General features: G+C 36.7%; 2 protein-coding genes and 1 long non-coding RNA gene across 9 annotated transcripts; 1 reads left to right on the top strand and 2 right to left on the bottom strand.

Moving 5' to 3' along the window:
- The first annotated feature begins 59,771 nt into the window (after positions 1-59,771).
- Positions 59,772-133,582, top strand: dtnbp1b (dystrobrevin binding protein 1b). Of its 5 annotated transcripts, none has more exons than XM_005170037.5 (4): positions 59,772-60,006; positions 121,890-122,048; positions 130,075-130,209; positions 133,082-133,582. In XM_005170037.5, exons 1-4 carry the CDS (start codon positions 59,964-59,966, stop codon positions 133,384-133,386), a joined length of 642 nt encoding a protein of 213 aa, XP_005170094.1. In that variant the 5' UTR covers positions 59,772-59,963; the 3' UTR covers positions 133,387-133,582.
- A 2,731-nt stretch (positions 133,583-136,313) lies between these two features.
- On the bottom strand, positions 136,314-324,344 carry jarid2b (jumonji and AT-rich interaction domain containing 2b). Of its 2 annotated transcripts, none has more exons than XM_009294217.4 (18): positions 323,796-324,344; positions 222,537-222,672; positions 211,419-211,536; positions 183,590-183,759; positions 170,227-170,394; positions 165,074-165,270; positions 157,325-158,585; positions 155,497-156,011; positions 152,772-152,864; positions 152,382-152,500; positions 152,199-152,269; positions 151,957-152,071; positions 150,511-150,616; positions 150,096-150,278; positions 146,149-146,279; positions 145,853-146,036; positions 141,720-141,827; positions 136,314-138,756 (listed from the first exon to the last, which is right to left on the bottom strand). In XM_009294217.4, exons 1-18 carry the CDS (start codon positions 323,838-323,840, stop codon positions 138,565-138,567), a joined length of 3,912 nt encoding a protein of 1,303 aa, XP_009292492.1. In that variant the 5' UTR covers positions 323,841-324,344; the 3' UTR covers positions 136,314-138,564. The 2 variants fall into 2 exon arrangements, with proteins under 2 accessions (XP_009292492.1, NP_001189388.1); NM_001202459.1 differs by having other exon boundaries at positions 138,565-138,756; positions 157,277-158,585; positions 323,796-324,301.
- A 113,210-nt stretch (positions 324,345-437,554) lies between these two features.
- Positions 437,555-447,647, bottom strand: LOC141378970 (uncharacterized). Of its 2 annotated transcripts, XR_012394817.1 has the most exons (3): positions 447,164-447,647; positions 439,116-439,209; positions 437,555-438,245 (listed from the first exon to the last, which is right to left on the bottom strand). It is a non-coding gene; the product is annotated as an uncharacterized lncRNA (long non-coding RNA). The 2 variants fall into 2 exon arrangements; XR_012394816.1 differs by lacking the exon at positions 447,164-447,647 and having other exon boundaries at positions 439,116-440,418.
- Between the last annotated feature and the right edge of the window lie 55,730 nt (positions 447,648-503,377).

Raw genomic sequence — 503,377 nt, 5'->3', positions numbered from 1 at the left:
AAGGAGGAGCTGAGGTTTCTAAGAAGGAATGAATACCCTTAATTTATTCTAAAGTACTCATTTTAAATATGACTTATTATTTTTGCAACCTGTTAATGCATTTATGTGATTAATGTTACATTTTGCATGTTAGTACACGTATAAAAAATATTTAAAAAATACATACACAGTAACTTTAATTTAACCTTAGATAAACTTAAAAATCAGGGAGGAAAGTCACCATTGTTGTAATTTCACTAGGAAACATTGTGTTCAATCAAACACAGCGTACAGTGTGCATATTAATGGTCCCGTGTGCAACACATCAGTATGTGTTTTGGCTGCCAAATTTCTGACGACTCAGTAGCTGGTCAGAAAAAAAAGATGTCCTATATATATTAAATGCTAGGTATTTGAACCTTGAGATCCATACTTATGTCTTGAATGTCATGCAGTCCTACAGCTGGAGGTTTAATAACCCCCTAACTTCCTTACTGTGACAAATACACAAATCTCAAGGTGAGCATTTTGTGAAATGGTGTCCACTGACTGGCTTGGAAATACAATCAGTGGTTTATATTGACATCAAAAGAGATTAACACGGGCATGTAGCAAAAACATCTGCCCTCTTCTGATTACATAAGTGTGACCAATGAGATGGGTTCAAGTTTGACATGAGCCGTATGTTCAGAAACCAGATTTATTTTTAAGCCCATTACATAATAGTTTGTCCTAGGAATTAAACACACAAGGTGAAGGAGGATGTGACTTTCTAGTGGAATTTGCAGTTTAAAATGGATTAGAGCTCAATATGATTAGTATTGGATACAGATGACCAGTATCTACTGGACCAAATCAGATGCTTCTCTATATGTAGTAATCAATATAATTTTAAAACAAATAACCTTTAAATAATATAACTATAGTTTGCATTTATTGTTTAACCAGCGGCAACGGGGTGGTGCAGTGAGTAGCACGATTGCCTCACAGCAAGTAGGTCGCTGGGTCATTTGGCATTTCTGTCTGGAGTTTGCATGTTCTCCCCCTGTCCGCGTGGGATTCCTCTGGGTGCTACGGTTTCACCCACAAGTCCAAAGACATGTGGTATAGATGAATTGGGGATGCTAAAATTGACTGTAGTGAATGAGTGTGTGTGGATGTTTCCCAGGGATGGGTTGCAGCTGAAAGGGCATCTGCAGAGTAAAACATATGCTGGATAAGTTGGTGCTTCATTCTGCTGTGGCGACCCCAGATTAATAAAGGAACTAAGCCAAAAAGAAAATGAATGAATGAATGAATGTTTAACCAGCATACTGTATGTGCACAGTCAACTTGTTCTAACCCTGAATAAATTTTGATTTGTATTTAGATGAATTAGTTTGTGCATTTTTTGCTTCACAATCAGGAAAAAAAAACAGAGACAGAACAACTAATTGTTATAATCATCACTGATCTAGCTTTTGCAGATTGCTGGAAAACACTTCCTGTCATTCACCTGAACTACACCTGCCACTGAACTGAACTACATATCCCATAATATACTTTACTCACACAGCAGTCCCAGTTTACCCCTTGACTGAGCTCTCACAGTAAAGTTGGATTTATACTTTTGCCTGGAGCCGAATTGCTCTTATCTGCTAACTGCACGCAAATCTTGCAAAACAGACGAGGCTTTTATACTTGCCACGTACGCTGTTGTGATATTCCTTAAAACGACTGGGGGTGGTCAAAAGGAAATGATCGTAAAGTCAGAGATATAAACAGAGTTAAAAGTTTCTGCAACTACGCTATATCATTAATATCATTCAACATTTTTAAACGAGTAACATTTTCTGTTTTTGTTAATTATTTTAATGATTATAAAGATTTTTATGAACATTTAAGATTTTTTTTTTATCAAACTTTGATGCATCACTTGCTTTTGTTCATATCTCGGACAGTTCTACCTATGAAATTAAATTAAAATATTAATGACAACAGAGTTGCTCTACAAATATATATATATATATATATATATATATATATATATATATATATATATATATATATATATATATATATATATATATATATATATATATATATATATATATATTTTTTTTTTTTTTTTTTTTCATGGCAAGAATAAAAGCAAAAAAAAAAAAAAAAAACACACTTACTAAAAAATACATATAGTTTTTTAGATTTGGCCTGCAACCCAATTCACACGTTCTTGTCTGGCTAGTTTCTGTCCTCTACTAATGCTAAAAAAGGCAATGATGGTCCAACATTCCTGACCATTATCACCAATAAAGTCTAGAAAAACAGGGCATCAGTATATTACAAACTGGTACAGTAGGTTAAAATATTCTTTTCCCCTCTTAAGGAAATAATTTGTTCCTTAATTATAGTTTTGTAACTATTAAATTGTTCTAAATTCAAAATTGTAATATATACATCAGTGTAAAACCTATGACTGGTGGAAAAACATATTCTGTAATTGTGTACCTGGGTCTCCACTTTTGCCATGGCCTTTTTTGGCTTTAACAAACTTATCCCTCAAGTTTTTCCTAAACCTTTTAACAAAAACTTTCTCATGGCTGTTGCAATTTCTAACCAAGAATTATTGATCATCTGGTTATCTCTATGATCACAAATCATAATAATGTCTTTACAGTACCTGTTTCAGACAAAACCCCTTCAAAGTAATCCATATTTAACTCAAATCAAACATGGCGTCGCGCGCACTGTTCGCTTGAGTCTAAAAGACAGTCATGAGCTCCGCTGGCCGAAATCATGTTGCGCGCACCCAAAGCAAACCTCCGCAAACTCCGCGATGATGTCACATTCTCCGCGTGCACTCAAGCGAACTAGCAGATGAGTCGAGTATAAACCAGGCCTATGCTTAATGGAACATAATTTTTGTTTGAAAATGTAATCCATTCATGTTCCTTACCCCTAAACCCAACCATAACTGTAAATCATACCCAAAACCAGAGGGGAATAATAGTTGGATAACAATCATGTAAAAGTGCATAAAATCTATATACATGTAAATGTATGCCTTAATTCTGATTGGCTGTTTGGAATGTTGTTCCATGAACAACACAAATGTCAATACAGGAACATGTCCTACTTGATGAAATCAGGTTGGTGATTCAGGATTGATAATATGGAAAATATACACACCTCACACACTCATCTTTGCTGAGTCTTGTTTCCCTGTAGTGAGCATTACAAAGCATTTTTTCTGGACGGTCTAACAGTGTTTTGGGCCTTAGTTTTGTTTTACTGTTAATGTGTGTTTTGCCACCTGCCTAGATCTTTTTCCTGTCACGACAATTACGCTTTGGACTATCTGAATGTTACCGTCTGTTCCTGACAGAACCTGACCGGTATGACCACTGTTGCAGCGATTACTGTAGATGTGACGACAGAATAAATGTTTTTAAATGGGTGCAAAGACATGGGTATCATAACTGTGAAGATCACAAGAAGTTACTGCAGAATAGACTGTCTGTGACACTGGTCATGGACCGGGTTTAATCCTTGTTAAGTTTTTACCTTTCTGTGCCCTCTCTCAGCTGTTAGTTCTTGCAATCAGCACGAGCACTTATCACAAAAGTGTTCTGTGATAAGTGCCTGTTCAGCTTTACACTTATTGGTGTCCTTATATGTCCCTTGCCTTTTCATACCCTTTCTAGTTAGTTTATTGTTGCTATGTGTGTTATCTCAAGTCTACATTGCTCAAACTTGCTTTCATAATCCTGTCTTTTCCTGTCTCATTCCACATTTGCTTGTATATTTTGGCTGAATCTGTGAGAATTTTGCTTTCACCTGTCACTTGCCCAGACTGCCAACACCTGAAAGTCGGGAGTTCTTCGCATTAATTTGTTGGGCTGACAGAATCCTCCAGTTTTAATCTACCTCCGGACTGAGCGGGTAGTTTCATATACAGTATATATGCAATTAGATGTCAATGAAGTGCAATTAGAGTAAAAATATCTTTTCAAAATACTACTCAAAGTATGAGTAAAAAGTAGCCTTTAAAAAAGAACTCAAGTATAGTAGTATTATACGCTGTGTAAATCATTTCACCTTATATCCTGCAAATGAAAATGTAGTTTACAGTACATCAGTGCCATTTTGTTTTAGGCGTATTATGTGTAAGTTATATTATTAAACTAACCAGCTAATGTGCTCAGCAATTGGTGCCAAAAACTTAAGCTTATGCAGTACTGATAGAATACATGCAATTTGTGCATTTATTCGAAAACGTAACATTCTGTAGTGCATTTAGTTACTTCTTATGGCCATTTTGCAACTTTAGCCGCCAGATAGGCTACTTCATCATCTTCTCATCAGTGATAGTGGAGTCTCTTGTCAGTCTCTTGGTCATTGGACACTTTTAATGCCTCAACACTTTAAGCAATGTTTGCTGCATTCATTCAGCATTCATGTCTTGAGGTTGGTCTGTCTCTGGATTTTACTATGCACAATTTGAATGGATGGGAATCAAGGAACTAATTATTCTACTCAGCCAATTGCCAAACAATAAAATAAACATAGTAACTTCAGGTTGCAGGAAAATATCACAGTAAAAGCATTGATTCAGCACAAAGTACACATTTTGAAATTGCTTAACACAATTAAAATACTCAAAGAAAAAAATACTCAGAAATCACAATAATTTGTACTTTATGACTTCCAACTGCAGATTGGTGGATGAATAGATAGATAGAACATCAGAAGGACAGATAATACATTAAAATGAAAGACACACAGAACAAAAGATAACATAGAAGCATGCAGTGAATAGTCTGGGATGAATCTCTCTGGTTTATGTAATCATCTGCTCCTGCACTCAGCAGAAAAACTTAGCTGCACATTCAGGGGTTTGAGACTTTCATGTGCAGGTGTGTATTTGTGCAAAGATGAACAATACAGCTCAGTGAGACTGATGATCTGGCTTAATAAAATGCTGACTCCTGACCACTAATAATAGCATGAAAATCACACAAACTTTAGGCTGAGTGAGACATTTCAGTGAGAAGATGAATGCATTACCTGCTCTACCAGAGAGGAAGCCTTATATTATACGCTCGGTCAGACTGGCTGGCAGATGTCATTTTTAGAAGATAACAACTATTGCAAAAATGTACATTGACAGGACGAAACAGAGATCCCTCTCTCTTTATAGTAAAAATGTTAACCTAAAGGTTTCCAAAGCAAATATCTGGAGCATAAAAAGCTAATTGCATTTCCTGAGGATTTGTGTCTCTTGAGATTCATCATGCGTCATGCACTGTTTGCATATTCACAATGAACCGGGAGGCTGTTTGTTAAAATGTCCAATTAGATTCACAATTATTACACAGTTCCAAAACAGAAGACCACACTGATATGTTTCATTAGAGTGATAGCTCAGTCAAACTGAGTTTGGAGTCATTTGAAATGAGTTTATGTGCATTGCAGAGGTGATGGAGAATGTGGGTAGCTATAATATATCACACACAATTCTTCATCAGAAATAAGCATGCTTACCCAGCACATACTTATTTTGTAAGCATTGATTCATTCTGTAAACAATTGCCACCAAAACACAGTAATGATTTGGAGAATTATATTGATTGCATTACATGAAAGAATTTCACTAATTTACTACTGTTTAATCACAGTAAGGCAATTATATATAAAAAAAGATGTAAATGTAAATTGTAAAAAGAAAAAAAAAGAAAAGAAAAGAAAAACAAAGACTGATGACTGAGTAAAAAAAAAAAATATATATATATATATATATATATATATATATATATATATATATATATATATATATATATATATATATATATATATATAAATATATATATATATATATAGTTAAAGTCAGAGTTATTAGCCCCCCCTGAACTATTCACCCCATGTTTTTTTTCTTGTTTTCTGTTTACCAGAAAGCTGTTTTTTTTTCAACACGTTTCTAAACATAATAGTTTTAATAACTAATTTCTATTAACTAATTTATTTGATCTTTGTCACGATGAAAGTAAATAATATTTAAAAAAAATTCAAGACACTTCTGAACAGCTTAAAGTGACATTTAAAGGCTTAACTGGGTTAATTAGGTTAACTAGGCAGGTTAGGGTAGTTTGGCAAAATATTGTATAATGATGGTTTATTCTGTAGACTATCAGAAAAATAAAATGGCCTAAAGGGGCTACTTACTTTGTCCTTAAAATGGTATTTAAATTTTTAAATACTGTTTTTATTCTAGTCGAAATAAATCAAATAAGAAAAAATATTATCAGACATACTGTGAAAATTTCCTCGCTCTGTTTTAGGAAATATTAAAAAAAGAGAAAAAAATTTAAAAGGGGGCTAATAATTCTGACCTCAACTCAGGGATAAAGGGTCAAAAGATGAAACATTTGAAAAACATTTAAATGTGAAAAAGTAATAAGTAAATGAAGAACATTTAAGCTGTATATGGTAATTCTGATGGAGAATTTGCATATGTCCTGTGCACAAATAGCTGTTTTTGGCTCAGGTTTTTAACCTGAAATATTGTACAGTATAGGCCAACACAAACTGTCAGAATTGTAATGTACTCTCCCTCTAAATAGGACAAAAGCTTATTTGATAAAGTAGTTGGTTACCAGCTTCAATCAAGACACTGTCATGTATCTAAGTATAATCAAAATGCTAAACAGTTTTCAACAGCATTTTTGCCTCAGTGGCTCATCTTCTTTTATCTCATGCCACTATGTGCAACATTGTAAGTTTAGGAATTTAATTTGTACAAGTTTGTGTCAATTGTATTGGTCAAAGCTCAGGTCTTGCCCACAGTCTTTCAAGCTCTGAAGTCAATGTAAAAATTGTCAAAAATCGCTAGAACATATGAAATCTAGTGGAAATGATCAAACAACAAAGTTAACAACATTTTTTTTCTACCATATCAGTGACTTTTTTTATGCATTTGTACATTTTCATTAAGATATTATTTTAGGATTTTTAAAATGTTATTTTAGAAACCATATTTGCTATGTGGACTACTGGCTGCTCCCAACATTTCATAACATTTGGAATACAAAAATAATAATTGAAATAATTACCTTATTTGTTACACAGCCTCAAATCAAATCACGTTCCAAATAACTTCTCCAGCCTTTAAAATGTTTTTGCAGCGTTCTTTAAACATGTGCCTTTTTACAACTTTATCCTGAAGGTGTTTTAAATCAGGGTGTAATGTGAGATTTTCACAGTGCATGATGAATTTCTATAGGCACTGTACATCTTCCATTACTTAATAGAACTGAAACCAATTATTAAGGATTATAATATCATTATAAAACATAACATAATCAATCATGACCTTGACCCTGACAATAGCAGAGTTGAGGATGTTTAAATATCTTCTTGTAAGTCTTTGTCTCTGTTTTCCTGATTTTCTTGACTGCCCCCAAGAAGATCCAACCAAGGAGCATAAATAATCAGGGATGTGTCTTTGATTTCACATAACTTATTGATAGAACTAAAGTACTGTAACTGTTTCCATCCATTCACATTTTATGAGCTCTGTGCTATTTGATACTGATTACATCAACACATGCAGTGTTTCATCACATCTTCATCAACTTCAAGAGTCAAAACACTTATAGCATGCTGTTTATTATGAATTTAGGACAGATTCAATTACAGTCACTTCCAAAATAACTACTTTGAATTTGCAATGATCTTACCAGAATTTTCCACTTGTGCATACATAATCTACTGTAGATGTGACTGAATCGTGGAAAGTGAAGTAGACCTGTAGTCTTGCTCAGCAGTTACTATTATTCAGGGTTTGTTAAAGAGTAAACCAAAACCTAAGCCACAATTGATAAATCATAGTGAATTGTGAATTGTATTCTCACTTGGGTGTGAGAAACTAAAGAAAGACTGAAAAGTGATAGTAAAATACTATTTGGACAACTGAATGGTATTTTAATATAATGACATAGGGTGATACCTTTACAAAAATGTTACCCCAACTAAATATTCCATGCTCTGCTTTAAATGGAATTATTGGGCAGTAAAAGTGTTTAGGACAGAGATGTTCAATCCTACTTTTGCTTTGCTTAGTGCTTAACCTTACTGTCACACTGGCAGACAAGACAGAGATGGTCTTTTCACAGGTTTTATTCAAAACAAAGTCAGTAATTCAAAGGGTTGATATATATGCTGTCATGATCTTCATTATCAGCAGTATACTGTAAGTGTCAACAGTAGATGTTATCGATCTCATTTGAAGTTCGCTCATAGGAGTCACAGCGAGTGAGTATACACAGTTCATCTAGTAGATAGCTGACCTTCGGGTAAACACGTGTAAACATGTTACTTTATAAGTGTAAGCATTCCTCTAGATGGGTGAGAGCGATCAGTAAGCATGCAATGGTCATCCGTTGAGGAGTTTGTGAAGGAAAATGTTGATTGGGTGAGCAGGAACGAACCGGGGATGTGACACTCACAAATGTGACCCTGGTCTTAAGTTGCACAAGTATATTTGTAAGAATAGCTAGCAATACATTGTATGAGTCAAAATGTTCCATAAAGACATTGATTAAATTTCCTAACATAAAAATATAAAATCATAATTTAATATAAGTAATATGTATTCCTTAAGTTGTAGATTTTGTAATGTTTTTTTTTTTTTATTGAGATTTTCTCAATATTTAGATGTTGTTTGACTCTCAGGGCTCTGTTTTGACGATCTAGTTGCAAAAGACTAAAGTGCATTGCACAACAGCATTAAGGGTGTGTCCGAATTCACTTTTGCTGTTTTCAGGATGGAAAAATACAGTCTGTGCCTCGGCGCATGGTCTAACAGGGTTGTGCTCATTCTCCTAATGAGTTATGGGTGTGTTTTGAGCATAACATGCACTAAACCAGTCAAAGTCTCATGTCCCATTCCCTTTGTCGTGCCATGGAGCATTTGCTATTTACATGGCAGACTTTGTAAGTGGAAAAACTGTATGGAAAAATGGAATGCTTCACTAGCGAGAAAACAGTTAAACAGACCGTCTGCAGTACAAGAATAAAGAATGAGCCTCTTCCATTCGTTCTCTTTACTTTCTCTTTACTTTACTTTTACTCTTCTTTCTTTTGTGGATAAGGAAACAGTGTTGTACGCACTTCACTAAAGAGATCCATCAGCTTACATATTTATGTAGTTTAAGTATTTTAAGACTATTTCTAAATTGAGTTCTAATTTCCAGTAAACTTTATTTATATCCAAACAAATGTTTTATTCTTATGCCCCATATGGTGTTGCAAACGTCTACAAAACCAAACAGATGGATAAATCTAAACTTGTTTTTATGAAATCAAATGTAAATATGCATGTCGTAAGTAATTCTACTAATAATATTAACATTATACAAATGCAAATGTTCATGAATAATCTGAAAAAAAGGCATGGAGGTAGTGTTTTTTTTATATCTATGTTGTAAATAATCATTTTTTTAACATTTTAATCCTTTATTTTTTCATATGTACAGATATTTGTGTATTGCTGTACATCCTGTGTGTATTAAGCATTTAAACGTGCATAGGCACATAACGCGCTCTGTGCTGGACTTTAGATCAGCTTTTACTTGGACAAAGGTACAGGCTATTTCAGTCCTTCAGAATAGCAATGCATCAACAATGTGCCTTAACACACCTCCTTTATAGACCAGCACACCCATAAGTCCACAAAGTAGCCCAAATTGATACGCTATTTAAACAACGTGGCAAAAAGCGTGAACATTAGGGTTGGCCTAAAATGATTAACAAATTGCACCAAACACGTCTTGTGTCTTATTGCGCAATATGTACAAGAGGGCCCTCATTCTTCAAATTGCTGTATCTCAGGCAGGGACAGGTCGAGGGTCACAAATGATCTTCCACGTGAATGAGTAAGTCCTTATAGAATTGTTCCCCCAGTAGGGTTGCACCTTAGGTGGACCAAGTCTATCTTAGGAAGCTTTCACACCTGGTTTGATTGCCTGATTGCTCTCTGGATTGTGTTTTCGAACCCTGTTATGTTTGCATCATCAGAGGCAGGTGTTTACCACTGTTGCTATAGGCAACCACTCTGCAGAAATCAGTGCCTCGCTTTTATACGTTAGCTTTGGAAAATTCTGCTTAATTTCCATAGCGTGGACACAGAACATCACATTTCTAAAATAATGTAATGCAAAGTTTAAAAGAATGTGGGAGGCAGTTTTTGCAAGCAGTACTGAGCCATAATTGCTTTCTGCTTGCCGTTAGTCAGTCACACTTGTTAAGAAAGTGAGAGAGTAAACATAAAAGCACAGTTTGTGTAATTTAGTAGCTCAATAATAGCAACTTGCTTCTATGAATTATTTTGATTGTGTTTACATCAGAAAACAGTTCCACAGACCACCTTCAATATTAAGAATGTAAAGTAAGTTTTTTTGATGGGAGTGATAGTTAGGGGATCTCAATTTTGTAATAATTATGCTAATATTATTTCACCTTAATGCAATATTTAATCTAAAACAGTTTTAGCTAAGTGGTTTGTTAAAATGCAGCAATAATGAGTCCTAAATCCCAAATCATGTCATCATTTTAAACTTCTGGTTTTATTTATTTGTTTATTTGTTATTATTTTTGTTGCCTGAAATGAGGTCTATCTTTAAACCATTCAAATTCAAACCTTGAGGGATTTTTGTTTTTAAATAAAGCTGTTAGTAATGTTAGTGCATCTGCAGTCATATGACTGTGGTGCATTTATTTTAGTCTACATTTAGCTTTTCACTTCTGGCGATTGTATTTATGCTTCAAAGGAGTAGTATTCGTTCGTGATTATGTTGATAAATAAAACATGTAAGAATCATAAGCTGGGTCACAGAGCAGCGAATCAGTTTTGGGTTATTTAAGCCATTATTTAACAAGAGAAATGGGTCTATGTTTTAAAGGCCCCGACACCTAATGTTCAGCCGCTGGCCAATGTTGGACTGTCATTAAGCTTCAGTCAGACTGGCACTTGTTCAGGTTACAATTAAGCCTGTTGAATTGGCATCCACTGGCATCATCAGTGAGAGACAGAACTCAGATTAGCTGTCAGCAAAAGAAAAAGGAAAAGAGATTAAAGCGAGCAAATAATTCAAGATGGGCCCAACAGAAGGCTGTTGTAGTTTTATGTTATCTTACCTGAGCATTTCAATATGGAAAGACTATAAAAATGTGAGCCTTCTGTAACAAAAAAAAGTGACTGTTATTCATGGTAAGCAAATGGATAGTTCACCCAACACTGAAAATTCAGTCAGTTCTATAATTTACACATCATTCACTTGTCACAAACATGTTTCATTTTTGGTAACACTTTACAATAACAGTAGATGAATAATGATGTGTTAATAAACATCACTTTGTTATGACTGAATGATGAGGCATGTGCTAATCACATACTAACCTTAACTACAACATGAATCACATGAGTTCATGTGTGAATGTGCAAATCACATACTAACCTTAGCTACAACGTGAGTCGCGTGAGTTCATGTGTGAATGTACAAATCACATACTAACCTTACCAACAACATGAGTCACATGAGTTCATATGTGAATAACAGCTACCTTAAATACTTGTTAATAAATGACTGTTTGTTAATTGATGTATTGATTACCACATTAGTTTATGCTTCATTTAACCATCATTAACTCATGATATGCTAATCTATAATTGTGTCATGACTTTACTTGGAGGGGCACATCATTAACCCGATTTTTTAACTACCCATGAACTCCTTATGCACGTCTAGCGCGTTTACACTGAAAAACAATAGAAAAGTGTTCTGTCAACATCAACATAAACAGTTTAAACACAATAGTTCATGAGTAGATAAGGATGAGTTAATGGTGATGTGTCCCTCCAAGTAAAGTCATGACATAGTTAAACATTAGCAGCTCATGAGTTCATGTTGGTTACACTTAGCTTAAATTTAAATGTTGATTGATACATTTATTAGCAACATGTACTAACAAGTAATTGAGGTAGCCGTTTGTTACACAACTCATTCATTATTATTGTGTGCTTAACTCCTAAATAACTCATAATAATGTTTTGTTTACATAATACAATATTATTTATGTACTGTTATTGTAAATTGTTCCCCAGTTTTCTTTCTTTTGTTGAACACAAAAGAAGATATTTTGAAAAATGCTGAAAAACTGTAACCATTAAATTCCATAGTATTTGTTTTCCTATATAGAAGTCTACGGTTACATGTTTTCAAACATTTTTCAAAATAACATTTAACATTAATAATTCCTTAAGGATGAGTAAATACTGCTGAGTAAATTTTATTTAAACTTTAGCTTTAATGTTTGTATGCATAGTCAACAACACAGTTTGATATTTGTTTGGTGGATGGCCCTAATAGCACTACAGTTCCATTCAGTAGTTTTTGGTTTTCAATTTAATTTATACCATGGAACATGTTGAAGACTGATCACAATAGATCTGTGCACATTATAACAATAGATTTGTTCAAGAAAATCTTCAGAGTTAGCAATTGGTGTATTTCTCTGACATCTTCAGTGTTTGGACTCTCAGTAGTAATTATTAAACCCCACTCAACTGAGCTAAACTGAACTCAACTTCAGTTTACTACACTGTTTCAATTTACTATGATCTTCTATGTCAGTGGTTCCCAAAGTGGGGGTCGGGAACCCCCAAGGGGTCGCGGGGCAATGAAGGGGGGGTCGCCTGGTGATTTCCAAAAATCGATTTATTTTTATTAAACCATAAAAATTAACATATTTTATCCATAACTATACTGAAAATAAAAATAGTCGTTTATAGTTACTATATACTATATAGTTACTATAGTAGCTTATAGTTACTAGTTCTATTGGATTGCGACCCCTGGGGTAATTACATTATATTAAAGGCAGCAATAGCGTCAGATGCATTTTGATTTTATAACATCAGGTTATACTTTCTGGCACATTTAAAGCACTGACACAAATTTAATTGGTGTGTCTGCGTCATTGCATGCAAGGTTTCTGTATTTATAACCACCTTAGAGGATATTGGGGGTCGCGAGTCACTGGCATTGTTATTTTGGGGGTCGCGGGTTGAAAAGTTTGGGAACCCCTGTTCTATGTGAAGCTGCTTTGACACAATCTACATTGTAAAAGCGCTATGCAAATAAAGGTGAATTGAACTGAATTGAATCTGTCCCTCTGCCACTCTGTAAAAAAACTTATTTACAGTTTCTTTATTTTGTGATTCACGTTTTCTGTCTATTAACGGTTATGAATAGCATTATGGTACATTGATCTCTGCTTTGTCTTCTTTTGATTATGTAATATCAGCTCTGCATTTTCCCAAAATGCAAACAAATTAATAAATCGTGCCTCATTTTCTCACAGCCCAAAAAATGTACGAAAACGTTGCATTTTCTCACAACACAAAAAGAATGGAACACTACAGAAATGTTTTATGAAGACCCAAATACGTGACGGATGCCCCTGTGCCATGAATATTGCTTGTAGTAGGTGATCTTTGAAAGGTGAACTTTTTGTTTGCTTATTTTAATTTCCTGTGTCTTTAGTATTTACTAGCCTAAATAACCATAACCTAACGTTTTGGGTCTCCTTGAAACCTTTACATTGTGTTGTGAGATAATGCAGTGCATTTTTAAAAAATGTTTGCGTTGTGAGAAAATGCAGTGCATTTTATTATTTGTTTGTGTTATGTGAAAATGCTGCGTGTTTTTAAAAAAAATGTGTTTGTGTTGTGATGATTTGCAGCACAATTTTTTCTTAATTTGATGGCGTCTTTGCAACACTTTAAGCTCTTTCAGCTACTGTACATTTGTAATAAGGTATGTTGTATAAAAATAATATGTACATAAAGTATTAAGTCCATAAACTTACAGAAAAAGCATTGGCAGGTTTATTACCATTTTTGAACTGAAATTTACAATAGCAAACCCAAACATTAAATCACCTCAATCTATCAAAAACTGTCAATAAAAATCACTTTTAACTTTTAAATATCAAAACTTATAAAAAGGGATAAAGGGATATTTTACAGTGTACTGTGCACAGAATCTAATATCTGAGGAATACTGTCAAAAGTTATATAATTACAAGCACAAAAAACAGCATTGTATGCCTTTGTATATTTTTAAAGATGATGATTTCTATTAATACAGTAGCAACCCTTTATAGTACTGCAGACTATTAATTCCAAGCTTCTCTTTCAGTAAAAAAGTCATATTCTTATCAGCTTGAGTGCTGCTTCCAGTGCGTCTGTGAAAATGCCAGGCCAATGGCATGCAATGGCTCCGTATCTCTCTCAGTTGGGCATCATGCCCGCTGCTTCTGCCAGTGGTGCCTATACTCCAGTTTAAAGCACTCTTCGAAAATAGCCCTTTATCTGTATTTGGTGCTCTGTATTAGTGGCTCCGAAACATTGCTGTAATCCCTCTTTGTGTTTGTCTGTATGATTGTGCACTTCATGTGCATAAAGGACTATGTGTATTAGTCATTCAGACAAACATACAATTACGCATCCATATATGCCTATACATGCAGGCTCGTGTGGTTGGCTCTGTGCCAGCGCTGCTGCTGTTGCTTTGGTGGTCCCACAGGAAGAGCCTGGGCCGCTGGTGCCTACTGTCTCACTGCTCTAGCAGATGTCCTACAGACATGCAGATACGTGTGACGCACCTCTAGATAAGACTTATTTATAGCACACCAGCTGCAACAACTTGCTGTGAATTGGTGCTTCACTTTATACACTTTCCCTTGTTACAAAGACTTTGGTGTACTGTTAAAGAGGAAACATTGTTAAGAAAGTCATACTTCAAAAGAAAATATACTTAAATGAATATAAACTGTAAAACTGTCAATTTTTGCACATTAAAGTGAATTTTATTTCAGTTTAGTGAAGTACAGTACATATTTTAATATAACTGTTTTTGAAAATGTATAGTCTGTCAGTGGTGGAAAGTAACTTTACTATATTATACAATAACATAAATAACTTATATAATAACATAACAATAACATATTGTTATTCATGATTCAGCGAATTTAACCATATTAAAAATGAATAAAAATGGGAGATCTCGCAGCTTGAGTGGCCATAGTGAGATATATGCTATAGCTAATGTTCTATGTATAAAATGTATTTTAATCATTTTAATACATTACATGTACATGTACATTTTTTTACAAGGTTTTTACATTCTCTGGAAAGATATCCCACTAATTATTTAATGTACTGGCATTATGTAAGGTGCTGCTATCATGCACTAATACCTTAAGTCATTAGAATCATGTATGTGTTAGTTTTTTTGTGGTATCACCAAGATACTATTTTCAATATAATCATTGAGAACAAGATCAACAATTTTATTTGTGAGTGAGTCATTTATGTGTGTATCAACTTTGTGAACTGGATTAACACACCCACTGAAAAGACTGAAGCTCAAAACCCACAAATGACTTGGAGGACTGAAGAAAAATCATAAGGCTTCTTGCACTGTTCTTAACCCCAATTTTTCACTCTGGGAAAAGGAACTGTCACAAGAAAGTCACAGGATCAAACTTCATAACAGCCTAAAGTCGACGACCTAACACAACTAACAAATATACCAAAAACCAAAAATAAATCAGGGTTTAGAAATGCACATTACAAAAAGTCAGCATAAGAATATTTCAAATTAGCCTAAGGTAAATATAAACAGTGTTAAAGGTAAATCAGAGTTTAGATTGACTAAACTATATGTGAAACAAATTTTAATTCATCCATCCATCCATCCATCCATTCATCCATTCATCCATCCATCCATCCATCCATCCATCCATCCATCCATCCATCCATCCATCCATCCATCCATCTCTACCTCCATCTATCTAGATAAAGTCTAGATCAGATACACGGCTGGCCTGACGTGTGATATGCACATCAATACAGCAGGATTTTTTATGACACTGTATAACAGTAATTAATATTTTTACAGTTTTAACGGTTTAGGGTTGGGGTGGGGGTAGGCATCAACAAAATACAATTTACTGGGTAATTTAACTCGCCACGTTGGCGCAGTGGGTAGCATGAACGTCTCACAGCAAGAAGGTCGCTGGTTCAAGCCTTGGCTGGGTCAGTTGTCGTTTCTGTGTGGAGCATATTTTTCCTGTGTTCGCGTGGGTTTCCTCCGGCTGCTCCGGTTTCTCCCACAGTACAAAGACATGCGCTATAGGTGAATTGGGCAAGCTAAATTGTCCGTAGTGTATATGTGTGAATGAGTGTGTATGGGTGTTTCCCAGTGATGGGTTGCAGCTGAAAGGGTATCCGCTTCATAAAACATATGCTTGATAAGTTGGTGGTTTATTCCACTGTGGCGACCCCAAATAATTAAGGGACTAAGACGAAAAGAAAATTAATTTATGGATAATTTTATGGATAGCATAAATAATACTGTTTTAACCTTACTGTGACGTTTGGGTTTAGGGTTTTGGTAGACATTAATAAAAAACAAAAGATACAATAAAAAGCAACATCCATCCATCCATCCGTCCGTCCGTCTATCTATCCTCTCTCTTTCATACAGTATGTAGAGCAAGAACTTTTTCAGACATATCCTGTGTAACAATATAAATAACTGTAACAATATAAAAATACATTGTAAAACCCAAAAAGTTAAGGTAACACAAACCATTTAAGTCCAAAAACGTTATGAAATGAGTCCATTTAAGTAAACGAAGCAATTTAGGCACACTAAAACCCAATAAATGAAGAGAGCTCATACCAACCGAGTACTGTAAAACCCAATAAGTTAAGGCAAATCAAACTGTTTGTGGAAACCGATTGCTACAAACCATTTGAGTTTAACTAATCTATATGAGTACTGTGAACTTACTCCATTTAAGTTGAATTAATGAGATATTTAACTCATTACCTTCAAAACTGAATTCAAAACTCTTTTCAAATGAGTAAAATTCTCTAAATTCTGAGTTAACTACACTCATTTCATTTGATAAAGTTGACTGTTGGGTTTTACAGTGTTTGCATATGTACATTTGGAATAACTTCCCTGAATTCCCTAACTTGCCTAAATAACAGATCTTGCCTAATAATAAATCTTTGAATTGCAAGCTGAATACTATATTGTAAAATAAGTATAAATATTTTATGCAGTTCTATCAAGGCAAAGACAAATTCAATTGTTTATCAGAAACTTGTTCTTAAAATTGTTTAAAAATGTGTTGCAAAAATCTTATTTAATTTAAACAGCAAGCATAATTTCAGTCATTTTCTTTTGTTTTAAACAAAAAAGATTTTTTTTTTTAAGAAAATTGTTCTCATAAAGTCTCCATGTCATTTTCCCTTTTTTGACATTTATCCAAGCATCTTGGATGTGAAAAAAGTGGAGTGACTTGATTTTATCCAGTAAAACAAATAATTAGAAAATTCACTAGAAAGAGAGGTTAAGTAGTTTAGATAACACAATTAGAAGGGCAACTTTTTATTTTGACATGGCAGCATTCCTAAAAAACTTGATTTAATGAAAACTTTAAGAATAGCAATACATCTCCTTAATAATGATGCCCATTAGATGAGATTTGTATTCTCTAATCATTCTACTTTCTAGGTCAGTTCAGCAGTTCAACAGACATCCAACCAAGCTGAACAAAAGCTCATGCTCATCTGCCTGGCTGAGCAGCTCATATACTCTTACTCTTTACTTAAGATGAGATCAGACCATACAGTGGAAATAGTGGAGTCTATGTACTGCTACATGACATGTCTTATTTATCCCAGTTCAGATCCTGCTTTATTTATCAGATTTAAAACTGTCAGAGTTAGTGGAGAGTCAAGTGAAACTGATTCATGTGCCCTTAACATATGAGTGTGCATTAACTGTGAAATAATGCACATTATCTACAACCAGACAATAATATGCGTAAAGCTGCAGATTGGGTCATGCTCAGGGAATAGACCCTTGCCATGGTTGAAGCAGATGGTGTAATTCACGCTTTAATTAACACTCTAATCAGGACCCAGATTAAAAAGCTGTCACTAGAAAAATGGTATAATTAAATTAGCCCTCTCAGTGCATCCATACAGAATTTTATTAAGAAGATTAAATGTTATTTTAGCACAGTGGGAATTTGAAAAACTCTGAAAATAGCTGAAGCATTTGTTTCACTGAACACACAGTGAGAGAAAATATAGACCAGTGGTTCTCAAACTTTTTTCACCAAGTACCACCTCAGAAAAAATTCTCCCTCCAAGTACCACCATCATGACTGGTATTGAAATACATAGAAGGCCTAATTAAGTGGCTACAGCTCTGCATAGTTCACAAACATGGCAGATTAATTCTTATTAATATGAATATGTATTATTGTCAGCCACTTTAAACATAATAAATAGTTTAAAAAATAACACACTTACAGGTAAAAAAAGATACATAAAACATCAACATTTAAATTAAAATGTGATTTTAAAAGTTAATTGAAAATGGCACTGTTATTAAAAAGTTACAAGAAAACTGCTGTACTTAAATGTAAAGTATTATCATAAAGTAGCCTATTCATCAAAACCTGCAAATGTTTCTTGGACCTAAACAAACAAACAAACAAACAACAACAAACCTACAATATCCTATTGTATGCAGGGTCTGTGGGGTGTAAACTATTTCACTATCTTGGTTTGAGCAGATTTTGTTTGTCATTTATGCATTGTCCATGAGTGCTAAGATGAATATATCAGTTTAATCAAGACATATTTATGAGTTTGTCAAATGTTGACTGTTTTTCTGTCTTCAAGCTGATACCAGAATTATATTAAACGTTTCCAAGTCAGAAATTGTACATGCACATCATCTGAAGTTGTATCTACTGAAATGCTGCGATGGAGCTAATTTGAATATCAGAGATCATCGTGATATTTTGACTGGTGGAGGGAAGAACGATTGTTGCTGTGACTATTTAAGACAAGTTAAATGACAAGTTTACTACTTTGGTAAACAATTGTACTAAATACATATTAGTTGTATTTTAAAGAAGTATTGAAGTGTATTTAGTGATATTAAAAATATTTAGAATGCATTAGATGGTTTGAATAATTGATTATTGCTATTATTTTAATGATTATATTGTGTACTGTATTGCACACAGCATGCTTTTTTCTGCTCAGGTTTTCCACGTTAAAGCCAAAAACAAACATGCACAAATGAGAGAATGCATTGTGAAAACTGCTTAATGTTATTAAGTAGAATATCCATTGAAAAGAAGCTTCCTTTCTGTAAATTCATAAACAGTTATTAGATAAAACTGATGTGTGTATCCAGCATTAGTTCTTAAAATGACTGCTGGCTCATTTACCACTCCCTTTTCTTTTTCTGTTCTATTTTTTCCTCTTCCAGGTTAGACAGCATTTCTAAATAGTTTCATTTTGGTCGCTTCATCATTATTTAATTTCAGGTGTGGTTTCTAAAGCATTTCACATTGTACATTACCAAAATGCAATGTTGTGAAAACATGTTTACTGGGAGTGATTATGAAAATGGAAGTAACTGTCGATTTGGTAGAACTACACTTTTTGTAAACAATAGATATAAAAACTCATGTGACCCAATTGCAATTGTGAGAAACTTTTTGCAGTAATTGTACAGTGCAATTACCTTAAAAAAGCTTTTTAAAAATCTGGTTTAGAGAGTCCTATTGATGTTGTAACAAAATGTTATATAATTCGCAACTGTAGCTTGATTATCTAAGGCATCATTTATTGTACCATGCTGTAAATACGCCTTTTCATAAACAACTGGAGAAGAATCACATGAATATCAGTAGAACAGAGTCTCTTTAACATGGTTACTCACACTGCTAGCATATCTCCACCAGGTTTTTACAGCAAAATCCATCTATAAGGAAGTATGTAAGTAAAGTATTTAAAGTTAATAAATAACTAAAATAAATAAATATAACAGTATTTAAATTCAGCACATTTTACTTTAATTATTACTTTGATCAGTCTCATCATTTGATCCGTGTCACTTTAGTGTCTGCCATTGGGGCTCCTAATTCTGAGTATTTGCTGCCCTCATCAGGCCAACGGCTGCCAGTAATTTGGTTCGTTATTCAGTTTATGGTTAGTTCATCATAATTAAATTCTTGCATATTTTACAATAACGCAGAGCTCATGAAGAAAATATGCATTCAATATTAAGTTTCAGGCTACATCTGCTTTTATCAAGAAAAGATCTTAGTTAAGTAATTAAAGGGGCAGTTCACCCAAAAATTAAAGGTTGCTCGCCATTAACTGACACTCAGATGGCTGTAAACCATTATGAATTTTATTCTTCTTTCGAACTTAAAACAAGATAAATTTAATAATGTTGGAAAAACATTCACAAACATCCATAAAAGGAACAAAAATACAATTATCAATGGCAGCTGCTTTTCAATTGCATATCTTCCTATGTGGTTAAGTTTAAAACTCAAACAGGTTTGCAACAAGTAGAGGATAAGATAAATATGGCAGACTTTTCAGAAAAAAAAAAATCATGAAAGTCTGGGGTCTGGATGCAGACCTGGTGCAGTGCAATCTGTGCTGCATCCAATGCTTTTTAATGTGCTCACCTAACCCCACCCCTAACCCTACCGGTCACAGTGACATCACTTCCTCCATTGAGTGCATTGTGTCTGAGACTGCATCTCTGAGTGATCTCAGCTTGCATAAAGCATGCATCCAGACACTAATGGAGAGTCTTGATGAAATTCATTAAAATGACTCTATTTCATCATTTTACAGCATCTGAGAACACTGAAGATCCATTAATATATAAGAACCAACTAAAATGAGTGCAAAATTTGTCATAATTTGAAAAGGACTTTTTGCGAAGAGAGAGCCTCCTTGATGAGGTGTTTTCTTCATCAATGTGAAAGTTCAATCATCTTCACAGACGTTCATGTTGAATAAGTCAGTGTACAGTTGTATAAATCATGTCTTAAAAGTTCACCCAAAAATGTACTCATATTTACTCACCCATCCAAATCTTTATGAATTTCTTTATTTTGTTGAACACAAAAGAAGACATTCTGAAGAAAGCCTAAAACCTGTAACCATTAACTTCAATTGTAGGAAAAACAAATACTATCGAAGTCAGTGGTTATAGGTCTTCAACTTTCTTCAAAATGTATTATTTTGTGTTCAACAGAAAAAAGGAAAGTGAACCATGTTTGGAACAATTAAAGGAAATGTAAAATGACGATAGAAGTTTCAGTTTTGGGTGATTATGCCTCTGTGGGTTACAACGTATTTATTTATTTATTTTTTTAATTTACATTAAAAGTAGGTTAATGCTCTTTCAACCAAATGTAATATATAACCAATGAAAGCATTACATATAGTTACAAATTATACAATTTATTTCAGTGATTTTTTTTATTTTCACTTTATTAACATGTATATGAATTTTACTCTTTTATAACACTAGATGGCATAAAATATTAATGAATCATTTAGTTTAACCTGCCTAATATGGGACACTCTACCAGAAACGTACACCTCTCCCTGAAATTAAATATAGGTAACAGAAAGTATTTCATCCCAAAAATTTCTAAAATGGACTGATGGATGTTTCTGTGAGTTGTTCTGTAAAGCAATGTATGTCATTCATTTGGTTCTCTAATGTTTTTCTTTATTAAAAACACCTTACAAATTTACAAACCCTGTCATTGTCCTTGTTCTCAGCCCAAATTAACCTACAGCTTTAATAGTTTTGTTATGCTAAAAACTGTTATTGAGAAAAAAACTTCAGAAATAGCAAGTTTAAGTTGTTATCATTCACATCAACTGATTAAAAGCATAACATTATGAATAAAGCCCACAAATAAATTCTGTTTTACAATTGTCTTCATGTTTCTGTCAGCCCTGTCACATTTACATGTATTTAAACATAAAATGCGTACATTACACGTTTAAGGATATGACTTGGAAGTGACATCATTTGATGAAAGAGAAGCTGACAGTGATCAAGGACGTCTTCTATCATTGAATTGTATGACTTTGTGCTTGTTTTTGTATGATTTTTTTTAGGACGACAAGCTTAAGTCAGACTCTGTCACATTTGTGTGTGAAAATATATGTTTCTGGTAGAATGTCCCATATATTCTCGAGCTGATCTTCCCCAAGGGGTAGTTCACAAAAAAAAAACAAAAAAAAAAAAACATTAAAGTTAACTTACATTGTTTTTTTCCCTACAGTGATATAAATGGCTACTGGTTTGCAGCATTAGCAAACAATCTGTCCTTTACACAAACACCGCAATGGAAGCAGAATTTGTTTTAATAACTTTGTTTTTATTCTTGCCAAATTAAATGTATTAATTTTTTCTCCTGTCAAATGAAAAGAAAATGAATTAGACCCCTTCAAAATATCTTCTTTTGTGTTCAGCATAAGAACTTCTGTGCAAACTATTCCTTTTAATCTGCTTATAAACAACAATGTGCTAATTACTGCTTTACATGCTGTCCTTTCTTCTTTTCATCTGCTGACAGCAACATTCATTTTGTTCATCCAGTCAGCAGACACGATGATCTCTCATCCAAAAACACAGGACATTTCTGAGTCTGTTGGCCCTAACGACCAGTTCGACAAGGCAATCTAATAGACTACAAATGAGGACATGGTTTTTAAATTACATCACAGACAAAACAACATTTCCTAATCACATCTGAAAGATGCAAAAGAAAATGATAAAGGTATCAGTGGTGCTTTTATTTATTTATTTGCCTAGTAGGAAACTAATAGCAACAAGACAACAGAAAGGAATAATGTCTAGCAACCAGGCAGAAGACCCTATTAATGTTACAGCAACTGAAACTTTTCTAATTATTTGAAAACTAAAAAATAAAGAATAAATCAGATAATTAAGATGAACTAGTTTTAAATGCAAATGTTGCACACGTGTGTGTGTGTTTTTAAAGTAATGATTAGGTCCACATAGAATCAGCACACACAGAAATCTGCAGATTTCCGCAGATTTTTAGTCCATCATTCAGTCTATCTATTTACTTGTGTAATGTGTGTAAATTAATATAAATTCAGTTTTTTTTTAATTAATTTAAGTAATATTATTGACAAATATGAAAATGTTCATATGATTTATTTACAATAATTTGTAAAGTAATATTTTGTTTTTTATTAAATATATTACAGTATATGAGAGACTTGCTTTGTTTACCAAATAAATGCATCTTATTGGATTTGCATTGTAAACATTAAATAAAAGTTTAAAAGATGTTATTTATATTATGTATACATAACATTTTTAGTTAGGATACTCCCAAAATTATTCATTCATCCATTTTCTTTTCAGCTCAGTCCCTTTATTAATCTGGGGTTGCCACAGCAAAATTAACCGGCAGTTTATCCAGCATATGTTTCACGCAGCAGATGCCCTTCCAGCTGCAACCCATCACTGCAAAAAATATTTCCATATTCTGTTTGGCCCTCGGAATGACCGAAGATCCATTTTAGCTTCCCTTTTTTGGTTCACTCTTTTAATGAGCAGTTTTTCAAAGAACAATTTATGCTTTAAAATGACATGACAACACTAGGGATGTGACAAGATCTCGGGCTACAAGATCTCACGAGACTAAATCGCGACAAGATTACTCGTCGAGATGAAAAGTTGTCTCGTGAGTTGTGATGTTATGATGGAGCATAAGGGTAAATTTAGCACTTAAGATTGGAGGCAGGGTTGGATTTGAACCACAAATTAAGTGCTTTGCACACACCTGGTTGCCCCTCACTGGTTATTTATCAGTATTTGCATGTCCTTTATGACATAATTCATTAAAAATAAAAGTAAAATAACATTCATTAAAAGTTTATTTTAAAAAGCACCTAAATTGTTTTGCATTTTGTGATTTTTTTTCAGTTGAATAAAAATCTTTTTTCAATGCATACATTAGCAAATTTTTTGCAATATTCAAAATTATATATAAACAGTATTTTTTCTATTCATATATTAGCAAATTATTTGCAGTGTTTCCATGTCTTTTACAGCATATAAGTTAATAAAAAAGTACTGTACCTACTTAGTTTTTGAGTTTGTGTTTTTTTTCTTCAGTTTATCAGTTAAAGATTATGACAACAAATGTTTTTTGTTACTTTCAGGTTTCTAATCAGGCTTCAACAATTTTTTTAAGTCATACAAAGATTAACTTAATATTTTGATGACAATAAAATTAATAGTAATAGTAATAATAATATTAATAATAATAATAATAATAATAATAATAATGATGATTAATAATGGTTGAGAAAAGCTCTTTTGATCCAACAAAAAATTGAGGCTAATTAAATTGCTTTTATTTCAGTGAAAAAGCTATAACAGCAAGTTCAACTTGACTGATGTAAGTTGAGATGAAACTAAGCTATAATTAACTAACTAAATAATAATACTTTATTAAATTAATATTAATACATGCTGTCAGACAGTTTAGGTCAGAGATGCCCAAAGTAGGGCTTGCGGGCTAAAGCTGGCCCATTAATGTAACCTTTGATTTGGCCCACTTGAGAGGAGAGTGTGTATGATGGAGAGGGTTGGAGTGAACACCTTTAATACAGAGACCATCAATTCTATTTGATGCAACCTTTTTTGTTTGTTTAATTGCTAAGCTACAAAAAAGCAAGTGAAATTAAATGTTTTAATTGAATGTTTTAAATGAATGAGATTTTTTAAAATGTAAAAACTGTTTCTCGATGGATAGAAGACTGCAAAAGACATCTGCTAGTAAATCAAGGCAATAACTCGAAAAAAAATCAATTGTTTTGTTTTTACTGTAATAAGTTCATTATACAATGTAAAAAAATATATATTGCATTAGTAATATAAAGCACTATCCTCAATCAAGTTTGGTTTTTGGACCTTGATAAGAAAAAGTTTGGGCACCTCTGGTTTAGGTGATCATGCCACAAAGTCACATTTGTGTAATTTATAGTACCATAATAGAATAATGCTATTTATATTAATAGTAGTAAATCTTTAATTTGTTTCAGTTTACTGTGTGGTGTGTTGTTTCTAAGGTATGGGTGGTCGATTGTGGTCATATACAAAGTACAGACAGTCTTGTATAATAAAATTCAAACAGAATAATAAAATGCCTCTGAGAGCAGAGTTAACTGTTCAACACACAGATCTCTGATAAACCTGCTTACATCAGCATGTTTAGGTTACATTAGAGCATCCCTGCTGATGTGAGCTGACTAATGATGTATTTCATCTGCAGTGTGTGTGTGATTACAACAAAACACCTTGTGAAGATTAAGAGAATTAGCATGTTTTGTTTATGACTGTAAGTATAAATTATGCATTTTATATGAACATTGAACATCTTTCTATGAACAAAATGAGTTAATATTAGCAGTTGCTACTAATATTGGTTACTAATATTATGCATATAAAAAAATAAAGGCCATTTCACACCAAGCATGATAACTAAAGGGGAACCATAAAGATAGTGTTCTGAATGTAAATTACAAGCAGAGTTCAGACTGCAGACCACTAATAGAATAAAGATGTAGAAAAATAATATTATCAAGATCACTTTCAGAATGATTTCTTTCTCAGCTAATAAACAATAAAACTCATTAATCTAAAACCAAATTATGTACTTACTGTACAGTAAACCTATCTGTACATTACCTATCTTTTTTTCCCCTCCGGTGTCGCCACTAGCTTGCATGGTTTGTGATCAGTAAAGCTATGCATCGATGGATTTGCTGTTCAGTGTTCCCTCAATAGTGACTAATAAATCACACTGAACTGAGCTGAGCTGAACTTATACACTTACCTTCACTTTCAATTTACTATGATGTTTTATGTGAGGCTGCTTTGACACAGTGAACTGTGCAAGCTTTAAAGGTAAAGTTTGTTTTTATTTCACTCTAAAAACTGGGTTGCGTTAAATATGGGTCAAATATGGACAAACCCCTTTTTTATTTCAGTTTAAATTTGATTAATTTTAACCCAACTGTTGGATTTATCCAGTTTTGACACAGTGTTGTTGTTACTTTTCTTTTTCAGAGTATTGTGTCACCTCATAGAATGAAATCAACCTTGATTTTAATCTCTTAACACTATTCTTCTTCTTAAAACATTTACTATATAATAAGATTGACATTTAAGATGTAAATGTGTGGCAAAAACCATGCATGCTGAGAAAAAGTTTGCCATGTTGATTGAAACCTACAATTGAGAGTAAATTCCTCCATTTTGGAAAAGCTGCACAAAAGTTTAACCTTCATTTTAAATGTTTAACAAAAGCTACTGTGGGTGATTGGTGGATTTGAATTGACCAATCCCAGGGTTTCATTGGCAATAAATCCAGCATACTTAATTGTAAGTGTACAATAAAATTGATTAGTAGCAGTTGTTGATGTTTATTCTTCTTATTTTGGCAATCTGATCACGAGCAGGCATTGCTAAATACAGCAGGGTTGCCAAATTGGGCTAACTTTATCCACTTACTGTACAGCGAGTATTTGGTTTTTTTATTCTCAGAGGTAAAAGGTTTGACATGGTGCATATATTTATATAGTTGTGCTGAAACATATACATATAGAGAAGAAGACTGTGACTGTGGCTGTTTTCTTTTCCAAAAATAATTGTTGCTAAATAAGAACCAAAACAGTATCTACTGAAGAAAGTCTGTCAATTTACAATCTAATTAGGAATGTCTGTGTGTGGACACATCCAATACAGTTTAAACTGGATGGCTAGCTGTACAGTAGATCTTAAAGTCCCCATGGACAGCAAGCTGCGACAGTTATTTTTTCATGTTGTGACAGTTCCTATAGAGAAACAGAATATTAAATGACAAAATAGTGGGTGTGGCTTGTTTTTTTCTACTGCGAGCTGAACAGATGTAGTAAAGTAGGCGTTTCATTCAGAAAGATAGTTAAAAGAATTCAGGGAGAGAGTTATTACACTATGCTAGTTTTGATTGGCCATGAATAGTTGACTAGTTTTGATTGGACAGGGCTATACTGAAAAAATGATTCAATTGATTTAGTAATTTTTTTTAACGTAACTGGCTGCAAATAATTTATGTGCTGAATTTAATAATTAGCAGAGCTAATTGGCCATACAACAGGTTTTGATCAGCTTTTGAGTTTTGTTGTGAAAAACTGAACACCCTGGAAAACAGGTCTGAAACATTTTGAGCACTTCCACTTTTATGTCTACCAGTTGTAAGCGCATTTGATGGAATAACTTATGTGGTGTATGCATTTGAACAGCCACATGAAATGAATAAATAAGCTTTCTTTTGGTTTATGTACAGTAGATGTTATTATGGTGACAATATTACCTAAGATACAACTATTTGAAAATCTGGAAACTGAGGGTTGAAGAAAAAAGCAATGCACATTACTCGTCAAAACTGTAGTTTTGAAATGCAGTATTTAGAGCAGAACATTTAGAAAATATCTTTATTGAACATAATCTTTACTTAATATTCCAAACATTTTTGACAAAAGAAAAATCATTGTGACCCATACAATGTATTTCTCTTTATTTCCCAAAAATATATTTCTGGAACATAAGATAGATTTTGTGGGTCCATGGTGACATTTAAATAAGACCTCTAAGAAATCATTTAAACATCATCTAAACATTGTGTTCTACTGATCAATTAGGGTTGTCTAAGGGATTAGCTCCTTGTGATAACAGTTGTACTTTTTGTACAACAAAGCTTTTATGTTGTCTTTTTATCAGTCATTTTAAGTTTCACTAACTTTTCTGGCCTGCCAAATGACACTTATGCTACGAGCTATTGTTTTACAGTGTTTAATAACCAGAAGGTTCCATACGAATCATTGCAAGAATTCATGCAAAATTGTCACGTCATGAAATCCTTCTCTCGTGAGATTGGGTTGGGATTTCTGTGTTTTAGTTTATGAAGTGTGTGTGCAGAGGCAGAGCTAATCTGCCTTTAATCCTCTAATTGAGTCAGTACACCTAAGATTGACTATAAAACTCTCTCTCTCTCTCTCTCTCTCTTTATTCAGAGTGCAGCCATACATATCTGTCAGTCTCTGAAACAGTTGCTTTTGCGCATGAAATTTCTCATCTGTTTTCACCCCACAACTCCTCCGCTTTCTATCTGAAGAGTCTCATTCCACACTGACTATCTCTTATTCAGTTTAACTCTCACTTGACTCATCAGAACATTCCCTTCTTCTGTGTTTTGCCCAGATATCAGCATTTGTTACTGATCGTAAAGAAGCTATAGCTTTGTGTTTACACTGGGCATGAATGACTTGATTAAACACAATAAAACCTATTTTTAGGTAGCGCTGTCCAGCTTTTTGAGAACTTGGTAAAGGTTACTTCATTACCGGCCACTTCATTAGGTACACCTTACTAGTACCTGGTTGGACCCATTTTGCTTTCAGAACTGCCTTAATCCTTCGTGGCATAGATTCAACAAGTACTGGAAATGTTCCTTTGAGATTTTGGTCCGTATTTATATGATTGTCAATCAGTCGATGTGGATGCGAATCTCCGATTCCACCACATCTCAAAGGTGCTCTATTAGATTGACATCTAGTGACTGTGGAGGCCATTTGAGTACAGTGAACTCATTGTAATGTTTGAGAAACCAGTCTGAAATGATTCACGCTTTATGACATGGTGCGTAATCCTGCTCGAAGTAGCCATCAGAAGATGTGTACACTGTGGTCATAAAGGGATGCAGATGGTCAGCAACAATACTCAGGTAGGCTGTGGCATGACATGATGCTCAGTTGGTACTAAAACATCCCCCACTCCGATACACCACCACCACCAGCCTGAACCGTTGATACAAGGCATGATGGATCCATGCTTTCATGTTGTTGACGCCAAACTCTGACCCAATCCGAAGGTCGCAGCAGAAATCAAGACTCATCAGACCAGGCAATGTTTTTCCAATCTTCTATTGTCTAATTTTGGTGAACCTGTGCGAATGAGCTCATCCTTCTAAAGGTTCGACATGTTGTGCTTTCAGAGATGCTCTTATGCATACCTCGGTTGTAACAAGTGGTCATTTAAGTTACTGTTGCCTTTTTATCAGCTCGAACCAGTCTGGCCATTCTCCTCTGACCTCTGGCATCAACAAGGCATTTGTGCCCACAGAACTGCCACTCATGGGATATTTTTTTCTTTTTTGGACCATTCTATGTAAAGAGACAGTTGTGTGTGAAAATCCCACAAGATCAGCTGTGTCTGAAACACTCAGATCAGCCCATCTGGCACTAACAACCGCACCACATTCAAAATCACTTAAATCATCTTTCTTTCCCATTCTGATGCTTGGTTTGAACTGCAGCAGATCGTCTTGATTATGTCTAAATGCATTGAGTTGCAGCCATGTGATTGGCTGATTAGAAATTTGCGTTAACAAGCATTTGGACAGGTGTACCTAATAAAGTGGCCGCTAAGTGTACATAGAGTACATTTCCACATAAACCCTCAATGTTGTCCCAACACAAATCGATTACTTACCTTGTTTTACAAGTGAAGTTTCATAAACTAGTTTCGAGAGGAGCACGTGATAAGATTGAGCACTGCTGGCCACTCATCCGTAATCAGTAATAATCCAATCAGAGTGATCCTAGCTGAATATAAATGGATCACTTTCTCCTTAATGCTCTATCTTTGTTTTGGAAGAATCCCCCCTTCCACCCCATCTCCTCCTTTTTCTCCCCTTTCTAAAGGGGGACCTATCGAGACCTACCTGAACTCGGATCCCCTGATATGCTTGTTAACCGGGCAACCCTGGGCTCAAATATCTCAGAGCTCAGGGTTCTCTCCCAGGACAGCATGCCAAACCTGCTTTAAATGCCAAGCATATCTAAGTGGGAACTCTTAAAATGTAAGTGGATTCAACATAAAACAATTAAGTTGTCCCCCTCAAAAAAACCTAAGAATTGTGTTGACTGAGGTAGTTTTAGTAAAAATGTAAGTAGATTTTTGAGTATTGGTCAAGAAGCTGATCATTCTGTAATCATTAAACAAATCAAGTAATTTTCAAGTTTAAAAAAAATGCACAGTTAATAAATAAGGATGTCCTTCTACTGATATGACATTCTTTCTCAGGTAAAACACAAATAAAGATATTTACAATAATGATTATGCTGTTCTTTATTGTGTTCACAAAACAAATAAAACTAAATTCATCACTTTAACAGTTCTGTCACACTCCTTGATGTCATGAAGGTAAAACAAAAACCCTTAAATCACAATCATTATTCAATAATATTACATTTGAAGGCTGGTTTTGTGTGTTGGTTCAGGTGAGCCTTGTATGATGTGTGGGAGCCGTGGTTTGAACCCTGCTCCAGCAATGAAGTTAAAGGCTGAGATTTGATCATGGCTGGCCATCAAAGCCCAGGCCAAGCTGTGAGTGCTGTGTGCAGCTGTCTGGCTCAAGATGAAGGCTGTTTCTCTTGTGTACCTATGGATCCATATCGATTTCATCATTATCACTCACATCGCACTCTCGCTCTAAACTAATGCTTTTGCTAAAGATAACAGTATGAGAGTCACCGTTAGCAAGCCCACTGATCTAAGTACTAAAAAAACAACTAAATTTGACAATTTTGTACGAATGACATTATGTAAATTAGTACAAATTAGCCACTCATTTGCCAGGATACAAACTAAATAATAAATAACTAGCGAAAACAGAACAGTTTTGGGTAGTTTATTCAACTTTAGTACAACTATGCAACTACACAAGTATAAAAGGACCACAACAATTAATAAGTTGAAGTACTTTACCATAGTAAGCTATGGTTCAAAAACACTACTGTACTTAATAAATTACTACATTCTTTTTTTCATGTGGTTATTTGTACACAGACACATAATTCAAGTTCTCCAAACACATGTTGTTCACCTTAGAACGGTGAACACGTCACTTAAAAAAAATAAAAACAAACAATACTTCTTCAAGATGTCAAAACACTGCGTTGTCTCTGTTTGAAAATAAAAAAGCAATCACACAAAATAGGATAAAATTTTTAACAGGTGAAAATGGTTAAGAATGGATTTTATTTGAATTAAAGGTGCCAGAATTAAAGCCTGGATATACCTAGCTGAATACTAAGAGTTTAGGAAAATTGCAATTGGGAGAATTAGAAATCTATGAGCCTTAAACACCATTGTTTCCTTATTGTAATGTAATGTGGGACTCTTATTTTAAAAATAGAAGAGACAGGAAAAATAAAAAGCAGCAGTTTTGTGAAGCAGGCACCCATGCATGACCACAGTGTTTACACCTTGCAAGAATTGATTTGATTTACAGACTTAAAAAAATATATATATATTTCTATATATTAGTTCCTTAGTATATATATATATATATATATATATATATATATATATATATATATATATATATATATATATATATATATATATATATATATATATATATATATATATATATATATATATACATACACACACACACAGTGGGGAAACTGTTGAAAACATCACCATTTTTTCAGAAAACATTTATAGAGGTGCCATTAACTTTAAATTTTCTCCAGATGTTGGTAACAACCAAAGAAATACATATACAGTATGTCACAAAAGTGAGTACACCCCTCCTAATTCTGCAAATATTTATTTATAACCTTAATAGGACAACACAGCAGAAATGACTCTTTGACACAATGGAAAGTAGTCAGTGTAAAGTGTGTATAGCAGTGTAAATTTATTGTCCTCTCAAAATAACTACAAATACAGCCAATAATAGCTGAACCCCTGGCAACAAAAGTGAGTACACCCCTAAGGGAAAATATCAAAATTGAGCACAATTAGTCATTTTTCTTTCCCTGTGTCATGTAACTCATAAGTGTTACACTGTAAGTGCAACCCTAAGTAATAACAATGCACACATTCAATATTAATCCACACAGTGGAAACATTTTTTGAAAATGTTGACAATTATTTTGAAAATTGATACATGTAGGAACAGCCGATGGTGGCCATAGCAAAAACAAACGGTAGAGGATGGCGACTTCAGAAACGCATTTAAACCAGTAAAGGAAGAACCACACAGTGCGTTTTCAGCATGGTTTTGGATCAATATATTCAATATTTTGAAAATTTGAAGATTTAACTTGAGATATACAGTACAAGCACTGATCTATAATAGATACGTGATTACAAGCTGCACAGGGCAATTACAACTTACAACACACTATTAAACACATATATTGCATACTACACAAAACGAGGCAACAATTTTAATTACACTCACCAGCAAATCCCAAGTTGCAGCGTAGGTTATTGTATCAATCATCAGAAAAATGACAAGAGCAAACACAGCACTAAGTTGGCTATACTCAGGTATTGTTGTGAAATTGAACTTTAACCATTTATTCCTCGAAGCCGAATCTTCATCTGTCAGTAATTGTCATTTTGTGTCATGATGAGTCCCATGATTCCCCGTGTCTGAAAAGAAAGGCGTGCTCACGCTTTACCGAATCTGGCACTACATATTTGGTGATGTACTTTATCTACGTCAATGCGCCCAGGCAAAATATTTGAACCCAACACGACTCTTGAGTCGACTTTTTTGTTAGAGAATCATTATTTTTTTAACACTGTGCACTTTCAAATTTAAACCTCTGCTGGATGTTTTTATTTACTTAGAGCTGTTACACACTGCATGAAAGGTCATTTTCAAAAAACAATAATAGGGGTTCTTTATTGCAGGCTTTTACAGTTGTCTTGATGAGTTTTGCAAGTTTATCAAAATCATCTGCTGAAGTTTATATATACAGTAGATAAACATACATATTTATAAATGTGGTTGCAGGTGCACAATCAACACAAGTGTTTTCAGTGTTTTTCAATGGATTTGCTTTTGATAAGGATTTCAAAATGTTAGATGAACTATGTATATTTTATCAAGTTCTGAACAACAACTTCTATCATGGCTCAATCAATCAGAGTCAAAACACACTTACCACACATCAGGTTAGTTTTTCACAAAGCCAAGAACAAAGCCTGAACAGCATATGCTATGAATATTTTATCCCAGCCCTGGTATCTGTATACTGAGGAGCAATTAGAATGGTGCCACACTGCATGTTTGATCACTCTGATGCCTGCCATCAGCTTAATATGACAATCTTTGTGCAGAATGTAAATGAATCTGGATACTTGGCTTTGCTGTCCATATAATTTTAGCTCATTAGTGCTAGTTAAAAGCTCTGAAAGAGTTTGGAAGACTGGGTAACTAAGAAACAATGAAATCAAGATGTTCAGTAAGCTTGTCAGTAATTTATCCTCTCCCTCCTTAGTTTCAATACAAAAAAACCTAAAAATAGTAATGGCACAGTTGTTTCACTTGGTACATTTCTGAATGTAGTTCAAGGAGGCTTTAATAATAGTGTGTTAGATCTGTTTCATGCCACATGACTAATATTTTCACATTAAATCTGGGTCTTTTATATTTCCCTGTTCAACAGCTATATTGGCCTCTATTTGACCTGCTTCTCTAGAATTTTATTAATATGCTCATGTTGCTTCTGACAGACAAACACGGTCTGTTCCTGTGGAGCAATATTGGAAATTGCAAGCAGTCGCACACCAAGCCTTTGCAGTTTGAATTGAAGTAATGAAATGAATATAATAAAAGAGAAACTGACACAAACAAGGCTGATGTGCAACCGGTTTTACAAAACATTACTTTGAGCAAAACAAAAGCACATATTTGTAATGGTTAGTTGCTGGTAGCTGTAATGCTAACCATACCTTCACACCGAAAGCGGCGAGAGCATCAAAGTAGCTGGAAGTCATTAATTTTCAATGAGAGCCCGCTGCGATAAGCAGCGAGGAGCAGCGCGGCGCGTCTTTGCTGGCGTGGGCGTCGAGGTGAGTTAAAATCAAGTTAACTTTATGGTAATGAGCTATGACACGGTTCGGCGGCAAGCAATCAGAATGAAGACGTCCACCGCTTGATAGGAGTTCAGAGAACACAGACCTATGAACTTTGGTTCCGACCACAGTTGTTCCCAAGGGTTTGATGATTGCGGTCGTTCCAATTATTTACAATGTTTCTTACATGAACATGCATTAAATAAGTTACTGGCGAGTTACTGATGTGCATTAATGTTATATATATATTTAGCTTAAAAAAGAATCTCACGCGACGTGACAGTACAAAACAGTATAACTGCTTCAGGATATTTCAGACATATGGACACATATTGGATCAATAGAGCAAAGCCACACCACAGGCAACTTGATCTTTCATTGTTATATGAATTTGATAAGAAGTGTGCAACATTTTCACGCTAGAAACATGTTTTATGCAGGAATGTAACTGATATGCTGCAATGGCTCCTTTAAATACGAGATCAATGTAGCGAATTTTGACGCTCTCCCCGCCGGAGCTGAAGGCAGACAGCGTTGTCACCAGGGCGGCCAAAGCGACCTTGGATGCTCTCACCAATTTCGGTGTGAACGTACGGTAATAGAGTTGGCATGAAATGCTGCTTTTTGGTTGGTTGTAAAGCTGATTTTGTTTTGTACGTCATTTTGTTTTACTCTTTTATTGTGTTTTGTTTGGCCGCTTTTTTATTTTTTGGTTTTGGTTGTGGTTTTTGTTTTGAGTATTAGTTTTTTGTTTTACTTTTTGTTTTGCCTTGATAGACTGTTTTTAGTTGAGAAATGGACATTCAATTCATGGGCAACAGCTCTGGTGAACATTCCTGCAGTCAGCAGGCAAATTCTGATCTGTGGCATTGCGATGTGTGATAAAGTTTCACATTTTATTTAATAGCCTTTTATTGTGGCCAGCCTAAGGCACACTTGTGCAATAATCATGCTGTCTAATCAGCATCTTGATATGAAATGGATAGCTTATCTCAAGGAGTGCTTGCTAACATGTGTGAAAAATATTTGAGAGAAATTGGCCTTTTAGCATCTTTGACCGAATGTCATGAAAAATGTAAAACATCTGAAAAAGCATAACTTCATACATTACAAAGTAATTTATTAACTCATCTTAAACTAAAATATTGAAGCACTCTAGATGGGAAGTAATGACGCACAAATACTTTGTTACTGTACTTAAGTAGTTTTTTTCTGGTATCAGTACTTATTTTTCAGACAACTTTTTACTTTTACTTCTTACATTTTTACACAAATATCTGTACTTTATACTTCTTACATTTTTTAAACCATTTTTTAAACCACTGTCATTACTTTTATTTGCATGTGTTTTGTGGCACAATCTATATTATTTAGTGTCACTGCGCAATATGAACACATTTTTGATGCAATCAATCTATTTTTCCTCATTGCGCGTCTGCGTGCTGTACTGCAGAGCCTTATCAAGGCTATTGCGCACGGTACATGGGCTAGTTTATAAGGATTACTTTAAGAAAGGAAACGAATTTAACATGACTGATGCTGCCCTCCTTACACTTTTGAGACACCTTTTTCTCGTTTGGATCACAGGTAAACAAGAGAGACACATTCCAGTTCAAAAACATGCTGTTTAAATGCTTAGGCCATTTGTCCACTTCCAATCATAATGCACAGGTTTTTCTCTAGTCTTTCATTCTAATACCATACTATACATACAAATATACTGCTTTTTTGTAAAGATTTATACATTTAGAACTAAAACAATCAAATACTTGGCAACAAACATTTTACTTAAAAATTAGAAATGTAAGTTAGTTTATATCATTGTATTGATAGGATGTAAGGTCTAGTTTCCCACCTACCTCACTCACTATCCTTGAACTTAGTTCCTGATTTATACAGGGTTGCCACCGTAGAATGAACCACCAATTATTCCAGCATACACAGTGGATACCCTTCTAGCTACAACCCAGTACTGGGAAACACCCATAGACATGCACATTCACACACACCCACACACACACACACACACACACACACACACACACACACTTATACACTACTGCCAGTTTAGTTACCTATTATTCACCTATACTGCATGTCTTTCGGACTGTGGTTGAAAAAGGTATTTTCACTTTTTTACTTAAGTACATTTTTCAGGCCATACTTCTTTACTTTTACTAAAGTAGACAAGCGTAGTCAGTACTTTTACTTTTACCAGAGCTGTTTTAAACATGAGTATCTGTACTTCTACTTAAGTAAAGGATGTGTGTACTTTTGCCATCTATAGAACTTTTTCACCTTTCCGGGTTTCTCGGTAGACTTATGAAGGCTGCCAGAGGAGAGAATAATGTCAAATTTACTCTTAGCCCTATAGACGCTGCATTAGAAACACCTCACGTAAGCATATAAATGTTTATACCTTTTTTTTTATTATATATATTAAAATCTTTCAAGGATTTAAGATTATGAGGACCGTTAAATGCATCACAACAGTCTTGTAAAAAAGGGTCCATACTTGAAAAGCAGAAATCCATGTTCAATCAAGAAGGCTGTAGAATGAACAGATGGCATGCAAGAGATACTGTACCAACTTTTTCAGTGTGTGTGTGTATTTCTCATCTCATGACCAGAGCACCTGCTGAGGAGTGTTTGACACAAGTCTAAACCAACTCCATCACCCGCTGCTGTGGAAAACTCCATGTTTCCAGTATACTTATGCTCAACTACAGACATGGAACAGATGGGCTGCAACTCATCCTGCCTGTGGAAATGAACACACCTGCCAGTGTGACAGAACACCTGCCAGAACAAGTCAAAACAACACTCCCTACCCACCTCTACGTACATGACCGTCTTCAACCCCTCCGTCACCTCTTACACTTGTTCTTCTGATATCACTGACATCAACGCACTACTTGCAAATGCATGTTTTTCCTCTGGCGGTAACTGTAAAACAGTGTACAAACATGACTGAGAAGCCAAAGGGAGCTATGATTCAAAATTTGAAAGTTGCCCGGAGCATAATGTTGCCTAGCAACCACCTCCTACCTTCACAATCATGTAGCCAATAGCAGGATTTAAAAAAGTTGAAGTGTCTGTTGGGACACTCATCCACACACGCCTCAGCACCTTCAGCACATTTACCTCTGTTCACCTCTTCTGCTTCAAAACAGGTTGTGTAAAAGGGAGATGCTTTTTAAATTAAATATCACACACGTCTATATTCATGGAGCATTGCACAGTGATTGCAAGAGATCTCAGCAGGGGTTTTCATGTCCAAGGTCCCGAATATTTCATAAAGAGCATGCGTCATTGCACAAGTATTAAATAACAGAGTCCAGTGAAGTTTGGTATATTAATATAAAATGTATGAACAGAACATGCTTTACTACATAAATGCAATACTATGTACTGTGTGTGTTTTGAAAGCACAATTATTAGATTATTTTACAAATATTCACCAAGTGATGTTTAGCTGTATAGGATTGAAAATAATCATATGCATTTGTATGTATGACAAAACATGTCTTTTTCACCAAGAAGGTCCATACTGACTCCAAAGGCAATACAGATAAGATCAGGGCCTGGTGTGTGGACTTAAGGGGTTTTACGATGTGGTCACATGATAATTGGTCAGCTTGAATGTCTCAGGGCCTACTCACATTATGCTATCCGAACCGTGCCCAGGCCCGTTTCCCAGATCGTTTGAGAAGTTTAAATGCTCTGAATCAGGCTCAGTTTACTTTTGCTTTGGCGCGGTACGCTTATAGTGAGAGTGCAAAGCGCACCTGAGCCCGAAACTGAAGACGAGACGTGACTTTTAAGGGAATGTTTCAAATAGATTTATTAATCATTCTTTCTGTTCAATGAACGCAAACTGTCGTGGTTTATTAAAGACGCAAGCGGGCTTTGGCCCAGTTCAAGGCAACTGTACATACTGTGAGTACTGTGAGTACGCACTCAGTATTTGGGTTTGGTCACATTCTCAAGAAAGATACAAAATACTTGGGACACTTTGCTCTGTCTCTTTTCCTGCTCTGCTCCTCTCCTGCTGTGGAGGCTATTTTCTCTTACTCTACTGCTGCTATCAGGGTCTCTTTAGCTGCATTTCCACTATCGGGCAAGTGCGAGCCAGGGCTTTAATCGGGCCGGGCCAATAGCCCGGGAGGTTAAGAAATGAGGCCGAAATCATGTTGCGTTTCCACTGTCGGGCTAGTAGCTCACATCGCGTCACGCAAACACCGCCCAACAGAACGTCCCCGAATCACACGTCACACAACCCGCCCACTTCAGCGGGAATCAGAACAGGCAGATAAAGCACACCATAGAATCATCACGAAACCATTAAAATGAAGACAACCGAAACAAACAAATGACACGTTACTGTACAGCAGTACATGAAATGTCTATACGCACAGACCTGTGTATTTCCATTCATTACATTTGTTTACTCGCCGACCGACTGTTGGCATTGTGCATCGAGTGCTCTAACGGAGGGACCCAACACAGAGAGCGCACACATCCATAATATAAAGCCACAGAAATTCTCCTTTATAACTCAATATGGCATGTATTTTTTAACATCCTCGTTTTGATAGACGTTGTGTTAAGTGTTTCAGCACAAGAGCGAGTAGCCTAATAAAATATAGCCATATTTGCTGCGCTCAGCAGCTATTCACTAAAGCTCTTTATTTAAAGTTTAATTTATAAATTTGACCACGTCATATAAAAACGTAAACAGTAGTTTGAGGATATAAAACACATTTTGTGTTTGGACTTTCCCCCGATGCGTTTAAAGCAGTGAGCACTGTGCAGGACTGAGTAACACAAAAAAGGTAGGCTAGATTCTGCTTTCACTCACCCAAATAATGCTATGTTTGCGCGATTTTACTTCAGAAAAAATATTTCAAACCTTCTCCGGTGTTAATTGTTTTTAGAAAATATCGAAAATCTTTTTTTTCAGATAGGTCTTTGTAAAATGAATGTTAGGCTATATGCGGCTTTAAAACGGTTTGATTTATGTATTGTATATAGGCTACCTACATATAGCTAGCTTTTGTTTATTTTATATTGGTTTATTTATGTAATGTGATTTTATATGTATCCGATATTTGTAATTCTTTAAATTATATTTCAATATAGCTTAGGCTATTTTATCAAGATATGACACTATATTGTTTAAAGTCTACGAAAGTGGGCACGTAATTTGTTAAGCTTTATGTCTTTCTGTTGTATTTATATTGTGTATTATCTCCGAAATAAATAAAGAAAAAAGCCGCTCGCGGCATCAACAGAGCTGTGAAAGAGCGCTCTTGCTTGGTCTCACACACACATACAGGCATTTAAACGCGCACAATCAAACTTTTTAAACTTGACAAAAACACTCAAAAACCTTTACTGTCTGCTGTGTCTTTAATATGGTGTAAAGATTATTATGCGTTATTGAAACATCAAGAAGGACGCAGCAAAGAATGTTACTATAAATTAAAACTACTTTATTATTTTATGCAGCAGCCTTACATTTAAAAGGGAATCATAAGGGTGATCATACGCAAAAGACCCCAGACTATAAGGCTAGATGTTTTCTTTCCCTTATTTCTTTATTTGTTTGGCGCATGTACTCATGTGCGATCAGAAAACTGCCCGCCTCTCCTTTCACTCTGCCCTGAAGTCCCAGCTGGCCCTCCTTGGCCCAAGGTATTCGGCGGGCCGAAAAAGGCCGGCCGCTGGCCCCAAGAAAGCCCTGCTTTGGCCCGATTAGGCCCCGGAAGTGACAGTGGAAACGCCACTGGCCTTGGCTCGCCCTGGCTAGCTCGCTTTTGGCACGATAGTGGAAACGCGGCTTTTGAGGCCTACTTACTACTCTTTGTCTCTCTCTTTCTCTCCCCCGTTTATTTCACATTTAAGCTGGGTACAATTATTATCATATGTTTTTATCATTACATGTTTTATCATTTTATACAGTTAGTTTATATATAATTCAGTTGTAACCATAGAGAATTATTGTCATTAAATCATTTCATTATCAAGTATTTGGAAATTACTTTTGATTTAACATCAAGACTTAATTGCTCCATATTGCAATACAATACAATCACTTAATAGCAATGCTCTGCCACATTTTAAACTATTAATGCTTCCCTTATTTCTGTTTTTGGTATAAGATTGCAGAAAGATGGTTTGACTAGAAATTTAGTTTTTCACTGTTGCAATGGGATACTATGCAAACTGGGGTAGTTCCAAATGCAGCTTTATTATAAGAATGGTCAATCAGGCAAGGGTCAAATGACAGTATAAACAGTGTAGTAGGCAATCCAGAAGCAAATCCAATAAAACAGGCAAAAGGTTCGGGGCAGGCAGAAAAGGGTCAAAACACGATAAACAGTCCAAAAGTCAAAAACACAGGCAACAGGAAACAAGGAAACCGCTTACGTAAGGACAGCAACAGCTTAACAATACTCAGCAACATGTGTGTGGAACAGAGGGGTTTAAATAGTCCGAATAATCATGGTGTGAGTGGCTTCAGCTGTGAGAGTTTAATCAGTCTGGATCTTGAACCGGTTGTGTGTGTGTGGCCTGACTGGGTGTTGTAGTCCATAACATGGCAGATATGTAGTTCAAGGAGTGTGAATGTTTACCAGCGACCTCTGATGGTTAGCGATCGCTGAAAATCATGACATTCACCATCATTCTGATAACTTTTAGTCATCTGGCAGAACTACAGTTTGAACCGCTGTAGTTAAAAACCCATTCATACAACTGACGAATTAAATGACTTCTAATTCCCAATTTACTAAAAATATTTACAATTATTTAATGTTTTTCTTTTAGATTGGCGGGAATAAAAGCAGTTTTCTTTTTTTTTTTTTTTAATATTTTTTAAGGTAAATAATTTATATATTTTTTAAATGTCTCAATCATTGTCATCCAACGATTTGCCAGGTCAACCTTTCATGCTCAAAAATAAAATAAGCAAAACAAAGATGGATCCAAGTACAAGTGTCTTTAATAACCAGAGATCATAGAATGGTAAGTGCGAGTCCAAAACAGAGTTCATAAGAGACCAAACGCCGTAGTTAAAATGTAAACCAAAACAGTCCCAAAGACAGCCAAAACAGCACTCAAAATTTTATGAGTAGTGCCTCCATTCTTGTTGATTACTTCAAATACTCGTTATTGCAGGCTATGTGTTTCCAGGAGGCAGGTGGTAACGTTGCTCCATGTGGTTAAGATGGCTTCAAGAAGGTCACCCACGGTCTGGAACTAGCGTCTGTTTTTGTAAACTTCTTAAGCTCAATTTTACCATTAAAGGAAAAAGTATATATAAAATATATATATATATATATATATTGCTTGTGCAGCGCAACAATCCTGTCACATTGAAAAAGAGAAATCCTTTTTGCCTTTGGCAACCCAGAGATCATGACAGTGTGACTGGCCGAAAGAAAATGACAGCAAAGCTAGTTTTGCACAGAATTTAACTTTTTAAGGCTACGGTCCTAAACTTTTGATCAGCTGATGAACAAAAAACAATGGACAATAATGGTATCTGCATACTGGGATATTCAGAGAAACACATTACAATCCGGTCATATTTTCATGTTTCAAGCCACGAATATTTTGATTTAATATAAACAGAACAAAACAGAGATATGGTCACAAACTTTAAATTTTGGAAACTTGTGATCTATATACAGTGGCCATTTTTAGTCATTTAAAACCATCATGTTCCTGTCAGATCTCTAATTCATTGATGTTTCTGTTGATCTTGTGGATAATTCTCAGCGATGTAGTTATTTGTGACATGTCTGGTATGTTTTGAGCTCCCTTGCAAGTTACAAATGGGCAAGTTTGTGCTGTGGGAGAAGAAGTGGTCTTTGAAGACGTTTTTTGTTCTTTAAGCCCTTCACTCAAAAATTTAATCTGATGGTTATTTGGCTGCAGTCAGCATCAGTAAAGGCCCTTTAAAATGCTCTTTAAATAATAAAAAAATTACTGTCTTACAGCATCCAACCTCGGCAACAATAATGCACTGAGAAAGATTTTGCTTGTGCAGCTCAACAATCCTGCCACGTTCAAAAAGAGAAAGCCTTTTTGCCTTTGCCATCCAGAGATCATGACAGTTTGACTGACTGAAGGAAAATGACAGCAAAGTCAGTTTTGCACATAATTTAACTTTTTAAGGCTATAGGGTCCTAAACTTTTGATTTTCATTTAATTAATTTAATAGATTTTCATTTAATTGCCTAACCTCTGTTGATGATGATTAGCCAATCAGTCGACACCGACTTTCGGCCACTTTATGAATCGTGATCTGCTATGCTTTCCTATTTCTGACTGCTTCTTTCAGTTCTTCCATGTTCAAGTTCGTGTCAGTCTTGATTGTGTCCAGCCATCGTGTTCTCTGACGCCCTCTTCTTCTTGATCCACTGACTGCACCGAGCGTGAAAGCTGTTTCCATGGAGTTGGTTTGCATGATATGACCAAAGAACGAGAGCCGCTGCTTGGTGATTTTGCCCTCTAGCGATACATTTTGTTTGACACGCTCCAGGATCGTTTTGTTTGTGATCTTTGCTGCCCATGGTATGCGCATCATTTGCCTCCAGCACCATAATTCGAAAGCATCGATCTTCCTTCTGTCTTTCTTCTTGAGTGTCCAGCTCTCACATGCATACATGAAGATTGGGAAAACGATGGCATTGATTATTCTGATCTTTGTTACAATGCTGATGACCTTGCTTTTCCATACCTTCTCCATTCCTTGCATTGCACTGCGGCCAAGTGCGATTCTTTGTCTGATCTCCGGCCCTGACTCGCCATTGTGGTCGATCTTGGATCCAAGGAAGACGAAGTCTTGGACTGATTCGATTTCCTCATTGTCAATTGTAATGTGGACTGTACCATTGCATGCTGTTGTCATTACATTCGTTTTCTTGATGTTGAGGTACAGTCCCATGTGTTCACTTTCTTCTTTCACTTTTCGGACCAGATATTCGAGGTCCTTTTCAGGTTTTCGATGTTTCTCCCGCCGATCTTCACTCCGATTGGTGACTCGTCCAGATTGCATAGCCTATGTGTGTGTGTGTGTGTGTGTGTGTGTGTGTGTGTGTGTGTGTGTGTTGCACCCGTGTCTTTATTTGGCATTTCACAGTTTTTACAACCTGATTATCCACCAGTCCATAATGTGAATACTTTAAATGCTTTCCCTGATCGTAAAGTTTTGTTCAGGAGTGTATCTGGATGCAGCCTTTATGATGCAAGCTGAGATTGCAATGTCAGACACAATGCACTCAGTGAAGCTTGTGATGTCACTATTAGCGGGTAGGGTTAGGTGAGCCCATTTAAATGCATTGCATGCAGCTCAGATTGCATCTGCACCAGGTCTGCATTCAGACCAAGTGTGCCACATGCCTGCTTTTGAGTGAAGGTCTCGGCTGTAAGATCACCCCCTGGGGCTGGCTGCAGTACAAGTCATAAAGCACTCCTCCTCTGTGTTAATGAACGAGACATGAGCCCAAATAAAAAAAAAAAAAGAATTACACTTGCAATAAAATGTCCTGAAAGATGGTTCTGGTCAATTAAGGCGCAAGTTATCATGATATCTTGATATAGGTGCAGATCTTCATTTTTGTAAACAGTTTGTTTTTAGCAGTAATTTAATGCTGGGCGTGTCATCGTGATTGACAGCTGTGATTGACAGTTTCTCAAAGCAGACGTTGGAGCTTCAGGAGGAGACTGAAGTGTTATTATTCGATTTCTGTGTTATTTTACCATGATAAAATGAGTTGTTTAGCAGTAATCTATAGTTTCTGAAATACAGGATTTGGTGAAACACGGTTTATTTGGTAAGGTCAGGGCTTTATTCAGCTTTATTAGTTTGCTGATACATTCCTTACTGCGAAGTTTATTGCACAAGTTGACGAGGATTATTTTAGTGCAGTGTTGGGATGTGTAAATGTTCTGTTGATGTTTAGAAATCTCGCTGTATTTTTCTTTTAAACACATGATTTTTCCCGCATGGTAAATTGTTATCTAAGGTGTGTATATTTTGAGTTCTGTTGATTGCTGATTAAAAAATAAAAACTTTTCTAAAAATGTATGTGTTGTTTATATATACAGTAAGATAACAAATACCAAAAACTCTGTTATAAGAGACATTTTGTGCTCATATTAGTCTAACTCAGGCTAGAGTGTATGAAAAATTGTTTATTTCTGCAGTCCAACATGTATTGCTTTTATTAAATCATAACAGCTTATATCACACAGTTTTTAAACAGTATATTATTATGTGTTTTTAAATGTAAGAGCTTATATTTATGTTTAGAGCCTTTGTTATAGTGCGGATACCGGTGGTCAAGTGAGCAGTTTAGGGGACGTGGTTGATTTAATGCAAAAGGGTTTGGTTGAAAGCTTGATTTCACAGCTCCCCCTCTGGCTCCATCAGGCAGTCCTTCTGCGCATGACCAGGCTTCAATTTCAGCAGTCTTTTGCGACAGTTTGTGCCCATCACGGGGCGTTTTGCCTTCAAATCGTTCAATAAGAAATGGCGCTGTTGCGTCGTCCATATTTTTTACAGTCATTGATTCAGACCCCTCTCAAGGCAGCCAGACCAGGCTAAAAAGCTCAGGTTATCCAGAGGAATGCCATACACACACCTGACTAGACACAGAGTCAACATGAACTAACAATAATAAACTGACAACGAAGCAAAGAAATGCTGCTCAGATATACAGTAGGTGCGGAAATGAGCCACAGCTGAAGCAGCTAATCATAACAGCTGATCAGCGTTAAACCACACGATCACAACAACACAGACATGCAACAACAAACGCACGTGTAGGTAAGTAAAACGACATGACAACAACACAAACACAGAAAGTACACACAAAACCAAAATTGTGACACAACCTAACTTGCCTAGTTAACCTAATAACCTAGGTAAGCATTTAAAAATCACTTTATTCTGAATACAAGTATCTTTATGTACTGTCTTCATGATAAGAGTTATTAAAGGAGGTATCAACCTATTATGGAAAATCTGTTTGTTTAAACACAGTTGCATGGCAACAGTCTGTGAATAGAACCAGCTTCAAATGTTAATCATTTATTAATTAAAATGTTTATAACACCACTTTATAAAAACAGTCTGCGGAAACACTTTGATTGACATTCTCCCTTTGAACATGTCATCAGAGGGGAAATGTAACCCATTAGTAGGCCCACACAGAATCTGCACGTGCAGAATTCCGCAGATTTTCCACTGAATTCAACACATTAATTCTGTTTATTTACTTTGAGTAAATATGTGTAAATCTAAATTTATTCAGTTTTAAAATTAATTAATGTAATATTATTGGCTAATATGAAAATGTTAATCGGATTTAAGTACAATGCAGTTTGTAAAGTAATATTTTCTGTCTTTTAGTAGATATATTATATGAGACTTGCTTTGTTTACAAAATAAAGTGAATCCAATTGGATTTGCATTTTAAACATTAAATAAAAGTAAAAAAAAAGTATTATTGTTTATTTCCTATATTAAGGTTTTAGTTATGATACTCCCAAAATCATTCCACAGAAATCCGCAGAGTATTACCTAAATTTCCGCAGAAATAGCAAAAAAACATCCGCAGATTCCGTCTGGCCCTACCCATTAGTAACAATCTCATGAGCATATGATGATATTCTTGTTTTTTGAATCTGTCACTATGCTGACACATAGGTGTTTGTAGCTCTGCTCTCTTTTGAAAAGAGTGCAGGGAGCACAATCTCATTTGAATTTAAAGCGATAGTCACCAAAATGGCACCATTAAGATCAAAGCCTAAAACGGTCAGTTTCAAAGAGTTATAAAGCATTATTTGTGGGGTATTTTGAGCTGAAAATTACACACAGGGACATCAGAGACTTATTTTACATCTTGTAAAGTGTGATATAATATTAAAACACATAATAATTGGACATCCCCTTTAAATAGTTAGACATTAGTTACAGTTGAAGCCAGAATGATTTTTTTCTTTTTTAAATATTTCCCAAACGATGTTTAACAGAGCAAAGAAATTTTCACAGTTTGTCTGATAATATTTTTTTCTTCTGTAGACAGTCTTATTTCTTTTATTTAAACTATATTTTATTTTAGAATAAAAGCAGTTTATAATTTTTTAAATCCCATTTTAAGAACAAAATTATTAGCCCCTTTAGGCTAATTTGTTTTTCGCTAGTCTACAAAATAAACCATCATTATACAATCACTTGCCTAATTACCCTAACTATAATATTATTTACTGTTATCATGACAAAGATCAAATAAATCAGACATTAGAGATATTAAAACGATTATGTTTAGAATCAATCAAGGTGGTTGGGGCTGGCGGCTGACAGACACAGAGTGATTTACCAGGCTTAGATCAGTGGCAGGCAGCGTGGTTCAGAGTCCTATAGAAGGCGTGGATCGAGGGCAGGCAGCGTGGTTCAGAATTTGTGTAACAAGCAAGGATCGTGGGCAGGCAGAAAGCAACTCAGAGTCAGGAACAGTCCGGGGTTATGCACAAGAGATCAGGCAGGAAATAACGCTCAGAAATGCTGGCTGGGGCTAAACAAGACTTCGCAATGAACAGTGGTTTGAGTGTGGCTTAAATAGGTGGCGTGGGTCATTACCGTGATTCAGTTCAGGTGTTTGCACAATCAGTCTAAGTGGATGATGTAATGCTAGAAGTCCGGGGATGGCGACCTCTGCTGGCCAGCGAGGGGAATGACTGGGACTGAGTCGGTGACATTTGGTTTCAAGATTGGAAAGGTAAAGAGTGGGGTGGTCTGATTGGATGATTGTAGTTTGTTGTTGGTGAATAATATCATGTGTTAGATAGTTTGTCCTGCTCTTGCCAGCAAATAGATTACACAATGTCAATAATAAAGTTAGATAATCTTTTTTCATAAGTCTTTTTTAATAAATTTTGCATTATGCATTCCATAAGTATTGTTAATTTTGATTTATTGTTGACTTCTTAATATCACTAGCCAAACCACCTTACAATTAAAACTTAAATCTGTATGATTCAATTCATAAATTATCTGGCGCTCTAATACATTAACCATGGTCTACTGAAGGTCATTAGTGCTCTAACATGATATTCAAATTACCTCATAAACTCCGCATAAACCTCATTTTTGAGAGCTTCAGATTTTAATGCTAATCTCTCTGTGTGTGTGTGTGTGTGTGTGCGTGTGTGTGTGTGTGTGTGTGTGTGTGTGTGTGTGTGACCCTCACGATTAACACATTCTGACATCAAACATGCCCAGAGGTTTCTAGTGCTGAAACGGGATATAAATTAAACAGTCGAATGTCAAGTGCATGCAGCTTTTCTGTTTCTTAATCTCCCTTCTGAGGAAATGAAGGCAAGGTGGAGAGCGGGAGAGATTCGAAAGCTTTTAAAGCTCTTCCGTGTATTAAAATGCACCATTGTTAACATCGGACACTTTGATGTGCAATGAAAGAATTCAGGTCACAGTCAGTGTAAATGGATGAACTGCAGCAAATGCCTGCTCATAAGCACTTAGAGTACATTTTAGCACATACACAGGAGCTATCATGTCAATGGAATCTGTGAAGTATGCAACTTAGAGTCCACGTGGAATCAGAATTTGTTAGCGCATAGTGTTAATCTTTAGGTAAAAAGTTGAAAAAAATTTAAATTAGGTAATCTTCAATAAAATTTGGACTGTTGCTTCCACGTTTGGAGTATTCCTCCTTTTCTGTTGATGTCAGTTTGACGGCTTAAGCCATTAGCCTCTAACCATTAGTTTGTAATTGATTGTTTTCAGTCTTGTGAACTGTGCAGAGCCAAAAAACAAAACAAAAATCTGGTTATATTTCCATGTTTCAAGCTATGAATATTTCCAACACATATAAACAAAACAGGGGCGGCACGATGGTGCAGTGGGTAGCACAATTGCCTCACAGCAAGAAAGTCACTGGTTCGATCCCCGGCTGGGTCAGTTGGTATTCCTGTGTGGAGTTTGCGTGTTCTCACCATGTTCGCGTGGGTTACCTCCAAGTGCTCCTGTTTCCCATGGGGTATAAGTGAATTGGGTAAGTAAAAAAAAATATATAATAATTGTCCTTAGTTTATGTGTGTGAATGAGTGTGTTTGGATGTTTCCCAGTGATGGGTTGCAGCTGGAAGGGCATCCGCTGGGTAAAACATATGCTGGATAAGTTGGTGGTTCATTTTGCTGTGGCGACTGCTGATTAATAAAAAGACTTGATAAAGCCGAAAAGAAAATAAACGAATGAATAAACAAAACAGTGATATGGTCACAAACTTTAAAATGTGGACACTTGTGATCAACATACAGTGGCCATTTTCAGTCATTTAGGACCATCATATTTCTGTCAGAGATCCAATTCAGTGATGTTTACATTAATCTTGTGGATATTCCTCAGCGATTTATTCATTTACCCTGGGTGCCATCTTAATATTTCCTTTGTTGGTGGCAGTTGCTGATGCTAATTCACATATCTTTTGTCAAAATAAGTTTATTTTGAGTTGTGCTGGCAACGCAAGCAATTTTCAAATCATGGAGGACTGAAAGACAAGAGAACATGGTTTTAAGATAAAGATGAATAATAATACATCAAGTTTGAAGTTTCATAGTTTATCATAAGGTTTGTTTGGAGAATAATGTTTATTATTTACTGTGTAATTTACTGTCCAATAATGCTGTAATTACTAGTAAACGTGAAATAATTAGCAAACTGAAGGTGTAACATACGGGTTGGGACAACAGAGATGCAGATTCACATGCAGTTATGGATGGCTGAAGTGAAACTGACATTTTGACAGTGTAAACATCCCGAAGCGCAAGTGTTTCGAAACACTGCACCGAACCATGTTGACTAATTATTTTGAAACACCTGGTCAGGTGACAAAAGCGATTTAAAGCATCGATAAGATTAGAAGCGTTTCGAAACCAGGCAAATCTGCATTTGACTGACAGCGTCTGCTAAAATTTTTGTCTCATATAGCCTAGTGGATTGTTCATGTACATGTTTCTACTGTGCTTCAAATTAATTTTAGGTTCAAATCACAACTTTTACAAATACTCCGAAATCATGATTTTATGTATTTTAATCTTGTTACTGTTTTATGGTGTAGTCTAGATAGGATACAGCTGCGAATATGCCATCATTTTTGTAAAAATGTAAAACAATAATTAATATTTTTACAGTACTGTGATGGTTGAGTTTAGGTTTTGGGTAGACATTAATAAAATACAATTGGAAATTTAATAAATAATATATGCTGTCGCCTCACAACAAGAAGGTCGCTGGTTCGAACCTCGGCTCAGTTGGCATTCTGTGTGGAGTTTGCATGTTCTACCTGCCTTCGCGTGGGTTTCCTCTGGGTGCTCCGGTTTCCCCCACAGTCCAAAGACATGCGGTACAGGTGAATTGGGTAGGCTAAATTGTCCATAGTGTATGAGTGTGTGTGTGAATGTGTGTGTGGATGTTTCCCAGAGATGGGTTGTGCCTGGAAGGGTATACGCTGCGTAAAAACTTGCTGGATAAGTTGGTGGTTCATTCCGCTGTGGCGACCCCGGATTAATAAAGGGACTAAGCCGACAAGAAAATAAATGAATGAATGAATGAATAATATAAATAATTCTTGCTAACTTCTGGCCACAACCCTGTCTGATCTAGCAACAACCCTGTTTTATGACCAAAACAAGACATATTTATTCACAAAGTGTTTATTCAGGTGTCTGACCAATGTTGAAACGAAACGATACAAGAACAGAGCATTTCAAACTGATATGAAAGCATTTCAAAATAGCTGTATCAGCCTGGATTTGAACCCACTACCCCATGGAAGTCAGAAACCTTACCCGCTCCACTAAATCACTTGAAGGTTCAGTCCTACAAAGTGGGGTTTAATTTTGCTCAACTGTTCTTTGCTGTAGAGTAGGGTTTCGAAACGTTTCGAAGCTTCGACACATTTACTTCAACTGTTTCAGTGTTTCATGAAGCCTCGCTTTGCCCACCACTATGTGCAGTTTAATAAATCAAGAGTAGTCAGGCAGACAATGGTCGAACAGGTACAAACTGAAGCATGAGGGTAATCCAAAGAATGTGGTCAAAATAACAGACGAATGGTCAGGCAGGCAGTATAAAAGCATAAACAACACAACAAACAAGGGTCCAAAAAACACCAGAAGGCAAGACAACGAAAACGCTTCATAATGCTAACTGTGAACAAGACTCAGTAATGTTTGCGTGAAAGTGTGGTGTATATATAGTCCAGGTAATCAATGAAGGCGAGTTTCAGCTGTGTGTGTGTGTGTGTGTGAGTGTGTGTGTGTGTGTGTGTGTGTGTGTGTGTGTGTGTGTGTGTGTGTGTGTGTGTGTGTCAGTGTCTGGATGATTGTCAGATGTGGCAGGAGTGATTGGAGCAATAACTTCTGGGATTTGTAGTCCGGTTAGGTGGCAGAATTGTAGTTCTCCAGTGATCTACAACTGCTAGATCGCTGGTAATAATCACAAAGGGTTGGTTTAAATTTACACACAACTACATAATATTCTGTTTATATTTTATCTGTAATGCTATAGAAAAACAGATATTAGCTCAAGTTTATCAACTGACTTTAAGGAATTGATTCAGGCATATTGTGTAAAAGGAGGGGTTTTGTATAACATGACATTCTATATAATCAATACCCATCCTGAGGATGAACGCATTGGAACCAGCTGGAACCAAGACTATAATATAATATAATATAATATAATATAATATAATATAATATAATATAATATAATATAATATAATATAATATAATATAATATAATATAATATAATAATTCTTCAAATTAGTTTTAATATTTTCATAAAACAATTCTCTCAGAAACATAAAAAAGTAATGATTCAACATTAAATCAGCAGACATCTCAACGGTCAAATCCTTTCGGTTTAATGTTTTAGACAAAAAAGTATACTGAGGCTCATTACACACATTTGTCAATCCACGTTTAAAAGGGAAAGCAAAGGGAAAGCAAAGAGAGTCCAGTAATGCAGTTGTGCTGATCTCGCAGTTTGAGCTCACCACAGTTACTGGGCAGAATCACTGAGCTTATGACTGTGAAAAAGCACTGCGCCTCAACAATCGTATTTCAGTTTGGACCGGGGGCAATTTTTTTCACTTTGTGTTTTTTATATTTCACTCTGTTCAGTATGGTTTTCCTGGGTGTAAATCAAACATGATCTCCAGCTGCCCTGCAGGATCATAGCATTATTGATGGAGCTTTTAAAGGCTTGCAGGAAAGATGTTCTATTAGGGAACAGTAGTAGAGCTGTGCTTTATAGATCCACTATGAAAATTTGCTGCTAAGACAATGCAAAGTTAGATATAGATTGCATTTTTTTTCATGTTAGAGATTGTTTTAGCTGAAACTGTGGTCCTTGATGATTCATTACATTCATGTTGACCACAGACACTTTTAGACTCAAGCAAACACACTATCCAAAATGTGTGTAAGTTTCTTTCACTCTAATAGTGTCTTGAATAAAATTCCTGAAATTGAGAACTGCCTTAATCTTTTGTGGCAAAGAATCAACAAGGTACTGGAAATATTCCTCAGAGATTTTGGTCCATATTGACATGATAGTATCACATAGTTGCTGCAGATTTATCGGCTGCACATGCATGATGTAAATCTCCAGTTCCACCACATCCCAAAGGTGGTCTATTGGATTGAGATCTGGTGACTTTGGAGGCCATTTGAGTAAAGTGAACTCATTGTCATGTTCAAGAAACCAGTCTGAGATGATGAGGATGGACATAGTCAGCAACAATACTCGGGTAGGCTGTGGCGTTGACACAATGCTCAAATGGTACTAATGGGCTCAAAGTGTGCCCCCACACCATTACACCACCAGCCTGAATCATTGATACAAGGCCAAATTCTGACCCTAACATCGGATTGTCACAGCAGAAAACGAGACTCAAAACCCAGGCAACATTTTTCCAATCTTCTATTGTCCATTTTGAAGAGCCTGTGCGAATTGTAGCCTCAGCTACAATTTGCACTGCATTTAAAAGAAAATAAAAACATATCGAGTTTAATCTTATCATTTTCCTATACGGTCAATAAAATGTAGCTGTTTTTACATAAATCAAAGTTTTGGCTTTTAGTTTGTCATTCTGTTTGATCAGAACTTGTCAATACCTATCCTGAGGCTGAACCCATTTTAAGCAGCTGTATCTCCAGCTCTCTGGTCTCCAGAGATGATCTGCTGCTCTCAGAACAGACAACAAAAAACATCAACAAAACCCAGTTATTTTCCAAAAGAGAGGGATGTTTCTGCTGACACGGGTGATCAGAAACAGAAGTGCAGAGGAGATGTGGTCAGGAATCAAAAAACATTCTTAAGTGCTTGAGTGGGACATGGATTTTCTCAAAACAACACTTAAAGGGAAATATTTTGTCTGGGAAACAAGTTTGCATAATGTGCCATAGGATGATTTCTCCGCTCTCAATTGTTACAAAGAACAAATCAATTGGCATGCAATACTGGTTTCTAATATGCCCTCCCTTTATATTAGCACCATTGATCTATGAAATATGAGCAAAGAAGACTGGGGAAATGTAATTATTGTTTAATGTTTTGATCTTAACATAACATAGACAAAACAAGAAACACAAGAGTTTGGTTTTTGGAAGAGAATAGAGATTTAATCTTTCAAACTATTTGTTTTGATGTCAATGATTTTTGTTTTTGAAGACTGTCACCCCATGATCCAACTGCCCTCTGTGATTCTTTATCTGTGATTTTTGGAGATTTTGGTAATACTTTACAATACGATTCTTTTAATTAATGCTGAAATATATATTTACTCACATAATCAAACAACGAACTTACAGCATCACATTTACTCATCTTTGCTACACCCCGTCCTAACTAAGATACAAGGTATCTTTTTCATATTAAAATTATTTTTTTGTCCTAACCACCCGTTACAACTTTGTATGTTAGGATCAATTACTGTATATTTCTGTGATGTCCTAGCTGAAGCAAATACTGAGCTTTACTGAAAGTGTCAGAAGATAAATTACCTTAGATTTTGAAAAGAAATTAGCTAGCAAACTAACAAACAGTTTAAATATGAAACAACCCAACATGAACCACTGAATCACCCAGTAATGTTAAAAATGTTTAATAATTATTTTGCTGATGGGTCAAATTTTGATGCATTGCATATTGTTAGAACACGGAGCTAACGATAATATGTTACCGTATATTAACCTTATAATGAAGTCATTCATTTTTAGGCCCTGTTAACTAATGTCAATAAGCCCATGTTTATTTTGATAAAACCTTAATCTGTTTGCACCTGTTCTCTGTTTGTTTGTTTGTTTGTTTGTTACCATTGGCAACACCATCCAAAATTCCACACATCAGCATACTGTTTTAAGGTATTTGCTCTGGGCTAACCATGGCATGTTTCTGAGGTTTTTACCAGTGTCGGCAGGTGTCCTGGCAATTATTGAAAAAGTTTGGCAAAATTTGGATGAGAAACACAGGAGAAAACATTTTTTGAATTAAAAGTATATATATATACATATATATATATATATATATATATATATATATATATATATATATATATATATATATATATATATATAAATTAAAATAAATACATTGTATAATAATAGATAATAATGCAATTAAATCCAAATGGATTTATCCAATAGATAAAGATATAAACATTCTCTGCTATGTAGAATAAAAAAAATGAGTTAAATACTGAGGAATTATACTATTTAAAGTAAACTGAATTTAAATCAATTGTGTGAAATCTGACTTTTTATGCACGTGTTACAACTAACCCTCTGTCTGTTACAACTTGCCCTGCAGGCGGGTAAATAGTAAGATTTTTACTCCTGGCACTTTTTGCACTACTGCACTGAAACCATAGGTCCGGCGATCATACAATCAGTGCCAATTTGTAAATTTTGCTCTCCCCTATACCATGTACTATTGTTTCAGGCTTTTCATTTTTATTTTGACAAAAGCTTCAAGCTCAGTTATTTATCTGTCATGCTATACATAGATGACAGATACAAATTCCTGATAAAAGCCTTTATTTGCCATCATACTATTTACCACTATCTTGTGTATTCTGTCACAAAATACAGCAAAAAGTCCAACAAGATGGTAATTGTCATAGTGAGCTCTGTCACAAAAGCATGGGTCACAGGAATACTCAAAAACTCAGTATATTTATTTACAAAAACACTCATTGGCCAGGAGCAGGAATGCACGGAGAAATAGGATGACAACACCAGACAAAGAACTAAGAAAACTCATGGGTATGAATATACAAGACAGGATTGAACTGAATACATACAGGAGTGTGACAGGTGAAACAAATGAAACGAATGGCGGAAAAACTGAACAAAGGAATCACATGACAATAACAGAAACCACATGAACCACATGACAGGTAAACAACAGGATTGTGAAAGAAGTCTAATAAAGTGTGTATATTTAATTTGTGTTTAATTTGACTTGAAGATGGAAAAAAAAACATAGTTTACATGGTAGATTCTTAATCAGATTATTATTCATTACAGAATGTTTTTGTCCATGTAAATGTAATAAATGAAAGCAGAATGTTTGTATTTTACAATGTTATTTTTTTTAAGTATTTAGACATTATTTTTTTTAGTATTAAAGGAGAGCACTGTATTTTACCCTGAAAGCTTTGCTCCTCCTTTTGAAATGTGTGGTCAGCAGTAGTTGTAATGCTTTGGATGTGAGCGTTAGTGAAAGGCGATTGAGAATAACAGTTTGTGAGGTCAGTATTGATGTGCTGGTGATTGAGAGGCGTTACTTTAGCATAGAGAGCTGCATTCCTGCAGACGCGGCTCTTTTCCACAGCCGCAGGGATTATGAAGAGTAAAGAATGATTTTTGCTTACTGTAATCCTGAATGACCTCTTGGGTACTTTAAGATCTTATTATGAAGAATTTGTAAGAGTAAAGTCAACATGGAATCTTAATGTATGTATACTGTCTTGGTACTCATTAATTGTGCAATAATTATACATCCAAATCCGATAAACAAACAAATAAATCCTCAAATGCAACACACAGTTAGGCAAAATGTGTTGTTTTTTGTTTGTTTATAAATGACAAAATACTTGTATGTACATTTGATCTTTCTAATACAAATTATGTTTGATATATGCTATGTTTGATATGTAAAAAAAATGTAAATATTAAACTTTAAATAAATAAATAATCCACTTGTACTTTAATTTCATACATGTACAAAAAATTATAGGTTTAATACAATGTTTACTTTGAACTGTTTAAAGTTTGTTTTCTGTTTATTTAATTGCAGTCAGAATTATTAGCCTCCCTAAATTATTAGTAACCCTGTTTATTTTTTCTCCAATTTCTGTTTAACAGAGAGAAGATTATTTAAACACATTTCTAAACATAATAGTTTTAATAACTAATTTATCATAACTAATTTATTAACTTTATTTTATCTTTGCCATGATGACAGTAAATAATATTTTACTAGGTATTTTTCAAGACACTTCTGTACAGCTTAAAGTAACATTTAAAGGCTTAACTAGGACAATTAGGTTAACTAGGCTAGTTAGGGTAATTAGGCAAGTTATTGTATAATGATGGTTTGTTCTGTAGACTATTGGGAAAAAAATTAGCTTAAAGGGGCTAACAATTTTGTCCCTAAAATGGCTTTTAAAAATTAAAAACAGCTTTTATTGTTGTCGAATTAAAACAAACAAGACTTTCTCCAGAAGAAAAAATATTATCAGAAATACTGTGAAAATTTCCTTGCTCTGTTAAACATAATTTGGGAAATATTTAAAAAAATAAAAAAATAATAATTCAAATGGGGGCTAATTATTCTGACTAACTGTATGTGACCTTTCAATCCCCACTTTACGATTTTCAACAAATGTGTTATTATTATTGAAAAATATTTACTTAAAAAATAAGAGAAATCAAAATAATAAACAAATGAATAAATCATCTTTTAAATAATTAATGTAATACATCTACATTGAGTTACATATTCTATATGATGCTTACCAAAAATTTATTTTGAAAAACTAGATATGTATTTTAAAATGCTTAAGACAATCTTATAAGATGTGCAGTGTGTTTTAAATACTACTCATATTACTTTAAACTCCCTTTCAGTAGATTTTAAATTTTTTTAATTATTATATAAATATTTTTTATCTACAAAACAAAACATATGCTCAATAAAAATACATGAATGTATAAGATAATGCATAACATACACTGTATTGGATTCATTAAACTGTATTGTTGACTTATTGGATGTATCTCTTTGTTTCATAATAGAACATTAGTTCAATAGAACAATTAAATTCAGAAGGTTTAATACAATTCAATAATTGTTAATAATAAATATTTATTCTTCATTCACAATAAAGCTACTGTATTTGCTTCATGTGCAGAAATGTTGAGTAACATTAGGTTTGCGTTTAGCTGTGCAGGTTCAATCTTCAGTTTATTGAGCTCTCAGATGATTCACTACAGAATGGCTCTCAAACCAATTACATGCATCTGTTATGATGTCTAATTAGCTTCATGTTGACTGCCAGGGTGTATCATTCATGTCAGATAAAACATAATAGCTTTTCCATCCAGTCGTGGCAGCTGTCATTATTCAAACTGTCACGTGATAAATCCAGAAGTGTTTTGTGGTGCTTTGATAAATGAATTTGGCGATGAGAGTGATTTGCAGGTAACAGATGGTGTTTTAATAATAAGTTTTAATTTCAAGTAGGTTTAGAGCTTGAAACTTTATAAATTTTGAACCAAAAAAATACAAAAACACATAAAAAACACATACTTTATTAAACTCACTAATAAAAAAAACTTGTAATAAAAAAATACAATACTATCTTACATTTTACATGGATTGATGGATTGGTACCTAATTATTCACTGAAATAAGCTAGACTTCTGTTCTTTCTTGTGAAAGTTCTTGTCATGTCATTAACCGATCAATAATGTTATGTCCAGAATGTACAGTGCATCCGTATTCATAGCGCTTCATTTTTTCCACATTTTTTTTTATGTTACAGCCTTATTCCAAAATGGATTAAATAAATTGATTTCCTCAAAATTCCACACCCAATACCCCATAATGACAATGTGAATTTTTTTAATTGTTACAAATTAACTAAAAATAAACAAAATCTAAAAAAATCACATGTACATCAGGATTCACAGCCTTTACTCAATACTTTGTTGATACACCTTTGGCAGAAATTACAGCCTCAAGTATTTTTGAATATGATGCCACAAGCTTGGCACACCTGTCTTTGGGAGTTTTTGCCCATTCCTCTTTGCAGAACCTCTCAAGCTCTATCAGGTTGGATGGGAAGTGACTCTGTTCAGACATTTTCAGATCTCTCCAGAGATGGTTAATAGGATTTAGAGCTGGGCTCTAGCTGGCCCACTCAAGGACATTCTTGTTGTGAAGCCACTGAACTGATATTTTAGCGGTGTGCTTTGGGTCATTGTCCTGCTGGAAAATGAACCGTCGCCCCAGTCTGAGGTCAAGAGCACTCTGAAGCAGGTTTTCATTCAGGATGTCTCTGTACAATGCTGCATTCATTTTTTCCTCTATCCTGACCCCTCTATCATCCCCACAGCATGATTCTGCCACCACCATGCTTCACTGTAGGGATGTTATGCTGATAAGCGGTGCCTGGTTTTCTCTAAACCAGTGGTTCTCAAACTTTTTCACCAAGTAACACTTCAGAAAAAAAATGTCTCTACATGTACCACCATAATGACTGGCAGGGCTTTACATTAACACCCGCCAACCCGCCAAATGCGGGTAGATTTCAGCTTTGGCGGGTTAGACAGACACCTCCACTAGCCACTTTGGCTGGTTGAAAATGATTTTTAAATTGTAGTTTTCCTAAAAGCAGGGTTCGACAATATAAGGATTGCCCAATATGCGTGCAAATGTGATCTTAGAATCGAGAAGTAAAATAATTGTGATCACGTGAGCAGAAGAAAGCATATTAATACCAAATGAGAGGATGATGATCACTCGTGCTAACAGCTGATGTGATGCGCGTGGCTGCTTAAAACGTGTGCGCGTGACTGCTTAACGCGTGCACGCTCCCGAATCGTGAAGCAACCGTGTCTGGAACAGGTTCTGAAAACGCAACTGTCATCGGTTCTCTTTCAAATAAACTAGACAAATAGTGATGAACATGCACCCATAGTCCTGATGCTTTTAAGAGCTCAAAATGTGTCTTTTTGTAAGCAGCACCAGTTGCTTTCACTTTGAACAGATTATTAAATAGCCCCCTGAATTATTAGCCCCTCTGTTTATTTTTTCCCAGTTTTCTATTTAGAGAAGATTTTTTCAGCACATTTCTAAACATAATAGGTTTAATAACTCATAACATAAAGATGTTAAAGACTGGATGACCAACAATTTTCTTCTCTTAAACTCAGACAAAACAGAATTATTACTTATTGGGCCTAAATCCTGTACACAGCAGATCTCACAACTCAACCTGCAATTAGAGGGATACAAAGTTAGCTTTAGCTCTACTATAAAAGATCTGGGTGTCATATTAGACAGCAATTTAACTTTTGAAAATCATATATCCCATGTCACAAAAAATGCATTCTTTCATCTGAGAAATATCGCTATGTTATAAAGTATGCTATCCATCTCAGATGCAGAAAAGCTAGTCCATGCTTTTATGACTTCAAGGCTGGATTACTGTAATGCACTGTTTGCTGGCTGCAATGCATCCTCTATTAACAAACTTCAGCCAGTACAAAATGCAGCTGCCAGAGTTCTTAGCAGGTCTTAAAAATATGATCATATCATCCCAAATTTATCCTCCTTACACTGGCTGCTTGTTAAGTTTCGTATTGAATTTAAAATATTGCTTCTTACCTATAAAGCTTTGAATAATCTAGCTCCTGTTTATCTGACCAACCTTCCGTCTCACTACAATCCAACCTGCTCTTTAAGATCTCAAAACTCAGGGCTAGTAGTACCTAAAATAGCAAAGTCGAGTAAAGGAGGTCAAGCCTTCACATTTATGGCTCCTAAACTCTGGAATAGCCTTCCTGATAATGTATATATGACTTATTTGCATATCTTTGAAATCTAAACTTGTATTTTAAATGTATTAATTGGATTTACATATTTAAATTAGAAATTAGAGTTCATTGGCAGTTCATTCTGCTGTGGTGACCTCTGATAAACCGAAAAGAAAATGAATGAATGAAGGAGAGACAACCATTAGTGTGAACGTATTCACTGATGGAAAGGATGATTCGAAGTAACTGAATGTTATTAGTTTCTTTAGTTGTGATCTGTGAAAGACATACCCTGGAATGTGGCAACTGACCAATCAGAATCAATTATTCCAGACACTCATGTAATAAAATAAAATAAAATAATGGTGCCCACCCAAAATCCAAAATGCATGTAGACTTTTTTTCAATAACTTAAGTAATTCATGGGTTTTCTACAAATGTACTTGCTTTAGTACGGGACATAATTCACAGTATATTAAGCAGTAGAAGTCTCAATAGCCAGGGCTCGTTTTAAGAGTTATGATTTAGGTTAATGAGCAGGATTGTGAAGTCATGTTCATGTAATCATATTCCATTCTTTATTCTTCTGTTCTTCTTGGTTTCCATGCTCTATTAACGCAGTCTTTCTCTTTCTGAGCGGTTCCCCTTCTGAGATGCTGAGTGGTACATTCCTATCTACTACTCACTGCCGTTCTGCCTCTCGCTCCATCAGACAGCAGAGCGCTCGACACATACTGCACTGCTCCACAGCATCACTCGCAGAGTGCGTGTGTGTGTGCTTCTCTAACCCTTCACTGCTGCTTGTCTAGACGTTCAGGATGTGTGGCAGGTGGCCTGTGCTGTAAATCATCATTAACAATTCAACTGCAAGACTCCAGGTCAGACTCGGCATCGGCTCTGGGATGTCTTCTCCAGGATCCGCCAGTGGCAGCAAGAGGAATTCCTGTAAGTGGTTTGTCTCTTTCTTTCATTGGCGATGCTGGAAGTATCCTCTGACCCTCTGCAGTGCTTCAGTGACTCCACATGCGTTGTTTACAGATGTGCTTGCTGTTGATTTCGATTTCAGATAACAGTTGCTAACTGGACTTGTTTTGGTTCCAATTTGGAGGGCGGAAATCGTGGGTGGAGTGTCTAATTATTTCTGATGTTTATTAATCACTGAATGGCTTTGTAATAATATTGATAAAACAAACAGATAAAGATCTGTAGAGACATTTGGATCATCAATCTTTTTAATGTCCTTGTTTACTTTTTAAAAAATCATGTTTTTGTTAACTTGCATTTAAAAAAAACATATTAAAGCAGGATAAATAAGGAATTATTTAATCTATCTATCTATCTATCTATCTATCTATCTATCTATCTATCTATCTATCTATCTATCTATCTATAAATTAAAATATTTTAGTTTTCAAAATGTCATGTTTTATCACTTTTTTAAAGAAATTACGAAAAGCAGGATGAATCAGGATTATTTAGTTATTTTTTTCATGCTGAATGAAATTTAGTCATTTTAAATGTTTATAATGTAAATATCCTTGTTTAGTCTTTAAATTGTCATCTTTTATCGTGGTTTGTCTTTTTTAATTATAAAAAGCAGCATGAATCAGGAACAATTTACATGATGATTAAATTGTGTTTTTTAAACATTTATAATATCCCTTTTAATCGTTCAAAATGTCATGCTTTATCGCCTTTTTTTTTCAAAAAAAAAAAAACAACAACTCTTTAATATATCATGAATTAGGAAAAAATTACATAACTTTTGCATTCTGAAGCAAATCTTGCCATTTTAAATATTTATTCTAGCTAAAGGTTATGTTTATCACACTGAAAAATTAAATATTTCTGCAAAATTGTTGCAAACATTTTATATGGGTTAAACTTAAACAAACAAATTAAACTTAGTGCTGTTCATCTTAATTTGGTTGTTTAAATTCAGCCCAAATTATTGTTAACAGCCAATCAACATAATTTTATTTTTTTTTTTATTTAGTAAATTCAATTAATCATCTTTGCATCATTTATTCAGCGCATGCAAACATAAAAAATACTCTAAAGTTTGGAATAATTAAGATTTTATATTGATTTTGAAAAGTAAACCAAAAATCCAATTTTAAAATGTATTATTATAATCATTAACTGCATTTAATTCCACATTACAAATTTTGTGTGACTCGAATTGGTTCTTACCAGTCAATACATCAAAAACACTACCCTGCAGGCACAGGACGTCAACATGAAGTCATGTTGACGTTGTACCTCAACGTCGTAAGGATGTTGGATTTTGTTTTGGAAATGAAAATCGGGTTGACATCAGAACCCAATGTCAGGCCAACGTTAATGTCCAATGTCCAACCTTAAATCAACCTAAAATATAAATGTCTAATCATGTTACACATTGACGTTGTGTAGGCGTTACAACTATGACATCTATCAGACTTTGGATTTAGGGCACTTTTCAACACAAACTAAAATCATATCAATATCAATTAATATAATATTATAACATAATATCCATGTAATTTGACTTTGTTATTGGATGTCAAAATAACATTGTCCTTAGACGCTGGCTAGACAATGAATTTTCGTCACCTGACGTCATGACCTAAATCAAACCTAATATTAACTCCTTTTGATGTTGTGTGTCTGCTGGGTACATTCTGCAAAAACTGTTGTCATGAAACCTGAAAAGGTGTCATCTTGTTCAATTTGACCACAGGTTTTACTTAATAAATAACAAAACTTGTGATAAAGTAATATTGAATTTGACTGAGTGCTTTACTAAAAGGTTTTGCTCACTGCTTTGACGTCAACAATGACGTCAAAAATAAATTTGAAGAGCTTTTATTAGCTGATATGATTGTTTCTTCATTAGCATATAGCCTTGTGTATATTTTCATTAGTTTAGAAGCACTGTTGCTTCCCTCTAGCCAGAGCAGCTTTCTAGCTTTATCCAGTGCTATATTTCAGAAGAGTGACTTTAGTTAATATTTCATTGCGTGTGAAAATGTTGGTGCGATGGCGAGTGGAATAATAGCAGCATGTATGAGTCAGTGTGAAAGCTGTGTGAGGGAGAATCCTCAGGGGATGAACTTGAGCACTGACTATTGAGCGCAAAGACACTCTGATATTGCACACACACATACATAAACAAACCTTTCTTCTCTAGGTCCTTTTTCAGAATATTTGAGTTTATTTGGCTTTCAAGTTGATAAGCAATGCAGGAGAGCTCTTTAAGTCTGGTTGTTATGACAAGCCCACCCTTCCCCCTCGTCTGTCTCTCCTCCTCAAGATGAGATTTACAGTCAAGGCTCTCTCTCAGACCATGGAAACCTCATCCCAGAATATCTTTAATTAGTAAACCAACCTGCTCTCAGTGGCCCTCAACCCACTTTGGTTTCCAATCAGCATCAAAATTGATTGTTGTTTTGCCTACTTGTTTGGACACAAAGTGGTTTGGCTAAAGCCATTGAGATAATTTGTTTAGACAGACCTTAAAGGGACAGTTCACATAAAAATTGTCTCAAATTTTACCGTTAATCATTTCATGAATTTTAAATACTGTTACTGCACAAGTTTTTTTTTTTTTTTTTTTTTTTTTTAAATGTGACCTTTATTTAGAACGTATGACTTTAAAGGTTTCATTATGACTGTCACGATCACCAGCGATCTAACCTTCATAGATCACTGGAGAACATTCACATTTACACAGACTACAATCCTGTCTCAATATGGACTACAAGTCCTTCATGCAACACACATACACACCTGCTCCAAGTCTCCATTTATTACACTCACACAGCTGATGCAGCTCAAGTACTGATTATCTCTGTCACGATCACCATCGATCTAACCTTCATAGATTGCTGGAGAACATTCACATTTACATGGACTACAACTCTGTCTCAATATGAACTACAAGTCCTGACATGCAACACACACACACCTGCCCCAAGGGTCCATAGACTACACCCATGAACATTTCCTGCTTCTCATTAAACTATTTTACACCCGTAATCAGTACTTGAGCAGCATCAGTTGTGTGAGTGTAATCAATGGAGACTTGGAGCAGGTGTGAGTGTGTGTTGCATGACAGGACTTGTAGTTCATAATGAGACAGGATTTTAATCCGTGTAAATGTTCTCCAGCAATCTATAAAGGTTAGATTGCTATCATTTTTTGCTTCTTTTTTTATCTTTTCATTTTCTGCAAATATTGCAGAACATTATTGTTTCAAACATGTGTACATGTATTATGTTGTTTAAACAGCTTAATAATGATTACATTATCTGATATATGATGGCTGATGGGCACATGTTAGTATGCACTGCAGTGGATGCTTGATTTTTTTTTTTTTACTGTTATGTATCTTCAAAGTGCAGGGATACTCTGCTTGTGACCAAACAACTACATCTCAGATTCATCCCAACAGGCACAAAATGTCTGACCAAAATCCAACGTCAAACCAACATCTTAAACCAATGTCATATTGATCTCAAATTCATGTTCAATTCATGTTCGTTTATATAGCACTTTTTACAATATAGATTGTGTCAAAGCAGCTTCGCACGGTTCTAGTAAAGTCCAGATTTCAGAGTCAAAGTTTAGGTTAGTTTCACTGCTGAAAGTTCATATTCTGTAGATCAAATCCACTGAATCGCAGCTCCACAAGTCCCGATCCGAGCAAGCCAGGGGCGAGGAAAAAAACTTAAATTGACGAAGTGAAGGTAAATAAAAAACTTGAGAGAAATCAGGTTCAGTTAGGCACGACCATAGTGAGATTTATTCATCAGGTTTGTCAACCAAAATCCAATGTCTGTTAAATGTCATAGTGGTAACGTTCACACAATGTCAAGCGGTAACATCAATAGAAGTTAATATTTGGTTGATTTAGGTTGGACGTTGGACATTAGCCCCTTTCACACATACAGACCTTTCCGGAAAATTGCCGGCAATTTTCCGGAAAGGTTGTATGTGTGAACAGGTCCTTTTTGAAAATACCGGTAAATTCGTTCTGGCTATTTTCCGGAAAGAGAAGTTGTAACATTACCGGCAATTTGCCGGAATGCTGCGCTGTGTGAATGCAGAAGGAAGATTACCGTAATAAGCGCGTGCACGTCTAGAACGTGCTGACGTGAGACGTCTGCTTTAGCCAATCACAACATTCAGACGCGTTTACGTCCGCGCGGTTCATGAAAATAAAAGCCTTTGAATATTTTTCCAGACACATTTAGCTGCTAGAAGATAGTCAGGTCACGTTTATATGTTCTTCTTAATGCCAACTGTGTAAATAATCATCGATGAGATGCTTATGATAAGCCGTTGTTTGTTTACCTTCAAGCTTTGCGTGTGCCTGTGAAAACAGCCTGTGAGCGCCTGCACACGCACATATTATGAATCTCGACATGCGAAAGTGATCCTGCGAAAGTTGTTCACAATATTGATCATCCACAGAGTTTGTAATTTATAGTCAAATGTTTACAAATACAAGCGCCGCCGTTTAAAGCTCATTTGTGGTGAATGATGTCAGAATTTACCGGTATTTTGGAATGGATGTGTGAATGCTCTTTTCCGGAAAATTTCCGTAACGTCCTCGCCTGTGTGAACAGCGCTTTTTTCAATATACCGGTAAAGTCGTTCCGGAAATTTTCCGGATATTTACCGGTATCACTGTGTGAAAGGGGCTATTGACTTCGACCTGACGTTGGGTTCTGACTTCAACTTGATTTTCATTTCCAAACAAATTGCAACATCCCACGATGTTGGGGTACAACGTCAATCTGACGTCATGTTGACACCCTGTGCCTGCGTGGATCTGTCCAGATGCCATTATTCCAAAATAATCCAGGCTTGCCCATATCAGAGAGAAAAGGAGTTTTCTGCATCACCCTTGCATTGATCTCATCCTTATGTGCAAAGTGCACTGGACTGTGTTGAGATGTATAATGACATTGTCAGCAGCAGAATGTTCCCAGAGCCATCTAAAACCACTGTTTGACTTTCAGATATTTTTCTTGACCTATGATATTTTTCTTTTACAAGGACTTTTCCATTTTCTAACTTTACTTCTGCCAGTGGAGACAAAGACTTTGAACCTGTGATTAATTTTTGTATCCTTCTTATTCATTCTGACAAATGATCCTAGTATTAAGGTATTAGGGGGTTCTTTAGAGGTTTCAGATAAAGCTGCTTTCCTTAACAGATCAATGAGAAACATCAAACAATCAGCTGGGTAATTATAAAATATAAAAACATTAAACCTTAAATATTCATTTTCATGCTTGATTGCACCTGCATGTGCAATGTTAAGGTTCATTGAGTCAATAAAAAATAATTTTCTGTTCCAATCAATCAGCATTAAATGACTACTGGGATTCAGTATTCAAATGCCCAAAGTTTTGCACAGCTTATTCTTCACTTTCATTCTTTCCCATAGTTTTAAAAGATATATGCCTTTTACTTGACAGTACAGTATGATGACAGGAAGCAAAGTTGGAGAGAGAGAGTATGCCTTATTGGGAAAGGTCTGTGTTCTGGGACTCGAATTCAGGACGCTGAGAGGGGTCTGAATGCAGAACTGGTGCAGTTGCAATCTGAGCTGCATGCAATGCTTTTTAATGGGCTCACCTAACCCCACCACTAACCCTACCCGTCACAGTGATGTCACTAGCTCCATTAAGTGTATTGTGTATGACACTGCATCTCTAAGACATGCAACCTCAAGTTGCATCATACTGAAGACGCCTGCAGTTCTATTACACAATATGGCAGACAATATCATCACCGACTAAAACTATGAAATTCTGTGTAATAATGTCACATTATTTAATAAAAAAAATCCCTAAAAATGAACAGAACATCACTACAATATTTAGTATAGATAATGAACACATTACTATGCAGCCCCAGAGGGGTGCCTGAACTTTTGCATACATTTTGCATAAATAACACAATGATTTTAAATACTGTTTCTTAAGGAGACTTTGACAAATGCTTATGGAACTATTTTTGGATATACTCACAGCAGTTTTTGCTGACAACTAAAGCCAGTCAGTCATTGTGATGACAATGGTGCTGATTAAAGACTATTGAGCAGAATTCAGCAGAAAGAAGGCCTCTAATCTCAGTGTCTTCTCATTTGTCTCTTCACTGACACATTTGGCAATATGCATGCCAGGTTCACTTGCTTTCACATTAAATATTAATATTGTTTAAATTAGCATGCGATTGAAGTGATTAGCATCTTTGTATGGAGTTGATTTGGTAGCGTGCTGTATAGCCTTTGGCCTGTCTTTCTCTTTTTTCCTGGCAATGTTGTTTTCATACACTGCAATTATTTCATAGAGCTGACAGCTGGAGACATGAATTGGATTTGGAAGTGTGTGTGTGTGTGTGTGTGTGTGTGTGTGTGTGTGTGTGTGTGTGTGTGTGTGTGTATGTGTGTGTGTGTGTGTGTGTGTGTGTGTGTGTGTGTGTGTGTGCGCGTGTAAGTATGCAGTGTGTGTTTTTTCAGAGGTTGAGCAAGAGGCATTGAGTTTACAGACGTGTTTTCAACAGTAGCATGCAAATGAAGGTCAAAGAGTCAAAGCTTTCTACCACAAACATTTTATTTTTCATTCTTATTACAGTCTACTGTATAACTATGAGTGTAATCTGACTCAGACAGAGAACGAGCACTTCTATGATCCTTATATCTTCCTTGCTCAGTATCTCTCTGGCCTGCTATATGTAATTTTATGAGTCACAATTTGGACTGTGTTTTGTAAGACTTGATTGTCTCTAGATCACTAAGGTTGTAGATCTGACTCATTTTATTTATCGGTGGGTTGCCAAATCCTCTTTTTTGCAGTCATGGCATTATAACCGACATAGCGCGATGTTGTGAAAATACAAACAAACAAGTACTACTGAATTGCATTTAAAAAAAGGGGTCACATTTAAAAGCCAACATTGGCTCATTCAGAAAACTGTAACATTATAGATGTGGCAACGAAGGTAAAGATCAAATTACAGAGTCTTCATTATACAAGGAATGCTCAGGCAGGCAAGGGTCAATCACAGGAGCAAACAGTGTTATGTGGACAATCCAAAAGAAAACTCAAAAACAGGCAATAGGGTCGATCCAGGCGGCTAGCATCAGAAAACAATAAACAAAGCAAAGAATCAAACACGCCAGAGCAAGGCAAGGAAAAATGCTTCGTAATGGTTATAGGTAACAACAAGACTCAGCAATGTCTGTGTGTGTGTGTGTTTGTGTGCTTTATAAATAGTCCTTGTAATTAGTGCTTAAGCAGCTTCAGCTGTGTGAGTTTGTGAGTATGTGTGGTAAATGCTTGGAGTTGTAGTCCATGTAATGTCGGATTTGTAGTCCGTCAGCAATCTGCAGCCACTAAATCGCTGATAAGTATAACAAAAACGTAGCCTACATACATTCCTGGAGATTGCGAATTATGTAGCTAGAAGTTTTTATGGCGGCATTTCGTCTTTAAAACAAACTCTATGGGGCAGTATGACGTTGTTTCTCTTCACGCTAACAACTGACAACTTACCTCCATATGGACAGTTTTTCCGCTGTTACAAGTTTGTCCAGTGGCTCGCAGCATACGGCGGCGGATTTGAGACACAGAGAGGAGTTGACTGCAATGATGGGGTTTGAGTCTGATAATGAACGGTTTAAGAAAGCAGGTAAACAAAAGCCAAAAAATAAAACAAACAAGTAAATTAAAGAGTGTGAATGTGGTAAAATCTGAAAACATGGTAAATATCAGGCTTTTCTTTTTCTGCATTGCTTTTTTTTAAAAGACTGTCAGTTGGGTTTTAGGAAGTGGGTGGGTGCTGGCCAGTCTGTGCTTTTTTTTAAACTCTTGGTTGGGTTTAGGGAAGGGGGTGCGGGGGTGAATGTGGTGTTGATCAGTAAGTCAGTTGACAGGGACTATGGTGGATTTACGTGAGAAGCACAAATGATCTTGTGAGAGAAATTTGAGATCTCAAAAAGCACACAGCGGCCTCTGGTGGATTCGCAAAAACTAAAATTGCAAAAAAAAATTCCTTCTGGGACGTATTTGGCACTCTCCAAAAATGTATATAAGTTTACGTTTTCAGAAAGAGCCTGGGTTGTAAAAAAACTTACACAGGGGGTCAGTGGGAGAAAGGGATAGTTAAAATTATAGAGAAAAAAAATAGATAGAAAAAATAAAATTTGCAGGTTAAATACCTCAACCATACCAAGTTAGTTTATTGAACAATAAAAATTATTTTTAGCTAAAACTGAAAGCTGAAAGATGAAACTCAAAACTGAAGATGAGACAGGACTTTTAAGGCACTGTTTCATATGGCTTTATTTATCATTCTAACTGTTCATTGAACGCAAACTGTCGTAGATTATTAAAGATGCAAACCTCCTAATTCCTGCAGCGCGAGGACTTTATGATTGTTTATGATTGTCAAGAGTGGCTGATCTGTTCTGCGAAATATTTGACTACGTGTCACTGCATCCCAAAATGACTAAAACAATATATTTAGAAATCTCCACTGTGCTAAGCGAGAGCGGTTCTTAAAATGACCAGCGCATTGTCGATGACTTAAGCATGCTCAGGCCTGAATGTGATGTGAGTGCGGGCCATCGGGGGAGACGGGTGGGGGAACAAGTGTGCTTGGGCCCAGTTCAGGGCAATTGTACATATTGTGAGTACGCCCTAAGTGAATTGGGTAATCAAAATTGGTCATAGTGTATAAGTGTGTGTGTGAATGAGAGACTGTCTCTCTGGGGGTTACCCAGTGCTGGTTTGTGGCTGGAAAGGCATCCGAGGCGTAAAACATATGCTGGAATAGTTGGTGGTTCATTCCGCTGTGGTGACCGCTAATAAATAAGGGACTAAACCAAAGGAAAATTAATGAATGAATATTTAATTACTTTTATAAAGTAACCTGCACAACGCTGAAGAAGAAGAGAGTAAAAATTAACCTAAACAGTATCTGCACATCATCATATTACTTGTAAAGGGATTATTTTTGCTGTCAGCATGTATTCTACAGACCATAAATGTAATGTTTTACTTGTGTATATATATGCATATTTAAATGTCTGAAAGCTAAAATGATCATTATTTGTTAAAAAAAAAAACTGAAAATTGTGATTTATGTCAATCGCTGTGTGCATATTTCTATAGCTCAGTGGCAGTAATCATGGGAAAGCAGATTTGAATTTAGCATCTGGTCATATGACACACTGAACATTCTAATCAAACAGGTGTAATCGTATGTGTAAAAATATGTGTTAAAATCAATGTTTTATAAATCTCTATGGGACAAATCAATGGGATAAATACCTCACAAACAGGCTCATGAAAACAGTACAACAGCATTTCATTTGATCACATCCAAAGTTAAGATTGATTTACAATGAGCACAGTATACGCACTGTTAAGGATTTTTGTAAATGACACAGTATTAACTGTAAAATCAACTGTATTTTAATGTAGAACAGTTTTGCAGTAGGTTGCTGTTTTTTAAAGTTATTGTAAAAATCACAGTATATTTTACAGTAAAATTATACAATACTATTAATACATATAGAGCAAGATTATTAGTGCTGTAAATGTAAATAGAGTATTTCTTAACTGATTTACAGTAAGCGCTAATTGATTTACAGTAAGTTACTGGTGAACTGCTGCGAGTAAGTTACTGTAGATTCTACATGAAATTGTTAACAGCGCAGCACACCCTGTACACGATAATTAGTATTATGATACTATGCCAATTCATCTCGTGCCAGTTTGAACTTTGTCTATTGGTTGGTGCACCAAAAGTGTATAAAACTCCAGTTATAACAAAGTCACTGAAGGGGAGGGTGAACAGAGGAAGCCTTAATTGGCTCTCATGTTGCCCTTTGTTCTTGACATGAAGGGAGGCTAAATGTCTTCACAGCATCACAACAGAAGCAGTCGTGATGGGAATAACTGCGTTCAGTGTCATGCTGTATTACACAAGTACACTAAACAGTCTATAGAGGCTGGCACAACAGCGTGGCACCTGGTTAAACAGGTGCTCATATGGAAAAACAGGCTTGTGCTGCTGGAACTACTTAACCTCAGTGTGAGCAGTGAAGTGTGCTGACGGTGCCAGAGGTTGAAGGGGTGTGTAAACATTTGGGAATAATGGACAAGGGATGCTCAGAGCGAGTGCTGGAGGTAAAGGAGAGAAAAGAAAAGTTTTTTATGTAGGATCTGTGCTGCTGCTAATTGGTGGCGAATGTGACTGTGAGCGCAGAAGGAGGACTGGCTCTGAGGGAATTATTATATGTGTGTGGATGTTCAGATATAATAGCTGAACTGGGATTGACCCACATTCCTATGCAGCTTTATATATGGGGGTGAAATGCAACTGTAATGCTACCTGTGAATGAAGATAATGTGCAGATTTGCATGTTTGCCTTGGATAATTTTGAGTTTCTAAACCAGAAAAGTTGTCTTTTCAATTATTTGAAAGTCTTTTATATGAGTGCAAGGGCTGAGCAGTATATCGAAATTATCAAAATATCGCAATTGTGTATATCACAATTGTCACCGACTCGGTCCCAGTCATTCCCCTCGCTGGCCAGCAGAGGCCACCATCTCCGGACTTTTAAGCATTACATCATCCATTTACACTGATCCAGCACACCTGATCTTCATCCCGCTAATGACCCACGTACCCTTTATAAGCAGCTCTCACACACACAGTCTTTGCGAAGTCTTGTTTAGCCCCGGCCAGCATTACTGAGCGGTCTATCCTGCCTGATCTCCTGTGAACAACTTCTGCCCGTCTCTTGACTCTTCTCTGCCTTCTGCCTGCCCTCGACCAAAGCCTGTTGCTCGGACTCTGATACTCGCTGCCTGCCCTCGACCAAAGCCTGTTACACGGACTCTGATCCACGCTGCCTGCCTCTGACCCATGCCTGGTAAATCACTCTGTGTCTGTCAACCGCCAGCCCTAAACCTTCATTGTTGTGAGTGTTGTATGTTGAGTAAAGTGTGACTTAATAAATACTGCATAATGGATCCCTCCGTGTCAGTCTCCCCGTTACAACAATATACAGATCGCAATGGTTTGCCATAAACAAGCAATTTAAAACCAAAGTGTCTTTAAGTGCATGCCTATAGCACACCCTCTGGAATACTTTTCAGCACATCAGGCAATGTGCTAGTTATATTTTTCAATACAAATCTCTGAAAACAAGCAGATAGGACATGCCAATGCTTTCTTATGGCAGTTCGTAACTTTTTGATTTAGTGGCTTATTTCTAAATTTGTACAATCTGTACGTTTTGCTCATACTCAAATGACTATTGGGTTTAGGGGTGGGGTTTGGTGCCACATCTTCTTTTAAACTATACATTTTCATATGACTGCAATGCTTTACACAGGTTTGAAAAATCCTTGCGGTGGTAGCAGAATTGAAACACACCATTTACCCACGTCACATAGTTAACTATATGCGACAAAAAACAATTACATTTTTAACAATTTGATTTATTATGACCATAGACTGTAAAAGAGATAGACGTAGTATCCGTGATATCACCCATAGGTTTCTGATGAGGGCAAATGAAGCTGCCTGTGGGCGTGGCCAACCAGTGCCATTGGTTAACTGGGGGTAACCGAATAAGGGCAAAGAGGTGGAGTGTGAGTGGAGCTACAAACGCCTGCTAGCATTTTGCATAGCATTTTTACTTCATTACCTGCGACTCATTTGTGTTCTGACCAATTGTGCTTGGTTGTATACTATACCAATAAAGTGTTTAGTCTTTTAGAAACCAGTGGCGTAGCGCAAAATGCGGAGGCCCCCCTGCAGGGATCGCTGACGGGGCCCCCTGATAAAGTGGGGGATACGTCATACGTCAATTTGCATATCACTGACGTCATCACGTTCTACCATTTGTTTGTTTAACAGCCTATGGTTAATAAAGGGGTATTTATAATTGCACTACACTTTATATAAGCATGTTTATTTAACTAAATTTATTGCTGTTTGAATACAGTATATCATTATAGATGTGTAACGTTATCTCTGAATGTACAGTTATCTCTCATATGTAATAAACTCAGACAAGTTCAGAAACTGTCACTAAAATATCTGTGATTGTGAACAAGAAAAGAATAAACGGTCCAAATAAATTGTTAAAATAAAGAAGCAGATCGGTTTGACTGTACAAGGGAAATACCTTCACACTGCCTGTGCTAAATCATTTGTCGTCGGTACGCAGAGGAGTGATCTGCTCTCGGGCTGCAGGTGGGAAAGGCTGCTGTACGAGGACTGACTGGGCCGCCTGTCAGTGCTGTGAGGCGGGGGAGGGGCCGGCGGCATCACACGCAACTCGTTGAAAAGAGTAGGGACGGTACAATATGGACAAATGACAGTCTAAAAAATAATCTCCAATAACACACAAAAAAGTCGCTAGATTTGTCGCTAGGGGGGTCTGAAAAGTCGCTAAATCTAATGACAAAGTCGCTAAGTTGGCAACATTGGCGGCAAGCAATTAGAATGAAGTAGTCCACCGCTTGAGAGGTGTTCAGAGAACACAGACCTGTGAACTTTGGTTCCGACCACAGTAGTTCCCAACAGTTTGATTATTGCGGTTGCCGGATTTTCAATTATTGAAAGTCGCGATGACGCAGGGCCCCCTAATCACGCGGGGCCCCCCCGCGGTGCGTGCCCTGCGGGCCCGTCCACTACGCCACTGTTAAAAACACTGTTGTAACACACTGAGCCACTATACATTGTCCTTATGATGTTTTGTCACAGGAGGAAAATGCGATGAAATCCAGTCATAAAACTGTATGACAACGTTTTAGACGACTATTTTAAAGCCTACAGTTTCTGGAGTGTATTACAGATCTGATGAAAATTATGAATGATAAATTATCTGACATAAAACAAATACATTTTTACAGATGATAATTAAGTATATAATTTCACTCACCTGGGAAGTGCACACAGCATGTCATATTATCTGATAATTGTAGGAAATAACTTCAAAAGGCAATTGATTGTGTAAAGCTACGTAAAACAAAACAAAAATACGATGTGTATGCCGAGTTCAGCGGCTAATTAGAGTCAGCTAAGGTGAAGTGACGGCAACCAGTGAGACCTACCTTTCACTAAAGTGGCCTTAAATATGCAGACTTAATATAAATGAAACGGATGAGTTATAAAAAAAAATGTACCGCCTCATCGTTGTCATGAAGGGTAATTTTAGCTATATGAACCAAAATCTTTCTTTATACCAGGCTATAAACACCTTTTTTCTGCTTTAAAGTTGGCCATTTTAACAGTGGGGTCAATTGAAATCTGCTCTATTATGGAGCCAGGACTAGTGGCAGTTTCAGTTACTTTCGTATTAGCTTCAGAAGGGAGAGCGGGAGGTTTCCGCTTGATTATGAACCTGTTTTATAGTGTTTCTTTTCAATGCGTTTTAAGTAAAAAAATACTTGGAAAAAAAACTATTTCTTTTACTTTTATGGTATTCAGGAGCCATGAGCACCCACTGACAGGTAAAATCCGCTTCTCTCTCTCTTTCTTTCTCTTTCCCTTTTTTCAAGCAAACTTGAATGTCAAAGGATTTTAGATATGTATATAAAATAGCCTATGTAATATATTAACATCATAAAATTAATAAAATAATCAGCAAATATATTGCAGTCATTTCAGACCAGTTATTTCATTCTCTCCCAACATATAGTAAAGTTTTTCTGAATCATATAGATTAAAAAAATCTATTACTTATCTCTCTGTCTCGCGGCTGTATGCTGTATCACCTGTGAAGCAAGCGGAAAGTAGTCTTTAATAAAAGAGTGACGCAAAAACGCATAAAAGTTTTAGAAAGCGAAAGCAAAAGTTGAATCCCGGACATTTTAGGAGATTAAGAAACCCAGGTCGAATTAATTTTTTAAGTCCCAAAAAGGCACTCTGTGGGTCAGCAGAGCTCATGAGCCTGTCTGTGGGAGTGTTGACAGTTCTCGCGCACACAGAACAAAATGGGTAAGCGAGAGAAGATTTTACACAACTTAATCAATTGCAGATGTTTGGCATATTGGGCAAACACACACACACACACACACACACACACACACACACAAAAATAAGTGTTACTAACTATACTTGAGTGGCCGTTAATATACCTGGGTGGCCTGTCCAAGTAAAGTCTATGTGTTGAAAGCACTGGAATTAACTCATGAATTTGTACAAATTAGCCACTAAACTGACAGAACATAAAATAGTTCTGTTTCCTCATCAGATCAGGCTAGATATGCTGCTTTTTATTTATCTGTAATGATTTAAGCATCAATGTCAAAAAAAACAATTAAGCAATCAAGCCATGATTAAGCAACTCCACACTGTTTTTGTTTTCCGGGTGGTTTTTAAGGTTTTCTGGTTATACAACTTACCAGTGGAGCAAAGTGGTGGTGATATTATTTACGTTTGTTTGTTTAATTGTTAAATTGTCTGATGTGCTTTATGATACAGTAAAAAACACTATTCAATTTCTGAAGTTGTAAAGTTGTAATGAGGCTTTTCTCCCCTAAAATGATATTCAACATATGTTGGTTAACATTTTTAAATATGTTATTTTATATATATTCACTTACTTACTATCCTTCTACTTAGTCCTTAATTTATTAGGGGTTGCCACAGTTGAATGAACTGCTAATTACTAATTACTGGCATATGTTTTATGTATAGGTTCTGTTTATAATTTTTATGGACAGATTTTCAAAACACAGCCTTGGGTCGGAGAGGCTCCGATTCTGAGACCACAGGATTTCATCTCTGTTATTTGCAGATGATGTTTTTCTAATGACTTCATCGGACATGGACCTTCAGCATGCACTGGGATTTGCTGCTAAGTGTGATGCAACTGGGATGAGAATCAGCACCTCCAAGTCCTAGGCCATGGTGCTTCACCGAAAAAAGGTGGCTTGCCATTTCCAGTTTGGAGAAGTTTCTAGTATGTTGGGGTTTTGTTCAAGAGTGAGGTAAGGATGGAACGTGAGATTGACAGGTGGATTGGTGCAGTTGCAGCAGTAATGTGGCCGATGTACCGGTCCATTGTGGTAAAAAAAGGAGCTGAGGCGAATGGCAAAGCTCTTGATTTACTGGTCAATCTACGTTCCTACTCTCACCTATGGTCATGAGCTTTGGGGTCATAACTGAAAAGACAAGATCTCGGATACAAGCAGCCAAAATGAGCTTCCTTCAACAGGGTGGCAGGGCACACCCTTAAAGATGTGAGGTGAGGAGCTCTGTTACCCTTGAGGAGCTCGGAGTAGAGACGATATTTCCCCACATCGAGAGAAGCCAGCTGAGGTAGCTTGGGCATCTGTTTTAGATGCTTCCTGGACGACTACCTAGGGAGGTGTTTCAGGCATGTCCCACCAGGAGGATGTCTCAGGAAAGACCCAGGACATGCTGAAGGGACAATAGCCCCTTTCACACAGTGATACCGGTAAATATCTGGAAAATTTCCGGAATGACTTTACCGGTATATTCAAAAAAGCGCTGTTCACACAGGCGAGGACATTACGGAAATTTTCTGGAAAAGAGCATTCACACATCCATTCCAAAATACCGGTAAATTCTGACATCATTAACCACAAATGAGCTTTAAACGGCTGTGCTTGTATTTGTAAACATTTGAATAAATTACAAACTCTGTGGATGATCACTATTGTGAACAACTTTCGCAGGATCACTTTCGCATGTCGAGATGTTCATAATATGTGTGTGTGCTGGCGCTCACAGGCTGTTTCACAGGCACACGCAAAGCTTGAAGGTAAAACAAACAATGGCTTATCATAAGCATCTCATCGATGATTATTTACACAGGTGGCATTAAGAAGAACATATAACGTGATCTGACTAACTTCTAGCAGGTAAATGTGTCTGGAACAATATTCAAAGGCTTTTATTCTCACAAAACCGCGCGGACGTAAATGCGTCTGACTGTTGTGATTGGCTAAAGCAGACGTCTCACGTCAGCACGTTCTAGACGTGCACGCGCTTATTACGGCAATCTTCCTTCTGCATTCACACAGCGCAGCATTCCGGCAAATTGCCGGTAATGTAACAACTTCTCTTTCCGGAAAATAGCCAGAACGAATTTACCGTTTTTTTCAAAAAGGACCTGTTCACACATACAACCTTTCCGGAAAATTGCTGGCAATTTTCCGGAAAGGTCTGTATGTGTGAAAGGGGCTTATGTCTCTTTGCTGGCCTGAGCACCCCTTGTGATCCCCCTGGAGGAGCTGGAGGAAGTGTCTGGGGAAAGAGAGGTCTGGGGTTCTCTCCTGAGACTGCTGCCCACGTCACTCGGCCCCGGATAAGTGGAAAAATTAGCCACATTTGCATAGCTAATATAGCATATATTGCATTTTTGGCAGCATCTCACAGCCCTAATAAGTGTCAAATAAACTGTTTAAAAAAGTGGATTATTATTATTATTATTATTACTATAATAACTTATACATTTATTAAGAATATACCACATAAATTCCAATACATGTGTATATACCAGAAATATGGCAGCATATTTCTAAAAACCTACTGTAAAGTCAGTGTTGATACGAATGCAAGAGTAAAATGGATTAAAGTAATTACCATATACTATACAAATGCATTTTTGAAAAGCCATGATTTCATAGGGTCCATGATTGTAATTTGCAAAATGAAATGGAAATGAAACATGGCAGATAATTAACTAGCTTGCCTGTTATTTCAGGCTGTAAATCTGTTTTTCAGTGCTGCTATCAAACAGGTCCAGACGTGATTAACTTGCCTGTCGGTACATTGCAAATAAACACATAAATAATCAGTTATTTTAAATGACAATCTGAACTGTTTTGTCTTCTCAGACTTTTGATGAACAATTCAGGGAATGCTGAGAAATAACTTTTTTATCAGTCAGGTAAGAATCTAAGGGATATATATGGTGTATAGCAAGTCAAGTTTTCCCCAGAATCATGATTAGATTCAAGTTCCCAATGCAGGCAGATGAGAAGAGAATAAGCCAGAGCTCTGGGACCTCAGACTCTCATAGAGGTTTAAAGAAAAGACATCCTGAGATGAACACAAATCCATCTGATCTATCCCAAGGACATTATCCTGCCAGAAACTTTAGTAAAGTTGTTCCTTAAATATTTCTAGATTTTTGTTATTTTGGAGTTGTCCTTTAACGGTTAACATTCTTTCAATGTCTAAAAAATACTTTCATTGTCTCAAAATATTGTAAAATTTTTGTTTGCAGGCCTCAACTACAAATACAAAGTTTAATGGCTCGTTTCCACTGACTGGTACAGTACGGTACGGTTAGGGTCGGTATGGGTCACCTTTATCAGGCTTGCGTTTCCACTACCAAAGGTACCCTTTTGGTGGGCGAGGTGTATGACAGAAATTTTCAATCGACATCATTTTCGCTCGAGAAAATGTCTACGGTAAAGCTGTACGGGTCGCTTACATATCATATGAGAAGCACTTCTCACAAAACAGATGCTTTATACACATAAATACTTCAGTATAAATGTTTATTATTAACTTTTCTATCAACATGAGTTGATTATCACTGCAGATCAATGACAACACGAAATAGCCTACTGTAACATCTGCAATTGTGTAAAATAAATAAATAAATGCAACATATATGAACGCAAACAGACCATTAAAGTCTCCGATATGTTACCAACTACAGAAAAACTACACACAGCGTACATTTAGTCCTTATTTAGGTTCAAAAAACAACACAAAATATAGCCCACAGTCAGAGCAAACGTCTCATCTGTGTCTTTAATCTTCAGCAGCACATGTAGCCTCTGTTAGAGAGTAATTCCATCATTCTGAGTTAATAATAGTCCAAAAGGTGATGAAAATAGCAGTTTGTTCACGTTTGCTGAAAAAAGAATGTGCTCCTTTTTTCCGGCTTCTCCTTTTTTTTCACGCTTCACTTTCATGTTTATCAGTATCTGACAGGATCGGGTTTCAAAAGCATGTCAATAATGAAGCACACATTATTATCATCAGCTCAAGAAGTTTGTTATTTCAGATATAGACGCGTGGCGAGCACAAGCAAGAAAGCAAAACCTCAAGCGCTTCAGACTGGCTCGTAAAAAACTAAGGTGCACAGTGTAAATCTGCTCTTCTTTTTGGCTTTGTGGCTGTTCATCAAGACGACGACAAGGTATGTTTGAGCCCGGGTCGACTATGGCACGATATTATATTTATATATAGTGACGCTGTAAAAGATCTCTTGGCTGTGTATTTTGATCATGGTGGATCCTTAGTTTTCATTCTGTCTTGTTGCTTAAGCAAATGACATTTCTCTGTAAACCAATAACGGTCAGCTGCCCGTCTAGCTCCACGTTTTGGTACCGTTTCTCGTGTTTGGTATACTTTCGAAAGGTTGCCGAAAAAGCAGTATGGTACGGTTCGGTTTGGTATGCCGGAACCAAACCATAAGGTACCGTACCACTCAGTGAAAACGTGCCATAAGAGGCTGCAATGAAGCAGCCATGAAGCTCATATATTTATATTATGCAAATTAGTTATGAACTTACAGCGCTTTTAAAATGTACAGTGGTGACATAAAATACTTAGTTACTGTCTACCACTGAACAAAAACCTGTTCCTTGGTTAACAGAATCACAGAAAACAATTTTGTGTAGCTATCTAATAGACATCTAAATGTAGTCAGTTTGGCTAAAACAAGGCTAAACTTGGCCTGTCAGTGAAAATCTAATAGACAACTAAGAATAGCCCAAAACTAGACTAGTAGTCTAGTCCATAAAGACTTTAAATGTGTAGTCGTTTGTTTCTGTTTGTTTGATGACTAGTCTAGTTTTGGCCTATTTCTAGACGTTTAGTAGATGCCCAAATTTAGCCTTGTTTTAGCCAAGACAACTATGTTAAGACTACTATTAGAAAATTATTAGACATCTTTTAAAAACAAAATAAAATCTTGCTGGGATGTTATATTATTATATATGGTTAAAAACAATTACTGTACAATTCTGTTAAATGTATGTGAGGTTTAGTCGATTTATTGTTTAATTGATGGTTTTCTGAGAATTATTTACCTTGGAATGTCATGATTGACCAACCAGAATGAAGTATTACAGAGTGTCATGTATTCATGTTATATTTTCATAAGCTTAATCTTTCTCAGCTGAGATGAATGCTAAGATATTATTATTATTTTGTTGTCTGTTTAAATTGTCTTCAGTCCCGAGTGTGAAAGTGTAAATCCCACACAAAGAGAGAGGCAGACAGGGAAAACAGGCTGCCTTTTAGGCAAATGAGATGAGGTGTTTGAGCTCATGTGAGAGCAGGATTAATGTCCCTTTTGCAGGTTAATTACATTTTTGCATCTTGACAGTTTCAGATGAACATCATTTATTATTCTTTCCTTCTGTACTTCAAAGAGACGAGAGTGAAATATGCAACAACACTTTACACTTACAAAAAATACAATTCCAGTTAATTTTTAATATACACTGTAAAGTTCAAGAATATATTAAGAACACTAAAATCTGTGCACTACTAGTATTTTTAATTGAAGTATATTTAACTGTAAGGCCTTATGATTTAAGTAATGTTTGAAATGAGGATGTAACTGCTTGCTAAATTAATATTTAATGGTCTATGACAGGGATATGCAGAGCAGTTGTGATACTATGCCTGAACGGCACATTTCTGATTACATATACTGCCAGTTTACATTTTGTTTGGGAAGTTTTGAATACTTCTCACCCCCCAAACTTTGCATCATGATGAATTTCATTATCTCTGATATTACCCATTATATAACAGCACAAGTAGTTGCAATCATTTAAAGTTAACATGTATTGTAATATTTACACATTTCCTGTTGCAGTGCATCAAAAACCAATCATTTGTCATGCAAAATTCTTTCTAAAACTATAGCATTGAATAGCATTTAGTCTGGCTCACTTTGTCTGGTAAAAAAAAAAAAAAAGAGTTCTTTTACAGTTGCAGTAGTCTATAAAATGTCACATCCTCACTATCAGTGAAGCATGCAGCTCGGCACTATTATGTGCTGTAAAAGTGAATGAGGTAGAAGTTCCTCTACCGTACGAGTGTGTGAGCTGTGATAGCACCTTAGCCCATTCAACACACATCATACAGCACACAAAAGACTTTGACAGCCAGAGGGAACATCTAGTGTATTGTAAAGAGACACAATAAAAGGAAACATCAATAAAGGGGGATGGTAAGATTGCTGAGACCTGCTTTTCACAGTCACCCAGTGAGCTACAATGTCCCTTCGGCTTAAAAAAAATCACCAAACTACTTAAAGGGCCATGAAACCCCCTCGTTTCAGCAGGGTGTTTTCACACCTCTTCTTTGGAAAAAGTCAGAAAAGTGGGCGTGTCCAGCTCTGTTTAGGGGGGAGTGTCGGAGGAACTAAAGTGGGAGGGTGTGGGAGTGTCGATTTGGGCACGCGCGAGTTTCAGAGTCAAAATACACACACACACACACATACATACATACAGGAGAATGTGATGGTGTTTAACCTACATAGACATCTGTAGTCGAATTATTAGCCAAATTATTAAATGGTGGACTTTAACTGCAGTTTGGCTCTTTCATTCAGGGAATTCATTCATGCCCCTCGCGACACACGAGATATTTGATTCGAGGAGCTGCTCTTAGCGTGTATTTTTCATGCAATGTTTTATACCGCACGGCGAATGAGAGAAAAAAACCCTCCGCATTTCCCAGAAACTTAGATGCACACGACAGGTAGTGTCAGAAAGCCGCGTGTGTTATTCCGGTTACTAAATGCGGTAAAAACCCTACACGAGGTTAAAGTTTGGTTGTGGTGCTAACGTGTTTACACTCTGTGCAATAGTTTGTTAGATACGAACAAACTGAATAAACAAAGAGCACTGGTCGCTCACTTACCAAATCTGTAGAGACAGGACAATCACCAGCAACTAGAGCCGCGTCTTTATGAAGAGAATACTACAAACGATTCCAGATCCCAGCGTTTGCAGATGAGAACAGCTCTCAGGTAAACAATAATCCTCCTTAGACACGTAAGTTATTGTTGTCGCGCGTCGCGTACACTGTAATCCACACGTGAGTCTGAGCTCTCACAGAGAGAAAATGAAAACGAAACTTAACTGCAGCAAACTATAAAAGCAACACTTCACGCTTGTTTTGCCAACACAACGTGGCGTCTCTGTCCTGAAAACACGGTGATAGTAATGAATATTAATGAAGTTGCACAATAGAGCGCGCTGATTGGTTTGACCCAAGTCTTACTCATGCATTAATGCAACACACTGTAAGACGTAATAAGACACACTCTGGCACAGACGTCCAGTCTGCACGCTGGAATACACACTATTATGTCATGACCGTGACGCAGCTTCAAAAATTCGTTTCAAACAGGAAGTACGAATTTGCTTGAAATAACGCAAAAACAACCAATTTACACTTTTTAGTGAAATATAGGTGTCCTAATAGTGTTTTTAGCAGTGTGGGACACATATACGACTGTCAACAGCTCAAAAAATGTGTTTTGGTGTTTCGTGACCCTTTAACTGTATCAGTGTCTTTTAATAATTTAAGTATGGCTAAGCAGTGTTCTAAGTCCTATCTGTATGAATGAAGGGACAATAGGCTCCAAAACATAGACCATATGCACATAACATTATTTTTGAAACATATTTGTAGAAATTTTAATTTAAACTTGAGATGACCGTTTTATTGATACTTTCCTTGGTGAATGTAACACAATACACTTTGATAGGTGTTTTACATTTTGGCAAATTAATGGTTGATTTGTTTGAATTAACCTAAACAATGCACATGAATTAATTACTATTTAACATATTAATAAATTACTACTTGAAATAGTGTATACTGCAACATAGGCTCAATTCTGAAAATGTAGCCCTTTATACATTTCTGGAGATCGCAAATTATGTAGCCAGAAGTACGTATGGCTGCATTTTATCTTTTAAACGAATGCTACAGAGCCAGTATGACGCCATTTACTAGCTGACGGTTAACCTCCTTATGGACGGCTTTCCTGTCATGTACGCTGACGTTGAGGTTCGAGTCTGGTAAAGGACGTGTCCAGAAAGCGGGCAAGACAAAAACCAAGGAGGTACAGATTTTTAGCAGTTTTTGTTTTCGCCAATCCACGAAAGGCCACTGTGTGCGCCTTTTCGCATCTCAAATGGCTTTTCTTTTTCTGGATTGCTTTTTAAAACTGTCGGTTGGGTTTAGGAAAGTGGGTGGGCAGGTCAATCTGTACTTTTGTAAACACTATTGGTTGGGTTAGGGAAGGAGGAGGGTGGGTCAGTCGATCGGTCAATCAGTCAGTCAGTCATTTATTCAGTCAGTCAGTTGACAGCAGCCTCTGGTGGTTTTGCACAAGAACAGCAAGCGCGAATGGCACTCGCAAAATAATTTTGAGATTAAAAAAAGCATACACAACAGCTTTTGGTGAATTCGCAAAAAAACAAAAACTGAAAAAAATTTACCTCTTGGGGCTTATTTGGTGCTCTCTAAAAATGTATATACAGTTGAAGTCAGAATTATTAGCCCCCCTTTGAATATTTTTTTTTCTTTTTAAAATATTTCCCAAATGATGTTTAACAAAGCAAAAAAAAATTCACAGTATTTCTGAATTTTTTTTTCTTCTGGAGAAAGTCTTATTTGTTTTAATTTGGGTAGAATAAAAGCAGTTTTAAAAAACAAAAACAAAAAAAAAAACATTTTATGGTCAATATTGTTACCCCCTTTAGGCTATATATTTTTAGATAGTCTACAGAACAAACTATTATTATACAATAACTTGCCTAATTACCCTAACCTGCCAAGTTAACCTAATGAACCTAGTTAAGCCTTTAAATGTCACTAAGCCAGATAGAAGTGTCTTGAAAAATGGATTGTAAAATATTATTTACTGTCATCATGGCAAAAATAAAATAAATCAGTTATTAGTAATGAGTTATTAAAACTATTATGTTTAAAAATGTGTTCTTCTCTCCGTTAAATAGACAATGGGGAAAAAAATAAACGGGTGGGGGGGTGGGATAATTCAGGGGGCTAATAATTGTGCCTTCAACTGTAGCGGTAGATTATTAGAATGAGCCTGGGCTGGTATTCCTATGAGACATAAAGACAGTCACTTAGTTTCCAAATGAATGAATATTTTTGAGCAAATTAATTGAATGATTCAATTACTTAAAAATAAAAATAGTGAGTTGCCACGTTGCTGAATGAAAAAAAATTAAAACATTAATGACTCTTTTCACTCTCTTTTTCATTAAACGAATCAATATTTTTTTATATAAAAAAGCATTTTCCTACTTCAATACAGTGTCATTTAGTCAATCAGTCAGTTAGTTGACACCTCTGGTGGATTAGCATGAGAACAGCAGTCATAAACAGCACTCACAAGAGAAATTTGAAATCTGAAAAAGCGTACACAGCGCCCGCTAATAAAAACTGCCAAAAAAAAAAAAAAAAAAAAAACAACTCCTAGGATAATTTCGTGATCTCTAGAAATGTATTTAGTGGTAGGTTTTCAGATTGAGCCTGGGTTGGTATTTTGCCTCATTCAATGACTTTCAATATCTCTCAGAGAGACTTGTTTTGTTTTTGAATGACTCAGAGTTTTTGAGGAAATCATTTAGGATCTTATTTGCAAGGTTTTGTTTGATTCCTGAATGGAACTAAATTTTAGTCAACCATCTAGTGAAAATTTTAGAAAATCATAAAATCACAAATTTAATTCCTAATATTTTGGAAAAATAAACCCTAATACAAAATTGACTTGAAAATTGAAATGTAAACTCAATAAAATGCATGTTCAAACTACTTATTTAAAATGAGCAGAATCAATACAATTCTTGAGTTTTTTCAGGACAACTTAATTGTTTTATGTTCAATCCCTTAAAATTGTTAAAAAAAAAAAAAAAAACATTATGTTAACTTAATTGATGAGTTGAGATGAGATGAAGCGATTGTGTGGAACCCAGCATTTTTTTCAGTGTATCAACCATAAATGCAATTTCATTTTCCTTCTAAACAGAATCAATACTTTTGAGCAAATAATTTGAGCAATTCAGTTTCTCATAAACAAAGCCACCTGATTTGTTCCTGAATTATTTTCTGTTTTAAGCTGATCTGTTGAACAATTCAGTAACTTACTGTTAAAATGCTCCTGAAAGAGTTCTTATTTAACGTGTTGCACCTACTAAAGTAAAGATGGTAAAAGTTATCAGATTTAAAGTATCATGTGCAATTAAATTTTGTATCCAGTTTGTGACCCTTTTAGTTTGTCTGGAGCCCTGTTACATCTTTAACTTATAATTTCAGTGATGGCCCTTGGTCTTTAAGGAATCAGTAACAGCATACTGCAGAGTTATTTGCATTTTAATGCTGCACTATTTACTCTCTTCCTGTCGTTGATCTGAAAGGATTATGGGTTCAGCTCATAATTGGAGGCCACTCAAAATGGTTTGTGCCACAGTGGATCTTTTCATGTTGTGGCCCCTCCAGATGCAGCAAAACCCCTGTCAGCTCAGTAGCAAATCCAAACTGACACAGAGTCGCCAACATCTCCCCGAGCCTGTCGTTCTCAAAGACACGCTTGTATTTTCATTTCTGACATGCTCTCCTCTCAGCCATTCCACAAACACTATGGCTAATGGAAGCAGACTGGAGCACCACTGCAAGAGGATACAAAGAAGCCATTTTAGTGGATTAAATCAATGCTCATTATGTTTGTACTTTTTACTCCAACAAAGTCTAGCAAAAGAAATCTAGCAATTTAGTCATTTATATAAAATTTTCATCCTTATTCAAAGCCAAAGAACTATGTAGAGGTTTCTGTTCCAAGAAAACCCAGGGGACATTTACGTGCAATTTTCGGGAATGGGTTACAAAGGTTTTGAAAATGATACCATTGTTGTCTGTGTCAACTACACAAACATGATTTTGTGAAAACAGTGATGTGACACTCTATGTTAGAGAAGGACATTGTATGTTGATTCAATAAAGTTGCATGGACAACTGCATTCAAGCGTAAAGCAGTTTTGGTAACACTTTATTTAAAAGTGTTCCCATTACACATGTTTTAATAGGCATTACAATTAATTAAGCATTATTAAAATAAAGCAGCATTGTTTCAACACTTAAAATAATAAGAAATGTTTCTTGTGCAGAAAATCAGCACATTAGAATGAATGAGTTCACACTTAGCTGATGATTGATAATAAAGTTTGTTTGGCATGCTGTCCCGGAGGAGACCTGAGCTCAGAATATTCTCGAGCCTGGGGCTCTCTCCAGAAGAGAGTGAGAGAGCGGGAGGAAAGCTTTAGCTCAGGTAGGTCTCGAAAACTCCCTTGCTTGTGAACGTGTTAGGAATAGCTGAGATATATCTGGCTAAGGCCCCGTTTACACTGATATGTTTTAGTTTTAAAACGCATACATTTTGCTATGGTTACGCCATATGTCCACACTACTCCAGAGTTTTCGAGAGCCGAAAACGAAGCGTTTTGAATCTGAAAACGAAGGCGTGGCCGCAGATGTTCGCCTATCTGATTGGAGCTCTTTCCTCAATATTAAGTAGCCTACACACAGTTCAGTCTGGAAGTTCAGACTTTGCAAGTTTGATATGGAAGGACACAGGGCCCGAGGACACATCGGGTAAATCTTCAAAGGGAACAGTGTATAACTTAATTCACATAACTTCTATATAACTATAACTTCATTCACATCACCCTGGCTACAGTATGTTGTTCCACTTTCTTAACAATGAAATGAAAACATGATATAAGGAACTGCCTATTTTCATTTTGATATAAGCAACTTAACAGACACCAAAAATGTTGAGGTATCGTGTAACATATTTATAGGACCGTCATCTTCATGGATATTTATAAGAAAACAGAGCCTATAACAGAACTGCCCCCTTTCATTTTCATTGAAAATACCCTGTCTCTTTCAATAAATATCAGTTTTAATAATCAATAATGGTCATTATGAAAGTTTAACTTACAATACATTTATACGTTATAGTTAATAAAGGCAAGCAATCAGTCAAATGGTCAGAAAATGTGTCCGCTGTTATATTAATTAATATTTATCTTTGCGCTCAGCCAAAACATGTTACCTGAGAACAAGTAATAGATACAAAAGACCAAAGTCGGGGAATATGTCATTAGATACAGCCAAGATGAATTAAATATCATGTTTTACAAATATAGTGAGATTGCATCTAGTGGTAGATCCTTGATAAACTGTTTAACAAGCACAGCTCTCATATGGGTAGATGTGCTCAAAGCATGCTGCATGCCAGAGTGTGTGTGTGTGTGTGTGTGTGGTCACAGGATGTGTGTTTTCAGTGGTGTAATGTAGACACAGAGTTGTTCAGAAAACATCCATATAACTAATTTTAAAACTAAAACGTGTTAGTGTAAACTGGGCCTAAGTGTTTGTCTTATGTTGTGTTCACAGCAAACGCGAAACGTGCGGATAGATTGTGTTATCCGCGCGGATATAGATGCGTGAACATTTTAAGTTTACTCGCTTTATTCGCGCATCAAATTCAATGAGCAATAGACGCTGATTCGCATGATGGGCAGCCCTTCTTGTCTGCCTAGTCACTCTAGCTTCATTGCTAAATAGCTAACATTGATTTTTTTGAGAGAATAGCTGTGTTTATGTGCCTTATGAAGGCTGAAAAACAGCGTCAATTCGTTTGGAGCCCTGTCTGAGTCCACTGGATTCTTTCTTAGGTGCACCCAGCTCTGTGAGCTCATGACCTCCTCCAGAAATTTCACCTAGATGATGGAAGCTTTCAGCTGTGCTTCTGACTGAGCCAAGCCCAGTTTGATGAACTGTTGTCGGTGTCAGCAGGAGTATTTTCCCTCGGGACACCAACAACAGGTGCTACGTCATAATCACACCTCCATAAAAGCAAGCTTCTGATTGGTTAATACGGCACAAATGTCGGCTGAAGTTCAGACTTTGAAACTCGAGCGATTCGAAAAAAAAGCACAACACGCACCTTAAGTGCAACTGGCCCTGTGAGAGGTCGACCAGTGGCGTTCTTGCTTTAAGGCATAAGTGCTAACCACTGGGCCACCATGCTGCCCTATCAGGAGAAAAGGAGGAGGGGTGGAAGAGGGGATTCTTCAAGACTAAGATAACGGAAGTGGGAAAACTCTGGTTATTTTTAATGAGTCAGTATTTATTTGATTGGCACAATATGCAGAGCTGATGCGGGATTAAATTAGATCGTCTCAAAATTAGTTTATAAAATAAACCGCAGTGAATGAATGAACGAATAAACAAATTAATAAAAAATTATTTTCATTAATTATAATGTTCCTTTTGAAGAATTGCATGAGAAATAAGTGACAGAAATTAGAAATTTTGAATAAAAATCCCTTGATTTGCAAAAAAAAGTTTTACGCTCGCTTGAGATGGATTTAGACTTCAATGGAAAAGTGGTAAATGAAAATGATATTTAAAGATAGACATGCATTTGCCAAATAAACTCTGACATAGCAAACATTTACACCCGTGTGTAATTTTTAATGGTAATAATAGTAGTAATAATTTTTATAATCAGCCTGATCCTGTAGGCTTGCCTGTTTTACTGTTACCAGTACTACAATGTAAAAATTATGTTTGCTTTTTGTTCAAACTACTTATTTAAAATGAGCTGAAACAATACAATTCTTGTTTTTTAGGGGACCAACTTAATTGCTTTATGTTCAATCTCCTTGAATTTGTAAAAACCATTAAGTTAACTTCATTATTTCATGTTATCTTAACACAAATCGATTATGTTGAACCCAGCATTTTTACAGTGTACAGTCAGAAGCTTTAAAGACTTAATAAAAAAGGACCTAATTCGCATTTGCACAAAAAAGACTCACTTTAAGTTAGGATGGAAAAACAGCTTTAGGACACAAACTGTAAAAACTGTAAAAATGTAGTACAGGAACAGTATCATGGTATCATGTTATAAAGTGACTGCAAGAGGCAGTATCTTGTAACAACAATGACAACTGTGTGAACAGGATAATTGTAGCCCCGAACAATATAAATCGAATGCAACAAATTCACTGTTATAAGTACTGAAAACAATATTTCAATAATGTTTTTATTTAACTGTTTTGTGAAAATATGAAAACCTATTATTGTTATACTTTTTCTTTTTTTAATAAAGGCATTCTTGGCAAGCAGATACTTCTTTTAAAATGCTGCCATTTAGTCGGCCTTCAATCATCTAAGACACATCTAATTATCTGCTCTTATAGCAGCATGTATTTGCTGATGTCACACAACGACACACTCCACTGTGTGTGAACGGGGTCACGTCTTAAGGCATGGATGAACAGGTCAGAGGTTATATTGGACATGCTGAACCTCAGCTAAGATCACAGGAGAAGCACATGTAGCACTATAAGGATATATTGGGACATTTGTAAGCCAACAAGACTGGAAGACTTCAGAGGGTGAAGGAATCCACTCCTTCTTTCTTAGTATTGCATCATAGGTTTGACTTTCATTCAGCCTGACGTTCAGTTCTTCCGCTCGTGTGCACAAATGCATTGCCTTTTCTATGGCCTCATTAATAGGGCAGCTAGAAAAAAAAATAGGTTAAAATGGCCAGCACTGGACTTTAATTAACATTTTACATTACAATGGTCATTCTCATTGCTTTTCCCATGGTTCCTGTTTAAATGGCAGTTGTTTTAACTGAGTGAGCAGTTGGATACCTGCAGGCTGTTTTGTGTGTTATTTGTTAGTGAGCATGTTATGTTACAGCACTCTATAGATATAATGTATAGTGGCATTTTCAGTGAGCAGAAGGCCTGTGTATTCTCAACAGCCTTAGGATTTAAAGCCTTTTTATTCACACGCTTATGTTTATTCGAAAACTCTGCATATTATATACAGTTGAATTATTAGCCCCCCTTTGAATTTTCCTTTTTTAATATTTCCCAAATGCTGTTTAACTGAGCAAGGACATTTTCACAGTATGTCTGATAATACTTTTTTTTTCTGGAGAAAGTCTTATTTTGTTATTTTGGCTAGACTAAAAGCAGTTTAAATTTTTTATGAACAATTTTAAGGTCAAAATTATTAGCCCCTTTAATCTAACTTTTTTTTTTTTTTTTGACTGTCTACAGAACAAACCATCTTTATACAATAACTTGCCTAATTACCCTAACCTGTCTAGGTAACCTAATTAACATAGTTAAGCCTTTAAATGGCACTTTAAGCTGTATAGAAGTGTCTTGAAAAATATCTAAAATATTATTTATTCAAATATTATTTAATTTCATCATGGCAAAGATAAAACAAATCAGTTATTAGAAATGAGTTATTAAAAATATTATCTTTAGAAATGTGTAAAAAAAAATCTTCTCTCCATTAAACAAACAGAAATTGAGGGGAAAAAAACAGGGGGCTAATAATTAAGACATCAACTGTATATATATTTAAATAGCTTAAAGGTGTTTAAAAAATTAAAAACTGCTTTTATTCTAGCCGAAATAAAACAAATAAGACTTTCTCCATATTGTCAGACATACTGAGAAAATTTTCTTGCTCTGTTAAACATCATTTGGAAAATATTTAAGAAAGAAGAAAAAATCATATATTCAAACAAAAAGCTAAATTATGCCACATTCGTGGTACATATTCCTTTTTGCTGTAAAATCTTCATGCTAATTTTTTTTTCAGGATTTGGAAGAACAACACCTATTCTTTTCATAGGACGATTTTGATAAACTTTTGTTATTCACTTCAAATTGATTACTATATACAGTTTTTATAATGTTTCTACTCTTAAAGCTTTTAGCTGGATGGATTTAAAGGTATTGGCAATGGAATTCAAGTAAGTGCTTAGTGCTTCTTTACAAAGTGACATGTGTCAGTCATTTTCACACATCAGCATGAAAGGGCATCACTTTGTCATCTTTCAAAAGACGCAAAAGAAGAACATTTCCATTTTTAGTTCACGTCATGTAAACATACTTTTAGCTGTCATTTTGTTCTTGCGCTTGTTTTTCTTTTCAGCTTAGTTTTACTTGTGTCTCGTTCAGCTATTTGTTTGTTGCCTGTATAAATAGGCCTGTTTCTCATCCTGTTTGTACATGGATTTGCATATTTTATACTACTCTTCTTTGAGATCCTGTACATTTGATTTCTAGAATTTTTTTTCTTTGTGCATGTTTATCAAAAGAATGTGGCAGAAATACAAACTGATATCAGATGAAATCACATGAGTTCAGTTGTTTTTTTAAAGATCTCATTGATTTGCACTACAAACTACCATTTTTTTTATCTTTCTTTCTTGATGGATAAAAATTGACAACTGCACCAAACGGCAAATTTATGCTCAGTATTATAATTTCATAAATAATGGTACAAGTCCGGTCACTGAAGAACTATCTTTTAAAACAGTACACTTTTATTATCTCTAAGGTCTATATCTATACATAAAAGGTGCAAATTAGTACATAATAAGTACAAAGGTGTACATTAAAGTTTCCGATCTGGGCCTTTTAAAAGCATGCAGTAACATGTTCAGTTAAAAAAAAAAAAATGAAAAATGTCATATCTCAGACTTAAATGGTTAAACATCTTTTTGTTGTTGCAAATCTGTAATACTTCCACATTATAATCCACAAAACACTTGTATTTTTTGTGCTTTGTGTTTTTAAAAGAAGTGTTTCCCTTCATAAAGTAGCAGCTATGCTGTTTTCTGGTTGAAAGCACTCTGATAAGCTCAGACCCGAAGAGAAGTGACAGAAAGAGGATGCCTGATCAATTTAAGGGAACTCTCTATGTTTAGAGCCTTCTTATCTAATCATCTTCTTGTCAGGCTGCCTAGTCCTTTCAGACAGGCTATCATTGCACCGTCAGATTACTTCAGACTCTTTCATATCATATTTCAGAGTTGGAGCAGTATTTATAGCTTTATCAATACTGAGACACATTGCAGAATGTGGGCAGTTGTAACTGATACCCACTATGAGACATTCGCCTGCTTTAGCCAGCGTGCTAACAGAATACCACAAACCAGATAGTAGTGTTTAGTATTTTAACTTTAAAGAAAAAAAATCTGATCTAATTTGGTGCATGCATTGCATATAGCATTCTTCATTCATTCATTCATTCATTTATTCATTCATTCATTTTCTTTTTGTCTTAATCCCTAATATTAATTAATTTATTAATCTGGGATCACCACAGCGGAATGAACTGCCAACTTATCCAGCATGTGTTTTATGCAGCGGATGCCCTTCCAGCTGCAACCTATCACTGGAAAACATCCATACACACTCATTCACACACATACATATACAACGGACAATTTAGATCTATAGCGCATGTCTTTAGACTTGTGGGGGAAACCCATGTGAACACAGGGACAACATGCAAACTCCACACAGAAATGCCAACTGACTCAGTTGAGACTTGAACCAGCTTCTTGCTGTGAGGCAACATCGCAACCCACTGCGTCACCGCGCCAACCCGTAAATACCATATAATAATGATGTTAAATTTAAGCATATTAAGTGACAAAGATTACATATTGGCTGATAAGTAAAATTTTTCCAACATTTGTTCTTTATTTTCCTGAACATTGTACAGCCTAGGGGTTTTAACTTAAATGAAAAGTTTACTATAGAATGCCCACGGCACAAAGACATCATCTTCAGCCCTTTGTTCCACTCTTAATTTGCATCAGCTCATTTGCTTATGGTGACCTTGGCATGCTGGGATTGGTGCAACTTTCTCTAACAATCACCCTGGGAAATGTGTGGGCTGGCACGAGGATGGCACATATTTAACATGACACCATTTTACCTTTATCAAAGGGCACAACACATCTACAAGACCATTCAGTCATCTCTGATTAACATAAGATGAACAAATCTGGAGGGGTCAGAAAACATGACCCTGAGGAACACACTTACATAAATGCATGAATCTATTTTTGTCCCAGTGTCTTCCACCTCCCTTATTCTTTACTCCATGCCTGTAGCCAAAGGCTTTTCGTGTGAACAGTGGCCTTTATTCAGGAGCTTAAGGGTCACCGCACAAGAAAAACGGATTTTGCTCGCCTTGAAAAGATGAAGAAACACATCTAGATGTGACATCTACATCATATAATATTTACCAACAGAGTTTTATGAGGCATTTGTTTGATTAAAAATACAATGAAACATGAATATAGCATTTCAGTTTAAGTAATTACCTTTCAAATTAGAACTTATACTAATATGACGATTTGGTGCCTAATTATTAATTGTCATGTGATTGGACGCTGACAACAGAAGTACTGATCCAAATGCAGGTTTATTCAAGAAAGTGGTCATACGAACAATGATCAGAAAAGGAGCAAATGGGTACATGCAGGGAATTCCAGAGCTTAGTGATAAACAGGCGGATGGTCAAAAGGCGGGCAGCAAACAAAATAAATAATAAAACAAAGCAAGGATCTAACTTGACAAGGCAAGGCAAGAAAATCGTAATGTCACAGATAATAGATAACAAGACTCCACCCAGATGTGTGTGTGTGCTGTATTTAAAGTCCATGTAATTAGTTCATCTTCATGTTATCAGGAAACCCACACGAACATGGGGAGAATATGTAAACTCCACACAGAAATGCCAACTGACCCAGCCGACGCTCGAACCAGCAAACTTTTTGCTGTGAGGCGATAGTGCTATTCACTGCGCCACTGCGTCGTCAGTATTCATTAAAATAGAAATAAAATAACATTAATTACAAGTTGATTTAAAAACATAAGCAGATGTGCATTTTTTTTTTAAATAAAAGACTATTTTACATTCATATATTTCATTGAGGATTTCTTAAAAATAGTGTAAAATCTCGTCTCTTCTCATGAACCAAATCTTGTTTCTCGTCTTGCCCTGTGAAATAAGCGTTTTGTCACACCCCTACTATTTTACTATAATTTTGATCATATAACCTGTAAGCAAAGCAAATATGAACTAATTAGCAATGTGAAGCGTTTGTAAAGTATAAAATGCATTACTCTAAAGATAAGAATGTATATTTTATGGCCCAGTAATTGGCTTGAAGGTTTTACTTTAATCTATATAAAGAAAATGAATAGGATTTTCACTTCTGTTACAGTGTACCACAGAGAATTGCCTCTAATGAACAAATTCATAAAAGCAAAGAAGGAATATTAATAAAACTACCATTTCACCACTTTTTTCACAGGACTTTTGTAATGAAATTATCAACACTAGTAGAATAAATTCAGAGACAGAAGCCAAGCATATTAAAGAAATAACTCACATTGCTAATGAAAGTCTTCAATGTTTTTGAAAAACTAATATAATTTGGTTTATTATCGTATTTGTTCACTTATTCTAAGCATTATAATGAACTTTTTAACACTGCCATGAAACATTTTACTCTTCTGCAAGCCTAATAAATTGTAATATGGTAAACTGTTATGTGAGATCTCGTGCAGGAAGAAAACATAAAAATTCTTGATTGCTGTTATACATCATTGACTTAATGTCTTAAAAGAATCCACCCCCATCATTCAGTTTGGTCTGATTTCTGATTTCACCTCTGATTTCTGCCATGAGGATGTGGGAGGAGGATTATGAGCTCTGCTGGCTGTCACTAATGCACATGATTGACTGACAGCTTAATGTCATTAACGGAATATTACACTTCTGATGCCATTGGATTTTCGCTTAGCTGCTCACATTTGAAGGGTGTGAATGTGACTCACACTACACATCTGATAAATGCATTTTAAGGAAACCCCTTTCATTAGCTATATGAGCACGAGAATGTGTTATATTCATTTTATTGCTAAACAGTACATTATAAAGTCTGTACTGGGGTTTTATCACCACTGTTATGGTTGTGTTTTATTATTGAGAGGAAATATTTTCATTTTCTAAATCTAAATGCCACTTTTAGGAGCATGAATGGCATCTGGATGTTTGTTATTAGTGTATTGCAGCAAATGTATTTCAAATTATTGTATTTATTAAGAATAGAAAAAAAATACTTTGACATGAATATATCAGGCACTGAATTAAGATTCAGTTTCATTTCATGACAATGAGAGAGCAAGATACTGACTTCAATTCACTTATTTTCTACTGGTGTCTCTAATAGTAACAGTTTCTGAATTAACACTAGTAATGAAATTCATCTAAATAGATAAATTGTTTGTTAATGCTTTGTTTTTTTTGGTGACAATTTAGACACTATATAGGCCCTATCATACACCTGGTGCAATAAGGCGCAAGATGTGTATGGCGCGATTTGTTGCTATTTTCAAACCAGTGCAACCCTAATTTTCATGTTTTGCGCCGTGTTGTTTAAATAGCAAATCCATTTGTGCTACTTAGTGGACTTATAGGTGTTCTAGTCTAAAAGGGTGATGTGTTAGGCACATTGTTGGCATGGTGCTATTTTGTGGAACTGAAATAGATTGTGCCAGTGACCAACCAAAAGCTAGTCTAAAGTCCAGCACAGAGTGCATTAGTTATGCGCCTATGCAGGTCCAAACGCTTGCACATGGCTTAATACACGCAGGATATACTGCAACACACAAATCATTTTACATATAAAAAAATAAAGAATTAAAATGTTACAAAAAATATTATTTTCTACATCAATATAAATGGGGGGTTGATTATTCTTAACAATTTGCAGTAATTTATAATTAGTAGTAATAGTATTTGTTATGTGCATAATAATTTATAAAAACAAGTTTAGATTTGTCCACCTGTCGGGTTTTGGAGACGTATGCTTCACTATATGGGGCTTACGAATTAAGGCCCGTGCACACCGAGACGTTTTTTGCTCATGTTTTCCGTAAACGTTTAACGCCTCATGACTATATAAAGGGCGTCAATGTGATCGTGCACACCAACGCGCAAAATGGCAGGCGCAAAAGCATCATTAAAAAAAAACAAAAAACAGCCCATACTCGTTTTTTTTATTTGATGTGCCGCTTTAAAACCTTCTCCGCGAATCAGGTTGGCACTTTTGTTCACGTGCATGGAGCTGCTGAAGCTACAGTAAACAGCATTTGGAGGCGCTCAAGCACAAAACTGTCAATGCGAGTGCACATTGAAGAAGATGTCTAGAAGGGATATGAACGTGGAGCAGCTTATTGCTCAGTGAACAATAATCATTTCTTCACCGCTAGAGCTGGAGCTGCTACTTGAACCATCTATGCTTGTTCGAGTCACCAGTAACTTTAACAACAAAAGTGTAAACTTCCTCTCTTCCTCTTCTTCAGTGTTACAAGCGGGTGTTGAAAGCCTAAAGTTGTGTAGCGCCATCTAACAGCAAGGAGTGATTTTGCATACTCTTCTGCTTGATGCCAGTGAATATTGGGTTTGAATGTGGAAAAAACATCTCGTAAAACACTGATGATAAACGCAAACGAAAAGCATCCCGGTGTGTAGGAGCCTTAAGACGTGTTTAGATATAACTCAGTTTTTTTTACCACACTTCGTTATTATTGATCATTTAATAATTTGCTGGAAATTAGAGCTAAATCAAATCAAAATCAAATCCGCCATGCAAATAGCAAATGTGCCATGGCGCAATGCAACTGACTCTTATAGGGAATGGTAGATGAGATTCTGACTGGTTTAATGCACATTTTACTCAAAACATAACCCATAACTCATAATAAACATAATTAAGAGAATAAGCACAAACCTGTTATTTTTCCGTCCTTAAAATAGCAAAAGTAGATTCGGACATGCCCTTAATGCTTTTGCGTCATGCGCTTTAGACTTTGCGCCTAGACCATTAAAACAGAACCATCAGTTTCATTTCAATGCAATGAGAAAAAGCAAGTTACTGCCTGCAGTTCACATACTGGCCACCGGTGCCACAAATAGCAATGGTTTCTGAATTAATTAAAGTAAATGAAACAGGTAAATTGTTTGTTAATGTTTTTTTTGGTGACAATTTAACAAACACTATGTAATATGCTAGATGTGATAACTGTTGATGTGATAACTGAGCTACAGGCCATCTGCAATGGATGCAAAAGATCTCATTACAAATCATTTGTAATTTGTGTTGATGCATCATAAATAAACCAGGGCATCTCTTTAATGTTTGCTGCTTGCACTATACCGCATACAGTCTAGACGGAATGATAATATAATCGGTTTTACTGTTATTAGGTGCATCACCACATTACCTGTTAGTTGTCATCAATTGTTGCCATATTATAGTTAATTATTGTTAATCTAACATTTTTAAAAGTGTTACAGTAATCTTCCCAAAAACTACTATACATTAAGCAAAAAACAAAACAAACAAAAATACAAACAAACAAAAAAGGAGCTCTAAAGAATAAGATACATATCCAAAAACATATGCTGAATCTAAAATGCCCTCTATAGTTTCAATCACTAATATAGTGCACTTTAAGAAGTGAATGAAATGAGTGAATGAATTCGAGCACTGGAAGGAATTCCGTGTTGTTTGTTTTTTTCTCCTTGATGAATCACAGGATTCGATTCTCAACTTCTTAGTCAGATCCTGTTATAGTAATTTAACACTTCGCAAGCTGTCCATTAGTAATGAAACAAATATTTTTGATTTCTGTTATGTATACTGACTTCAATTAAATAAGATTTATTTATACCAATAGGATTGCATTTTAGATGCCATATTGTGCGTAATTGTAAATTAGGCATTCAAACAGTACATGCAGGATATTCTACAGCTGTTAAGTGTACGTGGGCTGTAGACTCATGCATTGTGGGATTGATTCAGTGCACTTCATAAAGTCCATTATGAATTCGGACACCAATAGAAATGGCTGTTTCAGTTATTGATATTTTTTAAAGGCACAGTATATAACTTTCCCAACATGTTGTGTAAAACGGAGAACATGCAAACTCGACACAGAAATGCCAACGGACCCAGCTAGGACTCAAACCAGTGACCTTCTTGCTGTGAGGCCTTTATTAGTTAGTGTTCAATAAATATTAAAAATGATTAATGCAATGTGATGCCAAGGAGTTTTTAATCTGCACTGAATTATTTACCCAGATTAAATGGAACAAACATCCAACAGTATACCACAGTAATATTAATGGACATATTCTGGGCCTTGTGCTCAACCATGGCTTTGCCATTTCTGAGCCTACATTCTACCTTTGGACAAACATGTTTCTCCTGTTTTCACCTAAAGATTTTTACAACTCTGTTTACTCTCCAAAATAAAACCTTTTTTTCCTGAAAAGTCATGTGAGAGAATTAGCCACGCTTAATAACTTCATGCTTGGTTTACTGTAATTTTCTACCTTATGGCATCTCTAAATCCCAGGTAGCTCGATCTTTTCAGGATCGAGTGCCTACACATTTTGGTGACTAAATATCTATCAAATATCCTGCATCCCTATAACCCACCAAGAAGTTTAAGGTCTTGTAATCTTAATTTATTCATTCAAAAAGGTGGCAACACCAAAAATGCTCCAAAATGCGAATTTATTAAATTAAAAAGGCTGACACAAAGCATGTAACATTTCGAGAACATGGCTCTTCATTACAGACTATCTCCAATATTAATGGAGTGGCTTCATAACAAATCAGTGAATGTCCTTGAGTGGCCCAGCCATAGCCCAGATCTAAATCCTTTTGAACATCTGTGGATAGATATGTAAATGTCTGTACACCGTCGCTTCCCGTCCAACCTGATAGAGCTTGAGAGGTACTGCAAAGAGGAATGGGCAAAAATTCCCAAAGACAGGTGTGCCAAGCTTGTGACATCATATTCAAAAAGACTTGAGGCTGTAATTGCTGCCAAAGTAGCATCAACAAAGTATTGAGTGAATACTTACGTACATGTGATTTTTCAGATTTTTGTTTTTTTTATAAATCTTTGTTCACATTGTCATTATGAGGTATTGTGTGTAGAATTTTGAGGAAATAAAGGAATTTAATCCATTTTGGAATAAGGCTGTAACATAAGAAAAATTTGAAAAAAGTGTAGCGCTATGAATACTTTCCGGATGCACTGTATTTGTCCTACTGTATTTGTTGTCATTTGCATTTTATCTACAGCACTTTGGCCTGCCCTAGCTATTTAAAGTGCTCTATACATTTAATTAAATAATAATGAAATTATTATTATTATTATTATTATTATTTATTTATTTATTTATTTATTTATTTTTATTATTATTATAATAAAACCCACCAAACAACTATCTAAAACTGTATTAAAATTTGAAGAAAAAAAAGTAATGTCAAAAGAATCTTGATATTATTCGAATTTTTATTATTTTACTAGTGGACCAAGTCAACTCATCATAAAAACAGACTTTGCAAGTGTCAAGAACTGACCCATATTCACCAGTACTGCTTTATCACAATCCCACGCACTCTCTGAGATCACAGAATCCTTTCCAAGACATTAAACACCCACTGCATGTTACTCTAGAGCTAAAGAGAAGAGAAACTAGCCGAAGTCAGTGATGTACAAGTGAGAGTCCAGTGATTTTGTGTGGCAGAGATGCAGCGTTGTTCTAGTGAGCTCATGTGGATATGATGAAGTGGGCTAGTGCAGGGGCAGCTTGTGGCGGATGTGTTTTGTTGTTTGCTCGTTGCTTGGTTACCTGTTGAACATCATGCAGTGTCATTGCCTGTGCTTCACTCTCCCACTCAAACTCACAGAATACTCGTCAACAGCCTTGAAAGCAGTCAAATGGAAAAAAAGAGATTTGTTTTGCATCTTGTGTTAAATAATATACAACATTTACTTATTATCAGTCTTTCTTACATTTAGTTTTTTTTTTTTTTTTGGTCCTTAAACTGTCCAAATATTGATGTGCTGCCAAAAGCTATAAAGGTTAATGAACCAAATCAGGTGAGGGCCTTAGAGTAATGTAAGTTTATTATTATCACTTGTACCAATATCTAAATTGAACTAATATTCTTTTTGGGCTTTGTTAAGAAGATATAGTTTATTGTTTGCAAAATATAATTTGTAAATGTTTAAAAAGGGATATTTTTTCATCCAGCCAACATTCAGAATGACTAATAATAATAGTGTAAAAAAATTATATGATCATTTAGTCCTGACAGCATATCTTTTAGATCATTGTAACTGAAACTAATTTACTCATATTCTAATAAAGTTTTATAAGTTATGCAAGCTGTTTTAAGTAAGTTTAACCTAATATAAGTTCAATGGACTCATAAAGTTATGTTAAGGCAACTAGGATTTTTTTTTACAGTGTAATAGTAATTTCTTACATTTATAAAGCGCTTTTCAGGGCAGTCGAAGTGTTTTTTTTTTTCCCTACACATTTTTGAGGGGAATCTCCTTATCCACCACCAGTGTGCAGCATCCACCTGGATGATGCAATGGCAGCCATATTGTGCCGGACTGTGTACCAAACACCAGGGGCCTCATGTACAAAGACTTGCATTGAATTGATACTAAAACATTGCGTATGCACAAAACTATAAATGTGCTAAAAACACTGCATACGAAGAATACCACGCATATTTTCTTTGTACATCCAAATTAACATGAAACTGAGCGCAGGTGCATGAGCGCAAAACCCCTCCCTTCCTACTCCCCCTAATGAATATGGTAATGACTCTACTTTGGCAAAACCAAACAAAAAGCAATGGCAAAAGCAAGCAAAAAGAGAAACTTTACAGAATGTGAATTGGAGGTGTTCCTATCGGAGGTAGACCGGAGAAAAACTGTTATTTGCAAGTTTGTCCTCTGGAATTAATAACAAAAGAAAAAAAAAATGGGAGAATTTAGCTGATGCGGTTAACGCAATTGGGTCTGAACATCACACTGTGAGTGAATTTAAAAAAGAAATGGTCTGATGTAAAGGTGTAAAATTTTGTAGTGTCTATTTAGACTAAGTGCAAATACCACACCTTGTTGGAATAAAGTTGAGTGATTCTCGCCCAACGTTTGATTGACAGAGACAACATAACTGAAGAGAGCATATATATATATATATATATATATATATATATATATATATATATATATATATATATATATATATATATATATATATATATATATACAGTTGAAGTCAAAATTATTAGCCCCCCTGTATTATTAGTGCCCCTGTTTATTTTTTCCCCCAATTTCTGTTTAAAGGAGGGAAGATTGTTTCAGCACATTTCTAAGCATAATAGTTTTAATAACTCATTTCTAATAACTGATTTATTTTATCTTTGTCATAATGACAGTAAATAATATTTTACTTGATATTTTTCAAGACACTTCTATACAGCTTTAAGTGACATTTAAAGGCCTAACTAGGTTATTTAGGTTACCTAGGCAGGTTAGGGTAATTAGGCAAGTTATTGTATAACAATGGTTTGTTCTGTACAATATCGAAAAAAGTTAGCTTAAAGAGGCTAATAATTTTGTCCCAAAATGGCCTTAAAAAATTTTTAAACTGCTTTTATTCTTGCCGAAATAAAACAAATAAGACTTTCTCCAGAAGAAAAAATATTATCAGACATACTGTGAAAATTTCCTTGCTCTGTTAAACATTATTTTGGAAATATTTAAAAAAGGAAAAAAAAAATCAAAAGGGGGCTAATAATTCTGACTTCAACTGTATATATATATATATATATATATATATATATATATATATATATATATATATATATATATATATATATATGTATATATATATATATATATATATATATATATATATATATATATATATATATATATATATATATATATATATATATATATATATGTATATGCTAGACATGCAGATGATCCGGTCCCAAACTGCTCCCATTGCATGGCTCAAAGATACTGTGTAGTGTGCAATTTAACACAATTGCCTCTAGGAGTTGCCAATTGAAATAAAACAAACACACACTAGGAATTCACATACGACCAACGCACATTCTCAAATTCATTTCATTCATTCATTTCTTGTCGGCTCAGTCCCTTTATTAATCCGGGGTCGCCACAGCAGAATGAACCGCCAACTTATCCAGCAAGTTTTTTATGCAGCGGATGCCCTTCCAGCCGCAACCCATCTCTGGGAAACATCCACACACATACACAAAACCCACACGAAGGCAGGGAGAACGTGCAAACTCCACACAGAAACGCCAACTGAGCCGAGGTTCGACTCAGCGACCCAGCGACCTTCTTGCTATGAGGCAACAGCACTACCTACTGCGCCACTGCCTCGCCCAAATTCATTTCATCGTTTGTTAATCTGTGTGTGTGAGTGTGAAATCTGGCATACGCAAAGTTTTTGTGCATACACAGCGTTGATTCATGAGGTCCCAGCCAGAGGCGCAACAAGGGGGTATGCAGTATATGCGGCGCATAGGGGCGCCACACATGGGGGGGCGCCGTTGTGCCAAAACTATTTTTAAAATATTTTAAACTATTTTTAATATTAAAAGTTTCAAATAATAAAAATAAATAAATATGTTTTGTTAAAAAAACATTATTTTGGATTTTAAACGAATATAATATTGTTATTGTTCAATTCAAAATCATTTAACACAATAACATGCAGTCCCACAGTCGAAAGTGTTCATGTAGATGTAACTGTTTAGATTTGTTTTTATTTTTCTCAAAATAAACTGTCAAATCATACATAATGTCAAAAGTTATAAGATTAATCTGAAAATTTGTCTTCATTTATTATTAATTAATTAATATAAAATAAGAGGGATCACACAAAATTTGAACCCGCATACCCCTCAGTAAATGTGTAGTTGCGCCCCTGGTCCCAGCTGATTGGGGAGGGTCAGAGCAATGAAGCCAATTATGATATGGATGGTTAGGAGGCCATGAAGGACAGAGACCAGTGGGCAAATTTAGTCAGGATGCCAGGGTTAAACCCCTACTCTTTTTTTGAAGGACTTCCTGGGATTTTTGATAACCACAGAAGGTCAGGACCTTGGTTTAATGTCTCATCTGAAAGACTTAATATATACCAATATACTGGGGCATTAGGACCCATGCAGACCAGTGGTTGAGCACGCTCTGTTAGTATTACTTACACCACTTCCAGCAGCAACCTAGCTTTCCCATGTGGTCTCCCATCCAGGTACTGACCAGGCACAGCCCTGCATAGTTTCAGTTGGCAATCATGTTAAAGTTGCAGAGAGCTAGCTGCTAGATGAGGCAAATCTTGACTGAGGTAATGAACACAAATCCAGCCAACTAAAAAATAAGATCTAAATTTATATTTTGAAGGGGGACATTTTATTTGCTACTAAACAATAATTTGTTGAAGCTGCCTTGTGTTTTTTAAGCATGCTTTGATTTGCTGTTAGTTTTGTTGTTACATTTTGCTGTAACATTCACTGTTACTGTTTTGTTGATTGTGTTCACCTGCTCCTTGTTTGGATCATCAACTATGCTGTAAACAATATGCCTAAAAAATTGTTACCTCTTTTTTCTTTACTCAATTTAAAAAGTATATTAAATGAAATAGTAATTAAATAAAAATTAAATGCACAATCAGTTCACATTACTGAATGTTTCTAAGCACTCTTAAATTTAACATTTGCATATATAATTGTCAGTTCATTTGACTGAACACTTTAAATATATTTTAATAAAGTGGTAATTAAAAATGTCAGAAGTAAGTAAAATCATACTTGGGTCAAAAATATTTTTAATTTAAATAAAAATATGTAATTTTAGGTAACACTTTACAATAAGGTTCATTAGTTAATACATTTACTAACATGAACTAATCATGAACAACACTTGTACAGAACTTATTAATCATAATTGAACATTTACTAATGCATTATTAACATTTAAGGCCACGCTTGTTAACATTAGTTTATGCACCCTGACTTAACATGAACTAACAATGAACAACTGTATTTTCATTAACTAACGTTTATTAACATGAATAAATACTGTAGTATATGTATTGTTCAATATTTGTTCATGTTAGTAAATGCATTACTTAACATTAACTAATGAACCTTAATGTAAAGTGTGACCTCATTTTAATATAAATCGACTATGTGCCTGAAAACAACATTTAGTTAATTTTACTTTAAAGTATATTAGCTATGTATTAAGTACTTATTTTAAAACAAGCTAAATCACAACATGTTTGTATATGTGACATTTCAGCTTTTAACTCTTCTCATGCACTTATATGCCTCACCGCATTGTTTGCTTTTAGTTTTGTGTAATCCACATTACGATGAGTATATTTTTGAACACAAAATGTTTCTTTAATTGTTATGCTCATATCACTTTGTATGTGAAAGAAGTACTTACAGTAGGAGGTCTTCTTATGAGAAGTGTAACAGCCATTAATTCTGAGGGCAGGAAAGCTGTCATCCTAAATGTAAGCAAAGGATTTGTTTTGTTCTGCCTATTCCAGATACCCACTGGCTTTTGGGCGGGCACCATGGGTCCATTACACATTAAGACATAACAGGGGTACAGCTCGTATCTGTCAGAGAGAAATGTGAAGTAATAATACGAGGCAGGCCTTTGATCCTGGGCGGAGGCGCGTACAGCTGTTCAGCATGGATAATACATTCTCGCAGAATGGCACATTAAATAACACTGATCGAAGCTTGAGGCTGTTTTAGTTTTTACACCCAGCTGGGGTAGGGTGTGAAGGGGATTTGACAGAGAGTTAGTTAAGATGTCATAAAACGGCTCTAGGTGCAGTTTTTTATTGACTGGTGATGTGGAAAGTAGACTAAATATTTAGTGTTAGATTAGTATTAGACTATATAGCATGACAGGAAGACAGACAGACGGATAGACAGACTAGAACCATTTTTATCAAAACCAATTTTGTTTTCAATTAATAGACTGCATGTTGGGTCTTTAATTCAAAAACTTCACATAAATTGTTACTGCTTTAATTACTGTTGAAACGGAAACTGTGATAATCAAATAGGAAAATGAAAATTGAATATTGAAAAAGCTTTGTTCACATATAGAGGCAGTGCAAAATCTGGGAGTATATTTTGGCACCAAATTGGAACTTAAGATATCATGTTAAGAAGTTCAGTCATGTTTTTGTTGGTTGAGAAGTGCTAAGTTTAACAGATATAAGAGATAAGCTTATTCATGCTTTTATTACACTCTATCTTGGTTATTGCAATGCCATGTTTTCTGTCTTCAGTCAACTTTCATACAAACATATGTTTTTTAAAAAGTGCTTTAAAATCTTAATAACATTTTAATACATAAAATGGACCCAAACAACATATTTTAGCATCTATACATTGGTTGCCAATTCACTATAACATGTGACCGGGTTTATCATTAGCGTACAAATCATTATATAATTTGCAGCTGTATTGAACTCATTAAGATTTGGATGGATGGATGGATGGATGGATGCATGGATTGACTGGCAAGACTGGCAAGACTGGATGGATGGATGGATGGATGGATGTACTGGCAAGACTGGCAAGACTGGATGGATGGATGGATAGATATATGGATGCATGGATTGACTAGCAAGACTGGATGGATTAACTGGCAAGACTGGATGGATTAACTGGCAAGACTGGATGGATGGATGGATGGATGGATGGATGGATGGATGGATGGATGGATGGACTGACAAGACTGGATGGATGAATGGATGAATGGACTGACAAGACTGGATAGATGGATGGATGGATGGATGGATGGATGGATGGACTGGATGAATGGACTGGATGGATGGATAGATGAACTGACAAGACTAGATTGATGGATGGATGGACTGGCAAGACTGGATAGATGGATGGATGGATGGATGGATGGATGGCTGGATGAATGGATGGATGGATAGATATATGGATGCATGGATTGACTGGCAAGACTGGATGGATTAACTGGCAAGACTGGATGGATGGATGGATGGATGGACTGACAAGACTGGATAGATAAATGGATGCATGGATGAATGGATGGACTGGATGGATGGATGGATGGATGGATGGATGGATGGATGAACTGACAAGACCGGATGGATGGATGTATGGATTGATGGATGGGCTGACTGAACTGAATGGATGGATGGACTGGATGGATGAACTGGCAAGACGGATGGATGGATGGATGGATGGATGATGTATGAACTGACAAGACTAGATGGATGGATGGATGGATGGGTGGGCTAACAAGACTGGATGGATTGATGTATGGATTGATGGATGGGCTGACTAAACTGAATGGATGGATGGACTGGATAGATGAACTGGCAAGACTGGATGGATGAATGGATGGATGATGTATGAACTGACAAGACTAGATGGATGGATGGATGGATGGATGGATGGATGGATGGATGGGCTAACAAGACTGGATGAATGGATGGACTGGCAAGACTGGATGGATGGATGGATGGATGGATGAATGGATGAACAACCAGAAATATCAACCCCTTCTATAAATGATGAAAAATTAAGACCATTTTTGTTTTAATTTAAGATTCTCCCTTTTAGATCAATAATTAGAAAACATAAAATAATAAACCTAAAGTTGCCATAAATGTTAACAAAAAAGAACAGTGTTTCCTCTAGGATTTTTTCTAGCTGTGGCGGCAGGCCTTTTTTTACACAGATCTACCAAATACCTGTGGCGTTATTTCAATGACAAATGTCTTGAGCGCAGTATTAGAAGTCAAGATCGCATTTATGTAACAACCTAATGTATGAGCATGTGAATGTGCTTGCGCGCCGATTTCCTCGGCTTATGCACAAAACTTCTTGCACGCCACCTCAAATATAAGCCGCTTCAAGAGCGCGCAGATCTGCTTGTGCACTCTCAAACAAACGCTGCTGAGTGCAATTTAGTGAGTTTATACAACGAGTATGTGTCCAGCATTTATTAGATTTGCTAGGAGTGTTTATGAATGTCTCTAATAGAGCTACAGGGTAGCATTAATGCATCCTGAAGTGAAACAGCTATACGTCGTGTTTGCTGGCCTCACACATCACGAACCTGTCACCCTGTCAGTCACCTTAAAGGGTTAAAGAAATGACGCACTTGTTATAATACACTTACCTTTTAATACCTTTTAGTGCGATTATAACCCACTATTAAAAAAAAATAAAATGTTTTGAATGAGAAGCTGTAATGTAGCGGGATGAATTTTGGAGTGGCACCCCGCCATGGAAGAATGAACGTAGTGGAAACCATGTCTAATAAAAGTTGCATTGGGTTAAATATAAATTACATTTTGCCTAATATATTCCCTAACATAACTTCGAATATCATGTCAAGAAATCTGTGACTGTTTTTAAGTCACTTTAAAAAGTATTTGCATAGACTTGTTTATATTACTGTGTGAAGTTTTACTCCATTTAAAATTTTAGATTTCATGTTATGAAGGTTTTTGATCTATTTACACTGCTTATGTTTAATTTTCTTTTTACAATTACCAGATGTTGTATTATTTACAGAAGCTTTAAACGTGCTATATAAATAAGATCTACTATTGGACAGAAACAGCTTAAGCCAGCATGATTTTTTTTTTTTTTTAAGTTTGGTACCAAATCAAAAACGTATTGGTGTAATGATTTTTTAGAGAAAATGAACCTCTTTAAGTCCACCAAGCAGAATCAATGATCTACATGGCATAATCTAAGTTGACAGTGATGTTCCTTGTGTCCCTTTGTGGGTGGTCAAGCTTCTTTTCTCCAAACAGAAACAGTTTTTTTTTTTTAAGTGAATTAATATGACCTATTTTTCACAGCACTGGATAAAGAGTGGTCCAGACAGGAGCAGAGTGTGACTCAGTCTGCTATGAGCTTCACACTCCTACGATTCTACACTGAAGGTTTTGTCATGCAGGAATGCTAAGACACATCAGCAGATTCATCAGGTTAAATGAACAATGGCAAGAAGAGAAAATGCAGCCTGTGGACTTCCTTCTTTTTGTTTGTACGTGCACATATGTGTGTGTAATACAACATAATGTTTTATGTTTAGGCCTCTCGTTAGTGAAGATTTCCCTGCACTGAGAGGGAAAAATGAGACCTTTAAGAATTATTCTCCAAATGAAATATGGTTCATTGATGTGTGAAAGAATCCAGTCACAATATGTCCATGAACTGGACACACGTAGACAGGAAATCAGTGGCTCTCCTGGGAGCACTTCAATTAAACTCGCTCAGCATAGCCTTCTTTTATTACACATCTTCTATCTCTGTCTGCAAGCATTACGAATGACAAGAGTAAAACTAGCACTGAAGGACTTGAGCACCTTTATATTCCCCATATGGACTCCAGAAATCACAATGCAAATGTTCTGCCATTTTGTGTGTTAAGCATCTGTGATTTGTTATTAACTTTTTTTTTCCCCCCCAAATAACATTGCAGCAACTAAATAATTGTTGTGTTTGGTGATTTTAACTAAACCACCATCTACAAAGGGGTCCTGATTTGTTTATGTCTGCATGGTTGCTTTTGGAGGGCTGTTTTTATTCACTCTTGTAGTGTTGCCAAGTGCACTTATTACAGGCGATGCTTATTATGAGTCTTTGGGCTTAAATGGTCCAGCTTATGGAGTTAATTAGGCAGGTGCAGGTTGCAGTATTTTGGTCAGTGGCTTACTTCCAAAAAATGTCTTTAGGTTTGTTGGAGGCCTTTTATTTTTTCAAGCAAGATTTGGCAACATGGCGAAGCAGTGGCGCAGTAGGTAGTGCTGTCGCCTCACAGCAAGACGGTCGCTGATTCCATCCTCGGCTCCGTTGGCGTTTCTGTGTGGAGTTTTGCATGTTCTCCCTGCTCCGGTTTCCCCCCAAGGTCCAAAGACATGCGGTACAGGTGAATTGGGTAAGCTAAATTGTCCGTAGTGTATGTGTGTGTGTGTGTGTGTGGAAATTTCCCAGAGATGGGTTGCGGCTGGAAGGGCATCCACTGCGTAAAAATGTGCTGGATAAGTTGGCGGTTCATTCCGCTGAGGCGACCCCAGATTAATAAAGGGACTAAGCCAACAAGAAAATGAATGAATGAGTGATTGATTTGGCAACACTTATGAGTCAAGATGTACCACAATTACCTTTCAGGAACTAATCTGATTGCTGAACTCGCAGAAATGTGTGTACAGGAGAGGAATAAATACTATAAGAATTATTGAACTGCTGTGTATTCATGGACAATACAGCCTGAAATAAATTTCAGAAAATTTGCCAGAAATAAAATATATACAATTACAGGATTTCTGCAGGGTTTCCTATACCAAGCTCAATGTTAAGGATTTTGGCTTAACAATTTTTTCTTGCCCTGTAAACAATGAAGTTATTTCTTAGCCACATATCTTAAATATATCAAAGCAAACCAACTCTAGTTGTATACATTCACATTTTACTTAAAGGGCACCTAGGTTACCCCATTTTTCAGATTTAATATGAGTCTTATGTGTCTCCAGAATATGTCTATAAAATTTCAGCTCAAAACACCCAACAGATTATTTAATATACTTATTCTAGATAAATAAATTCTATTTTATACATTTTTGCACCAGGAGGCGGTTTTGTTGTACTGCGCCTTTAAGGCTAGTCCTCCCCGCCCACCATTTCTACATGCCTTTCAGCGTGCCTTAATCTCCTTTCTCTGCTGCGTCTGACAACAGACAGACATGAAGGAAGCAGATCTCACAGAGCGTTCATGAGAAATACTACAGTAAGAACTTTACCAATGAGTATTTGATGCATTTTTTGTGTTAAGTTGCAACGATGAGTCATACACAATGTCGTTACAAAGTTTGCACGCGCACACGCAGATACACACATATACAGCGCAGACACAGACACACACACGCACGCACGCTCGCACGCTCGCACGCACGCACGCACACACACAGACAGACAAACACACAGACAGACAGACAGACAGACACACACCAACACACAATGCGCGCATTTAGCTTTGCACTCTTTTTGCATGCAAATGTGACAGGATACAGGTTAATATCCACTGCTGTATGAATATTTGTTATGTCTATGTACAAAAAACCTGATTTAACGTCCACAAAGCGGGATTGAAGCGTCTTCTTTTATAATTGTTTTGACACACGGCTATGCTGATGAAGTAAAGCTGAAGTAAATCGCGGTAATTCATTACACACGTGCACTGTTTTTTTAAACAGAACAGACCTTTTATTCCCGGTTGCTTTCTAGGTTCTATCTGCATTCTGAATGATTTTGAGATATTGAGCTTCAAAATTTTTGCAATCCATAGACCAAACAGTATGTGTGTAACAGTTCTCTTACCTACACTAACATGACAGAGACCCTAAGGGTTCTCTAAATGCAAATTATCAAAGTTCTCTTACACTTGCAAATTGGAGTAAAAAAAAAAAAAAACGGTAAATGTAGATAGAACCTTCTCATTCTGAAAAGTCATTTTCCGCTTGGATTTATAAGGTTCTATCTGCCAGATAATTCATTGAAGCATTACTTTTCAAGAACAATCAAAAAATATATAAGTTGGGAATGTAACAATATGTTGATGCTTGAGAAAGTAACATTTTTGCTTTCTATAGCATTTATTTCATGTTTTAGGATGAATAATTTCTTTAGGATGAATAATTTTTTTCAAACTAAGCATGCAAGGCTGAGCTAAATATTTTTTTTCCAGTGCAGCTGTTAATTTGATCCTATTAATTTGTTAATATTTATAAAATTTTATGCTTTGTATGAATTACTGAATTATATTTATTGAATTATATGCCCTATAAATTAAATTAAGTATTTGTCGTTCAAGGCTTAATATTAAATTTTGAGACTTTAAAAGAAACAAGCCGAAAAAAGGGACTAAGCCTAAAAGAAAATGAATAAATGAATGAATCTCAAAATCAAGAAATGCTTCTAAAGCATCACATTTACACAAATCTCAATTCTGTGTGGTGTGGCATTATTTAGCCAACTCTGATTTTGTGTGATTTTGTCTTTCTGGTGTTTTCCACTGTCGATGGAGCAGTCCAGCGAAATGACAAAGAAAGCTGATCCTTATTGGTCCTCGTGTGTGCATTAAAAAATGCTGATTGGCTCACAGAAAGAAAATATATAGAGCCAAGTTAGAGTTCAACTTTGTAGATAAAACCTTTTTTGTTTTTTAAATAAAAAGTCTTAAAATGTAAACAACTTATAAAAAAATCTTACATAATGTAAATAAGTTGTCATTTTATAAGAATATGTCGATAACTCAGTTTTGACGAAAATATCAGGAAGAACCTTATAATTCTAAGGTGACGACGTGACAACCAGGACATGTTAATATGCAGCTATCAATCAATTGGGTGGGCGAGGGGACTGCACTCCTACGTCAAGCGTGAAAACTGATCTGAAAACCGTTTCAATTGGTCCACCGTTTTTAGGTTGTTAAATTGAAAAAAAAAAAAAACACCCTTCAACGTAACATTTCTTTTAACAATTGTTGAAATTAATCATAAACCTATTTAAAATCCTTTAAGATTTCATAATCCGCCTACAACAGTAAAGTTAAGAACGTTTTTTTTTTATTTTAAGACTTTTAATACCCACAAGAAACCTAAAACAGGCCACAGAATTTAAATCACAGCAGTTAGATGCACCATGAGACTATTTGTTGCACATAACTGTAAGTTTCTTTTTTCTTTTGAAATATTGATATCATGAGCATTTAATAAAATAAATAAAGAATTAGGGAATTGCACATAAAGCTAATATACTTAATAGGATCTTTTTTTCTTCTTTTCTATACACATTTTACCGTTATCCCATTCAAAAATGTGTAAATGAATTTCATTTAAGAAACTTACAGTTCATGTCAGAATTATTAGCCCTCCTTTAAGTTTTTTTCACAAAAAAATTATTTCCCAAATGACGTTTAACAAAACTAAGAAATGTTCACAGTATGTCTGCAATTTTTTTTGTTTACTGAAAAAAAGTCGTATTTGTTTAATTTTGGCTAAAATAAAAGCAGTTTTAATTTTTTTTAATCAAATTTAAAGTCAAAATTATTAGCACCTTTTAGCTATTATTATTGTATGTATAAATATTTTAATGCTTCTTTTATTTTACACACTGTTAATGAATTTTGTAAATTATACAGCTTTTAACTGTAATATGAATAGAATTTTACTGTAGGACAGTTATGGAGTATGATACTGTGTTTTAAAGTTGCATTGTGAAAATGACTATATTTTACAGTAAAGATTACATACAGTTCTTTAAGTACATGTACAGCAAGACAAATGGTGCTGTAAAGGTCAATGCAAACTGTTGCTAGTAGGCAAAGTCACTCTAAGGCAATTCATTTCACTCAGCCATCTTTGAAATGCCTCTCGGACAGTATTTGGGCATTCTGTTTGAATGGGGAAACTTTAAAGTCTCCACAATTGCTTTCCAAGCCAACACAATCTCATGACAATTTACAACTTTTTGATTTAGTGGCTAATTCGTATGAATTCGTACGATCTCATTCGTACAATTTAGTATGATTTGCTTATCTCCCAATGACAACTGGGTTCGGGGTGGGGTTGTGCCACGGCTCCCTTTTTAAAATCAAACATTTTTGTAAGACTGAATTCCACTTAGCCACTAAACTGACAAAACGTAAAATAGTTACGTTTCCTCATGAGACCGGGCTGGCCAAGCTCATGATTAAATTTCATATTAAGACTCACCAATAAAATTAAACAACAACTGTATCTTTAGATTCATTTCTAAATGTTTGAATCACACAAAATCTGCAGAAACTCACGTCTGATCCGAACCGAAAAAACTGATCAGACATAGTGAATGGCCTTTGCGATCTCTCTCATAAACAGCCACAATTTCTCTTTCACTTTACCTTAACAGCATCGATTCTATCCACTTCACACTTAAAACCTCTCACATAACACACAAAATGGCTCGCCACCTCTCTGTGAGATGTTACAGAGCCCTAAATGAGGCTAAATTAGATGAAGCACGGCAGCGTAAGAGGCGCAGGTGTCGCCACACAAAGACTGAGACGTGAACTATAGGGCTGGTGTGAATGAGTCTTTACAACAGCCCATATGGCAAGCCAAGCACTTCGTCTTCCACTCAATAGTACTCACTCCTCTCGCGGCACACGTCTCTGTTGTTTCTAAATCCCTCCAATCTGTCATTGCAATTACACACAAATGAAGCCATTACGCGAACACAAACCAAGATAGATGGAGTGTGTGTAGGGGTATTCTGCGGCAATCATTCATGCGCTCCTTGCGGAATGACGCATTCAATAAATGCATCCAATTAATCGGTATTAAATCACACAGTCAGATGACTGCCATCAGAATGCTGACTATTATCCATCTTTTATTGTCTATTTATCTTTCTATGGAGTCTCATTATGGTCTTCAGGTCAGCACCTGTCTACTTGTTCCTGCGTCTCAACTATTGGACTTCCACCAAAAAAATGTTTTTTTCATTTTTTTTTTTTTTGTCTATGAAGGAAGCAAAATGTAAATAGTGTGTCTAATAGTATCCTACAAAAAAAAAAAAAAAAAAAAAAAAAAAAAAAAATATATATATATATATATATATATATATATATATATATATATATATATATATATATATATATATATATATATATATATAATGTTGGCAGAAAACTACTTATTTAAAATGAGCTGAAACAACACAATTCATGAGCTTTTTTTTAGGGACAACCTAATCGTTTTATGTTCAATGCAGTTAAATTTCTAAAAAAAATTATGAGGTAAACTAATTATTTCATGTTGTGTGATAAATAATAATATTATTATCATATGATATACAGCCGTATCGCACTGCTACGAGTGTGATATTGTGTTTATATAACAGTTGGACGGCACAATCATTCATTCATTCATTTTTTTTATTTTTTTTTGGCTTAGTCCCTTTATCAATCTGGGATCGCCACAGCAGAATGAATCGGCAACTTACCCAGCATATGTTTTAAGCAGCAACTTAACTTGGTCTTTCCATCTGCACCCCATTTCTGGGAAACATCCATACACACTCAATCACACTCATACACTACGGACAATTTAGCCTACCCAATTCACCTGTACCACATGTCTTTGAACTGTGGGGTTTGCTGTTGAGTTTGCGATAAGAAAAAAAAAAAAAAAAAACTAAACACATGAATATTTCTTATTTCTTTCTGCCAACACAACACACATTCTTGAAATGTGAGTCTCATCCTTTACTGAATACACTACAATTCTATGGTATAAATACAGCACTACAACATACAAAAGAGAGAGATCGATTTAGAAAATATACAACTTACCAGTTTAATAATGAATTGATCAGCTGTAGTTAGAAATGACAGTTTTAATCTTCTAAGGGTTTATTTTGCTGTCCTGTCGCCATCTTATAGATGAACATCAACCATCTTTGGTCTACCCAGTATGGCAGGCTAAAGGCCGCCGACCCGCTGTCTCACAGAAATTATAAATATTTTAAAAAAGGCATTACCCTTATAAATGAACTGCTTAGTTGCAATCTAAACATCTATATTCTTCACTAAAAAGCCTCAAAAGCACATTATGTTGTCTGCTTGTTGCTGTTTGTGGGTGGAGTAATACACAAAGGTGAAGGGTGAAGAGGCTGGTTGAGTGCTGTTACTGGCAGAATATCACACGGCTATAAGCCAATCAGTTTCAAGAACCAGATAGAACTGTTGTAGATATGCAGTTGAAGTCAGTCAATTATTACCCCACCCCCCCCCCCCCCCCCTAATTATTAACCTTTTTTATTTGTTTTCCAATTTCTGTTTAATTGAGAAAAGATTTTTTAACACATTTCTAAACATAATAGTTTTAATAACTCATTTCTAATAACTGATGTATTTTAGTCTATGATGACATAAAATAATATTCAACTAGATATTTTTCAAGACACTTATATACAGCTTAAAGTGACATTTAAAGGCTCAACTGGGTTTATTAGGTTAACTAGGCAGGTTAGGGTAAATAGGCAAGTTATTGTATAACGATGGTTTGTTCTGTAGATTATCAAAAACATATATAGCTTAATGGGGCTAATCATTTTGACCTTAAAATGTTTTTTTTTTTTAAAACAGCTTTTATACTAGCCAAAATAAAACAAATAAGACTATTATCAAAAAATTAACAAAATTGACTATTAACAAAAAAAAAAAAAACTATTATCAGACATACTGTGAAAATTTCCTTGCTCAGTTAAACACAATTTGCGAAATTTATAAAAAAGAAAAAAAAAATCAAAGGGGGGCTAATAATTCTGATTTTAACTGTATCTACTGTATGCTGTATATATTATTGTATTTACAACTCAGTCAGTGGTGTGAAGTAATAAATTAAAAAGTAAGTCATTTTTAAAATGTGTACTTTTACTTTCCCTCGAGTACGTTTTTAGTACTGTATCGGTACTTTTACTCCACTATTTTTCTTCAAGCCGTAGGCACTACTTTTTTATTTTTATTATCTAAGGTGGATGACTTATAGAGAAGTAGATTTTTGCCATCAAATTAAATCACACATAGAAAATCACATTATACAGAACAACCTCATGACTGTTTAGACTGCATGTCACTGATGAGAAAATGGCAGATGTCGACTGTATGAAGACTGAAATCACCAAATGATCTTAAACAACACTACAGAATGTTACATTTTCACACGTGCATGCACAAATTGATCAACTTTTCACAGCGCAATAATCACTGCTCTTAAGTACTTAAAAGGGCTACTTTTTACTAACATGAGTAATATTTACCCCAGATATTTTTACTCTACTTGCACTACATTTTTGGTTAAGAATTGGTACTTTTTTCAGTACCACTGCTCACAATTAACAAATGATACATCATACTTTAGAATTAATCTGTAATCAATACTGTAATCTACTTTAGTTTTTTATCACAGTAAACTGTAGTGTATTGTAGTATACAGTGATATTCCTTATAGTTGTAAAAAAAATCTTTTTTAACCACAGTTAACTATAGAATTACCACAGCATTCATTTAAGTAGTATGGATCAAAAACATTATAGTATTTGCTTCAAATTATTATAGCCTTTGTGGCAAGCCCTGTACACTAAAACATCATGGTATTAAATAAATCGTAAATATACAGCACATGATAATAAAAGGAACTCTGACACAAGCATGTGTCTAACTTTATTTTATAGCCCTTCTAAAAAAGAAGGATGTGCACCTATATTGGATGTGCACCTGTATTGTTCTTCAAATAATAAAAGCATGTAGAGATAAAAAAAAAAAAAAACTACACATGGAGATTATATTTATTGAAATGAATGAGCACTTTGTAAAGCATCCTTTGTAAAAAATCTAATTAAAGAAGATATCCTACATCGTCTGAATCATTTAAACAAGGCAAGATGGATCTATGCTTTTAGGTTATGTCAAACTCTGGCATTACCATTTTAGTGATGCCACAGAGACTTGAAATATACCGTAAATGATATGAGGAAATTAACAATGTAATAATAATTGACTTAATGAACAGTTTCAGTTTCAATTTATCTTGAAAAATGACAGATTAAAGTATGACTCAATCACAGTATTGTAAAAAGCAAACTAGTTCTTGTTCACTTGAACTGCAGAAACTGCAGAATATGTTGCTTTATCTTCGACAGAAAAAAAAGTAATGAGTTTGAACCAATATGACGGTGAGTAAATCATATAAGCATTTTAATTTGGGGACGAACCATCTGTTTAAAGGGGACTTAATATGCAAAAATCACTTTTATAAGGGGTTTAAATACAATTGTGTGTTAACAGTCTGTGTATAGAACCAGCTTCTGATGGTAAAAAAAGTATTAATTTTATTTTTTTTTTATTATCCCACTTGATAAAAAAAATCTGCAAAAACTCTTTGAGATTCTCCCTTTGAGCATTTAATTAGAGGGGCAAAGCTCTGCCCATTAGTGACAATCTCTCCCTCAATAGGCTAGTTGCACAATATGGCTTAGGTGAGCTTTGGTGACGCATGTGTGTGCATGTTGACTTCCGGTTGTATAGAACTATAAAAGAAGAAGTGAAGATTTTGCATTTCAGTTACCAAAAATGAGCATGTTTAAAAATGAAAAAAAAAAAAAAAAAGTAGTTTATTAGCGACAAGAGAGAACATTCTCACTACATTGCTGCATACCCCAGTGCACAGTTCGGGATCAGTGTTTACTCATGTTCTGTTGCGATCATTGCAGCCCTACAAAAACTACTAATGTGCAGTGTACATACAGTAAGAAAAACAATTTGTTTTTTGACACCTGGTGCATGGACTGAAAAAACTTAAAGGAGTTGTTCCCTGTCTTTTTGTGTGGAACAACAATACTCTTCCCACACTTTTGTGTTTTGGATCATCGGGCAAGATGCTCCGTCCTAGAGACATTTCCATCTGACTATGAGATAAACAAACCACAAGTGGCATTTGATCATGCAAATACATAATACTTGCTGTCTTTTGAAAAGAGGGCTGGGATCATTTGAATTTAAAGCAACAGTCATCAATATGGCACAATTTGGATCAAAGCCAAAAAGTGGCAATTTCAAAGAGTTATAAAACGTTATTTATGTAATATTTTGAGCTAAAACTTCACAAACACACTCTAGGGACATCAGAGTATTATTTTAGATCTTGTAAAAAAATGGCATAACAGGTCCCTTTTAAGTAAAGGCTTTCTGCTATCTGACTTCCAGTATAAGTGGGCCAGAAAAAATTATTATTATTATTATTATTATTATTATTATTATTATTATTTTTATTATTATTATTATTATTATTATTATTATTATTATTATTATCATTATTGTTATTTTATTATTTTTTTGTCAGGTTGAGTTTCTAGTTCTGCCAGATTCTACTCAGCACTAGTGCAGGATTAAAGGCTAGCTCATGACAAGAAGCATATATATTAAAATAACTATAAACATTATGTTCCAAAAACTGCTGAAGAGCTCGATTATAATGATAATGACAGTGGGAAATTACATCATTGGGATCACTTTCAGAGCAGTTATGCTTTTTACAAAACATAACTGCACTGTGTGGTTACAATAAACAGAGTGTTATTGTCTGCTGAAGTGGATAATATACAGCTTATGTTATCATTATAGTTATTAAAGTTCTTGCTCAGCATTGGCATTAGGACAATAAATTGAGGAAGATGTCTCTGTCCGATATTAAAACTTTTTATTGTACTATGTGCTACAATTACCAATTACAGCCAATGCATGGCTTGACTTTATATGCTCCCAAGAAACATTCGCGCTCCTCTCATCTGTGAACTGAGGCAGAAATAATATTATCATCTTATGCTTTAAATTTTATTTTATTTTATTTTATTTTATTTTATTTTATTTTATTTTATTTTATTTTATTTTATTTTATTTTATTTTAGAGCTAGACCAACTATTCATGACCAGCTGGTCTGCTTATTAGGGGGCTTCAGCAAATCTGGGATCTGAAAACACATGAAACTATAAAAAAATACAACAAAACAGTGCTTAGAATGAGATTAAAAACTAATCATGATATTTCATATTTTTAAATCATCCCCTCAACAAAAGTTTGGTCTTGGTAAATGTGAATATATGAGGTACTGCAGCCTCATTTTAAGTGTAAATCATGCACCTTGAAAAGGACAGCAGTTTAGAATATTAACATGGCATTTAATAATGCATTTTACAAGTTATGCTAAATTCATAACATATTTTAATAGGTAGAAGCTGTGAGTACTAAATTATTAACTTTAAGTTAGCATTTAGTTAAAACACTATTTAAAAAGGAAATTATAGCGCTAGGGGGGCTTTAAATATTGCAGCCACTTGAGAGTAAGAAATGCTCTAGTTTTAGAGCTCTCTGCTTGTCAACTCAAAATGATCCAGTCATCTTTTACAGTATGTTCAGAAGGAGGTTTGATCTCAGGTCAGAGCATCTGTACAGCAGCAGAAGTCATGCTCCTCTCAGGAGAAATAACAGTATGATGAAGAAAAACGCTACGGTTATTAAAGTAACCCTTCGATCCCCAAGGAGGGGAATGGAAATGTTATGTGGAAACTTCCACTATGGGGTATTTCGTCAGAAACCATTCATCTGAAAGAGTATAAAATCGGGCCAATGAAATCCCAATGAATTGGCGGCGTCAGTGTGCACAGCTGGCGTCAATGACAATCAGTCATGCTTTAAAGACACGGCTAGTGCAATGCTTGACATTCTTTTCAGCTGAAGAGACTTTCACGCTCAACAGCTAAGGGACAATCTTTGTGGTGATGGTACATAGCATTTCTGTTCCCCTTCGGATGGGGAACTCCAATGCTATGTGGAAACTTCCACTATGGGGAAATCTATGGAAAATGCCACAACAAAAGAACCTTACCCCATCCATGGTGAAGGGTGTACCATGCAGTAGACCAACCGCACCTACAATGCCGCGAGTTGCAGTCTTTCAATGTGTCCCCTTACTTACCTTACTTACCTGTTCAGGTTAAGCTATATTTTTCAGGGAGTCAAAAGTTACCCAGTAAAATAGGGTTTTTAATACGACAGTACATTGGGAAAGCATTTAGTCCCAATAGGGAGGACGCTGCGGAGCTCACCTGCTATCCAAAAGAGGGGAGACCCGGTGACAGCCTGAGGACTAGCCCTGAAAGGGGGGAGTACACATAAGACGATGGTTAGCGGGGAGGGAAGACACGAGGCTGCCTTAAAAAAGGAGGGACTAAACTGTGGTTGAGTGAGCTTATAGGATCGCCAACAAGGGATCACACAGCAGGCACCTATACCCAGAGCGCGGGCTGACCAGTGGGCATGCCAACAACGTAACAGGCCAACGTCTGACTCCTCCGCTGAGTCAGATGCTGGGGGCCTCAGAGAAACTCTGCAGGGTTTGCCAACAGGGAACTGAACTGACAAAACTGAAAAAAGCGCACGCATCTCCGTGTTAGGGAGAATGGCACAGAAAGTGTTTCAACACCCTAACCGAATTGTTTCCTCAATCACCAAGGGTTACTTAATTCCCTTGAGGAAACCGGCTCCACTCGCAGATTGTAAAACCTTGCAAATGTATTAGGTGTTGCCCATCCCACAGCTCTGCAAATGTCTGTCAGAGAGGCGCCGTTAAAGGTCTGAGTGTGTTCCACATAGGTTCGCAAAGCGCGAACAGGACACAATAATGAAAGGGCTGGGTCTGCCTCCTCCGCGGGCAGTGCTTGCAGGCTCACTGCCTGATGCTTAAACAACGTGGTAGGAACCTTGGGCACATAGCCGGGCTGGGGTCTCGGGACAACGTGAGAGCAGGCCTGAATTCTAGGCATGAGTCACTGACCGAAAATGCCTCCAGGTCCCCAACCCTCTTCATCTTTGGATGATGAGCTTCTGCATAAGGCTTCTGTGAAGGCAGCGGTTCAAAACGTGCAGATCTAGGATTGGCCGTAGCCCACCGCTCTTTTTGGGCACGATGAAGTCTCCTCTCGCAAGACAAGGGCAGACACAGGACTGACCCTGGTGAAATACATGCCCGTGAACTTGGGAGGCCGTTTCGCGAACTGTATCGCATAGCCGAGTCTGATCATACGGATGGGCATTGCGATGGGCTGGCCCGCGCTAACCAGGCAGGCAGAGCCCTCGCATCCATTTATTACTGGATTTGTGGTTGATTTTTGCAGAATGCAAAACCAAAAGGGAAAAGTCTATAACAATTATCACGCTAAAAGAAAAAAATTACACAAAATGAAACAAAATAAGAGCTTTAATTTTTCAAAACTCCCACTAAATTAAGCACACTATGTAAATCACTTTAAATTCAAATATTTCAATTTTGCATCGCAGTTAAAGATCAATTTTTCTTTTTGTAAAACATGTTAATTACTTCAGTTTTCTATTTAGCATTTTTTATTTATCCCTAGCAATGCTGTTCTTCAAAAACATCATAATCATGCTCTGATTCCTATGTAAATTACAAGGTTACTAGTGAGTTTTAAAGAGCAGTTCGGACAAATCATATAAATTCACTTACCATTTGTTCACTTACCATTTGAGACAATGGAACAACTTGGGGGAACATTATGTAGGAATTTCTCAGTCATCACATCATTCCACCTTGTGTATGGCACAGTCATAATGACCAGATTTCTGAAAAGAAAATAGTACATTTCATAGTTCAGTGGTCAAATAAATACAGATACAGTTGAAGTCAGAATTATTTGCCCCCCGGAATGATTCACCCCCTGTCAAATTTTTTGTTTTTTCAACACATTTCTAAACTTAATAGTTTTAATAACTCATTTCTAATAACTGAATTATTTTATTTTTGCCATGATGAAAGTAAATAATATTCTACTAGATCTTTTTCAAGACACTTCTATACAGCTTAAAGTGACATTTAAAGGCTTAACTAGTTTAATTAGGTTATAGGCATGTCAGGCAAATTAGGCAAGTTTTTGTATAATGATGGTTTGTTCTGTAGACTAAGGGGCTAATATTTTTTTCCTTAAAATGTTTTTTTTTTTTTTTTTTTTATAAAAACTGCTTTTATTCTAGCCGAAATAAAACAAATAAGAGTTTCTCCATAATGAAACTTTGTCTGAAACTTTGAAACTTTATTTAAATTTTTAATTATTTAATTTTCATTTGAGTGAAAACACAAGTTTTCCCAATCTGTGTATTATAAAAAGTTATTCCCTATTTGTGCCTTTGGAATTGAGTAAATAATTATTCATAACCAGACTTGTTATTATCATTATGCATTTTTAGGCTTGTTTGAGCACAAATTATCTTTCTACAAATATAAGAGTGCAGCTGTTTAGCTTATCATTTATTTATTATTTTATTTATTTATTTAATTTTACTTTTATCCGCACATATAGAGAATTTGTGTATTGTGACAGCAGAGATTCAGGGTTGTTTGAAATTGCATGCAAACACCTATGTGCTACATACAAAAAGTGTTCCTTTAGTTAACAGTAGATAGTGTGTGATTACCTTGAAACTGATGACTGTGTTTTAGTGATAACTGATAGCAACAGCTTTTTGCTCTTGTGAAGGTTCATGGCTTTCATGAACTTCTTTATGGCTTCACTGGTGCATGCAACCACTTATTCAATGTAGCATGCTGTGCCACCTTCTGGTGAAAAAAATCCAGTCTCATTCACTACCATTCATTTTTAAACGCTAAAAACAATTTATTACGCTGCTTGATGTTGCAAACTGATATTTTCTTATTATATTATTCTGCTTTGTCTGTATTGTCATGAACAAACTTGTTTGTAGAGCAGTAGTCTGATCGTTTTTTGTCGTTTATTATTCCTAGTCATTTCTCCAATCAAAAGTTCTAAAACAATCGCAAAAACGAGCATGCTTCTGCATTGAAGAATAAGGTCAATATGGCTATAACATTTTATAACCAGCTGGATATGATGGACAAGCTGTTTACAATGGATAGGAGGTTGTTTTGGAAAATGGGTAGTAAAGAGTGTATAGCCCATAGTAAATACTATGGAAGTCATTAGCATTAACTGTTTGGTTACCTTTTTTTTATTTCTTCTGTGTAAAACGGTGAGTAAATGATGACAAGTTATAGTAATATGGCAGTATATTCTTCAGACCTACTTTTAGCAAAATGTGAGTTAGTCAGGAAAAGAATTACCTTTGAATAAGCTGAATCAGCTCAAGCTGAGTAAAGAGTAGAACATTACTGCTGGACAGTCCATATTTTAAAAAAAAATGTAGATCTTCATTAAAGGGTTTCTTATCTTCTCTTCTTTCTTGTCCTTTCAATACAGCGGAGCTGGAACTGGAGCATGCTCAGAGAGTACCAGAGACAGAGCCTGTCCAGCCACAGGTAAAGCTAAAGGACAGGCAAAAGTTTTTTGAGGAGGCTTTTCAGCAGGACATGGAGCACTACCTGTCCACTGGATACCTACAGATTGCAGAGAGGAGAGGTAAGATATGCCTTCAGTTCAAGTCTGAATCATATATACCAAATGTTTAAACAAAAATGTTCTTCATTAGCAAACGTTTCATGTACAGTTTGTTGTACACTCAGAAACAAACATACATGAGCTGCCACTGGGGTGGTACCTTTTCAAAAGGTACACATTTTTTATTTAAAGGGTCCATTATGGTACCTCCAAAGTATATATTAGTACATACAAATTTCAAGAGGAACACTTTTGTACATTTTAGGTACTAATATGTACCTTTGAGGTACCAAAATGGACCCTTTAAGTACAAATGTGTACCTTTTGAAAAGGTACCACTCCAGTGACAGCCATATTTCTGAGTGTATGTATGTGTATGATCTTACAATTTTCAGACATTTCCTACACTTCAAAAATAAAAGTACTAGAGCTGTCAGTAAGGTAGAACATTTTCGAAAACTACACATTTGTAATAAATTGATTTCTATTTGTATTTCAAATGTATAAATTAAAACCCAAAAATCTCAAGCAGTACACTGTTATACTATTTAGGTACTAATTTATATCTCTGAGGTATAAATATGCACTCTTTAGGTATACATGTGTAGCTTTTGAAAATGTTTTACCTAAGTGACAACTCTTGTACCTTTATTTCAGAGAAGTAAAGGAAATGCCTCCTTGGATAGTCCGGTACAAAAAGACAAATACAGGTCCCCAGCACACAACATATTGGATTGGGGAGGCTATTCACAGCCCTGAAGCAAATAAAATAAGTGTTGCTTCCATCTTCCACTCTGTATCTTAATCTAAAATGACTCAGAAGTCACAATGATTATGGGAATATTTTAAAGAGCACCTGAAGTATGTTTAAGGGTAATGCTGATCTAGATAAATTACACCGAATCCGCAAATTGAATGGTAGTGATGTGGGGACTAGCAAAAATCATAAGGTTCAGTTCAACATGTGCACAGATCATACAACAAGTTTAAACATTTACCTTGAAACAATCTACAGTACAGTGAGTTGAACACACACAGTTAAAAAGGCAGGGATAAGATCATACATATAATGAGCCAGCAGGTCATTAAACCAGTGTGCTGGTTCAGAGAACTGTTCATAATGAAGGTGGCACTAAGATCAGCCTGCGAGGGATTAAGAAGACGGGTTTAGGATCAGCCACCAGGTCTTAAAGAAGATGGCATTAGAACCAGCCAGCAGCTCATAAAGAAAGTGATGCTAGTCAGCAAGTGTTTAAGAAGATGTGGTTTGGATTAATCTGTGGGTCATCAAGAAGATGGGGTTAGGACCAGCTATTTGTGAATAAAGAAAGTGGAACCTTAAAACAACTTAACCTGATCTTAACTAGGTTGGATTTGTTTGATTTATCAAGCCAAAATATACTTTGCAAGCTGGAATTTACTCAATTCATTGTATGCAACAGGCTTCAGGTCAGCAGTTTATGAAACGATCATTATTCATAAAGCAGGAGTAACTAGGATCAGATCCTGGGATATGGAAGTTTGACATACATCTGATTAAAACGTTTTCTAAAATGAGAAAAAATATAGATTTGCAATTTGATTGTTGGAATGGGCATTGCTAACAAAAATAGACAAAATAATCAATGCATTTAAATGCATGTCTGTACTCAGTTAAAGAGAATTACTCTCTAGAATGTTTTCAGATGCCCTATAGTGCATTTAGAAAGTATTCATAGTGATTTACTTTTTCCACATTTTTAAATTTCCTCATGTTACAGCCTTATTCTAAAATGGGTCAAATTTATTTATTTCCTCAAAATTCTACACACAATACCCCATAATGACAATTTGAATAATATTTTTTTGAAGCTGTTGCAAATTTATTAAAAATAAAAAAATCTGAAAAATCACGTCCATGAGTATTCACAGCCTTTGCTCAATACTTTGTTGATGCACCTTTACAGCCTCAAGCCTTTTTGAATATGATGTCTTTGTGAATTCTTGCCAATTCCTCTTTGCAGTACCTCTCTAGCTCTATCAGGTTGGATGGGAAGGAACGGTGTACAGCCATTTTCAGATGTCTCCAGAGATGTTCAACAGAATTTAGGTCTTGGCTTTGCTTTGGCCACTCAAAGATTTTCCCCGAGCTGTTGTGAAGCCACTCCATTGATGTTTCGGTGGTGTGCTTGGGGTCATTGACCGCCTGGAAGATGAACTGTCGCCCCAGTCTGAGTTCAAGAACACTCTGAAGCAGGTTTTCATTTAGGATGTCGCTTTACATTGCTACATTCATCTTTCCCTTTATCCTGACTAGTTGCTGCTACTGAAAAATATCCCCATAGCATGATGCTGCCACCACCATGCTTCACTGTAGGGATGGTATTAGCCGGGTGATAATAAGCTCTGACATTTCCTCCAACGAGTTCAATTTAAGTCTCAACAGACCAGAGAATTTTGTTTCTTATAGTCTGAGAGTCCTTCAGATGCCTTTTGGCAAATTCCAGGTGGGCTGCTATATGCCCTTTAGTTAGGAGTGGCTTCCATCTGGCCACTCTTTCCTACAGGCCTGACTGGATGATTGTTGCACAGATGTCCTTCTGTAAGGTTCTCCTCTCTCCACAGAGGAACGCTGTAGCTCAGACAGAGTGACTATCAGGTTATTTATCACCTCCCTAACTAAGGCCCTTCTCCCCCGATCACTCAGCTTAGATGGCCGGCCAGCTCTAGGAAGAGTCCTGGTGGTTCCAAACATCTTCTACTTATGGATGATGGAGGCCACTGTGCTCACTGGAACTTTCAAAGTAGCAGATTTTTTTCTGCAACCTACCCCAGCCTTGTGCCTCGAGACAATTCTGTCTTGGAGGTCTACAGACAATTCCTTTGTCTTCATGCTTGGTTTGTGCTTTGACATGCACTGTCAACCCTGGGACCCTATATAAACCAGTGTATGCCTTTTGCGGATAAAACTTAGGACGCGGGTGGTGAGGGAGGTGTCAAAGACGGCGCCCTCTCTATTCTGCCGGTCAAAGCGCGAATATAACTGCTGAGGACGCAGATGGTGAGGGAGGTGTCGTGGACGCCGCCCTCTCAATTCTGCCGCCCTAGGTGGCCGCCTAGGTTGCCTCTATGGACGCGCTGGCCCTGTTCATGGCAAAGGCTATGAATACTTATGTACATGTGATTTTTCAGTTTTTTTTTTTTTTATATATAAATTTGCAACAATTTAAAAAAATAATTTCTCACATTGGCATTATGTTGTATTGTGTGTAGAATTTTGAGGAAATAAATTAATTAATCCAATTTGGAATAAGGCGGTAATATAAAAAAAAATGTGGAAAAGTTGAAGCGCTATGGATACTTTTCTAGATGAACTGTATATGATGATGATGAGAATGAGGAGCTTTACAAGCACTACTACTGTAAATATACATTAAGGTTGTCTCAATAATGGAATTCGATACCAATCTGTACTGAAATTTTAAAAGTGTCCATTTCCTGCAAACATTTGGGCGCTGTGAAGCAGTCTTAAAGAGTGCTATTTAGCAATCGTGTTCACATGTTCAGCAAAAATGACGATTGACCGAACACACCGCTGTTTACTTAGTGTAACCACAAATACAGGGACGCTGGAGCGTTTCAAAGTCACGTTGATCAGCTGGTTTGTCTATAAGTTGACATGAGTAATCCGCTGATGAATGATGACTTTAAATCACGTCAGTGTCCCTGTATCTGTGGTTACACGCAGTAATCAGTGGTGAGTTTGGTCAACTGATGATCTTCACGGCTACTCACAGTAAATTCTGTTGAGCACGTCAACACAATGGCAAATCAGCAGTGTTAAAGAACGTGCTCCACAGCACCCAAATATTCACAGGAAATGGACACTTTTAAAATTTCAGTATTGATTGGTATCGAACTCCAGTATCATGACAACCCTAATATACACATAAAAATAAGAAAAGTAAATAAATAAATTAGTTAGGATCAGAGAGCAAATCATAAAAAAGGAAAGAATCAACCAGCAGTTCTTAAAGAAGAAGGTGCTAGAGTCAGTCAGCAAGTGATCAAAAAGAGGAGGCTAGGATCAGCCTCAGGCCCGGCGCTACGGGGGGGCAAAGGGGGGCATTGCCCCCTCAGAAAGAGTTTGTGCCCCCCCAGTTTTTATAAAGGACTCAAACTGAAAATTCTTTCTGTCATTAATTATTAACACTCCCGTCGTTCCAACCTTAAGAACACACATTTAAATATTTTAAAATATATGACATAGCAATTGAATTATGAAAATAGTGATATTAAAGCTAGTCCTATAGTTCAGAGATCCGGTCCCCGCGTCAGGTCAGGTGCGGCCGTAAATAGCCTTTAAAATGCGCACACAGCGATGGAGGCGCACTCAACTCACAACGGAGAAAAGTGGGTGACATGATAGGAGCAGCTTAATTCATTACATGCTTTGGTTAACTAATTATTTAAACACAACTTTCTTGAGCTCTAAAAGGAAAAAACACATAAGAAATTTGCTGTTAAATTAATTTTAGCAGAGACGCAACTGCCAGTCATTTATTAGTTCGGGAAGATGTAGCCTAATAAAAATGTTTTAATAAAAACAAATAGTTTGCTGCACAGTCCCACAGTAGGCTACACTATAAATAATATTTTAATTTTATTTATTAATATTATTATTAATATTATTACAATTAAACTAAAATTGACAAAACGCAGAACCCTTTGAATGTTTGCTTTCATTTTGCTAAAAAGCGCACTTTTACAGTTGTGTAGAGAAACATCCCATTATGCAGCAGCAGTCAAGGTATAACACATAATAAATGCCTTTTGCGTTTATTAAGTCAAGTTTGCAGTGTTATAAATGGAATATAGTGCTTAAGTGGATTTATCGCGGATCAACCGAGAAACCTCTCACGCGCTGCAGGTAAGCAGAATGATAATCTTTTAAAAATATGTCATTTAGGCTATACTGCTTTTTGCTCATGCAAAATTAAACAAAATATATTGTAGATCTATTTTAAGAGCTAAAATACAACATATCGAGTTTGTTTTGACTTGTAGCTCATGGCCCTAAAATGAAAATAACCTGAAAACAAAGCTATTAAAAAAAGGCTTAATTAATTAAATAATTAATAAATAAAATTACGGGTAGGCTTAGTAACCTAATGGTTTATGATGGTTTACAATATCACGAAAAAAACACATTTATGATAGCCTAAGATAAATCTTTGTTTTTACATTTAAAATCATGAAAAAAAGTTATATAGCATATTGAGTGTTATCCGTGCCAAAATTTAACCATTTTTCACGGTAATAACAAGTGAATTTTGGTATCTTTTTAGGTATTTTTCTGGCTACACTAATGCCTTAAAATGAAACTAAGTAATTGTTTTAAATGACATTAAATTGTAACATTTAGCTTTTCCCTAACAATGATGTTGGTTGGATAATACGTGAAGCGGGATGAATCGGTTAAGCTGATTTTACTTATTTACCGGTTAAATGAATAGTCTGATCGTGGGTCATGCTTGCATGCGTGGGCATAATTTGACGTCTTTACCTAAAACTTTAAACATTCATATGCCTGTTATTTAAAATAAAACGGAAATAAGGAGAATAACATATGATTTAAAACACTCGTTTGGCACTGAAGCCATCCTCCGTCTGCATTAATAAGCGGTATGCATTACTATCGTTAATAAAATTCGTAATAGCGAAACTGCATATTGTTATTACTATTAAAACGTAGCCTATAGTACTGCCTTAGTTCAGTAACTTAGGCAGTAATGCAAAGTAATAATAAATGTGAATAAATAGCCTAAATGAAAGAAACAAGAGAACAAAATGAGTCACCAGGGGCCTCATGTACGAAGACTTGCGTGGAAATCTTACTAAAACATTGCGTACGCACAAAGCTGTAAATGTGCGTACGCAGAAAAAAATTCAAATGTATGAAACACTGCGTACGCCGAATCTCACGCATATTCTTTTGTACATCTGAATGAACGTGAAACTGAGCGCAACATGCACGAGCACAAAACCCCTCCCTGCCTCCTCCCCCGTATGAATATGCTAATGACTATGCTAATGGCAAAACCCAACGAAAAAGCAACGGCAAAAGCAAGCAAAAAGAGAAACTTTGAACAGAATGTGAATTGGAGGTGCTGCTTTCGGAGGTAGACCGGAGAAAAGCGGTGTTATTTGCAAGTTTGTTCTCCGGAATTAACAACAAAAGAAAAAAATAGAGTGGGAGAGTTTAGCTGATACGGTTAACACAGTTGGGTCTGAACATCGCACTGAGTGCATTTAAAACAGAAATAGTGTGGTTTATAACTGAAAAATGTTGCAGTACCCTTAGCAGTCTCAGTGGCGCACCTCATAAGAAGCATGTGATCATGTACTGACATGTTCGAGCATTAACTAGGCTCGAATCCAGCGTCTAATGAATTCTTTCTTTTTTTCCCCGCTACATATCAGATTTTGCCCACTATTTATCAAGAGAAAGACAAGTAGGAATCATCAATAAGTTTGTGCATCATATTTTATTTGCACATTTATTGAATGGAAATGTTTCTGATTCACGCATGCAAATTCATCTTCAGATAGTGTCTTTATAGCAATGTTCGTTTAGTAGATCGCTCAGATTACATTGGGAAAACAGGCGACCGCTGCAAATTGTGCTTTAATGTTTAGCTGGTCAACTGTATGGTATGGAAATCTTAGATACCTACTAGATGAACCCTTGCCATTGCAAGGATCAGACACTTTGTAGAGAAGAATTTAACACAACTGCCTCTAGGAGTCGCCAATGGAAATAAAACAGACACGCACAAAAAATGTGCGTACGCCTGCCAAAAAGCTGCCGTGAACCTGCGCACATTCCCACGTTCAGTTCATTGTTAGTAAATCCAAACGTGAGCGATTCTGAGCGTAAAACCTTGCGTACGCAATGTTTTTGTGCGTACGCAGCGTTGATACATGAGGCCCCAGGTCTAGTGCCCCCCTATGGATTTAAAGTGCCCCCTCAGTTTTGACTTCCTGGCGCCGGGCCTGATCAGCCTGTCGGTCCTCAAGAAGATGGGTTAGGATCCGCTTGTGGGTCATCAAAAACAACCAATAAGTCATTAAGAAGATGGTGTAAGACAACTCATGGATGTTATAAGCAAAGTGATGCAACAATCAGCCAACGGTTCATAACCAAGGTGGTGACGTAAGATCCGCCAGTAGATAATTAAGACGACTAGGATGAGCCAACCCTTCATAAAGACAGGTTTAGAATCAGCCAGCAGGGCATAAAGAAGGCAATGCTATGATCAGCCATCATTAAGAAGATGGGGTTAGGATCCGAAAGCAGATCATTAAAAAGAAAGGGTTAGAATTAGCCAGTGGTTCATAAAGAAGAATGTACTATTGTGGGATCAGCCAGCGGGTGATTAAAAAGACAGCGTTTGGCTCAGTCAGTGGTTCATTAAAGGTCAGGACTATGAGCAACATTCTTAGGCTTTATTTTACAGGATCACGACAAGGAAAATTTTGTAGTAAGGATTGAATTGTGTTGGAAGTGTGTGTAGTTGCTTTCAAAGTGCAGCACACAGATTCTGTGTATACTAGCTGTGTTTGTGTCTCAGTACTGTAAAAGAGGAGCTAACACGTCTCTCTCTTTGCTGTCCACCTCCCTGTGCTGCTGCGCTCTTACACAACCTTGAGGTACGCAGTTCACCGCCCTGCTTACTGATGCCACGCTTACACACGCACATGTGACGGGCATGCCTCACGCTGCAGTCTGTGTTTGTGAAGCATGCGCTAATGACATCCCAGCGTCAACATGACTGCAAGGTGACGATTCCAGGACATAGCTCGCTGCATCAAATGAAATCTGACACTGACTAAATTTTCTTGTCTATTTGGCAAAAGATGGCTCAAGAAGGTTTTCTTTGTCCACAGAGATGGGAACTACATGCGTTAACGTTCATCCTGGACTCAAATCCTTGATACAGCTCAGTGAGTGAAGTGTTAGATTGCAGAAAGTAATGCTGTTGCTCTTGCTTCACAGAGACAATAGGAAGCATGTCCTCAATGGAGGTGAATGTGGACATGCTGGAGCAAATGGACCTGATGGATATGTCTGACCATGAGGCATTGGATGTCTTTCTCAATTCTGGAGGCGAAGACAACAGCGTGGCCTCGCCAATGCTTGGTATACATTCATATAGTGACATTTACCAATCATCAAGCAATGCATTTACCTTCTCTGCAGGTGTTTCTTCTCTAATGTGTGTGTCATTTTCAAGTATAGCTCAGTTGATTTCAGCAGATTTAAAACACTCTGCACTAATGACGCTTCCTGGCGTGGTGTCCCTCCTTAAAGAACTCTTTAGCTTTACTAATGCTGAGATACCTTTAAATTAGTGCTGACATTTACCGCCATAGTCAGCAAAAGAACGCTGATGATGTCTGGGCTGTTTGATTGCATCCAGAGAAGAACAAACAGCTTTTACAATTATCGCTAATTACATTGAGCTGCATCAAAAGCCAAGCTCACTGGATTAAACAGGCAACATCAGGACATTGGAACTGTCCATATGCAAGGTTTTCATGTCTGCAGTTTGCACAAGCAGATGCCCATTAAAGGGACAGTTCACTCCAAAATGAAAATATACTTCCCGTTTACTTACTCTGAACTCACACTGAAAACATAAAAGAAAATATTCTGAAGAATGCTGGGAAAAAAAACACCATTGACATTTACTGTAGAATTAATTAATTCATTCATTCATTCATTCATTCGTTCGTTCATTTTCTTTTTGGCATGATCCCTTTATTAATCTGGGGTCGTCACAGAAGAATAAACTTATCCAGCATGTGTTTTTTTTCGCAGCAGATGCCCTTCTAGCTTTAGCTTTAGCTTAACCAATTCACCAATAGCACATGTCTTTGGACTGTAGGGGAAACCGGAGCACCCGGAGGAAACCCACTCAAACACAGGGAAAACATGCAAACTCCACACAGAACAAAGTCATCCATTGTTTGACGTCATCCATTCATGACACCTTCAGTAAATCACGTTCTAAAATGATACCATAAAGCAAACATAAATAATCTGTAGCGTAATTTTTTTCTTAACATATAGTACCCTAATAATAAATGAAATTAAAAAAAAAAACAGTTTTGACATGTTCCCGTGGTGGTTTGAAGTTGTCTTTTAGCGTACATTAGTATTAACTATAGAGAACTGATAAACTGTAATAAGTACTGTTGTATACTTTGGTTTTACTACAGTAAATTGTGAGGTATTGTACTTTAATATATGCTAGAGTTGCAGAAACCTACAGTATAGTGCCATTTGTTTATATTACCGATGTGTTATCAAAGCAACTGTAGTATCACCAACACATTAATTCAAGAACTTTACTATGGTTCAAAAACTATATAAAACTATGTTACCATTGTATAATTTTTTTTCTGGAATTCATTTGTTAGCTATAAATGCTATATTATGTATAGTATAAAACACTTTACTGAAGTATGTACAGTGGCCGAGAGAGCTTAACGTGCTGCTATTTAAAAAAAAAAACACATGCAATTACAAAAAAACGACAGAAAATTGAGAAAGATCTTCATCTGCTCACATCTTTAAAGTCTCAAAACAAATACACATAAAAGAATGTGTTGCATTTACCCACAACACAAACAATTTACGAAAATGCGATGCATTTTCTCACAACACAAAAAGAACGGAACACAAGAAAAATGTCAAGGGGGACCCAAGCGGCATGCCTCTGTGTCGTAAGTATTGCTCAGTGAAGTAGCATGTGATCTTTGTAAGGTGCTTTTTTTTGTTTGTTTATATTAATATCCTGATTTCTGTGGCTTTAGTTTTTATTAGCTTAAATAACCGTAACCTTAGTAGCCGGGTCCGTCACATTTTTGGGTCTCCTTGAAACATTTCCATTTTGTTGTGAGAAAATGCAGTGCGTTTTCATGACATGTTTGCGTTGTGTGAAAATCAGGAGCATTTTTTAAAAATGTGTTTGCGTTGTGAGAATTTACAGCATGAGTGCTGTCAAACTGACAATGATCTTTTCTCAATTTGCTGGCATTTTTTGTAATTGCATATATTTTCTTAAATTGCAGCACGTTAAGCTCTCTCAGCCACTGTAAGTCCTATTAATTACTACAGTACAATACTATAGCAACCGGAAGCATCACAAAATGACTTTGTCCTCGAAAAATTAGCAAAGCAAGCATAAATGTCAAAATTCCTTTACAAATCAATGGTAGCAACTGGGTAACATGGTGGCAGAGTGGGTAGCAGAATCGCCTAACAACAAGAAGTCTGCAAATCCCGGCTGGGTCAGTTTGCATTTCTGTGTGGAAGTTGCATGTTCTCCCTGTGTTTGTGTGGGTTTCCTCTGGGGGCTCCGGTTGTCCCCACAGTTCAAAGACATGTGATACAGGTGAATTGATTAAACTCAATTGGCTGTAGTGAAGGTGAAGGGTGAGTGAGTGTTTTCCGCTCTGTTTCTGCTGGGTAAAACACATGCTAAATAAGTTGGTGATTCATTCCACTGTGGTAACCCCTGATGAATAAGGGAATCAATAAGTACTTTACTATACTTTTTTTTTTTTACTACAGAAGAAAACCACAGTATTGGGTTATTTGTTTATATTACTGTTGTGTTAACAAAGCAACTGTAGTAAAACCACCAGATTAATTCAAGCACTTTACTATTTACGTAGTTCATAAACACTATAGTACAGTTTACTATGGTAGTTTTTTTTTTATCTGGGATTCATTATCAAATAGTTGTAAAAGCACTATAAATGTCTACAGTACAGTACTATTGTAACCAGATGTGTCCCAAAACGACTCTACCCTCCAAAAAATTTGCAAAGCAATCATAAATGTCAAAACTCCTTTACAAATCAATGAGGGTAGATGACTTGGTTTTCAGAACAGATCTCCTGTCTCTCAAAATCCTCAATGATATCTGATCAGTATAACTTTTCAAATAAAATTTGTATTGCTAATCCCGCTACTTTATTTTGTCTGAATGATTGTATCTCAGGTCCAGACGTAGAGTCGTTTACCTCAGAGATCACTCTTCAGGTGCCCACACAGGCCGATCTGCGGCACAAGCTTGCGTCTCTGTCCTCCACTTGCACAGACTCAGCCAGCCAGGATACAGAGGCAGGGGAAGAGGAGGATGACGATGATGATGATAATGATGAAGATGATGACAGGGTACAAGCAGCCAGCATTCTCCCTCCGCTTGTCCAGCCAGATCAGGAAGAGGTGGATGAGGAGGGCACGTTACCCGAAAGAGTACAAAACCAGCCAAACAATAACTGTGAGAGCAGTCGATCGTCCTGAAAACACAGAGAATGAGTGACAGACTGTAAAAGAAAGTGTGCTATGCATTAGCGTCCAAAGGAAGAGCGTGTACTTGTTTTATGAAACCCTTTTGGTTTTTGTAAACATATTCGTTGTTGTGTGTTGTGTAGTGTAAGCCCGATCCTGTGCCTGCCCTCCAAAATCAATAAATATCTTTTATTCTGTTGGACAGTCACTGCTTATAGCATAAAGCCGGTCTATTGTGTTGCCACTGATGAAAGTTGCGTAAGGGATAAAGCACATCCAGGAGGTTTTTATATAGAATAAAGCCCAACTAGCTTATTGCCAGCTGTATAAGACTAGAGGGCTTTATTCTGTGAGAACTGCATGAATGTACTTTATCCGATTATTATATGAATACTTGTCCGTAAAATTGTATTCAATATTTAATAAAATGCAAAGACAGAAACAAAAATGGCTGAACGAAGCATACTCTAACTTGCATATTATTCAGTCACAAGATGGCGCCAGTCAAAAACAGTGGCGGGACAGACAAGCAAATAGAAGTGAACGTATTCACTGATGACCAAACAAGCAGATGATTTATGGTATTATTACACAGCTTTCTGGAAAGCTTGATTCTGATTGGTCAGTCAAAACATTTTAAGCTGTGTTTAATTTGAGCCGAATCTTGCCGGATCCTGTTTCGAGAAATGTCATATATTCGTGTTTTGTGTTCCGGCATTTATTTGAACTAATACGGCATTAACTTTTTTGTGGTGAATACCTGCACATGTGTGTGTGTGTGTATGTGTATGTGTGTGTGTGTGTGTGTGTGTGTGTGTGTGTGTGAGAGAGAGAGAGAGAGAGAGAGAGAGAGAGAGAGAGAGAGAGAGAGAGAGAGAGAGAGAGAGAGAGAGAGAGAGAGAGAGAGAGAGAGAGAAAATGTGAATAAGTCTGAGTGAAAACAGCGAGCAAAGCTGTGTGGATGGTGTGCGTACACACACATAAAGATAGGCACTTTCGACCAGTCAGCTTTCTTACATTTACAATCACTGTCATTGATAGGTGATTATTGTTTCGCGCACAGTGAGCAGCTAAAATAAATAAGGGTAGAGTGCCCTACATAAATAATATTTGTATTTTCAATATGTCAGAGGCAGTCAAGCATATAATATTTTTTTTTAAACCATGAGTAAATCTGATCTCGAGAAAATGAAACTATGCCCCTGGATGTAATAATAATAATAATAATAATAATAATAATAATAATAATAATAATAATGATAATAATAATAATAATAGTAATAATAATACTAATAATAATAATAACGATGACAGCCATATTGTGCCAGACCTCACACCAGCGGATTGGTGGAGAGGAGACAGAGTGAAGCCAATTATGATATGGGGATGGTTAGGAGGCCATAATAGATAGGGGCCAGTGGGCAGATTTAAATTTCCATTCTTATTTTTACTTAAGATATATTACTTAAAATAAATATTTACTCACTATTTTCTCACCTTCAAGTGATTCCAAACCATTGAGTTTTTTCTCTGGTGGACACAAAATAAAATATTTTTTAAAAATCTGAACACCTGTAACCATTGACTTTCATTGTAAAAAAATAGTAGAAAAAACAAATTTTATGAAAGTCAATGGTTACAGATTTTCAGCTTTCTTCAAAATATCAACTACATTTTATGTTCGACAAAAGAAAAAAAGTGGTTTAAAAACAGTTCGAGGAGGAACAGATGGGTAAATTATTACATAATTTTCAGTTTTAGGTGTAGTATGCCTTTAAGGACATAGCATTAATAATATTAATTAATTATTAATTTACTTAAAAAGTTATGTTACTATTAGCATTAAAGGTGCAGTATGCAAGTTTGACACCCAGTGGTTGAACTAGGTTTTGCACTCTTGGATCAAAACAAATGCAAGCACAGGTTGCCAGATTGAGGATATAGAGCAAGTGATTTAAACTTTAGAGTTTTTGTCCTAACCAACACCTCCAACTGATATTAAAAACAGCTTCTATTTCTCACAGGTGAACAACAGAAAACTATGACAATGATCACCTCAGGTAAACCTCAAGCGCTTTATTTAGTGTTAAATGCTAACAATGTGAGCTTAAATGCCATTTTACATGACATTTATTATCATATCTGAAAGCAGAAGCAGATAGTTTACCTCAGATCTTAAAAAATAAAATAAAACACTTGAAATTTTACTTTAGAACTAAACACACATGGGTGATTCAGCATGTACATTTAATAATGTTAAAAGGGGTTATTATATATTAAATAGATTATAAACCTTAACATTTCGTTAGTGAGTGCATGTTCTGTGCTTCTGAATGGCTGTATTTAAACTTCTGTCGTGTTTCATCTGGTCAAGAAGTGTGTTGTTAGGACAAGCGTTTACAATGTAACCTGCTATCTACTGCTAATTAATAACCTCATATGAAACTGAATCGGTCTCATTTCGTAGTCTGTTACAGTCCACCGAAGGTTGAATTTTGGTCACGGACGCATGCTTTTAGAGCCTTTCTGAACGAATGAATAGAATACGGTTTTCCACTAAGGCACCGCGGTATGCTGAAATATAATGGGCTAAACTGCCAATGAGCAGGTTAAAATTACCAAAACAAAGGCCGCATTCCGGCACAGAAAACACATTTTCAAAGCAGAATATCTAACTTCAATAGTGTTTTTTCAGACAAATATGTTCACTTGGCAGGTTTCTTAAATATTTGCTGGTATTTTTTATATATTATAAATATTATATATATTATACAAAAACTTACATACAATTACATACAACACCTTTAATATTTTTAACAAAAGTTATACAATGAATGTTATGAAGCATTTCATGTTCTGTAGTTCAGAAAAAAACGACCTTAAACACATTGTATTCTAAAACAGTGAGGTTAGTAAAAAAGAAACAGACTGACAGTGAATTATCCGTGAGATTTTTATTAAACTTTAAAGTATAAATTGAAAAGGTAAAAAACAAAGAAAAAAAATCAAACTGACATAATAACCAACATGAAATCTTTCATGAGACAAAAAGCTGAGACACAGTGCTAATAAATTAACTTGCCTGACCATGAACAAATATCTCCTTTTATAGAAAAAGGAACAAAAACAGCAAAAAAAATAAAATTAAAAAAATCTCAATAAAATACATAGTAAGGCCATTAAAAACTTGACAACTGCTGTTCTTTGATGAAAACAACTGACTTGGTTTTTATTAAATACTCCTAAAAGTTCAGTCTTCAGATAAGGACAACAACCAACAAACTGGATTATAGTTCCTTTTTTCCTTGACAGTCACAACTGGCAAGCTCAGTGCAACATGAGTAGCTACTACAATGTTGAATTTTCAGTAATGAAAATGTAAAAACCTCATTTTTTTTGTGAAATATTTTCCCTTTTCTTTAAAAAAGTAAACCTAAAAAACAAAACTAGGGGGAAATCGCAACTCTGTATCTTCGTCCTCGATGTAAGCAGCACTTAAAAATTATACACATTACCAGAGCAACCCTGTACTTAAAGTCCACCAGCTGAAGAAACTGAAATGTAAGGCTTATTCTTCATCTGACATCATCCGTCTATGTAGCTATCTATCCTTTTCTTCCGTCACTCCGACAAAGGCTCAAGTATTAAAGACATTTACAGGATTATGTACACAAAGTTTCTTAAGATTTTTTTTTTTCAATCAATGATACTTCTGCAAAAATGAAGACAAAACAAAAAACAAATAATAATAACAATAATAATAATAAAAAAAAAACAACAACAACAAACTTGGACTTGTATTTCACATTTTACACCCCCCGAATAGTGGCTCTAAATTGAGAAAACATCAGAAGAAAAAAAGAAAATTAAAAAAAGGCAAAAACAATAATTACAATAATATAACATAATAATTATCTTTACAGATGAATCAGTAAATCTGGAAGAATGGAATGTTTACACGATTGCACATTTAGAAGCGGAAAAAGAAACTTCCGTCCTGTGGGATAAGAAGGCTAGCAGACAGCACTTCTTTGTATTACCTTTTTGTATTGTTATATTGTGTACAAAAAAAGGAGAAAAAATAAAATAAAACAAAAAAACAGCACCAACATTAATAAAAGATCTATCTCCCAGCTAAACATCAGGCACAGTTATCATTCAAAAGTATCAGTGTGAGAGGAAAACCTCTCATTATCGGGATGGGACCCGCTTATTCATTCCCTAAAAAACACCCACTTCCTCCATGATCCTCTGCCAGGGAATAAAGCACTCCCTGGAGGTAAGTGTGAACTTAAAATCTGCCAAATCACACACAGCATTTCCTCTTAAAAAAATAAAAATAAAAAAAACTAACAAAAATAAACAAGAGATATTACAACAAGCTAAATTTCAAGTGTTTATCATCTTTAGAGCTGCGTCTTCCGCAAAGGAGCTGCATGGGGACTAATCTGATTCAAATAAAAACAGAGGTAATGGCAAGAAACAAAATGAAACTGAAAACAGCAAGAAAAACACTTTGAAAAAAAAAATAATAACACAAATACAGAGGAGAAAAAAGAAAACAAAAAATAACAACATAAAAAAAAAAAAAAACGAGAATCAAACAAATATAAAATCAAAAAAGCCTAAATAAAACATGGAACAAAATCCACGCACACATACTCAAAAAACAAAACAAAGAAAGATAAAATAAACAAAATAAACAACAACAAGAAAAAAAGAAAACCAAACACACCATCCTAGAAAACAAAGCAAGCAAAAATAAACAAGCAAAAACAAAATAATAAAAATGAAATAAAATAAATAATCCTTGGGCAGCTCCATCTAGCAACAACATTCAACTGAAAGGGGGGGCTAGGGGAAAAAAAAAAAAAAAAAAACAGGGAAAAAAGCACCCATTTGTCCCACAGTTCACAGTTCAGGTGGAGCTTGTGTGTTTGTGTGCAGTCGATGGGGCTGAAGAGGAGGACGAACATGGTGACATCATACTCACACCTGTCAGTGAAACACCTGGGACAGTGTCTCTTAATGCTATCAAACATCTGGTGAATTCAAAACTAGTGCGCTAGTGCAAAAAAAGGCAGCCTGCTTTCAACACAGATATATCTGCCCTGCTAGGTGGGTGATAAAAGACAAACGATATGAAGAAAGGAAAATGATCGGTTGATTTGGGCAACAGGGCGGCGTTTATCATGAGACGGCAGCAGCGGCACTTTTGGATGGGTGGGTTGGCAGAGGGATGAGAGTAATCTTCATGGATTCCCTCTTGCGAGGGCCGCGTTTGGCCGGTGGTTTAATGGGACTGGAGCCATTACAAACTTCTGACCCGCTTCTCACCAGTGCTTTACCACACACCTGATTCACCAAACTGTTGATCTGTTCCTGCAGGGACATACAGAGATGGGGAAGAAACGTTTAAAACTTTTGGCTGGTTGTATACAGTGGTAAAAACAGTACTAAAAAATCATACTTGACTTCATACTCGACTCAAAAACCATTACTTGCAGAAAATATAATTAAACTAAGTGAAATTTCTGCCATGAAACTCTATGCATGTGCAGGCTGATAGGTTCACCTAATCTGCCCCTGCATCATTAACTACATGTCACAGGAGATTGGTTGCTGTCACCTCGGCAGCCAATGAGCTTGCTCCTCATTAGTTCAAATGCTCCACATTTTACGCTGTTAAGCTGAGACCCTCCTCCACCACAGTTCCACCTGTGTTTAGATCTGCTACAGGGGTTGCATATACAGTTAAAGTCAGAATCATTAGCCCCCCTGAATTATTAGCTCCCTGTTTATTTTTTTCCACAATTTCTGTTTCACGGAGAGAATATTGTTTCAACACATTTCTAAACATAATATTTTTAATAACTCATTTCTAATAACTGATTTATTTTATCTTTGCCATGATGACAGTAAATAATATCTGACTAGATATTTTTCAAGACACTTCTATACAGCTTAAAGTGACAGTTAAAGGCTTAACTAAGTTAACTAGGCAGGTTGGAGTAATTAGGCAAGTAATTGTATAACGATGGTTTGTTCTGTAGACAGTAGAAAAAAATAACTTTAAAGAGGCTAATAATATTGACCTTAAAATAGTTCATAAAAAAATGAAAAACTTCTTTTATTCTAGCCGAAATAAAACAAATAAGACTTTGTCCAGAAGAAAAAATATTGTACCAAATATTTTGCAAAAAATTCTTTACTCTGTTAAACATCATTTGGGAAATATTTAAAAAAAGAAAGAAAAAAAAAGAAGAAAAACTCAAAGTGGGGCTAATAATTCTAACTTTAACTGTATATTATGTTTGCAGCAGCAGTGTTATATTCTCAGATGGTATGTCTGTGTATACACTGGCATTAGCAGATCTCTGTACTTGCTCTGCCATAATAATCAAAGCAGCAACATAGCAGATCTATACCGCCAAGACCAAATGCATCAACCTTGCCATACACATATTCATTACCATACTAAATCCCAAGAGTGTTCATGACAGAAAGTATATAATGTATGCAAGTAATATTGTTTTGTTCGTTTTCTGTTGCTAATGTACCTAGTGTCTAGAAATAAAGTACTAAATACTATATTTCTAAAAAGTAGCCCCTCTTAAAGTATTCAAGAGTAGTGAGAATTCTGAAAGTATTTAAGAGCAGAGGGAATTGTGCACCTCTTAAAAAATAGAACTACACGTTGTGACAACCAAACTCTGTGATTTGTCGGCAAGGTAGTGTTGATAAGTGTGGGTAGGCCCGAGAGTCACAGGAGAGGAACTAGCCCATTGACGTGAGTGTTTAACAGGTGTCGAGTCCCGTGGAGAAGCTCCAGATGCATACTTTTGTTTTGTGCTTACATTATGATTAAAGTTGTTAAACAGCCAGTAGTTCCCACCTCTGAATGAGCAAGTTTGAGCTATTTTCACAGTAAATTAACATTAAAGGTATTTACGGTGTAAACAAAACAATTAAAAAGAAATAAGACACAGAGGAACACAGAAACCCCTTTGCCAGCTAGCATTTCAGAAGTGTTTTTGCAGAGCAACACAAACAGAATGCAGAAGCGTAAATCTATTGCTATGTGCAAGGCATGCACCAACGTGTGATCACTTAGCACAGAAGTATAATTCAGCCTTAAGAGTTGTCAAGTGTAACGCGTAAATTAAAAATTCTAAGTGTAAATTAAATAATTTTCCACTGGTTTTTCCATGTATTAATACATTTAAAATGTGAGATTATTGTAATTGATTGAATTAATATATGCACCTATAATAAATTGAGAGAAAGCAGGTTGGTGGGTTTAAATATGCAAATAATTTCATGAATTGTGAGCTATATTTGCATCTCCAGCACAAAACATTATATGAAGTCAGTTTCAGAAATGTAAATATATACAGTGCTCAGCATAAAGGAGTACACTCCTCAAGATCTCTCTTTAAAATTAATATTTTATAGGATGCTTTACAATAAGATATGTGTGTATATGCATTAGAATAGACGGTACCAGACTTCACTACAGTCTAAAAATTAGTACACCCAAATATGACTTCTTTTTATGAACAGAAAAAAATCTAGAGTTTAAATAAAAAAATTTCATTTAAATAAAAATATTACATTTTGTTGAAATTTTGAAGCCTGTAATTTTTGTTTTGCAATACCTTGATTGAATTATAATGTATTTCCTTTCTATTCCTAAAGACATTACATTATTACACTCTTATTTTAATGGATATAATGGTTTAATAAAACCATTTTGCTAAAATGTACCGTAAATTATTGAATATATTCAATGAGAAATTGATAAAATTATTAATTTTCAAAAGGCAGTGAACTAATTTATGCTGAACACTATGTGCACTGTTTTATTTTATTTGTATTAATTTTATAACAACACTGTAAACAGAGAGAAATATATAATTTATTTTGTGGAATGACATTTAATGTAATATAGACTAAAATGTAAGTTTAGTGTATGCAAATTAACCTGCCTGTAATTGCCTCACCTTCTATAAATTAAATATACAAATATGGAGAACAATACTATATATTTAGAGATGAAAAAAAAAAATAAAAATAAAAATTGCATTTGAGAGCTAACCAGAATCAATTAAAAAAAAATCAATAGAAAATACTATTCAGAATCCACTGAAGCTCATTTGCATTTGGAGATATGTGTTTGCATTCAATTAATGGCAATGTTTTCCAAATAATCATCACCAGCATTTGCCAGAGCACAATAATTCAGCAAGCGACAGCAACAGCTCATTTAGGAGGATTGCTAATTGCTGAATATTTCCCTTAAACAAATACATCTCAACAGCTCCCCCTGCAGGCCTATTTCTCACCTCATCATAGCGGTACATCATCTTGAGTCCGCGGCAGTTTTTGTGTTTCTCCACATAGTGCAGCGCACACTCCAGACAGAACACCACATTCTCGTTCTCCTGCACCACCTGCAGCATTGACAAGATTCATCAGCTCAGTTATATAGTTCACATTTAAAATTCTCAGCAGGTCTTCTGTTAGTGATGAATCAAAGTGAATAATTAGCATGTTCAATATTAAAACATTTCAATAATTTTTTTTACAAATATAATACACATTGTCAAACCTACTTTAAGATCCAGAGTTCAGAAAAAGGACGTATATATACACAAAATAAAAAAAAAAGAAATAATAGAAATTATTAAATAAAGTTTCATGGGGATGATTACACCACTTTTATTTAAAAATATATATGAGACATTCTACTAAATCGTACATTAACTGTCCTTGAAATAAAAATGTAAATACAGTGACTAAATGCAAAAAAATAATAATAATAAATAAATAAATAAAAAATTCAGAAATAGACTAATAGTTTACTTCTGCGAGTTGTTCTGTAAAAGAAATATGTCATTCATTTCACTTTATTAAAAACAATTTACAAACTTACACACCCTGTCATTGTCCTTGTCCTCAGCCAAATTGACCCTACACCTTTAATGATTTTGATATGCTAAAAATATGATATGTTTCATTCAGTCCTGTCACATTTGCATTAAATATAACATAAAATGCGTGCAATAAAGGTTTAAGGTTATAACTCGGAGGAAGTGACGGAATAGAAGCTGACAGTAATCAAGGATGCGTTCAATAATTGAATTGTATGATTTTATGCTTGTTTTTGTATGATCTTTTAAGGAGAACAAGCCTAACGGTCAGGCCTGGTCACATTAATTAGAAGTGAAAATGTACATTTCTATGTTTTCAGAATGTCCCATATGATCTATTCATAAAAATATTTAGGACTTTAATTATTTTAAGCAAATTTTCTAGGACCAGAGAGGGGTGGTGATCGGAACAGAAAAGGTCTACATGTCAGGAATTGAGCTTGGGATGCCTGCAGTTTAGTTGTGCTATATATAGAGACGCACTGACCATTAGGTTGTTAATGCCAACAACATTTTATTTATTATTTTTTAAATATTTATCTTATATTTTTACACAATTTTAAAACTAATTTGGATCTTACATTGGTCACCTAAAGTGTCTCTTTCTTCTGGCTGAGGTTTCAGGCATTGTACAAAGCATTCTTGTATTATTTATGTATTTATTTATTATTTATTTATTTATTGCCACATCAGCAAGTTATGGCTATTTTGTGGTAAAATGGATATACATAAAATATTACATGATAAAAACAAATTCATATTACAATAAAAAATACTTAGACAAATATATAAAATATAAATAGATAAAATTCACACAAAAATATATTAAAAGTTAAATATGATTTTTCAGTTCAATTTTTGATAAATAATTTAAGATTCTTCCTGGTGGTACCTTTTTAAAGGGTCCATCAAAGTACTCTCCTTAAAAAAAAAAAAGTTGTCTAATGGTATTAAAACTTCCACATTCCAACAACATCTGTTTTATGGTAAGAGCAGCCTGACAGTAATTACATTTAGGTGGTGCTTCGCTATTCAGTAAATATAAATGTGTCAACCTAGAATGTCCAATTCGACATCTAGTATAGACAGTTTGATCATGACAGGTCTCAAAATTATAATTTGCTAAATGTCTTTCATTTATTTTCAGGTTAATTTCATGTAATTTATTATTTATGGAGTTGTCCCATTCCCTTTGCCATGTTTTGTTTATGTACAAATTGACTGTACATTTTTGTATTAAAATTAATATAGTATAGGCTGTAAAGTATGCTTGAAATTAAATATGTGCATCCTAAATCATAATGCTTAAAAACAAAAAAACAACTACAAAGTGCAAAGGTGATATAACATATATAGGTGATATAGTGGGCATATTCCTGGAGTCCCAATGCTGCACATTTTCGATGTCTTCTTTGTCTGGAACAAACATTTCAGTTCTACAGTTCTATTAATAAACTGTATCAGGTGTGCAAATTATGCCAAGCATCCCAAGGAATGCATATGGTATTTATATACCAGCAAAAATTCTCCTGTTCTGCTTGCCCCAACCCAAGTAGGATGATTCGCAACCAGCAATTCCATCAAGACATCAAATCAAGGGCACATATCAGCTGCAAAGTGCATGCTTGCTGGCACCCCTCTGAAAGTTAAAATGACTGGGGCACACTACAGTCATTCAAACATGGCAGCCATCATAAGTCTGCAAGACCACAAGTGTGCATGAAGTGTGCCATCTGAGATTTGGCCACCGTCCTGCAGAGTTCAGCTCCAACCCTGATCAAGTACACACTAACCAGGTCATCGAAATCTTCAGGGTTACTTGAAAATAGCATGTTGGAGCACGGTTGTAACTCAAGTCCGTAGGAAGTAAGCTCTCCACCGTGGTGATCTGAGCTCTGCAATCAATGGCATAGATTTGCTCTTGACATTGAAGGGGACCAAATCCAACACCCACTTAAAAAGTCACTGCTAAAGTCACATGTTACATGTTTCTACTGAAATCTACTAATTCAGACTGTTGGAAAGGGGTCGGGATATGCCAAAATAATTGTTTTAACTCGATTATTGTTTTTTATAATCGTCGAAGGCCATAATCCAATTTAAAACTGAATAAGGCCTATTTATTATTAACTCATTCAGCAGCGAACTCATTCAGTTTTGCTGCCATCCTCATTCACTTTTGACGACCATGTGTCAACATTGTATCGAATCCTCATAGAGAACTTGCACATTTGGTGCTGCTAACATCCAAATTTAGCTACAGCCTCTCACATAATGTTTGAGAAAAGTATGACTGGGAGAATGTTATTTAACGATCTGCTTTTATTTAAATTTAATTTTAATGATATTTAAATAGCTCCTATTAAAAGTTTTTGAAAATGACCTTCCATGTAGTGTGTAACAGCTCTAAGTTAAGTGAAATATCCAGCTAATGCTTAAATATGAAAGTGTACAGTGTTTAAAACTATTGATTCATTTATAAAAGAGTCAACTCATAGTGCTTCAAATTAATAGTCTTGATAGTGAGTCATTAGCCGTTTCGGCGTAACATGGATATGAAATTTAAGCCCCGCCTAATTGTTGCGTGTGCAAACTCAGGAAAATTGAAACCTGCGGCCCCTCCCACAAACAGTAGCAAAGAAAAAAAAGGAAGACAAGCACTGTAGCAGACGCTGTTTGAATTAAGTCATGAAGACACTGTGGGATATTCTGCTGGATATTATTGGAAGTGTGAGGGAAAATTTGTGTTATTTTCTCTACACAAAGATGAAACTGTGATTGAGTGGTTGAGGTTTATTTTTGAAAAAATACCTCAGCATTATAGCCCAGCCTTGTGCAGTTTGAGTGCTTTGCGGACTATTCTGCTGCCCAAGGTGGCTGCCTAGGTCGCCTTTATGGATGCGCCGGCCCTGATAACTCTGTTGAGAACCGGGTACTGTGAACTATGGTGTTAGTAACTACTATGAAGCTATGAAATTATGGGAGTTTTCCGGGATAAATGACAAAATGGGTGGGTGGCTAGAGATGGGTCTGAAATACAGGAGACTCTTGGGAAAAACAGGACTGTTGGCAGGTATGCTTACACATACACTATGCACTGTGGCTATTTCAATATTGTTGATAAGACGTGCTGGGCATTTCACTCTGTCTCGTGCTGAACGCTGTCGACCAATCGCAACAGGTTGTCATCTGTCCAATCAGCGCAGATTAGCTTCGCGCTAAGGGGGGATTTGAGAACAAATGAATCGCTGAACAACTCGAATGGGAGTCACTGGGATAATCAGGTAAAAATAATTGCATATTATAAGACCTTTTGCATGCAAATCAGCCTGTTGTTGGATACCTTAAAAACAAAATATGACCCTTTTAAATGTATAATAGGGGCTCTTTAAAATGTTTTTTTTTTTTTTTTTTTGAGGGGATTACATTTTTGGTTGAGACAATTCAGTAATATGTGGATATTGCTAAGGACATGACACCTCCGTCCATGCTAATTCAATACCCTTGTATGCAATGCAGGATAATATAACCTGATATAATCTCACCATAGATAAGTAGCAGAGGTGCTGGCACATTTGGCAGCGCCTCTCTGATGACTCCAGTGCCAGCCACTTGCGCGGCTTCTTCCTGGTGTCAGCAGGTGATTGGTTGTGGTCATGAGTGCAGTAGCGTGCGGAGGAGAGCAGCCCTGCTTCATACAGCTCCTGCCTTTGCTTCATCTCTATGTTCCTGTTGGACATCAACACACACTCTCTTGACAATTGCTTTACAGAGGGCTGTAATGGTTAAGAAAGTTTATTGCAGTAATGATTTGACTGGTGGGCAGGCTGGCAATGCTCACCTGAGATCTTTGAGAAGAGAAGAGATTGTACTGAGCACAAGTCTGTTTTCTCGTTTGGCCTCAGCTGTGGCGATCTGATACAGCAGCTTCTCCATAGAGAAGGGTTTTGCTATGCGCCTGCATTTCAGGTCCTGTGAAAAAACAGCAAACGCACATAAACATCTATAGCCTAGAAATGTCCATGTGCAGCACACGTTTTAAAGCTTAATCCTTTTCTGTACTGACAGTTCAGCTATTTAGAGGAGAGGTAACCACATTTTACAACCAAATTATTTAAGGCCTGCTGGTATTATATGCATCTATAGCAGTGGTTCTCAAACTGTGGTACGCGTACCACTAGTGGTACGCGGGCTTCCTCCTAGTGGTACGCGGAGGAATCGCCAAATAATGAAATAAACAATTAACACTTTTAATCCTTTGATGCGTACTATAACATCGATGTGATCAGCATTGGCTGTTTAGTGAAGCGTACGATCACAGCTCTTTGCTTAGAGTGTTTATTTTAGTGCATTGTGTCATAAGCTGTTATAAATCAGTTTCCGAAGTTCAAGAATTGATTCTGAAGCGTGATTTGACTGACATGAAAAGTAGCCAATCACAGTCGACCTTGTCTAGTTTTGCGTGAAACGTAAGGGCGGGACAAAGGCTTTCTGTGTTGCAGAGACAGAAAAAACAACTTAAAAACAAATGTTTTGTTAATTTAGTTGCTTCTCGGATGTTTTCACTATAGAAATGTCTAGCAGAGTAATTAAACCGCGGACATATTTCCTGCCTATTTTATGATCTTCATACACGTTTCGCTCTCCGACAGCGAGTCGACTCGCCTCTGACCTGTCACTCCTCTATACAGTCTGAATGGCGGTGCGGGAATGGAGGTATTGCGCAATAACTCATTTCTGCAAATGCGGCGAGTGCTTTATTTTATCACGAGAGCGCATTAATGTACGCAAATCGCTAAAACAGTTATGCGAGCTCTTAAATAGGCTTTTTTCAAATGAACTGCAAGTGCTCTCATGATCGCCTGCGTGCTCAGATTGAATACAATCGCGATCTTTCCACTAATAAAGTAGACATTTATCTTTGCTCCTTGACTAAATTTAATCAAAAGTATTCAAATTTATCAAGTATTTAGAAATAGATTGATGCATAATCGATGACAATGCTAATGGTCTTCTTGTTTGGCTGTGTTGTGAAGTGAAACTTACTTTTAGCAAAGGTGGATTTTTTATTTCTTTACGACAAAATAATTATGCTGGAAATGTTTCTGGATGAAGTATTTGTGTGATTTATACATTTAGCTGTATTCTGATCTGTCTTAAAGCATTAAAGGTCAAAGCAATCCGTTGTTACTTATTGTTTATTTATCATAAATAACAATAAGGCTCTTAAAGCACTGCTTTGATAAATGTAGTGTTGTCATATTTTAAATACCTCAAGTAAAATTAAGTCATTTGTTTTATTTTTTTTTAACTGACAGTGTACTTGTATTTTTTAAAGTTTGTATTTTAGATTAAGCTCAAGTGTAAAATAAAATCTCCATGTGATGTACAGCTATTTAAGAAAATAAATTTGCCATGTTGTAAAGAAGAATAGTGTAAAATATGCAAATAAAAGGCTAAATTTAAATCTTTTTACCATATACTTTAATTAAACCTTTCAAAGCTTGCAAATATTGTTTAAAAATGGGCAAAAACTGTCTGGATGGCCTTAAAGATTATGTGGTAGTTTTACCAGTGCTATTGAAAAAGATTAATTGTCATGAAAGGAAAAATCGGTCACACTTCCTTTGTTAGTGCAAGTTCCTATACATGTAGCTTTGGGATTTAAGCAATTAAACCATTCAATCAAGTTTACACTTAAAAAAGTGATTTCATAATGAAAATCAGATTTTTTAAACTAGTACTTATTAAAAGAGTACTTTGTACTTTTACCTAATATTAGTATTATTTACTAAAATTTGTGTTATTTTAGCAGTGTAATAGTATTTTTACTTGAGTACAAAAAAGATTTTACAAGCATTTAGTGCAGGTTTATTATATTATTAATATATGGTTAATAAATATTATTATTATTATTATTATTATTATTATTATTATTATTATTATTATTAATTTTATTTTATTATTATTATTATTAATGGTTTTTATTTGTGTCTATTCCTATATAATGTTTTATGGGTTGCTGAGAATACATTTCAGGTCTTCAATACATAGCATGTCAGTCTTGAAAAAATAGGTGCTGGAATTGATTTTCATTAGGCTGTCCCTGTATGAACCCTGTCATATGTACATTTAACATTTATTTCAAGATTTGTCTGAAAGTGTATGAATATGACATTTAGCCTATATTTATAAGGTCCAAGCAACATTTCCAACTTTTGATGAATAGGCTACTATGAAAACTTTAGATTTAAGTACTGCAGTTTTCTTTTTACTTTTTAAGAACAGTGCCATTTTTTAATGAACTTTTAAAAGCCCATTTTAACTAAAACGTTTTTTTTTTTTTACCTGCAAGCACAGTTAATGTTCAGACTATTTAAAATGTTTAAAGTGACTGACAATAATACATATTCTAAATAATAGAAATTAATCTGCATTGTTTTTAACAATGTGCACACCTGTAGCTGCTTAATTAGGCCTACGACGCTATTTTTTAATACTGGTTAAAAAATAGCATCGTAAGGTGGTACTTGGAGAGACAACTTTTTTCTAAGGTGGTACTTGGTGAAAAAAGTTTGAGAACCACTGATCTATAGAATTAAAAGTGGCCAATGCTAGGACTGATGTAAACATGATTTAACTTGTTTAGTTTTTGACCATTTCTATACAGTAGGTATATTGATTGCATTGCTTTCATAGTAAAGTATCATTAGTGTTTAGGTGTACTTAGTTACCAAGTAACTAGCTTCTTAAATTACTTTTTATCTGGAAAAAGTAAGGGATTACTTTAGGTAATTTAATTAAAGTCACTTAAAATATTCTTGTCTTAAATACTTAATGCAAAGTTGAAGAGTTCTGTATAAATTAATTCAGAGAAGCAGCATAATTGTATTTTTGTTTGTTAGACAAATACATATATTTGCAGAATATCCCAACTATAGTTATATTTGTCAGAGGATTACACACACACCTAAGAAACAATAAATTAGGTAAGAAATTAATGTCAATATATGAAGAGTTAGGATGCAAAAGCCTCAAAGTACCATCTGAAATGTTCTTTTCAAATAAGCATTTTTCTCATCGTCTTATGTTCAGTTATTTCAGTTTAAAGGCAATGAAAAGAATCCATTCATCACCATAAATGAGAAATGATCAAACCTGCACATAAGAGCTTTAGAATAAACATTCAGATGGCAGAGAGGCTTTTGCATCTGAATTCTTTATAGGGTAGGTAGGAAACATGTTTTGTTTAATATGGTGCAACTGCCTTGAAATGTTTTGTGTTTTGACACAGGAGTTTAACTAGAAGTATAAATCTTTTTTTTTTAAAGCTAAAAGTCCCTGTTAAAAGTTTTATTCCATTCTGCATTCTTATATGATAGTTATTTTGATATTACTAGCTTAAGTATTTCAATGATTTATTGAGTGTTTAAGTTATTTTTAGACAAAGTATTTAATAAAGTAACTTTAATGATGCCATTGAAAATTAAATACTTTTTAAGGTAACTTACTCAACACTGAATATCAAGTGGTCAAATGCAGGCAATTAGCCACAAAAGACCAACTTGTCTTAGAAAGCCCACCACAACATTGTACCCAAACAAAACTGTATACAAACAGACATTGTTTACTTGCACTCGCTCATTTATAAGATACTTAAATGTTTTTTTTTTTCATTCAGTAGTACTCATGTTGCACTAAGCATTCCCATAAAAGTGAAGCTGAAAGTAACAAAATGAGAGGGTGTCAACAGTCCTGCAGAAGTATGAAAAAATGTGAAAGTCTCACCTTAGCAGCCTCGTAGCCCAGGTTCATCCACTGTGGTGTGGCAAAGTGCACAGTTTCAGACACACTGTAGCCACAGCACACCCTGGACACAAATGCACCGGGGAAGACCACCACAAACTGCCCACTCTGCTGAACTGTACGATGGACCTTTATTCCCTCACGACAAAGCACCTCTGGAGAAATCTGGTAATAAACAAATGCGGAGACGCATTAAAAATCAGAATGAATGAAAGTTGTAACAGCCTTTTCCCTATTTAGACTTAATGGCTTCTCAAACAACAACAAAGATGGCTGTGGTTTGCTATAGGGTGATGTCAAGTGCACATTGACAAAAAAGCAAAAATATATTATTATTATTATTTTATATTATTATTATTATTATTAATAGTATTAAGTATAATTTGCAATATCTCACCATAACATTCTTCTCCAGCATTTCCAGTCCCGGCGTTCCATTGGCCTGTAGCAGTGTGTGCACCACTTTATCAAGCTTTGTCTTTTCCTCAGCAGGAATAGAATACCTATAATAGGATGGGCAAAACTTCCTGTTATTGTCATTGTCTGCATGACATAACACAACAGCACTGTCTCTAGCGTCTCCTAAACCAGATTTGTTGCCATGGAAACAGAACTTGGCTTTATGATGATGAGTCATGCACATAAAAAAAAGAATCACAGCTGATCCTCTCGTGAGTGGAATGAAGACTGTACTTCACTGTATGAATTACAGAGCACAGAGCCCTCTAGAGGAAGAACATTTTAATACATATAACTTTGTAAAACGAGCCTTTTTCACAAATACAACATTGTCATTGTTATCCAAATCTTTGCAAGTAATTAAAATAAATTGTAAAACTAAATGGCTAAATATCAAGTACTAAATAACCAAATTTTAATTATTAAACCTAATATAAAATTAAAGGAATGCTATATAAATATTAAAACTATATATATATATATATATATATATATATATATATATATATATATATATATATATATATATATATATATATATATATATATATATATATATATATATATATATATATATATATAATTGTTGGCACTGCTGGCAATAAACACAGAGTGCCAGCAGATCAATAAACGCACTACAGTTTAACAAATATTGCAGCTGTTGGACGACATAAAGTACTTTTGAGGTTTTTTAGGCGAGAATATAGTTGTTTAGACTGCAACTACACAGTTTATTTATAAGGATATTGCCAATTTTAAATATTTATAAATTATAGCGCGTCAAAATTCATTAGCCTGTCATTGAGCAGAGCAAAGACGGTTGACATTGTCCATCCACTAGATGGCGAGAGACTGCATAATAAACCCTTAGAGGAGAAAAGATTGGCATATTTTCAAACTCCAGCTGATCAAAATATTATAAAACTGGTGAGTGACATCCTAAGTCGATCTATCTCTTTTTTATGTTGCAGTGCTGTTTAAATATCATAGTAATTGTAGTGTATGGAGTGTGAGATGGGATTCATAGATCAGGAATATATGTATTGTATGTTGGCCACTCTTTGTATAACCCTGAATACATTTTGGTAGGCCATTTGTTTGATGGCATTTCATGCAGTTCAGCCCTATAATCTTAAAATGTTAGCAAAATCACCAGTTTTGTCATTACTTTAGATATTACGGTAGGGAATCAATCCAATACTAGCTCTAAAATAACGTTGGTGAAGTAGCAACAGTTTCTGCTGTTCTGACGTCAGCTGCAGATGTGACAAATGTGTAGATGTGACAAATGCAGATTCGCACGCCATTGCCGATATACAGCCATATCGCACTGCTACTCGTGTGATATTGCTCATAGCCACAATATCAGAAAACGAAAACTTACCAAATGCAATCAGCACCAGTGTGTAAGTAATCAATGTATGGAAGGCGGTTTTGGTCTTGTGACCAGCATGAGGTAGAAAAGACCATGCCGATGTTCAGCCAGGGAATAGTCACCCCTGTGAAAGAGAAGAAGACAGAAGAGACAGAAAGAGGAGTGAAGACCTATTCAATAATCCAAATAAAAAAATTCCATGATGCAGAGAGAAGTTTATGTCCTGCTTCAGTCGACGGTAGAGAACTCACCCGGCACAGCACCAAGATGGCGCAGAATGGATCCAGAGTTATTGGGAAGGACGGTGAGGTTCCATCCATGCCTAAGGTGAAAGAGAGAAACAGACAGAAGAAGAGATATAATAACATCATTTTTATAAAACAGCAATGCATATTTCCACAATGCCTTTAATCTCAAATGAAAGCAGCTCTTACTTGGAGAATGGCTCCGACTTGCCCACAGGGAAGCCGCTTCCATGTGTGTTTGTGTCCACTTTCCCATAATGCACTGCTACATGGCAGTCCCTCTGCTCCACTATCCGCCAGTAATCTTGCTATATAAAGAAAAGCAGGACAGATGGAGATGAAGAGAAGTGGCAGGAAGGAGGAAATATAACAAAAAACAAGCACACAACTGTATTTGGATGTAGAAAACATGCACTACTAAAAGAAGATTTGTCAAAGAACAGTTATAATTATATATATAACACCGAAGCACTTGATTTTTAATGTGGATTCTGGTCACAAGCAGAACTGACATTATATAGCAATAATAACAAACAGACATTTACATTTGATAAATGGTTAAAATACAGAAAGCATTACCTCAACTTCAGCAGCCCCAGGCTCTTTGTTGAAGTACATCATCATTGTATTTCTTGCTATTCTGTAAAAGGTGGTCAAAGATACCGATCTCCCCTGGGAAGCATAACAAATAAATCAGTAAGACAAATGGCAAAATAATACACAAGCAAGTATCTCTGTCTGTGTATTCTGATAACAGCCACAGATACTTCTCAAAAAGAATGTTTACATTTTTATAACATCTCAATTTACTTAAAATACTGAGCCTTACTGTAACATAAATGTAATCATATGCACCGATATGGATATTTTGGCTGATACCAATATTGGCCTGATAAATACAAATATTGATATTAACTGAAATCCAACTTATTTCAAAACTGTAACTGCAGAAACAAAAGCACAAGAAAATGTCTTCCCTCTAGCATAAACTCTTGTGAAGAATGTATCGGCTGTGTTGGACAGGCCATGTGAAAGGAAACAATGAAAATTCAAAACCCTATTGGCCAGCAGATTACATCTGATGTGGATCAATCATCAGAAATAACGCATAATTTGTTAAACTCTGTACCAAAATGGCGGCTTTATTGATGCATTCCTTCCAATAGACAACAATGTGTAGGCAAAATCTAATGTAAATGAGGTCTGGCAGGAGCACTTTTATTCTAGCTTAGCATAGATCATTGAATCAGATTAGACCATTAGCATCCCACTCATAGCCTATCACAATCACTACATTGGTTATTTTAATGGAAGTTTTATTCAGGCAATGAATATGCCATATTTTCAGGCACTGGCATACTGACCTAGAAAATAGCAGTCACAAAAAAAGCACAGTCAGTACATGATGCATGTATAGAAGAGTCAAGTTCTAAACAGGAAAATTATCAAAACTCTGGTCATTTATATCAAGGTGCTAAAGGTCTAATTCGCTTCAATGATCTATGCTTAGCTAAGCTAAAAATACTCCCGCGGATCCAAAAATTGTCAGAATGAATTCAAAATTTGTGAAACTCAACTGTTTATCTTTAGGCGTGATGCAAAATGAACCTATTCAAAAATAAAAATGCGGAGTGTTCCTTTAACTCATTAGACAATTCACCTTTTCCAAGTTTCAAGATACAGATTGTGAATTTACCCAATTACTGTAAAATTCACAGAATTTTGACTTGCTTCAATTTTCTTAGGTGCTACACAAAATCTTCAACCACATGAAAGCAACTATAACTCTAAACAAGACAACTGCCAGATACTGCACTGGGAAAGAACAGAAGTGTAGTATGTGTGTGAAGCTCAGCTGTGACCTATATTCAGACATTATTCTGTGAAGAGGCCCACTCTTACCGTACCACCCTGCAGAAAGTGTTACCTCGGACAACAACACACAGGCAGACAGACAGGGTGCTATAAGAGTCAGCAGGGTATTTTTATAGGGCTGGTGAGGCAGACGGAGTCACCTTACATAGACTATATCTACAAGCCCGGACTCACATACACAAGGAACTGAGGGCCTGGGAACAAGGCCTCTCACACAACAGCCATTCTCACAGATAACCACCAACCCACTCACAGTTCTCTTTTTCCTCTACCATCGGTCCTCTCAAACACAAGAACCACACAAACTCTGGCCCATATTTGAGTGAGCTGCCTCAATTTTCACATTGGTTAGCTACTTCTGAATGGTTCGTTCACACCAGACGCATATGAATTGTCAAGTGCGAGTGATTTACATTTACATTACATTTACATTTAGTCATTTAGCAGACGCTTTTATCCAAAGCGACTTACAAATGAGGACAAGGAAGCAATTTACACAACTATAAGAGAAACAATGAATAAGATAATGCAAATAGACATCCTGCGGCATGATTTGTGTGGAATGAAGTGGCACGATTGAGTGTTTTGCACGTTTGATGCTTGAATCATGTGACTCGCTCGAGTTGGAAAATTTGAACTTCAGCAGAGATTCGTGTTAACCAATCAGGAGCTTGCTCTAGTATGGACGTGATTTTGACGTAGTGCCTGTGGTTGCAAATCCTCTTGTCGACATCAGGCAACCACTCATCAAACTGGGCTTGGCTCAGTCTGAAGCACTGCTGAAAGCTTCCATCGTCCAGGTACTGTTTCTGGCGGAGTTGACGAACTCAAAGAGCTGGATGCACTTCTGAAATGATCTAGTGGACTTAGTCATGGTGCCAAACAAATCTACGCTGCTTATCAGCCTTCCTAAAGCACATAAAGCACAGCTACTCTCGCAATAAAATCCATGTTGGCCATTTAGCAATGAAGCTCGTATCATAGGGCAGACATAGAGCCCACCCATGATGCAAATGCCCGTCTATTGTAAAGTGAATTTGAGACGCAAATAAAACGAGTAAACTCAAAATGCTATTTACGTGCTAATATCGCAATTTATTTGGGGGAACCTAGACAGCATTAAAACCCAAAACACATCACATTTTAAGCCTTCATACTTTATTCCACAGTGGTGTGGCTTTGCGTTCAGACAAACCTAGTCATCAGTTGATTCTGGCACAACCCATGGAACCTCAGGGGTGAACCCTCTATAAACACTTCACTATCTGAAGAAACAGCACATCTGCCAGATTGAATGACTTGAATAAAATGAATGAATCAAGTCTGGCAAATTATATTTCTATTTCAGAAAGGAACACAATATGTTAGCTAGCTGAAGAGCATTACGCTGCCATAACAAAAATAGTAGATCATTTATCACCTCTCTTACCTTGTATATACATTTGTGCTGGTCACTGAGAACACCTTCATCTTCCATCTCCTCCTCTGTCTCTTCACACTCCACTTTTTCCCCTTTCTTTTCCTGAGCAAACAGTCTGCGGCGGCCAGCCTGCCGCTGTATGTCTGGCTCTTTGTGGTGATTGCGGAAGCCATTGCGATGGCTGAGGCCATTGAGCCCATTCTTGGGTTCATAACGAGGAAGAGCCAGAGAATGATGGCCGTTATCAGAGTGACCCTCCAGGGGTCCCCGCTTGCGTTCCAGAGCCTCCTTTTCCGCTCGAACCTCCTGCTCCAAACGCTGGAGCTCCTCAGGTGAAAGCAGGTCATAAGAGAGCAGAAACTGGAGGTAGGCCTCCTGGAGCTTGGCCAGACGATCCTGTGCTGATTTGGGAATGCGAAGCAGATCGGCCAGCCGGCTCCATTTTTTCAGGTCCATCACCTGCTGCATTCCACCCAAGTCACAGACCAGCTCAGAAAAACGAGCCAAATCTACTTCACAGCCACCTGAAGGGGTGAGATGGAAGAAGGGATTGTTAAACTTGTGAAAACAGTTTGATAGGAAAGGTGTAATAAAAGACAATATATCATTTCCAAACAACTCCAATGAAATCACTGCAACTACGACAGACTGCACCATCTGCCACCAAATGGGTATTGACAGCTCCAAAAATTAAAATTCATTACATTTCACAGCTCATTAATTCTCTGAATATGTTAGAGTAATCTGGGGTTGCATCTTTATTTGTCTTTTGAAGCAATGAAACATAACACCTGCAGAAAGTGAGTTTAAAGACTGAGGGCAAGTCAGTGCCAGCAAAGTTCAATGACCAATAGTTTAAAACTCTCATAGGAATTGATACAGAATACGGTGGCATTCTGACTCACTCAATAAAAATTTATTTCAACTGTAATTTATGACCGGTTCTTCAAATAGCACACAAAATTCTGAGGCTTGGGGCTGCTCGTTTAAACTTGTATCATGCTGGAAAATATTTGACAAAAAGTAATGGGCAATTGGTTTGACATATGGTTTTCCTTGCCTCAGGCAGACAATAGACTTGATAACATATGTTAAGACTGGACTATGAGAATGTTTGTTGGTCAGTTTCCATACTAATTGTTTTCTCCCCAGTTTATGGACTTGAAATGCTGAAAAACATTTACATAAATACAAGCCCGGGGCAACCTAGCTATAGTTGTATCTCGTTCTTTCAATTGTAACTGAAGTTCTTGTTATGCAGGTCACTAAGGCCCAGGGATGAGCAAAGCTACTCCTGGATAGCTAATGCCCTATAGATTGTACTTTTTTAATTATTTGAAGCCTACACCTTCCTCAGATGTATTGTAAAAAAATATTCTGATAAGATTTTCAGACATGTTTGACAAGGGTACAATACTACAAAGCAGTGCTGCTAGTATATTTGGTCATCTTTACTCTAGACCCTCAAACTTATCCTTGTAGTATCAGTGCTCTATAGTGTCTAATGCAGGGGTACCCAAACTCTGTTCTGGATGGCCGGTGTCCTGCAAAGTTTACTTCCAACCCCAATCAGACACACCTGGGCTAGCTAATCAAGCTCTTACAAGGCTTTCTGGAAACATCCTTGCAGGTATGTTGAGGCAAGTAGGAGCTAAAATCTGCAGGACACTGGCCCTTCAGGTCCGAGTTTAGACACCCCTGGTCTAATGCTTTAGGTGCTAGAAAATTATACATAGGAGAGGCTGCCTTAAATTCTGCAGTGCAGTGGTGTTCCATGTCCTGATTTGACCTATACAAACAAAAGCAGATCTAAATGCAGAGGATTTAAAGGACTTGCCTATAACAGGTGGCTGATCCATTGAGATGCCCTGAGATTTGAGGTGCTTCTTAATGCAGGCAAGTTTTTGAACATTGGGCCCCCAACGCCTGCCCAGCTTGTGTATGCGCTGAACCTGTGTCACAAAACGCATCTCATCATTGAGTTTGCACTCTGGCCTCCAGTCAGTAGGAGGCAGCACTCTGCACAGTCCACATGACTCGACCTGTTCCCGAAATGAGTCTAGGTACACCAAAGGGTCCTGGAACTCCCTGGAGCTGGGCTTAAAAATGGGCACATCCCCCAAGGCTGCATACCTTGCCCTGCTTCTCTCCCTTTCCCTCTCACGCTCCCTGTCTCTGTCCAGCCGAGGTGGAGGTGTGTGTGTGGGCTCTGCTGGTTTGAAGGACTTGCTGGCTGAGGTAGTGGATGTGGTCCGGTTGAGGGTAGGATTAGTTTGGGCCCTCTGCTGTGCTTTTCTGATGAACATCAGTTTGCCAGCAGAGGCACGTTTGGGTCGCTGTCGTGCTGGCTCAGGGATTGCAGGGTTCTGGGGCATGGACGGGGAAGCTGGAGCAGCAGGGGGAGATGGAGGAGGAGCAGGACCCGTTTTCTGAATAGGGGAGGCAGCCATTTCAGTGATACTATGTGCAATAGTGACTATGTTAGGGGACTTGAACTGATTCAGGGCTTTCTTGCTGCGAGTTTCAAGTGGGCTAGGCTGCACTTTAGCTTTCTTAACCTCAGTGGTTTGCTGCTTAGTTTTAGTCTCTTCACTCTCAGTTACAGCTCCAAGCAATGTCATGGCATCACTTCTGCGTTTAGAGTTCCGCAGTCCTTGCCGCACTGGTCGGTCAACAACCTCTTCTTCCCTGGCACTATGGCGTCCATTTAGCCTGCCGTTAAGCCGGCTCCCATTAGTCATCTTATGCACCCCATTCGACAATAGCACCTGTTTGCGGGTTTTTGCATTGATACTTTGGGCTTTTCCTGAGTGAGAGAGCTGGGGCCGGCCATGGCCATTGCTGGTTGCATGATGAGAATTATGGTGATGGTTGTTGCTGTAAGCACGAAGGCCTGCAGAAGCTCCGTGCTTGCTGTGGTTGAGTTTGGCTTTCTTAACCAGTTCTCGTTTTGCTTTGGTGTAGGTGACGTGGCCCTTGGACACGGTGGCTGTGTACTTCACAGTTTTGGACGGCAGACGAAAGTCTTTCTGCTTTTTGCCACTGGCTTTATGCGTGCCAACTGATGATGCCCTTGTGAGTCCATTTACTTTCGAGACCTAAAGTGAACAGAGAAAAACGATTGTTATCATAATGCTACATAAAGTAAATCAATGGAATCTGTGAGAATTTTCAAATCCTGACTGAAAAGAATAAGTTCCTAACCTTTATTTGCATACCAAGACAGTCACAGTTCATGTCTCCACTCACACAATAATACAGACCACAACAGAGCTCCAAAAACCCCAAACCAGAGAGAACAGCAGGGAAGAAATAGGGAGGGGAAGTGTACTAGATTGATGAAGAAAAAGAACGATGTTTTTTATTCAGTGCCAACAGCTGCGAAAAATCCTTAGAAGTGTAGTTTAATCATAAAATCCTATTTAAGCATCAATTCATCGGCTGCTTTATTCAGTACAGAAAACTAAAGTTCTTCAAATTTGGCTTTAATGCCTCAAATAAAAGAAGCCGTGCTTTCAGCTGATCTGAGGCCCCCAATATACTTCACAGCAGAGCAGATGCAGCTTGGGTTACGCCCGGCCTCTCATTGTTTAACAGCCGCCATGGGAATTCGACTATGCCAGTCTACAAACATAGTCAGCCTCGACTTCTCTCTTCACATTGTTTTGTTTGGCTCTGTTCTTCTGGCAAGGCAGAAAGGATTTGATTTCCTATGTGTGTTTTCTTATAGAGCCAAGAAAAGATGATGCAGCCGGAGGGTTTTAGTGGGCTAAAACTCTAGGTGAAATAAACACTATGTGCTTCCTGACATCAGAGATATCTCACTGGATAGGAAGGAACAGTCCTGAAATTTGGCTTTAATTCGTCAACAAACCTTCAAAGGCATAGTTCACCAAAAAAAAAAAAAAAAAGGAATATTTATTCACTATTTACTCTCCCTTGAGTGGTTCCAAACGTTTGTGTTACTTTCTTCTGTTGAAAACAAAAGACAACGGCTGCACCCGTAATCACATACTTACATACTATATAGTATGCTAAAAACAGTTTATGAGTAGAGCAGTATGTCCGAATTCATAGATTTAAAAAAAAAAAAAAAAACAGTATGCGAGAAATACTTGGATGACTTACTACTTCTGGCCAATTCTGAAGAGTGCATCTGATGCACGCTGTACTATCCCATTATTCCCCATGAGAGAATTCATGAATGTGAGTCAAAGGAGGCAATTCACACAGGTAGGTCATGTAATTATGACAAAATGGTGGATACAGTATGTCCGAGTTCCTTTTCACATTCATACGACATAGAACAAACTTTTCTAAAGACCAAGTAGTACATTTAAATCAAATGCAGTACCTACTGAGTGGTAGACGGTTTCGGATGCAACCAATATTTTGAATAAAGCTGTAATCATTGACATTCATAGTAAAAAAACACTATGGAAGTCCATAGTTAAGGGTTTCAAGCCTTCTTCAAAATAATGTCTTTGGTCTTCGACAGAAGAAAGAATTTCTAACAGGTTTGCTACAAGTGAAGGGGCTGTAAATAATGACTCAATTTGAATTTTTGGGTGAACTGTCTATTTAATTTATAATGATGCAGTCGGATATGAAAACCATTCTTGCATATTCGTGGTAAATATATTATTGGGCAAGTACCAATTTGAGACTCTGGTTTTAAATCTAGCAAAAAGGCTTGTTCTTTCTGCATTACACTGGCAAGATTTTTAGGTTTGTGTTTTCTTGTTATTTTTTTACACTATTCCTTGTCTCACAGTGTGAATTTTCCACCTGATAGCAAAGAAGCCATTTAATTGTTCCATTTGACTACTTGATGTGGCCCATTTTGATAACTTCACACTTTTGAATAGGCCATTAGATGTGGAGCCACACCCTCCCTCATTTTCCTCTCTTTAAAGTCACTGAACACCCTTAACGAGAGTCTCTGTTGTGGGAACGGTGTCCAGACTGTGCTGATCTCGGAGCCAGAGGTTTGCTGTCGGACAGGCGAGGAGATTGCTGAGTGTCTTTGAAGTAAGACATCGGCTGTATTGTATTCCAATCAGGTGCAGCCGCACAACAAAGAGAGGCTATTAAAAGATAAGGGGGACTGAAATGTGACCTCCTTCATCAATCGTTTCCTCTTGTCGGCAGCAGGAAAAAAAGAACTGCAGGAGGGAGAGGGGGAGAATATAAAAGAAAGCGACAGACTCCAGCCCCAGAGGCAGGCATGATGGATGCTCTCTGCAGGTAGAGTAAGCAAATGTAGCATGATGTCAGCTGCGGCCATGTCTATGAAGCACCCCCGTCATCATACCCGCCCTCTTTTGAAATAACACGTCAGTGGTCTATGGCACGCCTTATCCCATCTGCAGGGCTCTGAGAGTGCAGAATGTGATGGTAATGATAATCCCACTCAGCATAACGCTGGATGCTGAGCAGAGCTTGTCCCGCGTCTGGCTTTGTGTGTATTGAGCATCATGACCACTAGAGGGCTCACTGAGCCCAGAACTCTGCCTGAGGGGGCAAATGAGCCCTGCCACATGCTGCCAGCTATTATTTAGACTGTCTGAAAAGGTGGAAGAGAGAAAGTGAGGAAGAAACCACGCAAGCAAGAGAATACAGGTCAATGGACTGTCCCCAGTGGGCAACCCCCTGAAGGGGAAACGAAGAGCAGGCTGGAGGAAACAGGGAAGAAAACAAGGAAAGAGAATGGAAGGAAGGATGGAATAGTTAAAGGTTGGCTGGCTAGAGATGTGCAATTAAACCCGTTTAACAGCCAGGAACAATAACAGGAGAACCCACACAGACAAGAGGCCAGGCCAGCTTTTTGAAGTAGATCTTGGACTCATGTGAGCATGAGGGAGGACAGATGACATCATGTGTTGCTATAGGCCAGATGCAGCACAGCACAAGATTTAACTGAGAACATCTGCAGCGCTGTAGCCCACACCACACACATACACACTACATTTTAATCTATCCGTTCAGACTATGAAGTTTCAGAAGTGTCCTTTGGTTGAACATGTTTAGGAGGAATTTCTAAACTTTTTATCTATCCATAGTATTAAAACAGAATATACCCACATGTCCAAAGCTGTGTATTCTAAATATTTGTCCTATTACAAGCACTTTCACTAGTTCAGAAAAGACACTGTTAACTTTGTTTGTTACATGGAAAACTTATAATAGCTCGTTTGTGGAAAAAATTGGACAATGGTTGCGGGAATTGTTTTATTGTTTGGCTTTAGAAAAATTAACTTATTTGGTCAAGAGAAAACCTGAAAAGTTTTCCAAAATTTGGAATCCCTTTGAAGGTTTCCTGAAGTAAGCTGATGCAAATCTTATCTCTGTATACCTTGTATTACCAGCTATTAATTTACCATTGTAGTTATATGATGTACCTTTATATTGTATGTGTATTTACATGCATTTATTTATATGTATAAGTGTATATACGTGTGTGTATATGTATAGATTATTTTTATTATAATTTAGGTGATCTGCTTGAGGTAGATCAATTTATTTTTAGGCTTTTGATGAAGTAGCATTCAACTTAAGAGCCCTTTAGACCATGCACTGTGTTTCTCCGTGTTTTGCTGGTAATGTCTTTAAATACATTTTTTTAGGACTATTTAATTATTCATTTATTATTTGTGTGCAATAATTATAATTTACATAAAAAATTTAATTAAAAAAATTAATTAACATAAAATGAGATCGTAAAATCCAATCAACAACGAAAATGCAAATGAAAACTGTAAATGAAAACATAAATGGAAAAAAAAATTTTGTGCATTGTAAAAACGGCTAAAATCAATAAAGAAAGCTAAAAAAATTTTATTAAATTCAAAATTTAAATAAACTATTTTTGATTGGGGAAAAAAAAATCAGTTTGGATGGTCTCTACAGATTAGGCACATATGTTATATACATGTAGCAATAGTTCAACCAAAACTAAAATTCTGTCATTATTTACAAAATTGTTTCAAACCATTTTATTTAATTTTTTTATGTTTCTTCTACACAAAATTAGCTTAAAAGATAGCTGAAAACCTGCAACCATTGACTTATAAAGTGTTAAAAAAAAGGTTTGGAACCAATTGAGTTTGAGTAAATAGTGACTAAATCTTCATTTTTTTGGTAAACCATCCATTTAATTCAACTTCATTACCATTTTACACTTTATAGTAACATATTTCTATGAAAAAAAAAACACATCTAAAATTTCTGCTGTCTTTGGAGACAAACTCCAAACACCACAGCCAAATATCTAGCAGTTAAAAGAACAGGAAATCTTCAAAGAAAAAGAAAAAGACAAAAAAAAAAAAAAAAATCAAAAAGACTCCTTAATGTAACTGCCATGGATAAAATGAAATAAATAAATACAGCTGTAACTCACTCTAACAATTAACACACAAATCAGTTTAATAAAAATGCTGCTGAACCTGTTCTGCACCTGCTGTTAGCAGCAAGAGAACACTCTAGTTCACAGATCAAGTAAAGCCAAACACTCTAAAGCCAAAATAAATACATAAAGTCCACAATAAAAATAATAAATCCCTTCTCCCACTGCCTTTTTATCTCTCAAAATTATTCCATCGATATACTTTATATATTCCCACTGATGGAGGAAGATACTGTACACCTATAGTGTGTTACTAAATGCGATCAATTTCCAGAGTTGCTCGATACAAAAAATAGAAAGCAGCATGATAAACATTCAAAGCATGTGTAATCGGTTATGCTCATGTCATGGCTCTTTAACACATGAAAATTGGCTTTAAAAAGAGAGACAATAAAAAGAAAAAGAGCGAGAGAGGGAGAGGTCAACAGCTGTCTTGTAGATTGTCATAGTTTTGCAGACTATGCCACATTTATCATCCCTGTTTATTGTTTTAAGTATAAAAGACGAGTGGTAAAGTGTTTATGTGCGTGTGTCAGTATAATAACAGGCTTTATCCGACTCAAGGGTTTAACATGGCATCAGTCATTAAACCACCACTTTTAGGTACTACTGCTACAACATGAGTGCTAAAATACATTGGACCTATACTTCTCATACACATAAGAAAGGTCATTTTGATTACATGGACAAAACACTAAGGCAGCGCAAAAAAAAAAAAAAAAAAATCCTGTTTATATGCAACAATGTTGCGTTTTTTTTTTTTTTTTTGGAAAAGACAGGAAGACCAATATCTGTATTTGAATTAATAATTGTAATTGTTGAACGAACTAGAAATGAAGACGTTATATAAAAAATGCAGAAAGTCCTGGTTTTAGTGCCACAAGTTGACAGTAAGAGATTTACACTTAGGAATTCAAGTACCGTAATTGGTTCTGTGTCCCAGTCAAAAGCATCGGAATAGCCCTTTAGATTTAGTAAGCAACAATTTAACATTATTAAGCATATCCTGGTTTTACAAACAATGATATGATGCAGGGCCCTTTGTCATTGTTGCGTTCTATTTTACATTCAAGTAACTGTAATTTACAACATTCTGAATGTACAAGAAACAGAATGTGAGTATCTTTATGGTAAAGTCAGTTTTTATTATTAGCTTAGAGGTAAAAATTATTTATTTTTAAATACATTTTTTAATTAATATGTAATTAACAAACTGATCTCATGAGGAAACGTAACTATTTCACGTGTTGGCAAAAAAGTGGCTAATTCATACAAAACATAGCCCTTTAGAGGCGTAACCTAATAATGCTAATAAAAACATTACAAATTGTTGTGAGATTGTGTCGTTAGAAGTCCACAAGAAGACAGTCCAGAATTAGAAGTAGAAGAAAAAACATATGTTCACAATTTGCACAACAGATTAGGGAAATAATATTTGGTAACACTTTATTTTGATGGTCCAGTTGAGTATTGGTAGACTGTCTGCTTAATATCTGTTGATACTGCTGCTAAACAGACATTTAACTGACTATAAGAAACTTTGCAAGTACATGTCAATTTATACCAACCCTAACACCAACCTGAGAGTTTACTTATAATCTAATGATAGTTAGTTGGCATGTAGATGCAATGCAACTTAAATTCAACAAACGGACCATCAAAATAAAGTGTGACCTAATATTACAATGTTAATATAATTTGATGAATATCTGGTTATGTTAGACTACATGACTTTTGTGGCACTTAATTGTCTAATTTCCACGGAGATATACAGTTTAGTATAATACACTATAGCAGAATTTGGCATGGTTCACCCTGACCAGGCTTGCATTTCCACTGCCAACAGTACCTTCACTTGGCAGGCTTGGTGATTGCCAGCACAAATATTTATTCATATATTGCATATATTTTTCATTGTTTCAAATGCAAAAGCTTAGCTAGTGAATCATTTTAATGCACGACAAAACATACACAGAAAGAAAAAAACACTTTCAAAAAAAAGGGGTACATTACACTTCACTATTTTGGTGCTCTCGGCAGTGGAAATGTGGATAAATGCATACTGAACTGTATGTTAGTATACTGAACCAAACCATTCGCCTCAACTTTTACTGACTAGCAGCTCCAGCATATTTGCTGACCTGCAAAACCAGTCATTGTATTCTACTCATGGATATGCACCTGCTTTCGGAGCTCCTCTGCAGCTCTCCTGTAGTTGTGGCCATTGGTGTTGTGGCTCTTGGCTGTGGCTGCCGTGTGTTTGTGGGAGATCTCAGACTCATCACACCTCTCGCTGCGATCTCTCCCCACAGACGACTCTCTGGCTTTGGATCTGGGAGTGAGCTCTTTGTCCTTGTGTACCTTATGGCCATTCAACACTGCAGTAAAATAAAAATAAAAAAATAAAAATAAAAACAGGGTTAATAAAATACACAAACAATCATTATTAATAAACATTTTTTGTGTCAGCATTATGTTTATTGGGATGCTATTTCATGCAATACTCTGAACTGTATAAGATGATTTACAAACTAATTTGACTTTTGTCAGAACATTTTTTTGTCCATGATAAATATTAACCAACATAACAGATGAAATGAATTACCCTAGCTTCCCCTTTTGTTTTAATATACATTTAAAATAGTACACAATATACACTAGTATCCTATTTTGAATACATGTACTGTTTTAGACACTGACAGATACCCAGTCAAGATGCCCTGTGACAGAAACAAAACCACTACATACAGGAAGTCCTCTGACAGACATGTGATTGGCAGAACGTGGTAAAAGAAAAAAGAAACATTTCAAAAATAAATTCCACCGCAAGACAAAACATGCACAGTAAAAAACAGACATCAGCACTTCTGTATGCATATAGAAAAAGTCCTGAGCAAGTGAAATAAAGTGCAAACTAAACTTTCTACAAGCATCATAAAATTGCATAAACAGACCCCCCCCCCAAACAAAATAGCACAAAACAAAACAGATATAAAAATATAAGCAAAATCAGAGAAAACTAAACTTTTGTTCTAAAACACAAGACAAAAAGCTAAACTAAAAAAATAATAAATAAAAACAAGGATAGAAAAAACAAATAAAACAAATCAAATAAAAACAGCATAAACACAACCGATATATAAAAAATAAAAGCACACCAATCAAAGAGAAAACAAACTTTTTTGTAAAGAAAAACACAAAAAAGCAAAACTAAATTTAATACTAAAAAACACAAAAAGAAAAAAGAAAACCAAACACACAAATTGTTAAACAACACAAAAAAGCTAAACTAAATTAAACAAAAATACAAAAAGAAAGTGAAATAAAAAAGAAAACCAAACAAAACAATTGAAATCAAAACAGCACAAAACAAAACCGACATAAAAACAAAAGCACACCAATCAAAGAGAAAACAAACATTTTTTTTTGTAAAAGAGAGAACAAAAAAAAGATAAACTAAATTAAAAACAAAAATACAAAAAGAAAACAAAATAAAAAAACAAACAAACAAACAAAACAAATTGATTCAAAACAGCATAAAACAAAACTGATGTAAAAAATAAAAGCACAGCAATCAAAGAAGAGAAAACAAATGTTTTTTTGGTAAAACATAAGGCAAAAAAAGCTAAACTAAATTAAAAACAAAAATACAAAAATAAAAAAAATTAAAAAAAGATAATCAAACAAAACTAATGAAATCAAAACAAAAGCAAAATAAATCTCTGAGTTTGTTTAGTAACATCTCTGAGTTGCCATTAGTATATGTGCACTTACTCTACAGACAACGCTGTTAGAAACCTTTTCAGTGCTTTTGGACAGCTTGGTTATCAGGCCCTCTGGACGGTTCTAATTAGCACATATTCAAACTGCTCTCTGTATTTATGACTGCTCACTTTAATTTTACAGTGTTTAAATATCAACAGGCAGCAGAGCGTGTCAGCGACAGGGAAACGGACGGGCTTTTGCGCTGTAAGGCTTGTGCTTGAATCTGCTACCGACAGCTGAACTCAATAAAAGGTGTTTAATTTAGAAATGTAAACACGCCTCTGGGTTACAGAGGTTCAGCGAATGAAAGCAGAGCACTGTGGTTTCTCGCTCTGAGAGACACAGAGAGAGGGAAAGATTGGAGCTTTGCCTGCGCCCCATATTAAAGTGTCACATCTGACACCGGCCGGTCAGACAACAGGCTGCGTCCAGACACCAGATAGACAGAATGGAGAGAGAGAGAGAGAGAGAGAGAGAGAGAGAGAGAGAGAGAGAGAGAGAAAGGTGGGACAAAGACTTTTTTTGATCACGGGACAGTGTGCATTTCACCAGCATAACCAGCTTATGGTGCTCTACATGTATAAAAGCTCAATACTGTAAAGATCAAGCTGCAAATTCCTGAATGGAAGCCAATCTGAAGAAATCAAGAAATCCATTTAAGGTCACTTAACACTGGCTGAGAAATAAAAGTGAGGTAATTCATCCATGTCGAGAGAACAGGAACAGACAAGAGAGTTTTTGATTGGCAAAACTGGTTTTTGATCAGTGTGTTGGAATTTAGATAAACTGTTTGGAAGTACTAAACTAAGAAAAGGAAATTTACAACATCATCATTTGCTTTTCTACAATTAGTTATAGAAATTTGGAAAATTTGGAATGGCATACTCCTTTATCTAATGTTAGCATTCGACAGACACACATATATATCATTTCAGTGTATAAAATGGTGCATTTGCAGACTTTATAGCCTTGTTTGCAGAATGCTACTGAATTTATTTAACGCTCACTGTGTGCTGTTATAAAAGTAAGCACTAATTTGTCTTTATTTAAAAATTAAAAGATAACTAATGGAAAAACAAACAAACAAACAAACAAACAAACAAACAAACAAGGCTTCTAGTGTATTCATTTGCACTTTTAACAATTGCTTTATATGTTAAAAAAAAGACAATGAATGAAATAAATATTTAGAGCATGTCAGTATGTTGACTGTCAAAAAACATTTTGAGCAATGACTTTTTCATTTGATAACAAAACAAATAAAACAAAAAATAAGCCATGAAACATTTGAATCAATAGCATTTTCATGTAAAACAAACAAGCAAATGAAACAAATGGAATGGAATGTAACGGAACAAGATGAAACGATTGAAACAAAACAAATGAAACAATCAAAATGAACGAAATGGAACGAACGAAACAAAATGAACAAAACTAAAACTAACTAAAAACAGAAATAAAGAATTTCTGAAGTTAGGTTAAAATAGCAAATGTCTGTTTGTTATTTATATTGCCAAAAAACAGTACAGGCCCTACAGTACAGAGCTTGGACACCCTTGCTCTAGGATATCTATATTGCCTAAAAACAAACAATAAAAAAGAACTAAAAATCAAACATAAATCTAAAATTTTTATGTGTTCTGTATGTGTTTATATTTAAATCCCAGCTTGATCATCAAATTTCCCGTAAAGACACTTTATGGGTCTCTTGTCTTTTAATTATCTGCTGAGAGATTATTTTTGTTTGTGAATAAGATGTTTTATTAACACACATGCTTTCACAATACCTTGCTGTCCCTCTTTAAACTCACTCAGAGTAGGTGTTTCAGACTGTCTCGCCTTCATTTGTAGAGGTGTGTGTGAGTGTGTGTAGCGTACAGAGACTCGGCACAGCTGCAACTGAATGCATAAACACCTTGTTACCGCCTTTCCTACTAAAGTGATAATTGGAGTGGAAAGATGGAAGCGTCACGTCCCAATCCAACACAGGATTCCCATCTCCCCCCCACCCCCCCCACCCCCCCACCCCTCTCTCTCTCTTTCACTCTCATACATTTACACTAAAAAGAATTATGTTTTTCAAAGTCTTGTGCTCATCAAAGATGCTTTTGTTTGATCAAAACTGTAATATTGTGAAATTACAAAATAACACATACAATATTTTTTCCTTGAAAAACGTTTAAAAAAGAACAGAGGTTACATGAAATAGATTTACAATAACCATTCAAAACTCTATTGATCAGTTTAATGCTAAATGAAAGCATTATTTCTTTAAACCTGAAAAGTAGTGTATATTAGCCTGTTGAATTACTCCATAATTTATAGATCTGCATTATTATTTATGGCAGTTTGAATAATGAACTTGAAGTTTAAACTTCAAATATGAATTCAATGTTGTTTTTAGGGAGCTGTTAGCACATTATTTTATAGTTTAATTTAATTAAATCACAGTTAATTATGGAAGCGTCACGTCTCGATCAAATACAAGATTTCCATCTCTTCTCTCTCTCTTGTACATTTAAACTAATAAGATTGATGTTTTTTAAAGTCTTGTACTTATCAAAGCTGCATTGGTTTGATCAAAACTCAAATATTGTGAAATGACAAATATTAAATAGAAACAATAACACGTAATTCTTTTTCTTGAAAAAGAAGTAAAAAAAAAAAAACAGATGTTCAAAACTGTTGATCCGTGTATGCTAAATGAAAGGCATTATTTATTAAATCCTGAGAGTTAGTGTATATTAACTTGTTGAATTATTGCATAATTCATTAATCTTCTTTATTTGTGGCAGTTTGAGCAATGAACTAGAAACATGAATTCAATGTTGTTTTTAGAGAGCTGTTCATTATTTTATGGTTCATTATTTCATGGTTTATTGAATCAAATCACAGTTTATTATGCAAGTACAGCTCTAAACAACGGCAAAGTAATAAAAAATTACTTAAAAGTTAATGTTTTAAGTAAATGTTTTATATTAATTTTATAATTTTAGATATTTCAGATATGTACAGTAGTCAACATTTAAAGTGGATCAAAACCTTTAATCAACATTGTTCTAGAATGATTAAAAACCAGTTGCTTACAGTTTTAAAAAATGTTTTTGAATGTTGATTACTGTGTATTATCATTTTGAGCATATATTTGCAGAAAATGACAATAGGTCTACATAAAATGTTGCAGGTTTTCAAAATATGTCAAATATCTACTTTTTTCAATATTATTTAGGGTCTAAAACCATGTTAAATCTTGTAATTGACATTTTGAATACACATTATTAGTAGCACCAACCAAAACTGTACTCAAAATGCATACCGATTAATGGCAAATCCAGAAAACCAATACTAATTTTGAAGTTCTCTATTAATTTTAATAGTTTTTTTTTTTTTTTTTAGAGATTTAGCCTAGGTACTTTATCTCTCAAATTAAATAATTAATGCAACTATTAGATACTCTTCATTACAACACAGCATGCGTTTACACAGAAATTCACCATGTAAACATAAAAACCATTTCGCAGTATGTTGAACAGTTTGTATTTGCATTGTGCTCCAGTTGTTTTTATTACCGAGTCCGTTGATCTTGCCATGTGGTTTGCCCTTCTTAGGTGTAGACTGGCACGATGTAGATGCCACGCTGGGTGCTTTCTCTTCTTCAATCTCATCTTCGTCTTCCAGATCCTCCTCATCCTGAGAGCAGCCGAAGTAGGCCATGTTACTGGGTAATGCCGGTGAGCCTGTGAGATGAGAGAAAGCGTTAAAGGAAGCCATGCACAGGCCCGACACATTTCCTGAGAAGTGGTCGAAGAGAATGGGATAAACAGGCACAAGTCTGTAATCTCAGTTTCTATTGCAACTGTAATCCTCTGAAAATCAGCGGCTGCTCTGGATGAGATTAGAGAGTGTGGCAGCCGGAGGATCGAGTGTTACAGTACACTCTTCTGTTTCAAAAACACCAGATGATAACCAGCGCTGCACTGCATTATAACAGCAACATATGAAGAGTTTTGTAATAAAGTCACTATTCCTGGATCAGGCAGAGCTCGAAAGCTGAAAGGTCTTAACACACATGGTGGAAAAACAAAAACAATAAACAACAAATGACATTGGATAAATGACTTTTACAGAATGAAAGCTTGACTAATTATTTCCACTAAACCATTTGACCAATAGCTATTAGATAATTTATCTAACAAATGAAAAACAAATAAACAAATAAATTAATAATACTTAAAATGCTTAAATTGCATAACATACAATAACAAATAAATAAAATAAAATAAAATAAAATAAAATAAAATAAAATAAAATAAAATAAATAAAATAAACAAAAAACAAAACAAACAACAAAACGAAATGTAATGTAACCCTTTGGCAAATGTTTAATTTGTGTAATAAATAAATAAATAAAAACAAGGACTGACATGAAACCTATGATTAATGATTGTTTTCATTTTTCAAATAAAAAAAATAAGTACAATAATAATAATCATAACAATGATAATATTACTAAAAAAAAAAAACAAGCATGAACAAATCTAAGCAAATAAAACTGATGAAAAACTGAAACAAAATAATAAAGAAACTAAACCTCTTCCTCAAATATTTTTTTCATGTCTCATAAAATAAAATTAAATAAATGAACTAAAATATAAAACTTATCCTTTAAGGTTAAAGCCACAAACCATCCTTTTATTTTCTATATAAATTATGTTTTGGTATTCTAAAAATTATCTATTTATTTATTTAGGGCTATTTGTTATTATTATAATCATTATAATTATTATCATCATCATCATCATCTACAACAACAACAACAACAACAACAACAACAACAACAACAATATTAATAATAATAATAATAATAATAATAATAATAATAAACAACAATAATAATAATAATAACAGTAATCATTATTATTATTATCGTGCCACAGTCTTCCTTAGACACACAGTCTTTCACAGAGAATGCCCAGCAATGGCTAAACCTGCATTGGCAACCTCAATATTTCACATACAAACAGTCCCAGTGATGCATGTCAAATGGCTGTTGCCCATTAGCACTAAAGATGCCCCCTCCAGCCCTATGAACACTAAAACCTCCACTACCGCACGTCTGCACTACACCGGCCAACAATTATCATTATTATCTAGCGCTGTTCTCCACCAGATTCATGAATGAAACATGAGCGTGTTGCCGCGGCCTGTGAATGTGCTCTCATTAGCTCTCTATTAAAGTGAAGCTGCTGCTGGTTTGACTGCGATGCTGATGTCACTACATACATGCAGCATTCGACATGGCAGATTAATGCTTATGGTCTGTGAGACAACATTTATAATAGCACGTGAAGCAGCTTGACTGTTCAAGGAATAAAGTAAATTAATAATATTAATAAAAAATGTTTTAATATGGAAACACTGTCTTAGAATCTTACATTTTAGTTGAAGCAAGATATAGTTATTTTTTTTTTTATAATAATGATTAGCTAACAAAGATGATATTATTATTTAAAAAAAACAAGTACATAAATAAAGCATAAGTTAAAAAAATATATAAATACATTTTAGTATAGTACTACACAGTAATGTCAAAAACAAAATTAATCATTAAAATTGACAACTCAACTTAAATATACTACCAATATTATTTTAATATTACAAAACTATTTAATTATAAAAATAAAAGCTAAAAATATATAGATAAATTAAATCAAATTTTATTCGTATAAAACCAAAAATATTAAAAGCTTAAAGTTGTTTCAAACTTTACAATTTGGCGCCTTATTTAATATTCAAATAAAACAAATACACACATAAAGGACTACATTCAGTAGGACTGAATTACACCACAGGATTTTCAATCAAAATATGTGTGACGTAACTTCTATATACAAGGACTTCAAACAGGACTTCAGTTTACCTTTGAACAAACCCATAAGATGGTTACTTAAACATACATAAATGACAAGATCAGCTTTCTGCCTTGACAGATTTCAGAGATCGAAAAGTGTAAACAAACATAACGTCAGCTCAACTAATTAAGAAATGGGAGCCATTATCATTATCTCATTCTCCCAAGCTGGAGGGGGCAAAGGTTAAAAAGCCAATTGCTTGGAGACTTGAGGGTCATCCATGGTCATAAATGGAGGAGGGAAAACACTGGCATGGGAAGAAAAAAAAAAAACATTTGTCATTTGTTTTGTTTCTTTTTTTTGTTTTGTTTTTGTTTGTTTATCATTTTCTGATAAACTGGTGCCAAAAATCAGAAATCAAAAATTGCTGTGGTAGGAGAGGCTGAGAGGCCTTTTTATATATATTAAGTAAAGTTTCACAAACTAATTTCGAGAGGAGCATGTGATATGATTGAGCTTCTCATATGTAGCCAGTATTAATCCAGTCAGAGTGACCAAAGCTTACTATAAAGGGATCGTTTTCTCCCTACAGCTCTATCTTCAATTTGGAAGAATCCCCCCTTCCACCCCATCTCCTCCTTTTCTAGGGGGGGCTCTCGAGTCCTACCTGATCTCGGATCCCTTATATGCTTATTGACTGGGCGGAAGCCTTGGGCTCAAGTATCTCTGAGCTCAGGATTCTCTCCCAGACAGCATGCCAAACCTGCTATTAACGCTAAGCATATCTAAGTGGGAACTCTTGAAATTACTTGTGCCTCAAAAAAGGAAAACGAAATGCAATGAATGTGTGGTTTGGAGGTGGGAAACCGCTTTGGGAGCAAAGCTGCTTGAGATAATACCAAACCACTTCGATGATAAACTTTGGATAAGGGGTTTTTGAATAACCAAAACAACATTTCAGATATTTTACAATATGTTTGGTCTGCTGACTTGTCCATTAATGCTGTCCCATCTGCTAAATCCCTTTTTTGATGCGCATGCTGGAATGTATTTGATAAACACGTTTTCTTCATAGTTTATGTGCATTTTTTTCCATATAAAAAGATGATCTTAGTTAGTTGTATTTATGCATATGCTCAAAATTTGTGCACATCTTGGCAATTCCATTAAGCATTTATTGTGCTATTCCAAAATGTGCATAGAAATAGGTGGAAAGAAACAGCTACTGTTTTCCCTTTTGTAGTGTTTGAATTCTCATTCGTTTACTACTTTTTACCCACAATCAACTATGACTGAGTGTACATCAGATGTACATTTGTTAAAGCATCATTTCCCCAAATCCAACACAATTTATTGAAAGAGTAAAGGATTACACAATATGGTTGACGTGAACAAATGTAAAATCTTAATTCAAGATAGAATTCCATCAGGAGTCAGCAAAAATGTTTCTTGACGGTTTCTTCTGTGGTCCCCCTTTCCTGATATGGTTTACTCATCTGCATGACACTTTACAGGGATCAGTGCATGAGTGAACAAGTGAGCAGTTTCGGACACTGCTCTTGGCTCGGTTTTATTGCGTGCCCTAGGGAATTCTGGGTAGGGAGTAGCCCAACTATAGCTCCCAGTCACTGGCGTCAGGGGTGCGCAAGCCGGTTTGTTGATCGCAATCACGCGCCTTCTGTCACGCCTCAGCCTCTTTCTCTGGAGCCAAATCTAAATCCGTCATCTCCCAGAGAGAAAGAAAATAAAAAACAGACCTTCCCAATCCCCCAATTATGTACGCTCTCAAATTCACAGGCTGGCATAAATCATAATTAAAGATGAAGGCATCCGTTACAATTGTCATTTTTAATTCAAGCGCAGGCGTAATTACAACTGAAGTGTTCTACTTCGGATGCTTCTCTTTTGTTCTGTTTAAAAGCAAAAGAGGTAAAAACTGAAGCTCAAGGGGAACCAATCAAATATGTCACAGTAGTTGTCCTTGTTCTGATTGGACTGCTGGTTGCCGTGCGGACTGTTTCCATCATACATGTGGTTAAAAAGATTGTGGTGGCATCCCAAAAAGACAGTTCAGCCACAAATGAGAATTCTGTCAGCATATACTCTCCGTTAGGCATTACAAATAAAAGCAAAAAGACGTACTTCAGTACACAAAACGTAAGCTCAAGAACCATCTGTCTCAACAAACACCCTTGTGAAAACTGCTTAATTTTTTTTAAAGCACTTTACAACCACAGAGGAGCAGACCAAAGTGCTGAACAGTAAAATGAAAATTAAAACACCAACAACATATAACACAGTATACAACTCAAGTAGTAAAAAAACTGCACGCGTAATGTATCAGGTGACAAAGGCCAAAGAGAAAAGGTAGGTTTTGAGATGTGATTTGAACAGAGACAGTGAAGGGGCCTTTCTGATGTAAGGAGGTAGGGCAATCTATAACTTGGGGGCAGCCACCACAAATGCACGGTCACCTCTAAGCTCTCGTCTGTTTTTTGTAACTCTAAGAAGCAGCTGATCTGCTGATCTAAGAGCACACGGCGGTACACGGTAGAGCCATTAAAGAATTTAAAGACAAACAAAAGAATTGTAAAATGAATTCTATATTGTACAGGTAACTAGTGAAGTGTGGGTAAAATCGGGGTGACAGATCAAACTTACAACAACCTGTTAAAAGACGTGCTGCAGCAACTTGCACCAGCTGAAGACAGGGCACAGAAGACCCACTTTTGCCTATAAAGTGAGTTACAGTAATCCAGGCGGGTAGTAACAAGGGCATGGATTACGGTTTCAGATTGTTGTCAAAAACTGTGCACTTTAGATCCTAACCCTTGTGTATAGTTCAAATTTACTACCATTTTGTTCAGGATGAAAACATCCACTAAATTAAACTGCTGTAAAAATGCATCAGATCCATATTTTTAAAAAAATTGCAGAAATGTGTTAATCAACCTCAGTGAATCAAAACTACTAATTGATTTTAAAAATTGCAGGATTTTAACTTTTTAATTGCCAAGTTGCACAAATGATGTCACTGGTTTAATGGGAAAAAAAAAACACAAAGTGATGCATTAAAAAAAAAAAAAAGTAATTGTTGACTGGATTTTTTTTTAACCTCTTAATCACAGTCTTGGACATGTGAACGATTAGTATCAGCATTGGCTGAGATGCATTGTTAGATTTTCAGTTTTTCTCCATGATTTACTGTTGGTGGCTGTTTTTGCCCCATTGACTTCCATTTTAACCACATTTGATGCATAAATACAGTCTTTGTTTTTATTTACATCATGTAGTTCTATGAGCTGAGATGCATATTTTGATTTTCTCAGACACATCAAGGTAAGTGCGTAAAGGTCAATCTCACACACTAATAGACACACTTTAATTGCTGTTATACTCTATATAAAATCCATAAACTACGCTATTTTTAGTACAGAACTATCTAAATGGTTAATGGTGCCAACTGATGATCAACAGCAAAATTTACTAATTTGACCTTTTCCCAACAAGGGAAAACCACAAACAATCAAGAATGCATGATTATAGGTGTAATGGTTTTGTAATCAAACAAATGTGGTTATAATGAAAGTCACCAGGGCAAAAACAGCCACCCGTAGTAAATTAGGGAGAAAAAATTTCAATCAATTTTAAAACAATGCATCAAAGGTAGTATTGTTTCACATGTCCAAGACTTTGATAAAAGGCAAAAAAAAAATAAAAAATAAAAAAACAAAACAATAATTACTTATTATAATATAAATACGTCATTTTGTACATGTTATTTCACCAAATCAGTGACATCATTTATGAATTTGGCAATTAAAGAGTTAAACACCTGTAATCGTCTAAACTATTTAGTAGTTTTGATCAGAACTGAGGTTGATTAACAAATTTCAATAATCAAATTAAAAATATCAATCTGAGGCATTTTTACAGCAGTTAAATTTCATCTCTAACATAACAAAAGGGTAATCAATTTTCCCAGAGTGTATCATTGAGGTTTATTTATTTATGTATTAATTTATTTTTAATTCAAAGCATCTTCTTAAAATATGTGTCAAAATAAGATTTGTTACCAAATCATCATTCTGCTAGCTGAAACAAAAAAACGTTGTGGCCAAATAAAGATACATAATCACCCCAGACTGAATGAAAACATTCCCAACAGCACACAAGGGTTAAAAGTATACATGTTTAAAAGCTGTACTTGAGATATCCTTTTAAAAAAAGCATATGAACATAACTTGTGATTTGTGATTTTGAGCTTAAAGAGGATGTTTTTACTTTTATTTTAATGAAATGCACTTATTTTTATGTGCTGACAAACCAAAACACATGACAATTTCCATATATTTAAACCTGTAGTAATTATATTACATCTAAAGATAATTTTTTTTTTAAATCAAAACTAACTGCAGCAACATTATAGTTACAAATATTTAAACAACAGAAATAACATTCAATTGCATTTTAGTTTTCTATAATGTCCCTGAAATTACATTTAGCAATATCAGTTAGGCATATTTTAAAGACAACATACCACAGCAAAAACTGTGGAATATAAAAAGACATACCCAAGTGGATAAAAAGCATTGTATGTAATATTAGCTTACAAACAAAACAGAAGTTATTTAATTCCAATTGTCTTGCAATTAAGGGGCTAAAATCATCATATTAAGTCCACACTTGTAGAGTATATTCTTTCTCTATATATTATTTCTATAATAAGTACTCTTTTCACATGAATGTAATAACCATGAGCTATTTCAAGCTCTAAAAAAGTCATAAAGTATCATTTAAAGTACCATAAATCTATGCCACGTGGTTTGAGTGCTAATCCAAAGTCCAACTAAAGCTTTATGCACATATTTAAAGCTTAAACTTCTTATACTATATCTTAAAGGTCTCTTTTAGAGTCTTCTCTGTGTGGGTCATGCAAGTTAAGCATCTCAACTGCAAAGTTTGTCAGGACTCCTGTCAGGTTAACAGGTTTTCAAGCAGGTCAAGGTGGATGTCAGTTGACTGGAGGAGGGGGCATTAATAGGTTAGCGTCCTCCATGACAGCCACTATATTCCCTTTGTGACAGCATATGGCAGTATAAATCGCACTAGAGAGCAATGAGTGAGGGGGGCACATTAAAAAAAATAGTCTCCTAGCTGTGGCGGCAGAAATAATGCACAGGGATTACGGATTATATCTCCTCTAATTTACATTCCTGAATGTCTGCAAATCCATTAACCCAGTTTGCCCTATGCTTGAGGAGTCACCGGGAGAATTTAATCAGCCTGCTGCCCCACCACCAAGCCGCACACGTCAGCGCACTTAATTGAATTGAAATCAGCTATCTTTGTTCTTTCGTAGCGCAGCGGCAGTGCAACAGCTTCATGCCGACACACGTGGCCGCGGTTTGAATGTGGCTGCTGCGGGCTGAGACATGTAAAGTATAATAATTTGGGACAGTCATTGATATCCAGTAGATACTGGAACTGAAGTAAGCACTCATGCAAACATTTAAAAGCACATAAAGATACAGTTACAGCTGAATCTGATGTAGCACAGGCAATAGAGGATGCTATTCATTTGCAGGGATCTCCTTTACCTATTTGAGTTCACAGGAGTCTGGCTGTAGTGTGAGGCTGACTTTAAACATTCATTAACCCTGACATACACACTGTATGTCAGGGTTTATGAATGTTTAAAGCCAGACTCACACTACAGCTAGCTTCTCTCAACAACCAGAAAAATAAATTGCTTAGGACTTTGTTTGGCCCAGATACGAGGTTGACGAATGATCTTGACAACATGACTTGTCATAAATCTGTAATAAACATGATTGTAATAATGCCATTTTATTTGTGTCATGAATATTATAAAAATGTAGTTAATATGTTTCTTGACCTTAAATATAGTGATATAAATGTACTTTTTTATTGATTTGTCATTAAATGGCATAAAATATTAAGTAAGCTAAATAAAATGATTTAATAATAATTTATTATTTTGAGTAATGACACTTTTACTGAGAACTTTAAATGATAAAATCAATTGATCTGTTAAAAAAGTGATTAGAAAAATAATGACACAATTGCAATAGTCTCATGACATTTATGTTTATGATAGATTTATGAGAAGGGATGTTGTCCTGGTCATGTTGTCATGTGTCTAAGATATTTCGTGTTGTCACAACTTTAGATATAATATGACGTCTGATATGATATCTAAAACAATATCATCTTTACATTTAAAATGACAAAACTAATCTAATGACAATTATTAATAAGATAAAATATCCTTCATATTCATCTTTTGTGTCATGATTATAAAGATCTCAGGACAGTCTTTTAAAAACTCCTTCAAGTAAAGTGTATCCATTCTGAGCTTCTCTGTGGCACTTTTGATTTGTAGGCCCCACCTACAATCTTAATTATTAACAAGCTGACCAATCATAGATCATATTTTTTTTGAGAGGTGCATGTCAGGATCCACATCAGGGTAAGTTTATGTTTATGAATCTACAACATGCACTCAATGCAGAAGTATAAACTGCCCTTTAGAGCACCCAACATATCGCAAACACACTAGAGACACTGCAATCATCAAATGATAAGATTATGACTATAATTACGTCAGTACTTTCAGTGCAACCAACGTACATATTCATATAAATATATCTAAAAAGGTGTCAAATGAAATTACTATTTTAACACAAAACCTGACTAAAATCATTAAAATTAACGGCATGAAACAAATGATTCCCACTGAATCCAATTTCCAAACTCCTCAAAACATGCCTTTTAAGACATCTACAATGACAAACAATTAACAGACAATCTAAAGGCCACAGAAAATATCACATTTAATCTGATGAGGTTCTTTATAACTCCTAAACCGTCTGCATTGTGTACAGGTATTGAAAGTTTGCGCTCTTGTTGGAGACAATGTGGAAACTCAATAGATAACCATTTTCACATTTTTCGGGCTTGGCAAAAAATACAGCCCTTCTGGTATGAAGTAGAAATAAAAAAAGCTAACTGGAGAAGAATTGGACTACTCATTTATTACATTATACCTTGGGGAAAATACCAGAAACAATTTCAACTATTGACAAATACCTAACTCAAATACTTTTGGTAAGTAGCAGAAAAGCCATAACTCAAAAATGGTTTTAGGTTGATCCTCCAACAGGGGCTTAATGGATAAGAATTGTAAAAGAAATACTGTATGAAGAGACTGACTTTTAAGCTAAAACTTGATTAAAAAAAAGTGCAACAAGTATTGGCAAAAATGAACTATGTCATTATAAACAAGATGTGATAATGTGCTTCAAATGTATCGGGACTTGATAACAACTGCTTTTTTCTTTGTTATTTTCTTTTCGTCCTCTTCTGTTTTTTTTCTAAATACAATTTGAAAAAAAGTAAATAAAAAACGAAAAAAAAAAAAATATCAGGTTAATTTTCATCTGGACGGATGTGTGGATTACTTTAAATTTTTGTATTTTGTAGCACCCATGTATACATGCACGCGCACACACTCTTTCCCCTTAAAAGCGATGTTCTGCAGGGATTTAAATGCTTGTCAGGATTTAAATTGTGAAAACAGAAACAGCTTACGTCAGAGTTTAATTTCAGCATTGTTTCTGCAGCACATTACTTCACATTGCATCAGAACTTGTATACTGTATAACGTAATTCAATGCTTAAAAAAAAAAAAAAAAAAATCTTTCTAAAAACAAAAAGACTCCAAATAATTCTGTTGACACTCCAAAAGCCAGAACTTTGGAGATTATGTCTGCTCAGGACAGAACAATGAAAAAAAAATCTTTTAAGAAGACTTCCAGAGAAATTACTCTACTCAGCAGTCCGGTTAAATACTTACTCTATGTCAGATAAGCACAGCGTTTCACTGGCAGTCAGCCGTAACTGAGCTATTGTAGGACTGCCCATTTGACCCTGGCTATATTTAACCCAGAATCCATTGATCTGTATTTACCCATCCTATCTACCTCCAGCCCTCCGAAAGATCAACACTGTCTGCTCATAACTGCCTCTCTTCTGGTGGATGTAACAGACATGCCAAAGTAAAGAGCCCTCTGGAAGATATTGAATGTCAGGGACTCTTTGAACGATAAAACGACACACTGAGTGATGACAACTTTACACTTCTCATAACACTAGTGTACTGTAAAGCCATTTGGACACAGTTATGCACCATATACATAAACAAAGACAGAGACTAACTCAGCAGGGAAGTATCATCTATAAATAATACTGGTGTATGGTTATTGAGGTGTGGGTCAGTGTCTGTGTGAAAAAAAAAAAAAACGTCTAGGAGAGTCACTGAGAGTTTAGGCTGATACATAACACCCTCAACGAGTGGCTTTGGCCTCTTTATGACCCCACACGCCAAGCCAAGTCAAGTTACGGCCAAGTCTGAGAAGACCTGAGATGACCAGACTAATTAAATAGGGCATAGCATATCTGATAGAACTATCTAATGTTTTATACTAGACAATCAAGGGGTGAAGTGATTGAAAGAGTTCTTTTATTGGAAGTTTGTAACCATAAATCTTGGCTAATGAATGTCTTGTTTTGTTTAGAAAGCATGTTACAGGATATTTCTGGGTTGCTTTTCTGAAATGCCATTCAGGAATGAAAGTTTATACTGAAATAAGGCAGTCTAAGGCAGTCTCCCACAAGGTTTAAGTATTATGTTGTAAAAAATCTAGCCAAAGAATAAACCCAAAGTCCAGAAAGTCCTAATTCTTAAGGTTTTGTATGGTGCAAACGGAACATTCTGCTTCAACATTTTTCCAAACCTTTTACACATCTCAGGATATGCATGAAACAGGAGAATTTTCTTTTTTTAAGCACCAAGTTGAACTACACTCAACTCTTGTGATCCTAGTAAATGAATTTAAAGAGTCAAATAAAGATCCATGTGAAATATTAAAGGACTCACATAAAGTCTACAGACAGAGCACTGAAATAGATTGTTTTCTACTGACATTTGGGTAAATCCAGGCTTGACAGACCTTTAAAAACCATCACATACTATAAGCTGAAAACATTAAATCATTTATGAATGAATTTAAATGAAAATAACTTAAATCTGTCGAATCTACAAGGCTGTAGACTAACCCCGAACTTTCAGATTTGCCTGTTCTGTGGTTAAATATTTAAGCTTTGCTCTGTAGAATAACTATGTACCAACCTTGAAAGCTGGCGGTACCCATAATCCCCTGTGAAAGGTATGGTCTGCTTTACAGAGTAGTGGGTGTATTTGTAAAAGTGTGTGTCCATGACACGTGAGGCTGATAACACGTCTATTATTCAACATGAAAAGGTTGGTGTGATATCGCCTAACTTTCTGAGTCAATGTTTGTGCAGCAAGTGCACTAGAGTTCAGGTGCCATGAAGGCCACCTGTCATGATATCAGACACCAGTGCTGTGGTTCATATAACAGCGATAAAAAAATAACACTTTTCTTAAGCAAACTATAGTGTAATGTGTAAAAGAAATGGTTGAGAAATGTTTAAGTTTTCAAATTCTCTCCAAAAAGTAATGTTCCCCAAGAAACTTTGAGTTTGCTCATTAAACTCCTGTAAAGCATTTGAGATGCAAATAATATGAGCTGGAAGGAAATGTTTATGGCATTGCTAGGTGATTGCTAAGCAGTTGCTAAATGGCAATGCTTATGTACATGTTTCATCAAATGCTAAAACTTAATAGGCATTTCTAGCATACGTTATTGCACTACATAGCCTGTTTTATTGCTGTAGAGACGATTGAGAGCTTAGTGATGATACATTAAAGCTTATTTCCAATATGAGTGATATAAATCAACCCCGGTGTCTCTATGAAAGTCAAAAACTGGACTTAAGCATTAAGTAAAATGGCTTGCCAGATCTTATTGTAAATATAATGCTTAAGTGTGAAAGGGATGCATGCAAAAATGGCTTTCCATATCAGTAAAATAATGGAGTTTAAGTGATGGAGTTTATGGCCTGCCATATTTTGAGAAAAATAATGCTTAAAAGTTAATGCTTGTATAACTTTTTCATATGCCCGGATTATTAAAAAAATATAATTTATAATTTTTTCATAAAAAAATGATGAGTCTTATCGGCATGAGGAGTTATAGCAACAATTTTCAATGCAGAAGGCACATTTTAACCAAATTTGGGCCTTGTAGCATAAACGGCCCAAAAGGAAATTGGTTTCAAGGACAGATTAGTATAACAGCCAACATAACTATATGAGTAAATAACTGTTTTGGGTAACAATAGAGTAATTCGTGGGAAATGTATTACTTTTAAATGTAATGTAAATGTAATGTAATGTGTATTTACACGTGCAAAAGTTGCTCATGTCATCAAAATGTCCATTTGGATGCTCTTAAGGAGTTTATAAAATGCTCAATGCTATGAAAGTGCACAACAATACATTCAAACTCAAATTCATTTCATAAGTGCTGAGTGGTCTGAATCTGTGAAACTTTTAAGCCACACTTGATGTTCAGAGAAATTTAAAGAAGTCTAACTCTGGCAAAACCACAATAATTAACTGTGAACAGCAAATTGTTTAAAGAACATAATTGCTCTGTTCTTTCCATGAAACACAGGGAAGCCAAAACAAAACACAGCGTGCCATTTAGTTTATCGAAACAGCCTCAACTATAACTCCTAATACTTTCCAAAAGAGCCGTGTCATAAACTTGGAAAATTCAGCAACTCGTTTTTCATCCAAGCAGTTGCAATTTATTGCTATACTAAGGAGCAATGACACATTTATAAGACATTAAACAGAATCCAGTGTGTTATGCCATGTTAAGTCCCCAACTTGAACCAAAATGGTGCATTGCTGTTTGCCATAACAGTAAGAATACTGTGGTGCTGTTCAATAGAGACTAAAATCATCCAGAAATGTATTTCAATGAACAAAAAAATAAAAAAATAAAAATTAAACCAAATTTAAATTAAAACTAATAAAAAATAAAATAAAAATTTAATAACAATATTATTTGTTCTATAACACAACTCTGAATGTTTAGCAAGGTAATGAAAAACGAAGCAATACCTCGTAGGCATATGAAGGTGAGGAAGTCTTCTGTCTTGGGTTTGCGTCTGGAGAGGAATGTGATGTGTGTGAGCGGTGTGGGCAGAGAGGGGTCAGCCATCTTCACTGGTGTGTTGCTGGGAGAGTTGGGTTGAGACTGAGCAAACTTCCTCTGTGCATGCAGTCTGGGCCTGAACAGAAAAAAAAGAGAAAACAATAGATTTTAAATACACTTGCCCTCTATATTATATAACAAATACTTAATGTATACATTGCTTAAATGCATTGTATTAATCCTTTTGGGACTCAAGTAATACCCGGAGCAACAAATTTCTCTTAGTGCATTTGTTCTCATGATGCTAAAACTACACTGCCTGTTGCCATGACTAATTTTGTCTATCTGGATCCAATTCAAACACGTTTTTGGTCTGATTAGCAGACAAGAGCAGCTATTTATAATAATCATTTAAATGTTGATCACTGAATTGAGCACTAAAACGATACAGTCTACAAAAACTGTTTTTTTTTTTTTTGTTTTTTATTAACACGTTTAATCTTCTACTGATAACATGTAAAAATGCAATCTTAAACAGATAGTTCACCCAAACATCTTTTTTACATGCACTCTCATAATGCAGTTATAGTGGAATGTTGGCAATATTCAGACTAAACTTTACCTCATGGAAGCACAATACTTCATACAGTTCTTGATCAACCTATTACAACAAAGTTCATTTTCATAGTATTCATAATCGCATTAAACTGTGTGACATGGGCCAGTCTTAATTGCAATAAGCAGGTTTGCAGTTTTAGCAAAGTGCATTTAACCAGGCAGAGTGCAAAGCAGTTGATGAGATATCCATCATGGTATTAAATAACCATCCATAGAAATGTGTTTGTATTTAATGAAACTAAAATAAAACAGAGACCATTAAATGCTGGTGTAAAAAATCTTAAAGTAAGGTAAACATAACTACACTTTTTAGCAAATAATCAAAATAATGAAAGTTGCATGTAAACTGGAGGATGTGTCCTTGCCATGTAAAACAAATTCATGATAAATCATTTTATCTGCAAAAAAAAGTGTCAGCATGTATGGGCAGGGCTTACATTAACCAGCACAGAGTTGCCTACATCTGAGAGCATTTTAGTTAAGCAGTTTAACTTCTTTCATGTATGTTGGACTGCATTTTCTGTTGATAAACTGGCTGCGATATCCAGTTTGCAATCCTAACTGAGATTTTTTGCATGTTTTTGATCAACAACCAATTCTGTCATTAACACAATGTATGTAATCTTTGGATACACGGGTCAGAATCCTCATTTGAAAATTGTAAATGGATTGTTTTCATTTTTATAGATGCACAAAAAAATAAATAAAAAAAACTGCATGCCTTAATAAATCAAAGCAAGCACAGGCTAAATGTTCTCTCTGCCTTCTGTAGTCTACACTTCTTCTTCATGCAGCTCACTGAAGTGCTGCCATTTTGATAATTAAATGAATTCGAATGTTCTGTGGTTTGTGCTGCTGTAGGAGCATGTTAAAGGGATGTTTAAATATAAAATATGTATATTAGGCTACATTTAAGACTTAGCCTAGGCTATTTCTGTAGCTCAATGTTTAGTGTGATCTCTGAGTGAATGACGCGTGTGCTTCAGTGTAGTGCAGAATAGCACAGTAATTAAACACAGGAACACTATTTGTGGTGGTAATAGTTCATATTGTGACTTTCTTCCTTCTTATCAACAATTGAATTCAGATCCGCCACATCAGCAGCACCACCGATTGCTATGTCTCAGTGTTAATATGAAGAGTGCACAGTTGCATTGCACTTGCATATATTGCATTTTCAAACAGGTCCATGATACTTCAAATACTTAAAATTTGGTGACATATTGTTTTCTTTTTTTTCTTTTACCGAGTTGGTAACAACCCAGCAGACACAATTTATCATAAGACATTAATATTAGGTTAGATTTAGGTCACCAGCATCTAAGGACAATGTTATTTTGACGTCAAATAATGACGTCAAATGACATTGATATTTGGTTGATTTTAGGTTGTGTTGGAAAGTAATCCAAATCCAACGTCGAGCCAATATCTTAAACCAACGTCACATTGACGTCAAATACTTACATATTTTTGTCAGGTATGGCAACCAAAATCCAACATTATATTGGCAATATCCAAACAATGTCAAGCTGTAACATCATTAGACATTGATATTTGGTTGTTTTTAGGTTGCGTTGGAAAGTAACGAAAATGTAACGTCTGTCTGACATTGAACATTGATGTCAATCTGACGTTGAAATGCAACGTCCCACGATGATGGGGTACAATGTCAAACTAATGTCATTTTGACATCCGGTGCCTGCTGGAAAAGTTCTGGGTCTTGTGACAAGATGAAATCCTATTGTGATCAAGTTACTCTTACTTTGATTACTGGAGCACATGTAAACACAGTGACTGAATTTACGCCCATACATATGTCATTATGCAACAGTAAGCTTGCACTTGGATTAAAGATATGCTAAACTGTTGTCCTTCCCACTTTAGCACTTCCATTGTTTAGCCTCTAATTACCAAAGACTTTGCAATGTAATTAAGTTCTCCATTACGCATTGTGAAGACTTCAACACTATGGATAAATCAAGCCACTAATTTCTAGGCCTCTCACTCAATGCAGTTTCTCTATTTGAAGATGTCTAACTGATTCTACAACTCAGTTTAGCTCTCCCAAGGAAACTGCGAGAAATACTAAAAAACTGTGGAAAGTCATACGTCTCAATTTCTCCTCCTCCACGTGCTGCCAGTGGAAGCATGCGTGTACGCACTTTCCGTTTCAGCTGCATTTCATCATTTTACCCACACGCACTCCCTTTGGTCCACGCCTGATGTTTTCTGCCAAATATGTTCTCCCCACACAGAATTAAAGAAAATCAGGGGGATGGGTAAAAGACAAACACCATTCACTCCTGTACAAATTAATCTCATTCAATCAGAGGGCCGTGCCTGAGATGGCTTGCCAAACCCCAGCAGCTTTGACGGAGCTGCAACGGCATTGCTAATCAATTCTCACCAGTGCTGTGTTCAGCAGACAGATTGTTTCTCTCTTTTTTTTCATTTTTCAGTCTTTTATGAATTTGACTGATGGCATGAGTGCCTATGTTATGCCACTAAAAAATAAAAATAAAAAGGAACTGCCAAAAATGCTACTACTCCTGCCGATTCTGTTTATTTTGCTCCCACTAAAAACATACATTCTGAAAGAAAGTTGTACTTAAACAGTTTGTGCTTTAAAAAGGAAAAACAAGGGATCAGCAGGTAACAATAGTCTATTATAATCATTCAGGGTGGCAGTACACTTAAATAAGAACTTCATATACACTGTAAACAAAAGCAGTTTCTTACTATTTTGAATGTGAATTATGCTGGTAACTTTTTCATTCCAGATGGCTCTTGTTATTACAAATATACGCGCATGAGAAAAACTCAGGAAGGCTAACATTAACTAAACCAACCTTCTGTCTGTGCCATGTTAAATTTTTTGCAAGCTTTGTACTGACTTGCTAAAAAGAACAGCAAATATGAATACAATCTGTCATTGACATTGCTGTTGGATGCCGATTCAAAACCCTTAATCTCCAAGAAAAAATGTATTAATAAAAAAATCTATTTAGGGCCTGACTAAATCAATCATCAATGGCTGACACCCTGGTTTGCTGTGTTATAGTCTATTGCTTAAAGGTTTTTGCACGCTAAATCTGACACTTTTCCCCATAATTTTTGCACGTTAAAAAATATACTTGAACTCAGGTTGTATGAATCGTATTGACATACTGCCTCCGAAAATTTCTTCCACCATTAAAAATTCAAACGGGGTTTAATCTGCTATTCTATTCGAAAAAAAAGTGCATGGTCTGCTTTTAGTCCATTGCTTCGACATGTCAACGCAGCCGATATCTATTATCATGTCTATAGGTACTGCCAGTCTCTGTTCAGGATTTGTTTACCAACGTGAATGTGTGAAGTATCACAAGAAATATTTTAAAATTCCACTGATTTCATTTTAATGGATTTATACACTTTGTACTCAGTGTGAAAGGCTTGTTTATGTGACAAATCTTTCACATATGAATACAAAAAAAAAAAAAAAAGGATATAAAAAAATTTCAGACTTCAGTGGGCAAAGACCTTAAGTCCTAATTCAACAGATCTGAACCAGCTAAGAGAAGGTGGAGATAAACTCTTTATGAGTGGTTTATCAAGTGGCCCACTAAGAGCAGGATTAAATGCTCCTGGTCAAAAATAATTGAACTATTATAGCACATAATGAGATTTTATTTCAAAATGAATATATTGGAATGCAAAAAAAATTAATGAGTGAAATACCCAATGAAAAATGAGTGAAATACCCAACCAGACCTGACTATAAACAAACAAAAAATATTGTGGACTCCAGTGGACACGTGTTATATTGCATAAAGTCACAGTTAACCTACTAATCAGCATCTCCCATTGAAATAGCTCCACACCCAAACATTGACATTAATTAATGACATAACACAGGCAAAAAGTTCATCGGACCATTGGAGATTGCTACTCTAGATGACAACTGAGTGAGATTTCAGCCAAAAAACACAATCATAAAAAAACCCTAGCCTTTAAATGTTGCTGCTAGATATTCAACGGAGCACTTAAAGCTGGCCAACTGCGCCATTACTTATTGATTGCTAAAGTGTTTCAAGCAGGGGTTTAACCTCATTTAGATTGGTCCAGGGGAGGAGTTATAATTCACAGGAGAAATAAAGAAAACAATCTCTTTTTCTGACCAAGGTTTTCATAAGAAGCCTAAACATTTTTTGGAATTGAGAACTGCTACTTTAGAAGTATTAGCTTAGCTCTAGAGAAGCTCTGATGCAGCTGTGCAGGGAAAAAAAGGATCCATTAAAACAACGAAGGATGTCGTCACGGTTCATCGAGTCAGTCTAGACTGCTCTGAATCTCAAAGATGGTCTGCTTTTATTGGACAATTTATCCTATCTGTTCCTCATTACAGGGTATAATGGCTAACTGTTTGGCATGCAAGTATCCGGTGACAGAGATGGAAATGCATGCTGGGATAGCTGTCTAGATGTACTGTAGCGTAATCCCTACACACTACACAGAGAGCACTTTTACAACTTAATGCATGTCTGTCACCACATCTGTACAGTCTACATACAGACTCATATGATTTAAGCTCAAACAGACTAGGGAGACATACAATACAGTTGTCAAACCGGAATGGGAAAAGTCCTGGGAAAACACTTTGGAATTGCAGCTTTCCTACAATGTTGTCTAAGATGGAATACTGTAAACCGTTGATTAAAAAAAAAAAAAAAAAAAAGTTTATCATCAAATTAAAAGGAACAGATCAGATGATGTGTAGGAGGTTACCTTAGCTACCTCGTTTGACAGTATGCACAGCACATAAACAAGTTTTAGAGAGTCCCAGTGTTTTGAAGCTCTGCATATTTTCCCATGACTATTTGCAGAGGTTGCGGCTGTCCCCAATTATAGCGTGTCTGAACAAATTAACGGCTCCTTCCAAATAAAGCTAGGCTCTAAATGTTTCAACATCAAAACTCTCCTGTCAACCAGGAAAGTATGATATATATATATATATATATATATATATATATATATATATATATATATATATATATATATATATATATATATATATATATATATGATATATATTGAATGTTCTGAGAGAGGGAGTCTGTAAATTGCAACATGACTGATGGAGGGTGGAGATGGGATCCAACCACATCCTCCAGACAGGATGGGTAAAGAGGGGCCATCAGATTGACTGCTCTGGGCCATTCCGGTTCCGCTATTCTTATCCTTCCTCAATGAGTAAGAGACACTGCAACACAATAGCCCCATGGAGCTTCCCAGCCTGTGCACTCCTTAATGGGACAGATATGGGTTCTCTTACAATGCCAGTCTTTTAACAAGAGGCTCATGCATAATTTACAGCTGATAAAAACCACAACGAGCTAAGGTCACTCCAGGAACCAGGGCTCTGATCCTATTACCATTGAGCTCGTGGAGGCCAAAAACCCATGATGAAGAGCAGCGACTGAGGTCAAGTTTAAAGGGTACAGGATTCATTTATGTAAATCTCTCTAAGGTTGCAGAATGGTATGAATAGGGATGATTAGAAGACATCCCAGAGTGTATCTACATCCAAAGGGACAAGTTCCAATACCTGGCTACAAATTCTGCCTCAGTAATAAAAATATCTACCATAAATTTTATTCAGTTGTAACATGTTTTACTTCATCAAGAGTTTTCAAGACCCCCTGCACCAATATCTATACAGTTTAAGATTTATACATTGTAAATCTGTTTATAGGTTTTAAGGTAGTCCACGTCTAAATTACTCTACTTAAGCCTTAAATTGCTACCTTCAACTGAATAGTCTACTTTTTTTAGGTCTTGCCTCAAAATCAACTTATCCACATTCAAATTTGACTCACATTATTATTATTATACTGGTTAAAACTTCGACCTACAGTTCCAATCTATATACCTTCAAATGTTCCTTAAGTTTCAGTTCCAGTCTTTAGTTTTTAATGTCTAAACTTCCAAACTGATTTACAAGTTCGTTCAGACAAACCTGCATGATAACCAGCCTCAAGTTTTTAATATATTTGCATTCAAAAGACAAAGTCATAATTTCTTCCTATAATTTTTTGTTTTTACTTCTGTTTCCAGATTATCTCTCCTTTTTATCTGTGTGAGAAGATGTGCCTTGTATAGAGTAGCAACAATGAGGTTAGAATAAACTAGGCCTTATAAAGATCAGCGCAGCGGGCCAAGTTGTGGAGAAAACCAGACAGAAGTGGAGTGGTTAAGGTGGAGAAGGAACAGTCAAGTAAAACAACCAAAAGGGGAATAAAGCAAGGACCTGCTGGGAGGTGCAAAAAGAGGGATTATTGCAGGATGTCCCGATTCATCCACCTCTAATCCCTATGCCTCACCCTTCAAAGAACGGTTAGCTCTGGTGTTATATGTGAAGTCTTCTATGTCATTAATTAGCTTTCAGAACATCAGCAAGAGCAAGTAGTTGGGTTAGCCCTATCAGAAAGCAAAAAGAAACAGTAACTGGATCCTTGGGATTTATTGGCTGTTAGCAAGGGGAGGGGGTGACAAAATACTTTAGCAATATTTAAGGGCATACTCACACTATATTGTTTCCTTGAACCGTGCTAAAGCGTGACTGCATGTTTTAGCTGTTTCGGATGCAGTGACATGCAGTCATCATTCCACACATATTAGGAGGTCTGCTGAAGGTGCAGCTAACGTGCAGCAAAGGTTTTGTGTCTTTAATAAACTATGACAGTTTGTGCTCAATGAAAAGAAAGAATGATTAATAAATCCATATGAAACAGTCCCTTAAAAAGGATGTCGCGTCTTCAGTTTTCTGCTTAGGCATGCTTTGCACTACAAGCCGCACCAAAGCCCAACCAAACCGGTCTCTGGCACACCTCTTCCAACCGGGCCAGAGCTGGCCAACTGAGCACTCTTACTTGTCAAATGAATCAGGAAACGTGCCTGGGCATGGTTCGGATAGCACAGTGTGAATGCACCCTAAATCGCTTTGCTTTACAAGCAACAGCTGTTATGACTGAAATGAACAAGATTTATAATATTCATAAATAGCCCTGATTTATTTTCAATGCTCCTTAATCAAACATAAGCACACACATACATATGACATTAATTTTAAATTTTTGCTTTATATCCAATAACATAAACCATGTTTGAGCTTAATCAGCTGCATGTAGAGAAGTTGACTTTTAACGTATCTGCCTCTAATCCCAATCTTTAACACTAAACAGTTGAAGCTGTCACACCTGTATACACACTAAAGAACCTATTAAACACAAGCCTCATTCTAAGTGGACAAGTGCCCAGATCCCTGCTGGTTTGATCTCTAGTAACATGATCTCCCTCCGCAGTTATGAGAATGCAACGTAACGATAAAGTAAGACAGGTATAGCAAGTCCTCTGGAACTCTGCTGAATGCTTGAACACTCTAGTTTGTGGGGTCACTTTTGGAGGTTGACATTCCTCTGAAAGAGTACCAAACTGTGTCGGACAGGAGGAGGAGTTGGAGGGCTTCCACAAACAAAAGCACATTGGTGGCGCCAGGGGTAAAAGGGACGACCCCTCCGGTGTCAGCACCTCCCCCCACACCCCAGATCCCGGAGCATCAAAGCATTCCACAGCGGCTGGAGTCACTCCTAATCTCAGCAGCAGGCTCTGGCTCTCTCCGGATCAGATGAGTGGAGTAGGGGAGAAGCTCACAGAGAGGGAGAAAGAGATGAATGATTGCAGGAGAGAGATGGATGGAGCCATGAAGTGAGGGCAGGCACTGACAGACCCCAGGGGCAGAGATGTTTGAGTTTTAGGAAGGGAGCGAGGGGAGGAGGGGTGTATATAAACCCTTTGTGTGCAACACTGATTCATTTGGTCTTTTTTCCGTCGTGTACATGTATTAACATGGAGGCAACGTTGAGATAACAGGATCGGTATCCTACCCTTATGAATCCAACAAAGTAATATATGAAAAAATGCTGGAATACATAGTAAATAAAGGCATCTTTTGATGCGTTGGTATGAATACAACTTAAACTTGTCTGAACGGGTATATAAAGTATTTTATTCCACTGCACGGGGGTATGTTTCAGCACGGCTCGATTCATTCACCTTGGTTTTGCTTGACTCGATTTGCATTTCTACTTTAGATTACTATTGCTTAAAGTGGATAAAATAGTCTCTAATCTGGCTGGATCCACTCCTTGGATAACAATGATAACAATCTACTGACCACAATGATGCCATTTCAGGTGTATATATGTCACGTTTTGGTAATGGTAAGGCTCACTTAAACCTCACCTTAAAAAAGCACCAGGTACTAGGTACAGAATGTAGAGGAAAAGCCCCCCAAAATGGGCCACACCAAAACACACAATGCCATTCAGTGGAACAGTGTCTTATATGGCAAAAATGTAACTTGGACCTTGACTTAAAGACTAGGGGTGTTTTCACACTTGCCTTATTTAGATCGGCTAAATCACACTACAGTTTGTTTTCCCTCTTTGTGCGGTTAGTTTGGGAATGTAGCAAGTGCATTAAAGTGTGCACCAAAAGCAGACCAAAAATAATAATAAAATGTACCGAGACCTCCTTAAAGTGGTGGTCTTTGTATAGAAGGGGTGTCCAAACTCAGTCCTGGAGGGCCGGTGTCCTGCAGACTTTAGCTCCAACACACCTGCAAGGATGTTTCTAGGCTGCCTAGTAAGAGCTTGATTAGCTAGGCCAGCTGTGTTTGATTGGGGTTGGAACTAAACTTTGCAGGACACCGGCCCTCCAGGAACGAGTCTGCACATCTGTGCTGTACCGTTTCAAACAAACCCTGCAGCGGTTCGTTTGTGATAAGAACATGATACAAAGTAGAAAAGACCCAAACACAAAAAGTACTGTGCCTTTTTGAACTAATCCAGCTGCTATACATTATGGGATGTGGAAAAAAATATTTGTTGACAGCGCTTCACCAACAATTTTAAACAGAGAGGGAGAGAGGGGGAAAACATTAAATGATTCGTTGTTGGTAATATTTCCAAAAGATGACCAGTTTAGCTAAATTAATTCACACCTCCTCCTAAAGTGACTTGCAATGAGCCTTTGCCGTTTGCAATGCATTAAAACATTGTTTTCCAGCCCCAGCTGCACTTCATTCTCAAAATGTGCAGTTCATCTAAAGTGATGTATACAAACTATATACAGTAGTATACTATGACCAGGGATACAATCAGCCAGCGCAGTTGTCCATCCATGGTCAAAGTGACATTTTGTGTCTGCTGGTTTGTTTACTTGCGAGAGTTCCATTGGCATTTTCCCACACGGTAATTCTGACCAATTGAGCTAACAAATACGTTTAATAACATCTGGCTGATGAGTGATGTGGATTTTGTCACATGACTGCATTTTGGTTCTTTTCAACAGGTTCGGACCAAAGCAACCAGTGTGGTGTCAATTAACAGCAGGAAAATGCTACATCATATCATTTGTTAGCCTTGCTAAGGACAAAATGAACCAAACCACAGATGTGAAAGCACCCTTACTTAACTGACAAATCCTATAATCTTTTGATATACTCATAGCGGCCAATGACAATATGACATAACTCCAGAAGAGACACTCATGGTCCTCAACATACAGCATTTGTTGGAGTAAAATGCAGTTTATCTGATTTGTATTTTTAGAACTAAACAAATCCTGCAGATTGACTGTGAGCTTTGAGATTGTTTACTTTAAATCTACTCATTCAGATCTGTTCAGTACACATCTCATCATAGTTAAATCAGTCTTCCGTCTATGCTATTGGCTTTACTATAAGTGCTTGGATAGACAAACACAAACACCTGTCAATCAAAAAAATTCAACAGCATACAAAGCATAAATACATTCGAGAACTGGTGGAAGGAGCACTGAATTTCAATGACTTTGCTTTATTATCTGATGGGATAAGACTGAGACTATTCAAACACTGCTGACCAACATAACACAATCGGCTGACTCATGTTTAACTACTATTCAAATATGCCCATAAATAGATCTTATTCTGAAACCTCTGTGTATTGTGAGGAGAGACAGATATTAATTTAGATTAACCTGTATATTTCTTGTGAATCTCAAAGACAAGGAAGCAATTTACTTGCATTTTAACATTCTATTTGAACATAAAAGTCAATAACATGGCCTAATGAAGAAAATTAACTGCATTTTTTCTTCTTTATTTGAAGTTCCTTCCCAAGGCATGCAGACCCTCATAATAGGGCTATGATTAATAGTGGTCATTTTTTGAAATCACATTATTTTCCTAATAATTTATCACATCAAATAAACATTTAATGGTAACATAACAGCTGTAACTTAAACTATTCATACAACTATGTTCCCAGACCGAGAAAGGTGAAAAGTACTGCAAGACAAATAGGTATGGGCCCACTTTCTGTAAAGTCAAACATCTTTCATTCTCTTGCTGGCTTGCTGTTTCTCGTACACATGCTATTTCTCACTCTCTCTCTTTTTCCTGCGCTCCATTACAGCTAAACAGCTCCAGATGGGCCACATGGTCCTGATAAAGTCTCCCAGCAGCCTCTGCCAGTGTGGAGCAGCTGGCTCTGAGAGCGTCGTGAGGAGCCAGAGGCACATGTGCCGAGCAGCCCACAGCGGCCAGGAGAGCGCACAGGGATCCCTGATTCTGGGTCATTCATGAGCCTGCTCCAATAAACTGTGCTGAAATGATAATCGCTACAAAACGATGACAAAGCAGAAGCACAGAAAGCAGGTTGGGGTGGAGGGTAAATAAAATAAACAGGGTAGATATTTGTAAAGTTTTTTTTATTTTTGTCTAATTACAAAACTGAGGTTGGAAGTAAAGTTGTAAAATAATGTGTCAAAATATTGTTTATTTGATTAAATAAAAATGTGCAAAGTAATGATTTGAGTCGCAAAACATCAAACACTGGCAAACAACACAGTGATACTTATGTAATGTAATGTGTTAGGATATTTTTTATAAAAATGCACTGACATATACAAATTATATATTAACCTGTCCCATTAAATGATCCAACTGTAAGAACTGATTTACAAAAATGAATAAACATTGAAGAATTTTTTCTTCAATTTGATTTTTGAAGAATGATATCTTCAATGTGATGACGACAATTCTTTTCAGCAGCCTTTACAATAAATGCATCGCTGCTTTGGAACATAATAAATGTATTTTACAACTATTTTGTTAATTTAGGTGATATTCAACAAAAGAATTAGGTCATTTATTTGATTTATTATTTAGCTATTGATTTCTATAGTATTTTAGCATCCATATCATTACATAGCAAGCATTAAAAATTTTTTTTATTGTGTTCCAAGAGAACAAGGTCTACATTTGATGGCGAGCAATTGATTTCGAGTAAATGATAATTAAATATTTTTTGAGATGAATAATACCTTTGATTTTACCTTTGAGTCCAACTTTATTTAGGTGGGAGTCTCGAGTGGCGAAAGAGGGAAGGGTTTGTATAAAAAGGAGAGTTTTAGTATGTGGACTACAGCTGATTTCCACACTGGCAACACAAACACAGATGCAGGGCAGGGCAGGTAGACAGCGATTCGGAGAGGAGCATTTACAGTGGATCTAAGAGCTGTGTGGAAGTGGAGGCTTTTCAGTCCATAGTATTGTAGTGATATTATTGTAAACTTGGTAACCAAATTAATTTCGACTAAGGTATGTCTTTAAAAACTGAAAGAGTTCTGCTGACGATACCAACAAACTTTGCCATTTGAATAAACAAACAAAGAACATTGATCACACACTAACCAAATCCATAGAGACAGGATAATCAACACGAAGTGGAACTGCGTCTATTTTAAAAGAAGACGAGTAGCAAATCCAGATTTCACTAATTCCAGATTTGTAAAGCTCTCGGGTAAAAAATGTTCCTTTCAAACGTATTTTTGTGACATGTTAGCAGACCACTGTAATCCACAAATGTGGGTCCACATGCGAGTTGTGCTCTCATCATGGGGAAATGGAAACAAAACCTTTGTTGCGGCACATTTATAACCCATATCCCAAAACAATTCTTCTTCAACTTGTTGGAATTATGGTTGGCAGCAAAACGGGGCGTCTCTCTGAATACTGTAACAGGTGAAAGGAGTCTTTAAAGCTATATCATACATAATAATGAAGTTGCATCTCGTTCACAGTAGAGCGCTCTGATTGGTTCGAACCAATTCTTTCTCATGAATACTCAGTGATGTCACTTTGTGCCAAACAGTACAGACAGTCAATCTCCACGCTAGAATTTACACAATGTATTATAGCCGTGACATTGTGAATTTGCTTTACGTGGACGTAAATATGTCCCATGTTTTTGCAACGTGGGACATATATATGACTGTCAACATCTCAAATAAATGCTTTTTGGTGTTTCATGACCCTTTAAATGACGATTTGAGGCTCAAACATGTTTTATAAACAAATATTATTTACTTATTTTTTTAAAAACGGCTGTGCTACTTGCAATTTGAAACAACAACTTTGCTAAAATAAAAGATCAAAAGAACATTTTATATAAAATTCTTAAAATCGGTATAAATGTCTTTATTTTTTTTACTATAATTTCTATTTCTTTTAACGCATCCTTGCCAAATATTTTTTTTTTGCTTAAAAAAAAATAGAGTTATGGAATATAAATATTAATTTCAGAATAGAGAAAGCTGAAACAGCCTGTATTAGTACAGAAACATCTTTTCTGACCCTGACCTGGAAAATAAATGGATTTGATTCCGGTGTTTCTCCCCGAACATGACATTTGGACCTGCAAATACACTCTAACTAATTTCCTATATTGCTTTCCTGCCTACCTGAATCAAGTTCTCTGGTCAGAAGCCTGAAAGATGCTTTGGTATTGGATTGACCTTTAATGTTGAACCCTGCTTCTCTGCCTCCATATATCAGCTCATTATTCAGGTGAGTCCAAAGACGTGAGGTCACAAAGGTCATGAAGAAAAACACACAAATCTGACCCCTCAAATGTCACCATTTATCACATGAAATACAGCTATGGAATTAGCATGCACTTTAAAAGAAAAAAGTATAGATTTCATTTCTTTTTTTTTTCGCAACACAAAGGCCTTAGCAGCTAAACACATGAGAGATTCAATTATTAAGGTAGATATGTTTAAGCCATCATGTTTTTGCTTAAGTGCACTGCATCACCGCTAAGCATCAAACCACTAAAAGCCTGATATCAGCTTTTTTCTCAGCACCACAATCATTTTACATTATCCTCGATCGAAGTACGCCCGGCTAACAGAAAGACACTTAAAGCAGCTGAAGGCTTTGCTAACTTCGCATGAACACACTTTACACAGGTCACAAGCATGAATAAAATAAAATAAAATAAAATAAAATAAAATAAAATAAAATAAAAAGAGAAAAAAAGAATAATAATGTAAAAAAGAATAAAATACAATAGAACAAAAAATATTACAAATTAAAATAAAAAATGATAGATTACAATAACATAAACATAACATAAATTACATAACATAAATTAAAATAAAATAGAAGAGAAGAGAATACAATGAAATAGAATCAAATAAGAATAGAAGAAATTAGAATAAAATAGAATACAATAAATAAAACAGAATTGAATAGAAGACAATACAATAAAATGGAATAAACTAAAATAAGAATAGAATAAATTAGAATAAAATAGAATAGAATAAAACAAAACAAAACAAAATAAAATAGGATAAAACAGAATAAAATAGAATAAAATAAATAATGTAATTACATTTTTAAAATAAATTAAATGTACAATTAAATAAAATGTATTTAATTTAAATTTATTTTTATTATTTTTCAAAATATATAATTTATGACTGTCTGTTGCATTTTGAAATTGCTAAGGATGTTAATTGCCTTTTTCCTTATGATGAATTCCTACAATTCATAATTCAATGGATAACACAAAAATTAAACTATTTACTCACTCTTATGTGGTTTCATATCTTTATGAGATTCTTTTTTTGTTGAACAAAACAGAAGTTATTTTAAAAAAGCTGAAAACCTTTAAAGATTGTAAGAAAAAAACATAAATTGAAGTAAATGGTTACAGGTTTTAATCTTTCCCCAAAATATCATCTTTTGTGATCAACAGGAGAAAAACATCTCAAAAAGTGAAGGATGAGTAAATGGCAGACTTTTCTGTGTTTGCAAGTGCTGCTGAAGGGGAGACTGATGACTCAGTGGAAAAAAAAAAAACTATTTTGAGAAAATGGCCTTTAGAAACATGTATTGCAATTGAAATCTACAGGCATAAATTGCTAAAATGTGACAAAAGAAGCACTTAAGAGTTTCATTTTATTTACATTAGAGTGAAAAAACACTTATGAAAAGCCAAAAGACCTGAAATCTCAAAATGGACAGGTGCATAAAAAATAATGATGAAAGTGATTTTTTCCAACTGAAAGCTATTTATTATGTAATGCAAAACGTGAGCTGCTACAAGGAGAGAGAGAGAGAGAGAGAGAGAGAGAGAGAGAGAGAGAGAGAGAGAGAGAGAGAGTCGGAGAGAGAGGGAGAGATAAAGGAAGAAAAAAGCAGACAGAGACACCAGTACACCTATAAAATCCCTGTCTAAATCCCAAGTCCCCACTTAAGATGTCTGTCACTCTTTATACAGGGCTGCAACTTAACCCAGCCAGTGTGGTTTTAACAATAGAGCAGACGTGCTGCGCTCAGACAGGTGGTCTAGACTGGCATGGAGCCAGACGCTGAGGGCCAACGCCACCCTCCCTCTGTTTTAACACATCCGTCTGCTGCTCATGCGTGATGTCACACTGATGCACACTGACGCTGGGCATCTTCAGCCACAGCACTTCAACATAAAACATGAAGAGACTGAGCACAATGTCATTAGGAGCTTTTCAAGCATAAAACGAGATGGAAAGATTTCTGCTGGATCACCTCTGATGTTTATTAGGAAAGTCTGGTGTAGGTGTTTTGGAAAAGGAAAGACTAATGCTGCAGTAACAATGTATGGTCGGTATCAAAACATTCTGAAATACTGAGATTAAAATTATGTTTAATTTTAAATTTGGGTTTCTGGATCACTCACAATGGTTTTCTGCATTTAATGTTAACTTCTGTCTTAAAATACTCCTGATATATTTAGCTGATCTGCAGGATGGCACTGAAAAGCAGTATTCCCTGTAGGAGAGACCGTTTGCCTAGAGGTAAAATGTAAAAAATATTAGCAAATTACTTTTCTGAAGAGTCAATTTAAAATAGGAACAGTGCACTGAGAATGTTTGAAATTGCTAATACAGACATTTTTTTTTAAACTTGCAGATTAGGAAATCTTTATATATATTGAAGTGACGTGAAAAAAGACCAAAGTCTTTCTAAAATGTCTTTTTAAATGGGTAGTAATTTAATATTAGTCATTTTAAGAAAGTACAATGCTCTTATTTAAACAAATAAACAAACTAGCAAACTGACTAACGAACAAACAAACAAACAAACAAACTAACGAACGAACTAACGAACAAACAAATCAAGGAGTTTTAAAAAGTATTTGAATTTCTAATGAGAATCAGTAAAAGTAAAAGTAAAAGTAAAAAGTTTAAACGTGCACTCATTTAAAATGAGTTTGTTTAGGAAAGTATAATGGTCTAATTTAAACATAAATGAGCAAACAAATGAATGGGTTTTAAAAATAATTTGAATCTGTATTGAGAATCAGTAGAATAACACTATCTCTGAACTGTCACTTTTAGTCAGGTTCAAAAGACCAAATATTTTTGTCTTCAACACTGTCATGCATTTTTGACAATTTTGGAAAATAAACTATTCCTGATCAATCATACTTTACTATGCATAATGGAAAGCATGATTTCCTCAAGAAGGTCCAACACGTGACTGGGAACTTTATTACAAACAAAAATTGGTTCCTGAAGGACTTTTAGTCTTGTTGAAAAGAAAAAAAGTGAACTTTCCACTGCTTATTTCAAACCAGCAGCACCAAAATATCCCACATCATGGGATTTTATTATTATTATTTTTTTTTTATTTCACTGTCTATTGTCTTTCATAAACTACAGCAGAGATGCCCAAACTAGGGGCTGTGGGCCAGAGTTGGCCCACAGTAATCGTTGATTTAGCCTGCCATCCCACCTTAGGAGAGGTTTAGAATGATGAAACGGTTGGGGGGAAAACCCTTTAACAGAAGTCATCATTACTGATTTAATGTAAACTTTTTGCTAATTTGTTTTGTTTGTTGAGCTACAAAAAGGCCTACTGAAATGAAATGATTCAACTAAATTCTGTGCATGAATCAGATTTTTTGAAAGAAATACTCGACTTAAATACTTAAAACATTAATACATTTGAATTTTACCATGTCAGCTTTTATGTAATAGTTTGGTATATTTACCTACTGTCCACCACCCTCAATCACAATTAGTTTCTGGCCCTTTATATATAAAAAAGTTTGGGCATCCCTATGAATTACAGCAACATCCTCAAACATAAGTGAGACAGAATTGGTCTGATAATACGTATAACGAACCAGGCAGTGAAATGAAACCTGACCAAAGTTTAACCAGTGAGTTGATGGTGATATGGAATAGTTCAGCCAAAACTGAATATTCAGTCATCCTTTTCAGTCTCATTTTATTAAACACCAGCTACACTTTCTTCTTATTTGGCAGATAATTTTAACTAAAGAAACTTCACACACACACAATCCCTTTCTTTTCATTTTGGCACCTAATTCAAACAAAATAAAATTACACAAACAATCAAAATTAAGTTCCAAGCTATAACCAATATCACAAGAACATTCGTGACAAATGTACAGAGTCAATTTTTTCTGCCAATGTAACATACCCTATACAATAGACAAATAAAACGGATATCCTGTTCATGCTTTTGAGTTTCTCAAACAAAGCTTTTATCTTTTTACAAGCACAATATCATGTCTTAATGAAACTAGGTAGACTAGTCCTTCTAGGTTCATCGTAACATCCTAGCGCCATATGAACATCACGGTGAACTATAAAACCTGTTCAACATGAACAGTGGAAACTGAATAAAACCTGTCGGACCAAAAAAAAAAAAAAAAAAAAAAACTGCTTCAAAAACATCCTTTGCTGTCATTATGCATCATATGCTCAATGAAGACTGAGCTTGTGATCTGTGATATGTTGCTAGACCACTGTGTGGATTTTTTGACATTCTGGATTATCCTGGTGTATCATTTATTTTTTCTATGAAATGTAGAGGACACACACTTAGGCAATGTTGACTTTTTTAAATTATTGATTACTGACTGAAATTAATGAATTAATCCCAAAGTTTGATATAGCTGGTAAATGGATTTGAACTTCAGCTTAAATTGATTGTTATTTATTAGTCTCACAGTTTTGTTTTTTACATTTAGTCAATTTCTTTCTTAAATAACTTAAACTGTTATTATTATTTATTTTATATTTTTAATGATGCTTCATACGCTACTTACAGTACATTAGAAGTACATGCTTACAAATAAATGGTCAACAGTGCTTAACTATAAAATGTATAATATTGATTGCATTTGTGTTTAATTAGTTTATTCGACAATAGCTATGTTTCCATTTAAAGACGCAAATTTTATTTATGCGCAAAACTGGAACAACCGCATAAAAGACGTGTGAATAAAGCAGCGTTTCCATATTCTAATCAGTCAAAATGAACAAAATAGTCACTTCCTGATAACTGGCACCAAATATCAAAAGTAAAAATGGAATTTGCTGCGGTAGGAGAAGATCCGTGAATCTTTTCTTTATTTAATAAATGACTTGCGCCTTAGAAAACAGCATGCTGAAATGCAATGAACATGGTGGTGTTTAAAGGAGTGAGACGCAGAGCAAAGACGCTCTTGACAGTTCTGGAGGTAGTTAATGTAATAACACTAATACTGAAAAGGTTAAGACGTTTTACAAGGATCAAAACAACATTTCAGATGATTTCCAGTGTGATCAACCTGCTGGTTTGTCCATTCACATTTTTACCATTACATGATCTCTCATAGCAAAATCACATGACTTTTTTTAAATGCACATACTGGAATTTATTTAGTAAACAAATAGTGTTTCCATCATAGTTCATGCGAATATTTTCTTATTGAATAAAAAGTTTATCCTACACAGATATTCTCTTGCGCACTTTAAAAATGCATCTTGGCGTTTACATCAACCAATTTTTTGTCCATATTCAAAATATCAAGTCAAGACAAACTTAATTTTTTAATACATTAAAATAATATGAATGTCATGCTTTACAGACAGCTAAAATATACAAATAATGAAAAGAACCGTATTTTATCCAATACATTAAATAAATAGAAGTATTTGAAAAGATCAATTGAAAAAAATATATGATTTCGAGAGGTTATGTTATAGAGCATACTGAGAAAGACCATTTTCCCTTTGTCAGAAATTACATAATACAAAATAAATAAATAATAAATAAATAAATAAATAAAACCTTTTTTAAAAATATTGACGTGAAGTGAAAAAAGACCAAAGTCTTTCTGAGATGTTTTGGCTTGACAGGTTTTTGATCACTGCTGTTGTAAAAAGTTTAAACATGCAGTCATTCAATATTAGTCAGTTCAAGAAAGTATGATGCTCTTTTTTTTTTAACATGAACGAACAAGCAAATGAGCTGACAAACGAATGAGTGAACGAACGAAGGAGCGAGCAAGCTAACTAACTAATTAACTAACTAACTAACTAACTAAAATGTTTGAACACAATATCTCTTAGTAACAAGCAAAAATATTCGTTTAGTTGTTGTCCCTCAAGAAGCTTGACAGCCCCCATTTATTTTCAGTGTGTGGAAAATGGAATTTTTTTGCTTTTGTTATTTACATTTTTGTATGAACCATCCCTTTAAGAGCCACATTTATAACTCAAAGCGATTGCCAAAACAAACTCAAAACTCAACTAATGGAGCATGGCTTCCATTCAACGCTGCTCTCAACAAGAATGAGCGCACAAAAGCTTACACCGAAAAGCATGCATGCCAAAGTGAACTCACCCCACTTAAACCATTGAGCATTATCAGTTAACATTAAATTGACATGCCCTAACAAACTTGGGCACAGCAGTTGAGATTATAGCCCACTGCTCCCACTTATCCAGCACCAGCCAATCAGCAGCCTTGATTGTGTGCTGTGCAAATACCTCAAACCCGAGTCCTCAAACACAGGACATTCCTGCCCTGTGAATCAGCTGAGTTTGGAGCCAAGCAGCCTACCTGAGAGTCTTCTTCTCACGCTATACCTCTCAATTCGTCGCTCTGAAAACATGAGTCACGCTCCAATCATGTTTAATCGGCCCGCTCATCGCAGACATCGATCTGCAGTGCCATGAGACTGGGTTGTGTAGTAAGATGCACGACCGGAGGATTTAGAGCAAAATCAATATTCTTATTATTGAGCCATATGTACTGAAGGCATGATCGGCCCACATTTGCATGAATGGGTGCATTTTAAAGTGGATTAGAAGAGGAGACAAAGTAGCTTTAAATGTGTATTTTTCTACTAGATATCAAATTTGCCATTTTTGGCTTCTCAAACGATGCAAGAGTCTGTATTGCAAGACATGGCGGCTAAAAGACTAGTGCTTAACAATTGTAAATCACCTTTACCCCCCTCATTGCAGAACTGGATTTCCGACATGATATCTGATATTCAGATGGAGAGACTCAGATCAGCTCCATAAGAAATTTTTTGGCTAATCAATTTCTTAATTTAGTTGACAAATGTATATTTGGGTTTGAGGTTTATGTTATTTACCTTTTTGATTTTTGATTGTATGTTTTGTGACTATGATGCATTTTGTTTTCTCTTTCTTTTTGTTTTCCTTTATGTTGTCTTTTGTATGTCTAAATATAGACATGTAAATATTTGTGTGTGTGTGTGTGTGTGTGTGTGTGTGTGTGTGTGTGTGCGTGTGTGTGTGTGTGTGTGTTTGTGTGTGTGTGTGTGTGTGTGTGTGTGTGTGTGTGTGTGGGTGTGTGTGTGTGTGTGTGTGTGTGTGTGTGTGTGTGTGTGTGTGTGTGTGTGTGTGTGTGTGTGTGTGTGTGTGTGTGTGTGTGTTTGACTGGTAGTGTATATGCAAAAAAAAAAAATAATAAAAAAAGTAGTTACTTTCTACTTTCATCTATGTATACACTTTTTTATTATGGCAAAGCTACATTTTAAAATCCAGTATTCAGTGTCTCATGATACTTTCGAAATCAGTTTAACATAATTGCTTTTCATGAAACTTTTTTTTAAAATCAGTGTTTAAAATAATCACATTTTTTTTTTTAAACCACTGGGTTTTTTTTTCAGGATTATTGAATGCATATACATGCATGAAGTCTATTTTACCTGTTTATTTTTATTTTATTTATTTATTTATTTATTTATTTTTATCAAGTGAATGCTTGCTTGTTATTGTAACTATTAATTTCCCTAAAAGAAAATGTATATAAATCAAAGACATTCCATTTTGGTATCTGACTTAAATTGAAATTTAATTTATATATATATATATATATATATATATATATATATATATATATATATATATATATATATATATATATATATATATATATATATATATATATATATATATATAAAGAAAAAAAGTAAAAATGTCACTACAATGTTACAAATAACTTATGAAAAACCTAAATGTTAAAATACAGGTGAAATAGCACACTATTATATATATATTATGAAAAAAAGAGAGAGAGAGAGAGAGAGAGAGAGAGAGAGAGAGAGAGAGAGAGAGAGAGAGAGAGAGTAATAATTAATTCATTCATTCATTTTCTTGTTGGCTTAGTCCCTTTATTAACCCGGGGTCGCCACAGCGGAATGAACCGCCAACTTATCCAGCAAGTCTTTATGCAGCGGATGCCCTTCCAGCTGCAACCCATCTCTGGGAAACATCCACACACACACATACACATACACACATCCACATACACTACGGACAATTTAGCCTACCCAATTCACCTGTACCGCATGTCTTTGGACTGTGGGGAAACCGGAGCACCTGGAGGAAACCCACGCGAAGGCATGGAGAACATGCAAACTCCACACAGAAACACCAACTGAGCCGAGGTTCGAACCAGCGACCCAGTGACCTTCTTGCTGTGAGGCGACAGCACTACTTACTGCGCCACTGCCTCGCTCATGTTGTAATAATTAAGTATCTTTAATTTTATCGTATTTAATATATTAAAAAGTTATTGCTAACAAAACAGGTCCATCTAGTGGTATAAAGAAGGGGTTCCCAAACTTTTCAGCTTGCGGCCCCAAAAATACAAAGCCAGTGACTCGTGATCCCCAAATTCCTTGGAGGGGATTATAAATATACAAACGCTGTGCACACAACAGTAGGGCTATATAAATATGAGCATATTGACAACACAAAAAAAAGAGCAACAGTCTAACAATCATATCATATTTTTGTCATTTATCAATTTGTTTCATTCAATTTTAACCTCATCTAAAGAGACTGGTAGACACGATGTTTACAACACAGGTCAATTCTTGGTTTGATTTTGGAGATCGCCACACAGAGTTCATTCTCAACGTTGTGGCCTGTATTTTTTCCATAAAGGTGTTAGGAAGTATAACCTGGTGCTATAATATAATTATAATATAATATTTATTTGCTGCAGCTGACGCTATTGCTAAAACTCACCAATACTAATATGAAAAAAAAATAAAATAAAAAGCTGATGGCGAAAAGTTTGCAAGATGTTACTAATACAATTTATTTGACTTGTGGGACTTTATTTATTGCTAATAAACTTTTCAAACACTTGACCAGGGTCGCCACAAGTTGCCTGTAGTTTAATGTCTATACAGTTGAACCGTTGAACATTGACACGAATAGTGCAAAAGGGCTTCCAGGAAGACACTAGTATGTTATTCTCAACACGCCCCAGGGTAAAGAAATGGTGTAAAGGCAGCATTGGCCCAACACAAAAGAGTAATTTGGCAGCGACTGCTCAGCCACTAGAAAAACAATTGGAACGATCCTCTCTTTAAGAAGGGTTCTCAAACAAGTAAACACAAATACACACAAAAAAAGACTGGCCTCTTCAGCGCCTGCCACATTTGGTGCCCCCTTGTCTCCTCTAACTGGGGTTTTGTGTCTATTCAGTGCATCTAGGCGACTGTGATTTTTAAACGAGCGATGGGAAGTCGCCGCTTTGACACTTGGTAGAATTTGGAGGCCTCTCTATTTCCCAATCCTGGGAATGCAAACAGCAGTCATCTCTCAAACAGCTCCTCCTGTAACCTGGCCAGCCCCTGCACCTGTGTCGCTGTTTGGCTCTTCTCCCTTGCGCTCACTCTCTCACTTTCTTTCTTTTTTTTTTGTTGGCCAGGTGTGAGAGACGTTGACACCGCCTCAATCCGACTCGTTGTCATCTTATGTGGGCAGCAGATGCCTAATACGTTGACCAGCATGTCTACAGACACACACTCACTCACTCGTTTACTAACTTTCATTGGTGTCTAAAACCTGTATGCTAGAATTGGAATTTTATTTTTGGAAAATAATCAAGACTTAAGTGAGATTTGTTCTTTTTGCAGGTAAAATTAATAGAGACTGATAGGTGTTAGTGCCTTCTGTGCACTTTTTTGAAGCTAAAAAAATCAGATTAACAGATATTTGAACAGTCGGAAAGAAGGAAAAAGCAAGGAAGTCAGAAAGAAAAAGAAAGAAAAGAAGGAAAGATGGAAGGAAGGAACAATGAACATGGAGTGATGGTTGCTTTTATTTCTACTATGTCCTTTCTGAAGCTAGAAAATTAAAATGAATGGATATTTGGAGAATCTGAAGGAAAAAAGGGAAGCAGAAGAAAGAAAGAAGAAAGAAAGCAGGAAAGAAGGAAGGAAAGAAAGAAGGTAGGATAGAAGGAAGGAAGGAAATATGATTGAAGGAAGGAAGGAAGGAAGGAAGGAAGGAAGGAAGGAAGGAAGGAAGGAACAATGAATATGGAGTGATGGATGCTTTAATTTCTTTTATGTCCTTTTTGAAGCTAGAAAATTTAGTTAAATGGATATTTGGACAATTTAAAGAAAATAATGGGGAAAGAAAGAAAGAAATTCCCAGAGATGGGTTGTGGCTGGAAGGGCATCCGCTGCATAAAAACTTGCTGGATAAGTTGGCGGTTCATTCCGCTGTGGCGACCCCAGATTAAAAAGGGAATAAGCCGACAAGAAAATGAAAGAAAGAAAGAAAGAAAGAAAGAAAGAAAGAAAGAAAGAAAAGAAAGGAAGGAAGGAAGGAAGGAAGGGAAAAAAATCAAATGAAAGAAGGAAAAATATTGAAGGAATTAAATAAGGCTGAAGGAAGGAAGGAAGGAAGGAAGGAAGGAAGGAAGGAAGGAAGGAAGGAAGGGAAAAAATCATGAAAGGAAGGAAGAAATGAAGGAAAAGATGGAAGGACGGAAGGAAGGGAAAAAATTGAAGGAAGAAAGGATAGAAGAAAAGAAGGAAGGAAAGAAAGAAGGGAATAAGGAAGGAAAAAGATCAAGGAAGGAAGAAAGGTAGGAAAGAATGAAAGAAGGGAAGAAGGAAGGAAAAGGTCAAGGAAGGAAGGAATGAAGGAAGGAAGGAAGGAAAAGGTCAAGGAAGGAAGGAATGAAGGAAGGAAGGAAGGAAGGAAGGAAGGAAGGAAGGAAGGAAGGAAGGAAGGAAGGAAGGAAGGAAGGAAAAAGATAGAAGGAGAGAAGGAAGATTGAAGGAAGGAAAAAAATATATAAGGAACGAAGAAAGGAAAGAGAAACTGAATCAAGAGAGGATATATAAGGAAGTACTTAGTAGGGAAAATGTGTAATGAAGTAAGAAATCCATTATGAAAGCAAGAAAGAATGGAAGGAGAATAAAAAGTAAAAGAATAAAAAAAACAAGCAAGTAGGGAAGAAAGGAAGCATTAATGTTAGTTTGTATGAACTAAGGAAGTTGGCAAGCAGGAAAGCAAGGAATTAAAGAAAGCCAGTAGGAAAACAAGCAAGTACAGATGGATCGTTGACGACGGGAAATTCCATAAAACTATAGAAGCTATTCATGTAACTTCTTGAGAGCACATGGTGACAGTATTGACTTCCAGTTTGTGAGCTATAGTTATTCTTTTAAACCAAAGAATGATGGATATGGATCTAACACTAACTTATAACTCAAATAAATATCAAGTCTTCAGTCTGCTCCTCAAACAGGTATGCTATTACTCCTTCATGTCCTATTTGAAGCTTAAAAGTTTACGTTAATTTAAATTACATTTAAGATCCATATTTCAAATCTTCTTTCTAATATACTTTTGAAGAAAAAAAAATAAGGTTAGGAATTACACTAGGATGTAAAAGAAGATACATTTTATGGTTGGATGAACTATCCCTTTAAGACTTAACCATTGATGCTACATCTGTCGCTCTCTACTTCTTTGTGATTACTAAAATCTCCTAGCTTGTTTTTCACCAACCATTCTCTCCACCCTTCCACTTAAAGCTGATTTAATGATGAGGTCTACAGGACAGTATTCTGATTAATGCTTATAACGGGGTATTAAGTGACAGGTAAACCAGTGGCAGGTGCTGCACACACGCTCTCGCTCTCTCATAGGTGCTTGTGGTTTGATAGACAGAAGGGCTCTGTGAGATTTTTTTTTTTTTTTCCAAAATGGGCTGAAATGGACATCTGCTGGTGTTTGGCCGTTGTGGTGTGGAAATACTGTGTTGTGTGGCATTCGGTGGGCGCTGGGCAGAGTCGTCTTTGAAGCAGCGTCTGCGCTTAGAGCGGTTTTGTTCCCTCGAAGCCGCTGGTGGGATTAATTCAGACTCTCCAGAGGAAGAAAAGCCTCTTCAGTGGGCCTACGCAACTGTTTGTAAGGGGGTTTATGGCACGCCATGAAAGTTGTGCCATTAAACAGTGGGCTTGATGAATAGGTCGTCCATAATGCTAATGCCACCCATCTATGCGAATGCGCGAGGGAGGATTGAATGTGGCCATACACTTAGATCAAAGTCAAATCCTGTTTGAAAGAACATGGGCGACTTAAAATTGAGTAACACGGCTAAAAGTTATAATGCCAAGGAGAAAATTAAAGACGGGAATTTTAATGAGGTAAACAATTAGACAGCTGGCCCCAATGTTAAAGGGTTTTTATTTAATTCACACCAATAAATGAAATATATTTGGATCAAAGATGATAATATGGTCGGCTTAAAGCTTAAATTGATAAAGGGTGATTTAATATTGAAGTATACTGGCTGCAATATAAGTGTCTAAACTTCTCAAAACAATCTAGAAAATCTCTACTTCTAAATAGAAATGAAACAGTTTGTCATTTACTGTAATAACCACATAAAAATTAAACCTACTTCTGATTTATATGAGAGTTTTGAATGGGTAACATACTAAGATGTGTGATATTTTCAAAAACATTAAACTTTTTGTTTGCATATTGATAAAAATATATGCTTTGAAGAATATAAGCAAAGTATAAAGGCTTAAAATATCAACTAAATTAACATTTGAGACCATAATGAGATCCTTAAATCATATTAAAAGTTATTAATGAGTCATCAAATAAACCTTGTTCTAAATATGCATGATTATTATTATTATGTTTGCTATATAAACGATAAGCTTATAAACTATACATTTATGAATATAATAAATAAAGTCACATGCCTTACTCAGGTGTAGTTCAACAGAGTGTAAAAATCTTGATGGTTTTGTGGGTTTTGTGTATCAAATCTGATCTTTATTTTGTATTTTCTATAGGATTCAAGTTAGGTGATAGGTTTGGGCCATTCCACAGCTTGATTTTCTTTCTCTAAAAGCATTTAGGAGTTTCCTTGACTGTGTTTTGCATCATTTTCTTGCTTAAACGTCCACTCTGATTTCAGCTTCATCATCCTGGTAATGTAGATGTTGGACTGAAGCAGCTGATATTCATTTACAATGAAGAAGGGCAGAAGGTTGCTGAGAGATTTCAGCTGCTGTCTGGGCTTTCACGGCCTTTTTATACTTCCCTTTCTTCATGTGTCAACACTTTTTCCCTGTGTCATTTCATTTTAATACACATTATTTAATTTGTAAACTAGTAAGATTTTTCTTTGCATATATAAAAATTTCAAGTCAACAGCACTGAGAAAAAAATGATGATGTATTGAATACTTATTTCCCCCACTGTGCATGTATGTATATTACTATATAACTGTATTATGTTTTTTATTTCTCGCACCATATGGTCTACTTATTATTTCAAAGCTTTCATTCCTATTCATTTAAAATCCAGTGAAGAGACTAACCAGTACATTGTTCTCAGTTTCTCATTTTATGTTCCACTAAAGTCATCCGATTTGAAATGACGATCTAAGAAATGGCAGAAATTTCATTTTGCCCTTTTCCTTTGAGTCCTCCACTTCCAATAAATATCGCCCAAATGACAAAACAAGCTGCTTTGCTGGAATCCAAACCCAACCAGGTCATTTGATGAAAAAATATGAATCTGCAGAGAGTCCCGAAAGTGCATTATAAGCTCAGCATGGCCGACAAAATTAGCAGCTTATGATTTTTATGTTTTTCTCACTATTTTCCAGGCAGCGTCAGCCTCAAAAGCAGAGTTTAAAAAAAAGCTTGTCTATTATTTTTTTCCTCCAAGCTGCTTGCATCCTCTCTCTCTCTCTCTTTCTCTAGAGCTTTACCAAATCGCAGATTACAACATACTGAGAAATTACACGCTGAATAGTTAATTACTGACTGTACTTGGACATATTAACTCTACAGCTTTTTACTTCATAATTAAAAATGTTTAAGCATGTCTTAAAGTGACTAATTAAAAACGACCATGACAGCAATTCATTTCAAAGAATTATCACTTGTTATAAGGTCCTTCGACTCCTTTTAATAAAGCCGTTTCTGACTGTCATTTTCTGCTAAACATAGCCAAAAATATAAACAAATAAGGAAGAAAAAAACTGAATGCTTGACATCCTCTGCAAAATACTGCTTCGAATAAAATCTTTTCCTACTCCAGTCTTCGAGTGGACTCAAAAAGTGGCGTCTCAGCTCAAGTTTCCCACCAGGGACCAAAACAACGCTTTAACATTGACCTCAGAGCGAACGAGAGCATGTCACTCACCTCTTTTTAGCCGGACCATCCACAGAGTACTCGCCTCCTCCATCTTTCCTCTGAGAGCGAGATCCGTCCTCTTTATGTCCTCCCTTAGAACCATTCAGCTGTCCATTTGACAAGGAAGCTGTGATGAAAAACAGAAACAGAAAAAATGAGAAAGAGTAACAACCTCCATATGCAGCATGTCATGTATTCAACAATAAAATGAAATATTAATCACTACTCTTTAGGATTACTTTTACAATGTGAATTGAAATGGAGCACTAGCGCACTAAAAAAAAAAAAGTTTATTTCAGCATCTGAAAAGAAAGAGATGGCGATTGAAACATGACAATATGGACAAAAACAGATTTACTGACAGCTTCCTCCAGCACAAACCTTCATTTATGGTTACACGTGTACAGTCAGAATTTGCGCAGAGAAAATAATTCACAATCATTTTTCTGGCTGACCCCATTCACTGAGGCATTTTTTTGCCACTTGTTTTAATTAATTACTACGCAATTTTACAAAACTGCTGATGGAAGTGGAAAGTTCTACAAGTGACCTAATGACAATCAATTAGCAAATTAAAGGGGTCATGCTATGCCAAGCTCAGATCGTCCTATAATGTGAGAATTTTCAGCTCAAACAGTCCCTTGATCATTGATTGTCATATTGTAAATGCCCCTTTTTGGGTGTGAGCCAGTTACAATTAAAGCCTGGTCAGTTGAACGTTTTGATATACAGCTTTGTAAATGCACAGTTACAGATGTCAAAGCATGAGTATTGATATTGGTTATGCTTGAGAATGTAGTCATGGAAGAAATTGCATGTGTATCAGTATATTAGATCCGTGATACTGAGTCACTTACAGATTAAAACAATACTAATCCAAGTCAACCAGGGCTTACACCTTTGGGTGGGAATTACTTTTATTGAGTTTACTGTACTATGTAGGAAGAAAATTATGGATTACATTTGAGGTATTTGAGAGAGTTGCAACACAAGCACTGACTTGAATTGTTAAGTTTTTTAAGAAGTCTGCAATTTGTAAAGTACAGCATAAAAAACACAATTAAAATATATTATTTTTATTTAACTATATGAAATAAAAAACTGTCCTTTAACATTTAATTTATTACTGTGATTTCAAAGCTGAATTTAATCATTTCCTTCAGAAATCTTTCTAAAATTCAGAATTGCTCCTCAAAAACCTGTAAAAATTACAGGGAGTAATACAGAGACATGAAATTAAAGTGAGAAACTGTGTCCGAGCAATCACATTTAACAAAAGATCATTATTGTGGATTCAAAATACTTTATCCAAAATCCTTAAAATGTATCTTTAATTAAATTAAATAAATAATGTAAATGATAAATTAATCGAAAGGATGCAATGTGTAACATTTCTTGAAATGTCTGAAAATATAACACTCTCATTAAAGACATAAGTGTTACAAATAAGGGAGTTAAAAGGGAAATGATAATAATTATAAGTACTTGGCATTAATTACATACAGAATTATTAGCCCCCCTTTGAGTTTTATTTTTCTATATTTCCCAAATTATGTTTAACAGGGCAAGAAATTTTCACAGTATGTCTGATAATACTTGTTCTTCTGGATAAATTCTTATTTGTTTTATTTTGGCTAGAATAAAATAAGTTATTAATTTTTACACACCATTTTAAGGACAAAATTATTAGCCTCTTTAAGCAATTTTTATAGTCTACAGTACAAAACATCATTGTACAATAACTTGTCTAATTACACCCACCTTGCATGGTTAACCTAATTAACCTAGTTAAGCCTTTAAATGTCACTTTAAGCTGTATAAAAGTGTCTTGAAAAAAAATTGAATATTATTTCCTGTCATCATGGCAAAGATAAAATAAATCAGACATTAGAAATTTGTTATTAAAACTATTATGTTTAGAAATGTGTTGAATAAATCGTATAAAATCGAATAAATTCGTTAAATAGAAACTTGGGGGGGGGGATTGGGGGGGGGGGGGGGTAAACAAAGGGGCGAATAAAAAAAAAACTGCACTCATTAACACTAGAGCGTCCAGGATTGTAGAGTTAAATCTCTATTTACACGACTCAGCTCATTTAATTTCAGTGTTTAGGAACATTCATTAAGTGAATACCCAGAATCATTCCCAGATCTGGACCTCAAATCTGAAAGAAAGACAAATAAAAAGCTGGAGAAGAGGAAAAACTACAATAAAGCTGCTCTCCAACACATACATGAAAAGCTATAAAAGTGCTTTTCTCTTACATCCAGACCAGCGTGGCTGGACTTCAAAGCATCCAATGCAAGTCTTAAGAGGTCTAATCTCATGGGACAAACATTGTGTTTGAGTAAATTGGGATGGTTTGAATCCAAATAGAAAAGCAGGAGGGAAAAAAAAAACATTGGTGTCCCATATTCAAAACGACTCCTTAAGTGCAAGAGCAAACAAGCTTGCGAGCCACTGCCTTCATCACGACACGGGAAGCCAAAACCCGAGAGAGCCGGCCAAGCCAAGCCGACGTGGGTGGAGAGGGATCAGATGTAAACAGCTTAACGCGGGCTGCTCGCTTTCCGCGCCGTGTTTTACATATGTTGGTCTCACTTGAGTGGCTGTGTGAAAGACAGTCGGAGTCTAGTGGAGCCAAACCTCTTCTCTTTCTCTCTCTCCCTGTCTTTCTCTCTCTCTCTCTAGGCTGCGAGAGTGTGTGACGGTTTATCAACCGTCTGTCCTTCAGGGCCTCTAATCATATTTATGCGTGTTTAACTAAGCCCAACGCCTCGCTACATTCACCTCCTGGTTTCCACTGAGAGTGTGTTTTGACGTGCGACCAGTTAATAACAGAAAAATAGCATATAGGAGTGTGTGCTCATATAATTAAAAACTAATTTCATCACAAAAAGCAGACAGACTGAATTAAAATACTGAGGGCCACATCAGTTGATTTTTGCTGGGAATCTGACACATTGTGCTTGTTTAAGAGGCATTTAGGATAGCTGTGTGCAGAATTATTTTTTATAATTTTAGTAATATTTCAATATTACCACAAACTCAAATAGGGCTTTTGCTTCTTGTTTAAACTTCTTATATAAAATGAGCTAAAACAACAACACAATTCTTACTTTTGTAGGAGGGACGACTTAATACTTTTAGGTTCAATCCACTTAAATTTGTAAAAACTATGAAGTCAACTTAATCAATTTGTGTTAAGTGCACAGTAAAAAATACAGAGTCCACACAATTCATTCATGTAGTCGCCACAAAAATTGATGAAATTAATTTAACAAATTTAAATGGATTGAATGTAAAACAATTAAGTTGTCCCAAAAATAAAGGATTGTGTTTCTGACCATTTTAAATAAGTAGTTTGAAAAGTAGCAAAATCTTTTTTTGAGTGCACTTAATTAAATAAAGTGATTGAGATTTAATATATTCATACAGCATTTATTAGAATCATACATTTATTTATTTTCATAGAAAAATTTCCTTTCATCATAAAATAGCTTTAATTATAAAACAAGCATTTTAATAGCTTAATGAAACGTATTACAAGGAGATATAACGTGACAACTGATATTTATATGCATTTTACTCAAGTAGACCTTTGCATTGTTTTTCTGAACACATAAATAAGAGCAATCACATGATTTTTTTGATATTGTCCCTCCATTTGGGTGTCTAAATTATTTACAGGGGTGAACAAAGATTTGTGTGGATTAGTTGGCATTATTTTCTTGCACGAATATTCCAAACTGTGAATTTCTGTGAGTTATAGCAGGTATATATTTACTGATCGTCAGAGTAACAGAGTAGACAGTATCAGGGCAGCAGAGAGACAGGTGTACACACACATCACAAAATTTGAGGGGTTTTAGAGGGGGATAAAAACATCAGTTGACCACTTGATGCAGAAATGTTAGAAAAGTGTAGATATACGTTTCCTTCAATAAGAGAATATTTGGTCTACAATGAAAGAAGCACTTTGGCCAAATTAGGCTGTTTCTTTCCTCTTAACATGGACGCCTCAAAATGGACGCCAGTGGACGCCAATGGACACCAGTGCCACATTGTTTGCAACACAAAAGCTAAAACAAGTCCCCTGACTCTCCCCTTTTGTCTGGGTTTAGAAACAGAGTCAGCTAGTGGTGATCTGCCTGTTTTTTCAGACCTGTGGATACTTCATGACTCAATGATATGTGCAATGACAATAATGAGCTTCAAGATTAAGATTATGAAAACAAAGCACACAAATACATACATACATACATACATACATACATACATACATACATACATACATACATACATACATACATACATACATACATACATACATACATACATACATACATACATACATACATATTCAAATTCAAATAAAACTAAACAAAACCCAATTAAAACAAAACTAGTAAGCAGTCAAACACAACAAAACAACCAACCACCAAAACAAAGCAACCAAAAAACAAAACAACAGAACTGAACACAAGAAAAACCCAAAAATCAACCAAAAAAAAAAAAAAGAAAAGAAAAACAGGGAATACAAAAAACGAAATCAGGGAATAATATATATATAAAAATAAATTGATTAACAAATAAATAAAAACAACAAACACAAAAATGAACACAATCCACAAAAAAACTGACCAAACAAAACAAAATCAACAAAAACAACAAAAAAAAGAAAAATCAATCAAAACTAGTAAGTAGTCACAACAAGCTGCAACCCAAACAAAAAACTAAACAGAACAAAAAAGAGGAAAACAAACAAATCTAGCAACAATTATTCTACAAAAAAATTACCAACCAAAAAAAAAAAAATTTAATTAATTAATTAATTAAATTAGGGGGAAAAAACATACAATAAAAATTAACAAACAAATAAAAACAGCACAAAATGACTACCAGCTACTAAAAAAAATAAACAAAACTAAAATCAACAAAAAACAAGAAAAAGAAAATCAAATAACTATCAAATCAAAATCAAAACTAGTAAGCAGTCAATAACAAAACAACAAACACCAAAACAAAACCGAACAAAAACAAGCCAAACAAATAATCCAGCAACAATTAATCTACAAAAGATTACCAACCAACCAAAAAACCCAAAACAAACATTAATCAGGCAAAACAAACAAACAAACAATAAAAATAATGAACAAATAAACACAACAAACATAGCATGAACAACCACAAAAAAGACCAAACAAAACTAAATCAACAAAAAACAAGAAAAAGAAACTAAACTAAACTATTAGGCAGTTAACCAAACAGCCATCCACAAAAAAGCAAGCAACCAATTATAAACAACAGACCAAAACAAACCAAACATAAACATAAATAAACCAAGAAGCCAGACAAAACAAACAAAAAACATGAAGACTAATCAAACAAACAAACAATCAAAACAAAAACAAATCAAAACAAAACTGACCAAAAAATAAAAGGACCCTTCCCCCAAAAGCATGAAAAACTAAATTCAAAAAACCTAAACAATACCACTGAACAACTACTAAAACAAAACCATCCAACTAAAAATTAAAAATTCAATAATTGAAACTACCAATCAAAATAAAACAAAGCTAACTTAAAAAATACTTAATCATTCAATCAACCAATACCAATAAATGAACAAATAATACATGATTTAATAATTCCTCCATTCATAAACCAATAACAATGAGATTACTGCTTTAAAATACAACGCACTCTCTCTCTCTCTATAAATAGTTAAAACGTCACAAAATAGTGGAAACAAGATGACAGAACAGACAAAAGCTGCATCTGACCAATCTGCCCTAAAACTCAGAAAAAACTGTAAAAACAGAACTCTGTCTCTGTGTAAACCTGTCCCATCTTGCTTAAAAGGCAGATTTTTCTATCAAGTACTCAAGCAGTCAAAATCGTAAATGATTGCACACTTACGGAGGAAACTAAATCTGACACTGATCCTTTTGTGCCAAAGCATTTGCATCTGTGAACAAGTCTTCGTGTATCAACCTTCGATAAACACCCAGCCTTCAAAGGGATTACCATTGCCCTGAGGTAGCAACACAACGTTAACACAAACGACAACAAGAAAACAAGATTAAAAGCTGTTGTGATAAGAGCTTATTATCAGTTTAAGAGTTTATTCAAACAGTGTATGTCTATTCTCCTGCTGTCGTCTGAACTGAAAATCAGCTTTAGTCTTTCTGCATGTTTGCATGCGACGAAAGGGGTTTGCTTTCGACTCCTGCTATTGTTAAACTTCACCTTTGGATCATACCTATATATGGACCTACAGGTATATAGACATGAAAAGTTCAGCAGACAAAACACTGAAATGTTTGAAAACTATTGACAATCTTTCCAAAAATATTTGCATAAGACAACATACTGTTGTTAAAAAATAAAACTTGAAACAGGACTTTAAAAGTGACATAAAACTTGATTTTAGGGTGTATTCTTTGACCAGGGTTTCTACAGGTTTCACCAAGTAAAATTTAAGATATTTTAAAACCATAATGAATGAAAGTTAAGACTTTTTTTGTAATGGCCAGTGGAATTTGTTTTTACTTCCTCCATTAAAATGAAAACTCAATAATTTCTGAGCCACATAATTTGAATAGTGTGTCCAAACAAGCAAACTCTAATTATATACATATTTTTTTATTAGCATAACTTAAAAAAACCATAATGAACTACGTTTATGCAAAAATACATGAATAACTTTTAAACAAATGTTATTGTTAGGATGTAGGGAAAATATTTAAACCATATTGGTAAATCAAAGGGAAAATCAAGACTTGTGTAAAAGTGTAAAAGTTTAAGACTCACAACATCATATTTCATACATTTTAGAACCTAAGACCCCACAAACACCCAGGTGACCTAATATATTTGTGAAATATTTGTGAAACAATAAACTGATTTCATGCAGCCACCATTTTAAAAGTGAAAGCGAGACTGTGGTGGGAAGAAACCTGGAAGTATCGCCTGGAGTCACACAGGAACAGTGTCCGCAATGTCGTATTGTTGTGTACCTTGCTGTATATCTTATCAGCGAAGAGAAAGTAACACCAATTTATCATTTCACCACCTTCCGAGTGACCTGAAGGTCCTTTCTGAATGGATAGTGAAAAAAAAGGGAATCAGACCTCATTTTCAGCTAAGTAAAGTGAAATGGCACAAGTTAGCTAACATTTTCTTTCCCAAATACACGTCTTAGATGCCATTTATAATACTCAAGTTAATGAACTGATTTTTTTTCACTATATTAGACCTGTCACAATACTAAATGTCGGTACTGAAATAAAAAAAATGAAAAAACGTCCATTTCCCGCTAACATTTAAGCGCTGTTGAGCGAGTTCTTGAGCGAGTATTCACCAGTGCTCAACAGAAATGACTGTAATTGGCCATGAAGGTCATCAGTTCACTGCACTTAACAAATATTTACTGAGCACAAACACAGATGAGCGAACCGCTCATGACTCGACAGATCTTAGCGGCTTAAAAACGCTCTAGTGTCTGTGTATCTGTGTTTGCACTCGGTGAAGAGGGGCGAACTGATGACCTTTTCAACCAATCACAGTCATTTCTGTTAAGCACTGGTGAATACTACGGCAAATCAGCTGTGTTTAAGAACACGGCCAACGGCGCTTAAATGTTAGTGGGGAAATGGAGGTTTCTAAAATTTCAGTACCACGACAACACAATAACAAACAACAGGGGAGTGTGCTACAGAGGACTGCATTGTATGGGGCAGCATCCTCACTGTGTTTACCTGGTGCCATGAAGCCTAGGAGGATGTTTACACCATATCTGCACAATTAAAAATCAGGGCATCAGCTGGAGGTTTTTAGTCAATAGCACGTTGGTGCAATGTTTACAGTGCTGATCCTATACTTTCCGAGTTTCTTCCCACCGCAGCCTCACTTTTAATATTTTTTTTTTAAATGGTGACAGCGTGAAATAAGGGGATGCTCAAAACAAAATGAACACATTTTGACACACTAAGAGGGCTAAAAGAAATTTCTCACAGTCTTGTATCATTTATATCATTTTAAAAATGCCGTCTTCAAGTTTTTAAGAAGCGACCCCTTACTCCTGACAGCCGTAATTAGCTACTGAAAGAGAATAAAATCTAACATTTATTGTATTTCTTTTATTTTTCTTTCTCGTTCCCAATTGAGTGATAAAAAGGGGTTAGTCCACATCAAGAAAAGGATTTTCCCCTTGTCTCTCCGTCTGGCTGCAGACTCACACGTATAAGGCCTGTTCTTTGTTCCCTCTAGAGTCTCAGAGCTCTTTTTAGTGAAAGCTCTGGCTTTCTGAGGCCTGTGTGAAGTACAGTCCCAGAGTACCGAGCTTCAGCGTCAGACACACAGCTATCAGATGACTTCCAAAGCTCTGAAATAACCTGGATCATACGCCACTTTTGCCCGTATACACAGTGGATGGAAAACTCCTTAGGAAATTCCTTTGACCAGATAAAAGCAGATCAAATCAAACCAATTTAGCTTTGCACTGTACTCAAAGTAAATATGACGGATGACATGTGTCAATAGCTGAGAAAGTATGCACTTTCTTAAAAAGGATGAAAGAAGAGTTTAATTAAGTTACATGAGGGTTTTAGATCATTGGATTTTTAAAGATAGTAAAACTTGAAAAAGAATTTAAAATGAAATTATCTTGACATTATATAATATATTAAGTGTCTACTCATAAGCTAAAGTACTAAATCATTTTACAATATAAGACTAAACCAGCATTACTTTTTATGATTGATAGAGAAAGAGCTCAATTATATGATATAATATATATGCATTATTTATTTAAATGTGACTTTAAGAATTTGTTCATCATGCATAATAATCTCCCGCATCATTTTCTCTTGAACGGGACAGAACCCAATAAATATTGTTACAGTACAGAATATACAGACAATAATATCTGTTTCGGGATAAGTCCAGACAATACCAAGTACATGAAAACAATATATGGTAACACTTTACTTAAAGGAGGTTCATATGACAACATGTCATCAATTTTAATGAGATGTTATGCATGCTTATGACAGCAGTCATTAAGTGTCATTCGCTCAGTTATGTCGTTTTAAATGGAGAGGTGACACTGTTTGAGACATCTTTGTTATGATATCTTGACATAACCAAATACATGATAACCGATCTTTGGCTTTGTCATGACAGCTTGACATTACCAAGACAACATAAATTGTCATACATCTGTCATTAACCCGATTATCATGAGGCTATTATAAAGCCTTATTTATACTTTTGCCTGGCACCGCATCACGCATCTTCGTTGATGAAACGGATGAGACTTTTATACTTGATGCGTTCGCAGCTGTGACATTCTTTAAAAAGACAGGGGGCGGTCAAAAAAATTGTCATATTACGTCATATTATTATTATCATTCAAGATTTTTAAGCTAATTATTTTTATTAATTATTTTAATGATTATAAAGATTTTTATAACCATTTAAGAATTTTTTTTTATCAAACTTTGATGCAACACTTGCTTTTGTTCATATCTCAGACAGTTGTACGTATTAAAGTTTATTAAAATATCAAATGGAAACAGAACATGGGTTGCTCTTCAAATATATATATATATATGACAGTTTATATATATATATACATATACGTATATATATATATATATATATATATATATATATATATATATATATATATATATATATATAAACTATCATCACCAATAAAGTAAAAAAAATAAAAAATAAAATAATAATAATAATATAAATAAATATTTTTTTTCCTTAATTATAGTCCTGTAAATATTAAATTATTTTTAATTCAAAATGAATGTTAAAAAACATATTTCTGTAATTAAATAATCTGTTTTGGCCTTAACAAACTTATCCCTCAGGTTTTTCCAAACTGTTTCCAAACAAAAATGTTCCTCTTTTCTCACTGCTGTTGCAATTTCTAGCCAATAATTATTGGTTATTTGGTTATTCCTAGGACAGATTTGTACAGTTGTGCCTGTTTCAGACAAAATCTCTTCAAAATGATTCATTATTAAACTCAAATGAACTGTTCGCTCGAGTCAAAAAAAAAAAGTGCGCTCTGCCAGCCGAAATCATGTCGCGCTCACCCAAAGTGAACCTCCACAAACACTGCAACGACGTCACATTCACCGTGCGCACTCAAGCGTAATAGTGGACATGCCAAGTATAAACCAGGCTTAGCAGTGTCATAAAAAATTGTAACAGTCATCTTACTTGATCTCAAATACAGTATTACAAATTTAATTAGTTATTAAATATCATAAAAACAAAAATGATGCTGTTATAAAATTAATTGACATGGTATTGACACTTTTACTGAACATTTTAGCTGAAAATGTTATCAGTAAACAATTTAGTTTGTTCCACCGAAAAAAAAAGACCAAAAAAATATTCAATTAAAATAGCCTCATGGCAATCATGTCACATTTATGATCAATTGTCATGACAAAAACCTCTCAAACTATGCCATCTTATTTTATTTAAAATGACATAACTGAGTGAATGACACTTGTAATAAGCAGAAATAAAGTTAATTATAAGGTGTCATAACAGTCTGAACACCCCCTTCGAATCAACCCAATATACAAGTGGTGTAATGACAGACTCATGTCACCATTCAATACCCAGATACTGTACTCACAGCAGAAAGAAGGAAGACGTAAGTTAAGTTTTTTAAATGTATTGCAATCAGAATCAACAAAGCCTAAAATAAACATAACATAACACACAGGTCTAAAGATAACCCAGTGTTTTAATCACATATAAAAATGTCAGGATTTTTAACCATTAGAAACTGGGTCCCAGGTATGGTGAGCAAGTATAATGGGTTGGGGTGATGAGTATCAACCAATCAGGAACTATTTAATTGCAGTTTAAGGTTTGAATTGTTTTGACTACTCAGACTTACAGCTCACCATTAAACAGAAACAGGAGAAGTGCTCATTCCCCATGATCGTATTACTTGTTCTTAAAATGTTTCATTATTATTTATACCTCTTGGGATCAGATGGACCAGCTGTCACCCTAGCTTTTACTTAGCATTGCCACTAATTTAGATACTCAGTGAAGAAAACATTGAACATTTTTCTTACCATTAGGGCCTTTTCCCTCATCGTCGATGCCGTCACAGAGCTGGCGCTTCTGTGCGCTCTTAAACTCCTTTAGCGAGAGATAAAGCACCTTCCGCACCACTCGCTCCTCCGACCAGGGCATCCCATCATTATCATCCTGTAAAAGAGACAAAAAGATCAGCACTTTAGTAGATACCTAATCAGCACTCTGGAAGATGACAAACATCAATGCAGCTGCTTGAGTAAACAAATGAAATCAATCTACAGCACTTTGCTGGCACATACCACACTTAAATGTGCAAAGAAAAGAGGAAAAAACACTTCTCAGCAAAGCATCAAATGGTGCTATTGTGGTGTTTCGCATTTTCGAGTTTAGCATCAATGATTTGTTTGATCTTAGACTATTTCAAACAGTGCATCAATTTTAAAGAGGTTTTAAGAATGGAACAAAGACTAGGACTTCCTTTGGAACAAAAAAAAACTACAATTTCCTTTCCAGACAACAATCCTTGATAACAATTCTAAATCTAGAATCATTTTCCACATGACTCACACAGGTCAGGTTCTCACATGTAGGATATAAATAGCAAAACTTTGACATAGATGTGTTTTAATATATCCGCTGCTGTGCAATCACCCACTTAAGTGTCAATAGTATCGTTACCTTATAGGTTAGGGCAAATATTTACACTGCAAATAGACACAAAACACTATACAACAGCATATGTGCACTTTTAATACTGTTTACTGACAGAATTGTGTATCGTGATTAAGCATGGGCCAATATAAGTTTCTGATGGTTATGATAACCTTGCATAAAAATATCACAGTTTCACAGTATTGTGATTACTGCTTTAAAAGAAGTTATTGTTAAATCTCTGGGTACTATTTTATCAACTATTTTATCTCCATTGAGCACAATATATTTTACTTCAGGAAACATTTGAAATGTTTTGGAACAGTAAACATGTTAGGCTAAATAAATAAAATAAATCACTGACTTCTGCTATCTTAATTATTTTTAAAAACACAGATTTCTTTACAACATTTTAAAAAACTTATGAAAAACCCTTAAATATAAAATAATACAATATAATATAATAAATATAATATAATATAATATAATATAATATAATATAATATAATATAATATAATATAATATAATATAATATAAGAGAAAACTTCAGTGGTTTTAAAACCTTGACTTTCCAAACCATGGTAATTCTTGAAACCGGTTATCATCCCATTTCTAATCTTGATGACTTAGCTACCAGAAAAAAGGAACTAAGATGTATTTTTGTCACACTTTTTTCTCAGCTGTCATGTCTAAATGAATTAAGAACTAAAATGACTAAATCTAAATAAATAAAATATTTAGATATTTTCTGCCATTGTACGGCGGAACAGGAAACCTGCACAGGAATTAGAATTTGCCACAGGAAAAGTGAACTTAAATGATTATTTCCTGTGGAAATTATTTTTTGTAATGATTTTTTTTATTTTTTTTTATGAAACAGTGTTAAGCATTTTTAACCAAGTTTATCCACAGACGAGGTGCTACCTCTAGCATCCTTCACGTTACCTTTCAGAGAGCCAGTTAAAAAGTTATTTCCCACAGGCAATAACTGTTTCCTCCATCTCAGAGCACAGATCGCGAACTGAAAACTACACACATTCCTGTGCCGTGGAGATGGGGGAGTGTTGTTACTCACAGTTACTGTACTGACGGAGCAGTGCATCAGTTAGACAGCTACAACAATGCAAAAACCTTTCCTTTCTAAATGCTGAAGCCTTCTGCATGTGAATGAACTGTTAAGGAAGACAGCGCTACATTGTGATGGAGACCTGCCGTGAGTACATGGGGGACTTAAAGTTAACTAAGTTACTACACTGAACAAGACCTCAGTGAATTAAATGACAATAATCTGAACAAATCTGACGGAAAGCCCCAAGAAGTGTAAGGTTTGCACGGTGGCAATGTGTCCTGTGGGGTTAAGAAGAAGGAGGAGCCTAGGGAAACAAAAGGCATATGTGTGTGTGCACAGGTTCCTGTGCGGGGGCTGACACTGACAGTTGAACATCAGATCTCCCAGCAGACATGTCAACAAACACACACACCTAGAGACTGCTCTACGCACTGATGCGCTGCAGATGCCTGACAGCATCTGATTGGGCGTGTGGTGTGTGAAACCACCAGAGCACCTCGTTAGAGACACACACACACCTGCAGACATGCACACACACACACACAGACAGAGCGTGGCTCAAAATAGCTTGCATGCAAAGCCGCAGCGCAACCACAGAGCTGTTCTCACAGACAACAGAATTAGTAAACGATACAAGTGTCAGTTTTGAGAATTATCTACACATTACGGCCCCTAATGCATGGCGGCAGGGTCTAATGCCAAGAGACGGCAATAATATTAGTGTGCGAGTGCGCACAGACGGGCAAGGTGGGCTGAAGCACTCAGAGGCGCGATGCTGTCACTGGATCCCATGAGCACAATCCAGCAGGCTGCTGGGTAGGCAGCAATTACCCCATGCTCGCTATCACCTCGCGGTCTGGCACAGAGCCAGTGCTGCTCTCTGAATAGACTATTACTGCTCAGTGCGTACACACACACACACACACACACACCTCTCGCGTCTGAAAAACTCCTCACTCAACTCTGGGAGCCGACCGCGAACGCTTTGCCTTCAAGTTTGTTTTCTTTTCTCTTTTCCACCCTCCCCTCCGTCCCCGCATTCCCTCAAAGCTTGGCAAGCCGCCACAGTTATTTCCTTCTTGCGCTACATATAGCATTCCTGCTCTGAAAAAAAAAATGCTGAGCTGGATACTGCCTTTAACAGAGATGTAGAAGCACAGTACGGATCACTAGTCTGCAATGAAAACAACGATCAGAAGAATATTTCGGCCCCCAGCATTAAAACGAACACCAAGTCACAGAGGCTGTGCAGATATTTAGATATTCAGTGTTAGCTTGCATTCTGTTGAATCAATTGATGTGCAATCTAACACAAGGCTTCCAGGAGCCAGTGCAGTATAGCTAACTGCACATATATAAACAGTTGCACAGCTGAGCATCTGGAAAACTGCCAATTCACTTTTTGTCTTGAGCATTACATTATAGTCAACTGAAAATGATTGTACTGTATAGTGTCATTTTACACTTCACCTGTAAAACAGACAAGTTAACATTAAAAAAGGTGTATGATAAGAACCTTATTTAGTTATAATAAAACTAATATATAATATACTTTATACAAAAGTTCTGTCTGGTTTTCAAATCTGATTGGCTGATAGCAGTGCGATATTCTGCAATATCAGAACACCTATAGCTTCCTCACCTTTCTGTAGTACTCCGCCTACATAGAGTGACAGCAGATCAATCAACTCACCACAGTTTTGCAACTCACCAAATATTGCAGAATGCACTTTTAAGGCTTTTTTTAGGTGAGAATGTAGTTGTTTATTTAAAAGGATAGTGCCTATTGTAAATATTTATAATATAAATCATTATAAAACTAGTAAATCACATTCTAAGTCGATCTCTCTCTTTTGTTTGTTGTAGTGCTGTATTTAATCAATAGTAATTGTATTTTATTGAGTGTAAGATGGGATTTTTCTGTTTTTGCTACTACAGACTAGTTCAGTAAACAGAAAGAAAGTTTTAGAAAGAGTTTATCTTTTTTCCTTATGGCAAACACAACAGTAATCTGGTAAGATATTGATAGATTTGCTTTGGCTTTTCGGGGTTAATTATGGTGATATCCCAATTGCAACAGAGAAATACTAGAAAATTTCTATAGACTGATGGCATTATATTGAATTTTAAGCATTTTAATAGAGTACAAAAAAAGTTTAATAAAGATTAATTTCATTAAACAATTTATACACTTGATTATTCATTTTCTGTAACCGAATACTGTTAGATTCTGGGCAGAAAATCATAAATCACTGTTTATTTCTCTTGAATATTTGCTCCATTGTGTTTATTTATGTGTATTTTGTTTATTATATGTTTATAATACATTACATAAAAATACATTTATATTTCACTCCCCTATAAAATCATCCAAATCAATCTAAAGTCTCTAAAGAGTTGTTGAAGTCATCTTGTGACATTATATCTCTATTATATATAATCGCAATATATATCGCATAGAAAAAAAATATCGCAATGTTAATTTTTTTCAATATCGTGCAGCCCTAATTTACACAAGTACATATTTATGGAAAAGAAACCAGGGGCTGCTACTGCTATTCACCAGCCATTTAAATCTTTTTGGTTCGAGACTTCAGGTCTTATTCACTTTCATTCATTTTTAGACATTAAAAGCAGCTTGTTGTGCTGCTTGATGTTGCAAACTGACATTTTCATTCATTCATTCATTCATCCATTTTCTTGTCGGCTTAGTCCCTTTATTAATCCGGGGTTGCTACAGCGGAATGAACCGCCAACTTATCCAGCAAGATTTTACGCAGTGGATGCCCTTCCAGCTGCAACCCATCTCTGGGACACACACATCATACAAACACATTCACACACACACACACACACACACACACACACTCATACACTACGGAAAATTTAGCCAACCCAATTCACCTGTACCGCATGTCTTTGGACTGTGGGGGAAACTGGAGTACCCGGAGGAAACCCATGCAAACTCCACACAGAAACACCAACTGAGCCGAGGTTCGAACCAGCGACCCAGCGACCTTCTTGCTGTGAGGCGACAGCACTACCTACTGCGCCACTGCCTCGCCACTGACATTTTTTGTTTTGTTTTTTGTTTTAAGCTGTTTATTATTCCTAGTCATTTCTCTCATAGGAAGCTCAATCAAAATTTCTAAAACAATCTCAAAAACGAGCGCACTTATTCATTGAAGAATAAGGTCAATAGAGGGAATTCACATAAAATGTGTCCTAAAATGTCTACCATCTAGACAGAGCAACAGTTTGAAAGATCATGCTGCGCAAGAAATACAAAGTTAACTTAAACTGCCAACATGTTCAAAGCTAGCTAACTGAGCAATGCATTCAAAAGGATTTGAAGGTCACTCTTTGTGTACACTTTTATGTTACCTTCACAGTGACAAGAATTCAATATGTTAAAGGGATTGGGAGTAGTTCACTTCCAGAACAAAATAATTCATAATTTACTTGCACCTTTGCCACCTAAAATGCAAATTTTGTTCTTTTTTTCAGTTATTGTTTATGAGGAAAGCATTTCAGGATTTTTTTCAATATAGTGAAGTTTAGGAAATGGCCAGTTGTTTTGCTTGGTAAGACACAAGACACTCCAAAAAACACAGGTACCATGGAAGTCCACTATTATTGAGAAAATTCCTGAAATGTTTTTCACAAAAAACACAATTTCTTTATGTCTGAAGAAAGAAATGAACATCTTAGATGACAAGAAGGAGGGTAAAATATCAGAAAGTTTTCTTCTTCCTTATTTTTTGGTTCAAACCTTTCAAAACAGAACCCGAAAAGAATAATAAATACGGAAAGCAAATCTGTTCACAATACACAACCCCACACACACAAACTCATTTCTGTCAAACAAAATTGGTCACAAAAACAAGCATTAGAAAGCTTCTCCTGGCAGTTACCGAGAAAATGCTAGGCTCATTTATAGACTGGCAGAGCTGGCTGGCAGCACCGGTACTCAGATGTGACGAGACACTGAGTGCTGGCACAAGCTAAGAGCTGCCACTTACCCATGGCACACATACGAACACTCACCCTGCCTCCCGAAACCCCCTCTGCTCTATCCCGAAGGAGCTTGGAGCCTCATTAATGAGCACTAGGAGCACATGGGTGTGTGACAGAGCGAGGAGAAATGTCTCTCATTCACACACACTCATGCATACACACACCCATCACAAAGATGGCCCGAGTGGGACTTAGGGCTCCTGGCAAACTAACAGAATTCCAATGAGGTTATACGCAATGAGGATGCAAGTCAATGAGATACAAGACACATGACATCACTTGCTCTAGGTAAATGAAGTTTCTTTTTGAAATGTTTAGAGAGCAACCAGAGGTTAAATGTACACAGATCCTCTCTTCAGTAACCACGAATTTCCTGTACAACCTGAGATTTTTTTATTGCAATCGTTTGAGCAACATCCCCTGCAGACAGGTTGCCCAGTAGCATTTGCAGTCCATGAGGCGTCCGAATCTTGCAGCATGTGCACGCATGAGAATGCACATAACACAGATTTGTTTACCTCCAATGACTAGTTTTAATATATTAACAACGGTTATTCATTCATTTTCCTTCTGCTTAGTCTCTTTATTCATCAAGGGTCACCACAGCAGAATGAGTTGCCAACTTATCCAGCATGTTTTACGCAGCGGATGCCCTTCCAGCTGCAACAAAGTACTGGAAAAGATTTAACAACAGTTATTTTAAATGCAATTTAAAATATGCATCTTGTCAAAAAGCAAGGCAACAATCTGCCAAGCACACTAAAGTCCTTTGAATGTGTAACAACCACAAACATACAGCTTCTGTAACAATCCACTGTTGTAAGATTGCAGGAATAACTGTAAAAATAAAATCCTTACCTCAAATATAATACAATCTCTCCCTTAGAAATATGTAAAGGCCAGCACACACCAAGCAAGCCATTGGGCAGTATCAGGTCATCGGTGAGTGTCTGTCAGGCTAGTTTGTGTGGTGTGTTCCACAAATTGCCTCTAATTGGGCTCATCTTGGAGGCAGTTTGCCTGATTCAGCATGTAGAATCAGCTTCAGCCATCAGTTAAAGAGAGCATTCTGATTGGCTGTTCAGCTACGAATCGGAGAATAAGAACAAATTCTGGAATGATGAAACCAAGCAAATTATGCATTTCTTAAAGGTGCCCTATAATGAAAATGTTAGTATACCAAGGCATAGTAGAATAATCAGTGTATGAAAATGAGCATCCTGTGAGCCTCAGACACCACTGTTTCCTTGTTCTCATGTAAATTCCACGAGTGTAAAACCCCGGTGGAGAAGAGGCCAATCAGAAGACAAAACAAGCTGTGATGAGGCTTACAGGCCACACCCTCTGCATTTACATGTATGCCTAATTTGGGTCGTTCATCCGGACCTGACTAGCAGCCATGTCATCATGCTCTGAGATCATAAGAAAAAAGTTCTGAGATCATTAATATGCACAACTTATGCTGCATTTGATAAGCAACGACATTTTGTAATGAGACAACCATGTTAAATTTCGTCCCTTATTTTGAGTGTATATGTATGTGGGACTTTTATTTTGAAAACGTGAGCACCAATTTGTTAACTGTGTGTTCCTGGGCAAAGACAGCACGAGACATGCTTTAAACTCACCTCAGGACAAAAAATTTATTATTTACAGATTATATGTTTATTCATATCCACTCTGAAGACGCATAAGGTGTTTTTACTTACATCTTTTCTTAATTTATTGTGTTTATTGTGAAATTTTATGTGTATGTTTCAACAAACAAGAGTAGACTGCTGAGTCGTGCGAGATCACTCTGCTAAAATGTTAACAGTTCATGCAGAGGTTGACAAAAATTCCTGGCAGTGTTTTCTTTTACTATAGCTTCAAAATACAACACATCTTTATCACTCTCTTTTCTCAAGTTTAATTAAATGTAGCTTTTGTACACAACAGATCTAGTGAGCAAAATGGGTAACGTTACACTGATGGGTTTATATTGGTTCATGTTCAGCGTACATCATGCTGTGTGTGTGTGTGTGTCTGTGGCTGTATGAGCGGCACGTCAAAGCAGAGCTCATTAATATTCACAAAACGAGCCAAATATGGTCAATCATGGACCTTCTGGTTCTATGGGTATTGTATGTAGTAATAATTGAGCTTATGAAACAGTTTCTAGAGATTTTTTTATAAACTTACAGAAGCCATATATCTACTATGTAGACACCAGGGAACAGTTTAACTTATTAAATCAATGCAGCATATGGCACCTGAATATTTGAATATATATGAATATTTGCAAATTATATGGAAAATCAAATTAAAAAAACACATTTGCATAAGCAAATCTCTCTGTGGTAAGCGAGAAAACCTGCAAAAATGGTAAGTAAACAGCTTTGTTATCGATTCATTTATGTACAGTCCTAGTTCCAGTTTCCAACAACAATGGAATACCAGTACATAAATGCTGCCACCCATTTACACCTGCGTGTATGGAAATGTACTTCCTCTCATTCAGGCAAATAACAGAGAACATACATGATCATTTTAATGGTCTGCCATTCATTTGATGCATTCACATGCAGATTTTTGATCAAGACAGTTGACAACACAAACTGGTTTTGTTGGTGCTTGATCCTTGATTTCAACTTGTTTGTTTTACCAAGGAATCAGTCAATCAGCTCATACATTCAATCTATATCAAACTACAACTGAACGAAAAACACAATTTTATCTCGAAGCATGAAGTTCATACACATCTCCCAGATGAATATAAAATGACAACTGATTCATTAGCAGGTATGAACAAGGTCCAAACTCTCAAGAGGCGCTCTTTTAAAGATGCACTGGAAGCCTGCTCGTATGAACGACACTAAATATAGCCACACAGTCCTGGATCTCGTCAACAAAGAATGTAGGCCAAGCGCCAACAAAGATCTTTCTCTTAACATCAAGAAATTTGTTATAACATGAATTCCTCGAAGAAAAAAAGAGACAAAGCAAGAGGGGAAAACAAGGCCAGGAGAGATGGCCTTAAAGAGCAAAAATATTAAAGCGCTTTTTCCTCTCTACACATGTCCTCCAGATGCTGGAGGATGAAAGGAAACAAGCGCACACAGTGGTATTTGCCTGAAATGTGGGTCAGCACCACAGAACGTACGTCTGCACTGGCTGAGTGTGCTGGAAGCTGATTGAGGCCGATTGGTTGGACAACAAAGCATGGCTAGAGTCATCCATGACAAGAACGTGGTTTTGTTTTGTTTGCTCTCAGCATAATCTATGGAATGGTCAAAAAAGAAAAGGAGAGAGGTGATCTGAAGCAGGAGGCCAACAGAGGCACCCCCATTACACCCTCTACCTCATGACATTGGAATGTGTGCACAGCATGCATCACCGCAGAGCCAAGTGTCCAAAGAAAGAGACTGTGCTATGAAATTTAGCATCTTCGCTCATGGTTCAACGTTTTATTGTTTGTTAGAATACACAGATCTTTTCGAAAGGTCACCAATAGGGAAACCTGCTTTTAACAAATACATGGTCTGCAGATATTTAACATTAAGTAAGTCTGGATTAGGAAAAGTGCTTTGAATGTTTGATAGGATACTGGTGGGGAGTTAGGTGGAAAAGGAGTGAATGGACAGATTTAAAGATTGGGACTCCTGACACTTTCCGTCCTCTGGGTTTGCTTGCAGCGACAGAGCAGGGCGGCAAAAGCAAGCCTCTGTGCCGAGACTCGGTTATCATTTCCTTTCCGCTCCACTGATCAGCTCAACACTGGCGCTGTGCCACAGGCAGCCCACAGATGGACAGCACAACCGAGTTTAACATGCTTGAGTGACAAATTGCCGTCGCCAGTCAGCAACGTCAAGAGGAAACCAACAGCCAAATGTAATAGATTTATAAGAGAGCTTTGCGTTTCCATTTTACAGAAATAAATAAATGCCAGACTGAATTACAGGTTATAGGAGAGGAGAGCTGGCCACCGTCAGAGCTACAGCTGGTCCAATAAAAAGAGGCTTTATCAACAAAACCCCTATTCACAATAGCCCCAGACTGGGGCCCCAGTGGTTATGTCAGCTAGCAACCAAAAGATAGAAGCTGACCAGGCTAATGCTGACAAATTAACCAAAACAAATCAGTACCTCAAGCAGCCTTTGAAAAGACATTTCAAGATAGATAAAATATAAGGGGTAGGGAAAACTATTTGGACACAGATGCATCTAGCGTGCAGTGCTTGAGATGATTATTAGTCTTTTCCGTTGGTAGATCATATAAGGCAGAGGTCTCGAATCTTGCTCCTGGAAGGCCACCTTCCTGCAGTGCTCAATTCCAAAGCTAATTAAATTAGAAGTCAGTGTGAATGTTTAATAGAGCATGGGTATTTTGATCATATTTTTTACCTTAGGAGAAAGTCTTATTTGTTTTATTTTGGCTAGAATAAAAGATGTTTTACATTTTTCAAAGACATTAAGGACAAAATGATTAGCCCTTTTAAGCTATATATTTTTGATAGTCTACAGAACAAACAATCGTTATTAGAAATGAGTTATTAAAACTATTATGTTTAGAAATGTGTTGAAAAAAATCTTCTCTCTGTTCAACAGAAATTGGGGAAAACAATTAAACAGGGGGGCTAATAATTCTGATTTCAACTCACTGAAAAAAGTGTTGCATGCAGAACTGTTGCAAACAATTTCTTTGTGTTGAATTTAAACAAACAAATTAAGTTTAATAATGTTCAACTTAATTTGTTTGTTTAAATTCAACACACATAAATTGTTTACAACCACTTAACGTAAAAAAATTGAGTAAACCCAAGGAATCAACTTTGAATAATTTTTTTCAGTGTATATACATACTCATTTTTTTGTAGTAAACCTCACTACTTGTATGAGAAATGAGAGTCTGTGCATTTTTTCTTTTGTGTTCCTTGAATACATGTCTGGAACGACATGAAGGCGAGTAAATAATGAATAAAGGTTTATTGTAGACTAAATTACATTAGATTACAAATAACCACCTTTAAAAGCTCACCTAAACACTTGAAAGAAATAAAGCGCGTTGGATAGATCTATCTCTCTTTTGTGATGAAATGATGAAATGTTTTAACTGCATGGGATAGGCTGAATTTAGTGTATTAATGCAGGGTAAATCTGACCAAAAGCTCTTCTTCACTGTGAGTCTGAGCAGGCCTGATATCTGTCACAGCCTGCAGGAGACCACACACACACACACGCACACTTAAAGAAGCCTCAAGCTGCCCTTTAAACACAAGCAACACAGATCATGTATTTAAAGAGAAAACGGCAAGCAATTAGGACAAACCAAAATTAAAGAGGCAGGAGGAAGAGCTCAGAGTTGTCAGCATGTGGTCGCTCTGAACTTTCTCAAATCAAACCGTTCTGAGCACTCGAACTGGACATGGATGTTTTGTGTGCAGTGAAGGGAGTTTTGTGTCTGAGGTAATGTTGAACTTGACACAGTGGCCTTGTGACCAAACTTCTCTGAGGTAATGTTGGGATTCTGCACTCCTCCTACATAGAGAGAATGCAAACCATAGCAATACCCAAAAAAGCTGAACACATTTTTTCACACAGTCATGCACAAAAGCTTAAAGGTTTCTAGAAAGCGGTGAAGAACTAAACCAAGTTAATCTGATCTTTAAAAAATAAAAATAATTTGCCCATGGAGTAAATAAAATAATATTGTTTTCAGTTTGATTTACCCCATTGGCAGATTTTTATGATTAATTTTACCAAAAAAAAAAAAAAAAAAAAAATTAAATTATTTCTGAAAACAAAACTACTTAAAAAAAAAAATCTGGACTAAAAACAAGACAAAAACTCCAAGTAAAGCATTTTCTGGCAGTGCAGATAAGACCTGTTGATTTTTTTCCACACATTTATACTAGATTTTGGGAGAAATGTAAATCTAGGCAATGTAAATGGATGTATTAAACACAGAAATTGTGTTGCGGAGGCATACAACGCTTTCTGTAGTCCCGTGGGTGTAGATTCAGTGTCTAGTCATATACTTAGTAACCACACAGAGTGTCAAAAGGCTAATAATGTGCACCTTAAGTGTACAGAATAGCACGTACACGCACACACACACACACACTGAGCGCTCTGGACAAAGTCAGTGGAGTGTGACTGGGAGGAGACCTTACACATTAGATGGGTGAAGCATGAGCGATCTCAGAGCTCACAGTCTTCCTGGATCAATACACTCAACACCAGCAGAATGAGAGGAGATTATAATGTAGCTTTCGCTGGCAAACACATACACGTCAATCCTACACCAAATCAATTCACATATTTAAGCGTATACTAAAACTGCAAAACCCTAAATCTACTTCTACACTTCTACACACACACACACACACACAAAAAAAAAATAATAATAATTTACTCAATTTAACCCAGGGCAGGATATCCATGCAATAAATTTGTTTATAACAAAAAAAAATTACAAAAAATTAATAAATAAAAAAAAAAAAACTATTTACAGCATTAAATGCAATTAAGATGGTCCGACAAGATTTCATCAAGTAAAAGTTTAATTAAATTTGTATTTTTATTGAACTTAAACTCAAAGGTTTGATTATAGCATGTATGTCTATTATGTGTCATTCATTTTAAGTCAAATGAATTTTATAGTTAAATCAACTAAAAGAGACATGTTTAAGCATATTTCATGAGTTACATATAAAGAGAATGAGTTCTGAGATCAGTCTCAATCAACTGTTTATTAACTTTAAAACACACAAGATCACTTTTATTCTCAACATTTCCCTTTCAAAGCATGCTGGAAACTACAAATCCCCTAACCAGACAATTGGACCAACACAATTTCTTCATGTTGTCACAACACAAAACACTTACATTAACTTAATGAAATAAAAATTGACTTGTTCAAACTACTTATTTAAAATGAGCTGAATCAACACAACTCTTTTTTTGTCCAACTGTTCAAACTCAATTGTTTTATGTTCAATCCACTTAAATTTGTAAAAAAAATAATTAAGCTACCTTAATAGATTTGTGTTGGAACCCAGCATTTTTTTTTTACAGTGTGGTTTACAAATTTAAGTGAACCGAACATAAAACAAATAAATTAGCCAAGTAAATTACAAGAAACTTGTTGTTTCAGGTCATTTTAAATGGGTAGTTTTTTTGTTTTTTTTGTTTTTTTTAGTGTAGATTAAAAGCAAGAAATGAACTGTTATAAAATTGTCACATTTACTCACCATCAACTTGATCAAAACCCATTTTAATGTTATTCTTCTGTTTAACACACACACACACACACACACACACACACAAAGATAGTTTGAAGAATGCTGGTAGCTGGCATCCATTAATTTCTATACTCATTTATTTTCTTACTATGGTAGTCAACGAATGCCAGAAACCAAAATATCTTTGTTTGTATTCAACAGAAACAAGAGACCCATAAAGTTTTAATACCACACGAGGGAGAATAAATGATTAGGCAATTTTAACTATCTCTATTATTATAAAATATTATACTTTAAACAAAATATACTTAACTAAAATAATTATACTACTTAACTATGCCTTTAATATTTACTTTTTTTAATTTCAACAACTTTGAGATCTTATTTTAAAATATATTTCTAACAAACACTTAAGATTAAGATAAAAACAACCTTTTATAAGTGTATTGATATATTTTAGGTGAAAATAAATAAATAAATAAATAAATAAATAAATAAATAAATCACTTAATAAATCAACTGGCCTGACTTTATTTTTTACAACAACTTTGTTTGGTTAATTGTTTGTTTAAAAAAAAAAAAAAGTTTGTTTCAGCCAGTAAACTACATGAACTCCATTTGTTCATTCAACAAACACAAACTGTAAAACCCAAAAAGCTAAGGTAACAAACCAATTAAAGGAACAGATTGCAATAAACCATTTAAGTTCAAAAACTAATCCCAATGAGTTATGTGAACTTAATCCATTTGAGTAAAAGCAGCAATTTGAGCACAGTAAAACCCAATAAGTGCAGTGAACTTAAACCGTTTGAGAAAACCGATTGCAGTTAACCATTTGTGTCAAAAAAAAAAAAATCTATATGAGTACTGTGAACTTAACTCTATTTAAGTTGAAGTAATGGGGCATTTAATTAACTTATTACCTTCAACACTAAGTTCAAAACTCTTTCCAAATGAGTAGAATTAACTTTCAGTCAATTTTGAGTTAATGACACTCATTTCATCTGATAAAGTTGACTGTTGGGTTTTACTGTGCAGAAATAAAACTGCAGCGACTTAAATACCTTGGAGCAAATACACAAGCTATAAGTTTAAGTCAGCCAAAATTTTGTGGAGCTTAACAAAGGGTTAATTTCCCAAGCAAGGTCAAGCAAAACAAACACACAGTTGTGTCCTCATGTGGTCACCGGAGGGAGTGAAAGTCTGAGTCTGTGCGAGTGAGATGACATTTGTGGAGAAAACGCCCCGTGGAGCTGGTGCAGAGATCAGCCTTATGAAACTGGAGAATTCCTGCCTGCGCTGTGTGAAGTCTTAATGCGCCTCTGCTAAACACGTTTAAAGCACCGCACCGCTACCAAACACTTCAAGACCCCCCACCCCCCCCCTCCCCTCTTCATCCCTTTTTTTCTAACACCCTTCTTTTTCCCCTCCACAATTTATAAAACCTCTCCTTCACGTTCTCCCTTTCTTTTTCTTTGATGAGAGATGGTCTAATGGATCTGACAGGTCGCCCCACAGCCTGCGCGAGCCTTTAATAAATAAACTGAGAGACTTCTCCACTGCAGCAGCATGTTGGAGAGGAACAAAGCTGAAATCAAAGAGTGTAATCAGCATGGAGGGATTTAAGAGGAAATGCAACTCTTGTTTCTCTTGGGTGGCACAGGAAGATGTATACAAACCCACAACAGCCATGCCACCCACCCTAACACAAACACACACACAGATGGAAGGAAAACAGATCTTCGAGTGTGTGAACTGGTTTGTGCTGAAGACGGGGCTTAGATGATTGACAAAGGCAATATGCCCGTTCAAACTCAATGGGCGACTTCAAAAAACGGTTTGCTGAAAGACTTTGGAAATTAGAAACAGGCAAAACATAAACATTGATTGTAAACCAAAGTAAAACAAAATGGAGAACTATTAAGAGAAAGGAAAGCAAATGGAAAAAACGACAATATTCTGCTAAAAATTTTAGAAAATACTCCTAAAAATATTAAGATAAAAATAAGAAAAAAGCAGAGCCAAGCAAAATATAGACAAACCAAAAACATTTGTTTCTGAAACATCACTTACAAACCTTTGTAAAATATAACTAAATTAAAAATGGAAAGAAAAAAATAATAAAAGAAAATGAAGAAAATGTCTTCAAAAAATGTAAGACAACATGGTCACACTTTGTTCATATTAGCAAATGTATTAACTAAAACTAAACAATACTTGTACAGCATTGATGGGGTTTAAAATTTCCTCAGTTTTGTTGATTTTTGTGAAAAATACTATATCATTTGTACTCAGAAATTCTACATGTCTTTGCTGAAAGCTATTCCTGTTGGTTTGGTTCAGCTGATCAAAGGGGAATTGGGTTATTTTTCTGTGATACCAATATTGGGCTATATCTTATTGTTTCTTGTATTAATTTTACAGGGCAAAGCTGTAATAATAAGACTTTAACACCACCGCCAAGGGGTCGATTTTACCCATCACTGTTATTCAAATGTACATAACAAACCTTCAATAAAACATTCAAGCCCCCCAGTCCCCGACAAAAATTGCCTGATTTACAATTCTCAGATATTAAAAATTGTTTAGATAAAAATAGATTAAAAAGTGGGACATTTATACCTATAAGTGCCAGCACGGGTCAAATTTACCTACTATAAAAATGCTTCTATTTATGCACTGCTTTTGTTTGAAATTACTCACCAATGACTTTAAATTTTACTCACTGAATTAGTGGTTATAATTAATGAATAAAGTCACAATGACTAAAAGAAGGTGATTTGTAGAGCTAATCAAAACACAAAATGCAATGAATGGTGGTAGGTTTGGAGAAATAAGTTGTGCATCAGAGTATGATTGCTCAAATTGAGATATTTTAACCTACTCATAACCTACCCCTAAAACGATCTTGTCATCTTGAATAATCCTTTCATGAGTCTAGACACTTTTTGTTAACAGTGTAAAAAAATAGTGAAATAGTATGTTTGTTTTATTTAGCAATTTCTAAACAAAATTTGTGCTGGGTAAAATTTACCCACACTGGCACTTTTAGGAATACAGCGACCTCCGGCAATTCTAGTGTTAACAATGTTAGAAAATACACAGCTTTGTCCTTCTAAAGTTAAAAAGAAATACCTTGTTTTAGATTTCCTGAAAACAAGATTTCTCTCTTTTCCTTTTCTACCAGGCAAAAGAAATTTAGTTTAAAATGATTGACAATATTTATCCTTGTATTGAGTTCCTCAGACATTTATTTAATATGGGTTGTAACGTTTGTACCTTTTTTGTGAAGCAGACATAGAGTCCTTGGGACATATGTTTTATTTATGCAAATTTTCAAAAAAAAGTGATAGGAGGACATTCTGTTTGGTTAAGATTGAAGTATGTGATACCCAATTTTGATTTAAAAACTGTAAAATATTTATCTTTCTGTCAGAGATATGATCTGGGATTTTTGTGTAACAATATTGGAACTGTGGAAAAATATTCCATTCATAAATGCAGATTTTTGTAGAGCATTTATTAATCATAGATCAACATAACACTAATGTATTACTAAAATCGAATTTTTGGTGGTTTACATTAGTTAACATTAAAATAGTGACAGTAAAATATGAATAACAACTGTAAAAAATGTATTGTTCTTTGTTTGCTCATATTAGTATACATTAAAGGTGCAGGTGATCTGCCAAAATGCTAACAGTTAGCATAATAGCGTTGGAAACACAGTCCCAGCTTTGCCGTCCAAAGCCATGCCTCATTAAATGACAAACACACATCGTAAAGATGACAGTACCCCACTAGATAATATCAATCACCAATTAGAAAACTTTATAGTTCTTTATAATTTCAAATTCTAATACAATTCCGAATTAAAAACTGTATTATATTGTTTTCATTGTTTTATTATATGCTTTCAGCTGTGTAGCAAGCAAAACTTGTCATAATGTGCAATATTTCATGCATGCAAGGATTGCTGGTCTAAATCGATTACTGTACGCTTAGTGGTTGCCTCGCAGCGTGCAGGAATTACACTTATTACTTAGCCATACTCACCTGCTATTTCAGACCGCATATTAAGAGTAGCATGGTAAACAATATAGGGAGCAAGTTGTCATTGTTCAAAAATAAACCAATGTGATTTGAATACAAAACCAACTTTACCCGAGTAAAGCAGGCTAGGTGGAATTGCATATTTACATATGTTTTGTTGTTAAACTAAATAAAAATCGACTTTATCGATGCTGTAAAAAGTCCATCATAAAACTGAAAAGTCACATCAAGCTTTTGCCAGAAGATTTCAGTGGCTGACCATCATTTTCTTGCATATAACCCATTCATAACACAACGCAATCTACATAAGCTTTGCGTTACTAAAATAGTTTTAAAGCATAACATTCCCTATCTAAAAGAAATACAGCCATATTGTGTGATACTTCCTCCAGTGTGCGAAAGTAGCTCCAATACTGAATGTGTGAACGGGTGTGCAGATGTACAAATCTACATAATTGGACAAAAAAAATATCTTATGCCTTATCCAGAATATAAAAATACATATAAATAAATTTAGATCATTTACTTTCATCATTACCATTGGGCTGTGAAGAGACTTTTAACCAGACTTACAAAAATGTTTCTGAAGACAAACACCTAGTTCACCTTTAACTTATACAAACCTATTGTAAGCCTAACCTACAAAATTAAACAAAAATAAAAAAATAAAAAAGGAGGAAAACAACCTGACCTTAAATCCCAATAGCTCAAACCCAAGCTGAAGCTAATGTTAGGTGGCTGCTGTTTTCTGGCTGCTCCAATAATCTAGGTCATTTATGTTCATTAGCTGGTCTAAAGTGATATTGACTACCAGCCAGGCAGATCTGGTTTCGACCTCTTATAAACCATCTGGCTCAAGCTGGTTACAACTGCTACATCACCACAGATCACAAAAGATAAAAAAAATCAGCTTTTATCTCTCAACATCTCAGCTTCCATAGCTGTCAACTATAATCTCCCTTCATGTATCTTAGCATGTCTTGCTCAGTTTGGGCCTCTAAAGATCACATGTAGAGCTAGCGGAAGCTCTTAATGCTCAAGCACACATACACAGAGACAAACATGAGTTTCTCCAAGTCATATGTAAGAGTTTAAGCTGGCGGCGGAGGCTTTGGGGAATCGGCGCAAGGAAACACATGGTTTTGCTAACACGAGGGTAACTACAGAGTAGAAGTCAGAACAAGTAAACACAGCACGCTCATTACTGTTAGCAAAAGTCAGCTGTTAAAACACTCCTTCACTTACAGTGTTTATTATTTTCAGAAAGAAATAGAGAAAAGAATCATCTAAATCCTCCACAAAGCTATTTCACTTAGCTATGCTAATCGGGCATTTATAGTTCCTGAGAACATGGCCTTTCTGAAAAATTCCACAGATTCAAAAGGATGGCAACTTTAAAAAGAGGTACAAGCGCAAATCAGTGACCCAAAGGACTCATGACACTCAAAACAAACAGACAACAACAAAACAATTCATTTCACATTCAAATTATTTGGAGACAAAGATAAAGACAGCTTATGCTTAACTTCAAGATCTTTTCACACATTTAAGACACTACAATCTTTAAAAGTACAACTCAGTTTGGATTAAAGCATTAAGAACAGGAATTAAAGCATTAAAAATAGCTTTATCACAGCAGGTGTTCTCTTTATACATTTATTATGCTGTTATCTAACATGTATTATCTAAGCCAAAACAATGTTATAAATGCACATGCTAGCATCACTAGCTATATATATTTATAGAGACCACTTGTATGCAGTTTCTCTGGGTTTACAATTTTATTTTTTTAATTTAAAATAATATCAAGTAAATAATGTCATTTAAAGGATAAATTGGCAACTGATAAAAATAACACAAATGATGACATGCTTGTATAATTTTTTGAACAACACAATACCAATGATTTAACCTTAGAAGAGTTAAGAAATTAATATTTGGTGAAATTATTTGATCAACTGAAAATGTTATTTAGAGAAAGTGTGGTTTTCTTACTTTGTTGATTTAACGTATTACTTCATATAATCCACTCAACAGCCACTTTATTAGGTACACCTGTTCAACTGATCATTAACGCGTATTTCTTATCAGCTAATTACTTGGCAGCAGCTCAATGCATTTAGGCATGTAGACATGGTCAAGACAATCTGCTGCAGTTCAAACCAAGCAGCAGAAGGAAGAATGGTGGTTTAAGTGACTTTGAACATGGCATGGTTGTTGGTGCCAGACAAGCTGGTCTGAGTATTTCAGAAATTGCAGATCTACTGGGATTTTAACGCACAACCATCTCTAGGGTTTACAGAGAATGGTCAAAAAAAGAGAAAATATCCAGTGAAATGCAGTTCTGTGGGTCAGTGGACAATGGCCAGACTGGTTCGAGCTGATAGAAAGGCAACAGTAACTCAAATAACCACTCGATACAACCGAGGGATGCAGAAGAGCATCTTTGAGTGTACAACATGTCCAGACTTGAAATTCAGACAGACTCACCAAAATTGCACAATAGAAGATTGGAGAAACGTTGCCTGGTCTGACAAGTCTCGATTTCTGCTGCGACATTCGGATGATAGGGTCAGAATAAATATAAATGTCTAAACTTATTCAATGATTTAAACAAAAACAATACAATTATAACTCAGTACAAATGTTGCCTAATTTTACACATTTACCCTCTTTTCCACTCAGGAATTCAGTGACCTGCTCTCTGCAACATGCCCAACATGTACTTCTTCATGACCCTGACCTCTCCTCCTCTCAGTGCCTCCATTCGTCCCCCCGTTTGCTCTTTGTGACACAGTTGTAATTGACCAAAGTTAGCTTGTTACCTCAGTACCAGCTCCTGCCAACTGGAGCAGCGCCAGGAGCAGTGTGCGTGTGTGTGATAGAGAGAACGTGAGGTGACAGTAAAACAGGTTTCTGCTGACACTGGCCAAAACAGACTCAGACAGTCAGTAGGAAACCAGAAAGAAAGATCTTAGCTAAAGCATCTCAATTCCATTTACAGTGTAATAACAGAAGAGCTGGACCCATAAAACAGTCATAAAAAGTGTGAAATATGCTCATGAACTCATAATCACTGAAAATCGACAGCATTATCAGACAATTTTGACAGTTCAGAGCTAAAGTAAAGGGGGTTCACATTTAGACATGATTTTTGGTCAAACGGAATCAGTAGGGGTCAGCAATCTTGTTCCTTGAAAGCCGGTGTCCCTGCAGGGTTTAACTCCAACTTGCCTCAACACACCTGCCTGGATGTTGTTGGCTAGCTAGTAAGACCTTGATTAGCTTGTTCAGGTGTGTTTGATTAGGGCTGGAGCTAAAATTTGCAGGACAACGGCCCTTAAGGAACAATTTACAAATATTCAAATTACTGTAATTGAGTAGTTTTTCTCAGAAATTGTAATTTACTACACAATTTTCAAAATGTGTACTTTTACTTTCGATTGAAAACATTTTAGTGCAGAATTGCTACATTTACTCCACTACTTTCAACCTGCAGTCACTACTTCATCTTAAAATTTTTAATCCTGTCCAATCACATCGCACATAGAAGGTAAAACGCATCATAACGAACTACCTCAAGACATGGGTGATTTATAAATAAAGCAAACGGTTTGGAAGCATTAAAAGTGTCCAAAAAGATGTCCAAAATCTTTACACACATTGACCCAGAGACTGTTTAGATGCATGTCACTGATGAGAAAATGGCAGATGTTTACTGTATGATGATTGAAATGGCCTTAAACCCAACAGGCACAGGACGTCAACATGACGCCAGATTAACATCAACACGTTGCATTTTGTTTGGAAATGAAAATCGGGTTTACATCAGAACCGTTAGGCAGACATCAATGCCAACGTTCAACCTAAAATCAAATTTGGAAATCCACCAAATATCAATGTCTAATGATGTTACAGCTTTATGTTGTGTGGACGTTACCACTATGGCATCATGTTGGATTTTGGTTGCCATACCTGATAAATAAATGACAGTATTTGACATCAATATGATGTTAGTTTAAGATGTTGGCTCAACGTAGAATTTTGGTCACTTTTTAACACAACCTAAAATGAACCAAATATTAATGTCATTTGACATCAAAATAATAACGTTGTCATTAGACGCTGGCTAGACATTGAATTTTGGTCACCTGACATCACAATCTAATTCTAACCTAATATTAACATCTTATGATGTTGTGTGCCTGCTGGGCAATAATTAAATGCACTACAGAATGCTACGTTTACACACATCCACAAATTACATGTAAATGCATCAGCTTTTTACAGCGTAATACTTGCTACTCACTACTCCGGAGTACTATTGAAAAGTCTATTTTTTTACTTATATTTTGAGTAATATTTACAACAAATACTATTACTCTACTTGCACTACATTTTTTGTCAAGTTTGTCAGGTACTTTTACTTAATTAGGATTTTTCAGAACTCTTTCCACCACTGGTCAAACTGTATTTGCATTCATTTTAAAAGGTCCTCTAGGTGTGCAAGGGGAGTTTCTAGCTGTTTTTCTCTTCTCTTATAGCTTATAATATAAAGAACTATTCCAGCTCCTTAAACCTACAATAAAATAAAATGTATATATTTAAATGTATGTATATGTATGTATATTTATACAAAAACTTTAGATGCTATCTTCAGAAACTAGCTAAAATATTTGTTTTGTTTTTATTAGTTTTTTTTTTTTTTTTTTTTTGGTGTTGAAATTTAAGCCAAACTGGGTCAGTGGGTCAAGTGTTGAGACATCCTACTTTAGTATCTGTATCAAAATAATTTGGGATTTAATATTATACAGAAAACACATTAAATGCAAATACAGTGTCTAATGTTTCCAAAAACTTCCTTTAAAACAAAATGTTTATAATAATTATTATCATTGTTAATTTCATTTTTTTTATTATGTCTGCTTTGTTTCTTTTTATATGTTTTATACGCTGTAAAGCAGAATGCTCAAAATTTGTGCTAAAATGACACTTATTCTGACCTCTACTTATTGAAATCTTGAAATCTGAAAAAAAAAAATATATATACTACATTTTATTATATTTAAAATAATTAAAACATCTTGCTGACAACTAAATTCTTTGGTAAAGTAGATTTACAAAGTAAGTAGTAGGATTCAAAGTGATAATTAATGAGTATTTTTGGGCTGCACTGTTATTTTTGATATGACAGCAAGTTATTCTTTCTAATCTATATATACACACATATACAGTAGGAAAGCAATGTTAGGTTTTCTATTTCACATATGACAGACAACAGTGCCTTTATAGTAGTATTTAATACAATAAACATCCCTATAAGCAGACTGTCAATGTCAAATGTAAGCTGTTTTCCACCTTTTAGTTTAATTGAAAATCAAAGATGCACAGGGCCTCACTTATAAACACTCGTCAGTCCTATTTATCTAAAGAAAGCCCTTGTGTAAATGTGTGCATGTTGCCATATAAACATCTAGTTAGCAAATGTCTTAAATTCAATATCCGCTCTGACATCAATAAGAAATTCATTAGACTGATGCGAGCATGTTTTCATTTATAGCCTTCATCTCATCACACTTTATTCAGACTGCAAACACAACAAAACTCAAGTAAAGCAATTTCCTTTTCAGTGCTGCTGCTGACATCAGCCTCCATAGGTCACAGCGTGCCAGCGGGCATATCTCAAGTCATAACTTACACTTCAGGGACACGATTGGAAACCGTTTTAAACAAAAGTTATCTGACAAACAAACTGAGAAAGAACTCACAATTTGGTTTGGCCTCCATTAATCCTCTGCATTTAGACTGAGGCTTGATATTCTTTTTCCGCCCTTAATGGATTAGTTAGATTATATATTACTTTTAGAATAAAAGAAATCTAGACAAAAGGTTTAGGTCTTCGTTTATTCAGTCAAAAAAAAAATTATTTTCTTTGAAAAAAATCTATTTCTATTTATGTATTAGGAGATTATTTATTTATAATTGTTTTAAAGAACATGTCTGTTTCCTTTGCATGGTAAGACTATTTTATGGTTGGGATTGTGTATGGCTCTTACAAACTGCACTGAAACTGCAGATACAAAAGTCATGCAAACAGAAAAAGAAAATCTGACTTTTTACCTCAAAAACTTTCATTTTAACTGAATAAAAAAAGAAAGAAATTAACTTCTTGATAGACAAATCAATTACTAAACTATTTCTCTAGTACACTTTGAAATGTGAACTAATTATTTATGACTAGAATCACCCATGGTCATTGTCAAATGTCTAGAAATGTCTGAAATTTTTATTTTTAGTCCTCAGGTGTGAAACACATTCTAAACCAACTAAAGACACATGATATCTTCCCACCATCAATCATGACATGTACTGCCACTAATATCTGTTTAGCATCTATGGCCCTGTTCACACCTGGTACTGAGATGCATTTCATAGATCCAAGTGGGCAATGGAGACACATTATCTGGTGCTTAAATGTGTCTCTTTACTCCACTTTAAACACACTTTTAACCACTTCTCTGATGATGGAGGCTGTCTATTGGCTTTCTCCAACTGTTCAATCAGCCAAAGCTAGTGAAAAAGCTAGAGCAAATTTTAGACTGTACTAAAATAATTAAAAATAGTAAAAGTACCAGATGAATTAAACAAGCTTTGTGAATAGGCTACTCAAAACAATGGCTACTTCATACGGACTTAACTAATCTATTTAGAGTCATCACTCTGTGATCGGATTGATGAAAATGGGAAGGAGGCCTAAAAATCGCCTTCTTTTGTCTGTTGTGACTAAAACTGATTACTGCAGCATCAGTATCAATCTAAAATGTTAAGACATAAGAGAGACAGAACTGACAGAGCAAAAACAAAGGCATTATTCAGATAAATTTGACCAACTGGTGCATTTAATTATAAATGCTACACTTTAAATTTGGTTTTATCTAAACAATATTTACCAACAGGGTTCATAAGTGCAATACATAGAGGTAAGTGGGTATTACAAACCACCGGTACTAACCCTCTTTTTAGACACTGTTACAACAGACTTCGATCCAATCCCAATTCTATTTTTACCCCTACCCTTTTTCCTATCCCTTCCCCTTGGCCATTATATCAGAGTGTGAAGGGGAAGGACTTCAAATTTAAAGCCTAAGAAATGGGACACCACTACAACACTTGCACACATCTTCATATAGCGTTGCAAGCTCATGCTTTATGCGAGATCGACGATGGTGACTGCTGTTGCGATTCCGGTTGTGCTATTGTTTGGTATTTATCTTGAGGAAATCACTAAAGGCAACGATTTCATATCATCTTAACGATATGATGCGGCAATAAGTTCATAACTGTACTGTGTATTTACACCATGGCTGTATTAATCTATACGAAAACTACATTAACATTATACTGGACACTGTAAAAACCTCATTCCCAGCCACTTGACTTTTCTGACAGGGTATTCGAGCATCCTCGAGTGAGCAAATGTTGTGGGACTGCTACACAGGAGTTGATTTTAATTATAGATTATAGATAGCAAAATTTTATTTAAGGTTTATTGATTTTTTAATCATGACGGTAAAACACAAATGTCGTTATAAATGTATTTAAACATATGCTTGTTTGTTGTAAAACTTCATAACAATGACAAAAAAATACTAATATGTGCATCTCCTGACTTCCGTGTGCAGCCATGCTATCGTTGTAGCTGATGTATTCTGGGAAATTTTTGTACTCCTTAGTTTCAAGTATAGTCCTGAAAAATCTCCATTTCAAGGGTTATCTAGCCCTTCCCCTTAGCCCTACGCCTTCACGTTAAAGATGGTTGGGCCACCCCAATCCAACCCCCTAAAGGGAAGGGCTAAGGGGTAGAATTGGGATTGGGCCTTATTTGGGCAATGCACTGCAAATAATCTTGCACTTCGCTTGTAAAGCTGTTTACTCAGTCACTATGTTTTTATATAAAGATGTGAAATAAACCTACGTGGCAAAACTGAAATATCACAACAAAAAAAATTATAATTATAAAAACAAACAAAGCACCAATGAGTTGTCATACAATGAGTGAAAGGGAACAAAATCATCACATCCTGATAAAATGATGGTAAATAGTAAAGACAAAAAGAGAATTGCTGCAATAGGATAAGTGCAGGATAAGGATTAGGTGAATTTTCTAAATTTATTCTCATTTTGCCGTTTCCATTAAGCATATTCAATATGCAATATTCTAATATGCACATAAAAACATGGTGGACGAAAACACCAACAGCTAATGTATTTACAGGTTGAGAGTTCTTAGGTGTGTTATGGCTTTATACACACAGATTTTCTATTTTAGGTTCCAAATCTTGATTTGACTTGACTTGTAAAAAAAAAGCCTAAACTTTTAAGTAAAACTCAAAGACTGAGAGAACTGGACATTTGATTGAAAATCTGTTTGAAAATCAGCCATGGGAATATTTTACTGACTGTGATCTTTAAATGTTAAAACTATGTTCAAATGAGTAATTTGTTTCGAGGCATTTTGCTGCAGGACAGGAGAGAGAAGACAAGTTGCAGAGAGACAGGGTGAAGACAATGTGCGCCCTGTATGGGGCTGAGAGTGTGGCACGGCATGCAAGAATTAGCTCCTCTACTCACAGCTGCTGTAAATATTTTCCAAAGCATTGGCAAGAAAGCGGCAACTGCAGCGCAGAGAGATCTCACAAACACCATGATGCTCCTCACTGAGGGTTTTTATGGCATCGGGGCAAACAAAGCACCATGTCCTGGGATGCCCTCCTGAGGTTGGCAAGATCTCGTCAAGATTTCGCTCTCTCAGACACACGGAGGTGTTTATGCCAGGCCACACTCCTGACTCATGCACTGGGAGACAAATTGGACAGCTGGAGCTGAATGCTGAGAGACGGCACATTATGAACTCAAGAGACTGCACTTCGACAGACTGACACGAAACAGACTGAAAACAGATCCTGAATTTATGCTGTGACGGTTCAACCAGCTCTCAGTCCATCTTAAAGGGACGGCGCACTCGATAAAAAAACATTTGCTAATTACCCACCCTCAGGCCATGCAATATGGAGATGACTTGTATTGTTTAGCAAAACATTGAAGACTTTTAGTTGAAATGTGATTCAAAAAATGTCCAATAGCATTTGTGCAAAGTGACACGTTTATGTTTAAGCTGGATTAAAATATTTTTATGATTTTTAAAAGACGTTAATTTTCTTGCAGAGGTCAATTTTTTGGATTCATAAGATATCAATGAATCATCACAAATTGCAGGTATTAATTTTGTTTCCCTGTATATGTTGCTGTTTTTTAATACTTTTAATGTGTTGTCTTGAATTTTATGAATCACCAAGTAGCCCAATTAAAGCTAAAATTATTTTTTTATTGTTCAGCTGAAGAGGAAAAATAAATGAAAGCTAATTTTAAAATCACAATTTTCTATCCATCCAAATGGAAAGAAAGCAAAAACTTGCATAACATGTGAAGATGATTTCTATTTGATCCAACCTTTACAGCAGGGGTTCCCAAACCATGTCCTGAAGGGCTTGTGTCCTGCATATTTTATATCCAACCCCTCTTAAACTCACCTGAACCAGCTAATCAAGCACTTTCTAGGTATACTAGAATCTTCCAGGCAGGTGTGTTGAAGCAAGTTAGAATTAAACTTTGCAGAACACCGGCCCTCCAGGACTGAGTTTGGGCACCCCTGCTTTACAGTGATTAAATCGTCTAGATGATTGTAAAATCAGCTAGTTTACTCTTGATTTGGATTAAGGAAACCATCTTAATTAAGCCAGCATGTGCAGGTGATTACCCAGGACTGGCAAAAATTAAGCTAACATGAGGCAAAACTGGTTATCAACAACTTTATGGCTTGTGAATTAGTGATGAGATCATTTCTAGAAGTGCTGTCAATTACTATATATATATATAATAAACTTTCAACCTTATAATTACAGATACTGGCTGGTCTAGATAATTGCATTATCAGCTAGTTTTCTTAATTTGGATTAAGTAAACCATCTTATTTAAGCCAGTCTGTGCAGGTAACTGCCCAAAAAATAAGCAAACATGATGCAAAACTGATTTTGACTTGTAAATTATTGATGAGATAATTTCTGGAAGTTCTGTCAATTACAATACAAATATTAAAAGTAAAATTAAATTTTCAGATAAGTCATGATGCCATAAATGTTCAATGTAAGTAACTCAATCAGTATTGCAATACTTTATAATCATTAAGAGTGAGGAACAATCTGAAACTTCAACTTTTATTATTATTATTATTATTATTTTTTGCCAATTTTAATTCTTTATCCCCAATATTGATTTTTTAGTCAACAGTGTTTCATTGATTCATAAATAACACTTCACTAGAGTAATGTAGCATACCATTCATTCAATAATGCATTGTTTACTTTAAATAAAACGCAACACAAAAAACTTTTATTTCAACAGATCCATTACTTTGTGATATTCAGATAAAAAATTGCTCTATAATATGGGCTTAAAATCACGTATAGAGACCGGTAATGTAATGTGTATTTTTTGTGTATTTTTGCTATTCATCCCGCACTTGATCTTTATGATTCAACTGGTAGTCCATTGTGACAGAATTTTCAGAAATAAAGAGCTTATGTTTGTTTTTGTACACAAGAATACATATATAAACCATTCTGAAATAGGGTCGCAAACAGCACCGAGTCTATTTGCTCAAGCATAAACATTAAAGATGCACTAAGAAGTCCAGCCCTAGAGAAACATTACCACCCTTCCACTCACACTCACTCTCCTTCCTCCATTTTCTATCCCTCCACCTCTAACAAGCTTCATAAATATACATCAGCTCTGTTATTTGGACACCTTGGCAGAGCGAGTGGTGCTTTAACTGTCAGGGAGTAACAAGCGCTCCCTTCAGGAGCATTTCCCCGCTTCATTACCTACATGGCTGGCACGCCGCATCACACCGGGCCACATGTCAATCACAAGACAAAGAAGTGGGCAAGTCCACCCACCGTCACAGACACCTAAAACACCCTTTTGTTTATGCAGGATACATTACACCTTTGAGAGATGCAGCAAATATACAGGAGACAAGGGCAAAATGGGAGTTATTGATAATTTAGCTTGAATTAAAGAGCTGGCTGGTTTGAGTATTGATATTAAACAATAGTAGAATAGTGTCAGTTGTTCCAAAACAGTCAACTTTATCAAATGAAGTGAGTGTAGTTAACTCAAAATTTACTAAAAGTTAATTCTACTCATTTGAAATAAGTTTTGAATTTAGTGCTGAAGGTAATTAGGTAATTAAATACCTTATTGCTTCAACTTAAATGAAGTAAGCTCACAGTACTCAAATAGATTAGTTGTTTTAACTCAAATGGTTTGTAGCAATCGGTTTCCTCAAACAGTTTGAGTTGACTTAACTTGGGTTTTACAGTACTCAGTTGGTTTGAGTTCTCTTAATTTATTTAGTTTTAATGTGCTCAAATTGCTTCGTTTACTCAAATGGCTTAAGTTCACAGTACTTGTTAGGATTAGATTTGTTGCAATCGGTTTCCACATACGGTTTGAGTTACCTTAACGTTTTGGGTTTTACAGCGTGTAAAACATCCATGCCCCTTTTTAAATATTTTTGTAATGATCTTAGTATTTTTTATTAATTTGTTATGAAAAAGTACCTAAGTAACTACTATATTTATTAATACCTTTCAAACAGCAACTTCAATATCATTGAGTCACTTCAATATCATGGAGGTATAAATAAATGCATACAAATATCATATGAATGGCTGGATCAATCAGTTAATGAAACCAAAACTTATGAATAATCTAAAACTAATCCAATTAAATTATTCCGTCCTTTATAATGTACTTGTGTAACTCAAAAACAAATGAAGATGCGCAAAATCAGGAATAAATGCTTGAATGATTAAAGTTAATGTGCGTTTGAGAAATGCACATATAAATCATTTATTCGTTCATTTTCCGTCAGCTTAGTCTTCATTTCAGAGATCGCCACAGTGGAATGAACCATCAACTATTCCAGCATATGTTTTACACAGCGGATGCTCTTCCAGCCGCAACCCAGTATTGGGAAACACCCATACACACTCATATCAAAAAAATCATTGTAAAAGTAAATTGTAAAGTAACTATGGAACTGAATCATCAACAAGGAGGCACTACTGTAGTGTTATATAAAACACATAATATTTGGCAGTTGAACGTCAAGCAAAAACACCAGTTCTTGTGATTAAAATAAATCATTTGTGTGATGCAAAAATGACTCATTCTCTGAAATACAGTATAGAGACAATATAGGCCTACTGTAATTGGATTATTACTGAGATCAGCTTAACTAACGACTTTCTTCTGTAAACAGTTCATGACATGTTTTCCAAGTAAATTAAAATCTTGTCACTTGGAGAATCCCCTCCCCCCTTTACTTTCAGATGCGCTTATATTAATTTTTACATAATACAATACAAATGCTTTGAGACTGGAGGAGCTAAAATAAGATTAATATATATATATATATATATATATATATATATATATATATATATATATATATATATATATATATATATATATATATATAAAATGTAATATATATATAAAGGTAATAACCATGATTTTCAATCACAACAAATATAAAAATTACTATTCTGACTATTTTCCTGTTATTCTAAACACAAAATAAGCATTTTAGTTGTCAATCAAATCTCATACTTCATGTAAAATCCATAAAAACACATGACTTAAATAATTCATCACACATCCTGCTTTACAACAGCATCATCCATTAAAAATGTGTGTTGATACACCAGCAACGCTGACATAGTTTTAAGAGTGTCAGCTTAAGAACAGTTATTATCCAGCAATAAATACACAATGGACACCTTACACCAATATTACCCCACTGACATGCTAATTACTTGATTAGCCTTACTAATAATTAGCTCAGGATCATCTCTACAGCATGACCCCTATTTTTAAATGCAAATGAGTCTACTTTATGTGATCGTTACAGCTGCCACCGCAGTGTTTTACAGCGCAGTTGAATAACCATAACACCCATGTGCGCGAGGTTAAACGCCATAGATGTCTGAGATCAACTAACCTTTAGTTAACCTGTGAGAGTGCAGTTATTGAATCCACACACACTCTCCATAACCACATCCATGCCCTCCGTTCTGTCCTTTACAAGTGATGTAATTAAATTCTCTCTTGCCCCATCAACTCAACCAAAGAGGGGGGTCAGGCAGGCAGACACACACAGAAACAGGCACAAAAACACATTCATTCGTTTTCTTTTCGGCTTAGTTCCTTTTATAATCAGGGGTCGCCACAGTGGAATGAACCAACAACTTATCTAGCTTATGTTTTACGCAGCAGATGCCCTTCAAGCCAAAACCCAACACTGGGAAACAACCATACGCTCCTGCATTCACACACACATACATTACGACCAATTTAGCTTAACCAGTTCACATATTCCACAAATCTTTGGACTGTGGGGGTAACCGGGGCACCCGGAGGAAACCCACGTGAACACGGGGAGAACGTGCAAACTTCACAGAGAAACTGACCCAGCCGGGGCTCGAACCAGCAACCTTCTTACTTTAAGGTGATTGTGTTACCCACTGTGCCTCCGTGACCAACAAAAAAACATACACAAGTTAAGCATTTTCCCACAATACACATGCTAGCAGCTTCTATCATTCATTGTGGATACATATGGGCCAGAGTTACTTTAGAGTAACTGGGGTCAAGGTAAACATAAGGTCACCACTAAACACACACATACACCCACACACACATAAAACCACAAGCAAATGGGAAATAAAGTATGTGATTTTAAAGCTCAAAATGGGTAATACTAACCAACTGGGCAATTTAAAAAGTTTGATTAAAAATGAATAGAAAAAATATCTAAATATCTGTTTGAGTAGGAGAATATTTTAAAATATGGGAAAAAATTTTTACAAATGTGTGAATAAAAATACAAAAGTCATTTGCAAGGCTAACATATATGATGAATAATTATTAATATGATTAATTATAATTATAATCACAAAAGCAAAACAACAACAAAAAAAGACCAAGGAAAGATTAAATTTGGTGTAAAATAGGACTGGGTGATATGGTCAAAAATTTAAATCTCGATTAATTGAACATTTTAACTCATTTACGATTCATAAACAATCACTTTATTGATTTATTTTGTGCCCTCATAAATCACTGACAGGTTTTGTAGAGTAAACATGCTCACATATTACAAATGAGAGATTTATGATTGTAGGATGGATTTGATTTGAAATAATTGAAGTAAACACACACTATCTGTTATCTATGATTATTTATTGAACATTAATGCTAAACAACTGAAATTAAAACACACATTGCCTAAAATGTGGCTCTTTGCACCGCCCACCCTCTTCACTAACACCAAACCGACCAATCACAAAGCTTGTGCTAGGTGCCGTTGTGGCATGTAGCTACATTTTATTAAAAGGTGTGCGGTCAGGTTGCACGGTTTACCGGTACTATGGTAGTATCATGAATACTGGCGATACCACTGGATTTTGTAAATAGTAGTATCGTCATTAATGGTTTATCCACAATAGATAATGTTGCATGTGGAAAGGTCACTAAAATGCTCACACGTTTGTAAAACAATATAGTCTCTGGAGCTCTTTAAGGTTGCAAAACTGTGTAGAATTCATGCATTTTATGAAAGCCTTTTGCACATTTTCTGACACTTGAGTTCAAATCTGAATCAGTTCATTTCTGTTCCTGTCAATGTGGTTTAGTAGTTACAACAATGGCAACAATCTTTTTAAAAGAACGACTTACAAAGTGAGCTTTTGAACTACCTTGGATTCTCACCTGATAAGACTGAAAAAAAAAACAGATGAAAAAAACAAAAATAGCAACAGGTAACTAATTTCGTTTGGTGTAATTAGTATCTTTATTTTAATTTGTTTTTTGCTAGTCAGTTACCTACAAAATATAAAAATCGAATACATATTAGGTGAAGTGACGTGCAAATAATACGTTTTTCAATAAAAAGGGAATTATGAATTCAGTTCAAGTAGGCCAAATAAAACAATTAAGACAATTTTATTGTTTCATAAAGTTATGAATTACAGTATCGCAATACTACTTGGTATCACGATACTTCAGCTAGTATAGTATCGTAACATGAACTAATAGTATCGTGACAACCCTAGTCTGCGGCTATGCAACAGGCAAGTTTATTATCAATAATCTTGGCAGAAGTATAATATCGGAATCATATAATAAGTATAAATCATATAATATAAGAAGTAGAAATTGGCCTTGAAATTAGCCTTGGGTCACGTGACTCCACACACAATAGGGAAAGTCAGTTTAAAAAATTGAGCTGAAAAAAAATGAGATTGATTCTAGGTTCTGAATGTCGATTTCGATTATTATTCAATTAATCCCCTAGCCTTAGTGTAAAATGAACATTAATTAAAAATAAATAAAAATTTAAAAAAGTATAGAAATATGTAATAACTGAAAAATAAAACACCTAGCTTTTTCAGCGAACTTCATAAACATTGTAGTTGATATCAAATCACCAGAGATTAATGGACCAAAACATTATTGACCTCGACCTGAGAAGGGTCTAATATGACTGAAGGGAGCAAATGAATGATTTTATGGGAGAAACACACTAACATAAAAGAGCTCATAGAGGGTGAGAATGCCACAGAGCAGCAGCTGTGCGTTTCATATCGCCGCTGTGGCCATTTTATTATAACAAACCAAAAAGAAGGCTTTATTCTCTCTGACATAACAGCCCAGTTTCAGTCCAACACAAAATGAAGTGAGCCTCTTTCCACTACTGTGGCTTTTTCATTCATCTATTAAATTGTCAAAGTAAGTGGGACGTTACAAGACATGAAAAAATATTTTTATAAAAAAAATCACAGCGCACCAAAAGGCAGTGAAATATAAAGCTATGGGGGTGTGGATTTAAAGAAAGCATGAGCAAAGGACAGAAGATTTGTCCCTGCTGAGTGTGAAGTCAGACACATGTCTGGTGGTCACTGTAACACAAGCGTGGCTGGTTAAAGTCAAACTTGAACAAGGGCCATACAGCAACTTCAAAATGGTAAGAAGGAATACTTTATTGCTCTGATTTTAGAGTGCAATGACAACGTAAAATTATGAAAAATAATATAAGCTGTTTAAGCACCAAGTGAAAGTTCCATTACATAAGACATACAGTTAGTTTGTTATTTTTTTTACCATGGAGCTCAACTTTAAATAGATGGCTGGAAGATAAAAAAATACATTTAAAAAATTATGATAATAATAATAAATAATAATAAACAAAAATGTAAATTTAATTGCACTCAAAAAATGATTTCACTGCTTGCTTACACTACTAATTTAAAATGAGCTAAAACAACTTGAGATAATTTTTGGCACAACTTAATTGTTTTATATTTAATCCACTTAAATTTGTTAAGTTAATCAATTTGTGTTGTGACATTATGAATGAATTGTGTGGAACATGCATCATTTTAAAGCATGTAAACCAACTAGTTTGAAGATATTGTAAAATCAATGCTTATATTTTGCCACATTACATCATCATTGCATTGAAGGCAAGAAAAAACAGGTGTAAAACACTTTTTTGCTTAAAAGTCAGTCAAAAGCACTATATATACTACTACACTACTATATATAGAGAGATAGACAGACAGGCAGACAGGCAGACAGACAGACAGACGAGTAACTGCTAATGGTGACTGTCTTGTTTCAATGTGTAAGACCTAAAATTAGAAAGTAATATGCAGTAAATATTTTGGTCACACTTTATTTTAATGGTCCGTTTATTGAATTTAAGTTACATTGTATCTACATGCCAACTAATTCTCATTAGATAATAAGTAGTCTGTTAAGGTAGGGATTGGGGTTAGTGTAAATTGACATGTACTTGCAAAGTTTCTTATAGTCACTTAAATGTCTGTTGAAGGATCTGTATCAACAAATATTAAGCAGACAGTCTACTAATACTCAAATGGACCATTAAAATAAGGTGTTACCAATTAGTTTAATAAATAATATATTTTTTTATTTTATTATTATTATTATAGTAGTTTATGCATGTATTTCCTACATTTTAGTTACAGAGGGGCTTGATTAATATTATTTGCCTGGTTTTGTACAGTTAATTCTTAAAAAGGTGTTTTGTTTTCTGTCAGTGGACAGCATTTCCTTTTTTATGTACAGACTAAACAGTATACATATATAGATATGTTGATTGAATAAATACAGAATTCTTCTTACATTTTATTTTATTACAACCTTTAAAATGTATTTGAAATGGTACATATTGGACTAAACATTGCTTTATAATCACGTTTGACACACTTATAATAATAATAATAATAATAATTCCTTACATTTATATAGCGAATGTCTAGACTCCCCGCTTTAAGCGGGTGAATCCCCTCATCAACCACCACTTATTACAAATATTTCAGAAAATGTCTTCAATTAATCAACAAATTTGGGAAGTACAGTTATATGTAGTCGCCACTTCCAATCTATTTGTCTCACCAGTCTCGCATTAAGTAAGCGACAAGTCTATTTTCATTACATGTTGACTTTTGTAGCGACTGTCTTATCACTGGGTGTTTCCTGTTCAATCATTCGCTTGAAACCTATTAAACGATCTGTATATTTACTCAAGCAAATGTCCTTGCAAACAAAGGGTAATCAAGCAAAAAGGAAGCATCAGTCCTGCTCGTGTTGGGGTGTCCATGCATGGGTGTGAGGGGTCAGGGCAGCCAGGTGTTCCTGGTGTTAGAGGTCACGCCCACCAGACAGCTTGCAGCGAATGGCTAAGCTCCACTGCTCAAAGGGCCTGTCAATCAAGATTGATTATGAGGGGTGAAAGATTTAGCCCCTCCCCTCCAGGCTGATCTGACCCCCTGCAGCCCTCTTTTTATCCTCCCTGAAAAAAGAAAAGAGCCTTTGCATGACAAAGTGGTGTGGATTTCACCAAGACAGAAAAGAAAACGAAATAAAGAATCCCTCTGGGGTCCCACAATCCCTAAAGGATGGACTTTGGGAATAAAAGAAAGGTTAGCCCTCTATGGCCTTTAATCTATAGAGTTCCCCCACAACATTTATCCAACATATTACGCGCTCGCATTCAGCATTCAAAATGTCAGAAAAAGTCACGGCATTCCTTTCCAATAATCACAATGCCATGTGCTGAATTTCATAAGTAAAAGAAGAGGATCCGACAGTCTCAGTGGAGTATGCAATAAGCAGCTTTGCAGATTTACACTTTAAACTGTTATATTGTTTATAATAAATAGATTAATGAATGCTATTGATGTCTAATCCACACACACACACAACAAATGTTTGGGTGTGAGGGTGATGAATGAAGTGACAGGTCACTAAAGACACCTGGTAAGCATTTACTGGTAAAAGTAAAAAGTACAATTGGACAGTATTACGTGCACTTTCTAATAATGTACTGAAATTTGGTCTGTGCTCATGTCCTGAAGGTGCACCCCAAGTACACTTATGTTCTGTTTTCACTAAGTGGTACGGTACGGGTCACCTATATCAGGCTTTCTTTTCCACTGCCAAATAGGTACAAATGGTACGACAAACTTTCAGTCTACGTCTCTCTCACTCAAGGAAATGTCAGTAAAGCTGTACAAGTCGTTCACAGAACATAAACATGATTGCTCTGAACCTACTGTCACATCTGCATTTATATTGAGTAATAAATAAATAAATGCAGTCTCTGATATGTTACCAACAGTACCGGTATGGTACCAATTATTGCCATGTTTAACTATTATCATCACTTATTGGACTATTATAAACTCGGAATGAGAGAAATACTGCAATTATATAAAATAAGTAAATAAATGCAACCTAAATGAACACATACAGACCCTTACAGTCTCTGATATGTTACTAATTACAGAAAAACGACACACAGCATACATTTAGTCCTTATTTGGTTTCAAAAACAACACGTAACATATAGCCCAGTCAGTGCAAACCTCCTATCTGTATCTTTAATATTCACCAACCCATGTAACCTCTTGTTAGAAAGTAATTCCGTCATTTCGAGTTCATAATAGTCCAAAATGTGATGAAAATAGTTAAACATGGCAGTATGTTCATGTTTTAGGTTGGTGAAACAATCATTTGCTCCTTTGTTTTTCCGGATGTTCATCAAGACGACGACAAAAAAACGACAAGGTTTGTTTAAGCTTGGGTCGACCAATTTGTATATATTATTATGATGTAATGTCTTGGCTGCGTATTTAAAAATGGTAATTCCTTTTTTTTTTTTTTCATTCTCCTGGCTTGTGCACACACTAGTGACGAATCCCTGTAATCCAACAGCATTCAGTTGTGCGTCTAGCTCTGCCTTTTGTTGTCCTAGGTACCCTTCCGAAAGGTTGGCATGGTACTTTTGGGTCCCTTTTGACAGTGGAAACGGCCATAAAAGCATACCAAACCATACTATACCAGACCATACCGTACCACTCAGTAGAAACGTGCCATTAAGTATCCTTTTATTTTAGTAGTAATGATTTCAATGGCCTTTTATTCAATTAACATTTATCTAACATAGTACATGTTCACATCCAGTTTTCAAAAACGTCAAGATAGTCACAATGCCAAAAATCCCAATGCCATTTGCTGAATGTCAGAACTAAAGTGAAGAGTATCCGACAGTCTTAGTGGAGGGTGTGATTGCCAGCGCTGCAGGTGTTAACTTCAACTAAGTATTTGGCGAGGGGGAAATCAGCACCTTTTGAAAAACAACTACAGTGAGAAAACATGGTGTAAATGTGTGATTAGCATATGATGTGTGTGTATATGTGTGTGTGTGTGTGTGTGTGTGTGTGTGTGTGTGTGTGTGTGTGTGTGTGTGTGTGTGCGTGCTGCTTGGCACTCTCTTACTCTACCACTAAACCAATTACAACAACACTGACTTTAAATCGTGCCGAAGCCCCCTGACAAGAGTGATTATGCTCACCTTGTTTAAACAATGCTGTTTAATTAATACTGGTGTGCAAGGGCAATTCAGGTTTGACTCTGATTTTGTTTTGTGCGAAGAGAAAGAAAATAAATGAATGGATGAACTGATTAATGCTAAGGACAGGACTGTCTAATGCTTAAAATAATGGGGTAGGATAGTAAATTATATCCGCACTAAAGATCTGAAGTATGCATTTAAGGGTTACATTAAAACTTGTAAGTCTACATTATTAAAAAAAGTTGTAATACAAAGTGTTGTCATGGAGGTGTATTTCAAGTATACTTAAGTGTTCTTTTATTCCAGTAGTAATAAGCTCCTAAATATTTTATTAACCCTTGTGCAATGCTCATATTCACTACCCTTGTGTTACATTTGGGATGAAAACATTCACTGAATTAAACTTCTGTAAAAATGCATCAGATCGATTTTTTTTTTTTCAAATAATTTTGCATAAATCTTTTAATCAACCTCAGTCCTGATAAAAACTGTTTAGAAAATTAAAGGGTTTTAACTCTTTAATTGCCAAATTCATAAATGATATCACTGATTTGGTGAAAAAACACCACACAAAATGACATTTATTTTAGTAAAAAAAAAAAAAAGTAATCGTTGACTGAATTTGTTTAAACCTTTTATCAAAGTCTTGATTGTATGAACGATTAGTAACCAATTTGATGGTGAATAATACACAGTCTTTGTTTTGACTATGTTTTAATAGCTGAGATGCATATTTTGATTTACTCAGACACATCATGGTAAGTGCATAAAGGTCACTCTCACACGCATACACACACTTTAATTTGCTGTTATACTCCATGTAAAATCCAGAAACTAAGCTTTTTTTGAACAGGCCTATCTAAAGGGTTAATAGTGCCAACTGACGATAAACAGTAAAAATTGCTAATTTTACCTCTTCCCAACAGGGAAAACCACAATCAATAATACATGGTTATAATGGAAGTCAACGGGGTGAAAACAGCCACCAATAATACATTAGGGGAAAAAAAAGAAAATAAATAAAAAATAATGCATTAAAGGCAAAATCGTTCCACATGTCCAAGACTTCAATATTAGGTTACAAAAATCCAGTCCACAATTACTTTTAGTACCAAAAATACAGCATTTTGTGTGGTTGTTTCGCCAAATCAATGACATCATTTAAGAAATTGGCGAGTAAAGAACAAAATCCTGTAATTTTCTAAACAGTTTAGTAGTTTTGATCAGAAGGTTGATTAACAAATTTATGCAAAAATATATATATGTATATATCGGGTTCATTTTTAGAGCAGTTTTTATCCCTAACATAACAAAAGTGTTGTAAATTTGCCCACAGTGTATTGCTGACTTTTTTAAATTCAAAGAATTTTCTTAAAATAGGTGTCAAAATAAGATTTGTGACCAAAAGTCATTCTGCTAGCTGAAACACAGAAAAAGTTAAGGCCAAATGAAGACACAAAAATCACCCGAGAGTGAATGAAAACATTCCCAACTGTGCATAAGGGTTAAACATCTTACTATTGTTTTCTTTTAAAGATTTAAATAAGTGCACAATTAATACAATTACATTTAAATTTGATCACAAGGATGAACACTTTAAACATGAATATCTCCCTTAGTGATTTTAAAGTATCATTCAAGTGTGCGAAAAGCATGCTTGCCAAAATATCATTACTTATTTTGGACAGAGCTCTCATTCAGTGAATCAATAAATGAACAGGACAGCCATGCCAGGTTCTGGTGGTTATGAACGACTGGCGGTGAAGACCTTGACTTCCTCTGTCTGGGGCTCTCCTGGAGGAAAGCCCTACCAAACAACATCCTTTCCAACATGAGCCGGAAAGAGCTAGTGAATACAAAACAGAAAGATATCGTCGACAATGACCAGGAAGAGTCAAGACTTCATCATTCATCTCATTTTTTCTGTTATTTTTTCTCTCTCCTTCCTCAAGGGTGTAAGAAGAGACTCTTTTTGTGTCATTCTAGCTCACATGACCTCTGACCCTTCTTATCTGGAGCTGAACATGAGCGATGATGTGTGTCAAAGCTTAAACACGGCGCATTTAAACAATTCTTACACGCCGGGGTGTAAACATTGTTGCTTGAGTCATTAAACTGTAGCTTAAGTACCATCTGAAGCCAAAATTCCTGACAAGATTTCAAATTTACTACCCAGGTAAACCTCTACATTAACCTGAAATGACCAAATGCGTTTACAGATTCAAGCAACCAAGCAGAAAATGTTGATCTCTCCTCCATTCTTTCACTCAAAGACTTGCTCTGTGTCCCTTTCTCACACTGGCACTTCTCCACAGCAGCGGCTGCTGGCAGCAGGGCAAAGCCAGTGGCAGGATAAGCAGTCCACAGCCGTACCAGCGTGCTTTCCACACACTCGCAGGTGTCGCGCATGGCTGCCATCTTTTTCACAACGGGGAGGGCTGAAAGCCTGCAGTGTTCAAGAGTTCAAAAGGAAAATGAGGCCGTCAATATCTGGACTAGAGTCACACGTCCACATCTCCTCTGGGACTTGCCTCTTTTAAGCCAATGAAAGCTTTATTTTAAAGACCGGGCTAATTGATTTACAAATCATTTATACTTACAACATGAATAAAGCCTCCTGTATGCTTGAGCTTAAATAGCAATAAATAGTGTAATCCAATGTTGCCCATGCCTGTTCCAGGAAGACCACTGTCCTACAGTTTAGATCCAGCTCTACTTAAACACACGTGGACTAACTAATCAAGGTCTTAGGACTCACTGGAAATTCAAGGAAAATTTGTTGGAGCAGGTTAAAACTAAAATACGCAAGACAGTGGCCCTCCAGGAGCAGGACTGGATGCCCTTGGTATAATACATGCAAATACGAATTCCATTAAAAATACACACTAAAATAACACGTTTTGGAAGTCCAATCTGCAGAAATGAATCAGACTTCTCAATGCATTGCTGGCGTCTTCATCCAGGAATCTATCTATAATGAAGCATAGAGAGAAATCATGTGTGCGCTTTAAAGACTGAAACCAGTCGGACCATGCAGAGTTGACAAGACTTCAAAGCACAGAATCACATCTCTGCCGCCACGTGCTTTATTCTGATGCGTGTTTGTGCAGCTGCAGATTCTTCTGTGTTAACTTTAAACCAGTAGAAATGATCTTTCCAGACTCTGACACTCAGATCTAAAACAAACTCCTTCTGGCCAAAACATGACACGCATGTACAGGTAAAAAAATAGCCAAAACAGAAATTATAGCTGTTATTTATATGTAAAGTGTGTATTCACACCAGGAAAGACCATTAGTTCACTTGAGTTGGCTAATTTATTTATTTATTTATTTATTTTTATTTTTTTTTGGTCACACTATATTTTGATGGTCCGTTTGGTGAATTTAGGTTACATTGCATCTACAGTACATGCCAACTAATTCTCACTAGATTAAACGTAGATTGTTAGGTTGGGGTTAGGGTTAGTGTAAGTTGACAGGGCATGGGCCAGTATAAGATTCTAATGGAATGATAACCTTGGATAAAAATATCACGGTTTCATGGTATTGTGATTATTGCTCTAAAATATGCACTTTTTAAATATCTGGGTAAAAAACTAGTTTTTTTCCCAGCTGAACACAATGTTTTTTTATTTTTTAAAAAATTAAAAATATTTTGGAACAGTAAACATGTAATTCAAATGAATCACTGACTCCTGCTATCTTCATTATCTTCAAAAACCCAGATTTCTTAACAATTTAAAATCTTTGGACAATTTAAAACTTTGCATCTTTGGATTTTTTTTTTCTGCTGAAGATACCGTTGTACTAAAAAACAACAACAAAATAAATGTAAATGAAACTTAATTACACATACCTTAGGAACGGTATTATAGAAAAATGTTAGCGGTTTTAAAACCATGACTTTTCCAAACCGCGGTATACCTTGAAAACAGTTATCGTACTATACCTAAAGTTGACACGTTCTTGCAAAGTTTCATAGTTAAATGTCTGTGAAGGAGCTGTTTCAATATATATTAAGCATTCTACTAATACTCAAATGGACCATCAAAATAAAGTGTTACCTTTTTTTTGGCTTCCACTCTGCCAGAAACTGTAAATAAAAACCACACGTGTGCTAAACTCAGCTGTTTATTAGACAGAAAAGCATGTGGCCCCGTAAAACTCAATCAAATCAGTTGCACTGTCCAAAGACTGCCACCGACAAACACTTGCAGCACCATTTTTTTAAAGGTCTTTGTAGAAGTGTGCATACACAAAGCAACGTTGTGAAATGTCTATTATACACATTTCAGTCATAACAGTTATCTCAGACAAACACAGTGGCTGAATATTGCTTAGCGATGGCATACAACAATGGTGCACAACTCAAACTATGGGATCTTGAAAACTCAAAAGGTGCTAATGTTTCAGAAAGAGGTCAGATAAGATCACTTTCACACCCTAAACAAATAGTATGAGCAAAGAGTTTGTTTGAAAGTTGAGAGAATGTGGTTGCTGTGTTGACACCTGTCCAAAAGAACTGCAACAAAGGACTGCACCAAAGGAGAAAACAAAGTTGAGCTTGATTCAATCAAACTAATTAAGAGAGATGTGAATAAAACCTTAGATAACTGTATATACTATGTTGTCACGGTAGTGCAGTGGGTAGCATAATCACAGAAAAAAGTACGCTGGTTTGAGCCTCGGCTGGGTCAGTTGGCATTTCTGTGAGGAGTTTGCTTGTTCTCCTTGTGTTCATGTGGGTTTCCCAAACAAGTCCAAAGACGTGGTATGGGTGAATTGGGTAAGCTAAATTGGCTGTAGTGTGTGTGTGAAGGAGTGTGGATGTTTGCCAGTGATTGGGTTACAGCTGGAAGGGCATCCGCTACGAAAAGTAGAATAAGTTGGCGGTTCATTCTGCTGTGGCAACCCCAGATTAATAAAGGGACTAAGCCTAAAAGAAAATGAATGAATCAACACTGTCCTGACTAGGACCACCCTATTTAGTCAAAATTTCCACCAAATGTTAATTTAAGAAAGCTAATCATCCTTATTACTGGAAGATGTTTTTGTATGTTTGAGTAGGTACACTTGATATTGTGATAAGAGACCTTTTGATAATGTGGCAGTACAGTATGAAAACTTCACACACCTTCACTACCTAACCTGCCAAACTCGTCCAGGCACGATATCAATGTCAAAGAAAACAAAAGGATGGTTTTAGGCATCTATGCAAAGTAAATATCTTGTCACAACCACAAAGAATTTACTTAAAACAACATTAATCTCAAATCTGCTTCCTCCATCCACACGTGAGTCTATTTTTTGGCACCTAAAAAAAACAACAACAACAACAACAACACCCCCACCCCCTTCCAAACACCTATAAATAGAGTTATGCAACTGTACAACTTGTCAAACCAGTAGAGTGTACGTCTAATGTAGCGAAACTACTCCTCGTCACTACACGTCTGTGCGTCACTCTAAACTGTGAAGCAACTGTAGCACGTTAGTGGAGCACATGCCATTCCCGTTTAATTCACACGTTAGTTGCTGGAACGCCTTGGCGTGACATGCTGATTCATGAGCGCAGTGGAAGCCAAATGTTGTGGATAAGGCCAGCACCTGTCAGCTGAAATCATACAGCATCTTGTGTGTTGGGTACACGCTGCTACGCTCTCAAGTCACGGAACGGAGCTAACTTTAGAAATAAACAGACCAGCAAAGCTGGTCGGAAACAAACGGATGATGTGAATTTAATGTGTGTTAATTTTGAGCGTGATGGTTGGTTGGGAATACACCCTGCTTTATTCATATTTAGGCAAACTGCCTCACAAGCGGTGTCTATCTCTGCATTTTAAGAGGGAATGGAAAGCATTTCTACTGCAACAAAATGTAAAGCAAAACGACAACGCTTAGATAATTATTCATTTTAAATAATAACTGAAGATTGTGTGCCCGCTACAAAGTTTAACCCTTGTTCTATATTAATTGTCATCTACTAGAGCAATTAATTAAAACAAACAAATATCTTACATAAAAAGAAAACATATGGAATGTACAGCATGATAAGCTTGAGGGCCGGTGTTTTGACATTTTATCCTACCTATCAGATTATGCTACCAACACTGTATTTGAACGATTTGGGGGTTGGGGTTAGGAATTAGGTAGGTTAGGGCGACCTTACAGCTTTAAATCACACTACTGCACATTAAAATGTATACTAGTGGCAAAACCTAATGGGTAGCATATTGCATCATCAAAATGTACTTTTTAAATGGGAGGTAGGACAATCTGACAAGGTAGGACCAATCGACAGAACACCGGGATTGATAACTGCTGTACTAGAGCTATGGTAAAAAAAAATAAAAATCATTCAAGAAATTGAAATTTTCAAAATGTATCAATATTCATTCTCTCGATTCAGATGACACTGTGTGCTTTAAAAACAAGCATACTTTGCTTGCATCCAATTCCTTACGAATACCACTAGAACCAAAAAAATAAAGTTAGAAAGGTTTAAGCGAATTACAAGATAGTGATTTGTGTTCATAGTGAGTGGTTTACAATAATCTCATGAAATAAAACTTACATGACTGAAATGCACAAGCATTCGGTCTCACGGGCATCTAAGTGTAAAACGAAAAAACTGCAGTGCGCCATGGTCTTAAAAAATTAAGCTTACGATAGATTCAAGAAAAAATATCAATTTATTTTGAAAATCTCAGAATCGATGCAGAATAGACTTCTCAAGTCTAAGATGCATTTGTTTCATCCAGTATGATTTACTATTCACAATAAAATTATTTCCTTTTTTTTGTTTGTTCTTTTTCCTGCTGTAACTTCCCTTTGTTCGCAAACAGATCTCATAGTAGTTACAATCACATAATTTTAATTCAGCATATGAGAGAAAATGTCTTGTGGAAAATTGTACGACAACCATAATCCATCTTTGTGACAGAAATATGACAAGCATTCAATACCCTTTTAGACAGCATAGAAGTGTCATCCTGGTAACTTGTCAATTTCCATTTCAGAAAGATTAGCAGTTAAGACAGCTGGTGCCACCGCTCGAGTACTAAAAAGAGCCTCGGTTTACTACTGAACACCACATGCTGCTGTCCACAGTCGTTGTTCACAGAAGATCCACATGAGCAAACTGTAAGCGTCGATGCTATTTTCACAGTTTACAGGAACATCTTGGTGCATTTGTGCTTATTCAGCAGAGTAGATTCTGGAAGTTTTCAGATCTTAGGAACTACAATCTTGATAACACATTTCTATTAAATAAAAAAATTAAAACTAGTTATTTACAACATTGCTGATATTTATGGCCTTGTTTAAGATCTGATTTCTTTAAAAAGAAAAAAAAAACGTGATCTTCACTGCCTGGATGAGATACGGTATAAAGTGTGTATCAGACCAAACAAGAATTTAATTTTTTTTTTTTTTAAATGTTGAAATAAAGTAAACAGATGGCTTCAAAAAAATCATGTACAATTGATGAACACCATCTGAGCCCACAGCAGGCCTGTCTTTAAATGTATCATTAAAAATCAACCTATTGAAAAAATGAATGGATTTTTCTGTTTATAGTTCCACAACTCTGGCTGCTGGCTGTAGAAAAAGGTCAATGAGGTGAAAATGAAACGCAAATATGAACCACCACACAGCATTGAAATAACTCCAAATAAACAACAAAACCGACACTAGTTTTTAATGGACTAGGTCACACACCCGATTTAAACCACGACATAACCATAAACCAGCACTAACAAGCCTAGAATCCCCATTTACAGTGATGGTATAGTACATGTACAAGCTCCTCCACCTTCCCACAATGCCTCACTGTGCCAGCCAGACATCATCCCGTGGGGGGTCACTCGGGATACACGACTCCCAGATTTCCTGTCCACAATTAAACAAGCCAATAATGTGACCGGCGCCTGCCAGGACTGTAGGCGCTTCTCAGCTCTCTCGCTTGTGTCCTGCCAGTCTTTTCACAGACTGCCGTTCTGCTGATGGTGCATTGGGCTGAGGGGAGGGTGCTTTAGAAAAACAGCCATCCATTCAGTCCGGCCAGGAGACAAGGTCTAATGAGTTTACAGAGACCAGGAGAAAACACACATAACTCAGCATACACATCTCCCCTGGACAGGAAGAGAAAGACAGGCGGGCAAGGAATTGGATGGAAGGGTCGGGGTGTTATATGAGGGAAAGTGGGCCAGGCACATTTCAGCGCAAAGTTAAACAAATGACTGAGATTATGTTAAGACTGAAAGAGATGGACAGAAAAATAGGAACTGGTTTTTTTTTGTGTGTGTTCTCATTGAAATAGAGGAACTTGGCTTCTAAAAAGGCCTGTTGAAAGCTTGATTCAGAATGTGGTCACATCCGCTCAAGTACATGTCAGTCTGTGCCATTTCATTCAATTGCAGAATTGTCTGCGTTTTTACTTCCAAATGAGGATCATGTGGACAAACAAATTTTATAGTAACACTTTACATTAGGGTTGGAAAAGGTATTGTTAGTTAATGCATTTACTAACATGAACAAACAATGAGCAATACATGTTAATGAAAATACAGTTGTTCAATAGCAGTTTAGTTTAAAGAGCACCTAGTTTACCTCTTATACAAGATAAGCCTTTGGTGTCTACAGAATGTGTCTGTGAAGTTTCAGCTCAAAATACTCATCAGATTATTTATTATAGCCTCCAGAAAATGCCCATTTTAGTGTCTGAATTCATTGTAGCTGTTTTTATAGCCTGTGGCTTTAAATTCAAATGAGCTGCTTTACTCCACCCACTATTCCTATGTCAGTGATAGACAGAATAAGGTAAAGCTTAAATACAGCTCATTAGTCAAAAATATCAAGTATGTTTGTTTCATGCATTTGTGGGGGAGTTTATTAAAGCCTTTCTTTAATGATGAGTCTCTCACAAATTCTATGGGGTCATAGTGATTGTATCGGTTAAGCATTGCATATAGAATTTAATTTCTTTATTACAAACATGTTGTGCTTTAAAAATTTTATAAACTTATAAAAAAAAAAAAAAATCAAAGATAGTTGTAACAAATAGGGTAATTCCAGTTTCTTTCCAAAAAAAATGTTCTGTAGTCATGTGTATATGTTATTATAGAAACATGGCACCTATCAATCAACTGGGTGAGCGGGGAAACCGCACTCATACATCACGCTGCGGTGGGCTTCAAAATCACTGGGATTTGGGTCCAATTTTAATGTCAGGAAATGTTAAAAAAAAGAGACTTATTGTTTTTATATCACTCCAATATGACAGTGGACACGCTATACTTACACACAGTTCTGTCCAAACAGCCTACAAAAGTTTATTTTCATAATGTTTAACCCATAGTGCATTAACTATTGTTAACAACTATAAATTTGGATGTTACTAATGTATAAGTAAATGTTGAACAATGATTAATAAATTAAAAGTGTTGCTCATATTTAATTAAAGTTAGTAAATACTTTATCTACTAAAACCTTATTTTAAAGTGTGACCCCATTTTATTTGGCTTTAAAATGCCAATGCTGGGAAAATGAATAATCTATGAATATACAAACAAACAAACAAACAAACAAACAAACAAACAAACAAATAAATAAATAAATAAATAAATAAATAAATAAATAAATAAATAAATAAATAAATAAATAATAAATAAAATAAAATCAACCTGGACCTGAAAAGTGATGACAACTAGTGAGAAATGATTTAATGTGAAACAAAACAAAAAGCAGAGCATAAATAAATGCTATGGAGAAGGAAAAAAAGGTGTTAAAAAAATGAATGTACAGTATACTGTTCAAAAATTTGTTGTTATTAAAGTGATAGTTTACCTAAAAATGAAACATCTGATGCATAATATCAAATGATATGAAATGTTTCTTGAGCAACAAATCAGCATATTATAATGAATTCAAAAGATTAGGGATACTGAAGTCTGCAGACTAGGTGTGCTTTTTTGATCTTATTCACATTATTGAACTGTAGCCACAATTATTAATTCATATTGCATCATCTTGCCAATAGACCAGCATAATTTCTATTGCCCGTCTTGTCTGAACCAAAACTAGCCCTTGCTGATTTGAGTCAAATAATGACAGACACGACTCTGAGCTGGAAATGGAGAGTTAACATAGTGAGAGAGACAGCAGGTACAGAGAGCGAAGTGCTTTATTAGCCATCCTTCCAACCCCTCACACACACACACATGCAGCACTCTCTCACCTAATTTAGCTCAGGGAAGACAGCTTGTCAGTCTGCAAGAATTGAAAGAGGAAAGACAATGGTGAAAAAGAGAGGGAGATAAAGAGAGATTCAACTGCAGGTCAACAGACAGACATACCAGTCCTGTTACTTAAGGACAAGGAGGAAAGGGATTGTTCACCCAAAAAAAAAAAAGAATTAGTTCAAATCTGTGAATAAATTAGAATTAAGAATAAACTATTTATTTACTCTTATTTATAAATGTGAAGTCAATGATTATATCAAGGACGTAGATCAGTTAATAATGATCAACTATTGTGTAAACCAGTGACCCTCAACCTCTGATCAATGGGGTATATGCACAAAGACTTTTAATATCAGTCAGCCAGCCCCAGAGCTTCCGGTTAATTGTCATCCCATACAAGATCTGATTTCTTAAAAAAAAAAAAGCCATTTGTGGAGAAATTGAGGCTGAAAACAACAACAACAGAGGAAATATGGAGTAGGAAAGTAAACAGTCACCACAATTTGTTCCCACTAGACCCGAGATCTCTCTCATACCCACAAATTCCTCTGAATAGTGGAGGACACCATATATAAATCATAGGCGCAAGCTGCGATGATGGCTATTTCCCTCCTCCTCCACCTCAAAATCTTTTTTAAGCTGGACAATCTTCCCATATTTCACAAAAATAAAAACAAGACAATTTCTTCCATTGTGGCCAGTGTGGTGCAGATGCTAGAACCAGCCTTTACGCATGTGCTACGTCACAAATTTTATGGAAAAATTGTATATTTTTCCATGCCATTTCTTTAAAATATGTCAATTAAATTACCTCATTATTTTCAATGGAATTTCTGCAGTAGCCTGCTGCTAATGATGGTGCCTGCATTTAAACTGCCTTTCGTCTCTTTTTACGATTTAACAACCAAATGAATGCTTAAGTATATTTACCTAAATGTATTTTAATTACATTATTACATCAATGTTATAAAAGGAACCTTATGAAATTAAAAAAAGTCACATAATGCTTTTACCGGAAGTTCATCATTGGCTAAAAAACACTAGCTGTGCATATAGCCTCATAAATTATTTCAGTTCTATCTATTATCCGAGTCTGAACGATCTTTAATTTTAAAAAATCTTTTATTTTGATAAATGAGCATATTCTCTTGCTTACATCTAGGTCACTTGAGCGTCCACATTGACCCACAAGCAGCAAAATAAGTAGGAAACAGATGTCTTTGGAAACTTTCTTTGCAAACTGGGGAAAAACCTAGTGAACGGCCAAGGAATGGATCCGCAATCTATTTGTCAACATATCAGATGAATCCACCATGTCTATGCAAGAAGATCATCTGCTAGAGATCGTGAAATGATGATGGCTTCTAGAAGCTGTTTGTATATCACACTTTTTCTAGCGTTTACGCAAGTTCGTTATTTCCAAGTGGCGTGACGTGCTCGCACCTTCCTGACGCACCCAGTTGAATAAATGCCGCAGGTGCACCACGAGTCCCATGACAAGAACTTACCGATCAGCTTTATACTTTGTATAAAATATATACATTTCAGTAGACTAACTATCTCAGACAAACACAGAACACCCAAACACTGCAGTGCTTTGTAATTTTCTCCATAAATAAAACTGTTATCAGAGTGACAGCAATGTTTAGTCAGCTTGTCATCCTCTGAGAAAACTGTTGGTCACCTAGCGACCTACGAACCTCCTCCCAGTCCGTGGTGAAAGCAGTCAACTGGTCCACAACGATAAAAAGCTTGGGGACCATTGGTGTAAACTACTAAAAGATTCTAAATAAAGAGCACAACATTTTAAAAATTATTTACTTGTTTTTTTTTTTTTTTTTTTTTACACTAAAATTGCATAAAATTCTTGAAAACTTTCATTTGAACTCTGGATTAAAAAGTTGGAAAAGGAGAGAGAGACAAATTAAAAGGCAGAGTAAGAGAGCAGGGTGAGGGTGGTGTAGAAGAAGAGGTTGTGAAAAAAGTCAATACTTTAAGTGAGCATGCAGAAATTCATGAAAAAAAGATATGAGACAAGATGAATAAATAAGCTGAGCTGAGAAAAAAAATGCTCAGAAATCAGGAAAAACCATGAGTCAAAATAAACACTGAAGCACTAGAGTGGAGACAACACAAGGCAATAAATGAAAAAAATATTTAAAAAAAAAAGGACAAGGACAGTGATGTGAGGCTCAAACAGACTCTTCTCCAGCACACACAGCCGCCGTGACCTAATCAAAGCCTCTTGAAATAGCTGCACTATTATTCTGCAACCTTTTCTCTCACAAAATCACTTCTCTGGCCTGCTAGCTGGCCTGTGCCACATACAGTACTAATACATCTACAGCCGACGCTTGCTGGGCACAGCTGATCGATGATACTGATACACAGAGTCTTTCCCTTAAGCACAGAAGGTCACCGCAAATAATCTGACATTGATTATTCTTTAGATCATGCCTGAGCTGTGAGAGGGGTGCAGTAGTGCTAATGTCAGCTGATTAGGGTGTACGGACATGTCGCATCCAGTTCTGTGCAACTCGATACATGGACAGAGTCAACAACAGCTTCCGACACCCACAGACTTTTACCTGAGATGCATTATCGTGATTAAGCACATGAGACCAAGAGTGAAAGTGCTATTACATGAACCACATTATATCATGATCAGATGGTCTGCTGATGCTAATACGATGGTTTCCTGGAGGGTTTACTCTAGGTTACTATATGTCATGAATAGTGCTAGGGAAAGTTAATTTTGAAAGTTAGTGCATTACAATATTATGTTAATCCTCCAAAAAACGTAACTAATTGTGTTACTTTAGTTACTTTATGGAAAGTAATGTGTTATATTACTTTTGAGTTACTTTGGCGTTACTTTTCCTTCCCTGGCTGAGTAGGTTTAATCTCTTTCAGAACCTGGAGGTGTTTTTCTTTGAAAAATGTAGGATAAAATTATAATTTGGAAACTTTGAGCCCAGAGCTCTACATGCTGTATTTACAGATTAATGAAAGCATGTAAAGACACATGTTTGCTACTTTTGAATGTTTTGTGTTATTAGTCAAGTAAATTCACTGTCCGTTGAAATAAAGATTGCAATAAAGCCTAACAGGACCAACATGAAATAATTTATATTAAGGCGAAAACAGATTTTAAATAAAACAAATATCTAAATTGTTTCCCAAAAGTGAAAAAATAAAATAAAATTCGGTCACACTTTACAATAAGGTTCATTAGTTAATGTTAATTAATGCATTTACGAACATGAACAAACAATGAACAATAGATTTGCTACTGTATTTGTTCATGTTAGTTAATGAAAATACATTAGTTCATTGTTAGTTCATGTTAAATCATGGGCGATTAACTAATGTTAACAAGCACGGACTTACTACAAAAATCTTACTACAAAACGTAGTTGCTTTTACAGTAACGTTAGACAGTGGCTGGATCTACTCAACAATAAAAACAATAACCTTTTTTTAGTTTGTTTAGTCAAATTAATTGTTTTATCTGATGTCAATCATTTGTTGTTTAGCTGGAGGTGAGGTGCGGGTGTAGTGCTACGCATCCAAGTTTTTTTTTTCTTTTTTTTTTTCGATGTCGTGATTCTTGCTGTTGACAAAAGTTTAACTTACACATAAACTACCATTCACAACAATCTACTTCTTTTCTTCGATGAGTTCAAAATAACAAGAATCCATTGCAAAAATATTAGTCTCTGACCTGCCATTGTTTTTGACTGTCTGCAGTGATGATGGGCAATTTGTGAATGAATCGTTTGTTTTAACCAGATCTTCTAGGGCCCGTTTACACTGCCAATTAAATGTGACCCAATTACAATTTTTTGTTCATATAAGACAGATCGGATCTGTTCTGTGACCATGTAAATATGAAAAAAATGCATGCATTAGGATATTCAGAGATCAGTTTCAGGCCTCCTACAAATGTGGAAATTAATCAGATATAAATCGGATATGTGACAATGCGACAATCATGTAAACAGGTAGATCGGACTTATTGAAGCATTCCGTTTTGTATGTCATTAAACTTGCAACATCATAGTAGTTCTCCACGGTTTAAAGACGTAGAAGGAAGAGCTTTTGTGGAGACGCCAACACGGTAAACAACAACAACAAAAGATGAAACAGAGGAGGAATTTCCCTCCTCCAAAATCATTTCAAAGTTGGGCGATTTTTGCATATTTTGCAGAGTTAAAAGCAAGACAATTTCTTCCATTGTGACGAGTGTGGCGCAGATGCCAGAACTCGGCTTTACGCATGTGCGATGTCATAAATTGTATGGAAAGTGTAAACACATTAATCGGATATGGGTCACAATTAAAAGAACGTGTTAACGGACAAGCAAAAAAATCTGATATAGGCAACAAATCAGAATTGGGCATCAAGACATGACAGTGTAAACAGGGCCCAAGGGAACTGGCCGAACCAGTTCATTAAATTGAACAGAGTTGTCATGAAACAGTAACCCCCCTCTTACTCAAAAACCAAAAAACCAAAAAAAAAAAACTATATCCTGAGTTAAACAGCTACTAAAACAGAACACAGATGCATCTGCAGTGAAAAACAAGACTTGATGATGATGATGATGATGATGAGTGCGAACCAACTGTCTGTTCCCTCGCAGCATGCTCTCTCATTGAGTGTGTGATTCAACCAGACTATGGGTCATTTTTACTCAGCAATATTTACATTAAGCAAGATAAAAAATAAGTAAAAAGTAGAAAAAGTAGTAAAAAAAAGTAGCTCAAATAATATTACTTATTTTTAAAAGTAATGTGTTATATTACTCATTACTTTGGAAAAATATTACTTAATGCCCTTTACCCCCTACACTAGTCATAAAGTAAAGTACTTATTTAGTGATTGACCATCGCAAGAGTGTGTCCATGCCAATAATTTTGTAATAATAAAAGTTTGTTAGCGGTAATGCTAATAAAAATAGCAAGTTTGATATGATTTATGCTAACAGGACCTGTGAACACGTTATCAAAAGTCAGCTTTGGTTTTTTTTTCTTAACACTTTTCTGATAACTATCAAAAAATGTATTGATTTTATAAATGCATCAAAATAAAACTACATTGTTACAGAAATATAAGAAAAAAGTAGTTTCCTGTACTCAACTTGTCGTCAGTGCTTCACACGTCAGAGGACATCATTAAAACACAAACAGGATCATTTAAATCTCCTGGTTACAGAAATGCAACCGGTTCGATAGGTACAACTTTAATTCCATTAAGATGAAGGAAAACATGTAATTATGCTCTCTGCTTCTGTTTGGAAACTGCTTTGATAACACTGATATAGGCAGGGTGTGTCTGCGCTGACACAAACATTCACAAACACATTAAACTCTGCCAGGATGTGTACAGTCAGATATGCGCATATGAAAGAGTGTAACCTTACAGACAAGCCAACACAGGCAGCGGTGTTACTGATACACGGCCAGACAACACGAGGCTTTAACAGCAGAAGAACAGCAACATTGTGAGTTATGAAAGCATATGATAGTTCTACGATTATGGGACATAAATGATGTGAGCTAGCATGGACCACTTCCACTCTTACTTACAATCACAGACACTCTCAAGTATCTCTCAACAAACAAACCCACACCTGAAGGGACCCGTTAAAATCCCCACTCCAAAATCTGCCAATAACCCATAAAATATTAATAGCTTCCTGTCTGTTGCATAGTAAATCTGTGTGCTGGACTAAAAACTCACATTAAATCTCTGGAATATGTGACATGGCTGTTCTCAGACCAGTCTGAGCCCTTGTCTCAACCAACGACTATAAACTAGCCCTTAAAGAAAGGAGTCTAGGAGTCTCAGTCTAGTGAGTGTTTAATAGAGGAAGAGATGTCCTCAGAGGAATGAAGACTGGCCCAACGCAGTTTCCACTCACCCTTGTTACACAGTCAGATGGATCTTGTAAAGGCTTAGGGTGTGATTCGATTTGATTCTGATTATAATGTTATCGATTTCAGTCCAATTCAATATCATGAAGCGTTGACGATCAACTGCATCCTCAGTTATTCATTTTACTTCACATATAGACAATACAATTTTGTTATTGAATACACGCAGTCAGATATATATAAGCAATTCCATGAAAATGTCAACCTTGCCATGAAAAGAAAAATGTTTTTACCAAAATAGCAAAACCGTTTCTACATTTTTTGCGCAGGCAAGTGTTTTACAGTACTTTAAAAATACCTAAAAATGTCTCTGTCAATGTTTTCAAACTATTATATTTGATTTACCAAAGTCAAACAAATGGCAATTTCACATCCGTCACATCCATAACGAAAAAGTGTCACATCCATAACAAAGCTTTTCCCTCAAAAATGCAAAAATGTCAAAATAAAATAAAATCAATCAGTTTTGTTCTATAAAGAGCCAACTCTTAACCTTTTGTTGAGCATTATTTATTTTGGGTTGTGCAGTTTAATTCACAGAATTTCTACGAAATATGTTGTATACTGTAAACTCGTAGACTTTTTTTGTCACATCCATAACGCTTGTTTATTTTCCACATTTAAAGTATAAAAATGTCCACAGATTGAATTTTTTTGATCCCATAACTCTGTGGTTAGTTGTTTTGGAAAATATAAACAAATGGTTCAATATAATGTTAACGTATACTTTCTCTGTCAATTTATGTGTTGAGTTTTTACTGCAAATGTCACATCCATAACGCTGGAATTGCTCATATATAAATCCTTTCATTTTACCTCCTCAAAGAAATGCGCTTCATGAAAATATGAAACATAAAATAAGAGATAACATCTTCAGCATTGTGTTTTGCTGTCGAGGGTGGTAGAGATTGAGCTATTTACAGCATAGCTTTCAAACTTAATTCCTGGAGGGCAGCAGTGTAGTCTTGAACACCTTGATTAGTTGGATCAGCTGTGTTTAATAGGGGTTGGAGCAAAACTGTGCAGAGGTGCGGCCCTCCTGGAATCGTGTTTGAGATTTACAGTGTGCCTATAGCAGTGACATAGAAGTCTTGTGTTCTAATGTACCTTCAGCATCAGTAAGACTGTTCCAGCAAACTCACAAGCAGCAAAATGTGCCCAGATATAGGCTTTTAAACAGTTTGAGCATTATTAATTTCTCCCGTGTACAAATAGTCCTCATTTGAAACACAATTCATCGTATAAATTATTAATTTTGACATCCGTTGTAAAGACTTGCACATTTTAAGAATTTTCTTTTGTGACAAAGCTGAATGGCTGTCTCTCATTAATGCATTTATACAACTGGTGAACGCCACTGAGCTCATGTTGCCACAGAATGTTTATCCCCACCAAAACACATTACTGTACGGAAGGTTGAGGCTACCTTCTCTCTCAAATGCACACTGATGCCTGAAATCCGTCTGTGATGTTCTTCCACTGAACTCCAAACCTCTTTAAAAGGGAATCCAGGACAATATTAAAAACTGTGCAAGTTGTTCTTAATGCAGTTTTAAGACCTCAAATGAGCCCTTCGTCAAAATCGCCCTCATCTGCAGACGATCAAAATAAGGAGAAGTAGTGAGGTTTGAGGGAATGGTTAACCACGTACAGAAATAATAAGAAGAACTCATAAAACATCTTAGTTCTCACTACTCTCTTACATTAACTAGCCTTTTGGTCTTCGACTGGGAGATGCAACGATTCTAAATTTTGGTTGTACAATTATAGTCTGAGAACTAATCATGGTTTCACGGTTATCATGATTATTATGCATCCATTCATTTCAAAACACTACTAATTTAGAAAAACACATTAAAACTCCTTATATTTTAAGTGTTATTTATTGCTGCTTGGTAACCAAATAATACAGCATAAAATAAAGATAAAGAATTGTCCATTTCTCTCTTTGGACTTAAAAATAAGTGAAAAAAGTTTTTGGCATTTAAACATAAGTAATCATTTTACATTAAAAATAAATGACAGAACAATGAATGAATGAATCAATGAATGAATGAATGAATTAATTAATTAATTAATTAATGAATATTTATTTGTCTAACAGAAAAAAAAGTATTTGTCTAATATAAGTCTAAGCTACATATTAGCTAAGTATTTCCCTTTTAAAGAGAACAAATGTAGTCAAAGGCTGCTGAACCTAGGTCTGAAAGCAAACTATATTACAAAATTTTTGGTGTTTTTCTTTTGTATTATTTTGTTACTCTTTGGAATAACAATGTGTATATTTCATACAAAGCATGAAGCTGACTGGTCAGTACTTGTCACGTGACTCGCAGAGCGTTAGCAGCATTCTTTCAACTAGGTGTGGCTGGAAAGTGTGAGCACACCACGCCACTTGAGCGTGCGTCACTGCCAATATGCTGCTCAAGCCGCACACTTTCATTTGAAATAATAAACTTGAATGTGCAAATGATGGGATATGTGAATGGCCCTTAGTTATATAGCTATAGTTAAAATCAGCCTTTGATCCAGTGTGTGCATATTGTACAAGCTTATAACTTACAACTAGCGCACTAATGGCATAACTTTGTTTAGTTGCAGTAGTTTTGTTCTGTGCAAACGTGGTGTTGAGAAGCCTTTACGGTTAACTAACTGTGACGAATTAAAGCGCAGTAAATAGTGAAATCAGTTAATTCTTTTTGTATCCTTATCCCTGACATAAATAATTTACATTAAAGAATGAAACAACAGAAAACAAAGAAGAATGAGGACAACAAGGAAAGTAGAGAGCGGAAAAAAAAAAGAGTATGATAGGAGAATTATAGACTGAAGAAGAACACTGAGGAATCTAAAATAAGCGTAATAATAGAAAAATACAGATACGCAAGGTTTCATGGGGAAAGAAATGAAGAGAAAGAATGAAGGAGGTTCTTTAAGCTTGAACAATACAGCATGCTACTGGTAATGCCAAGGTTATGGGCTAAATTTTTTCAGTGGGAAAAAAGATAATTTGTCTCTTTGGAACCTTGATACTTTTTAAATTTAATGCAAAGCCAGTCACTGTGAATGAATGCATACTGTAAGATGAAGGATGACCATAACCTTATACATGCTCTCAATCTTAAGGTTCCAGTCTAAACATATCTAGCCTACTCATTTCCAGAAACATCTGAAGATATTTCCCTGGTGGAGGAGGTATCTTGGAAAAGTTCCTGTCCACATTCACATTGGCTGAGGATGTACAGGATGCACTTTCTAAAATACATCCAAGCTCAAACATTCTCTGTTCAGTCTTCACTGAACCCAAGCCCACTGGTTATCCCACAGCTCTGCCTTACTGCACCACTACTGTTTGGAACTGGCAGGGTGAAAGCAACTGTGTGGGTTTAAATATACATTCAATCATCACAGGGGGCTTTTTCCTGTGGGGCGGGTAAATAAATGACTGTGATTAAGTGGAACGCTGTCTCCAGGTGGCCATGGGTGGATTCAGTCAGCTCACTACATCATTAAAGGTGCACATGACTAGTATTGGTACTGGCGTGACACATTTCACCATTCAATAATTGCCATGCTTTTGTCCAATTAGTAGCACCATCTGACCGGCCTCCTTAGTCCTTTTCTCCAACTCTATAAATTTGCCCACACAGATGTCTTTCTTCCAGTCACCCTTACTCAAGCTCCGCCACAACCTGTGACCAAGCCACCCGTGGATAAAGTACGGGAGGTCTAGCCAGTTTCTTCATGCAGACTTCCCCTTATAAACAAGCAAGGACACTAACAGTAACGAAGTCATAGCGTCGAACACAAAACCCACATCACACAAATCATTTCTATGCTACTAATGAGTCATATCACTGGAGCGGACATGAAAGAAACATTTTTTGATGAGTCAAAGCCCTTTAGTGAGAATGTGTGTCTGAATGCAGAGAATAAAATCTTCCAGTTTTGTCATAAAAAAGTAAATGACGGCTCAACATTTGGAAAGCCATTTTACCAATTTACTGCACAGGATCATTTTGCTGAAGCAAAATCAGTAAATTAACTAAAACACAATTAAACCATTATCACAATCAAATCATTTCACATGCAAACTAAAACCTGATTATAAAGGCATATTACTATAAACACTGTATCATGAAGATCTTTCAGATTAAGAATTCACATCAGAATAGTGGCACTCGTGAAGAAACTTTGATCAAAAGAATCAAAGATTATGTGGACATCACATTGAACTACTACCTGACATGCCATCCAAATGTACATGTGAAGACCTGTTAGAAAACAAATGAATTAGTCAGCCGTTATGTTAATCTCACAACCAGATATGCAGCATCAAAAAAGTGAGAACATTTCAGTGAGTTACTGAATAATTTTTAGATAAGCACACAACAATAAATGTCTTGTGCTCCCTCTCCAATTCTTATTTTTGTCCACTTAAGTGGGCACTTCAGAGTTTTCAGACATTTTTATTTCAGTCTTTATCATCGTCTTCCATTCACACCATCTTAACCAACTCTTACTTCCCTAAAAACCGTACACGTACTGCCAAATCTTAACAACTTCCATCCCTGCCCTTCCTTACCAGCTCTCTTACACTGCAAGATTTTCTTATTTAGATTTTCTGTCTTGTTTCTAGTCCAAATATTTAAAAAATCTTAAATCAAGAAGAGTTTTTCAGACAAGCACAACATATTGTATTGTTTTAAGAAATAATATTTCAAAATTAAGCGAGTTTTTCCTTAAAACAAGCAAAATAACCTGTCAATGAGGTAGGCTAAATAATCTTGTCAAAAGAAAAACAAGATTGTTTTGCTTACCCCATTGGCAGATTGTTTTGTTTGTTTTAAGGAAAAACTCACTTAATGTTGGCATATTATTTCTGACAGCAAGACAATATATTTTGTTTGCCTAGAAAATTCTTCTTGATAAAAGAATTTTTAGATATTTAGACTAGAACGAAGACTAAAAAATGCTATCCGAACTGTGCCCAAGCACGTTTCCCGGTTTATTTGACAAGTGTGAGTGCTCCAAATTCGGCCCAGGCGCGGTTTAGTTGGCCGACCATTACCCAGTTGGAGGAGGTGGTCCAGAGCGCGGTTCAGTTGGGTTTTGGCATGGTACACTTGTAGTGTGAGTGCAAAGCACACATGAGCCCGAAACCGAAGACGCGATGTCACTTTAAGGGACTGTTTCATATAGATTTATTAATCATTCTTACTGGTCAATGAATGTGAACTGTCATAATTTATTAAAGATACAAACACCTTGCTGCATGTCAGCTGTACCTTCATCAAACATCTTAATACGTGCAGCTCGAGGGCTTTTATAATAATTTATGACTGTCAAAAGTTGTGGATCTGTTTGGCAAAATATTTGACTGCGAGTCAATGCATTCCAAACAACTAAAACGATATATCTAAAGCAATGTTCACTGTGCTGAGCAAGAGTGTTTCTCTTCTGTTTAACTGAACAGCGCATCATTTATAACGCAAGTGTGCTCAGGTTCGGATGCAATGTGAGTGCAGGCCGTCGGGGGAGAGGGGACAAGTGTGCTTCGACACGGTTCAAGGCAACTGTACATAGTGTGAGTACGCTCTTAGTCCCTAGTTCTGCATTCTTGTTCTGTTTCCAACTCCAACTGGTCACCAAGCAGGTCTTAGCAAAACCAGAAGTTAAACATTCACACAAGTGTTTGAGGTTGGAACTAGACTCCAAACATTGGCATTATCTCCAAGCAACCGTAAAAGCAGTAGTTAAGGTGCACATTGGAATCTGTTAACAGGGAATGCTGATTAAGAATCAGTTTACAAAGCCATATCCCTCTTGGTTTAAAGATTTTTTGGCTACAGAAAGGTGAGATCTTATTTCTTCCCACCAAACAAACCCTTCCTCTAAACATTATAAACAACTTGTTCATGAAATGAACACACTTGTTTGAGACTTATTTAAGAATCCACACATTAAATCTTTAGATCAGCATTAAAATGTTTGTTTTCACATTTCTGACAAGTCAGCTGGTTTGGATTTTACTATGCCAAAAAGGGGGATCCAGGAAGCTATTTTTAAATCATTATGAGATCATGGGTAGCATCCCAAAGAATTTATGAGGTTATGCTGACATGCACCAAACTCTCATTCCAGACATTCCTAAAGCCTAACGTAGCCTTTGAATGCTGACTAGAGTCAAATACTGTCAAGTGAAAAAGAATTCTGAACAAAGCGCAACTAGTTCATTGTCCTCAGTGTAAACTGACACAGTGACACTGGAGGTGTGATAATAGTCGGTCAAGGAAATAACACCATCACTGTAGTGTCTTGACTAATTGGATTATTTTCTCACAAGCTTTGCTCTCACATTCTCCTTCCCCCGCACATGTACATTAGAAGACTTCTCTCACCATCCATACCAGACAGTCTTCTTTGTTGAGCTCCATTACGCTAGTGAATAAAGCAATAGGAGCAATGTTTCATGCACTGTGGCTGAGGGTCAGCTCTGCATGCCTCCAAGTCAACACAGAATTGAGGCCCCGTTTACACTAATGCGTTTTAGTTTGAAAACGCATAAGTTTTGCTACGGTTACGCCAACCGTCCACACTACGCCGGAGTTCTCGAGTGCCGAAAACGGAGCGTTTCGAAAACGCTGGAGAGGTCGTTTTCATTCTGAAACGCTGCTGCTCCGTCTCAGTGTGGATGATGGAAAACGGAGACATCTGAAAACGGAGGCGGGACTGCAGACATTCGCCTCTCTGATTGGGGCTTTTCCTGAATATTAAGTAGCCTAACACACACAGTTCAGTCCTGCATTCTCTCCTTGTAAGTTCAGACTTCGCAAGTTTGATTAAGGCTGCAGTCTCTTCTTCTCAGTTTGATATGGAAAGCAGACTATACCGAGGACACGGGTAAATCTTCAAAGGGAACAGTGTACTTTATAACTTCATTCACATCACCCTGGCTACGTTGTTTCACTTTCTCAACAATAAAATGTAAACATGATTTAAGGAACTGCCTATTTTCATTTTAATATTAATGTTGAGGCGTCGTGCTGCATGAGCGTCATCTTCACTGTGTGGATATTTATAACAAAACGGAGCCGATAACAACTGCCTCCTTTCAATTTCAGTGAAAATACGAAACACACCCTCTCTTTTGCTGAATATCAGTTTTAATAATCGATAATGGCCATTATAAAAGTATAACATACTATAAGTTTATACATTTATAGGAAATAAATGCAAGCGATCAGTCAATATACAGAATAGGCTACGGTTACATTAATCATTAACTTATCTTTGCGCTTAGCCAAAACACGTTACCTGAGAAAAAGTAATAGATTCCAATGACCAAAGTCAGGGAATATGTCGTTAGATAAATACAACAAGATGAATGAAATATCCCGTTTAATAAATATAGTGAGATTAGATCCAGCGGGAGATGCTGGATGAGAAGTCCGACTAGCACAGCTCTCATCTGGGTAGATTGGCTCCAGCGCTTGCCCGAGAGTGTCTGTGTGGTCACGTGATGTGCGTTTTCAGCGTTTTGGTATGGACGGAGAGCAGTTCAGAAACGCTGGGTAAAACGCGAGTGTGGACGCGGATCGTTTTCATTCTAAAACGCCGTTTTAAAACTAAAACGCACTAGTGTAAACGGGGCCTAAAACTGATCTGATTTACTTCCGTACACATTTCTACAATTACTGCATTTTTATTTATTTATTGTAGTCACTTAATCACCTTAATCATTTAGGATATGTCACCAAGTTAGCTCAAGTTTGAGCTATTGTTTCACACCTGCCTTTAGAAAGTCTGTAAAATATTGACATGGATGCTTCTGTGATGAAGCTGTTTATTTGACATCAATGGGCTTTCAAAGAAGCAGTGTAAAAGGTTGTAGTATTGTTTTTTTTTCTATTAAAGATAAATTTTCCCTATGAAATAGAATAATGGACTGTTTGAGATACAGAGAGCAGAGAAGTAAACTATAGCAGTGACTAGGACTATGGCGAGTCCTGGCCCAAACATCTGTTATTTTGAGAGCATTCATTGATCTCAGCCACTGTCTTACAGGAACCAGAGGACACAGCCTGGGATTTCAGATGTCCAGATATGCCGGTCACATGGTTTGCTTGCACATACAGCTCTCAGGGAAGTATTTATAGTAGCTCTCCTGATGTGCCAAACCCTAATGTCTCATGTCCACTGAGCGGTACACTTCAGCAGAATACAGTACAGTATGATTCAGTATGGGTAACCCTGATCAAGCTTGTGTTTTCACTAGAAATAGTAACTTGTTAGGCATCATCTATGCAAGAAAGTTGCAATTGACGTCACCTGACAGGCATGTGGTACACTAGAAAGTAGCAATCATCATTATTCTCACAAAAACAACAAATATGTAAACAACAATGGAGGACATACAGCAGATAACTTTCTTGCTTGGCATGCGCCTTTTTGTTCTCGGGTTGGGAACGATTCATTGCTGTGCACCCATGGTGTCATGTTTTGGTTGTGTAATTAAATTTTGTGCTTGCTGTGTTGTTATTCCCCTTTTAGCACATGCAAGTGAAGATTCTCCATAAACTAGCAATCAGCAGTGAGTTTAGCTTCACAATTTGGACACATTACTTGTGCTAGGTATACTTATGAAAAAGTCCCCTTTGTTGGAAACAAGTACTTAAGAGATGTTGTCTCTTAAGCTAAGACAAAAGAAGAACAGGTATGCAATACCCCAAAACGTCAGACTGCTGGAATGGCGAGACAGTTTGCCTCTCTCAAAGACACTGTGCTATTCAGCAGGCTGAGACGGGGGAGGAACAAATCACACATATTAGCCAGCCTTCCCATCCTGATCTATCCCTCCTTCAGCGGGAGGAACTACTGCGTTCTCTGCTGGGAACCGAGTCTACAGTGTTCCCATTGTTAGAGCCAGTCACCCACACGTGATTGAGGGAGAAACTTGACACAAATGCTCCCATTTTGCAGGAACGTGGAAAGAAAAGAATGATGAGGATGTGGGGGGTAGACGGATGCGGCGTCACCACTGGATAAAACCTCAGAGCCCCGTGTGGGAGGGAGCTGGACAGGGTACTAGAGGAATTGTGGGAAAAGAGACTGGTGTTTAAGGCAACAAGGGGACAATAACCAACATCCTTCTCAGCAGCTGGATTTAGGCAGAGCATGATCTTTTCTGATCTACCCAGTGTGGGATAGTTGGAACAGAAAGCTAGTGATGTGTATACATGACAAAAAAATTTCTGAAGAAGCATTTGAAACCCAAAAGTTAACCCAACAATGGGTTGGAAACTGCATTACGCACATGGAGATCCATTTAGATATTTCCCCCAACGTGGGTCTCCAGGAAAATCAATGAAACGCCAGGAAGCGGTGCTGATTAGATTCCGCCATTCAGCGGTGTGCGTGAGCCTTTCATCATGTTTACTCCTACTCACTTCCACCTAAACACGTGTAACTGTACTTTTTAATGAGCTAATACAATGTATGCTTCAATGAAAGCTTTTGAAATCTCTCACAATCATCCATAATGAGCAGTAATAGTAGTCAAAACAAAATAAAGAAAATAAATACAAAAACATCCATCAAACTGTACCCTTACACCTGGCATGGTGCCCTACATGCTAACATTTTATGCAGTACATTTACTCTCTGCAATTTAATTTCATACATGAACACGAATGCATAATCTTGTTCAATAAGTTTCATTAAACTTGCATCAAAACTATACCTAAAATTAATGTAGCTCAATCTTGATGTATACAAGTAACTAGACTTTCCTTGGTCGTCAAAAACAAAAGAGCAATATCTAGCGTGTTCAAAACAAAACCCATTTCTTCACAATGGCATTCATATATTTACAACTCAACAAGTCAAAACGAAACTGATCTCAAAACAGACAACAATGACTTCCAGGTAAATGTCATTGGCAGGGAAGCACGGAGGGAAACCCCATTTCCTTAGCAACGTTAACAGTATGTTAACCTTAAACATGAGCGCCCTTCCCTCCACACTCAAAACCTGAGGTGTGATGCAGTACAAATTTACAGAAAACTAGACTAATTCTAGCCATGTCAACAAAACAGGGAACAACCTTGTCCTATACTAGCCCCTACCCCCTTCTAAGAGGACTACAAGAGGTGCAAATAGGCTACTATGCATTTCATTAACTAGATTAACATTTGAAACTTGCTCATGATCTCAGTGTGTTTTGGGGACATTTCTATACAACATGGAGGGGGAGGGTTCTACAGGAAATGCTATGTTTCTCCCAAATTACAGGCAATGGCTACAGATAATGTCAGACTGAATTTAAATATCCAGGTTAAGCACAGATTTCATTCAGGCTCAAGTGGCTCAGTCACTTTCACTGACAGGAAACGGTGACTGTAATACAACATCTGAAAAAATGAGGGGGAAAAACACAGTTCATCAATGCTCAGAATTGATCATAATCCTCTGCTCTCACCTTTTAACAGTAGCGAGGGGTCATGAAAGACAAAAGGTTATGAAATCACTCGGCAGTTACAGAGAAATGACTCTGGCGAAACTAGATTTAGCTATTTTCTACTAAAAACATGATTGGTCCCTGCCTCTGTCAGTTGCAGTCTTAAAGCTGGGGTGTTGTTATGTGGTTGTTTGGGTGTTTTTTTAGCATGCTGCTGTATATATTAGTTAAGGCTGGCACCAGCAATGACAAGGACTATGCGACCGCGTGAAGGCTGCTCTGGACCATACATGCCCGCTTGAAGTATAAATCAGCTCTAAGGGTGTTAATATGAGATTAATTCAAATCACATCCTAAGACCTTGCCTTCAATTCTCTGGATGTGTGTCAGTAGGTAAATAATCTCTACAATGTTCCTGTAATTTATTTACGAAAGCTAATTCTCACATCAAGCTTTCGGCTTTTGTAAAATCATCATTTATTCTACACACGCATAAGCAGAGACTTTGATTGGGAGCATTTAAAGCTTCCGTCAGCCCAGTGTGAAGTTAAGTGTTTTTACTGGAGTCAAATGAACTGAATGAACAATGTTTACGGCTGTTTAAAGACAAAGGCAGATGGTTTGGCACAGGGCAAAAGTGTTGCGTTTCGAAGAAAGAGAGAAGACAAAGCAAGAATGCAAAATTGATTTGTAAGTCACTGAAAGAGAGGCCAACAAACAGATTTTTTTTGCAAATATGAAAATTGGCAGGAATTTCAAAGTTTGCTGCGGCAACTGAAAATAGGATGCCGAAGATGGCAGAGCGTCAAACATTTCTTCAATACTTGTCAAATAAAGAACAGTACATGCTGGAAGGGAGATTTATTTCTAATTGTGACAATTAAGGCCTATAGGCCAAAACTGTGTGTTCTTAGATTGAGCTCCTGTGCATTTATCTTATTTTTTTTCCTAAATTAAATAACATACTGCACAGTATAGACCAGTTTGAGGGATACAAACAAAACAATGGTCCCAATGTATTTCCTTATTAACATTTTTCATTTCTATAGCTCACTAGAAAAAAAAAGAGCCACACATTGATAAATGTTATGATGTCCGTTTTAACAATTAGTTATTATTGAATTGCCTCTTGTTACAGTTATAAAATAGTTTGATAACATGCAGGACATGTTCATGGGCCAATGACATGACCTCATTGAAACGGTCTATATAATGAAAACAGGTTTCAGTATTAACAGTGCACATCGTTAAATAATCAACACTGTAGCCAACTGAACTCATGCAATTTCAAGTGTCCATTTATCATCTCTAAAATAAATATCTTTATTCTACAAAATATTTATAAAAAAAAAAAAAGTAAAACAATCTTGAAAATCCCAGTTGACGTTTTCTGGGTCACTGGGAATTTAAAGTCAAGTCCATTTGCATTGTGTGATGAAGTATTTTGGCCAGAGTGCTCCGGTTCCATAGAGCACATGAGCAAACATATCAGAAAATTTGCATATTTTGTGTTGCATGAATGCTGTACACAAAAAAGGTAGCAATGCTATGCAAGGGGTGTCTTTGTGTGCTAGTTCCAGAGCAAATCAGCGGCCAACTAAAGGCAGGACAATACCCCACTCAGAACCCCATTAAACAGAGGAACGGGCATCATACCCACCAAATGTACTTTGTTCTTTGTAACGTAGTGCCAACCAATCAGTGGCCATTGAAAGACAACAAGCGACAACAGACTTGACAAGGCATCTACATAGCTCCACCTACCTCTCTCCTCCTCCCACACCCCAACAACAGCAGCATGCTGCTCGCTTTCACAGCCATTCGTTTGCTCACTCACACACTCCCTTACTGCTGTGCGAATAGTTAACTCTTTCCCTGCGCAAAAAGACACAGCGATGACTCTTCTTATTTGCACAGAGCTGTACGTTTACACACAGGAGGTAGCCAGCCAAGTGGCCACAAAAATGTACACATGGGAAACTGAGAGACTAAATGGCTTCTAACGCACATAATCAACAAACACACACACACACACACACAGCCTCCTGGCCGTCTGGCTAACGTGGCAGCAGCCGCAGGAGGTCAGGCTGGCTTATGCAGGAAGAAAAAACATTCTCTCTCTTGGTCATCTCTCTTGGTCATCAAGAGAGTTTTCAGTCAATACTTTTATAAAGATGCTTAAATTATGACTAAATTGTTTGTTAAAAGGAGAGTTCATTACTCAAGTATTTAGCCTAAGCAACGCTCAAAAGAAAAAGGTAATAAGAATCTGCATAGGCTAGAGGTGAGTAAATAACAATTTGGGGGTGTTAAATAATTAGTTATTAACTATATAATTGTATATGTCAGAATGGCTGGTCACACAACCATATACTAGTATAGAGAGGTCAAGTTAGAGCATAGGTCTCAAACTCAATTCCCGTAGGGCCGCAGCTTTGTACAGTTTTGCTCCAACTCTATCAAACACAGCTGATCCACATAATCGAGGTGTTCAAATGAGTCATGAACACCTTCATTAGTTGTTTCAGCTCTGTTTGATCAGGGTGGGAGCAAAACTGTGCAGAGCTGTGGCTCTCCAGAAATTGAGTTTGAGACCTTTGAGATACAGTTTAGGTGCATCCCAAATCACATAATTATGCATTATTCTACTCCATTTTGTGGTGTAAGTAGTGTGTTCATACTGAAAACTCTAAAAATAATAAGTGCACCTTATTTACCCGGATGATGCACTTTTTTAACTCTAAAAATTAAGTTGTAATGTTGGATACGTCATGCACTCAACAGCCGCTGCGGAAAGGGCGGAGCTATCGGGCGAACATGTTGGATAACTTTATTAGGGACCGAGCACCGAACGGTGCAAGGCCCTATTGGAATTGCTCCGTTTATTATTATTATTATTCTTCTCTCCAATGAATCGCGATTTTGAGGGTCTAAACATGCCCGAAAACTCACGCAACTTTGCACACGCCTCAGAAGTGGCGAAAATTTACGTTTTTTATGGGCTTCGGAAGTGGGCGTGGCAAAATGACTCGACAGCGCCACCTAGAAAAATTAAACGGACGAGCCCCCGATCCACGAATTACGCACATGCACGAAAATTGGCCCACACCTCAAACACACCAAAACATACGAAAAAGTCTCTTGGAGCCATATCTCAAACCCAACAGGAAGTCGGATATTTTTGACTTCCTGCGGCGAAAAAGTGGCGTTTTTGCCATTTCCAGGCGTTGTATTTTAACGAACTCCTCCTAGGGATTTTATCCGATCGACACCAAAATTGGGTTTTGTCATCTAAAGGCCTTGGCGATGTTAAATTGCGAAGCTTTAGAGTTTTTGTCGATGGGCGTGTCTGTGGCGGCCTCGCAAACTTTGACGATTCGCCACAAAACAGGAAGTCGTTATAACTCAGGCATGCATTATCAGATCTGCCTCAAAATTCACACGTTTGATAAGAGTCCTAACCTGAACACGTGTACTTGCCGATATCCAGATACAGTTATAGCGCCACCTGCTGGCTACAGGAAATGACATGTTTTACATCGTAACAAACTCCTCCCACAAATTTTTTCGTGTCCGCACCAAATTTGAGTGGTGTTATCTGAAAGCCCTAGCAATGATATATTGTGAAGATCTAGAGTTTTTGCAGAGGGGTGTGTCCGTGGCGGCATGACAAACCTCAATGCTTCGCCATGGAACAGGAAGTTATTATAACTCAACCACACAATGTCCAATCTGCCTAAAACTTCAGATGGTTGATAAAAGTCCTCTCCTGAACACATCCCCATAACAAAATTGAAGTGGGCGTGGCAAAATGACTCGACAGCGCCACCTATAAAAATTAAACGGACGAGCCCCTGATCTACGAATCACGCACATGCACGAAAATTGGCACACACCTCAAACACGTCAAAACATACGAAAAAGTCTCTTGGAGCCATATCTCAAACCCAAAAGGAAGTCGGATATTTTTAACTTCCTGCGGCAAATAAGTGGCATTTTTGCCATTTCCAGGCTTTGTATCTTAACGAACTCCTTCTAGGGATTTTATCCTATCGACACCAAAATTGGGTTTTGTCATCTAAAGGCCTTGGCGATGTTAAATTGCGAAGCTTTAGAGGTTTTGTCGATGGGCGTGTCCGTGGCAGCCTCGCAAACTTTGACGATTCGCCACAAAACCGGACGTGATTATAACTCAGGCATGCATTATCCGATCTGCCTCAAAATTCACATGTTTAATATAAGTCCAGACCAGAACATGTTTACATGCCGATATCCAGATACAGTTATAGCGCCACCTGCTGGCCACGGGAAATGTCATGATTTACAAAGTAATAAACTCCTTCCACAAATTTTTTCATATCAGCACCAAATTTGGGTTGTGTTATCTGAAAGCTCAAGCGATGATATAATGTGAAGATCTAGAGTTTTTGAAGAGGGGCGTGTCCGTGGCGGCATGACAAACCTCAACGCTTCGCCATGGAACAGGAAGTTCTTATAACTCAACCACACAATGTCTGATCTGCCTGAAACTTCACATGGTTGATAAAAGTCCTCTCCTGAGCACATCTACATAATAATATTGAGTCTTTAATAGCGCCACCTGCTGGCAGAATGTAGTTTGTCTTATAACACAATCTCCACACAATCTCATATCTGCCTGAAACTTCACATGGTTGATAAAAGTCCACTCCTGAACACATCCACATAACAATATTGAGTCAGTCATAACGCCACCTGCTGGCAGAAGGTAGTTTGGCTTATAACTCAGCCACACAATGTCCGATCTGCCTGAAAATTCACAGGTTAGATGAGATGCCTCTCCTAAAGACATCTACATGCCGATCTTGAGTCACAGTTATAGCGCCACCTGCTGACAGGAGGAAGTTTGGCATAAATCTGTGATTTTTCTCAGGTTCTTTATATATATCGGCTGAAATTAATATTGTTCGCTGTTCTCTGTTATCCTGAGGCTACCGGGTGGCGGTGAGCCCGGGTGCGAGGTCCCTTTCATCGCTGCTTGCAGCTTTAATTAGGGACCGAGCACCGAAACGGTGCGTAGGCCCTATTGGAATTGCTCCGTTTATTATTATTATTATTATTATTAGGGACCGAGCACCGAAACGGTGCGTAGGCCCTATTGGAATTGCTCCGTTTATTATTATTATTATTATTATTATTCTCCTGCGGAATGAATCGCGGTTTTGAGGGGCTAAACATGCCCGAAAACTCACGCAACTTTGCACACGCCTCAGAAGTGGCGAAAATTTACGTTTGTTACAGGTCTCGGAAGTGGGCGTGGCAAAATGACTCAACAGCGCCACCTAGAAAAATTAAACGGACAAGCCCCCGATCCACGAATCACGCACATGCACGAAAATTGGCACACACCTCAAACATGCCAAAACATACAAAAAAGTCTCCTAGAGCCATATCTCAAACCCAACAGGAAGTCGGATATTTTTAACTTCCTGCGGCGAAAAAGTGGCATTTTTGCCATTTCCAGGCGTTGTATTTTAACGAACTCCTCCTAGGGATTTTATCCGATCGACACCAAAATTGGGTTTTGTCATCTAAAGGCCTTGGCGATGTTAAATTGCGAAGCTTTAGAGTTTTCGTCGATGGGCGTGTCCGTGGCGGCCTCGCAAACCTTGACGATTCGCTACAAAACAGGAAGTCATTATAACTCAGGCATGCATTATCCAATCTGCCTCAAAATTCACACGTTTAATAACAGTCCTGACCTGAACACGTTTACATGCCAATATCCAGATACAGTTATAGCGCCACCTGCTGGCCACAGGAAATGACATGTTTTACAGTGTAACAAACTCCTCCCACAAATTTTTTCGTATCAGCACCGAATTTGGGTTGTGTTATCTAAAAGCTCTAGCAATGATATATTGTAAAGATCTAGAGTTTTCGCAGAGGGGCGTGTCCGTGGCGGCATGACAAACCTCAACGCTTCGCCATGGAACAGGAAGTCCTTATAACTCAGCCACACAATGTCCGATCAGCCTGAAACTTCACATGGTTGATAAAAGTCCTCCCCTGAACACATCCTCATAACAATAATGAAGTGGGCGTGGCAAAATGACTCAACAGCGCCACCTATTAAAATTAAACGGACGAGCCCCTGATCTACGAATCATGCACATGCACGAAAATTGGCACACACCTCAAACATGCCAAAACATACGAAAAAGTCTCTTGGAGCCATATCTCAAACCCAACAGGAAGTAGGATATTTTTTACTTCCTGCGGCGAAAAAGTGGCATTTTTGCCATTTCCAGGCTTTGTATCTTAACGAACTCCTCCTAGGGATTTTATCTTATCGACACCAAAATTGGGTTTTGTCATCTAAAGGCCTTGGTGATGTTAAATTGCGAAGCTTTAGAGTTTGTGTTGATGGGCGTGTCCGTGGTGGCATGACAAACCTCAACGCTTCGCCATTGACCAGGAAGTCCTTATAACTCAACCACACAATGTCCGATCTGCCTGAAACTTCACATGGTTGATTAAATTCCTCTTCTGAAGACATTTAAATGCCAATATTGAATCTGTCATAGTGCCACCTGCTGGCAGAAGGTAGTTTGGCTTATAACTCAGCCACACAATGTCTGACCTGCCTGAAACTTCACATTGTGGATAAAAGTACTCTCCTGAAGACATCTACAAAACAATATTGAGTCACAGTCATAGCGCCACCTGCTGACAGGAGGAAATTTGGCATAAATCTGTGATTTTTCTCAGGTTCTTTATATATATATCGGCTTAAATTAAGGTTGTTCGCTGTTCTCTGTCATCCTGAGGCCACCGGGCGGCGGTGAGCCCGGGTGCGAGGTCCCTATCATCGCTGCTTGCAGCTTTAATTATTATTATTATTATTATTCCGCCCCCTATCGGGGCACTTTTGAGGGTCTAAACATGCCCGAAAACTCATAAAAATTTGCACACACACCAAACCCGGTGTAAATAGCAGGTTGATATGGGTCTCGGAAGTGGGCGTGGCAAAATGACTCGACAGCGCCACCTAGAAAAATTAAACGGACGAGCCCCCGATACACGAATCACACACATGCACGAAAATTGGCACACACCTCAAACACGCCAAAACATACGAAAAAGTCTCTTGGAGGCATATCTCAAACTTAACAGGAAGTCGGATATTTTTAACTTCCTGCGGCGAAAAAGTGGCTTTTTTGCCATTTCCAGGCGTTGTATTTTAACGAACTCCTCCCAGGGATTTTATCCGATCGACACCAAAATTGGGTTTTGTCATCTAAAGGCCTTGGCGATGTTAAATTGCGAAGCTTTAGAGTTTTCGTCAATGGGCGTGTCCGTGGCGGCCTCGCAAACTTTGACAATTCGCCACAAAACAGGAAGTCGTTATAACTCAGGCATGCAAAATCCGATCTGCCTCAAAATTCACACGCTTGATAAGAGTCCTGACCTGAACACGTTTATATGCCAATATCCAGATAAAGTTATAGCGCCACCTGCTGGCCACAGGAAATGACATGTTTTACAGTGTAACAAACTCCTCCCACAAATTTTTTCGTATCAGCACCAAATTTGGGTTGTGTTATCTGAAAGCTCTAGCGATGATATATTGTGAAGATCTAGAGTTTTCGGAGAGGGGCGTGTCCGTGGCGCCATGACAAACCTCAACGATTCGCCATGAAACAGGAAGTCCTTATAACTCAACCACACAATGTCCGATCTGCCTGAAACTTCACATGGTTGATAAAAGTCCTCTCCTGAACACATCCACATGACAATATTGAAGTGGGCGTGGCAAATTGACTCAACAGCGCCACCTGCAAAAATTAATCGGATGTGCCCCTGATCTATGAATCACGCACATGCACGAAAATTGGCACACACCTCAAACATGGCAAAACATACGAAAAAGTCTCTTGGAGCCATATCTCAAACCCAACAGGAAGTCTGATATTTTTGACTTCCTGCGGCGAAAAAGTGTCTTTTTTGCCATTTCCAGGCGTTGTATTTTAACGAACTCCTCCTAGGGATTTTATCCGATCAACACCAAAATTGGGTTTTGTCATCTAAAGGCCTTGGCGATGTTAAAATGCGAAGCTTTTAAATTTTCATCGATGGGTGTGTCCGTAGCAGCCTCGCAAACTTTGACGATTCGCCACAAAACAGGAAGCCGTTATAACTCAAGCATGCATTATCCGTTCTGCCTTAAAATTCACACGCTTGATAAGAGTCTTGACCTGAACACATTTACATGCCGATATCCAGATAGAGTTATAGCACCACCTGCTGGCCACAGGAAATGACATGATTTACAGAGTAACAAACTCCTCCCACAAACTTTATCGTATCTGCACCAAATTTGAGTGGTGTCATCTAAAAGCTCTATCGGTGATATATTGTGAAGATCTAGAGTTTTCACAGAGGGGCGTGTCCGTGGCGGCATGACAAACCTCAACACTTCGCCATGGAACAGGAAGTCCTTCTAACTCAACCACACAATTTCAGATCTGCCTGAAACTTCACATGGTTGATAAAAGTCCTCTTCTGAACACATCTACATAACAAATTGAGTCTGTCATAGCGCCACCTGCTGACAAAAGGAATTTTGGCTTATAACTCGGCCACACAATGTCTGACCTGCCTGAAACTTCACATTGTGGATAAAAGTCTACTCCTGAACACATAATAATATTGAGTCTGTCATAGCGCCACCTGCTGGCAGAAAGTGGTTTAGCTTGTAAGTCGGCCACACAATCTCTGATCTGCCTGAAACATCACATGGTTGATTAAAATCCTCTCCTTAAGACATCTACGTAAAAATATTGAGTCTGTCATAGCGCCACCTGCTGCCAGAAGGTAGTTTGGCTTATAACTCAGCCAAACAACGTCCTATCTGCCTGAAAATTCACATGGTTGATAAGACTCTTCTACTGAAGGCATCTACATAACAATCTTGAGTCACAGTTAAAGCGCCACCTGCTGACAGGAGGAAGTTCGACATAAATCTGTGATTTTCTCAGGTTCTTTATATATATCGGCTTAAATTATTGTTGTTCGCTGTTCTCTGTCATCCTGAGGCCACCGGGCGGCGGTGAGCCCGGGTGCGAGGTCCCTATCATCGCTGCTTGCAGCTTTAATTATTATTATTATTATTCTCCTCCGGAATGAATCGCGATTTTGAGGGGCTAAACATGCCCGAAAACTCACGGAACTTTGCACACGCCTCAGAAGTGGCGAAAATTTACGTTTATTATGGGTCTCGGTAGTGGGTGTGGCAAAATGACTCGACAGCGCCACCTAGAAAAATTAAACAGACGAGCCCCCGATCTACGTATCACGCACATGCACGAAAATTGGCACACACCTCAAACACGCCAAAACATACAAATAAGTCTCTTGGAGCCATATCTCAAACCCAACAGGAAGTCAGATATTTTTGACTTCCTGCGGCGAAAAAGTGGCGTTTTTGCCATTTCCAGGCGTTGTATTTTAACGAACTCCTCCTAGGGATTTTATCTGATCGTCACCAAAATTGGGTTTTGTCATCTAAAGGCCTTGGCGATGTTAAATTGCGAAGCTTTAGAGTTTTCGTCGATGGGCGTGTCCGTGGTGGCCTCACAAAGTTTGACGATTTGCCACAAAACAGGAAGTCGTTATAACTCAGGCATGCATTATCCGATCTGCCTCAAAATTCACACGCTTGATAAGAGTCCTGACCTGAACACATTTACATACCAATATCCAGATACAGTTATAGCGCCACCTGCTGGCCACAGGAAATTACATGTTTTACAGAGTAACAAACTCCTCCCACAAATTTTATCGTATCAGCACCAAAATTGGGTAGGGTTATCTAAAAGCTGTAGCGATGATATATTGTAAAGATCTAGAGTTTTCGGAGAGGGGCGTGTCCGTGGCGGTATGACAAACCTCAACGCTTCGCCATTGACCAGGAAGGCTTTATAACTCAACCACACAATGTCTGCTCTGCCTGAAACTTCACATGGTTGATAATAGTCCTCTCCTGAACACATCCACATAACAATATTGAAGTGGGCGTGGCAAATAGACTCGACAGCGCCACCTACCAAAATTAATCGGATGAGCCCCTGATATACGAATCACACACATGCACGAAAATTGGCACACACCTCAAACATGCCAAAACATACGAAAAAGTCTCTTGGAGCCATATCTCAAACTCAACAGGAAGTCAGATATTGTTAACTTCCTGCTGCGAAAAAGTGGCATTTTTGCCATTTCCAGGCGTTGTATTTTAACGAACTCCTCCTAGGGATTTTATCTGATCGACACCAAAATTGGGTTTTATCATCTAAAGGCCTTGGCGATGTTAAATTGCGAAGCTTTAGAGTTGTTGTCGATGGGCGTGTCCGTGGCGGCCTCGCAAACTTTGATGATTCGCCACAAAACAGGAAGTCGTTATAACTCAGGCATGCATTATACGATCTGCCTCAAAATTCACACATTTAATAACAGTCCTGACCTGAACAGGTTTACGTGCCGATATCCAGTTACAGTTATAGCGCCACCTGCTGGCCACAGGAAATGACATGTTTGACACTATAACAAACTCCTACCACAAACTTTCACGTATCAGCACCAAAATAGAGTGGTGTCATCTGAAAGCTCTAGCGATGATATATTGTGAAGATCTAGAGCTTTTGCAGAGGGGCGTGTCTGTGGTGGCATGACAAACCTCAACGGTTCGCCATGGAACAGGAAGTCCTTATAACTCTACCACACAATGTCCGATCTGCCTGAAACTTCACATGATTGATAAAAGTCCTCTCCTGAACACATCTACATAACAATATTGAGTCAGTAATAGCGCCATCTGCTGGCAGAAGGTAGTTTGGCATGTAACTTGGCCACACAATGTCCGATCTGTCTAAAATGTCACATGGTTGATGAAAGTCCTCTCCTGAACACATCTACATAATAATATTGAGTTTTTAATAGTGCCACCTGCTGGCAGAATGTAGTTTGTCTTATAACACAATCTCTACACAATCTCTGATCTGCCTGAAACTTCACATGTTTGATAAAAGTCCACTCCTGAACACATCCCCATAACAATATTGAGTCAGTCATAACGCCACCTGCTGGCAAAAGGTAGTTTGGCTTATAACTCAGCCACAAAATGTCCCATGTGCCTGAAACTTTACATGGTTGATTAAATTCCTCTCCTGAAGACATCTACATGCCAATCTTGAGTCACAGGTATAGCGCCACCTGCTGACAGGAGGAAGTTTGGCATAAATCTGTATTTTTCTTAGGTTTTTTATATATATATCGGCTTATATTATTATTGTTCGCTGTTCTCTGTCATCGTAAGGTCACCGGGCGGCGGTGAGCCCGGGTGCGAGGTCCCTATCATCGCTGCTTGCAGCTTTAATTATTATTAGGGACCGAGCACCGAAACGGTGCGTAGGCCCTATTGGAATTGCTCCGTTTTTTATTATTATTATTATTATTATTATTATTCCGCCCCCTATCGGGGCACTTTTGAGGGTCTAAACATGCCCGAAAACTCATGAAAATTTGCACACACACCAAACGCGGTGTAAATAGCAGGTTGATATGGGTCTCGGAAGTGGGCGTGGCAAAATGACTCGACAGCGCCACCTAGAAAAATTAAACGGACGAGCCCCCGATACATGAATCACGCACATGCACGAAAATTGGCACACACCTCAAACATGCCAAACCATACGAAAAAGTCTCTTGGAGCCATATCTCAAACCCAACAGGAAGTCGGATATTTTTAACTTCCTGCGGCGAAAAAGTGGCGTTTTTGCCATTTCCAGGCGTTGTATTTTAACGAACTCCTCCTAGGGATTTTATCCGATCAACACCAAAATTGGGTTTTGTCATCTAAAGGCCTTGGCGATGTTAAATTGCGAAGCTTTAGAGTTTTCGTCGATGGGCGTGTCCGTGGCGCCCTCGCAAACTTTGATGATTCGCCACAAAACAGGAAGTCGTTATAACTCAGGCATGCATTATCCGATCTGCCTCAAAATTCACACGCTTGATAAGAGTCCAGACCAGAACACGTTTACATGCCGATATCCAGATACAGTTACAGCGCCACCTGCTGGCCACAGGAAATGACATGATTTACGGAGTAATAAACTCCTCCCACAAATTTTTTCGTATCACCACCAAATTTGGGTGGTGTTATCTAAAAGCTCTAGCGATGATATATTGTGAAGATCTAGAGTTTTCGGAGAGGGGCGTGTCCGTGGCGGCATGACAAACCTCAACGCTTCGCCATGGAACAGGAAGTCCTTTTAACTCAACCACACAATGTCCGATCTGCCTGAAACTTCACATGGTTGATAAACGTCATCTATTGAATACATCCACATAACAATATTGAAGTGGGCGTGGCAAAATGACTCGACAGCGCCACCTAGAAAAATTAAACGGACGAGCCCCCAAGCTACGAATCACGCACATGCACGAAAATTGGCACACTCCTTAAACATGCCAAAACATACGAAAAAGTCTCTTGAAGCCATATCTCAAACCTAACAGGAAGTCAGATATTATTAACTTCCTGCGGCGAAAAAGTGGCATTTTTGCCATTTCCAGGTGTTGTATTTTAACGAACTCCTCCTAGGGATTTTATCTGATCGACACTAAAATTGGTTTTTATCATCTAAACGCCTTGGCGATGTTAAATTGCGAAGCTTTAGAGTTTTTGTCGATGGGCGTGTCCGTGGCGACCTCGCAAACTTTGATGATTCGCCACAAAACAGGAAGTCGTTATAACTCAGGCATGCATTATCAGATCTGCCTCAAAATTCACACATTTAATATCAGTCCTTACCTGAACAGGTTTACGTGCCGATATCCAGTTACATTTATAGCGCCACCTGCTGGCCACAGGAAATGACATGTTTGACACTATAACAAACTCCTACCACAAACTTTCCCGTATCAGCACCAAAATAGAGTGGTGTCATCTGAAAGCTCTAGCGATGACATATTGTAAAGATCTAGAGTTTTTGCAGAGGGGCGTGTCTGTGGTGGCATGACAAACCTCAACGCTTCGCTATGGAACAGGAAGTCCTTATAACTCTACCACACAATGTCCGATCTGCCTGAAACTTCACATGATTGATAAAAGTCCTCTCCTGAACACATCTACATAATAAATCTACATAATAATATTGAGTCTTTCATAGCGCCATCTGCTGGCAGAAGGTAGTTTGGCTTGTAACTCGGCCACACAATGTCCGATCTGCCTGAAACTTCACATGGTTGATGAAAGTCCTCCCCTGAGCACATCTACATAATAAATCTACATAATAATATTGAGTCTTTCATAGCGCCATCTGCTGGCAGAAGGTAGTTTGGCTTGTAACTCGGCCACACAATGTCCGATCTGTCTAAAATGTCACATGGTTGATGAAAGTCCTCTCCTGAGCACATCTACATAATAATATTGAGTTTTTAATAGCGCCACCTGCTGGCAGAATGTAGTTTGTCTTATAACACAATCTTCACACAATCTCTAAACTGCCTGAAACTTCACATGTTTGATAAAAGTCCACTCCTGAACACATCCCCATAACAATATTGAGTCAGTCATAACGCCACCTGCTGGCAAAAGGTAGTTTGCCTTATAACTCAGCCACAAAATGTCCCATGTGCCTGAAACTTCACATGTTTGATTAAATTCCTCTCCTGAAGACATCTACATGCCAATCTTGAGTCACAGGTATAACTCCACCTGCTTACAGGAGGAAGTTTGGCATAAATCTGTATTTTTCTTAGGTTTTTTTTATATATATATCGGCTTATATTATTATTGTTTGCTGTTCTCTGTCATCGTAAGGTCACCGGGCGGCGGTGAGCCCGGGTGCGAGGTCCCTATCATCGCTGCTTGCAGCTTTAATTATTATTATTATTCCGCCCCCTATCGGGGCACTTTTGAGGGTCTAAACATGCCCGAAAACTCATGAAAATTTGCACACACACCAAACCCGGTGTAAATAGCAGGTTGATATGGGTCTCGGAAGTGGGCGTGGCAAAATGACTCGACAGCGCCACCTAGAAAAATTAAACGGACGAGCCCCCGATCCACGAATCACACACATGCACGAAAATTGGCACACACCTCAAACACGCCAAAACATACGAAAAAGTCTCTTGGAGCCATATCTCAAACCCAACAGGAAGTCGGATATTTTTAACTTCCTGCGGCGAAAAAGTGGCATTTTTGCCATTTCCAGGCATTGTATTTTAACGAACTCCTCCTAGGGATTTTATCCGATCGACACCAAAATTGGGTTTTGTCATCTAAAGGCCTTGGCGATGTTAAATTGCGAAGCTTTAGAGTTTTCGTCGATGGGCGTGTCCGTGGCGGCCTCGCAAACTTTGACGATTCGCCACAAAACAGGAAGTCGTTATAACTCAGGCATGCATTACCCGATCTGCCTCAAAATTCACACGTTTGATAAGAGTCCTGACCTGAACACGTTTACATGCAGATATCCAGATACAGTTATAGCGCCACCTGCTGGCCACAGGAAATGACATGTTTTACACTGTAACAAACTCCTCCCACAAATTTTATGGTATCAGCACCAAAATTGAGTGGTGTCATCTGAAAGCTCTATCGGTGATATATTGTAAAGATCTAGAGTTTTTGCAGAGGGGCGTGTCCGTGGCGGCATGACAAACCTCAACGCTTCGCCATGAAACAGGAAGTCCTCATAACTCGACCACACAAAGTCTGATCAGCCTGAAACTTCATATGGTTGATATACGTCATCTCTTGAACACATCCACATAACAATATTGAAGTGGGCGTGGCAAAATGACTCGACAGCGCCACCTAGAAAAATTAAACGGACGAGCCCCTGATCTACGAATCACGCACATGCGCGAAAATTGGCACACACCTCAAACACGCCAAAACATACGAAAAAGTCTCTTGGAGCCATATCTCAAACCCAACAGGAAGTCGGATATTTTTAACTTCCTGCTGCAAATAAGTGGCATTTTTGCCATTTCCAGGCGTTGTATCTTAACGAACTCCTCCTAGGGATTTTATGCTATCGACACCAAAATTGGGTTTTGTCATCTAAAGGCCTTGGCGATGTTAAATTGCGGAGCTTTATAGTTTTTGTCGATGGGCGTGTCCGTGGCGATCTCGCAAACTTTGACGATTCGCCACAAAACCGGAAGTCATTATAACTTAGGCATGCATTATCCGATCTGCCTCAAAATTCACATGTTTAATAAGAGTCCAGACCAGAACACGTTTACATGCCAATATCCAGATACAGTTATAGCGCCACCTGCTGGCCACAGGAAATGTCATGATTTACAGAGTAACAAACTCCTCCCACTATTTTTTTTTGTATCAGCACCAAGTTTGGGGGGTTGTTATCTGAAAGCTTAAGTGATGATATATTGTCAAGATCTAGAGTTTTTGCAGAGGGGCGTGTCCGTGGCGGCATGACAAACCTCAACGCTTCGCCGTGGAACAGGAAGTCCTTATATCTCAACCACACAAAGTCAGATCAGCCTGAAACTTCACATGGCTCATAAAAGTCCTCTTCTGAACACATCCCCAAAACAGTAATGAGTCAGTTATAACGCCACCTGCTGGCAGAAGGTAGATAGGCTTATAACTCAGCCAAACAACATCCGATCTGCCTGAAACTTCACATGGTTGTTTAAATTCCATTACTGAAGGCATCTACATGCCAATCTTAAGTCACCGTTATAGCGCCACCTGCTGGCAGATGGTAGTTTGCATTATAACTCAACCACACAAAGTCCGATCTGCCTGAAACTTCACATGGTTGATAAAATTCCTCTCCTGAACACATCTACATAACAACATTGAGTCTGTCGTAGCGCCACCTGCTGACAAAAGGCAGTTTGGCTTATAACTCAGCTAAACAATGTTTGATCTGCCTGAAACTTCACATGGTTGATAAGATTCCTCTCCTGGTGACATCTACATGCCAATCTTGAGTCACAGTCATAGCGCCACCTGCTGAGAGGAGGAGGTTTGGCATAAATAGGTGATTTTCTCCGATTTTTTTAAACATATCGGCCTAAATTATTACTGTTCGCTGTTCTCTGTCATCCTAAGGCCACCGGGTGGCGGTGAGCCCGGGTGCGAGGTCCCTATCATCGCTGCTTGCAGCTTTAATTTATTTTGGATTGTGAAAGCAAAATTCTTCTAGGAAAGTGATTATAGCGCCTCCCGATGGTAAATGCGGTTTTGCTTGTGGCAGGTATTATTTGGTACTTTGGTTATTTATTTCACTAATTTGGCAATCGTCAAACATCATCACGGAAGTTCGGTTTGAACTTCTGCTTAATAACAAAACCATTAGTGTTCCATTTGGAAAAAACATTACATATACTATGCTGTTGAGTGTGTAAGTGCATAGTGTGCCATTTAGGATGCAGACTTTGTTTCTTTTTTTTCTTCAATGCAAGTTCTGATACTACAAGTGTCATTTTTCCATCTGCTGCAAAATGTTTTAAACACACTTTTAAGTAGATGTCCCATAAAGGGTAAAATAAGGCCAAAACCTGCGTAACTATACAGTCTACAGTCAAGTAGTTATTTAGACAGCCCACTGACTAGTCTTGAAAATATGTCATTTTGCACATCCCAAGCAAACATGCACACAGTTCTAAAATAGGAAAAAAATATTACTTCCACAGCATTGGACATGGACCAATGTATCATTCTGCAGAAGTGTGGGTTAGGGTGGAGTGATGGGCCTGTCATCATGGTTGTTATCGCTTCAGGCTCTGTATTCTCCTTCCTCTATTTCTCTTTCTCTTGGTGAGCTGCAACAAAGAAAGCCCCCCGCGCCCCCTATGAGCAGGGGAGAGGTGTTAACAGCAGCCTGACAGGAAGAGAGCTTTTCAGAGGCCATCTTAAATTCAGCGCTGACTACAGACAGCAACTATTTGTATTACTAATTCCTTTATCATGTGGATCCTTGTACTTCAGCTCACACCAACACACTATTCTTTCCTCTTTTCTGTGTGTAATGCGGAGTCTCCCCACACATGTCTTTCCTCAGGAAATAGTTTATGGCACAGCTGTGCATCAGTGCTTTGGATTTTTTTGGAGAGACCCTGGATATGATCCTTTAGAGCACAACCTTACAGTCCCGTTAGGAGTAAACACAGAATCTCTCAAGCCAAGAAAGCCAATTTGGTTTTCAGGTTCAGGGAATTAAAGGATATCAGCTGTTTTTTTGTGTAGTTTACAGTTTTTAAACCCCTGCATTCTAATACATGGAGCAATGGAGGTTTATACAGGCAGTGATTAAATACAGATACCAGATTAAATACAACACAAAATGTACATTTCAGATAAACCCATTGTTTCAACCAAAATCCTGGTACTTTCCATCCAATTAATATTATCTGCTCAGGAAATTGATTACTTGCCTTTACCAATAATGCCTAACAATAGACAGTGTTCAATATCAATATGTTAACCACGGTAGTTTCCATCATAGCAAGTTTAGCTTGAAGATTCTAACTGGACGTTAGCGGTAAGAGAAGCGTGATTGAAGCTCTCACATTACAGGATGTCTCTACAGACCTGACTGTTAAGCCGCCCCACCTGCGAATGCAGATCCCACTGCTTAGACCCAGATTGCGTCACAGCAGTGAAGAAAAGCAGGAGTCGTTTGTGCAGATTCTCTCTTATTTTAGCGTTACAACTTCCTTTGTTGGAGAAGTTATGGGAAAACACCAAGAATTAGTGCAATCTGTCCAATCTTTCCCTGACAGACGAAAAAACAAGCAGGCCCTGAAAGCGTGCCAGTCATCTCCCAAAAGATTTCGTCAAGTAAAAAACCTCAAAACCTCCACACTCTATTTTCTTCTGCTGTAGGCCTCAATTTAGCCATCAGTAAAAATACACTGAAGGAAGACTTAACGACTTTTCCTCAAAATATACCGTCCGTGTGTCATCCCAACTGTAATGATCGAGCCTCCTGCCAAGAGACCAGCAAATGAGCACAGTGCATGAGCTTGAATCCACTCGTCAAATTTTATAACTGATGTAAAAGTTCAAAAGAATTATCAGCAGTCATACTTTGTAATGCATAAATTATTTTTATGGCTGTTTATTACTTATGTAAGAAATTATGGTCTGCCCTGACCCACTTTCCGCTTCACAACAAATATCTGTTGATGCTCATTTCACAAAATGGCTAAAAGTCAGTGGTTTTGTTGTCTCTGCACCATGTGGGGTGATCACATGCTGAGAAAATTGTGATTGGTAATAGAATGGGAACGGGTGAGGGACACTGAGAACCATCTCAGGTAAAGGGGTGACTGAAACTTATTAGCATAAAGAGCACAGCTGTTATAGTTGGAGCAATTTCATTTACATAAGGCCCCGTTTACACTAACACGTTTTCGTTTTAAAACGCACAAGTTTTGCTATGGTTAGGCCATCCGTCGTATCACCCTGGCTACGTTGTTTTACATTATTAACAATAAAACTCAAACATGATATAAGGAACTGCCTATTTTCATTTTGATATTAAGAACTTAGACACAAAAAAATGTTGAGACATCGTGTAGCTCCATATGTATATGACTTTCATCTTAACTGTATACATAATTATAACAAAATGGAGCCTATAACATAACTGCCTCCTTGACGTGATGAATTAAATATCACGTTTAATAAATATAGGGAAATTAGATCCAGCAGTATGTCCTTGAAGAACTTTCTGACGATTGCTGCTCTCACCTGTGGAGCTCTGCTCAAAGCACCCGCTGACTGCCTAGAGCTCAGACGTCTGCACTGCAGCACATGCCAGAGTGTGTGTGTGGTCACAAAATGTGTGTTTTCAGCAGTGTAGTGTGGACGGAGATCTGTTTAGAAAAGCTAGGTGAAACACAAGTGTGGGCGTGGATCGTTTTCATTCTAAAACGCCATTTTAAAACAAAAACATATTAGCGCAAACGGGGCCTAAGGGTAGTAAACAAAAATAATAAAAATTAGTTTGAGCTGAGAATACTCGGTAAAGCAGCACAATATATTGTTTCAGCATTGATATTACAATAGACCCAACTGCAATAGTCACATCGCAGGATGTGCAATGGTGAGTTAAAATGCAGGAGCAACAGTTCAAAAAACATCAGCATGCATTTTTAAGGCCTTTGACTGTGTTTTTTTAAAAGGGTTTAAAGCAATCAGGCACAAGGAATTGTACCGTTAGTAAGTTTAATAAGCAAACATTTTAATAGGATTTTTTACAATGTAGTCTACGCAGTGTTATTTTACACATGATCATTCAATATATGTACTTGAATACTGTTTTGACTCCCCAGAAATCTGTAAAAAAATGTTTCATTAATTCTTTGCTCTGTAGCAGAGATACCTAAACTTTGCAGAGTTGAACCGTGAACCAGCTAATCAAACTCTTACTAAGTATACTGAAACTTCCTGGAAAGTGTGAATTGAAGGAAGTTGTAGCCAAACTCTGCAGAACTCTGGCTTTTCAGGGCATAGTTTGGGCACCCTGCTCTATATTTTTATCTATGTACGATATAATCCCATAAAAGAAATAACCCCAATCAATCTAAATTAATTAATTATTTCCAAATAAAAATATTCAAGCCATCTGTTGAAATTCTATTCATATTGCATGATATATAAATCACAGAAAAACAAAATATCACAACGTCAGATTTTTCCAAAATCATGCAGCCCTAATGCTCTGGGTTCATGCTGACTCTGCTGAATACAAGGTACTGCCATATGCTTTGAGACTGCTATGCTGAATAAACTTCTTAATTGAAGTTTCCATTACCATGTATTCATTTGCTCAATTTGAGGGAATTTAATGCATTAGTGAACACTAGTTTATAAAAACATTGTTCTACTAACATGAATGCTAGCATAAATTCTCCATACAATATAATCCAGTGGTCTCTGGAGTTGCTTTAATCCCACTGACTTCCATTGCATCTTCAAAACATTTTTGAAGCCATTCCCATAGTGACACAGACACAGTGACCTAAAATACTACAGGAAAGACTAACAAGGGTGTGGAGAACACCTACTCCTCTACACGCAGTCCTCTCTTTACCTCCATTTCCCTGACTGCAGCATTCTGGCCAGCCAGGCGAGCAAGCAAAAGAGCCCCCATCTAAACTGCTTTGTTCCTGCATGGTAAACACCCACAAAAAGGTCAACTAGTTCAAAGACACCAACCCACCGCTTTTCCAGTAACTGTGATAACGTGAACGCTCAGCACAAATTCGATTTGCGCTTTTCAGGCACTTCGTCAAGCATGAAAGATCGAGCCATTGTGACCATTGTGTCACCACAGTGCCTGGTTGATTTACGGTCGTTTCTCCTCTGAGAGGGGCTGACGTTTTGCGCACTGCACATGTTACACAACATCAAGGGGACAGCTTGTGACAACAGACACTGCAGATGTGAGCCAACAGGAGAATCCATTCCCTGGAAACAGGCAGAGAAAGTTGACTGGTCTCACAGAGACAACATTATTACGTTACTTCATATTACAATGCATTAGCTGGGGGAAGAGGGCAATCTGGCAGGATAATATACAGCCAAAAAGAGTTAAGATGAAAACTGATACTAGGTTTGGAAGCAGTGCTACTCTACAAGATTCCAACGACACTGGTCTGTGGCTGACAAACCACTAGCGATTAGCTGGCCTGCTATTAGTTGACCACCTTTATTTTAAGGTTTGTAAAAACCATCCATATACTAAAAAACAAAACAAAAAAAAGTGTTGCATGTTTCTGAAGGATGTTTTAATTACATTTTATATAAAAAAGATGCTATGTTACCTATTAAGATTGTATACAAACACATAAGCTTTCCTAGTTTGCTCATCTTAAAATGTTTTATCTGATTTAAAAAGACATAGTACAGCATTCCCGACATCTTTTTAATTGGACTAAAATCACGTTTAATAAGTTTAATAAGCCCCAGTACTGTAAGGTAGTGCGGTAGAGTTAGATTTATCTGTACAAAGTCTGTCAAAGAATAATAAGGTCAGATATGGGAGTTCAGCATGTGTTCACTTTCTCAATCTTTCTCTGCAAGACGGCAGGGAGGTGACAGATTGGCGGCAGCTTGAGGTTCGAGGGGTTAACGGGGGCTCAGAAGGCAGGCAGAGAGTAAGGCGAACTGACAGTGAGATAAGATTACCAGTTACTCCGGTGCTGAAGGATGCAACCACAGCAGAAACTGACAGTTGACAAGAGCACAGAGGCTGGGTGACCACAGGCAGGGACTACGCAAGACCTGCTGTCTCTCTGCCACACTCAAATAGAACCACATGGAGAAAAAAAAAAGAAGAAAAAAAACACTTTTCAAGCTTCCATTTAAACACACTTCTTTATTTATATATTTATATATCTTTATGTAAATGTAATACAAATGTTTACACATTATAGATCATTCAAGTAATGCACTTCCATTTACAGGGTTTCTGATGGTTTCACAAAGTCAAATTTAAGACTTTTCAAAACCTTTTAAGACCATGAAGAATAAAATTTTAGACTTTTACTGGACTAAACACTAGAGATTTTAAATAGCCTATCAGGAAAAAAAGTACTTGCCCTATCTAATATGATTTGCCTATAATTCCAATAAGTTATATCTTAGCCATTTGCTTAAACAACGTGTCAAAAAAATAGACCCTGGTTATATACATATATTTTTTGCAGCATAACTATTAAACATAATTCAGAGGATCCACGGAGTCTTGAAGTGTCTTACATTTCAAAAACACAATTTTAGGCTTTACAAAGTCTTAAATTCACTGAAACATTGTCTTGGAGGTCTTAAATAACTTTAAACAGGTCTTAACTTTCCTTCGTTTATACCTTTCCTTGTACTTGGTTGCAGCTGGAAGGAAAATAAATGACTGAATGTAAAGCTACCCAATTGATTCAACATGCATCCAATCACCAACAAGACATATGATTTCCGCTACATTCATTCTTTCATGGCGTGCACCACACCAAAATTCATCCTGCCATGGCTACACAACAGCTTCTCATTCAAAACATTCAGTCGTTGGGTTTTTTTTTTTATAGCGGGTTTTAAATCGCAAGTAGTGCTATGGGTTATTTGATTAACCCTTTAAGATTACATGCTGACTGACTGACTGACTGACTGACTGACTGACTGACAGGTGCATGATGCGTGAGGCCAGCAAACCCGACGTCGCTTTCAATTAAGATGAACAGTTTCCATAATTATACTTTATTTATAGATAAAGTCTGTGGTTCTGCATACAATTACTTTATCTTGCTGGAGTTCACTGCCATTTCACTTTACTTCAGGATGCATTAATGCCACTCAGTGGGTCTATTGGAGACATTCATAAATATTCCTAGCAAATCTTGTAATTGTTGGAGACATACTCATTATATAAACGCACTAAATCGCAGTTTAGCAGTGTTTATTTGAGAGCGCACAAGAAAATCTGCACTTCACCAGCAGAGGGGGCGTGCAAGAAGTTATGTGTACGAGCAGAGGGAATCGGCGCACAAGCAAAGAGATTTGCATGCTAGTATTACATAAATGCGATCTCAACTTGTAATACTGCGCTCACAACATTTCTTCATTTGTCATTGAAATAACGCCATAGGTAGTTGGTAGATTTATGTAAAAGACCTGCCACCACAGCTGGAAAAAAATCCTAGAGGAAACACTGTATATACATATAAATTGACTTAAAGTTTTATTGATAACTAATATTATAACAATATGTTGTGCTTACATTTAATTTTTTAAAGAGTTTTTGTATTCAGCTAGGGTTTGTTTGTATTGACAGATAATGTTGTTTAATGATGTTTAAGGGTGCTTTCACACTTGGTTCAAATGTCTGGACAGCACCCAAGTTCGATTGCGATTCTAAAAGTTTTATTCTTAACTTTTATTATTTTTTGTTTGTGATTGGATGAGAGTTGGATAATTAAGTAGCTTTACATAAAAAAGGAAATTAAGTTTGAATAAATAGTTTATAAGTAAATCATTTAAAATAATATTAAATGAATAAAATGAAGACAATATTTCAGTCAATTTAAGACTTTTTAAGGCCTTTTGAAATTTAAGACATCTAAGGACTTTAGAACCCTATAGATACCCTGATTCAAACGTTAATTCATTCATTCATTTTCTTTTAAGCTTGGTCCCTTTATTAATCAGGGGTCATCACCGTGGAATGAACCAACAACTTGGCATAAATCCAGCACAAGTTTTATGCAGTGGATGCCCATCCAGCCACAACTCATCACTGGGAAATGTTTTAAAAGTAAAAAAAACAACAACAAAAAAAAAACAAAGCTTAGGCTTTTTTGTTGTTCCATTTTGTAACCCTTTGAAAGAAGTCTCTTATAACATTCAAATGTAAATTATTCCTTTGATGTCAAAGCAGAATTTTCATCAGGCATTACTTTACTCTCAAATGTCGCATAATCCTTCAGAAATCATTCTAAAATAAATCTTGCAAATCTCACTACCCTCAACCATTTGAACAGTAGTCTATAAATCTATTGAATAGAGTGTGATAACTGTACCATACAGCAGTTTCAGACTGAGGTTGTTGCATTACAGCAACCTGCTAAAAATGTTAAATCAATCGCCATTTCAGAAACACACAACAATAAAAGACACAATATAAACGTGAATTAAGAAAAAAAAATTATAGCGACTGCTGCCTGTGAACCTGTTCAACACATGTACATGCCATTAAGGAGAGTTGAATTAATGGAAGAGCCCAAGACTATATTCTGAACATTAGCCATTAATTATCACACCGCAGAGTAAAAAAAAAATCCATACTGCTCTGAGAGGAAAATAGATCATAATGTGCAAGCCTCCCATTTTGCGCACACACAGACACACAAAGCATCTGCTGCTTTTTTTCGTATACTAAACTAGCTTTTTGGAGGCCGATTAGGTAGTGCGGGCCTCAGACAGGCAGCCAGGTGTTACAAGCTCGCTCAGGGCGTTTTACAGATCAAACTATACTCATTCTCACAAGCAGGTCACTGCCCAAATCGCAGCAATTAAGAAATGATTTTCACCTCATAGATTGCTGTTACTTTCTTACAGACGACTCGCTTTCCAGCCTGTCAGCAGGGAAGCACTGGAAAGGGCAGCTAACACAAGAAAACGGAAAAGAATAGAACAATAAAGGATATTTAAAAAAAAAAAAAAACTGCGAGTAGGAAAGTAGCTAGCAGAACAATCAAGGTAAGTTAAAAGTATTATGGGCAAAATGAAAGAAAGCTCACTGAAGGGTGGGTGGTGGTAAAGCATTAAATAAATCCCTAATTCTCTTGTGTTGCATGAATACATGTCATGGTGGAAAGGCGGAGATTTCGCACTATTGCTTTTTCACTCAAAACGCAAAAACAAAACTACAAAAGGCTAGAAATACATTCCTCATTTTCAATTATAACACCAAAAAAAAGCAGAGTTGAAATTTTTAAGGCCAAAAAGAGGTGATTTCCCACATCTGTGCATGAATGAGGCGGCACAAAAAAACAGAAGTTTTTCCTCCTCTGCTGTCACTGAGACTTTCCACAGGAAGAAGCCTGCAGAGAATCTCTGGCCCTTCACAAACACTAAATATGAGATTATGACTAATTTAAAGCTTTAGCAAAATATTCGCAAGAAATTTTCAAACCCTTCATTCCAGCTAAATTACAGCAGTTGAAATAAACGGCTGACTAAATCTGCAAACTCTGCCTCGTGTGTGTACATTAAAACAAGATTACTGGAAACATGATGCTGTCACTCAATATTACTGCGTTCGCCATGTCAAGAGTGACATTCTATAATACACATTTGCTCATAAATCTGTCAGCACACATGGGAGCCAAACTCACCTCGGCTCCTGCCAGTCTGTCTGAATTATTTTATGATTTTTAATGGGGTTAACTTTCCTACAGGTAATGGTAGCTAATTACATTTCAAAGAGCAAGTTTTGGAAAAGGATACCAATAGGACGTTCAGTCAATGTGCAAATTGTAAGTACTTTACAATTTAAGCAAAAAGTAGTAGAATACACAGCTGCACAGATGCGTAGCAGTACAGCTTACTACTAGCCTAGCATGCATAATCCAGAATTTTATCAATAAAACTGATTTAAATGGACTGCAAATTTGACAAAACTGTTGTTTGCTAAAAATGTTTTTGTTCAATGTAGTTATGCAAATTTACCTCAAGTCACAAAAAAGCCTAGATCAAAAGCAAAAACATGCTAAAATGCATTAGTTCAATGCAGTTATGCAAATTAACCTCAAATCACAATGAAAAAAAAGCCTACATTAAATTATGCTAGAAATGCTAAAAACATGCTAAAATGCTTTAGTTCAATGTAGTCATGCTCAGTGCTTAATTTGTGAATCACAAGGTCCAAGAACACATTGGGGTAACGGATCCGGCATGCCACCTGAGGATGTGGAACTGTCGCGCACGAAAGTTGAGAGAGATGGGGGGGGGGGGCGTACTCAAGTTACGAGCCAGGGCTGGTGTTGGTTGTTGTGGACGAAAGTGAAGAGAGTTGGGGAGTCGCGGAAAAAAGTGAAAGTGAACAGCAAAGTAGTGGGGGAGGAGGGTGGGTGAGGAGGTGGATCGGTAAAATGAGGTGTCAGATCAGATTTCATAGGTGCTGGATCCAGAGTGTTCTGGCAAAAATTAAGCGCCGGTCGTGCTAATTTCTCTCAAGTTACAATGAAAAAAGCCTACATCAAATTATGCTAAAAACATGCCAAAAGGTTTCCATTCAATGTCCTCATGACAATTTACCTTATGTCACAATAAAAAAAAAACTACATCAAATAATGCTGAAATTGCTAAAATAAATAAATAAATAAATAAACACATGCTAAAATGTTTTCATTCAATGTAGTCATGCCAATTTACCTCAAATCACAAAAAAGCCTACACCAAATTATGCTAACAATGCTAAAAACATGCTAAAAAAATAAATAAACACATGCTAAAATGTTTTCATTTAATGTAGTCATGCCAATTTACCTCAAATCACAAAAAATACCTACACCAAATTATGCTAAAAATGCTAAAAACATGCTAAAATGTCATTCAATGTAGTCATGCCAATTTATCCCAAGTCACAATGAAAAAAAGCCTAGCTCAAACTATGCTAAACATGCTAAATGTTTTAGTGTAATGTAGTCATGCTAATTTACCTCAAGTCACAATGGAAAAAGCCTACAAACAATGATTAAACATGCTAAAATGTTTTCATTCAATATAGTTATGCAAATGTACCTCAAGTCACATTGAAAAAAAGCATACATCAAATTATGCTATAAATGCTAAAAACTTGCTAAAATACCAGTGTGTTCCATAAGTTCAATGTGATCATGCCAATTTACCCCTTTAAACTATTGTGTTACCCAAAAGAACATATGACAGATGTGCAACTACATGAGAATTTTAATTTTTGTGCGATTTATTGTTTATTTATGACAGTCTCTTACAACTTCAGTAACTTGATTATCAGGCAGCTATAGAACAGGTTATAGCCTTTAAATGCAAAGTTGCAAAGACCGACAAGTACTTGCAAATCCAACGAGAACAACAACTGATTCAAGTGCTGCTCTCAGAGGCAAATAGAGCAGCAGGGAGATTGTAAAAATGGGAAGACAGGAAGAGCCAGACAGCTCACGTCTGTCGGCAGACAAACAGCTAACAGACGCTGCCATTAACCACGAATCTGGACTAAAACATCACTTATCAGCAGCAAAAATCAATACCGGCCCAGCCTTGCTTTTGAGTACCTGCATAAAAACCAGAAAGCATTATGCACACTAGCATTTAGCGTCAATATGCATGCTTGCATTTGTGTGTGAATAGGCCCCATTAAACCAAACCTCACTCAGCCTGGTCAGTTGAGCAGCAACTGTCTATGAGCATTTTGCTTCGTTCACATGTCGCAAAAAAAAGCACTTGTGGATTTGTTGAGAATATCTGATTCATGAGTGTGCAGTTAAGAAGCTTGTTCTGTCTCCCCCGGAGCAGCCAGAGCTCATTATGAGCTCTCAGCGTCCGCAGAGCACCACTATTTTCAGACACTCAAGTGGCGATTCAAAAAAAAAAAAGCCAGAGAGACGCCGTGTTCTGGCACCAGGGTGGTTACTATGGAAACATAGTGACTAGGCCCCTCGGATGGCATAGTGCATGTGTGATCAATGTTTTTTTTCCTCCCAAGACACTGTTTTTAGTCACAATGGAAACATTAAATTGTACTTTCGATTCCATTTACCTCTAAAGTGATTGTTTGCTAGGTGTTAATTAATTAGAAACTTCTGTCTGGAATTAACAGTAAACAGCTCATTTAGGAGAGCTAATTTCCAGCCAGACACTAAACATGAGAATTGTGAAAGTTGCTCGTAAATGCTAGAATGCTATATACGGCGGAGTGCCAAGAGGACCGGAGCCGATGACTTTGATGAGCTTATTGTGGTGTAAAAAGTGATTTAAATTCAGATCACTTTACAGAGCTAACAGCACCATTAGTCGCCACGGCTGAAACTCTATCTGGAACTGGATTTAATGATATTATCTGGATCCTGTCAGATTTGTCCTTGACTGTCAAAAGGTTTTGTGGGTTAAACAAGAGACTGTCATTTAATCCATGGACAGGTTTGCCTTTCAGCACCTAAAATGGTGTAGAACAGACACCAGAGATCCTTACGCTGAGGGTTAGCTTATGCTTAAAAACAGATGTACACGCTATGACACATCAAGAAGCCAAATCAGACAATGACGAACATTGGCTTCTTTAACATTTTAATTTTCTTTGCATTAAAAAACATGCAATCGTAATCAGGACATTACGTAAATTAAGTTTAGGGATTTTTAAAAATCTACATTTAAGATAGGGCTACACCGTTTCTTAAAAAAATAGTGCACTAAAAATCATTTTGTCCATTTATAAACATGGAGGTGTTTTGGAGGCCAGAATGCAAGTACATGTATTTGAAATCCTTACTGATCATGAAACCTTGAATATAGTGTAAGTAAGTAATGAGTATTTATATAGTGCATTTATCATGTATGGCCATACACCCAAAGTGCTTTACAATCATGAAGTAGGGGGTCTCTCCACACCACCACCAGTGTGCAGCATCCACTTGTATAACACACCACACACCAGCTATAGGTGGTGTGGAGAGATAGTGATGCAGCCAGTTTGGTGGATGGAGATGATTGGGAGGCCATGATCATAAGGGCCGATGGAGGGAATTTGGCCAGGACACTGGAGTGACACCCCTTACTCTTTACAAGAATTGCCATAATGACCACACAGAGTCAGGACCTCAATTTAATGTCTCATGCAAAAGACGGCTCCCACTGACAGTTTTGGCCCGTTTCCACTGTCAAAAATGCTGACAGTGGAATGCTGAATGAAAACAAAGGAACCGCCGAGTTCTAATACACAGCCGAGACATTACATGGAAATTCTATATGCATATAATAACGAGCCATGGATGACCCGGGCTCAAACAAACCTTGTTGTTGTCTTGATGAACAGACACAAAGCTAAGAAGAAAAATCTGCCGTGTGCTGTTGTGTGCTGTTGTTGCAGGATCATACACCATGCCCATCGAAAGGCTACCCTTGGTGGTGTAAACGCAAGCCTGAGAAAGGTGACCCGTATCGACCCGAACCAAACCAGTCAGTGGAAACAAGCCATTTGGTGTCCCTTTCACTTTTACTGAGGCATTAGAACTCACACAGACCGCAGGTTGAGCTCCCACTGCTGGCCTCACTAACACCACTTTCAACAGCAACCTAGTTTTCCCATGCGGCCTCCCATCCAGGTACTGACCAGGCTCAGCCCTGCTTAGCTTCAGTGGGCTGAAGGTGATGTAAGTATGTACAATGCATGTGTATGGGTGTATGTATGCATAATACATTTTCTGTAGGCATTAAAAAAATAAATAAAAGTGACTACTGTGGACTACAGGATGGAGATTTTCACAAGATTAAGTGACACTGGTGACTACAACGTTGGCAAGTTTAATATAATGTTCTAATTTATTTATTCATTTATTTATTAATGAATTGGCAACACTATACAAAATGAAGTAGTTTAATGTGAAACTGATAAGGATAGATATGATTTTAAAAAAATCTCCACTTTAAGGGCATTCCAAAGGCTGCATTTACACTGCAGATCTTGTTAGTCAATTCTGATTTAGTGATTTTTTTTGATGACCAGCTCACACTATGTTTTAAAAGTAAATCATATCTGATTGTCTACACACGGCAAAGGCGCAATGACCAGAGGGAAAAAAAGTGGGTGCTGATCAACAGCAAATAATAAAAAAGCGATATTTTCTCCATTCCTGTATTTAATCTGTTGGCAGGGTTTCATTTTTTTCATTTTGAAAAGCTGATCTACTGTCTTACACTGCAGACACGAGGGCACGGATCAGATTCATATCGGATACATTTGCACATATGAACAAGGCCTGAATCTAATTTGAGTAAATCGGAATCCATGTGATTTTTTCTTGCTTACACCTACATGGGCCATATCCAATCTGTGCCACATGGGAGAAAAAATAAATGAATAAAAATCGGAATCGAGTCACTTGAATCATGCAGTGTAACTGCAGCTTAAGTGACAAGCAATTGTAATCTTTATACAAGTATACATTTAAACATTTTGAAGCCCTAAAACAGGGAAAATAACCACCATATATAGACTTCATCACACTCAGGATGTGTGTCTCTGAAATAAAAGTAGATAATTTGATTGCAATTTGTTTGCAATTATGAGATAACTGCTTAAATAGAAAAAAACACTCTTAGTGCAAAAGTAGATTACTTCTATTAAACATTTGTCTGACTAGCATTCATCAGAACTTGCACTTAGTGTCAACAAGATGCCATTTGTTGCTATTTACATTTGGGTGCAAACATCATCTACCACTATTTACTCAGTGTAAATAGCATCTATCTTCTATTACACTTAGTGTAAATAGCTGCCACCCAATAAAAAAGCCATCAAAGCACCCGTGCCTGTAAACAGAAGTCATCCAAACATCAATCGCAATCCATGCTCTAGAATTTTCTGTGATCATTCCTGTAGCATTCGCCAGCAACATTAAGCTGAGTCCCACTGATGAGGAGAATGAATTCATTTAAGTTTCTTCTGGCACCAACCATGTCGAAAACAACATCAAGAGGTCTGGAAATCCAGATGAGCCACAAAACAAATGATTAATGCTGTATACAAAGCCAAACACACACACACAGTGTAAATTGTTCAGTAGTGGTTTTCACTGTGGTGTCTTCAAAACAATACTAGAGGATTCCGTGCAGAACAACATCTACGATTTATAGATCTGACCTACTACCTTCAGAAAATAGAATAGCATAAAATAGAAGCCTTCCAAACTGTCGTGACAAGTCAAACACTACACGACTGCATGTCTTGCTAGGGCCCTCGACACTAAACAAAATGACTAACCCCAGTGTCAGGGCTATGAGAGGCCCCACTGGCCTCTCCTCAAGCAGCTGAACTTGCACAAAAGCAGCCACATGGCTCCCAGTGGCACGCATCTCGCCGGCTAATGAGAGATGCAGCACTGAATTACAAATGTTCTGGCAGGAGGGTTAGCGTACCCAAAGACACTTCCATTGCATCGCTCTAAGGGGGAGGTCTTTAAATGCGCTCAGACTCTCTTTCCCTTACACACACACACACATGCACAACAAAAACCACAGAGGCTGATTTTTAAAAGCCTGAAATGATTACGGTATAAGCCACTTCCTCATTACAGTAAATGTCTTCAATATGGCTGCTTTCAGAAGGGACTGTCAATTCCAGTCGGCACCTGATCAGCACATTTGGAACGCAATGGATGAAAACTAATGCTACAATGATCCACAAAAGCAGACAGAGGAAAGGACAAAAACCACCTCCAGAGCACAGAACAGTCTGTCAGCGTCACGAAGGGGAACACAGTTGTGAAAGAGAAGTACCGCTGCCAAGAGTTCTGCCTGTTGCTGCCGTGTCTTGGCCACATGTCAGCATTCACGACAACATCAGTGAGGTTACTCCGCCTTGAGCCAAGTGCAAGCAAGACAAAACACAAAGGAACTGAGAAAGCATGTCTGGAAATACTACTTAAAAGAGGAACAAATCATTGTTCGTCCTTGATGTACCAATTCTGGCATGACCAATACTAGTCCTTTGAACCCGAAGAACTCCTTATTGCTACTTCCCCTATAGCTTGAAAAGTTTAAGAGATGGAGATTAACACTTTTGGTATTAAGGATTTATACTGGAGAAAGTTGGCGTTGCGTTGTTATAACAACAACTAGGGCAGTGTTTCTCAACCACGTTCCTGTAGGACCACCAGCTCTGCACATTTTCCATATCTCCTTAACCAAACACACATGATTCAGATCATCAGCTCATTAGCAGAGACTAAAAGACCTGTAATAGGTGTAACAGACAAAGGAGACTTCCAAAACACGCAGTGCTGATGGTCCTCCAGGATTGTGATTGAGAAACACTGATCTAGGCACTTACATTAAAGACATTGTTTTGCTCTGTGACAAAATAATTTTTATATATACACTCCTCAACATTTGTCTCAGATGGTAAAAATTTTTACAAATTGTATAGAGGTCCAGATATAGACCAAATCCTAACCCTAAAATCTAGGCCTGGATCTTGGTGGTTTACAGCAATGTTACTACAGTATTAAACTTTTTCTGAAATTCTTGCAAAATAATAAAATAAATAATAAAAACAATGAAATAAATAAATAATAAAGGAGTTCTGATGAAGTCAGTATCACCTACTATCACATTTTGCCGCTGCTCACTAAATTTTCACAGACAAAATTTCTTTAATGCATTCAAAATTCATTCTGCTTGAAGGGTGAAAGCTGTGTCAAAGACTTCACAATGGATTTAACTTGACAGAAAGATTTAAAAATAGATTAAGTCTATTCTATGCGAGCAGTGCTTCAAATAATCGCTGCATGATTGACAATACAAACGTTTGAATACAGACTTGTCTTACTATTTACTCACACTCAAGTGGGTCTAAACTTTTAGACCCAAAACAAGACATTTTGAAGAATGATGGAAAAACACCTATTGACATCTACAGCAGAAACAAAACATACTAAGGAAGTCAATGGCTGCGTCAGAAACCGCATACTATATAGTACGCTAAAAACAGTATGTAAGCCGAGGAGTATGTCTGAATCTATAGAATTCGAAAAACAGTATGCAAGAAGTACCCGGATGTGTACGCATTAAAGTGCATCATGCACCATGCGCTATCCCATGATGCCCTGTGAGAGAATCCATGAATGGGGGTGAAGCGACGCAACTGACGTGGGTAGATCATGTGATCATGAGAAAATGGCGGATGTAGTATTATCGAATTCCATTTATACTGCTCGCATTCATACTGTGTAGAACGTACTTTTCTAACGGTCGAGTAATACGTTTAAATTCAAATGCAGTACCTACTGAGTAGTAGGCAGTTTCGGACGCAGCCAATGACTTTTTTTCTAACATTCTCAAGTATGTCTTTCTTTGTGTTTAAACAAAGAAAGAAACTCAAACTGGTTTGGAACTATCCTAAAGACCCAGGCTAAAGCTTAACAGATGTTTTTTTTTTTTTTCTTAATTGAAACAATACATCTCGAAACCAAATTTGTTTTAACATTGGAGCTCTGCTGATGCAGACTTCAATCACATGATAAGCCATCTCTAGAGCATTATTTGCATCATACACCACAGCTCCCTCACCACACTGCACGGGAATAACTCCATCTGATATTATGACCTTTTATCTCATCATAATACAAAGTACAGGGCAGAGGAATGAAAGGCAGGGAAGGGAAGAATTCAACACGTAAACAACACGTAAGCCGTACCACTTATCAAAGCACTGCTGCACCTGTTTTTATGTTAGCAGAGCAAATTCCTTGCATTACATAGGCATATCCGCATACGTAACAACCTGTGCATGTTTGCTGATGTGGGAGTGAGCCCCAAGCAAGCAGTCACACATTGACCAAGGAGCTCAGCACTTGTGAAGGTTGGATCACATATGATTGTAAAGGTCGATAAGCGAAAGGTCACATTGCATAATGCACTGTGGTGATGCAACAGCCATAAAAAAAGAGAGCGGCAGCGCTATCTGTAACTGCACCAGGCCAGATTCACATAATGATATTGTGAGGTGAAGCATCATTTCTTGGCAGAGCACTTTAGCAGGCTGCTCCAAGAAAGAAAAAAATTCCCTGTAAAATATTCAAAGGATAACTATAAAAAATTATAAACAGACACTCAAGCCAGCTATTATCTGCCAAACAGATCTGGCATCAAGAGAGTCCCACATAGCCACTGCTTTAATGTAGATTCATAAACACCTATAATTTACGGGGGGAGGGGGGACACATAAGACACATACACACATTTAAATTAACTGATATTGATGTGATATATATACATATACCCCTGCAAAAACAGTTTACTCCATTTAACCTGTGGTTAATTATGCGCTTACAACTCCTTTCAGAAGTATTTCTGTCATCTTAGCACTATTTATATAATCCACCATGCATTTATAATGAAATGACATTTTCACTGCATAGGTTCAAACTATTTTATCATTATTATTGTTTTATGATTACAGTGCATCAGCACCATTGTAAATTAAAGACCATGGGTGGTAGAGCTTGTTCATACAGTGCGCCTAAGCTATGGGTCTACCCATCAGCATCATGAATGCCTCTTCTCTAAACTGTTTTAGGAAACTACTCAAGACTCACATTTTTACCATTGCTTTTAACTTAGGTTGATTATTTTTACCAATTTAATCATTCAATTGTATTGTTCATATTTTATTGTCTTATTGTGGTGTTTTTACTGTTATTTTTTTTTTTAATCACTCTGCTTTCTTACTGTATGCTTTGGCGCTTTGGGTCTGAGAATTTCGCACTGTAAATAAAAATGATTATTATTATGATTCATTAAAAGTGTTTTTATCTATTTAGACTCTAGATTCTTTTAGTATTTAGATTCTAGTCGACTCAAATACCACAGTTTACCAACAAACTCACGAGATTAACTCAGGCCTTTTACAACAGCTGGCCTCCTGAGGTATGATCCATGAATTTTGCTAAGTCACATCCTTGGAGAATTCAGGAGAGAAAAAAAAAACATTTGCATTAAAACACAGGGTTAAATGAAGCGCAGTGGTGCTAGTGGCAGGCGCTGAAACACAAACATACAATCTCTCACACGCAGAGCCTCGCAGCTTTCTCCTCACAAATGGACGAGGTGCCTGCATTTACATTGTAAAGCTGGAGGACTCTGAGCGGGGGAAGGGGTCAGAGGGAGGGCTCTGTGAGCCTTGGCCCTGCTCTCTATTTTTGTTTCCAGCTTTTTTGTGCGCCACACACTGCTGTGGATTTTTCAACTTGGCCCTCATCAGTTGTACGCCTGATGAAACAAACACTGACAGCTTCTTTACATTTGTAAAGGCCCCTACAGCAGCTGTGCCTATCTCACCACACGTCTATGAATCAGGGTTCGACCCCAGCTGGGCCTGCAGAGAGAGAGAGAGAGAGAGAGAGAGAGAAAGAGAGAGAGAGAGTCGGATAGAGAGAACGAGAGAGGAAGAATAGCCATGGGTAACCCCCGTTCCCCCCCGCACCATGTGCCATGTTCACTTCAACAGAACAAGAACACAAACGCAAGCTCCGGCTGCATTCATTAGCCAAAGTCTAAAATCAAAACCAGCATAACTATTTTCTCTGAAAACAACCCTCAAAAATAATTATACAGAGAAGTTGCTTCAGAGAGTGTCAAGACGACCTCGTTGAGAGAAGCCATTAAAGGGGCTCGTCTGAAAGCAGAAGTGCCTACTTGCCCCCCTTCTGCTGTTCACACACGTCTATCAATCAGGGATGGTCTAATTGCATTTTCTTGTTTGCTCTTATTAACATCTATTATCATATTTTTTTCTCCCTCTCTCGTTTTCCACTAAATGAATTTTAATAATATTCACAGCACATGTGAACGAAAATGGGGCAATAAAAAAAAACGGGGGTGGGGGGGGTGTCCCTTGGACTCATGTTCCAGGGGATATGGTTAAGCCAAGCATGTATAATTGTCTTACGCTAATTAAGGGGAGGCAGAATGCAAGGGGCCAAGAGTTGTGCAGGCCCAGGGGACAGATCCTTCAGGTTGTTTTTGTTGTTTGCCTGACCAGATTTTAGCACAGCTGTCTGCACTGCACAGATGTGACACAAACAGCCATGTTCGAAATGGTTCAGGTCCATTCTATACACCCTACATATGACCCTAACCATGCATGAGGTGTGGTCTATACAAGACAGAGCAGACCCCAGTCTGAGATGCAACAGAAAGTCAGACTTTATAAACAACAGTATTTCAAAAAGGAGAAAGAAAAAACACACATTTTAACCAGTTATTTTCTTTGACATTTCTTTAGAACTTTATACAACAGAGTAAAGAAATAAATCCAAACAAGAGTCCAAGCAAAATAATTAGAGCTGTGCTTGTCATAATATGTTTTCCTCAAATACTTTTCCTTTTTTAAATGTCCAACAAAAATGCAGTGACTTAAATAATATTTTTCATAAATCAGACAATCTGTGTGAAAAAAAAAAACAGAACAGAACAACACTTTGTCAAGTTATTTTAGGATGGCTTTTAAACTTTTACCAGTACAGGGGTTTTAACTGAATCAGTCTTCTCAAGAAGTACAGCTACCACGTGGCCCAAGACTTCTGTTGTAATCACTTTCATTTCCCTTGTCAATCAACAAATTTGTAATTGCGTCACATTTTTGTAAGCCAACGTGACAACGAGATGCTGCACTAGTACAGTACAACAACAAAAAGTAAAACGATTTCCATAACCTTTACATAAAGGGATAAATGGCACAGATAACGTGCTTGGAAACTGCCCCCGTTTTGCGTCATCATAACCTTAAAGCTTTGCCATGTTGGTTTTACTCACGCTAACCTGTTGCTGATGAAAATAAAAACTTAAATATTAATACCGAATCACTAAAACATATTTTAAATCGATATTTAGCGATTAAGCTCAAATGTGACTCTTAGGGAGGAAAAGTTATAAATAATCGAGAGCACGTGACAAACCTACTTCACACAACAGCAGACAAAAATTGGCTGCACGAGCTAACCCTTTCACGCGCTGGAGGGAAATTATTTCTTAATGTTAGCTTGATTTGAGAAGATCTTAGTTGATAACATGGACACTGAAAAATGTAACAGTCTCGCAAACTACGAAAAACAAACTCCTTAAATAACGTTACAGGTAAAGCGCCTGGAAACTCTGGTAAGGAGGCAGTTCTTTGAGGGTTAACCGAGAGAGGTTTGGTCGGCTGTCTCTGAGGAGACTCGGGCTTTTGTTATGGTAGTCTTTCTTAATTCCGCTCCCGAGTAAAGTAAATCACCAGCCAGAAAAGTTCAAGCCTTATGTAGTGCCCAGTTCTCCAACATTTCTACAAGTTCGCCGGTTCACTAACCTATCGTAGAGGAAATGTTAAAATGGTCGTTTGCTTTACACGCGAGCCTCTGCAATGCGACTGGATATATTCTATAAACGACATCCCATGTGCTTAATAAAATCTGGTGTGTAATATTACGATCGGTAAGCATTTAATGGCTTATATAGCTTAAAACGTGCAGAGACTCATCGAGTTAAAGGAGACAAAAAAACGTCTTTCAGGGAAAGCAATCCCCCATATTAATGACTAAGGTCGTGTATTCATTTTAATATGTTAAGACTGAGGACAATCCTCTCTTCTGAATCTTAATAAATGAACTTTACATCTGCCACCAATTTAAAGCCTCCTCTGTCGTCAAGGGCAGAGGAAATACTTTCTTTGCACAGTTACTTTGAGAACATTAAAGAACCCATTGCTTACACTTAAAGAACGTTACATCCGAAATAAACAAATGGGTGATGCCAGGGGAGTTGGGACAGTTGTTTTTATGACTTGTGTCTTTTTGCAGAATCCTGCTCGTGAAAACAGATCCCAGAATAAAAGAGGGCGATGTGGTTGTCCTCGCCGCTTGGAGACTTGAGGCATAGAAGAGCAAACAAAGCCATTCTGATCACAATAACATTAATTTGACACTGGAGTTTGCCAACAACAACAAAACAAAACACGTCCAGGTTTACAAACGAGTTTTGCAAGCTTACATCTGTCGTGCAAAACAATCATCGCCAATGATGATTTCAGAGTAAAAGCAAAAGAAAATAGGCGTCCCTGGAACTTCAGAGGAAGCCCTTTAAATCTATTGAAGTGGTGTGAACATAGTGTGATGCATTTATTTCGTTTTCAAAGCCAGACTTGGCACAACAAGAGCCATCCGTGATCAAAGTTTACGCATTTCACATCGACACAAAGACCATCGAACAAACTTAAGATCAGCCGCATACGAAAGATCAACACTTACGTATTTCTTCTGAATGATATTCCTCTTAGGTCTTTCCTTGCTCATTCTGCAATCCAAAATGATTTATTGTTAAGCAGAGAATCGCCACATGAATTTTCTTCCTGCTTCTCTTCTCGTCTCCGATTTAAATCCCCTGTAGTTTGCCTGGCTGTGCAGAATTCCCTCTTCGATCGCCGAGGATTCCTTGTAGAATCGCGGAATTAATAATCCCAAAAATTAGGGACCCATCGCCAAGGATAGAGGGCAAAATAAACAATCACATCGGCACACCATAGTTAAAAGCATTCGCCACAATAAACTTCCATCAGTGATGTTCATCCCGGCTCTTTAAAACATGTAGGTTCATTCAAGTGAGGATGTAATTGTTCGGTGGCCAGTTACATCTTGTTTTTAAAAGGCATATCCAATGGTAGGATGAAATAAATACAATTTAAAAAAAAGGAAAAGGGTTCGTTTTGGCTGGAGCTAGCAGACAGTGAGTGAACTCCAGCAGCACCACGGGCTCTTGTGAACACAAGGCGACGCTTCTTTCTTTAAGCAGCCTATCACACCCCACAGCACGCTCAGCGGTAACTTTAAAGAGCTTAGGGAGCGTCGCAAAATAACCACGAGCACAGAAACGAACACAACTTCAGAGTTGGCGAATAAATGAATGGGCGATTCAGTCACAAAGGATTTTTATGTATTATGGAAGTCATTCAAATGACGAACTCGAGAGCAAAAAAAAAAAAAAAAAAAACCTGATTGGGACATCCCTATTTTAAAGAAATCTGAAAATCTGTAACCATTGACTTTCATTGCAGGAACGAATATATTGGAAGTCAGTGGTTACAGAATTCCTGATTTCTTCTAAATATAATTTCATTCAATGGAAGAAAGAAACTCATAAAGGTTTGGAACAAATAAGAGTGAATAAAGGACACTTAAAAAAACTGTATCATTCAACTTTCCTCCCAAACACTTGCAGATTGGTTTAGTTGGCATTACAACTATTATGATATACTGTAGCATCATACTATGTTGCAACTCAAAAACAAGATATTTAGGGTACATTTACATGAAAAATATTGCTTCATGACTTTGAAAAGTTTTACATACAGACTACAACTATGTTAAGCTTTGCACACATGGGGTCCTGTAGACCAGAGGTGGGCAAACATTTTTTTTAAGGACTAAAAACATTCTTGGTTGAGGGTTGTGGCACGAAGGTAAATAAAGCAGTATTTATTTTTAAGTGTTTATTTCAATTTTTTTAATTACATTTATTTATTAGTATTCAAAAATAAAAAAGCAAAAATAACTAACAATATTACCTAATGAATTGTATAGTTGTACATCTTATAATGAATTTATTAAAATAAAAACAATTTTATATCACAATGGAGTTCAATGCTGTAAATGCTAGTCAAGTTGATGAGGTCTTGTGCATTGTCCTCTACCTGCAAGGTGACAGTATTTACATTTAAAAAATCTGATTAATTTACAATATTTAATTTCAATTGTATTATTTATTTAGATTTTAAAGCTTAACAATAAAACCAACAAATTGTTAAGTTAAATCAGAAATGGCATTATCTGCTAAATCTATATAATTAAATACCTGTCATTCTTCCTTTCTTCTCAGATGGGACCGTGGGCCAAATCAAAGTTACCATGGGCCAACTATGGTCCGCAGGCCCATGTTTGGGCATCTCCGCTGTAAACCCTTTCCATGCACACATGGGTGTTTTAAAAACTACTCCTTTTGTATGCCATTTTGTCATTTGTCTTCTGAAACTAAACCACTTTATAAGCTAGTGAAATCTTCTGTTATCTCTTTTGTTTGAAGTCACTTTGTGCTCGACAGCTCTTCATAGCATGTGTTTGTGTTTTCATGTAGACACAATTTTTACTTTTTATATAAAAGAAGAAAAACTGAGTATGCCATAATCTGCCGTTTATCAATATATATTTGTTATCACTCTCAAATGCCTAGAGATTTTACACAATGTGCATGACTGTTTTAACCAAATCATGATGTTGTTTACACTGAGAAAATAACAGTACTGTGTTTTGTATTCCATTTTAAAAATGCTATACAAAAAGGCTCTGAAAAATGCAAAGGCCACAAACTTTGTTGTCTTAACTAGGCTAGACTTAAGATGTATACACGAACACACTTCTGGTAACTGGGCAAAAGTGAAATGAATCTCCAGAAATGAGTCATGATCAGATCTTGAAACAATGACAGGAATCTGAAAGGACTGCGTAAGTAATTCACAAAAAACAAGTTTGTCACCAAACGGAATATTCATGTTTTTGTCATAACGGGTGATTGTGGAATAACCCTTGCATGGGAACAAAAACATGACAACCATACAAAATCTTAGCCTAGAGCTAAATTTTATTCCATTAGGTTATGATGTGTGTAATTATAAAATGTTCACATGACTTCAGTTTGTGATCTTGCTGACCAACTACTAGTAGTATTAGAACAGTTTAGTGATCATCTGAGAGTTTAGATTTTTCCCCTTGTAGAAAGTAAAAATGTTGTTGTGGTTTTATCATCCACACTAACATGAGAATTGCTGCAGAACTGTACAAATCCAAATGATCAAAGTATTTCCACTGAATTGCATGAACAGGGATTATGATGGATCAATACTTAAAAGATGAATAATTGAATTTCAGCCTGGTGTTTCACAGGTATTATCTATCAAATTACATCGTCTAGCCTCCCAAATTCAAATGGAGCACATTTAATGGTGTTGGCAGAGCACCGACGTGTTTGATCAATAATAAATTGTAGAGGGAACATAATTACACGAGTAGTTCTGTTAATTTTTATTCGGAAGTGACACCAGATACAGGGAGAGAAGACAGACAGAAGAAAAGTGAAACGTAAGTACTTCCTGAGCTTGCAGCAGCTACACTTTTTCCGATGCACATTGTTTGATTCAAGTTCTTAATCACTATATTTCATACACATTTTTTTATGAAAAAAATTTGATTTATTGTCCTAACAAATTGCAGGCAACACTTTAAAAGCTCTCAAAAACTTAAGTGATGATTGTTTGGGCTGGCATGGTACGCTTGATGTCCTCAATGTATTTATTTATTTATTTTATAACAGGGACATGAATACGTTTTTGTCTTTTTGGCAGGTGGTGTTATCCTGACAGAATTTTTACAGCAACACTTCAAAGTACCATCAGACCCAGGGTTCATTTCTAGACTTCAGATAGAATGCCAGCAGTTAACAGAGATTACAAACCATAGAGATCTAGTATATGATATTACATCAAAGGAAATCCATCCATCAGTCGAGCTCATGTGTACCACATAAAACTATCCCCTGACCTACAGAATGCAACCTATTTTATTCGGAACAGGATCCAAATTGGGAGTGAGAGAGCTGACATTTCGTCGCCTTAGAATTTTAAGGTTTTATCTGACATTTTTGTCAAAATTGAGTTAATCACATATTCTTATTAAATTACAACTCATTTACATTATGGGATTTTTTTTTATAAGTTGTTTGCATTTTAAGACTTATTATTTAAAAAACAAATGTTACACACATACTGTTTGCTATATGGAATGCAAAAAATTTTTTGAAGCTCAATATCTTAAAATCACTCAGAATGCAGATAAAACCTTATAATTCCAAGGTGACAATTTTCTGCCAGCTGTATTTCAATCTGTGAGATTTAGCATCTATTCCACATGTAAAATCTTTTGTTATGTGGTATTTCTTCATTTGCATACCCAATTGTTACATCAACATAATTAGATATTTATTGATTGTGTTCATTAGAAATTAGATTGGAAATTCATTTCAGTGTGTCTCTAGATTGAGAATGTTAATATTCTGTGCATTCTTAAAAGTAAAGATTCTTTATTTAGCATCAATGGTTTAATGAAAACCTTTAATATCCATTAAACATTTGTGGCAGAAAGTATGCTAAAAAGAAAGTAATTTAAATGTAAAACATTCCTCGCATATAGAACATGTTTTAAGGCATCTATGATGAAAATCAACTTTTGAAAGCTGTTTGGACAGAACTGTGTGTAGGTAGAGTGTCCACTGTCATATTGGAGTAATATAAACACAACAAGTCTCTTCTTTTTTTTTAATTTCCTGAAGTAAAAATAGGTCCCAAATCCCAGTGATTTTGAGGCCCACCGCAACGTGACGTAGAAGTGCATTCTCCCCCCTCACCGAATTGATTAATAGGCGCCGTGTAAATGACCACACATGTCCACTGAACTTATTTTGCAAAGAAACTTGTTTAAAATGTCCAAGTCATTTTTATAATTTTATAAATTAAAATAGCTAATTATTTACTGCTATAATCACCATGGCCGCATGATGTCAGTAAACCCACATATAAATATATGTGTGTGTGTACTGCAAACGGCATTTGTGTGTGACTCATCCTTTCAGAAAGGCTTGAATAAACTCCACCTCAAATACCTGAAATAAACTTTTTGACTCATGAGCTGTATTTCAGCTTCACCCGTGTCTGTCTCTATCACTGTTATGATCACCAGCGATCTAGTGGCTGCAGATCATTGGTAAACATGCAGTTCGCTAAAGAACTACAAATCCACTGGCGTTTGGACTACAAGTTCCCCCATACACTTTGAATACAGCTGTTTTTCTTTCAGTTTGATTACACACACACAAACACACAAACCCACACGTGGAGGATTGTTACAGAATGATTACAGGGACTTTAAATACAGCACAAACACACACATCTTGGCTAAGTCTTGTTCATCTGTTACTGTGAACATTTAGACGCATTTCACTTGCTTTGCCGTGTTTTGACCCTCGCCTTGTTTGTTTGTTTATGTTGTTTGCCTCCTGCCTGTACTGACCATTCGCCTGACTCTGGATTGCCTATATACATCTGTTTGTTCCTGTGATGACCGTTGTTTGCCTGTCCATTCTCTTAACAAATCCTGCATTTGGATCCTCATGTCCTTTGTCAGTGTTCATAACATTACAATTACTGACTGCTGTTTATCTGATGTAATGCAGGAGAAACAGACATGCAAGTGGAAACGGTGGTTGGGGAGAACTAGCATTAAAGCCACAGACTACAAAAACAGATATTCTGTTCTTAGACACCAAATGGGCATATTCTGGAGGCTATAATACATTATCTGATGGGTATTATGAGCTGAAACTTTACAGACACATTCTGGAGACACCATCTTACATCTGGTAAAAGGGGTAAAATAGGAGCCCTTTAAAATACTAAAACATACTAAAATACTACAATCAGCATGCAAGCCCAGAACATGGATTTATTTAATACAACATCAGTGAGGACCAGTGGTGTAAAGTAACATTACAAATACATTACAAAAATTTTTGTAATCGAGTAGTTTTTCTTAGAAATTGTAATTTACTAAATAGTTTTCAAAATGTGTACTCATACTTTTCCTTGAGTACATTTTTAGCTCAGTACTGGTACTTTTACTCCACTACTTTCCTTCAACCTGTAGTCACCACTTTATTATTTCCTGTCTATGGGGATTAGAAAAATCAGTCATGCAATTCCTGTCCAATCAAATCGCACACAGAAGGTAAATCATATCATAATCAACTACCTCAAGACATGGGAAATTTATATTTGCAGCAAACTGTTAAAAATCATTAAAAGTGTCCAAGAAGTTATTCAAAATCTTTACCTGCATTGAACCAGAGACCCCAACGTTGTGGGGACATTGCATTTAGTTTGGAAATGAAAATCAGGTAGAAGTCAGAACCCAACGTTAGGCTGACGACGTCAATGTCCAACCTAAAAGCAACCAAATATCAACGTCTAATGATGTTACAGTTTGATGTTGTGTGGTTATTGGGCATCAAAATAAGGTTTTCCTTAGATGCTGGCTAGATATTGAATTTTGGTCACCTGACATGACAACCTAAATCTAACCTAATATTAAAGTCTTATGATGTTGTGTGCCGGGCAACAACTAAATGCACAACAGAATGATGCGTTTTCACACATCTACAAATTACATTAAAACGAATCAGCATTTTACAGTGTAGTACTCACTTCTCACTGCTCTTGAGTACTTTTAAAACGTCTACTTTTTACTCATACTTTGAGTAATATTTACAACAGTTACTTTTACTCTACTTGCACTACATTTTTAGTCAAGTAATGGTACTTTTAACTTAAGTAGGATTTTTCAGAACTCTTTCCACCTCTGGTAAAGACAATTGTTGAGTAGAATCTGTTTGGTACCCTGTCAATGAAAAAAAATGTGGTTAGTTAATTAAAAGGCATGAATGATAATAACATTAGGACCACTAAAATCACTATTGGCCCTGTCAACTGTGATGTCTTCATGTTAATTCCCATGGGAATGTATTTAAGTGGGAGGATCATGGATGGCTGAATTGAGAATAGCAAACCACAAAAATGAATTGTGGTTGCTTTTTAGACTCCCTTAACCAATGCAGACATTTGTTAACAGCTTAGATGTAGAATAGCTTCTTTTTTCTGGAAATACAATTTAAAGATATAATATAATCAGAAAATCTCAAAAAAGAAATATATGAAATTGAATCATTTTTTAGACATCCAGATGAGGTTGTTGTTTTTTGTTTTTTCACAGCAGAGAGAGTGCTTGTTTTCGAGGAACACCGATGTCATTTTCTTCCCCTTTTGTTGCTTGTAGTTTGCTGTGGTCTCTAGGGCTGCCCAGACTCTGTTGTGAGTGACATTTAAACCCATCTGAATCAATGAGACAGACTGCTTTGGGGCTCCCAGGTACCGCTGCAACAGAGCCAGCCACTCTCTCTCACACACAGACACACACATACATACTTACCCCCAGAGGAGTTACTACCAGCATTCTAGTTGCAGCACATTGCACCTTAACCGTTTTGGTTTTTCATCTTATCAAAAAAAGTTGCCACTGTGACACTGCGCAGACCTGGTAATCCAAAGCTTAAGAGCAATGTTACTGCCTGTGTGTGTGTGTTCACGACGGCTATAGCCACATGGCTTAGTGAAGGACAAGCCAGCCATTGATTAAAGCTTTCACTCTTGATAGAACTAATTGTGCGGTGAGGCTGAGCAGACTGGCTAATTCAGGTTGATGTTCGCTGACCGGGAGCAGGGTTGAATTATAGTGACTGAATCAAGATTGATTTAAGAGCTAAGCATAAAATCTATATTCATGTTAAAAGATTAAATTGAAATAAATTGTGGCGTAAATCAGGCTCTCCTTGAAGCACAACTTTTCTTGTGGGAAATGTGTCATCAGTGATAGTGCTGTAAGTAGTCAATAAATTAAAATTTGAAAAAACTTTGCGAAGGAAAGTAACAGTCAGCAAATATGTTAAAGAATCATAATGCTTAATTTAAGTACAGCTCAACTCCTGTAGACTCCAATTTAAGGTGAATCTGAGCTTGGATTGGGCGTCTTTTACTATTTAATATCTGTTTCTCTCAGAAAGACGAAAACAACATGGAATTTCTCTCATTTGTAACAAGGTCAGAGTTGCAGTGTTGAGACTAAACTCTCTCAGGCCTTTCATTAAAGTGGCTTTACCCCTTCCCCCCCTTTATGTGGCCCCTGCACTCTACCGAGACTAGTCAAGATCACAAACATGCTGGGTTTTTAAAGCTCAGCCCCCCACCATGAGGGACTTCATTCGCGGCGTATGATAATTGGACACCTTGAGTAAGAAAATCCCCTCTGGAAATATACTCACCCTGGGTAATTGCATCAGGTAAATGCAATGTAAACATTTGTAATTGTGTGCAAAGGTTGCACTGCAGAACAAAAAAAACAGACTCAACTGTTGTGTATAAGAGTTGATGTATAATATTGAAAGCAGTTTTGAGCTTTTTAACACTGAATTCAAGTAAATTATTGGTGGTACTTTGGACATGTATTATCTCCAATTATAACTTAAAGGATACCTATGATGAAAATCTTCTTTCGGAAGCTGTTTGGACAGAACTGTGTGTACAGTATGCATAGTGTTGTTACTGTCATACTGGAGTGATAGAAACACAATAAGCCTCTATTTTAAATTTCCTGATGTTTTGAGGCCCATCACAACTTAGGAGTGCGGTTTCCCCGCCCAACAATTTGATTGACAGCTGTGTATTAACAAATCTTTGTAGTAACATGCAGGGCTTAATTTGTGCCAGAACATGCCAGATCTGGCACCTCTGAAAGGTCATCCAGCACCTCATTTTACCGCTCCCCCTCCTCAACAACCTCCTACCCTGTCCGCTGTTCATTTTCACTTACTTCGGCGACTCTCTAACCCTCTTCACCTTCGTCCGCGACAACCTCCCGCTCTTCACAACACCCCTCTGCCCTTCAACACCGTACAACCAACCCCATACCCTCCCCCTATTACAGCGATCTGTTCCAGGGACTCACAAATGAGGCACTGGTAACGCGTATAATCATATCAACAAGACAGGACATGCGCAAAGCAACTTTAAAGATGAAAAGATCTGTTCAGCGCTCTGTGATCATCAATCATCTTCAAATGTGATCTTGAATGAGTTTTACAAAAACCCACCACAACAAATGCATCAAATATTAATTGGGAAAGTTCTTACTGTTGTATTTCTCACAAATACATGAGATTTTACATGAGATCTGCTTGCTTTATGTCTGTCACTGTGCTGTTTGTCTGACGCAGCTGAGGTGAAAATTGAGGCACACTTTGGGACGTGTGGGCAAGGAGAAGTAGCATTAAAGGCATAGGCACAAAAACAGCTACAGTAGCCGCATTTCCAATATCTTGCCTAAAGCGAGTGAGCCAGGGCCAGATGCGTTTTCACTGTCACTTCCAGGGTCTCATCAGGCCAAAGCAAGGCTTTCTCAGGGAGAAACGATTGTACTCCAAACAATTGCTCAGGAGTACATGAGCTAAAATAAATAAACAAGGGAAAGAAAAACATAAAGCTGGTCAGTTTAAGATAGGCTATTCCATAAAACACCTTATAAGCCCGATCAGGCCCCGGAAGTGACAGTGGAAACGCCACTGGCTCTGGTTCGCCTGGCATGCTTGCTTTAGGCTCAATAGTGGAAATGCGGCTACTATGTTCGGAGCAGAAAATTCCAATATTTAAGAAGGTGTAAAAAAAATCTGATAGGTGTTTTGAGCTGAAACTTTACAGACACATTCTGGGAGACACAAAAGACTTATCATAAATCTTGAAAAAAGAAGTGCCCTCAAAGTCAGCATAGGCGCCGGCATAGTACCCCCCATTTTAAAAATGAATATTGTTATCCATTTCTCAGTGAATATAGGCAATGTATTTCGATGTGTTTAAACAAAACAGATATATTTATTACAATGATATTTTAGTCACCAAACATATTTAGCAATTGGAAGATAATACAATTAAATTCAAGCAAAATATTGCGAAAAAAAAAAAAAAAAAAACACCCTAAAAAATTTCAACAAAACATTTTTTTTTTTTTTTTTTTTGCGTCTCTTGATCTTTTCTATTTTTTTAAATTTGTATTTAATATTTTTCTACAATATATAAATGTGGGTGTGCTAGTTTTTGGACTGTTTATTGTAAGTTATTTTGTTAGATAAGCTCCAGATTTGGCTTCAGTACTGACTAATCTAATGTATATGCACAAATATAATAGTGTGGAGCTTCCTATTAAAAATATGAATACGAAAGATAGATTTGTGAGGGGTGTACTTATTTATGCTGAATACTGTAATAACATACATTTTTAGATCGCTAGATGTAATGCGTGCTATTAAGATGAGAGGTGGCTTTCAGCCAGCATAAAAAAAAGTTATGTTGGGTAATTCTGATTTAGTAAGAAGGAACATACAGAGCTTACTCCCATAGGAAGACACAGCTTGCTATTGCAGTCTCCTAGAAACAGGAGGTCTCTGTTTCCATGAGTCAAAGAGAACAAAATCCTCACTTCTTGGTTAACTGGCATCAAATATCAAAAGTAGAAACAGAATTTGCTGCGGTAAGAGTAGCTGCATAAATTTAGTCTTTATTTAATAAATTACTTGGGCCTCAAAAGACAATGCAGACATGCAATGAACACGAGGGTTGAAGGCATTCTACCTAATAAGGTAATTAATAACACTAATACTGAAGTGGTTATGGCATTTTAGAATGACCAAAACGACATTTCAGATGTTTTACAGTGTGCTTAGACTGCTGGTTTGTCCATTCACACATTTTTATCATTCCATGATCTCTTATAACAAAATCACATGATCTTTTTTAATGCGCTTGCTGGAATTTGTTTCCATTGTAGTTTATGCGCATCTTTTCTTATCGAATAAAAAGTTTATCTTCAGTTATGCGCAAATGCTTTTTTAAAAGCTTATGCGAATCTCCAATTTTTTTGCAAATCTTAATATGGACACGCGCATAAAAATAGGTGGATGGAAACATAGCTTATGATGCAGTAACCCTCAAGGGATGTTAGGAGAAAAGCCAGATTAAAAGCACAAATTACACCTAACCCAAAGTATTTTGTAAGTGCACGCTATTAAGTGGAAATAGTTCTTCTGTATTAAAACTCACAATAAACTTTCACAATAAAATGGTTATCTAGTGACCCATGTCAAACTTCCATAATTAACTTCTCATATGATTGAATGGATTAATTAATTAATTAATTAATATATTCATTCATTCATTTACTGTTTTTAAGAATTTGTTATTTATCTCAGTTGACTGAATGTTGCAGACAAAAAAATCTATTGTCTGTTTTGCTACTTTAACAAGAAACAATGAAAGAAAAGCTTGTAATGGTTTATAAACAAAAGTCATAAAAATGTTTCTGTTTACCCAGTAAAAATTAGTAATGTTTTGTATAATTGTTTAAAAAATTCATCCTTCATTCATTCATTTCCCTTCGGGCTTATTCCCTTATTTATCAGGGGTCGCCACTGCAGAATGAACCGCCAACTATTCCGGCATGAATTATGCGGCAGATGCTTTTCCTGCCACAACCCAGTACTGGGAAACACCCATACACTCTTGCATTTACACATACACTCATACACTAGGTCCAATTTAGTTAATTCAATTCACTTATATGTCTTTGGACTGTGAGAAAAACCCACATGAACACGAGGAGAACATGCAAAATCCATACAGAACTGTCAACTGACCCAGTCGGTACTCGAACCAGTGACCTTACTATGAAGCGACAATCCTAACCACTGAGCCACTGCGCTTCCCAAGTTCATTCTTATAATATCAGAATTATGCCAGATATTTTTTTCATTTATTCATTCCTCAAAAATGATTAGAGATGTTTCTACATTGCATGTGTTTACTATCTAATTTCTGGGGGGTTTGTTTATCAACAGCAAGGAAGTATTGTAATGTGTATTTATATGTAATGTGTATTTATATAGGCATCACAGTGGCGCAGTGGGTAGCACGATCGCCTCACAGCTGGTTCAAGCCCAAGCTGGGTCAGTTGGAATTTTTGGAGTTTGCATGTTCTTCCCGTGTTTCTGTGGGTTTCCTCTGGGTGCTCTGGTTTACCACAAGACATGTGGTATAAGTGAATTGAATAAGCTAAATTGTCTGCAGTGTATGTGTGTGAATGCAAGAGTGTATGGGTGTTTCCCAGTGTTGGGTTACGGCTGGAAGGGCATCCGCTGCGTAAAAAATATGCTGGATAAGTTGCCGGTTCATTACGCTGTGGTGACCCCTGATTAATAAATGGACTAAGCAGAAATGAAAATGAATAAATGAATGAATGGATTTACTAATGAATGAATGTATTTGCTTTACAATCATATTTCACAATCAAACTTATATTAAGTTCTGTGAACAAAGTTGCTGCTTGTGATTTAAGATAGCAAGCCTTTTAGCTGACTGTGAAGATTTGGATCTTTCATCAGCTGGAAAAAAAGTATTTGAAATTATGTCATCAATTATGGTTATGGCTTAGGCTTCACATTTTTATGCATATAACTATTTATAACTATTATAGCTGTCACAAATAATTACTATCAGGGTTATGGAAATTAAATCAATACACACTTTTATTTTATTTTCTAGTATAATTTCTGTTTAGGAAATTTGAGAAATAAAATGAGAATGAAGTTTGAACTCTTCAGTACCATTTGTGATCTTCCAACTTTATCCTCTCCGCAAAACAGAAGCCACACAGAATGATCTCTGCCAGATTAATGAACAAATTCCACCCACGCAAGTAATGGGACCAACTGTCTGTCAGGAAGTGTTTTGAGTCTGTAAGAATGACTCATCTGGGTCAGATTGTCCTACAGGTGGGTGTTTGGGTGAATGGACCCCTCAGCTCTTCCAATCTGAGCCCCGGGTCCTTTCATGGCCCTGGACACCTGCATCAGGCACAAAGGCCAGCTTGAGCTTTTGTTGGAGTTCCTAGAGAGAGAGAGACAGAGCAAGAGTGAGACAGAGAGACGGGGAAAAGATAGAGAAGACGGGGGTTGGGGTGTTTCTGACCTCAGCCACAAAGAAACAAAGTAGCACAAATGGGCCATAGGCAGGCCACAGCTGGAGAGAAGAGTGATGGACACCGGTGTGGGTGGTCTAAGTGAGAGGGGGGATAAAGAGATGACTAATGACTAGAACAGCCAGGAAAAACCTTTAAAGTACTGTACCTGATGAAACCTTTTAAAGGCTTCAGGGCCAGAACACTTCAAGTAAGATTAGGTGTGAGGTAGTATGATACATGCCATAGCTAGGAAGTCACAAGTGCTAAGTTTAGTACGCTATTGTGAGTTAGATTAATACAGTATGCTCTCTATTGTGTATTCTGTTACAGGCTAGTAGGTTAGTCTATTGTGCGGAGATGTACACTGTAAAATGGCTAATTTCAAAGAAAAAAAGCTACAAAGAAAAAAAGTAACCTCGTCAACAGTTTATTCATTAGTTTTCTTTTTCAGCTTAGTCCCTTTATTAATCCAGGGTCGCCACAGCGGAATGAACCGCTAACTTATATGTTTAACGCAGTGGATGCCCTTCCAGCTGTCACCCATCACTGGGAAACATCCGTACACACTCCTGGTCATTTATATTTCCTTAATATAAATAACAGTAAAGGTGGCACAGAGGTTCAGTGGTTACTCACAGCAAGAAGGTTGCTGGTTTAAGTCCCAGCTGGGCCAGTTGGCATTTCTATGTGGAGTTTAAATGTTCTCCCCATGCTTGCATGGGTTTCCTTTAGGTGCACCGGTTTCCCCTGCAATTCAAAGACATGTGCTATTGGTGAACTAGGTAAGCTAAATTGTAAATAGTGTATGAGTGTGTTTGTGTGTATGGGTGTTTCCCAACACTGGGTTGCAGCTGGAAGAGCATCCGCTGAATAAAACATATGCTGGAATAGTTGGTGGTTCATTCCGCTGTGGTGGAAATAGAGACTAAGCTGACACTAACCACTGCACCATTGGCACCAACATGAGTGTGTTTTTCTGCTTGTGTGATGAGCTTTGGGTCATCGTACAACTTTCTCATCACCACATGCTTATGGCTGTGGTTGTATAACAAAGGTATGATGTGAAGAGCTCAGATGCAAAAACCTCTAAGTGCCATCTAAAATTTCAGCCTGATCTCACGAGGAGACGTAAATATTTCACGTTTTGTCAGTTTAGTGGCTAATTTGTAGGAATTCGTACGGGTTTAGTTATACGAAAATGTAAGATTTTTAAAAAGGAGGCGTGGCACCCAACCCCACCCCTAACCCTAACCGTCATTGAGTGATGAGCAAATCATACTAAATTGTACGAATTAGATCGTACGAATTCATACAAATAAGCCACTAAACTGACAAAACTTTAAAGACCATAAAAAGACTTATTATTTGCTTTAAAAGTGATAATACTGAACATACACACAGGACCTGATAAAAAATGCTAATTTTAAAGGGAAATTTCAGATGGCATTTAGAGGTTTTTGCATCTAAACTCTTCATGTGTTGATGTTAGTACGTCAAAGAATAGTGTATAACACAATGAATTATTGAAATATGGTATGAATCAAACTCACTGTTAACACTTAAGTGCCATTTGTTGACGCACTAACCACTACACCATCGGCACCAACATGAGTATGTTTTTCTGCTTGGGTGATAAGCTTTGGTTCACTGTGTGACTTTCTCATCACCACATGCTAATGGCTGTGATTGTGTAACAAAGGTACAATAGATGTTAGTACATAAGAGTATAAAATATGGCTTATAACACTTTGAATAATGAAATTGTACTTTTGTGGTTTCTGCCATACTCAGCAATAAAACCACAGCTGCTTTTTTTTTTTTTTTTTTTTTAGTTTTTACCATATATCAAATAAATAAAACCCCTGCTCTACCCCTGCCCAGCATACCAAATTTACTTAAAGTCATTCTTCTGTGACAAAATTTCATAACAACATGATTATATTCCAATCAGTCTGGAAGATAACTAGACATACATTTTAGTATTTTCCTTAATGGATTTAGTTTAATTATTGCCAGAATTTAACATTTAAATAAGGTATTAATAAGAACACAAAAAGTTTGTGACTGATGTATCACTACAATGCACAATCTCACTGAAATTTGTAAGTTTTTGATTAGTGGTCAGTTCGTATGAATTCATTCAATCTCATTCGTATAATGTAGTACAATTAGCTTATCCCCCAATGGTGGTTGAGTTAAGCGGTGTGGTTGAAGGCCTCCTTTTTAAAATCATCATTTTCGTATGACATTTTTTTTTAAGATTTAGCCCTTAAACTGACAAAACTTAGTTGTTTCCTTGTGAGATCAGTCATAGCTTTTGTATTATAGTATTAAATTTGTTTAAGGACTATCCGGTTTGACTGGAGAGGTAAGACAAGTATGTGCCTATATAGGGCATTTAAAAGGATGTTTTAATTCAAATGTCTTAAATCATCAAGAGCAGTCATGTTAATTAATCCTCCAGGATTATTAATGGTGGGTCAATCAAGTACATTCTCAATAAAGAATAGTTTAAAACCCTCCAGCAGAATAGGGGCATTGACACACAGGCCAGTCCTCCCTGTGTTTCCTTCTACACAGAGCTTATCTGAGCCACATGGTTTGCATAAGAAAAAAACTAATTCTTGTGGGAGGTCCCTTTAATTTGCATATCCTCGGGGCCCTTGTAATTTAGCTACATATGTCCTTTTTCTTATTAGCTGTTTTTTCCCTACTTTTTTCTTTTACTACAGTAAGAGTTGCTTTTTTTATTCGTGCCCCATTTGTCTCTGTACCAGCCTGATTTGCAATTGAAAGGGACTGATTGTACTTGAACTAACTGAATAAGCACAGGGTTGGTTTGAAGAGTGGACAGTGGAGTGGAAAGGTGGTTTTGTATGTCCGCCTGAAGACTGTCAGTATACTGAGAGCTATCCTTACCAATGGATTTTGAGAATCTCAGATCTTATTGTGTCTGTCATAAGCATTCGCAGAGGAAAATGGTGAAGTTTGGCCCTCAGGTGTTGGTGGTGTTTGCCCCCACCATTAGAACTTCACAATGTCCACTTTCATTTAAACCTGGCAGTTTTTTTAGGACTATTCTAAGGCCACTCTTGATGGTGCTGTTAACATAATTAATGTTAATTGGATCGGCTTTCTTCTTTAAAACTGATTTCTGTGGGACTTTATGTTAATTATCAGGGTCCTTTTGCATAGAGCCACAGAGAGAGAAAGAAAAAGAGAGAGCTGCAACAACAAAAGTCTAAATTGTTTAATCATCACAAGGTTCATATAGACTTAAATAGTTCCAGGAAGTGCTTTGTGGTTAATTGAATAATGTTAGATAATGTTACAACATACACAATCTTTTGTAACTCACCGGTCCTACTGCACCCAACCTGCTCTGAGCTAGGATCGAACCGGGGACTCTCCGCATAGGACTCGGCTGCTATAACAAGTGGGCTAAAGACCATGATCTGTTGCTAGTGCAGCTTTTGAGGTTAGAGGAGTGAGGTTTACCTGAATACCACTTCACTAGTTGGCCTCTGTTACATTCACCATCTTAAACCCCACTTCCATCCTGGACGAGCCCCCTGAGCTGGGATCAAATCAGTAACTCTACGCCTGGGAGTCAGTTGCTCTAACAAGGAGGCTAAAGACCATGGCCACAAGTGTCTGTCGCTAGAGCACCTTTTGAGGTTAGAGGAGTGAGGTTTACCCGCATAGCACTTCACTAGCTGGCCTCTGTTACATTTTTTACCTTTCACAACTGCAAAACCAGCCATCTTTAGCTGTAATTCGGTTCTAAGAGGTAACTTCCGGGAACTACTAAAACATTCCGTTGGATTTAACTTTTAAGTTGTCCCAACTTTTTCTCTCTCTATGGCTCTGAGTCTACAAATGCTATATGGAATGAATTCAAATAAGATTAAAACAGAAAGTATTGTTTAAAGCTTCAGTGGGAGTCCAGTATTAATAAATGGAATAAAAAATAATTTTATGTTTCTCAAAACTCATCGATTGAATCAGCTTGGAGACAGTCACATTGCTTAGCCTTTTTAGGAAATAATCCTATTATTGACTTGGACTTATGAGTTACATTAAGTATTTTAGCATCAGTAATTACATAATAACCTTATCATTCAGTACTTCCAAGTCTAATGGTTTATAATTCATCATAAAAAAAAAAACTATATCCACAGCAAGTTCAACACAGGTCACAATTATAGCCATCTGAAGTCCTGTCTCTTTGTAACACTTCCTATCAGTTACAAGAGGAACGTGAGGGTGATTTGCCTGTCAAATGAAGTTTTGACATGCCATCAATCCTCATAAGCTCATGAGTGCATGTTCAGAGATATCGCTTTGTCCTTTGCTCCAAAGCATTTCCATGTTTTCAGAACGCATTCTAATTCAAGCTCATTAAAGCAGATATCAGCCTACATTTATCAGGATTTATCTTTGTCACACCACCCCAAAGAGAGACACTGTCTCTGAATACAAATTACCATCTTACTTTCTACTCCCAGCCAGCATGGAAGTGATGCTCCAGATGCTAAATGAGACTGCAGTAAGCTAAAAGGTTAACAAGAGCCATTTTATAAAGTGCTTTCTCATTTTTCTGCCACAAAAGCCCATAAACATTCTTAACAACAAACTGTGATTATGATGATATTAATTATCATTACTTTCAATTAGAAACATGGCGAGCAGACCCATTCGTTCTGAGGCGGCGCTCCCCGCAGAGAAGAAGGGGTCTGCGGAGCGTCATTAGGCATGGTGTGATTGCACGCCGCTCTACCTCGCCTCACGCCCATTTACAACTAATCAGCATCCCAAGTCCATTACTGCCAGCAACACTAAATAAAAACTCAGGCGTCTAGCAGAGCGCTGCTCTACGTGGAGGGTGTAGAATGTATGTGTGTGGGGTGGCCTGGAATTGCTGTGATTAAAGAGTGAGGAGGAAATAAGATAATTCTTTACGCACCCTCGTTTTTTTTTTTTTTTCGTTTTTTTAATTGTGTGTTGTTATTTATTGTGTATTAAAAAATAATTTTCAAAAAAGTACAAAGGTTTAAAGTAAATCATGAGCTCACTCTCTAAGTAAAACTGTAACACATCATAAGAGACTTCTGCAAATATGGCCCAAATTTGACCAGAGGAGAAATGGTCGTACCCAACAGAGCCTGGTTTCTCTCATGGTTTTTTTTCCTTCATTTTCGTCAATTGGTAAAGTTTTTTTTCTCGCCACTGGCTTGCTTGGTTTGGGAATTGTGGAGCTGTGCATCGATAGATTTGCTCTTTAGTGTTTAGACTTCCAGCTGTAAAGTTTAAACCACATCACTGACAACTCTGAAAACTGTACTGACACAATTTCAATTTACTAGAACCTCTATGTTAAGCTGCTTTGACACAATCTACTTTTAAAAAACGCTACAGAAAGAAACATGTATTGAATTGTGAACGCATGGGAAGCCCAGACAGCAGAAGATATTTTCCGGTAGTTGGAAAGGAACCCTGCCTCTCATCAGCATAAATGAATATCAGCAGCTTCAGTCCCGAAACATACATTACTAGGTTGGTGAAGATCAAACCAAGGTGAGCATTTCAGCAAATATTACAAACACTACTATGGATACTCTTAATTAGTTTCAGAAAATAAAATAAAGCTGCTAGAATAGCCCAGCCAATCAGATGTAATGAAGCAGATTGGAAATGAACTTTGCAGGACATTGAATATCAAGCAACCAGAAGCTCTGCAGTTGAAAATGAATTTGATTTCAAGAGTTCACACTCAGCTGATTCTTAATAACGTTTTTGGCAGGCTGTCCTGGGAGAGAGCCCTGAGCTTGAAAGATCCTCAAGACCACAACTGCAGCCTGTTTAATCGGGAGAGAGGGGAGTCTGAGCTCAGGTAGGTCTCGGCCTCGAAAACTCCCTTAAATTATACTAGGAAAGAGCGTAAGGAGTTGGGGTAAATGGGGGTATTCTTCAAGACGAAGATGGCTGAAAAAAGAAAATCCGGCTATTTATGTGCGTTTGGATTCATCTGATTGGTATAACATGTGAGAGCTAATGCGGGACCAGCCGTGGTCAGTCATAAGCACGTGATCCTCTCGAAATGAGTTTAGAAATAAACTTCACTTATTGATCAGAATGGAATGCATGTATGGTTGACCTTAGAACAAAATGAGCTTTGCTGAAGACAACCCAGGCTCTTTCTGAAAACTTAGCCCTATATACATTATACAAGATTTTTATTTTTTTGCAGTTTTTATTTTCATGAATCCACCAGAGGCCATTGTGTACGTTTTTTGAGGTCTCAAATTTCTCTCTAGTACTATTTATGTCTGCCCTTCTTGTGTAAATCCACCAGTTGACTGACCAACCAACCAACTGGTCCCCTCACTCACCCCCTTCCCTAAACCCAACTAATAGTGTTTTAAAAAGCACAGATTGACCAGCACTCACCCACTTCCCTAAACTTAACCGACAGTGTTTTGAAAAGCAATCCAGAAAAAGAAAAGCCCTCGCCTGATTTTTAAAGCGTTTTTAGATTTTACCACATTCTCACTTTGTCATTTACTTGTTTATTTTATTTTTTGGTTTTTGTTTTTGTCTTACTTGATTTCTGGGACTGTTCTTCGCCAGACTTGAACCCCATCATCACGTTCAGCTCCTCTCTGCATCTTAACTCCACCAACGTATGCTGGAGACAAACAGTGAAAAAGCTGTCCATATGGAGGTAAGTGCGGTCTCCTGCTAGCATAAAAAGGAACAGCATCATAACACTACATTGCGTTAGTTTTAAAGGTGAAATGCAGCCATACATTCCTCTTTTCTACATAATTTGTAATGTTTATAGGGTTACATTTTCAGAATGAGCCTATGTTGGTTAAATACTGCTGACAATACAGGTATTGCAGATTCATAATTTTTAAATATGTTGCTGCAAGCTACAGTAGGAAGAACCCTTTTGTAAATTTAGACAGGAGGCTCTAAGGAGGAGGAGGGCTAAATAAATGTAAAATGATGCCTAAGGGCTAAGCCTGACCAGGCAGAAAAAGAAAGCTACAAAGAACGTAGAAGAGATCAACTAGCCACACTTGCAAGGTGAACCATTCAATGATTATGATCAAACTACAGGTTTGTTTATGCCATAATTACAAGATTTCAATATGTAAAAAGCTATCACATCCTTAAAAATTCTATGCTGACTGCTGCATTTAGATTTATCTTTAGCTTTGATATAAGTGTTACCTAAGAAATTCTTAATTCAGAAGCAAAGGATAGTATATTCAAAATGGGGCATTCAGGTATTGTTATCTCAAATGTACAGTAATTACGGTGAAAATTCAGCGCATGCATTTATTTTAAAACTAATAAAAACTATTGCCGTGGATATAAATTTGGTAAAGATTCTTTAAAACTTCTACTCTAGTGATCCAAGAAAAATAGAATACACATTTAGAATGACTTACAACCGAGCTTTCTTTATTGTAGATGATCCACTAAAAAATTGCACTGCCAATCATGTACATTCATCTCTCAAATGTGATCCACATTCTGGCATAACTTTATTAGCACCTCTTGAATATTCAAAACTAATTTTTTCCTATTCTCCTGCACAGCTATTCCTTTTTGTCTTTCTGTCTTCCTCCTCTTCCATCCCGTTCTACCCAACATGAAACATCCATCTCTGCCCATGAAAAATGGAGTGCTCATGAATAGTTTACAGGCTTGTGGTGGGGTTTGTGTCAGAGGGTTCAGCGGTGAGCTCTCCAGCAGGAAGAGGCTGCTCTTAGGCTTGACACAAAGGGAGGTGAGAGGAAACGCTAATCTCTGAGCTGCCTTCAACACAGTCAAGCCTTCTGGAGAGTGGAAGCCACTGTAGAAGCACAGAGTTTGTGCGCATCGGCCCTGCAGGTGTCCATTGAGAACTTGCTAGTACTTGAGAATGTAATTGGCGAGTGCGTGATGGATGTTTCATCCTGTGGGCCGGATCTGTGGAGGTTTTTCAGCCTGGGAGAGGAAGGCAGTGACTGAACATGAGTCGATTCATTTCTGAATGAGAATGGGCTTGTGCAGGCTGATTGAGTCACATGCCCTAAGTGGGGTCTGTTGAGTTCTTCCCACTGCAGTGTGTGGTGTGCAGGATGACTTGTTCATGACAAAGCTTCCACCTCCTAAAACTTATCAATATTCTGCTCGTTACACAGTCACACACACACACTCACCAAGGCGTGCACTTGCTTGATCATTCTAGCTCATTCGTTTACATGCTTTCTTTCACATGCTCATTTATTCAGTTGCTTACTCATTCATTTACTCACTAATTCACATGCTCGTCATCTAGATTAAGATCATTGATGTCATGATATTATGCTCTACTTTGAACAGAGCTGAAATATAAAAAGGGCTGCAGTTAAAATTTTTATTAATATGTTCAGCAATTACCTTTTAAGACAAGGGATATACTAGTAAAAACAATGCTTGTGCTTGAATAGCCTTGAACTCTGACAGGTCTTGAATACATAAGTCAAGGGTGACGCAAAACACTAATTCATGATTTTGCTTGACTTAAAAGTACAGAATTGTTTTAAAAAAACAGGTTTATGATTCATTACTAGGTCTCAAACACTGATGTTTTGTTTTGTACATCATAAACTATAGGTTAATGAAGTAATTTGCATGTTTGCAGTGTCCCTTTGCAAATCCCTGCTGCCCTCCTTTAACCACTTATGATTTCGTTACATTTGCTCAAAAGCTGTTACCATTTGGCTCACATATGTAACTACACCACCTAACCCGCTCTGAGCTGAGATTAAACCGGCAGCCTTCCTTGCTTTCCCTTTGCATGGGAGTTGGTTGTCCAAGGAGGCTAAAGATCATGGCCACTAGCGTCTGTCTCTAGAGTATTTTTAGAAGTCAGAGGAGTGAGATGTACCTACTTCACTAGCTGGACTCCGTTACACTTACCCCACTAAACCTCACTCCTATCCTATGTCACGGCACCAACGTAACTCCACCAGTCCTACAGCACTCAACCCACTATTAGCTGGGATCGAACCGGCAGTCTTCCACATGAGAGTCGGTTGCTCCACCAAGGAGGTTAAAAACCACAGGCTCTCACGGTCAGAGGAATAAGGTTTACCTGCACAGCACTTCACTAGCTGGCCTTCGTTACGTATACACATTATATCCCTAAATTAGCAATTTTCCATATTTTGTGATTCATGTTTTTAATTTTATTTTTCAGTTTATTTATGCTTTTGAATTGCATTATGGGACCTTAATCTTTCTTCCAACAACTTTTAACATGTTTAATAAATATAATTGATATTTTGTCAGGGTTGGTGTTGTATATTACCATACAAAATCCTAAACTGTCAGTACATTTTCTGTTATTTTATTTACAGACATCTCTCTATATTATTCCTTACATTATATTATTATAAACTACTAAAATGTCAGTAAAAGTCACTTTGTTAAACTGTTGAATTTCAACATCAGAAGTCAACAGAGCAGAGATCCTATTATGCAATTTACAGCCATAATTGTATGTGATGGGAAACTGAGAATGGAGTGCGGATCTATATAAAGAATTTATTTTGAGAATAGTCAGACAAGCAATGTTCAACACAGGAAAAAAAACAGATGTTTATGGGCAATCCAGAGTCATGGTCAGTAAACAGGCAGATATTCAGAAGGCAGGCAGCAGACAGGAATAAACGATAAAACAAAGCAAGGGTAAAAAATGACAAGGCAAGGAAAAGCATTGCAATATTCACAATGACAGATAAACAAGACTCATCCCAGAGGTGTGTGTGTGTGTTGTGTGTAGTCTATGTAATCAGTTCATAACAATCCTCTGGCTCTGTGTGTGTAATTAAGGGAATTAAAAACAGGTGCATGTAAGTGGTGCATGACTGGATATGTAGTTAATTTGCTGACAGATAAATAGTTCTCCAGTGATCTGCATGGAAGATCACTGGTAACTTTGACATTAAATGTAAAATATTTGTAAATCACAAAATACGGAAACTGTTTATTAACAGATATTTTAACAGTGCACTTTGCAAATCTTTTGCAATAATTAATAAATGTTGCAAAAAAGATATTGTTAAATGACTGCATCTCCATAAACTAATGTTGTGCCAATAAAAGGTTGGTACATTTTGGTATATCACAGCCACTGCAATGCCCATTATTTTTAATCAAAGGCGACAGACATATTATTAAAAACAGTTGATCTATAAAATCAGAAAATCTATTTTGGAGTTTTAAGAAATGTGTTTTTTTTCCTAATTCCTTGAAAAACCACATCTTCAAAACATATTTTGCACTATGTGTATGTTTTTTTTTCTAGACAATTACAATATGAATTGTAAGTTGGTTGTAACAAAAAGAGGAAAGTGCCTCAAAGCACAATAAGTTGCTAATGGAAAGATTTTTGGCTGTCCACTTGTGATCAAAGCACAGTTCTTCATTTCAGGTTAACACAGTGTCATTGAATGTAATTTTTCCAGCGACTGGTCGTTTTCTTAGAATCCTTCATTTTAACTTAAAGCAAGCAATGTTTTCTTTTCATGGTGTGCTGGTAAAATTCTAAATACCTCAATTCCCAGAAAAAGTTCATTAATCAGCCAGGTGGATTACCCAGTCCTTGTCATTTTAGTGTTATAGTGTACGTTAGTTGATGCATCAACAATCAGTAGAGCTGAAACTAGCACAGCTGTGAAGATGCATTTAGACAGCTGCTTCTCTCCAATATCAAGATATCAAGGCTTTCACAGAGTGTACAATTTTCTGTTTGCCTTTTATGTCCCAAAAATGAGGATTCATCACTTTTACTTTTCAAGTCCCCGCTTGATTGTGTAGGAGGTCAGCTAGATTAAGCGTGTATGAGAGTAATATAGAATTGAAGTTGAAACATTTGTCTGTATTTAGGGGTGGGAAATGTAGTAAATACATGAATACTGGTATTATGTGATGTGGGTCTTGTTATACCGTAGATGTTGTTATTCAGAAATTATAACTGTCCATTATTTAGAGTTGTACTGAATATTCGGTAAAAACTAACATCATAAATAAACAAATAAACAGAAAAATCACTTTCAGTGTTTGGCTGAACAAATTAATAAACAAAGTCAATTTTACTGAAGGCGTCACGGTGGGATAGTGGGTAGCAGGATTGCCTTACAGCAAGAAGGTTGCTGGTTCGATCCCCATCTGGGTCAGTTGGCATTTCTGTGTGGATTTTGCATGTTCGTGTGGGTTTCCTTCAGGTGCTCCGGTTTCCCCCACAGTCCATAGACATGCGGCATTGAGGAATTAAACAAGTTAAACTGGCTGTAGTGTATGGGTGTTTCCCAGTGTTGGGTTGTGGCTGGAAGGGCATATGCTGGTTAAGTTGGTGGTTCATTTTGCTGTGGCAACCCTTGATTAATAAAGGGACTAAACCGAAAGGAAAATGAATTAAATTTTACTTATTTGCTTAGAGGGATTTCCCTTGAGATAGAATTAGGCGGCATCCTTTATCAAATTTCAAGCCAACTTGATCCAACAGTGGTTTGGTAACTACAAACGTTAAGTGATGCTCAAACACTATAGGTTTGGCCTAATTAGATTGGATCAATTTTCAGGTGCTGCATAGTATCAGCCATCAAATCCTTGATTATTACACCGGAGAGTAGTTCCTAGACATATTGCCCCCTAAAATATCCTCTTTTTATTTTCTGTCAGTCTCAGTACATGATGTAACTACTAAAGAGTCCAGCTTTAAATAGGAAAATTAATCAAAATATGTTTTTTACAAGTTTTGAGCGAGATGCTAATGGTCTAATCTGATTCAATTGTTTATGCTAAGCTAAACTAAAAGTGCTCCTGCCAGACCTGAAAGTCAGCTGAATGGATTTAAAAACGGTAAAAGTCAACTGTTAAACTCTAGATGACTTCCAAAATGTTGCGCAAATAGATAAATAGACATTTCGGCTAAAATGTACTTTTAGGTTTACTAGAATGTGGTTTCATTTTTATTTTATTTATTTTATTATTTTCAAATTGCAATATAATATCAATATTGTCTGGACAGCAGAAAATATTGTGATATATATTAAAAAATAAATATATAATATAAATTTATGTATCGCTTACTCTCAGTTGTGCATATGTGTCCTCATTTTTTTGCATGTTTCAGTAACATTCTGTTTTTCATTCTGACATGTCAAGTTTTGGCAAGCGAACTCCCAAACTCTTGTGCCCTGGATGAGTCAGATTATCTAACATTGCCCATCTGCTTCTTGGGACTAATGTGAGTTGGCAGTGTTTGCTGATGTTCTTTGAGTGGTAGAGCGTCACCGGTTAGTGAGAGGCTTGAATTGAAGCAATAACAATCGTGAAGTGGTCTGAATCATGGTGCCATCAACATTTCACAATGATCCAAGACATTTCCAGTCCAAATCCTTTACAATGAAGTGGGATGTGTCACAGCTGACTCAGCGGTTTGTCTCTGAATAGCAGCAGTTCTCCAGTGGTCTGCGTTTTTTGTTGTCCATGTTGCACCTGAGCCTTAGAAATCTCTATGCTGATGCTTGCTGTAATAATTCAGTAATATAGTATGCTTGAACAGGAAACCAGAATTTGGTGCAGTTCCTCAAGTGTGTCAACGAAAGTTCATTCTCTGAGGTGAAGTAAAATCATTATTCATGCTCCCCAACTTTTAAGGTTTAATGAGTCTGTGAATAAGGCTTGGAGGAATGCATGGGAAAACTGACCACTTACAGTGTGCCTGTAGGAATAAATTTCTGTATGTTTTTTAATTGATTTTAAAACCCACTCACTCATTCACATTCCTTAGATTGTGAGTTACTGCACATTTGACGTTAGAGTCTTATATATGTAAAATTATTATTTTCAATTCAACAATAGTCAAACAACAACAACAACAACAACAATAATAATAATAATAATAATAATAATAATAATAATAATAAACTGTTAAAAATGGTCAAATTATTGTTGCTTTAAACAAGGGGTGTCCAAACTCAGTCCTGGAGGGCCGGTGTCCTGCACAGTTTAGCTCCAACTTCCTCTATCACACCTGCCTGGAAGTTTCTATACTAGATGGATCTTTATTTGCTAGTTCGGGTGTGTTATTTGAGAATGGGATATGCTGGACACCGGCCCTTCAGGACTGAGTTTGGACACCTGTGCTTTAAACAAATCTCATAACAGTCTATTAGTGAAGTTTAGTATTGTTTGAATTAGTACATTTTCCATCTCCCTGCAACATCCAACGCCAACACCACCATCCCCTCCCCCCCACACCCCCATCAGTTGCCACAGTGGAATGAACCCCCAATCACTCTGGTATATATTTTATTGCAGCAGATGCCCTTCCAGCCAAAGGGCACAAATGTCCAAATATCTTCAGATTGTGAAGGAAACCAGAATACATGGAGGAAACTCACGCAAACACAGCTAGAACATATAAACTACACAAAGAAATGCCTCCTGGCCCAGCAGGGACTCAAACCAGCAACCTTCTTCCTGTGAAGTAACAGTGCTTAGAACTGAACATTGCTAACCTCCTGTACAAATGGGTTTTAACCACAGCAGTTTGAACTGTAGTTCTGCCTATAGTGACTAAAAAGTTATCAGCATGATGGTAAAACATTGTACATTCTAATCAAACCATTCTTCTGCAATCTTATATCAAAAACGGAAATATGGGCAGTATTAATGGCTTAAAATGTGAGAGAGCGCTGAAAGTATGTGATTGTATTGTATTGCAATATGGAGCAATTGAGTTTTGATGTTAAATCGAAAGTAATTTACAAATACTTGTAAATGGGATGAGTTAATGACAATAATTCTCTATGGTTACAACTGAATTAACGACAAATAACTGTATAAAAGGATAAAATATGAAATGATGAAACATATGATATATATTGTACCCAGCTTAAATGTAAAATTAAAGTTACCAGAATTAGAAGGAGAGACTCAGGGGGAGGGAGAGAGAGACAAAGAGAGCAGGCCCAGAAGTTAGCCTGATTGTAGTAGAGTCAGAAAAGATGAGAAGAGGAGCAGAGCAGGAAAGCTCAGACCAAGAAAAGACAGGCCAGGAAAAGAGCCAGAGCAGCGTTTACCCCCTATTTTGTATCTTTCTTGACCATGTGACTAAAGCCCAAATGCTGAGACATTCAAACTGACCAATCAACATGTAACCACATCGTAAAACCCCCAAAGTTCACATACCAGGCCCTGATCTTATCAGTATCTGCCTTTGGAGTCAGTATGGACCTTCTTGAGTCAAAAAGACATGTTTTATCATATAAACAAATGCATATGATAATTTAGCTTCTTACACTCCCATTTTAATACCCAAGTTCTTTCCATCATTTGGTAATACATCTGTTATATTATACATTTTACATATACATTTTAATATGCAGTAACACTATGGTTTAAGTGTCAATTCTCACTATGGCTCACTGGCTTATTACCTGCCTATTATTACCACATTGGCTGTTTATTATTCTTATAAAATACATATTCAGCATGATCTTATTCTACATACCCAATCCAAAACACTTAAAACTTGCTATTAATAAACAGCAAATCTGGAGCTTGAGTCGAAAGTGTAATGGTGTAATAATATTGAGAATTGTACCCTAAAATAAAGTGTGACGTAATCATACTTCTTTTAAACTAACTAACAACAAAGTATTCATTCAGTTCACTATTTTTGTACTCCCAGAAATATACTTTAAGCACAGGAACAGTGTTGGGTAAAAAGTAATACACTGTATTACAATTTTAAGCCTATCTCAGTCTTTAAAAAAAAAAGAAAAAAATACATAACACATACTTTCACATATGTAATTCAAGTAGTTGACATGACCGTTGAGTATTTCTTCTTTTGCCACTTGTGAACAATTTGGAGAATGATAAGTTTTTAATGCTATAAAGGTTATTCAAATTGGAATTCTCAATATTAAAGCAAACTGAAGTCATTAATTTGAAATTTTCTAGCAGTTTGAGCTGTCAATAGACAATGTCAACAAAAATTGCTTGTCAATTTTGTGTACCTCAGCTTCAGCTAATGTTCTATTTATGCTCAGATGCTGTGTGTAATTATGACATTTTTGGGGTTTTGTTATAGCGATGTGTGAGTGTTAGTGGTATCCGGTGTAGCTGGACGGGTGTTATCCAGTTTCATCCCAAACCTCCACCCAACATAGCTGCTGCCCAGAGATTAACTCTACCACACAGAGTGAGTCCACACAGCTCAACACACATCCTGTCCAGCCCTAATTTATATATTCATTTATCTGTGACATGCAGAGCAAACGTTTCGTCTGACAGTGTTCTGTTCAAAGCCCCAGAGTCGGCTCGTTGTTTTGTGGTCGCACAAAAGGTTTTAGGAGAACAATTGGCACTCTACAGATCTACTGATACAATGAAACCAAAGGAAGTCTAAAGCGTTATAAAGCTGCGATGATGATAATAATTCATAAATGCTTGCTGACAGTTCGCAAGTGCCCATTGTGTTTCACTATAGACTTATCTTAAGAGCCATAATCACATCTGGATTCGGGGGCTTTGTGAGGGACTTACAATGAATCTTTACTAACTTTCTTTCTTTCTTTGTCTTTGTCTCTCTGGAAGCCATTAAACCAGAAGGGCAGCCTGAAACGATTACAGATAACATTGATGAAGTCCCATCGTTTGAAGTGCTGCCTTTTCCTGGGTCTCATATGCTCCTGCAAATGTTTCTTCTTCTTCCTTTGGCCAAGTCTTTAAGGCTCAAACTTATGTGGTAAGGAACTTGAAATAAACTCATAAGGAAATGTGAATGCTTTGAAGTCGGTGGCGCTCTGGATTAAACCGTAAGGGGTCATCAAACAAATGTCGTTCACCCGAATATTAAAGGCTTCTTCAGGCATTTTCCATTGCTGTAAACCCTCATGCAGTGACATGATAATACAACTTCGCTTCATGTCCCTCATATATTTTTGAATCGGTATGTCAATGTAAATAACACTTCAGTATCAAAGCTTTCAAGTCTGTTTGCTTCAGATCTTAATCCCTAGCCCTGCATAAGAGTCACAGTAATCACGATAAAGATGTAGCTCATAATGCATTACTTTCTAGTTTGAAGTTGTATCTTGTTAGCTTGAATGCTTTCTTGTAGAAGGTGCTTTGTTTGCTGTGTAAAAGTAGTCAGGTTGTGACTTGTGAAAAGTCTCTTTTTGTGCATAATTGGCAGGAAGATAGTTCTGGATATAGCAAATCCCACAAGCAAAGGTGAAGTGGACAGAACTGGAATGAATAATTAACTGCTGGTAAGTGTTATGACTACATGGCCATTGTGGATATTTCATGCTCTAACAATGGGAATGAAATTGAGAGGTTATTTATAAGAGGCCAAAGAACTCCCAGGGACTTAATGCTACTATTTCAGCTTACTCTTCTGCTCTATTTAAACTTGATGACTGCTGTTTGTTGCACTTCCTGTCTTGACACCAGAGGTTTTCTCATTATTTTAAGAAGTGCTCATTCTCACTTAGAGCACTGTCATACAGAAACCTGTGGTTTAGATGATCATTTAAGACAGAAATACTACTAAAAAAGTTTAACAAATGGCCTCATATGAAATACTTCATCTGAAAACTTGCTGATTTTAATTCAGTAGATAGTGATAGTAAATTCTGTCATTGTTTTCTGGAAGACAAAATAATTGATTGTTAGTAGACTGTCTGCTTAATATGTTATTACTGCTCCTTCAAAAGACATTTAACTGACTATAAGAAACTTTGCAAGTACACGTCACCTTACCCTAACCCCAACCTAACAGTTTACTTATAATCTAATGAGAATTAGTTGGCATGCAGATGCAATGTAAGTTAAATTCAACAAACGGAGCATCAAAATAAAGTGTGACTGACTTTCTGAGAAATATCTTTCCATTGAATGAAAATCATCAGAAATCAGTTGCCCACATTCTTTAAAATATCTTGCTTTCACAGAAGTTCATACCGGTTTGAAATGACATGAGAGTGAGAAACAGTGGCAATTTTTTTATTTTTTTATTTTTTATTTTTTGTACGCAAACTATCACTTTAAGACTATCTCTGTTTAGATTTTAGTGCGTGGCCGTAACACAAACTAAATGAGTCATCTCTCACCTTTTAAAGGTGATGGGGTTGTCGTGAACATTGACTGCACAGTTTTGCAGTGAGATGCAGTAAAACAGAGGCCAAGTGGAATCTCTTTAATATCACTAGTGTTTCTTGAGTTGACGGTAAGAAAAAATAGAGTATTGTTTAAAGTCGCTATGAAATCAGTTAATCTGACACTTACATAATCACTAAACTACAGCAAAGCAATTCAATCAAATTTTGATGGACAAGACCAAGTCTGAGCAGATTTTTTTCTGGCTATATAAGCCTTTTCACTCAGACATGCAAAAAGACCCAGGCACTACTAAATTCCCCATAAGAGGCGTTTATTTAAGATACTAAAATATTTAAAAAGCAATAACTGTATAAGTCGATATGAACTAAAAACGAAAGAATTTTATTTTGTATCAGTCGAGTGTTTGAAATAACCTATTTTCGTAACTAGACATGGTTTCATAACACAGAATGAGGAAGAAATCATGCTATTTTATGGTATTCTATACAGTGATAAAGGGGCGACACTGTGGCGCAGTAGGTAGTGCTGTCTCCTCACAGCAAGAAGGTTGCTGGTTTGAGCCTCGGGTGGGTCAGTTGGCGTTTCTGTGAGCATGTTCTCCCCTGCGTTTGGGTGGGTTTCCACCAAGTGCTCCGATTTCCCCCACTGTCCAAAGACATGTGGTACAGGTGAATTGGGTAAGCTAAATTGTCCGTAGTTTATGAGTGTGAATGAGTGTATATTGCTGTTTCCCAGATATAGGTTGCAGGTGGAAGGGCATCTGCTGCGTAAAACATATTCTGGCGGTTCATTCTGCTGTGGCGACCCCAGATTGACAAAAGTCAAAAGAAAAAACCTCGAGAGAAACCAGGCTCAAGTGGAACGTCCATTTCTCCTCTGGCTAAATTTGCAGAAAATGCTGGATGTCCATCATGGAGTGTTCAGTGCTGCTTCAAAACAGTTATAACGAAAAATGATACAACATTTATAGCAAATATAGCATCAAACACATTGTATCCATTCCTTACAGTAAGCACATAAAGATATATATTTACACACACACACACATATATATATATATATATATATATATATATATATATATATATATATATATATATATATATATATATATATATATATATATATATATTGGCCATTTATTGGTCATTGGCCACAACATGAAATTATTGTTGCCCTTAACCACAAAAATAAAGTGCACAAGTTTCATATTAGCTTCACATGTGGAATTAAACATGTGAAACACACATGAAACACTCACAATTCATGTGGTTTTTCTGCAAGGGTGGCTTATTGCCCAGAATTATATCAGTGGATCCTTGGATCAGTGGATAAAGCAGTCGGCTTGTAGGCCTGACAGCTTCTTCAATCTCATGTAGTTGCTGTGAAGTTTTCCTGACATGTTTACTCCCAAATCATGTTATTACACGGAAACATATTACTCACAATTCACATGTTTTTGTCATACATGGCAAGGAAAGCCATTACTTTAAGACTTCTTTTCATGTGTGAAACCTCCAAAAAAAGGCCACAAGAAACATCCACAGTTAAGCTTGTGACTCGTCTTAGCAAGCCCTGGAGACATGGTGTGATTTGCAAATGATAGCTTGCCACACAGCCCAGAGTAAATCAAGCTTGCTGTTTAAACCACGCAAAAGCCTGCCACTTAACCCCCTTCCCACCTCCCGCTGCTAGCCTCAAGATTGCCTGCATTTTTATTCTAATCACAGGGTCCGTCACGTATCCCAGGAGCCTCCTGTACATCGGCCCTAAACGCCTGTCCACAGTCCCCCCTCTCTGTCCCTATCTCTTCCTCCTAAATCCATCTTTGTCAAAGCCCTTCCCCCCTCCATCTCTCTTTGGTGGAGAAAGAGTGAATAGCACTGACTCCTCCAGCCTCGGTGCATTATTCCCAGCATATAAGCACTGGCCAGGTCAGTGGCCTTACAGGGCTGTAAAAGGCATTGCATTTGTTGGCCATGTCATTAAACAAGTCAATTTGTCTGCACTGACCCAGGAAGAGTCATTCATCCACAGACTGCACATTACTTTACCTCCCATCCTCTCATGTCCAAGGTCTTTGTGAAGTTGAAGATTACCTCAAGGCCTGTAAACCAAGAGGCTTACAAACACACACTAAGCATTATATTGCTGAGTTGACTGCTGAAGCTGCTTAGATAATGTACAAGCATATAAGCTGTTAAATCAAACTACCTTTCTTTGGGGAAAGTTTCTGCACAGATTCAAACAACAGATTAAACGTATGGTATAGTGTTTATTCATTCATTCATTTTTTTTTTTTTTGGCTTTGTCTCTTTATTTATCAGGAGTCGCCACTGCAGAATGAACCACCAACTTATCCAGCATATGTTTTTTTTTACAGCTGATGCCCTTCCAACTGCAACCCAGTACTGGGAAACGCTCACACTCAGACACACACAGGCCAATTTAGTTTATTCAATTCACCTACAGTGCATGTCTTTGGACTGAGGGGGAAACCGGAGCACCTGGAGGAAAAACCCACACCAAACACGGGGAAAACATGCAAACTCCACACAGAAATGCCAACTGACCCATTTGAGGCTTGAACCAGCAACCTTTTTGCTGTAAAGCAGCAGTCCTAACCACTGAGCCACCATGTCACTATTATTATTATTAATATTATTTATTTAATAATGTTATTTATATATTTTTTATTATTATAATTATTTTATGTTTTTGCTTATTAATGCGTTTTTTTATTTTCTATTTATCATTAATACATTATCAGAAAAGAATTAATTTAATTTCACTTATTTTTTGTTTCTGAAATTTTTTTTTGATGCACAACCATTTTTAACACTGATAACATAAAGACATTTTAAGACATCTTCGCAACAAATCTACAATAAAACCAGCTTTAAAGTCCTATTAGAATGAATGAATGAATGAATGAATGAATGAATGAATGAATGAATGAATTTATTTATTTAACAGGGACATGCACACAAATTATATTAACTTCAAAAAGTAAAGATGCATTGTGCAAGGTTGTAGCAGAATTGCTATTTTCTACCTGCAGTCACTGGACAGGTAAAAATTAAAACAATAATATACAATTAATTAAAAAGTCTGCTAAAACATGCAGGCATAATCACATATAAACTAAAAAACTGACAAATAAAGAACAAATTTGATAAAAAAAAATAAAAATAAATAAAAACACCTCCTAGTCAGGCGTGAAAATGTAATATAATTATAATTTGTACATGTGATTATTTCTGATTGGGGAAAAAATATATAGTTTTGTGGCTTTATAAATAAAAGAAGATTGAGCAAAAGAGGTCTTACATCTAGGGACAATACATACCCCTCTTACCATAGAATGTGTAGTTGGCCGTGTTTTCTCTAACTTGGAATTTAAAAAATGTTTTAACAATGGAGCAGAAAGATATAATTGAATAAGATGAATAAATAACAAATATTGGAATATTAATAGTATTATTAAAACTTAAGAGACCATTTTTTAAAGATATTGCAGTGATGGTACAACCGAGGCTTTTTATCATGAATTTCAAGTGCTTTCTTGTAAAATGATTTGTTATACGGTACAACAAATGTGGAACAATCATAGTATTTAAATGCATACCAGAGGCCTTACATGTCAGAGACACTCTAATATGTATAACATTTCTTCGATTGAATCTCAGTGTTATAGCAAGTTTTTTAATACAAGTTTTAAAATTTGAGTACAACGTGATACTTAAGAAACACATGGATTGTTTTTTTCAACATTTAAGGTGATATTTGAATTTTGCAACCATTAAAAAACATTTTGTATTTCAATTGTTAATTTAGTAGCAACTTCTGATTGAGTTTTTTCATAAGTGTAAATCACAGCATCATCAGCGTACATTAATAAATCAGCATCAATGCACATAGCTGGTAAATCATTTATTTAAATACTAAAAAGTAAAGGTTCCCAGTGTTGGGTTGTGGCTGGAGGGGCATCCGCTGCGTAACACACGTGCTGGATAAGTTGGCGGTTCATTCTGCTGTGGCGACCCCTAATTAATAAAGGGACTAAGCAAAAATGAATAAGTAAATAAAAAAGTAAAAGTCCTAAAATAAATCCCTAAGGCACTCCTAATTTAATTGGTTTAAAGATATATTTAAAATGGTTAACCTGAACAAAATTATATCTGAAAGATTCTGTCACACTAAAGAATAGAGTAATGGCTGATGAAATTTTAAGCGTATATATTGCTGTTTTATATCTATATGTTAAGTATATGCAGCTCTGATGAGCATATGAAACATTTCAAATGGCACAATTAACAGTAGTAGTGTATATTAAGCTAGTTAAAATTAAATATTCTTTTTTTGAACATAGAGTTTCTATATGTTCATCATAAATCTTTTAAAAAGGTATGAGCTTGCTGAAAAAACAAATAGCTGCAGAGCATTTAACATATAAGAATTTTCTTTAATCATTTACATTCTGTTGATTGACTGTAAACCAAATTGGTAGAATGATTCATCAATATTACCCACTCAGTGGTCACTTTTACAGCACTTTGGCAAACTCTGGGATGTTTTTAAATATACTTCATAAATAAAGAATAAATGAAGAGCCACTAACAATTTTAGTTGATTGCTCCAATATAACATGAAACAGAGATGCAGCTTTTTGTCCCACTTTATTCTGCAATTTGAGAAGTAAACTATTTACTGTGGTTATTTTAGAACGTCCGATTCAGTTGCCAATCGGAGAAATAACTAGGAATAACAAATGACAAAAAAAAAAAAGGTTTACAAGCAAGTGTGTTTATGACTACCTAAACATAATATAGTTCCAAAATAGCAGTTTGCCACAAGCAGCATAACAAGCATTCATTTATTTATTTTGCAGCTTAACATTAATGAAAGTGAATGAGACCGGAACTTCCTTGCCAATAAGGTTTCAATGGCTGTGCCCACTGATATGGGTGTATAAAATCGGTTAAGTTATGCAGACCGAAGCAGAAGTGGCTGCTGCTGACTGTTTAAATATAGCAAATTTGATGTCTCCTGTACCAAACCCAATGATGCTGATATTTATGTTGGTAGTGGTCAACGGTGATCAGTGATGAGTGTACAACACGTTTAAGTAATAGTATGGCTCACTTGAAACCATGGGCAGACTAGCCATCTGGCAGACTGAACAGGTTTTCACTGGGCCACCATATTTTTTGGGCTGAATCAGCGAACTTGGTTTTGCTGAGTGCAAAGATTAGTTAATATATTCATTTATGTAACCACAAACACTGATTTTCAATATTTGACTGATTGTTTTACTTAATTGTATAAATTTATTGTAGGTTATACTTTTATAAAAACTATATTGATTATTAAAATAGTCTATTTTTTGAACCTAACAAACATCTTTATGGGCAGTATACAGAAATTAAATTGAGATTAATGACTTTATTTATTTATTTATTTCCAATATATAGGTCTTGTGCTTTATAGGAGTTGGTGAACATATTCAAGGACGTGCACAGATGGGTAAAATTTTTATTGTATGTAGTGGGCCACTCTGGCCCAAAATACTAGGGCAGATTTTTTTGCCACCAAAAAAGTGCCCCCAAAAGTGAGCCATACCATGCATTGGAAAAGTATCTTTAATGTCTAAACTGGCTGCAGAATCTGGGTGAGACAATCGCTCAAGGGGAACACACAAGGTTCTCCTAGTCTCTGGGCAACACTTGATTTATAAAATAAGCTTTATAGACCAGAAAGTAAGCATGTTCCAGGAAGCATCAAGAGCTGATTGATGGGTGGGCAGGACCGGATACAGGTAAAGCCTGCAGAACAGAGGAGGAATGGAAGTGGGATGTAGTAAATACACTGATGGGCAGGATGTTTTGAGGTTAAGTTGAAAGTGAAGATGTTTACCTGAGATATGGCCTAGAGGTTATCACGAGTTCTTTAGACATTTAGAGGCACTGTGTGGAAAATAGGTACAAATCTGGTCAGCAAAGCCCACTCCTCTCTCTTCACCTCAAATTTCTCATCTACTGCTTTTAAATCTAAGCCTGTTTACACTTGGTAATAAAATGCACTTTCATCAATGCTCTTACTAGTGATTGACATTAAATACAGGTGAAACCAGAGTTTAACTGTATTGAGCTTGTCCACTTTAACCACTTCTAGAGGTAGTTAAAAATGCATTAAATAGGATTGCTTTCATCGTATAAACTGACATGTGGTTAAATGTGCTGAAACAACCTCAATAGACCACCTAGATGAGGGAAATGTCTCAACAAAACCCAAGTGGCCACAAAAGAAGTGCTTGTTAAAGGGATAGTTCACTCTAAAATTAAAATTTACTCACTATTTACTTGCCTCAAAGTGGTTACAAACCTTTATGAGTTTTCTTTTGAACACCAAAGAAGTTTTTAACTATTGACATCCAGAAGGAAAAACAATATTATGGAAGTGAATGGTTACAGGTTTCCAACATTCTTCAAAATATCTTATTTTGTATTCAACAGAAGAAAGGAACTCAGGGAGAGAAAATGATGACAGGTTTTTCATTTTTTGCTAAACTAACCCTTTAACACCTGTTGGAAAAAGCGCTGTATAATATTCAGTTCAATTGTTTTTATTCTTATATATCCTAAACATTTTAGTAGAAACATCTGAAACACCACAAATGTTATTTTCCCTAAAAGTAGTGTTTGCAAAGCAGCTGCTAAAGTCATCTCGTCTTGTTTGCGATCTAAATAGCTGGTAAAGGGTAAATCCGTCTCCTGCCCTGGCTTGTTTGATCATTCACGTGCCACAGCTCCCTTTAATCAGTGGCAGACAGCAGGGCATCGGGCCCATATTAATGGCTCCACACTATAAACATTACATTTTCCAAGATGTCAGTTTCCTGTTTTCCCAGGCACACAGGTCGCGGAGTGAGTTTTGGGAGTCAGCGCAAGGTCAGCCTCCCTCCCAGATAACTCTTTTCCCCCGAGGGGGAGTGAACGAGAGATACCGGTACACTAAATCACAGTGTGCTGCAACCAAACGCTCATTGTTCGAACAGCTCACACTGATACCTTTTTTAAGGAGGAACTTACTCCGGAGTTGTGACTTATGTTTGAAGGTGCCAAAAGGTGTAAAATCGTGTGACTAGCCTGCTAACACCCCCTCACTTGCAATTTCCTGTGCATGTCTCACGATAGACCTCAATGCACAAGAGAAGCCAGTGTCGGCGTGCCCAATTTTCTCTTAGTAATGTGCCATTACAGATCCAGCAAGTTTGTTTTCTAGATATTGAATTTAATATTATATTGGAACATTGCACTTTTAATGGGTGTGTTCTGTTTTCACTGGCAAATTCACTGCATTTGATGCAATTATGAGGTAATAATATGTATTATAAATGATAGTGGTCCTTTCTGAGACCTTTAAGCAAAACATATTCATTCTTATCTTATTTAAAAAAGTGTGGTAATTATATTAAAGAGATTACATACCAATGTAAAACACTAAAAAAGATGTTTGGAAGAAAGCTCAAAACCTGTAACCGTTGACTTCCAAAATAGGAAAAATAGATATATGGAATCAATGGTTAAAGGTTTCCAGCTTTCTTCAAAATATCTTCTTTTTTGTTGAACACAACAAAGAAAGACAAACAGGCTTGGAACAATTGAACAAGTAAAGGAAAAAAATGATAGTGAAATGATAGTCAAATATTTAAACGCAAATGAGCACTTCAAATGGTATATTTTTAAAAAGCAAACAAACATTTTTAAAGATGGCGTCACGGTTGCGCATATCGCCTCACAGCAAGAAAGTCACTGGTTTGAGCCCTGGCTGGGATAGTAGACATTTCTTTGTGGAATTTGTATATTCTCCCCGTATTCATGTGGGTTACCTGCGGGTGCTCCGGCTTCTCCCACAGTCCAAAGACATGTGCTATAGGTGAATTGAATAAGCTAAATTAGCCGTAGTGTATGTGTGTGAATGAGTGTGTATGGGTGTTTCCCAGTGTTGGGTTGTGGCTGGAAGAGCATCCGCTGCATAAAACATATGCTGGATAAGTTGAAGGTTCCTTCTGCTGTGGCGACCACTGATTAATAAAGGGCATTTTTTACTTGCAGATATACACTTTATTAGGTTTACCTTTTGCCTTCAGAACTGCCTTAATCCTTCGTGGCATAGATTTAACAAGGTACTTGAAATATTCTTCAGAGATTTCACTCCATATTGACATGATAGCATCACGCAGTTGCTACAGATATGTTGGCTGCACATCCATGATGCAATTCTCTCTATGTCCCAAAGGAACTCTATTGGATTGAGATCTGGTGACAGTGGAGGCCATTTGTGTACAGTGAACTCATTGTCATGTTCAAGAAACCAGAATGAGATGATTCGTGCTTTATGACATGGCATGTTATTCTGCTAAAAGAAGCCACAAGAAGATAGGTACACTGTGGTCATAAAGGGATGGACATGGTCAGCAACAATAGTCAGGTAGGCTGTGGCGTTGACATGATGCTCAATTGGTACTAATGGCCCAAAGTGTGCCAAAAAAAACAAAAAAACATCCCCAACATAATTACACCACCAGCCTGAACCATTGACACAAGGCAGGATGGATCCATGCTTTCATGTTGTTGATGCCACATTCTGACCTCACCATCCGAATGTTGCAGCAGAAATCGAGACACATCAGGCATCATTTTCCCAATCTTCTGTTGTTCCATTTTGGTAAGCCTGTGCGAATTGAACCCCTTAGTTTCCTGTTCTTAGCTGACAGGTGTGGCATGGTTGGACGTGTTGTGGTTTCCGAGATGTTTTCTGCATGCTTATTTGAGTTACTGTTGCCTTTTTATCAGCTCAAACCAGTCTGGTCATTCTCTTCTGACCTCTGGCATCAACAAGGCATTTGCGCCCACAGAACTGCAGCTCACTGGATATATATTTTCTCTTTTTCAGACCATTCTTTGGGAACCCTAGAGATGGTTGTGCGTGAACAAACCCAGTAGGTCAGCAGTTTCTAAAATACTCAGACCAGCCCGTCTGGCACCAACAACCATGTCACGTTCAAAGTCACTTAAATCACCTTTTCTTCCCATTCTGATGCTCGATTTAAACTGCAGCAGATCGCCTTGACTATGTCTACATGCCTAAATGCATGCTATGTGATTGGCTGATAAGAAATTTGCGTTAACAAGCAGTTGGACAGGTGTACCTAATAAAGTGGCGAATGAGTGTACCTTCATATCTGTTTCATTGAAATAAAGGCATATTAAGTTTGCTTTTCACCTTTAAACCATTTTCATATGCTTTAAAGTATGACATTTATTTGTACTTGAATAAAATAATAAAATACTTAATTGTAAATCATAATTGGAGTGTACAATTTTGTCAGAATGTATTTAGCACTTTTACATTTTCAGCAGTCAGTATAAACCAAGAAGTTTTCTTTTTTAGTTTGGTGTGTTATGATGTGTTCTTAATGCTTACCTGATTAAAAGCAAATAGTGAAGAAATATTGTGAAGCTAAGATATAAAATACTGAGAAAAACTACTGTCCTTAAACATCATTGTACATATTGCTTTGAATCCCTTGATTTCTAATTGTATGTTAAGAGAATTTCCAGGAATGTAAAATATTAAGGTATTTTTTCCATGCAGAAAAGCTCTTTCTTTTCCTTTGACACGTTTCTAGGCTCTGACTGGCCCATTTCTTTCCTTTCCCATGTTCTTAAAGTTGTCATGGAGATGCAACCTTTCCTAAAACAAAAGTGATCCCATGGAAGTCAGATCATTATCAGCGCACACTTGGAAAATTACAACACGGCCTCTAAAAGGATTCATTTGTTATTCAAATTAAAAATGAATTTGCACCAGGGTGCTTTGCATTAGCTGTGGCTAATGCTGTCAAATATATTCAATTTTGGTTTTGATTAGCAAGAGGAAAATGGATCGGACAACCTGCAAGTGCTGTAGAACACAAAGTGGGCTTTGTCTTCTATAGTTTTGTATTAAGGCTACATTTATTCAGATTTCTTTAGCTTCAGTGTTTATGAGAATACCTCCAGCAGTGCTCTTCAGTCTCGAGTACATTCTACTTGCTTTAACATCAGCACAAAACACTGTTCACAAGCTAAAGCTAACCTTTAGAGGTAGAAAAACCATCAAATCTGGTGGCATTCTTTGACCAAAATCAGAAGACATGATTAGTGATAAATTCACATTCTGTCTTTCTTTCTGTGTAAAAAAGGTGCACATATTGTGTTATATTGCTAAGATGGTAATGTATCATAAATAACCTCTATTTTCATTTCCTGATGACTTGAGATAATATTTATATCAGTGTACATCAGTGAACAGTCAACATTAAATGTGTGAATTATGGTAATGTCACAAACAGGATGTGATGAATATCACGTTATCACATTCAAATTTAGATGACATTTTCACCGTTCAGTCTGCTTGCTGGTGTTGCATCCACCTCACTCTCCGCCTGTCTCTTTGCGTTCCTTCTGTTAGTTCACAGCTGTCACTCTCTTCCCGCCTCACATCAAACAGTTTGTCACTGTCTATATAGGTAGAGAGAACAGAGAGAGACAGTTTTTGTTGAAGATTATTCAAATAAGTGTTACCTCCTGAAATATTCCATACCTGTGTTTTAAAATGTAGAGAACAAACAGGAAAATAGAGAGTGAAGAAGATCATTAAGGCTGTGACATTAGACAAGTGGAAAAAGCTATTAGTTTACTTTATTTAAAAGTGAGCAATCCTGCTGCATTTAAATTATTATACACAATAAATATGTGCATAATTTTATAAATTAAACACCAAGTTACAATGGATTTACTCACCTTTTAAAAAAACAAAAAAGTAAAGTCAACTTGTCATTTTTTTAAAGTAAAAAAAAAGTTAACCATCAAAAATTTGCATTTAATATGGGATTTTTAAAAGTAATTCAGTATAATTTAAAATAATAAACAATTCCAATATTTTCATTAGAGCTGTCACTATATATTAGTGTTTAATATACGTGATTATCGGGACCAAAATAATTCACAATAACAAGGCCTTTTCACAATAAAAATAATGAATCTTGAATCTTTTTTTCTCTCTCTCTCTCTTGAGACAATGAATCAGAACATAGTATACAAAACAAAAGAGGAGGCTAAAATGCTAACTATTTTTAGCTTTGTTCAGTGTCAAAGTACAACAGTTTATGGAAATAACAATGAATGTTTTGCTCCAACAATTTTAAATTGTGTTTTTAAATTACAGAACGAATAAGGCAGAAATGATAATTCTCTGTACAATTCGATGCAGTGATTGATTTTGTCCAATAGCATTACATTATATATATAATTTTTTTCATTTTTTTTTTTTAAATGCTTAGGGCCGTCAAATCACTGATTTATACTTCTGCATTAATTGTGTTTTGAATTTACGAAAAGGAGATGTATTTTATGAATCATGTTTTGAATTTACAAAATAGATATAATTTGTGTATTTATGACTCGAGATTTGAATTTACGAAATGGATTTGTTTTTTTATGAATGGTGTTTTGAATTTACAAATGAGATTTGATTTGCGTATTTATGAATTGTGATTTGAATTTACGAAATAGATTTGTGTCTTTATGAATCGTGTTTTGAATTTACCAACGGGATTTGCTTTTTTACAAATCATGTTTGTTTTGGACGCATTGCCCTTGCGGGGCTGTCGCCAACCCGAGCAGCTCAAAAAAGCAAGCAACCACTATGATTGGTTGGCTTGGTAGCGTTGGCAAGAGTGGGCGGGACCGAGAGCCATGCGAACCCATTGGAGCGAGTGTATACAAGAGTCGAGTCCCATGAAGTAGCTCCAGATGGACACTTTGTTTTGTGTTTACCTTATGATTAAAGTTGTTGCACGTCACTCGGTTCCCACCTCAAAATTACAGAGTTTAAGCTACTTCTACATTAAGGTAGCGTTCAGAAAAAACTAAACACCAGCGAAGAAACTCAACACAGAGGAACATAAAAACCTCACTGCTTGCTAGTGTTTCAGAAGTGTTACTGCAGAGCAACACAAACACCGCACAAAAGTAAATACACCACAACGCGCAAGGCATGCACCATGGGTCACGCCAATCACTCGACGCAGACGTATAAACAAGGCTTTAGGTTGTTCATGCTATTTAAGTTCAGTTGTTGGGTAAAAAAAGTACATGCAATTTAGTACTAGATGAAAGTCATACTTTGTATTTTGTTAATCAAGACAGACAGTGCTTTCTCTCTCTCTCTCTCTCTTTCTCTGTTTACAGTCTGTCATTGTGGGCTGTAATGGGCAGGAAGCTGCAGGAGTTGGCCCAGTGACAACCTCCAGAAGAGCCCTGACCCCCCCTCCGAAACTCACACACACCCCTCTGTCAGGCCGGGCCAGGAAGAAAAGCACTTCACAGAGAACAAGAGGGAGGAAGACAGAGAAAGAGCGAGTAAAATAAAGAGAAAGCAAGCCCAGCTGTAAGCACACAATGCCAACGAGGGCTTGGCTGAAGCTCAAGGCTGCTCCAAACGAGTGCCTCCATTTTTTTTCTCCCCTTGTCTTTTTGAAAGCGGGTTGCACCGTGGAGCTGGAGGTGAGGAGGGGGGGAACTGAGAGGGATTAGACATTAATGCATTTCTTCACCAGCTTAATCCTTATGATTACACCACAAATAAATACAACTTAGGCCTATTTTATCTTCTCAATTTAATTCAGCGAGCACTTGTCAGCGAGGCTATGCAGAAATGAGGGTGTAAATACTGGCACCTATCAGCAAATATTTACAACAAACAGACAAGTTAGTCGCTGTCATGCATGGTTAATATAAAAACACCCCTCCACCCACTCTTGTCTTGATGGTACTGGTACAGTAAGTGGACAAAAATGGACAGGTGGACACAATGTTCAAAAAAGCACAAGACTCTTCAGAGCAGGAACACAACATCATAAGATGATAATATTAGGTTATAGGTCATGATGTCAGGTGACCAAAATTCGATGTTTAAGGACAACGTTATATTGACGTCCAATAACGACATTAAATTACATTGACATTTGGTTGATTTTAGGTTGTGTTAGAGAGTGATCAAAATCCAATGTCTGAAAGATGCCATAGTGGTAATGTCCACACAACGTCAAGGTGGAACGTGATTAGACGTTGATATTTGGTTGATTTTAGGTTGGACATTGGACACTGACGTCAACCCAATTTTCACTTAAAAATTGAACGTGCCCCTGACGTTGGGGTATGTTGGGCTGAGAAATTTGGTGACAATTTCTGGATAAAAACAAAAAACTATATATATATAACTATATATAAATGGAAGCTGCTTGCTGTTCTGTCTGTTCCATTGCTCTATTTTTTTAAATGTTTGCTTACACTTTTTTTGAAGCATGTCAAATGCCCAAAACGGCAAATAAGCTCCACGGGATGGCTAATCGCATCTTTGCATTGACTTTACATGTAAATCACCCGTGCTTCTTCCGCTTCTTTGAGATGTAATTTTTCGAGAGACACTCAAATACATTACGTGCGCTGCATATGCAACATCAGTCATGTAAAAATTTTATTTGCAAACTGAAGAATATATAATTTGATTAAGTGGTTTGGAATTTGATATTTCATGAGATTATTTACATTTTCTGCGATTATTTTTCTTTTAATTAAGAATTTAGCAGGATAGCAAATATTTGCGAGTTTTATTGATTTTGCATTGGATTCAGTGATTGCGGAAACGCGAACAATTAGGGGGTCTGGATGTGGTACAACATCAATATGACGTCCTGTGCCTGCAGGGTTACAGGGTTGCATAACAGAGGTATGCAAAAAAGCAATTGTTGTATGCTTGAAATGCACAGATGAACTAATGCAAGACCTTAAATAAGATGCTTTCATAAATAGCAAATGTAAAATAGCAAACATTTATGTGCTGCATGGCGGCACGGTGGCTCAGTGGTTAGCACTGTCTCCTCACAGCAAAAAGATCATTGGTTCAACTCCCAGCTGGGTCAGTTGGCATTTCTGTGTGGAGTTTGCATGTTCTCTCTGTGTTCGTCTTTTCTGAGTGCTCCGCTTTCTCCCACAGTCCAAAGGCATGGTATAAGTGATTTGGATGAGCTAGCCAGTGTATGAGTATTTGTGTGAATGTATGGGTGCTCCCAGTACTGGGTTGTGACTGGAAGGGCATCCACTGCGTAAAATATATGCTGGAATAGTTGGTGGTTCATTCTGCTGTGGTGACCCCCAATAAATAAGGGACTAAGCTGATGGAAAATGAATGAATGAATACTTGCTGCACCGAATATTGCTATTTGGGTCACTTGAAACACCTGAAACTTGTAGACAGCAATGTAGAACACACCAATGCACACACCATTTTTAAAAATAGTATTCAGTCTAGACTGCTCAGGAAGACAGTATGCATCTTCTAATGTGCCAAGCTTAATTTAGAATAGCATACTGCTTTGACGATGTGATCTTCTAAAATCTGCCAACACTAAAAAAAAAATTTATTGCTTCTAATAATCCATGAACAGCCAAGAAGCTAACTTGTTTCTTTTCTTTTTTTCTTTTTAACGAACCAACATAGCTTTTTTTACATAGTCCTTTTCTTAGCTGTATTTGCAAAACTATGCATAACTGCAGGCCAAAATGTGTATTAACCCATGAGGCTTACAGGAGAAGATTTATGAATGGCAGTGAAGTAACACAACTATCATGAGTGGGTCAAATGATAATGACATCATGGCAAATTATTCTAGTGGTTGAAGTTGTTACTCATTTACCACTACTTGGTTGTGGCTGGAAGTGCATCCGCTGCATGAAACATGTGCTGGAATAGTTGGCGGTTCATTTTGCTGTGGCGACCTCTGAAATAGAGACGAAGCAAGCGGTGCCCAAACCTTTTCTCATAAACAGGCAAAAAACAAACTTTATTGAGACTAGTGGGTTGAAGGTAATTATAGTTACATGAATAATTTCCTATAAAATTAATAATAAATAATTAAATTAAAAAAAAAACATTGCTTTACATCAACTAATACAGTATAAATGTTTAATTGAACTTATTACAGTAAAAACAAAAACAATCTAATTTATAACAGAATGAAGTTATACTAGTTTTTGCCTTGATTTGTTTGCTAAGGTCTTCTGCACGGTCCTCAATTTGTCAAGTGGCAGTATTTTTTACAATTTAAAACCTCATGTTCATTTACAACATTTAATTGAAACATTCAATTTCAGTTTGCTTGTTTTGTGGCTCAGCAATAACCCCCACCCTCAACCCTCTGGGCCAAATCAAAGGTTACAATAGCTGCGTTTCCACTATCGCGCCTAAAGCGAGTGAGCCAAGGCCAGTTGCATTTCCATTGTCACTTCCGGGGCCTAAACGGGCCAAAGCGGGGCTTTCTCGGGGCCAGCGGCCAGCCTTTTTTGGCCCGCCGAATACCTTGGGCCAAAGAGGGCCAGCTGTGGCTTCGGGGCGGAGTGAGAGGTGAACACTAGTTTTGTACTCGACATACAACTTTACAAATTACATGTTCACTTTTGTAGACTCAAAACAATAGTGTCATATCTTGATTCAATAGCTTAAGCTATATTTAAAAAAAATTATAATTACAAATGTCGGATATAATAAAATTGCATGAAATAAATAAACCTGTCAGGGTTGGTGAGGGGAAATGGGGAAAAAGGAGCGAGGACTCAAGTGTAGGAAAATGGGGAATTTATTAAATAATAAACATAAAATAAAATGCAAAATAAACTACCCCGAGGGGGAAAACCTTAACAAAACAAAAACATACACAAACAAACTTCACTGGGCTGGCTGGTAAGGAACAGGACTGGAAACACAACAGGACAAGGGTTCAAACAACAACATGTGATGACGAACTGGCACATGACAGCAAATGTGAGGGGTTTATAAACTGTAGAAAATTAACACACAAACAGGTGAACACAATTAACTAATAATGGGTTAACAAGGAGGGTGGGACAAGACAATAGACGGGAGAGCGCATGACACAGAGAGACAACACAAGCCATGTGCTCACATAACAGGACAAGAACATGCAGCCAATGAGAGAACTCATTAACCGCATGTTCATGACAACAAACACAACACTGAAGCACACGACAAAAGCACGTGACCACAATGTAAACACCGAGCCACGTGCTTTGACAAGAGATGCAAGACACGAGCACACGATAGATAAACACCTTACAGTGTGCTCACACATAAGCAACGCGCATGCTTCATCTCAGCGCCAACCAACTGAAACCAACTAGACGGAGGCGCCGAGAATAAAGCAGCGCGATGCTGACAGAACAAACACAAACAATAGTACAAGAGCGCGCGCATCTGAGGTACGCAGAGCGTGCGCGGCCACATCAAGCGGCAGCGCGCACACTCCGCGTACACCCACGACGGCGCGCGCGCACACAGAGACAGAAACAGGACCAGACATGGGTAGTGTCAGAGCTCTGCCACTAAAACAAGAATTTACAAGACCAGAGTGGCAGAACCCTGACAAAACCAATATAAAACAAATAAAAGTTAGCTATAATAATTTAGGTATGTACAAAACATAAATCAAACCGTTTTAAAGCCATATTAAACTTTCATTTACAAAGGCCTATTTGAAAAAAGATTATCTAAAAACAATAAACACACGAAGGAGGTTTGAAATATCATTTATAAAGTATTCGGATACGATGATATTAATCAAATCGTGCAAACAAAGCATTTCTTGGGTGAGTGAAATCAGAAACTAGGCTGCCTTTTTTTTCTGTCACGCAGTCCTGCGCACTGCGCTTTACAAAGGCATTGGGGAAAACTACAAATACAAATAGTTTAGTGTCCTAAAGTGTCATAAACAAGTGTTTATGTTTTTAAATACAGAAGAGTTTACTCTAAGATTACAGAATAATATGCAACATCTTTAAATAAAGGAGAATAACGTATTAAGTGTCATATAGCCTATAAGGAAAAACTAATAGGCCTATGTTTCAGGTCTCTCCGGAGCATTTGGGCTAAATGTTTGACAGAGTCTATCTAAATTAGGATGGTATAAAATACATTTTATACCGAGTTATTAATGGAGATTTCTGTGGTTTTATATTATGGATGGGTGCGCTGCTCTCACTGCGCTGGGTCCCTCCATTTGTGGCGAGACCACACGATGCACGATACCAACAGTCGGTCGGCGAGTAAATGAATATGATGAATGGAAACACACAGGCCTGTGCATATAGACATATAATGTAATGCTGTACTGTAACGTGTCGTTTGTTTGTTTTGGTTGTCTTCATTTTAAACGTTTCGGGATGATGCAATGGTGTGCTTTATCTGCCTGATTCCCGCTGAAGTGGGTGGGTTGTGTGACGTTTGATTCGGGCGATGTTCTGGGGGAAGGGTTTGCGTGACGCGCTGCGAGCTACTAGCTCGACAGTGGAAACGCTACATGATTTCGGCCCGGCCAGATAAAAGCCCTGGCTCGCACTGGCCCGACAGTAGAAAGGCGGCTATTGGGCCAACTTTGGTCTGCGGCCCTACTTTGGGTATATCTAGACTAAGCCAAAGGAAAATAAATGAATGATTGAATGAAGTTGTTACTCGTTACTTATTCAAAAGATATTTCAAATGCAGCTTATGTTTAAATGTCAAGCTTAATGTACACTGCATTGTGGGTAACAAGAGAAGCGGGCTGTGTCCAAAAGCAATTGACTTGATGCCTTAATAGCCAATCAGGCGATGACTCCACAGGCGATGATTACACATGAGGTGCCTTACAAAACCATACCAAACACGCTTGTGAGACAGCAAAATAGATTAAGAAGAGAGTTTAAATGATACCTTAATTAATATTTATTCACCACTTTGCTATATTCTATCTTGGAAAACCATAATGAGTGGTAAAAATTCCCAGTCAATAAGGTACCAGACGTGTATGGCACGATATGTTTATTTTCAAAAAAACATGACTCTAATTTTTACGTTTTGCTTCATGTTGTTTAAATAGAAAATTCATTTTGTACCAAATTGTTGGTGCGTTGATATTTTGAGGAATTGAAATAGGTCGCGCCATTAACCAAGTGAAAGCTGCTTTAAAGTTTAGCGTAGAACGCGTTAGTTGTGCCCCTTTGCAGGTCCAAAATGTGTACACATTGCTTAATACACACAGAATGTACAGCAATACACAAACATCCTTACGTATATGAAAAAAATTAAAGTACGTAAAGTGTAAGTGTTACAAAAATTTAATTTTTTTACATTAATATAAAACAATTTTGTACACTCATGACAATTTGCATTTTTATAATGTCATTATAATAATAATAATAATAATAATAATAATTATTATTATTATTATTATTATTATTATTGTGATTATTATTTATTATATGCATGTTTATATTTGCTTTAGTCAAAACAAGTTTAGATTTGTCCACCTGTCGGGTTTTGGAGACTTATGTATCACCATATGGGGCCGTTAGAATAGGACGTATGTTTGGATGTAACTTTGCTGGAAATTAGAACTAAATTTAGAAATAGTTTAGAAACACATCTTTGCACTTTACAAACAAAATTAAAGATGTAGGCTAATAGATGTCTTCAGTGGAGTGGGTACAACATAGTGGAAGTAAAGGAGTAAAGAGTAAAAGTAAAGTGAAGCTAAAGTAAATAGGCCGTATGGAGCAGGCTTGTTCTTTATCCTCAGACTGCAGATGATCTGTTTAACTTTTTTCTCACAAGTATTTAGTTTTTCCTCTTACAAAGTCCACCATGTAAACAGCAAATGCGCTATGTCGTGACGCAACTAACTCTTAAAGGGAATAGGAAATGAGACTCTGATTGGTTTAATGCATGTTACGCTCAAAACACACCCATAACTCATTAAGAGAATATCCCAACACTATTAGACCTTGCGCCAAGGTCATATTTCCTTCCTTAAAATAGCAAAAAATGGATTCGGACACGCTCTTGATGCTTTTGTGCTATGTGCTTTAGACTTTGTGCCTAGATTGTATAAATACAGCCCAATGTATCAAAAGTATGGGATTGTGATATATTATAAGCAGTGGGCGACTGATAAATATTGATGAGATGCTTGGATATGACATGGGCATAGGATTCAAATGTGCCTTGTTGCTTTCCTTTTAGGTCAAACTCACACTATGCTATCCGAACCGTGTCCAGGTCTATTTCCTGGATCGTTTGAGAAGTGTGAGTGCTCTGAATTGGGCTCAGGCATGGTTTAGTTGGCCGGCCCTGGCCCTGTTGGAAGAAGTGTGCCAGAGCAAGGTTCACTTGGGCCCGAAACTGAAAATGACTTTTAAGACGGACTTTTCAGGGACTGTTTTATATGTGTTTATGAATCACTCTTACTGTTTAATGAACGCAAACTGTTGTAGATTATTAAAGATGCTAACCCCTCACTGCACCACAGCTGCACCTTAAGCAAACCTCCTTATACCTACAGCACGAGGACTTTATGCTTGTTAATGGCCGTCAAAATGACTCATCTGTTCAGCGAAATATTTGACTGCGTGTTACTGCATCCCAAACGACTAAAACGATATAACTAAAGAAATCTCCACTGTGCTGAGCGAGAGCGCTTACTGAACAGTGCATCATCGATGACGTAAGCGTGCTCAGGCACCAATTTAATGTGAATGCGGGCTGTCGGGGGAGATGGGAGGGGGGACAAGCATGCTTCGGCCCAGTTCAAGGCAACTGTACATAGTGTGTGTACATCTTTACTGAAAGCTACCTTTGGAGGTAGTATTTTTGTTTTGTTTTTGAACATGTTTCCATTTGTGATGTCATAGACATAAAATGCAGCTGAACGTGTTGGGGCATCTTACATTATTTGCTGGCATTTGAATAGACAGTTTTGGGTTTAATCTGCATATATCTTGTGCTGTCTTAATATATTAATAATTTATAGTCTTTCATCTCTTCCACTTTTCTTTTGGCTCCATGAAGCTGCAAATTGTTGGGGGTGGGGTTGTGGCGGGTTCCAGACAAGTGTACAAAAGCGTGAAGTCACAATCGATTTTGGCTTTGTTGTTGTTGTTATTTGTGACGACGTGTAGCAGTCTGATAGTAATCATGGCTTTATTAGAGGAGTCAGAGGATTCCCTCTGCTCTGAAGAGAACACACGTTCTCCACACACACACACACACACGCACAACTGCATCTCTGATTCCAGCACGTAAACACGCTTTGTGTTTACAGAATAATTTATCGTGTCTCCGGAAACGCTGTACTATAGACACTGTGTACACAAGATTTTGCATTCAGATTGATTTGCGTGACAGGCGTTGCACTCGATGAGACATTATTAACATGGAAAGAAATGTTGAACAACACACTGGATCTGTTCCAGCTCCAGAAATTTTAAGCTTGATGTTATTAATAGCATTCCATAGTTAAATAGCTCCCTGTCTGAAGGAGAAAAACAGTAAGAGTTTCTGTCTCTTTCAGCAGAAGTCATTCGTCTTTAGAAAAACAGCAGGCAGTAATCTATTCCCTCATGTTTTAGCCCTCAAAATTTAAAGTGTCTGATGACAGTGTGATAATTTAAGTTGATGTTTCTCTAGAAGTACAAAGTGATTCTCAGAGCTCCTGAATGCTGTCTGAGTTGCTTGAAATGAGGGATGCGTCGCGTAGGAGGAGATGTTAAAAGGGAACAAATTTGCTAAATGTTTCCACCTCCATATGTTTTTTTTTATTATTTTTCATTAGGAATACTTATGAATTATCATATTGCACAATGTCAGTGTCAATTACGTACCTCAGAAAATGCGAGTTTGAGCTATCATTTCACTAAAAGGTGGCACACCTCAGAACTTGCTTGCAATTCTAAAGAAAAGGCAGAGAACCCATTCTATTCCTATGGACATCACATGCTCCTTTGTTTGAAAACAGCAAGGTTTTGGAATCAGTTTGGAACAAGGATCTAGGCATTGTCTTAGTTCCAAACATGACAAAGACTTTAGGACTGGCCTCAGTAGAAAAGGAATTATAATGTTTTCATTTTTTTTTTTTTTTATATTTGATATGTACCATGTGCTGGAAAGGACAGTATGTAAGGGTTCAAAATATTTTGTGTCTATTCCAGGATTGTGTCTCTGTCTTTTTTCTTTCCACTACATCTGCTTTACCTTTTCCTTGCATTTTCTTTCTTATTTTTTTTCTAGTGTTCTCACCCTCCTCCTTGTTTAACTATTTTCCTCCATCCAGCAAAAGAACTGTAATGGTATATTCGACTAGCTCATGCAACAAGAGCTGCATTCCTTTATTGCACGTGACATGCTGTTTCCTCCTGCCAACACACTCAGTCTAGTTCCATCCTCAGGTTTCAGTGCAAAAAAAAATCTGCCCTGGTCCGTCATCAAACCTTCCATCCTCAGGAGCTTCTTGCCAATCACAAACTCACCTGATTGAGGTACTTAACTGCTTTTCCCTGTGGCTCCATCCATCTGCTCCATTCTGATGTTACACCAGAAGAACGTCTCAGATTTAGACATCCCTTCAACTGCTTTTCCAATTAAAAAAAGAGACGCTCAACTTCGCAACAACTGGCAGAGTCTCTATTGGGCTGGTGTGGACTCTGGGATTTTTTATTTGTTTTACCCCTGCAGGTGGTGAAGGGTATCCACTTACCTCTCTAAGCTGTTATGTCTAGCATTTAGAGGAATTAGTGGACATTAGTGACACTGTGGGACACAGAATTTACAAACCAGTCCCTCAGTGGGTTGAGAAATGCTTTCAGTATCATGAGCATTGTCATATTTCGTCTTTGCGTGGCTCTCGTAACTTTTAATTGCCTTCTTTCACAGGCTCCCATGAAAACACAGTAAGCTGAGCTCAGAATCAGAGTACAGAGTCTAGATTCCCCAACTTTTGTTGGTCCTGACACAAACTGTCTGACAAAAAGTTCTTATTAACTTTAATCATTAACTTCATATAATTTCAGAGGGTGATGATTGGTTGATAATGTTGGTCATGACCAGGGCCAGAGCAAGATGAACTGCCGCTCTAGGCAAAGGACGGTCACGCTGCCCTCATACCTATAGTGAAACCGGGGGGGTCTATTCTGCCGCCCTAGACGCGGCTATAACTGAGGCGCGGGTGGCGAGGGTAGTTTAGGGGACGCCACCCTCTCTATTCTGCCGCCCTAGACGCGGCTAAAACTGAGGCGAGGGTAGTTTAGGGGACGCCACCCTCTCTATTCTGCCGCGCTAGATGCGGATATAACTGAGGCGCGGGTGGCGAGGGTAGTTTCGGGGACGCCGCTCTTTATATTCTGCCACCCTAGACGCGGATATAATTGTGGGCGCGGGTGGCAAGGATAGTTTCGGGGACGCCGCTCTCTCTATTCTGCCACCCTAGACGCGGATGAGGGCGCGGGTGGAGAGGGTAGTTTCGGGGACGCCGCCCTCTCTATTCTGCTGCCCTAGGCTATGTTGCCTCTATGGAAGCGCCGGCCCTGGTCATGAACACCTGACGTATCCTGAGTATCCCGTTCAAACTTGGTATTAAGATGCCAAATCACATGTGGATAACGCACACATATACAGGTGTAAATAGCATGTGAAACTTGTGAACTTGTCTACTTTCTTGTAGTGTGAACGCACATGTGCTTGAATGTGTGTGAACAGTCACTAAAGACCACTTTTTCTCTGCCTATTTCTAAACTAAGTGAGGTGCGCCAAAGTAGCCCGCTGGAGAGACAGATTTAAATCTTGTAGTTGATAATGGCAGGTTTTGTTTTGCAGGCAAAAAAAAAAAAACATTTTCCCCACCCACCGAATTGATGGACACCAAATTGATTGATCCCAGTTTGTGGACGTTAATTCAGGTTTATTTTGTAAATTAACACAACGCATAGCCATACAGCATAGGATATTAACATGTATCCTGTCACATTTATAGTGCAAAAATAGTGCAAAGTTAAATTACCATTTGATGAGTCTCCCCGTACAGTTTGACATAGCGCTTGGACCCAGAAGATGCTTCGCATGATATCACACTTAACAAGCGGATAGGGTGAGATCTCTGTGACTCTGACAGGCACATGGGCATGGTGGGTGGGAAAAAATAGCTTATTTTCAATAAAGGTACAGGCAACAAAAATGGCTTCAATGTGCTCAGAGCTGAAAATTCCAATATTCAGGTATAATAAATAATCTGATGGGTATTTTGAGCTGAAACTTTACAGACACATTCTGGAGACCCAAATTTACTTATTTTAAATCTTGAAAAAAAGGGGTAAAATAGGTGTTCCTTTATGGGTAAAGTCTTTAATGTGCTTTTAAACATTCAGAACACATTTCAAACTTTGGAGGATGTTATGTAGTTCGGATGATTGACCTTTTCATGTGATCAATTCTCAGTACTTTGCATAATCATACAAAGTCAGTTCATATAATTACGTGTGACATTCTAAATTATTTAATTGAATAAAAACATTTCCAAGAGATGGGTTGTAGCTGGAAGGGCATCCGGCGGTTCATTTCACTGTGGTGACCCCTAGATTAATAAAGGGACTAAGCCGAAAAGAAAATGAATGAATGAATAAAAACAACCACATATATACAAGTTCAAATTGTAAAACAGAATAAAGTGTGTTTTAAGAGTAGAAATCAATTACATTTTTATTAGTCAATGCATAAAGTAGACTATTCTTAAAGTGGTTTAGTTTTATTAGAAAGATTAAACAATCAAAGAAAGCCAATGATCCCCCACAGACCCTCCTTCATCAAAGAAGAGTTCGAAATTTGACAAACCATATAGGATTGTTGCTGCTCAAAAGTATGCTAACTCTTCTGCAGCAAACTTTGGATTTATTATATAATTAAATAACAGCGGAGACGCATCATGTACACTGCAAATTCTAAATATTTTAAAGGAATTTTTGATCAGATCTGAGAAAACAAGCCAACAAGCCAACTCCTGTCTACATCTTTGTTTCTTTACAGGTACTGTTCACTAGCACAACATTTACTGCCATGGCATACCTAATACAGCATTTTGGCAATTGTTTTAGATGTGTAAACATTATTTGAGTCTTAAATGTTGTACTGTATACATGAAACATTTTAATTATGCAGGGAAAAGCTTTTTTTTTTCAACATCATGGCATGTAAACGTAGCCTGATCCTTAAGCAAACCTTGAAATCAGATTGGTTGATTTTGAAAGTTTTGCCAGAGCTAAAAAGTGTAGGACATTGATGTCAAACTCAATTCCTGGAGGGCCGCAGCCCTGCACAATTTAGTTTCAACCCTAATTAAACACACCTGATCAAACTAATTAAGTCCATCAGGCTTGTTTGAAACCTACAGGTAAAGTTGCGATCACATTAGAGTTTGAGCTTGCTATATTCTGTCGTGCGGCGCTGTGAAAGGGGTGGGATTAAACAAGCTTATCTGACATTTTAAAAAGCGAGCGATTGCTCCTTGTTTTAAATTTCCTTTCAGAGAGGTCATGTTTTAAATCCTCGATTGGTCTCATGCAGTCAAGTTATGCGATTTCGCAGGTCAGAGTTCACCAAGCTTGAACTTTGCACCACAGCAACCTGCAAAACTTGAAGCATGACCCTGCGTTTCCGGTATGACGCATTCGCGTGCGTATGAATGGAAGTCTATGGGAAGAAAAGCCCAGTGTGACCGCAGCTTAAGTGTCATTCATTCATTCATTTTCTTTTCGGCTTAGTCCCTTTATTAATCCCGGTTCGCAACTTATCCAGCAGGTTTTTACGCAGCGGATGCCCTTCCAGCCGCAACCCATCTCTGGGAAACTTCCACACTCACACACTATGGACAATTTAGCCTACCCAATTCACCTGCACCGCATGTCTTTGGACTGTGGGGGAAACCGGAGCATCCGAAGGAAACCCATGCGAAGACAGGGAGAACATGCAAACTCCACACAGAAATGCCAACTGAGCCGAGGTTCGAACCAGCGACCTTCTTGCTGTGAGGCGACAGCACTACCTACTGTGCCACTGCCTCGCCCCTACAGCTTAAGTGTGTTGGAGCAATGTTGGAACTAAACTGTGCAGAGCTGTGGCCCTCCAGGAATTGAGTTTGACATCCCTGGTCTAGGATCTAGGATTGAGGGTAATAATTATAAGAAGTCTGGTATTTACAAAAAGATGCAGTTAAAATTTCTCTTATCTAGCCTTACTATCCGGTCTTTCAAAAATTCACTCTTAGCTCATGATTTATACATATCTTGTTTGGCATGCTGTCCCAGGAGAGAGCCGTGAGCTCAAGGGATCCTTGCGCCCAGGGCGTTCTCCCTTTTGCATGGCGGGGGGAGATTGAGCTAAGGTCGATCTCAAAACTCCCCCGCTTCTGAGGGTAAGGTGAACTTCCTGAGAGTAAGACATTTAGAAAAAAGATTTGGGCTTATTTTGTCTACAGCATATTTGGACGGTGGGAAGAAACCGGGGAACTCGGGGGAAACCAACTCGGACACAAGGAGAACATGCAAAGACTCAGTGCCGTTGGTATGCTTGCTATGAGGCAACAGTGCTAGTCAATGGGCCACCGTGCCACCCATTCTGGATAAAGGTGGAAGAAGGGGAGGAGGGGGGTTTCTTCCAGACAAAGGTAGTTGTAGAAAGGAAATGCGTATATTTATAGTGAATTGGGATCCTTTGATTGGAAGATTGTGATTAGGTAATGTGGGCCAGCTGGCTCAATAATGAGCATGTCCTCCTATCGGAATTATTCTAATATTAAACTTAACTTAGTGTTTGATCTGTCTTCAGGAATAGTGTCAAGACTTTATAATTTAGGTTAGGGTTATAATTTTATTGTTGTTTTTAAACATTTAACATTGTCATCTTTTACAGATTATGACTTCTCATGAGATTAAGTTGGACCTTCTGAAATCTACTAAGGGGAATGTAGAAGAATCCAGTGATCTAAATGAGGTGCAAATCAGGTTAAATTGACAGATGTTTGGCCCTTGCGCCTCAGTAAATGTATGCTTTTCCAATACTCGCAAAGAGCATGTGATAATGATGAGCCTTCTTGAGACGTATAGGGGAGATTGAATTCAGCTTCATTTGCTGCATGTCACCTTGAACAAATCCAGATGATTAGTGACAACTGCTCCCATAAGCCGGTCTTATTTCCCAAGAAACTCAAGTGTTCTATGCCCTCCAAATTACGAACACAAATTTGAACTGCTGCTCTGGAAATTCCCTTGCCCAGCCCCTCTCGTTTTCTTTTAGCTGCATTAATTGGATTCTTTAATTAGTTCCAGTAATAATTATAAGAGATCGACAGTGGTGGTGAGACATGTTCTCTGCCTTGTCTAGTCTCTAATGCATGCTGTTAAACTGGGTCATTAATGAAATCTATCCTGTTCTAACTGTCACTCAGATCAGCGGTGACGTTTCGAATCACATGATGCCCAATTTCGATCCCGCTGCTTCCCTGGTGCTTTTTAAACCGAAGAGGAAAATGAGGAGAGAGGAGATTCATTTAAAGACCCTCACAAAGGCTAGGAGGAGGAGTATGCAAATTTTGGGGGAATGGAGGCAGACAGTTTTAATTACCTTGTTAAGTAGGCCCGTGAAGCCCGCAGCAGTCTAAGGGATTTGGGAGATTTGTTTCAGTTGCTGCAGAAAACAAACTGATATGACAACCTAAAAAACAATACCAGCTTAACCACAGCTAGCTTCCTCAACATTCAGCCGTCATGCTTAATGTCTGCCCTGAATGTGCAGTACACTCGCACATCACAGTTCAAGTCCCCATAAAAAACACAAATCACAAACGAGTTCTCTTTTATACCTCAATTATTTTGGCTATATGCCAATAGGCTGCAGTTATTTCGAGCTCTTTAAAATGTATGCTTTCTAAATATAACAAATCCAGTGTTTTACATCAGCAGGAGGCAAGTGTGTTAGTGCAGCATGCTGCAGATATGATGAATGCAAATGGATGCACTTTTGGGACACCCCAGTGGTACTAACATATGCCCACATGCCAAAATGGTCATACAGAGACACACCACAGTATCATTAGGCTGACGAGGGAAGGGCCAGTAATGGCTGACAATGTGCATCACCTCATGTTAAGTTCAGTTCATTTATCAGACATTTAGGGTGTGTTTACATGATAGCAAAGCACAATACTTTTGCAATACTTTTGCATTTAGGAAATGTTTTACTTATTGACAGGGTTGTCTTACCTGACAAAAGTCTTGTTTTAGTAACAACAAACAATAACTTGTTCATTACAATAACTTCTAGTTGATCATTTAGTATCAGAAGTGGCTTATATGAAAGGCAAAGGCCTCATGATTACACTTATTTTACTAAAATAAAATAAGATCAAGATTCTCTGAATTCATCTTCAATGCCTCTTCCTTCATCTTACCTCAGACATGCCCAGTAATGTTCATGTCTGGTAACAGGGCTGGCCAATCCAGGAGCACCTTAATCTTTTTTGTTTTCAGGAACTTTGGGGATGTGGTGGCTGAAGTATGAGGAGTGCTATCCTGCTGAAAATTTTGTCCTCTCCTGTGAATTGTATTGTAATGGGCAGCACAAATTTCTTGATATCTAAAGGCTCGTACACACTCAGACTCTTTTTGTTTGTGTTTATTGTCAGCATTTTTGAAAGGTTTTTTCGGATTCAAACCCAATCGATTTTCACTGGCGTCGAGCAAAAAAGTATGCAAAATCACTCCTTGATGTTAGATGGCGCCACACAACTTTAAGCTTCTGACACCCGCTTGTAACACAGAAGAAGAGAGAACGTAAACACGCTTGTTGTTAAAGTTACTGACGATTTGAACACGCATACATGATTCAATTAGCAGCTCTAGCGATGAAGAAATTATTATTGTTCATCAGTGCAATAAGCAGCTCCACCTTCATATCTGTCCAAAATTGACAGTTTTGTAATTGAGCGCCTCCAAGTACTGTTTACTGTAACTTCAGCAACTCTGTGTACGTGAACAAATGTGGCAATCTGATGGAGAAGGTTTTGACACGGCGTGTCAAAAAAAAAGCATGGGGAATTTTTAAAAAATGAGGCTTTTATGCCTGCCGTTTTGTGTGTTGGTGTGCATGATCATATTGACACCCTTTGTTTAGTCATGGGGCATTAAACATCAATGGAAAATGCGAACAAAAAGAATCCTGGTGTGCACAGGCCTTCATATTCACATATGATATGATTGTCATATTCATATATTGCCACCCACTCTGCAGATCACTGGCACACCCCATACTGAATGTAACCCCAAACCATAATTTTTATTCACAAAACTTGACTGATTTCTATGAGAATCTTTGGTCCATGTGGGTTCCAATATGTCTTCTGCAGAATTTGTGATGATTGGGGTTGTTACGGCTGTTGCCTTTCTCTCTAGTGCCTGTCTCTGTGCTTGCGTGTGTGTCATGACGTCACTCACTGTTTGTTTCCTATAGAGTCCGCCTTTGCGCACCTGCGGCGAGTTGCATTTATTGAAATTGGCTATAAATACGGACCATCCTTGAGCGGAGACAGAGGAGACTTCACTGCCAGCCATCAAGCTTCTTTTCGTTTCTTTAATTTACCATTTTTGTTTTCTTTAAGTCTTACTTTGCTCTAATTTGTTAATTGTTGGGTTGTTTAGTCTTTGGTTAGTGTTATATGTTGTTGGAGATCGTGAGTTATTGATTCTTTATTCATTCTTATTTAGTTGTGACACATGATTTGTTGGATTGTTTTGGTTGTAATAAATTTATTAGTTTAGACAACTTAGTTCATGTGTACTCTTTATGTTGCGTTTCCTTCATGACTTAATTATTTTGATTTGATAAAAAAAGGGTTCGTAACAGGGATGCAGTTCACCAGGGGCCTCATGTACGAAGACTTGCGTGGAAATCATACTAAAACGTTGCGTGCGCACAAAGCTGTAAATGTGCGTACGCAGAAAAAAATTCAGGGGCCCCATGTATCAACGCTGCGTACGCACAAAAACTTTGCGTACGCCAGGTTTCACGCTCAGAATCGCTCACGTTTGGATTTACTAACAATGAACTGAACGTGGGAATGTGCGCAGCTTCACGGCAGCTTTCTGGCAGGCGTACGCACATTTTTTGTGCGTTTCTGTTTTATTTCCATTGGCGACTCCTAGAGGCAGTTGTGTTAAATTGCTCTCTACAAAGTGTCTGAGCCTTGCAATGGCAGCTGTATGTATGAGACGGGTTCATCTAGCAGGTAAATAAGGTTTCCATACCATACAGTTGAGCTGCTAAACAGTAAAGCACAATTTGCAGCGGTCGCCTGTTTTCCCAATGTAATCTGAGCTATCTACTGCACGCACATCTGAAGATGAATTTGCATGCGTGAATCAGAAACATTTCCATTCAATAAATGTGCAAATAAAATATGATGCACAAACTTATTGATGATTCCTACTTGTCTTTCTCGTGATAAATAGGCAAAATCTGATATGTAGCGGGGGAAAAAAGAAGAAAAAGTTCATCAGACGCTGGATTCGAGCCGAGTTCATGCTTGAACGTGTCAAAACATGATCACATGCGTCTTACGATCACGCCACTGAGACTGTCAATAGTGCTGCAACATTTTACAGGTATAAACCACATTATTTATTTTTTTTTAATGCACAGTGCGATGTTCTGACCCAACTGTGTTAACCGCATCAGCTAAACTCTCCCACTCTATTTTTTTCTTTTGTTGTTAATTCCGGAAAACAAACTTGCAAATAACACCGCTTTTCTCCGGTCTACCTCCGAAAGCAGCACCTCCATTTCACATTCTGTTCAAAGTTTCTCTTTTTGCTTGATTTTGCCATTGCTTTTTCGTTGGGTTTTGCCATTAGCATAGTCATTAGCATATTCATACGGGGGAGGAGGCAGGGAGGGGTTTTGTGCTCGTGCATGTTGCGCTCAGTTTCACGTTCATTCCGATGTACAAAAGAATATGCGTGAGATTCGGCGTACGCAGTGTTTCATACATCTGAAATTTTTTCTGCGTACGCACATTTACAGCTTTGTGCGTACGCAATGTTTTAGTAAGATTTCCACGCAAGTCTTCGTACATGAGGCCCCTGGGGCCTCATGTATCAACGTTGCGTACGCACAAAAACTTTGCGTACGCCAGGTTTCATGCTCAGAATCGCTCACGTTTGGATTTACTAACAATAAACTGAACGTGGGAATGTGCGCAGCTTCACGGCAGCTTTTTGGCAGGCGTACGCACATTTTTTGTGCGTGTCTGTTTTATTTCCATTGGCGACTCCTAGAGGCAGTTGTGTTAAATTCCTCTCTACAAAGTGTCTGAGCCTTGCAATGGCAGCTGTATGAGATGGGTTCATCTAGCAGGTAAATAAGGTTTCCATACCATACAGTTGAACAGCTAAACATTAAAGCACAATCTGCAGCGGTCGCCTGTTTTCCCAATGTAATCTGAGCTATCTACCGCACGCACATTGCTACATTGCTATTGCAATTTTTGTGCGTACGCAGGGTTGATACATGAGGCCCCAGATGTTTCATCAGAAAAATCAACATCTTCTGCCACTTTTGCAAAGAATCAACTAGAAGCCAAGTTATTATTTGTTGCCCTTACAACTTGGGTCAACAACAAGACTTTTGTCAGGTAGTGTATATATGCACAAACACAGTTCTGAAGTCTGACATTTTATAAATTTGTGATTTTGCAAAAAAGACAAAAGCAATAAAGGTATAGATTTTAAAAAGTTTGAACTTTGAAACTGATTACAAATGTTTAAAGTTTTTAAGCAAAATGCTATTTTTACCTGTGTGAAAAATGTTTCAAATTTGTAGTTGTAATTGTTATTGATGTAAACTAGCTTTAGCCTTCGTATAAAAGGTAAAGGAAACCATCTGCTCTAAAGGAACTGCTCAAATTCTTTCAGCCTGGAATGTAGTGGATGTAAAAAGTAAGGATTAAAATGTCAAGTGGATAACAGGTTGTTTTGTTCAAGGTGAGATCAGGTTGAGGTATGAAATTCTACGGCGAGATGCCTTTCCACCACCAGCTAATGTGTCTAATTTGACTTTGTCTAATCTCTCTGAACTGCCTTCATTTTGCATGCGCCTGAAAAGTGCACAGAGTCATGATCTGAAATGCAAACTGAGAGAAAGAAATGTTGAGACAGAAAAAGGTTAGTGAGATCTTGCACTTTGCTCCAAACCTCAGTTGTAGATAACATCAGTGTCACTAGTACTCGAAAGTGTGCTGTTTTTAACACTTGACAACAGCTTTGTCACATGTTTAAGTGCAGGCCACAAGAGTGTCTGTGAATTTGTACCATGTCTGCAAATGTATGCACGGCTGCATGCTTTTCAGTGAGAAAACGAAATGCTGCATTGTTGGTAAATAGCTGCCAGTTAGTGTTGGGTGATGTCTGTACAGTTGGCGATGGTTGACGGCCTGGACCATGGCCCGTAGCCTCCCAGGGGTGTTTGGAGGCAAAGAGTCAGGCCTTCCCCCCTGACTGGGCCCCTGCTGGCTGTTATCAATTATAGAGCTGGCGAGCACAGCCTGGCCACAGCAGCTCGGGGCTAACAGAGGGGAAATGGGACAGGACAGGGGGTAAAGAAAGAGACAGACAGCGCAGACTATACCTGTGGACAGAGACTAGGCAGCCTCGAAGAATCAAGGAACACTTCAAAAGAAGACAAACGCCATACTTTCTGCAATAAAGATTTAGCGAAAAGGATAATATTCACTAATGTGAGTCTGCTTTCTTTCATATGGCCCTGTGCTTAGTCAGCTGGTAATGATGGTTTTCAATGGTTGGATAGATATGTCTTTACTGCCTATATAGCTGCTACAGACATACTGCAGATATCAAGCTATTAACAGCAGATATTTGTTTAAAGTGTTTCGTTTCATGTGAAACATGTTGACTTACTGCGAAAGGATAAAAGATGTATAAAAGCGCAGATGAAATAATAGAGATTATAGAAGGAACGCTAACAGCCAGTCGCAAATAGCAGCCATCTGTAGGGCTGTAGTTCAGGGATGATGGAGGGGCCAACATCAAATTTAGGGCCAATCTATTTCCACTTCCTGTGCAGCTGACTTAGAATGTGAATTAGCCAACATGAAAATGTGCGCAGTTTGATTTAATTTATTAAACAGGTGAACCACATCAATCCTGAGGAACCTGATTCAGAGAGGAAATGCATTGAGTATTGCCTCATCTCTCATTCCTTCTCCTCTTGTCACTTCTGTTCTTTGACTTTGCTCAGGCTGTCATTTCTTGCCCTTTTGCCAAATTAGTCTTGTCTCATCTCCTGTCTTCTCTAACTTCTCACTTTTTATGATTTTTCTTACCTTCTCTCCTTTTAATCTTGCCATGTCTCATCTCTCCTGTTTTCACCATTTTTTGTTTTTGTTTTACCTATTCCTGTCTTGTCTAGAATTTACTGTTGCGGGAGTTGAGACCGGACCAGGTTATATCTTTTGTCTAAAATCAAGAACATTTATCATGGACTTGGGAGCTGTCTTTACTTAGATTTGTGTCTGGATAAAACAATATTGCAGATACATTTTGTATGCAGATGTTCACCTGACGTTGATGTAAAACCAGCCTTTATTCACCTCAAAGGAACACATTTACACTTTCTGAATTATTCAGACCATCTGTGCCTTGGCTCTGATCTTAACACTGCTCGTGTCATCTCTACACATGGACAACTGTACCTCTCTTGAACTGTTTCCATAAATGGAGATCAAAATTAAACTTTTAGTCTACTTCCCCAAAGAAAAAGACCACAGTAATCCCACTAATCTCCTGTAGAGTCAAAGCAACTCTGTGTTTTAGGGTGTATTCACACTGTGCTATCCCACAGCACATTTTCTGATTCGTTTGAGAAGTGTGAGTGCTCTGAATTGGGCACAGGCGTGGTTCGGTTGGTCGGCCCTGGCCTGGTTGGAAGAGGTATGCCAGAGTGGGGTTCAGTTGGGCTTTAGCGCAGTACGCTTGTAGTGTGAGTGTAAAGTGCACCTGAGCACAAAACCGAAGATGAGACGTGACTTTTAAGGGACAGTTTTATACAAATTTATTAATCATTCTTAATTTTCAATGAACGCAAACTGTAATAGTTTTATTAAAGATGCAAACTCTTCACTGCACCTTCAGTGAACCTCCTAATACGTGCAACACGATGCCTTTATAATAATTTATGAGTGTCAAAAGTTGTGGATCTGTTCGGCAAAATATTTGACTGTCACTGCATCCCAAATGACCAAAACAATAAAACTAAAGCAATGTCTGTGCTGAGCGAAAGCACTTCTCTTCCTGTAACTGAACAGTCGCATCATCAATGACGACGTAAGCGTGCTCAAGGCAACTGTACCTAATGTGAGCACACCCTTAAATGTGGACTGATTTGCCTAGATTGTCAAAGATTTTGTAGAAATGGATTTTACTCAGACTTAAATTTGCCATGTATTAAAGCAACAAAAACTCTGAAATCTGTAGAAATAGGCCCAGGATAGACACCTTTTGCCCTTATTCCTAAACTTTCCTTCCCCTCCGGTACTGATAAATACTCAATTGTGACTGGTAACAAGGTTTTGTTCACTATATTTGATACATTTTGATAAAAACCCATCAGATGAGTAAATCTTTAAGTCATTGGTTTTTTAAGAGAAGGACGGAATGTCTCGGGGTCACAAGTGTATATCTGAACTGGCTGTAGTGAAGAGCTCTCAAGCTCAACACTATGTATAATTTGGATTTCCATCTATACTCTTAAATTTATCTTTGAGTAATTGATGTTGAGGGCGTCAAGGTAGCACAGTAGGAAGCACGATCAAATCACAGCAAGAAGCTCGCTGGTTCGAGCCTCAGCTGGGTCAGTTGGCATTTCTGTGTGGAGTTTGTATGTTCTCCCCGTGTTTACGTTACTTTCCAAAAACATGTGGTATAGGTGAATTGGGTAGGTAAAATTTTCTATAGTGTATGGGTGTGTATGAATGTTTCCCAGTGATGGGTTGTGGCTGGAAGGGCATCCGCTGCTTAAAACTTATGCTGGATAAGTTGGGGGTTCATTCCGCTGTGGCAACCCCAAATGAATAAAGGGACTAAGCCGGAAAGAAAATGAATGAGTAATTGATGTTGTGCATTTACTTCTGAATTGACTTTTATTGTTTGATTCTATAATTTGCATGATACACTTGTATCTTGAATATAAATGTTAACCTTTTTGAATAATTCTGGAGTCTTCTGAATTTATTATATCCAGTAGATTAAGTGGAGTCTGCCCTACCATTATGTTGTGACATAATTTTATAGATTTTCAAGGCGCATTTGACTGTACGGAGTTGTGTGGCATGTCCTTTCATATTTGGCACGTCTTTATTGTCGTTCAGTCTGACTTTATGACAGCTGAGATCTTACAGTGTGACATAAGAGCCATGTTTGTGCAATCTGACATGCAACAATCGTTAAATTGTAAAACTGCACAGTATGAGCCAGCCTTAAGTTTTAAGTTTCACAAACTAATTTTGAGAGGAGCATGTGATATTATTGACTGCAGCTAGTCCCTGTCAGCTAATCGGATTATTCGAAATCTAACAAAAATATCCACCCTAACTTTTCTACCCATCTTTGTTTGGGAAAAGCACACACCCCCACCCCCCCAGCCACCCCTTCTCCCTCTTCCTCATTTCTAGGATCGGCCGTCACAGCGACTCAGAGGGTTTCCCCCGGGTTCTCCGGTTTTTTCCCACAGTTTAAAGACATGGGACACAATTAAATTAAATAATAATAAAAATCACAAGTACATTAATACTGAGCTTCTCTAAGTGAGTATGAACCGGTTTGATTGGCGGCCTATTCCTATAGAGTTGTCTTCATAATCAATAGGCTAAATGAATTGGTGGAGCTCTCTAGAAATACCTGATATTGTATCCCTTTAGGTGTCTCATGTCTAGACGGTAGCCTTGGGCTCTTTTATCTCCAAGCTCAGGGTTCTCTCCCAGGACAAAATGCCAAACCTGCTAATATCGTCAAGCATTATCTAAGTGTGAACTCTTGAATTGGGTATTTGTTAATCCTGCATCCTCTGACTAACTTCAGAGTGTCGAGATAGTGTCAGTGAGAAGAAACACAATCCCAGGGCATGAAACTTTAAGCGGTGTTTGGTTCTTATTAAATGTACAATTAAGAGTAATCGGACCCAAAGAAATATCAAAATCTAAATTGTATCACAACTAACGATGTGATCAGCTAAAAACATAAATGATAAAATGGAAAATTAGAGCCAGATTGAACTCGAAGCTGAAAACATGTAGAAATAAATTTGAATAAAATAGCACGATTCTTTTTAGCAGAGCTAAGAAGCCTTATGCACTTAACCCTCAACCTTTCATTGGATTTCATTGTTGGGCTGATAGAATGGAATCTTTCAATTTCAATGTCAGCACTGATATTTCTCATCAAATTCTTTTAAGAACAAATGACACAGTCTGTTATCCACATTTATGTTGTGACGCAGCGTGTTCCACCACTAAATATTAGGAGAAACATCTGAAATTAGATATGTAAATCAAACACTGCACAATAAGTCTCATTATTCCATATTCTGAGAAACAGAATGTTCCTTTTGGGATCCAATAGAGTGAGCCAAATAAAGACTCAAAGTTGCAGTACAGGTTTGTCTGAAAGCAACTAGGTCAGGCAATTTTTGGCCATTTAGATGTACTGTACTTCTGTGTCATGCGATCGTGCACAGTGACCAGGAATGCCAGCTTTTTCCTTTCTGTTTATAGAGCGAGTGTGAGTGTGTGTGCAGTTGTGCGAGTCCTGGCAGTGGATGAGACGAGCATGGCAAATCCGTACCCTAGCCACAACTCCATTCAGCTGCATGACAAACCAGGCGGAGCAGTGTGGCCCACTGCCATAAAATTCTGCCTTTTATCTGTCCAGACATTACGGGTGGCTTTGTGTGTGAGTGAGAGAGAGAGAGAAAGAGAGAGAGAGACAGACAGCGCCAGCCTGAGTCAGTTTGCCACAGTCCCTGTCAGCCCTGTGTTCTGTGTGTAATGTTAAACTGCACTGGGGGGCCTGTGGGAGCCGGACAGACAATGAGGCCGGGCATGTGGTGCTTTTCTCCACTGCAGATGACGTCTTTGGGGGAAACATGATGTAGGGCATCTGGCTTCTTGGCATTCAGAGCCTATTTCAGCCTTTGTCTTCTCCAAGGAGAGTGAAAAAAAATTGAGGTTAATTTTACAGCTCTTTGTGCTCTTTGTGCATAATAAATGCTTTGTCATGTAGGTATGTCAAAGTCCAGATGCCTCACACAAAATAGTGAATATTTTGGCTAACTCGTGAACAAATATTATCATCAGATTATCAGATAATTAAAGAGCAATTAAGGATAAAATAATTAATAGGCTGCCAATACCTTCTGGATCATGGCAGCAGCCATTCATTTAGCACAATGTTCGTTTGCAGTACAAATGGGGATTGATGCTAGAAATCTTTTCAAATAAAAGGATGCTTGCGAGTGTGAGGAGTGCCAAGTACTTACGTTGTTCTTTAATTAGCACCTTTAGCAGAGGCGCTAGAGTTTCATGAAAGACTAATTCCTTCCTGTTGGAAACTACTGACAACATCTGTTCTTTTTGCAAATCTCTCTCAATGAATGGACTGTGAAGTTCCAGAACTTTTGAAAACAACTTTTGTCTGCAGAGCTGAATTGATTGTCAGCAATTTTTAAGGTATCCGCACTGACTAAAGGAACAAAGGCTGTATGCTAAAACAAGCATAAGAGGAAAAAAAGCTTGCCACACATTTTATTATTCCTAAAGATAAGAGTTAGCTAACAACTTTTACAAAGGTAAGCCAGCAACAGCGCTTTCCATTTCAGAAACTTGAGTCTCTAAAGTCATAACCACAATGTTAGGGTACCCTGGGAAAGTGCAAGGGTATTGCTAGATGTTTGCTTGGGTTTTCTCAGAGGTTTTTATGGTATTGCTGGTTAGTTGCTAACATGTTTTACTAGTAAGCTAACTGGTGATTCGGAAAGATAACTGGAATAAAACACGTAGGGCCCTATCATACACCCGGCGCAATAAGGGACAAGACATGTTTGGAACAATTTGTTACTATTTTCAGACCAGCGCAACCCTAATTTTAAAGTTTAGCACCACGTTTTTTAAATAGCAAATACATTTGCGCCACTTTATGGGCTCATGGGTGTTCTGGTACAAAAAAGAGGTGTGTTAAGGTGCATTCTTGGCATGTTGCTATTTTGAGGAACAGCGCCACTGACCAACAGAAAGCTGGTCCAGCACAGAGTTCATTAGTTATGCTATACAGACCCTAAATGGTCACACATTGCTTAAAGAGCATATTGTAGGTTAAAAAAACTATATAAAAAAGTAGAATCGTTTGTGAAAATAATCTATAATACTATAAAATACCATATTAAAATGTTTTATGAAGTAAAGGGCACAGATTTTAAAGAAAATGTGTCTGTTTTCCCACTTCTGCAAAGTTTTTTTCTAACCACCCCGGTGACGTCAGAGGGGGCACATATTTCACAGGCGCGCACTTTTTACAGTAAGGTAGAGTAGCTAATAGCTGAAACGGTTGTAATCTATCATAATCGTGGTATATTATTGCGTTAATGGGAACTGCACAAACTTCAGCCTGTCAGCATATCAAGTCCACAAGTTACCCGTTGCTATTTTGGTTCGTGAAATGGGATGAATCCGATAAGACTGAAACCTGACACGAAAATGGCGAAAAACATCAGTCTGAGAAACAACTGTACTTGTATTTTTAATGGATTGTTGCCTAAATGGGATCTGATATGGATAATCTTATACCCAATGAAAAAAAAAACTTACAAAAAGACACATGTTAAAAAACTTATTTAAATTGTGTTAATATTTAATGCTATTTTTATTTTAATACAAAAGCTCTCGAAACCTTTTGTATAATAAAAAGAATTTTCAGTACCTTGTTTACATGTTTCTGCATTATTCCACTCATTCTGTGTTATTTATGTTTTGTATTCACTTATCTACAAATTAAAATAATGTCAATGTGGGATAATTCTGGTAATGCTCATAGTTTTTGTTACTGGTATTAATATTTTTTGATGATCAATGCTAGCTTTGCTATTGCCAGATAAGATTTGGTTACCTTACATATCTGTCTGTAAGCCAACAGTGGTCTCACCATGAACCTGCTCTGTTCTCCTCACAATACAGTTCAATTACACTTCTCTGACTGCTGTTCTGCTGGTCTGTCCACAGGCTTATAATTGTATGGCTGTGGTCTGTCGTTTGTGTGAATCTCTCAGAATATTTTATCTCGGCATCCGAACATGCACCGCGATCAGTTGTCTTCATACTGTGTATAAGCGCAATCTGCCTCTTTGACATCACTTCCGGTCTGGCGATTTTGCAGATGCAGAAGTACATTTCTGTGACTAAAAACTACTCCAGATGGCTTAATAATAAACTTTAACATATATTTTAAAGAAAATCTAGTTCCTACTTTACTCTTACACATATTGACTCACTGGGGTGTCTAACATACAATATGCTCTTTAAGACACAGGATGTACAATATAAAAACCATTACCTTCATGCCTTTTTCATGTCAGAGGACTTTTTTCAGTTTATTCATGACAATTTGCATTTGTATAATATTATTATTAGCAGTATTATTTATTATATGCATATTTAAGCTTAGATTTCTCCACCTGTCGGTTTTGGAGACGTATGCATCACCATATGGGGCGTAAGAATACGACGTGTGTTTGGATATAACTCAGTTTTTTGACCACATTTCATTATTATTGTTCAGTTATTTGTTTGCTGGAAATTAGAACTAATTTTAGAAATAGTTTTGACACAAATCTTTGCGGTAATATAGTGGCGCAGTGGGTAGAACAATTGCCTCTCAGGTCGCTGGTTCAAGCCCCAGCTGGGTCAGTTGGCATTTCTGTGTGGAATTTGGGCTTAAGACTTGCACTTTAGACTTTGCTCCTAGATCATTAAAATAGAGCCCATAGACACAATGTTACTCAGGGAAGTTGCAAGGTGCAATAGATCATTCTAAATAGTTGAAGTAATTTCCATAGTAATGAAGCTGTTGGTGGTTCGGAATGGTTTGTAGGTAGTTACTATGGTGTTCCGATGCAATACTAATGATCTTGCTTGTAACAACAGCAGCAAGTTTTATTTTGAATATGCAGCTGTTCAGCATTAGCCCTTTTTCATTTGATTGTTTTTTTTTTTTTTTTTTTTTTTGTAAAACCACTTTTAAGGGTTTTAGATTTTGGATACTCTATGAGCATACTCAAATATGTAATCTGAGCCTGTTGTGTTATGTTTGAACATTTAGTTTCCATGTATAGATTTGCCCATGCATCATAAATAAAATGTCAACTGTAGTTAATGATAAACTAAACAGGATTTCCTCCTGAACTGCTTTGAAAGTCATCGAGCTCAATACCATGAGCATTCATGCCACTCGATGGAAAAAAAGGCAGTTGTACAACACCTGTAACAAGGTTAATGAGGAACAATACCATATGTCTTAGCTTACCATTCTGTCATTCAGTCTTGCTCATACCAGTTCATTGAGCTTAGCAGTAAATGGGATATTAGCATGTGAAACATATATAAATACAGTCTGGGGGACTTTGTATTCATGCCATAGGTCTGTTCAAAGCTACTGATGCATTAAACTATTGAAAATTTTAAACTTAAAAGAAACTTGTTCAAGTTAAATTATGCTGAAAGGAGTCATATACTGTAAGCTAGGCTTTTGTTACAGAGATTTGTTACATTTGTATGCATACAATTGCGTCATCTTCAAAATGAAACCATTGAAAGAAAGCAAGAAAGCTGGTTGTGTCTTGTTATATTTGTTGCTTTAGATATATTACATATCTTGCAACCGCTTTAAAAGAAGTAAAGGGGAACTATAGAGTCCTCCCGAAGACCTACATTATGTGATACACCATGCCCTCATTTGAATATGAAATGAAGGTCTGTAGAGCATGACCTGAGGGCCAGGCTTCTTTCGTTACCCATAGTCCCTGATCACTCCACTGACCATAATCCCCTGGGCCTTCGCTTCCTAAGGCTCGATAAAAAAGGAGTCTTTTTATTCAACTCAGTTCCACTGAATCACAAGTGTCAAAAGCTATCAGCTCAGAGGAGACTCTAGTGCTCAGTCCATTGCTCTCTAAGCTGAGGTCTCTTCAGCTTGCTGTGCTCCGTGGGACACACTGGGCAAGATCTCAAACTCATCAGCTGGAGAGACGGATTTCTCAACATTCAGACAAACTGCCGGGGTTCTGTTTTTATCGTAAGGGCAGAATCAGTGTAACCTAATAGGCTGCTGCCCAGTGGGAAATTGAGGAGAGCTCTGCAGATTAGAGCCTGTTGAAAGACGACGAATACCCTCACCGGCCAGATTTTCCGGCCAGATTGTGTTGCTCCCTTCATGTATGGATGCAGGCATGGCCATTTGTGTGAATGAGAATGGTTTTAGGAGTAATCCTATCTTTAGTCCCTGTGGGCAAAACTCTCACAATTTACTTGTAACTGTAATAGACTTGTTTGGAAAAGCCCTGAGAGGAACTTTATAAACTCGGAACATCATTTATGATGTTTTTTGCCTTTGTGCTTGACTGTTGTTGCTCTAGGCCAGACTGAGAACATTAGGGCCTTGATTGAGTGCACTTTCTCCACATGATCCAGTGTGGTTAAACCCCTTAATGTTCTCTTGGATTTGTTTACTTTTTATGACTGCATTACTGTCTTCAAGATTAGGGGATGGATCTGAATGACCGTTGCTAATTCTCTCATCCTGGTGTCCTGATTTCACCCTCTGAAGCCTCAGCCTAGCTCATCACTAGCTCTTACACAGTTTTTTGATGCACAAGATGTCTTCGTTAATTGAGTGCCTAAATTGATTATTACATAAAAAAACACATGTAAACATTTTATAACTGGCTACTCATTATGCTGAATGTGTATTATTTGAACCTGAGTGACACCCCTTCGGCACAGCATGGTGACTCAGTGGTTAGCACTGTCACCTCACAACATGAAGATCGCTGGTTCCAGTCCTGGCTGGGCCAGTTGGCATTTCTGTGTGGAGTTTGCATGTTTTTCCTGTGTTAATTGCCTAAACTGGCCATAGTGTATATGTGTGAATGAGGGTGTTCCCAAGTACTGGGTTTCAGCTGGAAGGGCATCCACTGTGTAAAACATATGCTTGATATGTTCATTCCGCTCTGGCAATACCTGATAAATTTGTGGAATGCCCAGGATAACAGTTTAAAGGTATAACCCTGTTATCGTCTACAAGATCACCATATTACCTGCACCCACTGGCCTAGATATATATGTGTAACATTGTTGGCCCATGTATAATATTGGAGGAACTGATGTAATAATGGTTTTAAAATCTTTTTTTTTCTGTCTAATGTATTTGTTTTTTGTTTTGTTTTGTGTTCTTTCTCTTTTGTCTTAATAATTGTTGAAACTTTTTGTATTGCTCTGTGTTGCTTTAAGAAAATAAATAAATATAATATGCAAAAAAAAAATTTATTAAAGGGACTAAGCCGAAGGAAAATGAATGAAAGTTTCACAGTCACCAGCAATCTAGCCCATGCAGATCACTGCAAAACTACAATTCTTCCAGCAAAAGAACTACAAGATCCAGTCATGCACCACTCACACACCTGGCCTAGATCCTGTCTGATTGCTAACAGCTAAAGCCGCTCATGAACTGATTATTTGGACTATAAAGTCTGCACACAAACACACAGAAGTAGTTTGAGTCTTGTTATACTGTTTGTGAACATTTTCTTGCCTTGTCTTGCTGTGTTTTTTACCCTTGCTTTCTTTTGTTTGTTTATTTCTGTCTGCTGCCTGCCTTTTAAGGGCCGTTTAGGGCATTTAAAAGTGTCTATCAACTGCCATTTTAAGGAATTCAGAGGAATCTGGTGCCCACCATTCGAGGACTTCAGAGGAATCTGGCCTCATCATTTGAAGACCTCAGGGATCTGGTGCCTGCCATTCGAGGACCGCAAAAGGATCTGGCACCCACCATTCAATGGATTCAGAGAGTTTTGGTGGCATCGAGTCTTTTAGCTCTGGCGGCGACTCTGGCAGTGGTGACGAAGGATCTGGCAGCTCTGGAGGTGGTGGTGGTAGCTCTGGAGGTGGCGGAGTAACAACTCCAGAGGTGGCAGCAGCTCTGGCAGCTCAGGTGGAGGGATCTCCATGGGCTAGATGGCTGGTGACTGTGACAGAATGAATGAATGACACCCCAAATTAAACTGTGTTAACTTAATTTAATTAAACTATGTTGTTTATAGACAAGTTATATCTTACAACAAATAAAATGTCTTTGAACTTGTTAAAGTTTTAAAGCATCTCTTACAGCGGGCAATGCAGGTGCACTGTTTTTTGTTGTTTTGTCTCCCTCAACAAGGTTTTGGCTGTGATTCAATGACCAAGGCCAGCCAGCTATCATCTATCCGTCCAACCAACCAACCAACCAACCAACCAACAAATCAAATCAAATCAAATCAAATCAAATCAAATCAAATAAATTCAATTCAATTCAATTCAATTCAAATAAATTCAAATCAAATAATCAATCAATCAAACAATCAGTTAATCAATCAATCAATCAATCAATGCAAGTAATTATCTAAATCAAACAAATTATTGTAATGAATTAGTTTAATAAATTGATCAATAAAATGTCAAACTTGTATATACACAATATGTGTGGTTAAAAAGTCTAACTGGTGAAGAATAAATATTTGATTTATTTCACACAGTTATATATCATACACATAAAAATAGAGTGAGGTTCATCTAAATCTTAGCAAATGTAACAGTAAATGAATCAGCAGTTTGTTGTTTATAGAGTCAAGGCATGACATTTTGAACACAACAGTAGTGGTCAGATAAATCTAGTCTTAACTTTTGAAGCTAATTACCAGGAATGACTCTTAGAATAGAGTAAAAGGTCAATTCTAAATGTAGCAAGCAAATTAAAAATGTGAAGATCTGTCCTGTGGGTCAAGTGAGACTCTCACTGCTCTTGTGTATTGAAAAAGGACTCTTTCTGAAAGGTCTGAAATAAACAGCCTTGTCTCAGGAGCCAGTCTGTGTTTCAGGCTGTTGTCGTACAGAGAGACATCTCGAAGTGAGACTGAGCAGGCCGAGTGCCAAGGCCTTAAACTGTTAAGAGCCCTGGGTGCCAAAGCGCCTGGCACAAAGACAACTGGCACGCGACAGCAGTCACTGAATTACATTACTGTCAGTGTGAAAATTATAAAACCAAATGGAGCAACTCAAATTATGCTCTCATTTTGACGTTAGAACAGGGCCACTTCACAGTGGACATGACGAATGTCAAGTTTACTGAGGTGGAGACTGAGGAGGGTATATCCCAGCGAACAATATTATGCTTTAAAAATGTTCCCATTAAGTAATATAATGTCATTTTTATGTGCTTTTTTAGAAATGTATTAACTTTATTTGTTGGTAATTGCAACAGTCAAAACACTTTCTAAACATTTCAGTCCCCTAACATTAATGTTCTCAGAATGTTATTTAAAATATCATTACAAACTTCCATCCACATTAAAAAATGTTCTAAATTAAGTTCTGAGTAAGTTTTTTTTAATCAATGTTTTAAGAATGTTACAAAAACATTGTTTTAAAGAGCCCATATTATGGGTTTTTGAAAATTCCCCTCCATGTAGTGTGTAACACAGCTCTAAGTGAAGTGAAGTATTCAGCTAAGGCTTAAATCTGTTAGTGTACAGTGTTTAAAACTGTTGATTCATCTATAAAAGAGTCGACTCGTAGTGCTTCAAACGAGTCGCCTTGATACTGATTGATTAGGTGTTTCGCCATGACGTACGAACGAAACCAAGTTATTCACGTGCACGCGCAAACCCGGGAGATTTCAAACCTGAGGCCCCGCCCTCTGACGCAGAAACCGAGACACACACACACACACCCACACACACACAAACATGCCGGTCGATTGAAGTCACACTGCAGATGGATATATTGAGTCTCTACCCAAAGATGAAACCTCAGCATTATAGCCAAGCAGTTGGAAACTACTGGAAACTTCTGGAAACTACATGCTACAAAGAATACTTCATCAGCGTTTGTTAAAGGAAGGATCAGTAAAGAGTAACTTACTGATGGACGTCAGGATGGATTTTTCTTCCTCCATTTCTCAAGTGTAAGTACGTGCGATTAAAGTTGCCTCGTTGACTCTAGCTTGCAAATGTATTTAGTTGTGATTTGTTACTTGTAACCGCGTGTACTGTATCAGGTTAACTGGCTATATTCTCTTATCGCGTGCAAAGTCACGTTAAAAGCGCGACGCGTGCTGCTTTGTTAACGGAGCTCCGTGGACGAGGAGTAGTGTGTGTGTCTGTGTGTGCGTGTGCACGCGCTGTCGTCCGGAGGTGTGTGTGTTTGTGTGTGTGTGTGTTTGTGTGTGTGTGTGCGCGCGCGCGTTGTCGTCCGGAGCAGGGTTAAGTGCGTGTGTGTGTGTCTGTGTGCAATATGTGTGTGTGTGTGTGTCTGTGAAAAGAGCAGAGTGAGAAGCTAGGAGATCTCCTCAACTGTTTTTGGAGTTTTTGCTCAATAAAATAGTTAGTCGTCTGTATTTTCAAGTCCATAGTCTGTATTTACATTGACCCACTGGGAGCTAAAATCCACGCCTACACTATCGAGCGTGTATGAACTGTGATTACTTTTAAATTGCTGATTAGCTGTTTGGCGTTTCACTCTCTGACTGAAGGCAGTCGACCAATCGCAACAGACTGTCATTGGTCCAATCAGCGCAAATTAGCTTCGCGCTAAGGAGGGGTTTGGGAACAAATGAATCACTGGACGATTCATACAGGAGTCGCTGGGATAATTAGGTAAAAATAAATGCAGATTATAAGACCATGAAAGTGTTTTTTGACCTTGCATGCATATTAAACTGTTGTTGGAGACCCTTACAACCAAGATATGACCCTATTTCATGTATAATATGGGCTCTTTAATGTTGCATGCTTACATTTACACAACTTTTGAAAAAATACAGGTCTTGTATTTACTAAAGGCTGGTTTATACTTCTGCGTCAAGCAATCGATTTGACTTACGGCGCATGCCTTGCCTGTAGCCGTTTATTTATACTTTTAAATGTTGTTTGTGTTGCTCTGCAATTACACTTTCAAAACACTAGCTCACAATAGGTTATGTTATGTTCCTCTGTATCAAGTGTTCTTAGTTCTTAGTGGGTGTTTAGTGTTTAGCTAAAGTAGAAGCTAAAACTCGCTCATCCAGAGGCAGGAACTGGCGGACGTGCAACAAATTTTATTGAGCTTTTACTAAAAGTTGTCGCAATGTGTAGTTAAATTTTTTGAGAGGTGTGCGTCGGCGGCGTCGAAGGCTGCACTGGACCATACGCATGCGCTCGACAGAAGTATAAATCAGCCTTAAGACTATTATTAAGGTACCAAGGCTCATTCACATCAATGACAATACCCATAACATAATGATTTTAAATTAATTAATTTTCTTTTGGCTTAGTCCCTTATTTATCAAGGGGTTCCTACATCGGAATGAACCGCCAACTGTTTTTGCATATGTGTCATGCAGCAGAAGACCTTCCAGCTGCAACTCAGTACTGATTCTAAAATCATTCCAAGCACACTCATACGATTAAACACCATTTCTTTAATCTATCAACAATTTGTTACAATAAACATTTTCATCTTTTTTTGGTCCCACTTTATGTTAAGTGTCCTTAACTACTATGTACTTGCATCACAAAATAAATACAATGTACTTACTGTGTTCATAATGTATTTGAGAACACTTGTGGTGATCTTGAGTTGGGATAGGGGTTGGGTTATGGACAGGTTTGCTGGTAAGGGTAGGTTTAAGGGTGGGTTAAGGTGTAAGGGATGGTCAACAGTGTATTTACAAATGTAATTAAAGAAGTTAATTTCAGATGTAATTACATACAGGTATTTAAACAAGCATAAGTACACAATAAATACATGTATTTACACAATAAGTACATTGTAACAAGCTATTAATTCCTATGTAAGTACATATTAGTTAAGGCCACTTAATATAAAGTGGGAACCTTTTTTTTTTTTTTTACAGGTAGTGAATAAGCAAAATATGTATTTAAAGAGCTCAAGCATTAAAATATTTAAAAAGCTTAAGTATTAAAAGCAGCAGGTGACATACTAAACTGTTATCAATACTAAAATAAACAATGTCTTGTTAGATTGTGAAGTCATAGCCATGTGCAATACAGGCTCTTTCTGAAAATGTAGCCCTATATACATTTCTGGAGATCACAAATTATATAAGCAGAGCTACATATGGCTGTAGCTCTTCTTTAAAAACATACTGTATGCTACGAAGCGGTATGACGCAGTTTCTTTTCACGCTTACCATCTGACGCTTACCACCGTACTGTTACCAGTTTGTCCAGTGGCTCGTCATGTAAGTCCGAGGATTTGAGACATAGAGCAAAGTCGACTTTGATGACAGGGTTCGAGTCCAGCGATTGTTGGCTCCAGAAAGCGGGTAATGACAAAAACAAAAACCTAAAAATTAAATGAAATAAACAAGTAAATAACAGGGTGAGAATGTGGTAAAATCTGAAAACATGGTTAAAAAGAAAAGGGCTTTTCTTTTTCGGGGATAGGGAAGTGGCTGGGCACTGGTCAGTCAGTGCTTTTTAAAACACTGGGTTTTAGGGAAGGGGGTGGGTGGGGGTATCAGTCAGTTGGTCAGTCAGTCATACAGTCAGTTGACAGCAGCCTAAAAGTGGATTTACACAAGAAGAGCGGCTGTGAATGGCGCTCGTGAGAGAAATTTGAGATCTCAAAAAGCATACAAATAGCCTCTGGTGGATTCGCGAAAACAAAAACTGCAAAAAAATTAAATAAAAATAAATAGCTCTTAGGACGTATTTGGTGCTCTCCAGAAATGTATATAGAGGTACAAAATTAGAAGTAACCTGTGTTGGCCATATCACAATAAAAAGGTATTATCTGGCATCTTCTTATTATGGGAGGTCTCTTCATACTCCAAGCTTGGCCTGTGGTCTTTACAATTTTAATTATGTAGAATTGTATCTCAATAGTATCTCTCCTATTATTAGGTGAAGAACTCGTTTGACTGTATTAAGCGTTGAAGAAAGGATTTGCAAATTGCGCTTTATCAGTGGTAATAATAACGCATATTGCAATTTCTCATCCCGGCTCTCTTGTTCAGTATCAGCAGACACATTTTGCTAATGACATTCTTATTATCTTGTATTGATCATGAGAGTGTTCAGCCAGTCTGCTTTTTTTTCTCGATATGGAGAGTCTCTTAGACATCTGAAACCTGATGCTGGAGGCCATTTTGTGCTTTTTATCACATGACAGCAATAATTGGAACAAGGTTTCAACTACTTCTACATCACACACAAACAGATGTCTAGATGTGGATCATTAGGTCTATAGAGCCATGCAGCTGACCACCACAGTGTCATGTTTTACTGCAGCTGTATGTCTACAAGTTTAAAGAATTATACACACACACACACACACACACACACACACACACACACACACACATATATATATATATATATATATATATATATATATATATATATATATATATATATATATATATATATATATATAGTTGAAGTCAGAATTATTAGCCCCCCTTTGATTTTGTTTCCCCTTTTTTAATATTTCCCAAATTATGTTTAACAGAGCAAGGACATTTTTAGTCTTTTTTTATTTCGGCTAGAATAAAAGCATTTTTTAATTTATTATGAACCATTTTAGGGTGAAAATTATTATCCCCTTTAATTTTTAATTTTTTTTCGACTGACTACAGAACAAACCAACAATAACTTGTCTAATTACACTAACCTGCCTAGTTAACCTAACTAACCTAGTTAAGCCTAGTTTAAACCTAGTTAAATGTCACTTTAAGCCAGGGGTGGCCAACACTTTCCTGGAGAGCCACCTTCCTGCAGATTTCAGTCGCAACCCATAATAAACACACCTGCCTGTAATTATCACGTGGTGTTCAGGTCCTAATAATTGGTTCAGGTGTGTTTGATATGGGTAGCAACTGAAATCTGCAGGAAGGTGGCTCTCCAGGAACAGGGTTGGCCACCCCTGCTTTAAGCTGTATAGAAGTGTCTTCAAAAATATCTAGTAAAATATTTTTATTGTCATCATGGCAAAGATAAAATAAATCAGTTATTAGAAAGTAGTTATTAAAACTATTACTATCAATGTGTTGAAAAAAAATCTTCTTTCCAATTGACAGATAATGGGGAAAAATAAAAGGGGGTCTAATAATTCAGGGGGGTTAATAATTTTGACTTCAACTATATAAACATATATATTTGGTGCATAAAAAAATTACCATTGCATATATAGTCATTTTTGTATCCATTTTTTATCTTATCCATGTTTCATATCCATCTTTTTCCACGTGTTACTGCATTACTTGTTATGAAAATAATGAGAATTTTAATATAACATTAGTATTATACGTATATCTGCTGGCAAAACTTTTAAATTATGTTTTGTTTCTCCAGATTATTTTTTTATTTTAATTCCCATGAGCAAAGTAATATTTAATATGTACTCACTGGCCACTTTATTAGGTACATCTGTCCAACTGCTCGTTAACACAAATTTGTAATCAGCCAATTACATGGCAGCTACTCACTGCATTTAGGTATGTAGACATGGTCAAGACGATGGCATTGTTGGTATCAGAAACTGTTAATCTACTGAAATTTTCACACACAACCATCACTAGGGATTACAGTGAATGGTCCGAAAAAGAAAATATCCAATGAGCGCAATTACCTTGTTAATGCTAGAGGTCAGAGGAGAATGGCCAGACTTGTTCCAGCTGATAGAAAGGCAACAGTAACTCAAATAATCACTTGTTATTACCAAGGAATGCAGAAGAGCATCTCTAAATGCACAACACGTCAAACCTTGAGGCAGATGGGCTACAGCAGAAGAATGCCAGGGTGCCACTGCTGTCAGCTAAGAGCAGGAAACTGAGGCTACAAATCGCGCAGGCTAACCAAGATTAGACAGTAGAAGATTGGGAAAATGTTGCCTGTTCTGGTAAGTCTCGATTTCTGCTGCAGCATTCGGATGATAGGGTCAGAATTTGCCATCAGCACAATGAAAAAATGGATCCATCCTACCTTGCATCAACGGTTTAGGCTTCTGGTGGTGGTGTAATTGTGTGAGGGATATTTTTTAACACTCTTTGGGCCCATTCATTGCAAATAAGCATCATGTCAATGCCACAGCCTACTTGAGTATTGGGTATTATTTATGAACACAGTGTACCCATCTTCTGATGGCTACTTCCAGCAGGATAACATGCCATGTCATAAAGTGCAAATCACTTGTTTCTTGTTTCATGAACACGACAATGAGTCCACTGTACTCAAATGGCCTCCCCAGTCACCAGATCTCAATCTAATAGAGCATGTGGTGGGATGTGGTAGAATGGTAGATTAGCATCCTGGGTGTGCAGCCGACAAATCTGCAGCAACTGCATGATGCTATCATGTCAATATGGACCAAAATCTCTTGTTGAATACCAGTACCTTGTTGAATCTATAAGCCACGAAAGATCAAGGCAGTTCTGAAAGCAAACGGGGGTCCAACCGAATAAAGTGTATATAACAAAGTGGTCAGTGAGTATATGTCTGTAATACTGATGCAGAAAGACTCATTTGTCATGTTTTCATTGGGGGGTTTTCATGATCTGTTGAAAATAATTGTTAATTTTAAGTGTTTTTAAAAGTTATTTACATGCTATGGATAAAATGTAAAGAGTATAAAGCCACCTAACTGTAGCCAGGATTTTTTTTAAATATCACTAATTGTTTAAAAGAAGTTACTTGCATAATTCAGGCAAAGAATCACAGAGAGTAGTAAAAGGGTGGGATAAGAGTGTATGTGTGTGTGTGAGATCTACAGGTGCAGGCTCTGGTCTCCACGGAAAGGGAACATTAGCCCGAGGCCATGGACGCACAGTAAGAGAGAGGTGTGTGTGTGTGTGTGTAAGAGTGAGAGCTGTTTCAAATGCAAATCACCTGCTCCACTTCAGACAATGCAGCCCTCTATCAAAGCAGCTTGTAAAATATCAGCACCCTGTGGCTCCATTTATAAAACAGGCACCCCAAACAGGGCCGGAGGAGAGTGGGGCCCCTCTACATACATCTGATGGGGTCAGACTTCCAGGACAAGCTTTGGCCTCTGCTAAGTCTGCTGTTTAACACACAGGCCTTAATGAGAAAGCCAAGCAAGCTGCATTAACGCAACACAAATGTAAATAACTACACATTGAAGATGTGTTAGAGAGAAGGTCTGAGGGTTTGAACTACTTCTATGTCCGATACAGGCTTCACCTCATTCTTATATATCTGAATTGTGCCATAGTGAAGAGACGGGTCATGTATCGGTATCTAATTTTAAAGCCCACATGAGAAGGTCAGTTTTAAATAAATATGAAGTGCAGATGCCATCTGAAATTTGCTTTTGTAAACGGAGCATTTTTCTCAGGCTCCTGTGTGCAGGTTCAGTAATTTCTCTTTTACACACACACACACAGAGAGAGAGAGAGAGAGAGAGAGAGAGAGAGAGAGAGAGAGAGAGAGAGAGAGAGAGAGAAAGAGAGACATGCATATTGTGGCAAGCTGTGATCATCTATTGCTATTGTAAATAAAATTAAAAAACTCAAGTTTCTCTATTACTTTTGCTTTTTTTTTCAGGGTTATGAATTTATAGCAAACAGTGGCACAATACGTTTCATTGCAAAACGTGTCTAGTAATGGACACTTTGAACATATTTGCAGTGCTGATCATTATAACCAATGCAGAACTTGAGTAGCGAATCAGATGTTTTTTTTAAGTGCAAGATCTCAAATTCTTTAATAAAGAGAATAATTTGTTTCAGTGTCAATGATTATAACTTCATTTTTCATATAACTATTTTTAAGTGATCATATCTGGACATTATTCAAGCTTGGAAATGTATTTGTCTGTGTTGCCAGATTGTGTCATTTATAAAACATAAAAAAAATTGTGCAGTTGAATATGTACAGTTTAATTCAGAATTATTAGCCTTCCTTTAAATTTTTTTATGAATATTTTCTTTTTAAAATATTTCCCAAATGATTTTTACAGTATGTCTGACAATATTTTTTTCTTCTGGAGAAAGTCTTATTTGTTTTATTTCGGCTAAAATAAAAGCAGTTTTTATGTTTTGTAGAGACCATTTTAAGGTCAAAAATTTTAGCCCCTATATATTTTGATAGTCTACAGAACAAACCGTCATTATACAATGACTTGCCTAATTACCTAAAACCTGCCTAGTTAACCTAATTAAGCAAGTTAAGCCTTTAAATGTCACATTAAACTGTTTAGAAGTGTTACAGTGAAAAATATCTAATCAAATATTATTTACTGTCATCATGGCAAAGATAAATAAATCAGTTATTAGAAATGAGTTATTAAAACTATTATGTTTAGAAATGTGTTGGGGAAAAAAACTCTCAGTAAAAGAGAAACTTGGGGAAAAATGAACAGGGGCTAATAATTCAGGCGGGCTAATAATTCTGATTTCAACTATATATCAATATATAATATTTATACTGTATATAATATATAATATCTGTCCAATGTGTCATTATGTGGTCATTATTTTGCTGCTCTTAAAAATAAAAGTAAACAGGCCAAGTTGTAGTGCATGAAGAGTAATTAAAACCGCATTACACTCTGAATGAATACATACATGAATACTTACTTTCTTCTTGGTGCATTATGTTGTAAAATCTATTTCCCCACACACTGTGAATATTTATGACTTGCATCACTCATTTGGGAGCAATCTTTCAAAAACAACATAACCATTTACAATTCAATGAGACTTATTTTGGCATCTGCTTTCTTTAGTCTAACATGACAACTCAATTGCATAGCAAATCAATCTATAGTTCAGAAACTGCAGCTCACACAATAGACTGATGATTCAGCGGCACGCCAAAAATCACTGATGATGGGTGACAATAATTTTGGCACGTATTGTAAGACATTTTTTAAAAACTGTCAGGGACTGTGAGTAAGTGCAGTCTGTTTTAAAATGCTAACACAGCTCTCACACTGTAAACACTTACTGGGAAGCCGTTCAGACACTTGACTGTGTGTTAGACTGAGCTAGCATTGTGAAATGTTATCTTCTTAGCGAAGAACCCCAGCGGACGGCCTCCTCTAGATGCACATTATCTGTTTTTATGTGTCAGATTGTGCATGACCCCCCACAGCACATTATCAGCCATTAGTGGGAGTGGGCGGGGCGGCACCTCTGAGGAAGGGAGTCTGATCATGTTGACTGATTTTGATTAGGTCATGTTAGGAGCATTAGTCTGGGAGAATGAGAAAATCTGTTGGGAGGGATGGACGGCGGTGGGGTTATTTATACATCAGGCCCCTGAAGTGCATGTAATGGCAGCTCTGAGATGACAGGTTTTCACATGCAAACTGGATAGAGGAACTGGACTGTTGATAGAGAAAGCATATGGTTGTGAGTTGAAGAAAGGATAGACCAGGAGAATTTAAGATGAGACTTTGTGTCTCCAGAATGTATCTGTAAAGTTTCAGCTCAAAACACCCATCAGATCATTTATTTTAGCTTTTAGAATACTGGAGTTTTCTGCTTTGAACACAATATAGCTGTTTTTGTTTCCTTTAATGCTAGTTCTTTCCACCTACCGTTTCCACGTGCCTGTCAGAGTGAAGCTCAATCTCCACCTCGGCTGCGTCAGATAAACAGCACAGTGACAGACATGAAGGAAGCAGATCTCATGTAACGTTTGTAAGAAATACTACAGTAAAACATTTACCAATGATTATTTGATGTATTTGTTGCAGAGTAATGTAATTGATTCATTTATTGTAACTTAAGCCTTTCTGCAATGATGAGTCACATGCAGTGTCATTACAGAGTTCACGCATACACAGCACACGTGTTTAACTTTTCCCTATTTTTGCATGCAAATGTGACAAGATACACAATAATATCCACTGCTGTATGGATATCTGTTATGTTAATGTACAAAATAAACCTGATTTAATGTCCACAAACCGGGATTGAAGTGTCTTCTTTTATACAGTTTTTCTCAGTTGCTTTGGTGCATTTCTCACAACACTATTTACATTTGCACAACAGTTAATGCATTTCTCAAAACGATTAGTGCAAACTGCAAAACCTAGTTGATAACCCGCAAAAGCGGGTCACTTGCTCAAAATTAATAGTTCATTCCTCAAAAGCAAGTATTCATGTCAATGAAAGTGTCAATGTCATCAAGATGAAAAATCCTGACACCATTGTTCATGAACAAGATAGTCAAATGGCTTTATCATGTTTTTATTATGACAGTTTACTCTGGACACTTTTTTTTCCAATGCATAAAAGTCAGATTTTGGTAATACTTCCTGAAAATGCTCAAGACAACACTATATACTATTTACACAGCCATTTAAAAACTACAGTTAAGTTAGACATCACTGTATTTAGTGAGGTATCTGAGTAAAAGACACTGAATATGTATGTTTCACATTTTTACTGCATTTGCTCTTTGCAATTCCAATTTATTCACAGTATTGTGCAAAAGAATAAATACACCCTTCTTTACAACAAACATAAAATTCCTTTGGGTAGAGCTGTGCACAACTGTAAACAATATTGCAGTACATATTGGTGAACTGAACCAACAACATACACAGGTCTGTAAATCATTCATGAAATTGTTACATTTTTAAGACATTTTCAGGAAAATAAAGATTTTATTTTTTATTTTTTAAATAAAATTTGCTTGCCAGATTTTGACAACTAGTTTAACATTTTAGTATGTAATGTCTCAAGTAATGAAATGAGGACTATTAGTTTTATATGAAATGACTATTCAGCAATGACATGAGCAAATGATAATGTTATAAAACAGCAGAGAGTTGTAAGAAAGCAATTGATGCATGACCGAAAGCATCTGCAATGTGTTGGAAAGAATGAGAAACTGCTACTATGATGTGAACAAATGACTAAGTGTTTTGAGAAATGCACCAAAGCGACTGAGAAAAACTGTAATGTTTACAATGCAAATTCAATTAGATCCACTTTATTTGGTAAACAAAGCAAGTCTCTCATATAATATAAGAAAATATTACTTTACAAACTGTATTGTAAATAAATCTTGTGAACATTTTCATATTAGTCAATAATATTACAGAAATAAATGTAAAAACTGAATAAATATAAAGTTACACACATTTACACAAGTAAATAAACAGAATCGATGATGGGCTAAAAATCTGCGAAATTCTGCTAGCGTAGATTCCATGAAGGCCTACTAATTACTAATAGCTTTTAACAGTTAGTTAAAGTATGTTAATATGTAATTAAAATGATGCACCCAAAAATAACCATTTATTCAGCCTTTCCTTTTTCCAAACCATGTTTCTTCTTATATTTAGCACAAAAGAAGATATTTTGAAGAAAGATGTAAACGTTCGAGGTTACTAAAGTAACCCTTCGTTCCCCGAGGAGGGGAACGGAAGCACTATAAGTGGATTTGATGTTCTAAATCCACGTATGGGAGGATTCGGTTCAGAAGCCGCTCGTCTGAAAGAGTATTGAACGGGCCAATGAAAGCAATGAATTGGCAGTGCAAGCTTGCGCAGGTGTGCTGCATCGCCAATTAACTGAGCATATAAGCACACCTGGTGCCAGCAAACGCTATCCTTTTTAAGCTGAAGAGACTTTTAACAGCTAAGGGACAGTCATTATGGCAACGGAGTATAGTGCTTCCGTTCCCCTCCTCGGGGAACGAAGGGTTACTTTAGTAACCTCGAACGTTCCCCTTCGGGGGGAACTCCAGCACTATAAGTGGATTTGATGTTCTAAATCCACGTATGGGAGCCCATTGAAAGCGCCATAATGACTGCACCTTACCATCACCACCCATGAGAGGGCAGTCAGGCAAGCGTGACGCACCCAAATCATGAGGGGCGCGGTCCTCCAACGTGCCCTTGGCCCTAACTTATCCCCACTTCAAAAGAAGCTTTACGGTATAGGTATATTTTTTGGGAGTCGCTAAAGTCTAGATAATTCTAGGAAAATACGGTAGTACGTTGGGAAGCGTGCCATCCCAGTAGGGAGGACGCTGCGGAGACCTTCCGCACCCAATAGGGAACAAATGGAATTACATATGGACTAACCCTGAGAAGGGGGAGTGCGCATAAGAAGGTGGTTAGCGGATAGGGAAAGCACGGGTCCACCCAGGGGGGGGAACTTGACCGCGGCGGAAAGCATATGGGGATCACCAGCGGGGATCGGCCATAGCAGGCACCTGTACCCAAAAACGCGGGCTGACCAGCGGGCAGACCTAACGTAGTGGGCCAGCAAGTGACTCCTCTGCTGAGTCAGTGCTGGGGGCCTCGGAGGAATCTGCAGGGCTCACCGAATGGGGAACTTTACTGACAGACAGGAGGGTGCACATCTCTCCGTGTTAGGGAAAAAAGGCACCGCAAGCGTGCTACAACACCCACCGAGTTGTTTCCTCAATCACCAAAGGTCCCTAACACCCTTGAGGAAACCGGCTCCACTCGCAGATTATAAATCCTTGCAAATGTGTTGGGTGTCGCCCAGCCCGCAGCTCTACAAATGTCTGTTAAAGAAGCGCCGCGCGCACACGCCCAAGAGGATGCAACGCTCCGAGTGGAGTGCGCACGTACTCCCGGGGGGCGCGGCTGACATCTGCTCAAATAAGCACATGAAATGGCCTCCACAATCCAGTGGGATAAACGTTGTTTAGACACGGCACCTCCCTGCTGCCGTCCGCCATAACAGACAAAGAGCTGCTCAGAAGATCTAAAGTACTGAGTACGGTCCACATAAATGCGCAGGGCGCGAACTGGACAAAACAAGCAAAGGGCTGGGTCTGCCTCCTCCGGGGGCAGCGCTTGCAGGGTTACTACGTGATCTCTAAAGGGAGTGGTAGGAACTTTGGGCACATAACCCGGGTGGGGTCTCAGGATAACGTGACAAAAATCCAGCCCGAATTCCAGGCACAAGTCACTGACCGAAAATGCCTCCAGGGACAGAAATCTTAAGGATACTGTATCGAGTGGCTCGAAGGGATCAAATCGCAGGCTCGTGAGAACGAGGGCGAGATCCCAAGAGGGCGTGAGAGGGGGGCGAGTTAGGCGCAACTAACAGAACCTGCTCCTCGTTCTCCCTGACCTTGCACAGTAACTGCGCGATCAGGCTCACTGGGGGGAACGCATACTTGCGTATGCCCCGAGGCCAGCTGTGGGCCAGTGCATCCGTGCCGAGATAGCCCTCGTTCAGGAAATAAAACAACTGGCAATGAGCGTTCTCGGGGGAAGCAAACAGATCGATCTGGGCCTCCCCGAATCGAGCCCATATCAGCTGGACATATTCAGTCGGTGGTGACTCCAGAGGAGCAGACGGCAGGCGAGCTGAGACATGCGGCGAGAGCGCATACCCCCCAAGCGGTTGATATACGCTGCCGCTGCCGTACTGTCCGTCCTGACCAGCACGTGTTGCTGCTCCAGCACCGGAGAAAAACAGCGGAGAGCAAGGAACACTGCCAACAGCTCTAGGCGATGGATATGCCAATGCAGCTGGGCACCTACCCACAGGCCCGCAGCTGCATGCCCGCGACACACGGCTGCCCAGCCTGTGGTGGAAGCATCTGTTGAGACAACAACATGACTGGACGCCTGTCCCAGAGGCACACCGGCCTGCAGGAACGAGGGGTCGTTCCAGGGGCTGAGGGTGTGGCGACACAGTGCAGTAACAGAGACTCGGTGTGTGCCCGCATGCCATGCGCGTCTTGGAACTCGATCTTGAAGCCAGTGCTGAAGTGGTCTCATATGGAGCAATCCGAGTGGCGTGACAGCCGCAGCAGAAGCCATTTGCCCTAGGAGCCTTTGAAAATATTTCAGTGGGACCACTAATTTGCTGTCGAGCTCCCTCAGACAGTTCAGCAGCAGGCAAGCGCGCTCTCCGGAGAGGTGCGCTACCATGGTGATCGAGTCCAGCTCCATTCCGAGAAAAGAGATCCTCTGCACTGGGGCGAGTTTGCTCTTTTCCCAGTTGACCTGTATAGGCGGAGATGCCGGAGCACCTCGTCTCTGTGCGCAGTCAATTGCTCCCGAGAGTGGGCTAAAATCAGCCAATCGTCGAGATAATTGAGTACGCGGATGCCCGCGAGCCGCAGGGGCACTAGGGCACCCTCTGCGAGTTTGGTGAAGACCTGCGGAGACAGAGAGAGCCCGAAGGGGAGGACCTTGTACTGCCATGCTCGACCTTCGAACGCAAACCGCAGAAACTGACGGTGGCGTGGAAGAATGGAGACATGAAAATACGCATCCTTCAGGTCTATGGCTGCAAACCAATCCTGAGGGCGGACGCATCGGAGGATGCGCTTCTGCGTAAGCATTCTGAACGACAGCTTGTGAAGGCAGCGATTCAAAACGCGCAGATCTAGGATTGGCCGTGACCCCCCGCTCTTTTTGGGTACGATGAAGTACGGGCTGTAAAACCCGCTCTCCATCTCGGCTGGAGGTACCGGCTCGATTGCACCCTTCGCCAGGAGGGCAGCAATCTCCTCTCGCAAGACAGGGGCGGACAGGGGATTGACCCTGGTGAAATACACGCCCGTGAACTTGGGAGGCCGTTTCGAGAACTGTAGTTCGTAGCCGAGTCTGATCATGCGTATGAGCCACCGCGAGGGACAGGCCCGCGCTAACCAGACAGGCAGAGCCCTCGCTAATGACGTCATCGCAACAATCGTTGACGTACCCGCGGAGGGGCAGCACGGAGCGGGTGTGCTGATCCGGGGAGCGCGAGGGTCCCACAGAAGAGCTGGAGGAGAGGGATTCGCTCTGGCTCCGCACCTTGTCTCCGGAGAGGGGGCTTGGGGGCTGGGAGAAGGGAGACCGTCCCCCCAGCGCCCGTGAGCCGCTGGCGGAGCATGCAGACCCTGCGAGCTGAGAGGCGGCGCGTCCCAGACTGGCAGGGCTTGAGCTGTCACATCCGGGGAAGGGGAAAAATGCTCTTTGTTTGAAACTTTGTTGGCACTGAAAAGTACCGTTGGAATATGGGCCCCGCCCTCCAGCGGGGAAAGAGCAAGTCTCCTCTTCTCCGGATGGCCTGTCTCAGGGACGCTTCGCTGTCCGATTCCCGGACTTAGCGGCACCCTGGGCAGGAGGGGCTGCTGGCTTCCGGCGTGCTCAACGCGCGAGGAGCAGCGGAGGTGGATGGCTCTGCAGGGGATGGAGCGGGCTTACGGCCCCGCCGATAGATGACATTGCCCATCGCATCCGACTGCTCCTTCACCGCCTTGAACTCTTGGGTGAATTCACAGACGGTGTCGACGAACAGGCCAGACTGGGATATGGGCGAGTCAAGAAAGCGAACTTTGTCAACATCGCGCATATCTGCCAGGTTTAGCCAGAGGTGGCGTTCCTGGACCACAAGTGTGGACATCGTCTTCCCCAGTGCGCACGTGGCGGAATTAGTGGTCTGGAGAGCATAGTCGGTCGCCGTGCGCAGCTCGTGTAACAACCCTGGGTTAGACCCACCCTCGTGCAGCTCGGCCAGCGCCTGCGCTTGGTAGCGCTGGTAGGTGGCCATCGCGTGCAAGGCGGAAGCTGCCTGGCCCGCAGCCTTGTAAGCTCTAGCTTCGAGGGAGGCAGATAGCCTACAGGCTTTGGACGGGAGACGGGGCGGACCGCGCAAAGTGGGGGTCTTTGAATAAAAAAAAAATCACAATGTTTTACCAAATCTAACATCTACATAAGTGAAAGAATGTTTAGCCTATTTAAAAATAGTGTAATATTTATTTGTATGAAAAGCAAAGCATATTTTATACAAACAGAACATTTATTAACATACCTGTATTCAATATTTTATTGTTAAATACTAATCTATTCCTTATTTTTTTTAAAAGTCAACATTTATTTGCCACATTTTTCAAAATACATGCAATTTTATTGAATTATAAATATAATATTAAAATTAAACTTTAAATTAAATTAAAATTATGTTATTATTATCACAATTTTCCTAAATTAAATTAAATGTGTTTAAAAATTGTATTATATATGGTGACACGGTGGCGCAGTAGGTAGCGTTGTCACCCCTCAGCAAGAAGTTCGATGGTTCGAGCCTCAGCTGCGTCTTTTGGCATTCCTGTGTGTGTTTTATTTATTTATTTATTTATTTTCTTTGTATTCACTTGTTTAGATTTATTTTAATATTATAAAGAGTATTACGGTGTCTAGAGTCCATTGATGTAGCTTCATATGTGGGTTTTAAAGAAAGCTTCCTTCCATTGAATTTTGCAAACAACAGCTGAGTGATATACATGATTTATTGGTTTCTTATCTTCCCCGAATCACCACCTATGCCTCTTATTATTAGAATACGAAAAGGAAATCAGTTTGAGAAATAAAGCTGGGCTCTCTCTCGGGGTTTAATCCAATAGGGGGTGATTAGATAGGGCTGCTTTCTGCTCTTATAAGAAGCTCATTGTATAGTGGCTGAAAGGAGCACAGAAGTATTGCCTCCAAGAAAATCACGGGACCGTTCTAAATGCATTCCTCGATATATTGTGTGTGCTAATTTGTAGGTCATTTAGACATACAGAGAATCATCTAGAATGCTGAATGACACATTTAATATCTTTCAGTAGTTCACAAATGGTGCGTCACAGCAAGTGCTGGGTGTCATTTACAGGCAGTACCAAGGTTTTTTGGATGTGTTATGTAGCTCTGTGTAAATTGTAAAGGGTTTGGAATATTTTAAACATCACAGGATGTGCAATTTTGACCTTGGACCTCAAAGCCATTCATTAGTATCAATTTTTAAAATTGAGATTTATACATTATTCACAAGCTACATTAATAATCTTTCTTTTTAAGGATGAACAATAGGAAAATATTTGGCTTCTCAACAAAATTAAAATACTTGAAATGCTGGAATGTGAGGGTTCAAAGAATACCAAATGAAGTTTTCAAATAAAGTGCTTAGTTATTAATCAAAAACTTAAGTTTTGAAATATTTATGAGGAAAGGAAATTTGCTAAATGTATGTACTGAACATGCTTTACTTATTTTCTAATTATTTTTGGCAAAAGAAAAAAAAAGAAGCACAATCAGTTATAAACCATACAGTGTATCTGTAAAATCTACGTGTGCAACAAGATTTGTGGAGACAAGTTTATAAAGAGCATGTAAAAATGTATCTAGTAAAAGTGTGTATAGATGTTTTAGGTGATATCAAATGTTCTACACTTAATAATAATTCTAATGTAATCACTTGTTTGATGCTAAATAATGTAGATCTGAAGTGGTTGTGATATATTTCTAATATATGATATATCTATCTACACTGGCTTGCTTGGTTTTAGACTGGTGGAGCTGCTCATCGATGGATTTGCTCTTCAATGTTTTGACTTTCAGAAGTGAAAGTTTAACCACACTGAAAGGCACTAAACTGAACTTCAACTCTGAAAACTGGACTAACACAGTTTAAACTTACTAGAACTTCTATGTTAATCTGCTTTGACGCAATCTACATTGTACAGTAAAAGCAGAAGTAAACATGAATTGAATTTTAAAAAAGGCTTAAAAATTGTCAATTCTGCTTTTGATCTTGTTTAAGATATGAACTGGCCTTTGTCTCTGAATTTAGCAGATTGTGGATTGCATTAGAAGACAGTCACTTGTTATTCTTAATGTTGCTCCAACCCAGCAAGCATTTTTTGTTTTTAAAATATGTCTAATAGATGTCCAATGGACGTCTAAACTCAGTCGTTTTGGTTAAAACAAGCCTAAATTTGAGTTTTGAGTAAAAATCTAATAGACAGAAATGAATGACTACACATATAAAGTCTGTCTAATCTGTCTATTTTTTGGGCTATTCTTAGACGTCTGTTTTCACTGACAGCCCAAGTTTAGCCTTGCTTTTGCCAAGCTGTCTACGTTTAGATGTCTATTAGATGTCTATTATACAAAATTGTTAGTTGGGAACATTAGAAAAGGTCATGATCTGAGACAGCAGATGAAGCATTTTAAATGATTTATTTTAAGAGAACAACACACAAGTTTTAAGAAAAGCATGCGCATGTCCTAAAGGAATAATTTAGCATTGGAAACAATTTATTAAATGTGGAACAAATGAGGACAGCATAAATGAAAACCGTTAATTGAAAAGCTAAATTAGTTATCTTATTAAAAGCAATTACAACATCCATTTGAACACAAAATAGAAACAAGCTCTGCTTTATAGGGTTTGCTAGATTAAAATCGACCATTTTAACATTGTTTGACAACCAGTTGCAGTGTAAATGCTGGACAAGATATACTGTATGCTGTGTTATTTTGAATTAGGTTTTCTGTATTTATGCATTGTATATTGAAGATTGTAAACAGGCTGTGTTTGTTATTGGACAGGTAAACTCAAAAATGTTGCATAGTCTTAATCTAATATTGGGTCAAATATGAACAAACCCAATGCTGGGTAAATGCTGGGGAGGACATGCAAACTCCACACAGAAATGCCAACTGACCCAGCTGAGACCCGAAAGTGCTAACCACTGAGCTACCATGTCACTGCTAGGTAAATATCCTCAATAAAACTAAAACTAGAACTTTTAACCTGGTTGGTCTCTAATAGAACAATTGTTGGGTTACAACAACACAAATCATGTAAATTAATCTTCATTTAAAGACAAGGTTTTTTTTTTTTTTTTTCCTGACAGATCAGTTTTTGCTGTCACTCAAAACATCCAAAAAACAAGAAATACAGTGTTTATTTTTCTTCTTATGTTCTTATGGTAGAACACAATGACTGGTAAACATAATTGTCCAGATTTAATCAGTTTAACACACAATACCCAACATTGGATTGTTTAAACCTAAATGCTATAGGTGTGTGAAGGGCTTCATCAATTTTGTTGTTAATTTAATTAATTGAAAATTAACTAATTAATAAAAATGTTTTAAATAATGCCATAGAAATGACCCAAACATAATTTCACAGAGTGTATAAAATATATTAGTTAATGATTACATATTTGTTTCATTGTCATTGTCTTCAAATAAGAGTAATAAAGTAACATCTCTTGGGTCAGAGATTTGATAAAGAATGAAACTAATTAAAGACATGCTTTAAGCAATGTCTATTTCATGACAAATTCACAAGGGGCTAATTTTACAGCACCGTGCTCTTAGGCATCATTCACACTGAGTTTTTGCTTCTAAAAACGATACTCAGCGCACAGGAAATGGTTTGAAAAAAAAAGTGCAGCATGAATCATGAGGTTATTACGACACAGCCACTGTCCCGGCCACAGTGCCTATACACAGAAACATGCAATAATCGTCTTACCTGAAAGGTCTGATAAGGTCTAAGTGAGATCCACATTTTTGGAACTAACAGTCATAAGCAGCACTTCATTTAAAGGGCCCCTATTATACCCCTTTTACAAGATGTAAGGGGTGTCGTTGGTGTCTCCAGAATGTGTCTTTAAAGTTTTAGCTTTAAAGATTATCGGATTATTGGGCAAAGAGGAAATTGTAGCCATTTTTGTAACCTTTAAATGCAAATGAGCTTTTTTTCCCCACCAACCATTCTGACATTCGTGTCTGCTTCTGCTTTGTCACTTCAGATAAACAGCAGTCAGTGACAGAGACAAACTCGGATAACGCAGAGATTCAGTTTATCACACACACACACACACACACACACACACATTAACTTGACACTGTTTTTATATGTCTACTTGCGGATACCCATTGGATATGCTACTGTACAATATAAACCAAATTTAAACATCCACCTGACTCCTGTTGTGTGTTTAAAGCATCTTTGTAAACAGTAGTAGTGACACTATGCATCTGTGGTGATTCCAGTGGTTTTTAATTACATGGTGATTTTACTTGACTTTCCTTTATTACAAACATCTACTGTTTTAAATACATTTTCAAGAGTTCACACTTAGATACTGTTTGACAACTTGTTAGCAAGTTAGCAGGTTTGGCATGCTGTCCCGGGAGAGAACCCTGAGCTCGGAGATAGTTGAGCCCAGGGCTCCTGCCAGGTCCATAAAGCATGTGAGGGGAGTACGAGGTCAGGTGTTCTCGAGAGCTCCCCTCGGCAAAAGAGGAAAGGAGGAGAAGGGGTGGATGGGGGGTTACTTCGTAAAACGAAGATAGGGGTGTACATCTTAGCTAGGTGATTTATAGTGGGTTTGGATCGTTCCGATTGGCTAGCTAATGAGCGTAGATGAGTGGCCGGCTGCAGTCAATCATATCACGTGCTCCTCTCGAAATTAGTTTATGAAACCTCATTTAATATCATAGATGAGGTGCAGCTGATCACAGAGAGTTGGAACAGATCTTTTAATACCAGTTTCTTTTCAAATGTGGTTTTGTGTACATACTTAAGCATTACTACAGAGACTTGTTAATGCATGCCTGTCAATCAGTTTGAAGAAAACTGCATTAATATATCAAGTTGCAGTGGGCCTCAAAATCACTGGGATTGAAATCTTATTTTATCGTCAGGATTTTTTTATGAGACTTGTGTTTGTGTTTATATCACTTCAGTATGACTGTGGACATGCTATACTTACACACAGTTCTCTTTAAACAGGTTCCAAAAGTTGATTTTGCATCATAGGTGCCTTTTAAAGTTCTTTTGTCTTCACACAGCCCCTAAGGAAACAACACTCTCATGCATTTTGCATTCTGATGAGTTGTGCTACTCCTTGTTTAGTCTCCAAGCATCTTCTGTTTTAAAAATAAGTTGTTTTAATAATGTTTCAAATAATTTCCTGACAAATCCTTTAGGGCGCAGCTATCAACAATGTAAAAAAATTGACTCAACTCAAAAATTGTAAGGCAACTTGTTGCAGAGCTTTTTAGTGTCAACTCAAAAAAGCTCTGCAGCAAGATGCCTTATTTTAGGTCAACTTTTTTATTGGTCAAAGAGGAAATTGTAGCTGTTTTTGAAGCCTGTAAATGCAAATGAGCTGTTCTCCACACCCACCATTCTGACATTTGTGTCTGTTCCTTGTTTAGTCTCCAAGCATCTCTTCTTTTTAAAATAGGTTTTTTCAATATTGTTTCAAATAATTTTCTTAACAAATCCTAACAAAATTTTTAAAGATTTAAAAACTAATAAAGGCAGAGCAGAAACAAGACACATTTTTACTGTAAAAAAAAAAAAAAGCATGAATCATGAGGGCATTACAGAACAGACATGAATGTTCTTCAAAAACAGCTACAATTTCCTCTTTGACCATTAAAAAAGTTAAAATGCCCTAAAGGCATTCCATGACCAGAAGTCAGGAAAAGTCTTCTCTTCTCTTTTTGAGGAGAAGAGAAGGTTACAATATTTGATTAAAGATTCTGGGGTCAAATTAAATTTTACAAAATAATGATGTGCATGGATGAAGCATTTATAACAAGTTCTATAATATGCAAATAAAAATAAAGTACATTTTGTTTTCATTCCGACCTTAAATACTAAAGAAATCAAAGATAAAAGTTATCTGACCCAGCTGTTTTGTGTGATGCTGTGCTGTGGAGGTTATAGTCATGGATAAAAATGGCCAAACAACATTTGAAAATTTTATAAAGTTTATTTCTCTGCTGAGAAAGAGAGAACATGACGTTACTGTATATGTTGGAACAGAGTTCAGTGTGGAGCTGGTCTTTCTGAACCTCTTATTGTGTCTCTGTGAGATTCATAAGCTGTTGCATTCAAGGGGTAAAAATAGAGTACAGTGTGAACTGAACAAAGAAAACAGCAGTCCCTCACCAAGCCTGAAGAGAAAGCACTGTCTTTCGACATCCACTGAAATCCACTTTGGTTTGGAAACAAAGATGAAGATAAAGCAGAGACGGAAGAGATGTCACTCTCTCTCTCTGCACTGTTCCACAGAACGGTTAAGAGACTAGCGTTTTTGTGGTTTAGCTGTGCTAAATTTAAGCGCATGGTTAACAGGTTAGCATGGGCAGCTGTATGTGTTTTTCCCTTTTAATTTTTTTTATGTTGTTCACTGAGTAAGACATGCTTATAAAAAGATTAAAACTACTGGCATTTGGAGGGTTTTCCGCGGTCGCTTGGATTTATAAGGTACAATTGGCATCGTTAGGTTTTATTGGGGTTATGCCTATAAACTTGCACCTGTCAGATGAGTGATGTGGATTATTTTAAAGGCAACACCAGTGCTGACATGAATCGTGTGCATGTTAAAGGAATGTGTCTGGTAATGTGGCACGCTAGAGGAAGTGTGTTCAAATTTCAAAGGGCCACAAACACACATCTTTTGAAAAGTAGCAGTACACAGTGGAGGAGCAGAGCAAATGGTTAGATTTGTTGTTCTAAAAATGAAAGATAATCAACAATAAAATTACTAAAGATATTTTTGGGGGGTAATTTGAGGTTAATAAGTTGTTAATACAAGTTAATAACCTAAAACCTGGTCATTTTATTTTGATTTATATAGTACAGTATTATAGTTTTTTTTTTCTTTTTTTTTTTTTTAGTTTAGTGTTATTAATGTGTGGGAATTTTGTTTGTTTTTTTTGTTTGTATATGAATAATTTGATTTAATTTCGTTTTATTTCAGTTTTAGTTGTAGAGCTCAGTTATAAGTTCCAGTAAATAATGGAAACTTTAGTAATTTAATTTTTCTTTTAATGCTATTTTTATATTATAGTTATTATATTTTGAATCAGATTTTAGTTCTTTTGAGTTTGCAGTTTAATGTTTTTTACAATTGTATACATTCATTTATCCATCTATATCTATCATTTTGTGTGAGGCCAAAATACTTGATGCATAAAAACATATTTGGCTGACAGTGTGCCGATACTCCATTTCTGAAAAATTGAAGCCTGTTAAAAAAAGTTTAAAAATAAATAAGTAAGGGTATTCAATAAAACTAACATTAAAAAAAAATCAAAGCAGAGAAGATTTTAAGCTCACATACAGTACATTAGGTGTTTCTGGGAGGTATGCAGTTACACAGATGAAATGTTGATTCATCTGTTTGATTCATTCATTGATGACTTTTGCAATGCAATAGATGCACAGATGTCAAATCCAGTTCCTGGAGGGAATCTGCACAGTTTAGTTTCCAACCCTGCTTCAACACACTTACCTGTAGGTTTCAACCATAACAAAGGTGCTGCGTCACAATTTGTATACTATCTATTTCATCCTAAATAGTATTGGAAAATACAGTTAGTATGTCCCAAACCATGGTATGGTGAAAAGAGTTTGCCAAAGATTTCCTTGTGAAACTCAAGGTGTAGAAGTGTCTATACTCTAACCTCTAATTATGCCCACAATACATTGCACGGAATATGTGAATTTGATTAGAACTACAACCTCGGGTAAAAAGTGTAAACAAACTGTAAACATGGCAGACATGTGAAACCAACAGTCAAGTAGAGAGGTAAAGATGTTTGAAAGGCTGTTAAATAATATCTAGCCAAATAGAGAATGTTTAAACCGTTTTCTGTGTTATATTTCATCTGCAACAACAATGTGAACTTATATCAAGATATGGACATTAACTTCTGAATGCATAGTTAACCAAAGACCTGATAAGATTTCTCTGCATGAAAGACTCGCGAATGGCAGATTATCCTGCTGCTGCTTCTCCAGTAAGGTGGGTAATTAAATATGAAAGAAATGTAAATGATGTGTCGAGATGATAGACAGGGGACGTAACTAAGCAACATAGTGATCTTTTTACAAAGAAGTAGTATGCCCCAAAGCTTTCATTACTTTTCCTTAACAAAAAAAAGTACATACTTTTAGGGCGTAGTATAAGTATGGGATTTGGGATGCAGTCAAGGACTCAATTAGTTCAATCATGTGTGTTTAACAAGGGTGCAGAACTAAATTGTGCAGAGCTCCAGCCCTCCAAAAGCTGGATTTGACACTTGTACTACAGAGTGTCTTGTAGTCATCATCAAAGTCAAAGTTTCTACAAATCAGTTCTACAAATCATGTGACTTTCACGATTGCCACACGTGTAGTTTGTAGTTTGGCTGAAATAAAAAGAGCAGTCAATATTAGCCCCTAAAGAAATGATTATGTTTTGAACATCAGCAATACATGTGCTGTAACTAGTAAAAAATACTTTCATCTTGGCAAAGACAAAAACAGTTATTAAAAATTAGTGATTAAAACTATTATGTTTACTATTGTGTTTAAACTTCTTTTGTGAAATATATACAGTGGTTCCTAGCCATAATGCGGTTTACCTTTCACAGCCTCGCAGTTTCATGAATTTTTTTTTAGAAAAGTTTGACTTTTTTTTTTTTTTGTTTGTTTGTTTTTTACAGAGCTTTATGTTCTGTGTCCTTATTGGCTGTAGACCATTGTCAATCAATCTCCTCCATGCCATGTATCCTGTACAGTACAGAATGCGTTCAGCTTGCCAAATTGACATAAATCTTCGACCGCTAGCAATCTGACTCTAAAGTGCTGTACTGCATGTTTCCAAGTTTTCTCTCCAACAAACTCAGCAATGTGAACAAAACATTCTGTACTGTCAAAGACACTTGCTGTAGCACCCAAAGGCAGAGGACGTTGCTAACCATTGCAAAAAAGTTGGACTTTTGGACATGCTAAAGGAAGGTAGACAACATAGGCTCATTCGGAAAATGTAACCCTATATACATTTCTGGAGATTGTGAATTATGTAGCCAGAAGTAAGTATGGCTGCGTTTCATTTTTTAAATGAATGCTACGGGGCTGTATGACGCCGTTCCTTTTCACACTTACCAGCTGACTGCTTACCTCCGTATGGATTGCTTTCTTGCTGTTACCAGTTTATCCAGTTAGCTCACAATGTATGTCAGTGGACTTGAGACGCAGAGAGGAGATGACTATGATGATGTGGTTCAAGTCTGGGGAAGAATGGTTCCAGAAAGCAGGTAAGACAAAAAAAGAAGCCAAAAAAATGAAATAAACAAGTAAATAGCAGGGTGAAAATGTGGTACATTCTGGTAAAAATCAGACAAGGATTTTTTTTCTGAATTGCTTTTTAAATTTGTCGGTTGGGTTTAGGGAAGTGGGTGAGCGGGTCAATCTGTACTTTTTAAAATACTATTGGTTTAGTGAGGGGGAGGGTGGGTCAGCCAATCGGTCAGTCAGTCATTCAGTCAGTGAAGCAGTCAGTGGAAAGTGGCCTCTGGTGGATTTACGTGAGAACAGCAGGCATGAAAGGCACTCGCGTAATAAATTGTTATTTCAAAAAGTGTACACAGCGGCCTCTGGTGGGTTCTTGAAAACAAAAACTGCAAAAAAAGTACCTCATGGGATGTAATTGATAGTCTCCAGAAATATACATAGAGGTACATTTTCAGAATGAGCCTGGGTTGAAGGTAGAAGTTACACAAGTGTTTAAAGTGAGAAAAGTGTGAAAAATATAAATGCCTGTCTGAGAAATGTGTATAAAGTGTGTGGTAAGGGGTTTTACAGCTTTAAAACATCTATAATAATTGTAAAAAAAACCAAAGTGGACTACTTTTTTCAAAGTAGGCTATTTTTAGAGCATAACAATCGGGCTGATAATTTTGAAGAATGATTCATTACCTAAATGTTGCAATTGCATGATATAAAGTCACAATTCCAAGATTATAAAGGCAATTAAATGCCATTAAAACTGTTTAATTGTAAGACAATACTTAAGAAACCATCTACGCTAGTAGAACAATTCGAAGGCTTCAACATGCATGAAAACCACAAGTTTGCCTCTCAATACCACGCATTTACACACACACACAGACACGAGCATGCGCTCACAATCAGAGGCATTGTGGTTTTAACTGAACTAACAGTGGCTCGCCTCTGACATTAACCATTAACTCCGGAATGCAGTCATCTGGTACCGTACCGCTGCCAGCCATCATGTCATGTGACTCGAAATCACCCCTTCTTTTCTATCAGTGTTATTTTTATTCCCTCATAGCTGTCGGCAAACAAGCTGCTCTTTGTAACTGTTTTGCACCAGAGACACTGAAACTGCCAAAACGTCCCCAAAATCCTCCTTTGCAAGCATCAGCTTGAGGCTAAATTCCTGATGGTGGCACCTACTGAATAGAGCAGCTTAATTGTGGCCCTGATCAATATGTCAGTCCGATTTTATGGAGTCTGCTAGACGCTTCTGAAGGTCTTGTTCTGCGTGCAGATGGATAAGAGGAACCCGATTAGCATTAATATCCTCCCTTCCGCTCGCCAGTGTTCCAGACAGTAAACATAAGTAGGTTTCTGTCTTTTATTAGCTCGATTTTAACCTTAGATGCTTTAATTCCTACAGAGGAAGTCATCACAGGCTCAGCTTGAGCTAGCTGTCATTTTTTTTTTAAGAATATTGTTTATTGTTGTTGAGCCTACCAGAAATAATCCCAATTTAATGGCTGCTTTTCACTCGAGTGGTGTATTGATTGCTGTTTTCATCCTCTTGCTTTTCCGGAATGAAACTGATAGTTGCACAGTTGATTCTGGGAGTCAGTTGTGATTGTGCACTGCCTGGTCTTTAAATTGAGTTGCTGTTGTTGATGTACAATCATGGGGTTTCGAGTGTTAAAATATCATTAATAATTATGTTTATTTTAGTTTTTTTCAATTGTGCTCTTATAGTTCAGTTCTAGTTTTTATTTCATTGCAGTTAATCATTTAAAAATTATAGAAGCATTCAAAATGTATTACTTTTATTATTATTTTTAAAATACTTTTTCATAGTTATGATCATCATTATATTTTGAGTCAGCATTTTTTTTTTCTTAGGCTTATTCTTTTAATTTTATATTTTCAGTTTGCATTTTAGTTATTTTGTTATGATTTACATGGTGGTGTCCTCCGGGTGCTCCGGTTTTCCCCACAGTACAAACACATGTGCTACAGGTGAATTGAAAAAACTTAATTGGTCATAGTTTATGTGTGTAAATGAGAGTGTGTGGATGTTTTCCAGTACTGGATTGCAGCTGCTCAAACATAAAATGGATATAATTGGCAGTTTTTTCCATTTATATTATTTATATTATTATTGTTTTAATCTGCTTTAGTTATCATTTTTATTCATTTTCAGTAATAATTTTAGGTTTTACTTAAAGGGCACCTTTGATTAAAATCAACTTTTGGAAGCTGTTTGGACAGAATGGTGTGGAGGCATAGTGTGTCCACAGTTATATTGGGGTCATATAAAAACAATACGTCTATTTTTTTTCTAAAAATAAGTAAACAGATTTTTTTTTAAAAAGTAAAAATTTGATCCAAATCCCTCTCAGGCCTACCGCATTGTGATGTGGGAGTGCGGTTGCTTGACAGTCATGTGTTAACATGTCTCCGTAGTAACACATATAATCCTATCCACAAGACAGAACCTGTTCAAAGCAACTGGGACTAAAAGATCTGTTCAGCTCGCTGTGATCATCTGCACCTCAAGAATTAGTTTTGTAAATGTAAAATGTTTTTAAAACAGTGCATTTTGTAAAAAAATAAAAGTCAGTAAAATCGCTACATAATTCATCACCATGACCGCATGTTAGTACAATTATAAAAGAAGAGGGGCAGGGAGAACCAGCTCATTTGCATTAAAGGTACAGGCAACAAAAAAAGCCCCAGCATTCTAACAGATCAAATTTCCCATATTCAGAAAGATGTAATCTGATGGGTATTTTGAGCTGAAGTTCATTTATTCATTCATTTTCTTGTCGGCTTAGTCTCTTTATTAATTCGGGGTCGCCACAGTGGAATTAACCGCCAACTTATCCAGCTAGTTTTTTTACACAGCGGATGCCCTTCCAGCCGCAACCCATCTCTGGAAAATGTCCACATACACATTCACAACACACTGAGCTGAAATTTTAAAGACACATTCTGGAGACGCAAAAGACTTATATTAAATCTTGACTACTTTTTTAACTTAATTTTACTTTTAGGATTATTTCTATAATACAAAATGTCTTGCTTTCGTTCTAAATATTTCTTATTTTCTGATTTCTGCATTTAATTTTATTTCAGCTTGTAGGTTGTTTATTTAGGTAGTAGTTTTTAGCTTTTACTAGATTTAGGGGTTAGTTAACATTAAAGACCCTGCTTTATGAAACATGATGAATATAATTGTATAAAAATAATATGATAAACATTATGGGCCCTATCATACACCCGACGCAATGTGGCGCAAGGCACGGTGCAATACTCTATTGCTACTTTTAGCTCAGCGCAAGGGTAATTTTGAGGTGTTGCGCCACTCTGTTTAAATAGCAAATGCATTTGCGCTCAAATGTGCGCCCATAGGAGTTCTGGTCTAAAAAAGCAGGCGTGTTTTGGCGCGTTGCTATTTTGAGAAACTGTAAATAGTCTGATCTTTAGACCAGAACAAAGTCGGTCTATTGTCTGGCGCAAAGTGCGCCTGGCTTACACACTACACACAAGATGGAGAGCAATACGCAAATATCTTTACATATGAAAAATATATAATATCTTAAGGAGATATATATATATATATATATATATATATATATATATATATATATATATATATATATATATATATATATATATAAGGATAGATACAGAATATAAATATAAATGATTAAAATATTACAAAACATATTAATTTCTAGCCTACATGAAGATTTCAAAACCATTGCCTTACTTTCTTCATCTCGGGAGGCTTTTTCAGTTCATTCAATTTGCTTTTGTATAATGTTATTATTATTAGCAGTATTATTTATTATATTCATATTTATATTTGTTTTATTAAAAACAAGCTTAGATTTGTCCACCTGTCAAATTTTAGACCATATGGGGCATGGCAAGTGTATTTGGAAATAGCTCAGTATTTTGACCACACTTGGTTATTATTGTTCATTTATTCGTTTGCTAGAAATTAGAACTGAATTTAGAAATAGTTTTGAAACAAATCTTTGCGCTTAACAACCTAAATTAATTATTTACAGGCTAATTAATGTCTGTGCGTAAAGGTTACCCTATCCACGAGAGCAAAAGCGAAAGTGAACTTACTTTCGTCAAAATGCTCTTATGGCGCGACGCAGCTGGCTTTTAAAGGTAATGGGAGATGAGGCTCTAATTGGTTTATTCTCAAAACACACCTATAACTCATTAAGAAAATAAACTCAACCCTTTTAGACCATGCGGATTTTTCTGTTAAATTAGCAAAAATGCGTTCTGACACGCCCTGAAAGCGTTTGCGCCCTGCGTTTTGCGCTCTGCGCATGGACTGTCAAAATAGAGCCCCATATGTAACAAAAATCAATTCAATTGACCTTTATTTATATAGCGTTTTTACAATGTAGATTGTGTCAAAGCAGCTTCACACAGAAGATTATAGTAAATTGAAACAATGTCGGTCCAGTTTTCAGTTTTTTTCAGTTCAGTTTAGCTCAGTTAAGTGTGGTTTAATAATCACTACTGAGAGTCCATACACTTAAAAGCAAATCCATCGATCCACAGCTCTACAGGTCCCGAACCATGCAAGCCAGTGGCGAGGAAGGAAAAAAACAGAAAAAAAATGGCTTTAATAGTAACTTAAAGAAAGAAAAAGTTAGAATTTTTTATTTGACGATACCTTCTATATCACTCTTGACGTTGTTTAAAGTAAACTATACAAGCTTAATATTTATGTTGATTATAGGCTGTACTGTTGTAATCACAATATGTGGTAGTATAAAAATACATTGGAAAATTGCGGAAGCAGAAAATATACTGAGCAGTAATTCCATTGTATTTTTCACTGAAATTAAACAAGAAATATAAATGTAGCTTTGAGTCAGTTATAGAACATTCATTCATTTTCCTTTGGCTTAATCCCTTATTTGTCAGGGGTCACCACAGCGGACTGAAGCGCCTTTCTAGGAAACACCCATACATGTCCACAGTCACAAACCCACTTATACGCTACGGCAAATTTAGTTCATTCAATTCATTTATACTGCAGGACTTTGGACTGTGGGGGGAAAGCAGAGCACTCAGATGAAACCCAAGCAAACACAGGGAGAACATGCAAACTCCACACAGAAATGCCAACTGGTCCAATCGGGACTCGAATCAGTGACCTTCTTGCTGCCCAGTTATAGAACATTTAGATTACAAATGCTGTTGATATAATTAAAAAAGAATGGAGGATGCATTGATACTGCTTTCTGTGATGAACAAAAAAAGAGAGTTTTAATGTTTGAAATGTGAAGTGTATAAATAGTTTTTAAATATGATTTCTGCCTTTCCAGAATGTTATCGACATGAAATACTGTCTACTGCAAACTCTCAGATTGAACGAACAGTGAACTTTTCAGAAGAAACTGAGGTCAGTGGGTCATTAAACACTTGTAGGCATACTAGCTACTTATAAAACACCATAACTGAGTTTCCATGACAACAAGCACTGTTTTACTGTCCGTGACAAATTTAAACACTTATACAGTTTGAGTTAAGAACTAATTAATTCATTTGCTTAATGACTCCAGTACATTTGTGATCAAAAAGCTGAGTGTTCCTGGTCATTCCATAAACCAGAATAACACATTCATTTTATCATTAGTCAAGAGAGAAGAATGACTTCAAGGATTACAGAGAGTTTTTTAATAAAAGAAAAGCTTGCAGTATGATTGCCCACCATAACTCTTATGGTGCTGTGGTCTTTTTGTCAAGAGAGTGTCCTGTAAAGATCAGTTAATGTACATAAATTGTGCACTTTCTACAACAAAACATTCTTAGCAATAAGAATAGATTTATCTTTTCTGGATCTAACCACACAATCTATTTGATGGTAGATAATAAGCAGGGTTTTTTTGTAGTTGACACCATCCTGTTTATGGTACTTCCCAAAGTAATCCATACAGGCTCGGTTTACACCTGAAATAAAGATGTGTTTTGGTTGATAAATACACTTATATATACACTTACCAGATGCTTTATTAGGTACACCTGTCCAACTGCTCGTTAACGCATATTTCTAATCAGCCTATCAAAAGGCAGCAATTCAATGCATTTAAGCATGTAGACATGGTCAAGCCGATCTGCAGAGCATCAAAATTGAGAAGAAAGGTGATTTAAGTGACTTTGAATGTGGCATGGTTGTTGGTGCCAGACGGGTTGGTCTGAGTATTTTAGAATTTGCTGATCTACTAGGATTTTCATGCACAACCATCTCTAGGGTTTACAAATTGTCTGAAAAAGAGAACATACCCAGTAAGTGGCAGTTCTGTGTGTGCAAATGCCTTGTTAATGCCAAACGTCAGAGGAGAATGGCCAGACTGGTTTCAGTTGATAGAAAGGCAACAGTAACTCAAATATCCAGTTGTTACAACCGAGGTATACAAAAGAGCATTTCTGAACACACAACATGTCAAACCTTGAGGCGGATGCTATACAGCAGCAGAAGACCACAGCGGGTATTCCTCCTGTCAGCTAAGAACAGGAAACTAAGGCTACAATTCACACAGGCTCACCAAAATTGGACAAGAGAAGATTGGAAAATGTTGTCAGGTCTGATGAGTCTCGATTTCTGCTGCGACATTTGGAAGGTGGGTTCAGAATTTGACAACAACAACATCAAAGCATTAAAATTGGTGTGGGAGATATTTTCTAAGCACACTTTGGGCCTATTAGTACCAGTTGAGCAATGTGTCAACGCCACAGCCTAGTTGAATATTGTTGCTGACCATATCAATTCTTTTATGAACACAGTGTATCCATCTTCTGATGGCTACTTCCACCAGATGGCTACTTGTCATAAAGCATGAATCATCTCAGACTGGTTTCTTAAACATGACTATGAATTCAGTGTTCGCAAATGGCCTCCACAGTCACAAGTTCTCAATCCAATAGAGCACCTTTGGGTTGTGGTGGAGTGGGAGATTTGCATCATGGATGTGCAGCCAACAAATCTGCAGTACCTGTGTGCTGCTATCATGTCAATATGGACCAAAATCTCTGAGAAATATTTCTAGTACCTTGTTGAATATATACAACAAAGTATTAAGGCAGTTCTGAGGGCAATTGGGGTCCAACCCGGTACTAATAAGATGTATCTAATAAAGTGGCTGGTGACTGTATATGTATGTTTCAGTCTATCTTTTTTGTTTCTAATTTCTTTGAAAGGAGAGTCTGTGTATGGGTCTTTTATAATCATTTAATCTAATATTGCAAAATAAGCGCACAATTTACTTGTGACAAGGAGACAATGGAAAATAACACAGAGAGCAGTAGTTTTGATCCTGCTCTGATAGTTGCACAACTACATCAAACACTTTGGGTTTATGTTAGAATAAGAACTATATGAAAAAAAAAATTGGCTTTTTTATTTATTCTTTATTTTTCCACCTTTAAACCAAACATATTTTTTCAAATAACACAGTTGAAATATCATCTGGCTAACAAGTCTCAACAGTGTGTGCCATAATATTTAGGATTTAGGTCAGCGATCAGACATGGAGGTGAACCCTTGTGGCTTTAAACATTTTTCCAATGCATATTGTTTTTTTTTTATTAATTTGCGCTATTTAATTATCTTTTGTAGGAACAAAGTTCACCCAGAAATTGATAATATATTTAAAAAAAAAAATGCAGAAAGATACAAATAACTTTTGATTAGGCATGACAATTTTATCAAGAAAGCCTTACATATTATTTCCTTGTAAATTGTCCGTTAATCATCTTAATTGAAGTATTCGAAAACAAATTACACTATATAAAATTACTCATATGCACATTATTGTATAAAAAATTATAATAATAATAAATATTATTATTATTATGTATAAAAATAATTTAAATAATAATTATTATTTTAATAATAATGTAAATAAAAAAATATGTATAATAACTTATTAAACTATTTAAACTTTTAAATGACTGTTAAATGTCTGTTAAATGTCTTGAGCTCCTAATTTGATTCAAATTATCACTATTTTATTGATCTTGAAGTTTATCCATAACTGAAAGTAAGTAATAATAGGGAGTGAGAACGGGAACTTAGGATGGGGGTGAAGGGGTATCTTTTATGACCACACATCCTGTAGCTGCCTATTAAAACTGTGGCATTTTTACTGTCTCATTTTGCCTAAACGGTCTCTAATATAAGGAGGCTGACAAACCCTCCCTTTATTTCCTCTGTCTGCTTCCACGGACTCTTTGTAGTTCTCTTTTTTTTTTGAGCAGGAAACTTTCTCTCCTCCGGCTGGTCATGTGAGAGCAAACTAGGGGCACTGAGGTGCATCCTATTGATCACAGCAAGCTGAGAGGAAAGCAAATAAAAACATCCTGAAGCAAGAGACGGACAGAAGTGCGAATGGAGAGAAAGCAGACTTTTTTGATCATCTTTTTGTTGTTTCCTTTGTACAGTTCCAGCTTTTAGACTGACTTGTAGCACAATTTCCCCCAGTCAGTCAAGATTCTGCTCTTGAATCCCCTGAAACAAAACCAGATTAAACACTTCGGTGCTTTCAGACTGAGCCTCAAGAGCAACTGGAAGCTTGACGAGTTGTAGCTATGGCCTGTTGGTTAACTCTTGTACTTGACATTGATGATAGCGCAATGGTTGACTCAGCTTCGTGTCAAACCTTGATCCAACTACCTGCTCTGCTCCTTGCCTTTTTCTATCTTCTATTTCTATTGTAAAAGCTTGCAAAGGCTACATAAAACAAGAAACAAATTTGATACTTTCTGCTAAAAATGCAAGATGTTCCCAAGGAATTTTTGTTGACACATTTTATGGTATTGCAGGGTGGTTGACTTAAAGATCAGTACACACCAAGCCAACGCCATCGACAGTCAGCAGTCTGTGGGTAATAAGATGGATGCTGACAAAGAGGTGCGGATTTAAATGCAGGTTTATTATGAGAATGGTCAGGAAGGCAACGATCAACAGGGACAAAGGAAATGTGTCGAAATGTCACAGTACAGTTAAACAAGACTCTGGTGTGTGTCTGTGCTGCTTTTAAAGTCCATGTAATCAATTCTGAACAGCTTCAGCTGTGTTTTAGCAATCAGCAAAACCTGAACAGGTGTGAGTGTGTGGTGCATGACAGGATTTGTAGTCTATTTATTGACAGATTTGAGTGAAATTGAATGATTCCCAACAATCTACAAGCCTGGATAGCTGGTGTTTGTGACACTGTGAAAGAAAACAAATAAAACAAAAAAATGGATGTTCAGCTACAAATCAGAGAATTAAAACTTCACAAAACTTAGCAAATGATTTAAGTCAAGGACAAACTCAAAGAAGTGATGCCATTTTTTTTTTGTTGGGAAGGATGTTTTTTAGGGGTAGACGCTAGCAGCATGACACATTTACAATCTCGCCAACTGCAGCATGGGAGTGTTGCAGTGTTTGAAAAATTGTATAATTTCACTCAGCCTTTTCCAACTTCTTTTTGCTCTCCAAAAAAAAAAAAATGATTAAAGTATAGCAGGGCCTTTGGGCCATGACACACTAAAAAAAATGTTGCTTTTGAACTCTCTGTAAAACCTGCAGTGAATGGCCAACTATCCTATATTTGTGTGGAAATAACCCTCCATACAAGCAGATGACGGCAGATTCAGATTCTGAAAGAGAAACCAGAAATAGGATTAAGGATAAAAATTAGAAACGCCTTTTCTGTGTTCGCTCTTGAGTTTGCAATGACAAAATATTGCTTTGTCATTCCGATTTTCAGAAATAACATGTAGGGCTTTTTTGATAAAATTGTCATGTTTAAAGTTATTTGTAATTTCTGCATTTGTTTGTTTAAAAAAAATCAATTTCTGAGTGAAATGTGTTCCTACAAAAATAATTACATTTTCAGCACAAATAAATAAACATAACCAATATGCACTGGAGAAATGCTTAAAGCCACAAAAGATCAGCTCCATGTCTACTTACTTAACTAAATCCTAAATATCATGGGATGTACAGTACTGACTTGTTAGCAAGATGATATTTAAACTGTGTTATTTAAAATAATATCATTGGTTTAAAAAGGGAAAAACAAAGAATAATAAAAAAGCCAATTTTCTCATATGAGTTCTTATTCTAACAAAAACCCAAAGTGTTTGGTGTAGTTTTGCAAATATCAAAGCAGGATCAAAACCACTGCTCTCTGTGTAATTTTCCATTGTCTCCTTTTCACAAGTAAATTGTGAGCGCTTATTTTGCAATATTAGATCAAATGATAAGAAAAAAACCCATCTACAGACTCTCCTTTTAAAGAAATTAGAAACAAAACAATGGATTTAAACACAGATATATTCAATTCAATTCATGTTTTTTATATAGCACTTTTACAATGTAGGTTGTGTCAACGCAGCTTAAATAGAAGCTCTTGCAAATTGAAACGGTGTCAGCCCAGTTTTCAAAGTTGAAGTTCAATTTAGTTCAGTTTAGTGTGTTTTTTTATTTCACTGCTTGAAGTCCAAACATAAGTCCCAAATCAAGTAAGCTAGTGGTGAGGAACAAACTTCACCAATTGATGAACGTAAAGAAAAAAAAAATCCTTTAAGAAACAAGGCACTACCATTTCTCCTCTAGCCAAACTTCCTGTGCAGAGCTGCAGTCTAGGCACCGGAGGCTGGAGAACACTGGATGTCCATCGTGGAGAACTGCAGGTGTGAGAAGGTCATTGGCAGATAATCAGGCTGGCCCATGGGATCAATGCAAAGACTTGTCTGTCAATGGGGTCTTTCAGGAATCAGTCGCATGCTCTCCGCTCCTTCATGACTGCCACAGCGTCTGCTCAGGATACATCCTGGTACAGGATTATGGATACCTTGGCATCATTTCTTCACAGTTCTTGGATTGCATCAATGATAATGCATAATCTCTAGAGGCCTCAGGATGAGTATCCTCTGGTGGAAATAGAGAATAAAGAAAATAATTCGCATAGCTGCTGTTCATAGTGTATTTAAATGAGATGCAAAAAGGAAGTGCTATAAATAAAATTGTATTTATATAGAAACAAACATTTAAAGCATATGAGTGTTTCTAACAAAATGTCAGGTGCATTAAAACAGGAGGAATGTGTCCTACAATTGGTTTGTCAAGCCCACTCACCTGCGTACACTCATACACCATACCATTATGCAATGCATTGAGTGTGTGCTTTACTAAAAAGGTAGGTCTTTAATCTAGTTTTGAACTTGACAGTGTGACTGAGCCTCAAACATTACCAGGAAGGCTATTCCAGAGTTTAGGAGCCATGAATGAGAAGGCTAGACCTCCTTTAGTGGATTTTTCTACTCTGGGTACTACCGGAAGCCCTGATATGATGTATATGGGATGCTATCAACGAAAACACATCTTAATTCCAGATGTAAACAGGGCTTGTATGGATTACACTTTTGAAAAGCACCATAAATAGGATGAAGTGTCAACTAAAAGACTGCTTATTATCTACCATCAAATACAGATTGTGTGGTTAGACCCAGATACTATAAACTTATTCTAATTTTTATAAAAATTGTTTAATTGTAGAAAGGGCACAATGTATGTAACCTGAATGATCTTTACTGGACACTCTCTGAATAAAAGACTATTGACATATTTGTGTGGAAATAACTCTCCATGGTAGCAGATGATGGCAGATTCTGTTTATCCTTCAGAAAGAAAAAAACAGAAATAGGACTAAGGATAAAAAAGGAGAAAAGCCTTCTCATTGTTCCTTTTTGAGTTTGCAATGACAAAATATTGCTTTGTCTTTCTGATTTTCTTCTCATGCATTGGTTTACAGAGGCAGAAATCTAACTAATGCCAATGATTGAGGACACACTGCAACAATTAGGCAGAGATATGATCAGTGTCGGCCCAACATTGTACTTGATGCATCACACCTTTACTAAACCAACTGAAAGGATTCTTAGGGTGTACTCACGCTATTTACAGTTGCCTTGAACCTGGCCAAAGCACGCTTGTCCCCCCTTCTGTCTCCTCTGACGGCCCGCACTCACACTACATTCGGGCCTGGGCACACTTACGTCATCGATGATGCACTATTCAGTAAGCACTTTTGCTCAGCACAGTGGAGATTTCTTTAGTTATATTGTTTAAGTTGTTTGATATGCAGTGACACGCAGTCAAATATTGTAGAACGGATCCAATACTTTTGATGCTTATAAACAATCATAAAGTCCTCGTGCTGCAGGAATTAGGAGGTTTGCTGAAGATGCAGCTGTTGTGCAGTGAGGGGTTTGCTTCTTTAATAAACTACGACCGTTTGTGTTCATTGAACAGTAAAAATGATTAAGTAATCCATATGAAACAGCCTGGGGCGACGCAGTGCTGTAGTAGGTTGTGCTGTCGTTTCACAGCAAGAAGGACGCTGGTTCAAGCCTCGGCTGGGTCAGTTGGTGTTTCTGTGTGGAGTTTGCATGTTCACAGACAGGAATTGGGTAGGCTAAATTGTCCGTAGTGTATGTCTGTGTATGAGTGTGTGTGTATGTTTCCCAGTGATGGGTTGCAACTGGAAGGGCATCCGCTGCGTAAAAACGTGCTGGATAAGTTCATTCCGCTGTGGCGACTTAAGATTAATAAAGTGATAAAGCCGAAAAGAAAATGAATGAATAAATGAATGAATCAGCCCCTCAAAAGTCACGTCTCGCTTTCAGTCTCGGGCTCAGGTGCATTTTACACTCACATAAAAGCATACCGCACCAAAGCCCAAGTGAACCTTGCTCTGGCACACCTCTTCCATCAGGGCCAGGGCTGGCCAAGTGAACCGTGCCTGAGCCACATTCAGAGCACTCACACTTTTCTAACAATCCGGGAAACAGGCCTGGGCATAGTTCAGGTAGCATAGTGTGAGTACACCCTTAATATTAATAATACTGCAGTCACTATAGGTTTGAGTATGTGTGGGATATTTTTTACCTTTACATGTCTGCCAGACAAGTCCAAACACTTAGAAAAGTAAGTGCAAACTTCCACACAAGCCATGTGATTTGAAGTGTCATTTATGTGGCACAAACTGAGTTTAATGCTCAGGGCTGAGGTTTCGTTCAGCTTAACAACGGAGAAGGATTCACTTTGTATCCAGAAGCAAAGCTCTCAGGTAGACCGAGATTCTCCCAATCATGGAGACAGGACACGCTGAGCCGAGGGAGATTAAGCGTATCTCAATGTCGAACAGACCTTGTAGCCCTGAGGCGATTGTGTTTCACCCTAGGAGGGCGAGAGCTCAGAGTGAGAGCGAGAGATTGGGATGTTCTAAGACAGACGGTGCTCTTGTCCAGTGGTAGGAAAGACTGGGAATCTCTCTCTCTCTTCTTATCCCATCTCTCTAGATCACCTCCAGCCCAGACCTGGCACAGGGGAAGGGGTGGAGCAGTGGGGTTTTAGCACTTGTTTCAACACTGTGCTAATTTTACCTAGAGTCAGGACACAGATGCACAGACAAAAGGAGGTGGGGGGCTGGGGGACGTGTGTGCCTGAGGTGGGAGGTGGAGGGGGGGTAATGGGGTAGTATTGGCTTATTGACTCGCCCTCACAGCTGGCAGGCTTCAGATGAAAAGGGATGTTCCTCAAGAACTGACTACACATCTGAAGAGAGGCTAAAGGAAACAAAAGAAGTCCGAAGTCCCTCCCAGCACATAGAGTGCCCCATCAATACACACACACCCACCCAAAGGGCCTTTCCACCCGCTCAAAAGCACTTGCCTGAGGTAGATAAAGTCCTGATGGAAAATGAACCACAAGTTTAAATGGATTTGAAATGATTCTACATTTTGATGCAGGTAAATTAAGCTTATACAGTATATATTACAATTAAATATCTTTTAGTTCTATATTTATGTTAAACTGTGACAGTGAAACTTGACTATGGTTCACCCAAAAATGAAAAGTCTACTTACCCTCAAGTGGTTCTTTTTTAAGAGGTTTTCCCTGTTGCACACAAAAGAAGATATTTGAAGAATGTTAGAAACAGACAAACATTGACTTTTCAATAGGGAATCAACTACTATGAAAGTCAATGGTTACTGACTTCCAGTATATTTTTTTAAAATCAAACTGGTTTGTGACAAATGAAGTATGAGTAAAAATGACAGATTTGGTTTTAATTTTGGGTGAATTATCCCTTGAAATCAGAAATTAACTTCCTAGTATCTAGACACAAAATCTTTTAAATGTTATTGTATTTTCTTCATCAGCAGTGCTCAATGGACCATGGATGTCTGTGAACACTATCTTCGTGTGATCCAATATTTCTGCCTGTAAACAGCACACATGAAATAGTACAAATGTAAGAAAGGTGAACATCACCACATTACCATCCATTTGCCCTTCCAGTGCTACTGTCTAAAAGCTGATTTATACTTCTGCATCAAGCGCACGCGTATACGTATACGCACAACGTATTCTGCGTTGACGCATAGCCCTACGCCGTAGCTGTCGGTGTTGCTGATGAGCACCTCTCAAAAAATTTAACTACATGTTGCAAAGACGCAAGCTCTGTGATTGGTCGGCTTGGTAGTGCTGACAAGTCTGGACGGGACCGAGAGCCGCGCGAGCACTGCGAGCCCGATGAATCGATTGTTTACAAGTGTGGAGTCCCGTGAAAGAGCTCCGGATGGAAAGTTTTGTTTTGCGTTTACCTCATGATTAAGGTTGTTGCATGTCCGCTGGTTCCTGCCTCAAAATGAGTGAGTTTGAGCCACTTGTACATTCAGGAAGCGTTCAGAAAAAACAAAACACCAGCGAAGAAACTCGATACAGAGGAACAATAACATCTACTGCCAACTAGCGTTTTGGAAGTGTTAATGCAGACCAACAAAAACAGCGCCCAGAAGTATAAATGCACAGCTACGTGCGTTGCATGCGCCATCGGTTACGCCTGTCACTTAACACAGAAGTATAAACCAGGGTTAACTCAGTGGTAGGGAACCTATGGCTCGCGAGGCCAGTCTCTTTGGCCAAAAATATGAGGCTGTCTTCGTTTAATATAATAAAAAATAAAACAGAAAAATAAGTATACTTTGTACTCAATGTGCTTAGTTGTGTATGAATGATTAAGTTCAACATGCAGAAACACTGAGCAGACGTTGTTTTTCACTACGCACAATGCAACTGAACTGTCATCTTGACATAAAGGGGGTCCATGAACATCTGTGTGCAGCGTTCATATGCAATAGCCGCTAAACTCTGGCTAGGTTTCCAGTTCAGTCAATCCAGTCATTTCTTGCATTGAACCAATCAATCCAAAACAGTGCTAATGTAAAAAAAATACAGGTTAATTACAAGACACATGGCAAAGAGAACAGTTTTTAGTTTATCATTTTATTAGTTCTCTGCTCTGGCATATTGAGAGGTAGTAAAAAAGCATGGGCCTTCATGCATCACGCTATATGAAATACAGACTGAAAGGTCAAAACATCCAACCATATGGCCAGATGATACTACACATTACAGTGTAAAACAAACCAGCATATTGAAATGAAAGTTTGGATGGATGATAAATGTAACCAAGATAAACATGATTACAGTGAATGTGCAGTTAATCATGATTTTGAAAACAAAAAAAATATTTAAAGTCCTTCTTTTAAACTAATGGATTGAAATGACCAGAAATTTTCAAAAACAAAAGCTCTAGCAGACAAAAAAGCTCAAACATTACAGAGATCATTATAGTACATCAAATATCTTCCAGTTGATAGTGAAAGTGGCCATAGAAGCTCTGCAGGACATTAAAAATAGAAATAAAAGTTTGTTAACTGAACCAGGTCTGTTTCCAGGTTTGCCGCATTGCAACATGCCAGAAATGTTTACTGTAGACATTATAAGAACTGCTTTACTATCTCTGCTGCACTGTAAAGACTCTTCTAGTCAAGGCTGCAATGTTTAGTGTAAGACACAAGAAACAATGTCATGTACGTGTTTCCACAGAACAGATTTATTATTGCACCGTTAGCTGTGAGGAATGGTTCTCATTAACTGCCAACAAAACACTGCTCATCTTCAACTGTATAAAAACGTTCCACCGCGTCTCTCAAAAGCCCCTTCTCCCATTTGACTGTTGATTTATTGAGTTTACCTTTCTGCCATGAATTTTAATGTTCATACATGCCGCATTCAAAGCTTTGTCATCAATATTTAAACTTCAATATAAACTTCACAATCGCTGACAAATTGTCCTGAGATTTCCCGCATTTTCTGAAGAAATCATTAAAATGTATCAAATAATCTGGCGGGAATCAGACTCAAGCTCTTCAGCCTCTGAAGGAAGGGTTAAGCGTTTTTCTTGAGTGGCTCCCACTCCACTTGCAGACTCTGTGCTGTTGTTTTTAATGATAGCGGGTCTGATTAGAACAGAGCACCGGGAAACAACAGCCACGTAAATCAGCCCCCCAATGTGCCGCCTGTCCGTCTGGAGCGCCGTGAGAGCCCTCCTTCTCCATAATCAAAGCTGCTGCAGTCTCACCGCGCCTCCGCTCTCTCTGGGGGAAATCAGTAATCATGCGTACCCTCCATGGCACTGGCCTTCTCTACGTGTGCGACAACCCAACGTAACCCATTTCTTCTGTTAAACACACAAGCTGAAGCAGGCAGGTCATATGCTGCTGTCTGGAAACAGAAACAGGAGTTAGATAATGGTATATTTCTGTTTGACCAAAGCAGGACTGCGGTAGAAGGATGATGTACTACAGTGTTTCAGCATCCCAGGTAGCAAAATCTGCAGTAACCTGGCATTTGTTCTGAATTACTATAAGCCTGGGTTCTCAGGCACAAAACTGGCACACTCACTGGAAACCGACACAACATGATAGTCAGCCTTCAATGTCCTCTTTTATCAATTCTTTAAACATACCACTGGGAGTGAGGTGAGATAAATCTAAACTAATTTCGGTAGTTTAAATAACTCATAATTGTGCTTAAGAAAATCTGTTGTAACCAATCACGTATTAAAAAAAGTCTGGTTTAAATCTGGCTCATAATTACGGTTAATGTGTCGGACCAGGTCAGGCTCAGACAGGTGCACAGGCTTGGGTAGGGTCGGGTTTAATTTTTTGGCCTAGATCTAAGCTCTAATGTAAATCCGGCCCACTCACTCTTAAAATAGCATATGGTTTTAAGTGACCCAGGTCTGGCATAGGCACTATCAGACAGATCTGTTTATCTGTCTGATAGTGCCTTGCCTTCATCAGAGTAAAGGCTGATTTGTACTTCTGCATTATGTGCACATGTATGATCCAGCGCAGCCTTCACATGGTTGCATAGCCCTCACCGTGACTGATGCCGACCGTAACGTGCACCTCTCAAAAAATGTAATGATACATCACAACAATGCGTTGCGCAAAGCTATGTGATTGGTCAGCTTGGTAGTGCTGACGAATAAAGGTAGGCCTGAGAGCCACCTAACCGGTTGGAGCCAGTGTTTACAAGTGTCAAGTCCCATGAAGGAGCTCCAGATTGAAAATTTTGATTTGTGTTTACCTTATGATTGTTGCACGTCTTCCGGTTCCTGCCTCTGAATGAGTGAGTATGAGCCACTTGTACATCAAGGTAGCATACAGAAAAATCAAAACACCTGCGAAGAAACTCGACACAAAAGAAAAAGCTAGCTAGCATTTCGGAAATGTTATTGCAGAGCAACACAAAAATCGTGCAGAAGTAACGCGCAAGGCATGCGCCGAGGGTCACACCGACCACTCGACGCAGAAGTATAAACCAGGCTTAAGCCTTATTCACACTACAAGCGACTTGCTGCATCAAAGTGACAAGCGACCATTCATTTCAACAGAGAGCGAGCGACTTCCAGCGACCTCCGTCTACGCGAGTGACAGCGACCGTTGGCGACCAGGTGGGTGTGTTGAGCAACACGATAAAGTTGAGAATCCTTCAACTTTATGCAAATGAAGTGCGACTTTCTTGAACGACAGCCAATAGGAACACCAGCAGGGCTCAGCTCGTTTAGAGGCCGGTTGTATTCATGCTATATATACCTTACCTAGACAGACTTGCGTTTGCAGCAGGTCGCCCAGAGTGACAGGCAGCTACAAAGACCAGTCTGAATGAGGCATTATACATACAGTTAATTTAATCAATCAAGGTATCACATGATGCAATAAGATATCCAAACAAAACTATATCAAACCATAATATCAAATTAATATTTAATGACAATGTAGAAAAACGAGAAAAGAAAGATATAAAACAGAACAAATATACTAGCCATTAGGATATTATCTGTTAAGTTTTCCCATATAAACAAACAAACACAAACGTTTAGATTTATACATAATAAAACATAATAAAACTAATGAATAGGTGTAAGATCATCAGATGTCAGATAGATTTAGCCTAGGAAAGTTTTGCCATTTTTTTTCAATTTGTTGTCAAGGCAACAAATTCAGTTGGCATTTCTGTGTGGAGTTTGCATGTTCACGTGGGTTTCCTCCTGGTGCTCTGGTTTCCCCCATAAGTCCAAAGACATGTGGTATAGGTAAATTAGTAATGCTAAAAATTGACTGTAGTGTCTGTGTGTGACTAAGTGTGTATGGATGTTTCCCAGTGATGGGTTGCGGCTGGAAGGGCATCTGCTGCGTAAAAACATGTGCTGGATAAGTTGGCGGTTCATTCCGCTGTGGTGACCCAAGATTAATTAAGGGGCTAAGCTGAAAAGGAAATAAATGAATGAAGTAATATGTAAATTGATACAATCTCTCAGATGGGTATTTCATAAAGAGCAGCGTCTAACCAAATATTATTTACCGATGGCAAAGATAAGATATAAGACATGCTTTCTTTTTAATCTATACTTCTTTCCCAATCAAAATAGTAAATCTACATTACACCAACCAAAAAGATCCTTTAACCTTGATTACACCACCATAATGCACAGCCGCATGTTCTGTGGTAAAAACTAAACCGCAAGAATGTGAAGGAGTCCTGAATAAAAAAATTATTCATTCAAACCTCAAACCTATTAATGACAAACAGACTGAATGAGTCCAGTGAAAGTTTAATTCAAGGCATTCTAACGGCAAAGCTTTATACCGAAGCACATTGTTTATGTGTTTTCAAAGCTGAAACCCAGAGGTCAAATGTCATGGCCAGTGACCCTCTGCTCTTTAGCAATGCCACATCCCATCATTCCAAAGAGGATCAGTCATTAGTCTGTAGTCACATATTAATCAAGCAGCTTTTTTACTATTAAATTCCTACACATGGTTAATTAATTACCTCCTAATTCCACCTATTGAACTACAATTTTATTGTTCTGTGGCTATTGCATATTTCATTCTAAACCGAAACCCACTCGTTCCACCGGCCAGCACAAGCTATCGACCCTTGTGCTTGCCACTGTGACCTGCTGTTGAGGAACTGAAATCCAAGTTAATTAGCCCATTAAGCTATCAGGATGTTTGTATTTAAAAGCTCGGCCAGGACGGATGGCTCTCTCCTCGTATATTTTAATAGGGTCTGGCTGGGCAGAGACACCGACACTCGAGGCGTGGGCTCAGGTATTTACAGGTCACTTCTCTGCATATGAGAGAGCATGATCCTCCAGACCCCTCTTACTGCTTGTAGTCTGAGCACCATCTGTGCACCATAAAAGACCAGTGCAGCAGAAAGGGGGGAGGGATGGAGCGGGAGAGAAACAAACTAGATGCTTACAGTTTCTCAAGAAAATGGTAATGGTGCAAATCCACTAGCACAATGATGGATTGTGATTGCTAGGGGGGTTGATAGGGTATTTATGGTGGTTCCTGTTTGATGCCTAAGGTGCTGTTTTGTTTATTTTTACTAAAGAGCTTTGGGTAATTACTGTTCTGAGGGTTACGTTTCAGTATAGTTGGTTGCTAAGATATTGCGAAATTGCTACTGTGGAAGGTTGCTATGTCATCATTTAGGGTGTTCATTTGTACATTTTATTATATATGTTTGGTTTTGCCACTACAGAGTCTTGTAGAAGCTTGTTAGGTTGTTGCTACAGGATTGTATGTTTTAATTTGTTGCTAGGGTGTTTATATAAGTTGCTAGAGGATTGCAAATGGTGGCTATCGGGTTTCCTAAGGTCTTGGTTGTTAGTATTTAATAGAGGAGTTCTGGAGGGTGACTATAGAGTGTTGTGGGTGGTTTATACAGTGTTCAAAGAAAGGTTTGACTGTTAAGTGGTTGCTAGAGAGTATCTGATGGTTGCTAGGGAGTGTAGAGATGTAGTCCCTGCTGAAAAATCCAGCTTAAACCAGCCTAGGCTGGTTGGCTGGTTTTAGCTGGTCAACCAGGCTGGTTTTAGAGGGGTTTTGGCCATTTCCAGGCTGGTTTCCAGCCATTTCCAGCCTGGTCTTAGCTGGTCAGGCTGGAAAATGAACAGCTAAATCCAGCTAAAACCAGCTTTACCAGTCTAGCAGGCTGGAAGCCCAGCCAAAAAAAGCTATGTCCAGCTTAAACCAGGCTGGTCAAGCTGGTTTTAGCTGGATTTAGCTGGTCATTTTCCAGCCTGACCAGCTAAGACCAGGCTGGAAATGGCTGGAAACCAGCCTGGAAGTGTCCAAAACCCCTCTAAATCCAGCCTGGTTGACCAGCTAAAACCAGCCAACCAGCCTAGGCTGGTTTAAGCTGGATTTTTTAGCAGGGGTTAGAGGATTGTGGAGGGTTGCACGTGGTTGTCAAGGGTGTTGGTTTGTCAATTTTACTAGATATGTTTAGAATTGTCATTACAGAGTGTTGTGAGAGCTTCTTAGTTTGTTTCTTAAGTTACAGAGGCGGCTGTATGTTTTATTTGTTGCTAGGGTGTTTGTAGAAGCTGCTAGGCTTTTGCAGGTGGCTGCTTTAGGGTTTCTTAAGGTCTTGGTTGGTATGTTTTAATAGAGGTGTTCTTGACGGTGACTAAAGAGTGTTATAAGTGGTTGATACAGTGTTCAAAGAAAGCTGTAACTGATAAGTGGTTGCTAAGGTGTATAGGAAGGTTGCTAGATAGTTTAGAGTTGTTGTCAGAGAATTGTGGATGGTTGCTGTGTGATTGTCAAGGGTGTTGGTTTTTGTTACTAGATATGTTTGGAATTGTCACTATAGGATGTTGTGAAAGTTTGTTTGTTGCTACAGTGTTCAGAAGCTGTTGTATGTTTTAAGCTGTTGCTAAGGTGTTTATTGAAGTTTCTAGGGCATTGTGGGAGGTTGTTATAGAATTTCTGAAGGTGCTGATTGGTATGTATTAAAGAGCCCATATTATGGGTTTTTCAAAATGCCCTTCCATGTAGTGTGTAACAGCTCTAAGTGAAGTAAAAAAATATCCAGCTGCTTAAATCTGTAAGTGTACAGTGTTTAAATGTGTTGATTCATCTATAAAAGAGTCGACTCATAGTGCTTCAAACGAGTCGTCCTGATAATGAGTCATTAGGTGTTTCGCCATGACGTAATAACCAACATTTTCATTTACCCAAAGATGAAACCTCAGCATTATAGCCCACCTTTGAGCAGCTTTGAGTGCTGCTTTGAGTGCTTCTGGAAACTACATACTACAAAGAAAACTTCATCGACCGTTTGTTAAAGGAAGGATCAGTAAGATTACTGATGGACATGTCAGAACATGAATAGGTTTCTTCCTCCATTTCTCAAGTGCAAGTACATGCGATTAAAGTTGTTGCCTCATTGACTCTAGCTTGCAAATGTATTTAGTTGTGATTTGTTACTTGTAACCTCGTGTACTGTATCAGGTTAACTCGCTATATTCTCATATCGCGTGTAAAGCCACATTAAAAATGCAATGCTTGCCGCTTTGTTTACGGACCTCCGTGGAGGAGGGTAATGTGTGTGTGTGCGCGTGTGCGTTGTCATCCGATGATGAGGGTTATGTGTGTGTGTGTGTGTGTTGTCGTCCGAGGAGGAGGGTTATGTGTGTGTGTGCGTTGTCATCCGAGGTGGAGGGCAATACTATACTATAGTGTTCAGAGAGGGTCTTAGATGTCAGGGGGTTGCTAGAGGATTAGAGGTGGTTCTAATTTGGTTGTTATGTGTTCTGGGTGATTACTGAAATACTTCAGGTGGTTGTCTGTATGTTTTTAGATGGTCAGGAATAGTTGCTATGTGGTTGCCTTGAATTTGGATTGTAGGTAGTTGCTAGGGTGTTCTGGTTAGTTGTTATTATATAATTTAGCTCATATTCAGGGCTAATAAGATTTTTTTTGCAAAAGTTAAGCACCAGAAAGGGTCTTGGCATAATCTAAAACAGTGTTCTTTTTTCGTTTTATAAAGTAACTCCAACCCTGACATCTTTATGAACATTGCCTTGAATGTGGTTTTCTCTTGCTCTACAACCCCTGGGACCCCTACATTATCTAGCATTTCTATCTGAAACTGCTTTTTCTCTGTTTATTGAGTCTTCTTTCACTCTTTTCTTCTAAATTTACTCTTTCTTTGTCTTTTTTATAGTCTTTATTAGTTTACTTTAACACAAGCCTGCTTCCCTGATGCTCAGCGGGTCAATGTATTTTTCTGTGTTATGTTCTTCGATAGCTTTAAGCACATGGAGCGACCCTGAGGTTGCATAGAGGCCTTAGATGTGAGGCTGAACAAAGCTCTCTCCTGCACATCCCTCCAAGGCCATAAAGGGAGAGTTTCTCACTGTATCTGATGCGAAATTCATTTTGACAATTTTTGAAGAAAAAAAAAAAGGAAGAAGAAGCTATGCTAGAGCAGGCAAACACAAAGCTGCTCAAGAATTTCCTGTATGATTTATGCTAACAGTTCAATGAAACCTCAATATTAACGCGTAATTCTGCTAATTTCCAAAAAGTACCAGTAAAGTTGAAGCATTTAAGGGGTCCTTGGGTTTTTAAAAGCATTAAATCAAATTCAGTCTGCATGAGAATTAAAACCCATCCCTTGTCTGTTAATTGAGATGCTGGATTGAAGCATGAGACATCTTGAAAGGCACAAATATATTCTTTCTCGGGATATGATGGCTTTATTATCACAGTGAACATGTCTTTTTAATTTGCGTTTGCAAATGGATTCCTGTTCAGGAGATGCCAAGCTCTGTGTCTGGTAAGATGACAGTTTGTCATTCAACTTCTCCTTTGTTTTAGGATACAACACTACTGGGCAGTTCATGTGTTGGTGAATAAGTGGTCAACTATGGCACCTATATCACTAGTGGATAGATGTTTTATTTTATTGATAGCGTTCTGTTAGTTTGGGAGATATAAATGTCAATATAATTTTGATCAACTATTAATGAAATACATCAATCAGCATCTCACTTTTATTGTATATTTAGTTAAAACAAGTTGAAGAGTTTAAAATATAACAGGACTGCCATTAAGATATCTATTTCCTTAAGACAATTTGATAGTAATTATCTTACACTGAACATACAGTGCAATCGGAAAGTATTCATAGCGCTTTACTTTTTTCACATTTTTTTATGTTACAGCCTCATTCCAGAATGGATTAAATTCATTTATTTCCTGAAAATTCTACACACAAAATCCCATAATGACAATATGGAGAAAAGATTATTTGAAACTGTTGCAAATTTGTTAAAAATAAAAACCTGGAAAATCACGTTCGTAAGTTTTCACATCATTGCTGTGAAGTTCTAAATTGAGCTCAGGTACATTCTGTTTTCACTGATCATTCTTGAGATGTTTCAGCAGCTTAATTGGAGTTTACCTGTGGTAAATTCAGTTGATTGGACATGATTTGAAAAGACATACACCTGTCTATATAAGGTGCCAGGGTTGACAGTGCATGTCAAAGCACAAACCAAACATGAAGACAAAGGAATTGTCTGTAAACCTCCGAGACAGGATTGGCTCAAGTCACAAGGCTGGGGGAGGTAACAAAAGAATTTCTGCTGCTCTGAAACTTCCATTGAGCACAGTGGCCTCCATCATCCGTAAATGAAAGATGTTCAAAACCACCAGGACTCTTCCTAGAGCTGGCTGGCCATCTAAGCTGAGTGATCGGGGGAGAAGGGCCTTAGTCAGGGAGGGGATCAATAACCCGATGGTCACTCAGTCTGAGCTCCAGCAGTCTTCTGTGAAGAGAGGAGAACCTTACAAAAGGACAAACACCTGTGCAGCAATCCACCAATCAGGCCTGTATGGTGGAGTGGCCAGACGGAAGCCACTCCATGCCTGGAATTTTGCCAAAAAGAATTTGAAGGATTCTCAGTCCATAAGAAACAAAATTCTCTGGTCTGATGAGACTAAAATTAAACTTTTTAGAATGAATGCCAGGTGTTACATTTTGAGAAAACCAAGCACTGCTCAACACCAGGCTAATACCGTCCCTACAGTGAAGAATGGTGGTGGCAGCATCATACAGTGGGGTTGTTTTTCAGCAGCAGGAACTGGAAGACTAGTCAGGATAGAGGAAAAGATGAATGCAGCAATGTACAGACATCCTGAATGAAAACTTGCTTCAGAGTGCTGAGTCTTCCGACAGGACAATGACCCAAAGCACATGGCCAAAATATCAATAAAGTGGCTTTCAGTGTCCTTGAGTGGCCCTGCCAGAGCCCAGACCTACATCTTATTTAACATCTCTGGAGAGATCTGAAAATGGCTTCGCTACCCATCCAACCTGATAGAGCTTGAGAGGTTCTGCAAAGAGGAATAGGCAAGAATTCCCAAAGACATGTGTGCCAAGCTTGTGGCATCATATTAAAAAAGACTTGAGGCTGTAAATGCTGCCAAAGGAGCATCAACAAAGTATTAAGCAAAGACTGTTGCACATGTGATTTTTCAGGTTTTTTATTTTAATAAATTTGCAACAATCTCAAAAAAATTTTTTTTTCACATTGTCATTATGGGGTATTGTGTGTAGAATTTTGAGGAAATAAATTAATTTAATCCATCTTGGAATAAGGCTTTAACATAAAAAAATGTGGAAAAAGTGAAGCGCTATGAATACTTTCTGGATGCACTGTATATATACAGTGTGTGTGTGTGTGTGTGTGTTTGTGTGTGTGTGTGTGTGTGTGTGTGTGTGTGTGTGTGTGTGTGTGTGTGTGTGTGTGTGTGTGTGTGTGTGTGTGTGTGCATATTTACTTAAATTTTAATATTTACTTTGTGTCTGTCTGTCTGTTTTTTCATTACTGTTAAAATCAATATTCCTCTGGTGAATTTTTTACTTTTCTATAATATGATCTTCTTAGTTCCACTACTTATATATATATATCACCAAAATAGCATCTTAGCACTATCTACTGCATTCCCAGCTGACCATCCAATGACAGCTTTTAACACTTCACTAGAAAGAAGATAAATCCAATTAGCATCTGGTAATTTCCATTACTTCTGCTGTAATGCTTCTAAAATGCTAAAACAAACCTATGACTAAAAAAAAATAAAGCATTTTCAACAGTTTTAGCTGATTATAAAGAAACCATAAATGTATTTCACATTTAAAGCTCATAAAGTAAAAAGATTAATGAGTATGAGAGCTGCACAGTGGTTATTTGACTTAGAGAATGAACAGCATAATTTCATTTTTTTCAGTTAGGAATAATCTATTATTTAATAACTCCTCACCTCATCTTTAATTAAAAGACATTCCTCAGCATTACGCCTCTGGAAGGTTTGGCTTCGGGAAAGCATCTCCCTTCATGATGAGCTCAATGTGTAGCTCTGCGCATCTCGTTTTTGGCCGGGTCGACTCTTGTCTTGTGTTCTGTTTGACGGTGGCGTCGCTGGTGGTTTTCTGCATATTATTAGGCGCTGGTGTTCTTGATCCATGTCATTTGCAGCTTGTGCCATTTCCTATCGCTCCCAGCTGCTGGCTCTGGCTAATTAGTGACAGAGATGGGAACAGGAACAGGGAAGAGAGCTTCAGAGAACAGGCCCTCAAATGTCCTCCTTTCATTCTCTTCGACACAAGTCCTGATACTCTTATTCCAGCTGTAAAGGCCAAACTGGAGGCTTTATCTGGAAGACACACATACAAATGATGAGCTTTCCATGGGCTTTTGGCCCATTTGTATAGAGATTGTGTCTGTCAAGACATGAATAAAGGAGCACAGATTGAGATGGATAATTTCCTTCGCAAATTGTATAACCAAGAATACAGTGCATTGTTGGACAGGATGTTTTAATTTGTAAATTTTGTGGATCCTTCTACAAGACTATGAAAATGTCAAGCAGCTTCAACTGCAACCCCAAATCTTAAAAAGTTGGTACAGTATGGAAGATCCTAATAAACAAATTTAACAGTTCACACTCAGCTGATGATTCATTATAAAGCTTGTTTGGCATGCTGTCCCGGAAGAGAGCCCTAAGCTCATAAGATCCTCGAGCCCGGGGCTCCCTCATGTTTGCAAGGCAAGAGGGGAGTTTGAGCTCAGGTAGATCTCGAGAACTCCCCTGCTGTAGTAACTAATGAACGTATAGTGATTGCTCTAAAGAGTTAACTACTTACTATGTCCGTGGTGCCGATTTGGATTAGTCAATTAACTTAACTTACATGTTTTTGAACGGTGAGAGGAAACCGGGGAACCCGTGGGAAAGCCATGTGAGCACGGGGAGAACGTGTAAACTCAGCACAGAAACATCGGCTGGCTTGATAAGGACTTGAACCAGTGACGTTTTTTGCTGTGAGGTAACAGTGCTAACCACTGGGCCACTGTGCCACCCATCTAGGAAAGGAGGAGTAGGAGTGGAAGGGGTGATTTTTCAAAACGAAGATGGCTGTCATATGGAACTTAGGGTATTTATAGTGGTTTAGGAATCGTCTGATTGGTGAATCATGAATTTGAATAATGCAGGGCCGGCTGCAAGCAATCAAAAGCGTGTGATCCTCTTGAAATTAGTTTGTAAGTAAACTTCATGAAGTAGAGATTTCCAAATTTACTTTGACTTGTATTTCATTGCAGACAATAAGAACACAAAATATTTCATGTTTTGTCTGGTCAACTTCATTTCATTTGTAGAAATACATCCTTTCCTAGATAGAAAGACATTTAGATATTTCACCTTCAACAGTGCATAACATAATTAAAAGATTCAAGGAATCTGGAGGAATTTCAGTGTGTAAAGTACAAGGGCACAAGCTGAACAACTGTGATCTCCGATGCCTTTGATAGCACTGCATAAAGAATTAATCTATAAGCGATATCAACATATGAGCTCAGGGCTACTTTGGCAAACCTGTGAAGTACCACAATACATAGTTATGTCCACAAAGGCCATTTAAAACTGTACTGTGCAAAAAAAAATCCCCATGTTAACAGTGTCCAGAAGTTCTGTTGACTTTTCTAGGCTTGGAGGCATCTGGGATTGTCCATCACACAGTGGAAACGTGTACTGTGGTTGGATGAATTAGTTTCTCAGGTATTGTTTTGATATAAATGGATGTTGTGTGCTACAGACCTAAGAAGAAAAGAACCATCCAGAATGTTACAAGCAACAAGTCCGAAACCCAGTGTCTGTCATAGTAAGGGGTTGAGGCAAAGGTAACTTGCATATCTCTGATGGCACCATTAATGCTGAACAGTACATAGAGATTTTGGAGAACAATATGCTGCCCTATTTTCCAGGGATGCCCATGCGGAGAAAGACAATACAGGTACTTGACTGGCCTGCCTACAATCCTGACCTGTCTCACATCATGAAGTGCAAAATGTAACAACGAAGACCTTTTACTGTTGCCCAATTTAAGATTTGTTTGCCGGAGGAAAGGGACAAAGTTACTCCTGAAACACTTCATCACTTTGTGTCTTAAGTCCCTAAATGTTTTTTAGTGTTGAGAAAAGGAATGGCAACATTACACAGTGGTAATTTTGAAAAAAATAAATAAATAAAAAATATATATACATCACGAGGAACACATTAAATAATGTTCGTTAATTTTAATTGATCAAAATTACAAAAAACAGTACAGCTCAGAGTATTTCTACATTGAATGACCATATCTGTCAAATTGACCACATGCATTTCAGTGTCCACTACTTTTTGCCATGTCTTTGAAAATGCCTCTGTTGCCTAGCAACTTTTTGCTAACAAATTTCTGATAACAAAAAAGCATAACTTTACTTCATTCATATATTTCAAACTTTCAAAAACAATTTGCTCACCCTCTCTGCTGGATAAAAAGGGGTGGTCTAGTACTCCACACAATTATAGGTTACTTTACAATAGAAGCAATAAATGTAAATATTATGTGACAAAAATTCAGTTCTCGACAGTCAGAATGATTGCTATGGACATTCTAGTAGTACTATTCTGGTAGTCCCAGTGTTTATTTAGTCAACACATAGGCTAGCATGTATTTGTCATACTCACTGATGGCTATTTTTGAGAAGAACAAAACATTGGTATCTTACATTTGGAAGAAATGTTATCAGACCTTTATGATATATTTTGCTCAACCCAATATCATAAATACAGACAATCCAAAGAAACTATAAGATTTTTCAAGTGGTCTTCCATATTTCTTTTTTTTCCACAGCTGTATTGTTCTTTTTCAGTGTGTTAGCCATGCATTCGTTTCTATATTAGTGTGGTCTCTTAAACATTTCTGTCCTTCGATGTGAATGAGGGCCGGCAAAGGAAGGAAACAAAAGAATGAGAGAAGACAGAAGGGAAACTGTCTCTTTGACGTTGTCGAATATTCTTAGATTTCCTATTTCCATCCTTGACCCGTGGATCCCGGTGAATAATACGTGAGGATGACCGCGCAGGAAGTGGTGTGATGTCCTCCCATCAGTCTCAGCAGCTGGAGAAACACCTGGCAGAGCACAGATGGCTGTGGATCACTGAATAACTCTACTGAACTGGCCACAGAGTCTCCCAGAAAAAAAAGACTAATATCTGTCTGGTGCTCATAAGTCACGCTGCACGTTATTACTAACCACCACTGTAAATAACAAAAACGCTTAGCTTGTTTTAATAAGCGCGCTGTTAAATGAAAATGTAAAAGTATATTTAATCGCCTTTGCAAATGATTCCTCGTGTTTCTTTTTTGGATTAGCGGCTATAATTACGCATTCAGTAAAAGCCTCGGTTTGTGGCTCATTAAAGTGTCATCATTTCTTTATAGTCTCTGTATTTCCAACCCCCTGCTGTGAAATTAAATCATTGAGTTTACTTTCTCCCAGTGATGAACTACAAGTGATGCCGTCAGTGCTGAACCTTTATGGAATGGGAATTTATAACTGTGAAGTGGAATCAATATTAGCTTTTATAAGCGCTGACTTGTGAAAACTCTGGCTGACTGTGTTCAAACTCTTGGCAGAGTCTCAGATGGAGGTGCAGTATTGCGAGGCGTTGCGTTGACAGCTCCTGGTTTGAAACAAGCTTGTAGTTACGTTTCATTTATCATCCTTTCCTCTGTTGTTGTGTTTTTGTTCATTTTTTTTTTTTGCAAAACATTACATCTGTCACAAATTCCAGCATGACTCCTGAGGCACGTCGTCGTTTCTTGATGTTCTGCCCGTTGAGTGTTTTTCAGATCTCGTCTCGCGCCTGTGCTTGGTTTCGCATCATGTCTGAGTGTCTCTTTTGGCCTGACATCACTGCGCCAGATTGAGCCAGAGAGGGTCACTTGCTGTCATCTCTTTCCTCTAAACACTGCCGCCCTTAAATCAGTCAAACTCTGACAGAGATGTCATGTTTGGGAGGCGATGACACTCATTCTACAATGTTTCAGAGATGAGAGGAAGATTGTGTACGTGTGTGTGTGTGTAAGGGGTGATTGGAGTTAGTTGTCACATGGAGAAGCTGTCATGGGTACTGCAGCTCACTAACTGTTAGATTTTGAGTCAAAAGTCCATCTACATGACTACGTTTTCATCAGCATTGGGTTTGTATGAACTGTAAAAAAAAAATCAGTGTCCCAGATTTTGAGATTCATGAGTGTTTTCAGTGTATTTACTGTATTTTATTGTTCTTTCATTAATTTACCTTCGGCTTAGTCTCTATTTCAGAGGTTACCGCAGCAGTATGAACTGCCAACAATTCTGGCATATGTTTTACACAGCAGATGCCCTTACAACCACAATCCAGTACTGGGAAACACTCATACACACTCTTTCACACACACACACTCACGCACTACAGCCAATTTAGTTTATTCAATTCACATATAGCTCATGTATTTAGACTGCAGGGGAAACCAGAGCACCCTTTTGCACCTGGATTAAACCCACGTGAACATTCCAAATCCACACAGAAATGCCAACTGACCCAGACAAAACTCAAACCAGCGACCTTCTTGCTGTGAGGCGACAGTGCTAACCACTGAGCCACTGTGCCACTGCTGACAACATTTAATGGTAAAAAGTTTAACAAAGTGTATTTTGAGACATTTTTGGTAGTTTGAAATTATATATTAACCAAGTTGGTCATGTAGTTAAAGTTTAAAAATGTTGGTGTTAACAGTTGCTTTACAGTTTATTTAGAAATATGTATTTTATACAATACATCAGTTCAGACTACTTAAATGTCCTTAATAGCAACTTTGTACTGTTTATGGTTTTTAAATCATTGCATGGCATTTCCCCAAAATATAACCTGACACCTTCAAACTAAATGATTCTTTATGATCACAAGATCAAAATCTAAGAGCTCATTCCCACCAAATCAGACATCCCAAATCTCCTGGGAGTTCCGGGAGTCTCATGCGAATGCATAGAGACTCCCAGATGCCTGCAAACGAATGATAATCTCCCGGAAGTCATGGGAGTATTCAAATGTGTTGCACACCCCTCTCCACCGCATCCTCTTCAGATATGTCACAAAACCTTCCCTACTCAGTTACATCCCACACTCCACCCCACTCCCCGTTCTTCAGATATGTTGGGCACACCCCTTAAAAAAATTGGAAAGGAGAAATGTGTTCTGTGTGTGTGTCAACCGAAGTAAGTTTTTTTTCTCAAGCTGAGCATGTGTTTTATGTTCTTGTCAATGGTAGCAGCACATTTTTAAATCAGGCTCCTGAGCAGGCATTTTACAATCAGTGTTAAGCGGCGAGCGATGAAAAAAAAAGCAGTGTCCATCAGTGTCACTTTCATGAACATGAACAAACAATTAATCAAAGTTATTCCAGTTATAATCTGTTCAACTCAATGAGCTATTTAGCTTAATTACTAGTCATTATGAAATCAAAGTTGAAAAATCTTTTAATTTTTTATTAGAAATTATGTATCTGGGCATGGCAACATGGTGGCGCAATGGGTAGTGCTGTTGTCTTACAGCAAGAAGGTAATTTGCATGTTCTCCTCGTGTCCGGATGGGTTTCCTGTGGGTGCTAGGGTTTCTCTCACAGTCCAAAGACTGTAGGTTGCATTATAGGTAAATTGAATAAGCTAAATTGGCCGTAGTGTATGTATGGATGTGAATGCAAGAGTCTATGGGTGTTTCCCATTGTTGGGTTGCGGCTGGAAGGGCATCTGCTGCATAAAACATATGCCAGTTAGTGGTACATTCCACTGTGGTGACCACTGATTAATAAAGGGACTAAGCCAAAAATAAAATGAATGAACGAATAAATATCGGGGCATATCATTGTTAATGCATCTTCATAATCACATCATCACATCAAAATAACTCTAATTTCCCTTCCCTTTTCGGGTGATGTGTTTACTGGTGTGGGGGCAGTATTGTCACTCACACAGGAGCCACAAATAGCAAACCACAACCATTTAACAATTCAACCCCGACTGATAAAATCAAGTCCCTTCCTACATGTTTCATTGCTACTTAGATATAATTCACAGTCATTTGAAATTACCTGCTAGCAACACCATAGCACCACGAGTGCATATGTATTCCTTTTTACCATAAAACAACATATATTATAAACAGTCTGAGTTTTCCTTGGACTTTTCTTAACCTTACCACAGGCTTTACTCTTGGACACAATGGTAAAAAGAGACTCAGACACAACACACAGCCTTTGAAATTCCAAAACAACAATACATGAAACATTAACATCTCCCCACTTCATTTCAACATCCACTCTCCTTGTAGAATCTGAAGCACAGCATGCTGAAAACTAGAAGTTTTAGGATATTTATTTTGATAATATTATAATCAATTATTATTCAAAAATGTTCTATTATGTTAAATTAACTTACAGTATTATTTGAGTGAAATTAGTTTAATTATTAATTATTTACTTTAATTATTTATTTATTTAAATCATTTTTTACTTCAGTTTAAGATTTATTACAGTTTATTCTGGCAAAATAATATGAAAAAGCCATTACTTGTCAATATGGGCATTATTCAATTTACCAAAATATGCAACCCAGGCTCATTCGGGAAACGTAGTCCTGCGGACGTTTCTGGAGACTGTGAATTATGGTACGTATGGCTGCATTTCATTTTTTTTAAGCGAACGCTATGGGTTGGGTTGACGTCGTTCCCTTCCGTGCTTGCCGGCTGACCGCTTACCTCCGTGTGGAAGGCTTTCCTGCTGCAACCAGTTTGTCCGTTTAGCTCGTCGTGTATGTCGGTGGACTTGATGACACAGAAAGGAGCTGACGACGATGACCAGGTTCGAGTCCGGGGGGGAGTGGTTCCAGAAATCAGGTAAGACGAAAACAGAATCCAAAAAATAAAGTGAACAACAGGCTAAGAATGTGGTCAAATCCTAAAACGTGCTCAAAATCAGACGAGGGCTTTTCTTTTTCTGGACGGCTTTTCTGTTTGAAAAGTGTTTTTTGGGTTTCGGGAAGTAAGCGGGGGCCGGTCAATCGGTAAAACTGCTTAAGTTTAGGGACAGAGGAGGAGGGTGGACCGGCCTATTCAGCCAGTCGGATGGACAGTTGTTAGACAGCAGCCTCTTGTGGGAAAAAGCGCACATCGGTTTCTCCCGGATTCGCAAAAACTTGACAAATACAGACCTCCCGGGACGTATTTCGCAGTCTCCAGAAACGTCCGCGGGACTACGTTTCCAGAATATGCCTGGGTTGAAAATATGATGAAAATGGAATTTTCTATCATTGTGAATTAACATCAGGTTTCCATTTTGACTGCTGCTTCACAGCATTTCTGAATCACGACTAGAAATAGTGTTTTTTTTCTGTAGTCAGAACCTCCTGTTTTCGTACAATCAATGAGTTCAGATGCAAAACCTACTAAATCCATCCGACCTCTTTTTTTTTGTAAATAAGCATTTTCTATCAGGCTCCTATAATTAGGTTCAGAAGTTTCGTTTTATAGGTAATGATAAGATTATTAGCTTGTAAATAAAAAAAATTATTTTTTTCAAAAAAGTTCTTCAGTTCTTTGGTTTTTAACAAGGTAGATTTTCTTTTGCGTCAAAACCAGCTAAATCTACTTGTGCTTTTTCTGCAAAAACCTCTTAATCCACTTATTGGGACAAGACATTGTAATTAGTTGAAAAATTATTTTACCAAACATAAAACGCATTAGCATTAGGCGCATTAGGCGAGGCAGTGGCGCAGTATATAGTGCTGTCGCCTCACAGCAAGAAGGTCGCTGGTTCGAACCTTGGCTCAGTTGGCGTTTCTGTGTGGAGTTTGCATGTTCTCCCTGCCTTCACGTGGGTTTCCTCCGGGTGCTCCGGTTTCCCCCACAGTCCAAAGACATGCGGTACAGGTGAATTGGGTAGGCTAAATTGTCCGTAGTGTATGTGTGTGTGTGTGTGGATGTTTCCCAGAGATGGGTTGCGGCTGGAAGGGCATCCGCTGCGTAAAAACTTGCTGGATAAGTTGGCGGTTCATTCCACTGTGGCGACCCCGGATTATAGGGACTAAGCAGACCAGAAAAGAAATGAATAAAACGCATTACACAGACTACCTAAAATTAAAAATATATAAATCTGTCAAGTAAGTGGCGGTTCATTTCGCTGTGGTAACCCCCAATAAACCAGGAACTAAGCTGGATGAAAATTAATTAATGAAATTAATTAATGAAGTGTATTAATCAATAACATTAAAATTGACATTAGTTAAAAATTAACAGTCTGTTGTCATTTCTGATATTAGAGATTTAAATTTCATGTAAGTAGAACAATGTAAACATTGTAAACATTTTAAACTAAGTTTGATAGATTCAAATAGCCTAATGTAGTGTAAAAGAAACATTGTGAAACATCAATATCTGTGCCTTGTCCATTAATATAAAAAGCTTATCAGACATATAGATAATGGAGTAATATAAGTATAGTTTTATACATAATATTTATCTTTTTAAAAAAATAGCTTACGTTACAGTAGCAAATAAAACACAAAGTGGGCGTTTTGGGCAAAAAGGGGACTTTTAAAAGCTGTCATTCATTCATCCTCACCATACTCAAGGCCTTGGTCTCTTTTTCGTCTTCTTGTATAGAAAATAGAACTCAAAGTAGCGTCGCTGAGCAAAAGAACGTTATGAATTCATGCTACACTTTCAACTGTACATTGTGTTTTCTTTTTCTTATAATGCACAGAGTGTTAAGGTAAGGGACATTTTCATTTGCCATATTGTGACAGTCAGACAGGCTCATCCAGTTTATCAATGTCCATCTTTTAAAATCTTAGTTGTAAGCGGAATAAAACACTCTTCTCATAAAAACCGGCATATCAGCGTGCCATTACATTGAAAACAAGTTTGATTTGTGCCTTCTGACTGGTTTTGTGGACATAGTGCTGTCAAATGCAAGTGGTGTTTAGAGGTTTTTGCAAGCAAACTGTTTATTTTTGAATGGGCTGTCGCGGGGATTTATATGATTTGAAGACAAAAAAATATTTGTTGAACATGTAATGCGTACCTAAAGCATTTGCTCAATGTCATTATTAGTTCATGTTTGGCAGAAGTGGCTTAGCGGCTTTTGCATCTGAACTCTTCAATTGTAAAATACTTAAAGAACCCAATGGGAAAGTGACAACTGTCTCATACTTCACTGAAGCTAAAATAAAATCCCAATGTTCTCTTTTGTTTGCCCCAACATGTAACCCTTATTTCTTTAATGCATTTCAAACCAGTGGGGGGAAAAAAGACCAGTCTGCTGTCAAACACGCTCTCCAACTCCTAAACTTGCAATCTACCCTACTGTGATCATCAGATGTGCTGCAAACACAAAGGTGCTTTAATCTTTCTGTAAAACAACAGCAATAGTTGACAAATGACAAAAGAATCAGTCTGCAGAATATGTTTTTCTATTGGTTTTCTCGTTCTTTAGTATTTGTTGAATGATTTGACTTCATTAAAACATGTCTGGGCCTAGTATGTTGTTATAAATAAAATCTAGAACAGTGTGTCAACAGAAAACAAGAGGTGTTTGTCACAGTGTGCGAGTAGTTTGTAAGGCACTGAAATGTTTCACTTTATACGGCTGTCCTTAATGCTGTGTTCTTCGACATCAGAGATGTCCCGAGGGTCTAGCAATCCATCATGTTATCAGCAGCATGATAAAAGGTGCATTCAGTGTCACATGGAGAAAACCAGCCAAATAAATCTCAACAGTAGATGTCGAAAGGCTGTGACACACCACACTGACATCAAAGGAATAGAAGGTGGTGAAGCAGACTGTAATGTTGCCTCATGAAGCATTACTTAAAGAGGTCCTATTATGCTCTTTTACAAAGTCTTGATTTTGTTTAGGGATGTAGTAGAACATGCTCTCATTTTTGGTGGTTAATGTATCATTTTTCACCTAATTTTAAGTATTTCAATAGATTTCTCTGTAGCATGTTAATAAAGGCTGGATTAGTTCCAGGTTTGATGAACGCCTGCCTTCCAAAAAACCCAATGTGTTGTGATTGGTTAGCTGTCCCTGTGCATTGTGATTGGCAAACAGCATAAATGATGTTTAGTTTCCACCATACCCTTTGCCAAAGCAGCAATTTCTTTCTGTCCTGGTGCTGTTCCAGTGAAAGACGAGTACTTTCCTTGTCAAAGATTAAAACTCATTAGTGTTTTCAATTAGATAACCTTTGATTTGGGTTGTAGACATTTGAGTACACATATTTATTAGCATTCTTTGGTGCACTCATCTCCTGTGCTCAAAATGTAATACTGAATCTTGCTTTAAGCAGGGCAATAAGAACTATCTAATCATTTGCTAGTGACTGCTAGGGGCTATGGACTAAAGCTTTTTTTATTAATGCACCTGCCGTACTAAAACAAGTGAAGTAGAACTGGAAGGGTTAAAACAACAAGAGCTAATAGTTTGCAGTCTTCTTTCACACTACACTCCAAAAAAAATGCATTCCAAGGGAGTAAGGTTTAATGTCCGGCCTCGGTTACAATAACCACCTAAACCTCACAGCCATCTGGGTCAATATTGGTGCCGCGACCCAGATGGCTGTGAGGTTTAGTTGATGATTGTAAAAGAGGCCAGCCAGTAAATCTTAGTCCTTAGCTTCATAAGTCACACAAGCGGCTGGTGCTAGAGGCTGTAGTCTTTGGAGTTCTTGTCAGTGCGCTTGCATCTCATGTCGAAAACTTCAGTTCCAATCGCTCAAAGTAGGTTAAGTAGAACTAGAGAGATTGGTGACATGATGCAGTGTGTGTGAGCTTTAGAGGGGTAAATGTAATGGAGCCCAGCTAGTAAAAGCTCAAATGCTTCTGGGCAGTTCATCCAAGACTGAAGTCCCATATAAATGAATAAGGGAATCCTAAGATCCTATTTGCTGATCTCTCTATTAAATTACATATTTCAAATCAGAAACAAAATCTGAAGTGACCTGTTCCTTTATTGTTGTTGCTTAAAGACTAATTGCATTTTAAAAATGTTATTTCCAATTTGCCCCAGCTAGCGCATATGCACAACAATTGGCTTTATGGCTGTTTCAATGGTAACAACAGAACATGGTTACAAACACTGGGAAAAAAAACAGACACAGAACTGCAAAGACTGGTGGATGACACTGAAGGACATGATATGGGAAGAGATATAATGTGATATATTTCTTTCCAAGCAAAATCAACATGCGCACAAGTAATCTCCAAATGACTGGTGATGCTGAGTGAATCTGCACAGATCTTCGCCAAAGAACGACTTGCCATAAAGATTGATGATTGGCTATTTTGACCAGAAATTCTTTTTTAGACTATGGTGACCATACTGTGCATTGTAATTTTTTCATTCATAGTTATGTGACTGAACTGCCTTTGTCCATTGAAAGTTTTTAGTGAACCTCACTGTTAGCAAGTGGCACAATAGTGGACTTCAGCCTTACATGTCATTATAAATGAGTCAAGTAGAACTGGAGGGGTTAAAACAGCAAGAGGCATTAGTTTGTGTTCTTCATTCCCACTGCATTCCAAAAGGAATGAAGCACTTTGGAATGGGAACAATCATGACTGATATATTGATAAGTCAAACCAAAGATCTATTGCTACTTCTGAGGCCCTTCTAAATTAAGGATTTATAAGTGTACCCAGCAAACAATTTTGTGTTTAATAGACATCTAAATTTAGACAGCTTGGCTAAAACAAGGCTAAACTTGAGCTGTCAGTGAAACTCTAATGGACATCTAAGAATAGCCCAAAACTAGACTAGTGGTCAGATAGAAAGATTAGACAGACTTTATATGTGTGGTCATTCGTTTCCATCTATTTGATGACTTGTCGGGTTTTGGCCGATTCTTAGACATCTATTTTCACTGACAACCCAAATTTAGCCTTATTTTAGCCAAGATGACTATGTTTAGACGTCTATTAGACATCTTTAAAAATAAAAGATTATAAATCTTTTATAGATAAAAAAATGATTGCTGGGGTACAAGGAATGGCCGCATGTTTAATTTGTGACACAGATAGCACAGAAGTTCATTACAAGAAGATATTTTGTCCTCTTCTCCCTTCATTCCATTGGGATGCTTATAACCCCCTCAAAGATTAAAGGATAAAGATGAGCACTTCAGAATTGAACACAGTCTAGGACTGCATATATAAAAACCTTCAACAAAGCAGTGCTTGAATCATATTAATTATGTGAATCACTTGATCTTCACCTTTTGCATTCCAGATGATCATTGTTATGAAAATTCATGATTCAAGTAAGATAAAGATGAAAGGTTGGAATATTAGAAAAGACACAAAAAAGTTGTAGTGAAATTAGAAGAGCCTCCAGTCTGCATCGTCTTGGTGTCATTGTTTGCTTGCTTTCATAAAGGTTCTGGTACATTAACAGCAAAGTTCTTCTTACATCTACACTCTAAAACAGTGTTTCTCAACCATGTTCCTGAAGGACCACCAGCTTTGCACATTTCCACGTCTCCTTAACCAAACACACCAGATCCAGATCGTCAGCTCATTAGCACAGACTGAAAGATCTGTGTGACGGAGGCTCATTCAGGAACATGGTTGAGAAACACTGCTCTAAAATATGCTGGGAGGTTGTAACCCAAAGACAAATATATGGCTATATGGTCAAATATGGGTAAACAAAACCATTGAGTAAAAAAGTGTAATTAAAAAATATGAACCTTACATTGACTTTGTCCATATTTGATCCAACGTTAGGTTATTACAACTCAGAGTTTACATGTTACATAGTCACTGTGGACCAGTGGTAATTTGAAGGTGTTTACCATGTATTTTCTCAAACTTTAGTTTACAAATCAATGTGGTGTGTCAGAGCCTTTATTTTACCTAAAACATAACATCATGTGTGTCCAACACTAATTCTGAAGAACCACAGTGCTCCATAGTCTCATTCCAACCTTAATCAAACAAACCCGAACAAGCTAATCAAAGTCTAACGGTCATCAGACATTCATCAGTTAATTTTGGATCAAAACTCTGTCAGACTGTGGCTGTCCCAAACTAGAGCTATAGCCACCATTGCATTACATGCTTATAAAGCATTTTTAGGTTGTTTTCTTGTTAGCTGCCAAGTTTTTTCAGTGTCCACACATTCATTATGCCAGTTGGGCTCTTGAATTGGGGTGAGAAACCTCAGGAATGCCCAGCACCCTCAAACTCTTTACTCTGAACTCTGAAGTGGCCTGTGTGTGAGATGGACCAAAACCACATTTGTTTGGAGTGGAGAAGACTGCATGCTTGAAAAGAGGGGAGAGAAGGATTTTAAAGGAGGCCGAGGGGAGGGTGGATAGCCATTGGGGTCCGGCGGGGGTCTTCATGGTATGGGAGACTCTGGAAGTCATTAAGGTGGAGTGAGATTTGGTTTGAAAAGCATGACTGCTTTATCGCTACCCAGGGTTAATTAAGCAAGACTGGAATGTCAGTTCAGACTGAACCCCCCCTGCATTGAAAAGTTGTAGTAGGAGCCACAAAGGAGTCTTTCAAGAGGACCAGTGTAGTGCGCTTCATTTGAACAACGCCACTGCTTGCTAACATTTTTACGGTTGTTGAAGGTTTGAACATATGCACTTGTGCTCATGTTTTGTCAACTGGGCAGTTTCATAAAGTTGCCGAAATGTAAAAAAAATAAAATAAAAAAAAATAAGCTTCAGACTGAGTGCTCAGCCGTATTTAAAGTCTGTAAATGTTTGACTGGTGTGATGTGGCTTATTCACAACAAAGATGAGAAATGCAACAAAAGGGCTGCCTGTCATTCATTCTGGGGGGCTGCGAGAATTATAATTTGCCCAAAGGAGATGTTACTGAGAGTGGAGATTTTATTTTTTTCCAAATTTATTAGAATAAAATACAAATAACATAATATGATAAAATATGATTAAAAAAGCTTTAAAAAAGTCAATTTAAAAAATAGGTAACACTTTACAATAACACACTCTAAATCACTTACTAAGCATTAGCAAATAATTAATTTGCTATCTGTTAAGCATTAACACTACATCAACAGATGTTAGTAAGCAGTTTATAACTGCAGATACAGATGCTTTATTCTAAACCTATAAGCAAATATATAATGTGCTTAATAATTGTATTTTTATACCTTGTTAATTATTATTTTTTTTAATACTAAATTAAGTATTGCGTCATTTAAAAACTAGTTATCTGAGAGAAGTTGCTGTTTTTTAATTATTATTTATTTGCAACACTTTAGTTTAGGTCACGATTGTATTAACAAAGCATTGACTAATTAACTATTAGCTCAATAAATCACTAATTAGCTGTTTATTATTAGTTAATAAGGTAAAAGTTTAGATTTTGGGTAGGATTAGGGTTGCAAAGTAAGATTATACTTTATAACATCCAATGAACTGTTAATCTCTCAGTTAACAAGCCTGTAGTTAATAGCAAGAATTGTGACCTAAACTAAACTGTTACCATTTATTTAATTATCTGGTAACACTTTATAATAACTACACACAATGAAGCATCTATCAAATAGTTCATTCACTATTTGTTCAGCAATAATTGTACAATAATAGACGTTAGTAAGCAGTTTGTAAATGCAGCTGCAAACACTTGTTTATGAGCACATTTATAATGTGCGTAATGACTGTAATTTCATACTTTGTTAACGATTTTTTCATAATTTAATTAAGCATTGCATTAATTACAAACTAGTTATTTAAGATAAGTTGGTGCTATTTTAAGATCGTTCAGAATGGGTAAGTAAATGATTAATAAATTATTCAAATCAACATTTATATATATATTATTATTCAGGCTTATAATAATAGGGAATTCGTATGTTAGTAATTTTTTTATTAACTTAGCTTCATCAAGTTTTGTGATGTAATCTAGCTAGGACTGTTTATGCTTTATAAATCTTTTATAAATAACAATTAACGGGTAATTTAAGGGTATAAGGGTACTTTGATTCAGCTGAAAAATTTAGGGCTTATTAGATGCCATCCTTAAACATATTAAAAATTTTAAACCTTAAAAAAGTAAAAATATTAAATAATTAAATTGCATATACATTTCACAGTTGTGTGCATGTGTGTGTGTATGTGCGTGTGTATGCGTGTGTGTGCGTCACCTAAACAAAATCAAATATCTCACAGCAGATCTTTTGAGTTATTTATTTACTACTCCACCCACCCGCTTCGCCTTTTTTCACACTTAAAAGAGGAAGCTCCACGGGCTGTTGTACACCGTGTAGTGGTGTGCAGTTGCACGAGCTGTTTGAGAATAGTAACATTCACATCAAGTGCTACTTCACCACACAGTTCATCTCAGCCTGGGGGAAGGGTTCCTTTGACATAATTAAAGATGAAGCTGCTTAATTACCTTCTGTAGTAAACACAAACCTTACATATGTATCGCATTCACTTGCAGTTGGCTATACTGTAGGTAGGTCAACACTTTTTACACTTGGGAACTCACTTACTGTGGAATATAATCACGTTTCTGATGTTAAAAATGAAGTTACTGTAAACTATGTAATAAACTAAATTTGTTTTCATTGTGTTGCCCACATTAAGGCTTTTTAGAGGTTTTCAGTCAACAACAACAAAAACAAAACCTATTTTGAGAACACAAAATGTATCAAATTGAAAATAGGCAACCATTTTTTTGGTATTGTGGTGGCAGAGATGTTTTTAGCCAGAAAAGGCTTTTTCAGATTTATCCAGAGTAGTATAAAGGAGAGGATTTGTGAAAGGAGCTCAACCTCCTTTTTCTGCTCATATTTTCTGGTTCGATGACTTTAAAGATCTGCCAAATATTTAAACAGTTATAAGATTAGAGAGATACGGTAAGTTGGAACCTGTCTATTTAATACCTCAAAAACATAAATTAAAGTTTTAACCTCATTCTAAAACATATCGGCAACCAATTTAGGGAGCACTGGTTAGTGGTAATGTGTTCTTGCGGATGCCAGTATTTTGGACCACCTGAGAATGATTTATTGGCCAATACCCTCATATTTACAGTAGTCCAAGTGTGATGAGTTAAAGGCATGGATTAATCTCTCGAATTCCGCATGAGTTAAAAAGCCTTTCACTTTGGCTAATTATCTCAATGCATTGTTCTGTTGCAAAATGTGTGAAATGTGCTCCATTCTTCAATCCACACTGATCCTTCATTAACACAGTTCTCTGTCCACGCTACATGCTCCTAAATAAAGAAATTTAGCCTTTTGCAGATGTGAGGTTTGGTCACTGCAAAGCCTTAAGTCCAAATTCTCTAAATTGTTAAGACTTTGTAAGCTAAGATACATATCTTTACCCTTTTCAGTGCTAAACTGGAGAGCAATTCCAATTCCAGCTGCATTGAGCTTCACTTTGCCGTCTGACAGGCCTCATCATCAAGGAAGAGTCTGACCGTGTTTCCTTCAGCAGCCTGATGGAGGAAATGAGGTCACAGCCTCAGCCCAGAGAGGAAACTCTGCTGTGTTATTAAAAATGAGTCTGGCTTTTTCTGGATCTGAACCTGAACCATGTGTGAATTAACACAAAGCTCAGGCATTCCCTCAGCGAACTCTTCAAGTCACACACTGTTTGTCAAGTGTTAGCAGGAAAAAGTTGGAGATGATGCTAGTTAGCATTCAAAAAGGCCCAGGGATAAACGACAATACGAGGCGTCAGCGGCTCCGCCTGACTGAATAATGAGATTTTTCACAGCTTTTATAACCAGCCCTGCACAGTAACGTACTAAACACACGCTACACTCGCTACTGTTTGACGACAGAATTAGGAACAACCCCAAATGTCTCCGCTGCTCACACTCTCTCTCTTTCACGCATTATTTCTGTTTTTCACTACTTCAGACAGACAAACAATTACAGACACATGCGCCTGCTGTGGAAAACTGCTTTAAATGTGCTCAAGCAATTATTTATTCACTGGGGCTTAGAGATGGCAGACGAAATGGGAGAGCACACAAAATAGATTCACAAAACCTGTCAAAAACATGCCCGGATCATTGTTGCATTCCAGAATCAAAAGAGAATTAAGGGTGATTATCTTTGTTGAAGACAATTAAAGGGATAGTTCACCCAAAAATTAAAGTTAACTCATCATTTACTTAACCTCTTGTGGTTTTAAATTCACCCTTTACAGTAATTTCTTTTTTCTGTTGAACACAAAAGAAGATATTTTGAAAAATGCTGAAAACTTGAAACCATTGACAAGTATTATGGAAGTTTTTTTTAGAGATCATAATTTTTTATAACACTCATATCTTGAGGATCTAGTTAGATTTTTAAATGTTATGTTTTGTGGCATTGACAATGTTTTAACTGTTTAGCTATGAAGAAAATTACTATCTTAAGCTAAGAGAATCTTAATGCACAACAAATCTAAACTGAAAACCTGCTCTTAAATGTAGGCTTAAATACTTTTTTTTGCACTGTTAAAATTAGAAACACAGTTGACATTTTTCTTTTTAGTTGCTTCTTGAGTGAGATTCCTTTAAAAAAGCAATATATTAAAATGGAGACCTATTATTTCATTACTATGCAGAAAAAAAGCAGGTGACATGGATCTGCTGGAGTTCATAAGCGTTTTATGAAGCCTCACCCAGGATGACAAATATTAATATCTATTTCCACTGGTTCAGCTCCAGCAAAACCTGAATGTTTATGTATGGAAAATACCCACACATTTTCCTTTCAGAAAGGAATTACTGGCTCAAAATAGGTTGAATGAGGTCAGTTTGTTTTAGTGAAAGCAATTACTCTTGAAAATACATCTGTCAATTTATTAAATCAAGTAAAACAATCTTTATCTGTCTGCCAGGTGCACAAGGTATAAGGAAATAAAACAACTAAAAAGTATACCGAAATAAAAGAGATTATATAAAAGATTTCAACTTCAGGAAAACATTTTGCTTAATTTAACCATGCACTCAAATAACAACAGCAAAAATATACAATATTGATAAAACTGAAAAAAAAAAAAAAAAAACATAAATATAAAAATGGGATATTTATTTTTTTTAATTTTAACTAGTACCCTAAGGTAATGTGCTTAAATTAATGTTTCATTAATACATATATATACTCTAAAATACCACTTTCAAATACAAACTTGGGGTAAAATAAAATTAATAAATAAAAGTATTAAAAGTTCATTTAAGACATTTAGTAAATAGTCAATTTTAATTAAATTATTGTAAAAATAATTCAGTTAGTTGCTGTAAACAGCCGTTAAATTACAGACATTTACCGTAAAACAATACATGTTAAATTGCAAAACTTTCCTTAAATTAAAATTTCCAGTAAATTTCTGTAATTCAAAGTTTGATATTTTACTTTTACATTTTTTTCCAGCACCCAAGTTGCCGAACCGGTCAGTTGGCATTTCTGTGTGGAGTTTGCATGTTCTCCCTGTGTTCACGTGGGTTCCCTCCTGGTGTTCTGGTTTCCCCCACATTTCAAAGACATGCGGTACAGGCGAATTGAATGAGCAAAATTATCCCTGGTGTATGTGTATGAATGCAAGACTGTAAAAGGGCATCCGCTGCGTAAAAATTTTGCTGGATAAGTTGTCAGTTCATTTTGTTGAAAAGAAAATGAATGAATGAATGAATTAATGAATGAATGAATGAATTTTAATCTACTAAACTGTGTAATATAGCACAACAAAACTAAAAAGTTTCCAAGTGAGTCTCCAAGTGAGGAGTTTCCACCCCCTGTGGTACTTTTACTTACGATTAGTAAGATAAAAATGCAACACTGTAAAACAGTAAAAAAATACAGACACTGCAGACAAAAAAAATATTTTTATAGAGGGATGCATACAAATGTAACATGCTTGACCATACAGTATAAACATTAATAATAATACAAAATTGTGAAAATTATTTTCATCTTAACTATGGAATAAGAATAAGAGATTCCCAAACCCACTCTGTACAAATCTTTGACTCCAATATGTTAAAAATAAAAATAAATTAACAGAAATTTTAACCTGCCTTCATTTAGTGTTCAAATGTGTGCACTAGAAATGTAATTAACGCCTATTAATTTAATAATGCAGAATTTGCCAATCCACATAATATTTTAGAAAACTTACAAAAAATATTTGCATTAATCAAAGAATCTAGGAAGCATAGTGATGTTAATTTTATTGTTGATTTGGGAGCTATTCAGATGTCGAGCCCAACTGCGAGAACATCAAACTCAAATATTTGCTTTTACTCTCTTTTCTTTTCGTTTACCTCCCAAATCTGTCCATTTTTCATTCAGATTCATCTTGACACAAGAAATCGGGCTTGCCTGAGCTCCCTGATGACCTGAGCCCTGAACGGGACCCCTGAGGTCAGAGGGCGCGACCCTGTCCCGCTGAAGACACCGCTCTCTCAGCATTCACAGGCGGGTGAGGTTACGCTGCCACTGAAAAGGTGAAGTCTGCATTTGGATGACAATGTGGCCTTTTTTAGCCACAAACCATTAATTGTCTTTAATTAGCTCTAGTTTTCCAGTTCAAAACAACTCTGATCTAACAAGAGCCTTCAGACTGAAGAAAACAAGTTAAAAAAAAAAAGATAAAAAAAGCCTCATGGTGCCTGTGATGTATCACTTTGGCAATGATTATACAATACTGTGCAAAGGTTATAGGCCACCAGGACATTTGTTGTTTTAGTTGTAACACTCAACACTGGACAACAGAGTTGAGGATCCACGTGCAGTTTATTAGTAAGAGTATTTATGCAGGCAATAGTCAAACAGGTAGCAAACAGGAGCTAAAGGTATTTCAAGATCATAGTCAGAAATAGCCAAATGGTCATAGGCAGCAAACAATCAATAACAGAAAAACAAGGAAATGATCAAAACACAAAAAGACTAGACAGGATTAACACTTTGTAATGCTACAGGTTAACAGCGAATAAGACTCAGCAAAGTGTGTGAGAATGTGAGGTGTATGAACAATCCAAGTAATGAGTCAATTATGAGCTTCAGTTGTGTGTTTGTGTGTGTCAGTGTCTGAATGATTATCAGCTGTGGCAGGAGTGATGAGTGCAAAGACTTCTGGGTGTTGAAGTTCATATTAGTGGCACATATGTAGTTCTCCAGTGATCTGGCTAGATTGCTGGTGATCGTGAAATTAGTAATGGGATGAGGACAATAAATAATTATTTCTCATTTCTTTGTTAGATTCATTTATTTATTTATTTATTCATTCATTTTCTTTCGGCTTAGTGCCTTATTTATGAGGAGTCACCACAGCGAAATAAGCCATCAACTATTCCTGCATATATTTTACACAGTAGATGCTCTTCTAGCCACAACTTGGTACTGGAAAAATTATTCATTCATTCATTCATTCATTCATTCAGTTGGAAACACCTCAGGGTATTTTTAGTGTATTGGTTAGATAGTTGCAACATGAATTAACAGTAAACAACATGTGTTAAGCATTACTTAGTCTTTCTTAATGTTAATTAAACATGTATTATGTTTTATTGTTAACAGTAACATATTGTAATGTGTTATTTAATGCATTAGTTAACATGAACTAATGGTGAACAATGACTATTATTTAGCATTACACAATCTTTGTTAATGTTAACTTACACATATTCTTATGCACCCCTTCACATTTATTATATTCTTTACATGAGCATTATCATACGAGTAGCAATGCTTTATGGCTGCTAATCGGCTCTGGTGGGAGGCATGTGTTGGCTCGACATGTAAGTGTCTTAGTGGCCCCCACCAGTGCCAATATACAGCCATATCACAATCCTACTCATGTAATATTAAGTTTATACAACGATTCGATGGTATAGAAGTGTGTATAAAAAAATCAAATACGGAGAGTCTCAAAAACCCTTTTGTGCGAGGAACTACTTTCTTACACCACTCATTCACATATGCAGCTCAGAACAGCAGAAACCGTTACTACTTTACCAAAGTCACTTTAGAGCTAGTATTTGAATGATTCTTTAGCATAATGTCTAAAGTGATGACAAAACAGGTCATTTTGCTGAAATTTTCAGTTTATAGAGCTAAACATCATCAATCTACAGAGATTTTCCAGTATTTCTGTTGCAATCAGATTTTCACTATAATTAACCTTGAAAAAGCCAGAGAAAAGAAAACACTTCCAGTTTCTGTGGTATAAATACAGCACTAAAAATACCAAAAAGAGGGGTCACCTTAGATTGTAATTTACCTGATTTATAATGATTTGTTCAGCTGTAGTTTGAAACTTATGCTGAGAAAATGCTGTTTTGCACCTCTAAAGACAGAGGTTATGTGGTCTCTGTCACTATCTTGTGGTGGAACGTCAACCGTCACTTTCTTTGGACTGCTCAGACAGGCTGATGGAGGACGATGGACTGAATCGGATGCTCTGAAATTATAAATAATTAAAATAGGCATTATCCTTAAAAATTATAAGATATATTGCATAGTTGCAATCTAAACAACTACATTCTCGACTAAAAACACCTCAAAGTACATTATGTTGTGCAACAGCAGCATTATTTGTCAAATTGAGTGTCCTCTGCTTGTCGCTGTATGTGGGCGGAGTAATGCACAAGGGTGAAGGGTGAAGAAGCTGTAAGAGTGCTTTTATTTGCAGAATATTGCATGGCTATCAGCCAATCAGATTCAGAACTGATGTATAAAATTATTTAATGTTTACTTACACATACACTAATGCATTTGTTCATGAATTGGATTACTGCTTTTTTAATGGTAAGTCATGTTAGTAAAGAGTTAACAAACATGAACAGCATGGTGATTTTAGAGTGGAACACTCGGCTTTAACTTGCATGTAATTCATGTTTGTTAACTCTTAATAGCTTTAGAGTAAGTAAATGGTAAAAACATTTCAATTTGGGTGAACCACACCTGCAATAGACTATTTGTTACAATTTCCCAGTGTGACCACTAACTCCAGTTTTTCTTCCCTCAGTATTTTTCAAGCGGGTGACTCATTTTCCTGTTAATACATTGTGATCTCAGTTCTTTAATCTCGATGGTACTCATTATCAACGGTCAGAAATAGGCTTCTGTCTTATTCCCCTGTCTGTTTCACTTCTGTGCAGAATTGCACAGCTGGCTCAACTGTATGGCATTGTATCATGTGTATCATGCGTATAGTGTTTTTGCATAAGTGTGAGTGTTTGTTTGTGTGTGTGAGGTCAGGCAACTCCACCTGTTTCACAATCACAATGGCCATCTACAGTTGATCATGTGACTCTTGATAAATTGGGCTATTCAAATGTAATAATCTTATTTTGTAACCCCTGAAAAGAAATTAACATAGGCAGTTGTTAGCATATGCCAGGCTTACTTTCTTTTACTAACGATGAAACTGAAGCTATAAAAAAGTAATTGCTTAAAATTAAATAACCAATGAGTAAAATAAAATAAAACACAAACCTATTTAATTTGGGTAGCGACTGGAAGGGCATCTGCAGCATAAAGCATTCCAGTCCATTCCGCTGTGGAGATCCCTGATAAATAAGCAACTGAGCTGAAGAAAAATGAATGAATAAATGAATGAATGAATGAATGGATGAACTTATTTAAATACCTAAACTAATTTCTTCAAGGTATTTTAGGTTTTAATTAAAATTAATAAATTGGATATTACAATAAAAAATAATAATAACAACAACAACAAAAGGAGAAACCTTCATATAACGTTTGGACAAAATCCACACTTTTAGATATGAACAGTCCTTCTCTTCTGGGAAAAAGAACCACTGGTATTCACAACTCATCCTGTACTTTACACATACGTTCATCCAATCAAACCAACACAGAGTCATTGTAAATACGTACTCCTGTTCACATTTCTGGAAAGCCCGAATTAGGTAGCCTGAGGTACGTATGGCTGCATTTTGTTTTTACAATAAATGCTACAGGACGGTATAATGCCACCGATGGCTTCTGTTGCTTTTTTTGAACGGCTTTATTGGTATTGCCAGTTTGCCCAGTTGCTCACCACATATGCCGATGGACTTGGGATGTGGGGCTGAGTTGACTGCGACGACGGGGTTCAAGTCGGGCAAAGAAGGGTTCCAGAAATTAGGTAAACCAAAGCAAAAAAAATAAAAATAAATAAACAACGGCGGAAAATGTGGAGAAATCACATGGCCACAACTGCTTTTCTTTTACTAGTTTGATTTCAAAAACACTATCGGTTGGGTTTAGAGATTGGGGTGGGTGAATTACTAGGTCAGTGAGTCAGTCAGTTGACAGCAAGCTGGCCTGGTTGGCTTAAGTGTACTGAGCCCTCTGTTAGATTTATAAGATTTATCTGTTTAGATTTAGAAGAGGATGCACAGGAGAAATTTGAGATCATCAAAAAGCCTACACAGCAGCCTCTGGTGGATTTGCAAAAACTGTGACCAGACGTACCTCCAGTTACGTTTTTTGCTGTCCCCAGAAACATGGACCTGGGTGTGTATCCATAATGAACTTGGATTGAATCAAACACTACAATCCTGCTAACACTACTGACTAGCAGGTAATAGTGTTGTCATTGTTAATTAAAAGTAAAGTAATTAAAAGTTGTTTAAAATTATATTGCATACCTAAAAAAAATAAACAAATACAAGACATGACAAAATAAAATAATTAATAAAAAAATAATAATAATGTTTAGAGTTATTAAAAATGTATCCTTGGTAACTACCTGAAATAAAAACAGTCTAAGTATTAAAAATATGAAAACTGAAATAAATTTATTTTTATAAATATATAAATTAATAATTTTGATCAAGTAAGACAACTCACTCTGCCTTTTCATCTAAGTAACAATTTGGAATCACTTGATTGGGAGAGTGTTGCATTGTAAGATTACTGTAGTAGTCACATAATTATTGATATATTTGCAACAATATGTTTGTTTGAATAATGGAAGTGGAAAAGACCAAATAGTTATGATATGAGAGTAACAACAGACAGCAGTTAGCCAATGCAACTGCTTTTGGAAAAAGCACCATTTCTAATCTGATTCTTAAGCCTGGTTTATACTTCTGTGTCAAGTGACAGGCGTGACCAACGGCGCATGCAAGGTGCGTAGCTGTGCATTTATACTTCTGCGCGATGTTCCTGTTGTTTTGCAATAACACTTCCGAAACGCTAGTTGGCAGCGAGGTGTTAAGTTCCTCTGTGTGTTTCTTTGCTGGTATTTTGTTTTTTCTGAATGCTTCCTTAATGTACAAGTGGCTCAAACTCGCTCATTTTGAGGCAGAAACCGGCGGACGTGCAACAACTTTAATCATGAGGTAAACACAAAACAAAACTTTCTATCCGGAGCTCCTTCACGGGACTCCTCTGACCTCAGGGGTCCCGTTCAGGGCTCAGGTCATCAGGGAGCTCAGGAAAGCCCGATTTCTTGTGTCAAGATGAATCTGAATGAAAAATGGACGGATTTGGGAGGTAAACGAAAAGAAAAGAGTAAAAGCAACACTTCAAACAATCGCTCCAACGGGCTCGTGTGGCTCTCAGTCCCGCCCAGACTCGTCAGCACTACCAACATGTAGTTACATTTTTTAAGAGGTGCGCGTCAGCGATGTCGACGGCCATGGTGTATGGCTATGCGTCAACGCGTAGGCTGTGCCATAGCATACGCATGTGCTTGATGCAGAAGTATAAATCAGCCTTTAAAGAGGACCTATTTTGCAAAAATTACTTTAACAAAGGGTTTAAGCACAGTTGTGTGGTAACTGTGTGAATATAGCCAGCCTCTACTGGTAAAAAATGATTAATTCTGTTTTTTATAATCACACTTGATAAAAACAGTCTGCAGAAACACTTTGATTGACATTCTCTCTTTGTACATGTCATCAGAGCAAAAAGCCCTGCCCATTGGTGACGATCTCTCCCTCATTAGCATAGTCCTGAGTGAGAAGCAGCTGTCTGCCATTAGAGTTTTTAATCTGCTGCTATGGTGACTGTTACAACCTCCTGGCTCAAGAAAGTAGTAACAAAACCAAATAAAGATCCAAACCAGAAAATCAAATCAACTTAAATATATTTAATCAAAAATTAAGTGAAATGATACATGAATATAAAGGAAAGAAAACAAAAAAAACTCCAAAGCTGAAGAGGGAAGGATGAACACCCGCAGTCCTGTTCTCTTGGTTTTTATTCAAAAGCACATCACAGGTAACACTCCACACCTGATCCAAACGTCAATCACGGCAAAACACCACACCTGTTCAAAACTCCAGAAGAATACCAGATCATGGAACACCTCCATCAAGTGGACACTGGTTAACAAAACCTTACAACCATCACATGACAAATAAACATTTATAGCTACACCTTTTTTTGAAAAGAGCACAAACTCATTTGAATTTAAAGAGGCAGTAACCCAAATGGCACAATTTGAATCAACGCCTAAAAGGGGCTGTTTTAATAAATAATTATTTGTGCGGTATTTTGAGCTGAAACTTTACATTTACACTCTAGGGACATCAGAGACGTATTGTATATAATGTTAAAAGGAGCATACTAGGTTGCCTTTAAAACAAAGGTTGAATAAGACTCATACAGTATGTAATAAAATGCTGGATTTTTGGGGCTGCATGAAAAAAACCCAAACACATTACAGCATGTGTGCTGAATTCAAATAACTTTTGCTCTGCTATTTAGCAGCATGTGTGACCCTGAGAGCCGTGAGCCTTTTGAGCAGACATAGAGAGTAAATGTATTTTATTTTGTGTGTCTCTGCTCGTATCTTGGGCTGATTCATGCTGCCTCATGGCAGGGGTTTGGAAGGACAGATGGCCGCTGTGGGAGAGAGAGGAAAGAGTCTTGCGGGTGGAGGAGGATCTGTCCACCTCTTTCCCCCTCGCTGCCAGCAGCGTCAGTCATGAAAAACACAGCCTACTTTAGAAACACTTCGCTGTGACTGACACCAGCATGTTTGCCGGACGGGTTTCTCCATCCACTCCCACTGAGTGCACATAAAAGGATTAAGGGGTTTGTGTTTTTTTATGCTCCTTCTCAAGACAATTGAAAATGATGATTGAACTTGTGGTGACCCTGATGTGTGGAAATAGACTTGTTGCTTATTATTTTGAGTATTACTGGCCTTGGGAGACAGAGACCTTTAAATAAGTGTCATTCTGGCACACAGTTCACTGCTTTGTGAGGGCACAGTGGTCGATATATTTACCTTTACCTTCAACTTTAGCAGATGCTTTTATCCAAAGCAACTTACAGTGGGGAAGGCATTAAGTGCTTCATTGTAAAGAGGCAATAGTCACATCAAGTACTACTGATACAAAGCTTCTACTCTGTTAACAATTTCCTGTAGAATTTACAGTAAACCAATTACAGAAACAATACTGCACACTGAAAAAAATACTCAAAAATGATTTCTTTTTTAAATTGGATACCTTGATCAAGTTAAGTGGTTATATGTATTTGGGTTTAATTTAATCAAACAAATTAAGTTGAATATTACTAAATTTAATTTGTTTAAATTCAACACATAAAATGTTTGCAACAATTTTCCAGATGTTGCACAGAAGAGGCCGAGCTTTCTGGTGGCTCTATAATATTGTTTTCATTGTTGTCACACTGCACACAATTTGTAACAAATAAAACATACACAATGAAGATACTGTGAACAGTGTTTCAATGCTGGCAGTGTGACTTCTTCATGAATGCGAGACCACTACACAGAAATACTCAAATAATCACAAAAATACAAAGTTTATTAATATACAATGGCAATGAATAGACACTAGTGTTTTTTTTCCTTAAAGCAATCTAATTTGTCTGCCAGAGAGGGGAAGCAAATAAATCTTTTGAAATGAATTGACATTTGATTGATTTGAACGGGTTAATTATGGAAGTTATGATGATTGAGCTGCAGGTAATGATTTTTTATCCATGCCATAATGTGTTTCTGGGAATGTGAGATCCATAGTTACTAGCTAGAATTGCTCATATGGGGTGCATTTCCAAAAACCTTTGTTAGCCAACTAAGGCCGTAACTTCCATCGTCACAAGCGATTTGGCATTTCCCATATCCATCGTTCCAACAAACATTCAAACTGCCACACAAACAGGTGGATGCAACTACTAGAGCTGTAATTAGAAGCATCGTTCCTAGTTGTGTTCTATTCCCAGTTATCCCCCTTATGCCCTATTCCTTTCAAACATCTCAACATCCCCTTTGAATGATAAATTCATTTAACAAATCTTAAAGTTATCTTTGTCGCATGTGATTTGCTTTTAAATGAATCTTTTTACTGTTCAATTTTAGCGAACTTCAGATTGACAGTTGCGCTTTTTTCATAGTGCACTCCCAATGAATGCAAGAGCGTATGGGTGTTTCCCTGAAAACATAATGCTAGAATAGTTGGTGGTTCATTCTGCTGTAGTGACCCTCTGATAAACAAGGGAATAAGCCAAAGGACAATAAATGAATGAATGAAATGACTTGCTGCATCATGTCTTTGAATATTAAATGGAACTGTTTAAATTTTATCAGGCCAAAGCTATTATTCTGTTATTTTGGAGCTTGATAGGGTCCGTTTACTTCCATTGTGTGGAGCAGTTTAAACATTCTTCAGAACATCTCCTTTTGTGCTTCACATAAAAATTATGACCAGAATATATGGTTTTTAGGATGACTGTTCTTTAAAAACATGACAGGATGTTGCAACATACTCTTACTGTGACATGACTGAGCTTCTTCGCTTAAGTCGCTAACGTCGCTAAATGAGAAAAATGCTGAAGTTGACATAGTGTGTTTTATTCCTATGGGCGAACTGCCAGAATGACAGTCTTTCTCTCGCTTTCCTTCCCCTTCAGAAGCATAACGAGTGCATTGTGGAAATCCGTTTACGTTGCTCTATCCGGTGAGATCGGCTGTGGAGTGATCTGCGGATAACTTAATAGAATAATTCTATTGAAAACGTGCCATCAGGGAGTATAACATTTCCCTTTAAATCAGTGAGCTTTAATCGGGTAAGTGGAGGCACTTCCTGTTTGGCCTGTGAGCTGTTCAGAGGCAGTGATGGGCTCTTCCTCCCAAAGGGCCAGAGGCGCCTCACGTTTCTCACACAGGGACACATTTAAAAACACAGCCCGAGACCTCATCAACCCAGGAATCCACAATTTGACATGAAGTGCGACACATTTTATTAATATTATATAATAACATTTGGAAATCGACACTTTAAAAATGATAATAGTGCATAAATGTACAACACTGTTAACCCTTACTGTAGATTATGCAGTAAAAAACTGTAAAATAGCCAGTGTTTAGCTGTAATGAAAGGAAACAGTATTTTACTGTAAAAGGAGCAGGATTTGTATGAAATTCTGTAGTCCAAAGAATAAATTAGAGTAATTTACTCTATGTACCATTACAGATATTTACTGTGATAATAAATGGTAAATTACTGTTCAACCATTACTGCCCCATCTACTCTGATGCTTTATGTTGCTATTTTATATTTATTTTATCTCTGTGTTTTCTTTGGTTCCTTTTATGTTTTTAACATTGAGTATCAGGAGTCAACCAATGCCACAGAGCTTATTAAAAGGTAAGTGTAAGATATGGACGAAATGCATTTAAAGGCAAAAATATTCACACAGAGAAAAGAAATTGTCACAATAATTTTTATAATTTTGTTTATTTTTTCTATAATTAATCTAATTTAATTGCCTAGTTTGACCTATAGTTAAGATTTTAAATTGCACTTTCAACTGAATATTAGTATTTTGCTAAATAACTAGTAAAAATGTGTTATTAAAAAAAAAAAAAAAAAAATATATATATATATATATATATATATATATATATATATATATATATATATATATATATATATATATATATATATATATATATCTTAAACAACACGCACATACATTTTTGCAGAGACTCAATGAATTTGTCTGGAAAACTGGCAAGTAAAAGTGCCATTAACAGTATAAAGGCTTTCCTAAATAAATGTATAAATCATGATCTTTGTTGTGTTTTTTATCATTGTTTACTACAAATTTGGAACGACATGAGAATCAGATTATTTATTTATTTATTTTTTTGTATGGATGAAGTTTATATTATAGTATATTTTTATTGCTTTTATTAAACAATATGTGCATAACTGTGATAAATGTAGGCAGTTGCTTTGAAAATATGCTATGTACCAGGGGTGTCAAACTCCTGGAAGGCCACAGCCTAGTAGAATTTAGTTACAGCCCTGCTTCAACACACTACCTTTAGATTTAGTTTGATCAGGTGTGTTTAATTAGTATAACTGCACTGTTACTCTGTAGATTGTGCAGTAAATAACTGTAAAAAAAAAAAATAATTTAGGCATCACCACACACTCCCACAGGGCACAGGCTGTCCGTCTTTTTCTAAACACAAAGGTGTTAGAAAGAGTTTTCAGAAAATGCCGGCCCTTTAAATGAGCCATGTGTTTGATTTGTTTACTGCTGAGTGTGCTCTATTCTCTGTCTATCAATTCAGATGTTGAGTCTGATATGTTTTAGGCTTTAAATAAGAATCTTAAATGAGTAAGTAAAATGTGTTCAAATGTTTTTGAGGGTTTCTAAAATAAGGCTGTGTTTTAAGTTATATTGTTGTTATCTTGAACTGTGTACTTGAAAGCTACATTGTTAGCTAGTTAGCCTCTCCTCATATAACTTCTTACATTACTTTTGTTTAAGTATATGTATTTATTTTATATTGCACACTGCCATAATGTACAGATGCTAAAAGTTGTGTGTATCTTTCTGGCAACTAAGCCAAAATTAAATTCCTTCATCTCAGTAAGGTAACATGTGCACATCATCACAGGGAATCACAAAACATGATACACATAGCCATCCACACACAAAAGCTCCCCTGTCAGGTCCCAGGTTGTGAGTTTGTTGCTAAGTATTTTTCAGAGCTGTGTTTCCACCTATGAATTTATATTTGAAACAATAAAAAAAGTTTGTTGTCATGAGATAATTATAACAATAAAAGATTGGATCCTTTGGTTTTTCGGTGTTGCCAACTTTATTTTTGTTTTCTATAATTATTTTAAACTTTTTGAGATTTGACACAGTTTTTAATTATTTAAAACTTTAAAATTTAAAATTAAAATAATTATTTTGTTTTTTGCTGTTCAGTTTTTTTTTTTTTGCATGGTCAGCATTGAGGAGAGAGTAACACATTTCACTGCAGCACTTTGTGTGTGTGTGTGTGTGTGTGTATGTGTGTGTTTATTGGATATGTGATTGTGATAAATGTTAGCAGTTGCTTTAAAAGTATGCTATATACCAGGGTTGCTTAATCCTGTTCCTGGAGATCTACCTAGGAACTAGGATCTAGATTTCAGTTGCTATCCATATCAAACACACCTAAACCAATTAATTAGGACCTGAACACCACGTGATAATTACAGGCAGGTGTGTTTGATATGGGTAGCAACTAAAATCTGCAGGAAGGTAGATCTCCAGGAACAGGATTGAGCACCCCTGCTATATACCATGGGGGTCAAACTCCAAGTTACTGGAGAACTGCAGCCCAGCAGAGTTTAGTTCCCACCCTTCTTTAACATTACCTGTAGATTTCTAACTAGCCTTAATTAGTTTTATCAGGTGTGTTTAATTAGAGTTACAGCTTAAAGTCCCAGTCACACTGCACTTTTCTCCCTTTAGACTTCCATTCATACGCATGTGAATGCTGCAGACCTGGAATGATAGCTCATGCGACAAATTTTACAGTTTGCAGCATTGGAATATTCAAGCTTGGAGAACTCTGAACTGTGAAATAACATCATGTGATTGCTTGAGACTAATCAAAGATCAAACTATGACCTCTCTGAACAAAAATTATGGACCAGTTGCTTGCTTTTTCAATCTCTAAATATTTTGTTTAATCCCACTCCTTTTCGCAGAGCCATATGACAGAATTTTGCATGCTTAAACGTTAGTTTGACTGCAGCCTTGCTGTGCAGACCTGTGGCTCTCAGTAATATGTAAGATGATATTTATATCTGCTGATTTCTTAATTTTGTTATACGTTTTCTGTTTTATATTTGTTTGCTGCCAAAACAATAAAATAAATTTGTCAGAATTTACAACTTAATTAATTTAAAGAATTAATAACAGGTAAGAATACTAATTAATTTTAGTAACACCTTGACATACTATTGTGTATGCAGTATAATGCTGTGAGTTGTAACACTACAGTACAGTAATTAACTGTACACAGTTTCCAGTTAGTTACCACTACTGCTCTATTACAGTGATTAACTGGCAACACTGTTGCCAGCTATTCACTGCAATGGTTCGGTTACAGTAAACAACTGGCAACACTGTTGCCAGCCACTCACTGTAATGGTTCAGTTTCAGTAATTAACTGGCAACACTGTTGCCAGTTACTTACTGTAACCAAACTTTTACAGTGAGTAGCTGGCAACAGTGTTGCCAGTGTTCTACTGTAAAAAAGCCTGGTAAGGTCTAACAGTGAACATTACAGAACAGCTTTTGCTAACCCTTTAGTTTAAGTCACAATTCATGCTATTAACTCATGGCTTAATACCTACCTATTATCAGATTTAAAGATATTAACTGTTTATAATATAACTACTAATAAACAGTTACTATTTTGATAATAAGTTGGTGCTTTTCAACCTGATTTTGGCACAGGTTGACAGAAAAGTGTCTGTATGAATTTGTAAATGCTAATCAAGCATTAATTTTGTGTTTTATTGCACATGTAGCCTCTTTTTTAGTTAAAGTAAACTGTGTAAGCATATGCTTGTAATTAATTTACATTCATTTACTGTACATCTGTATGGGCTGTCATGTTTATCTTAAATTCAGACCTATATTGAAACATCACGCAGTCTGAAGGGATGCCATATGTTCTGATTTGGATAGTGAAATACTCTGCAGCAGGTGTAGCGAAAACCTGTCTCTCCTTATTAGCAGGTTTAGAAGACACTTGTTAATATTTTTTTGAACCTGATAAATATGCAGAAACAGGAGTACAGAGGAATTGCACAATATATAGATGAATAAATAAATGCCCGTCAGTCAATTCAAACATTCTGAAGTTGAGCTTTGAGTGTTTGATATTCTGTGTGCTAAATTGTGTTGAATGTGCAATATAACTAGGCTCATTTTATAACATTTGAATTTAAGAAAGTCCTATTTATTTCTATTATGTTTAATTATTATACTATCTCCATGTATATTTTCCCTAAATCCATTTTACATTTGGAGAACATTCCACTGTTTTGAGCCTCAAGAATTTTACATTTATTGAATCCTTTTAGCCTATCTCCAGATCTGACGGGAGCACTTTTAGCTTAGCTTAGCTTAGCATAGATCATTGAAATGGATTAGACCATTAGCATTTCAATAATTAGTTGGATCAATAATGTTCTTGTTTAAAACTTGACTCTTATGTAGTTTCATTGTGTACTAAGCAACCCAGGCTCATTCTGATTACGTACCCCTATATACATTTCTGGAGAATGTCAAATACGTCCCAGGAGCGACGTTTTTTTTGTTGGTTTTTTTTTTTTTTTTTTTTGCATTTTTGTTTTCACGAAACCGCCAGAGGTTGCTGTGTATGCTTTTTGAGATCTCAAATTTCTCTCGCGAGTGCCATTCGTGCCTGCTCTTCTCGTGTAAATCCACCAACTCAGTACAATTGAATTGAATTAAATTGAATTGAATTGAATTGACTTGAATTCAATTCAAATTGTAATGCATTCAGCCAATCTCCAGATCTTAGCATAGCATAGATAATAGAATCGGATTAGACCATTAGCATCTCATTTAAAAATTTCAAAAAAGAGTTTACATCATTTTCCTATTCCATTACCTTTGGTGGATTTACAAAAGAACAGCAGGCATGAATGGCACTTATATCATGAAAATATGAAATTTCATGAAATATCATGAAATCTTATTTGAAATCTCATAAAGCGTACACAGCAGCCTATAATAAAAACTGCAAAACAATTTAGCTCCTGGGGCGTATTTGGGGCTCTCCTGTAATGTATATAGGGCTACGTAATCAGAATGAGCCTGGGTTGCTAAGTACACAATGTCACTACAGAAGGGTCAAGCTTTAAATAAGAAAATGATTGAAACAATTGAACTAATAACTGAAATGCAAATGGTCTAATCCAATTCAATGATCTATGCTAAGCTAAGCTAAGTGCTCCAGTCAGACCTGGAGATGAAAGGATTCAACAAAGGTAAAACTCTTGAGGTTTAAAAAAGTGGAGTGTTCTTTTAAAATGATCCTCAAATCTGAAATGAATTTTAGGAAATGTACATGGAGATGGTATAATAATTAAACATGTATAATAGAAATAAACATGACTTTCTTAAATGGTTAAATATACTGTAAAAATGCCAAACTCATCAAAGGATGAAGACAAGAACTGGTGAAAATGTAAACCCTTTTATATATTAATTAACAGAAAACAAATGTGCAGCAGCAGCTTCTCACTGTTGAATGACACCTAAACACAAGTTTTTGTTTATTTATTAATTTTTCTGGTGGCAGACAGCCTATTGGAAATCACTTTGAAACATATGAAGTTCAATGATTCCCCAGCATTTTGAAACACTGATTAGTATGGTTAAAAAGTCTATGGTACAAGTATGATTTAGTAACATTTTAAATATACAAGCTCATTTAAGTATAATGCAAATAGTACAAAACACAAAACAACAACAAAAAGAATAAAATACAGGGCATTGACATATTAAAGGTAATTTATATTTAATACTTAAGCATTTTAAAATACATTTTTTCTTCTGTAAAATATATTCTGTTTCTTCTGAGTACAGTATGTCTTTTAAACATTGATTTTGAGTAAAATTGTGACCAGCAGGGCCTATACTAGCACTCAAGTAATGTATTTGTGTACTTTGTCCACTTCTTCATGAGAGCGAATGAGGAATTATTTCCATTTGCTCCCATAAAAACTCTCTCTGTCCAGCAGAATTCCTTCATGGAAGATTTTCACTTATAATAATATGCGATTTTCTTTTTATCATACACAGGATGCTAAGCAAGTGTCATTGAGAATGGCAGTTAATGTAAATAACACCAGAGAGAAAGAGCAAGCCTGCAGCAATTGTGTTCTTTGGAGACGGAGAGATTATGAGGCTTTAAAACGTGCCGTATTGAAGTACCCGGCGTGTGTGTACACATGAAGGCTTGATGGATCTCTCTCTAGCAGCTAACAGGAGCTAGCGCACAGCGGCGGGAAGCAGTGATCAATCGCAGGCGGCCTCTCAGAGTGCATTTATTAACATCTCCCTCGCAAACCAAATTAATCCAGCAGTAATGTGGATTAATGGGCCTGTGCACAAAGCCACAGACAGATTGGGCCTCCGGTGAGCGCAGACACTGCATTAACTTCACACGCGGCTGCCTTTGTTTCCTGTTTCTGTCGCAGTGTTAAGATCCAATTACTGTGTTTGTGCCGAGTTGAGGAGAGACAGGTGTCCTGCCAAGACAAAAGCTGAAATACTTTATACAGTTTACTCTGGAGCAGATTTGCTGCTGTTTTGACTGCTTAGCAATGTTGTGGTTTATTAGCCAGACCTAGTACTGTAGCATTTGTGTATGTACGTGTCTTTACTTAGTAGTTTAGAGTGGACTATGTTTTTTCAGGAAATAGATAACGCAACATCCCTTGACTTTAAGCAACTTTAAAAGGTAAAGGGATAGTTCACCTAAAACTGAAAATATTTTACTCATCCTAAATTTGTTCAAAATGTTTTTGACAATCTTTCATCTGTAATAAAGATATTTTGAAAAAAGGTAAGCTGTAACCATTGTACCTACGTTGTATTTGTTTTTCCTCACGAAGTAGTCGATAATTCAACCCAGGCACATTCTGAAAACATACTGCTAAACACATTTCTGGAGAGCGTTAAATATGAGGTACCTGAAAGAAGGTTTGTTTTTTACTGTTTTTGTTTTTTCACCAGAGGTCACTGTGTATGCTTTTTCAAATTTCTTTTGCGAGTGCCATTTGAGCGTGCTGTTCTCACGTAAATCCAACAGAGGGTGCTGTCGACTGACTGACTGACAGATCGATCGACTGACCCACCCACTTCCCTAACCCAACCAACAGTTTTAAAAAGTAATCCAGGAAAACAGAAGCCCTCGCATGATTTTACTATGTTTCCAGATTTTACTACAATCTCACCCTGTTATTTACTTGTTTATTTTATTTTTTGGCTTTTGTTTTAGTTTCATCTGCTTTCTGGAACCGTTCTTTGCTGAACTCGAACCCCATCACTGTAGTCAACTCCTCTCTGTGTCTCAAGTCTGCCGACATACAGTACATGGCGAGCTACTGAACAAACTGGTAACTGCGGGAAAGCTGTCCATATGAAAGTGGTCAGCGGGTAAACGCGAAAAGGAACGACGTCATGCCACCCCATTTCGTTTAATTTAAAGATGAAATCCAGCCATACGTAGCTCTGGCAACATAATTCAAGATCTTCAGAAATATACATAGGACTACATTTTCAGAATGAGCCTATGTTGCGATAATTACAGGTTTTCGGCTTTCTTTTCCTTAAGGTTTGGAGCCACTTGAGGTTAAATTTGCATGTTTGCGAGAACTTTTTAACTGTAATATATATATATATATATATATATATATATATATATATATATATATATATATATATATATATATATATATATATATATATATAGTCTAAAAGAGATAGTTTGCCTAAAAATAAAAATTATTTTATAATTTACACAAAACACAACAGAAGAAAATGAAACATTTTGATCAATTTGAAAAATGTTGACAATTAGTGATTATTGACTTGAATAGTGGAAAAAGAAAATACTATGATTTTGGTTTAGTAAAGGATTTGAAGCACTTAATGGTCAGTCAATGGTGAGTAAATTGTAATTTGTTAGATAAACTATCCCTTTAAGTGCTGTTACTGCTTTACATTTTTATGAATATCAAATAATGTTTCACTTACATTTAATAAGTTGGCAAACTATTTAAAAACTCTATAACTTAGCTATATAACTTTTTAAAAATATAGTTGACATTAGTCACGTTATTTAATAAGACAATATATAACCTTGGCATGTTGATCATAGAAACAAAATTCTAACACCTTATGAATTAATTTTAATTTGTTAACAATAATTAATTAGTTAACATTAACCAACAATGACGTTTAGCTTAAATGTTGATGTTATAGTTTGTATTTACATTGTTAAAATTAAATCCATTTTTAAAATTGCAAGATCTTATAATATTAAAAAGTTGTAAAAAATGTATGTGTTAATGGGGTCAAATAGATCTGAGCAAAAATGAGCCATCATACAGTATAAACCGTATTGTCATGATGGCAAAGACAAAATTAATTATTAATATAAAAGAGTCACTGAAATGATTATGTTTAGAAAAATGTGTTGAAAATATATTCTCTCAAAAAAAGATTTTGCTGGGCAGCATGGTGGCGCTCTTGCCAAACAGCAAGAAGGTCGCTGGTTCGTAACTCGACTGGGTCAACTTGCATTTCTGTGTGGTTTGCATGTTCTCCTCGTGTTCGCATGGGTTTCCTCCGGGTGCTCCGTTTTCCCCCACAAGTCCAATAACATGCAGTATGGGTGGGTAAGCTAAATTGTACATAGAGTATGTGTGTAAAAGGAAGTGTGTGAGTGTTTCCCAGTGATGGGATGCAGCTAGAAGGGCATCCGCTGCGTAAAACATATGCTGGATAAGTTGGCGGTTCATTCTGCTGTGGCGACCCCAGATTATCAAAGGTACTAAGCCGAAAAGAAAATGATGGAATGAAAAAAGATTTTACTGTTAGTTGAAACTATTTATTTAAAATAAGGTGAAACAACACAATTTTGAGACCTTTTGGGGAAAACATAATTGTTTTATGTTCAAACCACTTTTTGTCAGGTTAACTTATTCAATTTGTGTTGGGACAGCATGAATGAGTTATGTAGAACCTTATATTTGTACATTATTTAATCACACTTGGGAAATATAAACAGGAGAGCTACTAATTTTGACTTCAACTGTATAATATACTCTGTGTGTGTGTATAATTTGAGAGAATTAATCCACACTAACTCTGAGATTTACATACACTCTACATTAGTGTCATAATTTGACATGGTTTTTAATACTCTTTTGCAGAATATGTTACTTAAATTCAATTTTAGAGCTCTTAAAAAATACATTTCCATAGTACACTTGTGTATCATTACAAACAGATCAATTTATCTCCTAAAACACAGTGTTTCTAAGAATTTAAGTGATCGAGTTTCAGAAGCGTAAGACCTGCAGCGACCCGAGCAAAGAAGCATGGGTTTCTGTGGGACTCGCTCATTAAATGCTCATTAATGCTGCTAAATTGTGTCTGCCAAATCCAATGAAACGAGCACCGGGACGGACTTGCTGGCAAATTTTATTAATCTATTAGGGATAGCTGATATAATCCCAGCTCGCCTCCAAAATAGTTATCTGGTATTTTATGAAATGGAGTGAAATAATAGAACATGGATTAAGAGCTAATTGAGGTATAATAGAGGTTGTGTTTCAGATATATATGAACTGAAGCAAATGTACAAAAAAAAGCATTAGAGACACACATTATTAAACTATTAACTAATTATAAAAGCTTAACTAAAAGAATTTAGCAAAGAGGCTACAGTGGCAAAGTGTGTATGTACATCTATTTAATTTAGTTTTTAGATGTCAGAAAATGACTTTGCTTACAATAACAAATGTTTTTATTAACGTTTTATTTTAAAATCAGGATTGTTTTTTTTTTGTTTTTTTTAAATATAAGTTAAATATAAATAAGATATAACCATTTTTAGATTTGAAAGAAATGTCATCAGATTAAAGAGTAAAATATCAATCACATTTTATTCCAATTATAAATCATAAATGTAGTGAAAAAGCTTATAAGATCAGTTTCAATATACTTTGATGAATACACACATTTTAAAATAAGATTGCATGACACTGATATTGGCCGCCATTTTTTTTTTTATGTTATCATTGTCGGTCCAATAATAAAAAATTAGACAGATTTGTTTAAGCTGATAAATTATGTATTATTTCCGCTGGTTGAGCCACTTTAAGTGCCAATTTTTTAAATTATTTTATCAGTATTTTGATTTTGTTACCATTCACTGAGCAGGCTGTTTTATATCTGCTTTTTTTGAGGTAGTATTTTTTATTTATAATGTTATGTTATAAATATAAAATATAGAAAAGAATACTGGATTTTCAAAAACCAGTTGAAACTTTTCTGAAGATACGGTTCTAAAATAAAATCGGCTGTTCAATGTATGTGTTTGCAATCATGCAGAAAAACATTCAATTCATTTATTCACAGCGGAATGAACTGTCAGCTTTTTGAGAATAGGTTTTACGCAGCAGATGCCCTTCCAGCTGCAATCCAGTACTGGGAAACATCCACACACATACACTACGGCCAATTTAGTTTACTCAGTTCACCTATACCACATGTATTTGGACTGTGGGGGAAGCCCACGTGAACACAGGAGGAACATGCAAACTCCAAACAGAAATGCCAACTGACTCAGCCGAGGCTCGAACCAATGACCTTCTTGCTGTGAGGCGACAGTGCTATCCACTGAGCCATTGAAAAGCCTTTAGAAAAACAAACCAAAAAAATTAGATTTATATTTATCGACTAATATATAGTGCGGCTATGGCCTCCAAATTTATCAAGTTATCAGCATCAGTATAGTAAAAAATTACATATTGGTGTATCCCTATTTTAAAATGTATATTTTTGTTACATTGTAAATATGCACTAACCAACCACTTTATTAGGTACACCTTACTAGTACCTGGTTGGACTCCCTTTTGCCTTCAGAACTGCCTCAATCTGTGAATCTCTTATTGAATTGACCCTATTGAATTGACATCTGGTGACTGTGGAGGCCATATGAGTACAGCGAATTCATTATCATGTTCAAGAAACCAGTGTGAGATGATTCACGCTTTAAGACATGGCGCGTTATCCTGCTGGAAAGTAGCCATCAGAAGAAACATTGTGGTCATAAAGAAATGAACATGGTCAGCAACAATCTCAGGTAGGCTGTGGGATTGACACAATGCTCAGTTGGTACTAATAGGCCCAAAGTGTGACAAGAAAATATTTGCCACAACATTACACCACCAGCTGCAGCCTGAACCATTGATACAAGGCAGGATAGATCCATGCTTTCATGCTGTTGACGCCAAATTCTGACCCTACCATCCGAATGTCGCAGCAGAAATCGAGACTCACCAGACCAGGCAATGTTTTTCCAATCTTCTATTGTCTAACTTTGGTGAGCCTGTGTGAATTGTAGCCTCAGTTTCCTATAGCTGACAGGAGTGGCGCCCAGTGTGGTCTTCTGATGCTGTGTCCCATCCGCCTCAAGTTTGGACATGTTGTGCATTCAGAGATGCTCTTCTGCATAATTAGGTTGTAACGAGTGGTTATTTAAGTTACTTTTGCCTGTCTATCAGCTCGAACCAGTCTGGTCATTTGCCTCTGACCTCTGGCATCAACGAGGCATTTACGCCCACAGAACTGCCGCTCACTGGATATTTACTCTTTTTCCTGACCATTCTCTGTAAACCCTAAAGAAGATTGTGTGTGAAAATCCCAGTAGATCGGCAGTTTATGAAATACTCCCGTTCTGATGCTTGATTTGAACTGCAGAAGATCATCTTGACCATGTTTACATGCCTAAATGCATTAAGTTTCTGCCATGTGATTGGCTAATTAGAAATTTGCATTAACGAGCAGTTGGACATGTGTTCTAACAAAGTGGCCGGTGAGGGTATCTGCTCCTACTGTTAACTAATTTGATACTTGATGACTTCTAGCTTTTTTTTTTTATTAACTTTTTTTAGTTTTTTTTTTTTTTCTTTGCAGGCTCTGACAGTTTGTGACTTTTTCCCCCTATAAGTGGGTGTGTGTGTGTTTGTGTGTGTGTGTGTGTGTGTGTGTGTGTGTGTGTGTGTGTGTGTGTGTGTGTACCCATGTTGTTATATTTGAACGTCTTTTTTTTTTGTAGGAAAGGAAACAGAAGTTAGCTTTCCGGTGCTCTCCACTCAGCTCCACAGACAGAGCCTCTAATTAAAGTGATTTGTGACTCATTTGCTGTATTACAGGTTACAGATGGAAGCGTCTCGATCTGCCAAAGCTTCTCTCCAGCACAGCCACTGAACACAAGACAAATAGAAAAAAAGGTGAATGGTGTTTACCCATGAAAAACTGCTTGCAGGGTGTTGCTATGTGGTTTCAAAACGGAAGCTTAAATGTCCTTGTCAAAACAAATACAGTTGATGGTGTGATTTTAAAATAAGTACTTGTTACAAAATAAATAAAATATACTTATTATAAAAAAAGAATACTTTAAAAAAACATAAATATATTGTGAACTTATTGTGACAGAAAAGGCGTAGGGGGAGGTGACAGGGAATAGATATAGGCATAGGACCTTGAAGCAGGAATCGAACTCAGGTCGTTGTAAACACCAGCACTAACCACTACATCATTGGCGCCGACGTGTATTCAACTTTTGAAAACATCAGCTGCACTGACCTAAAATGTCTAAAGTTGAGTAAACAAAACAAAAAAATTGGTACTTTTGGAAATTGGTACTAATGAATAATACATTATCAGAACAAAAAAAACATAGTTCAATTAAAAAAAATAGAAAGGGATTCTTTACATATGCATTACGAAATATTTTCCCGTTTTTCCTGCCATGTTTTGATCCTTGTCTTGTTTATTGATATTGCTGTTTTACCTCCTGTCCTGTTTCTAATTCTGTCTAATAAATGTTTTAACATTTGTCTCTGTTTAAGTTGTATTTTTTTCCAATTGAACTATGTTTGTTTGTTCTGATGATGTATTATTTCTTAGCACCAATTTATAAGAGTTTGTTTGTTCACGTAACTTCAGATATTTTTGGTCAGCGCAACTGATGTTTTCAAAAGTTAAGTAAACATGAAAAAGTGAAAGGATTATGTTTTTATGTTTTATGTTTGTAATAAATACAGACAATTTAGCCTACCAATTCACCTGTACCGCATGTCTTTGGACTATGGGGGAAACCGGAACACCCAGAGGAAACCCACGCAAATGCAGGGAGAACATGCAAACTCCACACAGAAACGCCAACTGAGCCGAGGTTCGAACCAGCGACCTTCTTGCTGTAATAATTTTTAAATGTGGTTGAAATGTTTTTTATATGAAAAACTCTTATATAACTGTTTAATAAAATTAATTTGTTTAAATGCATCACAGAGACATGAATAAAAATATAAATGTTCAAAAGGGGTGTGTTCATCTATGCTGTGCTCTGTATTGCTTTATGTTTGCGTAATAAAATTAGCTTGTTATAACACCACAAACAGGGAACAAAAGTGTATTGATGCAAACATCATCAATAAAAAAAAAATATATATGTATTTATTATATTCTTCATTAAATTCACATTCCTGTACAACGAAAGAATGCACTTTCACATTTGAATAATTAATTCATTTGTATTAAATACACTGAAAAAAGTGTTGCATGCAGAACTGTTGCAAACAATTTATTTGTGTTGAATTTAAACAAACAAATTACATTGAACAAACTTCAACTTAATTTGTTTGTTTAAATTCAACACAAATAAATTGTTTACAACCACTTAACGTAAAAAATTGAGTAAATCCAAGGAATCATCTTTGAATAATTTTTTTCAGTGTACAAATAGTGTATTTTTAATTGACTTAAGTTATGTTGTCTTAAAAGATGGTACTGCTGAATTTACCGACAAGTATTTATGATAAACTAACATACTTGAATGCCATTTCTACTAAAGTTGTATGCAAATTACACTTTTATATGTGTATAATTGCATTTATTTTAATTTGTTTTATTTAAGGTTCTATCTGACACTGTTGTCAAAATTGAGTTATTGACATATTCTTATTAAATAACATCTTATTTACATGATGGGATGTTTTCATGAGTTGTTTACATTTTAAGACTTTTTATTTAAAAAAAAAAAAAAAACAAATGTAAACACATACTCAATATCTCAAAATCAATCAGAAAGCAGATAAATCCTTAACAAATATTATGCTCACTAAAACTGCATTTGTTTGATCAAAAACAGTTTCAGTAAGTGTATTTTATTGATTTGTTGCTCAAGAAAGAAATCTATTTAAATATTTAAGTTAAAATACTTACTAAGCACACAATTGTAATGATACATTTGCTGTTATTATATTCAAAATCATTTCTCTTTAAGTGTCAAATTTGCAGTTTTACAATGTTATATTGTCTTCAATTGTATATTTTTTTTATATATTGCAGCATGCATATTTAAGTGTATCTAGAAACTAATAAAAGCCTCTTTTAACACATTTAAAAAGTTGTTTGTTTATATATATATATATATATATATATATATATATATATATATATATATATATATATATATATATATATATATAAAGTGATTTTTAAAATGTACTTGTAACATTTGAAGTGCTCACTCAACACACTTAAGCACACTTCTGTTTCACAAGGGTTTCGCACAAAATGCACAGCACAAGGAAACCATCAAAACAGCATGTAAACGAAATGCCATTTGCTTTCTAAATGATTTTCCCCCGTTCCATTAGAAGCCCCCCCAGGGTCGAGCTCTCCACTAAAGAGAGCATGCAGGCACTCTAACCTACATCTCCACCACAGACGCGCACATGCCTCTGAGAGGTGAAGAGAGCAGACGCTTCACGGCCAGCCACATCCTGAGGAAGAGAAGGCAACAACTCAGCGCAGGCCATGAGAACAGCAGCCACTCACACACACATACACACACACGCTAACCAGAGAGCAGAGCAAAGAGGTAAGCTGCAGAAGAAAGGGAGTGATGAAATGAAAAGGTAGCAAACAGAGAGGCGTGCTTCAAAGAGATGAGCGGAAGGGTGCAGATCGCTGCAGGGCAGACATATTATAGCCACCATGACCAAACCTCTCTCTCTCTCTGTGTAGTGAATAAGGTAGAATAACACGCGGTGACAATGATACATGATATGACACCAATATAGAATTGTTCAGGCCATGTGTACATTTGCTCAAAGGCTCAATTAGCCTGCTTGCTCTCATTATGACTGAAGCCATTTGTCCGATAAGGGGGTGGAAATTCGAGCAAACAATGTTCCCCTCTGAATCGGGCCAGCAATCATTGGAAACCTATACGATATGAGATTCAGCTCTGGCAGGAGACGTATCGGTGAACGCTGTGGGAATGCTGGGGATTTTGATAACAACTGTTTATTGTATTAACCATTAACTGGACCTGAAGGGTTGAAAGAGCAAAATTGTGAGCAAGATATTGCAGGCCCATAGCCAGCCTGGTGAAAGAAGTGGTTCTCAAAAAGTGGACCTTTTAGCAGTTATACACCTCATTTTCTATTTAATTATGAGGTTTAAATACTGCATTTTAGTGGCATTTTAAGCACTATTTTTTTAGCTTGATAAGCTTGTCAAATGATCATCATAACCACACGTTTCGATTTGCCACATATATTTCCAAAAGATGTATAATAAAGAAATGTGAAATAATACTTTTAAAATACAAATGTATTACATCATATATCACTAGAAAAAAGGAAACTGTTAAAGTTTTAAATTAAAAACTGTAGTCTATTGTCTTTATTAAGGAAAATAACATGACCAGCGTATTCAACTTTCCTTTCCAGAATTTGGCCATTTGAATAAAAAAAATTATTAAAACTTAATAATAATAAAAACATAGAGCTTCACAATTTTTTCTAGCCTCTCTTGCAAAAAACGACATTTAAAAATTCATGGATAACAACAATAGCCTAATTAGAACTCAATGCATTTCAATATGGTTCATTTTTGGTGCTTTACATTCCCTGGCTAATGGCCTGTATTGGGTATGGTACGATTTACTTTTTGGTACCTTTTAACAGTGAAAACAGCCAAAAAAAGTTTACAGAATTGTACCATACCACTGAGTGGAAACAGCCCGTAATGTTGTCTGAAGTTGAGGCCATTTCTTTTCTTTTATTTTTATTGCATTGAAGTGTTGCAGATGAGACTGAAAGACACCTATACACTACTATGATATCAATTGAAGGTAATGATATTATATAAGGGTAACATAAAAAAAATCACTGGTAAAAAATAAAAAATAAATAAAAATTGTAATCAGTTGTTAGTTATTTAAACTTATTAGTAACTAATAACCGTACCTTTTCAGATTTTGCTTGTATTACACTGAAAAAAAAAGATTCAAAGATGAATCCTTGGATTTACTAAACTTTTTAAGTCAATTGGTTGCAAACAATTTATTTGGACTGAGTTTAAATAAACAAGTTAGGGTAAACATAATCAAATTTAATTTGTTTATTTAAATTCAACACAATTTTGCAGACATAATTTTTTTCAGTGTACAATGATATGCACATTTTGTAAAAATGCTTTAAATTAATAATTATTGTGAAAAGAGCTATTTAAATAAACTGAATTTTAGTGGAACCAGATCAACTGAGGATCAAAGGGAGAAAGAAGTGTACATCCAGAACTAAAAGCTGAATATAAAATGTTTAGGTCTTGTCTTTTGTAATGATTTTGCTCTATGAACTCACAATGATGTGGATGAAATATTCAAAGTCTTCAATAAACAAGTGATACTACAAACATTGTGTTCAGTTATTGTGTTTCTCAAAGACCCCTGTCGCACTGCAATATTTATCAATTGTTTTAAATTAATAAATAAATCAATACATTAATTGCTACACTTAGATTTTTCCTCATGAGTTATGTCTTGTAAAATATGACATATTACATTTTGGTCACACTTTACAATAAGGATTCATTAGGTAATGTAGTTTACTACCATGAACTAATTGTGAACAATCCTTGTAAATCATTTATTAATCATAGTTCAACATTTACTAATGCATTATTAAAATACAAATTCATGCTCGTAAGGTAAGGTAATGCACCATGAGTTAACATAAACTAACAATGAACATGAATAAACACTGTAATAAATGTATTTTTTATTGTTTGTTCATGTCAGTAAATGCATTAACTAGTACAACCTTATTGTAAAGTTTTACATTCACCTTCATTTTAAGTTTACAATAAATCTGCAGACTGTATTTAGTTTTTGGGCTTTACTTTAAAGCTGCTCTCCTGGCCGACATCTCCCTATGCAGTTAATGGAAACCAGACCCCTCTCGTCCATCTTCCACCACTGACACCTTGTAACACTCTCTGGAGGTGCGTCTGTGTGTATGTGTGTGTGTGTCAGACACGTTCACACCCATATGTTCCAGCAGGGGAGCTGTGGTCAGGAGGCTCGACCTATTTTCTGACTTTCTGCAGAGTCTGCAGGCTGCTGGATCTTTAGAGGAAGGGTAGACGCGGCCCTCGGCCATATGGGCAGCCCTTTTTTGCCCAGCAGACCTGCCCATGCTGTGACAATGAGCTATGTAGGTCCTTACTGCACCACATCTGCACACCAACAGAGGGTGACACATTTTAAGTTGCTGCTTTTTGCTAGAATGAATGCCTCAGTATCCTTTGAGTTTTGTTATGCTCACTTATTGCTAAACATTATGCATTGCTTGTCTTGAAGCATTTATTTAATGCCCTGTGTTACAGTTTCTTGCAGAGAAGATTGCTTTTAATTATTGAAGTGATTGATTTAATAGTTTCCACTTAACAGACCACTAATTTGATGCTGAATGAGGAACCTAAAGGACATCAAATGCACTAACATCAAATATTTAATCACTACTAAATGTCCAGTATTTTCTGCTTCCCTTTACATATATTTTTAGTTGATACTGAGTTGGTGGTTGTGTCTTGTGTTCTGTGTTTGGGGCCAGTAAGATTTTTTTTTGTCATTTTAAAAGAAGTTTTTTTATGTTCATAATGCTGCATTTGTTTGATCAAAAATATAGTAGAAACACTAATAATGCATATGCCTAATTAAAATAGAGTTTGTGTTGTATTGTTTTTGTGTTTTGTGCTCTGTTCCAGTCTTTAGTGTCACCAGATATCATTATTCTGAATTGCTGCTCTTTTACATTATTATTGTCAATGTTTAAAAGAGTTGTGCTGATATTTTAATTTATTTGGATTTTTTTGTGTGTAATTTAATATTTTTGTTTGTGTGTGTGTGTATTTATGATCTTTACTATTATGTAATGTATATACAGTTACACCTGTGTTGATTTTTCTCCAATTTCAGTGATTTTTAAAGATTTTTTCAACACATATCCTAACATAATAGTTTTAATAACTCATTTCCAATCCTTTGCCATAATGACAGTACATCATACTTTAGATATTTTTAAAGACATTTTAAACAGCTTAGTGAGATTTAAAGGCTTAACTGGGTTAATTAGGTTAACTGGACAGGTTAGGGTAATTAGGCAAGTTATATATATATATATATATATATATATATATATATATATATATATATATATATATATATATATATATATATATATATATATATATATCATTTTTAAAAAATCAAAAGGGGTGTAATAATTCTGACTTCAACTATGTTACAAACAAACACAAGCAGTAAAAAAGAAGTGAAGGAGGAAGTAAATGGCAAGTACATTTACCCCCAAAATGAAAATTTACTCACTGTTTACACTTGTTACAAACCTGATGAAATTCCCTTTCTTTTGTTGAACAAAAAAAAAAAAACATTTTTTCTGACATATCTTGGACATTATTTGTATGGAACTTTCAACAGAGCACATACAGCTCAGTCAAAACTGTTAAGTCCAGTATAGTCATATGCTGTATCTTTTCTATATTAAACAAAAACTAAAATGATACAAACAATTGTTTGCAAAAAAAAAAAAAAAAAACATTTAAATGAAAGCCAGAAACCTGCAACCATCAATACCCATTGTAAAAACATATGCTTTTAAAGTCAAGGTAACATTTTATTGACCCATTAGTTAATGTTAGTTAATGTATTTAGGAATATAAACAAACAATTAGTTATACATTTATTATGGTATTTATTTATATTTGTTATCATTAGTTAATGTTAAGTTAAATACATTTCAAAAACGGTTATTAACAGCTGGGATGCCGGAAAAGAAACCTAAAATAACGGCTGTTAAATTACAGAAGTTTATTAACCTTTTTTTCCGGCACCCTGAAAAAAACAGCCTTAAATTATAAAAAAAAATAAATAAAGTTTTTGTGTAGAATGAACTCATGTTAGTTCATGGTAACTCAGTACATTAATGTTAACAAACACAATTTTGTATTTTAATAATGCATTAGTAAATCTTGAACTATGATCAACAAATGTTTTACTAGATCATTCATACTTATTTATGTCAGTAAATGCATTAATTAACATTAACTAATGGACCATTGATTTAAAGTGTTGCGAAGTCAATGGTTAGTTTTTCAGTTTTCATCAAATTATCTTCTTGTGTGTCCGAAATGAAATAAAACAACCAACGGATTTCGAACAAGTTATACGGCTCAGTAAATAAAGACAGAACTTTAAGTATTTGGGTGAACTATCCCTTTACAGAGACATTTTGATATAGAAAGTAACGCACGAGTGACAGAAACGCAGGAGATTTTAGGAAGGAGAAGCAGCAGCCATGAGGCTTGTGTTTACCTCTGTCCTTTCGGGGCCTCAGCTATGTGTGCTCTCAGTGGGAGCCACGAGGGATTCGGGAGTACGTGAGGAAGATGGGTGGGGGAAACGGGATGAACAATGTTCACTCGTCCACTGCACTCTTTCAGCTGTGCTGCCCTTGGCCTGTTTTGTTCGCCGGAGGCCGCTGTGAAACCCATTAAGAAACGGCAAGTCAGGCCCCAGCGAGACAACAACACAAACCCCTTACCCCCGCACCAGCTCCTCTGCACCCCGAAAACCCCTGGCAACAAAGCCGAGGGCAGGAGGGGAGCGGAGCGAAGGAGAAAAGAGGAGGAGCGCCGAAGAAGAGGAGTGCACGCTTCAGTGGCTCCCGCATTCAGGCGCCGTGGCCCCGCGCTGCGTGAAAGCGGCCGAGTGTTTTCAGTTGCCCAGCACACTTTCACCTCGACGTGTCAGAATGAAGCGTACAAATGAGCGCAGGAGAGTGACAGGCTGTGAAAGACGGCCTGAAAAGAGGGAGAAAGGGAACAACGGCGGACAAAATGGGAGTGAGCATTTCCAAAAATGTACCCAATGGAAAAGTTGTCATCCTAAAGAAGTTTGCCGTTTGAGATCTTAGGAGACTTAATGGAGTTAAAGTTGGTTTCTGTTTAGTTTTCAGCTTTGCTACTGATGTTTCTACAAATATATATTTATTTATTTTCATTTTATGAAAGGTACAATCTTATGACAATTTGACTTTTTATTCATGATATGTGAAAGACATTCATTTGTTCTTCATTTAATCTAACTCTTTCTTTGAGGGGAGAAAAGTTTTTTAGGTTAAATAAATCTCATTTGGGATTTGTCTGCCATTACAAATTTTGGTATCTTGGACAATTCAAGGACAGCTTCTTTGTTGAGATCTTAGTGTTATTATACAGTCATTATAATGTATGTATGTACAGTTGTAGTCAGAATTATTAGCCCTCTATGTATTTTTATTTTATTTGTTTATTTTATTTGTATTTTAAATATTTTTCAAATGATGTTTAACAGAGCAAGGAAAGTTTCACAGTTTGACTGGTAATATTTTTTTTTCTTCTGCAGAAAGTCTTATTTATTTTATTTTGGCTAGAATAAAATCCGTTTAATTTATTTATATTTTTTTAACATTTTGAGGTCAAAATTATTAGTCCCCTTAAGCTATATTTTTTTCGACAGTTTACAGAACAAACCATCGTTATTGTAACGAGGAGACTGACATGGAGGGATCCATTATGCAGTATTTATTAATCACAACTTCACTCAAACACACAATATGCACCTGAGTGCACACACACATCCACAGTAGTAGTAGTAATGGTTTCAAGAATGACGATGAAAAGACACAGAGTGAGTTACCAGGCATGAGTAGAGGGCAATGAGCGTGAATCAGAGTCCGTGTATCAGGCTTGGGTTGAGGGCAGGCAGCGAGAATCAAAGTCCGTGTATCAGGCTTGGGTCGAGGGCAGGCAGCGAGAATCAAAGTCCGTGTATCAGGCTTGGGTCGAGGGCAGGCAGCGAGAATCAGAGTCCGTATATCAGGCGTGGGTTGTGGGCAGGCAGAAGGCGAAGCAAAGTAAGAGACAGGCTGGAGTCGTGCACAAGAGATCAGGCTGGATATAACGCTCAGTAATTCTGGCCGGGGCTGAACAAGACTTCGCCCTGACTGAGTGTTTGAGTGCGGCTTATAAGAGGTACGTGGGTCGTTAGCCTGATTAAGATCAGGTGTATGCGCAATCAGTGTATATGGATGATGTAATGTTAAAAGTCCGGGGATGGTGGCCTCTGCTGGCCAGCGAGGGGAATGACCGGGACCGAGTCGGTGACAGTTATACAATTGTAGCCTAATTACCCTAACCTGCCTAGTTAAGCTTTTAAATGTCACTTCAAGCTGTATGGAAGTGTCTTGAAAAATATCTAGTAAAATATTATTCACTGTCATCATGCCAAAGATAAAATAAATCAGTTATTAGAAATGAGTTACTAAAACTATTATGTTTAAAAGTGTGTTGAAAAAATCTTCTCTCAGTTAACAGAAATTAGGGAAAATTGAACAGGGGGGCTAATAATTCTGTCTTCAACTGTGTGATTGCAACACTGGCATAATTGCAAAAGAGCACAGTTTGAGACAATTCTGAGATGTTTTCTGATATTGTGGAGATGAAAGTTTCATAACAATTTCTGGGAAACTTGAAATAATGGTGCATGTTTCAATTTGTTTTCCATTTAATCTCATTAGCGTCTAGGAAAAACAGTGGAAGTATGCTTTGTTAGGACAATATTTGGCTGAGATATTAAAAATCCTAAATCTGAAGGTTGAAATAATCAAAATACTGAATAATTCACCTTTAAAATACCCAAATTAAGTTCTTTGAAATGCACATTACTATAAAAAAAATAAGTTTTGTTACATTTAACGTACAAACATATATACAAAATGCCTTCTAGGAATGTGATCTTTACTTAATATTTTAAGGATTTTCGGCATAAAAGAAAAATCAATAATTGTGGCTTGATGCATTTTGTCTAGAAAGTTACCCTTTCACTAAAAAAATGATATGATCAATTAGTCAAGACAGCATATGTTTTTAGTTTATTGTAACTTATTAAATCTGATTAGGTTAATCATGTTGTAACTTATTTTTATAAGTTATGCAAGCTGATTTAAGTAAGTTTAACATAATATAAGTTCTATGCACTCATAAGGTTAATTTGATTCTGCTTAAAAATTTAAGGCAACCAGGATTTTTTTACAGTGTTGAATATAAGACTGTTTTTCAGAATCAATATTATTGCCATGTGTGCTCACACACACAAGGAATTTGTGTTGGCTACAGATGCTTTCAGTGGAGATAAAGTGACTAGTGACAACACGAAAATAAATATAAAAAAAGACAATAAACATTAAACAAAGATGCAATTAGTCAAAAAGCTCTGAATGTTGAATTGTATGTACAGATTTGTTATAAATATCTAGTTATAAGTGCTGTGTACAAATGCGTATGAAAAAAGTATTGCATTGTATATTGTTATAAGGTGCTGTGTAAATAGAACAAAAATATTTGCTCCGGGGTCACATTTTGTTAATGTTTTAAATCTCTCTTTTAAATTTAACTTTTCAAACATTAGCAACATAGACTGTCTGAGCACCGTTTGATACAATTGTGTTATATTCCTGTTAAGAATATGATCATTTTAAAAGCTTTTCTAAGTGAGAAATCCATAACAAGCTCAAAAAGCCTCAATTATCCTCTGTTAAATCTAATTCTTGTCTTGGAGTAACAACGAAAAGGAGAATTATTAAGGATTTGAATTTTTTTAAACCTATCTATGCAAACTTTGTAAATGATATAAGCACATATGCAGTAACTTCAAAAAGACTGAAAAATAGAACTAAGAGAAAGCAAAGAGTCTCCATTTGTTTTTCATATAATCTTATTTCTCTCTAAAAGGAACAACAGACATCTCATTTTTGAAATATTGTAAATTTCCAACTTTTGATTGCAAACACTGGAAGATCTTGTTGGATACTATACAAAAAAAGAGAAACAGAAGCAGAAGAAACAATTGATGTATTACAATCCTTGCCATTTGTGCATATTGAAATGGACAGTTGGAGAGATGATAAACAGACGTGGCACGGATACAGAACTTATGAGTAGACTCTTGTGAACAGATGGAAGAGGACTCATGAAAATGGCTGTTTTGAATGACCACATGGAAATGGCCACATGCTTGTTCAGGCGTAATGGAGAACACATGCAAAGGGCTACTTTAAAGAGCCCAAACAAAAAGCATTTAGAGACGGCATGGAAGTGATCGGAGCTGCACGGTGTTTAGTGGTGGCCTGTGTGTGATACAGTGGCTGTATTAAAGGGTTTGTAAAGTGACTAGGACTCTTGAGGCTGAGAGAATGAGGAGTTAAAGACTCTCTGGGAGTCTCTCTGTCTCTCCTTTCCTAAATAGCAGGGCACTTATTTAAGGCCCTGAGCTTCTGGAGATTGATGTTGTTTTGTTGCAATCAGGCCGGCGGTGTGGGACGCGCTCCAGCCTGCTCACACACACACGCACACACACAGTTTAGATAAACATTGCTCACTGCAATATGACTCAGGCTTATCTATACACACATTGGCAAGTACTGGCATGATATAGCATTACAAAAATCATTCCCTTCAATAAAAAAGATTATTAAAATCTTTCATTGATCAATTGTGTCATATTACCCATAATGTTTTTTGTTTTTTTTTACAGATGAAAGGGTAACTGACTTTGGTTGTATATTAATCTGAGTCAAACTCTAAAAATCAGCAATATATCAGAACCTTTTTGTCAAAGTTGCTCTAAAACTATTGGACAACACCCAGTGGAGAAAATAAGTACTGAACATGTCACTATTTTTCACAGAAAACATATTTCTAAAGGTACCATTGACTTGAAATTTTCCCTGGATGTTGGTAACAACCAAAATAATTCATATATGCAAGAAAACAAATCTAATTAGTTTACTAATTAAGTTATGCAATAAAATGAAACGATGCAGGGAAAAAATAATGAACACATGAAGAAAGGGAGGTGTAGAATAGCAGTGAATGCCCAGACCGCAGCTGAAATCTCTCGGTAGTTATTCAGAAATCTTCTCCTCTACATCAGTGTAAATTAATATTAGCTGCTTTAGTCGAACATCTACATTATCAGGGTGATGAAGATGAAACCAGGGTGGACATTTCAGAAAGACAATGATCCAAAAACACAGCTAGGGATAGTATCAAAAGGGTTTAGAGAAAGAAAATCAAGCCGCAGAATGGCCCAGCCAGTCACCTGACTTGAATCCAACAGAAAATACAAATTAGAGATCAGATTTAATAGATGAGACACACAGAACCATCAAGATTTTTACACTCTGCTGAAGTCTGTGAAAATACTCACATCTAAGCAGTTCAGGTGACTACATTCTTCATATGAGAGGTGTCTTTAAGCTGCCATCAGTTTCTGTAGTTCAGTACTTTCTTCTTGTGTCATTTCATTGTCATTACACATAACTGAATTTTTTTGGTTTTGTTTTGTTTTTATATTTGTATTTTTTGGGTTTTTAGCAAAATAAGTTAAATTCCATGTCATCAGGTCCTTTAAAAATACAGTATCATTCCCAGGAAAAAAAAACATGACACGTTTAATGCTTATTTTCCTGCTGTATATATATATATACAGCAGGAATAATGCACACACTCATTAGAGTCATTGTTTTTAGCATATATATATATATATATATATATATATATATATATATATATATATATATATATATATATATATATATATGCTAAAAACAATGACTCTAATGAGTGTGTGCAGGAGGCATGTTATTAATTGCTTAATGTTATTGTGTCTGAAAACAAACATTATTATCTGCAACATAAAAAATAATCTGCAATTTTTCAGTCATGAAAAACAATCAGTTGGCCTCTAGCATGAATTTAATTTGCTTTGTATAAAGCATCTGTCGACCGCATTAATGTAAATGAAACATCTCGCTGCTGTTCCACCTGCATCTGTTTAAAAATGCAGATATACAGATATGCTTCTAATTAGGTCCACATAACATGACTGTCATCACTATCACGGAACCAAATGCACTAAACGTAACTGAGCTAACCAAATCTTAAAGGGAAAGTTCAGGCAAAAATGTAATCACCCTTCACTTGTTTAAAGTTTTTACTTCTATTAAACACAAAAGAAGGATCTTTTTTTGTGCCTACTATGGAGGTCAATAGGTGCCAACAACAAGCATTCATCAAAATATTTTCTTTTTTTGTTCAACAGAAAAAAGAAACACAGAGAGGTTTAAAACCATGAGGGAGAATAATTAGCATTTTGGGTGAACTATCCTTTTAAATGCATCGAATTACTCAATAATTTGTAGCAGAACTGCAGCTTACTCTTACAGCTTACTTTTTTTTAAAACAATCAATAACTTTCAGACACCATAGCAAAAAATAACTGTAACCCAAGCAGGACAACCATGCGCCTCTGCTTCAAAAAAAAAAAGGAAAAGAAAGAAAATGTGTGGTTCGGTGGGCAGGTCAATTCATGTCCTTCGATTGACTTTGACGATCAGCCCTGCTGGATCCATGAAGTGCACTGTTAACCCTTACTGTAGATTATGCAGTAAATAACTGTAAAATAGCCAGTGTTTAGCTGTAATGAAAAGAAACAGTATTTTACTGTAAAAGGAGCAGGATTTGTATGAAATTCTGTAGTGCAAAGAATAAATTACAGTAATTTACTCTATGTACCATTACAGATATTTACTGTGATAATAAATGGTAAATTACTGTTCAACCATTACTGCTCCATCTACTCTAATGCTTTATGTTGCTATTTTATATTTATTTTATCTCTGTGTTTTCTTTGGTTCCTTTTATGTTTTTAACATTGAGTATCAGGAGTCAACCAATGCCACAGAGCTTATTAAAAGGTAAGTGTAAGATATGGACGAAATGCATTTAAAGGCAAAAATATTCACACAGAGCAAAGAAATTGTCACAATAATTTTTATAACTTTGTTTACTTTTTCTATAATTAATCTAATTTAATTGCCTAGTTTGGCCTATAGTTAGGATTTTAAATCGCACTTTCAACTGAATATTAGTATTTTGCTAAATAACTAGTAAAAATGTGTTATTTAAAAAAAATATATATCTTAAACAACACGCACATACATTTTTGCAGAGACTCAATGAATTTGCCTGTAAAACTGGCAAGTAAAAGTGCCATTAACAGTTTAAAGGCTTTCCAAAATAAATGTATAAATCATAATATTTGTTGTGTTTTTTATTATTACTACAGGTTTGGAACAACATGAGAATTAGAATATTTATTTATTTTATTTTTTTCTATGGATGAAGTTTATATTAAAGTATATTTTTATTGTTTTTATTAAACAATAAGTGCATAACTGTGATAAATGTAGGCAGTTGCTTTGAAAATATGCTATGTACCAGAGGTGTCAAACTCCTGGAAGGCCACAGCCTAGTAGACTTTAGTTCCAGCCCTGCTTCAACACACTACCTTTACATTTAGTTTGATCAGGTGTGTTTAATTAGAGCCAGGTGTTTGATTTGTTTACTGCTGAGTGTGCTCTATTCTCTGTCTATCAATTCAGATGTTGAGTCTGATATGTTTTAGGCTTTAAATAAGAATCTAAAATGAGTAAGTAAAATGTGTTCAAATGTTTTTGAGGGTTTATAAAATAAGGCTGTGTTTTAAGTTATATTGTTGTTATCTTGAACTGTGTACTTGAAAGCTACATTGTTAGCTAGTTAGCCTCTCCTCATATAACTTCTTACATTACTTTTGTTTAAGTATATGTATTGGATATTGCATACTGCCATAATGTACAGATGCTAACAGTTGTATGTATCTTTCTGGCAACTAAGCCAAAATTAAATTCCATCATCTCAGTAAGGTAACATGTGCACATCATCACAGGGAATCACAAAAACATGATACACATAGCCATCCACACTCAAAAGCTTCACTGTCCGGTTCCAGGTTGTGAGTTTGTTGCTAAGTATTTTTCAGAGCTGTGTTTCCATCTATGAATTTATATTTGAAACAATAAAAAAGTTTGTTGTCATGAGATAATTATAACAATAAAAGATTGGATCCTTTGGTTTTTCGGTGTTGCCAACTTTATTTTTGTTTTCTATAATTATTTTAAACTTTTTGAGATTTGACAGAGCTTTTAATTATTACAAACTTTAAAATTTAAAATAATTATTTTGTGTTTTTTGCTGTTCAGTTTTTATTTTTTAAATTTTTTTTGCATGGTCCGCATTGAGGAGAGAGTAACACATTTTACTGCAGCACTTTGTGTGTGTGTGTTTATTGGATATGTGATTGTGATAAATGTTAGCAGTTGCTTTAAAAGTATGCTATATATCAGGGGTGCTTAATCCTGTTCCTGGAGATCTACCTTCCTGCAGATTTCAGTTGCTATCCATATCAAACACACCTAAACCAATGAATTAGGACCTGAACACCACGTGATAATTACAGGCAGGTGTGTTTGATATGGGTAGCAACTGAAATCTGCGGGAACGTAGATCTCCAGGAACAGGATTAAGCACCCCTGCTATATACCATGGGGGTCAAACTCCAAGTTACTGGAGAACTGCAGGGCAGCAGAGTTTAGTTCCCACCCTGCTTCAACATTACCTGTAGATTTCTAACGAGCCTTAATTAGTTTTATCAGGTGTGTTTAATTAGAGTTACAGCTTAAAGTCCCGGTCTCACTGAACTTTTCTCCCTATAG

Source organism: Danio rerio, chromosome 19, assembly GCF_049306965.1.
Source record: "Danio rerio strain Tuebingen ecotype United States chromosome 19, GRCz12tu, whole genome shotgun sequence".
Lineage (NCBI taxonomy): Eukaryota > Metazoa > Chordata > Actinopteri > Cypriniformes > Danionidae > Danio > Danio rerio.
The sequence above is the reverse complement of the archived record's forward strand: the minus strand, read 5'-3'. Positions and strand labels throughout refer to the sequence as shown.

Coding starts and splice junctions, on each gene's coding strand:
- dtnbp1b (XM_005170037.5), top strand. CDS start 59,964: ATGTCTTCTCCAGGATCCGCCAGTGGCAGCAAGAGGAATTCCT. Junction 60,007..121,889: donor TGGCAGCAAGAGGAATTCCT/GTAAGTGGTTTG, acceptor CTTTCAATACAG/CGGAGCTGGAACTGGAGCAT. Junction 122,049..130,074: donor ACAGATTGCAGAGAGGAGAG/GTAAGATATGCC, acceptor CAGAGACAATAG/GAAGCATGTCCTCAATGGAG.
- jarid2b (NM_001202459.1), bottom strand. CDS start 323,840: ATGAGCAAGGAAAGACCTAAGAGGAATATCATTCAGAAGAAATAC. Junction 152,270..152,381: donor AAGTCGGAGCCATTCTCCAA/GTAAGAGCTGCT, acceptor CTTTCACCTTAG/GCATGGATGGAACCTCACCG. Junction 152,072..152,198: donor CCATCTTGGTGCTGTGCCGG/GTGAGTTCTCTA, acceptor TCTCTTTCACAG/GGGTGACTATTCCCTGGCTG.